General features: G+C 47.1%; 164 protein-coding genes across 164 annotated transcripts in view; 89 read left to right on the top strand and 75 right to left on the bottom strand.

Annotated features, from left to right (window-relative positions):
- Window positions 1-70: 70 nt before the first annotated feature.
- BJ212DRAFT_1295515 (uncharacterized protein) lies at window positions 71-854 on the bottom strand (the record flags this gene model as incomplete). The annotated part of the gene is made up of 7 exons (XM_041332318.1): window positions 71-165; window positions 210-227; window positions 276-302; window positions 355-408; window positions 463-511; window positions 571-729; window positions 777-854. Coding segments are annotated over 7 exons (480 nt in total), but the record flags the coding sequence as incomplete, so codon positions are not given.
- An 8413-nt stretch (window positions 855-9267) lies between these two features.
- Window positions 9268-11193, top strand: BJ212DRAFT_1319395 (uncharacterized protein). Its single transcript, XM_041334354.1, has 3 exons — window positions 9268-9425; window positions 9654-9806; window positions 9861-11193. The coding sequence occupies exons 2-3, from the start codon at window positions 9705-9707 to the stop codon at window positions 10743-10745; spliced, it is 987 nt and encodes a 328-aa protein (XP_041198043.1). The 5' UTR covers window positions 9268-9425; window positions 9654-9704; the 3' UTR covers window positions 10746-11193.
- Window positions 11194-12005: 812 nt separating this feature from the next.
- On the top strand, window positions 12006-12700 carry BJ212DRAFT_519735 (uncharacterized protein). Its single transcript, XM_041343390.1, has 2 exons — window positions 12006-12314; window positions 12375-12700. Exons 1-2 carry the CDS (start codon window positions 12242-12244, stop codon window positions 12617-12619), a joined length of 318 nt encoding a protein of 105 aa, XP_041198044.1. The 5' UTR covers window positions 12006-12241; the 3' UTR covers window positions 12620-12700.
- A 1428-nt stretch (window positions 12701-14128) lies between these two features.
- BJ212DRAFT_1444237 (uncharacterized protein) lies at window positions 14129-15097 on the bottom strand (the record flags this gene model as incomplete). The annotated part of the gene is made up of 4 exons (XM_041337934.1): window positions 14129-14279; window positions 14336-14487; window positions 14592-14624; window positions 14690-15097. The coding sequence occupies 4 exons, from the start codon at window positions 15095-15097 to the stop codon at window positions 14129-14131; spliced, it is 744 nt and encodes a 247-aa protein (XP_041198045.1).
- Window positions 15098-15362: 265 nt separating this feature from the next.
- Window positions 15363-16385, bottom strand: BJ212DRAFT_1260626 (P-loop containing nucleoside triphosphate hydrolase protein; the record flags this gene model as incomplete). Its single annotated transcript, XM_041330125.1, has 3 exons — window positions 15363-15531; window positions 15580-15695; window positions 15747-16385. The coding sequence occupies 3 exons, from the start codon at window positions 16383-16385 to the stop codon at window positions 15363-15365; spliced, it is 924 nt and encodes a 307-aa protein (XP_041198046.1).
- Window positions 16386-16955: 570 nt separating this feature from the next.
- BJ212DRAFT_1475634 (retrieval of early ER protein Rer1) lies at window positions 16956-17841 on the bottom strand (the record flags this gene model as incomplete). Its single annotated transcript, XM_041339258.1, has 5 exons — window positions 16956-17025; window positions 17077-17211; window positions 17271-17460; window positions 17595-17604; window positions 17665-17841. The coding sequence occupies 5 exons, from the start codon at window positions 17839-17841 to the stop codon at window positions 16956-16958; spliced, it is 582 nt and encodes a 193-aa protein (XP_041198047.1).
- A 350-nt stretch (window positions 17842-18191) lies between these two features.
- Window positions 18192-19097, bottom strand: BJ212DRAFT_1295519 (3-oxo-5-alpha-steroid 4-dehydrogenase-domain-containing protein; the record flags this gene model as incomplete). Its single annotated transcript, XM_041332319.1, has 2 exons — window positions 18192-19024; window positions 19073-19097. 2 exons carry the CDS (start codon window positions 19095-19097, stop codon window positions 18192-18194), a joined length of 858 nt encoding a protein of 285 aa, XP_041198048.1.
- Window positions 19098-19152: 55 nt separating this feature from the next.
- On the top strand, window positions 19153-20581 carry BJ212DRAFT_1319423 (uncharacterized protein). The gene is made up of 3 exons (XM_041334355.1): window positions 19153-19719; window positions 19777-20372; window positions 20423-20581. Exons 1-2 carry the CDS (start codon window positions 19244-19246, stop codon window positions 20363-20365), a joined length of 1065 nt encoding a protein of 354 aa, XP_041198049.1. The 5' UTR covers window positions 19153-19243; the 3' UTR covers window positions 20366-20372; window positions 20423-20581.
- Window positions 20582-22590: 2009 nt separating this feature from the next.
- Window positions 22591-23094, top strand: BJ212DRAFT_1475637 (uncharacterized protein; the record flags this gene model as incomplete). Its single annotated transcript, XM_041339259.1, has 1 exon — window positions 22591-23094. One exon carries the CDS (start codon window positions 22591-22593, stop codon window positions 23092-23094), a length of 504 nt encoding a protein of 167 aa, XP_041198050.1.
- Window positions 23095-23493: 399 nt separating this feature from the next.
- Window positions 23494-23847, top strand: BJ212DRAFT_1245283 (uncharacterized protein; the record flags this gene model as incomplete). The annotated part of the gene is made up of 1 exon (XM_041329646.1): window positions 23494-23847. A coding segment is annotated over one exon (354 nt), but the record flags the coding sequence as incomplete, so codon positions are not given.
- Window positions 23848-39055: 15208 nt separating this feature from the next.
- BJ212DRAFT_1260860 (uncharacterized protein) lies at window positions 39056-42756 on the top strand (the record flags this gene model as incomplete). Its single annotated transcript, XM_041330143.1, has 16 exons — window positions 39056-39151; window positions 39202-39246; window positions 39299-40032; window positions 40080-40266; window positions 40316-40450; window positions 40505-40671; window positions 40731-40816; window positions 40872-40943; window positions 40990-41053; window positions 41115-41186; window positions 41240-41311; window positions 41364-41373; window positions 41422-41565; window positions 41616-41685; window positions 41738-42126; window positions 42178-42756. The coding sequence occupies 16 exons, from the start codon at window positions 39056-39058 to the stop codon at window positions 42754-42756; spliced, it is 2922 nt and encodes a 973-aa protein (XP_041198052.1).
- A 409-nt stretch (window positions 42757-43165) lies between these two features.
- BJ212DRAFT_1475642 (ribosomal protein S5 domain 2-type protein) lies at window positions 43166-43998 on the top strand (the record flags this gene model as incomplete). The annotated part of the gene is made up of 2 exons (XM_041339260.1): window positions 43166-43530; window positions 43596-43998. 2 exons carry the CDS (start codon window positions 43166-43168, stop codon window positions 43996-43998), a joined length of 768 nt encoding a protein of 255 aa, XP_041198053.1.
- A 1537-nt stretch (window positions 43999-45535) lies between these two features.
- Window positions 45536-47451, top strand: BJ212DRAFT_1319446 (uncharacterized protein). Its single transcript, XM_041334356.1, has 3 exons — window positions 45536-45847; window positions 45899-46166; window positions 46228-47451. The coding sequence occupies exons 1-3, from the start codon at window positions 45563-45565 to the stop codon at window positions 47025-47027; spliced, it is 1353 nt and encodes a 450-aa protein (XP_041198054.1). The 5' UTR covers window positions 45536-45562; the 3' UTR covers window positions 47028-47451.
- A 1776-nt stretch (window positions 47452-49227) lies between these two features.
- On the top strand, window positions 49228-51718 carry BJ212DRAFT_1319451 (acyl-CoA dehydrogenase NM domain-like protein). Its single transcript, XM_041334357.1, has 15 exons — window positions 49228-49564; window positions 49623-49651; window positions 49708-49757; window positions 49810-49834; window positions 49887-49929; window positions 49979-50102; window positions 50153-50262; window positions 50310-50335; window positions 50389-50507; window positions 50561-50627; window positions 50683-51152; window positions 51207-51259; window positions 51315-51322; window positions 51390-51481; window positions 51533-51718. Exons 1-14 carry the CDS (start codon window positions 49474-49476, stop codon window positions 51447-51449), a joined length of 1275 nt encoding a protein of 424 aa, XP_041198055.1. The 5' UTR covers window positions 49228-49473; the 3' UTR covers window positions 51450-51481; window positions 51533-51718.
- A 2270-nt stretch (window positions 51719-53988) lies between these two features.
- On the top strand, window positions 53989-56661 carry BJ212DRAFT_1423397 (uncharacterized protein). Its single transcript, XM_041337638.1, has 13 exons — window positions 53989-54446; window positions 54503-54877; window positions 54934-54943; window positions 54996-55075; window positions 55124-55163; window positions 55212-55473; window positions 55573-55665; window positions 55732-55856; window positions 55907-55927; window positions 55979-56150; window positions 56201-56254; window positions 56305-56331; window positions 56389-56661. The coding sequence occupies exons 1-13, from the start codon at window positions 54102-54104 to the stop codon at window positions 56495-56497; spliced, it is 1713 nt and encodes a 570-aa protein (XP_041198056.1). The 5' UTR covers window positions 53989-54101; the 3' UTR covers window positions 56498-56661.
- Window positions 56662-59396: 2735 nt separating this feature from the next.
- BJ212DRAFT_520297 (uncharacterized protein) lies at window positions 59397-60848 on the top strand. The gene is made up of 2 exons (XM_041343391.1): window positions 59397-60146; window positions 60214-60848. The coding sequence occupies exons 1-2, from the start codon at window positions 59563-59565 to the stop codon at window positions 60590-60592; spliced, it is 963 nt and encodes a 320-aa protein (XP_041198057.1). The 5' UTR covers window positions 59397-59562; the 3' UTR covers window positions 60593-60848.
- Window positions 60849-61887: 1039 nt separating this feature from the next.
- Window positions 61888-63213, bottom strand: BJ212DRAFT_1260650 (uncharacterized protein; the record flags this gene model as incomplete). The annotated part of the gene is made up of 3 exons (XM_041330126.1): window positions 61888-62265; window positions 62317-62560; window positions 62930-63213. The coding sequence occupies 3 exons, from the start codon at window positions 63211-63213 to the stop codon at window positions 61888-61890; spliced, it is 906 nt and encodes a 301-aa protein (XP_041198058.1).
- Window positions 63214-64506: 1293 nt separating this feature from the next.
- Window positions 64507-66638, bottom strand: BJ212DRAFT_1261359 (carbohydrate esterase family 9 protein; the record flags this gene model as incomplete). The annotated part of the gene is made up of 11 exons (XM_041330174.1): window positions 64507-64636; window positions 64684-64779; window positions 64829-64946; window positions 64993-65038; window positions 65091-65184; window positions 65254-65589; window positions 65640-65989; window positions 66046-66064; window positions 66129-66260; window positions 66381-66445; window positions 66513-66638. The coding sequence occupies 11 exons, from the start codon at window positions 66636-66638 to the stop codon at window positions 64507-64509; spliced, it is 1512 nt and encodes a 503-aa protein (XP_041198059.1).
- Window positions 66639-67636: 998 nt separating this feature from the next.
- BJ212DRAFT_1475649 (uncharacterized protein) lies at window positions 67637-68905 on the top strand (the record flags this gene model as incomplete). The annotated part of the gene is made up of 1 exon (XM_041339261.1): window positions 67637-68905. One exon carries the CDS (start codon window positions 67637-67639, stop codon window positions 68903-68905), a length of 1269 nt encoding a protein of 422 aa, XP_041198060.1.
- Window positions 68906-70448: 1543 nt separating this feature from the next.
- BJ212DRAFT_1475650 (uncharacterized protein) lies at window positions 70449-71632 on the top strand (the record flags this gene model as incomplete). Its single annotated transcript, XM_041339262.1, has 5 exons — window positions 70449-70479; window positions 70542-70679; window positions 70729-70832; window positions 70899-71037; window positions 71103-71632. 5 exons carry the CDS (start codon window positions 70449-70451, stop codon window positions 71630-71632), a joined length of 942 nt encoding a protein of 313 aa, XP_041198061.1.
- A 14512-nt stretch (window positions 71633-86144) lies between these two features.
- BJ212DRAFT_1295533 (uncharacterized protein) lies at window positions 86145-87367 on the top strand (the record flags this gene model as incomplete). The annotated part of the gene is made up of 7 exons (XM_041332320.1): window positions 86145-86297; window positions 86546-86632; window positions 86744-86806; window positions 86874-87005; window positions 87084-87200; window positions 87256-87323; window positions 87349-87367. 7 exons carry the CDS (start codon window positions 86145-86147, stop codon window positions 87365-87367), a joined length of 639 nt encoding a protein of 212 aa, XP_041198062.1.
- Window positions 87368-102563: 15196 nt separating this feature from the next.
- On the bottom strand, window positions 102564-103403 carry BJ212DRAFT_1260525 (uncharacterized protein; the record flags this gene model as incomplete). The annotated part of the gene is given in 3 exon segments (XM_041330116.1): window positions 102564-102912; window positions 103007-103104; window positions 103122-103403. 3 exon segments carry the CDS (start codon window positions 103401-103403, stop codon window positions 102564-102566), a joined length of 729 nt encoding a protein of 242 aa, XP_041198063.1.
- Window positions 103404-104791: 1388 nt separating this feature from the next.
- On the top strand, window positions 104792-106370 carry BJ212DRAFT_1295535 (uncharacterized protein; the record flags this gene model as incomplete). The annotated part of the gene is made up of 8 exons (XM_041332321.1): window positions 104792-104923; window positions 104992-105046; window positions 105073-105111; window positions 105468-105523; window positions 105599-105680; window positions 105726-106037; window positions 106072-106102; window positions 106169-106370. The coding sequence occupies 8 exons, from the start codon at window positions 104792-104794 to the stop codon at window positions 106368-106370; spliced, it is 909 nt and encodes a 302-aa protein (XP_041198064.1).
- Window positions 106371-107705: 1335 nt separating this feature from the next.
- On the top strand, window positions 107706-110602 carry BJ212DRAFT_1319518 (uncharacterized protein). Its single transcript, XM_041334358.1, has 7 exons — window positions 107706-107966; window positions 108021-108353; window positions 108377-108583; window positions 108634-109170; window positions 109225-109572; window positions 109622-110052; window positions 110102-110602. The coding sequence occupies exons 1-7, from the start codon at window positions 107741-107743 to the stop codon at window positions 110474-110476; spliced, it is 2457 nt and encodes an 818-aa protein (XP_041198065.1). The 5' UTR covers window positions 107706-107740; the 3' UTR covers window positions 110477-110602.
- Window positions 110603-111626: 1024 nt separating this feature from the next.
- On the top strand, window positions 111627-113956 carry BJ212DRAFT_1261264 (subtilisin-like protein; the record flags this gene model as incomplete). The annotated part of the gene is made up of 9 exons (XM_041330169.1): window positions 111627-112089; window positions 112141-112434; window positions 112484-112591; window positions 112642-112770; window positions 112818-113135; window positions 113184-113443; window positions 113508-113543; window positions 113593-113736; window positions 113792-113956. 9 exons carry the CDS (start codon window positions 111627-111629, stop codon window positions 113954-113956), a joined length of 1917 nt encoding a protein of 638 aa, XP_041198066.1.
- A 2469-nt stretch (window positions 113957-116425) lies between these two features.
- BJ212DRAFT_1260911 (uncharacterized protein) lies at window positions 116426-117943 on the bottom strand (the record flags this gene model as incomplete). The annotated part of the gene is made up of 7 exons (XM_041330148.1): window positions 116426-117012; window positions 117049-117094; window positions 117149-117234; window positions 117288-117369; window positions 117431-117483; window positions 117550-117705; window positions 117763-117943. The coding sequence occupies 7 exons, from the start codon at window positions 117941-117943 to the stop codon at window positions 116426-116428; spliced, it is 1191 nt and encodes a 396-aa protein (XP_041198067.1).
- A 1449-nt stretch (window positions 117944-119392) lies between these two features.
- On the top strand, window positions 119393-120014 carry BJ212DRAFT_520883 (uncharacterized protein). Its single transcript, XM_041343392.1, has 3 exons — window positions 119393-119604; window positions 119655-119692; window positions 119747-120014. Exons 1-3 carry the CDS (start codon window positions 119476-119478, stop codon window positions 119904-119906), a joined length of 327 nt encoding a protein of 108 aa, XP_041198068.1. The 5' UTR covers window positions 119393-119475; the 3' UTR covers window positions 119907-120014.
- A 1492-nt stretch (window positions 120015-121506) lies between these two features.
- BJ212DRAFT_1260808 (peptidase S8/S53 domain-containing protein) lies at window positions 121507-123901 on the top strand (the record flags this gene model as incomplete). Its single annotated transcript, XM_041330138.1, has 10 exons — window positions 121507-121972; window positions 122025-122312; window positions 122362-122469; window positions 122521-122649; window positions 122704-122820; window positions 122876-123076; window positions 123125-123390; window positions 123443-123478; window positions 123540-123683; window positions 123737-123901. The coding sequence occupies 10 exons, from the start codon at window positions 121507-121509 to the stop codon at window positions 123899-123901; spliced, it is 1920 nt and encodes a 639-aa protein (XP_041198069.1).
- A 1255-nt stretch (window positions 123902-125156) lies between these two features.
- On the top strand, window positions 125157-128557 carry BJ212DRAFT_1475665 (armadillo-type protein; the record flags this gene model as incomplete). Its single annotated transcript, XM_041339263.1, has 10 exons — window positions 125157-125258; window positions 125311-125640; window positions 125908-126805; window positions 126855-126928; window positions 126980-127090; window positions 127141-127310; window positions 127351-127453; window positions 127510-127984; window positions 128039-128313; window positions 128378-128557. 10 exons carry the CDS (start codon window positions 125157-125159, stop codon window positions 128555-128557), a joined length of 2718 nt encoding a protein of 905 aa, XP_041198070.1.
- Window positions 128558-129012: 455 nt separating this feature from the next.
- On the bottom strand, window positions 129013-130610 carry BJ212DRAFT_1444253 (concanavalin A-like lectin/glucanase domain-containing protein; the record flags this gene model as incomplete). The annotated part of the gene is made up of 8 exons (XM_041337935.1): window positions 129013-129289; window positions 129338-129440; window positions 129562-129752; window positions 129805-129838; window positions 129892-130096; window positions 130239-130278; window positions 130333-130394; window positions 130506-130610. 8 exons carry the CDS (start codon window positions 130608-130610, stop codon window positions 129013-129015), a joined length of 1017 nt encoding a protein of 338 aa, XP_041198071.1.
- A 469-nt stretch (window positions 130611-131079) lies between these two features.
- On the bottom strand, window positions 131080-132681 carry BJ212DRAFT_1454480 (terpenoid synthase). The gene is made up of 4 exons (XM_041338853.1): window positions 132339-132681; window positions 131810-132283; window positions 131603-131754; window positions 131080-131551 (listed from the first exon to the last, which is right to left on the bottom strand). Exons 1-4 carry the CDS (start codon window positions 132381-132383, stop codon window positions 131278-131280), a joined length of 945 nt encoding a protein of 314 aa, XP_041198072.1. The 5' UTR covers window positions 132384-132681; the 3' UTR covers window positions 131080-131277.
- A 696-nt stretch (window positions 132682-133377) lies between these two features.
- Window positions 133378-134353, top strand: BJ212DRAFT_1584582 (uncharacterized protein; the record flags this gene model as incomplete). Its single annotated transcript, XM_041342338.1, has 2 exons — window positions 133378-133903; window positions 134199-134353. Exons 1-2 carry the CDS (start codon window positions 133723-133725, stop codon window positions 134351-134353), a joined length of 336 nt encoding a protein of 111 aa, XP_041198073.1. The 5' UTR covers window positions 133378-133722.
- Window positions 134354-135798: 1445 nt separating this feature from the next.
- Window positions 135799-136350, top strand: BJ212DRAFT_1295544 (uncharacterized protein; the record flags this gene model as incomplete). Its single annotated transcript, XM_041332322.1, has 2 exons — window positions 135799-135915; window positions 135973-136350. The coding sequence occupies 2 exons, from the start codon at window positions 135799-135801 to the stop codon at window positions 136348-136350; spliced, it is 495 nt and encodes a 164-aa protein (XP_041198074.1).
- A 903-nt stretch (window positions 136351-137253) lies between these two features.
- Window positions 137254-138664, bottom strand: BJ212DRAFT_521316 (isoprenoid synthase domain-containing protein). The gene is made up of 4 exons (XM_041343393.1): window positions 138451-138664; window positions 137920-138393; window positions 137715-137866; window positions 137254-137663 (listed from the first exon to the last, which is right to left on the bottom strand). The coding sequence occupies exons 1-4, from the start codon at window positions 138493-138495 to the stop codon at window positions 137387-137389; spliced, it is 948 nt and encodes a 315-aa protein (XP_041198075.1). The 5' UTR covers window positions 138496-138664; the 3' UTR covers window positions 137254-137386.
- A 1195-nt stretch (window positions 138665-139859) lies between these two features.
- BJ212DRAFT_521338 (ER lumen protein retaining receptor-domain-containing protein) lies at window positions 139860-141281 on the bottom strand. The gene is made up of 6 exons (XM_041343394.1): window positions 141129-141281; window positions 141006-141074; window positions 140786-140942; window positions 140473-140730; window positions 140324-140419; window positions 139860-140264 (listed from the first exon to the last, which is right to left on the bottom strand). Exons 1-6 carry the CDS (start codon window positions 141148-141150, stop codon window positions 140228-140230), a joined length of 639 nt encoding a protein of 212 aa, XP_041198076.1. The 5' UTR covers window positions 141151-141281; the 3' UTR covers window positions 139860-140227.
- Window positions 141282-141999: 718 nt separating this feature from the next.
- On the top strand, window positions 142000-143458 carry BJ212DRAFT_1475670 (uncharacterized protein; the record flags this gene model as incomplete). Its single annotated transcript, XM_041339264.1, has 3 exons — window positions 142000-142466; window positions 142519-142669; window positions 142733-143458. 3 exons carry the CDS (start codon window positions 142000-142002, stop codon window positions 143456-143458), a joined length of 1344 nt encoding a protein of 447 aa, XP_041198077.1.
- Window positions 143459-144192: 734 nt separating this feature from the next.
- BJ212DRAFT_521419 (uncharacterized protein) lies at window positions 144193-145474 on the top strand. Its single transcript, XM_041343395.1, has 4 exons — window positions 144193-144477; window positions 144547-144992; window positions 145046-145256; window positions 145310-145474. The coding sequence occupies exons 1-4, from the start codon at window positions 144324-144326 to the stop codon at window positions 145327-145329; spliced, it is 831 nt and encodes a 276-aa protein (XP_041198078.1). The 5' UTR covers window positions 144193-144323; the 3' UTR covers window positions 145330-145474.
- A 144-nt stretch (window positions 145475-145618) lies between these two features.
- BJ212DRAFT_1260890 (uncharacterized protein) lies at window positions 145619-146461 on the bottom strand (the record flags this gene model as incomplete). The annotated part of the gene is made up of 3 exons (XM_041330145.1): window positions 145619-146151; window positions 146206-146314; window positions 146369-146461. Coding segments are annotated over 3 exons (735 nt in total), but the record flags the coding sequence as incomplete, so codon positions are not given.
- Window positions 146462-148156: 1695 nt separating this feature from the next.
- On the top strand, window positions 148157-149588 carry BJ212DRAFT_1444256 (kinase-like domain-containing protein; the record flags this gene model as incomplete). The annotated part of the gene is made up of 6 exons (XM_041337936.1): window positions 148157-148312; window positions 148359-148464; window positions 148516-148745; window positions 148799-149014; window positions 149072-149433; window positions 149486-149588. The coding sequence occupies 6 exons, from the start codon at window positions 148157-148159 to the stop codon at window positions 149586-149588; spliced, it is 1173 nt and encodes a 390-aa protein (XP_041198080.1).
- Window positions 149589-150084: 496 nt separating this feature from the next.
- BJ212DRAFT_1475674 (uncharacterized protein) lies at window positions 150085-151337 on the top strand (the record flags this gene model as incomplete). Its single annotated transcript, XM_041339265.1, has 5 exons — window positions 150085-150306; window positions 150358-150414; window positions 150463-150498; window positions 150563-151099; window positions 151149-151337. The coding sequence occupies 5 exons, from the start codon at window positions 150085-150087 to the stop codon at window positions 151335-151337; spliced, it is 1041 nt and encodes a 346-aa protein (XP_041198081.1).
- A 53-nt stretch (window positions 151338-151390) lies between these two features.
- Window positions 151391-155478, top strand: BJ212DRAFT_1475675 (SNF2 family N-terminal domain-containing protein; the record flags this gene model as incomplete). The annotated part of the gene is made up of 9 exons (XM_041339266.1): window positions 151391-151753; window positions 151812-151938; window positions 152007-152280; window positions 152339-152914; window positions 152965-153037; window positions 153086-153497; window positions 153554-154817; window positions 154868-154942; window positions 154998-155478. The coding sequence occupies 9 exons, from the start codon at window positions 151391-151393 to the stop codon at window positions 155476-155478; spliced, it is 3645 nt and encodes a 1214-aa protein (XP_041198082.1).
- Window positions 155479-155726: 248 nt separating this feature from the next.
- On the top strand, window positions 155727-155885 carry BJ212DRAFT_1260500 (uncharacterized protein; the record flags this gene model as incomplete). The annotated part of the gene is made up of 1 exon (XM_041330114.1): window positions 155727-155885. A coding segment is annotated over one exon (159 nt), but the record flags the coding sequence as incomplete, so codon positions are not given.
- Window positions 155886-159618: 3733 nt separating this feature from the next.
- BJ212DRAFT_1522823 (major facilitator superfamily domain-containing protein) lies at window positions 159619-162308 on the bottom strand. The gene is made up of 9 exons (XM_041341708.1): window positions 161685-162308; window positions 161615-161634; window positions 161455-161562; window positions 161316-161405; window positions 160976-161206; window positions 160562-160936; window positions 160394-160510; window positions 160198-160338; window positions 159619-160146 (listed from the first exon to the last, which is right to left on the bottom strand). Exons 1-9 carry the CDS (start codon window positions 161829-161831, stop codon window positions 159945-159947), a joined length of 1431 nt encoding a protein of 476 aa, XP_041198084.1. The 5' UTR covers window positions 161832-162308; the 3' UTR covers window positions 159619-159944.
- Window positions 162309-162549: 241 nt separating this feature from the next.
- Window positions 162550-164566, top strand: BJ212DRAFT_1319671 (uncharacterized protein). The gene is made up of 6 exons (XM_041334359.1): window positions 162550-163161; window positions 163216-163514; window positions 163570-163695; window positions 163750-163820; window positions 163885-164052; window positions 164107-164566. The coding sequence occupies exons 1-6, from the start codon at window positions 162777-162779 to the stop codon at window positions 164159-164161; spliced, it is 1104 nt and encodes a 367-aa protein (XP_041198085.1). The 5' UTR covers window positions 162550-162776; the 3' UTR covers window positions 164162-164566.
- Window positions 164567-164600: 34 nt separating this feature from the next.
- BJ212DRAFT_1319675 (mitochondrial carrier domain-containing protein) lies at window positions 164601-166058 on the top strand. Its single transcript, XM_041334360.1, has 7 exons — window positions 164601-164816; window positions 164870-164938; window positions 164990-165188; window positions 165238-165459; window positions 165515-165670; window positions 165725-165808; window positions 165829-166058. Exons 1-7 carry the CDS (start codon window positions 164736-164738, stop codon window positions 165951-165953), a joined length of 936 nt encoding a protein of 311 aa, XP_041198086.1. The 5' UTR covers window positions 164601-164735; the 3' UTR covers window positions 165954-166058.
- Window positions 166059-166261: 203 nt separating this feature from the next.
- Window positions 166262-167460, top strand: BJ212DRAFT_1444260 (serine hydrolase FSH; the record flags this gene model as incomplete). Its single annotated transcript, XM_041337937.1, has 9 exons — window positions 166262-166296; window positions 166371-166404; window positions 166462-166504; window positions 166560-166774; window positions 166827-166843; window positions 166898-166934; window positions 166997-167055; window positions 167104-167288; window positions 167339-167460. 9 exons carry the CDS (start codon window positions 166262-166264, stop codon window positions 167458-167460), a joined length of 747 nt encoding a protein of 248 aa, XP_041198087.1.
- A 941-nt stretch (window positions 167461-168401) lies between these two features.
- Window positions 168402-169757, bottom strand: BJ212DRAFT_1522883 (uncharacterized protein; the record flags this gene model as incomplete). The annotated part of the gene is made up of 4 exons (XM_041341709.1): window positions 168402-169087; window positions 169261-169336; window positions 169433-169672; window positions 169740-169757. The coding sequence occupies 4 exons, from the start codon at window positions 169755-169757 to the stop codon at window positions 168711-168713; spliced, it is 711 nt and encodes a 236-aa protein (XP_041198088.1). The 3' UTR covers window positions 168402-168710.
- A 3310-nt stretch (window positions 169758-173067) lies between these two features.
- Window positions 173068-173380, bottom strand: BJ212DRAFT_1319714 (uncharacterized protein). The gene has a single exon (XM_041334361.1). The coding sequence runs from the start codon at window positions 173335-173337 to the stop codon at window positions 173104-173106; it is 234 nt and encodes a 77-aa protein (XP_041198089.1). The 5' UTR covers window positions 173338-173380; the 3' UTR covers window positions 173068-173103.
- Window positions 173381-174035: 655 nt separating this feature from the next.
- Window positions 174036-175178, bottom strand: BJ212DRAFT_1475681 (uncharacterized protein; the record flags this gene model as incomplete). Its single annotated transcript, XM_041339267.1, has 1 exon — window positions 174036-175178. The coding sequence occupies one exon, from the start codon at window positions 175176-175178 to the stop codon at window positions 174036-174038; it is 1143 nt and encodes a 380-aa protein (XP_041198090.1).
- A 3383-nt stretch (window positions 175179-178561) lies between these two features.
- Window positions 178562-179626, top strand: BJ212DRAFT_1573685 (uncharacterized protein; the record flags this gene model as incomplete). Its single annotated transcript, XM_041342094.1, has 2 exons — window positions 178562-179193; window positions 179273-179626. Exons 1-2 carry the CDS (start codon window positions 178600-178602, stop codon window positions 179624-179626), a joined length of 948 nt encoding a protein of 315 aa, XP_041198091.1. The 5' UTR covers window positions 178562-178599.
- Window positions 179627-180048: 422 nt separating this feature from the next.
- Window positions 180049-182366, top strand: BJ212DRAFT_1319717 (initiator tRNA phosphoribosyl transferase). Its single transcript, XM_041334362.1, has 7 exons — window positions 180049-180285; window positions 180338-180378; window positions 180436-180548; window positions 180603-180834; window positions 180892-181116; window positions 181171-181690; window positions 181760-182366. Exons 1-7 carry the CDS (start codon window positions 180141-180143, stop codon window positions 181966-181968), a joined length of 1485 nt encoding a protein of 494 aa, XP_041198092.1. The 5' UTR covers window positions 180049-180140; the 3' UTR covers window positions 181969-182366.
- Window positions 182367-183303: 937 nt separating this feature from the next.
- BJ212DRAFT_1584593 (cysteine proteinase) lies at window positions 183304-186751 on the bottom strand (the record flags this gene model as incomplete). Its single annotated transcript, XM_041342339.1, has 20 exons — window positions 183304-183359; window positions 183394-183578; window positions 183639-183731; window positions 183796-183943; window positions 184007-184322; window positions 184372-184575; window positions 184655-184905; window positions 184958-184995; window positions 185044-185143; window positions 185190-185285; window positions 185334-185432; window positions 185480-185535; window positions 185581-185622; window positions 185671-185691; window positions 185739-185776; window positions 185826-185927; window positions 186019-186096; window positions 186140-186417; window positions 186464-186674; window positions 186728-186751. The coding sequence occupies 20 exons, from the start codon at window positions 186746-186748 to the stop codon at window positions 183304-183306; spliced, it is 2433 nt and encodes an 810-aa protein (XP_041198093.1).
- Window positions 186752-187307: 556 nt separating this feature from the next.
- BJ212DRAFT_1319757 (uncharacterized protein) lies at window positions 187308-188616 on the top strand (the record flags this gene model as incomplete). The annotated part of the gene is made up of 4 exons (XM_041334363.1): window positions 187308-187398; window positions 187856-187906; window positions 187934-188028; window positions 188104-188616. 4 exons carry the CDS (start codon window positions 187308-187310, stop codon window positions 188176-188178), a joined length of 312 nt encoding a protein of 103 aa, XP_041198094.1. The 3' UTR covers window positions 188179-188616.
- Window positions 188617-189981: 1365 nt separating this feature from the next.
- Window positions 189982-190459, top strand: BJ212DRAFT_1319760 (uncharacterized protein). Its single transcript, XM_041334364.1, has 3 exons — window positions 189982-190183; window positions 190246-190316; window positions 190372-190459. Exons 1-2 carry the CDS (start codon window positions 190043-190045, stop codon window positions 190267-190269), a joined length of 165 nt encoding a protein of 54 aa, XP_041198095.1. The 5' UTR covers window positions 189982-190042; the 3' UTR covers window positions 190270-190316; window positions 190372-190459.
- Window positions 190460-190838: 379 nt separating this feature from the next.
- On the top strand, window positions 190839-192501 carry BJ212DRAFT_1319762 (uncharacterized protein). Its single transcript, XM_041334365.1, has 4 exons — window positions 190839-191430; window positions 191483-191583; window positions 191630-191822; window positions 191872-192501. Exons 1-4 carry the CDS (start codon window positions 190871-190873, stop codon window positions 192218-192220), a joined length of 1203 nt encoding a protein of 400 aa, XP_041198096.1. The 5' UTR covers window positions 190839-190870; the 3' UTR covers window positions 192221-192501.
- A 1314-nt stretch (window positions 192502-193815) lies between these two features.
- On the top strand, window positions 193816-194573 carry BJ212DRAFT_1319765 (uncharacterized protein). Its single transcript, XM_041334366.1, has 5 exons — window positions 193816-193890; window positions 193936-193950; window positions 194001-194103; window positions 194159-194232; window positions 194278-194573. Exons 4-5 carry the CDS (start codon window positions 194204-194206, stop codon window positions 194474-194476), a joined length of 228 nt encoding a protein of 75 aa, XP_041198097.1. The 5' UTR covers window positions 193816-193890; window positions 193936-193950; window positions 194001-194103; window positions 194159-194203; the 3' UTR covers window positions 194477-194573.
- A 5-nt stretch (window positions 194574-194578) lies between these two features.
- On the top strand, window positions 194579-195705 carry BJ212DRAFT_522627 (uncharacterized protein). Its single transcript, XM_041343397.1, has 3 exons — window positions 194579-195178; window positions 195294-195467; window positions 195524-195705. Exons 1-3 carry the CDS (start codon window positions 194751-194753, stop codon window positions 195528-195530), a joined length of 609 nt encoding a protein of 202 aa, XP_041198098.1. The 5' UTR covers window positions 194579-194750; the 3' UTR covers window positions 195531-195705.
- An 852-nt stretch (window positions 195706-196557) lies between these two features.
- BJ212DRAFT_1295562 (major facilitator superfamily domain-containing protein) lies at window positions 196558-198439 on the top strand (the record flags this gene model as incomplete). Its single annotated transcript, XM_041332323.1, has 10 exons — window positions 196558-196704; window positions 196748-196767; window positions 196816-196923; window positions 196977-197062; window positions 197111-197123; window positions 197174-197404; window positions 197445-197822; window positions 197874-197990; window positions 198046-198186; window positions 198238-198439. 10 exons carry the CDS (start codon window positions 196558-196560, stop codon window positions 198437-198439), a joined length of 1443 nt encoding a protein of 480 aa, XP_041198099.1.
- A 406-nt stretch (window positions 198440-198845) lies between these two features.
- On the bottom strand, window positions 198846-201297 carry BJ212DRAFT_1475689 (cytochrome P450; the record flags this gene model as incomplete). Its single annotated transcript, XM_041339268.1, has 14 exons — window positions 198846-199033; window positions 199084-199112; window positions 199172-199204; window positions 199258-199575; window positions 199631-199882; window positions 199935-200001; window positions 200052-200157; window positions 200210-200342; window positions 200397-200535; window positions 200589-200726; window positions 200779-200822; window positions 200872-200960; window positions 201018-201112; window positions 201171-201297. The coding sequence occupies 14 exons, from the start codon at window positions 201295-201297 to the stop codon at window positions 198846-198848; spliced, it is 1758 nt and encodes a 585-aa protein (XP_041198100.1).
- Window positions 201298-202894: 1597 nt separating this feature from the next.
- On the top strand, window positions 202895-204966 carry BJ212DRAFT_522485 (major facilitator superfamily domain-containing protein). The gene is made up of 10 exons (XM_041343396.1): window positions 202895-203186; window positions 203245-203264; window positions 203318-203425; window positions 203482-203567; window positions 203616-203628; window positions 203679-203900; window positions 203949-204317; window positions 204364-204480; window positions 204535-204675; window positions 204732-204966. Exons 1-10 carry the CDS (start codon window positions 203031-203033, stop codon window positions 204931-204933), a joined length of 1434 nt encoding a protein of 477 aa, XP_041198101.1. The 5' UTR covers window positions 202895-203030; the 3' UTR covers window positions 204934-204966.
- A 441-nt stretch (window positions 204967-205407) lies between these two features.
- Window positions 205408-207932, bottom strand: BJ212DRAFT_1454516 (cytochrome P450; the record flags this gene model as incomplete). Its single annotated transcript, XM_041338854.1, has 12 exons — window positions 205408-205851; window positions 205909-205937; window positions 205997-206029; window positions 206090-206353; window positions 206417-206674; window positions 206726-206792; window positions 206843-207114; window positions 207172-207310; window positions 207364-207501; window positions 207563-207606; window positions 207656-207744; window positions 207783-207932. 12 exons carry the CDS (start codon window positions 207930-207932, stop codon window positions 205652-205654), a joined length of 1683 nt encoding a protein of 560 aa, XP_041198102.1. The 3' UTR covers window positions 205408-205651.
- Window positions 207933-214726: 6794 nt separating this feature from the next.
- On the top strand, window positions 214727-215349 carry BJ212DRAFT_1295566 (uncharacterized protein; the record flags this gene model as incomplete). Its single annotated transcript, XM_041332324.1, has 2 exons — window positions 214727-214930; window positions 215188-215349. The coding sequence occupies 2 exons, from the start codon at window positions 214727-214729 to the stop codon at window positions 215347-215349; spliced, it is 366 nt and encodes a 121-aa protein (XP_041198103.1).
- A 151-nt stretch (window positions 215350-215500) lies between these two features.
- BJ212DRAFT_1260461 (uncharacterized protein) lies at window positions 215501-215776 on the top strand (the record flags this gene model as incomplete). The annotated part of the gene is made up of 1 exon (XM_041330110.1): window positions 215501-215776. A coding segment is annotated over one exon (276 nt), but the record flags the coding sequence as incomplete, so codon positions are not given.
- Window positions 215777-217492: 1716 nt separating this feature from the next.
- Window positions 217493-217720, bottom strand: BJ212DRAFT_1261662 (uncharacterized protein; the record flags this gene model as incomplete). The annotated part of the gene is made up of 1 exon (XM_041330196.1): window positions 217493-217720. A coding segment is annotated over one exon (228 nt), but the record flags the coding sequence as incomplete, so codon positions are not given.
- A 712-nt stretch (window positions 217721-218432) lies between these two features.
- On the bottom strand, window positions 218433-220008 carry BJ212DRAFT_1444267 (uncharacterized protein; the record flags this gene model as incomplete). Its single annotated transcript, XM_041337938.1, has 6 exons — window positions 218433-218436; window positions 219067-219107; window positions 219167-219284; window positions 219338-219646; window positions 219698-219776; window positions 219933-220008. 6 exons carry the CDS (start codon window positions 220006-220008, stop codon window positions 218433-218435), a joined length of 627 nt encoding a protein of 208 aa, XP_041198106.1.
- Window positions 220009-228553: 8545 nt separating this feature from the next.
- Window positions 228554-228727, bottom strand: BJ212DRAFT_1211731 (uncharacterized protein; the record flags this gene model as incomplete). The annotated part of the gene is made up of 1 exon (XM_041329242.1): window positions 228554-228727. A coding segment is annotated over one exon (174 nt), but the record flags the coding sequence as incomplete, so codon positions are not given.
- Window positions 228728-229393: 666 nt separating this feature from the next.
- BJ212DRAFT_1475698 (uncharacterized protein) lies at window positions 229394-231148 on the top strand (the record flags this gene model as incomplete). The annotated part of the gene is made up of 7 exons (XM_041339269.1): window positions 229394-229621; window positions 229687-230105; window positions 230161-230264; window positions 230320-230358; window positions 230428-230493; window positions 230544-230821; window positions 230873-231148. The coding sequence occupies 7 exons, from the start codon at window positions 229394-229396 to the stop codon at window positions 231146-231148; spliced, it is 1410 nt and encodes a 469-aa protein (XP_041198108.1).
- Window positions 231149-236014: 4866 nt separating this feature from the next.
- On the top strand, window positions 236015-237995 carry BJ212DRAFT_1475700 (uncharacterized protein; the record flags this gene model as incomplete). The annotated part of the gene is made up of 7 exons (XM_041339270.1): window positions 236015-236095; window positions 236145-236666; window positions 236713-236811; window positions 236864-236978; window positions 237027-237139; window positions 237201-237276; window positions 237451-237995. The coding sequence occupies 7 exons, from the start codon at window positions 236015-236017 to the stop codon at window positions 237993-237995; spliced, it is 1551 nt and encodes a 516-aa protein (XP_041198109.1).
- A 2006-nt stretch (window positions 237996-240001) lies between these two features.
- On the bottom strand, window positions 240002-241714 carry BJ212DRAFT_1444268 (uncharacterized protein; the record flags this gene model as incomplete). The annotated part of the gene is given in 7 exon segments (XM_041337939.1): window positions 240002-240028; window positions 240099-240313; window positions 240439-240553; window positions 240599-240807; window positions 240827-240850; window positions 240914-241402; window positions 241693-241714. 7 exon segments carry the CDS (start codon window positions 241712-241714, stop codon window positions 240002-240004), a joined length of 1101 nt encoding a protein of 366 aa, XP_041198110.1.
- A 645-nt stretch (window positions 241715-242359) lies between these two features.
- Window positions 242360-242776, bottom strand: BJ212DRAFT_1260894 (uncharacterized protein; the record flags this gene model as incomplete). The annotated part of the gene is made up of 1 exon (XM_041330146.1): window positions 242360-242776. A coding segment is annotated over one exon (417 nt), but the record flags the coding sequence as incomplete, so codon positions are not given.
- Window positions 242777-245874: 3098 nt separating this feature from the next.
- On the top strand, window positions 245875-246551 carry BJ212DRAFT_1295572 (uncharacterized protein; the record flags this gene model as incomplete). The annotated part of the gene is made up of 5 exons (XM_041332325.1): window positions 245875-245949; window positions 246042-246102; window positions 246158-246195; window positions 246229-246288; window positions 246336-246551. 5 exons carry the CDS (start codon window positions 245875-245877, stop codon window positions 246549-246551), a joined length of 450 nt encoding a protein of 149 aa, XP_041198112.1.
- Window positions 246552-259013: 12462 nt separating this feature from the next.
- On the bottom strand, window positions 259014-262130 carry BJ212DRAFT_1454519 (cytochrome P450). The gene is made up of 14 exons (XM_041338855.1): window positions 261883-262130; window positions 261579-261823; window positions 261431-261522; window positions 261277-261365; window positions 261184-261227; window positions 260985-261122; window positions 260792-260930; window positions 260463-260734; window positions 260349-260412; window positions 260040-260297; window positions 259673-259981; window positions 259580-259612; window positions 259492-259520; window positions 259014-259433 (listed from the first exon to the last, which is right to left on the bottom strand). Exons 2-14 carry the CDS (start codon window positions 261703-261705, stop codon window positions 259234-259236), a joined length of 1794 nt encoding a protein of 597 aa, XP_041198113.1. The 5' UTR covers window positions 261706-261823; window positions 261883-262130; the 3' UTR covers window positions 259014-259233.
- BJ212DRAFT_522845 (uncharacterized protein) lies at window positions 262108-263039 on the bottom strand. Its single transcript, XM_041343398.1, has 2 exons — window positions 262237-263039; window positions 262108-262143 (listed from the first exon to the last, which is right to left on the bottom strand). The coding sequence occupies exon 1, from the start codon at window positions 262765-262767 to the stop codon at window positions 262456-262458; it is 312 nt and encodes a 103-aa protein (XP_041198114.1). The 5' UTR covers window positions 262768-263039; the 3' UTR covers window positions 262108-262143; window positions 262237-262455.
- A 513-nt stretch (window positions 263040-263552) lies between these two features.
- On the top strand, window positions 263553-265410 carry BJ212DRAFT_1319861 (uncharacterized protein). The gene is made up of 4 exons (XM_041334367.1): window positions 263553-263879; window positions 263935-263991; window positions 264053-264970; window positions 265031-265410. Exons 1-4 carry the CDS (start codon window positions 263695-263697, stop codon window positions 265044-265046), a joined length of 1176 nt encoding a protein of 391 aa, XP_041198115.1. The 5' UTR covers window positions 263553-263694; the 3' UTR covers window positions 265047-265410.
- Window positions 265411-265698: 288 nt separating this feature from the next.
- On the bottom strand, window positions 265699-266802 carry BJ212DRAFT_1475708 (ketopantoate hydroxymethyltransferase; the record flags this gene model as incomplete). The annotated part of the gene is made up of 2 exons (XM_041339271.1): window positions 265699-266582; window positions 266637-266802. 2 exons carry the CDS (start codon window positions 266800-266802, stop codon window positions 265699-265701), a joined length of 1050 nt encoding a protein of 349 aa, XP_041198116.1.
- A 356-nt stretch (window positions 266803-267158) lies between these two features.
- BJ212DRAFT_1319863 (uncharacterized protein) lies at window positions 267159-269114 on the top strand. The gene is made up of 2 exons (XM_041334368.1): window positions 267159-268697; window positions 268760-269114. Exons 1-2 carry the CDS (start codon window positions 267174-267176, stop codon window positions 268847-268849), a joined length of 1614 nt encoding a protein of 537 aa, XP_041198117.1. The 5' UTR covers window positions 267159-267173; the 3' UTR covers window positions 268850-269114.
- Window positions 269115-270284, bottom strand: BJ212DRAFT_1454525 (tetrapyrrole methylase). Its single transcript, XM_041338856.1, has 4 exons — window positions 270080-270284; window positions 269905-270029; window positions 269580-269849; window positions 269115-269520 (listed from the first exon to the last, which is right to left on the bottom strand). Exons 1-4 carry the CDS (start codon window positions 270212-270214, stop codon window positions 269148-269150), a joined length of 903 nt encoding a protein of 300 aa, XP_041198118.1. The 5' UTR covers window positions 270215-270284; the 3' UTR covers window positions 269115-269147.
- A 49-nt stretch (window positions 270285-270333) lies between these two features.
- BJ212DRAFT_1454527 (ERV/ALR sulfhydryl oxidase domain-containing protein) lies at window positions 270334-271721 on the top strand. Its single transcript, XM_041338857.1, has 7 exons — window positions 270334-270448; window positions 270498-270682; window positions 270732-270764; window positions 270829-270856; window positions 270914-271033; window positions 271083-271111; window positions 271166-271721. The coding sequence occupies exons 1-7, from the start codon at window positions 270401-270403 to the stop codon at window positions 271389-271391; spliced, it is 669 nt and encodes a 222-aa protein (XP_041198119.1). The 5' UTR covers window positions 270334-270400; the 3' UTR covers window positions 271392-271721.
- A 119-nt stretch (window positions 271722-271840) lies between these two features.
- On the top strand, window positions 271841-274558 carry BJ212DRAFT_1319874 (asparaginyl-tRNA synthetase). The gene is made up of 9 exons (XM_041334369.1): window positions 271841-272346; window positions 272404-272550; window positions 272602-272781; window positions 272832-273142; window positions 273210-273303; window positions 273354-273783; window positions 273839-273981; window positions 274038-274075; window positions 274131-274558. The coding sequence occupies exons 1-9, from the start codon at window positions 271999-272001 to the stop codon at window positions 274174-274176; spliced, it is 1737 nt and encodes a 578-aa protein (XP_041198120.1). The 5' UTR covers window positions 271841-271998; the 3' UTR covers window positions 274177-274558.
- A 2104-nt stretch (window positions 274559-276662) lies between these two features.
- BJ212DRAFT_1295579 (uncharacterized protein) lies at window positions 276663-277846 on the top strand (the record flags this gene model as incomplete). The annotated part of the gene is made up of 4 exons (XM_041332326.1): window positions 276663-276779; window positions 276879-277403; window positions 277559-277760; window positions 277821-277846. 4 exons carry the CDS (start codon window positions 276663-276665, stop codon window positions 277844-277846), a joined length of 870 nt encoding a protein of 289 aa, XP_041198121.1.
- Window positions 277847-278831: 985 nt separating this feature from the next.
- Window positions 278832-280803, top strand: BJ212DRAFT_1522985 (uncharacterized protein; the record flags this gene model as incomplete). The annotated part of the gene is made up of 5 exons (XM_041341710.1): window positions 278832-279473; window positions 279529-279861; window positions 279914-280126; window positions 280180-280355; window positions 280407-280803. Exons 1-5 carry the CDS (start codon window positions 279189-279191, stop codon window positions 280801-280803), a joined length of 1404 nt encoding a protein of 467 aa, XP_041198122.1. The 5' UTR covers window positions 278832-279188.
- A 252-nt stretch (window positions 280804-281055) lies between these two features.
- On the top strand, window positions 281056-281469 carry BJ212DRAFT_1249235 (uncharacterized protein; the record flags this gene model as incomplete). The annotated part of the gene is made up of 3 exons (XM_041329698.1): window positions 281056-281097; window positions 281178-281327; window positions 281380-281469. Coding segments are annotated over 3 exons (282 nt in total), but the record flags the coding sequence as incomplete, so codon positions are not given.
- Window positions 281470-281978: 509 nt separating this feature from the next.
- On the bottom strand, window positions 281979-285354 carry BJ212DRAFT_523153 (OPT oligopeptide transporter protein-domain-containing protein). Its single transcript, XM_041343399.1, has 13 exons — window positions 285133-285354; window positions 284926-285072; window positions 284356-284876; window positions 284062-284303; window positions 283635-284003; window positions 283478-283582; window positions 283351-283419; window positions 283183-283288; window positions 282977-283127; window positions 282612-282919; window positions 282521-282561; window positions 282413-282467; window positions 281979-282350 (listed from the first exon to the last, which is right to left on the bottom strand). The coding sequence occupies exons 1-13, from the start codon at window positions 285165-285167 to the stop codon at window positions 282289-282291; spliced, it is 2211 nt and encodes a 736-aa protein (XP_041198124.1). The 5' UTR covers window positions 285168-285354; the 3' UTR covers window positions 281979-282288.
- Window positions 284864-286038, bottom strand: BJ212DRAFT_523243 (uncharacterized protein). The gene is made up of 2 exons (XM_041343400.1): window positions 285133-286038; window positions 284864-285072 (listed from the first exon to the last, which is right to left on the bottom strand). Exon 1 carries the CDS (start codon window positions 285838-285840, stop codon window positions 285238-285240), a length of 603 nt encoding a protein of 200 aa, XP_041198125.1. The 5' UTR covers window positions 285841-286038; the 3' UTR covers window positions 284864-285072; window positions 285133-285237.
- A 3684-nt stretch (window positions 286039-289722) lies between these two features.
- Window positions 289723-291028, top strand: BJ212DRAFT_1261250 (uncharacterized protein; the record flags this gene model as incomplete). The annotated part of the gene is made up of 4 exons (XM_041330168.1): window positions 289723-290049; window positions 290131-290337; window positions 290391-290566; window positions 290626-291028. Coding segments are annotated over 4 exons (1113 nt in total), but the record flags the coding sequence as incomplete, so codon positions are not given.
- A 742-nt stretch (window positions 291029-291770) lies between these two features.
- Window positions 291771-292082, top strand: BJ212DRAFT_523399 (uncharacterized protein). Its single transcript, XM_041343401.1, has one exon. The coding sequence runs from the start codon at window positions 291817-291819 to the stop codon at window positions 291982-291984; it is 168 nt and encodes a 55-aa protein (XP_041198127.1). The 5' UTR covers window positions 291771-291816; the 3' UTR covers window positions 291985-292082.
- A 1185-nt stretch (window positions 292083-293267) lies between these two features.
- On the bottom strand, window positions 293268-293723 carry BJ212DRAFT_1319937 (uncharacterized protein). Its single transcript, XM_041334370.1, has 2 exons — window positions 293490-293723; window positions 293268-293430 (listed from the first exon to the last, which is right to left on the bottom strand). Exons 1-2 carry the CDS (start codon window positions 293601-293603, stop codon window positions 293380-293382), a joined length of 165 nt encoding a protein of 54 aa, XP_041198128.1. The 5' UTR covers window positions 293604-293723; the 3' UTR covers window positions 293268-293379.
- Window positions 293724-294249: 526 nt separating this feature from the next.
- BJ212DRAFT_1475716 (uncharacterized protein) lies at window positions 294250-294759 on the top strand (the record flags this gene model as incomplete). Its single annotated transcript, XM_041339272.1, has 1 exon — window positions 294250-294759. One exon carries the CDS (start codon window positions 294250-294252, stop codon window positions 294757-294759), a length of 510 nt encoding a protein of 169 aa, XP_041198129.1.
- Window positions 294760-295611: 852 nt separating this feature from the next.
- BJ212DRAFT_523497 (uncharacterized protein) lies at window positions 295612-297813 on the bottom strand. The gene is made up of 8 exons (XM_041343402.1): window positions 297614-297813; window positions 297289-297565; window positions 297156-297231; window positions 296765-297102; window positions 296546-296714; window positions 296214-296494; window positions 295901-296152; window positions 295612-295808 (listed from the first exon to the last, which is right to left on the bottom strand). Exons 2-8 carry the CDS (start codon window positions 297448-297450, stop codon window positions 295710-295712), a joined length of 1377 nt encoding a protein of 458 aa, XP_041198130.1. The 5' UTR covers window positions 297451-297565; window positions 297614-297813; the 3' UTR covers window positions 295612-295709.
- Window positions 297814-298791: 978 nt separating this feature from the next.
- Window positions 298792-300334, bottom strand: BJ212DRAFT_523701 (uncharacterized protein). Its single transcript, XM_041343403.1, has 3 exons — window positions 299775-300334; window positions 299268-299723; window positions 298792-299217 (listed from the first exon to the last, which is right to left on the bottom strand). Exons 1-3 carry the CDS (start codon window positions 299928-299930, stop codon window positions 298948-298950), a joined length of 882 nt encoding a protein of 293 aa, XP_041198131.1. The 5' UTR covers window positions 299931-300334; the 3' UTR covers window positions 298792-298947.
- A 56-nt stretch (window positions 300335-300390) lies between these two features.
- On the bottom strand, window positions 300391-301476 carry BJ212DRAFT_1475719 (uncharacterized protein; the record flags this gene model as incomplete). The annotated part of the gene is made up of 5 exons (XM_041339273.1): window positions 300391-300807; window positions 300866-300964; window positions 301012-301164; window positions 301225-301294; window positions 301376-301476. The coding sequence occupies 5 exons, from the start codon at window positions 301474-301476 to the stop codon at window positions 300391-300393; spliced, it is 840 nt and encodes a 279-aa protein (XP_041198132.1).
- On the top strand, window positions 301144-302562 carry BJ212DRAFT_1566252 (uncharacterized protein; the record flags this gene model as incomplete). The annotated part of the gene is made up of 2 exons (XM_041341966.1): window positions 301144-302230; window positions 302254-302562. Exons 1-2 carry the CDS (start codon window positions 301598-301600, stop codon window positions 302560-302562), a joined length of 942 nt encoding a protein of 313 aa, XP_041198133.1. The 5' UTR covers window positions 301144-301597.
- Window positions 302563-303584: 1022 nt separating this feature from the next.
- Window positions 303585-304805, top strand: BJ212DRAFT_1260985 (uncharacterized protein; the record flags this gene model as incomplete). Its single annotated transcript, XM_041330153.1, has 3 exons — window positions 303585-303668; window positions 303737-303915; window positions 303971-304805. The coding sequence occupies 3 exons, from the start codon at window positions 303585-303587 to the stop codon at window positions 304803-304805; spliced, it is 1098 nt and encodes a 365-aa protein (XP_041198134.1).
- Window positions 304806-305388: 583 nt separating this feature from the next.
- BJ212DRAFT_1319985 (uncharacterized protein) lies at window positions 305389-307055 on the top strand. The gene is made up of 3 exons (XM_041334371.1): window positions 305389-305834; window positions 305892-306031; window positions 306113-307055. Exons 1-3 carry the CDS (start codon window positions 305760-305762, stop codon window positions 306699-306701), a joined length of 804 nt encoding a protein of 267 aa, XP_041198135.1. The 5' UTR covers window positions 305389-305759; the 3' UTR covers window positions 306702-307055.
- BJ212DRAFT_1475723 (uncharacterized protein) lies at window positions 307002-307422 on the bottom strand (the record flags this gene model as incomplete). Its single annotated transcript, XM_041339274.1, has 2 exons — window positions 307002-307030; window positions 307080-307422. 2 exons carry the CDS (start codon window positions 307420-307422, stop codon window positions 307002-307004), a joined length of 372 nt encoding a protein of 123 aa, XP_041198136.1.
- Window positions 307423-307708: 286 nt separating this feature from the next.
- Window positions 307709-309891, bottom strand: BJ212DRAFT_1475724 (KRI1-like family C-terminal-domain-containing protein; the record flags this gene model as incomplete). The annotated part of the gene is made up of 10 exons (XM_041339275.1): window positions 307709-308011; window positions 308067-308333; window positions 308396-308445; window positions 308496-308713; window positions 308767-308934; window positions 308982-309130; window positions 309196-309375; window positions 309427-309488; window positions 309540-309728; window positions 309789-309891. 10 exons carry the CDS (start codon window positions 309889-309891, stop codon window positions 307709-307711), a joined length of 1689 nt encoding a protein of 562 aa, XP_041198137.1.
- Window positions 309892-310674: 783 nt separating this feature from the next.
- On the bottom strand, window positions 310675-311561 carry BJ212DRAFT_1475725 (uncharacterized protein; the record flags this gene model as incomplete). The annotated part of the gene is made up of 3 exons (XM_041339276.1): window positions 310675-310683; window positions 310735-311299; window positions 311350-311561. 3 exons carry the CDS (start codon window positions 311559-311561, stop codon window positions 310675-310677), a joined length of 786 nt encoding a protein of 261 aa, XP_041198138.1.
- A 189-nt stretch (window positions 311562-311750) lies between these two features.
- On the bottom strand, window positions 311751-313545 carry BJ212DRAFT_1261396 (pectin lyase fold/virulence factor; the record flags this gene model as incomplete). The annotated part of the gene is made up of 12 exons (XM_041330177.1): window positions 311751-311847; window positions 311901-312005; window positions 312060-312133; window positions 312186-312327; window positions 312384-312452; window positions 312508-312553; window positions 312609-312777; window positions 312835-312943; window positions 312998-313014; window positions 313067-313168; window positions 313217-313267; window positions 313321-313545. The coding sequence occupies 12 exons, from the start codon at window positions 313543-313545 to the stop codon at window positions 311751-311753; spliced, it is 1206 nt and encodes a 401-aa protein (XP_041198139.1).
- Window positions 313546-314197: 652 nt separating this feature from the next.
- On the top strand, window positions 314198-315431 carry BJ212DRAFT_1261370 (Alpha/Beta hydrolase protein; the record flags this gene model as incomplete). The annotated part of the gene is made up of 7 exons (XM_041330175.1): window positions 314198-314551; window positions 314604-314804; window positions 314859-314957; window positions 315008-315058; window positions 315112-315141; window positions 315192-315266; window positions 315318-315431. The coding sequence occupies 7 exons, from the start codon at window positions 314198-314200 to the stop codon at window positions 315429-315431; spliced, it is 924 nt and encodes a 307-aa protein (XP_041198140.1).
- Window positions 315432-315539: 108 nt separating this feature from the next.
- Window positions 315540-316422, bottom strand: BJ212DRAFT_1261187 (clathrin light chain; the record flags this gene model as incomplete). The annotated part of the gene is made up of 4 exons (XM_041330161.1): window positions 315540-315753; window positions 315806-315958; window positions 316012-316148; window positions 316204-316422. The coding sequence occupies 4 exons, from the start codon at window positions 316420-316422 to the stop codon at window positions 315540-315542; spliced, it is 723 nt and encodes a 240-aa protein (XP_041198141.1).
- A 130-nt stretch (window positions 316423-316552) lies between these two features.
- Window positions 316553-317939, top strand: BJ212DRAFT_1320039 (HAD phosphatase). Its single transcript, XM_041334372.1, has 5 exons — window positions 316553-316667; window positions 316721-316797; window positions 316850-316888; window positions 316942-317037; window positions 317085-317939. Exons 1-5 carry the CDS (start codon window positions 316583-316585, stop codon window positions 317532-317534), a joined length of 747 nt encoding a protein of 248 aa, XP_041198142.1. The 5' UTR covers window positions 316553-316582; the 3' UTR covers window positions 317535-317939.
- A 248-nt stretch (window positions 317940-318187) lies between these two features.
- Window positions 318188-319667, bottom strand: BJ212DRAFT_1444286 (glycoside hydrolase family 18 protein; the record flags this gene model as incomplete). The annotated part of the gene is made up of 5 exons (XM_041337940.1): window positions 318188-318364; window positions 318425-319070; window positions 319134-319279; window positions 319332-319419; window positions 319489-319667. 5 exons carry the CDS (start codon window positions 319665-319667, stop codon window positions 318188-318190), a joined length of 1236 nt encoding a protein of 411 aa, XP_041198143.1.
- A 2070-nt stretch (window positions 319668-321737) lies between these two features.
- BJ212DRAFT_1260258 (P-loop containing nucleoside triphosphate hydrolase protein) lies at window positions 321738-324566 on the top strand (the record flags this gene model as incomplete). The annotated part of the gene is made up of 15 exons (XM_041330099.1): window positions 321738-322142; window positions 322195-322436; window positions 322492-322547; window positions 322607-322683; window positions 322730-322798; window positions 322853-323045; window positions 323108-323204; window positions 323256-323265; window positions 323314-323531; window positions 323584-323675; window positions 323727-323786; window positions 323827-323976; window positions 324033-324160; window positions 324210-324318; window positions 324382-324566. 15 exons carry the CDS (start codon window positions 321738-321740, stop codon window positions 324564-324566), a joined length of 2091 nt encoding a protein of 696 aa, XP_041198144.1.
- A 1331-nt stretch (window positions 324567-325897) lies between these two features.
- Window positions 325898-327695, top strand: BJ212DRAFT_524750 (uncharacterized protein). The gene is made up of 4 exons (XM_041343404.1): window positions 325898-326483; window positions 326535-326607; window positions 326830-327426; window positions 327482-327695. The coding sequence occupies exons 1-4, from the start codon at window positions 325977-325979 to the stop codon at window positions 327544-327546; spliced, it is 1242 nt and encodes a 413-aa protein (XP_041198145.1). The 5' UTR covers window positions 325898-325976; the 3' UTR covers window positions 327547-327695.
- Window positions 327696-328640: 945 nt separating this feature from the next.
- BJ212DRAFT_524975 (uncharacterized protein) lies at window positions 328641-330291 on the top strand. The gene is made up of 8 exons (XM_041343405.1): window positions 328641-328648; window positions 328862-328977; window positions 329034-329176; window positions 329232-329324; window positions 329388-329498; window positions 329551-329580; window positions 329637-329708; window positions 329764-330291. Exons 2-8 carry the CDS (start codon window positions 328944-328946, stop codon window positions 329896-329898), a joined length of 618 nt encoding a protein of 205 aa, XP_041198146.1. The 5' UTR covers window positions 328641-328648; window positions 328862-328943; the 3' UTR covers window positions 329899-330291.
- A 1730-nt stretch (window positions 330292-332021) lies between these two features.
- Window positions 332022-333256, top strand: BJ212DRAFT_525033 (uncharacterized protein). Its single transcript, XM_041343406.1, has 3 exons — window positions 332022-332357; window positions 332415-332867; window positions 332920-333256. The coding sequence occupies exons 1-3, from the start codon at window positions 332101-332103 to the stop codon at window positions 332984-332986; spliced, it is 777 nt and encodes a 258-aa protein (XP_041198147.1). The 5' UTR covers window positions 332022-332100; the 3' UTR covers window positions 332987-333256.
- Window positions 333257-333403: 147 nt separating this feature from the next.
- On the bottom strand, window positions 333404-334839 carry BJ212DRAFT_525660 (uncharacterized protein). The gene is made up of 5 exons (XM_041343407.1): window positions 334523-334839; window positions 334277-334470; window positions 334135-334227; window positions 333907-334083; window positions 333404-333847 (listed from the first exon to the last, which is right to left on the bottom strand). Coding segments are annotated over exons 1-5 (774 nt in total). The 5' UTR covers window positions 334524-334839; the 3' UTR covers window positions 333404-333538.
- Window positions 334840-340041: 5202 nt separating this feature from the next.
- BJ212DRAFT_1260690 (uncharacterized protein) lies at window positions 340042-340307 on the bottom strand (the record flags this gene model as incomplete). The annotated part of the gene is given in 2 exon segments (XM_041330129.1): window positions 340042-340209; window positions 340221-340307. 2 exon segments carry the CDS (start codon window positions 340305-340307, stop codon window positions 340042-340044), a joined length of 255 nt encoding a protein of 84 aa, XP_041198149.1.
- A 996-nt stretch (window positions 340308-341303) lies between these two features.
- BJ212DRAFT_1295597 (Gryzun, putative trafficking through golgi-domain-containing protein) lies at window positions 341304-346021 on the top strand (the record flags this gene model as incomplete). Its single annotated transcript, XM_041332327.1, has 18 exons — window positions 341304-341946; window positions 341996-342116; window positions 342166-342399; window positions 342449-342566; window positions 342616-342758; window positions 342812-343046; window positions 343100-343177; window positions 343238-343368; window positions 343422-343567; window positions 343623-343678; window positions 343728-343791; window positions 343842-344185; window positions 344238-344401; window positions 344453-344616; window positions 344672-345147; window positions 345201-345267; window positions 345315-345435; window positions 345490-346021. 18 exons carry the CDS (start codon window positions 341304-341306, stop codon window positions 346019-346021), a joined length of 3837 nt encoding a protein of 1278 aa, XP_041198150.1.
- Window positions 346022-346194: 173 nt separating this feature from the next.
- Window positions 346195-347138, top strand: BJ212DRAFT_1295598 (glutathione S-transferase; the record flags this gene model as incomplete). The annotated part of the gene is made up of 5 exons (XM_041332328.1): window positions 346195-346299; window positions 346363-346465; window positions 346518-346663; window positions 346728-346982; window positions 347040-347138. 5 exons carry the CDS (start codon window positions 346195-346197, stop codon window positions 347136-347138), a joined length of 708 nt encoding a protein of 235 aa, XP_041198151.1.
- A 2156-nt stretch (window positions 347139-349294) lies between these two features.
- On the bottom strand, window positions 349295-351334 carry BJ212DRAFT_1260405 (major facilitator superfamily domain-containing protein; the record flags this gene model as incomplete). The annotated part of the gene is made up of 12 exons (XM_041330107.1): window positions 349295-349367; window positions 349420-349536; window positions 349602-349684; window positions 349741-349961; window positions 350019-350091; window positions 350143-350171; window positions 350224-350260; window positions 350313-350609; window positions 350671-350879; window positions 350933-351003; window positions 351065-351140; window positions 351193-351334. The coding sequence occupies 12 exons, from the start codon at window positions 351332-351334 to the stop codon at window positions 349295-349297; spliced, it is 1428 nt and encodes a 475-aa protein (XP_041198152.1).
- A 625-nt stretch (window positions 351335-351959) lies between these two features.
- BJ212DRAFT_1320125 (uncharacterized protein) lies at window positions 351960-352496 on the bottom strand. The gene is made up of 2 exons (XM_041334373.1): window positions 352180-352496; window positions 351960-352125 (listed from the first exon to the last, which is right to left on the bottom strand). Exons 1-2 carry the CDS (start codon window positions 352378-352380, stop codon window positions 351985-351987), a joined length of 342 nt encoding a protein of 113 aa, XP_041198153.1. The 5' UTR covers window positions 352381-352496; the 3' UTR covers window positions 351960-351984.
- A 4644-nt stretch (window positions 352497-357140) lies between these two features.
- Window positions 357141-358836, bottom strand: BJ212DRAFT_1475739 (uncharacterized protein; the record flags this gene model as incomplete). The annotated part of the gene is made up of 5 exons (XM_041339277.1): window positions 357141-357365; window positions 357416-357817; window positions 357865-358006; window positions 358063-358286; window positions 358336-358836. 5 exons carry the CDS (start codon window positions 358834-358836, stop codon window positions 357141-357143), a joined length of 1494 nt encoding a protein of 497 aa, XP_041198154.1.
- Window positions 358837-359387: 551 nt separating this feature from the next.
- On the bottom strand, window positions 359388-362124 carry BJ212DRAFT_1320142 (heat shock protein). Its single transcript, XM_041334374.1, has 7 exons — window positions 362049-362124; window positions 361946-361994; window positions 361633-361894; window positions 361509-361584; window positions 361377-361453; window positions 360107-361329; window positions 359388-360056 (listed from the first exon to the last, which is right to left on the bottom strand). The coding sequence occupies exons 1-7, from the start codon at window positions 362103-362105 to the stop codon at window positions 359803-359805; spliced, it is 1998 nt and encodes a 665-aa protein (XP_041198155.1). The 5' UTR covers window positions 362106-362124; the 3' UTR covers window positions 359388-359802.
- Window positions 362125-362496: 372 nt separating this feature from the next.
- Window positions 362497-364006, top strand: BJ212DRAFT_1261647 (kinase-like domain-containing protein; the record flags this gene model as incomplete). The annotated part of the gene is made up of 7 exons (XM_041330194.1): window positions 362497-362634; window positions 362685-362693; window positions 362745-362776; window positions 362832-363110; window positions 363165-363516; window positions 363569-363790; window positions 363845-364006. The coding sequence occupies 7 exons, from the start codon at window positions 362497-362499 to the stop codon at window positions 364004-364006; spliced, it is 1194 nt and encodes a 397-aa protein (XP_041198156.1).
- BJ212DRAFT_1320160 (kinase-like domain-containing protein) lies at window positions 363768-365723 on the bottom strand. Its single transcript, XM_041334375.1, has 7 exons — window positions 365607-365723; window positions 365137-365546; window positions 365009-365074; window positions 364759-364953; window positions 364639-364707; window positions 364370-364588; window positions 363768-364315 (listed from the first exon to the last, which is right to left on the bottom strand). Exons 2-7 carry the CDS (start codon window positions 365275-365277, stop codon window positions 364094-364096), a joined length of 912 nt encoding a protein of 303 aa, XP_041198157.1. The 5' UTR covers window positions 365278-365546; window positions 365607-365723; the 3' UTR covers window positions 363768-364093.
- A 281-nt stretch (window positions 365724-366004) lies between these two features.
- Window positions 366005-369349, top strand: BJ212DRAFT_1260465 (uncharacterized protein; the record flags this gene model as incomplete). Its single annotated transcript, XM_041330111.1, has 12 exons — window positions 366005-366178; window positions 366232-366254; window positions 366304-366501; window positions 366558-366769; window positions 366820-366853; window positions 366903-366942; window positions 366994-367066; window positions 367125-367342; window positions 367394-367884; window positions 367934-368058; window positions 368108-368601; window positions 368660-369349. 12 exons carry the CDS (start codon window positions 366005-366007, stop codon window positions 369347-369349), a joined length of 2772 nt encoding a protein of 923 aa, XP_041198158.1.
- Window positions 369350-370037: 688 nt separating this feature from the next.
- On the bottom strand, window positions 370038-370831 carry BJ212DRAFT_1444296 (trimeric LpxA-like protein; the record flags this gene model as incomplete). The annotated part of the gene is made up of 5 exons (XM_041337941.1): window positions 370038-370132; window positions 370196-370298; window positions 370357-370495; window positions 370554-370738; window positions 370787-370831. The coding sequence occupies 5 exons, from the start codon at window positions 370829-370831 to the stop codon at window positions 370038-370040; spliced, it is 567 nt and encodes a 188-aa protein (XP_041198159.1).
- A 412-nt stretch (window positions 370832-371243) lies between these two features.
- On the top strand, window positions 371244-371793 carry BJ212DRAFT_1295606 (uncharacterized protein; the record flags this gene model as incomplete). The annotated part of the gene is made up of 2 exons (XM_041332329.1): window positions 371244-371710; window positions 371763-371793. The coding sequence occupies 2 exons, from the start codon at window positions 371244-371246 to the stop codon at window positions 371791-371793; spliced, it is 498 nt and encodes a 165-aa protein (XP_041198160.1).
- Window positions 371794-374576: 2783 nt separating this feature from the next.
- On the bottom strand, window positions 374577-376765 carry BJ212DRAFT_1260340 (FMN-dependent dehydrogenase-domain-containing protein; the record flags this gene model as incomplete). Its single annotated transcript, XM_041330105.1, has 12 exons — window positions 374577-374804; window positions 374862-375202; window positions 375257-375317; window positions 375374-375664; window positions 375721-375807; window positions 375866-375959; window positions 376018-376118; window positions 376172-376301; window positions 376361-376423; window positions 376481-376532; window positions 376601-376633; window positions 376696-376765. The coding sequence occupies 12 exons, from the start codon at window positions 376763-376765 to the stop codon at window positions 374577-374579; spliced, it is 1551 nt and encodes a 516-aa protein (XP_041198161.1).
- A 2508-nt stretch (window positions 376766-379273) lies between these two features.
- On the top strand, window positions 379274-380562 carry BJ212DRAFT_1260666 (phosphoenolpyruvate pyruvate domain-containing protein; the record flags this gene model as incomplete). Its single annotated transcript, XM_041330128.1, has 5 exons — window positions 379274-379507; window positions 379559-379767; window positions 379824-380025; window positions 380076-380319; window positions 380372-380562. The coding sequence occupies 5 exons, from the start codon at window positions 379274-379276 to the stop codon at window positions 380560-380562; spliced, it is 1080 nt and encodes a 359-aa protein (XP_041198162.1).
- Window positions 380563-380828: 266 nt separating this feature from the next.
- BJ212DRAFT_1320230 (FMN-dependent dehydrogenase-domain-containing protein) lies at window positions 380829-383456 on the top strand. Its single transcript, XM_041334376.1, has 16 exons — window positions 380829-381036; window positions 381127-381159; window positions 381214-381222; window positions 381278-381320; window positions 381372-381434; window positions 381484-381613; window positions 381661-381761; window positions 381817-381910; window positions 381966-382052; window positions 382109-382399; window positions 382452-382512; window positions 382565-382599; window positions 382653-382884; window positions 382953-383032; window positions 383081-383213; window positions 383263-383456. The coding sequence occupies exons 1-16, from the start codon at window positions 380955-380957 to the stop codon at window positions 383310-383312; spliced, it is 1524 nt and encodes a 507-aa protein (XP_041198163.1). The 5' UTR covers window positions 380829-380954; the 3' UTR covers window positions 383313-383456.
- A 2274-nt stretch (window positions 383457-385730) lies between these two features.
- On the bottom strand, window positions 385731-387378 carry BJ212DRAFT_1573733 (S-adenosyl-L-methionine-dependent methyltransferase; the record flags this gene model as incomplete). Its single annotated transcript, XM_041342095.1, has 7 exons — window positions 385731-385999; window positions 386056-386236; window positions 386302-386450; window positions 386506-386813; window positions 386870-386999; window positions 387054-387122; window positions 387178-387378. 6 exons carry the CDS (start codon window positions 387376-387378, stop codon window positions 386071-386073), a joined length of 1023 nt encoding a protein of 340 aa, XP_041198164.1. The 3' UTR covers window positions 385731-385999; window positions 386056-386070.
- Window positions 387379-395229: 7851 nt separating this feature from the next.
- Window positions 395230-399041, bottom strand: BJ212DRAFT_1444302 (cation transport protein-domain-containing protein; the record flags this gene model as incomplete). Its single annotated transcript, XM_041337942.1, has 17 exons — window positions 395230-395508; window positions 395563-395618; window positions 395667-395721; window positions 395779-395805; window positions 395859-395878; window positions 395927-396078; window positions 396199-396237; window positions 396288-396449; window positions 396504-396651; window positions 396924-397015; window positions 397075-397190; window positions 397243-397978; window positions 398039-398207; window positions 398238-398563; window positions 398614-398648; window positions 398701-398890; window positions 398947-399041. 17 exons carry the CDS (start codon window positions 399039-399041, stop codon window positions 395230-395232), a joined length of 2697 nt encoding a protein of 898 aa, XP_041198165.1.
- Window positions 399042-400097: 1056 nt separating this feature from the next.
- BJ212DRAFT_527809 (uncharacterized protein) lies at window positions 400098-400742 on the bottom strand. The gene is made up of 2 exons (XM_041343410.1): window positions 400734-400742; window positions 400098-400679 (listed from the first exon to the last, which is right to left on the bottom strand). The coding sequence occupies exon 2, from the start codon at window positions 400552-400554 to the stop codon at window positions 400174-400176; it is 381 nt and encodes a 126-aa protein (XP_041198166.1). The 5' UTR covers window positions 400555-400679; window positions 400734-400742; the 3' UTR covers window positions 400098-400173.
- A 1523-nt stretch (window positions 400743-402265) lies between these two features.
- On the bottom strand, window positions 402266-402979 carry BJ212DRAFT_1261230 (uncharacterized protein; the record flags this gene model as incomplete). Its single annotated transcript, XM_041330165.1, has 1 exon — window positions 402266-402979. One exon carries the CDS (start codon window positions 402977-402979, stop codon window positions 402266-402268), a length of 714 nt encoding a protein of 237 aa, XP_041198167.1.
- An 89-nt stretch (window positions 402980-403068) lies between these two features.
- BJ212DRAFT_527911 (armadillo-type protein) lies at window positions 403069-405217 on the bottom strand. Its single transcript, XM_041343411.1, has 4 exons — window positions 404785-405217; window positions 403409-404733; window positions 403260-403337; window positions 403069-403198 (listed from the first exon to the last, which is right to left on the bottom strand). The coding sequence occupies exons 1-3, from the start codon at window positions 405153-405155 to the stop codon at window positions 403318-403320; spliced, it is 1716 nt and encodes a 571-aa protein (XP_041198168.1). The 5' UTR covers window positions 405156-405217; the 3' UTR covers window positions 403069-403198; window positions 403260-403317.
- A 90-nt stretch (window positions 405218-405307) lies between these two features.
- BJ212DRAFT_1320299 (uncharacterized protein) lies at window positions 405308-406007 on the top strand. Its single transcript, XM_041334377.1, has one exon. It carries the CDS (start codon window positions 405312-405314, stop codon window positions 405567-405569), a length of 258 nt encoding a protein of 85 aa, XP_041198169.1. The 5' UTR covers window positions 405308-405311; the 3' UTR covers window positions 405570-406007.
- BJ212DRAFT_1320301 (uncharacterized protein) lies at window positions 405935-408893 on the bottom strand. Its single transcript, XM_041334378.1, is given in 6 exon segments — window positions 405935-406927; window positions 406947-407190; window positions 407222-407391; window positions 407447-407524; window positions 407579-407878; window positions 407929-408893. 6 exon segments carry the CDS (start codon window positions 408868-408870, stop codon window positions 405977-405979), a joined length of 2685 nt encoding a protein of 894 aa, XP_041198170.1. The 5' UTR covers window positions 408871-408893; the 3' UTR covers window positions 405935-405976.
- Window positions 408894-414244, bottom strand: BJ212DRAFT_1454620 (uncharacterized protein). The gene is made up of 7 exons (XM_041338858.1): window positions 414029-414244; window positions 413726-413934; window positions 412942-413627; window positions 411695-412887; window positions 410303-411644; window positions 410167-410250; window positions 408894-410114 (listed from the first exon to the last, which is right to left on the bottom strand). Exons 2-7 carry the CDS (start codon window positions 413931-413933, stop codon window positions 409182-409184), a joined length of 4446 nt encoding a protein of 1481 aa, XP_041198171.1. The 5' UTR covers window position 413934; window positions 414029-414244; the 3' UTR covers window positions 408894-409181.
- Window positions 414245-425174: 10930 nt separating this feature from the next.
- Window positions 425175-425670, top strand: BJ212DRAFT_1242844 (uncharacterized protein; the record flags this gene model as incomplete). Its single annotated transcript, XM_041329612.1, has 3 exons — window positions 425175-425382; window positions 425431-425540; window positions 425590-425670. Coding segments are annotated over 3 exons (399 nt in total), but the record flags the coding sequence as incomplete, so codon positions are not given.
- Window positions 425671-429304: 3634 nt separating this feature from the next.
- Window positions 429305-429671, top strand: BJ212DRAFT_1475758 (uncharacterized protein; the record flags this gene model as incomplete). Its single annotated transcript, XM_041339278.1, has 2 exons — window positions 429305-429357; window positions 429416-429671. 2 exons carry the CDS (start codon window positions 429305-429307, stop codon window positions 429669-429671), a joined length of 309 nt encoding a protein of 102 aa, XP_041198173.1.
- Window positions 429672-432963: 3292 nt separating this feature from the next.
- On the top strand, window positions 432964-434566 carry BJ212DRAFT_1444309 (uncharacterized protein; the record flags this gene model as incomplete). Its single annotated transcript, XM_041337943.1, has 7 exons — window positions 432964-432997; window positions 433116-433396; window positions 433505-433677; window positions 433791-433849; window positions 433929-433983; window positions 434065-434183; window positions 434217-434566. The coding sequence occupies 7 exons, from the start codon at window positions 432964-432966 to the stop codon at window positions 434564-434566; spliced, it is 1071 nt and encodes a 356-aa protein (XP_041198174.1).
- A 3266-nt stretch (window positions 434567-437832) lies between these two features.
- On the bottom strand, window positions 437833-438542 carry BJ212DRAFT_1475760 (uncharacterized protein; the record flags this gene model as incomplete). The annotated part of the gene is made up of 2 exons (XM_041339279.1): window positions 437833-437920; window positions 438196-438542. 2 exons carry the CDS (start codon window positions 438540-438542, stop codon window positions 437833-437835), a joined length of 435 nt encoding a protein of 144 aa, XP_041198175.1.
- Window positions 438543-439894: 1352 nt separating this feature from the next.
- BJ212DRAFT_1251453 (uncharacterized protein) lies at window positions 439895-440146 on the bottom strand (the record flags this gene model as incomplete). Its single annotated transcript, XM_041329716.1, has 1 exon — window positions 439895-440146. A coding segment is annotated over one exon (252 nt), but the record flags the coding sequence as incomplete, so codon positions are not given.
- Window positions 440147-442240: 2094 nt separating this feature from the next.
- On the bottom strand, window positions 442241-444031 carry BJ212DRAFT_1475761 (uncharacterized protein; the record flags this gene model as incomplete). The annotated part of the gene is made up of 6 exons (XM_041339280.1): window positions 442241-442354; window positions 442687-443260; window positions 443311-443457; window positions 443502-443671; window positions 443741-443884; window positions 443951-444031. The coding sequence occupies 6 exons, from the start codon at window positions 444029-444031 to the stop codon at window positions 442241-442243; spliced, it is 1230 nt and encodes a 409-aa protein (XP_041198177.1).
- A 3911-nt stretch (window positions 444032-447942) lies between these two features.
- Window positions 447943-448771, top strand: BJ212DRAFT_1475762 (uncharacterized protein; the record flags this gene model as incomplete). The annotated part of the gene is made up of 4 exons (XM_041339281.1): window positions 447943-448169; window positions 448217-448345; window positions 448393-448496; window positions 448557-448771. 4 exons carry the CDS (start codon window positions 447943-447945, stop codon window positions 448769-448771), a joined length of 675 nt encoding a protein of 224 aa, XP_041198178.1.
- A 146-nt stretch (window positions 448772-448917) lies between these two features.
- Window positions 448918-449548, top strand: BJ212DRAFT_1475763 (uncharacterized protein; the record flags this gene model as incomplete). The annotated part of the gene is made up of 2 exons (XM_041339282.1): window positions 448918-449474; window positions 449530-449548. The coding sequence occupies 2 exons, from the start codon at window positions 448918-448920 to the stop codon at window positions 449546-449548; spliced, it is 576 nt and encodes a 191-aa protein (XP_041198179.1).
- Window positions 449549-451548: 2000 nt separating this feature from the next.
- On the top strand, window positions 451549-454192 carry BJ212DRAFT_527973 (fido domain-containing protein). Its single transcript, XM_041343412.1, has 11 exons — window positions 451549-451761; window positions 451819-451860; window positions 451910-452015; window positions 452188-452418; window positions 452561-452654; window positions 452707-452909; window positions 452998-453111; window positions 453166-453429; window positions 453494-453574; window positions 453626-453742; window positions 453931-454192. Coding segments are annotated over exons 2-11 (1308 nt in total). The 5' UTR covers window positions 451549-451761; window positions 451819-451858; the 3' UTR covers window positions 454027-454192.
- Window positions 454193-456286: 2094 nt separating this feature from the next.
- On the bottom strand, window positions 456287-459278 carry BJ212DRAFT_1566281 (anthranilate synthase). The gene is made up of 2 exons (XM_041341967.1): window positions 458846-459278; window positions 456287-458790 (listed from the first exon to the last, which is right to left on the bottom strand). The coding sequence occupies exons 1-2, from the start codon at window positions 459169-459171 to the stop codon at window positions 456528-456530; spliced, it is 2589 nt and encodes an 862-aa protein (XP_041198181.1). The 5' UTR covers window positions 459172-459278; the 3' UTR covers window positions 456287-456527.
- A 140-nt stretch (window positions 459279-459418) lies between these two features.
- Window positions 459419-460110, bottom strand: BJ212DRAFT_1475766 (uncharacterized protein; the record flags this gene model as incomplete). The annotated part of the gene is made up of 7 exons (XM_041339283.1): window positions 459419-459479; window positions 459528-459547; window positions 459648-459752; window positions 459809-459861; window positions 459909-459957; window positions 460019-460043; window positions 460097-460110. The coding sequence occupies 7 exons, from the start codon at window positions 460108-460110 to the stop codon at window positions 459419-459421; spliced, it is 327 nt and encodes a 108-aa protein (XP_041198182.1).
- A 72-nt stretch (window positions 460111-460182) lies between these two features.
- On the top strand, window positions 460183-461415 carry BJ212DRAFT_1295623 (uncharacterized protein; the record flags this gene model as incomplete). Its single annotated transcript, XM_041332330.1, has 6 exons — window positions 460183-460275; window positions 460462-460552; window positions 460586-460688; window positions 460752-460923; window positions 461148-461223; window positions 461342-461415. The coding sequence occupies 6 exons, from the start codon at window positions 460183-460185 to the stop codon at window positions 461413-461415; spliced, it is 609 nt and encodes a 202-aa protein (XP_041198183.1).
- Window positions 461416-462810: 1395 nt separating this feature from the next.
- On the top strand, window positions 462811-465271 carry BJ212DRAFT_1475767 (uncharacterized protein; the record flags this gene model as incomplete). The annotated part of the gene is made up of 9 exons (XM_041339284.1): window positions 462811-462906; window positions 462964-463088; window positions 463159-463260; window positions 463314-463518; window positions 463573-463647; window positions 463701-463848; window positions 463901-464515; window positions 464565-464968; window positions 465023-465271. 9 exons carry the CDS (start codon window positions 462811-462813, stop codon window positions 465269-465271), a joined length of 2019 nt encoding a protein of 672 aa, XP_041198184.1.
- A 346-nt stretch (window positions 465272-465617) lies between these two features.
- BJ212DRAFT_1261110 (triacylglycerol lipase) lies at window positions 465618-467115 on the top strand (the record flags this gene model as incomplete). Its single annotated transcript, XM_041330159.1, has 3 exons — window positions 465618-466104; window positions 466158-466485; window positions 466539-467115. 3 exons carry the CDS (start codon window positions 465618-465620, stop codon window positions 467113-467115), a joined length of 1392 nt encoding a protein of 463 aa, XP_041198185.1.
- Window positions 467116-467902: 787 nt separating this feature from the next.
- Window positions 467903-468748, bottom strand: BJ212DRAFT_1261601 (uncharacterized protein; the record flags this gene model as incomplete). The annotated part of the gene is made up of 2 exons (XM_041330188.1): window positions 467903-468119; window positions 468171-468748. 2 exons carry the CDS (start codon window positions 468746-468748, stop codon window positions 467903-467905), a joined length of 795 nt encoding a protein of 264 aa, XP_041198186.1.
- A 1807-nt stretch (window positions 468749-470555) lies between these two features.
- Window positions 470556-472136, bottom strand: BJ212DRAFT_1320408 (MipD protein). The gene is made up of 7 exons (XM_041334379.1): window positions 472063-472136; window positions 471754-472016; window positions 471499-471692; window positions 471357-471445; window positions 471151-471300; window positions 470635-471094; window positions 470556-470587 (listed from the first exon to the last, which is right to left on the bottom strand). The coding sequence occupies exons 1-6, from the start codon at window positions 472096-472098 to the stop codon at window positions 470789-470791; spliced, it is 1038 nt and encodes a 345-aa protein (XP_041198187.1). The 5' UTR covers window positions 472099-472136; the 3' UTR covers window positions 470556-470587; window positions 470635-470788.
- A 3-nt stretch (window positions 472137-472139) lies between these two features.
- BJ212DRAFT_528691 (mitochondrial carrier) lies at window positions 472140-473953 on the top strand. Its single transcript, XM_041343413.1, has 14 exons — window positions 472140-472391; window positions 472443-472453; window positions 472502-472565; window positions 472619-472783; window positions 472839-472963; window positions 473016-473050; window positions 473107-473117; window positions 473166-473254; window positions 473302-473332; window positions 473383-473485; window positions 473542-473573; window positions 473642-473651; window positions 473703-473749; window positions 473799-473953. The coding sequence occupies exons 1-14, from the start codon at window positions 472277-472279 to the stop codon at window positions 473825-473827; spliced, it is 867 nt and encodes a 288-aa protein (XP_041198188.1). The 5' UTR covers window positions 472140-472276; the 3' UTR covers window positions 473828-473953.
- Window positions 473954-474067: 114 nt separating this feature from the next.
- Window positions 474068-479201, bottom strand: BJ212DRAFT_1260748 (uncharacterized protein; the record flags this gene model as incomplete). The annotated part of the gene is made up of 21 exons (XM_041330132.1): window positions 474068-474300; window positions 474354-474498; window positions 474557-474761; window positions 474824-474930; window positions 474978-475068; window positions 475118-475298; window positions 475350-475403; window positions 475457-475562; window positions 475612-475996; window positions 476055-476207; window positions 476892-477102; window positions 477154-477298; window positions 477410-477551; window positions 477606-477712; window positions 477771-477861; window positions 477921-478101; window positions 478158-478211; window positions 478261-478373; window positions 478422-478777; window positions 478836-479013; window positions 479068-479201. The coding sequence occupies 21 exons, from the start codon at window positions 479199-479201 to the stop codon at window positions 474068-474070; spliced, it is 3372 nt and encodes a 1123-aa protein (XP_041198189.1).
- A 552-nt stretch (window positions 479202-479753) lies between these two features.
- BJ212DRAFT_1320437 (uncharacterized protein) lies at window positions 479754-481960 on the top strand. The gene is given in 5 exon segments (XM_041334380.1): window positions 479754-479834; window positions 479854-480186; window positions 480201-481074; window positions 481125-481718; window positions 481777-481960. The coding sequence occupies 2 exon segments, from the start codon at window positions 480218-480220 to the stop codon at window positions 481636-481638; spliced, it is 1371 nt and encodes a 456-aa protein (XP_041198190.1). The 5' UTR covers window positions 479754-479834; window positions 479854-480186; window positions 480201-480217; the 3' UTR covers window positions 481639-481718; window positions 481777-481960.
- An 89-nt stretch (window positions 481961-482049) lies between these two features.
- BJ212DRAFT_1475775 (uncharacterized protein) lies at window positions 482050-483446 on the top strand (the record flags this gene model as incomplete). Its single annotated transcript, XM_041339285.1, has 6 exons — window positions 482050-482247; window positions 482291-482487; window positions 482546-482753; window positions 482804-482981; window positions 483038-483250; window positions 483304-483446. The coding sequence occupies 6 exons, from the start codon at window positions 482050-482052 to the stop codon at window positions 483444-483446; spliced, it is 1137 nt and encodes a 378-aa protein (XP_041198191.1).
- A 163-nt stretch (window positions 483447-483609) lies between these two features.
- BJ212DRAFT_528756 (uncharacterized protein) lies at window positions 483610-485904 on the bottom strand. The gene is made up of 4 exons (XM_041343415.1): window positions 485775-485904; window positions 485278-485724; window positions 484318-485223; window positions 483610-484264 (listed from the first exon to the last, which is right to left on the bottom strand). The coding sequence occupies exons 2-4, from the start codon at window positions 485681-485683 to the stop codon at window positions 483774-483776; spliced, it is 1803 nt and encodes a 600-aa protein (XP_041198192.1). The 5' UTR covers window positions 485684-485724; window positions 485775-485904; the 3' UTR covers window positions 483610-483773.
- A 172-nt stretch (window positions 485905-486076) lies between these two features.
- On the bottom strand, window positions 486077-487706 carry BJ212DRAFT_1475777 (uncharacterized protein; the record flags this gene model as incomplete). The annotated part of the gene is made up of 2 exons (XM_041339286.1): window positions 486077-486501; window positions 486554-487706. 2 exons carry the CDS (start codon window positions 487704-487706, stop codon window positions 486077-486079), a joined length of 1578 nt encoding a protein of 525 aa, XP_041198193.1.
- Window positions 487707-488032: 326 nt separating this feature from the next.
- Window positions 488033-489480, bottom strand: BJ212DRAFT_528754 (uncharacterized protein). The gene is made up of 4 exons (XM_041343414.1): window positions 489075-489480; window positions 488953-489016; window positions 488528-488888; window positions 488033-488466 (listed from the first exon to the last, which is right to left on the bottom strand). The coding sequence occupies exons 1-4, from the start codon at window positions 489206-489208 to the stop codon at window positions 488225-488227; spliced, it is 801 nt and encodes a 266-aa protein (XP_041198194.1). The 5' UTR covers window positions 489209-489480; the 3' UTR covers window positions 488033-488224.
- Window positions 489481-490711: 1231 nt separating this feature from the next.
- BJ212DRAFT_1320453 (uncharacterized protein) lies at window positions 490712-491094 on the bottom strand. Its single transcript, XM_041334381.1, has 2 exons — window positions 491074-491094; window positions 490712-491020 (listed from the first exon to the last, which is right to left on the bottom strand). Exon 2 carries the CDS (start codon window positions 490911-490913, stop codon window positions 490737-490739), a length of 177 nt encoding a protein of 58 aa, XP_041198195.1. The 5' UTR covers window positions 490914-491020; window positions 491074-491094; the 3' UTR covers window positions 490712-490736.
- Window positions 491095-493522: 2428 nt separating this feature from the next.
- BJ212DRAFT_1320462 (uncharacterized protein) lies at window positions 493523-497397 on the bottom strand. Its single transcript, XM_041334382.1, has 6 exons — window positions 497266-497397; window positions 496692-497200; window positions 496035-496636; window positions 495794-495970; window positions 495623-495687; window positions 493523-495408 (listed from the first exon to the last, which is right to left on the bottom strand). Exons 1-6 carry the CDS (start codon window positions 497347-497349, stop codon window positions 493774-493776), a joined length of 3072 nt encoding a protein of 1023 aa, XP_041198196.1. The 5' UTR covers window positions 497350-497397; the 3' UTR covers window positions 493523-493773.
- A 2148-nt stretch (window positions 497398-499545) lies between these two features.
- BJ212DRAFT_1260497 (uncharacterized protein) lies at window positions 499546-501844 on the top strand (the record flags this gene model as incomplete). The annotated part of the gene is made up of 10 exons (XM_041330113.1): window positions 499546-499679; window positions 499730-499882; window positions 499934-500466; window positions 500513-500566; window positions 500622-500809; window positions 500866-500952; window positions 501006-501112; window positions 501161-501365; window positions 501415-501559; window positions 501612-501844. 10 exons carry the CDS (start codon window positions 499546-499548, stop codon window positions 501842-501844), a joined length of 1839 nt encoding a protein of 612 aa, XP_041198197.1.
- Window positions 501845-506059: 4215 nt separating this feature from the next.
- Window positions 506060-506590, top strand: BJ212DRAFT_1295637 (uncharacterized protein; the record flags this gene model as incomplete). Its single annotated transcript, XM_041332331.1, has 2 exons — window positions 506060-506290; window positions 506354-506590. 2 exons carry the CDS (start codon window positions 506060-506062, stop codon window positions 506588-506590), a joined length of 468 nt encoding a protein of 155 aa, XP_041198198.1.
- Window positions 506591-508981: 2391 nt separating this feature from the next.
- On the bottom strand, window positions 508982-510492 carry BJ212DRAFT_529794 (farnesyltranstransferase). Its single transcript, XM_041343416.1, has 5 exons — window positions 509860-510492; window positions 509744-509810; window positions 509610-509688; window positions 509366-509468; window positions 508982-509309 (listed from the first exon to the last, which is right to left on the bottom strand). Exons 1-5 carry the CDS (start codon window positions 510395-510397, stop codon window positions 509062-509064), a joined length of 1035 nt encoding a protein of 344 aa, XP_041198199.1. The 5' UTR covers window positions 510398-510492; the 3' UTR covers window positions 508982-509061.
- Window positions 510493-510979: 487 nt separating this feature from the next.
- On the top strand, window positions 510980-512912 carry BJ212DRAFT_1584651 (UbiA prenyltransferase). The gene is made up of 9 exons (XM_041342340.1): window positions 510980-511245; window positions 511296-511526; window positions 511592-511744; window positions 511800-511917; window positions 511969-512057; window positions 512108-512204; window positions 512259-512295; window positions 512351-512593; window positions 512649-512912. Exons 2-9 carry the CDS (start codon window positions 511442-511444, stop codon window positions 512763-512765), a joined length of 939 nt encoding a protein of 312 aa, XP_041198200.1. The 5' UTR covers window positions 510980-511245; window positions 511296-511441; the 3' UTR covers window positions 512766-512912.
- An 831-nt stretch (window positions 512913-513743) lies between these two features.
- On the bottom strand, window positions 513744-514983 carry BJ212DRAFT_1320502 (isoprenoid synthase domain-containing protein; the record flags this gene model as incomplete). The annotated part of the gene is made up of 6 exons (XM_041334383.1): window positions 513744-514033; window positions 514084-514202; window positions 514257-514359; window positions 514417-514495; window positions 514551-514617; window positions 514668-514983. The coding sequence occupies 6 exons, from the start codon at window positions 514978-514980 to the stop codon at window positions 513911-513913; spliced, it is 804 nt and encodes a 267-aa protein (XP_041198201.1). The 3' UTR covers window positions 513744-513910.
- Window positions 514984-516890: 1907 nt separating this feature from the next.
- BJ212DRAFT_1260774 (uncharacterized protein) lies at window positions 516891-519127 on the top strand (the record flags this gene model as incomplete). The annotated part of the gene is made up of 6 exons (XM_041330133.1): window positions 516891-516959; window positions 517010-517447; window positions 517501-518031; window positions 518087-518443; window positions 518502-518773; window positions 518827-519127. 6 exons carry the CDS (start codon window positions 516891-516893, stop codon window positions 519125-519127), a joined length of 1968 nt encoding a protein of 655 aa, XP_041198202.1.
- A 1602-nt stretch (window positions 519128-520729) lies between these two features.
- BJ212DRAFT_1475787 (uncharacterized protein) lies at window positions 520730-521842 on the top strand (the record flags this gene model as incomplete). Its single annotated transcript, XM_041339287.1, has 3 exons — window positions 520730-520870; window positions 520927-521535; window positions 521594-521842. The coding sequence occupies 3 exons, from the start codon at window positions 520730-520732 to the stop codon at window positions 521840-521842; spliced, it is 999 nt and encodes a 332-aa protein (XP_041198203.1).
- Window positions 521843-522132: 290 nt separating this feature from the next.
- BJ212DRAFT_1261582 (uncharacterized protein) lies at window positions 522133-524609 on the bottom strand (the record flags this gene model as incomplete). Its single annotated transcript, XM_041330184.1, has 14 exons — window positions 522133-522204; window positions 522264-522414; window positions 522486-522531; window positions 522613-522749; window positions 522806-522864; window positions 522923-522969; window positions 523017-523037; window positions 523093-523248; window positions 523314-523458; window positions 523486-523703; window positions 523760-523890; window positions 523941-524040; window positions 524092-524187; window positions 524243-524609. The coding sequence occupies 14 exons, from the start codon at window positions 524607-524609 to the stop codon at window positions 522133-522135; spliced, it is 1746 nt and encodes a 581-aa protein (XP_041198204.1).
- A 262-nt stretch (window positions 524610-524871) lies between these two features.
- Window positions 524872-526027, bottom strand: part of BJ212DRAFT_1320577 (pseudouridine synthase) — a 2571-nt gene continuing 1415 nt past the window's right edge. The window contains exons 9-13 of the mRNA XM_041334384.1: window positions 526026-526027; window positions 525951-525971; window positions 525819-525898; window positions 525483-525761; window positions 524872-525434 (exon numbers count right to left, since the gene is read on the bottom strand). The exon at window positions 526026-526027 is cut by the window's right edge and continues 62 nt beyond it. Coding sequence (XP_041198205.1) covers window positions 525027-525434; window positions 525483-525761; window positions 525819-525898; window positions 525951-525971; window positions 526026-526027 — 790 coding nt within the window. The 3' untranslated portion in view covers window positions 524872-525026. The remainder of the gene's footprint in view (window positions 525435-525482; window positions 525762-525818; window positions 525899-525950; window positions 525972-526025) is intronic.

Raw genomic sequence — 526027 nt, forward strand, 5'->3', positions numbered from 1 at the left:
TAGGTGGCCGGCGCGAAGGCTCGCTAGAGGGTGGGTGGGTGATAGGTTTCGATTCATTAGGTAGTTCTACAGGTGTTGAAGATGCAGCGGACGGTGCTTCAGATTCCGGCGCGCCTTTGGCAGCTTCAGCGAAGAGCCAATCTGTGAAGCTGGGATCTGGTGGCACTGTCAAAAAAAAACCGCAATGCACAAAGCACTAAGAAGCATACCAAAGTCTGAGCCAATTACTGGAAGCGTAGTTAGTAAAGAAATTTGGAACGCAAAACGCCACTCACAATCCATGAGTTCCGAAGTTATTTGTGCTGTGTAACGCGATAAGCCAGTGTTAGCAAAGAAGCTCTTGATCCCACATACCTGCAGTTTTATTGTTTATAATCATAATGGTGATATATTCCGCCATGACAGGATCTGTTCCAGCAGTGAGCGTCGAAGACCTACCAGTGAATAAGACTGAGCGCTCACCAGCATCGGGACTAAAACTACGAGCTGTGAGTTCATCCTGAATGGATTTCTGCACAAAAAAAAAATGAGCTGGGCAAAGAAGAAGAGTAGTATATGACCAAGACATACTTGTAGAGCAGATGCGCGTTCAGTTCCGATGATAAGACCGAAAGGCATAATGGAATGAGTGCGACAGCGACGAAGGCGGCGACTCCAACAAACTCCCGTCTCAAACATGACTAAGACGTCTTGATTGGGCCAACTGCCCGATCTCAAAACATGAACAAACTTTGAATCATGAAAATTAATTACTCAAGTAATCCTACGTGGCTCACTTGCTTCAGTAGATGGGCTTTCTTAGTGCTTCCAAGCGCACGCGGACCCGATGCGTTCCGGGCGTATTGGGTATTCATAATGCGTCGCTTAGATTGACATGACCTCCATCCCTGAGACCTGAGGTGACCTCTAAGGCATAGTAGATGTCTTTATCTGTTCCGCTACTGCCACTACATGAATCTCAAAGCGAAGCCTTACAGGTCACTGTCTCTGTGGAAGGTCTACTTTGTCCATTGATGGATATTTGTGCTAGGACCTTCAACGAGATCTAGAAACACCGTCAGGGATCGTTTCAGTTTTGAGTATCTTCTAATTAGGCATCTCGGCAATACTTATGAAAGTAGTCGTACACGAACTCTGAATCCCGATCAAGGTTCGAGGTGATGACAGCCCATTAAGTCGAGCACGGTGCTATACAAGTTTGACACTGATTCGTGAGTCTCAGTGGAGGGCTTGACCGTTTAGCTTGAGTATCTGTATTACATCTCGATATTGTCACCTACTTCATTCGGCGTTGGGGTGCATGCATCGAGTTCGTCGTTACTTCTTTGCTGCTGACTTTGCGAGGGGATTCTTTGGCGGTATCCGGATCGTAGGACTTGCCTTGCTCACTGCTTGTCGTACAATATTCACGAAAATCAGTGCGCGAGGCAGATCCTACGTCACGTAGCAGCACTCGTGGAACAGAGGAATGGGAAGTCCGCAGCTTCTAGCTACCGATGGTGTTTAGGTAACGCGGATGCGACTCCAAAATCAAAGACTGGACGGTGCAGTCAGAGAGTAACGCACTCGAGCGCCAGGAAAACATTTTCTCCCTCGACTTAAGGAAACCCTTCACGCACGGACGTCAATAAGCCTGTCGGGCGCGTTCCCTTTATTGAAATGGTGTGCAGCGCTGATCGCAGTTGGAACACGCGACTGAGGGCCACTGGACTAATGTGGTTTAGACAGCTGTCAATGCGATCCCCGTCTACGTCGGGTCTAGCAATAAACATGTCAATATTTAGGGCAACTTGAAGTAGGACAGACGGAAGGAGCTCACCATCGGAGTACCGGCACCGGTCGTAGCATGCGGGGAAAAGAATAAACCCAGCGGAGACTCCTTCGGTATCAACAGAGAACGTTTTCGTGAGCATGCAAGGTAAATGAACCGACCCAGTCCAGTCCATCTGGAAATGAGCCCGATCGTACTGCTACACCTTCCTTCTGCGGCTACGCCATCTTCTAAAAGGAGGCTAGCCAGAGGCATATACAACAAGGCTGGCCTCCCCTGCTGTCATCGTGTCATATTTTTCGTGTTTCCACTGCCCATGAGTTCATAGGGAGAGAAAATGACATCAACAAGTAAGGCCCCGGTCTGATTCCCGCGCACCGTGTCTGCAATTTCTCCATAAGAGTATTGGCATGAGTGCAGCTCACCGGGGCTGTGTTCGTCGACTTTGGCGGCGGCCGCAGATCGTAAGCAGATCGACAGCCACAAATCGTAGGTAAAAATGTGATTTAGTGGGTGATGTGGAAGGCTAGAATAGGAAAACGACGACCAAGGCAGTCGCAATGCCTGCCCCTGATATAAACGGCGGTCGGAGACTAACCGTGTGCTTGCTGAAAGCTGGAGTGTCTCTCCCGCCGCTGGCGTAGTTGGAGTACTTGATACTGCGGATGCCACAACAGGCGAGGGTTCACGCCTAGGCACAACAAAGCAACGATTTATCCCTTCCATACAAAATAAGATGCTCCCCCACGTAAAATCCACGTCGTGTTGTCGGAGATGTTCGCCGTACAGGGTCACCTCAGATAATCAATGATGTGTCATCTCAGACATGAAGAGGCAGTGTATGAAATACCTTCACGGAGATCCTGTCTTTGTAACACGCTCAGAGTCCGTGAACCCTTATTAAACTCCTGAATAATCCATGGCGTGCCCGAGGCGCAAACGGACAAAATTAAGGTCTGGTGGGCGCATCAGAGACCACGCCTGCCGTAGAGATTAACACATAGCATTGAATACCGTCCTCACTACGATGATACATTAAGCGAGTATGAGAACATCAGCAAAGCTGTACCCGCAGCATGTTCACGAGGGTACACTTACCTTTGCACCATCGTGGAACATGAAACAAGCATCTGTTTGACATTGATGATGTCGGGCATGTATCCAGTTCATTACGTTGCCTTCAGTTCAGGGTTTCGTTACCGCCATCGTTATCAAGGGTGTCCTCTTGCCTCATTCTCGCGTAGTCACTAAGAATTTCAGCAAGTTCGACGCAAGTAGAGATTCAAAAGGGACACGAGTCGACCACGATTCAGATTGGCAGTACTCACGTTTTTAGAATACTCTTCGAACCAACGTGTCAAACCGCTAAGAAAGTGTTAGCGCATGATATGCCTAAATGAAAGGATACCTGGTATATCTATCATCCGCAGTGCAAGATCAGTACTTTATGAAAGTGCGAGCATTGTGCTGTCACACATGGCTGTAGCGATTGCGAACCATATTCCCGAAGTTGCGCCGCAAAAACTCATGTGGCAGGGACCAATTACAAACGACAAATTTTTGCCCATTGGATCTTCCACCGATGTATTGGAATTCGGTCCGCAGTGACTCCGCACCGTGGATGGAAGGCTCTGCAAACCCATTAGACGGAAAACGCTGGTCCTGAGTATGCTACGCCGAGAATGGAGAATGGTGTAGCATTGCCTCTTGCGCCGGTCTAGACGAACCATCTTTAGGAAAGACGCTGCGGCATTGCGGAAGGGAGATCGTCATCTGTGGTGCTTATGAAATACCTAAACTCACAAGGCTCGGGGAGGCTCGGCCCACGCTTCCAGTCTTTTTCCGTGATTCCGTGTTGAAGTTTCAGTCTAAGCGTACGTGAATCAGCAGCATAGATTCGGCAGACTATCCGACTTTCCGAAGTTATCCACGAGATAGACCTGAAATTCGGGAGAAGGTGGCTGGGACACGGGGGGAAACGGGCAATGATCGAATAAGCGCGAATGAAGCTTGTGTTGGGGCTGATGAAAAACACGGCTAAAGCGCTAACGTTTGGCGACCGACGTACTTCGCGTAAATACACCCGCTCACAAGACCACCACGTGTTTGCGCATACTGTCTCCAGCCTCGAAAGTCGATTTCGCCGAAGCTCTGCACGATCAGATACGATCAGTCTAGCCTGTAGCCCTGCGAAGAAGTTTTAACCGTTCTGATCGAGGTAGCTCTGTGAAGAAGTCGTGACTGCTCTACTAATCTGATCATCAAGGTTCATGCCACCTTCGTGGCGCGCCCCGGTTTGCCATTGGATGATGTCGATCCGCGGATAATGTGCAGACATCCGATTAGGACTTGAATGCAAGATACAGCTAGCTTGTTCAATCCCATGCAGGTTGTGTTACTTCGGCGGCCTGAACCTGGCACGAAGGCTCGCAAGAGCGTTATCATGAGACACTCCTCGGCTCAAAGCCTCGTGATCAACTGAAAGTTGAGGTACGTAGCAAATCTGGTTTTTCAAGGGTAAATTGCTTTATCAACATCCCTCTTTCGGCTAGCGAGCTCGCATGAGTATGACGGATCAGATGCTGGTTTTCATTCGGCCGATCAAAAGAAGGTGGCATCATGGGATCTTCGGAGCCGCCAACCCTCGTACCCTAGAACGTGGTCGACTTTGTAACGTTAGCTAACATCTCGTTTCGCGACACCTCGTGATTCCCAGTTGTTTGCAAGGGGAATTCAGTAAGTGGTACTTGATGCAGTTCGGTTTCTGGTGTACTTAAAATACATCAAACTTTCACCGAGGCTATGATTGGGATCCTTGAAGTCGTGTTCATGCAAGCAGGCAAGCCACAACTTGCTCTAACGCTATCTTAGGCACGTGGGTAACATTGAAGGGTTTGCTAGCTTTGATACATCTTATGGATAGCAGGAACCAAATTCTCTTCACTACCACCCCGTAATCTTTGTAGAACGAGAGGCAATCAACCAACGAGTTCGGAACAGCTAAGCCAGTTCATGGAGAATCGCCCACAGCTGTATTTCGAGCAGGATAAGATGTCGACGCCGATGCCATGATCAAGGATAAGTTTGAAACTATTCTTCTGCCACCACGGAATGCGCCTATTACTAATTAGCACTTTCAGCAGATGACGGCAACCCTTGTGAATGGAAGCGGAGGTGACTCGTTAAGAAGGCGAAGTAAGCATATTCCGATTCACAAGATAATGCACTGCTTGTAGTTGACGTCAGCACTGGCTTTGGAGGGAATAAGCATAAAATAAACCTTTGAGAAAATTATCATGGGAGACTTTTACAAGCATCCATGGTTGAATCTTGATTGATGACGTGCTTTCCGCCAGTGACTAGCAAAGATCTTGCGGCCAGCATCAGAGGCTTGTACTCTATTCGCCGAACTTGCTTTTCGATCAGAAAATTTGACTCCTATAAAGTGGCCACCAAATGCTGCACTTGATAGTTCGATAGGCTATCATGGTGGTAGTGTGGGCGCGTTTACTACGTTCCTGAGGGAACCACAAGTTGGTTTTGGATCCGTACTTGTGTGGCGCGTGTCACCAAGTCGGGCGGCATTCCGAAACAAATTGAAGGGTGTTTTAATGAAATGGTTAGAAATTGCGACATTCACGGCGTCCAAGGTGCGTTTAAGGCTAGCGGAATGTTGGACCGAGAAGATGGACGCCGATGCAGCAGCTACTAGGGTTGTATGAAACAACTCGAAAAACAGGGCTACGAGGATTGTTGTGGCATGTCTGTTTGAGTTGTTACACGAGGCTTGAACATAGTACATCGATGCTTGGTTTGCAATCCATACTAGTCGAACAATTTCTGAAGAAGTGTTAAAGCCGTCAACAACGGAATCAATGTAATGATGGTGATACAGTACTCACTGCCGTGTCGTTGAGGCTAGTTTCAGCCATCAAAATAGGCAGAACTGCACGTTGCGAATCTCGTGAGCTCTGTGCTTCGTATCACTCGTGATATGAACCAGGAGGCACGGTGGTCCAAAATAGAGGGTAAATTTCGTTTTGAAATGGAGTGCGTCGTCAGTTCTCGTTGGGCTTTGTACTTGGAGCATGTAGTCGGTTCCGTTGCTGTTCACGTTTTGTGACCGTATCGCCCCCGCAATCCGACGCGTTCTCCAGTTGATGAGCGTTCTGAGTCAGCATCACCTCGTAATCGATCCGATTCCCCGTCACTCCCACTCAATCCCCACACTGAACCCTTGAATTCAATTACAATTCATAACGGTCCGGAACGATGAACAAAAGACGACAAAGCCGCCCAGCAATCTCCCACTAGTAATCCAAGTGACTCACAGGAACGGCGAAACCTTATCAGCGCCGTTTTAGACATACAGCGGTGAGAAGTCTAAGATCCCGGCTAGCGCACGAGAACGACACGTGAACGGGCCATCTTACAACGGGCGCATCATCAATGGCAAGCTCGGGTTACAAGTACGCGCGCGTTCAGTTGGACAAGGGGGCAAGTGAGATAAAAGATCTGTCACTGGGGATCAAAGCGCCTACCAACTCACCCCAAAACGGTATGAACTCGAACTTCTGATGAATATAATTTACTACATGCGCCACAATTAATCGGAGGCGCCAGGGACGACAAACGATTGCAGTATATGCTAATCCTTCAAAACGCTTACTTGGAGACATTCCTGTACGTGTTGCTTGGCAAGTTCTATACCCATCAGATCTATCAAGTTGAAACTGACACAGGAAGCCTTCAGATGATGTCTATGCACTCACGTTGAGTCAAGGGATTTAAGGATAGATTGTATTTGGGCGCCAGTCAGGATGAGTACTCGTGTTAAAGAGTTCAATTTTGAGCGCTACCATAGGGATCAGTTCGGCGGTTCGCCACTGTTCGCGAGCGGTCATAATTGATGGTATTCCAGGGTGGGGGCCGGTTCGCAATCTCATATTAGTAGAACATCAGAACGTTGGGCGACAATATGTTTGAACTTACATACACAGGACCTCACAACATATAATTCCAAGACTGTTGGGCCCACAAAACGTACTCCGGTGATCGCTAGTTTGGTCATGAACTCGTACACTGTATACTACAATCATCACTTGTGGCTCAGTAGCTGTCACTGCAGAAAGTTATTACAGGGTCGAGTAGGGGTCAGATGATAACGCACTTGAAGCCTGAATAATAGATATCGATCATGATCATGATGGGTTTCCAGAACAACATCGTGGGTGTCCTGAATGAATAGCAAGGCACACACGGTCAATCTTGAGCGTGCCCGACCTACCAATACCGCGGCGCTGATAATGACATCTTACGTCAAAAATTTTTGAGTTGAGAACGAAGAAAATAACACGAGTAGCGCACTTGCGTTCTTGTGAGAGTACTGACAGCAGAACGGAGATAGGAGATAACCTGCATCAAATGTTAGTGTAAACCAACTCGTACTAGTACTCGGGAGTCAAACCCATACCGAATCTGCACGCCTCATTGTATTAACGAATCCAATTTCTGGGTCAGGGATGGAGGAGTCGAAGCTAGTGCGGGGGCAAGCAACATGTCTATCGGCAGCCACCTTTTGTGGGGCGACTGGGGGAAATATACTCAGAAATTAGAATGAAATATGCGTGGAGTGTCCAGGCCCGCTCGAGGCACCAGGCTGCCGCAATAATCTCCACTCGCAGGTCTGGATCGCAGATATCGGTCGAGAAAGAGGAGCAAGGATGAACAGCAACTGCGGAACAAGAAAATACTCCACCTCAATTAAACATGCACCATCCTGCTCGATGCTGAGCCTCAAGGTAAACGGCCTCCTATACTCCAGTTATGATTATCACATATCAATCACGAGCTCCCATCAAGCACAGTGGAGATATAGAAGCCTATGCAGGTTGAGTCTGTAGATCACCATGCTCGTGTATACAATATGAGGATATGTAGGCACCATAGCTAGTAGCGGCCTCATAAGAACACGCTGAGAATGGTATTTCCAGATTACATTTTCTCAGGTCTGTCCAATTTCGACTTGATAAGCAATTCGCGTGCGTTGAATAATAGGTCGCATACCTCCTTAAGCAGAAATTGGACGGGTGCCCGAGATGTCATCGATTCGTTCAACTCCCAAAAACGTTGCAGTTCTTTTTATCTTATCCCGGACCGTCCAAGACCGTCCATCATATGACTCTGCGAATATTGTGGTGGGTAGTAGCCTATTAGGCTACGTCATGATGGAGAAATGATCATCCATTTATGCTCGAGCAGGCGGAATTCCCATGTGCGCAGAGTCACATTGTCTCCCATTTGTGATTCATACCGACTTCCAGGCCATATTCCTGAGGGCCAGTGGTGGTGCTGTGGCACAGATAGGGCTCAGCTAAGGCACAGAGCAACTGTGACACGATCATTGAATTGGAATGGCAGACACTGCAATCAAGGTGGCATAACCCAGTTCCAGGATGGTCGCTCCGTGATATCGGGATTTGACGTGTGTCTTTAGGGCTGTTTAGGGATGATGATGAGCCTGATGGCGCAATACGCATCACATGACGCCGACGGTTGGAGGTAATCTCAGTTCTTAGCGTTATGCAACACCCGAGAGTTGCACTGCAGTAGCTTTTTTATCACCGCTAGGACCGAAGGAACATGTGAGGGGATGGCGTGATGCTCACACGGAGCGCTATGTATATCGCCATGGGGTAAGTGAATCAACACGAGCCGTCTATCTAGTGTATAGGACTTTAAAACTGCACACCCGTGGGGTGTGCTCGAAGATAACTACGCGGGATCGTTGACGTGAAATCTGTGGCAGCGATTGAGTCGTTTACCATGTGAGTTGCAAAGGTATCTATATCGAGTTACGTACTCACAACATGTGTATAGGTTCGGAAGGAAGGTATCGAAAAGGCTGCTACGAATTGAGGACGAGTAAGTATTCGTGAAGAGGCATGGTGATTGCCTTCCGCGGATCAAGAGTCCGTTAGGGGGCAAAGCTGTCGCCTCTGGACAGATGCAAGACGGTATGGTGCGCTTCTCTCAGCCGGATCATGTACATGAGAAAGCAGAGCTGCATTGTCAACGTTTCTTGATAAGCAGGTCGGGATGAGGACTGTGAATTAACCGGAAGGACAGCGAAATTTTATTGAGGCTGTTCGGACATCCCGAAAGCCGTGTGGTATGGTACCTCATGTCATTTCAGTGAGCGTCGAGCCGCGTATGTCGCAAAATGAGAGTCTAGGAGGAACTGGAACTTTGTACTATTGTGCTGTGATGTCGGAACAAACGAGGGCAGGAAGCATCGCCACATGGCCTAGAAGGGCTCGGCAAACCAGTTCACAAGGGTGGTAGGGTGAACCAATCTCCAAAAAGCTATTGCTTCCAACTTGGGGCCGCTGTGGACCATCGGGTGTCATCAGATCATTTGTTAAAAGCGCCCACAACAATATGACACAGTTCTGCATATATATACGGGCCCGGATGGAATGGCTTGGAATTTCCACACCTCCTCCAACCCCGCTAGCTATACTCTCGTCTCGTCGCTTTTACGCAGCTTTCATAAGGCGGCAACCTCTCAGATCGTAAATAGAGCTTCTATTGCTCCTCGAGGCGAATTAGCGAAACATAAAGATTGAGCACGCAGACTCTCCATTGTTCCTGGGTGAGTAAAATTTTACATTTTAAAATTATTTTAAATATATAAATATTTTTTGCCTCGTTGCAACGGAGTCTATGAGCTTGCCGTTGTAATCTTCGTATCCCAGGCTCATGGCTTTGGTTCCATTCATTTTCCTTCTTTGCTTTCACACTGCCCTAATTCTTATATACCCCGTCATTCTTTCTATCCGTTCTAACTAAACTCCCAAACATCTGACACTTGCACTTTTAGATCACCTTCGCGACACCGTACCGTCCGTTCCACTCACCATCACCCATCATTATGGCTGCTGTACATGGTCCTATAGTACCCACCCATCCTTCCCCATTTCGGAATGCCCAGAGCGTTCCCCATTCTCGAATGGGTTATCATCCCGCTCCCTCGGTCAGTTTTTAGTAGCCGTTCGCTATATTCGTATCCTTAACCATACATACATAGGCACCACCTAAGCCTCAGTCTACTCAGCCTACGACAAGACACTCTGACCCTTTTTATGGTCACGAGCAGGTTTCCCGTTTGTGTGCTCGGTTCATCACCCATCTCTTTGCTTGTCCAGAGTACCCACCTTCCTCTTCTAACTCCCAAGTAAAGCTCCCTCATTTCATCGCGTATGCTCTTCATCGTACCAAACTTCATTCCTCCGTAACCTTCGCTGCTCTTGTCTTGCTCCAGCGACTGAAGGCGCGCTTTCCCACCGCTCGGGGTTCTTCGGGTCACCGTCTGTTCGTCTCCGCTTTCATGCTCGCATCAAAGGTTATCTGTGACGACACTTACTCCAACAAATCCTGGAGTATTGTAGCGCAGGGCATGTTTCAGTTGCGGGAAATCAACCAGATGGAGCGCGAGATGTGTCAGTATCTGGAGTGGGAGCTTAATGTGGATCCGGTAACGCTGAGGGAGTTTGAGGACATGGTTAAGAAGGATTTTGTTGGTCAAGGACCCTACCCGACTTATATTCTTCCTTCATCCTCGAAGACCACCCCTCCTCCTACCACGAATCCCTTCCCGCCTCCTCCAGCTGCTCTGGCGCCCACGCCTTCATATGGCCACCGTTATCCATCGCCTCCGAAGCCCGCTTTTCCCCAATCAAATTCAACCTACATTACTTCGCCCACAACACCGGACACGCCGTCACCATGTTATTCAACATCGACGTCTCCAGCGTCGACGGCATCGCCCCCAACACCCCCGGGTATGGAGGACTGTACCGCTCGTATCGTATCAGCTTCGTCATCTCCAGGTATCCCAAAACACGAGCCTGTTCCGATTCCACCTCCATCAAAGCACAAGATGTTTGCGTTCGCTTCGCCGGCCGTCTGGTGAAGGGAGCTCATTGAGTGCATCGTGGTCTTTGTTGCATTTCTTACTGCCACTACACACTCATTTTTGCTCGTCTTGATGACGCCGCTAACATATACTCTTTCATCGCCGTCGGTCAGCATCGATCGCTCGCGGTGTTTTATTTACCAGGACTATCTATACCCTGCAGCATCATTACTTGGCCCAAGGCTGCTCTGGGACCGTGCTTCACCTACTGCATTATCATCATATGTTGTGTCAATAGCGCATTACAGTATTTCAATTGGCATATGTACAACTATACTAAAGAATCAAAAATGCCACAATCACTCTGCAATATCAGAATGAATGCGAGACATTAATTGATGAGAATTGGGAGCATTTGATGCCCTGCCTCGAGGCACGTGCGACAACCGGCAGATCGCTTCCACGCACAGATAATTGCTTCAGACCTTCACACACCAAGTCGTACGACAGCGCCAGCTGACTTCTGATATGATCACTTTCGTTACTGCCAGCAGCCATAGTACGAAAGACAACGTTTACAAAAAGTCCGCCGGAGCCGACTCCAGTTCAGGACGCTACAGCTCGACAAGCACCAGTGATCTGCATGCTTCTACTCCATGCCGTCCCTTGTTCGACGTTAACTATAAGCGTGGCACAAAGAGCCTTTGAATTCAAAGCGCCACATTCTCGTCACTAATCCGCGTTTGGCTGTACAAACCGACTGCCTTATCCGAGCGCCAGAAATGCAAAGTTCCATCAGACCTTTCCGATGGAAAAACCTTCATATGCCCAGGGGCTGTACACGTTTTTTTTGGGGATGGCGTTGGTACCTTCTCGTTCTCCCGCACGCCGCCGCCCTTTATGGTAAGCAACTCATCACTGGCTTAGGGTGCTATCTCCGGCTGCAAGGCCTTGCTAAATTTTTAGCTGCGTTGCTGCGGTCTAGAATTTTCACTGGATCTTGGATATCGTGGTGAGTGATCTACCTCCATTACGCCGAGACATTGCAATTTTTAAAGTGGCGTATCCTAACAGCACTTGAAGTACTTATATACAGCGACTTAGGAACAACTGCCCAGCGATCGTGACATTGCTTATCTCACAATTGTCAACAGGGTACTGCGTGTGTGCCCCATCAAATTATCCATGCGAGATGGACGCTGACATGGGCATTGACACATGCAGCTCTGTTAATCGGACCATAAGAAGTTCATTCTTGCTTCTTGTCTAGCCGAGATAAGTGGCAGAAGGTAGCTGCTTACGGCTTACAAACGTATATTTGGCTTGTGATGAGCTCTGACTCGAAGATCTGAGCCTGTGCCTCCATAACCGCAAGTCATGGCAGGCGCACCCATTCATACTATGTCCAGTCCAAGTTGATGTGGCCGCCCTTTGACTTGGCGGGATCTTGCAGATCGCAAGGCTAATCTTGACACAAAAGAAAGAACAATCGAGCGGATTTTAATTGTAATCTTGGTCCTCAAAGACCAGGGGCCAGAACATGCTGTGGCCTCATGTCGTTATGTCTTGCTGATTTGGTAACCCTTGGTGCGGCCTTCTCCACAGGGTGGCGTGCATGCCGACAATGTGAGTTCATTATTACCAGAGTCACTTGTCAAATGGTAAAGTTAAGTTTTGGGCTTATAGATCATAGTGCTGTCGAAGGGGCACATTACACGAGTATCCCGTCCTATAGCTATGCTATGCGATCTTCTGCACCTGTTACAGTCTCATGCCTAACAGACATGAGGTCTCGGTGCACAGAGTACGACACGGCGTTCATTGGTTTGCCTAGAATGTTGCAACGCACAGACCGTTTTGGTCGTCGTCTTAGTAGTTCCCTAAACTGCAGCCACCTTAACAATCAAGATAGTCGATGCATTTGCTATTAGGAGCGTTCAGTTGCGGTCAGCTGGAATGTGAGCATCTTACCACTTCTCCGCGGCCTTCCTTTTGTTTTTGCATATTTTCACATTTTAAGCCGAACATGATGGCGCTAGATCGAAGTATCACCTATTTGAAGTTGCTCGCCGTGCCGTGACTCGCATACCAATCAGGATTCAGGATTCTGTGCGCACCGGAGTGCTGTGCTCTCCGGAGCTTGACAATAGCCCACTGGAACGTATCGCGCTGGTCGAATCGCGCTGTGGACGGTGTTACTAGCCATCTGCCAGAAAATTGATGTATCGATATCGCGCACTGCTACATGTTGGCATAATGTACTGGCCAAAGACACTGTAATCTCACTCATTGCGGAAGGTATACCAACCATCTGCCATGAAATTGATGATTATGCACTGCACTGCCGTGTGTCCCGAGAGTGATACGCCCAACACATCAATGTTCACAGAATCGTGTTTTCAAGCCGCTGACTGACGGGCACTATTTTCGACCCTCAAGTCTCGTTTTCTGGCACCTGGTGAAATGCTGCATTGATGGAGTGTGGGGAAATTGCTCCATGATGTTCTGTGAACGAACATAGGTGTGTACAGGTTTCGGCCGTATTTAAAACTTTCTGTGTGTTTTTTGTTCCACTTGCAGGGTCCATTCGATATTCTCTGACATGTTCTTGCTCTTCACTTTCATACACACACGGGTCGCTGCTGGTGAGAACAGAGGCTTTTTGGCCGAGTTCTATGCACTATCTTTCATTCCAACTTGCAAGTCCAGTACGCCGTTGGATAACACACATGTCTCCTATCTCACGAATACAGAAGTTCCAGTGGTCGAGACAGCATCGATATCGGACCTTTAGCACCGGATAACCCTAGACTAGACATCCCTCTTTTAAAATTATCAGATCCATCTACCCTTCCAATCCTGCACCCTCTATTATCACACGTTTGCATCGCGTTAGGAAACTCCCACTCAAATCACCAGTACCACAAATTATCTTCATAATGATTGGCAGGGGCGCATATGCGTCACGCAGGCTCGGCGGCCCCTCCTTTGATGTCATCTCTGACACACTGACACCAGCTGACACCTGTAATGATATCGCGCCTTCCCCACAGTTCGTCAGAGGCTCTCTCGGCTTTTGGAGCTTCTTATCAGGGATCGATAATCATTAACGCCTGTCTGTCGGTGCCACGTTCCACGAAGAACCTTCGAGATGTGATAGGCGCTCATGATCACGCTAGTACTCGACTTGGCAAGCTTAGAGAGCGCAAACGGTACTCGTAAGTCATATACTTGTTATATGCTGTGTTTCATCATCCAGGCGTAAGTTCCCTATATACCTCGATCGGCTGGAACTGGGATTATGGTTGTCGCGGTGCCTTGATCATCGTTTCAGGTGTCCTCATGCGTGCAAGCTTCTGTGCATCAATCTATTGGAGCTCTGTGGATGTCATTTAGACTTTGGTTCGTGACTACATATCTGTCGTAGGACTGTTATCTATTCACTGATCGTCTGCGTCCGGTCCTGTTTCTTCGAAACTCTTATAGAAGATGATTGCATCGACATATTCCTCGCCCTCTCCGTCCTTCCGCCTCAGACGACCAGCCTTGGGTATAAGTCCAGCTTTCGTAAAGTTTAGTGCCTCCCACAACCTGTAATCGAAGTGATCAGCAAAGCACAGAAGCCAACGAAGATCGTCAAAGCTCACTTAACACTGGCAGTGTTATTATCATACACTAGGTTAAACACGCTGGCTTTGTATCCCAACGCTGGTGCATAGTACAGATACGATTTAGCAAGAATATGCCCATAACCACTGCCACGTTGGGAAGGGGGTACCATAAATCCTGCATTACAGATCTATGTGGAAATCATATGTCAGACGAGCCTGGTTCGTCTCGAATCACATGAAAGCCACAGCCTTTGGAGCCGGTGAATCCCTTGCCCAACTGAAGCACACTTACATGGGAAGATCGCCCAGGGTAGTTGGGTTTTACCTATATCATTCATTCCACAGTATGTGAGATTAGAGTGGCACGATAGGGCTAGGATCGCGACTGACGTAGTAAAACCCTGCGACGCACTCCTCCCATGTCCGCCCGTTTCTCGCAGCGTCTAGACTTTGCTCGATCTCCCGTACCCCGCGCTCCTCGCTCTTAATCGCGGGCGGATCTCCTTTGCCAGCGATTGCGACGAGTACGTCTCCGCCGAAGAAGTATGCTCCGAAGGCTGCGGAATCACTAATGTCTTCTTGCGGATAAGTTAAGCCTTTGTCCACTTCATTCGCAAAAATGCAGTGGAGGTAGTTGAATAGACCGGTTTGGATGCGCTCCACTGCGGCTCGATCGATGTGATGTATGGTCACGAAAGATGGGGTCCCGAGATCTGACTCTACCCGAAGACTATTCCATAACGTAGTGGGCAAATACGATGTCCTTTGCGGTCTGTTGATGACCCCGTAAGCAGACATGGTACAGGTATACAAGTAGTGTGCGGACGAAAGCAACCAGGAACTAGACTGGACTTCATCTGTGACAATTAGACTAGCGATTGGCTTCTAGAAGAGGCGTCGCACCTTCTGATGTTACTTAGGGGTCAGACACATGCTCCCAAAATCAAGAGTCCTAGCTCACTATACCTGAAGGAGATAGTACACTCAGCCTTGCAGATGAGATAGAGTCGAAGCGCAGTCCATGCGCAGTCCTCTGTAAGGTTCAGGCGCTCTAGCGTTATTTCTAAAAATTACTTGCATGCAGAAACTCTCTATCATCACCAATCGTAACTGATAGTCCCTTGCCTATCCATGACGGCAGTTGCCCTGTCTCCGTTCCTTCACCGCCTGATAATCCTTTCGTCACTCCGTCACCAAAAAAGACGTATCCGGGAATATAGCGGTCTACGAAGCTGCTCATAATGTTATCAACAATATACGAGAGGAAAAGAAGCACTGACGTCTTAACTTGATCATCGGTCATGCCCTTTCCGCCATTCTTAGCTTTCATATTGTGTTCCTGTTGTAATCTCCATTTATATATGATAGACAGCTGTGCCGACGAAGGCCCCTTTATCTTCAAAGAGTGAGTCGCATGCCAAGGGTGCGTCGAGAGCGAGGTATCTACCTGTATGAAAGCATCGAGTGCATTCCACCACTCCACGTATTGCTTTAATCGCTCATTGACTGCCAGTACGTGATCCACGGACACGAAGGATTTCATGTCAAAGATATCAGGCTCGAGAGTCGGAACAGGGTCTTTCCATCTTTCTTCGACGAGCTTTTTACTTGAAGGGAAAAATCCCACACACCATCCCTCCAGCACAACTATGTCCACGGGGCCTTTCACCGTCTCACCATGAGATACGCGGTCTCCCTTTCCATTAAATAGGCTCTTATCGAAGAAAGGGATGTCAACAGTCCCTGCATCAACTTCGTTGATCTTTTTGAGGTTCTTGAGAACCGAAGTACCAAGAGGCACATCATGTGTTCCTGGCTGTCCCCTTCCCTGAAAGAGGATATTGTGGGGATGGCTTTCCGCAAGACTTTGGAGCCCAGAGTGCGGAAGATAGAGGTCGTCAATAGAAAGCACGGTAACGGTGAGGGCGTGTGGTGGACTGGAGAGGTGGGCACGGAGGCGGGAAGTTAGGAAAGTCTTTCCGCTGCCCTGTGGACCTTGAACTCCAACAAATAGGGGGGTCGGTCTTAAACTCGATGGACATCGTGATCGATGTTCTTCCAATTGGTTGAGAACGTGTTGGGCCATGTGCTGCATGGCAGGTGGATTAGTTTCTTCGCTCATGATGTGCAATGCTCGGCGACGCGTAGGGTGATAGCGCTGCGCGAGTAAACGTAGCGGTTGCAGCCTTGCAGAATGCGGTGGACCGCAAAAGCGCTCAGACATGAGACCAGTCACATGGACACGCTAGGAATAGTATGATAGTATATCATTATCTATTCTGAAAGATCATCGATCAAACCTCTCATGGACTACAGACGTTCACACAGTGACAACGCTCACATTCAAGTCCTTGTCACAACCGTGGGAATCAGTTCAGCCGCGTACATTGCTTGCACTCTAAAACAAATTTCACTCGGTCATCAACTACATAGCTCACCAGTTATATATTCCAACTACCAAGTAACAGTGCCAGGAATACCAAGCAGTGAGATTATCAGCGCTGTAAATCCATACCGTATCCTAGCGACGTCTTAGCGAACTTTGCGGACATCAAAAGTCATGGAAATGGTACAGCAATAAACATAGTCCTGCATTACGATGTAAAATCTATAGGCGAAGAGAATGATCCGCATGACATGAAGCAGTAAATAGTTTCTACTTGCTCCCGCCGTAACGTGCCTTGCGCCCGATGTCGAACGGAATGTACTTGTACTTGATCATGTGCCTTGCAAAAAAATTTCAATTACGACCACAAGTCTAGGATATGGGAACGCACTGAATTTGCCGACGCATTGTCAATGCGAAGAGAACACAAAAGTAGACCACGAGGATCGGCCAGTAGACGGGCACATCAAAGACCTCTGACACGGTACAGAAGAGTGATATGAGAGTGGCCCTTGTTGCACTTAACCTGTGGAAATCTCAAATGGTCAGCGACAATAAGGGGAACAACACAGCCATTGGTCGCACCAAAATTGCCATTCAGGGAGTCTTCTTACAAAAGGCCTAAACTCATCATCCCGCTGAGAAGGAAGTACAGGCACACTTTGGTCACCGCCCTCCTCAATCTCGTCGGCAAGAAGATCATCCTCAAGTGAAGGGTCGAACTTGGGCTGCAGGAATGCAAGAAGCAAGTTCAAAAGGTAAATGGCCAAGCCGTCTGTTATGAAGCTCCGTCAGGTACACCCCAAGCCAAAAGGACGAGTAGACGCACAGCAGACTACACATGCAATCCAAGTACCACAGGCATAACTGGTGAGCAAGAGATTATACACGCAAAGTAAATACACAGACCAATGTACCACTGTTAACACGTAGCTGGTCAGTTTCATCCTCAGTAAGCTTGGAATAAGTTGGTATTTACCCCCTGGGACAACACAATCCTAAGCATGAAGAGCGCCAGTAGAAAGAGAGTCGACAACCACCGTTGAAAAACGTGAGGAGTCCATCGGTCAAGTGTTTGTTGATATTGGCGCTGGAACTTCGAGAACGATGCTTGCACGGAGTGAAAAGGGGTTGTACCAGGCTCATCCGAAGACATCATTTTAACAGGAATCGCGACGAAGATAAAACCGAGGACCGAGAAGATTAATGGCTATGTATGAATTTTGTGTTGGTTTGTCGGTGCAAGCGACAATGTCGAACTTGCCGCAGAAGGCATTTCAAGCGGCGAACGAATTCTATATCAGGTATTAGTATCCACTTCATAATATTTATTTCATTCAGTCTGTGTTATTTTTCGATTCCATGATTGAAACGATTAAATGATGGATCGTACACTCATTGTAGCATCACAGAAAGTTGGTAGCGAGACAAGCTGACCGTGAATTAAGAACTTGGAACATTAGTGTCCTTTTTAGAAGTTGGAGCCCCTATGCTACATCCGGCAGCCTAAAATATGAACGGTACGACAGCTTTCCTCTCCTTGGGGTACTCGGGAAAATTCCTGTGGTACCATTGATGGCCCCTGTATGCCCGAGATATCATCAGCAAAACTTCTGCCCAGAGGAACAACCAAGGGGGCTGGACGGTTCTCATTGTCTCTGTGAGCGGCATGAGAGCAGGCAATGGTGCAGCGGCTAATGCATAGCCAAACCATTCTGACCACTCGCAAAAGTAGTTTGGGTAAGAGATATATCGGTAGAGGTAGCCATGAGGGATGGCATAGTGCTCCTTTCCGAGTGTGTTCTCGTTGCGTTTGCCCTTCGCCTTAGATTTACGGCGGATATCGAGAAGTACTTCATCATGCAAAATATTTCCCGCGAAGCCACACGCCCAGAGTATTATCCCAGCCCAGAAAGATGGACGAGAGAAGGCCTCCGCCAGAAACGCAGACGCAGTGGGAGATGAGAGGTAAGTACCCATCAGAGCACCGTTCGCAAGGTTGAATACAACAGCGGAGAGGAGCACACCGACGTGCGACTTCGAGCGAGATGGTGTTCGCAGAGGGGAAATTATTGCACGGTTGAGATAATGGATAATGAACAGGCTAGTAAGGATGACCTGGGGGGTAGATATCGCAGACGACGATGCCACCCAGGGCCCACGGTACAGTACGGCGATAAAGCTGATTGGAGAGACTAACTCCATAATAATCCAGGACTTGATTCCATCCACAACGAAGATGCTGTCATTGGATGGAGCAAATCTTCCGAAGGGAGCGTTGATGAGAAATTGAAGCGGACCAAAGATGGGTGGTATGAGGAAAAACCATTTTCTTGTCACTGAATTCTAGTTAGTATGTTCAATATACAAGTGCTGAAACTGCTTACCATCATACAAGGATTCGGGTTGCATGTCGTCGTAATGGAAGCCTTGAACCAAAACGTCGAATTCGCGATACATGCTGAGTCAGCATTGCTGAGCACATCTGAATTCTCCTTGGACATAACCCAAGACTGACAGGATCATTGGCTATTGTCTCGCAAAGGCAATGTCAACTAATGGCTAAGCTGCATCTTAAACGCACTCCCGCCGAGGAGGCCGAACGAGCTCTCCGCAAGGCTCGAAAAGCTGCAAAGCCGGCAAGGAAGCGGTCACATCTGTCGGAGGAAGCGGGCGAGCATGGAGAGTCTAGCTCCAAAAGGAGACGCAGGGGGGAAGTCATTGATTCTGATCTTGATGAAGAAGTCTATGGCCCTCCGCCTCCCCCATCACTGTCATCCGCGCACAAACCTGATTATGACACCATTCTTTCTGAGTTGGAGGACGCTCGCTTCAGGGAGAAAATGTGGGATGCTTTACGGGACGATGAACGGCTGGATGCTATAGACGCTAGATTTAACGATTACGCCCACGTTCCCGATAGATGGCGGGTGGACGCAGCCAGAGGTGGAGGCTCTGAGGACCAAACGGACATGGATCCGCGATTCATGGATGATGACACGTACGCCGAGTGGATTCGAGCAGGGATGTGGAGGTTTGTCTCTCAGCTGCAAGTAGTTCCCTGCAGTTGCATTGAGTGTCCCCATAATAGGCGAAAGCACGCGCGCCAATACGAAGAAGAAGCACGCATAAAGGCGGAAAAGGCAGCTCGTAGCGCTAGGAAGAAGGAAATGAAAGCAGAGACGACCAGACTCGAAAAGGCTGCGGAAGAGCGAAGAAACCAGAAGAAAAGAGAAAGGGAGAGCCAACGAGGGGAGAATGCTCGAGCAGAGTACGACAGAAAGTGGAAGGATCTCTTGGATCCTAACGCTCAGCAGGCCTCTTCACTTTCCTTCGGAGACATACCATGGCCACTATTTGTGCCCATGACGCACTCAGATACCGCACATTCAGACGCATCCTCAATCACATTGGAACACTTCACGGCGACAGCAATATCTGCATTCCTAATACCAATTTCTACGATCTCTGCGCTCGCTCAGGACGTTGGTGTTTCTCTCCCCATTCACGATCGTGAGAAGAAGGAGAAGAAAGAGAAACTACGGGAGACAATGCTACGGTTTCATCCGGACAAGTTTGAAGGACGGGTCATGCGGAAGATCATCGAGACGGATAAAGACAGAGTAAGGGAGGCTGTGGGTCAGGTGGCTCGAGTTCTCAACACTCTCATGGGAGAATAGATTGATGGTATAGTGGTTCGGTTGGTGTCCGTGGTGTAGGGAACTCACGATCATCAGTGTTCTAGTCTATATAGAGGCTCGGCCTCAGAAGTTGGCGATCGCAATGTATCATACCACGAGGCATGAAATGTCACTTTGAGAGTTCACATGTCGAGTAGGTCCCCATTGTACTATCAAGATTTATGAGAGTGAATGTCGACATGATTGCCGGTTTATGCATTTGACCTCCGTCTGGCTCCAAGCTCTCGCGTTTTTTTCTTGCTTTTTTCAGGCGAGGAGCAATTCCACATGCTAAGTTGCATTTTTTTTCGCACACAGGCGCCTTGAATCTCTTTTAAATGCACCTTGGCTTCTGTGACATACCGAATATTGAAGTCAATATCATACCGACAGGTACGCTCACAAGAATTGGAAAACTTATATTTGGCAAGTCACCCGCGACACAGAACGTGGGTCGGGCAGGGCTCGAGAAAAAGTCTTTCGCCCGTTCGCGTGATCGAGGCTAACTTTAGAGTTGCTGACAGCCTGGCACGCATATGAGCATGAGCTATATCCGCCGCGTCATCAGGAGATTGACTTGTCGCCTTAGGGATGATGTATCGATGATGTTTGGTCAGACACATACTCGACTCAGCCTTTCCCATTATTTAAGCTGTTTTCTCGGATTGCATGGCTGTTAGACGTACTATGTTCTTCATTATCCTGCATTGGCGGGACTGGCCCAACTTTTTCGCCCCTCAACACGACGCTGTGAATGTTAAGAACAGGCCAATCATGCCAAGCGCTCGTTCAGGATTCGGTCCTTCACTCTAGTCTAGATGATATCTACCAGTAACCAATCGCAAGTTGATTTTTCAGGTTTTGATACACTTTGACTTGGGAAGCATAGGTCTTTCGGCACTTTTTGAGTAAGTGTTGCACTTGGTTTCTACTCGATGTAAGTTCACTAAACACGTGGAACGAAAACGAGGGTCCATTCGTGGGGGATGCTCTTGGCTATCCTGATTCAAGTGCTGAACTATGCTACTAGGTATACGTGTTACTTTACACTCATGGATATCCTCCTAGTGAAATGCGGTACGTTGCCCTTATCAAATACATGTGTCGTTCTTGCCTGAAACTAGAAAAATGCCAGTCATCTACTTCAGCCGATTCCCAAAAGACCGAATGTGGACGAAATTTGTATGCAACGTGCCTATATTACTGCGCATTGAAGTCGTGCTGACCTGGAGAAGTGTCTGTGATCTTGCTGTTGGAAACGATCATCACAGTCTTTACGTTCTACGGTTTTTGGACTGGTGCTACCCAGCACGGATCTAATCTATCTTGGGTTGTCGCCGTCGAAATTAGTGGGTAGCAGTTAGTTCCTGACGTTCTTTGGTCATATATTGCCTTGGCGCCACTTACTGAACTTGGTGAGTGATACAAATTGTTCGGTAGAGGCGAAACATTGATTATGGTAGTCTCGTCACTAACCCACGGTTTCTTCTGCTGGAGAATTTGGGGTGTGAGGAAATCAATGATCGTTCCTGTATTGGTTATGATGGTGAGGCAATGAGTGTTAACCATTATTTGATGCTGACACAAAGTCTACTCACAACTTTTGTTGGTGCAATTTGCAATGGTGACTTACGGGGGCGTAGTGGTAAAGTTCCATCTGTCCCATGTGTTCGTCCTCCTGAAACAACTCCAGTATGGGTCAGTTCCTGGCATATATCATCGTCGACTACCCCATGCCATTTTATGTCCCAGCGAGTTGTCTTGCATGTGGCGTAGGCATATGGCTTCAACGCACATCAACTAGGTCTGGCTAGTCAGCAAGCTTGTGTGCGACTCGGTCATCGCCGTGTACATGATGCTCAGTGTAAGATACAACGACTTTCACTATGAATCATACTCATTCCAATTACAGCTCGTGCAATGCAATGAGAAATCGGGTTTCAAGCACGCAAAATAATTGTTCGCGAAGCTTATCAAATTAACCATCGAGACTGGGCTGGTAACCACGATAGCAAGGCTTCTTGGACCCTTACCAAGTGGCACCCCGACTAGGACCCCGAAAAATCCTCGTCAACAGCGCGCTTCACAGCGTCAACATCGCCTCTAGGCGACCCCGCCCTCAGCGGACAACAGAATCCTCGTTCCATTAATCTAGACCTTGACCCCAACTAACCTTCAACTAGCACAAAAAACCAAGGATGCCGGGGGGCCGAAGAAGCTCCAGCATGAGCGCGAGCTCAACACCTGCCTCACCCACCTCTTCACCCACCTACAGCCTCAACACTCGTAAAACCACGAGGTCAACGCTTCCCCAAGCCACTATTGAAGCAATGCCCAACACGGTAAAGAACACCAGTAGCGGAAAGAAATTTCTTGAATCGAAACTACTCAGCCTCATCAACGAACCTTGCACATTAACCCATCTAATCTCAATCCTTTTCCAGATCTCGCAGATGTCAAGCTCTACCCTGGCCTCAGTAACTGCTGCAATTCGGGCAGTGGCATTCATTATGAAGGATCACGAGGCGAACGAGATAGTGGAGAAAGTCGTGGACCAAGTTGCGGCAAAGGCAGCTGAACAGATCATGGACTCTCTCACCACCCGCCTAGTCAATCATGTCATCACTGCCATATCCCCCCAAGTCGCTCTCGTTCATACTGTGTCTCAATCCCTAACCACCTCGCTAGAACAAGCAACAAGACTACAGAATACGTTGAAAAGGGAATGAAATGAAGAGGAGGAAGGTGTTAAGACAGCAGTAGAGCGCATAGAGGAATCTGTGGACACGCTCTTCTCATATGTTGAAACATGTCAAGGCGCACTCAACTCACTCCCTCCCTCCCTCGAAGCCATGCAGGACAGAGTCAACAACATGTCCCAACAGCTTTCCTTGATGACCACCCAACAGTCCAACCCCATGCAGCCGACTTACAGCTCCATTGTTACCTCACACCTACCCCCAGCGATTGATCAAGCCCTGGGACAGGCAGCTGTCAGGGCTAGGGAAATACTGATTGACCCACTGCCAGGAGCAACACTCTTTCCTCCTGATACCTCCAAACTTGACATTGCAAACAAATTAAATGATGCTCTGGTGAAAGCTCGAGATGAATCCACCCCTCTAGGGAAGGTTAAAGCGATTACAATGCTTAGGAATGGGGGACTGGTAGTAGAGCTAGAGTCTGAATTGCTGGTGTCCTGGCTCAACAACCCAACAGGGAAGGCAGCATTAGAAAGCAACCTAGACTTAGCAGTATTGTTCTGTCGTCACACATACCCAATAGTATTAGAATACTTACCCATTCAACTACAGATAGAAAATGAGGTCTTCCTGAAGCAAGTTGAGCAAGAAAACAACCTCCCATTGAATGTCATAGCAAACATCAGATGGATCAAGCCCCCTACAAAACATTCTGTGGAACAAAGGAAGGCTTTTGCCCTAATGCAGATCACTGACATCCACATAGCAAACAACATCCTTCGTGACGGCATCTGCATTGCCAACAAATGTATCAGCATTCGCAAGGATAAGAAAGAACTCATACGCTGTGCCAAATGCCAGAAGTTCAACCACATTGCAAAAAACTGCATGGCCTCACAGGACACCTGTGGCACTTGTGCAAACAACCATAGGACAGCTGAATGCAACTCATACTGTATGACTTGTTGTGTCAATTGCTGAAGCCAGCAACACACCAGTTGGAACTGCACTTGCCCAGAATTCGCCAGATGCTGCAGGGAGATTGATGACAAGTATCCGGAAAATTGCATGCCCTATTTCCCTACTGAGAATGTATGGACTCAAGTAACTCGTCCTGCAAGGCCACCAAGATTGTCCGAATTGCCACATCCCCCCCCTCACCATATCAGGGAAAACCCACCTCAACACCTTCAGCAATCCACTATCAATTTTCAACAGTAGCAAGCCCACACTCAATCTCCCCAACCTCCTCAAGATAAATCCATTCATGACCTCATTACTCAAGGGTCCTCCCTTGATGGCGATAATGGCTTCGCTGACAGTCCCCCCTCCTCCCTGTCAAACCATGTCTGAACAACCCAATGGACCCAATGCAACACTACAGACCTGGCAGCAAAATCTTAATACCTCCATGACAGCCCAAGCCTCCCTCCTCAACAACATATCAGTAACTGACTGGGACGTTATGGTAATTCAAGAACCGTACATTAATTTCCTCTGTAATATGTGCGCTAACCACAAGTGGCACGTTCTATACCTAATGAACCATTACACCCATCCCCAGCAATGCACTTGCACAATCACACTCATTAACACCTCACTAGATTCCAACTCATGGAAACAGGTCTCATTCCCATCCTCTGATGTAGTAATAACCCAACTCTTGGGCCCTTACAGCCATTGTACTATCTTCAATATTTATAATGATGGAAACTTGCAAGACATGCTCATGGCACTCGATGACTATCTGGAACACAACATTGGAACTATTCAACCAACGGAGGATGACCACATGCTATGGATGGGGGACTTCAACAGACATCACCCACTCTGGGAAGAGGCCCGAAACTGACACCTGTTTAACTACACCACCTTGGGCCCACTAATTGACCTCATTGCTAACTTTAACATGATCCAGCTCCTCCCTTGCAGCATACCCACCCTACAATCGACCTCCACCAGCAACTGGACCAGACCCGACAATATCTTTGGAACTGAACAGTTAGTAGATGTGGTAATCTCTTGCAATACAAACCCAGGTCAATGTGGCCCTCGCATGGACCACATACCCATTCAACTTATCCTCGAGCTCAACACCGCATGATCTAAGGATGAACCCTGAAGAAACTGGAAAGAAACAGACTGGGAGGAGTTCAACGAGCATCTTAGTAACATCCTAATGCCTCACCCTCTGTGTCCTCTAGCCTCCGAAGAGGAATTTCAACAATTGGCCAAGCACATTACCCATGCCATCATCAGCACTATGGAGGTGAAAGTCCCCTACTCCAGACCATGTCTGCATTTGAAGTGCTGGTGGACCCATGAACTAACAAACTTCCATCATCAGGTCAATGACCTCAGCCACTTAGCATACCAACTACAAGGGCTGCCCACCCACCCTTGTCACAACAACCTGAAGAACCTCAAGAATCACTATGCAGAGTGCATTGAAGTGACGAAGAAGCAGCATTGGATAGTGTTACGGTAAACGGTCACCCCCCTATCATTTTCTCTTGTATCCATTGTATTACGTCATGACCGCACTTCACCGTGCCATCACTAGACTAACTCCGCTATCATACTCATGTATTACAGCACGACCGCCTCATGCCGTCGTTAGCTGACGTCACTTCTCTTATCTATGACTCGTCTCGATGACGTCATTTCTCTTATCTATGACTCGTCTCGATGACGTCATTTCTCTTATCCATGACTCATCTTGATGACGTGTACGTGCCGGCCCTAAAGTAGCTCTACCTATATAAGCAGGGTCTTATACTTAGTTAGACTTCACTTTAATCTACTAGGTTTTACCAAGAACATCCTTCGCTTGAGACCCCCAATCTTAAGTGTCTGATACCGATATTCAAACTAGAGACACTCTCTCTAGTTTGTCTTACAGAAGCCTTACATTTGTGAGGTTACGATTCGGCGCTAGACGTCACTCTTATCGAGTGTCTATCACCGTGCCTATCCTAGTCGAAACTACGGTCTACCGTAACAAAAGATTAAAGTCCCCCATCGACCCTCTCATCAAAGAGGTTATACAGAACCAAGAAGAACTCAGCGAGAGAACGAGAACGTTCCCCTGAACCAGAAACATCCCTTGACCAGAAACGCTCAGGATGTCCACCGTCGCCACCTCCCCAGAATTGAAAGCCGGAGCTCCGTCTACCTATGACGGGAGCCCTCAGCAGGCACTACGATGGTTGTATGCAATAAAGGCGTACTTCGCGCTTAATGCTACGATCTACAATACCGACGAGAAGAAGGTTATTACCGCTCTCGCGTATATGACAGAAGACAGTGCTATGGGGTGGGCACTCACCTTCTACACTGAAGTCGACAACTCCGCCGCCAAATCCTATGGAACCTTCGCGAACTTCGAAACTAAGTTCAAGGAAGCCTTCGTACCCGCCGACACCGTCGGTACCGCCATGAACAAACTTAGGACGTTGAAACAGACAGGCGATATCACATCTTACATCGCTAGCTTCAAGACCCTCGCTGCACAAGCAGGTGTCAAGCAAGACGCCGTCCTCATCACGTTCCTTAATGACGGCTTAAAGAAGGGGATCGTCAATTCCGTCTATCAGATGGAAACCATCCCTACGGATTTTGACAAATACATCGCCGCAGTTGTGAGACTTGATAGCAACTACCAGAGGGGTGTCGCGTTTAGGTCTAACCACCGAATTACCACCAAACCCTCCGGACACCGATACGTACCCAGACCCTCCATCGACCGACACGACCCAAACGCTATGGAGGTAGACCGACTCACTGAAGTCGAAAGAAGCGAACATATGAGGAAAGGGCTTTGCTTCACATGTCACCAGAAGGGACACATGACTAGAGCATGCCCACAGAAGAAGAAGATCCCTGTTCACAGAGAAGAGATGAGCGACAGCGAAGAAGAAGAGGAAGATACGACGATCCGACGCATCGCAGAGGATTTTTGATATGGAAGACGGGATCGACGTCCGTATCTTCCGATGTACCCATAAGACTTGTACAGAGCATAGGAATCAGAAAGGAACTTCGCGTTCCCATTTCCCTCATCTCCAAAACACGTCTGAAAACCGTCGAAACAACAGCAGTTGTTGACTCCGGCGCTGCCGGAACCTTTATCTCAGAAGAATTCGTTAAAACTCACAACATCCGAATGCATAGATTGTCAAAACCGTTTTGGGTTACGACCGCGGATGGAAGTTATGCAAAGGGGGGCGCTATCACTCGATACTGCGTCCTCATCGTCAAAATAGACAACCGATCGATGATCGGAAAGTTTAACATCACACGACTAGGTCGACGTGATCAGATTTTACTTGGGATCCCCTGGTTACGCGCCATGGACCCAGTAATCCGATGGAAAGCGGAAACGCTAGAACTCTCTCGAACGGAGAAGAGCGATCAGATCGAGGAAGAAGTTGATCAAGAACGAAAGAAGAACAGACTGCCTCCTCTCTTTCGTAAAACGGAAGAAACGAGAGAAGAACCTACCCCAAAGGTAGTGCTGCCGAAAACACCTCCTAGGGAAACAGTTGAACAGTGGCCACTACATGCCACAATAGAAGAGATCGCCGACGAAGAAGCAACCCCGCCAGTGTTGCCTAAATTAGACCCTATACCAGACGACGACGATGATTCCTTCGATACGAAGGAGGACGTATGGACGATGAACTACGCACCACCCGTGCGAGAAATCTCCACCTACCATCTAGAGGATGATGAATTTCTAGTCGAATACCCTGCCGACGACTCGGAACTTCGGGTAATCACCAATGTCTCGCTTGACACCCCTTTGACAAAAGACGGCACTAGCATCGCTGAACGACGACCCAAGATCACCCCCTTGGCACTGCCTGTTGAATATGCAAAGACAAGCAACAAAGCTCAGCAGTTTGCGTTAGCTGCCGGGCTCGAACAGAAGAAGAAGTCGTTCGAGGAACTCGTCCCCTCTTACCTTCATGACTTTGCCGATATCTTCGCAAAGGATGGTCTAAATCAATTACCACCAGAGCGACCTGGTATAGATCATCGGATAGAAACCAAACCAGGTTTCATTCCCAAGACGTCTAAAGTATACCCGCTATCCGAAAAGGAGCGGACGGCGGTCAAAGCATTCATTGATGAAAACGTTCAGAAAGGATTCATTTCCGAATCGAAATCACCGCAAGCTAGCGGTTTCTTTTTCGTAGGAAAAAAGGGTGGAGATCTCCGTCCTTGTCAGGACTATCGGTATATCAACGAATGGACCGTCAAGAACGCCTACCCACTCCCACTGCCACTCTCCCTGGTTGCTCGGTTACATGGTGCCAAGTATTTTACGAAGATGGACGTCCGGTCTGGATATAATAATATCCGCATTCTTCCAGAGGATCGATGGAAAGCTGCCTTCACTACAGAATACGGGCTTTTTGAGCCTAACGTCATGTTCTTCGGTCTTTGCAATTCCCCGGCCACCTTCCAGGCGTATATGAATAGAACGTTCCAGCAGGAAATCAACGAAGGATGGCTTGTTATATACATGGACGACATCCTTATATTCTCCAACGACCTCGTCTCCCATCGTGAACGCACCCGGCGTATCCTTGAACGAATTCGACAAGAGAAACTTTTCCTTAAACCGGAAAAATGCACGTTCGATGCAGGAGAAGTGGAGTACCTCGGAATGATTATTCGCCCTGGATGCGTAGCAATGGATAATGCTAAAACAAACGGTATTCGGGACTGGCCTGCCCCTACCTCGGTCAAAGAAGTTCGGTCTTTCCTGGGTTTTTGTAATTTCTACCGAAACTTCATTTCCCATTACTCCGACATCGCAAGACCATTGATTGACCTTACCAAGAAGGACGTTAAATTCTTGTGGACCGACCAATGCAAATCCGCATTCTCCGAACTGAAGGAATGTTTTTTGAAGCAACCAGTACTTCGCAACCCCGATCCCGCCAAACAGTTCGCAGTTGCGACTGATGCATCCCTAGTCGCCACCGGTGCAGTACTACTCCAGACCGATGACAACGGTGTCTACCATCCATGTGGATACTTGTCTCAAACGTTGAACCCCGCAGAACGGAACTACCAGATTTTTGATCGCGAGCTCCTCGCCGTTATTCGCGCATTGACCGAATGGCGTCATTACTTGGAAGGAAATCCCCATCCTGTCATTGTATTCACCGATCATAAGAACCTTTTATATTTTAGAACGGCCCAGAAGTTAACCCGCCGCCAGGCACGATGGCAGTTGATCCTGTCTTGTTATGACATTGAGCTGCACCACGTTGCGGGAACTAAGCTGGTCGCCCCCGACGCCCTATCCCGCCGTCCCGACCATGGATCAGATTCCGCTGATGATAATACCAATGAAACCCTCCTCCCCGACTCTATGTTTGTCCGACTTCTTGACGTCGAACTCATGACCACCCTAGTAAATCCTGACCCCTCTGATCTTGACCCCATCTTCACTGCCGCGTCCAATGCACTAGACGGCTTATCCCTTCCCCCTATGAAATCTGCCCTTGCAGATTGGAAAATCACCGATGATGTTCTCTATTACAAAGATCGCGCCTACGTCCGGCCTGCTGGTCGGCATCTTATTTTGGAACGTTGTCACGACCACCCCTCCGCCGGTCATCCTGGCCGTTTCAAAACCGAGGAATTAGTTAAACGAGATTTTTGGTGGCCCACCATGGGCACATACATTCGCAAATACGTAGAGGGTTGCGCCCTCTGCCAGCAGATGAAGGCCGATACGCATCCAACAAGTCCTCCCCTTGTTCCTATCCCTTCCGTTGCCGCTGCGCCCTTCACCCAGATCTCCGTTGATCTGATCACCGACCTCCCTCCCTGCTCTGGTTTTGATTCGGTCATGGTCGTGGTCGACCATGGGCTTATGAAGGGGGTAATTCTCATCCCATGTACTAAAACCATCACTTCCGAAGGGGTCGCCAGCAAATTTTTCAAATATGTCTATCGCCGATTTGGCTTACACGAGAAAGTCATCTCTGATTGCGGCCCGCAATTCATATCCAAGTTCTCCAAGGCCCTTGCCAAACTGCTGAAGTACGATATAGCGGCATCGACCGCCTACCATCCCCAGACCGACGGACAGACAGAACGGCTCAATCAGGAGCTAGAAACTTACCTTAGGATCTATTGTCGAAACAACCCTGAAAACTGGGTAGAGCAGCTTCCTATGGCGGAATTCGTCCATAACCATCGCAAACATGATTCTCGCAATGCGTCACCATTCTTCCTAATGATGGGATACGAACCACGAGCCCTTCCGCATGTCCTCCCCAGTTCCACAGTCCCAGCCGCAGAAGATAGACTCCGCACGCTCCAAAAGTCTAGAGAAGAAGCACTCTCTTGCCACAACCTTGCAATGCAACGTATGGCAGAAAGAACTCATGGGCAGAAGTATCACCCGTGGAAAGTTGGAGATAAGGTTTGGTTATCCGGGAAGAACCTAATCACGCAGTTACCATCACGAAAACTCGCCCCAAAACGATATGGTCCATTCCCAATCACCGCCGTCCTATCTCCCATCACGTTCACACTCCAGTTACCACCTCAGTGGAAAGTTCACCCCACGTTCCATGCTTCTGAACTATCGTCCTATCACGAAACAGAGATTCACGGACCGAACTTTCTTGACCCACCCCCTGACGTCATTGATAATGAAGAAGAGTACGAAGTTGATGCGATCTTATCGCACAAAGGGACGGGTAAACGAAGATGCTATCTCTTATCATGGAAGGGATATTCATCAGCCAGTAACGAGTGGGTTCCAGAACGAAATCTCGATAATGCCTCCGATGTCCTCAACGCCTATAAAAAGGCCCATGGATTATAGATCCCCCTCAGAATGTCCTCCATCGAACGACTACGTCTCTGTATCCTCCGCATCCAAGAAATCACCGCTGCTATGAACATCGCCGCCGAAAGAGAAGCACGCCCTGTAACCCTCCAAGAATATCAGAACGCCACCGCCGCCGACTTCGCACGGCACGCATTTTCCCCCGTACCTTCGCCACCAACCTCCGACTCCACCCTAACCCTCTCTGACGACTCGACCCTCACCGACTATTTTACAGTCATTGACCAAGTCGAAACCAGTGCCCTGTTCGAATCCGCTATTACCTCCCAGCAGTACACTATTGAGATTGACCGTCTCCTCGGAGAAAGAGGAGCAATCTCTAGTGGTCTCATAATCAGAATCATCAGAGACGCTAGCCTCATCGAACGCACTGCCGCCCTTCTTGATGATGAATGGCATCAAACTATCTTTCGCCACCTCCATATACGCATTCGCAACACCGCCATCCGCCTTCTCCCTGAAGATACCAGAGACGCTATCAGAGAAGCCATCCACATCGTCACTGAGCGAATTGCTCTTAACCCCGTTGCAAGACCACCGTCACCCCATATCATTCTTCCTGTACCCCAACCGACTCCCGCTGCCGAGGAGCATCCGGATAATAATATCCCTCCTATTGCCGTACTTGACGTACCGGTTTCTCCTTCTCCTGACCCAGTCGTACGCACCAAGAAGCGGTTCCCACTCAAACGTAGATCCTCCCGCCTCGCCGCCAAACGAGCCACATCCGTCTCCCCTACCAAACCACCGCTCAAAAGATCGCGATCACCATCACCTCCTAACCAATCCTCGTCGACAACAGTCACCGTTGTGAAAACGTCACCGGTAGATAACGTCGTATGTCGGAACTGCCGCATCGCTGGTCATCGGCACAAGAACTGCCCCGCGTACTATTGCAGAGTTTGCAAAGAATATGCGCCCGGTCATTTGTCAGTCTTTTGTAAAGATCTGAAAGGAGAAGCGGTTATTCCATTGGTATGGACTGACGTCGGTTTTTATGACGCACTTGCTCGTTGGGAGATTGAGCAGGACGCCATCGCTCACGCTGAGCATTTGGCACAACCCCTTACTGTCACAGAGGAACAAGACGACCTCCTTGACTCTAACTACGACGCCGACCCCATCTACTGGGCAAATCAGGATATGTGAAGTCGGTGACTTCATCGCTAAGAGAGGGGTAATGTTACGGTAAACGGTCACCCCCTATCATTTTCTCTTGTATCCATTGTATTACGTCATGACCGCACTTCACCGTGCCATCACTAGACTAACTCCGCTATCATACTCATGTATTACAGCACGACCGCCTCATGCCGTCGTTAGCTGACGTCACTTCTCTTATCTATGACTCGTCTCGATGACGTCATTTCTCTTATCTATGACTCGTCTCGATGACGTCATTTCTCTTATCCATGACTCATCTTGATGACGTGTACGTGCCGGCCCTAAAGTAGCTCTACCTATATAAGCAGGGTCTTATACTTAGTTAGACTTCACTTTAATCTACTAGGTTTTACCAAGAACATCCTTCGCTTGAGACCCCCAATCTTAAGTGTCTGATACCGATATTCAAACTAGAGACACTCTCTCTAGTTTGTCTTACAGAAGCCTTACATTTGTGAGGTTACGATTCGGCGCTAGACGTCACTCTTATCGAGTGTCTATCACCGTGCCTATCCTAGTCGAAACTACGGTCTACTGTAACAGATAGATTGGCTGGAAAACATCGAAGGTAATGACTTATGGACGGCTAACAAATATGTCTCTTCAGATCCCAAAGATGGTGGCAAGACTAGAATCCCAACACTGAAGACTAGAAACCCCGATGGCACAATCACAGAAGCCAATACCAACCACAACAAAAGCCTCTTAATAGCTAAGTCCTTCTTCCCGCCACCTCCGGCTGACAATCTTATACCCCCAGATGCAACATATCCTGACCCAGTAGAATCACACACTCCTTTTACCCCGGCCAAAATCACACACGCAATCATGAAGCTCAATGGTCTCAAAGCTCCTGGTCCAGACAGCATATGCAATATAGTCTACAAACAGTGCACCAAAGTCCTGACTCCCTATCTAACCCATCTCTTCAATGCAGCTTTCATGCACTGTGCATACTATGAACTGTGGCATCAATTCACCACAGTAGTCCTTTGTAAGCCTGGGAAACCCAACTATTTGATCCTGAAAGCATATCGCCCCATCGCCTTACTAAATACCATGGGTAAACTGCTGATGGCAGTAGTAGCAGAACAACTCACCTTCATACTGGAAAAGTTTCAACTTCTCCCTCACACACACTTCGGGGGCAGGCCAGGACGCTCCACTACTGACTCATTGCACTTACTAGAGGAAACAGTCAAGAACACATGGAGGACTAAGAAAGTCGCCTCAGCACTTTTCCTAGACATCAAGGGTGCATTTCCAAATGCCATCACCCAACGACTCCTTCACAACATGCACATGCATCAAATACCTAGGGACATAGTTGAATTCACGGAACGGGTACTTACCAATCAACAAACTCAGCTGAAATTCGACAGATTCACATCCGATTGGATTCCCATTGTCATATCCCATATGCCAGACATAGATCCCATCATATTCCCATGCTTTCCGGACCTGTTTCCGGACCCCATATCTGACTCATTCCTGGATCCCCTATCCTGTCCACCCTATGCACATTCTGTCCAGCAAGACATCCGGACTTTACCTCCTCTTGGATTCTGGACTACATCCACCACCTCACATATCTCAGTCCTGTTTCCATCCTGCCTTCCAGATCCCCAGATCTCTGGACCTCTGGATATTAACTGTACTATCTCCAGACCTATTCCCACCCTCTGTCTGAGATCCTGCGCCTATCCCCATTTAGGCATCTCTGCCTTTCCGGTTCTCAGTTATCTCTGTTTCCATCTTGCTGATTGATCCTTGTACTAGTTTCATCTCCGAGTTCATTTACTTATGTTCCGTCTTACTTACCAATGTGTTTCCGCATGCTCGTACATAGCCTTACTCCTTTGCTTACTGATCCTCTCAGATAGCCTCTAGTATATAACCCCTGTACAACTACAGTAGAGTCCTCAGTCTGAATATCATCTTAGTTCCTACTCTATCATCTTAGATCCTGTTCACACCTTAGATCTGCCCAATCATCTTGTGGACTTCAGTCCGTCTGAGTCTTGTCCTTTTCCATAGGGCCTAGGGAAGGATTCCCTGGGCCGGAATTCCGGACCTTCGGATTTGTCCCCTATGTCTCTGTCCCAAGTCTAGGGATTGCTTCCCTAGGCTGGAGTCTTGCCTTTCCGGCACTTACCCTCTTTCTGGACTTAGGTCCACTTCCTGTCCCTCCAACTCTACCTTAGGGTAGTCTACCTCCATTTGCTTCTACATCAGACGAAGTCCGATGTAGCCCCTATTCCTTCCGGACCTCCGGACCTCCTGTCCTCTGTACCTCTGGACATCCTGGTATCCTGTCCTTCGGACGTTCCACCCTCCATACCTCCAGACCTCCTGTCCTCTGTACTCCGGACCTCTGGACATCCTATCCGTCCATCCTGTCTTCCTGTAGAAGTATTACCTTGCAGTGGGAACTCTCCTGAGTATTTCCTGCATCCCTCCAGAACTCTCCTGCACTCCTCTGGAAGTCCTCCTGCACTCTCCACCAGAGTAGCCAGCCTCCAGAAGTCCTCCAGACTTCATTGGACCATCATTGGACTTCCTCTGAAATGAAGGGCACATACTCAGGTAAGGGGCACAGTGTACGAGCTGAGGCCAAGCCCCTCTGAGTCAGTCTCTCTCTCCTTTGAGCATGGTTCTTAACACCCATCAATAATGGTATCAGCCAAGGAGATCCACTATCCATGATACTTTACATTATTTACAGCTCAGATTTGGTTGATGTTGCCAAAGCTCGACGAGGTAATGAAGCAATCAAGGAACTGACCCTCGCATTCGTCGACAACATGGCCTTCATCACCATAGGGGAAGACTTTGAATCCACGCATAACATCCTTGCAGACATGCTCGAGTGGCCTGGTGGAGGATATGATTGGTCTCGTGCTCACAACTCTAAATTTGAAACTAACAAGTTTGCGTTAATAGATTTCTCCATGAACCGCCAGAAGACTTGCCTGGACATGCACATTCAAGGTTCCATCATTCGGCCCACGTCAACACACCATTTTCTCAGAGTTATAGTAGACCAGGAGCTCAGATGGAATGCACAAGTGGATAATGCAGTAGCGAAGGGTACAGCTTATGTTCTCCAGCTATGTCTGATGCGCCAATTATATCAAGCAGTAGCCCTCCCAAAAATGCTGTACACTGCAGACCTGTGGTTCACCCCCTCCTTTTGGGAAGGGTCGGACAAGTTGCAGCGAGGATCTATTGGGGTAGCCAAGCACCTCACCTCGGTACAATGTATTGCAACACTGGCCATCACCGGAGCCATGCACACAACTCTGACGGACCTACTTGAAGTCCACGCCAACCTCCTACCCCTGTCTCTAACACTTCAAAACACATGCCACAGAGCAATAGTTCAACTCACCACCCATCCAAGCTCTCACCCACTGCATGGCCCTGTTCATCATGCAGCAAATCACTTCATCGGATCACACTGCACCTCCCTACACTGACTCATGCATCAATACTCAATTGTTCCCAGAGATATTGAAACTATCCTACCAGCTCATAAACCTCCCCAAGACTCGAACCGTCACAAGACCAGGATAGTGCCCACCAAGGAAAGGGCAATTGAGGAATGCACCCGGCTAAGAGACAACATTCAAGTGTACAGTGACAGCTCAGGATACCAAGGCAAAATAGGAGCAGCAGCAATACTATTCTGTACGGGTTGCTGCCCAAGAACCCTCCGATTTCATTTGGGCACCGAGAAAGAGCATACAGTGTTTGAAGGAGAGGCGGTTGGCCTCATGCTTGCCACAGAGTTAATTGCAACCAAGGATGACCTTACCTTCCCCATCTCCATACTGATTGACAACCAAGCAGCAATCCACTCCAGTGAACATTTCAACTCATGTCCAGGATCATACTTAACCGATTTGTTTTGTAACAGAATGAAAGACATTGCTAGAGAACATTGTGATTTCAAAACCACCCTGCACTGGGTCCCAGGTCACTCCAATGTCCATGGTAATGAGGAAGCTGACAAACAGGCAAAGAAGGCATCAGAAGGGAGACACAACAACAGCCCAGCAAATCATCTCCCCCCCCTCCTCCGACATGGCACATTACTGCTAAGTATATCAGCACTCATAGCAGCACACAAAGAATTCACTCATTCCCAGTGGGGGAGACTATGGCACAAATCGCCACACTACAATCACATCAACAGAATTGGCCCCAGACTTCTGAAATGCTCCTTTGTCAAACTCACCACAGAATTCCCCAAGCGCCTCACCAGACTATACATGGCCCTCTGCTCACAACACATCCCACTGAACCATCACCTTCACCGCATCAGCAAAGCACCATCACCCCATTGTCCGCACTGCCCAGCAATCAATGAAACCATCTTGCATCTCCTCATAGACTGCCCATGGTACCACCATGAATGTCACATCCTCACCTGCTCCCTAGGTCATAAAGCCTCCTCCCTGCCATTCCTCCTCTCAGACCCCAATGCAACCCCACACCTTGTTCGCTTCATCAATGCTACAGGAAGACTCAGACAGACCTTCGGTGAAGTACCTCTCCCTCACAAACTGCCAGACTGATCCAGCCTGTCCCATAGACGCGACCAAGTCAAGAGACCCAACTATGAATCCCCAAACCATATCTCCCTGTACCACCATCACTGTACCACTACTCCCTACACTTGACTACATGGAACCACATGCCAAAGAAGCGGTATCAGCCAAATGAAATGGTCCTTGATCAACTATTGCACCAGTTGAAATTTTACCTACCTCATCTGCATCCCTCCCAATTCCTGTACCAGCTGCCCTAGGCAGCTGAGTACGTGTTAAGCATATGAACATAGAAGCAGTACCTATAACATCAGTTCATACACAGTCATCTCAACAAAAGGTGGAGCGTCTAAAATGGCCAGCAGGAACAGTGGACTGATGGGGGCACACCTCACATCAGGGCATTTGCGAGCCTGAGATGCACCTGAGACACTGGGGGTCTCTAGTATAGATTGTAATGTCCTACATAGAGTATCACTCTGCAAAGGACAGAAATTGGACACAAAAAAAAAAAAACCACAATAGCTGCGCTCGTAGAGTTTGTGCTTGCTATTGCATTTCGAGTCACGATGTACCACGTTGCACTGTAAGTTGCGATCCTACTTCGAGTGACCTCCGGCTTACCAGTAGCTCAGACTTTATATCATTTCAAAGTTGTCAGGACTTGGTCTTACCTTTGGTCTCCCGCTGAATTCAGTGCTAACACAATTATTTATGTAGGTATGCTAATTGTGTGCTGGTAACCTGAATTCGCGGATATTGTTGAACAGGACGGTTGATCTGCATAAGACTGCTGCCATCTACGACGCTAGCATTCGAGTGCTTGTTGAGGAACGCCCTCCAGAAATTCTGCCAATGTGATACAAACACATACCAAGGTTGAGGCCACCATAAAGACGGATCCGCACCACCCGTACCGCAAGTCATCCCCCTCACCGCGTAATGACTGACTCGTTACCTCGGTACAATGATCAAAAGAACTTCTTGGAAGTATAAGTTATCTGTACTTATCTATTCGTGCAAACATAGAATCCTAGCTAGAAAATTATAGCGTAAACAAGTGTAAAGAATAACGTTAAATATCAGCTTCCCCGTAGTGTGGTGAGATTTGTCCAACCTTTACCTGCCTACAGGGAAGCTTTGCTGCTTCGGACAGTCAAGGGAATGCATGCCGCAGCAATCAATACGATGGCGGGAATTCAGCTGGAGTTAGAGCGTTGAAAGGGTAGCCGTGAAACAGAAGTTCCCGAGAAGATAAGGAAAAAGGCAGTACTACTGAAGGGAACATTGATCAGTTACAGCATGAACGATCGCTGCTGTGTCGGGAACAGAGCGGAGGTGCTGCAAAGATATTGGCACTAGTAGTAAGTAGCATAATTCCTAGTCTGGGCAACAGTAACATCAACAAACAGCATAGGTCGTGGAACTCGGATTGGAAGTATTTATCAATTCGAGTCGCACGACCTTGCTTTTCGTTGAAGAATTGAAACACGTGCCACAATAGGACTGCCACATCGATCTGCAAAAAAAGCGTATCATATCTGCCTGGGGCGATGTTTTCACAGCACAGCTAGAGGGAAGTGTTCGCCGAATTGCAAAAGGCCATTACACACCGAATCGCAAGGTAGCATTGCATATCGCAATCGACCCCGACATAAAAAAAAGTCACTCACCGCCCGTCGCACCGATGTCCGGACGTTCAACTTGGTTTGGACCCCAAACCAGACGTAACCAAGGAAACATGTCGATTTCTGCCTGGATCGCAGACTGGGTCCCATAGCTTGGGACTATTTCCAGTCGTCGAGCACGGACCTGGCGCCCACTGCCCAGTAGGTTGTCGTATTTGACTTGGCCCCGTCAGCTTACACCAGTAATCCGTGGAGACAGCTTTAAGGAGCTATTGATGTAAGAATATGACACAAATGGACGTACCTGGTGTGATAAAGGGTCCATAAGCCTCATGCCGCACCTATTCCAGAATTGAAGTACCTCGGATATAGAACATCTAACATGCACTGGTCAAGCAATGTGACAGGCGTTATTTTTTTCTGAATCCTAAAGGGGAATATTGTGGTCACGTAGAAGGTGCCGTAACTTTGACCAGCCCAGGTTGCAAGCTGAGGTACAAGGAACAATTTTACAAGTCAGGTCTGCTTCAAATTCGGTACACGATACTACCACGAGCCGCAGGCGTTTGCACAGAAGTGTAGCAGAAACAACGAGCGGAGCAACCGATCCTTGTGTTTTGTCTCAAAAACGGTTCATCCGGAACAATAGCATCCACACCGGCATCTATCTAGCGTTACTACCTGCTCCACTCCTGAACTGACCGACCCTTGACATTCTTTCTCGATAGCTGAGTTGCTAAACTCTTTCCACTCTCTCTACCATGGCCGACATTGGCGAAATTATCAACCTAAATGCCTCCAGGACGATCACGCCAGCTGCAGTAGGCTCTCAGGTAGCTCTGATGTCAATAATTTCGGTACGTCATATATATAGGCTTTCCCTCAGAATCCCGCTCACTCCTTCCAGGTCGTTACGATTGTGGTATTCAACGTATTGCGACCTAAGAACAAGGTATGCCTCTTCACCATACCACATAGCTATAACCTACGTACATGTCATGCAGGTCATCTACGAACCCAAGGTCAAGTATCACGTCGGTGACAAGCAGCCGCCGCGAATATCTGACTCCCTTTTGGGATGGCTACCACCTCTCATACGCACGAAGGAACCTGAGCTTGTTGACAAGCTTGGATTGGATGCCGTCACCTTTCTCAGATTCACTCGCATGACTCGATCACTTTACTCGGCCATCGCTTTTACATGCTGCGTCATTCTTATCCCTATCAATATATCCTACAACCTCAAGAACGTTCCTTCGGAGGACCGAAATATCCTTTCCATGTTGACTATCCGGGATGTGAAGGGTTCTTTCCTCTTTGCACATGTCGTGGTCTCGTACGTGATCTCAGCGCTCGTCATGTTTTTCGTATGGCGGCACTGGAAAGAGATGCTTCGTCTCCGGCAGCAATGGTTTCGCTCTCCTGAATATATGCAATCCTTCTATGCGCGGACACTTGCGGTCATGCGTGTACCCAAGAAATACCAATCTGACGAGGGCATCCGCGCCATCTTCGAAAGCGTTCAGGTTCCATACCCTACTACCTCGGTACACATCGGTCGTAAAGTCGGAAGGCTACCTGAGCTTATTGAATATCATAACACTGCCGTTCGCGAACTCGAGCAGGTTCTCGTGACATACCTCAAGGGCGGCAAAATAGCGAAAGAACGGCCCACAATTCGGATAGGTGGATTCATGGGCATGGGTGGTACTAAAAGGGATGCCATAGATTTCTATACGTATGTACCCGTGCTCTATTTGACGCCATATCGCTAACGATAACCAGCGCAAAGCTGAAACGCACGGAACAAGCAATTGAGGATTATCGTCAGCAGATTGATACCCGCAAAGCAGAGAACTATGGTTTTGCATCTATGGCAGCGGTTCCGTATGCTCATATTGTCGCTACCTTACTTCGAAAGAAGCATCCGAAAGGTACCGACATCGCTCTTGCGCCGAACCCTAAAGATATTGTGCGGTATTTAAACACTGATCCCTAAATATTTACTGAATGTTCAGCAGATATGGGTAAATCTCAACAAGTCAACTTCCGAGCTCATCCGCAATAAATTCATCGGTTCTTTGTTCTTGGTGCTAGTTTGTTTCTTCAACACTATCCCCCTGTTCATCATCTCTATCCTGGCAAACTTGAGCTCAGTACGATTCTTGCGTTTTGTTTAGTATTCGGTCAACTGAATCTCTTTTCTACAGATATCTGCCTACGTGGGTTTCCTCTCGAACTGGGCTCTTGCATCTCCGGGATCATTTGCTTTTGTTTCTGGTGTCGCGCCTCCTACCATTTCGGCACTTTTCGGTTTTTTCCTCCCCATCGTCATGCGTTGGTTAAGTAAATTCCAAGGTGCCCTTACTCACAGCCGGTAAGCTCATTTTGTCGCTGGTTGTTTATCGTTGCCTGGTTCTGATAGATTTATGGCAGACTTGACCGTGCTGTCGTTGCACGCTACTTTGCTTTCCTTGTTATCTCCCAGCTGATTATCTTTACTCTCATTGGCGTTGGATTCAGTCAGAAATCATTTTTGCTATCATCCGTTCTAGAATGCTGATGCCCATCTTGTAGTTGCAGCCGAACAGATTGTAACGGAAATCGGCCAACACACCAGTTTCCAGGATATTATCAACAATCTGCATAGTGGGTCACCCCGTTATACATCACGGATTCTACTCAAATTTTATAGCCTTGCCGAGTACCATCAATCAAACGTATATTAATCAGTCGTCGTACTGGTTGACATACTTCCCGTGAGCTTGTGCATATGTGCTTCACATGCAGATATACTTACGCATGTCGCCATAATATCAGACTCCGCGGCTTCTTGTTTATCTTCGATCTGGCACAGATCCTGAATCTTCTCTGGACGTCGTTTAAGACTCAGTTTGTTGATTCTTATTATTATCCGTGTCGCACGCACTGACACCAGATCTCAGTGTTTTTGGTCGCACACCTCGTGATATCAGAGAGTGGACACAGCCGCCAGATTTCGAGTATGCTATTTACTAGTACGTGCCTCATTTCGACATCTCCTTATTGATGCCGATGCCTTCACAACAGCGCGAATATCGTAAGTTAAGCTCGGTGATCTGATCTGACACCCATTCACATTTCACAGCTCTTCATGGCCACCGTCGCCCTGGTCTTTGCTCCCCTAGCGCCCTTGGTCGTACTTGCTGGTGCTATTGTGTTCTGGATAGGTTCATGGGTGTACAAATATCAACTGATGTTCGTCTTCATAACGAAGGTTGAGTCGGGAGGAGTGGGTTATTTATTCTCAATTTGTTATTCGAGTCGCTAATCCTAGTGCAGCGGCTCTGGAACATGATTATTAACCGGTTGCTCCTCTCAGTCATTCTCATGCAACTGTTGATGGCCCTGAGTAAGTCATTTTAACCATCAGAGGCCGCAGCTGCCGACTTACCCTATTACAGCCATCGGCCTCCAATATGGCTTCAAGTCCTTCATGTGGCTCACTACCGTCCCCCCAATCTTGTTCATCATCATGTTCAAGTTTCAACTTGACCGAACTTTCTACAAGAATTTCCTTTACTACATACCTTCGGAGACTGAGCTTCGCGAAGCAAAGGTGCACTCCTCGAGGTCAGATGTTTCTGGCAGAGGGTTGGAGAAGCGCTTCGGTCACCCTGCGCTTCACGCAGATTTGTTTACTCCGATGCTTCATGCAAGGATGATGCCACTCCTTGGGGACGTCTATAAGGGAAAGATTGGCAGTAACAAAGCCAAGCTGGATGAATATGGTGGTCAGAAATTGGACGCTCAAGTCATCGAGGGTGGCTTGACGATTGCCGCTATCGAACAGGTGAATATGTTTTGTCTGTCTCAAAATGAAATACTGAATATTCCAATTTAGCGCGATTTGGAATATGATCCTGCCCTTTACCGGCGTGATCGAGGCGAGCTGGACTGGGATCAACGGTCCATTACATCGACTGCGATCTTGGGCAATACTGGAAGCGGCGACAATGCTTCGCTTTACCACCAGAAGACACATCAATACGCGGGTTCAATCAATGGAGGTCGTGCATCTCCCGCGCCTCCCCCTTTCGACCGTTACCTCGCCCAGGGTCCATCGCAATCTCTGAATGATATAGAGCTAGCACGCATGAACCAGAGTGTGGATCAGTTGCCTCTTCTGACAGATCATCAATCATATGGATACTTCGATGCCCGGCAGCAACCACCGCCGTCTCCACTCCATGGGTACGGCTCTCCAGATCGGATGACCCCGCCATCTAGATATGGATCGCCTGCACCAATGGCAACGCTGCCTCAGATGCAATATCCTCCTCATCCCGGGATGCACCGGAGTCCCACAGAAGGCTACAGGGAAGCACCGCTACATCGCCCGTATCCTCCCCGTCGCCCAACCTCGACCTACTCAGTTGATCCATCGCAAAATATGTCTGGACGAGGTACCTACCGAGGGTAATCTACCAAAGCTTTCAGGAATTATCTCACGCCAGTACCACCATTCATTCAATATAATGTGCGCTACGACTAGGCTTACTCTGCCTTTTTTCAATCTTTCACGTCGTCGTTGTCTGTCACCTCACTTTCACTTTTATCTTGATTACGCATATATCATTCGGACTTGGACTAGGATAACGCAAGTACAATGGTTGCTTGGGCAGACAGGCTTAGTGACTGCATATACATGAGGGTGGGAGGAGCCCGCCGGATAGTGGCTAGCATTTTTTTTGCTGTACTTGTTGCATTATCTTACCTACAGCTTGTGTACGCGAACTTTCAAACTGCTAGTACTAACTGTACCAGTACTAATAATCGAGTAAACCTACTCGCTTGTTCATTTGACGTCGTCGTCATCTTGAACCTGCTGCATGTCTAACTTGTATTCGTATGTGAATGTCGACCACCCTGCTCCCAAATGTTTGGCTACCTCACAGGAGATTCGTGACCGTGGGTCTGCGTTCGTGGGCAACGTGTATCACGCTAGCACACCTGAAGAAGCTAAAGCTGCCATCTCCCACCACCGAAACGTCGTTCACGCTGGGAAGAAAGCCTACGAGATATCTGCCTGGAGATGTATGGTGCTGAAACATGGCAAGTCAGGGCTCGGGGGTCCTGATGACTTTGAGGTTAAAGCGGGATATGATGACGATGGGGAACAATGGGCTGGGAGCAAAGTGTCGAGGGTTATGCAACATGAGGGTGTACTTGACGCTGTTGTCATTGTTAGTCGATGGTAAGTCTCAGCTGTATCTATTCTATTAGGGGGAGTTTGTATGTTTACTTATCGTTCACTCACAGGTTCGGTGGGACCCTTCTAGGACCAGCTCGATTCGCTCACATCGAGACCTGCGCCAGTGAAGTATGTCGTACATTCAAACGAGTTGAAGAAATGGAAGAATGCATTTCAACACTTACAAGGCTCGACGATATGTTGGCAAGTCTGCGGCAAGAGCTAAACGACCTGACTCAGAATGTTGACTTGGCGACGAGCGGAAGCACCTCGGCCCGAACTGCCTCAGACGAGATCGAAAATGTAAAAGGAAGGAGAAGCAGACAGCCCGATTATACAGTTGTGCAGAGGGATCTCGACATCACAAAGGCGAGAAGACTTGTTGGTGCCAGGGAAAGTGCCGTCAAAAGTGTCAAGTCTCTGTTATCGAGAAAGAGGATAATGTTGGCGAGTACTGAAGCTGAAGTGTAGCACAATAATGCGCAACAGGGTCGAGTCAAAAGAATGCTCTCATATAATACGAGTAGTAGTAATCTGGACGCAGAACAAACGTAGTTGTGTACCAGAAAATGCATACATAAAATCAAAGAGGGCATACTGGAGAGGGGATCGAAGTATAATCCGCTGAGAGTTTTAGGTGAAGCTGGGAGTGCGGGGATGACATCTAGTGAAGTGTGTCAAAATTGACAAGGACGGCACAAGCTTTGGGACTGAGGTCGTCAGGCACGTGTTGAGTTTTAAAAATGAATCGCGCTGATGTCAAAGCAAAACACCCTTGATGTTACCTATCAACGATTAGTTTGAGGTATATGGGAGCCAAGTGAAGTGAGAGTCATTATCAAGCGAGAGTTAAGGAGCGACGATGCATTCCCAGTCTAATACAGTGCAAGAATCAGATAAGTTGATCGATTCTCGAAATCAGGCTGCACGAAGGAACGACCGTATGCCTTCATTCAATCCGCCTGATAGGGGAGACTGGCAAGTCACCAGTTTTGTAGACGCCATTTATTGCAGAATGGCTTGTGTTCCTGGTGGCTACCACGTGCTTGCTAAGGTAGGGAAATCTTTTTGTTGACATGAAGACAGGCGTAGAAGCTTCAGGGGTGAGCGCACTGCACACGACCTTGTTGCCCTTGAACAGACCTGAATCATAGAACAAATTTCAATTCATTGACAAATTGTCCGAATTATCGGGATAAACAAAGGCGCCCTCAGCGTTGAGAGTCAACTAGTCAACAGTCATGACCATTATAAAACAAAGACACGCTAAATGAACATGAGAAAAGACTGCGTGAAAGAAGAACAGATAGCAGATGTACCTCCGTTGTTAAGATATCAGATTTAAAAGCTACGAGCCTACGGCACAGAAAACGCTTAATCGAATTCTCGGTTTCCGTTCTTCACTATAGCAGCCTGTAGCTCCGACACCGCCGATACCGCCAGTGCAATGAGTTCACATGTTATCATCAAGATATCATGATAAATGCAACCCTATGAGATAAGCCGTAAGCGTCAAATTGGTGTAAAGAAAGTTGGCAACAATAGAATCAGTGGTGCAATGTTTGGCTATATGCTCTGCCGTTCGTCAAGGCTCATAGCTACGACTGGGGCGGCAAGCGGAATCATCATGAAAAAGTTTTGGGATGATACCCACCTGTACAACGATATTCATTAGTTCTACACTTGTCCAAGGCCTGAGAGAACTTCGGAGAAAGATCTAACGGAAATCCAATATTGATCCGGTACCCAAATAGAACGACTCATGTAGAGCCGACTTAGTCGAGCGTACTAGTGACGTTTGCACTTACCAACGCAGTACGTGCCGTGTAAAAGATATACAGACGATGGAGAACAGCGAAAAAGTGAATTTAGATGATACATCTGGTCTTCCTGTCCTCTCAAAATCGAAATGAGAGTATGTGCGGATGTTGTTCTACATGAAAAAATTGAAGTAGGAGATGTGGCTGCAACCTTAGATAATCATGTTTCTTTATTTTACTCGTTGCAGTGAGTGGCTGTGCAATCCGACCTTGGAATGTTTGCTCTGAGAGCTGGGCGACAGGCTGGCCATCAGCGGAGAGCGTATGCGACCGTTGATACCATCAAAGAAGGCAAGCACGTAGCTTCAACAGTGACTCCTCCGTGGTCAAGGCGATTCGAACTTCGAGACGAGGATGAGGAAGATACTGTCGGCCCCGCCCGGCGTACAGTTTGCATCCGCATGTCCAGAACGCTTGCAGGCGGGATGGTTGATGCGTTCGCTGTTGTTCGTGGGGTAGAGCGCAAATTTGGGCGGATACGTGAATACCGGTTCATACGGGTATGTGGAGTAGGGTGGTTTTTACAATTTAGTTTGCTCAAGCGTCATTAGGATGGAGAAGTGAGCTCAGAGTACCAGATGTTGTGTTGGGCTGCATTTCAGTCTGAAGACTCAATGAGCCTCATTCCAGAGAAGGGTATCACCATGAATGTCCCGGCTGCAACGCAGGATCCTACTATCCCCGAAGGGGGCCCGGGACTTGAACACCTTCAAGGTCTATTTGACGTGAAGGATGTATATTCTTCCAATCCCCCGGCATACTCTGCTGAAGGACCTTCAACACGGCCGAGATTGATCGAACTCAATGTTCAGCGAGCTGGTGTGTATGCTCCTACGCCTTCTCATCCTGCAACAACGCTGTGTGCTCACGACGTGGACAGCAAGCGACTTGCGTTTTAATGGTGATAACAGCCCGTTAAACCTCACGAAGGGTAAAAGGATTGCAATAGGACACAGTTTCTATGAGTGGGGAGGTTTCTATCCTCTGAAGCCTCTTTATACGTCATCCCCCTTCACTTCGCCATCCGAAGAACCGCCGCCTACTCCAGACCACCAGCAAATGCGCATTGCGCTGAACAAGTGGAGTCAAATCCTTGAGCGACCCGACCCTTCGTTTGCACAGATGAAGGCTGCAGCCACAGTGGAAGCGCAAGCAGATACTCAAAAAGACGTGGCAGCGGATTCGAAATCGCCCAGTGATTCATCGATGTCAACGATGTTGTCTCAGAGGAGTCGAAGGAGGACCAGACGCGAGGTGGAATCCTGGGTGCCACTATCGACGCCACAACCAACAAAACCGGATTTGCCACCTCCTGGCGCCATCACTCTCAAGAAGCACATAATGCCCAAGACTTCGCAGCCTTCGACGCCTAAGATTTCGCGCAAAGAACGTTTGCTCGAACAGGCTCGTAGCCAAGCTCGCGAACAGGTCATGCAGCAGGTTGCGCTGCGTGCCAGGGAAGCCGAATTTGCTGACCTCGAAAATTCAAATTCAGAGACACTAAAGGAGAGTGTCGAGGCCCTTTTGAAGGATTCTAATGTCGATGCAGAATCGTCAGGCGATCCGACGGATGGCTCTGAGTCTGAAGTCACGCCGAAGGCAGGAAACAAACCACTGAGCGAGAGCCAGGCCTCCCCTGCGAAGGAAAAGTTGTGGAACTTGGTTGGGAAGTGGTTTTGATCGATACTGCCAATATAGAGCTTTTCTGTTGTCGAATCGTAGCGGCGGCGACCCGCCAGTCCCCGACTCCCTTGACTGGTCAATTGCTTTATTTGATTCCTTCCGCTGAAGGTTTGTACACAACGTTCCACGATCTGTGCAATACATGTCTACTCGTTTCTGGTGCCCGGCTGGCTTTCCCAGATTTACGTTAAGCACCCATTACAGCAACTTAGGCTCCAGCTTCTTCCAAGTTCCTTCAGACATCCACGGGAACGACTTTCTGGTCAAAGTCATCCGTCCAGTCCTGTTCATGTAGGATCTCGTTGGCTTTAGTCCGCCCAACGCTTTTTGTATTCACAAGTCATCGACGTCGCCCTGAGTATCTTCATACGTTTGACCGGCCCATTCCATATTTCCTGCTTAACGTGCACTGTAACATCAATTGTCAGTCACTGCTCCACGTCTTTCTTGACGCGTGCGGAGGATTGGTGGCAGCCAAGGTGCTGAGCAGTGCTGTGCGAAGAGTGGGAGCCGACAGCGCACTTGGGTTATCCGCATGGCACAAAGGCGTATGAGCAAACTGGATCAGCATTTAATGTGGCTACAGGGGACGAATGCGTGTCCGAAAGAACCGCGCTAGGCCGACAGGCGAAGCACTCTCGACGGAGATAAACCCTACTCCATAACAGTTTATTTTTTTGAGCGTACAGAAAAAACAATAGGCTGCGATAAACTAGCATTCGCGGAAGGCAGATTTGGCAGCTCAAGCTCAATGCGTTTCGGGGGTCAGACCGGTCAGCGCTAGCTGTTACCACGCACAGCAAGTGACAAAAATATCATTGAGTATTATGTAATACATTGAAGGGGCCATGGGTATGAGGGTATACTATTGGTTACTATCATTCCGTTACGGTCCACCATTCCGTGAATTTTGTCTACAGCACTCAATGTTAAAGCAATTGCTTAGCTACTTCACTAAGTATATTCTACATACTATTGTAGCATGTTCCAAGTGAAAAAAATCAAATCTGTTAAGAAATGATGGAGATTGTGTTTTCAGTGTGACAGCAGCAAAAATCATAGATTGGTGTCACCTGCCAAAGCTGCCGACGTCGGACATTGAAATTAACAGCATGTTTCAATGCAGCTGCAATCCGTCACCTGTGAGCACTGCACTGAGCTGGGCTCAATCGCTATGTCATGGGTTGCTGCTGAGGCAAGCTGGCGGCGTCTACTGTCCCCAAGTATGAGTTCAGGATCCAGGCTGCACTCGAGGGTGTTACAAATGGCACCTACAAGAATTAAACAGTAGCTGCAAGGGTAAACAAAGTATGATTATTTATCTTTTGAGTTCCTGCGGTGCTAATTTCATTGTACAGGTCGCATGGCAGACTCTTAAAGACTGGAGCAAGGGTCATATGTCTTGCAAGGATTTTTCCTGGTCATGGCAGCTCCTCCAGCCATCTGAAGAGGAAGCTGTCAAGGATTGGCTGGCTCACGAATCTGGCGCTGCATGTCCTGTGCACCCTTGCGATTTACGTGCTTGGGTCAACAAGATTAGTGGAAGGATCCCTGGCAAGCATTGGCATCAGCAGCTTCAACTTCAAGCCAACCACCAGAACTTCCTGCAACCTCCAGTTCCTCCCAGCCTGGACACTTGCCACCACATTTCATACATCCGCCTTCTCATACTGGTTTCATCATTCCCACACCACATCCACCATATTTTTTGCTCAACCCCCACATCTGAGTCATGAATTTCACAATGCACCTATGTATCACTACCTAGATTTGCACACATTCCCTCAGCAATATTTTACACAGCATTAATTATTTGCATTTACTAGTTCTATATAATTATCTGTACATACTATAGCTCACAGACTTGCTAGTAGTATCCTAATTAACTGCTGTTAAAGTTCACGAATCACGAATAACGTCTGTCGAGCGGACTGTAAATTTGGCCAGTGTGACTGTCTGTTACTATTCGTGACTTAAGTGTGACTCACGGAATAGTGGACCGTAACGGAATGATAGTAACCGATAGTATTTCATGTGCATCAAGTGCGCTTCGTAAAAACGGCGATTTGATTGCGAGATATCTGAGAAAACAAATTAATATCAATGAGCAAAAAAGCGACGGCGACTTACAACGGACATGGCTGATCACGAGGACCTGATTCTTGTCAGAAAAAGGAAATCAATGTTTCAGGCATATATACGCCTGGGCGTTTGGAGCTCCCCACTTTGTGAAGTCGGTGACTGCTCTTGCCAATTACTGACCGGCGGCAGCCGGCAATTCGTGTAGCTCCGCTCCGGTTTGTCACTTCCCCGCAATTCATCCCGCACATCTTTTTAGAGCTTTCTGATCAAGCCCTAACTTACTTTCGAGTTCAGACGGCGGACCGTTTTCCGCCTCTCTGCCATTGAACGTAAGTATCGAGAATCGTAGAAAGAATCAAGAATGGCTACCATGCTCTCTGCGCGTACGGGTTCCGTTCGGCGACTGGGATATCTTCACAAGACGCCGTTTACACGCAACGGGAGTCGCGCAGGTTAGTAGTTTAAGAATAATTTTTTGGCTATAGTTGGGAACTCATATCGGCCCGGTAGCGTCAGGATATGTGAAATATAATCATGAAGTAAGCCCAATTCGCATTCAATAATGACCAGGTCAAATTAGACTACTGCTTGTCAGGATCCGTTGAATTTGGAATCTCTACTAACGGAAGAGGAAATTGCCATACGGTACGTCTTAGCTGTTGCATGTCCGGCGGATGTCAAGCTTATACTGACACAGTGATACTGCTCGGGAGTACTGCCAGGCAAGTCCGCCTTATCTACATTCAGAACGCTGTGTGATGATCCGTATGTTAGGAGAATCTCGCTCCCCGTGTGCTGGAAGGCTGGCGGACGGAAAGTAAGGCATGCTGTTTGTCCCCTATTCTTTACCTCATCATGGCGCGCAGAATTCAATCATGATATTCTCCCTGAAATGGGTAAATTGGGACTGCTTGGACCGACGATTCAAGGCTATGGCTGCGCTGGAGTGAGCAGTGTGGCCTACGGCCTCATTGCCAGAGAAATCGAGCGGTTTGTACCGCGGCTTTATCTCATCGTTGACTTACCCATGCACATCCCAGCGTCGATTCCGGCTACCGGTCGACAGCATCTGTCCAATCATCGCTTGTTATGCACCCCATCAACGAGTTTGGTACTGAAGCACAAAAGGAAAGGTATATTCCTCGGTTAGGTAGGGCTTCTAACTGTGACTGAGAAACTTGCGCTTATACTATACAGCCAAGGGAGAAATCGTTGGCTGTTTTGTATGAAATCACAGTACACTGAGATTTTGAATTCACAGTAACAATGTAAACAGGGACTGACTGAAGCGAATCATGGTTCCGACCCAGCTGGCATGGAGACAACTGCTGAAGAAATTGATGGTGGCTTTGTTCTTAATGGAAGCAAGACTTGGATATCAAATGCACCTGTCGCGTAGGTTCCGTTGTTCAAGTTCCATGATTGCCACTGATTTGCTGGCGAAACAGTGACATTTTTGTCGTCTGGGCTCGCTGCAAATGGGATGCCAAGGTTCGAGGATTCATTCTCGAGAAGGCAAGCTCCGCATTTGTTGTTCTACTCGTCTATCTCACTCCCACACAACTGGCAGGGTTTGAAAGGTTTGGAAGCACCAGCCATCAAGAACAAGGTTGCACTTCGGGCGTCGTTAACCGGTTCGATCTTCATGGACTCTGTTAGAGTAGGCCATGATGCCTTGCTCCCGCACGGACAAGGCCTTAGTGCACCTTTCTCCTGTCTGAATAGTGCCCGGTATGGCATTTCATGGGGTGTAATGGGGGCTCTCGAGGATTGTATCCAAAAAACTCTCACGTATGCACTTGAGCGCAAGCAGTTTAAGCGACCGCTGGCATCTTTCCAACTTGTCCAGAAGAAACTTGTAGACGCACAAACTGAAGCAGCTCTTGGTTTCCAGGCCAGTCTTCAGGTTGGCAGACTGAAGGATACTGGCAAGCTGGCCCCCGAAATGATCAGTATGGTAAAGCGCAATAACTGTGGTAAGGCCCTCCAGCATTCCCGGATCGTTTTGGATATTCTCGGAGGAAATGCATCATCAGATGAGTATGTCTATGGTATCATGCGATCGTCGTGCATGTGCTAACCTTATGTTTAAAGGTACCATGTCGGTAGACATGTTGCAAATTTACAAGTTGTGAATACTTACGAAGGTACGTGTCTTGCTCACCGCCACTCGGGGCAATCGCTGACGTGTTCGCCTTCCAGGGACATATGTTAGTCTTTAACACCATATTTTCCACGATCTTCTGAGCTGACAACCCAATCCCTCTTTTCACTCAGGATATACACGGTCTCATCCTTGGAAAGGCAACGACTGGCATTCAAGCTTTTGCTAATTAGTTCCATCGGTGTATTGCTTGCGAAAAATACATGTTCTTATTTTCTTATCTGTTGGAACATCATCACTAAGTCGATCTTTACAGGCTTGAAATTTTAACGAAAGACTACATGATATCTACCTTAGAAACATCGTCAGATGCATGGGCCTAACATTAACAATTTACCAATCGTAGACTGTAGTATGCAAGCCAAATTTTGGACTCGTGTACTGTGGTGGATTCAACGCATCGCGGTTCGACCTTTCAATTTTTGACATTCGCAGTTGTGAGTTCAGTTAATTTGACCTGTCGCCGCATCGGCGGGGTCAACCTAAGCATCGGGCAAGAAGTCATCTATCTCACACTGCTTCGGTTCCGTTCTTCCGCATAGTTTAGGTCCCACATTCCGGCGAAAACGTGGGACGACGATCATACCGCACTCGTCCATGCCTTCCAAACAAACGAAGATGGCCCCGACTTGGTGGGACGACAGCTGACGACAGACTAGTGATACGGTCGTTGGCATCACACTGGTATCGCGCTAACACCACACTGGCCCCACCTATTTTCTCACTCGTAAATGACTTGGGTCCTGGCGTTCAGATTTGTACCCACTCATGGTTGCATTTCCTTATGGAGCGCCAGGGCGCATTGTAATTTTTTTTTCTCTCAGCGCGCACAAATTTATGTAATTGCACTTTAATTTTGTCATGGAGACATGGGCTGAAAAGGCAACTGTATTCCAAGCGGTGGGGAAGGATGATCTACCTAAGCGATGGCGGGAAATCAGATCAACCACATACTTATCGGGGACTTGTCGGGAGTGCACACCAGATATATACCGAAGATTATGAAAGAACGAAAGAGTCTAAATCACTCGGGAATGGATCAAGGGCCGTGGAGCGCAAGTTCGAACTCCGGTGGATCGCGTGCTATTAACGGCTGTGCGCGAAACAATGTTTGCCCTCTGACCAAACCTCACGTGGTTGAGTTCCTCGACTCGTAGTACCACCGCGGTTATGTCCGGAGCGACGGTCCGGACGGGGAATGCTAGGAATCGGCGGCAGGTTTTCTATGCACGCTTGCCACGTTCACGGCATGGGGATCGAACTTTGATGAAATTTGCATTTATGAAAATAGCGGGAAGAGCTGCATCTGATGTTCCTGGAGTTTGCCTAATTGCGATACAACTAAGAGGTGGTCCTTGTGTGCGAGGGCGCTAGATTTACTGCGGACGTGATGTGGGTGCGGATGTACGAGCCCCTTGACAGGTGGCTGGACGAGAGTACACATGTTGGCCGGTGTTTATAGGGGTACTGGACAGACTGAAGGAGGTCTTGCCTCATCAACGCGTCAATCTCACCTGATGGCATTCAGACATAGTCAGTACAACCCCCCTATGGCTAGTCCCTCATCTATCAACCCGATACGGTCCTACGAGGAAAAGCCCACGGCGGGCTTTTCCTCGTAGGACCGTATCGGGACGACAGGTGACTTTCTTCTTCGTTCTGGACCAGGACCATAAGGTTTACGCACTGTGGATAGCAGCGCCCTCCCACAGACATGACGGACTTGTGTGTAGAGAGCCTATTTGTTTCTAGATTGCTTTCAAGTTCGCGCCACACTCCTCTGGACTTATTATTCGATTGCAAAACGGATCCTTCCGGTCAAGAAGTTAGCTATAGGATCTGTTAGTCGTATATCAAGACCGATTAACTTGATGTTACTTTCGCTGGTCCAGTTCGCGTCCGAACCAGGAGACTTGAGAGTACTGCACGCGCCATATATACGGAAGCCTATTCGATTAGGTCTGTTTACACGTTCGAGATCCTGGACTGAACCGCCCAGCGAACTGACCGAACCAAACCGCGGCAGTACTCTCAGAGCCTCAGCCTCATGCCATGATTACCAGATATCTGCCAGTATCGAGTGACTTCTTTTCCTCCGTAATGTAATGGCTGTTGCTGGGGAACATGTCGTTAATGACCATCCGAAGCAGAGAATTGAAAGTCAACGACTGTACCCTTCTACTTCATGCGAGTAAAATATCCAAACTGTTTACTGGCAAGCAAAACAAATCTGGCTCTTCCGTTGTTCAAGTTTGAACGACTGATGAAACATCATGATGCTTTAAGGAGGCAGTAACTTGACTTCGACGATGTTTCCGATCAACTGGTACAGTTGAACGTGTTGGGTATGTTGACACCCGGATCCGCTTTTGGCGCTGCATTGCAACCATCGCATCGCGAAGGGAAAGAGGGGCGCTTGTATTCTGTAATGTGGTTATGGGGAGTTAGTCGTATCTGTTAATGTTTCTAATGTTCACTACGGTCCAGGGTCAAATTTCGCTCTTGCAAGACTTTTAAACAAAGCTTCGAGATCTAGATTATTATCTAGCTAGAGGGTCGCCATTCGAATGATTTTTTAAGGCCCGAGCGTTACGCCGTGAATGTTTGATCACTTCAGGCCCAAATGGAGGATTTCCTTTTTTGACAGTGCCGAACTTGCCCGAGTCGGAAAACTCAAATCTACGATTAGAGATCACAAGCCGGTAGGGCGCAGGAAAACTCCTTCCAATTGTCATTTTCGCATCTCTTCGCATTCGCACAGATTTGCGCGCAGTGAAACATTAATTGTATCCGTTGCGTACAGCTGATTGTAAAAATCTTTGCAGATGCCTTTCAAGCGACCACTGAGCTCGCACACGAGTGATGACTCTGAATCCGCGTCTTCCCACGACGGACCTTCCAAACGACTCAGTTCGCCATGGAATATCGAGAGGGACAAAGCCGTTCTGGTGTACATCTTACGGGCCAAAATCCATCCAGAAACGATGTCTGAGCTTGCCATGCTAGTCGAGAACTATAAAATTGAGCGTGTTAACAAGAGTCATCAAGGGTCAAGCGTCGTCAGCGAACTCAACCTTGAACTCACTACCGATGTTGAAAAGGCGGACGTCATTGTCACCGCAACTAACATGAGGCAGCGCCTGGAAAGGCACATTAACTGGAGAATTGCGGTATGCGCCCACATTTTGTCATTTGTACAGGGTACTTGTTCCAATATCATTCACAGAAAACGAAGGCCATCGTAACACCATTATGGCTTCAAGACTCTGTGAAGTCCGGTCGGCTCCTTCCATGCGGCAGCTATGTTGCGGTTCGTGACTCGGAAGACGAAACTTCGCGAAATCAAGACACCTCATCTGGAAATTCATTCTACTCTCCCTCTGGGGCAGAGAAGGAAGGTTCATGGCAAACAGAACAAGATGAACTCATAGATGCTGCTGAAGTGGAGTTATTGTCGCACAATGCGAAATACAGCTGCCTACGACCGTCGCCACTTGTCTGCCCCAATCAAAGTCTGGTCAAAGAAATCGATATCATTCGACGTGGCAGGAACATTGAAGGAGAGGAAAGAAGTATGGTCAGCTACTCAAGGGCTATCTCTGTCAGTTCAACATATTTCCGTTGTGTTGTATTATATTCTTAACCCATCGTGCCCAGGTCATCAAGGGTCCGTAACTGCAACCCCGTTCAATGTATAACGAGCTGGATCCAACATGCAGCTTACCCGCGTGTCATAACGGAGCACAATATCCAAGATATTCGCAAGCTACCGTTCTTGGGAGAGAAGATCCTCTCAATGGTGCTGTCGGCATCCTCGTGGTTTACTCTCGTTATTCACACATGTTAGATTGAGGAGTTTCTGAAGACGGGCCGAATAACCGAAGCGCGTCCGTGCTTTCCCTTCGTTCTATGACTTGGCGCTGATACAGGTGCAGAGACTATGTTGGCAGATCCGCGGTTTCAGTCACTTTCTACTTTCATCACAATACATGGCATCGGACCCTACACTGCTCGCCGTCTTTATGGCCTTGGTCTTCGCACGCTCGAGGAACTTGAACGATATTATGAAGTTAAACCAGGCGTGTCTGACGAGGAGACAATGTCACTCCTTGATGCTGATGCAAGCGCAAATACAGAGGCTGCGGCGGAACAGTCCATTAAGATCGGGTTGGCTCTGCGACACGACTTGAGTCAGACGTGAGCTTTTTTTTGATTCGTCCCTTCGGACGGAGACATCGTGCTGCTCTAAATATGCGTCTTACGGACGGGAATTTATTGACATCTGTGTCCTTATAGCATTCCACGTGAAGAAGTAGAAGACATTAATCGGACCATCATGCGAGAACTCAGCCATATCCAGAAAGGATGCAAAAGCGTGATCGCTGGAGGGTGTGTTTACCTTGTTTGCCCAACCAATAGTTGCTATTAATCGCGTTGCTCTTCCATGGATTTTAGTTACCGCAGAGGAAAGTCACAAAGTAGTGATGTTGACATAGTCGTCACCCATACAGATTGGAACTTAGGGTCTCAGAAAGTGAAAGGACTGTGTAGAAAGCTTGTGCAACGACTGCACGAACAAGGTCAGAGATCTGCAATGGAGATACTAGGTCATCATACCAATCAATTACAGGTTTCGTCACGCATGTCATGCGTATGTCTCCAGTATGACCGCAATAGGTTGTCTGATTTGACAATTATATAGATCTTTCGGGATTCCATGAACACAACGTGTTGCGCACTCATCACTGGGACTCCTTAGAGAAGGCCCTAACTGTGTTCGTATGGCCCCATAATTCATCGCAGCGGAGAGTTTATCGACGTGTCGATCTGATCTTTGCTGCGCCGGAAGTATTTTGGACCGCAGTAGTTGGATGGTAAGCACTAGACCTAAATACTTTAGCAAGTGATACGAGCGCCAATCTAGGACTGGGTCAACTATGTTCGAAAGAGACTTACGGTTATGGGCGAAGCAACAAAAGCAAGTATTCGCGCTTCTCCGCGTGGGTCCTGGTTAACGTGTATTATCAGGGGGATGAAATTTGACAGTTCTGGAATGTAAGTCTAGTCCAAAGCAATGGACTTGGCGTTTGGACCAATTTCATTGCTTTATAGATCGCGACGTCATGATTCCAAATTGTACCATCCCAGAACGGAACGTGATGTATTCAAAGTACTCGGACTAATTTATATTCACCCAACGCTGAGGAACGCGGATGCATGATCCGGCTGGTCGTGTTCAATTTTCCCACTTGCTTGTTCTACAATTCTTTGTGTCGGGATTATATTTCGACGTCATTCTCCAGCATTCTCCGTATGTTTTGTGATTACTTCCGCAGTCATGCAATATATGCAATTTCGCCTGAATGATATTCCAAATGACAGTCTCCAATTTTGAGCTTGGCAAGATCAACTGTACTAAATTCTAGTACCAGCATCATATTACATGCAATTGTAACATTGATCATTATCCCCCAGGCTCGACATTCACCATTCTAGTCGTCACCCCAGATTCGCTGCAGAGAAACCGGAGAGGCCCGTAGGTTCTTCCAGTTCTCCCATACTTTCAATTTAATCAGCTCTTCGAATTGGTGAGTGCCTTCCTGGGTTTTCGCTTCCATCGCTTTGCCTCACGACCGGCCTAATTCGCTTAGCGCTTCTGATCACTATTTGTGCAGTTACGCTCAACTCCGTTTCACACCACAGGTTCGTGGATTCGATATTCTAGCGGGACGGAATAAGTGGGAAACCTAGAATTTCTTGCACAGGACTAGATCTCATCATGATGCTGTGTGCGTGGGCTGGGCCTGGGCAGTGGGCCTTTCAGACTTACTTGGCTGCTCGGCTACTACGGACTCTTCACGGGCTTGACAGATATCAGGCCAAGCGATGCTATTTTTTGCTCATTGCTCGCGCACTGATCAACTCGATCTGCAAGACTTGCAAGCGAGCACGTTTATTGGTCTATGATTATCCCAAATGAGTGCGAGCCTGTGCAAGTGCTCAAATTGACTCGGAGTTTCCAAAAGGTTACCAGCTACTAGAACTGTGGGTAATGCATTAATTATTGAAGTTCCTGTTTGATGGGGGATTCAGATAGAAGTTTTCAGCTATTTTCACGTCTTTTTTTCGTGTCATTTGTGCGGAGTTTTCGTTGTCAAAGTTTGGAATACCTCCTCTAAGTCGCGTGGTGTCTATATTTGTTATGTCGAGCTGGGCCGTCTATGGCACATTACCTCCACTGACAGGAACTGTTCAGTATTCTCTGTTGTTTGAGCCGAGCTTGAAGCGTTGAGAACCAATTCACTAACTGATCTCTCCCAAGCCCGACGCGTCAAGTGCCGGTCTTTTTATCTTGGTGAAGACAGCTGAAAACTTCCATTGAACTGGCTGAGTTTACGAATTTGAAGTGAATTTGATCATAGTATATTTTGTCCTCGCAACCGATCGCTACTTGTAACCTGGACTCGTGAAGTTATTCTAATATTGTTCCATTCGACGTCGATATGATACGGCGGTCACAGCCATACATAGTATAGTATGTAATGCAGTAACTCAAGGAGCGATTTGCGTCCAGAGGCTTGGACAGCTCTCCACCAATCGCAACATTATCGCATCATGGCTGCCGGAAGTTGCAAGGCTCAAATGCATGTTGAATTCGCCAAAAAGTTTTTGCAAAAGTTTCTGGCCTGGCGACTTGTACATATGTCGTTGGTCTCGAGACCAGATTTTTCGTATCCATTAATAAGGTCATCGTTGGAGAGTTGTATGCCACTCTATGTACTAGTACCTCTGGAGTCGCTAATATGCTCTGGTGTGAAACTGTGTGAAGGAACACTAGTTGATACAAGCGGGCGCTACTATGGCATATCCCTGGAAGACCAGCTCATAGTGATTATGATACAGCAAAAAATGATCGGCATGACTGTGACCAAATCTGGAAGAATGGAGGAGCTCTTGGTCCCATGAAGTTGAAGAACGTAGTTTGCATCCATTGCTGCTGGACTGTGAGGAACTCTAATAATGCCTTCATTTGTTATTGAAAACCAATCTCTCCGCATCCATATCGCCCTTTCAGAACACGAGGTTCCGATTTTCATGCGAACACGGACTGTTTTAGAAATTTGTGGGGCATCGCTTGGGGAGGGGGAATGAAGACATGCGTTGTTGTCAAAACCAATGATGAGATGAATGGATGACATAATGTAGCTTAACCTTATTTTCGAGCAGGCGCATCGATAAGGAGGCGACGAGGCGGGCTTGACTTCCAAAACCAGCCATCGAGGCGCATCGATAAGGGTTCCACCAGTACTTCCTGTATAACAGCGGCTGTAGTCGACAAGATATCAAATAGTAAGGTACGCGCTTCCATGGAAGACGCGGGTGCGATATGATTTACCACTTACCTGTACATACTCTGTAGGGACCTGTAACAGCCTGTAACTTCTTTGAAATCATGATGGAGTTCCGAGGGGGTTAGGGAAGTTCCGTCCTCTTGGAATCTCACCTGATGGCGAATGCAAGACAAGTGGCTACTAGCTCCGAAATAATTGTGTCTGTGAACACACTAGAGCTTTCCCTCACAAGCGCTGAGCCTTAGTGTTTGACCCTCGGAGCCGCCCTGATCTCGGTAACTATCCCCTTGTTTGTCTCTGTTTAATACAAAATACAAAATCTCTTTTTTGACTCGATTTTGCAGATCGAACATTGCCGTGCCATTCCACAGTCAGGCAAGAAGACAGCAGATCTTTTGCTCATGTAATGCTCGCGTGGGATCCCCCATGACGGTTCTCGTAATTTAATAAAAGGAAGCCTCTGATCGGGAGCGTCGTGGAGGAAACGAGACACTTCTGTCAACTTTCGTTTCTCTCGAAACCTTTTTAGACCCGACAGTCGGACGGAGGCAATGTGAGTGTGGTCCTTAGCGGTGCATGATCTTGACCCCCCCGTCTTCATCCGCGAACCGAGACTTGCCGACTTTCAGGATTGTCCTGTCCCGTATACAAGGGTCAAAGAACGGCGGCGATAATCGTGTGTACGGAAACGGACTTAGCTACTAGATCTATGTCCTGAATTGAACATCAACGCAAGCACATGTGAGAGCCGACATTTGCAAATCAGATGAGTACTTGATTGGAGTTGATTGGTCGGGTAATTGAAAGGTCCTGACGGTCGTACTACTTACCTACGAGCGCGATATAAATCCGGGTGATACAAAAAGTTGGCCCAGTTTCTGTTGCATTGTCGCCTCTATAACACCACAATATTTGGTTCACCAGCCCCCATTTCATGCCCCGCCATACAATTTCTACGCATATGTCTCAAATAACTGATGGCGACGTAGCTTTGATCACTCCCATCTCACCGTCAAATGCACCTTGGGACCAGTGTCCCTCATCATACCCTGGAAATGCAATGAACACTATCGGGTGGAGTTATTACTCTTTACCACCGTCCCCGCCTATCTCTATCGGCTCAAACATCACCGACTCTCCTGGACCTGTATCCAACACAACTCCTGACTCTATGCGAGAGAAGGAGCAACAATTGTGCTTGCCGACGCACCAGGTGTTTGACTTCCCTGAGGTGCCAAATATATCGTCACCTTCACCATCCGTCTCTCCGCCACTCTCAAAGTCCTCTCAACCATCTATTTCCCTTGACACTCACATGCACGCGGAAGGGCTATCTTCCCTTCCTATTGCAGGCCCTTCGAAGAGACCGCGAACTGGCGGAGAGCGTATCACCACAAAAGACTTTGTGCCACCTGATGTATCGGGGCTGAGCAAACGCGAAGCACGTCTGGTTAAGAACCGTGCCGCTGCTTTCCTCAGTCGGCAGCGGAAGCGGGAAGAATTCGAGGCTATGGAGATGTAAGTCCTCACATTTACTCTTGGGTACATGACAGGATGCTAAATGATACCCGCTTCATCGATATAGTCGCGTCAAGGACCTGGAGGAAGATAACGTGCGGCTTCAGACTGCTGCCAAAAGAGGACACGGCTATGATGAATTGCTCCTGGAAGTCGAACAATTGCGCACTCGCCTTTCTGCATCTGAAAAGAGGGGGCGCGAGCTGAAGGCCGAACTTTCACGAAGGTCAACCAGTGATATCCATGTGAAGACAGAAAATTACGAACATTCTTTGACTCCGGTCTCACCATCTGCCTCGCTGCCGATGCACTCCCACCAGAGGTCTGGAGCAAGTCTCGGCCTGATGGTAGGCAAGCTAGTATTTGGAAATCAAAATTATGAGACCAATGATCCAACAGCAGGTTCTCCTATGCACGCTACCGTCCCTTCTTTCCACGTCCCCTAGATCGCTTCCGACCACATACTTTATTCCCCTGACGGATCCCTCAGTTCTGCACCCCTCGTGCAACTTCGACTACAGCTCTATCATCCCAAGCGACTTTGAATGGGCACCGCATCCCGACGGGGGAGCGGTGATGCACCTTGGTTCTGGCGATCTCGGAAAGCTTTCTTCAAGCGCTGGTTCTTCGTCCCCTCGCAAAGTCGAGATTCATTCCGAAGCCATCAGAGCTCTTGGGGGATTCGAAATTTCCTTTGACACTAGTCCAGCCAACGACGGAAAAATTCAGGTTCGGATCCACCCTTCCCAATCACACCATATCAACCGGGATCCCCAACGTGCACCCCCATCCTCAATGCCCATGTGGTTCGAGTCAGCACCAAATAACTACGGCCCTGCCTTTTCAGCTGCCTTGACATTTACTGCATCATCGACACCGGGATCTTCTTTCGTGCCGTTAACTAGCGATTTTGACTTGGATCCTTTTCTGGGTGGAGTCCACGACTCAGGAATGCCTTATGGCAGTAGTGGACCGGCATTCGGCCATCATCCATCCGACTGCCGTATTTGAACATATACCAGGGTTTATGAACGGCACTCGCAACGACTTCTCTAAACACCGTTCGCGAGTTACCATGAGAAACCTCCCGGCTGTCGGGATGGAAGGAGAGTGGGAGGTTCCAGCCTGTTGATTGCCACCGCAGTTGGTCAACGACAACTATTACTTAAGTACTATCATTTACTTTCATTCAGCTGCTTTGATTGAAGTTACCTGGATAAACCGCATTGGAATTTACATCACTAGTATCTACTTTACTGGCTTGAGCTGGCCTTGAAGCAATTGCTCGCATTATTCTTTCACAAACATGCTGGATATATAGTTTTTACGTAGGCTTGGCAGATATGGAGGAATGCGCACTCGGCGCGTGAATCTCAAGGTGGCAGAGCCCCGCCTCAGTTTCCTTCCTTTTGCAGTCACTGAGCAGAATCATCCTCACCGCCGAAATAATTGCATATGCATCAGCAAATAGTCCAGACTCCGGTGCCACCACGTTACAGTGAGGAAGCTATACTTGTGGGGGATGTAGCGTCCACTGGACAGGACCGATAGCAGCACTTTTCTCCTCTTGTCCGTGACCTTTCCCGGTGATCGTACCGGTTCGGCCCCTGACTAACGTAGATTTGGCTTCAAGTAGAGTGTCGACTAGCGTAGACCAGCGTCGACTCATTTCATTGACAGCAGCAGCGGTGTTCATTTAGCTAGTAGTTTTACTCACGCTTAAGGTTTCTTTTACACAAGTCTAATTGGTTGATAACCTTGTCGTCTCCGTTCCCAATGTTGGCTGGATAGCGTGTACATCGTTGCTTTCTGAACTAGCAGTGCCGGCTTCTTCACCCTCCCTATCCTTGCCCTTGTCCTTCTCCATGCACGATCCGTCGTCTGGATATAGATTGTTCTGCTCTATGTAGTCGATGACGGCCGCTGGGAGGAGATACTGTACCGAAAGACCCCTGCGAAAGAACAGCCGTACCTTCGTCGAGGAAACATCGTTCTGGACTAGCTGAGCGATAGGGTAGATGTTATTCCGCCAACGCGCCAAGCTGTCAATCGCTTGATCCAGGGAGGCCCCTGTGCGCTCAATGACAAACGTTCCATGGCGTCCAAGAATATCATCGAGCTAGAAATCAGTACATTAGACCGCGGCACATATGATTTTTGAAAGCCCTACATCATCATGAGACCAAACGCCCGGCTCAGACATGGTGCCAATCAAGTCTGAACCAGCAAGGAGCATGATCTGAACATCACGGTGTTCACCATCTCGAGTGGACACGCCACCAAGAACCGTGTTAATTTCGTAATCAAAATGATCAAGCACAACAGCTGTGCGTTGATAATTCTGCAATGCCTCCCAGGAATCGACCATTAGCCACAATGACTCCTGCTCTGTGGCGAGCATACACATTTTAACCCTGTTTCATGCGGAATATATCAGTATTGAAATGTTAGATAGTTGCACAATCCAAAACTTCGAAGTTTCAAGTTGGGGGATAAAATTTTAGCCTTTCCGGAACCTCGGAACACTGGAGACACACACATATATATATATATATATATATATCAGAGCGTCTTTGTAGAAAAGTGTGCCTCCTTGGGTTGTGAGACCTCGTGAGACTCACGGTCGTGGTCCACAAAAATGAACGCGATAATCTGGCCCGGCCCGATTACTTGAACTGGAGCACCCCTTCAGGGAAAAGATACAGTCTCCTTCTAAGCAAGATAGACCACAGCTGTGGTGCCCGGACACATGCTATGGGAAAAAATAATAGCGGTGTACTTACCGATGATGTGCGCTGACCAGACCCGCTTTCTTGTACCCGTCACTGACCGGGCTGAGATATCCACCGACAATCTCAAAATTGGTATTCTGCCGAATGAAATCCTTCGCGATCTCAAACATCCGAAGGTGGTGGTATGTGATAGGATTAAAGGAGCCGCATGCCACCAAGACGACGGGTTGCTTCGTGGAGGTATGTAGAGTGCGATGGAGTCGATGAGAGGCTAAAGCATAATTTAAGGGATTCGTCAAGGCGGCCGTCTTGTGCACAGATACTTGAGCTGCCATAGTGGTGCTGGAAGTAGTGTGGAAATGATAGTATACTTTTGGAGTGCGAGCGCCTACGTGCCAGGAGCAACGTTCCCCCTTTCTGCCCCGGTGAAAAATCTCCGCCTTAATGGTAATCACAGGCAACTTCTGAGAGTTCAGTGACATGCTATTGACATTACTGTTATGAGCAATATCATATGCTCACAAACATTCGGAAGACATGTGCATGATATCTGGCGTCTGAAGTGTTTCACAAGTATGAAACGCTGTAGGGCGATCACTGATATATTACGTAATCGAGTAATTTAAAAATAATCACGTGATCAGTGGGACCCGGCAACCGAGGATTCAGGAAACTATGATGGCATTCGACTCGGACACCCCGGCCGCCCCCGCCAATATTTATCGATGTTTATCCATCACCCTAACCTTAGAGCTTCAATATCTTCGGTTCGAACCCAGATTTTGCTTTATGGCTTTATCTTCGGCACAATCATGTGCACAAGCGGGCATCTTCGCTGGGTCTCACAATCATGTGATTCAGCACATGTATAATAAATCCCGGCGTGGGAGAGAAACCCATTCCTAGATCGGTGCCTAGACCCTGGTGACTCCAAATAGGGCAAGGTCCATCACGTGACCGGACTCCGCTCGGTATACCATAAGGAGTAGTTGTTCACTCTCCCCTTCGTCCAGGCGAAATCCGTAAACCCACGACTACTGTAACATTGTCAGGGCCAACAAATTTGAACCAAGTCGCGACCCTAGACCTGTAATCGCTTACTGTTCGTTACTCGCTCAACCGCAGCTTCAAGTCGAGCCTTTTTACATCTTACATCACTCGAAGCTACTGTGATGGTGCAGAAAATCAAAACATCCAGGGTAAGGTGATTAGTCGGTAGCACCGAACCGCAGTAAGCATGTTCATCCTTAACTGCTCGACGAAGTCGGTCATGTGATCGTTAATTGGTCATATCTGCTGACGATGCGATTTCCGTGGGGAGTCCGACTCTCCGAGTCGTGGTGGCGTTTACATATAGACTGGTAATTGTAACTAACATCCTAACCTTCCTTCGTAATCAATGTTACGAGTTCAACTTTTCAAGTTTATTACCGTTTGGTACCCTAGGTACTCATTGATCCGAGTCGTAGTTTCAGTCCCCAAGGCATCTGGCAAAAGTTACAGCATAATCATGAGGCTCAATGACATTGGCATCGCCAATATCCGGAGCTGTGTCTAGGGTAATTAACCGTGAAACATTGATGTGAACCATGGAAGGACCTTGGACTGCCATCGGAAACATGGTGAGACTACTTCCTTGCCCACACCATCTTGCCCTTCACCCAGGTGCTTAATATGTCACCTTGATGGTCAAGTACCACCAAGTCTGCGTCTGCACCGGCGCGCAGCGTACCCTTCTTGTTCTCAATGTTAAGGCACCTAGACTTGTATTTAGGCAAGGCCTGCGGAATTAATTTTTCACTTACCTTGCAGGATTGTAAGTTGCACATACGATGGCTTGACCAATGGAGCAGCCCGTGTAGCGCACGAAGTTCCGTACGCATTTGTCGAGGGTGACCACGCTGACGTTCGGCCATTAATGTAGAAAACAGGTATGTAGTGTAAACAAACCTTCCGGCAAGGGTGGTGGTACCCTCTATGTAAAGCTTATCGCCCTCCTTGTAAAATCGACGGCCATCGCGCCAGTCGTGAACACCATCCTTGAGGTGCGGGTCCAAGATCTTCATGGCTGTGGGAATGTCAGTAAAGCAACTCCGCAAAACAATGGCGCATACCATCGGTAATCAAGATGCACCCGTCTGGATGAGCACTGTATGCCAGCTACCGAAGATATCAAATACAACCCAGATGCACATCAACAATAAGAACCCACTCTCACGGAGTTGGGATGAGAATGAATCCCATCCACGATAATCTCATAGAATGGTCGATCGAACAGTATAGTCGTCAAATCTTTCTTTGGCTCACTTTCGTTTGGTTGTCTACTCCCCAGGGGAATTGCGGTGATAGCGGCAGAGTCCAGGCTCGCTATCGACTTGCCTGTGGGAAGGAGAAATTTCTTGTGAGCTTGTTCCGCAAGGAGCATGGGTGTCTGAGGGGGTGTCTTAATCTCATCAAATGCTTCCGATATATGATCGATTAATGGGTCCTTGGTGATTGGAAGCGAAGATATCGAGGCATTGAGGGCACTGATGATAGCGGAAGGAAATGGCAAAAAAGCTGAAGACGAAGGAGATAGATAAGGAGAAGCTCCAAGTAAACCAATGATAGACGGGTCGCGATGGTGAAGCTGTGGCATTGCGTTGAAGAGATGTGTGATGCATCTCGCACCATTCCGTACTGCTGCAGTTGCAATATCCGTCGTAGCCATGCTATCTTCGTTAGGAGCAACTTAGTATCGTCAATTTTAACAAAATCATACCTGTGTCCAATATTGAAACAGATTCCACGCTTGCTGGCTTCGTTAATAGCCTCCATAACGCCCTCGACCTCAGGCGCAGCTGTTATAATGCGCACACCCACAGTGTCGTAGAGGGTGTCACCCGACATGAGCCAGTCTTCCGCTTCTGCTAGGTTCTCTGGACTGTAAATAGACTCGAAAGTCTTGAAGCCTTCTGAGGCAGGTATGATTAACGCGGGCGAATGGGCACCTCGTTTGGACATCTGTAGGAACGGCCCCTCAGCATGCCACCCGAGGAGGTGTGCTGCGTGTGGAGGTGACCATGGACGAAGCAGGTTAAGAAGCTTGGGGTAAAAGGCCTTTTCTTGAGTCTGTTATAGTACACATGTGTTATTGCGAACGAAACACCCAAGGACTGGATGCTTACGATAATCGTGGGGACCAAGCTAATGATCAACAAAGAAATAAGGTGCTATGAAGGAGTGGGTGGCAGATGTATTGACAACGTACGAAGTCACACCCGTCTCAACAATTTTCTCTGCGACCAACTTCAACCCATCTCGATAAGTTTGGTCGTCGCCTTCGTAGACAGAGAAGTCAAAACCAAAGCCTCCATTGATCTGAATGTCAATAAAGCCTGGACTGTTCAGAGTAATTTAGTTTGTTACTTAGCAGGACCGAAAATACGTAACAAGGGACGTCGGTTAAACAAGTTCCAGGCTTATTGTGTCTGCCCTACTCTGCCAAGTCCAGGACACTCACCTTAAGATGTTTCCCCCAAGATCAATAATCGTATTCGGACGCTCCTTGCGCAGGAAGAAGGTTCGCTAGGCACGAATAAACGCTAAATCGGACCCAAACACACGTCTATATAGTCTGGGCAAAGTGACCCACCTGCGCATCTAGTATGACACCACGCCGCTCATCAATCCACAAATCCTTTTCAATTAAACCACCGTCTTCCTGCGGGAGGAAGCAATTTGTGAAGCAGATAAGGTCATTCGATGTTGTCGCTGCCATGGCAGATGACTGTAATTATGCAAGAGGCTGGGACAATCACTACTGACACAGAAGTACTAACGGCTAGAAGTACTGACAGCTACATTACTGGACGGAACAGATCGCCGATGGTCCATACCATATCATGTGGAATACAATCTCTAGCGCTCATGCAAGAGCACGTTTGAACTCGTGAGTTCCATTTAGTTTCTAAGCGTGGCATCCTCGGCTTCGAGAGATTATTCTGATAGGCCACTATCTTTACAACTAAGGAAACCTTGGAATAACTGGCAGCGCCCAGACATTCACTGGCAACGATCTCTTGTGTAGCCAGCACAAAACCGCCGTCGAATCTATAACCAATGACCCAGAGAATACCGGCACACCAACGAATATGTTCCAGATAATGTTCGTCTGCGACTTGAGATGCCTGATACTTTGCACGACTCACAATTTCGTTGTAGTCCGGGCTCCTCGGAAATCGCTCTCGTGGGATATGGAGGCGGCCCGGTAGGATGGTCCCTGGGTAGAAAATGTTCCAAATCGTACCTGATACCAGCGTGTACTAGGTTTGGATGCTACTTATGTGTTTGCGTGTTCCTGATACTCGGAAGGTGGCGACCTGCGCCACCTGAGAATATTGATGGAGAGCACCGGACGACGTCAAAGCCCTGGGTCCGCCAGTGAAACTCGACATATTTGTCGTGAAGCTGTGCGTTGCAATGAAGACCACTGACGAGATTGGCATTCGACTCACTTCCCGAATCTGGCTTAGTACGTTGAAATTCTGCTTTGCTGTAAACGGTCGAATGAAACTGGCCATTCATTTTCTTGGCGAGCGCAAACATTCTCCGTAACGAACGGGATGTGGTGATTCAAGCAGTTTCTCCTCTTTACTTGCTTACCAGCCCCTTCGGTCATCAGGAAACCTCGACTTCCTCAGTCCTGTCTAACTATAGAGACGCGACACCTGAGGACTGATCCAGTGTATAGAGAAGTTCCACGATAAGCTGACCAGCATGCCGACCCTGTTTGACAACACAAAGTTTTCCTCAGCTCCGGCTCTGGAAGCCCTTCCAAACGAACTACTCTTGCAGATCATCTCCGAAGTCGTTCTCTCTTCTACGTGGCCTGACCACAAGCTAGAGCAAGCATCACCTATTACTGGCACCACCAAAACGGGCTGGAAGGGACTCAAAAGCGCATGGGAGACACCAAGCGGCATCCACGCTGTGACTCTGACCTCCCGTCACCTCCATGACCTCGCGAACATTGTGCTGTATCGCACTGTAGTTCTTGATAGAGAGAAGGATGTCTTGCTGTTTCGAAGAACTGTCAATGATGCTCGAAAAGCGAGCAGGCCTGGAAGAACGGGAAAGGTGGCCATCACTTCAGCCTTCCTGCGAAATGTTGTGAAGCGCCTTGCAATCACACATGCATCGACGTACACTGATCTCGCGGTGTTCACGCTGCGAAAACTAGGCACGAAAGTGTCCGACAGCGACACTGCCACCATCATTACTGCATGCCCTGGAGCATACATGATAACCGTACCTTCTCAGTGGGCACACGTCCTGCGCGACATTGGGAAAACTGCAGAGGGTTCAGAGGAAGGGGGGGCGCCTGGAAACCTCAATGTTACCGAGCTTCTCCTGAGTTCTTATGTCGACTTCGCCAAAACATGTTGCATGATCCCTCCAATTGCTCAATGGCGGCCCTCGGCACCTTCCACACCCATCCATTCCCTCCCGGCGACACCGAGTACCACGCGTCCTTCAACCCCGAATTCCGCTATCCAACATGACTCCACCAGCGCTTTGAGCGATTTATCGCCGGCTACTATATTCCACCACGTTACCCACCTTTGCATCGCGGAACCAGCTCAAGCATGGTATTCACCGCTTGCACTTCTAGAGGTTTTCCCGTCATTAACGCACATTGCACTCCCCCGTCGCGCGCACGCAAACATAGAGAATGACGAACTTTTCATTGGGGATGTAAAAGCCATTCTACAGGAGCCAAGGATACGGGTGGTTATCATCAGTATTTTCCCGCAGACCCTAGTTGGAGCAGATCAGGATGAAGCCGTCAGTCGTGATGCAGGCGGGCCGCTAGATATTAAGGACAGCACCATTTGGCTCGCTGCGGAAGAGCTGAGAAAGGGGGACGGGCGTCTGTTTGTTGTCAATGGACACTCGGGTAGTTGGAGAAAAGATTGGCAGGGACCAGCAGTGGTGGCGAGCCCCAGAGGCCCCGGAAATTGGTGGAGGAAAGTTATGAACACATAGATACGGCCACTGCAAGTTTGCGAGACCCCGTACATAATTTTCACCTGGTGCGAACATAGAGTAAAGCGCGTAATATATAGACAGATCAGAAAACTTCGATAATTCAATAGCAACACCACCAGAGAGAACCCACCCACACTGCCAAACATCCCTAACATAGCAAACGAGGGTACGCCCGGGGGCAAGACGCAGCGCGCGCGCGTGAGTCAAAAATGATTAATGAAGCCTAATGAAACATCGTGCTTGCCAAGCCAGACACAAGGAATTCACTATGTGCAATAAGTTGACACGAGAAGCAGAGCCACCGGCTGAGCCATCCCGTGTGGAAAATATATAAGTAACGTACCAGCATAACTCGTCACGGAAATTCGGAAACGGAATGAACTGTGATGAACGTCGGCAGGAGATGAGGACGTCAATGAATGATGCCCAGAAGCTCGACCTATTTGCTCTCCATGCCCGAGACTATCTTCAAGGCGTAGACGAGAGAATTTGCAGCGAGAGAGAGAGCACTACATCATAGTACGCGCGCGCCGCGACTCCCACTCAGACAGCACGTGACAACAACTTTTGAAGCAAACGACGAACATTATCAGTGGAAGATTCAAATATTGATGTAAGCTAGTCGAACCTGTTTTGTGGATTTACAACTGTGATGGCCAGGAGAACAGTCCTTCCCTCTCACAAACTCTGTCGCTGGCTGGGGTATCTGGGCGAAGCTCTTCGAGGCAGACCAGGCAGACAGCCGCGTGCATACGACTCTTCGTTCAGCTGGTATCTATTGGATTGGATGCAGTCAGATGATGTGACTATCTCTCCACGTTGTCACTCTTGTCTTTTCCGTCTTGAAGCGTGCTGCATAAACGGTGCCAAATTGTAAGTGAGGCCTAGTAAGGCTGCGTACCGGTATATGTGAGGATCTGAACAAGCATATATAGACGCCCGCCCATGCCTCGTGGGTCACTATCCGTGGTCAGCTGCGGTCACATATTTATGTGGTTGGAACTTGAAGCTTGATCTCCCAAGAAATCGATGGCATCGTGGCATTCAGGATCATTTTAAGATGTAGCTCCACATTTCCAAGAAGAATATTTTTACATGCCGCTGCCGGGCTCACATTACGTTGACATTGCCTGCCAAGAGCATTGCACGCTAACCATATACGCCAGTCTCAGACTTTCAGACTACATATTGAGGGGATTCCCCTCCCCCTCTGGCTGTGCAAGTGAATGCCGGTAAATGACAAGACTCAAAACGCGTAATATTCCGAGAAGACGTCTTGATTGCATCACCCTTGGTCCAAGCACATCGGAACCGTTTTACATAAATGAACACCGCTTACCACACCGTGAATAGGAACGCTGGCAACTCCTTTGTTAGTGCCTCGGAATCGGATCAAATGTGACCTACACGGTATAGCTTTCTCCAAGGTTCACTCTTGGCGCTTTGACCTTTATACAGCACGGCCCAAGTTAAATATGATTCCTGTGACTACCCTTAACCCAACATCATTTGTGTCCTCACGACTGCACTGAGCACTATAATGACCTCACGACGAATCCATACGACTGGAGGTGAGGTTTTTCATTAGCTTCACCCGAATTGAGGCACTCAAAATGTTTCCATGGACGAGCAGAATTGGTTCGAGCAACCAGCATTGAATTACCAACTCATTCCCGCACAGAAACGCCCGGTGTGTTCAAGCAACTGGGGATTGGCGGACACTCGGAGGAACGCGAACGCGAGTTTGATGTCATTTTTCCTCCCAGAAAACGTATGTCGCAGTGCTTTGAATGGAAGAGTTCTGCTGACTTTCCGTGCAGGCACGCAGAAGGAGCAAGATAAGGAAGACGAAGAGGCTCGTAAGCGCGCAATGACAAACCTCGTGAACTCGTGGCAGGAACGACTGCAGCTCATCAGTGTAATTGTGAGGTCATGGCTTGCCTGGTGACTGACATTCATCTGATGAACAATTTCCTTGGGCGTTGCACAGACGACATTCTTTGCATCCATAGAAGCAGGGATGTTGGTGCCAGTGAATACTGATCCGAACGCAGTCGATGCCTTGCCAAGTCTCCTCAAAGCTGCAAATGCAGGATTTTTGGGTGCATTGATCATGCACGTCTATGCAGGTAAGTTAGGTTATCACCAGGGCATAGTTAATGACTCATTCGTGCGCGACACGTTGATTGCGCAGCTGTCCTATCATTCCTTGCGGCTTTTCTTTTGATCCGATATAAGCTGAAAGAAGCCTCAAACGAAGAGTTATTCGCAGAAGGCAGAGCCAAAGGATTTCAAATTACAGCATCTCCAGTGAATGGTTCATTCCACGTCCAAGACATCGAGAGAGACGCCCAAAACAATGATGCCCAGAAATTTGACCCGGAGAACTCGCCACAGACGGGCACATCAGATAACCACGCAGATACCAAATATGCGCCCCCAGTGCTGCAGCGGATGGGATCGCAACCTGCGGAACCTCCTATATTTGTTAGGGACCCACACCTGGAGCAGGTTGGCTTTTGGAGTCCTACGATTTCATCGCATCTCCTGAGTCGCGTACACGCCCTGTGCATTATCCTCGCTGGGGTTGGGTTTATACTCGCAATCATGGGTATCATGACATACGCGTGGGCGCTGCAACCAAAGGAGGTTAGCATTTTTGTGACTGTGTGCTTCGGGGCCGCTGTTCTTGCGATGGGGGTGCTTCTTCTACCTGATCCCTAGACGTTGAGCGCGACTCGTCGTTATTCATTTCATTTCTTGAACTCTGCTTCCCCCAAAAACTTATACCTCTGTACATTTCACATCTATAATCCTCATAGACTTCTTGCATACATAATATCAAGTATCTCACAATAAGGTTTTTCAAATGAACATTGTTGAGCGACTGATTCATAAATGGGTGACTATCCGTAGGCCTGAATAATGCGAAATAGAATAGAATAGAATAAAAAATACCATTCAAGGCAATCCCGCCGCGATGCCGCTGTTCATTTAGGACGAATTTCCCGCGCATTATTTTCTTCACCCTCTTACAGACTCTAAATCTGTAGGGCCCCCCCCTTCAGATTATAATTGACGATTATGTCCATTTTGGGCCACTAACGCCTGCTTAGTAATCTACAACCCTGTCTCGCGCATAACGATAGTCGTTGTCCTCGTTCCACCATTGTGTAATATATACAGGAACCACTACAGCCCAATCCTTAAGCTCCTTTGTGAAGTTTTATACTGAAGTTTTAAGATTAACAGGAAACTATGGAGTCACGTACTACTGCGACCACACAGATTACAAGTTGTGCAATGCCATCTTTGCTCTCCCTATGTGAGTCTAGTAATGAATGCTGTCTATCCCTCAAGCTCCAGTAAAATTTCATTTTGTTGAAAGCTTTGATTCAGTTTGTGTACTAACATTATTCTGACTACTTTCTACCAACTTTCAGGCTTGCCCATACACCTGCTGGCTGGGATTTTGGAGACATAAAAGCATGAGTTGCAGGACAACCAGGTAAGTATTCTTTTTATTCAAACACTATGTCTGATATTGTCATATCCTGTATGCCAGACATAGATCCCATCATATTCCCATGCTTTCCGGACCTATTTCTGGACCCCACCTCTGACTCATTCCCAGATCCCCTTCTGCTGTGTGCTCCATATCTAAGCAGGATTAGATCTGCTATGGAATTTCCCCTGAGCTCTGGACCTCCGGATCCTCACTACTAGCCTGATCCATAAACCCCTATCCTGTCCACCATATGCACATTCCATCCAGCAAGACATCTGGACTTTACCTCCTCTTGGATTCTGGACTACATCCACCACCTCACATATCTCAGTCCTGTTTCTGCCTTGCCTTCTGGATCCCCAGATCTCCAGACCTATTCCCACCCTCCATCTGAGATCCTGCACCTATCCCCATTTAGGCATCTCTGCCTTTCCAGTTCTCAGTTATCTCTGTTTCTGTCTTGCTGATTGATCCTTGTACTAGTTTCATCTCTGAGTTCATTTACTTATATTAGAGTTGGAGTTTCGGTTTTGGGACTGATTATCATTACTTTAGGGTATTGTTCAACCTTGCCACTTCATACCACATGTGTTGTGCTTGGCAGCTGCATGGTCATTGACTTCTCCAGCTCTTTGAGCCCTGTATCTTGTAACATTCAAATACCTTGTCATCTTGCTCTTGGTGTCCCTCAGTTGTTGTTCACCAACACTGAGGTATGCGTCTCATTTGTCTTACTGTTTGTTTCACACTTACTTAGAGTTGTCTTAGCATTGTGCTTTCCGACAGGTACTTAGATTGTGAATATAGTCATTGTTCACCAACACTGAGTGTTGTGCTTTCCAACAGGTTATGAGCCCCATGTCCTAAATGGCACAGAAACTGGAAGTACTATGAACTCCCTCTTGTTGGAGTGACTCAAATCTTTAGTTCAACTCCTTTTCTGACGCATTGCCCCAATAATGGGGAAATATGACCACATCCCAGAGTTGACTGGAGTGGATAACTATATTCCCTGGGAGATGCAGGTGCAGCTCGTCTTAACAAATGATGACCTCTGGTGTCACATAACTGAAAATGCAAATTTGGGCGACATTCTTGGAATGGCTTTGTTCTTGCCTGTTGCAGCTACTCCAGCTACTCCCACTGATGCTGAGAAGGCAGCTATGCGAACCTGGCTTATCAACGACTCTAAGGCAAAGACAATCATCCTTTGTAAATTCGCACATAGCATTCATCTCCTCATTCCTCAGAACACTTCCATTACAGCATGTGAAGCTTGGAAAATCCTCAAAGACCACTTCCATCATAACAATGTCAGTTCTCAATTTGTCATTTGGAGATGCATCCAGGCACTTCGTATGAAAGATGCACATGATGCAAACAACTATGTTGGTCAACACATCAGTTGCTGTGATTGCCTTATAGGCATGGGTGCTTCCTATTCTGATGAGGAAGCAGTGTTCAATATTCTAACTGGGCTGCCTTTGTCTTCTGTGTGGCAATTATTCCGCATGCAGCTTGAGCAGCACATGCATGACAGCTTCTCTGCCACAGTCATCAGTTCTGCGCTCACTGGCAGTGGGAACCCCATTACTGCTTCATTCCAAATGAACGCACTCATGTTCGAAAGCTGCACGGCACGCATCACTGCAGAAGCTTCATGCATGGTCAACATTCATCCTGCAAATGTGTCTGGTCCAGGATCTGAATATGCCAACTCCACATCCACCACATCTGCCTCCAGCATCAACTCTATCACCAGGCTCAGGAAGCACAAGAACAACCCTCAAGGTGTCTTTTGCTTGACAACTGGATGTGGGTGTGGAGATCATGACAAGGAACATTGCTATCGTGAGGGTGGAGGCATGGCAGGACAGGCACCCTGGCAGCAGAAGAAGAAAAAGGAGACTGCAGCAGTTGCATCCAGCACACCTCCTGTTCCCTCAATGTCAATGCCTGCTCCAGCACCCACTATCACTGCACTAGCCACCCACACATGCGATCTATCATGTGCAAGCATTGAAGACCTGCCTGATGAGGCCTCCAATAACAACGTCTCGGCGATTGCCCATGCATTGTCAACCATTCTTGACTCTGGCACAACCAGCACTCTCATCAGTGATCATGCCATGTTCTGGACCTACTCTACCCAGGATCCTGTCATCGTGAAGATGGCAAATCATGGCTCACTTCACACAGTCAGGATGAGGCGATTGTGTCGCTTGGCTTAAGATTGGAGGTACTTGTCATTGAGTGAGGTTCTCAAACTGTCTTCATGTGCCTGGCACCATGTTGAACCTTCTCTCAGTCGGGTGGATGCTGTCAAAAGGGTGGGAATGCAATTTTTGAGGTGACCCTGTGTGTTGTGAGCTTGTGTACAAGGGAATGTCTCTCAGCTCAGTTGCCATGTCTGGACGTCTTTTCTACATCAATCTTGAGTTCATTCCTCCTCTTGAGTCAACACCTCTACCATTGGAGCTGACCAAAGTATCTGCATTTGCATGCATTCCACTGACTTATGATATCTGGCATGCTTGCATGGGTCACACTGGCGGAGAGTCTGTCCATTGTCTTCCTCACATTGCTCATGGTGTTACCATAGACTCGAACATCGCCATGTCACACTGTGAATTGTGCATCATTGGCAAGCATCCACAGCAGCCTCATCCCACATTGCAGTCTCCTCCTGCCTCCCGTTTTTTGGAACTCATTCACTCTGATCTGTGTGGTCCCATTCTGGTCATAACTCCTCACCACAAATGCTACTTCATCATATTTCTGGATGATCACACTGGGATTCTTGCACTGGAACTGCTGGCAACCAAAGACCAAGCTTTGGAGGCTTGGAAGAATGTTCATGCGAGGTGGGAGACTTGTTCAGGTCTGCACATTGTCACCTTTTGCTCAGATAATGGTGGAGAGTTCCTGAATGACACGTTCACTGCTGAACTCAAGGCAGCTGGTATTGAATGTCAGCTTTCCTGCGCCATATGCACACCAACAGAACAGGAGGGCAGAGCGAGTCCTTCGCATGATTGAAGGACAGATGTATGCAATGTTAAACTATGTGTGGCTCCCACATAATCTATGGGGAGAAGCAGCCCTCACAGCAGTGTATTTGTTCAATCACACTGAATCTCGTGCGCTCCCTGCAGGGAAAACACCCTATGAGATGCTCCATAAAGTTAAGCCTGATCTCTCACACATTTGTGTCTTTGGTGCACACTGCTTTGCATGTATACCCTCTGAACTCCAGGAGAAATTAGGCCCCAGATCTCATGAAGCTATATTCATGGGTTATGCCCCAGATGGCCAAGCATGGCGTTGTCGTGACACGGTGACCGGTAATTTCTTTAACTCCAGGGATGTCATATTTGACAAGACTTTTTCTGGTTATCCGTTCCCAACAAACAGTGATGATTTGGATGAGGAAGATGAAGCACTGGCTCCTGCACAGTCCTTGGCACCTGTTTGTCCTTCAACTCCCACAATTCCCTTGTCATCCTCTGCACCTGCACCTTTACAAGAAGCACGTCATTCTGAACAGGCACGCATTCCCACAGCACAAGGACAGGTCTTCCAGGAGCAGTTGGCATCAGATTGTGAACGCTTGGCATGTCAGCATGAGTTGCATCAAGCACGCATTCAGGGGGTGCCTCTTGAGGGGGTGAATACTTTGCCTGATACTCCACCAGAAGGTACCACTGATGATCCAGATGCCATTGTCCCAGATGAGGACAAAGTTGGCTATCCCTGTGTTCTCACCAATCTCATTGCCACTGAATTTGCCTGTGTCACCATCCGTAGCGATGCTCATTGGAATCCTCTCACCTTGGACTACAACATGAAGATTCCACCTTCCACTTTTGATGAGGCAATGCAACGTTTGGACACCAATGAATGGCTCAATGCCATGTGCAAGGAGATCAACTTGATGTCAGAGATGAATGTGTATGAGTTGATGAAGCTTCTAAAGGGGCGCAGGGTGATAGGATGTAGATGGGTTCTCGAGTTCAAGGAGGATGTGAAAGGTGGGCCAGTGCACAAAGCTTGTCTCATCACACAGGGATTCTCGCAAGTACCAGGCATTGACTTTAGGAAAATGTTTGCACCTGTTGCACATCCATCATCCATTTGACTTCTTTCCACACATGCAGCAGCTCACGATTGGGAGATTGACAGCTTCGACGCAAAGTGCACCTTCTTGTGGGGCAAGCTGTGTGAAGATGTGTACATGCACCAGCCACCAGGCTTCAAGAATGGGGCAAGCTTGGTATGCCATCTTCTGTCTTCACTCTATGGACTGAAACAGGCTGCATACGACTGGTATGAGCTGCTGCGTGTGGTGCTTATTCACCTTGGTTTCCTCCATTGCGAGGCTGACTATGCTGTCTTCGTGTATGACCATGTCAACAGTGAGGGGGTGCACATCATCTGCATCATCGTGTGGCACATCGATGACGGCCTTGCAGGCTGCAACAATCACAAGTTCCTTGATTGGATCAAGGGTCACATTGCAGATCACTTTGGCATCGCAGACTTAGGGCCAGTTGTCAAGCATTTGGGTGTCCAATATGTCCATTCTCACGCTACTTGAGAGTTGTGGATGCACCAGCAGGAGTACATAGTATACCTCCTTGAAGAGCATGGGCTTCGCCAATGCAATCCTGTCTCACTCCCCATGGACCCTGCCTTTCCTTTTGGATGAGACACAGACATCCACCCTTACATTGACAATCTCCCAACCAAATATCGCAAGCTCATTGGGGAATTGCTCTACCTGGCAATGTACACTCACCCTGACATTGCCCTCGCTGTCATGAAGCTGTCACAGCACAATTCCTCACCTGAACTCTGTCACTACACTGCTGCAAAATGTGTCCTTCATTATCTCTCTGGTACCCTGTCCTACCGTGTACATTATGGAGGAAAGAACATGGACACCACCATCCATGGCTTCAGTGATGCCAATTGGGCCACATGCCCAGAGGACTGCATCTCCATCACCGGGTACATCTGGTACTACCATGGGGGTCCTATCTCACACATGGCAAAGAAGCAGAGCACTCAAGCATTGTCATTGGTGGAGTCAGAGTACATGGTGTTGACAGGAGCAATCCAGGATGGCCTATGGATCAAATCATTCTGTGAATGCTTGAATATCACGTTCACCCTGCCTCTCAAGCTCTATGCTGACAACACAGGCGCCATCGCATTGTTGACAGAGGCTGCCAACCACATTCACATGAAACACATAGACTTACACTACCATTTCATCTGCAAACACATCAAAGCTGGCACCTTCTTACCCATCTGGGTTTCCACACATTGCAACAGTGCCAACATCTTCACCAAGGTTCTTCCACATCCTACATTCATTGCGCATCATGCAGGTCTCTCACTTGTGGCGGGTTGAGGGGGTGTATTGGAGTTGGAGTTTTGGTTTTGGGACTGATTAACATTACTTTAGGGTATTGTTCAACCTCGCCACTTCATACCACATGTGTTGTGCTTGGCGCTGCATGGTCATTGACTTCTCTGGCTCTTTGAGCCCCGTATCTTGTAACATTCAAATACCTTGTCATCTTGCTCTTTGTGTCCCTCAGTTGTTGTTCACCAACACTGAGGTATGCATCTCATTTGTCTTACTGTTTGTTTCACACTTACTTAGAGTTGTCTTAGCATTGTGCTTTTCAACAGGTACTTAGATTGTGAATATAGTCGTTGTTCACCAACACTGAGTGTTGTGCTTTCCAACAACTTATGTTCCATCTTACTTACCAATGTGTTTCCACATGCTCATACATAGCCTTACTCTGTTGCTTACTGATCCTCTCAGATATCCTCTAGTATATAACCCCTGTACAACTTTAGTAGAGTCCTCAGTCTGAATATCATCTTAGATCCTGTTCATCACCTTAGATCTGCACAATCATCTTCTGGACTTCAGTCTGTCTGAGTCTTGTCCTTTTCCATAAGGCCTAGGGAAGGATTCCCTAGGTGGAATTCTGGACCTTTGGATTTTTCCCCTATGTCTCTGTCCCAAGTCTAGGGATTGCTTCCCTAGGCTGGAGTCTTGCCTTTCTGGCACTTACCCTCTCTCTGGACTTTGGTCCACTTCCTGTCCCTCTGACTCTACCTTAGGGTAGTCTACCTCTGTTTGCTTCTACATCGGACTTTGTCTGATGTAGCCCCTGTTCCTTCCAGACCTCCGGATGTCCTGTCCTTCAGACATTCCACCCTCTATACCTTCAGACATTCTGCCCTCTGTACCTTCAGATATCCTGTCCTCCATACCTCCATGTCCTGTCCTGAGTACCTCCAGACCTCCTACCCTTCCATCCTGTTTCCTGTAGAAGTATTATCTTGCAGTGGGAACTCTCCTAAGCACTTCCTGCATTCCTCTGGAACTCTCCTGTGCTCCTCTGGATGTTTCCCATGCTCCTCCAGAAGTCCTCTAGCACTTCACCAGAGTAGCCAGCCTCTGGAAGTCCTCCAGACTTCATTGGACCATCATTGGACTTCCTCTGAAATGAAGGGCACATACTTGGGTAAGGGGCACAGTGTATGAGCTGAGGCCAAGCCCCTCTGAGTCAGTCTCTCTCTCCCTTGAGCATGGTTCTTAACAGATATCCCCCTTCCACAATCTATAATTCCTCCTGGCACCAGCCTATCTTACCTAGAACTATGCTATAGTGATGCTGGCAACACCTATGCATGTGATGACGTTGGTGCTTGGGTCCCTCATCCAGGAATTTGCAATGTAAGTTCACCCTGTTCACTTCTATAATCTCAAATACTCAAGTTCTTACAGGCTTTTATATCTCAACAGTCTTTTCACATGGAGTCTGGTACTTATGCACTTGGTCCAGCCATGTTCACATCTCATGCTGACCCTCCCTCACTGTCTAGTTCTTGCATTGTTATGTGCCAGGTGCCGAGTAACAACATCATTGATCCTATGCTCCCCCCCCTGCCTGACACTGGCAATCTGGACTTGACAGACGCTGTCACTATTGTGGAGGTGTGTGGCTACATTCTGGCAATCAAAACAGCAGGTTCATGCTGCAAAGCCAAAGCCCCAAGGGGCAAAGGCAAAGGAAAGGAAAATATCCTGTTGACTGTCCCAAAGAAGTGTTCCCAAGAGGATGCAGACACAGATGATGATGTGCAAGTAAGATGAGGCCGTCCTCAAGGCTCTAACAACTACTCTAATCTAGATGTCAACTGTCTCCTCAATATGGTCTAAGACAAGCTCCCTCTTGGTCAATGTGGATGGCAGACCATTCACCTCAAGTACTGCCAATGGGCCAAGGTGAATCATTGGCCTATATGCAAAATCACTTCACTTGAGATGAAGTACAAACAGGTAAGCTTTGAATCATCTATTATTGAAAGATTACTCACACACCTGCAGTTGGTGAAGACCACAAAGCTGACTGGAGATGGTGTTTGCCCTCCACAAGTCACATGTGCCCATCACATTGACCATCTTATCAACAAGCGTGCCAGAACCTGTGACCTGAATGACTCAGACTACAATGCTCTTGAGAATGAGAACAACGATGACAATGATGATGACAACAACAATTACTCCATCATGTCAGACTAGGATGAGCCATATTGTGCCTCCCCCCCAATTCAACACACAAATGTATTATTATTATATTCAGATGCTGAAATGGAAGAACCTGCATCAAGAGTGGTTCCCAGAGGGTGGGGGATCCATGAAGTAGATTACTGATGAGGGTGAAAGTACTGCATCCAAGGTGCCCAAGCCACCCTGCCTTTGAAGGTGTGGTCCTTCCAGCTGTCTCAAGTATGCTGATTGTCCATACTTCGAAGACTTGGCTGATGAGCCTTGTAAGGCTGTTCAAAGGGAGGGGTCACAAGAGATTTGATTGTGCTATGGTGCTTGTGCAGTGTTTAGGGTACCAATGTACCATGCTGTATGTAGTTTTATATTGTGTTTAGGGTGCCAATGTAACATGCTATCTTGTCTGCCTCATCTTCTGCATTGAGACTGGCATTTCATCACCTGATGCAGTACTAGATGATTGGCTGTTACAACATTCTACATCTTGTGCTTGTTCCATCTCGAACATCTTTCCTGTCTCCCTTCTTGTCTGCCTCATCTTCTGCATTGAAACTGGCACTTCCTCATCTGATGCAGTACTAGACAGTTGGATGTTACAACATTCTACATCTTGCACTCATTCCGTCTTGAACATCATCTTTCCTGTTTGCCTTCTCATCTGCCTTATCTTCTGCGTCAAAATCAGCACTTCCTCATCTAATGCAGTACTAGATGGTTGGATGTTACAACATTCTACATCTTGTGCTCATTCCATCTCAAATGTCTTTCTTGTCTGCCTTCTCATCTGCCTCGTCTTCTGCATTGAAACTGGCATTGCATTCCTCATCTGATATCATAAGTTTTACATGTTGTATCTACTGGAATTCTAAAGTGACATGGAAGCATGAAACTTGATCCTTCTTCCTCTGCTCTGAAAACAACATGTTTTCAAAGTCTTGCCACACATCTAGATCATCCTCAGTAGCCTGCCAATGCTTCATATATATGGTTCATATCTGGTTGATACCAACACATATGGCATGCAGGTTGTGCAGCCAAAGACATACTTTGGTAAGGTCACTGTGAGCTTCTTGGTTGGAGATGTTGAGCAGTATGCGTAGCCTTCCAAAGGCCCCTTGAATAGCTCACATGTCCCATTCAGCTGTTTGATGGTAAGATAGTAATTCATGATTAAATACCATATGCTCCTCAATTTTGGCAGCTGAGCCACATAAAACCTGGCCATGTTTCAGGGGTGCATTCATGCGCCCATCAATGGATGTTGAGCCATGAGGGAATATAGTATCAGCGACAAGGTAATAGTTGGGGGGCATGCTGAGTCAAAGCTGAGTATAAATGTGAGATGTGAGATGAGAATCATGCCAGCTGCCAGGAGCATTGGTCCTTGCTGTGATCACAGCACCTTTGTAAAATGACAATTGAGTACAAATAATTGAAGGAAGATGGGAAAACACACCCTCAGTAGAAAACACTATGACTGAACTGACAAAATGTTTGGAAAGCTACCTGTTGTAGGTAGCATTCTCAATGTCAACATTCTCAGAAGTCTGGACAGGCAGTTTGAGCCTATCAATGCTGCCAAAAGCACCTTGCAACCGTGGGTGATGTGCAACCACAAGGGCACTACAATGCTCAAACTCAGGTCCCTGTAGCCATTGAATGGTGGCATCCGCCATAGAATGGGGGGTCTGTAGTAACATGGGCAGTCCAGAAGTGAGGTAGCGAGAAGCAGTTGCTGGAATCAGTGTGAAAATCTGTTGGAGGCTGGTCTCATGCATGGTAGAGTTAAGATAGTGGAGTATGAGCCTAAGGGCTCCAGTGGCATTAAGTGAACACCAATTCAGGCATGGAATGCTATGTGAATTGACATCAATATGTGCAATAGGCTTCTTGTACCACTGACTGGCAAAACTGGATGTAAGGATCAGTCCAAACATTTGGACGTCAATGCCCATGGTCATAATAAAAGCACAATTGTTCTGACTCTGGTACAATGCTTGCCATGGTGTATCACAATGTGGACCAGGAAGGAGTTGTGCACAACAAAGGTAGAGTCGTCCAGGGTTCTGAGTTTGATACAATTGAGTTGAGCAAGCTCAACTTCAGCAACCAGGATGGTTGCTAACATTTTCATGTCTTCTTCATCATCAAGAAAAGCTGTCTCCTCTGCGTTGTTCATTAGAGTATACTGTAGTAGCAGATCATCCATTGGAGTGCTGACAAAATCTAGATTATTTTATTCATGTGTGTTACGGTTTGGTTTTCTGTACAGATTATCTTTTTCAGATATGTTTCAAAGTCCATCATAATCTATTCTACATTATTTGGCCTACAGATAGTCACCCAATATGTAGGAGTGTTGCTTATAATTTATGGAAAGCTGGATGCACACACTCATTATTAAGCATCACACATCCATAATGGGCAGTAGGACTTTGTGTATTGCTAGTTTAAATTGTCTGAGAATGCTAGATATATACATGACGAAGGAAAATCACCATCCACCTACCATTTCATCCTCACTTTCATGATCTGAGAACTCCCAAACCACCAAACCAGCGTGATCAAGACCAACCAAGCTTTCATCAATCCCTGTGGTGATATCTGGCTCATCATTACATGAAAGAATATCTCACTGATGACAGTGCTCAGTATCTGGCAAATGTCTACATCAGCATTTACACTGGCAGGATTGGAGATGACAAACCAAGGACAAGTCCTCCTCCCACACCACCCATGTAATAGACACCATTGGGCTCCTCACAAGAAGGTAAGTCTTGATAGTTATCTAAAAGCAGAAAAAATCTTCATCTTTGTCATCCTGCAGCTGAATTTCACCTGGTAACTTGTCAGCCACCTGGAGGGCATCTAGCAAAAGCCTATATATGTCCCAGACTGATTGCTGTGTGATAACTGGGCAACCAAGATCATTGTAGCAATGCTGAATACACTTACCAAAAGCCTCTGGGACCAGGTTAAACATGCTGAAGGTTCAACTACTCTGCTAGGCTGCAGAGCAAAAGAAAGAAAGATGCCTCTACCTCTGGGGTGGGAGGGGGGCCTACTGACTCTCTAAGTGTTGGTTGAAGTGCGCCAGGCGATATGCTCGACCCTTAAGGGAAGCAAGGAAAGCAAATCCACGAAGTGACACCAGGTCAACTCTGGTGAAGTGCACTGAAAGTGCATGTATGGGAATGTTGAGCGCGTAGGTGTGTGAAGCATGGGAATAGGGTGCATGCAGTGTGCGAATGTGTAAGAGATGATGATTGGCTGCTGCTGAAGACTAGGGCGATGACTATGATAGATGCTGGCTCATGATGGATTCTAACTGCTAGATGCTACTAGACATGATGGTAGTTGTATGTGTATGAAAACTTCCTAGGCAACAGGTAAGCTGTGCCTAGGTGTGCTCCCAGGGCTCAGAAGCGAATCAGGAGCGCTCTATGTATGTAAGTGAGGTAAATAAAGGGTCCATGATGAAATAATGTATGGTACGATGCTAAATATGAGAATAAATGAGGAAGCACTCACTAGGGAACTGGTTGGACGATGGATGGATGCTCCAGGATGCTGCGCAACAAAGTGCGACCAAGCATGGGAAGAGCGCACTAAGCGCGTGCGCGGGAATGCGTTGCATAGTGCAGGAATGCATTGCACCTCTGGCGCATTTCATGGGAAAGTCATAGATGGTGAGTTGTACACTATACCAATCATCATGAGTTGTAATATGGGCGATCTACGCCTGGAGGAATCTCATTCCCTACAACACAATGAGAGGGCTTGATGTAAACACTTCAGACAAGATCTAAGGCCTCAGGTTTGATTTTAATCTATGATAGTACCAAGATTAGAGTACTATTACAATGACCAAGTTGATGTAGCATGTACCTTGAAATCCAATGCCCCAAAGTCTTTGGCTGAATGATAGATAAGATTGGGTACTCCATGAGGAAGAATCTGGATGGTGCGTCAATGTAAAACCATACTTGTGTGAGTAAAACCATGGGTATGTACTTTGTTGCGGTCATGCCACTTGGCAGTATTGTTAACACGATCCTGATATGCATCCAGCTCCTGCTGAAGCCATGGTATGAAAACCCAATGGAAAATCATCCTGCAAATAAACATTACAACTAATACTCAAGAGTTGCGGCACCTTTGGCAGCTCTATGTCAAGACAATGACCTGCTCTCCTTGCAAGGCACAAGCACTTGAGTCTGCAGGAGAAAGATGATGCACACTTGAAGGGTATTATTTGAATCATACCAACCAGAATTGACACCATGATCTAGGAGATTCTCAAATCCAGGTGTGAACTGCTGGCACAGTTGAGACCATGTGATCTCTGGCATGATGTTCTTCTTGGTTCACATCCAATGATGCTGGAGTGTGCCATGCAAAGCTTCATTGTGCCACTGTTGCAGCATGGTATGGGCATTTGCAATCCCATAATTTTCAGACACCAGGTCACTTTGAGTGACCATTGGCATATCTAAAATTTAAGTTGAACTAGGTTTATGCTTTAAAATATGAATCACTTATGACTGAGAGCCTCAATTGTGTCAAGGTAGTAACTCAGAATGAGCTGCAGGTTTTGGTTGGAATGCTAGACCTGAATCCACATTATGCAACCAGAGAAAGGCTCAATGCCAGTATGCAGCCCAAGACCAAATCTGAGCCACTTATCATGCTGATCAATGGCAAATAAATCATTTGCGCCTGCTGCCCAGAAGCATCTCCTTCGAAGGTGACAGGCCTTACACTGATGAACAAGTTCTGGTTCATACAAAGCGAAGTATTCTGTCACAACCCTCCTAGGATGCGAAACTTGTGTGTTAGCAATTGGTGCTTACAATGTATAGATAGACATATCACCTGGCAACACTCATTTCATGTGCTCTGGCATTTGGATATATAGCACATAAGTTGAGCATTGCATCATGAATGGTTTCAACTGTGTGACCCTATTGATGGGTTTGTTGAAGACTCACAGTTTTCCGAATTTTAAGAAGTGTGGTAAGCCTAGTGTATGATCATTCAACATAAACAACTGGATTTAAATTGAAACACTGCTCACTCAATACCATAGCGAGTTGTATCAATGTGCTTTTGCAGTTCCTGGACAATCTGCTGATCATTCTGGTGGGCCTTCCAAAGGTGAAGGATACAAGGCACAATTTCATCCAATGGCACTGCTGGTGCTTAGAGTTCAGAATGCCACCAGTAGGAATGACAAAGTTTTGATATGTATATGTAATTTGTTTTGGTTGGGCATTGCAACATGCAGCTTATGGCGGCTAGGCTTGCATCATCATACTTTATACTAGTCTTGACTTGCTTTGGACTTACCTAGTTCATGCATGGATTCTGGGCACAACATTCTGGGCACAACACTTTGCCACTCATGCCCCACTTGTGTCTCACATCTTCCTAAGTTGAGTTCAGTTCCTAAGTTGAGTTCAGCACTATCAAGTGTTCTGGATGTGATTCCCAGCAAAAACAGCTAACATTTAGATCAGATTTAGACAGGGCAGGCTGATGTGCACCAGGTAGTGCTGTTGGCAGAACTCACACAAAGGGAGGGTGGTAGATCCTAGCAGAACTCATAACTCATATTTGAGAGTTGTGGAGATGGAAACTACTGCTGTGGCAGTGCTGTTCCTGCTTGTTCAGAGTTCCCAGTCTTGCTCGACCTCTATCGCCACATTATCCACCTCTTTAGTCAATTCTCACTGGGTGTGATTCTCTGTGAGGTGCACTGTTCTCTTATCAGGTGCTTCAAATGAGGTCCACCATTCTCTTATGAGGTGCATGCTTATGAGGTGCACCATGCACCATTCTCACCATTTTCTATTCCAGCATTCTCTGGCTGACATTCTGGACTTCACACTTTCAAGTTGCCCCTTTGCACCATTCTCTATGAGGTACACCATGCACTGTTCTCACTGTGCACTGTTCTCACTGTTCTTTATTTGCAACAGTGCACAGTCCAACTTTCAACTTCAAGTCAATATGTACTGTTTGGTGCTTATTCAAACATGAGCTGAGGACCTTGAGTGCTCATCATCACTTGTCTCCATTGTCAGGTATTTAAGCTGCTTAGCATTCACTTAGGCTGCCTTCAGACCTCCATGTCAGACTATGAACTTCTCACTCAATACACCAAGGATGCCTATTCCAGAGAAGACCAAATTTGTGACCATCCATCTTGCAAGGCCAATATCAGGACCAGGGATCCATGTTTCTATGTTGCAGTGATTGAGCCAGGTCAATGTGGGCACTATGTGTGCACATCCTGCCACTTGCATTATGAGAAGAAATGAGCTACTTCAGTGCAACCTACCGGTATGTAATCACTATCAATTGACAAGTTGCTGGCTTACAGACTACTGACTCAGGTAGTCAAACCTTGCAATCCTGTGTCCCTCCTGATCCATGTACTATACAACAATCTGTAAATGCAGCACAACAAAGGTATAAGCCAAGATTTGTGTTACTGTGGAGATTCATGATCTGATTAATACCATGCCAGCAACACCTAATCTGCCTCCTGTGGTTGCTGTACCTGGCAGCTCTTGTGCTAGAGGGCCAGATGTTAGAATTCCTACATCATGGCAAGGTTTGTCGACAACACCATTTAAAGCAGGTGCCATGGGGTATTCATTGCAACATACACATTATGCTGCTGATTGTGACTGCTGGGGGAAAATTGCATACACTTTGTCTCTAGCAGAGACTATTTTGCTTGAAATTACAGCAGTTCATGAAGGTGCTGGAGCTCACAAAAAGCAAGGTATTACTATCAGAGTACATTCACATCTCAGTAAAATATGCTGTGACTTGCTTATGCTTCAGCTTAGAACATATGTGAGGGTAGGAAGGATATCAATGCTCAAATTGACACACCTGGGCTCACTAAGCTAGCTTTGGAGACCATTGTCCCAAAGTTACACAAATTTGGTGGAGAATGTATCTGGCATGTTGAGGAGTTTGTAATCTGAGATGCCACATGGGTGGACCTGTCCAATCACCCACAATCTGTTCCTTATTTCTATTACCAATGCCTGTAGCCATCTCACAAAGGCACCAAATTGATTTTCAAGTCTAAACAATTTGCACTGATGGTTGTTGTCCCAGAGGTTCAGTGGAATGAATATGAGAATTGGCTGGAACTTCATGCAGAAATGGTATGTATTTTGATGCTGTCTGCTTACCACTAGTGCACTAACTATGATTTTGCAGTCCAGGAAGCAGAAGCTACCTGAACAAGCTGCACTCAGTCTAGCAAACATACCACTGCTCACACAGCTGTCAGTTTTGATGTGTCCTCATCAGTGACAACTTCACTTGCTGAGAATAAGCTTTTCTTACCTTCTGTGACCACCAACAGTTCTGTTGAGATAGGACAATGTGGCTCTACACTCTATGCTATCTGAGTTGGTGGTGTGCTGCTCTACTCTGTGTGAACTTGTCTGCCTTGTCTGACTAAGCCTTGGAAACAGCTGTGGGACCCTTCTCCTCGTCTCTGCTACTCATGAGACCCCTAGTCCATGCACCCCCCTAAAAAGAACTGGTGCCACCCTCAATGCCACTCTCCTCTATTCTCCACTCTTATCTCCCTCTACCAGTCCTTCTTCCCCTTCATTTTCATCCTCTGTTTTGTCTTCCTCTTCTTCATCATTATCTTTCTCCTCTCTTCCACTCTCTAGTTTTTCTTTATCTCTTTTCTCTGCTTTATATATCTCTTGCTTCTTTGCCAATTGAGTACCATTCCTGGGAGTGAACACTCTCAAATGTCTTGCACTGAATTCTCCCTGAATTGGTCTTCCTTCCAACATCTCCAGTTTGTATGAGTTTAGGTTTCTTGACTGAATTCGGCATGGAACCAACCATTTTGGTATTAGCTTTTGTTCCGTTTTGAAGGTATAGTCTAAATCATTACAATATACTTGAACCAGTTGACTGATTTTAAAAATAACCTCACTGGGCATTCTCTGTAGGATTTTCTTATTAAACGTTGCTTTACGCTTGATAGCATTATGGACTGCCTCCTCATAGCCATCCAAACATTGTTGCTCCACATACACCATCTGTGTCAACATGTCCAATTGCCTAAGTGTTGAAGTACTATCCTCAATCTTTGTTCTTGGTGTATTTGTCATGAGGCCAAGAAGCAATTCCTTGGGAGAGAATTTTAGCGCTGGCAGCAAACGGTGGTTCAAAGCATGAACCATGTCATCCAAGTAGTCCGGCCATTTCACTGGGAGCCTGTCCCAAGATACTCCTTGCTGTTCACTATCCTCTCCTATATCTGATGCGCACAACCTTTTTCAAACATGTAGCAATAGCTTATTAGTTCCCTCAACCAGGCTGTTTACCCACAGTGAGTATGCTGCCATGATATGCAGTTTACATTGTCGCACTTCACATAATGCTCGTACTGCATCGTTGTTAAAGTGCTTTCCGCTGTCCATCATGAAGGTTTCTGATGGCGCAAACACATTGAAGATGCCATTGAGACTGTTCATCATCATCTTTGCACTGCCCACCATCTTGTACTTGAATACCCAAGTATGTTGCGAAAATACATTGAGGTAGACTCCTAGTGTGCTATATCCACCTTTCCCTTTAGGAAGTGCTAGATAATTGCCTACTAATAACTTGAACAGGTGTCTCCTGGTAATTGGTTCCAATAGTGAGTGCAAATGTGTTGATCCGAAACTTTTACACTTAGTGCAGTTTTGTATAGTCTCCATTATTGAAGTGTCCAACTTTGGGCTACAAATCCAATCCAACAATGCCATTTTCACCACATCTCTCCCCCAATGACCCCCTTTGGTGTGTTCTTTTTCTGCCAATTTTTTTGCTTCTTCCTTTGATATACATTCTACCTTAGCTCATGCTCTGGTTTCTGTTCCCCCTTTCAAGCACCACAATTTTTCATCTTCAATGATATATTGTAGCACTTGATGTCTGGCTCATTGTTTTTCCCATATGTCCTTATCTTGGTCCAGGTTACCGATTGCCTCAATAACTTCTAGAAACACTGGTTCATTAGTAAATCTTATTTGCAGGTTTTCTATCATTGGGTCCATTGATGTCACAAGCATCATGTTGTTTGCCAGTCCTGTCTGAGCCTCCCAATCCTCACTTACCATCCACTTGCTACCATCTCCTGTAGTTGGTGGTATTCCTTCCCATTTGTGGCTGAGTCCATCCACAACCACATTCAGCTTCCCTGGGACATGCCTTACATCCACAATATTATATGCCAATATACCCTCTCTCCAATGTGCGTGTGCCACGTTTAGCATTGGGTTCAGTAAAGTATCCTTTAATGCATTGCAGTCCATTTCAACCTCAACCAGGAAGCCCCATATTATCCCTGAAAATTTATCTAACCCAAATTTTAGTGCTGTGAACTCTAATAAATATGATTTGTATTTCCTTTCTGTTTGTGATGTCCATTTTGATGTGAAACCTATTGGGTGTATATGTTTGACCCATTTTCCAGTAGGTGTCTGTACCTTCACCCTTTGTGACAAAACTGCCACGAATCCTTCTATACACCCATCTGATGTTACAATGAATATTGAACTGTTGTACCTTGGTGCTTACAGCACTGGTCTTGCTGTAATAGCTGCCTTGAGGTCTAAAAATGTGTTAGTGTGTTCCATTTTCCAATATTGACCAAGTTGAAAATCAGTCATTGCTTTCCAGTATGCAGTCTTGCCATATGAGCTATCTAGTGGGACCTTGAGTAGTAGGTCTCGCAAAGGACCTTCCCATTTTGTGTAAGCTCTTATTAGTGATCTATAAAAGCCTGTGAGTCCTAAGAATGACATTAGTCCCATTATGTTTGCTGGTTTTGGCCAATTTACAATTGCTGTGAGCTTTGTACCTCCTGTGAATTCCATCTCTGATATGCAGAATTTCATCTTTCCCAGAGCTATTGAGAACCTGCACTCTCTGAACTGCATGAAGATAATGGCCAACTTGTCCATCATATCCCTGAATGTATCAGCTGCACAACCTCCATCATCCATGAACAATTCCATAAAGTATGTTACCAATAGGTCATGCAGTCTTGCTGCTAACACTTCGCAGAATGCCATGGGTGCTCCTGTAATCCCCATCAGCATTCTCTTGTACCAAAAATAGCCTCATCCTTCTACATAGAATGCCAGGTATGGTCTCCACTGTTCCAGCACCTCTACTGCATAGTATCCAGCTGCAAAGTCAAAAACTGAGATATAACAGTGCCTGCTAAGACGCTGTTGTTTCACCAAGATGTCTCCCTGTATCATTGGTGCTACTTCTGTGACTTTATTCAGCTGGGCGAAATTTTGGCATATTCTCCATTTCCACAGTCCTTTGTTTGGATTTGGAGTGTCCTGTGCCTGTGGTATTTCATGCTCCAGTAGCTCAAATGCTAGGACTCTTCCTGTGCTCCTGCATTGATTGTTAACTCTTTGTTTTAACTCTTCCTCTGATAGGCCATTCATCTTGTGGGCCTTCTGAGCTATGACCATTGTAGCTGTGCACTTGACTAATTCTGGTGGCACTTGCTCTATGATTCCTGCCTTCAACATCTCCTCTACTCGTTCATTATAAAACCTCAACTGTTCTGGAGTTAACAGTCTTTGATGTGTGTGTAGGTTGAACATCTTGCCCTCTGGTACATTGAGATTTAGCTGTGCTCCTGGTATTATGTTGACTTCTCATAACAATAGTGCGAACAAATCCACATTATCCTTGATGAATTGTTCCAGTTCCTGTCATTCGGCATCTGCAAGATCGTTGCTGATTATGACTTGTCAAACAATTTCTGCTACTCTCTCTGGTTTGAATGGGTTCCTTTGCCTTGTGTATACTGAAGGATCCTGATCTGTTGGTGGTAATTCCAGTAGTTCTCCTGTTACAGTTATGTACGCCCCTATTCATTTTTCTCCTCCTTATACTTGTATTACATCATGACCGCACAATGCAGTGCCATCACTAGACTTATCTTCCATATTTGTATTACATTGCAATCACCACAGCCATCATTAGATGACTCATCTCTTATCTCTGACTTGTCCTTTATCTCTGACTCATTGCTGACATACATGTACCTGCCCTAAAGTCACTTATGTCCTATATATAGTCAACTATGTACTTAGTAGTTCCTTACTTTAATCTTACTAGGTTCCCACCTGGATATTCTTTCACTTAAGACCTCCAATCTTAAGTCGTCTAAGACTGATATTCAAGACAGAGACACTCTCTTTGTCTTGTCTTATGACCCTTACATTTGTAAGGCCTTGATTCAATTTCAACCATCGCTCTTATTGAGCTGTTGACGTTGCGACTATCCTAGTTCATAACAAAAGCTTAAAGTCCTACTCCGACCCTCTCCATCAGGGAGGTCCCAGAAACTCAGAAAACCAGAACCAGACAGAGAGAGATGTAACATCCCCTGTAATCAGACACATCACTAGACCAGATGATCAGGATGTCAGCACCTACCACTACCTCAGAACTTAAAGCTGGAGCTCCAACATCTTACGATGGAAGCCCTCAGCAAGCTTTATGGTGGTTATATGCAATTAAGGCATACTTTGCTCTTAATGCTACAATCTACAATACCGATGAAAAGAAAGTCATTACCACTCTCACATACATGACCAAAGATAGTGCTATGGGATGGGCCCTCACCTTCTACACCAAAGTTGACAACTCCATTTCCAAATCCTATGGAACCTTTGTGAATTTTGAAACAAAATTCAAAGAAGCCTTCATACCAGCCAATGCCATCAGCACAGCCATGAATAAGTTCCGCACTTTGAAACAGACAGGCAACCTGACTTCCTACATTGCCAGCTTCAAGACCCTTGCTGCGCAAGCCTCTGTAAAGCAAGATGCTGTCTTGATCACCTTTTTCAATGATGGACTTAAGAAAGGAATCGGTAATTCCATTTATCAAATGGAAACCATTCCTACAGACTTCGACAAGTATGTCACCACAGCCATCAGGCTCGACAGTAATTGGCAAAGGGGTGCCATGTTCCAACAGAACAATTGCACCACCACCAAGCCAACTGGACAATGATACATCCCCAGACCCTCCATTGATCAACATGATCCAAATGCCATGGAGGTAGACCGGCTCTCCAAAGCCAAAAGGAATGACCATATGAAGAAAGGGTTATGTTTCACATGTCACCAGAAGGGACACATGACCAGAGCCTGCCCACAGAAGAAGAACGGGAAAACCCCGGTTCGTCGCGAAGAGATAGAAGAAAGTGACAAAGAAGATGAAGATACAATGATCCGTTGCCTAGCCAAGGATTTTTGATGTGGAAGACTGGATCGACGTCAGTATCTTCCAATGTACCTATCAGACTTGTATGAAGTATTGGAATCAGAAAGGAACTTTGTGTTCCCATTTCCCTTATTTCGAAAACCCATCTGAAAATTGTCAAAACAACAGCTGTTGTTGACTCCGGCACCGCTGGAACATTTATTTCCAAAGACTTTGTCAAGCTTCATAACATCAGAACACATAAGCTTACAAAACCATTCCGAGTCACCACTGCAGATGGAAGCTATGTGAAAGGAGGTGCTATCATGCGCTACTGCGTCCTCATCGTGAAAATAGATGAACGATCCATGATTGGAAAATTCAATATCATGTAACTCGGATGATGTGATCAGATCTTACTCAGGATTCCCTGGTTGCATGCTATGGACCCAGTAATCAGATGGAAAGCAGAAATGTTAGAACTTTCATGAACCAAAAAGAGCGATCAGATCAAAGAAGAAGTCAATGATGAATGAAAGAAGAATGGACTCCTGCCTCTCTTTTGGAAGATCAGTACAGCACCATTGACACCTATTGCAGAAACCGCCCCAATTGCTTTATCAAAAGAACCAATACTGCGAGCTACCATTGAAGAAGTCCTGGATGAAGAAGAATCCCCAGTATTACCCAGCCTTGATCCCATTCCTGACAACAATGATGAATCTTTTGACACAAAGGAAGATATATGGACCCAGGACTATGCACCTCCAGTGCGAGAGCTCGTGACCTATCATCTTGATGATGATGAGTACTTAGTTGAATACCCTGTTGATGCTACTGAGCTCTGGGTCTTCACTAACATCTCTATGGATACGCCATTAACAAAGGATGGTATCAGTATTGCAGAACAGAAACCCGCAATCACCCCTTTATCGCGACCAGCCAAATACATTAAAACCAGTAATAAAGCCCAGCAGTTTGCATTAGCAGCCGGGCTTGAGCAAAAGAAGAAATCGTTCGAAGAACTTGTCCCTTCCTACCTCCACGATTTCGCCGATATCTTTGCCAAAGATGGTCTCAATCAGCTGCTACCCGAATGACCCAGTATCGACCATCACATAGAAATGAAACCTGGATTTGTACAAAAAACATCGAAGATCTATCTGCTATCTGAAACAGAATGCACTGCTGTTAAAGCATTCATTGATGAAAACATAAAGAAAGGGTTTATTTCTGAATCAAAATCATCACAAGCAAGTGGTTTTTTCTTTGTAGGAAAGAAAAGCAGGGACCTTCATCCATGCCAGGACTATTGATATATCAACGATTGGACAGTTAAGAATGCTTATCCCCTCCCACTACTGCTTTCATTAGTCGCTTGATTACACAGTGCAAAATACTTCACGAAGATGGATGTCTGTTCCAGCTATAACAATATCCGAATCCACCCTGATGACCATTGGAAAGCCACCTTCACTACTGAATATGGACTGTTCAAACTGAACGTCATGTTCCAGGCATATATGAACCGCACTTTTCAACAGGAGATTAATGAAGGATGGCTCATCATCTACATGAATGATATTTTGATCTTTTCCAATGACCTCACCTCTCATCATGATAGAACTCGTTGCATCCTTAATAGAATTTGTCAAGAAAAGTTATTCTTGAAACCAGAAAAATGCACCTTTGATGTGCAGGAAGTGGAATATCTGGGTATGATTATATGCCCAGGTTGTGTCACCATGGACATTGCTAAAACTGATGGTATTCGTGACTGGCCCGCACCAACTATGGTAAAAGAAGTTCAGTCATTCTTAGGATTTTGCAATTTCTACTGGAACTTTGTCCCTCATTACTCCCAACATCACCTGCCCATTAATCGACCTCACCAAGAAGTACACACACATTCCAGTGGTCAGACCAATGCACTTCCGCTTTCTCCCTGTTGAAGGAATGTTTCCTAAAACAGCCCATCCTCTGAAACCCTGACCCAAGTTGGCAATTTGCTGTGGCTACTGATGCTTCACTAGTTGCAACTGGTGCAGTATTGTTGCAAATGGATGAAAATGGGGTTTACTACCCATGCGGTTACCTGTCCCAAACCTTGAACCCAGCAGAACGTAACTACCAGATATTCAATTGAGACTTTTTAGCAGTTATTCACACCCTAACCAAATGGCGCCATTATCTTGAAGGGAACCCCCATTCTGTCCTTGTCTTTACTGATCACAAGAACCTCTTATATTTCTGCTCAGCTCAAAAGTTGACTCGTAGACAGGCCTGTTGGCAACTCATTTTATCCTGTTATGATATTGAACTCCATCATGTCGCCAGATCTAAACTTGCCACTCCTGATGCCCTCTCCCATCGCCCTGATCATGGAAATGGTCATGATGATAATGATGACGTCACTCTTCTCCCTGACTTCATGTTCATTCATCTTCTTGATGTCGAACCTATGACTACTCTTGTGAACCCCAACCCCTCTGATCTTGACCCCATCTTTAAAGCTGCCTCCAATGCCCTTGATGGCCTATCTCTCCCTCTGATGAAATCTGCTCTTGCTGATTGGACAATCAAAGATAATATCCTTTATTATAAAGACTGTGCTTATGTCCATCCTGCCAGTCAGCACCTTATTTTGGAACAATGTCATGATCACACTACTGCCAGTCACCCCAGGCATTTTAAAACTGAAGAGCTGGTTAAGCGGGACTTTTGGTGGCCCTCTATGGGTACCTATGTCTGTAAATATGTTGAAGGTTGCACCCTCTGCCAGCAGATGAAATCCAATACTCACCCAACAACTCTGCCCCTTGTTCCCATTCTGTCTGTTGCTGCAGTGCCCTTCACCCAGGTCTCCATTGACCTTATCACTGACCTCCCTCCCTGTGCTGGTTTTGATTCTGTTATGGTCATGGTAGACCATGGGCTTACGAAGGGGGTAATTCTTATCCCTTGCACAAAAACTATCACTTCTGAAGGGGTTGCCAAGAAAATTTTCAAATACGTCTACCGCTGATTCAGCCTACATGAGAAAGTCATTTCTGATCGTGGACCACAATTTGTATCAAAATTCTCAAAAGCCCTTGCCAAGCTTTTGAAATACAATATAGTTGCATCAACCGCTTATCATCCCCAGACTGATGGTCAAACCAAACATCTTAATCAAGAACTTGAAACCTATCTCCGGATCTATTGCCGAAATCATCCCAAAGATTGAGTAGAACATCTCCCAATGGCAGAATTCATGCACAACCATCAGAAACATGACTCCCGTAACACCTCACCATTCTTCCTGATGATGGGATATGAACCAAGAGCCCTTCCTCACATACTCCCTGACTCTACTGTCCCTGCAGCAGAAGATAGACTTCGCTCACTCCAGAAATCAAGAGAAGAAGCACTGTCCTGCCATAACCTCACTATGCAGCAAATGGCAGAACGAACTCATGGACAAAAATATCACCCATGGAAGATAGGAGATAAGGTTTGGTTATCAGGGAAGAACTTGATCATGCAGCTACCATCATGGAAACTTGCACCAAAATGATATGGCCCTTTTTCTATCACTGCAGTACTCTCTCCCATCACTTTCACACTCCAGCTCCCACCACAGTGGAAGGTTCACCCCATGTTCCATGCTTCCGAACTATTGTCCTATCACGAGACAGAGGTCCACAGCCCAAACTTCCATGATCCACCCCCAGACGTCATCGATAGTGAAGAAGAATATGAGATCAATGTGATCTTATCACACAAAGGCACAGGTAAACGAAGATGCTATCTCTTATCCTGGAAAGGATACTCTTCCGCTAGTAATGAATGGGTCCCAGAAGAGAACCTTAGCAATGCTATCAACATCCTTGCTGCATATAAGAAGGCTCACAAATTGTAACCCCAGAACAATGTCTCTTGAATGCCTATGCCTCTGCATACAATGCATCGAAGAACTCACTGCTGCTATGAACACCGTATCCAAAAATATTACCAACCCATTGTCCCTTCTTGACTACCAAACCACCACTGCTGTTGACCTTGCCAACAATGCATCCTCCCCAGTAGTTTCCCCACCTTCGTCCAACTCTACTCTGACCAGTGACTCTACCCTCACTGATTACTTCGCAATCATTGATCAAGTCAAAACAAGCACTCTGTTCAAATCTGCTCTTACATCCCAACAATATGCTATCAAGATAGATCATCTCCTGGGAGAAAGAGGAGTAATCTCTAGTGGACTCATTATCCGAATCATCAGGGACACTAGCCTCATAGAACAAACTGCTAACCTTCTTGACAATGAATGTCACAAGACCATATTCCGCCACCTTCATATATGCATTCGTAATACTGCAATTCGTCTGTTGCCTGATGATACTAGGGAAGCTATCAGGGAAGCTATCCACATCATCACTGAGCAGATCACTACAGACCTGGTTGCATGACCCCCATCCTCACACATTGCCATTCCAATCCCACTGCCAATTCTTTTGACAGCTACCATTGAGCATTTGGATGATAATATCCCTCCTATTGCTGTACTTGATGTACCAGCTTCTCCTTCTCCTACCCCCATCACACCCACTACATGTCAGTACCCTACTAGATGCAGATCTGCCTGTATTGCCAAACAAATGGCATTGGCCTCCCCACACAGAAACCGGAAGTGACCATCTAGATCACCATCTCCACCCGCACAGTTGTCCACCATCACCACTGTGAAAACAGCAACCATCGACAACATAGTGTGTCGCAACTGTCACATTGCCAGGCATCGCCATAAGAACTGCCCAGCGTACTATTGTCAGGTTTGCAAAGAGTATGCACCCGGGCATCTATCAGTCTTTTGCAAAGACTTGAAGGGAGAAGCAGTTATTCCACTGGTTTGGACCGACACAGGTTTCTATGAGGCTCTCACTTGTTGGGAGATTGAACAGATTACATCATGACTGCATGATGCAGTGCCATCACTAGACTTATCTTCCATATTTGTATTACATTGCAATCACCACAGCCATCATTAGATGACTCATCTCTTATCTCTGACTTGTCCTTTATCTCTGACTCATTGCTGACGTACATGTACCTGCCCTAAAGTCACTTATGTCCTATATATAGTCAACTATGTACTTAGTAGTTCCTTACTTTAATCTTACTAGGTTTTCACCTGGATATTCTTTCACTTAAGACCTCCAATCTTAAGTCGTCTAAGACTGATATTCAAGACAGAGACACTCTCTTTGTCTTGTCTTATGACCCTTACATTTGTAAGGCCTTGATTCAATTTCAACCATCACTCTTATTGAGCTGTTGATGTTGTGACTATCCTAGTTTGTAACATCTCCTAGTAACTGTTCCACCACATTCAAGGCCTCATGTGTGGTGATAACCCCCACATTACTCTGCCTTGTTGTTTCTTTCTCTCCCGTGGTATGTTCCCTATCCCTTGTTAACTGTTCTACCTTGTCTTGTGCTTGTTTACCACTCTCCACTCTTAGCCACAGTTTCTTCACCCATTTCCTATCTTGACACTGTTGTTGATGTCCCATCAGTCTCCATTGCCCCATTGGAACATAAGGCAAGCATGATGTTTGTGTATGTTCCACTTTGCCATTAGTCTCATGTGTTCCGCTCTCACTAGGATTTGTTAAGACTTGCCTCAAGGGGGGTATTTTCAAGCCCCCCACTGCGTTCTCCTACTGTTTATTGTCTAGGGTCAAACTCTCCTCCTCATTTGATGTGTTTGTGATTTGATTGTTTAATGTGACTTCCTTGTGCTGATCCTCAATACTGATAGTGTCCATTTCATATTCATGTCTTGCTTTGAATGCCTGTAACATTGGCTTTCCAAAAAGGAATCCCCATCCTCCACCACTATCAAACACCTTGAATTCTCCCTTCACTCATATGCCTTCAATCTCTATCATTCCTGCCCATTTTGCCAATGAACTGACTATATTCCCATTTGTCATTCATAGCTGCCATTTTGACTGGTTCCAGTTGTGCAAGTGATCCTACCTGTGATATTACTGACCTCTTGCTAAACAAAGAGCATCATTCATTTTTGGTGGACATGGCTGAATCATCCATTGGGCAGCTGACTATCGATACATTGATGGAAGGCTTCATTGGAATTGGTGGCTTCAAGACTGTGAATACCAGATGGCTCACACTCACAGCTCCTTCCAGGACTGGTCTTGGATCAGTCACTCATCATAAGGTTGTGGTCAAGTGTCTGTTCAAAAAAGTATTTCCAACTACTGTGAAGGCTAGACCTTATAAAGTTGGTCAGTATTTGCTCATTGACAAGCTATGGAAGCTATTCAGAGAGGCCAACATCTTATACTGGTCTAAATCTTTATTAAAGCTCACATATGACTTTATCGATCATTCCATTGCATCCTTACCTGAACCCCAGTGAAACCCAGTTATGTTGGGATGAGCCTCAATAGGTTGAGATGTGTCATTCAGGCAGGACACATATAAGAACACATATGAGTCCACAGCGCCCCATACTCAGACAGTGTTAATAAGATGGGGCAGTGTCCTATATGTTTCCATGTGTGTACTTTCACATCAAGCACACCTAAGCACATCCGCCAGCAGTTCCACTACCTTTGCATATATACTCAAATAGTATCACACATGTCTTGAAGTTGTTGTGCAATAACTGGTATTATTTGTGGCCACTACAGGAATAGGGTATAGAAAAGTGCAAAAACACATTGAAAAGCAGTCAAAAACATCATAAAAAGGGTAACAATGAGACCAGCATCGAAGGGAGCAGCACTGTGATTGAAGAGACCAATTGAGAGACAACCAGCAGGGAATAGAATGGCAGGAGGACATGCTAAACCAGCAGAGGAAGCAATTGAAAGCACCATGACATTGAGGACTGCAGGGGAAACCAGTGGGAAGACAGCAGTGGAAAAGTGCATGACAGGTTGTCATATCCGCATATCCAGATCTCAGATCCAACCCTTATCTCATCTCAGATCCACATCTTATCTCCAATCCTATCCACATCTTATCTCCCTCCAACATCTCATCATCCAATCTGTTCCACTCATCCGGTCCACAATTCATCCAAATCCACAACCAGCGCTCATCTCCTTTTGGTAACCCCCTAACTCTGGTATTTTGGTTATCTGTATATCTGTCCTACTCCCTTATCTGCTACCTATGTTTCATTTCCGTTTCATGATTTGTGATCCATTTCTACTTACCAATAGACTATCCACATGCTTCATACATAGCCTCAGACTCTGCTGATTGATCATTCTGTTAGATACCTATAGTATATAACCTCCTGTAACTTTCTGTAGTACCTCAGTTCAAATATCATCTTAGTTCTACTCATTCCTGTCCTCCAGACTTGAGTACCTCTACTCTCATCAACCCTCCAAGACTTAGGATTGATTCCTATAGTCTACCCATATCAGCCTCTGTCCCTGACAGTCCATTACCGTTAGTTTCTAGTCTGGACTTGTCCGGATTAGCCTTACAATACTTATCCCTCATCCAGAAGTCATCCAGATCCGTTACGCCACTCGTCCAACCTTCCAGATGCGCTAGTCTTGCCTTCCTGAAATAAGGGGCAATACTTGGGTAAGGGGCACAGTGCACAAGCTGAGGCTGAAGCCCTTCAGATCCAGTTACCCTTTGAGTATGACCTTAACACAGGTCTAGTAGACCATGCCCTCAGAAATGGCAGTCCTGCTCCACATACTGTTCTTCAACTACAGAAAGTCAGTTACATGGCATTAAGCACAAGAGGCTGCAAAATCACCAAGGTATTAACTTCATTGCTATAATTCTAGAGAGCAGATAAGTACAAGCTTGTGACAGAACACCCAACAACATACCTTAACTTGAGCCAGTGTCAGCTTGTTGAAGTAATCACTAAATTTGTTGGTAGTGCTGTTCATGTTGATTTGCTTGAGCCAACGCAACGCACACAAGTTTCTGTTACAAACTAGGATGGTCATAACAACAGCAGCTTGATAAGAGCAACAGTTGAAGTTATAGTCAAGACCTTGCAAATGCAAGGGTCGTAAGACAAGGCAAAGAGAGTGTCTTTGACTTGAATATTGGTTCAAATGACTTGGGATTGGAGGTCCTAAGTGAGAGAAGATTCAGATGAAAACCTAGTAAGATTAAAGTGAAGAACTACTGAGTACATGGTCAACTATATATAGTGAACCATAGGTAGTTCAGGGCAGGCATAGGTCAAGATGAGTCAGAGATAAGAAAGGATGCATAAGTGATAAGAATGAGTCATCTAGCAATGGCAATGGTGATTGTGATGTAATACAAGATATCAGAAGAAGTCTAGCAGCGGCACTATGCAGCTCATGACATAATACAATGAAGATAATCAAGAAAATGAATAGGGGCACATGTGACTGTAACAGTTTCTATGATCAAAAATGAGTATGAAAAACAATGTAAACAGTGCACTTACCATCCATTTTCCTTGGGGCCAGGATGCATCTTTTTCACCTTGGCTGGCTTGGCTTTTATAACAGTCGATGCCTTGGTAATGGCAGAGTCATTGTCTATTTTCTCAGGTGCAAGATTGAGTGAAGAATTAACTGCAGGAATGGGAGAAGGTAGCAAAGGTATGAGCTTGGCAGTCACAGCAGCTTGTGCAAGTGTGGCACTAGTATTTTGGTTCAAATCAGTACTGAACAGCCAGAATGTGCGTGACTTACAGTGGATTAACTACAATTTTTACAGGTTTCAGAGAGCAGATGCTCATCTCAAGCTGCAGTGAGTTGCTAGCACTGCTACTAGTACTGGACTGCAGAGGTAAGTCTTCCTTCTCGGCCCTGTGGGTTGAGCCTTTGGTGCATATGGGTTCAGGGGACTGTTAGAGGGAAGTATCTGGTGCTGGGCAGCTGCTGGAGGTGCTGCAGCTCAGGTAGAGGGGTTGGGGAGTGCTGGAGTTTCAGATTCTAGGGGTGTGTAGTACAGGTCTTGTGGGTTTGTTAGTGGTGCATCTGGCAGAGCTGGCACAAGGGCTTGGAGTTGCAGAGAAGACTGTGTGGGAGTGGACTTGGATGAAGGCAGGGGTGTTGGTAGCTGCACACTCTCCAAGCCAATCAAATCAACTATAATGGAATTATCAATAGTGAGAAACAACTAAACAAAATCAAACCTTTAATTTTTTTTCAGTCCATTCAGGGACTTCAGATTTGAACTCAAGTTTTTGTTTACCTTTCAAACTTGAGGATTTCTTGTCACTGTCACTGCTGCTTCCCTTTCGATAGTTGCCAGACTCATCAAGGTTGTTCCTGTGCCAAGAAGCATAGGACGCTGTGGTGAGGTAGTCAAGCTTCCAACCATTGTCAGCAAGTCAGAATAGAGGAAAGGCCTTTTCCATAATCGTGTTTGTCAGCTCAGCAGCTGATGCTGTCATTCTACCCCAAGACAATGGCGTCAGTCCACAGATTGCAAGTTCTGTCCACATTGCTTGCAATGCCTTTCGGATGGCTTCAATTATTGACTCTATGATCGATTCACCATGCTCATCCTTGAGAAAGGGCAGTTTTCCACAATTGTGACCATCACCTCCAGCTGAATTGAGCCATTTGAGGAAGCCGGCCTTGGTCCAAAATTTAATGTTTGGGTGTGTCTTGCAGTTCAGACAGTTAGAATCATTGGCAGATGGGCATAGGAGCGCTGGACTGGCAGCAAGTGGATCCTTATTGTGAAGCTGTACAGCACTTGCAAGCTGCTTGAAGTTCGCCCTGCCAAACAACATTTACTCAGTTAATTGGTAGACTGTTCAAGTGCAATTACATCACAGTGTCACATTCAGTGATGACCTTGACCAGCTGAAGCTCAAGTGACTTGCAATATTCCCACAAAGCCTGTAATTGTTGGTTTTCATGCATATATGTACCCTAAAAACATGAAGTGTGAAAAAAGCAATCAAAATGAGCTTACAAAGTTTGGCTGAGGGTCCTTGGGTAACGACATAATAGAGCCAGATACAGGTGATAGGGGGGAAAGGCCATAATCACCTCCCCAATGTGGATTTTGCAAGCAATGTTGGCCTGAGCTGCCTGGTGGATAGTTAGATTGCCTGCCATTGGAAAACAGAGTGCTGCCTTCGAACATGCTAGACAGGTTAACATGGTTAGAGAGAAAGGCAAACCCTTCTATGAAATCATATCACAACTCTGCCAGACTTTTCTAGCAAATTGTCAAATTGTCAAAGTCCATAGCACTCCATATATATGGAATACAAAAAATGAGACTACTCAACATCTACACCACCTACATCCTCCTGGTCCTCCTCATTGTCATTATCACATACTTCAAGTGTCAAAATATCCAACCCAGGTTTTTCTAGCATGAAAAACTGATCTTCTGTAACTCCTGATGGTAGTGTAGGCTTGTGTGGGATCATCACTACAACACTGGCAATGTTTTTGACATTGGTAACAGTGAATTCATCTAGCCGGATGCAGGATACAACTGTTTGTGAGAAGACTTCAAGAAGCTCCTTGTCTGGAAGTGAGTACAGCTGGAGAACAACCACATCTGTATATTGCCATTCGTCATCTGCACCTAAGTTTGCCAACCTCATGAAATATACAACTTCACTGTAACATATTTGGCCATTGAGTTGTAGCTATAGTGAGTGGATCAGTAAGGTGCAGCAAGGTATAATAATTTACAACCAAAGCACACCTTTACATTATGTGACATTCATGTCTTCTCAAGAGGTTTAAGTGCCTCTCTCCAATGTGATTATGTGATCTGTCCATTTGGGAGGAGTAACCATGCTTGCCTATCTAATGCAAGGGACAACTTGCCCATTACCCAAAAAATTTGCAATGGCTACTGCATGGTCACCAACAGGATATGCAACAGATCTATCACATTTGTGAAGTAGGGCATATCCATCTCTGATGTTGACAGCACCATTGGGGAGACCTTTTGGAGCTTCATCAAGCTCTGGTATTACCAAAAGAAGAGTGTTGACTTGGAGTATGGCCCACTCCCATTCGTCCACATCATCACTCTGACTGCAGTCAATGGTCCCATGCCAGAGACCAATTAATAGGTCACTAAGGTTTCCAGCAAGATGCATGATATCTGTCATCATGCAGTGAGGGACACCAAGGCAGTGTGAGGGATTGAGACCAAGAATTAATGGAGGTTTTGTAAGCCCCATCTGTGTCTTCTGAATCTCCCATTGGTGCTGAGTAGGAGATGTGACAAGGTGATGCAAGTTGTCTGCATACTCCTCCAATCCTCCAAGTGGGATTGCAAAGATGTTGATATCAGCATGATCACTGCCAGTGGCACAGTGATCCAATGGCTTAAGTAGTGCAGGGTAGTAGTGAGTCCCTCAGGTTTTTCATCTTCCAGTCACTCCACAATACATGTGGCAGCCATTTTTACCACTATGTCCAACCATACCATTCCAATATACTAGTCCAGGGCCATTGGCTGTCATAAAGAGAAGATGTAGATCTAATATGAAGCAAACATCATGGAGGCATCCCAAACAGTAAGACCTTCATTTTGGAGAGCTGCAAGATGGTGCATGCTCACAATGAGGAAAGAGTCGAGGTTTTTTTGGTTTATTCAGGCCTGGTATGAAGCTGCCTGGATGGACATGTAGTTTTCAATAGCACTTGTCAGATGAGAGATTGAGGATGACCCAAATATACATCCAGCAGTCTGACTGCTTGCTCTCATACAGTTGGGCACCATCGAGAGAGACCATCAGAATGATATCATTCTGTTTGATGTCTCCATCAAGAACAGCACCAAGGTAATCCCACCCCATGGCAATATCATCAATGATAGGAATGGTCCCAGTTCTTCATAGCTTGGCAAGAACTTCCTGGGTTTGTTCATGAAGATAGCACATGTTATGGGTGCTGTCAGGATGGTGATACAGTGCCTGTAACTGCAGACCCAAAGGAATGGTAGCAAACTTCTGAGAGGCAACCTTGATACATCTGTTGCTTGTATGCAGCTTTGCTTGGTCCCATTGACATGTCCTGCACATAGGGCAGTTTTCAAGGTCTGTGAAGGGACCCATGAATGCCAGGCATGACTGAGAACACATGTTGTGTTCAATTGCCTCAACCCCAGTATACTGTGAGATAAGTGTTTCAATGGCATGGAAGCTTAAGATTTCGTCAGCTCCTGTGAAATTACACATGGTGGATCTACAAATGCAGTTGTATGCATCCTGCAATGCATGTTCAAGTGCTAAGTACATGGAGATGCTATGCTGAATACCAGGATGGTCAATGTTGATTGGAGCTCATGGTGGGTCATGAATTCTCACAAGTGCATCTTCACATATTTGTGCAAGCAAGTTGGTTAGAGATACCCTCTGTAAGCTAAGTACAAACTCCATTGCCTCCTTGATTTTTGGAAGAATCACACTCTGTGCAAGCACCTCAAGATCTATATCAGGCCTTTTCCTCCATTCAAATTCAATATCATGAGGCGGAGGTGATGGTTCACAAGGAGGAGATAGCTCATGAGGAGGAGATAGTTCCCGAGGAGGAGATGGCTTGCAAGGAGGAGATGGTTCATGAGGAGATGGTTCATGCAAACAAACATCATAATTTATCTGATATAGTAATGGTAAGTATCAGCTAGATGCACTAGCTAAGAAAAACCATACCAGATTGTTTTTGTCATCAAAATTATAGTTGATATTCACATCAGCACTGCCTGTTTGGCAGCCAGACTGTGGTGGCTCCACTGGTATGATTTTCACGTGTTTTCGCCAGCCAATATGACTGTTGTCACTATTATCTTGGGCTCATTTGGTGAGTGCTCTGATTGTAGCAGCATGGCAAGCACCAGGAGGAAGCTGGGAACCAGAGGCATTATTCTGATTAGCAAGTTGCCCATCTACAATAGCAGGGTTATTAGTAGCAGAAGTAGATGTTTGTATTGACACATTACCTTCTTTATGAAGTCAAATTTTCTGTCTCTCCTCCTCCAAACTAGCCTCTTGAAGATGTTGGTACCACGTCAACCTGGGAACTGGGTGTGGCCTGCCAAACCCATACTTGGTGCAGACACACTCAAACTTGTTCTCCCGGAGACCCGAGCCAGGCAACATTACTACTAGATGTTCAAGCGCAAGTTATTAGCCCAAGAGCTTGAACATAAATGTTAGTGGTATATACCTTCAAGTTGTTGTGTGTGAAGCAGTGGCACAAAGTGGTTTTGATGGTGTGTTATGTTACAAAGCAATGTGCAATGCAACACATTGACAAATGATTCTTGTATGAAATGATGCACGACAAGGCAATGCAATGTGTCATTATCAAGTCATTATCACAAAAACATAGACTACATGATCAGCACATCTCATCACAGTACATATATAGTAAGTCACATCTCAACCTATCGAGGCTCATCCCAACATAACCAGGTTTCACTGGGCCTGAACCCCCACCATTCATGGTCCCACATGTTCAATTTGTGGAAGCCGGCCTTGCATTGTGCCACAATCAGGGTGGTAGCAAGCCTGGAGTGAAGACAGGGTCAACACAGGCTATCTTTCTCCTTGAAGAGCTCATTGAGGGCAATGATGATATGTTTGTCAAATTCATCCACAATATGGATGCCAATCCATTGCTTGATGAATTGGACCATGGTTATGACATGGCAGAGTTTTTTGTTTTCATGCAGCATGTCCAGTACATCAAGACCAGCAAGCTAGCTTTCATATCTGACTATCAGGGTATGTCTGATTCAGTGATACATTCAATCCTCAGCTGGAATGACACAATGTATTCAGGTAGCACAGTACTACTCACAGATCCTCAGATCCTGACTCATCCATTCAGATACTCAATACTGATGTTTGGATAGGTCGATCAGCAATGGATGTGATATTTTTGGTGAGGGAAATATTGACACATCTGTCAGCAAATTTGAAGACCAGCATGCCTGCAATGAGTACTGTGAATGGTTTGGGCTGGAAACATTTGCGAAGGAAGTGAATGACAATGAAGTAGCTGCAAATGACAATGAAGTAGCTGCGAATGACAATGAAGTAGTTGTAGAAAATTAGATTGATGCTCGTCGGACTGATATATGGTACTATACAATTTTCTTGTGTTCGAAGTGTCCGGTGTCCCAACCATGTGACTGCCTCATTTGGTGCATGTCACGTCGTGTAGCGGAGCGCGCGCGTCCGGCTTTCCATAATAATTCACCTTTGACGTTTATGTAAGCCATGTCTTGTTGTAAGTCGCCGTCACTTTTTGCCCACTGTTTCCTTTCCTCAGATCTCTCGCAATCATGTCGCCGTTTTCGCGAAGCGCACTTGATGATTAGTTGACTGTCCACTTCATGATGTTCCACACGAAACGCTCATACCCAATTTTTATGATCCTTTCAATGTATGTATCACTACGATGTTTTTGCCACGGCAGTTACTTTCTGTGCGTAGTTGCAATTTACACCTTGAGTTGCTAAATCTACCTTCCTCCCGCCGGATCTCTGTCGGGAATGCCACTTCTGTTGTTCTGGTACGCCTGAGACAGGATAACATCTTATTTTCACGCGCTCGCTTCGAGATGGCGTTATACACGCACTGTATTGTGTTCCAGCACCTTACCCATCAACCTAGTGCGGTTGTTTCGGCCATGCATTCATCTCTTATACCCACATTAAATGCTGATCCTCTCATACACCTTCGTCCCATGCGGATAACCTAAGTGCACTGTCAGCTCCCACTCTCCGCCCAACGCTTTGGCTGCCACTGATCCTCTGCACGCGTCAAGAAAGACGTGGAGGTGACTGACAACTGATATTGCGTTGCATGTGAATAGGGAATGTGGAATGGCCCGGTCAAATGATTGAAGATACTTAGGGCGACCTCGATGGCTTGCAAACACAAAAGGCGTTGGGCGGACTGACAGAACTAAAGCCAACGAGATTCTACATGAATAGGACTGAATGGATGGCGTTGAGCGGAAGGCCGTTCCTCTGTATTGTCTGTAGAGATCTTTGTATTGCACGGATCATGGAACGTTGTGCACAAGCGTTGAGGGGAAGGAATGAAATGAAGCAATCTGGGACTGGCAGCTCGCACTACTGCATAATCATGCAACTCGGCCGATAACGCGGATCTTGAATCCGATGTAAGACTCACACTTTTATTAATGTCCCTGTCTTGAACTCCGAAACATTTCACGGAGTCCGGACGGTTGTCAAAGTTTTCGAGTCGAGTCTGCATCCGTAGCTAGGCACTCAACGAGTCACTGTCTGTTCAACTCCTTTATTATACGTTGGTTTTCACTCCAAAGTTCTTGCAGAACACTGATTACATTTAGCCTTGAGGTGCCGATCTCATTAGCTCACCGAATTCGTATCGTGACATATCGTATTTGCCCATCCCAGAACGCAGCATCAGGAAGCACATGCTCAATTGATAAAATGATTCAGAATCGCATCCAGCACGAGAAGAACACTCTCTGCATCAGGTTGACTGAATCTGTCGTCTTCCTGCGCACTTCCAATCCTACTGGTCGGGACTACAACCAGGACAATGCAGCGCCTGGGATTGTTCGCGGATTGCTCACCCTGGACATTGTGAAACCCACTCGCATCTCCAGCATCGAGATCGAACTGCAGGGGAAAGCTACCACTTCTGCGTTCGAAGGTGCGTGTACCTCGATTTCATAGAAACTTAAAGCGATCCTTCATGTCCTCATAGGGGTTGGTGCGCGTCGCATAGAGGTGACAGAGCAGCACAAGGTGTTTACTGCATCTACCGTTTTCTTCCAAGCGGCATCGTCGCCGTCTGCCCGACGTACTGCCTCAGTTGGCCCTGGTCTTCCAGACCGTGACTACGACCACGACCACACCTATGATGAACTCCATCACCCCGGGGAGTACAGTTCCGTTCCATCTCCACAACACGCGCCTCATCCAAATGGCTTTCCGAGTCCAGTATTCAACACCAGGAGCGCTAGCATGGATCCGCGCCAACTTTCTTCCTCAACAAGTGGACGTTCTTTCAGTGATAACACTATTCTGCAACGCGACAGTCATGCACACCTCACTACCAAGACACTAGCCACTTTCCTCCCACTCCCCCTTATAGCCCACCCTTGAACTCCTCTTCGGTTATTGCAGATCGTCGTCCCTCGCCCTCACACTCGCACTCGGGCTCGATTTCTCAATCTTCTAGTCACCCCAAACCAGAAGACAGTCCAGCCCAAACGCTCGAAGACCTTCGACGGGCGTTCATGAATAATATAGAGGCAGGCCAACCCAGTAGGTCATCACCTACTGCTTTTGATTGCTTATGTCCATACACCTTATAGGTCCAGGCCATCGTGGCTCATTCCATGCGCCCACCGTCGGTTCTTCTGCGTCAAGCACATACTCTCACCGCGATATTTCCCTCTCACGTCGACCAAGTATTGAAGACATCTCTGAAAACGAACAGTTGTCTGGACATACATCTCGATTCAGTTCCCGCACGCGTACATCTCCTGTAGAGTCGCAGAGTCCAATGCAGAGTCCAAGCGTCGTCTCAAATGCAGCAGCAACGCACGAGGATCGCGGAAGAAAGCATTCCCGGTTTTCGTTTTACGCTGTTGCCAATGTGATCGACACGATGGTTGAGCGTGTGAGGTCGCGTTCCCCGCGTGCTGAATCACAAAGGAGAAGCAAGAGTATAAACCGCGATGGCGAACGAGGGAGGACGCTGGACAGGGGAATGGGGAAGTTGCCGGAGCAGCCCTCACATGAAAGTGATAAATATAAGCATCATTCTGCTTTGGGAAAGGTAGGAGAACTCTTGGGGCTGGAGGAAGAACATAAAGAAGTGGGGGAGGGTTGGAAGGAATTCAAGAAAGGTGAGTTTTGATGCATATTGCTTCGCGCGGGTGCGTGCTTACCCTCGCTTGAAGGAACATATACCTATCCCATCTCATTTACCATACCAAATAACTCGCCTCCCACTATCGAATGCGATTACGGAACCATGATTTGGAGACTGAAGGCTGAAGTTCACCGACCCGGTGCGTTCACAGCAAAGCTGACTGCACAACGCGACGTCCTTGTAGTTGCAGCACCTTGTGAAGAGGATACTGAGGACTCGGACAACATCATCATCGAGCGTCAGTGGGAGTCACAGCTGCAGTATTTGATAGCAATATCGGGACGCAGATTTCCCACTGGCGGCACCATACCCATTGATCTCACGATTATCCCTTTCACGAAAGCCAAAGTGCATCGAATATCTGTCCATATCGACGGTGAGTAGCTGCAGTTGTGCTTGCCTATTGTGGAATCTGAATTGTGCAGAACGAATTGAGTACCATACACCAACGAGGCGGACCGTGCGCTCACAGCCCACACACCGAATAACTTTGCTTTCACTCGAAAACGAGATTGACGGCGAGAGCCACCCGTTACTCCCTCTCATCTCCGACGACCCGGAAGCATTCCGAAAGTCACCTCTTTACCAACTCCTGAACGCTCATGACGACGAGAACGAGATGGCCATGGCTGTCATGGGTCCAGGGCCATGGTCATTCCACCACGAAGTGCAGCTTCCTCAACACTGTTCCCTCATCCATTTCTCCAATCGGAACAAAAAGAGCAACGTCACTGTCCATCACACACTGAAGATTGTCATTCGCGTCGAGCGTGGCGATGACGGGGCGACCGACCCGCAGACAAAGAAGACGAAGTTATTTGATATCCAAATCCAAACGCCTGTGCGCATCTTATCCGTAAGCTCTTTGCATATATTCCATTTCAATTGAAAAGACGTGTTTCCAGTGTCACTGTACCCCAGCGTGGACATCTCTACCCAGGTACTACGAGGTGCTAGAACGCGACTTTAATAGGAAACGTGTATCCTGTCCATGCGACCTCCAGGCCTCGCACAGTTCACACTGCGGTCCGAACGATAGCGAACTGCACACGCCCGTCTCATTGAACCGCGTAGTCTCGATCGACTCCACCGTGTCGTCTGCAGAGCATCACTCAACGGTGGGGCACAGCAGGATGCTCGTGCAAACACTTGTGGGGCGGAGTACGCAGTATGAACGCCTAATGTCGGGAATGGAGAGCGAGGTTGGCGAAGCGCCCCCGGCGTATGAGAGTATCGGTAATGCGTTTCGGTCTCAGAGGGGGCGTGTTTATCATGCCTGAGGGGATTCAAGTTTTGTTGGTGCGGAATAATTATTAATGTTTATGATTTTGGGTTCTGGTGGTCGTTTAATCAGCAGTTGGTACATAGTTGGCTTTGTTAGAATATACTTGGAAAGGTGCTGAAGCGCTCAGCGCTGAACTTGAAGTAGGCTGTGTGTCACCTCTTGACAACGGCGGCATTCACCGTAATTGCACTCTTTTAAGTTCTCGTCTCGAGCCACATAGATGCATCTTAATGATCACGTCTTGCACTCCCTGAGCCCTTCCCAAGTGAAAACCTCCACCAAATCCTATCACAGTTGTTGGCCAGGGATTAAGTACCAGTGGTTTTAGCGCCACGTCGTCGTGTTGGCTACTAAGGACTTGTCCACGGCTGGAGCAAACGGGACTGGAGTCAGTGGTCACTGAATTGCTACGATGATCATAGCACTGCGATCGCCCTGTCCAAGAACAAGCAATCGTACAGCACTCTTGCTCGTTCAATTGGACCACGAAATAGAGAGACTCAACAATTCATCCTGTTTGACATGTGAGCTTGAGGTTTTACTTCGCTTGCTGTAGCCCTGATCAACAATCATACGAAGTTCTTGTTCAGACTCTTCCTGCAGACTCATGGTCCGTCCAGCATTATTATTGTCCTGGCCCATGGGCATGCATGGGTTGCCGCAGGATCAGCTGTTGGTTCGGCTCACATGTTTGACGCAAAGCAACCGGAGAATTTTGGCAGTGGTGAGCCTGCTTAAACCCATAAGGCGGCCGCGGGCCCGCGTTCGGTGTATTCGAACACATGGTGCAGCGCGATATCTCGTTCAGAATAGGAAGTATCACGCTCCGCCCTCTACACCATGTGAAGGTGCCATTGTTCCCGCCAACTTCACTTTCACAGCACAGTCGGAAAAATGATCTAGTTGGAGCCGAGTCCAGCATTAGGTCGTCGGGGGTATCTTGATTCAACTCATCGCTAAACATATGGCTGACGGATATTCTTAGGCGTTATAGCGCATATGGATCCCTCGCGAGTAGCGACTGCCCGCATGGTTGTCCTGTTATCTCTTTCTGGAATTCTATGGGTTTCAAGTACCAGTCTCCCCCTATTGATGCTATAAATTGCCGGCAAGCATTCTTGGTGGGTGCGCTTGAGATCATCAGCATGCGTCTTCTCCCATCCTTTGTAGCTCTTGCTCTCGGACTGTTGGCTTCTGCCGACTCGTTCTTGTCGCCTTACCGCGTTCATGAGAGACGTGGGCACATCCCCGCTGGATGGTCATACGACCGAAAGCACGACAATGCGGCTACCATCCCTCTGCGGTTTGCTCTGAAGCAGAGTAACATTGACGCGATTGGTGACTACTTAATGGAAGTCTCTCACCCAGAGTCTGCGAAATTTGGCAAACATTGGACTGCCGGAGAAGTTTTCAGAAAGTTTTCGCCTAGCGGTGAAAGTATTGGAACCGTCCTTACCTGGCTTGAAGAGAACGGTTTTGATTCCTCCCGTGCCAAGCTTACTCGTAACAGAGGTTGGATCGAAGTCGAAGCCACTGTAGAGGAGGCTGAGCGTCTCCTGCAGACTGAGTACCATGTGTACGGTCACGAAACCGGCCAAGAGCATGTTGGTAAGCAGTATTCTTGATCCTATCATTTCGTGAACTTTACCGGTTATGCAGCGTGCGATTCATACCACTTGCCTGAGCATGTCCAGTCTCATGTTGACTTCGTGACCCCTACTGTACACTTTGACGCCAAAATCTCGAAGCGCTCCAGCTCCACTTCCCCCGACGGGACTGCGCGCTCAATTGGACAGCCAGGACAGGGCACTTACCCAAAGACTACTGGAGAGATCCAGACTCTCCTGAATCAGCTGGAAGATTGTGATCAACAAATAACCCCAGTTTGTTTGAGGGCTCTGTATGGATTGGTTTACGAGCCGCTGGCAGGTGACAAGAACAGTTATGGAATCGGTAAGTTATACAGCATGACATTGGGCACACGAGTTGACTCGGTAAATAGTGGAATACACCCCACAGGCCTACCTGCAAACTGACCTGGATATGTTCCAAAGTAATTTCTCCGAAAACCTTGTTGGAGTTGCACCCAAGATGGTATCAATAGATGGAGGTCCGTCAGAATCACAGCTCTTTGAATTCTGACAGCTACCCTTTCACCAGGTTATGCACAAACCGAATACACCGGCTTTGACTACAACGGTGAATCTGATCTTGACCTTGAGTACTCGATGAACCTCGTCACCGCTGCGCAGCCAATCACCTTATATCAGGCTGGAGATATGGTAGAGGGTGAGTGCTTTCGCGTAGCATTAGGACACTGCTGAAAATGTCTGAAGGTGCCTCTTTTAATAACTTCCTTGACGCAATCGATGGCACGTACTGCACCTTTGAGGGTGGAGACGATCCAACTCAAGACGCCATTTACCCTGACCCATACGGCGGAGGCTACGAGGGCCCTGAAGATTGCGGCACTGCAGCCCCTACTAATGTTATCTCGACATCTTATTCGTACAACGAAGCTGATCTGACGCCTTTCTATACTGCCCGTCAATGCGCGGAGTATGCTAAACTTGGCTTGATGGGTGTCACTGTCCTCTACAGCTCTGGTGACTATGGAGTTGCTGGAAACGATGGCTACTGTCTGACGCCTAACGGTGAGTTTTCTCGGCATGCTTGTGGCGAGATGTTAATATTCTTCGTAGGAACCTATTCCCTGAACGGCACGATCTTCAACCCTAGTTTCCCAGGAACTTGCCCCTACATCACATCTGTTGGCGCTACTCAGGTCAACCCTGGTTCGACGGTCTATGAGCCGGAAGGGGCCTGTGAACAAGTCATCTATTCTGGAGGTGGCTTCAGCAATTACTTTGCGATGCCTGATTACCAGAAGACCGCGGTCGAGTACTATCTGACAAATTATTACCCTCAGTATCCCCCCGATATCTGGAACGCCTCAGGAACGGTGCGTGCTGCTCGAGTAGTAGAATTTGCAAATGACAGCATCTAATCTCGACTTCCTATTGCAGTCCCGTGGCTACCCTGACATTGCTGCTAATGGAGCCGTAAGTTCTCATCGTCGAAGATCTACCAGCCGACGCTAATACTATACAGAACTACGTTGTTGCTATTGATGGTACATTTAGTTTGGTTTATGGAACGTCTTGCTCTTCCCCAGTCAGTGGATCCGTCTTGACGATGGTCAACGATGCCCGCCTGGCAGTTGGAAAGAGCCCGATAGGATTTATTAATCCAACTGTGAGTGTCTGCCTCAAATCACAGTTACTTTTTCTCACTAGCTGTTGAAATGAAGATCTACTCGTCTAGCTTTACTGGCATTTTCAATGATATCACCATGGGTGGAAATCAAGGATGTGGCACTGCTGGATACACTGCTGTTCCTGGCTGGGACCCAGTCACTGGACTGGGGACCCCCAACTTCCCGAAGCTTGTTGCGAAGTGGTTACTCCTTCCGTAGACTTTTGAACTCGACATTTGGGAATAAAGTTAATGCTTTGTGGTGTAAATAGTGAGTCGGTGTTAGACTGGATGATACCATGTAGACGTTATTATCGAGGAAGATTCTCAGGCTGCAATATAGATGTAAAATGATACCGCTGAATACTGGAAGTTGCCTGACATTCTACCAATGCAGCCAGCATCAGGGAAACGCAATTCACTACAGAGTGCTACAGAGCGCACTCTGTAACACAATCCAACCCGCTGATGCGACCAGTGTCCCATCTCCCAAAACCTCTGCTGGCTACACCCGTTTTGGCCTTTTCGGTTACAATCATTTGACACCTTGTTTATTAGAGGCTTGTCAAGTTGTTCTCGTGAGCCCCTTTTTTTCCGTTACGCATGCCTCGGTGGGCCACTCCTGCATGGTGTCTTGAACCTTCCGTTATGGGGTGTTCTAGAGTTTTGGGTTGACCTCTCTGTCCGGTGCCTAGGTCTTGCCGTGGCAATCGAAAGTAAATATATTTTTGTTCCGCCTTGGCATCGACATAAAACGGGAGCGCACGCAAACTACACACATCAGAACGATATGGCTCGGTCTGCCACTTTCAATTATGCTTTCAAGTCATCCTCGGTCGCATTGGAAGAGACAACGACTGAAGGACCGTCCGTCGATGCGGCTTCAACGAAGCTGGGAGGTAACAACATTTTCCTGACTGTCAGACTCGCTGTCTTTAGCTTGCGTGCATTCTTCTGGCTTTCAACCTCATTGGTATTTTTGGTTTAGTGGTGAATTCCGACAGTTCTGGCCTGTCTGTAATCAAGGTTGGCACGTACGTACCTCGGGGATATATCTCATATTCCTGAGACGACCCCTGCGGGGCATGAAGGTGAATTCCTTTTCATGAACTATCACATAAAAAAAGAAGTTTCAGCGCAATGACTGGGCCTAGTAGGGATGGACCTCCAGAGGATCTATATAATGCAAAAATGTTGTCAGCAGGTTTCGAACCAACTCCAGCAGAAACAGATTTTGACTCTGTTGGGGTGACCACTTGGCTAAGACCAGTTGGATGGACCTCCGAGGAAACCATCCATGAGTCAATGACAAGGTGTGTTCCCATAGAGAAAAAAAACTATCATTCGACAGATTTTGATTCTGTTGTGGTAACCACTAGGCCCAGTTAAGATGAGCCTACGAAGAAACCATCCATGAGTGAATGTCAAGGCGTCCGATAGGGAAAAAAAACCTTGGCACCAGCAGGTTTCGGTCCTACGGGCCAAAGGACAGATTCTGATTCTGTTCCAGTAGGACAGGGATTCTGTTGCCGTAACCACTTGGACAAGACCAATTAAGATGGACCTCCGAGGAAACCATCCATGAGTGAATCTTGGCGTGTTCTGATAGAAAAAAAACTATCGTCAACAGGTTTCAAACCTGCGCAGTCCAAGAGAAACAGATTTCGATTCTGTTCCGGTAACCATTTGACTAAGGCCGGTTAAGGTGGACCTTTGAGGAAACCATCCATGAGAGAAACTTCAAGGCGTGTTGGATAGGGGAAAAAGTTGTTCTAAGAGCAGGATTCAAACTTGCACACGTGGAAGAGACACAGATTTTGATTCTGTTGTGGTAACCACTTAGCTAAGACAAGTTAAAATGAGCCTGCAATGAAACCATCCATGAGTAAATGTCAAGGTGTGTGGTAAAAGGAAAAAGAGCAGGTTTCGAACCTGCTACAGATTTCTGCACTGTCACGCTTACCACTTGGCTAAGACTGGTCACTATGGACGAGTCGAAGATCATGCATTGACAGTACATAGAATTGGCAGTCACTTGCCATTGCCAACACAAAATGAAATAATATAAAAAGAGAACGAACTTTCAACTTCCGACAATCAATCGTGTTCCTCCTATGTACGGGAAGTCGAACGTTATAACAGGACGTTATACACCCCAGAAACTTGTGGTATCTGACTGGACATCGTAATTTAAACAACGCTGTCCTGTTTTATTTTTGACGATTAAATAAAGCCAGGAATAAACGAGTCCGAATCGAGGGCTAGTGCCGGCGCTGTTACGATTTGATAGATTGGTATTGAAAGTGCTATAGCAGGGCTACTCGGTGTCAATCAGTGCCGGTTCTGGCTGGAATGAGAATGATACGACGTCAACGCCGCGGGTCGAGCGTCGAGCTAGCAATATGTTGTTGTTGCTGCGCCAACTTGGAAGCGATTTAGATCACAAGCGGAAGTGAGCGCGCATCTTCAAAATCTACCACTCTGGGCCAACAATAAATTGGAAGGGGGCTCGTGCCACACTCGGCGGCAATAATCCGCGTGTAGGTGAGGTTGCCTTTAATGAGACAGAAAGCCTTGGGGTGATCTTATAGCCTCGCCCAACAACAGGGTTGAAACGAGACGAGCCTGCATGAATTACGTTGTTTTAGCGAAAGCTAGCTTTCGATGATATGGAAAAAAAATTCAGCAACTATCCAATGAACCTCGCTCCTTCCATCCCTTTCCTGATGGAATCAAGGACTTCGAGATTAGCCTTTCGCTGCTCTTCTATTGGCCCATCCAACGCCTCCTCCCACCACCTCTCGTCTTCAGGCACATCGCGCCAGTCTCCTTTCAGAAATTTTGCAAATGTGGGCATGCTGCCTGATGGAGCAACGCGCAATGCTTGGGCCTTCTTCCAGTGAGGGGGAGGGTTCGTCGACGAGAATGGTGCGGCAGCAGCAGTACTGGGAGGTTTCGAGAAACCTTCACATGGGAGAATAACGCCAGGAGGCACTGTAATGCGGCCATGCTTGAAGCAAATATATGAGATCGCCACACAGTGAAGTACGGCACCGTCGGACTCGAGCATTCTTGACTGTGCAGCAGCCAGGCCTTCCATTGCCTTTGCTGTCTTTTCGGCTTGAAGGTTGGAGTCCACCTCAGTCACGTTGCTGGGGGTCGCAGGGGTAGTCAAATCTTCCGCAGGCGTGCTTAGCAAAATCCGAGGAAAGTCATTTGATGTTGTCGGTATCTTTGATAGTCTGGCACTATCGTTTTTAGTCCCCAGTTGCTGACCTGATCCGTCTACATGTAGTTTATAGGTGGTATCACTATGTCTGTTCTTTGGGAAAGAGACGTAGCGAGCAATAAGGAACATCTTGTCCATATTAGATGGTTTACTGTAGGTATATTATAAGCACTAAGAGCTCACCCATTTATGGTCCCATGCCCCGATGGAGAGCCTTATCTCGTAGCTCCTCAGGAACGGTATTTCTCGAATGAAATGAAAGTGAGTAGCTACATGCGGAATGAATATTGATTAAGAAATATGTAAAATGAAGTTGACGCACACCCCAGAGCCATCCACCCACCACTCCTTGCGAACGCAGGGAGGGCTTTCAGAACCAGTTTCAGGCGGGCTGCATCGAGAGCCTGAACAAAGAAGGTCGTCATTATTGCGTAATTTGGATGGCCGAGTATACCGAACTCCTACCTTCGCATAACTGGAATTGCTGAGGTGTCCATTGTAATCGGCGTCGTCCACACCTAAGTCAGGTGAGTTTATATATCATGAGACTTGGATTAAAACATACTCGTCCAGCCATGTTGAACAGGTCACGAGCTCGAAGGGGTTTGCGCCAATTGGACATAAACCTTCGCCCCAGTCTGCAAGGATCTTTGCCCTAACCTCTTTGGGCCTGAACAGGATGCGAAGTCGTAGGAGGTAGTACTGGAGACGGAGTCGCAGGACTGGTAGGAACACGCGAACTCAAGGAAGCCATTGCGTTTGGTGGACATCGCTGGTAAAAATGAATGTGTACTCACTGTGCCAGGCAAACGGTAGAGACCGAAAATTAATCAATAGCAAGACGAAGAATATATATTTGGAGGCCGACAGCACCAACGTCGTCGATTGGCCGCGCGGTAACTTCAGCGAGTTAAAAGATGGCATTGGTGGTATCCTGGCCAGAAGGCGCAAACTGTCGCGAGACTGCTGGCCCAACATCGTGCCCCGAGTTCAATGCCAAAGGGTGAGTTGAAGTAGTAGGGATTGGATAACGCGCTCGATGGAACTGGCAGTTGTCGATATTTCAAGCTGGGATGATAACTAGGAGTCAGGACTAGAAGGACCGACCCAACTCCAGGCCTGTGTATTGCATATGATACTTTTCAGAGGATACTAGCCGGATATTAATAACAAAGTTGACGAGACCAGTGCACACTGCACGTGCAGCGTTGAAGCAAATGTCTCGGTATTTTTAACATCAAGCTTCAGATTCGGCGACCTGACCACGTTACTGGGTGAGAAGGTTTCAACTTTATCCACACAAGTACATTACCTGGCATACGATGTTAACCTCGCCATGCAAAGTCTGCGGTCTAAAATTTTCTTCACAAGCGTTTCCAACAAGGCATGACACCCGCTGAACTTGAATATAATGGTCAGGAAACCTGTAATTGACAACTCTCAGCTAAGTTGGAATCACGCAAAATCGACAGGTAATTGCCCGGCAGTCCGGATCATGCTTCGGGTGCGCATGAAACCTCCATTGCCAAAGAAACACTGGGGAAATGGTAAGTCCTTGACTCCTGCGTTAGTGGGGGAGGGCTTTGTCGAACACAAACGTATTCTCATGCGTCAGTTCGTGTGCAAAACCGTTCCCATTTCCCAGCCCCCTTCGGCTTTCTCCTCAAACACGCCCCTTTACTTCAACGCGCGCCCCTTTACTCTTGTGGTTAGTGCCATCTGTCGAGGGTGCACTGGTTGCAAACACTTGTGAGTCTATGTGTGCGCTCGCTCGCGATTTATTGTAATGCTTACTGTTACTTTACCCTTCTTCAGTTGCTACCCTACTGTTTCAGTGTATGAGAACTTTACATTCCTTTGTCCAGATCATCAGATAGTTAGGTTCTATGTGGATACATCGCTGTGCAATGTTATTTAACTCAAACTTTGATCATCTCGATCACGCGTGTGGTACCAATTTAGGCTCAGAACGAGCTGCCGCCAGACCTGGTAGATCGGCATCAACGAGGGACGGCCAGCGAAATGTAGTACGACGTTTGGCTTCATTTGCGTGTCAGCGAGGTGGGTCTTTTTTCATTCGCAGGATTATGCGACTGAAGGCCCAATTCAGATCAGGCTTATCTTGAACGATTCGGGTCCTGTCAACCTGCTCTGCCTCGTCGTCAATCCCCAGAGCTCTTCCCAATCTGTGGAAAAATCTACTCCGCATATTCCGTATTTCTTTCGGGGCCGGTCCTGCGAGCGTCATTCGTCTGCTCGTCGAGAACTGTGATAACCTCCAGGTAGGTCCTATTTTATATCGGCCATCTGCTGAATCGTCTCCTACTGCAGGGACTGTAAATGATGTACGATGCATCTACTCGCATGCTTTTCTGACCTCCTTCCGCGACGAGTTTCTCAAGGCTTCTTTGGCTTCCTTTCGGGTGCAGACCCGAATCATTTTGGCATCAGCAATGTGAGTGATTACATTCTCACGTTGATGTCACATAAATATTTGAAAAAATTTCTCGATGAGAATTATGTTCGACGCATCGTGCTTGCAAAGCCTCCATCAGCTCTCGGATATTACTTTCCCAATATCAGATCCATCCCGATGGTCTACATGGGAAAGTAACCTATCGCAGGGACTTGCATATGATGTTTGTCTCCTGCAAAACTCTACATATGGTTTCCTGATGGAATATTGCAGAAAAACAACTTGTATTATACGTCTGCAGTGTCACCGAGGTATGCTACTCTCTTTGACGGCCGACGAGCATACCATCAACTGATTCCCCACAGACTTAAAGGTAGTTGGGAGGGCATCGCAATGATCGCTGACCACTTGAACTGGCGGAAATATTCTCGATTGGGACAACTGGGAGGTATAGTCTCCCTACCTTTTCCAGCGACAGAGGCAACATTCATCGATCTGTGCTCCAACTTCTCCACTGGTTTATGAAGTAAGGTGAGAATCATGTTGACTCCTTGATCGCACGAACAGTGACAAAGCAATATGTGATTCTACATACAGCTTTTCAAGGCGAAGCATAACTCGAGGGTCACTGGATCGAGACCTGGGAGCATTTGATGCATGGTGTGAATTGTCATCGCTATAGAAACCTCTGATCTCCATGTAACGGCTTGCTCAATCATATGGTAGGCATCCGAACTCATTTATGTCATGAGGTCAGTGCTTATCCCGTGCCAACATCTTTTCCATCCGTATTCTGGCAGATTAAACCAAAGTTGGTGTAGGTTTACTAGTGCATTGTGGGAAGTCGTCGACGAGTACGGGAATGACAGGACGGTGAGCCAAGAAACATTATCCTATTCAGAGACAGTAATCCGCAGCAACCCGAGCAGTTCCGTCGTCTTGCAGTCCGAAAGCTAACAACCAAAGTGAAAAATGCAAAGCGAAATCTAGGTTGGGAATCAAAAGATGGCAAGCATGGGACAACTGGGCGTAACGGAAGTTGTCGGAGGTGCGCGAGCACGTTGCGATATAATGTTATTTCAGGATCGAAAGTCAAAAAGCTTTTGTGCGTCTTGTCACCGGCCTGATTCGGAGGAAACATGGGGTATTGCAATCCCATTATTTTCCACCTGTCAAAAAGAAGAGTAGTACCTACGGGTGTCAAAGAATACGAGATCTCGCGCTTGGAGCACATGGCCCGCGAGGCCTCTTACTGGCGTGTGTCCGCTAGCACTGAGAATAACGTCCCAGCCATTAGGATTGGGCACTCCCGGCTGGGGTAAATAAATAAGAGAACCGGCCTTTCGAAAGCGTCCGCGTAGATATCGACAAAAGGATTGGAGGTAGCTCGAAGACTTGCTATAGGATCAATCCCATGTTATGATCTGCAGCTCCATCGTCTACGACCACAGGTAACTTGTCTAGTAGAGTGTTCTAGTCCGAATCATGATTACGGCATGAGAACCACGAATACAAGATGAGCAGATACAACTTGGATGAGCTCCGAGTCTCAGCCTCCTGAGAGTGTCTGTGTGGCTGTGCAGGGCGGGTCCAATCGATCAAGTTTGAAAACAGCCTGTTCAGATGCGGCGGCACACTTTCAATTTGAAGTTATACTTATGTCGGGTCTACTTCTGGGAACCTTCGTTTCGCCTGTACAGGCTACCTCATGCTTCATTCCCAAGCAACTTTGGGCGATTTGAAGATCATTGAAAGGTACTCGCTGACTCAACAGCTGGTAATTCAATTAACGATCACAGGCTTCGCAATAAACTCGTCCTTGTCCACGAAATAGGGTGATCTGTAATATGGGATCAGGGACTTAACTAAAAGCAGAGCCCTGTCTGGTGCCTCTCCTCGATTGTGGACAGTATAATCCAAGAGTGTCTCATCCAACCATGTGTTTCTCGGGGAAACAGCTCGTAGTGTGGGAGCACTTGAGAGGGTGTCTCATCGAGGAGACTCTGTTTCGCGTGCTTACAGTCTAATCCTGGCACAAAACCATGCTGCTGCTGTGGTCGAGAAAGTTATAAAAGATATGGCTGGTGATTGATTTTGTTGTCAGCTTCTGGTCGTCTCGGTCGACATGCGCTGTTCATTGACCACATTTTTCACCCTCGGCCTCGCAGTAGTCTCCTTGGCGGCGCCTACCGTCAGCCCATATAATGTGCATGAGAAACGCAACGCTATTCCTATTGGATGGTCTCACACTCGAAGGCACGAGAGTGCAGCAACCCTTCCTCTGCGCATTGCTCTGAAACAGAGTAACATCGAGTCCATCGATGAATATCTTTACGATGTTTCCCACCCGGAGTCAGCTAACTACGGCAAGCACTGGACTGCAGGAGAGATTTCCCGAAAATTCTCACCCTCAGAGGAATCCATTTCCACCGTCAGAGACTGGCTTGTTGAGAATGGGTTAGCGAGCGAGCGCATCCGCGTAAGTCCCACCAAGGGTTGGATCAACGTCGATGTTACGGTCGAAGAAGCGGAACGGCTCATGAACACCGAGTATAATGTTTACACTCATGTTTCCGGACAGGAGCACGTTGGTCAGTATCTCTGTGGAGGATACTGTTACGGCACTCATACACCACTTTTTAGCTTGCGAAGCTTATCGTCTCCCTGAGCACATTAGTCCCCATGTCGACTTTGTCCTACCCTCTGTCAACTTCGACGTGAAACTCAAGCGTCGATCTGGTAGTCAGCCGAAACCCGTTGGCGGGATTGGTCAGCCTGGCGCAGGAATCACCCCGAAGACTACTGGCTCCGTCTCACAGACAGTGACCGAGCTTGAGCAGTGTGACGAGTACATCACTCCTGTCTGCTTGAGGGCTCTATATGATCTTGAATATGAGCCTGTCGCTACTGATAAGAACAGCTTCGGCGTCGGTATGGTTTCTATTCCATTGGTCACCTTGTGAGCTAATCCATCACCCAGTGGAATACACTCCTCAGGCGTACTTGCAAACCGACCTGCAAATGTTTGCCATGAACTTCTCCACTGATCTCATCGGAAAGGAGCCAGTCATGGTTTCTATCGATGGAGGTGACTACCTTAAGCGTTCTTCTTTGATCAAACCATGAAGGCGTGTTACAGGGTATGCACAGACCGAGTACCAAGGTTTCGATTACAACGGCGAGTCCGACCTCGATCTCCAATATGGAATGTCACTGGTCACTGGTAGCCAAAATGTTACTCTTTACCAGACTGGTGACATGGTCGAAGGTAGGATGAGAACAGGAGAAAACGCCGTAAACATATCGCTGATCTCATTGACAGGGGCTTCTTTCAACAACTTCCTCGACGCCATTGATGGGTCATACTGCACGTTCGAGGGCGGTGACAATTACACTGTAGATTCCCAATATCCTGATCCATACGGAGGGGGTTATGAGGGTAAGTTGCCGTTTATGCTGGATTGTAAATATAATAAACTTGGATTCTGTGATAGGGCCCGAGGACTGTGGTACTGTCACGCCTGCCTATGTTATATCAACGTCATACGGGTACAATGAAGCTGATCTCACTCCGTTCTATACTGCGCGCCAGTGCGCGGAGTATGCGAAGCTTGGCTTGATGGGTGTTACCATCCTGTACAGCTCTGGAGATTATGGTGTTGCTGGTAATGATGACGTTTGTTTGAACCCTGATGGTATGCCTTGAGTTGAATTTTCACTTCTATCGTCTCACCCGACAACAGGCAGTCAGACCACAACCGGTATGATCTTCAATCCCACTTTCCCTGGTACCTGCCCCTACGTCACATCTGTCGGCGCTACCATGGTCAAGCCAAATGCAACCGTCTACCAGGTTCAGCCCGAAATGGCTTGCATGGATGTTATCTATTCTGGTGGAGGTTTCAGTAACTACTTCGCGATGCCGTCATACCAGATGACCGCTGTCGATTACTATCTGGAGAATTATCCTCCCAACTACCCCTCAGATATCTGGAACTCGACTGGCATGGTGAGTCTCAGAGTGACTGTGATATGTTCAATCGAATAAAGCCAATCATCAGTCTCGTGCTTTGCCTGACATTTCTGCCAACGGAGCTGTGAGTGCCTGTCACAGATTGCATGGATATGCGGGGTTTGACGTTTATTATTTCCTGCCAGAACTACGTTGTCGCTGTCGATGGTGAATTTGAGCTTGTGTACGGAACTTCCTGTTCTTCACCAGTCAGTGGTGCCATCTTTACGATGATCAACGATGCCCGTCTTGCTGCAGGAAAGAGCACGATTGGGTTCATTAACCCTACGGTATGTTCCTGCCCTTTGCCCTGTCTATCTCAGTTGATCATTTATGATGTTAGATCTACTCTGCTGGTTTCGCGGGTGCTTTTAATGATATTACTGAAGGGTCAAACCCGGGCTGTGGTACTGAAGGTTACAACGCAACCATTGGATGGGATCCAGTTACCGGTCTTGGTACTCCCAACTTTACTATGTTGCTCGAGAACTGGCTAGCTCTTCCATAGAATATGAGCTACGTGACGGGCCACTCGTATTGTAGATGAATCTGGGCTAAAGAAAATTTCTGTAATATGCATTGGATACCGAAATATGAACAATACTACGTACACTGTCTTGCTTCCATGGGTCTTACTACGGAGGATTATATCTCGAGAACTCGGAAATAAATCCTCGCAATGATCAAGTGATGATCGCCATTCAGTACCATTTGGTATTTCTTTGGTATGTGCATTCTCCATGTACTCAGACTAAATACTACCCACTTCGCTTCCGTGCTCACAAGTGGAGGCACTGAATCGTGCACGGAATTCGGAACAGTGGCTTCGCGAGACCCGTTCGTACTAGACTGCAAGATGCACCATCAAGTTGCGGTTGCGCACGAATACAGTTTGTCTTGAAACGCTCCACCGATCAGCTAGCCAAAAGGACGGCAATAAGCAGCTTGATCGCTGTCATGCGGTACAGCATGTGTTGACCTCATAATTTGTGCGGGGATTTCCAGCGGCCTTGGGAGTATTAGGGAATATTTCATTGGCCGGTAATTAATTGCTTCGGTGTGACTGATCTTGAAGCTTGAAGCTTTGAAGCTTAGTACCATAGCGCCCGAGAGGACTGATAAGTACTAAGTTTGCGCTACTGCTTCTTCCAATCATAAACACTTCACGTGGCACTTTTAGTATAAATCCATCTTTATAGCACTAATACATACGATTGGTTGCAAGACACTTTCGATCCAAGGTGTGGGCGACTGCTGCCCTACCACACTCAGTGGTACTGCAGTGTCGCAAGTGTTGGAGTACTGTGACCGTGTGTGAGTGCTGGGTTGCGGCTAGGGTCTGAAGCTTGATTGAGACCTGATGTCAAGGCTTCTGGCATACGTGTCCTTCAGAAGGGATGAGTCTATGTCCGACGGCACTGTTAATCAGGTTGATCGTCATCGCATGAATTAAGCCGATGATCAAGGAAGTTTCAACCCTAGTAAAACCAGCCTCCAATCGAGGTCTAGAAGTTTCCTGCGAACCGAAACCCAGGGCGCTCTCTCAGGAGTATTTACGTATTATACTGGTTTCAAGTGACAAGCGTGACGTTTTTTGTGTACTACGCCTATCAGTTCTCACGAGGTCAAATAGAGCCACACAAAGTAATTTGGGTGAAGCAGAAAGGGTTCCTGCCACTGGTTAAGAGTTCCGACTGAGCCCTTTCTTTCTTGCGGCGCGTTCCCCTAAATCTACACTTCACGCGCGTTGACGGCCTTTAACGATGTCTACTTGGACGCCGCAGCCTGCAGGTCTACAGGAAATCTTGCAGACTATACGCGACTCAACTGATACGCAAGGCAATGTACAGCGAGCAATCACTCATGTGTGGATTTTCCTTGCGATGATCTGCAGCGCGTTAACGTTCGCTTAAATAGAAATTGAACACCTTTACACGTGTACCAGATTATATTGCATATCTGGCATACATCTTAACCGCTCTCCCCCAAGAGGAAGACCAAATCCGCACGATAGCTGGGTATCTATTGAAGAACAACGCGCGTCTGCTCCTTAACGTATCTCCGGAGGTGGCCGAATATGCAAAGTCGGCTGTTCTTCAAGCCTTCGTCAGCTCTCCTCCTTTGATAAGGAATGCTGCCGGTCATGATATTGTTGCATTCCTTGGTGCTCTTGAGCCTAGAAATTGGCCAGATTGCTTGCAGCAGTTGGTGAATATGCTAGATTCGCCTGATCCAGCTCTCCAGGAGGTGAGTGTCCGCGTGATGATATTCCGAGGTTGGAACATGGGATCATGTCGGGGCAAGTGTCTCCCCATGAATTTCGAGGCGCTTGATGATCGGGCAAAGCCTATGCGAGTGCAGCTCTGGCTCTTCGGCAGCTCTCCTCTATCGAATGTCGCATTTAATTGAACGTGACTTTATGCTGAGCCCGAACAGTCCAAAAGCACGCGACGTTTATATCCCATGATTATCTGTGTCACTATTCGATTGTGAATGCTGAAAATTACCACGCAGGCTGCTTTCAGCGTTTTCGAGAAAGCTTGCGAGGACTTCCCTCGCAAAATGGATGTTGAGATTAATGGAACGCGTCCTCTGGATTACATGATCCCCAAGTTCCTCGTGCTATCGGAGCACCCAATGCCGAAAATGCGGTCACATGCCGTTGCCTGTCTTTCATATTTCGTGCCGATCAATTCTCAATCCCTTTTTGTCCATATCGATGCGTTCATCGCCTGCCTGTTCAAGCGCGCATCTGACGAGGATCCATCTGTTCGAAGGCACGTCTGCCAGGCTCTTGTATTGCTTCTTGCAGCCCGCCCCGAGAAGTTGATGCCGGAAATGTCGAATGTCGCGGAGTACATGTTATACTCAACCAAAGATAAGAATGAAAGCGTGGCCCTCGAAGCCTGCGAGTTCTGGCTCACTTTCGCCGAGGATCCTGACCTCGCAGCATTCCTCCATCCTCTCCTAGGACGAGTTGCTCCAGTATTGCTCGATTGCATGATTTACGGAGAGGATGATCTTCTCTGGCTTGATGGCGACACAGAAGATACCAACGTCCCTGACAAGGATACCGACATTAAGCCACGGCATTACGGGGGTAAAACACATGGTCTGGATCGGGAACAGACAGAAGCTAATGGACAGGAGCGGAAGCGAGGGGCATACGGGGAGGAGACATTGGACGATGAGGATGAGGATGACTACGACCTTGATGACGATGATTTTGCTGATGAGATGTCTACGGAGTGGAACTTGAGGAAATGCGCTGCTGCTGCGCTGGATGTGCTGGCTGTGAGGTTTGGTCCCGAGTTACTGAACGTTCTTCTTGGTCCCTTGAAGAATAAACTCTGGAGTGCTGAGTGGTTAGAGAGGGAAAGTGGGATATTGGCATTAGGCGCAATGGCAGAAGGTGCTGGTGATTCTTATCCGATGATCGCATTTTAATTTTATTCCCCAAGGCTGCATTGACGCGATCGAGCCTCATTTGACAACCCTCGTCCCATATCTAATCAACACACTTAATGACCCTAAGGTATGCTGTTTCCCCCTTACTGTATGGGACGATTGACGAATAAGTGTATAGCCCCTTGTTCGATCAATCGCCTGCTGGACATTGGGTCGGTATGCAAGCTGGTGTACACAACCTATATCGGAGCAACATAAGAACTCGTACTTTGTCCCGACAATGGAAGGCGTGCGTATTTTTTACTTCACATGTGATTGTGACGACTTAGAAGACTCCAGCTCTTGCGGATGGTCCTGGACGACAACAAACGTGTACAAGAAGCAGGATGTAGCGCGTTCGCAACGTTAGAGGAAGATGCCGGACCCGAGCTTGTACCCTATTTGGAACCTGTCCTCCGGAATCTGGTGTTTGCGTTCGATAAATATCAGCACAAGAATACGCTCATACTGTATGATGCTGTCGGCACATTGGCGGATGCCTGTCGGCAGGGCATTGCAGAATCCCGCATATGTGGAAATCTTGATGCCCCCTCTGACGTCTCGATGGGCCAAATTGTCGGACGATGACGATGATTTGATTCCGCTTCTTGAGGTATGATCCTGATCGATTTGTTCGTACTTTGAGTTCTCATGCTTTGGTGTCCCCAGTGCATTGCGTCCGTTACAATTGCCATGGGACCGGCATTTTCCCCTTACGCACTACCCGTCTTCCAGCGCTGTGTGAACATTATCCACCAGTCTCTGCTCCAGTATCAGGCATACCAGCAGAACCCCGATCTCGACGAGCCTGACAAATCCTTCCTTGTGGTGTCACTGGACCTCCTATCGGGCCTTGCCCAGGGCATGGGCATGCATCTAGAGTCTCTCATTGGGCAGACAAGTCCGAACCTTCTTCAGCTACTGACGGTGTGTCTCAAGCACCCACAGGCACCTGTTCGTCAGAGTGCTTATGCTCTTGTTGGAGACCTTGCGATGGGATGCTTCCAGCTCCTACGTCCTCATCTGCCTGCCATCATGGCGGAGCTCATCGAACAGCTTGACCCTGAGCCCAAGGTTGAGTTCATCAGTGCATGCAATAACGCAGCTTGGTCTGTCGGGGAAGTAGCGTTGCGCTATGGGCGTGGTGAGTAGACTTGCCTATTCTCAATATCGAGTCATCAAACATGCCGTTTTTTAGACGACCCGGAGTTCCAGCAATGGGTTAACCCTCTCATCGCACGTCTCATTCCTATCTTGCTGCACCCGAAGGCTCCACGTAGCCTTCACGAGAACGCTGCTGTGTCCATTGGGAGGATTGGGCTGATGCATCCCAATGTTGTCGCTCCCCATTTGCCCGAGTTTGCACAAGCATGGTGCTTAGCATTGTATGAGATTCGTGATAATGAAGAAAAAGACTCTGCGTTCCGCGGTCTATGTACTCTTGTGCAGACCAACCCAGCGGGCATTGCTAAGGTTTGTTGAGATTCCTACTCTTTGAGTGTGCAATAATACTAATTTTTATTTAAACAAAACGCAGAGTCTTCTCTGGTTCTGCAATGCCATCATCAGGTGGCATCAACCCTCGGCAGAGCTGAATTCGATGTTCCAACAACTGTTGTCTGGTTTCAAGCACCACGATGAGGCAGGTTGGGCCGCACAGGTTTCGAGCTTCCCTCCTGTAATCCAGGAGCGCCTCGCTACGCGATATGGTGTATAGTTTACCATATATTGTGACCTATGTATCACCAAAATGACCCGACATCTCATTGTATTTCGGCATCCTTTTGTTCCATGTGTCCTATCTCTGTTGTTCTGGGATCTTCTAGTAGCAGTAGTATTTCTTTCATCACCAATTTGCGTGTGCGTCTCTGTAGTTACACAAATACCTACGTCCTCTCGCTCAGTCTGCCTCTTGTATATCTTTTACGTAGCATTAGTCGTAGTAGTAGTCGTAGTAGTAGTAGTACTTAGCTCTTCTTCTCTGTCATTGGCATTACATTTTAGTAGATAGTAGTATGTAGTAGATACATATCCCGTACAACACTGAGTTCAACTGACATCAATACGATACAATCCTGATGGGATCAAAATTTGGTCCCCAAGACCTGCAAACCCGTTTTTCGGTGATTTCATTGAATGAAGTCAGAATGTACACGAGCTCCACATAATCTCTTAGAACCGCCTTCGGCTCTCATAACCCAAGCCCCCAAATGCAGAACCGCCATAACCCCTCCTCTTATTAAGCGCGTAGGTTTTATACCCATACGTACCACCCACACAGATGGCCACGAAGAGCAGCAATTTGAAGATGAAGCCGAGCCATGAGCCACCTCGTGACTCGGCTCCAGACTTGCGCGAGAACGTACCCTTCCCGCTGCCGCCGCCAAATTTGTTGCGCTGCGCATCAGAGGCTGATAGAACTGCTGACCACGTCGTCACGGAAATGACACTAAGGAGTATGTTAGCGGGAGGCACTTGTTGAGAATGCAATACGCACTCATGCGAATCGAATACTTCGCCTGTCATTGCGGAGATGCCGATGTATGGAGCGGAGGGAAGACTTATGCCATTGATGCGGAAACAGTCAGACCAGCTATCCCCTGAGTGTTGTCAGTGTTAATTCTCCGATCAAAAGATTTATGCGCACAAGCTCGATAGTGGACTTTGACCTATCTTACAATTGCGTGAGAAAGAGAGTTATGGTAGTGCGAGCATTCAGACGCACATCAAGATAAGTATCCTTCAGGTAAGTGATCTTGAGCTTCGTGATCACGTTTGTACGACGGAAATTGGCTGAACACGAGCCTAGGCTGTTGGCCTCACCATCATGCGCTTGGTCGTAGGGCGTCTGGCCATCCCCCAACATTGCCATGACGCGGGGAAAGCCATAGGGATGCCGGGAGTTTGCATAACTGCATCATAGGTGAGAAGGGTAACATTGAAGATAATGGTTCGGTGACCCACGTGTCCATAAGGATACCGAGCCCTTCGAAGTTATCTGGGAGGGAAACAGTGTTGAATCAAGGTGACCACAGGAAGACTAGAACTAACCTTTACTGCCGAAGACAGGGCCTGGTTCAGGCTCGGTCCTTTGTGAGCCAGATAGCCATTCCGTCTCCGTACAAGTGCGTTGATTCACCGGTGACCTAACAACACGTTTGGACACGCTAACAACCAAAATATTGCCGCTTACTTTAAATTCTACCTCAATAATGAAATTGGAAGCAGTCAGTGGCATGCGTGACCAGAGCCATCCCTAATGTAAAATGTGAATTAAAGAGAGACTCTGGTAACGTGTCTAGCGCACCATTTGAGATGGGCGAGCGCGCGTGAGACGAATATGTTTGTTGGTGTTCTATGCAACATTAGAATATGAGAGGTCGCTTTAGAAAACTGACTGGGCTCACAATATATGCATCTGCACCGAAATCCCACCAACTAAAAGTTACGTAGGTGTAAGACTGCATTTTGGGCAAAATATCTTTGTCTCACCGATTTTGTAGGTCTTGATCAATGTATGGAGGAAATATTGAATGTGTGCGAAGCTGTATGGTCTTGGGTGGATGAAAACAATGAGATATTCTGGCTTTGCCCACTGATGGAGAAGTGAAGCAAGCACGAAACAAGGTTGTTCCTGCTCACACGTCACAAATGTTGCAACTCACTCGGTCAATCGTTTTGTTGTTTACTGTCGTGTCCGCTTTACCGAAAACGCATGGTAGGCTTGCAAAAAGTAGATATGCAAGATAGCACACGGAAAAGTGGCGCATTATTGCGAACCGTGAACTGGAGAAAGAAGTGGAGGTCTCGGAGTCGCGCGTTGTGTGTGCGGGATGCTTGCCGCAACCCGAGCTGGTTGCACAATGTATACTCAAGTGCCGTGGTGCCGGAATGCTTCAAAGTCCGCCAAAAATGAAAACATGTACAAGCAACATGTAATGCAGCCTGCAGGAAGAAACCTCAGAAAGGTTTTATTAGTCTAGAAAGATATCGATTCAGATATGTACATCAAAATTTCGGATCATGAGACAGTGGTCACAGAAGGCTCCATCTGTCTCTCGATTGTACAAGTGTATCTACAACTAATTGCGCACTCTAATCGACATTTTGTGTCTTACACGCAGATCGACGGCCAAAAACAGCATCAGGGAATTTATGAATCCTTGATATTGTATCTGTGCCATGTGGGTGGGGCTGCGCTTTTCACGCGAGAAGTATAGCACGATTTAATTCTGAGCATTCTCACCGAACATTAGTTTTTATACTGTAAGTAATTTGAGCTGCAGTCCTTTGCAAGCTTTACATACAGAATTACCACAGAAATAAGTATTCTAGAAAAAATGCCCATTGTTCTCGTAAAACTTCTCGAAACTGGTAGCTACTTCAAGATGTGGTAGACACCCAGAAAGTTGAGAAGTACCATAAGAAATGTACCCATTAAGAAGACGACCTCTCGCACATGACCTCCTCTAGCTTGTACCTTCTTAAGGTAGCATGGAATTTGACATACCCATCGAAAAACGCAACATAGGCGTCATATGCCTCAGGACGAGGCCTCAGGAATTCGAGGACATTGTGATATGCTTGCACAGTTTTATCGATGAGCTCACGGAGAGCGTCCTGTTTGCTGAGAGCACGAGAGGCTGCTATGAGCGACAGGTAGTTTGCGGAGTCGCCTTCGATCTCCTCTTTGTAGTATGACAATATATCACTGAATCATGGCAGGTTAGAAAGGTTAACACAAAATCATCGATGTACTTACTTTGTGTGATTTATGACTATGGCTAGATCCGGCATACATTGAACGTATTCCCGAAGCGGGAGTGTGGAAGGGAAAATGCAGAGGCCGTACGTATCTGACAAGCCTGATAGCAGCCTAGAATACTCGGGGTACGAGGGAGTCTTCGGCGAGATCTGTTCACACAAAGGGTTAAAGATTGAAGCTGCCTTTATCGGAGAAATACCATACCAGCATATCTTGAGTCTCATTGTCAAGTAAAATTGAAGACATAAAGTTGAGCGCGGACGTGACAATTAAATTTGACACCGGCGCAGAATAATGACAAGGGACCTCCCGCAGGAGCCCATCAAGCGTATTCAGAACTGGGTGCTCCTGCGGCTGGCAATTCGTGAATCGCTCGTTGAAACGGTACACATACTCCAGATCTTCTGCCCTGATCATCATGTCATCGATGCAGGTAGCTACGACGGTGAAGAGGCAGATCCATATCTTAGTTGCGCGATCCGGGAGGTGGTCGTAAGCGTTGGACATTATGGCCACACCAACGGCCATGTATGGGAGGATGGCATCCATCGGATAGCCGCGGTTTATGGCCTCCTGACAGCATTCGGAGTACCACGCTTCGTCAAGTGCGATATTGTGATATTGCAAACCGCAACGCTGATAAAATTTGGCGATGGACTGGCGGATGTTTTCCAGAACCTATATTCGACATTAAAATCGGGATGTGGAAGCGTATCAAAATACAAGCACGTACTTCGCCGTCGAAGATGGATGTGGACAGGTTGTTCATGATTGTCATTGTGAAACTTGCAGAGAGAAGGTTGGCGAGGGAATGGCTGTAATGGGTTGCATGTACCCTGTACTTATACTCTAGGATGTTATCGATGAATGAGAGTCCTTGTATTCTGTGTAGGGCCGTCCCGGCACGCGGGACTACATCATACGACCGGGTTGTACGTTGATCAATACGTGCAGAGTCTCGTTAGACCGGGGACTCTGTGCCCGATGCCCCGATTGCCGACAGTATTAATGATGTTACGATCTCTTCGGAGACAATAACCGGATCAGATGTTGCCCGGGCCGCCAATGTATCGAACTTAGTCCTAAATTTGGAAGCGGTAACGTTGGGGGCTTAGAACCTAGGTGAGTATGCAAATAATCGTGTCTCTATCTCCAATCTCACTTGGGGAGAGCGTAATTTTTAGGGATTACTGGGCCGTGGTGCTATCACTGAGATCAAAAGACTGCGCGCTCCGAGTCCGTCGACCAAGGGGAATGTAGCCGCCCAAAGAGTGGAAGTGGGACCAAGAACCCACGGCCGTCACGATACCATCTGACACCCAACGTTGTTTCCCTGTTTATGGTCCCAAGTTCTGAGCGTCAGTGAGTCAGATCTACACGAATACTACCCTTGAAACAGAAGGAGCGACTGCATTCTTTCATTTACATAAGGTTTGACTACTGGAGACTACTGCTCACCCCAGGTGCCAATGTGATATCCAGCATATACTTGGCACAGTCAAACAAGGCTAGAACACATACCAAACATCATTGCAATCTCTCACCCGAGACATCCGAACGCAAGAGATTCGTAAGATGTGTATAAACATTGATCATGCATCTAAGTAAAGCCAAGGAGGTCAGGCAAGTCCATGCACCTGGGGCTTCCATGAATGAAATTCGCATTAGTTGATAGATGACATGAACCGCTCGTCCGTCAAGCTAACCGCATCCTACCCCACACGAGTCACAGGACTGCTCAGGGTTATGAGTCTCCGCTCCCAACACGTTCCCCTCACTCGAATCAATAAATCCGAACTCTCCCACTGGATACACGTTGCCAAGACGTCGAAGAATTGGTCCACCACTTGATTGTAGAATGTCTGCACTATCTGAGAGAGACACCCCCCTCCATTGCGCATTGGGACGCGAAGCCTCATTCATACCCCACCTCATCACCGACTCCAAAGCTGTCCCTCATCTAGGTTAACACCACACCTCGCTTCAAGACCACATTTGGTGAGGTACTATTATCTAGAAATGAAAGAACTGACTCGCATCAGCATAGACGCCGCCATCGACATAACGACATAAACATATTAATATTTATACATCAAGATATCAGATATAACCCTCACATGACCACGCTACGATCTAACCCCAATATCTCGCCTACACGGAATCTCGACCACCACGAGGATACAAGCAGAGTGGAAGAACAGACACGTCAACTCACCAACAAATTCTTCCCAATACTAAGTGTTTCATTAGATTCCTGTAACACTCCGCGGAAGCGGACAAGAAACACGTCCTATCACTGTAAGTCAACGAACCACTCCCTCACAGATCCTTAAAATCACCTCATCTTCGATCGAGAAGCGCGTCTGAAACGGCCGGCGGGAGCAGCGGACTAGTGGGGATAAGCCTCACATCAGGGCATTCGAGGTCAGAAGGGTCCCATTGATTAGACAGTATAGGGTTTCATCCCCGATGGACATAAATTAGAATAAAAATTAAAACAAGTTCGCATTGAGAATTGCGAGTATGACGGACCACCCTACAATTGAGCGTACCACACGGTACACTCGGTGATCTGCTAGTTGTCACTCGTCAGTATTCGTTCGCGGGAAATATTTCAGCCTACGCGGCAAAGTCTGCTTGAAGTTAGCGCCCGACATGGGTAGAGGGTGCCCGGATGCCTTGGTAGAACCCGCGTGGGTCGGGTACGGTGGGTGCGGGTCGGCTGGGTACCAGCACCCGGGCATATAAACTTCGGCTTATACCTTTCACCTCTCATTCGTGTCGAGCGACTAAACAGCAGCACGTGCTGGACCGTATGTAGTGTCGGGATGTTCGGGGTCTTACCGGAGGTACTGTATCTATGATTTACTGTTCAACTTTCAACCACAGCGAACTCGTGGAGAATGATTCTTACTGTTTGAAGCGAGGTTGAAGGCTTCCTTGTCAAGTTCATTATAAATTTAACGCAAACTCCGCATTGTCCCCAGTGTCAACGACGACGCTGTTTATAACGACAATTATTTTAATAGTGGCAGTCAGAGTTAACTTGTACTATGATTAAACTTTCGAATCGTGTGAAAATTGCTGGATCTGAGATCTGCGTTCAAGGTTAACATGTTAACACCGCAGCGTCGCCCAAATGAGATAAATTCCCATGTATGTGATAATACTACGAATGGCAGGAATCGACATTGCCAAACGTCGAAGGCGATAACCAGGATTCGTTCTTCCGCGAGAGTTGCATACGGTACAGTAGTGTCGGTACATGCCTCACCATCCTTTGACAGTTTGATTCACCTGGACGGTGACAACTGCACAGCTACCACCACTGGAACAGGCACAGACTGCAAGGGAACCCAAGGCCAAACCTATTGTGATTCTGATATTATCTCGTAGCACACTGCCAGTGCCCACAGTGGAAAAAGGCGTAAGTTGGCGCAGCTACTACGTCCTCCTCGCCACCAGCAGAGACATCCAATGTGATCGACGGAGCCACCCCAGCAACGTTGTAGACCGGACATACCAGCTGTGCAGCTACTAGTAACAGATCCCCTTCTCCGTTGGACGTCCTGGCAACATATTCTGCCCCTCTCATGCATTGGACAAACAAGTTCGTCTGCTTCCAGCTCCCACTAGGCTTTCTTTCCTTACCAAACTAGGTGTTTAAAGACACATGCAATTCGATGTTGCACCCAATAAATGATTGCCATTGTACTATGATATGTAGCATTCAGATCAAAGAGAAAAAATATTGTCGGCAGGCTTCGAACCTGCACTATCCGGGATAGGGTACGGTTGAAAAGTCACTTTTTTTCAACAGCTGTTGAATATTACTGTTAATAACTGTTAATAACACTGTTGAAAAGTGGTCACGTCCTGAGGCCTGTTGAAAATTGTGAATAAATCCAGGTGTGTGTGAACATTTTGAATGAACTTTTGAGGCTCGGAAAAATGCAACCGGACCCCCCTCCCACCGCCAAGCTTATTTTTGACGCGCTATGTTATTCCCTGCACCTGAATCTCTCACACCTACTGAGTTTCGGGGTGTGCTCGAATATTTGCGGACACTGCTACAAAATCTGCCAACTGCCTTCAACCTTGCCGTTGTCATTTTTTATTCTCGCTGTCATGCTAACTTGCTCGCTGTGACGTAGGCTCTCGCTGTCAAAATTTTCTCAGTACTGATCAACTCCATGCCTGACGAGCGGACAGGATCGAGGCTGACGTGGCTCAACTCAGCAATATGTGGCAACCAAAATGCTCAAACACTCGTTGATATGATTCAGATCGGACAGTGGTATGGTACAAAGGTGCGCAACAATTAGTACACGCCGCACCAGAAATTTACATAACACTGTTTACTATAGGCTGAAAAGTCGAGACCACGCAAGGAACCCTACCGCCCAACAGTCAAGTTCCGCGATATCGACAGAGACCTCCTTCACGCTATTGCCACTGGAGTCAAGCCAGCCACCGACAACGCAACACCCGATCCAGACACTGGACACGACAGCGACGACTCGGAGGACTTGCTGGATGATGTCGAGGATGACCTCATAGACTGTCGCAAAGATAATGAGGTACCAGAGGATGATTTTTTGCAGGTGGACGAAGATATTCACCTTGGCTCTCCTTTATTGCGTGATTTGATCTCCACGGTACCCGTCGTCGGCTCCCAGAATGTTCGAGTGACCCAGGACACTGTTCCTGTGTCGAACGGGGGGGCAACCGATTGGAATTTCTAATTTTTAACAATTATTCACGCTGTTGATAAATAGTTTTCAACTAGTTAATAACGATTTGCTGAAAACTGTTTGAAACACCTGTTGATAAATGGTCCGAGGCGGTCTGTTTATAAACAGCTGTTGAAAAGTCTTGACGATTTTTCAACCGTACCCTAATCCGGGAGTAACAGATTTCAAATCTGTTAACATCTTGGCCATAAGTCTTACGGTTGACGTTCGAAGACCTCTCCATGAACTCATGCACGGGGTGCGATTTCAGAGAAAAATTCTTTTGAGCAGGTTTCGAACCTGCACCATCCAGGAGGAACGGATTTCGAATCTGTTGACCACTTGGTCATGAGTCTCATGGTTGACATTCGAAAACCTTTTCATGAGCTCATGCCCAAGATGCGATTGCAGAAAAAACCATTGTCGGCGGGTTTCGAACCTGCACGATCCAGGAAGAACAGATTTCAAATCTGTTAACCACTTGACTAAGACTACTGAAGGTAAATCGATGAGTTCAAGCTAAACATGCCAAGCGGGGAAGGCCTGCCTGACGATGTGGTTGGTTGTGCAGGCGAGAACGACTGTAGCTAACTGTAGTGTCGTGAACCGCAAATCAGTCCCACATGTACCAGCTCGCACAGCCGTACAAAGTGTGCGAACACCGGGAAGAATATGATATTAACGGTGGTCTTCGATGAGAATGTGTGTAGCAGTAGTGTTCTGTCATCGCTCGATGATACAGATAGACCGTACGGGCCGTATCGATGATAGTTTGTATGCATAGTCTCGCACGTATGTGGGCTAGCCTACATGTGAAGCTGCGTGACCGTATGATGACCATGCTTGCGCGTGACATCCTGTAGACGGAATCAACTTATAGTAAACCCCTCAAAACTGGAGGGAGCAAGAAAAGCTCAAGGGACTAGCAATCTAATAGCGACTGGGAGATTACATAGAGACGGGGTGCTGCAAGTGCTAAACGTGATAACTAGCGCTCTACTTCGAGATGTGACATACAGAAAGGTGAGAAGTACCATAAGAAAGGTACCTATAAAGAAGACCACCTCCCCGACATGACCTCCTCCAACTTGTACCTTTTTGAGGTAGCATGAAATTTGACATACCCATCGAAAAACGCAACATAGGCGTCATATGCCTCAGGACGAGGTCTCAAGAATTCGAGGATATTGTGATGTGCTTGCACAGTTTTATCGATGAGCTCACGGAGAGCGTCCTGTTTGCTGAGAGCACGAGAGGCTGCTATGAGCGACAGGTAGTTTGCGGAGTCGCCTTCGATCTCCTCTTTGTAGTATGACAATATATCACTGAATCATGGCAGGTTAGAAAGGTTAACACAAAATCATCGATGTACTTACTTTGTGTGGTTCAGGACTATGGCTAGATCCGGCATACATTGAACGTATTCCCGAAGCGGGAGTGTGGAAGGGAAAATGCTGAATCCATACACATCCGGAAAGCCTGATAGCAGCCTAGAATACTCGGGGTATGAGGGAGCCTGCAGTGAGATCTGCTCACAAAGGGTTAAAGATCGAAGCTGCCTTTATTGGAGAAATACCATACTGGCATATCTTGAGTCTCATTGTCAAGTAAAATGGAAGATATGAAGTTGAGGGCGGACGTGACGATTAAATTTGACACCGGTGCAGAATGATGGCAAACTACCTCCCGCAGGAGCCCATCAAGCGCATTCAAAACTGGATGTTCCTGCGGCTGGCAATTCGCGAACCGCTCGTTGAAATGGTACACATGCACTAGATATTCTGCCCTGATCATCGTGTCGTCGATGCAGACGCATACGGTGGTCATGAGGCAGATCCACAGCTTAGTTGCACGGTCCGGGAGGTGGTCGTAAGCGTTGGACGCCATAGCTGCGCCAATGGCCATGTATGGGAAGATGGCATCCATCGGATAACCGCGGTTCATAGCCTCCTGACAGCATTCGGAGTACCACATTTCATCGAGTGTGACGTTCTTATATTGCAAGTCACACCGCTGAAAAAATTCAGCGATGGACTGGCGGATGCTTGTTAGAACCTGTATTTGACATTAAAATCAGGACATGGAAGCGTATTAAAACACACAAGCACGTACTTCGCCATCGAGGGTGGGCGTACACAGGTTGTCACTCATTGTCATTGGGAAAGTTGCAGAGAGAAGATTGGCGAGAGATTGGTTGCAATGGGTTGCATGTACCCTGTACTTATACTCTGGGACGTACGTCGAGTTATTGACGAACGAGAGTTCTTGTATGCTATGCAGGGCCGTCCCGGCACGCGAAACGACCGGGGAATGGACATTGAACGTTGATTGAACGTTGATCTCGTATAGATCGTTGCAATCATTTCGCGTCCGATTACCGATAGCGTTACAATCCCTTCGGAAGCAATAACCAGATCAGAGCTATCAGATAGGCTGGCAATGAATCGAGCAGACATGGTCCTTTTGAAGCGGTAACGTTGGGGGTTTGGAACCTAGATGAGTATGCACATAGTCGTGTCTCCATCCCCAATCTCGCTTGGGAAGAGTGTAACTTTTTATGGATTGCTGGGCCACAGTGCTATCAGAGATCAAAAGACTGTACGTGCTCCGACTCCGTCAACCAAGGGGAATGTAACTGCCGAAATAGTGGGAGTGGTATCAGGATGCTATAATTGCCGGTCCTTCGATATGCAGTGGGGAAAACTCAACAGTCGTGCCAACCGGGTTCGGCAAATAACCAGAGAAGTGCGCCGATAATTTGCTGATAACCCACTGAAAAATGGGCCCCAAAATGATACCATTCTTCGTCCAATAATAAGTTGGAATACTTGCCGAACGTTAATCCATTTACAGGTCTCTCTAAGGGATGGCCAAGTATTAATTGTATTATAGCTTTGGGAAGAGCACTTAATCGGTATCTTGAAGCTCTAAGAGTGGGATAAAGCTTTTTGACGATTTACAAAAATACATTCAGCGGCATTTCTCTCGGGACACTGACAAACAGGCTTTGTAATAGAAGATACTCAATAAGCGCGGAGACTCACCTGATAACCACGGCGCCTACCCTTGAAAAAGAAGGAGCGATTGTGTTCTTTTAGTCAAGGTTTGATCACGGGAAACTAGTGCTAATCGTGCCAACGTGATGACCAGCCAGTCAAGCGAGGTTAAACACGTACCAACCATCATCGGATTTTCTCGGTCGAGCCTTCCGAACGCAAGAGATTCCCAGGGTGTGTATTCACACACATGCATCTAAGTAAAGCCGAGGAGGGTCGAGCAAGTCCATGCATCCAGAGTCCCGTAGATGAAGTTCGCGTTGAGAATTGCCAGTATGAGGGACCACCCTACAAGCAGCACGTGCTGGACTGGAGTGTATGACTCCACATGAACGTTGCGGGATGTTCGTGGTCTTGTCGGAGGCACTGTGTCCCTGATTCGCTGTTCAACGTTCAACCATAACGAACTTGCGGAGGTTACTGTTTGAAGTAAGTTTGAAGGTTTCCTTGTCAAGTTGTATAGTTCATATAAACCGCAAGCTCGGCATTGTCCCCAGCGTCGAGGACACTGTGGTGCACACTGATTATAACGATGATCATCATCACTGAGATTAATGGTTCGAAACCATGGCTCGATGGACCCCTCGATGGGGCGACCTGCAGTGAACCTGACGCCGATTTAGCCGAGACACGTAATATGCTTAGGCCACATGGCCAAATACGTGTCATCATCATCATTAACAGACTAGAGCCAGTGACTCAAATATCTCGTTTGCTATGCACTGCAAAATTCTATGGTCCCCGAAGCATGCATGAATGTCCTTGAGCGGTTTGTAACAGGCAAGGCTCTGATTAATGACATATCGGACTCTGATAGACCAAAATATGCCAACTCATGCCGGAAGTTCGAACTTCTGGCCGTGGAGGACTCTGGGAATGATATCGTTGGTAAGCAAACATTTGGCGTAGGAATTACGTATAAGACCAACTTTGTAAAGTAGACGTAGAAGAAGTCGAGGTAAAGCCCGGTTTGCACCAGTCCAGCTGTGACAGCTATGGGATCCACCACGTCCTCCGTAAAGTATCTGGAGGGTAAAATCGTTCGGTCATGATCAGAATCCATTGGACGCGTGCATACCTATATATCCAGTTGGGAAGGTACAGAGCACGATAAAGACCCAGAGCGGCCAGGTAGTGCGTTGTAATTGTCTCCGCCTCGCCAGTACGCTGCAACATGAACAACTGGGGGAAAATGGCGACAGATTCGAGATATATGGAGAATGTCCAGAGGATTTCACTTGGCTCGAACGCGTAGTTGAATATCAGCGAAAGAAAGAAGGATGGCCCAAGGAGGTATTCAATCTTGAACGTGTCAATGGAGGGGTCGTGCGTTGGACTGTCAAAACCAAGGTCGATATTCGTGCAAAAGGCGGACACTAGTGAGTACGCACCGGAAACGGTATTTCATGAGGTAGAGGATGTAACAACTGCTGCTAATGAAGAAAACCTTCATCACGAAATTGTAAACAGATACCCAGCGGAACAACAGGTCGATGTAGCGTGTCATGAACACAAGGGCGTAGAGAGCCTGTGTCTTGAAGGAAATACCTAATAGACATACAAGCGACACGCCTGAGCAAGGACAAATTAGTAAATCCAAAGCAAACCCACCCCTGCATGACCTGGTCTTCTGAATCTTCTGAATAAGGATGAATATGGAGGCCAAGTGGGCCAAATCCCCTACAACCACGACCCGTTAGCTTTCCAGACAACTTACACAACGCGAGCGCGAACCGAACAACCGAAAAATATTCATGTTTTGACGTGTCCACTCCTATATCCTCCAGCAACGTGCTGCAGTTCTCCAAATGATGGTCCTGAAATTTGAGCGTCGTGGAGATGGTGTAGGAGATCAACGTTTGCCGACGTGTTCAAACAGTTGCTTGCACGAGGTAAAATATTCGCACGCCAGAGTCTCTCCTTCAGTCCAGGGTGCCCCGCCAAGCACAAGCTTTATTTCATGCTGGACGACAGCTTTCAGGCTTATAACCTCGTATTATTGACGACAAGAGTTTCCCTGGCTTCGGGCGAGCATCCCGGCTTCACATAGATAGGCAAGTGGTCATATTCCTCTCTTGTTTGCGACGATGTCCTAGTAAAAGGGTCGACCTTGACCGTAATGCGCCTTGTCCCTGGCTCTTGAGCCCAAAAAGTGTCTGTTTCCCATTGCCTTGCCCAAACTCGCTGCATCGCATTGTAAGGCCAGACCGACATTGTGTGGCTCTCATTGGCTGGCGGGACTGCAAGGCCCACAGCTCGCTAGCAAAGGCAGAGCTGTCACTTCGCAGTCATTTGTATGTTTTGCAGTCCTAGATGATTGCAAAGTTGCAGACGAATTGTGGCGTTCTAGCCGAGCCCTGGCAGCAGAGATTTTGTCTGTCACGGGTGGTCTCTAGATGTGGATTTCTATTAAACGCAAAATCTACCCGTCTTTGCACGGGTACGCACATTATAAAGTACCCAAACTCAAGATATATGTTTGGGTGTGTGGTTATGTGCGAACAAACTGCAGGCACGAGTTCCAGCGGACATGTGGTGCGCGTATAGTCAAGGACATGAGATCATTCTGGCTGCTTGCAGCCCTGAGCTTCCTTTTTTTCCATTGATGTCCATCCTTGCAGTTTTGACTGACGAAACTACAGCATCTCTAGATCACCAATTCATGTCCGCGGCGCTTTTACGCATCGTTGGCTGGTCGTACCTCCCAGATTTTGCAACAAAACAAGCTCTCCGTGTAATTCATCAGGCATCTTCTAGTATTTTTCACCGGCCTCCGCCTGATCCGCGAACGCCTGCTTATGCACTACACTACCGACTTACTTTCGCAGCAGTTGTCCTTTGTTATCTTATCTATAACTTCTTGGATGCTTCTGGAAGCATCACAAACAACTTTTACGAGCTACTCGGCGTATATCCGAACTCCAGTGATGCTACCCTAAAGACGGCGTTTCGCGGGTTCGCAAGGAAATATCACCCAGATCGAGTAGGTCCGTCAGGAGAAGCATTGTTCATCGAGGTAAGAGATGCTTTCGAAGCCTTGAAAGACCCAGTGATCAGGTTTGCGTACGACAGGTGAGGGGTCTTGTGAGTGGTACGGCTTGGTCACCTCATATCTACATTTCAGATTCGGACCTGATGTCCTGAAGTGGAAAGAGTGTACAACAATGCGCGAGTATCTCCGACGCGGGCTACTGAGCTCATCATTGTACCACGTCATGACTGGTGCTGGTCTGATTCTTTTCTCAGTTATCGGAAAGCCCAGTCCAATAGCAGCAGTGAGTACTCTGGATACTTGCTCTGTTGCCCATTTTGACCAGCTTCCTTGTGCCTGTTTCAAGTGGCGTTATCTTCTTTTTCTTTCCCTTTTTGCATCAGAGCTTTATCTCCTCCTTGCCCCCTCGCCTTCCACGTTACCACCGAGCCCCTTTGTTGATGCAGCAACCTCGCACACCACGATCCTCCATATTGTATTTCCTAAACGGATTATACACCAACATGTTCTTCTCCTCCATCAGGTCTTCTTTTTCCTTTCAGTTGCATTGTCCCGAGTGGCACCAGTCCTGTTTCCCTCGCTGATGCGGGGAGATCCTATCACGGATCAGCAGATCGTACGCGCTATGGCCGAGAGACTTGGTGCGCTGGCAAAGACAACAGAACGAGAGTGTAAGTGGATCATTACCTTTCTTGGCATATCCATTAAGTTTTGGTATGCACCAATATTTCTTCTGACTCTAGTTTCGATTATGCTGGATACGGAATTGCTCGCAATCCATGAGACACCCATGGTCACATCTGAGTTGAGCACGCTACCTCGGTCGCGCGAGATGCTCAAAAGTGATATCATGCATACTTTGACCATGGAGATGGAAGATGTTGTTGTGGAGAATAAGCTAAAGTCGGAAGTCGGGCCTGTGAAGACTGCATGGGACTTTGCTGTTGATAAAAAGATGAGGAAGAGAGTTCAAGGTCGGCAATTACAAGAAACAGCAGATAAACTGTCATCGCAACCACCAAAAACAGGTCAAGTGAAGATGTACAACCGCGCTCGATCTTTATCGTTTTAACGCTTTAAGTATTTTGAAACTGCAAAAAAATAATGTTTTGTTTGGGAGCCTCATGGCAATAACAACCAGAGATCTTATGTAGATCCGCAAGCATCTGAATGCAGGTAAAGGGTGACCCTACTAGTAGGCGACCTGGAAAATGAGGGTTCTGATGCCCCTACATACCATGAGGTCAGCACATGACTTGCCTGCAAGCAAAACATGCACAATGAAGGTGTTCTAGCTCGCCTGCGTGCAAAAGCATGCAGAGTGACTCTTGAGCTATGTAGTTGTTAGCCATGCCCAGTCCTCTCGTCAGTTGACTGCGTCGATCAATCTTGGTTATCAGGAAGATAAAGAAGTGTCTTGGAACGAGACTCCTTCAAGCATCATGATCGTTCATAACATCCAAGAGGATGGGTCAGATTTGCCTTGTCCGACGTCGCCCCCGACGTCACGGCATCGTTATCCATACGGTAGATTTGAAAAGAAAGGTTAAAGAAAAATGTGTCATTTTTAGTGTTTAAACACGGACCTACGGGTTGGATTTACCTAAGGATCTACAAAGAGTGGCTCACACTGCTACTTATACAAAGGTCGCCGCATTCCATTCAAATTACATGAAATTTCTTTTGTCTCTTCCCCCTTCCGCTGAAACGACATGGAGGGAGATTATCAACACGCTGAGACATCAGCAGCAGGTGCTAAACGCCAACGACTGAGCCCAGACGCTAGAAAACTCCTAAAAGGTAAGTCGTCCTCCATCCATTCACACAAATCGACACGGTTCGCCCAGTTGTACCTTTGCCGAGACGCGGTGGCATGTTAGGTCCAATGCTCGAGGCGCGCTGACCCTTTCTATACAGATTTTGCCGAACATGTTTCGATGTACCCGGATTCACACCAAAGACAACACTTGCTCGACCAGGTGCGACGCTTGCATGGGTGTGGACAGGCCGATGCCAAACATATAACCGCGTGGTTTCAACGCTACCGTGCCACCGTAAGGAAGAAATCAATGCAAGATGACGACAATATCCGTGCGTGTTTTTTCTCCCGAACATGCGTATATGTGCACCCTTGATTTACGCCATGATCTTGCCGAACAGTATTTACGAATTTCACGTCGGAGCAACTCGATATACTGAGGCCGTTGCTGCGAAACAATCCGTTCCCCAAGAAAGAAATGATCGACATCTGGTCCGTGTGCATCAAGGCAGAGCGCGAGCAAGTAAGCAAGTGGGTCTCATACCATCAAGCAAAAACCGCACCACTGCGAGGGACTTCGGAACAATCCACGAGCGTGTCACCCACTGCACCACTTCCTCATCTTCCCACACCTGCAAGATCACTATCACCTATTCATACTCGCGGCGTGTCATTGCCATCGATTGCAACAAAGGAGGAGCCTTCCCCGACAAGTCCTTTATGGCCAGCGCACACAGCACCCGTGTCCTACGCAAACTTGCCACAGCATGCGACGGTGAATACGGACGTGCTTGATGAACTGAATCCGCCATTCATGCGAAAGCCTTCTTCTGATGGACCCAGACCTGTGAGTATTACTTGCACCAGCCATAGCACATTCTGTAACTGAACGCGTTTTAGCCGCGTGATGTTCCTGCAAGGATACTATCTCCAGTAAAGCAACTGGCAAAAGACATAAATCATGGCATCACATCACATCGTCCAGGCTCATCGCGCAAGCCCTCTTCACATGCAGAGTTCAATGCCATGTTCAAACCGTACGAGAAGATGATGACGCAGTTTATTCATAATGTTGAGAGTGGAAAGTTGCAACATTTGGGTTGGGAGCCTAGTGAGTTTGTAATCACCGACTTAGTTCAAATCGTTGAAATAATATGCAACCAGGTTTGCACAAAGCAACATGAATGTATCACCTTTGATTGAACCCCTTGTATCGTTATTTCTGCAGTCATCGCATTCCTTGTGCAACCATTTCGCTGTCCCTGTCATTATGTCGATGTGACATACTTAGTAGCATATGAATCCTGTTCGGTAGATGTAGGTTCAGCACACCAGTATCGTATTGATAGTGAAATAATGAAGGACTGATGGTGATGCGGTCTAGGTCTCGCTCAAGGCTGCTCTGATGACGTGTAGGAGCGTCATACTGAAAACGCGACCTTTGGGAGTTATATAACCAAAAATATATATCCTCTAATGCTCATTTTTCTCCTTGGTTGCGACAGTCCAAACATTCTGCACTGAGGACCAATACCTCTCTGGCTCGGCCTGGACGTGTGCTACGTGTGCGCTCTCTTCAAACAGCTCGCAAAGCACATCCATTCCGCGCTCCTTCGCAGTCTCGGCATGTCGTGTGACCTCTTGCCACAAGACCAATTTATCTTTACGCGAAAAAAGGTAGAGGCGAGGTGTGTGGAGGCCTATCCATGGCAGGATGCGAGAATTCCACATTTCGATTTGGAGGTTTTCTAGCATAATCATTTGCTTACCGAACAGCAAAGAGAGTCCAAAGCGGACAGAGTATATCGCGTGTACGATTGCGAGTATGATACGTCTGGCAATTGGATTCCGGATGACAGTTCTAACAGCGAGTTTGATTGATTTTAGGTCGCCCGCTGCTGGACACGAGTCAAGGATCATCGCGCTCGCAGATGTCCCTAGAACTGGTGTGGAACCGTATTTCCGCTGCAGCATATGTCCAAGAAGTGTCATTTGCAGAGAACCCCCTGGTATTGGCGTACAGGGTTTAGCTTTTTCGGAGTCAGCCGGGGAGAACCCACCATTAGAAAACACATGTGTAAGTATCCGCGCAGGCCGTTGGGCAGGAGAGGAAGATGGTAAGCAATGCAGTGCTTCTAAGACATCGATGACAGGCTTGAGCTTCCGTGACTTTCGCTTGTGAGGCCACAAGACAACAGTGAGCAATTACCGAGAAGTACTCACCCTAGCACGGCTTGTAGTCCAGAGCAAGTCGGGATTGCACTGAACGACGATCTGAGACGCTTTTGGGTATAGTTTAGCGTATGCACTAGTATAATTCCGCAATTGCCTAGGATATGCTCCCACTGCGGACAATACTCATTAAACATGGACTACAAGAACGCAAACTTGGGAATTTACGCCATCCGAATATCAAAACAACACTACAGAATGGTCATCAGCTATCTTGCCAAACAACGGACATTGACTCACTTTGGAGATTTAGTATCCTGACATTGTTCGTGGATATCCCGGAGATATATCCCAGTGCCAATCGTACGGAACCCTTCCAAAGAACGAACTCTCGACAGACTTCGTACTGGTAGCAAAACGAAAAGCAAAAAACGCAGGTGTTTGAGTGGGTCTGTTAGGCACCAACAACCGATATTATTTACCAATTGCGAACCGAGGGGCAGTCATCCTGGGACCGGGAGATGGCGTTCGAAACCCAACAGAACTCGACCTGCCAGGAAAATAACTATATCCAGGAGCACAGCGATTCCGAAACATGCAGTGCGTGTCGGGACCGAGGCACGACTCAGAATAACCTCGATTCTGAAAGAAAAAACACCATTGGTTTAGTACGGATACAACTTGTAGGATATATGGAGACACACCGCGAGTATACCAGTAACTTGGCGTCACGGGTGTAGTACCCACAAGTACGGTACCAGTAGGGCGTCGGGTGCAGAAATTTGGTACCGTCCAAGTCAGCGTGGGGTAAGTACTGCACGTGGTAGGTACCTTGTCCTACTACAAGGTGGCTGTACGAACTACCACTGATTACAACGTCTTACTCTCGTTTCTGCCTAGTCTCAGTCATTTCGATGACTTGTGTATTAATTAGTGTTACTTCGAGCTGTCATATCTTGGTGCTAAAATTGATTGCGGGTCCTCCTGGTATCGAGCTAGAAGACCCCGCTTGCCCTAAACTCATTCTTTGAGTGCCTATACAGAGTGCAAGTTGATTCATACAGCGAGATGTGACAGGCTCCAAATTCCTCAGTATTCACAAGACTCGAATTAAATAGTTCCTTGCATGGCCGACCCCGCTGACTATTCAAGGACTTCCGGTTAGGATGTTGGTGCGAGTGTAGAGGTTGACTATGGTCTTCTACACACACGTTAGAGATAAGCATGCAGACCGCGCGACCCAGGGGAGCTTGTCGTCACACTTGTGTGTGACGGATGCGAGGCTGAGCTTCCCAGGTTTAATGTCGCTGACCTTTTGCATTCGACCATCTGGTGTACATCGTGATACTGTTTGCATGTTTCCAAAATGGTAGTACTTGTTGACACACTGAACATCGGTCGTACTGGGGCGTTCGTGATGGTGTCAACATTGGTTTCATGAGGTAGAGAGTCCCGCAGTTAGTTGTTACAGATGACAACTTTGGTACATGTAGTCGTACCAGATTATCATCAAGCCCTAACCTGATCATTGAACGCAGTGTAGTCAATGTCGCAAGTTGTAGATCAAGATAAACTTTTACGTTGAGAACAGGGTCGACAGGGCGTGTGCACGACAGTGACCGTCGTTCAGGAGATCGTTGAACAAAGAGTTGTTGTATTGTGATTTTTGTTTGCGACTTGTTTGGTAAGAACAATGCAATGTGTCTCGAGAGCGCTCGCTGACATGACAAGTTTGTAAGAATTTGATTGACCACGGAGTTCCCATCATTTTTTCTTTCAGTCCCTCTGTGCCATAGTCCGCCCCCGGTCTCCTCTGTCTATATTCCATTACTCTGGCGCATGATCAAGCGAATGGCCGATAAGATTGGGCAATTTGGCCAGTCTCAGAAGCAGTCTAGTCAACCAGGACTTGCGAACTTGCCTTACACTTCAATGTCTCATTCGATATCTGCCGCTGCAGACTATCATCGCGGCTCGATATCAACACAAGCGAACGTCTTCCAGCGAATGGACCCAACAAGAAAATAATCTCGAAGTCGAGACGTTTCCACTACCGCGCGTGTCGAGGCCAAAAGCATCTTACCGGCTCACCGACTTCATAATACAACGGACCCTTGGGACGGGCTCCTTTGGTAGAGTACATTTAGGTATGTCCTTTGGACTTATTCATTACGCCATCATCTCATTTAGCTTCTCAGTCAGGAGCAAACACAATCTCCGTTTTTACGCCATCAAAGTGTTGAACAAAGAGAAGATTGTTCGGACGAAACAGGTCGAGCATACCAACAACGAGAAGATGATGCTTGAAGCAGTTCAACATCCCTTCATCGTCAATCTTTGGGGCGCGTTTCAGGACGCATCCAACTTATTCATGGTAATGGACTTCGTACCTGGGGGTGAACTTTTCACCCTGCTACGACGGTCGAATGTGAGTCTTTTCTAATCATCTTAAAAAAAAATGTTCTGACACCTTCCTGGAAGCGCTTCCCGGATCCCGTAGCCAAGTTTTACGCCGCAGAAGTCGCACTTGCTTTAAATTACCTGCATTCCCTCGACATTATATATCGTGACCTTAAGCCGGAGAACATCCTTCTCAACCATGACGGTCACATTAAAATAGCAGACTTTGGATTCTCAAAGCACTGTTCATCCGTGACGTGGACACTATGTGGCACGCCTGATTACCTTGCACCCGAAGTGAGTGCCTGGTGGTCATCTTCCAATTTCAAGTCTCACTTCACATTACCTCAACAGATCATAGGGCAACAACGGTACAACAAAAGTGTTGACTGGTACGCCCTAGGCGTGTTGATCTTTGAGATGCTCTCTGGACTTCCTCCTTATCACCAACCCGATCATAACCCCGTTGTACTTTACGAAAAGATCACTCGTGGTCCAGCCTTCATTCGCTGGCCATCATTCCATCAAAACGCTACGGACATCATTCAAAAATTGATGGAGGGGGAGCCCTCCAAACGATACGGAAACTTGCGGCATGGCGCAGGTGACGTCTTCGCACATCCGTGGTTCCGTGAAGTCGACTGGGACAAGTTGCGGAACAGAGAGATCACTGCTCCTTACCTGCCTAAAATTGCAGGAGACGGAGATGCAAGCGCGTAAGTTTTGTTCGTTCTCTAATCTCAAGCTTCGAGGCTTAATTTGGCGTAGCTTTGAACAATACCCCGAGGACAACGCTGCCTCACTGTACGGACTTCCAGCTCAAGACACATGGGGACAGGATTTCCCCAATTTCGAGTATACCAGCCATTAAATGGGACTTTGATTCTTTTCAGTTATCACTACATTATTCTTTTTTGGAACGTTGACACTATCCATTACCTGCATTTGTTGTTGTAATACCCAGACACGTCGACACCCCCTGCGCACTGTACATTGTATACTAGTCACGGCAGGTTTTACCCTCTTGTTTGTTCCTTCCTTCAATCCAAGTATTGGTAAGATCATCCCGGGTGTGATTTTTTGTGCTGCAACTGCCGTGATTGCAGCGTCCGTCATGCCCGCATTCCTATTTGTTCGGAACAAATATCAACATCATGTCGAAAAATGGGCTGCCGTTTCCCCGAAACCTCGAACGACCAGCTAGTTCAGAATCTAGTCTCATAATTTTTCATCAGTGGGGCCCCATTCTTTTCCACTGGCCCAGAGGTCCAAGAAGCTCGTCAAACCGTTAAGAATTTGAGGAGATCGACTTGCGCGGGCGCTAAGGCTAGGTGCTACTGCGGTGTATTCGTTTATGGCTGCGAAACATGCCCACAAGACACTCAAAATGGTCAGCGTCATCGAAGAAGAGCGAGAAAGGTGTTAAGGGTGGCTTGAGGAACGGGAAAAGGGAGGGTCGTGGTAGACGGAACGGGGTAACCAAGGATGCACGGTTGGTGTCACAGGAGGATGTTGCTGTTGAAAGGACAACAATGCTACTGGAAAGACAGGCTGAGTTGGATCAAATTATGGACACACATGATGCGATGGTGAGTTTGCCTATGTCACCAGGGAAGTTCATTGTTTCATATTCGGATTAGGTGCGGGAGGCTTTTCACTTGGAGAAGTTTGTGACTCTCATTGAATATGACCCAACTGTAAGCTCCTCTGAGCCGGCACTTTTTTAACACTTATTGGTCTCCCAGATTGCGAAGCAGGACAAGTCGATCGTGTTTCAGGAGGTGCGTGGGGAGGAAGGACACGAAGATTATGGCACTTACGGAACGACCTATCTTGTCTTCACAGTATAAGTCGGACTATGACCTGCTTGAAAAAGCCTCTACATCGGCAGGTCCATCGCGTGCTACAAGGAGGGCTCATACCGAGCGCGTTCAAAATCTTACTGCACCACTTTTACCTTCCACGACTTCTCGAGTGCGCACCGAACCGGAACTGCCCCTCTCCGCTAAATCAAAAGGGAAACAGAAGGCGGTTGATTCAGTCAATGGCACTGCGCCCATTGAATCAGTTACGCCGAACAAGCCTGGGAAAAGCAAATCTATATCTCAGCCTCCGAAACTTCGAGCTCTGGCTCCGATTTTGCCTATGGATGGCGAGGCTTCTATATCCACGGGACCTGTACGTGGCAAGAAGAGGAATATCACTGTTGTTTCCCCCACGGGTTCACCTGCTGCTGCACCTTCTGCAAAAAAGAAGCGGAAATTCCAAGATGGACTCGCATCGGAAGTGGCGGAGGTCCCTAATATCTTAGGGCACAAGTCAACTGGGTCAGATGATGTGGCGTTGGATCCCTCCCAAATTTCTGCTCGTCGCAAGTCTCTGGTGAGGGTTGATTACCTCTTTGCAATTTCCTCGCTCAAACATCTTTCAGCGACACCCTCCAGCTATGATACGAGAACCACCAACACTTTTCCAACTTCCCAGTGAAGTTGAACCGCCACAATCACAATTTAATATCAGACGCGTCAAGCTCATAGTGCGACCACCACCTCCATTGTACTCTAATCCCCGCCAGCAACCTCCTCGACCTCGGTTCATTCATCGCTCTCCGGCTTTTTGAACTCATATGTCTCCATCAATGACTTAGACCTACGTGAGGATGATCTAAATCTTATGGCTCAGAAGAAGGCTGCACTGTTGGATAAGATGGAAAGCTTCCGACAACAGGGTCGGCTCATTATTGACAACGCGACCTTCAATGAGATGTCCAAAACAAGGGGTGGCGTAGGTTTCCAGGAACCAAAGCAAGGTCGTGACACTTGGGATGTTGTCTTAGAAGCCGTCACCCAACGCTCCCGACGGGAGCAGGTGAAAGGTCGAGTTATCGCCGCGCAGATATCGACCCGCATCAAGGCGTATTGGGATCAACGGGCACAACGGGAGGACAAGGCAAAATTGCACGAAGAGAGAAGACTTCGTGCTTTGGCGAAGGCAACCATCAAGGTGGTCACTAGTGAATGGAAAAAGGCTGTCTTCGTACGCACCATATTCTTGTTTGGGGATATTGCTTTAATTTTCATCTTCCTCTACATAGCATATTCGGGAACAGCATCGACTACGCGCGGAGGCTGAGGAAAGGCGTCGTGGTCATGAGCATCTGGATGCTATCCTCGATCGCTCTGGTCATATATTGGAAACTCAGCAAGCAGAACTCGCCAGAGGTGATATGTCCCGCAGCAGATCGAGCAGTGTTTCTGGTCACTTCTGGAACCGGGATTCGACTCTGAAGGCTCGGAAAATTCAGAGTCTGAAATGGATGAGGGAGATGCGGATGGTGTGGGGCAGCAATTTTCGTCGCAAGCGAGTGACCGAGATACGGAGAATGCTGAGGATGAAGAAAGCACTGAGGATGAAGAAGAAGAGGGGGAGGAGGATGAGGACGGAACCAGTGCGTCGGCATTACTGGGGCCATCAGTCCCTCGGTTTGAAGTTGATGATACTTCGAGCGCCACCTCCCAAGCTGGTGCCAATCTACTGGGTGCTGAGATGAACGATGAAGAAGAGTCAGAGGCTGTCTTGTCTGTTGTGGCCGTGGAGTCACCCTTTGCCTCTCCCTTTCAGTCTACCGATATCTCGGGAGACCCCTACCGACTCCGACTCCGTTTTGCACGAGCAGACGACCGAAGACTACAGGTCTCCCCATTTCGAGAGTTTCAACGACGCGCCTTCACCAGCCAGCACTGTTGCTGGTCATGAAGAGGAACCTAAATCGAATGTTGATGGCAACAAGGGGATGAAGATAACAGTCACTGAATCTACTTCGGACACTTTGGCTTCAGGCGCTGACGACGTTGATACGGCTCAAGCAACTGAAGTCGATACTAAAGACGATTATGCGGGCTTCCCAGCGGTCGAAACACCATCTTCTCGCCCCCCATCCCCTACCTTTGGCATGGAAGTCGATGAGTCTGAGTTATTTGACGAAGCAGAGGACGCCCATCAACAAGAGGACAACATACCAGATTATCTCAAATCGTACGCCGTTGCGCCGGTCCATTGGGATACTGAAGACAAGGTAAAAGTTCCCGTGTTGTTACGGGGTGTCCTCCGTCCATACCAGCAGTCCGGTTTGGAATGGCTTGCAAGCCTCCATGTCAACAATTTAAACGGCATACTTGCTGATGAAATGGGATTGGGGTATGCTTTTGGGTTCCTTGTTTAACGCGTCAGCTCACTCTACTCAATAGGAAAACTATACAGACAATATCGCTTCTTGCTCATCTAGCTTGTGACCGTGGAATATGGGGTCCGCATCTTATTGTACGTGATTCACGTCATGCTCTTTGCATATACCAACCAACCATCTAGATTGTCCCGACAAGTGTCCTCCTAAACTGGGAAATGGAATTCAAGAAGTTTCTGCCTGGGTTCAAAACTCTGAGTTACCACGGATCGACGAAACGCCGCAAGGAGCTCCGCCAAGGGTGGTACAACAAGCACCACTTTAATGTCTGCATAACCTCATACACGCTCGCCAGTCGCGATGCTCACATATTCAAGCGCAAAGCTTGGTATTACATGATACTGGATGAAGCACACATGATCAAAAATTTCAAGTCCCAACGATGGAATATTCTCCTAATGTTCCGCTCCTTTCGGCGTCTTCTCCTGACTGGCACCCCGCTACAAAACAATCTAACTGAGTTGTGGGCACTTTTACAATTCCTAATGTCTGGTACCAACTTCGCCAACCTGAAAGAGTTTGGTGAATGGTTTTCAAGTATGCATACTCACGTTTTTAGGTATAATCGATCATTACTTACTTTTGATACGTAGATCCCTTGGAGAAAGCGATTGAAATGGGCACCTTGTTGGATGACGAAAATATGCAACGCGTGACCAAACTCCACACAGTTCTCCGTCCCTATCTACTCCGCCGTCTCAAACGTGACGTTGAGAAAGAGCTCCCCAGCAAGTACGAGCACCTCGTTCTGTGCCCCTTATCCAAGCGGCAGCGGTTTCTCTACGACGAGTTCATGGATCGTGCGCATACCAGAGACGCCTTGCAATCTGGCGTGTACCAGAAGATTGCAAATATTCTCATGCAGCTCCGCAAAGTCTGTAATCATCCAGATCTTTTTGAAGTCCGTCCAATCGTGACATCTTTCGCTATGACGCGTTCCGTCGCCGCAGGCTTCGAGATCAAGGAGCTACTAGTTCGGCGAGAGCTCCTTCGGGCGAGTGATGAAGACAGTATCAATCTTGACCTTCTTGGCCTGCGATTCATCGATCAGCAAAACGTACCCCTACTTTCTGTTCTGGAAACGCGGCGCCTTGATGCGACGCATCGGCTCCCACTCATCTCGGAAATGCCTGAGGAGCCACCACCAAAGGACACTCGTACTATTCAAGGATACCGTGCTTACTATGCATACCAACAGCAGGTTGCACAAGTAGCTCGCTGGGCACAAATCGGTTATCTCAATAGCCTGCGCTGTACCCGGTTACCGATCTACAGCCAAGAGCTGTTGACTATTGCTAAGCAGTGTCATAAATCAATCCTTCCCCTTTCCGCATTGGATATCAGACATCGCTTCATGGACACCGCTCTACCTCTTCATTCGGCGGTCAAGACTTACGCAGACCGGGCTAAAGAGCTACGACCTGTGGTCGAAAGGTTCGCTTTTGTCACTCCAGCTGCAGTTGCTTTGGACCTACCTCGTTTCGCTCTGGCAGGATGCGAGCACGTTATATCTCGTCAGTCATCTGACTTCGATAACGGCCTGCATCACGCGAGCGTCAAGTTGCAGATAGCGTTCCCAGATCCATCACTTCTCCAATATGATTGTGGCAAACTGCAGGAACTTAGTCGCCTTCTCCGACAGAGGAAGTTGGAAGGACACCGTGTTCTCATCTTCACACAAATGACAAGGATTTTGGATATCCTGGAAATTTTCCTCAACTTTCATGGCTATCTCTATCTTCGTCTTGATGGAGCCACCAAAATCGAAGACAGGCAATATATCACTGAGCGGTTCAATGCGGACTCCAGGATTTTTTGCTTCATTTCTTCCTCTCGGTCGGGTGGAGTAGGTATCAAGTAAGTATTTGTAAATTTCCTCGTCTGTTGATTGCTAACCTCTTCGACAGTCTTACTGGAGCAGACACCGTCATCTTCTATGATAGTGACTTCAACCCCCAAATGGACAAGCAATGCGAAGATCGGTAAGATGCTTCCTCAATATCCACATCGTTTATAAGTGATCAAACATTTTCTCAGTGCTCATCGTATCGGTCAGATAAGAGACGTCCACATCTATCGATTTATCTCTGCACATACAGTTGAAGAAGCCATGTTGTTGAAAGCTAACCAGAAGCGCTCTTTGGACGATCTCGTCATCCAAAAAGGCGAATTTGACTGGCGATCTCTGTTTGATGACCAAGGAGCTCTATCGAAGGCGCTCGTTGAATTTGAGGACAAGGAAGATGTCCATGCTGCCGCTGTAGCCGCGAGAGAAGAAGATGTCATGGAAGGCGCGGATCAAGCTGACTTTGGTGCTGAGGGAGAAATTGATGCTCCCCTAAACGAAGGAAGGTTATCAAATAATGCGGAGGAAGGTCAGCCTACTGGTAAGGAAATGTTGGATGTTTCCGAGATGGACCAAGTTGCAGAGGAAGAGGACGAAGGAGGGGCAGTGTCGGACTACATGATTAACTTTGTTCGGATGGATTACGACTTCTTCAGAGATTGGCGGCTATGATGGCAACCTCGTCTGTAGGCTTAGGCTGTTTGTACTGTTGCTTCTTCCTGGTGCTATTTATCAAATTATATATGTCGGTACTTATCGAAAAGTACGAGTGCTGTCGATGAGCGCCTGATTATGTAGTGACTGGAACTAAGCTTGATTCATTGAATTCGGCTTGATCGGGAGTCGCACATTTACATAACACCAAACCACCACCTGCTTCCACGCTTTCGAACTCTGTAGTTGCAGTCCACAGGTTGGACAAGATGATGATAACAGACGTCCTGCATCGCACTTTCGTCAGTGGACTGGCTGCACTAAGTGTGTATGGACTGTTCATGGGCTATGCCGTGCACCGCGAAACACTAGCCAAAGGCAGAGGTGAGATGATATATACCACCAATTTTGCTTCAAGTTTTTGACCCAATTTGTGCAGAGGTGAGAAAACCTTAGCATTGGCTAATTAGCATGAGGGCAACTCACGTCGACTATCATAGTACATGGCATTGAAAGAAGCTGAAGCAAAGCAGCGCGAGCAGACAACCGCAAGTTTTCACGTTTTACACATCATCTTATCCTTTTTTGACACTGCTCACAGGCTGAGGAAGAGGCGAAGGAACTTGCGTTAGCAGAGGCTGCCCAGGCTGTTTTCCGCAAAGGGTCGTGACAAGACTGCTGACCTTCTGCTGCATCTTTGGTTCAAGGATAAACATGCAGTTTCATGCAACTGCACGCCATGGATGCCGTAGTTCAACGTTCATCTTGGGCTCGCTTCGCGTAACGTTCCTGTAACTGCTAGTACGGTTTGCAACAAGCTATTCATGCCCATCAGTTAATTGCCTCGTGGATTGATCGACAAGGTCATTTTCCTTCTGTTTTAATTGTCGAAGCAAAGATCACGGCTGAGCTCGACTCGTATAACAGCTCAGCCGAAGATGTGCCAGCTAAAGAAGCGCGGACGTTTTGCTTCAATATATGCTTCGCTACCTTCTACAACTTCGAATGATTATGTTAGAGGATGGGAAGGGTCGTTGAGACTCAAAGTCATTGGCATCTAATGATAAAGGGCACTTTCAAGGCATGATCGATTAGTCAATCAGCTCCTGCAATGAATGACTACAACTGCAAGTATATCCTAGAAATCAATCTGCAAGGCGATGTGCAAGAACGATCCATCGAAACTCGATGCTACCGTCCAGCATGCATGAAGACCTAGTAATAGTATCGTGACGTAGAGGGGGCTCCATGCACAACTTGACATTGAATGATCATCTTTCTCCTCCCAGGGATTTGGTTTGGTTTATATGTAGTTCTTTGAAATGCTGCGCGCTGGCATATTCATCGGACTTTCCCGGATACATCCTTATAAGGCTGACCAAGTGAGGTGATAATATCAGTAGGTAGAGCCGTTGTCATCCTCACCCCATGATGTGCTCAGACCAGGACGTACACACACCGTGGCAGATTCTGGTACTCCAGCACAGATCAAATTATCGGCCCCATGTAGAGCAGCCCGGGGTATGGGGTTATTGCGCCACGATTCAAAGCCGGGCTCGACACCCAGACTCCAAATCACAACGCACAAACCTCGACAGGGTGAGAGCGAAGGGAAGGTGATGTATGGTGTTGAAGCGTTATCATAATAGTCTGATAGATGGAGTAGATGGTGGCAAATGCTGGACGAATCCTCGTGAAAGCCATGATTGACTGTGTAGTGTGCCAGCGCCGTCTCCGATCTCACCCGAATAGTTACTCTCACTGATTTGATATGGTCTTCAATACCGATATGCACAGGACGTTTCTGTTTGCGTGCTGTAGCGCAGGCGATGACAAAACGAGGTTGTGGCGGGAGGATCATCGGTATGCACGCCCATTTGCCTTCTTGCATTTGGGCAATAATATGGCGAGTCATCGGTAGCAGGGAAGAATGGGTTTACATCGAACGGCCTGTACATCGAAAGCTGTTATTCGATCGCGCAGGAACTCGGATCGCATGACATCACTGTTAACGCTGGGCCAGTTGACACGGCCCTCCGTACGTTCATGTTACCTCCTCTGCTACTCATCCTACCTCCAACCAGCTTTTTTAAAAGAAATGCACACTGATACTGACATGCACGTGTGCAATCCAAGGCTCCACCAACAAATTGGCAAAACAGCTTTGGGCGACTGATGACAAGACGTTGATCCAAAGCGTATGTCTCGGTCTCTCTTTCGATGAGGCTTCCGGCGCCTAACATGACGGACGTGGCGTCGTTCCTCGCAGGCAGACAATTGCCAATGGATGAACTAATCTCATGTTCTTATGGCCGAGAGAAGTATAGTTCACCTTCAATTTCTCTGCAGAAACAGAGGTGTGCAAAAGCATGGTCATCCACACCAGATCAATGCAGTAATGAGATGATAGAGAGATAATGTGTATCTGTCTGTCTTCTCATTACAACGGTGCGAAATATCTGACTCAACTGCAACAATCTGAAGTCGGTTGCAATCCCTCTTGGCGGTGTTTAATTGCGGCCAGTTTCGATTTCTCAATGCAGGTGCAGTGTTTCTCGTCAAGGTTCCTAACCCTAGTGTGTTCTCCTTTGAGGCATTCCACGTCAAACAGAATTAACTTGGTACTATCAAAGTCAAACAAACTCGTATTCATGTCTGGTCGTTTTGGCGTCTGAACTCATAACTCATACGTATCATGCATTACAACCGCTTGATCAAAAGAACTCATGAAGGTATGGCCGATCGCGGCGATCATCATGCCATACTGCTCCCCGTATTGGTCGAGGAAAGTGCTTGATTTGGTCACGGTGTCCTGGCTCACAACGTAGTTTATGGTAGACGTGCGAGAGATGCAATGCACCGTGGAAACGATGGATAGTGCCAGTACTGCCCTACGACGTCCTTATGAACCTACTGTTCCTCGACGGCGTCATCAAAGAGACGCTCCATCCCTATTCCTCTCCTCCAGTAATGGTACGGTCCTCTCCCTCCTATACAGAGAACTCACTTCATGCATGGCGCACTACGCAGAACGTCCGCCGTCGCGATCCCGGAGGGCGCCTATACAACCATCTCCATCCTCGCTGTGAATCACCACCGAGAGATGTGGGGTGCTGACGCGAACGAATGGCGTTTTGAGCTGTGGCTTTCATACCTCATTAATATTGCTGCTCCCTCGCAAGTACAAGATGCGAATTGTTCATTGGATGGGGAAGACGCTGCATCCACGTCGAGATCTGCTGTTCTGTGCGTCAAAAATAGTGTGCGGCTTCCTAGTGTGTTCCAACATGCAAGTACTCACAGCGATTTCCCCACTAAAGTTCATATGCTTAGATGCACTAGGATATATGACGTTCCTCGGCGGTAGCCGTCCCTGCATGTCGGTGTCTCAATCCCTCGCATGACATACCTCACGCACCAATCTGATCCCGATTTTTACAGCGGATTCAAATTCGCAGAAAAGGAATCAAGTATGTCCATACCTTCGTGTGTGTTCATCCATGCGCACGCTATCCTATACGGACTCGATTATGAAATCCCGAAGACGAGTCGAAAGGCCCGTAGTCTGGGTGTTTTCTTTGTCGTCATCTCGGGCTTAAGGCCTGGACTCACAAAACTCATTCGTCTATCTACGATAAGGATTAGCCCATATCTGTAAAACTTCTCCATCGATGGGTCATAGATGGTTCACGGACCGCCGTATCGCATGGAACACCGTTTCGCATGATTTATTTACTCATTGAAAAAGGCTAAGAAGGAGAGACTTTCTAAGTAGAACTAGAAGTATAAGCAATAGGGGTAGCGGCAGCCCCCTGATGAAGTTTTCGCAGGCTCGAAACCGCTGGCAATCCCTTCCCACCCATGGCATGTTGACAGCACCCTACCTCAGGGGACGGTGGACTGCAGCAAGGTGTGAAAAGGGTGGTCAGTCTAGAGCCACTCCACACAGACTGAATTCTATGCTGCCTTATTCCTCGGCGGCTTGGAAACGAAAACTAATACCCCTGACAGAACAGGTTCTCGCAACACTCATTCTATTTTTGCACTTCTCGCTTCTGACGGAACGGAATGCACAAGCCACGTGGAGATTCAATGACAGCTACTACAAGCATTTCATATTCTTGTGAGGCCACCAGATGGCGTAACGCCACAGGTGCCGTTGAATGTGTGGCTGGTGAAGGATGATTTTGTCTGGTAGGCTGTTGTGTGTTATTCTATGGTGATGCCTGCGCACCTACCAGCAGAGTAGCATGTCGTGGTTTTATGCAGCAGAAGTCGATCAACAGCCGAGTGCACGACAAGATGCATGATAGAAAACGAAGGAAAGAGTCACCACAGGAAAAGTTGTATACGTAACTGATGTAATTTACAGCGAAGCGGTACAACATTATATTGTGTCTTGCGGGGATTTCCACCCGATGACAGGGGGATGAGCTGTAGTTTCGCCTGTAAGTACCTAGTGTGAGGTTTGCATAGATCATTAACTACACCAGATATCTAAAACCAACAGAGTCCTGAAGGTCGTCGATATCCTTTGCATTCTGCTCGTTTCTCTCAATTTGCTCATTCACCCGCTTCAAATGCAAATGCATGACACCAAGCATGGCCGTCGACACCCCAAGTGCTGCGAAGCTGATAGCGTAGGAATAACGATATGTCGGGCCCCAGCTGAGAGGCCAGAGGAACCTATGAGAGATTATAAAGAATCAGCGAGAGCAGGAGATCGGTGGCACTAACGATCCGGCGACTCCCCCCACCGCAGACACTCCGCTAATCATAGCAATAGCAACAGCTCGCTTCGCAGGATCTCTGGAAAAAGTGTTGTTTACCCATGCCCAGAGAACGATTTGTCCCGAGGCAATTTGAGCCATAAGAAACCTGTACGTGTCTGAGTACGCAAGGCATCACTCTATTGGGCAATAATACCGCTTACAGCGAAACATAGCGCGCAACCATGTTCATCGTACAGATGGATATAGTGAATCCAAGTGCAGCCAATACATTCGATGCAAAAATGTATTTGAAACGCTTTTTCCTATGGTCAGAGTACCTGAACATCTATGAGACACGATTCGGGATAGAAAAAAAATAGTTTATTGACCTTGAAAGAGAAAAGGCACCAATCGCGGCAAGCATCCATGGAGGAGTGGCGAGCAGCAAAGTTACCGTCGTATCATATCGCAAAGTCGCGACGATCGTCGGGAAGTAAATGACGAATGACAACCCCAAAAAATTGATAACGAGTGCGACTGCAAACCACCATACCTTCCAGTCGGACAAAGCATCCCATAGTCCTTGCATGGTCGTTCGTTTGTAATGGTCCATTCTTCCATAGCCATCGTCTGCAAGGCGGGCAATAGCCAGTGACCTTTCCTCCGGAGTGAGCCATTTGGTGTTGTGAGGGAAATTAGGGAGTATAAATATTGCACAAATCGCGACTACGACGGTGATGCTGCCTTCGATGTAAAACAACCACCTGCAGATATGTTAACTTCAGCGAACGACAGAGACAAACGTTTCTCGCCTCCATGCGGATTGACCAAGTTTTCCCTGCATGCCTGTAAGTATACCAGACGCAAACAGGGATCCGAACCCAGCGCTGAGCACGGCTCCACAAGTAACGAGAGTCGTTCTCATGGCGAGCTCGTCTCGCTTGTACCATCCTGATATAAGAAATATGGCGCCAGGGAAAAAGGGTGCTTCGGAAAAACCAAGGAGTAGACGGGCGAGAAGAACCTGGGTATAACTTTGGTCGAGCTATCAGACCCCACGACAACGAAAAATGAGAATGTGTACTTCTGTGTGATCCCTGGGTACGGTTAGCATTCATAATCATGAGAGTGGCCGGTGTCGACAGACCTGTTAATGTTGATACTATACCCCATATCACCATACTACAAGGAATCAGGATGGCAGGTCTCTCTAGCCAGTGCAGAAACATATTTCTGAAAGAAAGTCACAACAAACTTTTCCTCAATGACGGATATAACTCACGCTGGCACTTGCATGATAATGAATCCCACATAGCTGATAGACAAGATCGTCGCGTATTGACTCCCCTGCAGGTGCAGGTCTTTCTCAAAACCTCCCAACCGTGCGCTACTGTGGATGACATGAAATATCATATAAACGTCTATGAAGATGCGTAAAATACCTAGCATTTGCTCTGTCAATCTGACTAGCAGTAAGCACCAAGTAATAATTTTGAAAGAGCTCAGACTCACATAGTTCAGGGCATACAAAAGTAAGATCACGGACATACGTAGATCGATCTTCCTCACCAATCTCCTCTCGAGAATATCATGGGCATGACTGGATAAACCAGAGGAGGCATGAGCCGTTTCCGATCTCACATCGCTGAGAGCAGACATCGTTCAAAAACAAAAACACAGCGGGAAGAGTTAACAAGCCTCTTCTTTGTGATGTGCAGGTGAGAAACAAAGACTGATAATGGTGTAGAGTTGACGTGGATTGTCTTGCACGGTCATCGATTAAATATTGACTGGCACCCAATAGGGTACCCGGGCCGTCTTGAACTGCATATCGATGCTAGGTTTCGCATCTGGCAATGATCATGTGTGTGGCATACAGTTGTGGTAGTGTTGTTGGAATTTGGCAGAACTTGGGAATTTTGCCAACGGTCTGGCAAAACTGGTCGTCCCCGGCCCACGGCAGGGGGGTGGCACCTAGCAGAACTCCAGGGCATCCGAAACTCATGGAGATATACGTTAGATATGATAACACAGATGGGATTGAATTCAATAGAGTGCGACAACCGACTGTCGACACCCTATCTGAGTAAGATGGTGTTGGTGACCAGTCTTTTGAGTTTTGCCTCTACTGTTTGTATGTATGTAATGCACGTGACCGAGCAATTTTATTTTAAACGCTCCGTTCAAGCTCACGTCGTCCTTATATTCGGTGCCATGCAGAAGACGACAGCGCCCTTGGTGTATCCGCGATTCTGTGTGCTTGCGTGTTGCAACAAGCAAGGCATCCCCCAACTTGATGCTACCTATGTAATTATGTAATCGCCTAGTAGCGTAAGTACTGGCCGAGACTTGTAACATAACCTTGATTTCGGGCACCGGATCAATATGAGCGGTGACTTACAACTCCGGAAGGCACAACCGCAACTGTCTTTTTCTTCATTCCGTCTTCGTATCAAGAAAGCGCTTCAAGACGCTGATCCCCACTCATTTTTCATCGTCGCTCGTTTGGCCTGCTTTCTAGCTCAGGCCCTTCCACCAAGGCATTTCAAGTCTTATATTATAATTAGTCTTTAAATTCTCGCTGTTGGCGTAAGCAGGAGACCCATGGTGGTTTCAATGCGCTGCAAATGTCGCCACAGCAAACGACTACTCGTACCATCTCTAGTCTTCGTTGCTCTCGCAAGCAGCCTGCTACAAGGAGCTATGGCACAGACCACGTACTCTACAGCTACTCAGCAACTTCAACGTCTCCAAGATCCTAATGTCATTGTCACCAACACAAACGGGACTGTCGTGGTTTACAGCCCACTCACTGGGGATGAAATTCCTCAAGGACTCGCAACCGACGGCAGCGGTAGTGGATTCTCGCTGCCTGCTATTTTGTGGATTGCGTTCTCGTTCACAGTTGGCGTTCCACTCATGCTGGCCGGCTTTCGCGGCTGGCGCCTTAGCACCGGTGCGGCCATAGGCCTATCTGTGTCTGTCACATGTGGGTAGCGACTAACAATTCATGTATGGAAATTTGCCTAACCCGTCTATACAGCGTGGTCTGTTTTTGTTAATACATTGGATAATGTCGGTATTTCGGATATTACCTTGACAGCTTTAGTTCTTGTACTATTTTGTTTGGGCTTTCTCTTCGGGCTTTTAGAAGTGGGTCGCATGGTAGGGCTCCTCCAGTTAGGCATACAGGGTGGCCTCGCCATCGGGATACGGATAGCATTACTACGTAGCCTCCTATTGGTACCCGACCCTGCTGCGTTCTTTGTCAATTGGCTACTCGTTGCATTCTGTGGTCTCGCAAGTGCAGTACTTGTCATTTGGAAACAGCGAGCTGGACTAGTGAGCGTTGACTTCGTCCTTTATGGTCTCCCTGCATCCTGACTGAATCAAATAGCTTCTGGGATCAGCGTCTGTCGGTACTTTCTTTTGCGCCCTGGGGATAGACCTGGCTATTAATCAGCAATCTGGCATGAGTCGGGGCCTTAGATATTTGATTGACAGAAACCGTTATCACGTCGTGGTGTGTACTCACCTTGAATCGTTCAAAAGTAATCACAATTTAATCAGATTGCAGGATACAACGAGTAACGGGTACTTTCCGCCCACGAGCACATTGGTTATAATTGCACTCTCCATTGCATTGACGTATGTCACCAGTTTCCTATATATTGTATCGTAAACCTGACATATTGACGCGGGACGTAAACAGACCTGCATTTGCATACGCCCAACATAAGCTGTTTAAGGGTCCATTCTGCCCAGTTCACGATGACGATATCGAGTCCCTTCATGCATCAAACGAGTCCCTGGTTGACGAAGAACCTAAACCATCAGGCGAGGAAGCACTGCGAACTAGTCCGCAAAATACGTCGCCTGTGTCGGCTTCGTCAAATTTGATGCCTTTGCTTAAAGATCGTCGGTCGATACCTGCTGTTACGGAGAAAGCACAAGCGACCGAAGGCAACGCGTCCGCGAATGACAGTTAACGTTCATCATAGCGCATATATCCCTGGGCTTTGGATCTTATACCTCATCGATTACCTAAATACCTTAGTAGTCGCATTTCATTTCATCGCATCTCTAGTTCTTGTGGTTCTCCATCGGATACCTTGGCACGCATTATACATCTGCTTCACACCCGGATCCACAATAGACTCCCATTTGCTTTAAAGGAACTACCATTTCACTCGACAGCTCGTTGGTTGATTGTTTGTCGGCCTGAACTACTATTGACGTCGATGTGCCGCCCGAGATTTTGACTAGTGCATGTGCGCGTGTACCATTGTCCGGATGCAAAGCGTCGAGCGGATAAAGAGCGGGGCAAGTATAAAGTCTTGTGACTCTCGATGATCCAACAAGGACTGGAAGTACTTGGTCGGTGCTAACGCGGGAAGGTCCGGAAATGGTAGGCACAAATCAAATATTCACATGTTAAATCCGCCAGTCTTACATTTCATCGGCCGTATGTGAGGGTGAAACTCATTTTATTTTACTCAGCTTTTCAACCGCTGGTATCTAATACCCTACCCAACTCTCCAGACGCCCGGATCCCCTAGAATTATGTCAAGGAATGGGGACAAGAAGCCGGTAGGCTTCGCTACACATATCACGGCTGGAGGGATCGCTGGCGCAATGGAGGCGGTCAGTGTGCATATTCAATGTCGTGCGCTCCATATAACGATCAAGGGTCTCAGATCTGCTGCCAACCGCTCGACACCATAAAGGTGCGGATGCAACTCTCCAAATCTGGGATAGCCCCTGGGGTATGTCACAAGCAATACTTGTGCGGCGTTCGTCAACTAACTCCCCGCCAGACAAAGCCACGAGGATTTTTGGCGACAGGTCTCATGATTGTTAGACGCGAGACGCCATTGGCATTATACAAGGGCCTCGGCGCTGTCCTCTCCGGAATAGTCCCAAAGATGGCCATTCGATTTGCCAGCTTTGAGACGTACAAGGAATGGTTGGCGGATAAATCGACAGGAAACACCAGGGTGGGGAATATCTTCATCGGTAATCTATTCAAGGTTATTGCATGATGAAAGCTGACTTCTCGGCTTAGCTGGGCTCGCCGCTGGGACGACCGAGGCGATCGCAGTCGTCTGTCCCATGGAAGTGGTGAAGATTCGTCTGCAGGCGCAACAACACTCGCTTGCTGATCCGCTGGAAGCTCCAAGATATCGCAATGCGGGTCATGCGGTCTACACGATCATACGTGAAGAAGGTTTCTCGGCCCTTTATAGAGGTGTCTCGCTCACTGCTTTACGACAAGCTACCAATCAAGGTTAGTTCGACAAGTTCTGATATTGATACGAGGCTTATGAATAACGTGATCGTAGGCGCAAACTTCACTGCGTATCAGGAACTTAAGAAATTGGCACACACATACCAGCCGGATTTGAAGGACTTACCCTCATACCAACACATGGTTATTGGACTTATATCAGGTGCTATGGGACCCTTCTCAAATGCCCCGATAGACACGATTAAAACTCGTAAGTGCATCCTGCAGGGATTGCCTACATCCAAGTAATCCATGACACCGATAGGATTGCAAAAGGCCACGTATGAACCAGGAACTACGGCGTTTCAGCGGATTGCAGCGATCGCAAAGGATATGTGGAAACAGGAAGGTGTACGGTCGTTCTACAAGGGATTACGCCGAGGGTTCTGAGAGTGGCTCCTGGACAGGCGATTGTGTTCGCTGTGTATGAAAAAGTGAGAGGGATCATCGAGACGATGAAAGTTTCACCATCGCAAGATCGGTACTCGGAGTGATTTAAGAAGAGCCAGTACATCTGGGAAGATTTATCTGCAGATACAGAAGTGTCTTAAGGGTGTACGTTGTGTTTTGGCTAGTAAACGAAGGGTGTGTGAGTTCCGACTTAGTTTGTGGTGAGTAGACGCTGGGAACGGCTCTAATCGGCCCGACTCATATTCGGGTCATTGGGCGAAGTCCGAACGTGATCGGTGACTTACACACCACTAGCCCGAACATTTGAGGTGCAGGCAAGCCTGTATAACGTAGACGGAACCATCCTCCAGTCTAGGTCTGAATAGGGGAGACTACAGGCGAGCTGACAGTGATGGCTGCTCCAACGAAGGTGCTAATGCTGCATGGGCAAGTACCAGCTTAACTGAGTTCACGAATCACCACCGGCAGCAGCATGCGTGGATGACTGATTACTTCCTCAGACACTCGCAGAATGCCAGCATATTCAGTAAACGCGTAAGTTTCTTCGTGTTCTGGTACCCCGTCATCATCTCACAGGCTGATTCATCACAGCTTGGGGCCTTGAGGAAATCGATGGGAAAAGGCATTGAAATGGGTATGCTTGGAATCTATGCAACCATGGCGATGTACAGCTTAACAGACGGACACAGTATTCGTGGACGGACCCATCGTCTTACTTCCTGTTGACCTCGACGCCGCCTCTTCATTGGCAGCTCTCGGAGCTTCAGAGGCGAACACGACGTCCTCCGATCCTTCAGCCACTCCCCGAGCTTGGTGGAAATCTAACCCTGAGAGAACAGTCGCCCACGGATTAGAAGACTCTATACTCCTCTTGAGAGATATTCTTCAACGTGATCGATATGATGTGAGTATACCTGATGCACATCACACATCGAGCTGAAATGAATTGGTCGTAGGGTGTGTTTGGCTTCAGGTAATCCTTCGCCAGCTCTCTTCAACGCTATTTGGCTTATGGGTGAAACCAAAGTCAAGGAGCAGCTATGGCTGCTCTGCTTGCCGCTCTCGTGTGTATATTCGCGATGTAATCGGACCAGTTGACTCTTAAGGCTTCATCCTTCTCAGCTAGAGCAGACCCCATTCATACCCTCCCTTTCTCATCGATGGAGAGGCTCCTCACCCGCCTTTGTACGTAACCTCCCACCAGAGAGATACAAGTGCTTAGCCTTGACTTAGCAAATTCTGTGTAGCCGTCTCAGGCTTCAAGGCACCTGGGTCTATTAGCGCAGAAACTTTTGGGACATCGTATTCTACACCCACCCTGCACGTTCTCGGGAGAAACGATGTCATTGTCATTAAGGAGCGCTCGAAGGGTCTGCTTGATCTCTCACAGAACAAGAGATTGGAGGAGCATGATGGCGGTCAGCCGATTCCGACATACGATGCGACTCGTTTCTGACGCCATATATAGGTCATTTCGTGCCCTCGAAGGCCAACTGGAGGGAGTTCTTCCGCAATTACTTGGCTGATCCTCTTGGAGTGATTCCTTCCCCAGAACCGAGAACTGTTCTTCAGCCTACCCCGGACGATTGACGCACCAGCGTCTCAAACGATACCTCGAACTGTAATAGAGCTACGTGATAGAAATGCTATACTTTACACAGGCGCAAGTACGTGGCTTTCGAGAGTAGGTGAGGACATCACAAAGTCAATAAGACAGTGGATGAGCTTTGTCTGACTCTCACTAGACGACTTCGCTACTTCTAAATTTCAAACTCTGATCTACCAGCATATGGATTCCGGACAGATTCATAGTCATTTGTTTCTTAAATTGTTCGTTGGGTTTATGCCCTATAGAAGACTACATCCTGGACTTCGCACTGTGAGCACTGGTTATCTTGATTATAACATTTCAAGCTGGCACTAGCTAAATTCATTCCGGGGTTGCAGCTTAGGGTGCAGACACGATTCGACCCACCCAACTTCGAGCAACGACTCGACGGTTAGCGCCAGCTATGGCAATCGATTATCGCTCATATTTAAGGTTCGCACCTTCGGACCCTTATATCGGAGTGGAGTCCAAGAGGGGATTGCCCAGAGTTAAAACAGAAACTTACCGCGCCTCAATTCTCTGCGCTGATTATCCGCTGGTGTTTGCAGTCCAATCAATACCGGCATCCTGTGCGATCATGGTGTCTGTGGTAGTATACGCCAGGTTGGTCACGAGCCTAACTATGTACCTGGAAGACTCAAGAAGGACTTATTCGCTGCATCGATTAGCAACCATCTTCATGAGCAGCTGCTCTGTGGTTTAGGGCATTACATCAAGCTGATGGAGTTGTCCACTGGGCTTATGCAACTACCAGAAATGAGTGTTGAGGTCATAGACCGTAACTCGACGCTCGTTGACGTCGAACTTAGCCCACTGCACCTACCGCCGTTCTTTACTTACCGTATATAGCATCCCGATCATTCCAGAAACGACTCATTGTCGTTTCCCATCAGTCTTTCATCCGAGACCGAGGGTATGTTTGTTTATTTCACAGTTATCTCACTCATACTATTCTGGTACTGTAGATTATTCATACCTGTATCTAGGCCAGGTATTTCGTCAATGAGATATAACGTAGGTAAAAATCTGCGCAAGAGTGGCAGGGTTGAATTCTAATGATGTTAACATTGTTTGGAAAACCGGGGCCATGAAACATTAGTGTGAAGGGCGCCCAGAATTACTTGGATTTAGTTCTGCCAGTTATAATATATAACCGGCAAAACTGGTTGTTTTACCGGAATGGCACGACTCTAGGTGCCTAGCTAGTCTGTACGTATGTACTACGTATATGTTACTCGGTAAAAATGCATACAGCATTCCTATGTAAAGATGACATCAAGGTTACATCGTCCCATTGATCACCCTCGCCATTGTAATCAACCATCTCAATCTCATCTAAAATAGCCTGTGGTATCATTCCTTGTTCGACCCGATCCAACTCGTCGAAATCAAAAGCATTGCCCTCGAGCAATTCATTTTCGTTGATTCCCTGAACTTCTTCAGTCCTTTTCAACTCTTCGAGAGCTGCAAATTCAGCCGTAATGTCGTCAGGCGAGATACTCTCTGGACCAGCAAGGTCATCTACATCGCGAGGCTCGGTCGAGAGTGGAGGACCCATGATCAACTCGGCCGTATTCCCCGACAATGTGGATGGAGATGAATACCGGGCTAAATTTCAAACATACAAATCAGGGTTAAATGCCATCATATAGGTTAAATACGAATCTACAATACCATATGTGTAATACATGAAAGAAGATATACTGTTGTCAAACACTTTGTCCAAGGTTAGAGACCGAGTGTGATAATGTACATATACAGAACGAGAGTGGTACACTAACGTCGTACAAGAAAATGTTCATCGCAGACAATTCCTAGAAGTCCAGCAAAATGTATGCACCCAAACGTAAGAATTTCCTACTAGGATGCGTGTGGGTGCGATTTAGAGACATGAGCATTGCGCGTAGATTTGCGCGAGAAGGGGGCACCACACTGGTCGCAGAGGTATTTCACCTGCAAGTGCACCTCCTCAACATGTCGAACAACGCTCTCCCGTTTCATGGCCCTTCCGCAGTCACCCCATGCGCAAGACATGTCCGATTTTGCCGGCCCATTCACCCCGTGCATCCACAAATGTTTTGAAAGGTCCGATACACTAATAAATGCGCCACATGGTATTCCCAAGCCACTGTCCCACAAACAGATGGTGTGGTTAGAAAAGTTGGCGGCTACGGTGGGATCATTGTATAGGTCCTATGAAATACCATACCATCGTTAGTTGTCAGACAAAGAACCAGTAGTAAGGTCGGCTGAGACTGACGGGCAAGATGGCAGACATGTGATCTCGTGGTAGGAGGGAAAATGGACAATGGTTAACGAGAAAATTTTATTGGTGACTACCAGTGCTTGTGATTGCTTACTTTATAGTCTGAATGGTATCTGGTGGAGGCTAGAGAGTATTCGAACGAGCAATGTAACAAAAAGCTAATCTGGCCATATCTCTTGGTTAAGGGTGATCCACCCGCCAATATCGAAGTAGAAGTTCGAAGGCCCTATCAACTGAATTGAATTCATCTCATATCCGATCCTAGATGTTGGCTTGGCGATATTAATTAAAGAGGTGAAAGGGTCGCGGAACAACGTACTGTGCTTTCCGATAGGTGCAGCTTATCAAAATTCTGGCTCACATTTTTACGAGGGTGTCAACGACGGTTGCAACTGGCAAGGCCAAGCAAGAAACCTCAACTAAGCGCCATACTAGCAAGCTTTAGCAAGGATGACTATGTGATGTTGTCCCCACGCAGGTTAAGTCAGAGAACTTGCGATATGCAGAGAAAACAAGGGCTGATGTGAATACGAGAACCTCCTGATTCCTCTTGAATCCAAGTATCGCGGGAGAACTTGTAGTAGAACGAACAGAACAACACTACCAGTGCGGCGGTCTCAATTCGCTATACCAAGTTGGATATTTATGGTATCGCGTTGCAAGAAATTAACCATGAGTGGCAAATGAGTGGAATCATCTTTCCGTAATGGCCAACGGGGGTTCGTTTGCGTGTGCAAATGGTTATTGGTGATAGGGCCCCGAAAAGCGCTTGTATACGCCGTGTGCTGTATGGCCAGATTGGTGGGAAGGTGCCCTACTGAGCCTATATCATTTTCTGTGTCATGCATCAGCGGAACGCACGATAACATCCAATGTTGTGCGCATATTCACGACGAGTTTTTTCCTGCAAGTGGATGTGGTAATTTGATCGCATTGGTAGAACATGCTAGTGGAGCGGGTGGGCGCGCACCGTATTACATCTGCAGGAAGGGCATCATACCCGTAAATACACCGAAATTATCAGAGGTAAAGTTTTGGGCTCACGGTTTGAAGACAATAAGGCTTTCGGGCGCTTTGGTCGTGATCTGATGGTATAGGATGGCGCCGGCCACCGGCTGTCGTACGGCTTATTAGTTATCGTAATCCATAGAACGGTCAGTTTCACAATGACGGCTCCGTCCGATGATCCGGGACCGTCCAGTTCACCGGGCTGACTCAGGCGAGCTAATGACGGTGACGATTCAGAATATTCCTTGCAAAATATTTAGCAATGTCTGTTGATGCACGGAAAAAACAGGAAACCTTCAGTCGCTGATCTACCAGAGCGTGTCCCAAACAACGCTTTGAGTTTGCGACGGTGATGGGTCAAGGACTTTGGCAACTCATAGATCGTGAAACTTAAATTTGCGGATGTAAAGAGGAGATTTCCTGCCCGGCTCACGGTTTTAAGCGGGTCTTCAGGTTGATCGAATAGTTGATAGGATGAAACTTCATTTGAGGGATACATTCAAAATATCAACTGTCATACACGTGTATCAATATTTCGATTGAGCCGAAGGAACTTACTAATAAGAAGACCTGCCTAGTCCCGCCTTTGGCCTAAAAAATGGAGATATCCCGTCATACATACTTCCCAACCATAGACGCTGGGCAGAAGATCAAGAAGATGCGAGAGAAATTGAGCGCTGAATGACCTTACGGCGTCGGCGTGCCATCAATTCTTCTGTGAACCCAGGTAAGCTGTGTGGGAGACAGTGGAAATGAAAACACTAGATGTGCACGCACGTCAGCCTTAGCCTATCGTGGAGATTATAGAGGGACTTTCACTCCATTTTGGTCCTCACTGTGTTGCCCGAGAAGTCACACAGATTCGGATGATCCATAAGTAGGAGAGCTTTTTTTTTGAGGTCGAACGTTTGACGATCTGAAAATACAAGGATAACGCCCAGCTGACCGTGAAACTCAGGCGATAGCTGCGGCTGTCAAGCGGGCATTGGAGGGTGTTGTCTCGTGGTGAATCTGTGATGTTAAGGCGGCGAGTGTTGCGGGACCCTGTTCAACCACAAAGACGACAAAAAAGGTCAGTCAATCCGCACATTATCTGCGCGCGGCTACATCAATCAATAATCCATTAATATTCCTGGAATTTCAAAGTAATGCGCACGTGTTTATGTGATATACAACAACGGGATTAACACGGATCTCACAGATGATTACACTTTGTGAAAAAGTTTCTCACCTGCCAGTCCTATCCCTCTCTACTCCCGTCACATATCTGCTGCTGGCAGAGCTCTAGCGTCTGATGGAGGTGGTGGAATTAGCACAAGATTGATCTACTGTCTGGCTCAAGTAGTACCCACCTCGGATCCGAAGTAGAATATGATGGAGTAGCGAAGCCGCTAAGAAACCTAGTGGCTTATCACGTCCGTATGGGCAGGTGTGTCACAAGAGATCAGATTAATTGTGAACTTTAAGAAGTGTGGTGAAAAAGTTGTTGCAAGCAGCGACATAACGTTAGCGTTGGGCTTCATCCAATGTAAGGGAGTCGGTAGCGACGCAACCAGTGATCAACTAGGCTCGATGGGGCGCGGTGGTGTAGTGGTCCACTGGCTGGGTTTTTACCTGAGTCAGGTCATGGGTTCGAATCCCTGCCCCCCCACTCCGGTAGACTACATGTTGCCACTACCGGAATTCTCCCACTCATCGCCACGGATCCAGCCGCGATGACGTCAGCAACCGATCAACTGGAGCTCGTGATATTAGCGAGTTGTTGGGAGTAGTGGGAGATACCTGCCAAAATAAGGCATCGCTGGGACCGGCTGGGACAATGGAAATAGGGGTTAAAAATAACCCGATCAGGCGCAATCAAACCAGATCTAAGCTGGGGGTGCAATTCCTCTGGTGTCCACCTGACACAGCCAGTAACCACCCAGTTGTGGCCCAAGATTCATCCTCCTCATTAATTCCTTGTGTCAACAATTACCCTTATAAAGACATCGCACGTCAGACTGCCATCAGTAACCACTTGATCATCAAATATCGACAACCACGCTGTGACAAGTCACACTTGGTGCCTAATTATGTAAGAGGAGAACAGGGTCAGGCCATCTACAACTTTAGCTGCTCATTGACCACTGAGTTTGGGATAGTCCAGGGATTGGTTACAGACTTGAGTTTTTTTGGAAAGGATGGACTAGCCGAGCATATTACGATCCAAAGAACCAGTTCGCTGTCTGGTAAGATAGAGATAGCAGATCATCGACTTATCAAGGCCCAGATCAGTCATGAGGTTTGATCATATCACTGATAACATTGAAAATCATAGATTGAAAACATTATGGCACAAAACTAGGTAAAGCTAGACATAATCTGCATGTAGCATATGGTACCACTCTTTGTTGGAGAATGCATTGAGATAGAAATCATTGTAGCGTTCAAGAGACGTTGCGGAGGTAACAGTGCAATCCAATGTTACCCCATAGACTGGTATGAGTTCTACAGCATGAGTGACATCAATAAGGCATACAATCTTCCCAACCCATGTGCAAGAACCATCAGGCGCAGTATGGAATGAACGGTGAACTCGGTACATGGCAATATGTAGCTCAGCTTCAGGGGGTGTGGCTATTTCAAAGAGCTCAACATACCAAAGGGGGCCCATCAGCTCAGCTGGCAGCTGCAACCCTCATGGAGAGAGTGCGAAAACCATTTGGACTTGAGCAATGTATGGTGCTGAAGGCATATCAGTAGCCAGAATTGAGCAAAATTTGAGAATGTACAATACTGTGGATCATGGCCTGGAGGTTGAAGGAGGACAATATCGCAATTTCTGTAAGGATGGGAATCAGATGGTGGATAGGCCTGAACCTGCTGGCTTGGCATGATATTACTTGGACAGAGTCAAGAGTGAAGCTGTAGCCTAAATTTAAACCAGGCTTTAAGCAGGCGACCATGAAAGTGTGAGTTAGGACTGGAGACAACTTCAAGAAATTGTGCAAGCAGTTGTGGGAAATGAGGGAGATGATAATGATTAGCCAGAGTAGTGGCATTCTTATCAGTGAGATCGTGAGCAATTGTAACATGAAAAGCCACACTGGCCTCATTGGAAAGAATCCCTTTGAGAAAATGATTGCAGACGGGTCGAATGGCCTGAAAACGGTGCATCTCCTGTGGTGTAACACACGCTATCCAACTGAATGTTGGATCGGTATCAATGACTTCATTGAACTCTTCGTCCATAACATTAACGAGAGAGATCCCCTGTTCACGAAGGAGGGTGTACAAGTCAAATTATTGCATTGTATCCTCATGATTAACGAGAGTGACAACCTGTTGAGTAAACGTGCTCCTTTGGTGACTTGTCCAAGTGAAAGGTGTCTTGCAGTGCATGATCAACAGCCATTCGCTGGCATCTGCTGAATGTTGGATGACAGCACCAGATTTACAGATAGAGCATGCAAAGGAATTAAAGAGCTCGAGTTTCGGGATTTGGAAATGACCCATTGGGCTGGAGGCTCCTGTGCGAGCCTCTGCCTCTAAGATGAAGTGTTTATGGGCGTGGAACTCATTGAGGGAGGCAACCATGCTGCCAATGGAGGAATCAGTGAAGGTAGGAGCCTGTGATTTATATATGAAGTCTACAAGTGCATGGAGTGCACAAACAAATCCAGGGGTAGTCACGCCCACGATGGTGGGGACCAGTCTTTGCTGGATATTGCAATGCTCACGTCCAGTCATTTGATTAACATGAGAGATGCCATCAGTGAAATGATGCATGCCAACACATTTATGCTGGCTGTGGAATCGAGCATCCAGCTCATTAGCACCTACCACCTCCTTGCACCATTTCAATATATGATTGAAGAAAAACTTGTGGCATGTGTGTAGTAGTTTGGGGACGAGGAAAATGGCAGGGTCAGAAAACCACCAGTCACACCAATACAGGAGATGGACACCACTGAGTGATTGTTGCTTTGCCCACTCCAGAAATTCCTGAACTTTCCAGGGATCTACAATTTTGCCAAGCGTGATCAGCTCATTGATTGTAGATTGGCCATCTTGGGGAGGGTGCACAATGCCATCGTCAAACTGTGCTGGTGCAGCTAGGGTTATGGGTGAGACATTTTTCGAGACGCATGCAATCATAAGTTGCTCAGGAAGGTCAGAAATGTGGGTGGCAAGTGGTGTGAATGCATAACACCAGCAACCCATTGGGTCTGTCATGAATTCACCCACTTGAGCCGTGACCTTCAGGTTTTGTAAGACCATATCCATGCACCTATGCCAGAGGTGCACTTCCAATACTCCTGAGAAATCATGGTTCATGATATATTCTGGGGTTGGAATGTACATGATGCAGGCCCATGCATGTGAGGTTGCCTTCATGCGAATTTCAGAGTGGATGTTCCTGATTGTCAGGAACGTGGGGTGCATCTCGAGTGAGCCTGTGTGTCATGTTACTGGGGTCTTGTCAGATGCCAGAATGATGGGTACTATAGATGCGCCAGTGGGCAGTTGACTCTAGAAATAAATTTGCTTAGTGAGACACATTTATGTTGGAAGCTTAGAAGGAACCTGCCTGAATTTTGAATGCATGCTCACACGACATCCACTCCCCATACTTGTGCTCACTGTTGTCTCATATTTCATAAGGATCATATTCCATATGGTTGGCAAAAATTGGATTGCCGAAAATATGGTGTGTAACTTCCAGGGTGTCTCACCAGATGAGATTCACAGGGTGCATAGTTGTATATCCATCAGTCTTGATGGGTGTGCACTTCCATTTAGGGGTCACTGGTAATGCCTCCATGAAAGTAAAGAGCTGCTTGGCATTCTTAAAAGACAGTGGCTGTCTCACCTCTGAAACCACCTGGGAGAGCATGATTAGCCTGGTCAATGTAAATTGATCCCAACAAACCCAGGGAAGTTTCAGAAATCGAGTGATCTGCCCTTGATTCAAGTTCTCACAAAGGAATTTTGTGAGTTCCCACTCTGCTCTATCTGAAAATGGATAATATACATTGTGTTCCCACATATCCTCGAAATCGTCTTGCTTCATTCATTCAAAAGTATTTGGCTGGCTGAGATTGTAGATATAACTTGACTTAGGATGGAATCATCCTTGTTGTGGCTGGTCCTCCGATCTTTGGGGGATATGGAATGCAAGTGGAGGGGGAATCAGTCACTGAGAGCATCCTGGATAGAGGTCCTTATAGTCAGAACTCGAGAGTTAAATTGGCTATTCACACCTGGATCATCAGATAGATGAGTGCATATATCCTCTGTGGTGTCAAAAACATTGGAACAGATGGGGCATCTGACCGATTTGCTAAGACTGTATACTTGTCAGTCAGATTAAATCTGTAGTAACCAGCACTTACTCGAGTCCACTAAACCGACCAGGCTCATCAGGAGGATCATGTGTGTTCATGGTAGCAGTGTCAATACCATAGAGTGCCACGTCTGGTGCTTTCAAACTTGAAAAGTTTCTAAGTCTTTCAGACTCTGACACCAGCAGACCAATAGTTGTCATCTCTCTAGCAAAGTCTATCATAGCCAAACCAGTAGTCAGATATCCATGGGTGGATCCACCAGAACCGTTTCAATTCATTCCTGCAGTCCTGCTAGCTCTCAAACCTGCATGGAACTATCAACCTCAATTTACAAAGACAAAACCAAAACCGACAACAATATGCCAACAGAGGAGTTCTCTAGCCCTCCCACCACACATGCCATTCCACCTTCCCCTGGAGAGTCAATTTCCCTAGCTTCCCCAAAGACAAAGATTAGATCCACTTTAACATCCCCCATCAAAGACAGGTCAACATCATCCTCTGCAAGAGTGTTACAAACCCCTTCTCAGGAGACAAGGACTAGATCTCCCTTTATCTCCCCTGTCAAAATCAGGTTTGAGCCATATTTGAAAGCAAGAGCGACATCAGCTGCTTCAGCTCAATTTGCCATGAAATCTCTCTGGGGCCAGACTGCCAGGGAGCTGTATCCTGAAGCTGCTTTAATGGCAAGTTACTTCATGCATATTGTTGATTAAAAGCTCATAAATTAGATTAACAGACCAATGTCATTTTCAGTCACAGTCTCACAGACTTACCAGATGATATGCTACATGAAGGTGCAATGGCACAGTATGCCACTTGTGAGCTAGCTAGACATGAGGTTGCTACAGCAACTTGAGCAGTCAAAGAAAACAACTGCTGGAGACAATTCCTTGACCATTCCCTTGTGCACTTGAAGAGGAAGCATCAATACTCCCAGACAGATCTCAAGATCTGGCAGCAGGCATGCACTACTCGTGGGTTGAAGGATCTTCACCAAGATATCACCTTCCATGAGTATACAGCTACTCAGAATACTCTGACATTAGCGGCCCTCCAAGAACAAGCTTGTCAATTGAAGGAATATGTTGAGGAATGAGGGGTTGACGAAGAGGTCTCAGATGAGAGTGACTATGTACCAAGCGAATACAGCAGTCCTACAATGGGTCATGATGATAACAATGGTGGTATACTTTTGGGAGCTTGAACATAGTAAGCATGACTTGTTGCCTGTTATTTTACTTATTTTTCGGAAAATGTTGGATTACATATGATTTTTGCAGTCTGATATGCTTTACACGTTTTGTATGTCTTGCATGTACTGAATTGGTGTTATCATGAATTTGTCTTCAATCAGTTATCATTTCTGACCATCATGCATCATGACTGATCACAATACATTTGCGCCTGCATGCTATTGGTAAGTGGTTTTTAGATGGTGCGCATGGGGCTAATTCTCGAACTTTATCACCATATTAGTGTACTTGCATCTACAGTTCACCAGTGCCACCAAAGTCCAAGAAACTGCAACAAAAAAAACCACAAAATACCAGGGTATAAGTTTCTTGTGGCTTCAAACAAGTACTGATCCATCACGGATAACAGGAAGTGCGGAAACCCACCAAAGACAGCAATAAAAACCCATGCTTGAATCCAGACGACACTCAGGTGGGACATGCAATAGAGCAAACATAACACTGGAACGACAATCTAGTACCAATCATGCAAGATGAAGAACTTTTGTACTTGGATGAAGTCAGTAACTCAGAATTGGAATGCAAGCAACCCCACCAGCAGCCCCAGCACTACCAGCACCAACACCAGCAATTTCCTGGACTTCTGTTCCCACAGTGTAAGCAGATCCACCATCCATCTTTCTGACAACCTCTTGAACCTCCTGCGCAGCCTCCATTCCAGCACCACGAGAATCAAACACCCCAATCCCCATTTCATCAGCATCCTGATCCCTTCCAACATGAAGAGCCCACAGGCCAAATACCCTACACCCCATTCCAACAACACCCTGATCCTGTCGCACAGTACCAGCACCCACATCCACAACAGTAGCAGTACCTGCCACCACCACCGCAGCAGCACCTGCACCTGCACCAGCAGCATCAGCAGTACCCACACCTGCACCAGCAGTACCTGCATCCACAGCAGCAGCAGCACCTGCCACCACCACCGCAGCAGCACCCACACCTGCATCAGCAGCATCAGCAGTACCCACATCCACAGCAGCACCCACACCTGCACCAGCAGTACCTGCACCACACCACCCACACCTGCACCACCCACACCCGCAGCAGCAGCAGCACACTGGGCAGGGTATACCCTTCATCAACATCAACACACCACTTCCTCCCACCATGCGTGGCGCAGAGCACCTCAGCAGGCACCTGTAGGACCCACAGGCATGACCTATCCATCCTGCACCATACACCCTCCCAGGATTGCACAAAGTCACAGTCTTTGGCCCTTGTCATAAAGATGAGCATTACTGTGGCCAGTGGCAAAACATGGGGGTGGTCCATGTAAGTTCAAATGCATCTCACCTTGTCACCAACCTTACCCTAGACAACCAGGCTGGAAGCAGCAAGGATGTCACTCCAAAACACCCCATGGCAAAAGACCTGCCTTCACAACCTTTGCCTCCTCTGAATACTGCTGCCACTGGTTCAACAGTGCCAGCCTCCCCCACACAATCTCCTTCAGACACTGTCCCTGTCCCTGTCCCCCATCAGCAACAACACCCCATTCCCATACCTGCGAATCACATGGAGGAGATCAAAACCAGCACAAGGTCAAGAATGCAATGCATGGTGCTAACGTTAAATGGGATGCCCTCCAATGATGAGAACATTCAAATGGCGCACAATGCAATATTGCAAGCCATGCAGATCTTTCCCCACCAGGCAATTACTATCTCCCCGGAGAGGAGACGTTCATCAGTTCACTCACAAAAATCACTAACACCATCTGCTCTTCATTCAAACATGTCGCACATGTTGTCATGCAACACAAATACAATCTTGAGCTTGATATTCATGACCCATCATTGGAAATCACGCACAAGCTACAAGTGGTGCCTATGCTCCTCTCAAACCTCTAATGTTTGTTCAAAACAGAACAACTGGTAGGTCATTTTTTATTCATGCCGTGTGCTATTGTATACTAACAATTAACTACTAGATACTTGATGGTAATTTACAATCCATTGTTGTGCTCGAGCACGAGGTGCTTGTTTCAGTCGTGATGGAGGTCTTATGGACCAAGGGCTTTTATGAAGACATCGACTTCAAAGATCCTGAAGCTCTCAACAGCATTATTGCTCTTGGTGGCACAATAATTTGGTCAGCAATCAAGGAGTATGAGACTGGCATGTTCAAACATGTTGATTTTTCTACAGCAAAGTCAAAGGACATTTATCACAACATCCTCACACACATTCACAACAAAATTGACCCTTACCCCAAGCTCACAGCACATTTCAAGGCACTTAAGACGAGGATGAGTGTATGCAGAAAGGAGAGGTTAGGGCTGTGAACTAGTACACTATGTAGTATAGAAATGACGATGACAGTGTACTACTAGCTAATCTTGAATCATGATAATGCGATGATCAGCCTGATCATCTTTTGATCTTTATCTTGTCCGGACAATCTATCAATTTATACACTATCTGAATATCTAAAGGTTTTACATCATTACTACACGATCTCCACCAATCGGAGGGCTTCATCACTGAACCGTAAGCATTAGTAACAGATCAAACTTCTTACACTACTAAGCGAGAACTGGGGTGTTTTACAGATGCACGTCAAGAAAGGGAAGGGGAGTTATGTAGGCTCGATACCAGCCTGGCTTATATAACCACGGACAAGTCGAGTGTGACTACGTCAAGATTTCCCACTCTCAAAGGACGTACGTCAGACTGGTCACGAGTCTAGTGATCAACAACCTTGACCAAATGGGGTGAGTTTCTACACCCGGCTCCTTCCTGGACGTTGACCAGCGTCTTATCACCCAAATAAAATATTTATTTCCAAATCCTAGAGTCATGGGCAACAAGGACGGCGCATCGTTAGCCTTCAGCGAGCTGCGAAAGGAATCGCAAGATCTATACAACCGAATCCACTCTATAGCAGAGGATGCCGATTTCGTAGACCAAGTCTATCAGTCTTACCCCAGACTCCCTCTCATCCGTGAGTGACAACGTGATCACCGATCACCGCGATCACCTCACGCGTCCATCAGCCAACATGCGATGTGGGGCATGGTACACTGACCCTGACACCGTAAGTCTACTCTCGATTCATGTTGCAGCTCACAAATCTCGAGCTCATTCTACCCAGGCGTCAAACGAACGCGCATATTTCAAGTCTACCGACGGACACACCGGAAACTGGAGCTTCAATCTTCGAAGGCCTAATTTACACGTATTGCCTTTGATTTGTGCGCACGCAGGGTTCGTGCGCCACTTACATCAACGATATCAAATTGTATAACGTGTAAGCCCCAGGCTGCTCTTGGTGGATTCTACGAGAGCAGGCAAACGCATGCCAGATGCGCTCTCTAAAACCGTTCCAATCTGGTGCGCTGTCATGAATAGAGCCGTTCTTAAAACTGCTCCGAACATAAACGTGGATGCGGATGCTTGGAATACGAAGTTGTATACCCCACCTGGTGTGGTCAGCGCGCAAGAGCATGATCAGATCGAGCAGAAGTTGGATGGGTGGGCGGATGATCTTGCCGTCAGTTTTATTCATTTTTAGCCTGAGTCTCAGGCATCTGCAATCATGGATTTGTAGGCATCGTTCTACGTACTCCCGAAATTGCAACACCCCCTCCGCCCGATCTGGATAACACCCAGCACCACCATATTCCCCAAATTCCCTAAAACAGATGCTGAGCGGCGATTCTACCCTATCATCTGCATATCTGCCTCGAAGCAGGTTTTAGACGGCATGGAGAGACGCGTCACAGGTTTTTCGTATATCCAGGGATCTGGGGATGATCATGAGTTGTGGAGTATGGTGCGTATCCTCCATTGAGTTCAGCCATTAACACCGACTCGACTTGCGCGACAGGGCCTCACCCCCACTCAATTCTGGAAACATAAACAGACCCTCCTCAACGCAAACCGAAACGAACTACCAACCCTCGTCCAAGCTCTCACGTCCTCCTCAAACACACAATCTACCCACACCAACTCGAACTCGTCATTCCACCCTACATCCATTCACCACATCCACGGTAGACTCTCAATATGCACCACTGATGATATCCCCTCTTCTCTCAACGACGAGTTTGCGGCGGTCTATCTAACCAATGCAGATCAGGCACCACCCGCTCTCAAAGACCATCCACACGTCCTATATATCCAAACGCCTCGAGGCAAAAAAGGCCAGCATCATTTCCTACACTCCGTCCTCCCACAAACCATGCCCTTCATCTTGCACCACCTCCAGAATACACGCCGCATCTGCATAGCATGCGAAACGGGCACCGACACAAGTATCGGCGTCGCCCTAGCAGCTCTCACAAAGTTCTTTGATAATTCAGGGAAATTCTGCGATGAGCACGAGTACGAACGGGAGGGTGTCCTTTGTACGTCGTACCAACTATCTTCAAAAAAAATTGTCGATTGACGATGGACGTGTATTTAAATAAATAAAGCCAAAGACAACATCAAAACCCGCTTGCACTGGATAATAACGAGTTGTCCACAAGCCAACCCTTCGCGCACCACTCTCAAACGCGTCAACGAATTCCTCCTCTCACCTCCCGAATTCCTCATCTCGCCCCCAAAATTACTTCCCCCCTCTGGCGTGCCAACCTCATCTCGTGAACGCGAAACAATCTCGATCCCCGAAACAATGCCATAAACAACAATCCGAAACTGAGTACGCATACCAGCATGGTATGTCAGAGGAACAAGATAATGCTTCCCAGGGGTTTTACCCCTCTTGGGAATATCAACGCTCCAAAGCGCGTCGGAGTAAGACCCCGGGGAAGCGATGCATCGTTAGAGATTTACGCTTGAGGAGGGGAAGAAGGAGATGTTGGCGGTGACCGATCACTGCAAGCTACGCCATTCGAAGAAACCTCGCTTAATTACAGGTGAATTTTGGAGAAAGCAAAGAAGACACATATACCCCAAGGGACCCCAAGGAACATTTCTATGCAAAGAATCATGATTAAAGTACCTGTACCGATAATCTATTGGATAGTAAATATGTTCATGGGTGTAAATAAGATGACCATTGAAGGTTGTTGAACATACCGCAGCTGAGCCAATAGTCACTAGCACTCCCCAGTGAAGAGGTTGAACAGTCTTTGCGGGTTCACCATCTGACTCCTTTGGAGTACACCTTCCGGCTTGTTTGGGGCTACATCATTCGGCTTATTTGGATATTCGGTGAGGTCTACTGGAGGGGCCCCGGGGCACGATGGCTTGACGATGGCTGTGGCAAACTCCACGCGTCCAGAAAAGGGAGGTTGCGGCAACTTCCGTAGTACACCACTCCCTGAGTTTGTGTCTGCGGTATGCTTGTCTCTTTGCAATAATGCGACCGCTCAGTGAGACGACGAGACAATATTAGTGGTAGAACAACCCGTCAATCCTTTTCTCACTGCGCTTCGACTTCCGTGTCCGTGTCAGATCTTGCTCACTCCGTATCTAGACTCTGGACCTACGATATGCTTGCATCGCTCATTCCACTTCGAGCTACGTCAACACCGTGACTTCTGCCTTCACGGGATTGTTGGCATTAACACGCTACTCCTTTGGAGCCGAGAAAAATGGTTTTGGAAGATGAAGGGGTTTGCCTGTGCCTCAGACACCACTAGGTCTCCGTTTGACGGAAGAAACGCAACCGCAGGAGAAGAAACCACTAATATTTTGTCTGCTTATCATGTCTCTGCTTCACTGACCCTTCATGCATTCATGTTTTCGCAGAGCGGAACAGCCCTGTCATCATCGGAAAGGATCTTCAGAGCTCGTGCATTCAATATGGCATCATACCTCAACTTATTGCTAAACATGTCATTATTCAAGGGTGCCACCGCAAGCGATGCATAGTCTGCGTGTATGTCATGGAAAATGTCACTGAGAAGGTGAACGGAGTGCTTGTAAATAAATAAAAGTCAAACACGACATCAAAACCCGCCTGCACTACACCGCCCACCGTGACAAGCCAACCCCCACACACCACATCTCCTCATTCCTCCTCTCGCGCCTCACGAACGCAAAACAACCTCAATCCCAGAAACACTACTATAAATAACAATCCGAAACCGAGCATGCACACCGGCATGATACGTCGAGGGTACGAGATAATACTTCCCAGGTGTTATACTCCTCTTGGGAATACCAACGCCTGAAAGCGCATCGGAGTAAGGCCCTGAGGAAGCGATGCATCGTTGGAGGTTTGAGGGGAAGAGGGAGAGGTTGGTGGATACGCCTGGGGCGCGTGTGAGGAGTTGGAGACGGGCGCTGCGGGGATGTGAGTGGGGCATTGGTACTTTTGATATTTGAGAGGAGTGAGGGACGTACCCAAATTCAGAATCACAAGGGATGGTTACTTCGTACATTGGATTGCGGTGATATCGATTTTGGCTGGGTCCACCTACGGCTGTCGTCGAGTCCCTAACGAATCCCAAGATTTGTTTCAAGGAGAAAATTAAAATAGACTGATGAAGACCGAACGTACCATCCCCCATGGACGGTCTTGACATACATCCCTGCACCCTCCTGCGGTATTGTCTTTATCTCAAACCAAGAGGGACTCTCCACCTTGAGCGTGAATTTTCCCATCTGGTCTGGTTCGTAAGCTGATAATATGATTGTATAATCCCCAGCTTCAGACAAAGAAAAAATGAGCCGCCTTCCCCACTTTTTATTAAAACAGAAAGTCAACGTACGAGCCAGATGAGCAGCGACACGCGCATGCCCATACGCATAAGGCCCAGAATGAGCCACTACCTCCTTCTGACTTAGTTCTGATATACGCTCGCCTTGTGACCACACTGCTGTGACGTTGAGCGAGATGTCCCTAGTGCTCTGTGCGGTAAGTATGACTTGTGTTTTATTGCGCTTGTCGCCTGTGTTTGTGCTCGGCCGTTTGTCGATACTGGCGCTCGTGGTATTATGCACTCGCAGGTGATACTGCGGATTCACCATATACGTCGGATGCGTGCAATTCCCGCCAGCCGTTTTATGAGTCAACACGCCATCGACCTGGCATCCATCAGCGTTGAAGGAAGAAAAGAACAAATTCGAGGGGTACCTTATGCATATACCTCGCAGGCGGAACCCTCGTATCCCAAGACACTACCACATCCGACGAATAAGCAAACGCAGTGACCGTGAACCCGACTTGGTCGAATTGACCATCGTAGCAGGCTAATAAGGAGAGCGAGCCTGAGGTGTGGGTTTGAAGTTGGGAGGTTTTGATGCGCGAGAGGAGGTGTGTACTGTTTGTGTAGTTGCTCTGTGTGTTGGATTTGTCAGTACTGCGGGTGGGAGGAGAGAGGGGGGGCCGCCGCAGATAGGAAACGAAAGGAAGGTACCTTGAGCGCAACATGTTCTGGATCCCCTAAAATCATGTCATTCTCTTGAACATTAAGCGCGATGTATTCGTTTGTGCGGTGGGTGTCGCGGAGGTGACGTGTTAAGAGGATCCATATCTCTGTTTCCTTTCCGTTTGTGTTTGTGTTGTTGTTATCGGTTTCAGTTGTGTTTGTGTTGGGTCCTGATGGGACTTCTTGATACGAGGGGTCATTTGTTTTTTGATAGTTTAGTCGGAGGTGGTGAGTAGCAGCTATATGGAAAGTGCTTTAACGCTGTACCATGTGAATTGAGAGCAGACGTACCTCGTGGTAGATCTTCCGCGTTTTCAAGCTGCCATGATCTGTAAATTCGTTAGGATATGGCACGTGCGTATGATGTGAAGACGTACCCATGAAACGTAATACTACTCCCAAACAAACTTGGATTCCAATTGATATACAACCCCTCGAACGTCGCGCATATATCGTCCCAGCGTATATTGAGTACCCCTATCCCATCCGTTACATCTACGGCAGAAAGGGAGGGGGGACTTACTAGGACAGGTCCCACTACCATCGCACTTGCACTCTGAACCACATATCCTCGAATCAAGAAGCGTGACCCAGCGCTCATTGTTCGTTTCTTTGATATCTGCACAAGTCAACCTCGGACCTTATTCATGGGAGGGGGGGTGCCCACCTGTAACAGCATAATCATGAGAAGGAAGAAGCTTGACGCTGTGCATATTATAATTAAGCGCCGTTTTATCGTTCGTTCCGACCGTCATCATACAGTCCCCTATGACAAGTGTAAGTATTGTGATGAAGTGGATGGGAGGGGTGTACCTCTAGGGAATCCAGTGATGATGCGAGACCATGTGCGCTCGCGTTCAAAAGATGCGCTTTTGGTGGTGAGTTATGATTGGGTTGGGGGTGGATGAGAGTACCTTTGGAGATCGATGTGTTCTGGAATCCAGCCTGTGAGGACGCTGCGGGGAATGTGAAGGTGCGTGTGGTACGTTGGTGGGGAGACTTACTGAAGGTCTATTGCAGAGTTTCTTTGGGGAGTCGAAGTCATTACTATACGGAGCTAAAAGTGACTTACGAGCCGAGAAAATCGTATCCGCCCATAAGTTTCATGTACTGTTGTATGTGAGCATGTTATGATGGAGACGAAGAAAAAAGCACGGACTGCTTTTTCGATGAATGAAGGCCAGAGCTGATTCTTTGCGCCAGTTGATATTCCAACGAGTTTGTTGTTAGAGTCAAAGGGGAGATGGTCGTCGATGACTGTTTGAACTTAGCGCATGCTGTGATGCGGTGTTAATACGAACCTATCTATAGCAGACTTTAAAGGATGTATGGGTGAGTGGAGAGGGACTCACGCGCCGGAAATCACCATTGACGAGGACTTTTAATTCGTACCTTCCGTCGTTGGAAGAAGACAAGGAAGAGAGGAGTAACTGCGGAAAGTTAGCGAGCGAGAAGGGGAATGGTGAGACATACGTTTGATTTGAAGCGGAGGTTGTGTTGGATGCATACTGCGATTGAAGCGCATACTGAGCAGTCGTTTACGATGTTCTGGATGATGTCGGATGGGAGGAGTGGGAGGGATGATGTAAAGTGATTTGGACGCTTCCAGGTAGATGATGGAGATACGGAACCGAGGGATGGTTGACCATCTGGATCATTGAATGGACTTGAGTAAGAATTGGATGGGGATGATGTTGCCAGAGGGATGTGACTATCGTTTATGATGGAAGACTTCTTGAGAATTGCAAGTTCTAAGTGAAGATTAGATTAGCGACGGTTAAATGTGAGATTACTTGCGATTTGAAAAGTGGTCTATTGATAAGGGATTAAGATTTTTGTGCTGTTTTATCTTTTCAGCACGATCTACTGCCAAGGCAGCGTTGTTCCGGTATTTTGGATCGGCAGTACGGCTAATGTGTAGAAATGCGTCTGCTGCCTGCAGATAAAGCTTGAATGCATTGTTCCAGTCGTTTTCCAGTTCAGACTTTGATGCTCTAGTATAAATGCTCTTTGAAAGTTGGTTCATCAAATGAAAGCTAGCTAGTAGCAGATCCCTCTTACCTCTGCCTCGGCGATGGACATGTCGATGCCAAGACAAGTTAATCATATCTTAATTCATAATGACAGTGTACAAATAATAATAAACAATCTTACTTTGGGGATCACGTGTACCCGGAGCTCATGGCTACTCGCTCAGTGGCGCTCATCACTGATGTTGCTGAGTCGGCACCTGGCAGCAGCATCACTGCCAGAGTGAACATCAAGCGGGTTTTCCTGGACTGTCTCGCTGATTACTCAGGCCAATGCGGGCGCATGCAATCCCTGAACTGTCCGGCGAACTCGGACTCCACGACTTTCTGGTTACCCGTGTTGTTTTTCAAATTCAATTATGATATGTTTTATTTCTAGATTGATCATTTGCTAATTCTGGAGCTCCACTAGATTCATCCTAACTTCATCCACTGGCATCGTCATCTAGGCGTAACCAATCTGCCAAATCAATAGACACCGCAATGTTTTGCCCAAATTAATACTTTCAGGATATAAAAGCAAGCTCTGTCTACCTCAGAGTCGCCTTCACAAAGCTTGTATCACTTCGCATAAATCATACATTTCTCTTTTCTCCTCGTCGCGTCGTAGTATGTCTGTCACTGCATGCCAGCCCCGGATCACGGCCTGCGAGAAGGACAGTGATTGCTGCAGTGGCCTTCGCCGTGATTTGACAGCAGTAAGTACGAGTAATTTTCGTTGCACCTAGGATTCAAAACCCTTTGCTCACCCCTTACACCTTGCAATGTCAATAGCCTATCGGTACCAAATTGTGCGATTATTAGACTGCTTACCGATGGGCTGGCAACTGTCCATGAGCATATGTGCAGTTCTGAACAGCGAGTCGTGTTTCTGCTTTCGCATTGGTGCTGTGGCTCATGGCACAATATGTAGTTCGTTGCCGTGCACAGTGCAGAGACTACCAGTGTATGCAAAGGTACAACCTAATAAACTCTGATCAAACCAATGCATTGATTGTCGTAAGTAGGTGTCGGGACTGGCGCGGCCGAGCGTCGTTATGATTTCATTATATAGGATTTATCAGTCTGTAGTCCTTGTCAGGCTTATGGAAGATGCACTAGCAAGCTGGTCACTCCTTTACGCAGTAAAGAGCTATCTGCTTGAGTGCCTTCCTCGCAGGCATACCGGGATGCCAGGTGCGACCTTCGGTCTCCCGTGGTGTTCTCGCCCGTATGGAATAGCCCCACAGTGCCCTAGCTTCTATCACTGCATGCCACCACGGAGGCAAGCAATGCAAGAAAGACGATCAATGCTGCTCTGGCTTGAGCTGTCGTCCGGACGGTGACGCGAAAGTGAGTATGAGTAATTTGTTTTGCATACGTGATCCAACCCCGCTGCTCACCACTTGCACCTTGCAATGTAAATAGGGTAACAAAAGTCTGCAAGTAGACTGCTTACCGACGGGCTGGCAGCCTGTCCATGAGTACCGATCCGGACAGTGAGTCATGTTTCTGCTTTTGCATTGGTGCTGTGGCTGATGATTCAACAAGTAGTCCATTGCTGACTCGGTCAATGTGGTTGTTCCTGGAGTCTGGATAAGTTTCCCCGCCTCGAGCAATAGAGGCGCCTATGAATTAATTTGAATACTCGATGAAGACTAACTTGATGCATCCAACTTTGGAGTCCTGTCCTAACAGCGTCCTGGTTAGATCCATCAGTTACACGATGGAATTACCGTAGTGCGTGTTTTCATCGAAGTGGCACTGATAACCACCATATTCAAAAGCCCTTGTTCCTGTGATCGGGCAGTGGATAGAAACGGAATTTATGATGCGGGAGTATGCAAGAGCGACGTTGCACACAGCACTCACATACCGTGACGTACTTTTTTGTCGTGTCATTAATCGTAGCTTTACTGCATAGAAATTGTCATAACGGTGATGGAGTATGCGCGGGGTCTTCAAGCGACCATTATAGTTGGACAATAAGCCCAAAAGGTAACAGAACTGGGATGATTTTTCTTGCTCATTGAATGGGAGGTCCACCTTTCGATGTGTGTTTGTATTTGCGAAGGTGCACCATCAAGGCCATCACTTTTTTCTGCATTAATTCATTATCCCACAGAAGCTGGCTGAATGACGTGGCAGAACGATTTTCCCTCGACATCAACTTTTGCATTGTCCTCGTCATCTTCATCTTCATGCACGCCCTTGTGGATTCTGCTCCGTCGGGAGCGAGATATACATGCACACTATCATGCAGGGGCCCTGGCGAGGAATGTTAGCCGCGGTCGCGGTCATGGATTCATCAGGTACAAACGCGATATCACACCCGAGTCGTATGAACCCGTGCAGTTCCGAGTCTTTGGGGCGTATTTCAACATGTGAATTGTGAGTTGCTAGCAGCGCTTTCCGTTTCTACCTCCCTTCTTTATGACTGGGAGCTTCCACCTACTATTGTCTATTGAGGTCTATTGTGAATTGATTTCTGGTCTCTTAAAGATGGATAGATAACTCGCCACGGTACTAGTGTGTGCTTTGAAAAGCGACTGTTTGGGCAGACAGGCAGTGCTGCGCATCTTGTTTTGGTACTACCACAAACCATACCATCGTGCCCCATGCTCGTCATACCCGTTGTGTTTGTTTTTCTTTCGTTCCCAATAAGCAACATCACTCAAACTCTATCACCTGGATCTTGAGGTTTGTTCGGGACGCGGCCAAAATTCAAATTGACTTCATCTCAGGCGCGCGCCGCAACGGTACTGTTAGCTTTATGCGTTGGGTGACCGGCATAATCATTACCAGTACGTGTTCGCATGGATGATGGAATATATATGCTCGTCCATGGGTAGTTCGTAAACCCTTTGGAACAGCAAGCACAAGGGGGCAGCGCCATAATAGGGTGAGTATCCACAGTGTTCAATATTTCACAGCCGATCTCATCTAGCTGTAGCTCCGTGCTGTCATGTGCTTCAGAATACACGGGAGAAATTTAGTCATATTCCTCCACCTTCATTTCGTCGCTACTCATTCGGTTTTGTAGCACCTTTGAGTTGCTATTTGGAAAGGTGTCATCTCTATCCATAACCAAGACTTCGCAGAGGCCACGAAAGAGTCTTGCCCATGCAATGCCATCACTCGTGTTATGCTTTTTTGAGTTCAATGATATATTTGAATCCTAGATTGATTATCCGCTGATTCTGGGGTTCTACTAGATTCATCCTAAACCATCCGTCGTAAAATTCTGCCATCCAGGCGTAACCAATCCGCTAAATCAATAGCCCCAAAGTAATATTTTCAGCATATAAAAGCAAGCACAGTCTATGTCAAGTAGTTCAGAGTCTCCTCGTATCACTTCGTATAAATCATGCGTTTCCCCTTCCTCCTCCTCGTCACTGCTTTGGTAGCGTGTATGTCTGTCACTGCATGCCACCACGGAGGCAAAAAATGCAAGAAGGACAGTCAATGCTGCACTGGCTTGAGTTGTCGTTGGGACGGTGACGCGAAAGTGAGTATGAGTGGTTTGCTTTGCATACATGACTCAACCCTTGCACCTTGCGATGTAAATAGGGTCACAAAACCTGCCAGGAGTAGACTGCTTACCGATGGGCTGGTACCCTGTCCATGAGCACGTCTAGACAGTGAGTTGTGCTTCTGCTTTCATATTGGTGCTGTAGCTGATGGCACATTAAGTAGTTTGTTGCTGACTCGGTCAACGTGGTTGTTCCTGGAGTCTGGACAAATGTTCCCGTTTCATGAGCAACAGAGGCGCCTTTGTATTCGTTTAAATACTCAATATTGACCAAGTTGAAGAGACGTGAGGAGCGATTTCAACATCCAGATTTGTGCTGCGTCATTTAGAGCTTGAGTATTTACTATTCATTGCCGAAGTCTGCATGGTGTTATGTGCATAGCGGCCAAGGCGGGAATTGACCATTGCTAATGGGCGCGTCAAAGGACATTTTCAATATCCATTCAACACCGTCTCTCAGATTCACCAGTTGATGCGTGTCACTCGACATTGGATGCCCCTTAGATATAGCCCGTTGATATACGTGTAACAGAAGGCCGATCATCCTAATTTAGCAAGTCATGTACAAATAAAGAACAATAGTGTTATTGTCATTGACGACTTTATTGTGCTAGGGATATTTGAGTGCTACGATGAATTCTAGTGTTCTTCACGCTAGCGACGATGACTTCAAAGTTCCGTGAAGACTTTGACGTTGAAAAATCAGCGCCTCGGGATCGATTCACCAAATTATTATTCGACTTGCGTATGCCAGAAGAGCTCGCTGAATGGCCACCTCTTCACGTTAACAAGCGTAAATGTAACAACGCACGCAACCGTACTTTGTGTTGTCTCCTCATCATCGTACTACTCTTTTTAATCGGGAACGTCATCTTCCTCAACGTTCGCATCCTATCCATAAATACAGTCACACCTTTCAGCACGTCTCTCTCCGCCAATGCTCAACAGTGCTTGTCCCAATACACCCTCAACGCACCTTCCAGCCCTTCCTCATACCCATGCTCAACTTGCTTGCCAACCCTCCAGACCGTCCCTTCCAGCTATCTATCTTCGAATCCACAGAATGCACAACAGATCCTCAACGCTATCCAGTTCTGTGGTCTACGCGCCATATTCGACACCGCCAACTCACAAGGTCAAGCATCCCTCGGGTGGGTGAACGACGTCAAATTTTGTGCTTGGAACGGTGTCACATGCGATGGTTCCGGAAGAGTCGCAAATCTGTCAGTCCATTCCATGAAAATCGCCTACTGCCACTCACCTACATACATACAGGCAATTGACATTCCCTGGGGTACCAGCAACATTACCCAACGAACTCGGTGCACTCACCGGCCTCGAATCTTTGCAAGTTATTGGTGGTGATAGCATACCAGGTATGTCACTGCATCCTATCATTAGTACGATCTCACATATTTGTAGCTGGAGCGCTCCCTTCATCGTTTACCAACCTCACCATCCTCTCCAATCTCCACATTGAAGCTACAGCCATCACACAACTCCCAGATAACCTCTTCTCCTCCCTTACATCAATCACAACACTCACCCTCATCCGCAACCCCACAATGGGCTCCTCCCTCCCATCCTCCCTCACCCAGCTCCCACTCCAGAACCTGTGAGTCCCCTTCCTGCCTTCCTAATTATCACACCTGACCATCATCCAGGGTGATCAATTCTCAATCCCTCACAAACCCCCTCCCAACCCTCTCATCCAGCCCCGCCCTCCAAACGTCCCTCAAACTCCTCGACTTATCATCCACCTCCCTCACAGGCCCCATCCCAAACACCATCTCATCTATCTCATCACTCACACAACTCTTGCTGTCAAACAATAACCTCCAACCGCCCTTCCCGACAACCTTTCAATCGTCGTTACAGATCCTCAACCTCCAGAATAATACGGCTCTCACTGGGACAATTCCAAACTCGCTTTGCAATAGTACGCTGCTTACAAGCTGTGAATTGGGGAGTACGGGGTTGAGTGGAGGCTGTGGGTTGTGTCAGCTCTCATGATCGGCGCGTCGTTTTCTTGCTTTGTTTTGTTTTGAACCTTGCTTTTACGTCCCACTCATGATATTACTTCCACCGCTCGTTAAAGATGGATGGATGGACATTTTACTCGCATACCTACATTTTTCACTCCTGTAGCTTTACTGCATAGAATAATGATTCGTAGATGATATTACACCGCGGGCGGAGTCTTCCAGCGACTACTTAGACAGGGGTATAAATTTGGCCAGACCCATGCTTTCTTAAAACGGGAGCTTCCTGCGTCAGCGACGATACCGATGCCGTAACTTATTGTGAAGTGTCACCTCTTTAGGGCACAACCGTCGAATCAGCGAAGGCATAGAGACGCCGGAGTATAGGTGCGTTGCTTTTGAGTGTTTTCTCGTATTCAAAGCCCTTGCGAAGGAGCATTGGCAGACATTCATTGTATGGCTAACGGCGTGCATGTGTCTCTAAAAATCCTTCTGCCCGAAATTTAACCTGAGTCCTCCAGCTTTCCGTAATTTTACCGTAATAATTGGTTTCTTGATCCGACTGGTGTATGTACTGGAAAAACTGGACAGTGTAATGAGACCTCAGTTCCAGTGGGAACTGCTTGTGGGCAGAATTTGTTGAGATGCGCGCTTGGGAGACAGAACACATACTCGCACATCTCGCCCGATATCCGGACTCGCAGCACATTTTCTATAAGACGGGTATGCTCCCTTGCAGACACTTAAAGGTGTATAAATTTACCATACTTCCTTAAAATCCACTTCGCAACACCAAGCGACTAAACAAGTACCACGACGAATTCTGGAACAAAAAAACCTCTTGTTCCCTGCAAAACACTAGACAACCATCGACTCCTCCCATGCTACACACCACTGCCAGTCGATATATGCACACGCTCCTGGAAGGCGATCGAGGCCATGCTAGTTGCTACGTCCGAGTCGGCCATGAGCTTAGCGTAGTACTCTCGAACGCCAAGGATCAGACGTGGTCCTAGCACATACATCTGCACGACCGAAAAATCTGAAGAAACCCAAGACAAATCTTGGTCCCCAGGGAATATCGGTCCTATAGAAATGATAAGTGATGAACCGAGGTCGGTGAAAGGTTGTTATATGTACCGCTGAGTTCGTCGGAGAGAAATAAGTAATGGATTGGAAGCAAGAGACAACAACAAAGCTAGCATCGTGACATGATCCAATCCCTCAGCGAAAAAAAGGGAACATATTCACAATATGAGCTCACCCCATAAGTAAAGTATGTGAGTTTTCATCAGCACTGTGAAACAGTCCCCTATGATCCCTCTTGTTGAATGGTGCCGCAGTTACAGAAGTGTTTTATAGCAATCCGCACTGCGAGACACAGTACGAGGATCTCTCACGCAGTGGCGAACATCCAAGTAATAGAAATCAGAAGTATGGCATCTTCCACATAGCCAATCGAGCACTGATAGGTGCCGGAGAGAATAAACGCCTCTGGTATTAATCTATGAGTCCCATGGATGATTTTTCGTCCGCATTTGAGCGTGACTTACCCCCTGATGTATTAATCGCTAACATGACACCGACCACTACATCGAAGATATTGACAGCCAGGAAGATGACGATGGGAAATATCAAGATCTTTCTGGATTGATGCGTCGCATACAGATACAGCACGGTCACAAGGGACCAACGTTGCCTCTGCCGCAAATCAATGTTATTCTTCTGACGTGAAACTCTGCTCACCCAGATCAGTTCAACCTATAAAATGATTCTTAGCGAGATGATTGCTTCATTCACCATCAACATACCTCTTGTCCGGATGTAAGCGTTGTAAATACGTGTAGGATATCAGGAGTTCTTGAATAGCGCCATACTCACCCCAATCATACATCACTCCAACAAAGGCGGCAACTGTGAAACACAGCCAAAGTTAGATTGAGACATCGGTAGCGTGATCTCTACGAACCTACAAAATAGCCAAAATTTTGGTATGAATTGATGGCCAGCCACCATGTGGGATCATCTAGGACTATGCTCATGCTGTTAGAGAATGAGTGAGGCGACATATGACGATGACATTCGCACTTTATATATGAACTCAATCCAGGCACTCAACGTAGACTCGAATGTTGGTCATGAAGGAGTACACCTCTTCACCACGCATTCTAATGCGTGGTTCACCATGCTCGTTATAGCCAGCGGCGCACGCACCTTTTTTCATTCCCCTCCTTGCCCCGTTGTGTTCTGGCCTTCCCCGAGTGCCAGGGATCCTCGTATGTCTTAGAGCGGCACGGTAGAACTATTTTGAAGTAGTTCCGCCGGTAGAACTGGCAAAAATCTGGCAGAACATGGTTCTGCCATTGAATAACAAGATAAACGTCACGACATATATATATAGCTTCTGGCTCTTATAGATTTGCTTCATCCCAATTATGTAACTGAGTTCTCGGCTCCTGTTCTCGCGGAGTCATCGTGTTTACATAACATCCTTTTCTAACACTTCTTTGTATCATGTCCACCAGAATTCGAATGGAAACGACAATTTGGTTTGTGAAACCATGAATTGTGCTTCTCACATGTTGCTACGAGGGCATCTGAGCGACTTACAGCCCATCATGTTCAATGAGCTTCCTGTGCGAACGGAACTCCAGTCAGAGAACGTCTTGTGCAAGTACCTACAGGCGAAACTGCACCTTTTCCCACCGAACCGAAGTGAGGAGAAGTCCCCACAAATTTGTGCGCTTCCCACAAGTCTAGACGATACCACTGAAAAGAATCGCCTACCCGGGCTGCTCACGAGAGCAAAAACATGCCATACGCTATCAGAGTCTAAGACCGGTGCGCAGTTATCAATCAAACCATCCTCAACACCTTTCCGGACATGGATATTGATGCGGATGCTTGGAATACGACATCATAAACCCCCCTGGAATTGTCAGCGCATAAGAGCGCAATCAGGTCGAGCAGAAGCTGGATGGATGGAAATGTGATTTTGTTGTGAGTCTTATTCCCCTCTTCTCCCGAGTTTTGAGCATCGATCCTGAAATTGTTATTTGTAGGTCTATTTATATTCTTTCCACGAACTGAAATAGGACCTTCAGCCCAATCTGGATAAGTATCATCATGATTCCAAAAATATCCGATACTGGTACTGAACGCGAGATTCTACCCTATTTTCTACATTCTATCTGCTTTGAAGCAGGTCTTGAGTGGCAAGGGGAGATGCTGCATCATGGGCATTGCGTGTATCCAGAGATCGTGAACTGTGGAGTATGGTGCGTGCCTGCGTCGATCTTGTCCTGTCGTTGGCATCAACAGGGTACCTTTATAGGACTTAGGGACTCACCCACTCAGTTTAGAAATGCGGCTCAATGCTCCACGCAAATAGAGACAAACTCCCAAAACCTCGTTCAAATTGTCATGTCATCCGTAAATAACCTCGACGCACACACCGACCCAAACGCGCCATTATGTCCGCGGTCGACTTTCAATATGCACCGCTCACGACCTCCGCTCTATCGACCACTTGGTTTGTGGTCATCTATTCAACCAGCGCCGGTCATGTACCACTCGCTTTTAAAGACTTCCCACACATCCTAGCGCATCCTGTGCGTTCAAATTCCCCCAAGGCAAAAAAAAGGCCTGGATAACTTTTTATGCCACAGAAAATACCCCGCGTCTGTATGGCATGCAAATTGTGTGCTGGCATGAGTATCGGGCACCTCTCACAAAGCCCTTTGCCGAATGGAGGAATTTGGCGATGAGCACCATGATAGAAGCGAATGTGTCCTCGGTACGCCGTTCCGACTAAGTATTTCAAAAGATATGTTCATTGACGTGCCCTTAATAAAGCCAAAGAGCGACATCAACACTGGACTAGATTGGATCATGGCGAGCTGTCAAGAAGCCAACAGAAGCACGCCTCCCTGTATGATAAGTCGAACTCGCGAAATAATACTTCCTGGAACTTGTACTTAACTTGGAATACACCTGGAAGGGTGTTAGATTAAGACCTCGAAGATGCCAGGTATAATTTACTGATCTACATTACCCAATACCGTTGTGCCAGGTTCTACCATCACTTTCATTGATCCCCATGTAAGAATATTCTATCGTAACACTGTCGGCTGACTGCGCCTTCTGCATCCACATGATCATTGATTACACTAGATGCGAAGCCTAGTATTAATTTGTTCAAGGTACCCTATTGGGTGCCATTCAATATTTAATCGATGACCGTACCAGACGCTCCATATCGGTTCCCCGTTGCAGTGGATTCCGCACCAATATCAACTTTGTTTTTCACCTGCACGCCACAAAGAAGAAGCTTGTCAACTCTTCCTGCTGTGCTTTTGTCGTTCGACGATGACTGCTCTCAGCGACGCGAAATCGGAAGCAGCTGATGTCTCCTCTGATTTATCAAATCATTCCCGTGATGATCTCGAGAGGAGATTGGTGAGGAAGATCGATCTACATATGTCCGCGATCGTGCTTTTGTATGCCATGAGCAATGTGAGTCTGAGCTCTTTGTTACTTGGTGCTTACCGCTGGTTAGATCGACAGAGCGAATATTAGGTAAGCGTCTTCATACTCGCTTTATATGATATTTCATGTTGTCTACAGTACGGCACGGTTGGCAGGTTTTGAGCAAGACCTACACCTGCAGGGGAGTCAATACGCGACAATCTTGTCTATCGTCAATGTGGGAACCATTGTCATGCAAGTGCCAGCGTGAGTTGCGTCCTTCGTTGAGGGAAAAATTATTGTGACCCTCTTTCTTTCAGGAATATGTTTCTGCACTGGCTAGAGAGACCTGCTATCCTGATTCCTTGCAGTATGATGATGTGGGGTGTAATATCAGTATTAACAGGTTTGTCGATACCGGCCACTCATGACCATGAATGCTAACCGTACCCAGGGGCCGCACAGAAGTACGCATTCTCATTTTTTGTCATTGTGGGGTCTGATAGTCCGACCCAAGTTACACCGAGGTTCTTCTCGCCCGTTTACTTCTCGGTTTTGCCGAAGCACCCTTCTTCCCTGGCATCATATTTCTTATATCAGGATGGTACAAGCGAGACGAGCTCGCTATGAGAGCGACTCTCGTTATTTGTGGAAGTGTGTTCAGCAGTGGGCTCGGAACCCTGTTCGCATCTGGTGTACTTGCAGGCATGCGAGGAGTACTTGGTCAAGCCTCATGGAGGCGAGAAACGTTCGTCTCTGTTATTCGCTGAAGCTGACATAGTCTGCAGGTGGTTGTTTTATATCGAAGGCAGCGTCACCGTCATAGTCGCGATTTGTGCGATGTTTATACTCCCTAGTTTCCCTCACAACACCCGATGGCTCACTCCGGAGGAAAGATCACTCGCTATCTCTCGCCTTGCAGATGATGGCTATGGAAGAATGGACGGGCCTGGGAAACAGACGACCATGCAAGGACTGCGGCATGCTTTGTCCGACTGGAAGGTATGGTGGTTTACAGTCGCGCTTATTGTCGACCATATTGCGCTGTCATACGCCATGTACTTCCCAACGCTCGTCGCAACTATGGGATATGATACGACGGTGACTTTGCTGCTCACCACTCCTCCATCGGTGCTCGGCATAATTGGTGCTTTTGTTTTTTCAAGGTCGGTAAACTATTTTGTTTCTATCTCGAATCGCGTCTTATGGACGACCAGGCTCTCTGATCATACGCACAAGCGTTTCATATACATTTTTGCATCGAATGCATTCGCTGCCCTTGGATTCACTGTATCCATGTGTACTATGAGCACGGTTGCGCGCTATGCTTCCATGTAAGCACTATCCTTGCCCAATACAGTGATGCCTTGTGTACTCAGAAACGTGCAGGTTTTTGATGGCTATAAGCGGCGCCGGACAAATGGTGCTCTGGGCATGGATAAAAACCACATTTGCCAGAGAACCTGCAAAGCGAGCTGTTGCTATTGCTATGATTAGTGGAGTGTCTGCGGTGGGGAGCATCGGCGGATCGTTAGTGCCACTGATCTCCTGCTCCCGCTGATTATTTACCATCTCTCATAGGTACATCTGGCCTCTCAACTGGGGCCCGACATATCGTTATTCCTATGCTATCTGCTTCGCGGCACTTGGGGTGACGACGGCCATGCTTGGTGTCATGCATTTGCATTTGAAGCGGGTGAATGAGCAGATTGAAATAAATGAGCGAAATGCACAGGATATCAATGACCTTCAGGATCCTGTTGGTTTCAGATATCTAGTGTAGTCAACGATCCACGCGACTCTTGCACTAAGTAATCATAGGCGAAACTACTGCTCATCCCGCCGATGATCGGTGTAAGCCTAAGCTCACGACGCACTTATGATTTTCTATCTTTTTTACTGTCTTTTCCTCGTATTGGCATCGCTCACGTGCAAACATGTCACCTTTTCCATTCACGGGTTTCCAATCGGGTGGAAATCCTTGCAAGGCAATGTAACTTTGTACCGCTTCGCTATAAATTACAAAATTTACGCGGTCAGCTTTTCCTGTAGCGTTTTATATCATACATCTTGTCGTACACTCGGCTGTTGATCGTATAGCTCTGCTGCATCAAACCATGCCATCCCGTTCTGTTAGTAGGCACGCAAGCATCACTGCAGAATACCACACAACAGCCTACCAAATAAAATCATCCTTCTTCACCAGTCGCACATTTAGCGGTACTTGTGGCGTTACACCATCCCCAGCGGGTGGCTTCACGACAGGAATATGAAATCCTTGTAGCTTCCATTGAATCTCCTTCACAGTGGCCGTGTGCGTTCCGCTCCGTCGGGAGCGAGAAGTGCAAACGCATCACGAGCGTTGCGATAGCTTGTTCTGGTCAGGAGCATTATTTTAAACATCTACACACGAAGGTATGGACATACTTAATTCCATTTCAGCGAATTTGAACCCGCTGCAAAAATCAGAACCAAATGGGCGGGGATATGACATGTGAGGAATTAAAAAACTGACATGCAGGAGCGGCTACCACCGAGGAACGTCATCCTATGTGCATTTAAGCATATGAACTTTGGTAGGGAAACGCTGTGAGTACTCACATATTGGAGTACACACCAGGAAACCGCACACTATCCTTGACGCCCAGAACAGGCGCAGATCTCGACGCGGACGCAGCATCTTCCCTATCCATTGAACAACTCACCTCTTGTGTTTGCGAGGGAGCAGCAAGAGTGGATGAAAGCCACCGCTCAGGACGCCACTCATTCGCGTCAGCACCCCACATCTCTTGGTGGCGATTCGCAGCGAGGATGGAGATGATTGCAAAAGCGCCCTCTGGGATCGCGACGTTGGACGTGTATCCACCAGACCGAGAACGTGCAGGGAATTGCAAAGGGAGGGTAGTTGCTTTGGACGTTCTGTGATGCGCCATGCATGGTGAGTTCTCTGTATAGGAGAAGAGGGGGAACGTACACTCGGCCCATGAGTGGAAGAGAGGGATAGAGACGGAGAGTCTCTTTGACGACACCATCGAGGAACGGTAGGCTCATAAGGACATCGTAGGGCAGTTCTGCGGATGACACGTGACCGTCTTCTTCAAGTATCTTTGTGACATCGCGGATTTCGCTCCTTAGTCTCGCTTGAGCGCCGGAGTGTTGAGCAAGCAAGTAGATGGAACGGGCAAGCGCAGAGGTGGTCGTGTCGAGGCCGGCAAATACCATGACGCTGCAACGACATCAATCGATTTTTTTAGCGCACGGAAAACGTTAAGACCCACTTCATTTGTCCCAACAACTCATCATCTGTAAGCCGTTCCGTGTTGGACGACACGATATTGGCCTTTACTGTGCATTATACTTGAGCGAGGATGTTCTCGATTGCCCATGGAACTCACGCATGATATCCATCATCGACGTCATCGAATCACTTTCTCTGTACGCGGTGTCAACGGGGTCCGGCATTTCTTTGGCTTGCATGGCCGCCTTTTTCTCCAAAAACACCTTTCGACTGGCACTATCCATAGGTTTCCACGGTGTGTCGCATCTCCCGCACGTCTGCCATAAACTGCGTTGGGAACCAGGGCACCGTGACCAAATCAAGCACTTTCCTCGCCCAATACGAGGAGCAGTATTGCATGATGATCATCGCGATCGGCCGTACCTTCATGAGTTTTCCGATCAAGGGGCTACAATGCATTATTGTACTTTGAGTTCAGACGCGACAAACTGACCAGACGTACCCGATCCTCCGCAATGCTTCTGGGTACGGGTCATTCTCTGCCGCTGAAAGGGTGTCGGAGGGGTACCCGAGGATACCTTGGCAGACGCCGTCAAGAGCACAGCGGGATAGCCATGGAAGGACGTCGATCTCTTTGTGAGCTGCACGTTGAAAGGTCAACGGAAATTGCAGAGTGTGAGATCGTGGTACGTACAGCCATCAGCGGGAAGTTTGGACACGAGGGTAGATGCGAGTCTGTCTGAAATAGGGTGTAGTATGGAGAGGAGTCGTCGCATGTTTGATGTTGAGAAGACGGGGTTGAGAAGTTTGCGTTGCCGGCGATGTTGCTCTCCTGGTGAAAAGGTGTTAAAAAGAATATTAGGTTTTGGAGAGATATACCTCACCGACGGTGGATATCAGGCCTTCACCGAAAACAAGTTTATTTGACCTTGATGGTACCGAGTCAATTCGGTATGAGAAAGCGAGAGAATACTGACATGATGAAGAGGCCAGGCTCTTCAAAGATGTGCTGGTCTTTGACGACCATGTGATACAATGCGCGTGGGTCAGACACATATACGATTTCCTGAATGACGCAAGTGCGTGGAAGGTGATGTGCACTAGTCATGAATGGACGACTCACGCCTAGCGGCCCATGGAGCCTCGCTGCTCCACCATATTTCTCTGCAATGTGCACGCAATAGTCAACACCGCCTTCAAAGAGAGACGCGACATTGCCTATGTACATGTCAGACGGGGTAGTTGGATGTCAATAAGGACTGATTTTAGAACGTACCTGTCAGCCAATTCCCCCTGTTCGGTCCATCAAGGTCGATGCCATGGGGTCGTCTTAACAGGAGCACAAGGACCTTGCAGAGAGCGAGAGAGAACGAACTGAGTACGCAAACTTGGACCAGAGACATGGGAAGTTGAGAGAGGTTAGATGACTTTTAGTGAAGCCTCAGCGTATCCTTACGTGGTTGTCAGTGCGCAGGCCGCAGTTCAATACTAGTAGTGGTAATGACTGGCTGTGCATGTGGCTGTACATTAATAGACCTTTTAAATTTGAAGATTGATCTCGGTCTCGGACGCAAAACCGTGACCGAGGCGGCTCGGTAACGTCCACCACACGGTCATGTATTTTTGCAAATACTGTTGTGTTGCTCTATATCGGCCAGGACCCTTGCCAATGAAATCTCCGGCAAGCAGGCCTAAGGAGAAACAACAACTCCAGGGCGGCCCACGCTATGGCAAAACATCCGCGTCTTTAGCCAATCTGCGACATCGATGACCCACAATTCACAGCTTTCGTGTGGTGGATCGCGTTGGAGAAGACTGCTCCTGCGATTTCGCACTCATAACAGCGACCACAAACTTCGACGATAAGATTGACTTCTTCTTCCCACTACAAAGACGCTGAAACTTGTCTTGATTGTGTTATTCCTTTCCCCTCAATGATATCCGAGTCCATGTCGATGAATTCAACGACAAAACGCTAGACAAATTGCCGGGCGATTTTCGTAAGTAGCGCAACTGATATCAATCACACATTCCACTCACGAAATAATATAGAATCTTATTTTAGTTCCGAAAGGAAGCTGAGCGGCGGCAGACTTCATTGACACGTACCCGATTACCTTGCTTAATGTTATCCTGGCGTACGTAATCTCTCGGTAGAAATAACATTGGTCAGAAACACGTTCGCGCTGCCACGTACTTCGAGAGGTTTGAGGAGCTCATTGCAAGGAGCTCGCAAAATGTGTGTCCAAGACACAAGTAACTCGGTAGCCTGTTACTTTCATAGCACAATGCCTTCAAGTTGTATTGGCCCTTCCGTTGGGCCAGAGGCCACACTCCGAGGTCCCCGAAGAGAAGCGCTATGTATTTGTTGCTATCACTAGCATATGCCACGTGTTGACGAATTTCTCAGAAGCTGTTCACTGAGTGGCTGATCTACATGGACTCTATATACGGTTCCCAGCGAGCTTTTACATGACAGCCCAGACTCACCGCGCCGAACCAGGAAGACCGCAAACACACCTGCACATGACGTATCCTTGTACTATTTGACTTTGATTATACGGAATAAGGTCAGACACGCCATGGTGTCGAATTGAATGCTGCGTGCTAATATGGTGCCGTCTGGTATGCTAGAATTGTGACTCCGCGCCCCATGAGACCTTCAAGCCTGACTAGGGGTAGAGTTTGCTTCTTGATCGGAGAAGTTATTTTAATTCAAGCCCCATTCCTGAATGGTGCGAGTCGCGGCACATCAGTCATCAATGATATTGGACTCAAGAGGGCTAGTCACAGGCCTGGGTCGACATTGTTACCCGTTCCTAGGATCACCTAATTATCTTATTGACATCATTCCAGAGGTATGAAATTTCATCATGCAGTCATTTATCCCCCAATAGGGTTGTGCCAGGTTCTGCGATCAATCTTGTCGCAAGGTTCCTGCTCCACTGAGCTCCACTGCCACGCATCGCCAGGTAAAGTTGAAGTGAAGCAGCATTAATTTTCTCTGTCGATGATATTTAACCAAGTTGTCTGACGACCCGTGGCCGCGAGATTCCGAGTCCTACCATTCTTCTTACCTAGTGTCACCAAGAAGAGGGTTATCAACTCTTCCCGTTGTGGTTTTGTTTTCTGAACAATGACTACTCTCAGCGATGCAAAAGCCACTGAGTACATGAACGACGATTTGTCCTCTGGCGTACCAAACCATGCCCGCGATGATCTCGAGAGGAGATTGGTGAGGAAGCTCGATTTACGTATGTCTATAATCATTGTTTTATATGCACTGAACTTTGTGGGTCTGAGCTATCGTATCGGTGTGTAACCTCGTACTTACTGCATACCATGGGTAGGTCGACAGAGCGAATGCTAGGTAAGTCGTATGTCGTCATACTCGCTTTATATAGCACCTCATGTTGTCCACAGTAGTGCACGGTTGGCAACTTTTGAGCAAGACTTGCACCTGCAGGGGAATCAATATGCTACGATCTTGTCCATCGTATATGTGGGATACATCCTTATGCAAGTGCCAGCGTAAGTTGCATCAATCGTTGAGGGTTAGGTCAATGTAAAGTCTCTCTTTCTTTCAGGAATATGGTTCTGCACTGGCTAGAGAAACCATCCATCCTGATTCCTGGTAGTATGGTGATCTGGGGCCTAGTATCAACATTAACAGGTTTGTCGACACCGGCCGTTGATGGATATGAATGCTGACCGTGCCCAGGGATCACAAAGAAGTGCGCATTCTCGGTTTGCATCATTGTAATGTCTAATAGTTTGATTCAAGTTATACGGGTATTCTTCTAGCCCGTTTCTTTCTCGGCTTTGTCGAAGCTCCCTTTTACCCTGGCGTTCTGTATCTGATATCTGGATGGTATAAGCGAGATGAGCTCGCTGTAAGAACGACCCTTGTTACTTGTGGATCTGTTCTCGCCTCTGGGTTCGGAGCCGTGTTTGCATCAGGTGTACTTACAGGCATGCAGGGAAAACTTGGACAAGCTGCGTGGAGGCAAGAAACGTCCGTCTCTATTACTCATTAAAGCTGAAATATCTGTAGATGGCTATTTTACATCGAGGGTGGCGCCACCATTCTAGTCGCAATTTGTGCACTTTTCATTCTTCCTGATTTCCCGCACAACACCAAATGGCTCACTCCGGAGGAAAGAGCACTCGCTATTTCTCGCCTTGCAGAAGATGGCACTGACGAACTTGGGAAACGGACGACCATGCAAGGACTGCGGGATGCTGTGTGCGACTGGAAGGTGTGGTGGTTGTCGGTCGCACTCATTGTCCAGTTTGTGGCACTGTCATTCGTCATTTACTTCCCGACGATCGTCGCAACTCTTGGGTATGATACAATGAACACTTTACTACTCTGCGCTCCTCCATGGGTATTCTCCACGATAGTTGCATTTGTTATCTCAAGGTCAGTGAACGGTCTCTATCTCGAATCACGTCTCATGAACGACCAGGTACTCTGATAAGGCTCAAAAACGTTACGTATTCCTTTTTGCCTCGAGTGCACTCGCCGGCGTTGGTTTCATCATATCCATCTGCACAATGAACACGGCTGCGCGCTATACTTCGGTGTAAGTAGAATTGTTGCACATAAAGTCTTACATCCCGTACTCAGAGTCGTACAGTTTCCTCATGGCTCAAATCTCTGCTGCATATATGGTGATCTGGGGATGGATCAACAATATTTTCGCCAGAGAACCTGCCAAGCGCGCTGTTGCGATCGCTTTGATTAATGGACTGTCACAGGCCGGGAATATCATTGGAGCGTCAGTGGCATCAATCTCTCACTCTCATTGATTGTCTACAATTTGACGTTTCATAGATACGTCTGGCCAATTGCCTGGGGACCGACGTATCGTTATTCCTACGCCATCTGTTTCGCAGCACTTGGGGGGTCAACAACAATGTTTGGTGTGATGTATTTGCATTTGAAGCGGGTGAATGAACGAATGGAGAGGAACGAGCGGAATGCGAAGGATATAAACAACCTTCCAAACCCTGTTGGTTTTAGATATCTGGTGTAGTCGATGATTTCTGCGACTCTCGCGCACGCGGCGGTTCGGACACGGAGAAATACTTTCAATGAAGTATCATATAGCACTCTGAGGCGAACGAATTTCGAAGTTACACAGGCAATGATGCACATAGTTCATAGGTATAGCTAATGAAGTACTTAAATTTACGAGCTAATGTTTCGACCATGTCCGAATACTTTGTGAAACAAGTACTAGGGCACTAATAGTGAGCGCTTCAGCAAGCATACACAATGTAAGCACGCATGACTTGATAGGTACAATAGCCGTCTGTTATGCACGCTAGCTTACATTGTGTATCTGAGAAGTGTTACCAGCGGAGAGTGCTATGGTGCTGACGATAGCACCTGTGTGCGAGTTCGAAGTATATATACAGCTCTTTGGCATCTAAAGACTGCCACGTATCATGCACGCAGATTCGGATATTATTTTTGCAGCACAAGATGGGCGACAACATACTACATATCGATCCACAAAGAAATCTTCTATAGTGAACGCAAACCCGCACAGAATTCGAACCCTTTTACAAGGCAAGCCGCGCAGCGGCAGTCACTTGTAACATTTATACACAATCCGCGCCAGATGAGTTTGTTGTATCTAATCTCTGCTTGTTGATCATCCCTACCGTCAGATCTACCATGAGGTTCAATAACAATTTGCGTCCCGCTGGCCATCCACAATGCCTCTCCCGACTCTAACATATTGTAACCTACCACACAAAATCATCGTCCCTCACCAGCCGCACATTCAGAGGCAATTGCGGTGTCACGCCATCACCAGCAGGGGCCTTCACAACAGGGATATGAAACCCCCTGAGCTTCCATTGTATCTCCTTCACATGCCCTTGTGCATTCCGCTCCGTCGGAAGCGAGAAGTGCAGACGCAGCACAAGCGTCGCGAGGACTTGTTCTGGCGAGAGGGTTGGTTCTGACTGCGAATTATCACCACACAAAGGTATGGACGTACTGATTGCCATGTCAGCGAATTTGAACCCGCTAGTAATCAGGAATTGTGTGGTTAGTCAGAAGGAGGTCATGAGAAGGAAGGGACTGACATGCAGGAGCGGCTGCCACCGAGAAACGTCATCCTGTGTGCGCATGCCACTTTAATAAACTCAGTGGGAACAGGAAGCATTATTAGCACTCACATGTTAGAGTACACGCCAGGAAACCGCACACCATCCTTAATGCCCAGAACAGGCGCAGATGTCGACGTGGATGCCAGGGGTGATGACAACCATCGTTCAGGCCGCCACACGTTTGCATCAGCACCCCATATACCTTGATGGCGGTTCGCAGCAAGGATGGAGATGATTACATCGGTCCCCTGCGGGATTGTGACGACGGATGTGTGCTCACCGGACCGTGAGCGCGTGGGGAAATGTAAAGGAAGGGTGGTTGCTTTGGTCGCCCTGTACCGTGTGCCATGCGCAAAGTGATATATCTGGGAGGACTAATAAGAGAAATGTACGTACGTTCGGATCATGAGTGGGAGCGATGGGTAGAGACGGAGGGTCTCCTTTACGATGCTGTCGAGGAAGGGGAGGCTCATGAGGACGTCATAGGGCAGTTCGGCGGATGGGATGTCGTTGTCTTCCTGATGTCTCGAGAACTTCATGGCGTCGCTAATTTCGTTCCTAAGTCTTGCTTGAACGCGAGGATGCTGGGCGAGCAAGTACACACAGCGGGCAAGTGCAGAAGTAGTCGTATCGAGGCCAGCAAATATCATGACGCTATAATGTGATCAGACGATGTTTGGAACGCGCACATTATTAGAAACCTACTTCATTTGTCCCAGCAGTTCAGCATCCGTAAGCTTTGTTGCATTGGATGACACGGAATTGGCCTTAACTGTGCGTGCTTGAGCCACGATACTATTGATTATGGTCCATGGAACTCACGCATGATATCCATCATCGATGGTATCGAATCACTGTCTCCATATAACATATCCTCCGCCTCCATTGCCGCTTTTTTCTCTGCAAGTACTTTTCGACTGACAGAATCCATGGTCTCGACAACGCGGCGCATCTCCCGTATGTCTCTCATAAACTTTGTCGGGATCCAGGGCGCCGTGACCAAATCAAGAACTTTCCTTGCCCAGTATAGCGAGCAGCAACGCGTGACGATTGACACAAACGGCCGTAGCAAGCAGAGATTTCCTATTAAAGGCCTGCAGTGTGTATTGTTACGACTCAAAAGAGCGGGAGACTAAATTGAGCGGACGCACCCGACCGACCGCAGTGCTTCAGTGTACATGTCATCTTCTGCAGCTGAGAGGCCATTGGAGGTATACCCAAGGATACAATGACAAACGTTGTCGAGGGCACAGCGGGAGAGCCATGTAAGGACGTCAACCTCGCTGTGTGCTGCGTGACAGGTATCAACCGAGTTTTTCTAAGGGTAAGAGTGTGATACGTACAGCCATCAGCAGGAAGTTTAGCTGCGAGGGTGGATGCCAGCCTATCAGTGATTTGGCATACTGTGGAGAGGAGTCGTCGCATGTTTGACGTCGAGAACACGGGACTGATAAGTTTGCGTTGTCGGCGATGCTGCTCTCCTGGGGATAAGTACACAGTATTAGAAGAAGAGTAGTTGATTCTTGACGAGATGTGCCGCACCAATGGTGGATATCAGGCCTTCACCAAATACAAGTTTGTTTGACCTTGATGCACCGAGTTACTACAGTACCAAAAAAGTAGGAGAAAACTGACATGATGAAGTCTTCGTGCTCTTGAAATATTTGCTGGTCTTTGACTACAATGTGATGCAATGCACGTGGATCGGACACATAGACAGTTTCCTAAATAAATGAACATTCGCAAGGGCAACTCGGAGTACGCTGATGTACGTCGTGAATAGACTTACGCCATATAGCCCATGGAGTCTCACCGCCCCACCATATTTCTCTGAAAGGTTCACACAATAGTCAACGCCATCAAAAAGTCTGATAATGTTGCCTATGTTGGAGGTCAGACGAAGAAGCCGCATAATGACGAGTACATGGTTCAAGAACCTGATAGCCAGTTCCCCCTGTCAGGTCCATCGAGATTAATGCCATGCGGTCGTCGCAGTAGCGAACTGAAGGCTTTAAAGAGAGCGAGGAAGAAACTTTCCAGCTAGGCAGAGTAGGATTAGCGGCATAGGAAGTTGACCGGGAGATAAGACAACTCCAGAGGTACTGGGATATCTGTTGATATAATTCTGATCAATTTCGAACTGGCCATTATAAGAATGCAATTACTAGTGAGGCTGCGCCATGTGTACATTGTTCCAGGACTAGCATAGTGGTGCTCTTGTGGATATCAATCTCGGGTTAATTCAAGGGCATGGCGAATAGGCTAATGATGTACCGATACTCACTGACTGTGGGCAAAAGGTAAATTATGTATGTAATATCATGAGTTGCACACCAAGCAACTGGCCATGACAAGTAGGCTAGTAGCTGCGCGTTCGAAAAGGATGGTTTTTAAAATTGCGGTTTCGAGGTTCGGTCTGAAAATTGAGGTCGTTCCGGGACAAGTGGTTTGGAAATGGCTCGGTGATCATTTACGCCAGGACGGTCGGTTCGGAAAGGGCCGAGTAACCTGTTATCATTCGGATCTTTCTCGGTTCCTTCGAACGAGTTCAACCCTGAGCACACAAAGTCCGGACACCCTCACGTCATTCACAATGAAAAGATGAGTGATGTGTGGCCTGTTGTCGTTCCGAAATACTTCAGCTCTCTATCTTCCAGAAACCATGTTACCATTCGACTGACGTTATTTAGTAAAGGTTGGACCCCGTAAACTGTATCGGAGAAAGGTATGAGTCTTTTCTATGTATTATCGTCTTCATTGTCCTGCTTATAACGTTACATGTCAGCTTCGTTGTCCTACTCGTCGAGCTCGAGCCTCGCGGTCTTTTCGTCTTCCAACCCTAGTGCACGTGAACGCCGCCGGTGATCCATCTGCATCCTGCCTAAAACCCTTGTACCAATCCGCTCCTTCCTGCAGCCTAGCTGTGCCGCCGCCGGTTCCGTAACAGTGCATCAAGATTCAAGACCTAGCCGCGCTTCCGCGTCAAGATCTAGCACCGGATCCTGGTTTTTTTCTCTTCGCAGTTCCACCTGACATATAACTACATTACTACATATAAGTGTCTACATGCATGTTTCTGTTGTTGAAAGTTACAATTTGTATATTACATCTTGATCTCACTGAGCAAAAGACACGAGAATTTTAGTAAGTTTATGATTAAAATTTTAAGATATGTAAAGAACAAAAGGTACTGTAAAGGGGAGGCTACACTACTTGAAACCTGAGTCCTGTATGGGAGAGGGTGGGACACGAGAATGAGACCGAGGAAACCAAAATAGAGAAGCGCTGCCGCTCCAAGGAATGCGCTTGACCAAAAGACTTGGAACAGCGGCGGTTTCGGGAAGCATGCGGAGAAGTTGAGACCCGTTGTGATTAGACTTGTGACCAGTCTATCGACGGTTTTCCTCATAGACGGGCTGATCACGAGTCTACGTTATGATAACGGGTTTCAACATTCCCGCATGCTTCTCGGTGACAGCTACTATGACATTGAGCTAAAGCGAAGATGTTGAACCGAGAGTCTGGGGTCTTTTCATTGTCAATGTCGTGAGGGTGTCCGCTTTTTTCGCTCAGGGTTCGAAGTCATTTGAAGGAACCGAGAAAGGACCGAATGATAATAGGTCACCATGAACTCGTTCGAGGCTCAGTGAGTGAGTTTTAAGACCAAGATGTGCTAAGGTCTAAAGTTGGTTTTATTGCCTCATTTTACCACAGGCATGTAAAACACCAATGCACGTGACCTCGCTGACAAATGACAGCAACCCAATGTGCCATGGTTCACAATGCATTTATACCTCCCTACCTAACCCCTTTTCCATCCCTAGGTATGATACATAGCTAATCAAGTTTTTTTTATCTGAGTCCCTTTCCCATTCCTTGTCTGAGCCCTTTCATTTGTAAGATCATCAAGTCCAATATGTTTATAATCTCTTTCTTAACTTAACAACTGTTATGACAATGCTAAGTCTGTGACAAGCAAATGAAGCGAGTCAGCAATGTAGAACTTGGATTGGGCTTGCACCAAGCCTGCTGCAACCAGCAAGCATTCAATGGTACGAGTTCACAGCAATTGATCTAGCTGCAAGGGCTACAATCAATTATCGACAATTACAGTGGCTCAAAAAAGTGTCTCAATGTTTGTGACTTTTCATGTAATTGCTTCATTATGACCCAGGGTGTGAGAATATGACTAAGCCATAGGGAGGTGTGGGAAAGCTCTGCTTCTAATCATTATGTTTGATCCCTATAGTGTGGGAAGATTATGTCATCAAGTGAAGATATGGTCAATTTAATTTGGTGACTCATTGAGACACTTTTTTGACTTTTGTTTTGACCAACACAATCTCTATAATTCTACTACTTGGTGTTTCCTCCTGTTGCTCTAATTAGTTCTACCACTCTTCTATGCATACTGTCTATCAATTTGAGGTATTCCTCATCAATAATCTTGCCCCACTCTGCTGTAACTCTCTCCCACAGTTGAAATAGCCCCTATTATTATCCTCAGCTCTTCTAATTAGTATACCAGGCAGATTGTTACTAAAACTGGTCTGAACAGGGTTACTATCATTAGGATCACAAAAAAGTCATTCCAGATAAGAAAATATCAAACTAAATTGTCCTTTCAAGCTTATACCATATAACAAAAAATCTCTTGTTCATAATATTCCAACTAGGAAGGCTGCCAATGCTACTCAAGCCACCAAATTCATTAATTACATCATCTACACCACTCTCTCCACTCAAATAGTCAGGAATACTCATAAGGCAGCCAACCTTAAAGCTGTAAACAGGCAGAAAAAGCCTTTCCTGTCTTCAGCCTATAGAGGGAGGAGACTAGCCTTTGCTTTAAAGCCTCAATATTGGACTGTTGAGGACTGGAATAGGGCTACCTGGTCAGATGAGACAAAAATCAATAGAATGGGGTCAGATAGCTAGGAATATATGTGATGAAAGGCAGAAGAACTACTAGAAGAAAGAAAACACTAAAATATGTAAAGTAGGAAACTTGATGGTATGGTGTTGCATGAGGTGGAATGGAGTAGGAATTCTCTGTGAGGTGGGGGGAGGATGAATACAGAGCAGCATATTTCAATTTTGGAAAAGTAGCTGCTCAGAAGCATGCAAGAATCAAGAATTAATGAAGAAGACATTACCTTCTAACAAGACAATGACCCTAAGCATACTTCAAGTTGACCATAAAATGGTTTGAAAACTATGGTATCAGTGTTCTATCATGGCAAGTCCAGTCCTTAGACCTCAACCCTATTGAATAGCCCTGGTAATTACTCAAGATATCACTTGCAGTCTATCAAGATCCTCAATAGGGGTTATTTCAACTGTGGGAGAGAGTTGCAGCAGAGTGGGGCAAGATTGTTGATGAGGAATGCCTCAAATTGATAGATATTATGCATAGAAGAGTGGTAGAACTAATTAGAGCAACAGGAGGAAACACCAAGTAGTAGAATTATAGAGATTGTGTTGGTCAAAACAAAAGTCAAAAAAGTGTCTCAATGAGTCACCAAATTAAATTGACCATATCTTCACTTGATGACATAATCTTCCCACACTATAGGGATCAAACATAATGATTAGAAGCAGAGCTTTCCCACACCTCCCTATGGCTTAGTCATATTCTCACACCCTGGGTCATAATGAAGCAATTACATGAAAAGTCACAAACATTGAGACACTTTTTTGAGCCACTGTATGACAGTGAAGTTGTCAATCATTCTCTTCTCAAGGCTAAGGACATTGGCAGTGATGAGCTCCAATGAAGGTACTTGATAAAGAGGAGAGCTTGCTTAGGGCTCAAGGAGTAGACAGTATGAATCAAGTAGATTCAAGTTAGAGAATACAAGTGCTACCCATAAGGTATATATACTGTTGGAAGGGATAAGGGCAGGTCTGCCGTATTAGTGGTAAGGGTAAAGGGTGAACAAGTCACAATGAGTCAAGATACCAAAGTAAGTAGAAAGTACTGGTTGAGTGGTAAGAGTAAAGGGGACATGAGTCATGACAAGTCAGAATACCATAGTAAGTAAGAGGTACCAGTTGGGTGGTAAGAGCATGGGGTTGGTGAGTCATTGGATGAACCAAAGATAAGGTACAACTGACAGAATGGTCAGTGGAACGATCAAGAGAAAATGATAGAACAATCGAGAAAGAGAAAAGGAGTGATCACCTGAAGAGGAAGGAGTCCAGTGAGGGCATGAGGGAGGAAAATGAAATAGGGGCTAAACAAGCGGATGTTATCATAACAACAACTCATCCTGAGGTTCTGTGGGTTCAACTAGTATTAGCCCATCCATGGTTCTTGAATACAACTCTCATACACCCCAGTCTGATATCTGTATTATCCAGCCACTTCTCTGCCTCTTCAGCTCAAAATCTGAGCAAGCTCACTAACATTCCATTTTCCCTCATAACACAATCCACCAGTGTTTTCTGTGCCTTATAAATGTTGTGCTTTGCTCTTGCAAGATTCATGATAAGGTTGGCTTCTGAGTTGGTTGGTTCCTGTTTGGACTGTTCAAAGTAAGGTGCTTGAAAATTAACAAACTTCAATTGACCTCACCATAGAATTCACAGCATGGAGAACTTCATATAGTTCAAAAATCCTGGGTGCCAGTCCTTTGTAACAATGTGGATCAGGTAAACATTCATTCACTGTACCTGATGCACTTGCTGACAATGATCACAGATTGATATTCATGATAATGGAATGTATAAGAGTTGGTATTGGAAATTGCTGATATCAACTCAGAACTAGATCATCAAAATTTCTTCAAGTGCCAGTAAGGATCATCCCATGGACTTGTTGGGCCAGAACAAACTTCCTATTCTTACCATGAACCAGGACTTGGAGATGGGGTGGATCTATATGACTTTCACAGAGAAGAAGGAGATATTGCACTGGGAATATGTGGTGGAATTATGGACCAGGGCAAAAATGTGCATAGTAAAGTCACTGATTATTTTCCTGATCCCCCACTCACCTATCAGGACAGCTACATGTTCTTGGACCACATACTACAGTGACCTATCTCTGTATTATACAAGTGAACTGATGTACATAATATCCTATATGGGATGGGTCAGCGGACCATGGGCTGATGTTATAAATATCCTCGACAATGATGGGTGGGCCCATGTGGGGAATATGTAGAGTAGATGAGTAGGCTGATGGACATGAATATTCTATAGATGGATGGGCTGACATAGTGGGATATTATGCAGATGGGTGTACCAAGGTAGATGTGTATCAGATAGACAGGTATGCCAAGGGTACTTGTTATCATATACATGGGTGGGCCCAGATGTATATCATGTTGATGGGTGGGCTGAGGTTGTTATATGATATAGATGGGTGGGCCCAGGTGAATGATAATTGTAGACATGATGGAGCTGAGGTAGTTGTATATCATACAAATCAGAGGAGGTAATAGTTCAAAGTCATCTAAAGATCAAGGTCATAAGTGCCAGAAAATTGAGCACCCAGTACTGACTACCAAGTGCCAAATGCCAAGTTCCAACTACTGAAATTTGAGTGAAGTGAGCATCACATACTGAGTTCTGAGTCCCAGGTCTCAACAATCAAATATCTGATATCCAGCACACTTCCAATCATATCTGGTATTTAATTGAGCAATGAATGATAATCCATCTTTGAAAGCTAACATCATCCAAGGCTCCCTTATCTGATCCTCTCTATCTCCACCCCCTTTAATGCCAGAGTCTGGACATCCAGCATTCAGCATGTGATTTCCCAAGATCAACTCCATCATGAATGTTTCTTCCACTTCCGATATTGAAATAACCTTCTTGTACCAAACAGAAATGCAATGCAGAGAAGACCAGAGGAGACCCAATTATACCTTCTCCTAACCTAGACACTGATCTGGTGATGGCTTGTGATTGATTGGTGGATCATGTTAAGGTTGTACTCAAGGGCTTTGGCCCCAGCTTGTGCACTGTGCCCCTTACCTAAGTATTGCCCCTTATTTCAGGAGGACAAGACTAACATGTCCAGAGGGTTGGATGAGTAGCATAGCAGATCTGGATGACTTCTGGATGTAGGATAAGTATTGTAAGACTAATCCAGACAAGTCTAGACTAGAAACTATCAGTAATGGACTGTTATAGACAGAGGCAGATACAGATAGACTATAGAAATCAATCCTAAGTCTTGGAGGGTGATGAGAGTTGAGGTACTTAGGTCTGGAGGACAGGAATGAGCAGAACTAAGATGATATTTGAACTGAGGTGCTACAGAGATTTACAGGAGGTTATATACTGTAGGTATCTAACAGAATGATCAATCAGCAGGGTCTGAGGCTATGTATGAAGCATATGGATAGTCTATTGGTAAGTAGGAACAGATCACTAATAATGAAACAGAAATGAAACATAGGTAACAGATCAGTGAGCAGGGTGAATATACAGATAACCAAAGTACCAGAGTCAGGGGGTTACCAGAAGGAGATGAGTGCTGGTTGTGAATTTGGATGAGTTGTGGACTGGACCTGGACAAGTGGACAGATTGGATGAGGGGATGTTGGATGGAGATAAGATGTGGATCAGATCTGAGATCCAGATATGTGGATATGACAGATCACCTCATAAAGGCATATAAAAACCCCAGTGGGTCTTCCTGCAGATTAGGACAGTCCATTTGATCATTCAAATTCCTTCATCACAGTTCAGATGCAGATCAATATTGCCAGATATAGCAATTTGATCTCCCTGAAGGACACTGGGCATAATGAAGAGAGAGAGGAGAAGTTGCTTGAGAGGTGTCCTTTTGGCCATGAGGGTACAAAGTTGGTCAGCATACCTATCACAATTCTCAATGTAACTGGTGCCATCATCACATGGTACCTCCCAGATGCCCTGACTGACACCACCCAGGTATGTAATATATTTTGTTACTCAATGGATATTGAATATCAAATGGTACCTACAGAAGGAAATTTAGGTGGCCTCCAATTTACTCACTCCAAACCTTGAAAAAAGTGTAAAGGTTGATAGCAGTTGGTGAACTAATCAAGAGTGGTTCAAACAAAGTGTAGAAAATGTTGGCATAGCTCCTGGATGCATAAATCTGTCACCAGTGTGGTTTCAACAGGGGCACAAGGTAGGATCTGAAGAAATGGTGATTTTGGTAGTTAAACTCACCAATCTCATGGAATTTGTTGGATCTGGAGGTATCTGCATCATTGAAGGGTCCATGCTCTGAGAAAATCCTCAAAGTTATTGCAAGGCCAGCAGCCATCACATCAGCAGCACTCAGGGTCATGCATCCTGAGCAGTACTGGGCAGGGATCTAAGCCTTTTCAAGCCTGGAGAAATGGCAGAAAGCAAGAAACTGCCAAAGATATCAGAGACCCTCCAGTATTGGGCATCCATGTTTACTACCCTTTCTGTCATCTCCAATTGGCAAAATCCAATCATTGAGACCATTTATCCATTCCTGAATGCTTTGATATTCTCACTACTGTGGGGAAATATTCTAATGCTTGCATGAGTATGCCAAGCCTTCAGCTGGAGTTTAGGTATGATCCCAGCTGTATGATTGCATTTTCTGGAAGGATTGTTAGACATGGGGTTCATGAAGTGGAAGGGGATTGGATTACTTGGGCATGGTATATGAGGGATTCTGTTCATATTTATGCCAGGGTGCCCTCATGTGGATGGGCTAGGGTCGATTGTGCACATTCACTACCCTGTCAAAGATCAAACAGGCATAGAATGTAGTTACCTGTGGTAGTGCCTACTGTCAAATACCAAGTGCCAATAATCAAGCATCAAGCACCAACAAACAACTCAAACCAATTGCCATTCAATACTCAATTTCTGGACCTCAGTATTTGGAACTCAATACTTGATACTTGATACTCAATATTTGGAACTTGATACTTGATATTTGATATTCAGGACTCAATACTCGATACTTGATTTCCAGAACTTGATATTTGGAACTTGATATTCAGGACTCAGCAGGTAATATTAGGTTAGATATTCAGAAGTAAGTATGTAATTTTTGGTACTCTTTACATCAAGTATGGAACTCAGACCTTAACATTCTGAACTCAGTATTCAATAGTTGGTGGTGATCAATAATTTAATCATATATTTCTATTCCTCTCCAAAGTTGAAGATCTGTACAACATTCATCTAGGGAAATATACTCTGGACACACTAACATTGACCAGGGATACTCCCCTCTGCCTCTCTGCAATCGGTTTAGGATGGCAGTGTACATTTCAATCTCAACCATCTTATCACAGATGCCCTCTCATTGCTCCTTAATCAATGTCAGGAGGTGTTCTCTAATCCACCTCAGTCCCAGCAGTGATAGATCTGAGGTTTCATCCACCTGCTCAGTGTGGGAAACACAACAAGAAGAGAACTGGAAAGTAGCCTTCTAAGGTTGGGTCAAATGTACTATGCCTAGCTGTTTTTCAACCCTAAAGGGTTTCTGGACTAAGCTCAGTGCTCAGAGATCATAGGAAATCATGCTAGTAACTCTCAGTCTCAGACTGGTACTGGTAGGTGGTGAAAACTATGATGATTACATAAGCACCAAAAGTGCGAACATAACACTAAGTAATATCTGCCTATACAAGCCCACAGTAAATGAAATCCCTACATTGGGAAGAATCAGACCATCATCCTTAATGCCACCCTAGACTGGATTAGTCATCACTCAAGGAAATTGTATATAATTCTTACTAGCCAATGCTGGTAGTGAAAGACACAGCAACCCATTACCTGGTCCCATTGCCATGGTTTATCTGGGATTGTATTGTGTTTCATCCACCATGGAGTCTCATAGTGGGATACAATCCAGGAGGGATCTCCCAGATCTGTGACATCATGAACCTGAGATAGGTGAGATGAAAAGATGTGGTTGGGAACTGTGTTCCAGGTGAGCTGTGGAAACAACAGAATAATATGAGTGACTGGGCTTGGAATAATCAAAATTATGTTCCTTGTAGCTGAGTACTGCAGGATTGGTGTCACAAAAATCTGTTGGAGATCTCAGCATTGACCACCACAGTCATCAGATCTCCCATTGCAGCCTGGCTTTAAAGTAGATAATCTGAGCCAAAGAAGGAAAGTTGTTGTTGGCAGCCTCCATCTGATATTGTGCAACACATGCTCAGATGTGTGATGTAGCCATTGACAATGTAGCTGCAATATCTGCAAGACTCAGTGTGAGGGGTCAGTATTCATTGCCAGAATCCTGAGTATCAGAAGTGGATGCAGGAGGAGTATGTAGTACAGGCATGGCTAATGCAGGAGTATGATGCTGGCAATAACAATGACAGTTGTTTCAGATGTGAAGATATGAGCCACTGATGGATGGATAAGAAATTCAAACTCTGAAATGGGCTGACCCAGCCAATTGCTGAGACTCAATTATTGGGTCAAAATAGCTGTTTCATATCATCAGCAGAACATATTCATTCATCTTGAGCATCTATTAACATGCTCTGCAGGTCTTGAAACACTGCCTAGGGCATCCTGTGCCAGTAATGAATACATTTGTGATTGCCTTCCTGAGTAGCAAGCATGACCTGGAAGGCATTTCACCAATGATTCCCTCATCCAGTCACCCCATTGGGTTGCTTTCCACAAGAAAAAGTTACATGTCCAATCTATCTCCAATTGGACCAATATCATTTCTTCCTTCCATTAATCATGTAGTGCCTTTGCCCAAAGCTAATGAACTTGGTAGACTTCAGAGGGGTCCTGTCAGCTCACCATGGCATTTGTAAAGCATGCCTGAACTCACATTCCTCATTCTACAGGTGATCTGGACCCCCCAAAAGCAACTTTGATAGACCAGAACCATGTGAAAGACTCATTTCACTGACCTTGGGCATTTGGATTGCTGATGGCAGTGCTGATTTTGAGCTGCTCTTGAAGCAGGGGTTTGTATTTTTGAAGCTGGTCTTGCCCTGGTTCAAGTTTCATCATTTGCTTCCTGGTCTTGGTATATATACTGGTATGGAGGGACACTGCCTGCTGCACTGACATCACCTGGGACTAAGCTTGAGTTTTTAGGGCTTGAGATTTGGCTTGCCTAACCATTGTTCAGAACAGGATTGCCTTGTTGCACAAGTGAATTCAGAGGTTGTGAAGGGTATCATTGGCCTACCCTTCATAAAGCGACATCTCCTGTGGAATCAGATCCTCTGCCATACAGCATCTGCATCAATCTACCCTGAGGTTTGATAGCAATGGGATGACAGTGAGCTCAAGGGAGTTTGCCCATGTATCAGATGTCTTGATGAAATCTGCCAGGTCATCATTGAGATCATTGAGAATGTCTACATTCAAGTCATCAGGATTATCATCTGCATCAAATCCCTCTCCAAGATGCATAAGAGCAGACCAAGTGAATCTATCTATCTGGCCTTGGAGACAATCACATTGCTGGGCAATGTCTAATCTCTGTGTCTCTGTAGTTCTTCTTCCTATTCTTCTGACCTCAATGAGCAATGCAATTTGAGCCTCTTCAATTGTCAACCCCATTGATCATATTGCCACAGATCTACAAGAAGGTGCTACATTATGGCCATTACCCTCCTTTAGCAAACTAAGTTCAATCTTCTTTTTGCTGAGTGCTGAGTGCAAAAATTAATTCAGACTTTGATGGAGACAGCATCAACTTACCCTTCTTGATATTAATCTCATATATATCCATTGCAGCAGGGTTGTTTGTTCTGCTGGACTGAGTGATCCTCTTGCTTGCTAACCATTCTGTATTTAAATTGGTGGGTGCTGCTTCATTGAGTCTGTTGAAAGCCTTTCCACTTTTGGCAATGCCATTTTTTACCTGCTTGTATTTATGGCAAAGGGTTTTTTTCATGCAGATCATCTTGTAGAAATTGTAATTGTTCATCTGATAATTAAGACATTCCTTTTGATGTGGGGAAGACATTCCCTGAGCAGCAGGGGAAATCAGGTTAAGACATGCCTATAGGGTCTCCATGATCTCTCCATTGATCTGAACAATGCCTTCAATAAAATTTGACACATATTGGACATAGCAGCTGTCCTGATGTCCATGCAGATGCTGATTCCAGGAATGATGGTCAACTCCAGAACAATTTTGAGAAATTGGCTTCAATTCACCTGAACATGAAAGTGCTTGTTGTATTGACAGTTGATGTCATGCAGGGTGACAGCCCTGGTGATGCCTTCCATATTGTGCTGGGCAGCCTCACAAAGGGTGTAGTCCATGTTCATTTGTCTACAAATGATGCATCATTAACTTGTGAATGTTGAATGGCATGTTTGGCTTGCCTTTCACCTTTCTGAAAATCTACCATCGAGTGAGGGACACAGCAACCATATTGAGCACAGGCAACTCTCCCAATACCTGTGGACTCTAGCTTGTGCTGAGCTGCATTTGCTTGATTTACTGCCTGGTGATTGTTGCAGCTCAATTTTTCCAATGTGTCAGCAGCCTCTGCAAGATGTGTTTTATACCTGTCCTTTCCCACCATGAATCCCAACCCATTGGAAAGCCAAACTTCATCAAATGGCTTGATGGGATACAGGTGTTTGGCTTTGAAATTTCTGTCCATAACAAATGACCAGGTGTATTTCCAGCTTGGAATTCTTATTATCGCTGAGGTGATTTCAGTATCAAACAAGACTCACTCATCAAGTGATTCATTCCCTGACAAGAATACATTAATCCCAGGCTGAGAACATGCGGGGCAAAACAATGTGAGATCTCCTGCATTTGGGTTGTCAGAACTATGGCCAAATACATGTCATTTCATGGCCTTTAACTGCCTCCACTGTCAAGTGACTCTCATGAGCTCTCTGTATTGGTCCTTGCAATGTGCTTTGTCAATATAGTGTCCTTTAGGAGATGGAGATATGGCATTACTGGAACAAGGTGTGGAAACATGCTCGAGGTCATTTGCCGAAGCTTGCTGTAATAGTTCATTGCTGAGGTGCTGCATTCAAGGTTGTCCAATAGAAGATTATCAAGCACTCTGAAGGTGAACACAGTCTTTGGCCTATTACAGCTGTGTGTGTATATAATGGTACTGGCATGTTGTGGGAAAATCATAATTGAGGATTTGGGACTTTGAAAATTTTCACCATTTTGAGACTTAGAGAAAAATTCAAACAATTGCACCATGTCAGACAACAATACACCTAGTATGGTCAACCAAAAGATCTCATCCAATGTCAAACTTGCTGCCATTTGCCTGTATGAGCAAGATATCCTTAGTCTTCATGAAATCCTTGATTGCATCAGCTTCTTGAGATGCACATTCTTCCGCATCCAAAAGCTCTATCAGCACACCAGCAATGTAGTCAAACCACAGAGTGAATTCACAGGTCATCCAAGGAAGCTGAATCTTGAGGATGTTCAGTACCTCATGGAACTGGTCCACCACTGGCCAGATTGGTTTCTCAATGAGATCACTTGACTCATGTTATGCAACTGCTTCATTGCACTCCACTACACCACCATCCACTGTGAGCTCCATCATGTGGGCATTTCCCTCAAAAAGCTCCATAAAATCACCAAAGAACAAAATAAAGATCTCCGTGCTGACTACATGCAACAGATGGCCCAATACATGCCCAATGAACTTTGCTTCATTGACAAGACTTCAGTAGATGAACATACCTCATTCCAGAGATATGGCCAGGCAAAGAAGTGCAAACATGCCAGCATGAGAGGCATTTTTATGCGAGGAAGGTGGCTGACAGCTGTTGCAGCTATGTCCGTTGATGGAGTCATTGCTGGCCATGTCATAGAAGGTTCATTATGTCAGAAGGGTTACTTACACTTTCTAGAACAAAGATCAAGATGTTGTACATGATGATGAGAGACTCAGGTAGGGGTGGCTCGTCAGCTACCATGGCCTGATGCTGCTTTGCTGCATTTTCTAGAGCATATAGTCAGACAAACTCAATCATTTTCCAGAAGAAACCTGATATATGCACTCATTTGTCCTTTTTTCCGCTGCTGCTGAGTTGGGGGTATAGCTATAGTTGGTACAGAAGCCTCTGGTAGTGGCCGGCCCACAGCATCTAGCTCATGGTCGATACTGTCTTGTGCCAAAAGTGCTTGCTCTGCAATGGCTGTAGACCCCGAGCTCTCATCTGAATCTGATTCAGAGAGGCTCATGTTACAGTCGCGTCTACCCCTATTTCTTTTTCTCACTTATCAGTGTATTATGTCATGACCATGCCTCTTCGCGCCATCATTAGGCTAAACCTTTCATCATATCTGTATTACATCACAACCGCAGCAGCCGTTGCTAGATGACGCATCTCGATGATGTATGTATTATCTCTGACTCATACGTACCGGCCCTAAAGCTACAAGTACCTATAAAAGCCTGGCTATGTACGTAGTAGGACTTCACTTTAATCTTACTAGGTTTTACCCAGAAACATCCTTCGCTTAGGACCCCCAATCCTAAGTGTCTGATATCGATATTCAAGTCGGAGACACTCTCTCTAACTTGTCTTAAGAAGCCTTGCATATGTAAGGTCTTGATCCGGCTTTAGACGTTACTCTTATTGAGTATCTATCATCGTGCCCATCCTAGTTCGCCGTAACAAAAGATTAAAGTCTCACACCAACCCTCTCCATCCGAAGAGGTCCCAGAACGAATCAGAGAGAGACTCTATGTCCCCTGAAGAAGAAACATCGCTAGACCAGAAGATCAGGATGTCCACCGTCACCAACACCCCAGAATTGAAAGCCGGAGCTCCCTCTACCTATGATGGGAGTCCTCACCAGGCTCTACGATGGTTGTATGCTATCAAAGCGTACTTTGCACTCAACGTTACAATCTACAACACAGATGAGAAGAAGGTCATTACTGCCCTTGCCTATATGACAGAAGATAGTGCTATGGGCTGGGCACTTACCTTCTACACTGAAGTCGATAACTCCATCGCAAAGTCTTATGGAACCTTCACAAACTTTGAAACTAAATTTAAAGAAGCTTTCGTACTGGCCAACGCCATCGGAACTGGTATGAACAAGCTTCGAACATTGAGACAGACGGGCGACCTTACATCCTACATTGTCAGTTTCAAAACCCTCACCGCACAAGCCACCGTAAAACAAGATGCCATTTTAATCTCATTCTTCAATGACGGATTAAAGAAGGGAATCGTTAATTCCATCTTTCAGATGGAAACCATCCCTATGGACTTCGACAAGTACATCGCTGCAGTCATTCGACTTGACAGCAACTATCAGAGGGGTGCCACATACCGATCAAACCATCGGACCACCACCAAACCATCAGGACAACGCTATGTGCCTAGACCGTCTATCGACCAACATGATCCAAACACCATGGAAGTGGATCGGCTCACCAAAGCAGAAAGAAGTGACCATATGAAGAAAGGGCTATGCTTCACGTACCACCAGAAGGGGCATATGACCAGAGCATGCCTGCAGAAGAAGAAGATCCCTGTTCGCAGAGAAGAAATAAGTGACAGCGAAGATGATGAAGACACAACGATCCGTCGTCTCGCCAAGGATTTTTAATGTGGAAGACTGGATCGATGTCAGTATCTTCCGATGTAACCATCAGACTTGTACAAAGTATTGGAATTAGAAAAGAACTATGAGTTCCTATTTCCCTCATTTCCAAAACTCGTCTGAAAACTGTCAAAACAACAGCTGTTGTAGACTCCGGCGTGGCTGGAACCTTTATCTCTGAAGAGTTTGTCAAGACCCATGGAATCCGTACTCACAAACTCTCAAAACCATTCCGAGTCACCACTGTGGATGGAAGCTATGCGAAAGGAGGCGCTATCACTCAGTACTGCGTCCTTATTGTCAAAATCGATAACCGGTCCATGATCGGAAAGTTTAACATCATGCGGCTTGGCCGATGTGATCAGATCTTACTAGGAATCCCCTGGCTACGTGCCATGGATCCTGTGATCCGATGGAAAGCGGAAATGCTAGAACTCTCTAGAACGGAGAAAAGCGACCAAATCGAAGAAGAAGTCGATAAAGAGCAAAGGAAGAATAACCTCCCTCCTCTTTTCTGTAAGACGAAGAAGCAAGAGGCAAACCCCGCTCCAGTCATAGCACTGCCAAGAACCTGCCTCGCAGCACCAGAACCAATGCCCCGAGCCACCATCGAGGAAATCCCCGATGAAGAAACCCCGCCGAAACTTGACCCAATTCCTGACGATGATGAAGAATCCTTTGATACAAAAGAAGATGTATGGACAGAAGACTATGCACCACCCATATGCGAAGTCTCTACCTACCATCTAGAAGACGATGAATTCCTGGTTGAATATTCGGTTGACGCTACCGAGCTCCGGGTGGTCACCAACGTCTCTTTGGACACCCCGTTAACTAAAGATGGTACTAGCGCTGCAGAATGTCGACCCATGATTGCTCCCCTGTCATGGCCCACCGAATATATCAAAACCAGTAACAAAGCACAACAACTTGCGCTAGCCGCTGGACTCGAGCAGAAGAAGAAAACATTTGAAGAACTCGTTCCATCCTATCTTCATGACTTTGCCGATATCTTTGCGAAAGATGGTCTAAACCAGCTACCGCCTGAATGGCCCAGTATAGACCATCGAATAGAAACTAAACCTGGTTTCATTCCTAAAACATCCAAGGTGTATCCGTTATCCAAAACAGAACGTGTAGCGGTCAAAGCGTTCATTGATGAAAACGTGAAGAAAGGATTCATCTCAGAGTCGAAATCACCACAGGCTAGCAGCTTTTTCTTTGTAGGAAAAAAGAGCAGAGATCTTCGTCCTTGCCAAGACTATCGTTATATCAATGAATGGACGGTCAAGAACGCCTACCCACTCCTGCTACCACTCTCCCTGGTCGCTCGGTTACACGGTGCCAAGTATTTCACTAAGATGGATGTCCGCTCGGGATATAATAACATTTGCATTCACCCAGAGGATTGATGGAAGGCCGCCTTCACCACTGAGTACGGTCTCCTTGAACCAAATGTTATGTTCTTTGGTCTCTGCAATTCCCCCACCACCTTTCAAGCATATATGAACAGGACGTTCCAGCAAGAGATAAATGAAGGATGGCTCATTATATACATGGACGACATTCTGATATTCTCCAACGAACTCACTTCCCATCATGAAAGAATGCAGCGTGTCCTAGAGAAAATTCGGCAAGAAAGGCTATTCCTTAAACCAGAGAAATGCACTTTTGACGCTCAGGAGGTAGAGTACCTCGGAATGATAATTCGCCCTGGATGCATTGCAATGGATAATGCCAAAACCAACAGTATTCGAGACTGGCCCGCCCCTACAACCGTGAAAGAAGTTCAGTGATTCCTAGGATTCTGCAATTTCTATCGAAATTTCATTTCCCATTATTCTGACATCGCGAGACCCTTGATTGATCTTACCAAGAAAGACACCAAGTTCCTATGGACAGACCAGTGCGCGTCCACCTTCGCCACCTTGAAAGAATGCTTTTTAAAGCAGCTGGTCCTTCGAAACCCTGATCCCAGCAGACAATTCGCAGTCGCGACTGACGCATCCCTCGTCGCAATGGGTGCAGTACTGCTTCAGACTGATGATAATGGGGTCTATCACCCATGTGGATATTTGTCACAAACGTTGAACCCTGCAGAATGTAACTACCAGATCTTTGATCGCGAACTCCTTGCGGTCATCCGCACTCTAACAGAATGGTGCCATTACCTGGAAGGCAATCCCCACCCGGTTATCGTTTTCACCGACCATAAAAACCTCCTATACTTCCAAACCACTCAGAAGTTAACTTGCCGCCAGGCCCGATGGCAGTTAATTCTATCCTGTTATGATATCGAACTTCATCACGTCACGGGGACTAAACTCGTCGCTCCCAACGCGCTCTCTCACTGTCCTGACCATGGATCAGACTCAATGGAAGACAATACCAATGAGACTCTCCTCCCTGATTCCATGTTCGTTTGACTTCTTGACGTTGAACTTATGACAACACTCGCAAATCCTGACCCCACCGATCCCGACCCCATCTTCACCGCCGCCTCTGATGCGTTGGATGGTCTTTCTCTTCCCCCGATGAAATCTGCCCTTGCCGATTGGGCAATCACAGACGATATTCTCTATTATAAAAACCGCGCCTACGTCCGTCCAGCCGGACGACGTCTTATATTGGAAAGATGCCATGATCACCCCACTGCCGGCCATCCAGGACGCTTCAAGACCGAAGAATTAGTCAAACGGGATTTTTGGTGGCCCTCTATGGGAACCTACATCCGTAAATATGTGGAAGGCTGCGCTCTTTGCCAGCAGATGAAGTCAGACACCCACCCGACGACCCCCCCCTTGTTCCTATTCCATCTGTCGCGACAGCTCCCTTCACCCAGGTCTCCGTCGATCTTATCACTGATCTCCCCCCCTGCACCGGTTTTGATTCTGTCATGGTCGTGGTCGACCATGGCCTTATGAAGGGGGTAATTCTTATCCCGTGTACAAAAACCATCACTTCTGAGGGAGTCGCTAAGAAATTCTTCAAATACATCTACCGAAGGTTCGGCCTGCACGAGAAAGTCATTTCTGATTGTGGGCCACAATTTGTATCCAAGTTCTCACAAGCCCTCGCTAAGCTTTTGAAATATGACATAGCTGCATCCACCGCCTATCACCCTCAGACCGATGGCCAGACCGAATGACTTAACCAGGAACTTGAAATGTACCTCCAGATTTATTGCTGAAACCATCCAGAAGATTGGGTGGAACACCTCCCAATGGCAGAATTTGTGCATAACCACCGAAAACACGACTCTCGCAATGCGTCACCATTCTTTCTGATGATGGGGTATGAACCACGAGCTCTTCCCCACACCCTTCCTGCAGCAGAGGAAAGACTCCACTCTCTCCAAAAGTCCAGAGAAGAAGCACTCTCTTGCCACGTCCTTGCCATGCAACGAATGGCAGAATGAACTCATGGACAGAAGTACCATCCATGGAAGATAGGAGATAAGGTTTGGTTGTCCGGAAAGAACCTGATTATGCAGCTACCATCGCGGAAACTTGCACCCAAATGATATGGCCCTTTTCTGATCACAGCTGTTCTTTCCCCAATCACATTCACACTCCAGTTGCCTCCACAATGGAGGGTTCACCCCACATTCCATGCTTCGGAACTATCAACCTATCACAAAACAGAGGTTCATGGTCCGAACTTCCACGATCCACCCCCTGACATCATCGATAACAAAGAAGAATATGAAATTGATGCGATCTTATCGCATAAGGGAACGGGTAAATGAAGACGCTATCTCTTATCGTGGAAGGGATATTCTTCCGCCAGCAACGAGTGGGTTCCAGAAGAAAATCTTAGTAATGCCTCCGATATCCTCGCCGCCTATAAGAAGACCCATGGGTTGTAGACTTCCCAACAATGTCCCACCTCGAACGACTATGCCTTTGCATCTTATGCATTGAGGAACTTACCGCTGCCATGAACACCGTCGCTGAAGGAAATGCCCACCCGTTGACTCTCCTTGATTATCAGAACGCCACTGCCGCCAACCTTGCTCTCCATGCATCACCCCCAGAAGAAACATCACCAGCCTCCGATTCCACCCTCACGCTCACCGACGACTCTACCCTTACAGATTACTTTTCGGTCATTGAGCAAGTAGAGACAAGCGCCCTATTCGAATCCGCCATCACCTCTCAGCAATACGCTATAGAGATAGACCACCTCCTAGGAGAACGAGGGGCAATATCTAGTGGTCTTATTATCAGAATTATCAGAGATGCCAGCCTTATTGACCGTACCGCCACCCTCCTGGATGATGAGCGGCATAAGACCATTTTCCGCCATCTTCACATATGCATTCGCAACACTGCAATCCGTCTTCTGCCTGAGGAGACAAGAGATGCTATTAGAGAAGCTATCCATATTGTTACTGAGCGAATTGCTCTCAACCCGGTCACGCAACCACCATCTCCTCACATCGCTATTCCTGTACCACCGCCAGCTCCTACTGCGACTACCGTGGAGCATCGGGATGACAATATCCCTCCTATTGCTGTACTCGACGTACCAGCTTCTCCTTCTCCTGACCCCATCACACGCACCACATGCAGACTCCCACTCAAACAAAGATCCTCCCGGCTCGCCACTAAACAAGCAACCTCCGTCTCCCCAACCAAAGTAACCCTCAAACGATCCAGATCGCCCTCTCCCCCAAACCAATCTTCCTCTGCCACTGTCGTAAAAACATTGCCAATCGATAACGTCATGTGTCGCAACTGTCGCGTCACCAGACACCAACACAAGAACTGTCCCACGTACTACTGCAGAGTTTGCAAGGAGTATGTGCCCAGCCACTTATTGGTCTTCTGTAGAGAATTGAAAGGAGAAGCAGTCATTCCACTGGTATGGACTGACATCAGGTTCTATGATGCGCTAGCTCGATGGGAGATTGAGCAAGATGCTATCACTCACACCGAAGCAATGGCACAAAACATTTCCACCATTTCCGAAGAGCAGGACAATCTGCTTCATTCCAACTATGACACTGACCCTGTTTACTGGGCCAATCAAGATAACTGAAGTCGGTGACTTCATCCCTAAATGAGGGGTAATGTTACAGTCACATCTACCCCTATTTCTTTTTCTCACTTATCAGTGTATTACGTCATGACCACGCCTCTTCGCGCCATCATTAGGCTAAACCTTTCATCATATCTGTATTACATCACAACCGCAGCAGCCGTCGCTAGATGACGCATCTCGATGACGTATGTATTATCTCTGACTCATACGTACCGGCCCTAAAGCTACAAGTACCTATAAAAGCCTGGCTATGTACATAGTAGGACTTCACTTTAATCTTACTAGGTTTTACCCAGAAACATCCTTCGCTTAGGACCCCCAATCCTAAGTGTCTGATATCGATATTCAAGTCGGAGACACTCTCTCTAACTTGTCTTAAGAAGCCTTGCATACGTAAGGTCTTGATCCGGCTTTAGACGTTACTCTTATCGAGTATCTATCGTCGCGCCCATCCTAGTTTGCCATAACAGCTCAAGGACAGTTCCATGACATCTGTATCAGTGTCGTCTACAAATTTGGTGCTCTTGAATGCCTTGGCCATTGTATGATTTATGAGGAACACGGTATAGCACAGTACAGATATAAAATCAATTATTGGGACATGATGCAGCATTATGTAACACAGAATGGTAAAAAAAATTAAGTCCCAAATCTCAATAGTGATTTTCCCATAACATGCCAGTGCCATTAGTTTCATGAACTGCTGTAAATGATGCAGGGAAAAATCCATGTGGAAACATTTGAATGTCTGGACTCATGGCATTTGGACAATCATAACATTGAACCTCAAGGCAATGAACTCCTGACTTGTCAATGATGACCATTGTGTTTTCCTTTGGCTGGAACTCAGGTCCCAACACAGATGGTAGATCTTCAGGCTCAATCTGGTCTTCAGGTTCATCTCCTTTGAACAAATCCCACCTATCTGTGAGTGCCAGACATTGTTTGCTATAATGACCAAGGTGTATGATGAGTCTGACATGAGTGAGACAACTCTGCTTGAAGAATTGACCATTCCATTGACTGATCCAGTGGAAAGGATTGCAACAATGTTGACTCCTGCAACAGCCAGTGCAATAGAGTGGCTCCCCAAGACAACCTTGACATTTGTAGACCCCATCCTGGTTGCAGATGATGCATCTCCTATCTTCTGGTGGAGCTTCTCGATCCAGGAGGTGATGTAGATATGATTCCTGCCTTGGCAGCCATTGCCTAAGGTAGTCATTCTGACTCTGCATTTTTTATGCTTAGCTATCATTTGAATGACAATCCAACATTTTACATGAACTTGCCATGGTTTTTGGGAGTTGCAAAGGCTCAAATGAGCCTTGGTCGTGCTTGTAAGTATTGTCATGAAAGTCTTCCCAAGGAGGTTGTGCCTCAACAGGCTGAAATGTTGGTGATTCTGGGAGAGAGTTAGGCATGGACCTGTAGGCATGTTGTTTTGTGCTTGCAAGTGGGACCTTGACCCAAGTTTTCCTACCTTTGCTGCCCCTTGCTTCTACCCTGTGGGATTTTTGCAGTGGGGTGCATCTACCTATCTTCATCTTATTTTCTAATGTTGCAAGCAAAGAATTAGCTCAGGAAGGTTGAATGAATTGTTGTCCCAATATGATGTTATGCAGTCTTGATGTGTCATTACAAATTCATTTCCATTAATGGCATTGCATCCAATATGGGTCAATTAACCTACTGTTAGGCTTTGCTCAAAATTCAACTTGTCACCATTATTACTTCCACCTTGCTTATCCTCAGCCCATTCTGCAATCTCATTCACCATGGCAAGATCAGGTCATTCCACTCAGTTGACTTCTGGAAGACATAGGGCACATCAACCACAGACACAGAAGCTCATGGAAAACAAAATTTTGGTGTTGAAGAACTACCTTCCTGAGTGGACTTTGGCAAAAAGGAATGAGAAGCAGGCAGTTTTCACTGCCATAGCTAGGGCTGCCAGGTTATTTGCTCCTAAGGTTGACCAAGCACAATGGAAGAAGAGGAAGCAGGTGATTTATCCTTGCTGTGTTGAAAAACTAAAATTTTAATATCTTATTCTTCCATCAATGCTCAGATATACAAGACTTGGTTGTTCAACAACAGGAAAAAGAAGGAAAGGAAGGACATGATAAAGTATGGGAGGAAATGGACACCTAGGATGGTGATCTACCAGTGGAACCAGGAAGAGGTGCTAAAGAGGATCAAGGACAAGTCTGGAGCAAAGCCAGGAGGTCCCAGTATGTTCAAGCATTATCAGGCAGCTGTGAAGAGAGTCATGGCTGAATTGTCCAACAATAAGTTGGAGAAGGTGAAGGAAACAGCCAAAGAATGGTCCAACAACTTTCCTCCTCCCAAGATACAGGTACAAGTCGCTCATAAGAAGGGACCTGCATATATGGAGCACTTTTTGAAGGAGATGTGGAGGCAATGCAGGATGAGAGTGTTTGTGATGTTGGCTTGGAAGAATGAACAGGGAGAGGTGCTGTTCGGGATGTAAGTGAATTGTGTCAGTCATCACAGATCTTCGATCTCAATACATTTCATGCAGGCACAATGATAACAAGGTATTAGGAGATGGGGACAGCTTCATGAAGATGAAGGACTGGAAGGATATTGAGCCAGTTTGGCAGGAGTACACACAGGAACAGTTCAGTGAGTGTTTGAACTCTGGCTACTAGAAGGAATTTGTTGATCATCATGATGATAGGTGCCGGGGCACAGAATGGAGGACAACAGATAAAGGAAGGTTGAAAAAGAATCAGAAAGCCTGCTTTTGAACTGGAAACTGACAGAGATGGGATGCCATTGCTTCCAGACATCACCAACACAAAACTTGAGGAGAAGAAGGCCATAGTGAGGGCATTTCTTACATCGCACCATTGTGAGTCTATCATCGCAACACCCAAGAATTTGTTGAATGCATGGACACAGGGATCTGTTCTAGGAGCAACAAGGCAGTCATGCCATGGAGCACCATCATACAAAGTCAGGATGACTTTGTGGCAAGGAAGTATGTTCCTGTGGATGTGGACTTGAAGGAGCCTTCCAAGTTGCAAAATTGGGACACTACAGCCTTACTCAATTTCTGGCATGCTTGGCAGGAGAAAAGCGAAGGACCAACATTCCTGTTCAAAGCATGGAAGAACAAAGATGGAGACATGGTAGCATTGCTTATGTCTGGAAATTCGCCTTCTCATTGGACTCATAAAGTCAGAAAGCAGATGATCTGAAGGCCTCAGAATTCATCAACCAACACTAAGAGCAATCCCAGGAGTAATCCCAAGAGTAACTCTCATCACATGGAGGATGATGCTGATGATGATGCGGCTGATGGTAGATCCCCACAAAAGAGACCCAGAAGAGAGCCAGGTCCTTCAACAGCACATGAAGGGACAGCAGTCCCATGTGCAATTCCAAAGCCTCGCCCAGTCAAGCCAGTGAACACTGGTGCACTGCTGACATCACAAATGGGCAACCTCCTGGCTGGGTTGACTGATGGAGTCACTGGCAATGTTGAGGAGGATGTTGCAATGTAAGGAGGGCACACATCTCTGGCACTGAAGAACATGCAGGGAAAAAAACAGTGATTGAGCCATTGGCAAGGACAACCTGGAGTAAGTCAACTCAACAGCCATCACACAATACCCCTTGAGTGACAAGAGCAAGGGGAAAGAAGTAATGGACTTATACTACACTGCCTGCCTTTATGTACATGTCAATGTTATTCAATCGCTATGGCTCAGGAGTTCCCAGGTGTCAAACACAGAAGTTTAATTCTCACTTTGGCTCACCAAGTCCCGAGTGTTGAACACTGAAGTTCAATTCTTGCTTTATGGAGGATCACCAAGTCCCAAGTTCAATTTCAAGATCAAACTCAGGACTCAGTCATTCTCAGTAAAGTGAGAATTGAACTTCAGTGTTTGACACTCAGGACTCAGTGAGCCAAAGCAAGAATTAAACTTCTGTGTTCAACACTCAGGAACTCCTGAGCCTCCAGAACTCAATTGGAAATGGAAGAGGAATGTGTCTCAAATTCAGTTGTTTACATGATGTGGGTATGTCAATGAAAATTCGGAAGTTTACATGTGATTTGACTACTATCAGAAATTCGGTACTTTACATTTGAATCTGATCTTCAAACCAATTGATCAGTGAATCTACTACCTTGAGCATTTCAATGTCCATCTGTTGAGCTCTTTGCAACCTCTGGAGGTCCACATCAGCTCTTCTGAGTTTGTTGGAAGTTTCTGCCCAAGCCATCTGGAAGGGTCGCTTGGCCTCAAGTAGCATTGGAATTGAAGGATCAGGAAGATCCCCAGTACAGTGTTTGTAATCACCAAGTCAATCTTGAACAGATTTCACTTGCAGAAAAATTAGTGCAAAGATAAATGATCTACTGTGTCAGATACTCACACCCGGTGTGTTTGTATGACCCAAATGGTTGGAACTCCTGGACCATCAAACATAAGTCTTCATTAGTGAGCTCAATAAGTACCTATAATCCTCTGGAATGAATGAACTCACATGACATAGACACTTCTGATGCAGCCAGAGTATCAATCTTAGGATCAGCAGAACTCATCAACATCAATGATATCATCCTCAGGCCCGAGGTACAAGTCTGGATTGATGGGAAAACCTGGATGATCAGCTTAAGCCAGAGGTGATTGATCTGCAAGAGTTTAGTGAGCATGCATGGTGATCCTCGATCCTAATGAATGGATAAACTCACCAGGTATTGCAGCCAAGACATCCAGTGATCCGGATGATGAAGAATCATATTCTATGTCATCATCCAGCCCTAGGTATAGATCATCTAAGGGATATCCAGTAAATAGATAAGGCATGATAAAAATACAACACACCTAGTAATGCCCAGGACACAGTGGACTCATTCACATCCATTGAATTGTAGTCAGTCACCAGTGTCCTGTATGATTTGGGAATCATGCAGAACGTGTATATGACATATCATCCCACATTTCCATAGTCTGTTAGCTTAGTCCTCAGACTACACAAAATGTACTTTGAGTACAGACTCAAGTGCAATATTTCACTTTGCATGTTCCAATCATGCAAAAATATGGTGTCTTAAAGAAAAGTCAAATATGATGAAGAAATCATATATTGACCTAGTCCAAGTTGATAGTCATACAAACACTTAGGTTATTGCCTATCTTTTGGCTTATTTACTTTGACTAGAAATAACCAAGGAGAAAAGATAAAAGCCTACCAAAACCCTATCTAAAAAGCCAGTGTTTTGATTTGCTCTGTCTTTTGATTTATTCTACTTTATTTTCTTCATATTTTTGTTTCATTTCTTTACCTACTTGATTCTTTGACCTCCCAGAGACTCCACAAAATGTACCTGCGGGGTATGATGTCATTGGATGCTAGAATGTTCTGCTCCACTTTGCTCCACAATGAGGTCATTTATGATGCAACTCTGATGTCATTTCTCTATCCAACCTTATTTCTTGGTACTATACAGTTTCTCCCATCTCATGTATTTAAGGAGAGCTCTTCTCCACCCATAAAAATAAGAATCTCTTTTATCATTTAAAAGAACCTCCACTTCTTCCACTTTCTCTGACATTGACACTCTTTGTGTTAGCCAGGAAGTGCAGACCAAGTACATTTGGTTTACTTGCTCTGAGATCATTTATTCTTTTCTTGACTGTACCTGTGCTGTCTAGTGTGCATCTGACATATAGTTTCAGAGGACTAGAAGTACCAAGTCAAGCCATATTATCTGTGCCTGCAGATTCCTTTGTTGGATCATCTGCTCTTGTATCATATCATCTTCCTTGGATTAACCCCTTTGCATTTAGGCAGGGAAATCCAATCAGCTTCTACCTAGTTCCCTTTGATAAGTCCTTTAGTATATCAAGGCAGGGGAATATATAGCATTATTTGCCACCTAGTTTTGTGCATAGTACACACCTATTCTTTATTTTCTGTCTAGTCAAGTATAGGAATAGAGAGACTCACCCACAAACTCTATTCTCTATCTAGTCAAACATAGGACTAGAGAGACTTACCTACAAAATCTATTCTATTTGTCTAGTCAAATACAAGACTAGATAAAGTTCTATCTACATACTCTACATTATCTGTCTTGCTGGATAAAGCTAGGCTTGTATTGTAGGACCCCTATTTACAACCAGGTAGAATAAAACCACCAGGCTGTATAGCAGGTAACCTCCCACAAATGTCACATTATCTACCATGAAAGAAGAAAAGTCATAGACTGCAAACTTGAGGTTGTTGGCAGCATTCAGTCTTATCAAAAGTGTAATTGTGGTGTCATTGCCTTTTGACCACTTTTATATAAGACACCTCAAGTAAGAAGACACTGGAGGGTCATTGAATTGAACGGCTGACTGTGGACTCATGTTGTGTGGGGAACTTATTGATTTGTTGACTGATAATTGAAAAAACTTCGAAGTTCAACACAAAACTGGCAATTGCTGGAAGTTGAACTGTGACCAAACAAAGACAAAAAATCAATGATTTTATCAATTGTCCATCAAATGTGTTGTTTCTTTTGAAACTTCATCCTTGTGATAACAGATTTCAACTTGATTTCAAGATCTTTAAATCTCTCAACTCAATCATCATGTCCACTCCAGTTGACAACTCTTTGACTGGTGTGCAAACAACAATGGCTAGACACTTGTTAAAGTGCCTAACCAAAAATATTGTTGTAGGTTGATGCTCTGCCCAGCTGCTACACTTGCAAGCAAGAACATTCGACCCTAAAGGGAATTACTACTGAGAACAGCCAATCATACTAAAGACCTGAAAGTGCACAGAGTGCAGGTATGTAGAGCATGGGAATGCGGAAGTGCAGTCGATGAACAGTCGATGAGCAGTGTCATGCATGGTATGGAGTTCATACCATGACATATATAAGAAGAAGTATAGAAGAAGATGATTAGGAGAGTGTATGAGGATATATTTCTCACTCATGAGCTTAGTCATATATTTCCCTTTATTTATTTAGTTGTATTTATAGTTTCAGCCACTTGATTACATCAGTGAACCACTCAGATATGTTTGTAAGCATGTCATGTGACTGGTAATATTCTGATTTGTAAGGATTTTTCCATGACTTATCATGTTTTGTCATGATTTGTCATGCTTTGTAATATTTTACTCATGTACTTTAGTAAGCAGCTGATTCAGCACACCAAAAGGCTTGGTTTGTAAGCATATTCTTACCAATCCAGTGATGAGTCATTGCTTAGTAAGGATGGTTTCTAAAATGTATATAAGGACTCCATTCTCACATAATCAAGAAGTTTTTCCCTCTTCTTTCTTGTCTCAAACTGTGAGATTCATAAGATTTGAGGTGCAGGAGTTTTCCCTCTTTCTGTCTCAATAGTGTGAGATTATGAAGAAAGTGAAGGCCTCAAGATTGCCTTTGAAAACTATAGTATTTCTAGTCTAGATTGGTTGTATACTATCTTACAGGGATCGCCTATACAACAGTCTATCATATTCAATTCAGCAGAGGTCCATATTACCTACTAGGTTTAAGTTAACCTGACAAAATATACACTTCCCTTTACTATCAAGAAGTGATCTAGCAAAGAAGTAATTTATTACCCTTTGGCCACCCACGAACAACATGTTATCAACTGAGAAGTAGAAAATCTGTTGACCGTGAACTTGAGGAGCTGGCACCTTAGTCTTATTGAAGTACAATTGTGATAGTCATTGTATTTCACCTCAACTTATATAAGACCCTCAAGTAGTAAGACAGCGGTCGATGTGGAAGTGTGAGATGCTAGGGTAAGGGGTAGGGAAGTCTTAAGGAATGGCGCAGGTAGCAAGTGAGGGCAAGGGTATTGATTGCATGGGTAAGGAAAGTCAAGACAAGGTGTCCAGGTATAAGGTAATCAATAGGGGCTAAAAGTGCGCACTAATGGTGACTGCTCCTAAGTAAAACCTAAGAGAAGGAAATACCATAGAAGGGAAGTAAATATGAAGTAGTCACTTTAGGCACTTTATACTAGCTAAGCCCTTCTCAGAAACGGAAGGGACAGGACAGACAGGCAGTAGGAATATGTAAAGACATGTAATAAGGCTGCAACACTTGTTACAACACATGAGGCAAGGCAAAATATGTACCAATGAGGTAGGATGGACAATGGACTGATGTGAGACATCTGTAAGGTAGTCTGAAGGCACAGGAAATTGACTGCAGGTATGCATGCAGCATGGGAGTGAATGTGTGGGTCTGTAGAGTGCAGGAATACGCATCCAGAGCAGGTTGAGTGCGGGAAAAGCAGTCAATGGTTTTGTAGCTTTCCATCACCTATATCAAAAGATGGCCATTGCAAGCCTAGTGGGAATATGATCATCACACTGGTCTCAAGGCATCCACTGCCCAGATCATGGCCATCATCAGTGGCACCCGGCAGATTCCCCTGGGTAACAGCCACTTTTCTCTGACAATACAGGTCAGTTCACTTGTGGTATGTAGCATTCTTTTTTCTGCTTGTTTTCTCTCTAACATCTAGGCAGGCTCAAGTGATCAAGGACTATCAGACTGGACCCCTGCCCGACATCGTGCTTTCGTGCTCCAAGGAGCTATTGCATGTCTGTGGCATGACTCCCCAGGTCTGGCCCAACTGGCATAGCATTGGGTATGACAATCCCCATCTCTTGAAGCACATCTGGTGCCCCAAGCTCCTTGCCTGGGAGGCCTTAGGTGACCATACCTTTGATCTCCCAGTTGCTGCTCCTCCCTCCACAGGTCTGATTCCAGTGGACCTTCCCTTCCCACCCATTCACACCAGCAATGTCACTGGTCCCTCCACCAGCACCACCACCAAATTCTGGGACAAGGGGAAAGGTAAGGCCATTGATGCTGACCCGGAGCCTAAGGTGGAAGGGAGTCAGAAGAGGAAGTCTCTCATGATTTTGGCACTCTCTTCCCAACTGCTGAAGTCTGTGATGAAGACTTGCAAGCATGCAAAGTTGTCTCACTGGGTAAAGTCCAAGCCCCTAGTGGACTTGGAAGATGAGGAAGACATGAGTATTCAGGTATGTCATCTGGTTCATCTTTGACTTGGCTCACATTTTCTTGTAGCCATTTTCTGGTGGAGTGCTGGACATCATCCTTCCCCAGCTCTCCAATTCGCCTAGATCACCCCAGGTTCTGACCAAAAAGCCCTTTGGCCCTGCTACAGTAAGTCACATTTATGTGTCCGGGACTCGGGTGTATGCTCACAATGTACCAGGTGATTGCCAGCAGTCACCCAGCAGTCATCAAGCCTTCCCAGCCAACTCCTGAAAGCTCAGTGGAGGCACCCCCAGTCATTGATGGAGGTGATATCCCCATTCCTGGACCAGTGAGTACTTTGATTTATTTGAAAAGTGACCATTCACTAACACAATCCACAGAACAACCCATGCCAGGTTTGCACCAAGCTAAACTGGCCCTGCACAACTTGGTTGGACAAGAGGACTGGGAATCTGTGTATGTCATGCATCTGCTGCACAACAAAGAAGATCAAGTGCATCCCTGTGACTCTGGGTACCCTGCTGAAACACATTCATGGTTCCTCTACCACCCAGAACATGAGGTCCAGGACACCCTCCAAGGCTCCCTCCAAAGCTCCCCCTGCCTCCCAATCCAAGGCCCAAACTTGCAGTCAGTCTTGTGGCAAGTCTGGAACTCCAGGTGTCACTGCTGTGACAACCCCCAAGACCCAGACATGTGGTCACAGCAAGACCATCACTGCCATCAAGGCACCTGCACCTGCACCAGCTCATAAGTCACCCGAGTTTTTTTTCATCACCATCTGACCTTAATTTTCTCTTGTAGCACTTCTGTCTTTGAGTTCAGCAGTCCCTGCTGCAGCACTCGACCTGCCCATGCCGGATCTCCATGCCATGGCAATTGCAATTTTGGATGGCACAGCTTGCATTGCCATTCTCAAGGCTCATGTGGCAGAGCAGGATGGTAAGATTAACACCTTGCAACACCTCCATGAAGGCCTTAGGCACAAAATCATCGACCAGCACCCTGCATTCCCAATTCCTGAACCTCTGGCCAATGCAATATCCTTGTTGCTTGATCAATCTGTCCCCCCATCCATGTCACCATCTGCATCTGCACTTCCTCCTCTCATTGATCTCTCAATTGGAGAGATAATGCCCACACCCCCAAAATTCAAGGATGCCTCTGCCATTGAGGGCCTCCTGTTTGAGTACAACTGGGTTGTTCAACCAGAGGTTCCAGATACATCTGGTGAAATTGTGGACCTGGGTGATCCAGGTAACCTGGTCCCAGAATATGATTCTTCTGATGACATGGATGTTGAGGTGAAGGTTGAAGTGTCTTCTGAGGAGGTTGACATGGCTACATAATTGCATAGTGATAGATTTATCTACAAGTTTTCCAATGAATGTTACCTCTGCCAGTCCATTTATTCAATCACTGAGTGTCAAGTATCAAGTACCAAAACCTGAAAGTTAGAAACAAACATCAAAACTTGAAACCTGACAGTTGTAACAATGTATGAGTTTCGAGTCTCAATTTTCAAACTCAAAACTCAGATATTTTTATGACTTTCAAGTTTTGGGTGTTGGGTTTTGGGTTTTGGGACTCAGTGATTTGAGACTCAAAACTCAAAACTCAGATATTGGTACAACTTTCAAGTTTTGGGTGTTGGGTTTTGGGTTTTGGGACTCAGTGATTTGAGTCTCAAAACTCAAAACTCAGATATTGGTATGACTTTCAAGTTTTGGGTGTTGGGTTTCAGGTTTCAGGACTCAGGACTTGGTGATTCAAGTCTCAAAACTCATACATTTTTATGACTTGTGAGTATTGAATCACTGAGTCTCAAAATCTGAGTACTGTTAAGGTCAGACTCAAGGCTAAATGGATCCTAAGGGCTTTGGCCTCAGCTCGTGCGCTGTGCCCCTTACTCGAGTATTGCCCCTTATTTCAGGAAGACAAGACTAATGCGTCCAGAGGGTCAGATGAGTAGCATAGCAGATCTGGATGACTTCTGGATGCAGGATAAGTGTTGTAAGGCTAATCCAGACAAGTCCAGACTAGAAACTAATGGTAGTGGACTGTCATAGACAGAGGCAGATATGGATAGACTATAGGAATCAATCCCAAGTCTCAGAGGGTGACAAGAGTAGAGATACTCAGGTCTGGAGGACAGGAATGAGCAGAACTATGTTGATATTCAAACTGAGGTGTTACAGAGATTTACAGGAGGTTATATACTATAGGTATCTAATGGAATGATCAATCAGCAGGGTCCAAGGCTATGTACAAAGCATATGGATAGTCTATTGGTAAGTAGAAATGGATCACAAATAATGAAACAGAAATGAAGCATAGGTAATGGATCAGTGAGCAGGACAGATGTACAGATAACTGAAATATTGGAGTCAGGGGATTACTGAAAGGAGATGAGCACTGGTTGTGAGTTCAGATGAATTGTGGACCAGACTGGACAAGTGGGCAGATTGGATGATGAGATGTTGGAGGGGGATAAGATGTGGATAGGATCAGAGATAAGATGTGGATCAGATCTGAGATGAGATATGGATTGGATCTGAGATCCAGATATGCGGATATGACAAGTACTGACACAACTTCAGGTGTCAGCATTTGGTATTTGGTACTCAGTGATTCAAGACTGGAAACTCAACACTCAAAACTCAAAACTTGACAGTCATAAAAATGTTTGAGTTTTGAGTTTTGAGTTTTGATGTTGGAGTTTTGAAGTTTCATGTTTTGGGTTTCAATATCTGGGGTTCAATGTTTGGGTTTTGGGACTCAGTGATTCAATACTCAAAAGTCGTAAAAATGTATGAGTTTTGAGTTTCAAGACTTGATGTTGGAGTTTCAAAGTTTCAGGTTTTGGGTTTTGATGTTCAGGGTTTGATGTTTGGGTTTTGGGATCCAGTACTCACTGTGTTGACTTTGATCAATGTTGACAGAATCTGAGTCTGAATGTCATTAATGACTTGGATCAAACTAGTGCAACAGCATTGCTCATATGTCCATATAGTATACCAATACCTCAGCCCATATGTCTAAATGATATGTATCTGGGCCCACCCATTTATATGACATCCCCCTCCATTGGCCCACCTGTCTATGTAATATACCCTATGCCAGCCCACCCATATATATAATACATATTTCACTGCCCCATTGGCCCACCCATCTATATAATAATATCTGCCATACATCTCTCTTCAGCCCAGCTGTCTATAATATATGTCTATCCTACTCTACATATTGCCCAGATGGGCCCACCCATCTCCATCGGTAATAATATTTCTTCCAGCCCATTCGCTATTATCAAGGATATTTATAACATTGGCATAGATGGGCCCACCCATCCCCATCAGAAATAATATTCCTCCCAGCCCACCTGTCAACATCAAGGATATACATAACATTGGCCCATAGTCCACTGGCCCATCTAATATGGAGTTTGTCACTGAAGGGGCTCCATTGCTGTTATATAGGGTGAGATGATTATCTGCACTTGCACCAAAGTGAGGGACAATATTAATGGGTGCCCTAAGCTGAGTAACTGGAATGATATCACCAATCCAAGTCCCATTTGACTGTTTCACCCTCTTGAGCAAATATAACTGCGTGTTTGGTTCACAATCGCCAATGTCAAATTGTTCCACATAAGTGAGAAAGCAATCTTTCCATAACCATTCTGTGCCCCTCTTTCCAATTGGACAGATAATAAGCTTGATTTGAGCAACACTATGACCTAGATATTCAATGAGATAGTTTGCAACATAACAGAAGAACATAACAACTCACCATGAAGACCATCAGTGGGCCACAAGTACCCTCCCTTGTGATTGACAATGACTGTATCATACTGGCCAGAGGTCCAGAGGTCACAAGGTGGTGCACAGTTCAGGGTCTGTGTAGGCTACACAGTACTAGCATCATGAATGTCCATGTCCTGAAGCTGAACTTTGAACCAAATTTGTAGTTTATCAAAAGGAAGTAGGGCATTGTGTCCAGCTCTCCTAGCCCCACCAATTGTGTAGATGTGATTATTTCCATAGGTATCTTCATGATGAAGGAAGTCAGCAAGAGCTGGCCATAAGTCAGGAAGGTTAAATTTGAGGGCAGTGTCATTGACGGAGAGGGTTCTAATTGACAGATCATAGGCAAGATAAACTGCTATATGCTGTCCAACAATGAAAGTGCCCAGGGATTGTCCCTACCTCCTTGTGCAGAAGGGTCTGTGCAATTGCAAAGTAATCAGTAATTAGTCATGAATAACCAGGGCTACTGGTTGTTGCCAGGAGGTCCACAGGGTGATTGTGATCATTGTGAACATCAAGATCTATATTGTCATCATATTCATCTAGGTACGTGTATTGGTTCAGCAAGTCCAGTAGACTCATGGCAAGTTCAAAGTGACAGCACTTGTCAGCATGGTCAAGATGGCGACAAATTTGTGCATCATAATTGTTGTTGTTGCTGGATTGTGTGGGGTCTTTGATGTCAGTGACATGCACATGCTTCATAGTGTCTGCAGTCCACTGCATGGCAACACCAGTATTGCAAATACTGGGAATGATACTCTGTGTGAGCTCTATTTTTGGGATGTACCAATTATCAATGACTTTGTCACCCTTGCCTTGATGGAACCCAGCATCTATGATTGCCTGCTTGTTAGTGTGGAATTCAGCCAGTGCTGTTGAAATGCACTCAATTTCACAATCATCAATCTGTGTCAACTGTACAAGATAACAGAAATCCATCAACACTTGTACAGCAGTGATCACAGCATTAGGTACTGCATCTGCAGCAACTGCAATGATCAAGCATTGGATGTCACATTGTGCATGCCCTGTAACCTGCTTCAGCTTTGAGATCCTGCTATGGAAATGGTGAAAGCCCATCACAGGCTACAACACAGAGAAATGGAAATCAATTTCCACTTCCCCAACAGCACAGATGATCCATTTTGTATCATGGTCAAAGGACTCTCAGTGACAATGGTGAAGAAATTCCAGAGTGAGGAAATATGATGGTTCAGCCATGATCCAATCTAACCAGAAAGGCTTATCAACTCCATTCAAGCAAAATTTCTGCACTTCACAAAAGAACACTTCAATATTGCTGGGGTCAACCTTTTCTGGATGATGGCTAGTTGTGTGAGGGTAGTTGATCTAGTTCAAGGTTCATGGAGGAAAGGATCTCCAAATTGTTTGCATGAGGCCATGGTAACAGAAGACATTTTCCCGCCAACAGTGGCAAGCATCATGGTCTCCAGGGTATTAATGATATAGCTTGTGAGTGGGGTAAAACAATAATGACTATGCCTAACCTGATCTGATAACATGACCCTCTCACAAGTGGCCTGCTTAAGTGGTGCAAGAACAATATCCAAGCATTGATGAATCAGACAATCCTCCAACACACCTCACAAGTGTTTCTTCTTATGAGTGAATTTGGGCACAGGGAGTAGGGCAGTGAGCAAGAAAGCACTGGATGATACCTTGAGTCAAGTAGACATGTGCATGTTCATGAGACTGATGAGGAGTGGGTGGGCAACTCTGTCACCTGTTATCATGGATATATTGGTCTTGTCTGACAACAAAATAGTCCCTAGTAGGGTTGCACCACTTGGTGGATTTGACTGTTGGAATTAATAAGTACTTAGAATGGCTTGAACAACAAGACCATGCACCTGCATCTTCCAGACATCATCACCTGTCATTCACTCAGAGTACACATGACACAGCCACTGCACAGTGGTATACACTCTGTGAGGTGCAAAGTCTAACTCTTTGTGAAGCATAGGATGGTTTAGTATGCTCAAGATACAGTCCAAGGGGTCATGCCAGTATAATATGATGGGCAATTCTGTGAGATGGCTGGTAGGAATTACTTGCAACATCCAGTGTGGACTGCTGGGAAACATTTCAGCCCTACCTTGTAGCTCTTTAGCAGAAGAGAATAATAATGAAAGATCCTTAATATAAATGGGAACCCTGTCAGACTTTGCCAATGAAAATGATTGTGCACTGACCATCTCAAGTGACAAAAAACTATTAATCTTTCCCATGCTCAATCCAGAACACAATAGCCATGATGCAACTTTCCACTCCTTCCAACCACTAAATGGGTAGTAAGGATTCTTTATACGATATATGCTATTCTCATCAGAGTGAAATAAATCAAGAAATGTATGACCCTTGTCATATGTCTGAGAGGCATCAGGAATAGTGTGTCTTCCTTATCAATGTGACTGGTAAAAACACCTTCATCTGAGTTGATAACTCTGAAGTCCTTAGGTTCATAGTCTTGATGCAAGTCATGTGGCATGTGTGAGTTGTCAACAGTCATAGAGTAGTTGGTCTGGAGCTGTATCACATCCTGTAGCCATCTGCTACATCCCAAGTGAGTTTGGTTCATGTGATAGGCAACAGCAACATTGTCTTTGAATCCTCCTTTGCCACACAAAGGACACTGAAACATAGTATAGTATAGGGACATTTATAAGTATGAGAAATCTTCAAGGCAATATATACTTAGTACATTCTGAGAAGTCAGCATGGATTTCACTGAATGCTATACAGTTGTGGCGATGTTCAATCAACAAGCTGGAAGCCCTAAGGAACATATAGTCACAAGTGTTGAACCCATCTGTTACTAGTCTTAATCTTACTGACAATATCCCTTCTACCTCAAATAAGACATTCTCTTGCTACTGGCCTCATACTTTGTACCAAACCTTAAATTCAGGTGGTTGCAGTCTCCCAGACCTGTATAATGTTGCTGATGGTATTGTATCAATATTAAGTGCCTCCATTTCAAATTTATGTTAACATCATATGTTGTGCTTATCCAGACAATTGATAATGCTGACAAACTTGAAGCTAACCTAGTTATGGAACTCACAAGGGCCAGATGAGATGTCTTCAGGGCTGAAAAATTGCTTACTGATTACATGGTCCATGAGTGTGAACTGATGACCAGTCTATTGAAATTCAAGTTGAACATTTCCAAGCAGAAACTCAACAAGGTAGATATTAGATTAGTGTTAAGGTCATACTCAAGACTAAACAGATCCTAAGGGCTTCAGCCTCAGCTCATGTGCTGTGCCTCTTACCCAAGTATTGCCCCTTATTTCAGGAGGACAAGACTAGCACATCCAGAGGGTAGGATGAGTAGCATAGTAGATCCAGATGACTTCCAGATGTAGGATAAGTATCATAAGGCTAACCCAGATGAGTCCAGACTAGAAGCTAATGGTATGGACTGACATAGACAGAGGTGGATATGGATAGACTATAGGAATCAATCCTAAGTCTCAGAGAATGACAAGAGTAGAGATACTCAAGTCTGGAGGACAGGAATGAGCAGAACTAAGATGATATTCAAACTAAGGTATTACAGAGATTTATAGGAGGTTATATACTATAGGTATCTAACGGGATGATCAATCAGCAGGGTCTGAGGCTATGTACAAAACATATGGATAGTCTATTTGTAAGTAGAAATGGATCACAAATAATGAAACGGAAATGAAGCATAGGTAATGGATCAGTGAGCAGGACAGATATATAGATAGCCAAAGTACTGGAGTCAGGGGATTACCGAAAGGAGAAGAGTGCTGGTCGTGGATTTGGATGAATTGTGGACTGGACCAGACGAGTGGGCAGATTGGATGATGAGATGTTGGAGGGGGATAAGATGTGGATCGGATCTGAGATCCAGATATGTGGATATGACAATTAGGATATATGCAAATCACCTTCAATAAACATGGTCTTTCTCATCATGCACCTGCACACAATGCCAGTAAGTCTGCCAACAGTGTAGGGACATCAATGTGCTACTATGTGATACAAACTACAGATCCTTCCATCCATTTGGGGGCCAGCTGTAATATTAGTATTCAGCTCAATTGATGTAGCATAAGGCTTGGAGTTATACATGCAACTTTTGTCTTAGTAGTCTTACATACTATGTATATTCACTATACATAAATATGTTTCTCTTGTATTAGAACTTTGCAAGATTTATCCTACTAGTACTAGTAGTCAAGTGTAAAGTGTTGTGTCTCTGCACTAGTATTTGAACATCCCATGGTGTGCTAACTTGAAAGCATGTGATGTCTGTTAGCTTTGGACAAAGTGAGGGAGCTGTGTGAATAGGCCTCTGTGCACATCTGTAGGTCTGTGAACTCTGTCCACACTGTGAGGTACTGTGGGAAACTGTCCAGTAGCCCATGTCTGTGGGAAAAATTGTGGTTTACTGATGTCTACTTGTGTTTTTTCTAGTACCATACTATGGAGCCTTTATTGCCTATACATTGCTACCAAACTCATTCTCACTATGATGCACATCAGGAAAAACCTCCCCCACTAGTTAGAATCAATTAGAGCTAATTATCCTAACTTTTGTTAATTAGATGGATTAGATGGCTAGAAAATTTTAATTGGTGCCTTTCTAATTAGCACTAATTTTTGTCATCCTAGAGCAATCCTAAAACCAATTAGTGAAAGTCCTAACAGTGTTCTTACAGGTTACAATAGGTTCATTTTCATCACTCAAGCAATAAAAGACACAAATTGAGTTTATATTATCAAGCACAAACAGAGTACTTTAAATCTAAGGTAATAGTCCAAGTGTCAATGTAAGCAGTGAGCTACAAGGACAGAACATCAGGTACTTGAAGGAGCAGTCAAGGATATGGTAGGAGAGTAGGACACAAGAATGATATGGGGGAGGGAAAATAGCAGTCAGCATCTTATGACTTGTCAGGGAAACATCACCCAATAAACCAAAGACTACATGAGTACTAGAGACACTTAATGATAAGTACAGGCAAAAAAAGAAAGACAGAGGACACACCAACTAAGTCTGGACTTGAGGGAAAGTAGTGCTAAAAGTATGCTGGACATGTAAAATAACTTTAAATAAGACCTCCTGCCAATTGATTATCAATTGCTTGAACTCGACAAAAAATCAACACAACTTGAGCTCAAAGGAGGACTGATACATTCACATACTACAAACAGTAAGCAACAGCTTTGATCAGCACAACTCAAGCTTGAAGGATGATGTGCCACATATAGAAACTCCTCTAAAAATTAGAAGGGACTAGATATTTACCATACAGAACACAGAAATTATGGAGGATGCAACATGGTTGAAGTTGAGGGTTTGAAGTAAATTGAAAACTTTTCAAACTGAAAGTCATGTGTGAAAAACAAATACACACAAATGTTGGGCTTCACATTTCAATATTCCATGTTCTATGGTGTAACATTTAACACCTGCACATTTATTATTTGTGCAGTGTGTTTCCCACTCCCAATTTTCTTAATCAAAATCCTTCCAACATGTTCAAATCTGCACATTGTCTTTGTATTGGCTGATTATTTGTGCAGCTAGCAGGCCAAGTCACTACATCATGTTCAGGGATGATATATATAAGCACAACACAGACAAGTAAGTCCAATTCCTGCCATCTTGTCATATCCTTCTCACCTCATTTTACCTGCAGGAGCTCATGTTCCATCTCTATTCCAGCTCCCATTTATTGTGAGTGATTGTTAAGAACCATGTTGCTCAAAGGAGAGAGAGACTGACTCAGAGGGGCTTGGCCTCAGCTCATATGCTGTGCCCCTTACCCAAGTATGTGCCCTTCATTTCATATGAGGTCTGATGATGGTCTGACAAAGTCCAGAGGCTGGCTACTCTGGTGGAGTGCTAGAGGACTTCTGGAGGAGCACAGGAAATGTCCAGAGGAATATGGGAGAGTTCCAGGGGAACGCAGGAAGTGCTCAGGAGAGTTCCCACTGCAAGGTAATACTTCTACAGGAAACAGGATGGAAGGATGGGAGGACAGGAGGACAGGAGGACAGGATGTCCAGAGGTACGGAGAGCAGGACATCTGAAGGACAGGACACCTGGAGGTCCAGAAGGAATAGGGGCTACATCGGACTCTGTCTGATGTAGAAACAAACAGAGGTAGACTACCCTAAGGTAGAGTCGGAGAGAACAGGGATTGGACCTAAGTCCAGAAAGAGGGTAAGTGCCAGAAAGGCAAAGCTCTGACCTAGGGAATCAATTCCTAGGCCTGATGAGTAGGACAGACTTAGGTGGACCAAAGTCCAAGAGAGGATTGGGCAAGTAGAGCAAAGTCTAAGATGAGGGAACAGGATCTAAGATGACATTCAAACTGAGGAACTACGGGAGTATCTACAGGGGTTATACAGTGGCTCAAAAAACTGTCCACATGTTTTTGCATTTTTTACTATTTACAATATTGTGTGAGAATACATAAAGACCTCAGTGACATGCTGATACCATATTGTAGTGCTGCTTCAGGGCTTTGGATTGAGCACCACATCATGAGAATCAGAGGAGATATGGTGGAGATACAAGGCTTACAAAATCATGACTCATGCAGACAGTTTTTTGAGCACATATTAAAACTATATAAATTATCATTTATGACACCATAACAATCATGCCACCATTAAATAAATTATGAAGTGGTGTCATTATGTCATTTTAAAACCATATCTAACTATACAAACCAAAAATTTCCATATGTCATGGTTATATTCACCATGAAAGCCACCCCCCCTGCTCAAAGGGATAATATCCTCTCTCTTTCCTATTCTGGCCTCTCTGCTTGTCAAATTTCCTCTAGAACTGGAGTATCCAAGTCCACTGTGGCCAAGTTCATCAAAGAAAGTCACACAGACAAGGAAAACTTCTGTGAAGGGCATCCATCCAAGCTCACCTCTACTGATAGGAGGGCTATTATTCAACATATCACTACAGGAAAGGCTGATAATGCTGTCCAGGTCACCTATTACATCAATTCCACCATCACATTCCCTGTCTCTTCACACACTGTGAGAAACATTCTCAAGACAGCTCATCTCAGGTCAGTAACAAGGAAGAAAAGGCTCTCCTCTCTATCACACATATGCAGAGAGGACTAGCACCCTTTTTTTTTCACATATATACCTTGCCATCTGACCCAATCCTATTTATTGTGGTCTTATATGATCATATAACATGCTTCCAGTCCATGTAATCCAATTCTGATGGGCTAAGGCAAAGGTTAGTCATCTCTGTTTATGTGTGATAGAGAGGAAAGCCTTTTCTTCCTTGTTACTGACCTGAGATGAGCTGTCTTGAGAATGTTTCTCACAGTGTGTGAAGAGACAGGGAATGTGATGGTGGAATTGATGTAATAGGTGACCTGGACAGCATTATCAGCCTTTCCTGTAGTGATATGTTGAATAATAGCCCTCCTATCAGTAGAGGTGAGCTTGGATGGATGCCCTTCACAGAAGTTTTCCTTGTCTGTGTGACTTTCTTTGATGAACTTGGCCACAGTGGACTTGGATACTCCAGTTCTAGAGGAAATTTGACAAGCAGAGAGGCCAGAATAGGAAAGAGAGAGGATATTATCCCTTTGAGCAGGGGGGGTGGCTTTCATGGTGAATATAACCATGACATATGGAAATTTTTGGTTTGTATAGTTAGATATGGTTTTAAAATGACATAATGACACCACTTCATAATTTATTTAATGGTGGCATGATTGTTATGGTGTCATAAATGATAATTTATATAGTTTTAATATGTGCTCAGAAAACTGTCTGCATGAGTCATGATTTTGTAAGCCTTATGTCTCCACCGATTCCCATGGTGTAGGGCTCAAATGAAAGCCCTGAAGCCATACTACAATGTGGTATAAGCATGTCCTTGAGGCATTTGTTCATTCTCACACAATATCATAGATAGTGAAAAATGTCAAAACATGCGGACAGTTTTTTGAGCCACTGTATCTCAAGTCCGGAGGACACAGGAATGAGCAGGAACTAAGATGATATTTGAACTGGAGTATTTCTGAGAGTTACAGGAGGTTTATATACTGTAGGTGTTACAGTAATGCTTGCCCCTATTCATTTTCCTCTTCTCTTGTGTATTACGTCATGACCGCGCCTTGCTGCGCCATCACTAGACTTACTTCTTACCATATCTGTATTACATCACGATCGCCACTGCTGTTGCTAGATGACTCATTCACCCTTATCTCTGACTCGTCCTTATCTCTGACTCATCCCTTATCTCTGACTCATCACTGACGCATACATACCTGCCCTAAAGTACTTACATCTATATAAACCCAGTCATGTACTTAGTAGATCTTTACTTTAATCCTACTAGGTTTTCACCAGAACTTCCTTCGCCTAAGACCTCCAATCTTAGGTCGTCTGAACACTGATATTCAAGTCAGAGACACTCTCTTTGACTTGTCTTAACCGACCCTTACATTTGTAAGGTCTTGATTCAACTTCAGCTGTCGCTCTTATCGAGCAGCTGTTGTTGCAACTATCCTAGTTCATAACAAAGGATTAAAGTAAAACCCCGACCCTTTCCATCCAAAAGGTCCCAGAACCAAGATCGAAGCAGAGAGAAACAAACCGTTCCCTGCACAGAAAACATCACTAGACCAGAAAGCTCAGGATGTCAATGACCACCAGTAACCCAGAACTCAAAGCCAGAGCACCCACATCTTATGACGGGAGCCCCCAGCAAGCTTTGAGATGGTTGTATGTGATTAAGGCATATTTTGCGCTTAACGCTACAATCTACAACACTGATGAAAAGAAAGTCATTACCGCCCTTGCATACATGACTGAAGATAGTGCCATGGGTTGGGCACTTACATTTTACACCAAAGTCAATAACTCCTCCTCCAAGTCTTATGGGACTTTCACGAATTTTGAAACCAAATTCAAAGAAGCCTTCGTACCGGCAGATGCTATCGGCACAGCCATGAATAACTCCGAACCTTGAAACAAACCGGCAACCTCACTTCCTACATCGCCAGTTTTAAGACCCTTGCTGTACAAGCCTCAGTAAAGCAAGACGCCATCTTAATTACGTTTTTTAATGACGGGTTAAAGAAGGGAATCATCAACTCCATCTTTCAGATGGAGACCATCCCCACAGACTTCGACAAATATGTCGCCACAGCCATTAGGCTTGACAGCAATTGGCAAAGGGGCGCCACATTCCGGCAGGTCCACCGCACTGCCACCAAATCTACTGGACAGCGATATGTGCCTAAACTGACTATTGATCGGCACAATCCAAATGCCATGGAAGTAGATCGACTTACAGAAGCAGAGAGAAGTGACCATATGAAGAAAGGACTATGCTTCACATATCACCAGAAAGGGCATATGACCAAAGCATGCCCACAGAAGAAGAAGACCCCTGTCTGTTGTGAAGAAATAGAGGACAGCGACTCGGAAGAAGGAGATACAACGATCTGTCGTCTTACCAAGGATTTTTGATGTGGAAGACTGGATCGACATCAGTATCTTCCGATGTACCTATCAGACTTGTACAAAGTATTGGAATCAGAAAGGAACTTCACATTCCCATTTCTCTCATCTCCAAAACTTGTCTGAAAACTGTCGAAACAACAGCCATTGTTGACTCTGGTGCCACCAGAACCTTTATTTCCGAAGAGTTTGTCAAAACTCATGGAATCCATATGCATAAACTATCAAAACCATTCCGAGTCACTACTGCGGATGGAAGTTATGTGAAAGGAGGAGCTATCACTTGATATTGTGTCCTCATTGTAAAGATTGATGAATGATCTATGATTGGAAAGTTTAACATCACACAGCTTGGCCATCGTGATCAGATTTTACTCAGGATCCCTTGGCTACGCACTATGGATCCAGTAATCCAATGGAGAGCGGAAACGCTAGAACTCTCAAGAACTGGAAAGAGTGATCAAATAGAAGAAGAGGTCAATATCGAATGGAAGAAAAACAACCTTCCACCCTTGTTCGAGAAACTCTTGAACAATGGTCGAAAACTAGAACCAACTCCAGCTGTAGTGCTGCCGAAGGCGCCTCCTGTAGAGATGGTTGTGGCTGCATCGCCCAAAGAACCGACACTACGAACTACCATTACGGAAGTCTTAGACGAAGAAACTCCGCCGGTACTACCTAACCTTGACCCCATCCCTGATGACGATGACAACTCCTTCAATACCAAAGATGATGTATGGACCGCGGATTATGCACCATCTGTGCACAAAATTGCTACATACCACCTTGAAGATGATGAATTCTTGGTCAAATATCCCATCAATGCTTCTGAGCTTCGGGTTATCACTAACGTCTCTTTGGACACTCCCTTAACCAAAGACAGCACTAGTGCTGTAGAGCGATGACCCATGGTTGCACCCCTGTCATGACCAGCAGAATACGTCAAAACCAGTAACAAGGCACAGCAGTCTGCATTAGCAGCAGGACTTGAGCAGAAGAAAAAATCATTCGGAGAACTCATCCCCTCCTACCTCCATGATTTCGCCGACATCTTTGCAAAAGATGGTCTTAACCAGTTACCACCTGAATGACCTGGTATAGATCATCACATTGAGACCAAGCCCGGTTTTATCCCCAAAACATCCAAGGTGTACCCATTATCAGAAGCGGAATGCACGGCAGTCAAGGCTTTTATTGATGAGAACATAAAGAAAGGGTTTATCTCGGAATCGAAATCACCGCAAGCAAGCAGATTCTTCTTTGTAGGAAAGAAGAGTGGAGATCTACACCCCTGCCAGGACTACCGGTATATCAACGATTGGACGGTTAAAAACGCCTATCCCCTTCCATTACTGCTTTCGCTGGTTGCTTGGTTGTACAGTGCCAAATACTTCACGAAAATGGATGTCCATTCTGGATACAACAATATCCATATCCATCCTGATGATCGATGGAAGGCAGCTTTCACCACGGAATATGGTCTCTTCGAGCCAAATGTCATGTTTTTCGGCCTTTGCAATTCCCCCGCCACCTTCCAAGCATACATGAATTGAACATTCCAACAGGAGATAAACAAGGGATGGCTCGTCATATACATGGATGATATCTTAATCTTCTCAGATGACCTCAATTCCCATCGCGAACGAACCCGGCGCATTCTTGAAAAGATCCGTCAAGAAAAACTGTTCCTGAAACCGGAGAAGTGCACGTTTGATGCACAAGAAGTAGAATATTTGGGAATGATTATACATCCTGGTTGCATGGCAATGGATATTGCCAAAACAGATGGTATTCGAGATTGGCCTACCCCTACAACGGTAAAAGAGGTTCGATTGTTTCTAGGATTTTGCAACTTCTATCGAAACTTCGTCTCCCACTACTCCGACATCGCCAGACCATTAATTGACTTAACCAAGAAAGCCACTGTATTCCAATGGTCGGAATCTTGCTCAACCGCGTTTGCCACACTCAAAGATTGTTTTCTGAAACAACCCGTTCCTTGAAACCTGGATCCCAGCTGTCAATTCGCTGTAGCAACTGATGCCTCGCTAGTAGCCACCAGTGCAGTATTATTGCAGACCAATGAAAACAGAACATACCATCCCTGTGGTTACCTGTCGCAGACCCTGAACCCAGCTGAATGAAACTACCAGATCTTTGATCGTGAACTGCTAGCAGTCATCCGCACCTTAACCGAATGGCGTCACTACCTAGAAGGGAACCCTCACCCCATCATCGTTTTCACTGACCATAAAAATTTGCTGTATTTCCATACCACTCAGAAATTGACCCGCCAACAAGCTCATTGGCAGTTAATCTTATCCTGTTACGATATAGAACTTCACCATGTTGCCGGAACCAAACTTGTCGCCCTTGATGCACTCTCTAGACGTCCTGACCATGGAACTAACTCCACCACTGATAATGAAGATATCACCCTTCTCCCTGACTCCATGTTCATCCGCCTTCTTGATGTTGAACTCATGACTACCCTCACGAACCCCGACCCCTCTGACCCCGACCCCATTTTCACAGCTGCCGCTGATGCCTTAGATGGCCTTTCTCTTCCCCCAATGAAGTCCGCTCTCACAGATTGGACAATTAAAGATGATATCCTCTACTATAAGGATCGCGCTTATGTCTGTCCTGCTGGTCAACACCTCATTTTGGAATGATGTCATGATCACCCCACCGCCAGTCACCCCGGGTGTTTTAAAACTGAAGAATTAGTCAAACAGGACTTCTGGTGGCCCTCTATGGGTACTTATATCCGTAAATACGTCAACGGTTGCACCCTCTGTCAGCAAATGAAATCCGATACCCATCCAACGATGCCTCCCCTTGTCCCAATCCCATCTGTCGCCATGGCTCCTTTCACCCAGGTCTCTGTTGACCTTATCACCGATCTTCCTCCCTGTACCGGTTTTGATTCTGTCATGGTTGTGGTAGACCATGGGCTTACAAAGGGGGTAATTCTTATCCCATGCACTAAAAACATCACGTCTGAAGGAGTTGCCAAGAAATTCTTCAAATACGTCTACCACCGATTTGGCTTGCATGAAAAAGTCATTTCCGATTGTGGACCACAATTCGTATCTAAGTTCTCGTGAGCCCTCGCCAAGCTCTTGAAATACGATATAGCCGCATCTACCACTTATCACCCCCAGACTGACAGCCAAACCAAACGACTCAATCAGGAGCTCAAAACATACCTTCAAATCTATTGCAGAACTCACCCTGAAAACTGGGTAGAACACCTTCCTATGGCAGAATTTGTGCACAACCATCGGAAACACGACTCTCGCAACGCTTCACCATTCTTTCTAATGATGGGATACGAACCATGAGCCCTCCCCCATATCCTTCCCAACTCTATGGTCCCCACAGCAGAAGACAGACTCTGTTCTCTCCAGAAATTAAGAGAAGAAGCACTCTCTTGTCATAATCTTGCTATGCAATGAATGGCAGAACGAACTCATGGGCAGAAGTATCACCCATGGAAGATAGGAGATAGGGTTTGGTTATCCGGAAAGAACCTAATCACACAGTTGCCATCACGAAAACTCGCACTGAAACGATATGGCCCTTTCCCAATCATCGCCGTCCTCTCTCCCATCACTTTCACACTCCAACTACCGTCACAGTGGAAGGTTCACCCTACATTCCATGCTTCTGAACTATTGTCCTATCAGGAGACAGAAATTCATGGTCCAAACTTCCATGATCCACCCCCAGATGTCATCGATAACGAAGAAGAATATGAGATCGATGCGATCTTATCGCACAAAGGAACAGGTAAATGAAGACGCTATCTAGTATCCTGGAAAGGATATTCTTCCACCAGTAACGAATGGATCCCAGAAGAAAACCTTAGCAATGCTGCCAACATCCTTTCTGCCTATAAAAAGGCTCACAGATTGTAGACCCCAAGATAATGTCCTCCCTCGAACGACTACGCCTCTGCATATTACACATCAATGAACTCACTGCTGCTATGAACACCGTAGCCGAAGGAAATGCTCACCCATTGTCCCTTCTTGACTACCAAACCGCCACCGCTATCAACCTCGCCAACAATGCATCCTCCCCAGTAGCCTCCCCACCAGCTTCCGACTCAACTCTCACTCTCACCAACAACTCCACTCTCACTGATTATTTTTTGGTCATTGATCAGGTTGAAACCAGCGCACTGTTCAAATCCGCCATTACATCCCAGCAGTATGCTATAGAAATAGATCGCCTCCTTGGAGAAAGAGGAGCAATATCTAGCGGACTCATTATTAGGATTATCAGAGACGCCAGCCTTATCGACCACACCACCAATCTTTTGGATGATGAACGCCACAAGACCATTTTCTGTCACCTTCATATACGTATTCGCAATACTGCAATTCGTCTTTTGCCTGATGACACTCAAGAGGCTATCAGAGAAGCCATTCACATCGTCACAGAACACATCGCCCTTGACCCAGTTGCACGTCCCCCATCCCCTCACATCACCATTCCAGTCCCACCGCCAGTTCCTACTGCGACTCCCATTGAGCATCAGGATGATAATATCCCTCCTATTGCTGTGCTTGACATACCAGCTTCTCTGTCTCCTGCCCCCATCATGCATAGCAAACGAAGATACCCACTCAAACAAAGATCTTCCCACATCGCCGCCAAACGGGCTGCATCAACCTCTCCAGTTAAAATGCTCAAATGGTTGAGATCCCCCTCTCCCCCTGAACAGTCCACCGTCATCACGGTAAAGACAGCACCAGACAATAACGTTGTATGTCACAACTGTCGCACCGCTGGGCATCGCCATAAGAATTGCCCAGCGTACTACTGTTGGGTTTGCAAAGAGTATGCACCTGGTCATCTTTCAGTCTTTTGTAAAGAGTTGAAAGGAGAAGTGGTTATTCTACTGGTATGGACTGACCCTAGCTTCTACGAAGCCCTCGCTCGCTGGGAGATTGAGCAGGACACTATCTACCATGCCGCTGAGTTAGCTGATAAGTCATCCTCTATCACTGAGGAGCAGGATGGTTTGTTATACTTGAACTATGACGCTGACCCTATCTACTGGGCCAATCAGGATAACTGAAGTCGGTGACTTCGTTCCTAAACATGGGGTAATGTTACAGTAATGCTTGCCCCTATTCATTTTCCTCTTCTCTTGTGTATTACGTCATGACCGCGCCTTGCTGCGCCATCACTAGACTTACTTCTTACCATATCTGTATTACATCATGATCGCCACTGCCATCGCTAGATGACTCATTCACCCTTATCTCTGACTCGTCCTTATCTCTGACTCATCCCTTATCTCTGACTCATCGCTGACGCATATGTACCTGCCCTAAAGTACTTACATCTATATAAACCCAGTCATGTACTTAGTAGATCTTTACTTTAATCCTACTAGGTTTTCACCAGAACTTCCTTCGCCTAAGACCTCCAATCTTAGGTCATCTGAACACTGATATTCAAGTCAGAGACACTCTCTTTGACTTGTCTTAACCGACCCTTACATTTGTAAGGTCTTGATTCAACTTCAGCCGTCGCTCTTATCGAGCAGCTGTTGTTGCAACTATCCTAGTTCGTAACAGTAGGTATCATATAGGAATCAGTCAGCAAACATAAAAGCTATGTATGAAGCATATGCAAAGTCTATTAGTAAGTAGGACAGATCACAAATAATGAACACCAGAAATGAAATGTATGTAACAGATCAATAATCAAAAGGGAAACATGGTTAACCAGAGTCCGGAGACAGGGGCAGTCTAAATGGGGTTGGGCACTGATATAGGGTTTGGATTCCAGAAGGGAGATAAAGATAGATCAGATCATTTGAGATCCGGATCTCGGATCCAGATATCCGGAGAAGCAGATTTAGAGTTGAGAGTCCGGAATGGCATATGATACCTCCAGGTTGTGCCATCAAAGTTGTTACTCACTGTTCACAGGATGTGAGTATGTTGATCCTCCAAGCTTGAGCCATGTCACAGTCATGTGAGTGTGTTGATTTTTTTGTTGAGTTCAAGCAATTGATGATCAATCGGCAGGAGGTCTTATCTAAAGTCATTTTACATGTCCAGCATACTCTCAGTGCTGTCCTATGTACTGTACAGTTATGAACATGCTTATATTGAATTTTGACTCATTTCATTCTTGAAAGCTTCAGTTACTGAGTGTTATGAACTACAGTGGCTCAAAAAAGTGTCTCAATGTTTGTGACTTTTTGTGTAATTGCTGTACTATGAGCTAGGGTATGAGAGTATGACTAAGCCATAGGGAGGTGTGGGAAAGCTCTGCTTCTAAGCTTCATGTTTGATTCCTCTAGCATGAGAAAATTATGTCACCAAGTGAAGATATGGTTAATTTAATTTGGTGACTCATTGAGACACTTTTTTGACTTTCAGTTTGACCAACACAATCTCTATAATTCTGGTACTTGGTGTTTCCTCCTGTTGCTCTAATTACTTCTGCCACTCTTCTATGCATAATATCTATCAATTTGAGGCATTCCTCATCAACAATCTTGCCCCACTCTGCTGCAACTCTCTCCCACAGCTGAAATAGCCCCTATTGTTATTATCATCAGCTTTTCTAATCTGTATACCAGGCAGATTGCTACTAAAACTGGTCTGAGCAGGGTTACTATCATGAGGATCATAAAAAGTCATTCCAAATAAGAAAAATATCAAATTAGATTGTCCTTTCAAGCTTACATCATATAATAAAAAATCTCTTGTTCATAATATTCCAACTAGGCAGGCTGCCAATGCTACTCAAGCCACCAAATTCATTAATGACATCATCTACACTGCTCTCTCCACTCAAATAGTCAGGGGTACTCTTAAGGCAGCCAATCTTAAAGCTGTAAACAGGCAGAAAAGCCTTTCCTGTCTTCAGCCTATATAGGAAGGAGATTGGCCTTTGCTTTAAAGCCTCAATATTGGACTGTTGAGGACTGGAATAGGGCTACCTGGTCAGATGAAACAAAAATAAATAGGATGGGGCCAGACAGCTAGGAATATATGTAATGAAATGCAAAAGAACTACTAGAAGAAAGAAAGGTCAAGAAAACACTAGAGTATGGAGTAGGAAACTTGATGGTATGGTGTTGTATGAGGTGGAATGGAGTAGGAATTCTCTGTGAGGTGGGTGGGAGGATGAATGCAAAGCACATTTCAATTTTGGAAAACTATCTGCTCAGAAGCATGCAAGAATTAAGAATTAATGAAGAAAACATTACCTTCTAACAAGATAATGTCCCTAAGCATACTTCAAGTTGACCATAAAATGGTTTGAAAACTATGGTATCAATGTTCTATCATGGCAAGTCCAGTCCTCAGACCTCAACCCTGTTAAACAGCCCTGGTAATTACTCAAGATATCACTTGCAGTCTATCAAGATCCTCAATAGGGGTTATTTCAGCTGTGGGAGAGAGTTGCAGCAGAGTGGGGCAAGATTGTTGATGAGGAATGCCTCAAATTGATAGATATTATGCATAGAAGAGTGGTAGAAGTAATTAGAGCAACAGGAGGAAACACCAAGTACCAGAATTATAGAGATTGTGTTGGTCAAACTGAAAGTCAAAAAAGTGTCTCAATGAGTCACCAAATTAAATTAACCATATCTTCACTTGGTGACATAATTTTCTCATGCTAGAGGAATCAAACATGAAGCTTAGAAGCAGAGCTTTCCCACACCTCCCTATGGCTTAGTCATACTCTCACACCCTAGCTCATAGTACAGCAATTACACAAAAAGTCACAAACATCAAGACACTTCTTTGAGCCACTGTAGGATAGTTCTAACAACAGACAACTCGATAAGAGTCAAGGACCTCTGTTGAGATTCTATGCAAGATGATAAGTCAAGTGTTCAGTGTAAGCTAAGTGCCTTTAACTTAAAGTACAATTCAGACAACAAGAGATTGGAGGTCTCAAGTGAAGGATATTCAGGGTAAAACCTAGTAAGATTAAAGTAAAGAACTAAAGCGTACAAGAGGACTATTTATAGTGAACTACAAGTGCTTTAGGGCAGGCATGAGAACAGATATGAATCAGAGATAAAGGATGCGTAAGCGATAGCAAGAATAGATCATCTAGCGATGGCAGCGGTGGTTGTGATGTAATACAAGGTATGAATCAGAGATAAGTCTAGCAGCAGCATCATGCAGCTCATGATGTAATACACAGGAATAGAAGAGAAAATGAATAGGGGTGTACATGGTTGTAACACTGAGCCCCAGCTTTGGCCCATGGCTTGGCCTGGTATTTTGTCTACTAATGTGCTAACAAGTTCAAATATTTCTTCATTAATTCATACTTGGATAGATACACTTTCATGACTTTGCACTAGCTATGTACAAATTTTGATAAATTAGAGAGCCTAGGTCTAACTTCTGCAAAATTTTGCTAGCCTAGCAAGCTTAGGTCAAACTAACACTAATTTTTTCTAAATTTCTCTAAGTTAAAATGGGAGGGTTTTCCTGATGCACTCCCTTAATAACAATCCACCCATTACTAGTACTAGCCAGGCCTTAAAAAGATTCAAGGCTTGGTCACTAATGCTGCTAGTGCCAACTTTCAGACCTTCAGTTATTTTTTTGTTGCTCTCAGACTCTAGTACTACTTTGTTATGCTTTAAGAATCACTTGAAAATTCCTAACATCAACATCAGATGACTTCAAGGCCTGACTAAAGATTGTATCATGCATTTGATGCTGTGTGTCACACACTCAGTGGTGTATCACACAATTTATTGAAGTTCACTTTGGAGTGTCATATCATGCATGTGGCAGTTCAGACATGGAGAATACTTTCATCAGCTAGTGTCTTGACCATGTCTCAATATTTTGTGAAGTAGGGCACTGATGGTGAGCAAGCATATCTATACACAATGTAAGTACATGTAACCTGGTGGGTACAGTAGCCATCTGCTTACACACCACTCAAACTATCTTTAATATATACAGCTTTTTGACATCTGCAACATGTCATACACACAGACACAGATGCTATTTTTGCAGGACAAGACAGACGACAATATACTATATAGTGATGCACAAAAGAAATATTCTACAGTGGATGCAAACTCGCACAGAATTTTTTTTACAAGACAAGCCGCGACAGACGAGTTTGTTGTATGTGATCTCTATTTGTTGATCATCCCTACCGTCAGACCTACCATGAGGTTCAATAACAACTTGCGTCCCACTGGCCGTCCACGATGCCTCTCCCGACTCTAACATATCGTAACCTACCACACAAAATCATCGTCCCTCACCAGCCGCACATTCAGAGGCACCTGCGGTGTCACGCCATCCCCAGCAGGGGCCTCCACAACAGGGATATGAAACCCCCTGAGCTTCCATTGTATCTCCTTCACGTGCCCTTGTGCATTCCGCTCCGTCGGGAGCGAGAAGTGCAGGCGCAGCACAAGCGTCGTGAGGACCTGTTCTAGCGAGAGGGTTAGTTCTGACTGCGAATTGTCACCCACCTAAAGGTATGGACGTACTGATTTCCATTTCGGCAAATTTGAACCCGCTAGGAATCGCGAATTGTGTAATTAGTCAGAAGGAGGTCATGAGAAGGAAGGGACTGACATGCAGGAGTGGCTGCCACCGAGAAACGTCATCCTGTGTATGCATGCCACTTTAATAAACTCAGTGGGAACCGGAAGCATTATCAGTACTCACATGTTAGAGTACACGCCAGGAAACCGCACACCATCCTTAATGCCCAGAACAGGCGCACATGTCGACGTGGACATGGCATCTTCTCCACCGGCCAGGATGTCCGTGTCTGGAGGAACAGCCAGAGGTGATGACAACCATCGCTCGGGCCGCCACTCATTTGCGTCGGCACCCCATATACCTTGATGGCGATTCGCAGCAAGGATGGAGATGATTACATGGGTCCCCTGTGGGATTGTGACGGCAGATGTGTGCTCACCGGACCGTGAGCGTGTGGGGAAATGTAAAGGAAGGGTGGTTGCTTTGGTCGCTCTGTACCATGCACAAGGTGATATATATGCGAGGACTAATAAGAGAAAAATGGACGTACGTTCGGATCATGAGTGGGAGGGACGGGTAGAGACGGAGAGTCTCCTTTACGATGCTGTCAAGGAAGGGGAGGTTCATGAGGACGTCATAGGGCAGTTTAGCGGATGGGATGTCGTTGTCTTCCTGTTGTCTCGAGAACTTCATGACATCACTAATTTCGTTCCTAAGTCTTGCTTGAACGCGAGGGTGCTGGGCGAGCAAGTACACACAGCGGGCAAGTGCAGAAGTAGTCGTATCGAGGCCAGCAAATACCATGACGCTGTAATGTGATCAGACGATGTTTGGAACGCGCACATTATTAGAAACCTACTTCATTTGTCCCAGCAGTTCAGCATCCGTGAGCTTTGCACTAGATAATGCGGAATTGGCCTTAACTGTGCATGCTTGAGCCATGATGCTCTCAATTATGGTTCATGGAACTCACGCATGATATCCATCATCGATGGTATCGAATCACTGTCTCCACATAACATATCCTCCGCCTCCATTGCCGCTTTTTTCTCTGCAAATACATTTCGACTGACAGAATCCATGGTCTCAACAATGCGGCGCATCTCCCGTATGTCTCTCATAAACTTTGTCGGGATCCAGGGCGCCGTGACCAAATCAAGAACTTTCCTTGCCCAGTACGGCGAGCAGCAACGCATGACGATTAGTACAAACGGCCGTAACAAGCAGAGATTTCCTATTAAGGGCCTGCAGTATGTATTGTTATGACTCAAAACAACGGGAGACTAAATTGAGCGGACGCACCCGACCGACCGCAGTGCTTCAGTGTACATGTCATCTTCTGCAGCTGAGAGGCTATCGGAGGTGTACCCAAGGACACAATGACAAACACTGTCGAGGGCGCAGCGGGAGAGCCATGTAAGGACGTCAACCTCGCTGTGTGCTGCGTGACAGGTATCAACTGAGGTTTTTCTAAGTGTAAGAGTGTGATACGTACAGCCATCGGCAGGAAGTTTAGCTGCGAGGGTGGATGCCAGTCTATCAGTGATGTGATATACTGTGGAGAGGAGTCGTTGCATGTTTGACGTTGAGAACACGGGACTGATAAGTTTGCGTTGTTGGCGATGCTGCTCTCCTGGGGATAAGTACGTAATGTTAAAAGAAAAGTAATTGATTCTTGACGAGATGTGCCGCACCAATGGTGGATATCAGGCCTTCGCCAAATACAAGTTTGTTTGACCTTGATGCACCAAGTTAATGCAGTACGAGAAAAGTAGGAGGAAACTGACACGATGAAGTCTTCGGGCTCTTGAAATATTTGCTGGTCTTTGACTACAATGTGATGCAATGCACGTGGATCGGACACATAGACAATTTCCTAAAGAAATGAGCATTCGCAAGGACAACTCGGAGCACGCTGATGGGCGTCGTGAACAGACTTACGCCATATAGCCCATGGAGTCTCACCGCCCCACCATATTTCTCTGAAAGGTTCACACAATAGTCAACGCCATCAAACAGTCTGATAATGTTGCCTATGTTGGAGGTCAGACGAAGAAGCCGAATAATGACGAGTACGTGGTTCAAGAACCTGATAGCCAATTCCCCCTGTCGGGTCCATTGAGATCAATGCCATGCGGTCGTCGCAGTAGCGAATTGAAGACTTTAAAGAGAGCGAGGAAGAAGCTTCCGACTAGGCAGAATAGGATTAGCGACATGGAGATGAGACAACTCCAGAGGTACTGGGATCCCTGTTGATATAATTCTGATTAATTTCAAACTAGCCATTATAAGCATGCAATTAGTACTAGTGAGGCTGCGCCATGTGTTCTAGGACTATGTGGATATCAATCTCGGGTTGATTCACGGGCATGGCGAATAGGCTAATGACGTACTGTTACTCCATTGTGGGCAAAGGACCATCTACTGCGCGTTCGGATTTAAGATTAGAGTTTCAAGTAATTTCGAGGTTTGTCAAAGTCCGGGACAATCGGTTCAGAAATTGTCACCTCGGTGATCGTTTAAATCGGGGTTAGACTTGTTCAACCAAGTTGATTCGCAACACTGGTCGAAAATTTCAGCCTCGTGACTCTTGCCTCATTGTTTTTTTGGGGGGGTGGAATGATATTATCAACTAGCAACTGACATGGTCAATCCTAGAAGATACGTTTGGGGTACGCGATTTTCACCCGTGTTAGATAGTAAAAAGGTCACCGAGAGGAAATACTTCATGTAAGTGTGGAACTTACATAATTACACCTTGTTCGGAACTACCTATTCCGTCCCGAGGGACGGCGAGGTGTCATACCCCTGCTTGTCGGATCCAGTTATCCGGAAGGTTGTAGGAAGCCGCTCCAAGTCTGTAGGACTATGTCTATTTTAGTAGCTTTCTTATTGAGTCGGTGAGCAGCCGGTCGAGTTTCAATCTCATGTTGATGGCATGGATCCGTCTGTGTAGGATCTCGGCTTCAGAGCGATATTTTCTTCATCTCCTCCATACTTGATGCATTGATGGCCGTTCGCATCTTTGCCCCCGGTTTCTTTTTACCTTTCGTGTTGCGGAGAACTGCTAAGTTACACCCTAGGATCGTTTCGAAGCGGATTTCTGGCCAGTTCGACTCTCGCATGCACCATAGGTCACTGGCCGCTCTCCAGATGATACAAGACGCAGACGATCTATCACAATCGATCAGGATATGTTCCATAGACTCAGGTAAGTCATATAAGCCACTTTTTCCTCTGTTTTCGCAGTTGGGGATTTTGTCCCAGAATTCACCCATTTTCTACGGCACATGCAGATTTTTCCACAGAAATCCTCGAATGATTGTGGGAATTCTGATCGATAACCAGACTGGGTGTTTCACCGCTTATGTCGCACGCTGCATATTAAGTGTCATCACCGTGGTTAGTCTCCTTCGTTTTGGAGCTATCTGAGACTTCCTTATATTTTTGTAGCGTTGTGTGCCGGTACACAGTTTCATGCCCGTCAGCTCTAGAGGTGGGTTTATCCTCATTTCAACATCATCATGTTGGATTTTGCTCATCCCTACTTTAGCAAGAATTGTGGCTCTGTTGTGTGCAATTTCGGTGTTGATGCATCCCATCCTGTGAGGGTGGTCAGTGTGCAGTGAGCTCTCAGGTTAGCGATCAGCGCAACCATCGATTCTTTGTTAGGGTAGTCTAACCAGTCAGAGTCCTATCTTGCGTCATTGCCAAATACTTCGAAGAGTGTTTCTCTTGTTTCTCTCGCTGCTGCAGCACACGGGAATGATATTCCAAGCCATTTGACACTTTTAATATTTGACTTATTTCTCCAGAGTTCTGATCCAAAATTAAAAATTCTTCCTGGGCCTTCAAGAGGAGCTTCATAAGAATCTTTCCGGGAATTACATCTGGTGCAGATTGGTTTCATGTGGATGCTACTATCCCTTCCACTGCAATCGGCACCCCACAGAAGTCGGCACTTTCACAAAATTCGTATTTTTAGCTACTTCAACACAAAATTCTTAGCATAGATATCATTATCTCTCTAATTGAACTCATTATGATGTTGAACGACCATGATGTGGATGCTATTTGATGATGAGTAGAATAACTCAACCTTGCTTACTTAAGAGGTGTTGGATCCCGATGAGGCCTACTTCAATCAAGTCACTAGCGAAGTGCCCTCAATACCAGCTCAGCGTTGCAAAGACCATTGATCACCGATGATAGAATCAAGGGTAGATTTTGCGTCACTCTCACTCTTCCCCGCGACACGTGCACAGGTTGAGGGGTCATGGCGCCGAACGTGGCCACAATGGGGTGGCACTCTGAGTCTCACAGAGTACCTCACGCGAGAGGCTGAGATGGAATCCATGGATCACGCAAAGGATGGAAGACTGATCACCTGGTAAGCAACCCATTGTGCCGGGGCCCGGCAGGGAAGAAGTTAATGGGAGAGGAAGGGTGCTGGCGCCACGGGATGACCCAACTACTCTTGATTTCATGTGTTCCTGTGAGGCGTAAGCGACTCGAATACTCTCAATAAACGTGTATTTCTCTGACGCGCGTCTATGGGGACAGATTCAAACGCTCAGGTCTCGTTGCTTACCCCTCCTCTTCTACTTCTGAGCCCAACTCAGTGCACGAAGTAACCTGTTACGCCATTGCCAGTGTCTTCACCCCACCCTCCAAACGCGGGCGCGGCTATGCGAGCCACATGATGCGCCTCTTATATTGGGTCATTGCCTCACGTGCCAATCTCCCCAAGTTCCCACAAGCATGGGGCGCACCACCGGAGCAGGTAACGGAAGCTAGTGAGGGACTGTTCTCTTGCCTGTATAGTGATGTCGGAGAATACTTTTACCGCTCCGCAGGCCCTGGGGGTAAAGAGGGTGGATGGGAGACGCGGGGAGCCGTTTCGACTATTTGGGACGTGGATACAGAGGAGCGGAATGATGATGATGATATTGGGTGGACGTGGTTGACGCAGGAGCAGCTGAACGGACTTTGGGATCGCGATGCTGGGCGGATCAATAAAGAGCTGGCGAACATGTTGACAAGCGACACCTCGTATGAGGTGCAGCGCCCGGCAGCATTTGTGACGTACCTGCCAACAAACGGTGTCTGTGGGTTCCACATCCCACGCTCGACATACGCTTCGGACGTTTCTATGGTAGGTGGATTCTGGGGTATACAGTCTTTGAACGACCCAGACACGTATGCAAGCTGGAGCGTGGACTTCAGACCTCCTCCACCAACGCTAATCATTACGCGGCTCTGTGCCAGTGAAGAGACGTTCCCTGGGCTAATTGCGAAGATCACTCAGGCGGCTAGACGCAGCGGAATTGGGAAAGTAGAGGTGTGGAAATTGGGAGAAGGATTGAAGGACATTGCGGAGAGGACGGGTGGGCGGACGGTTATACGAAACGAACATTTGCCACAGATAGTGTGGTATGGACCTGGAGCGACAGGGAATATAGAGTGGGTGTATAACGAGAAGTGAGTCCCCCTCCTACCCAAAAAAAATGTGTGCATTCGTACTGACAAGTTTGTCAACAGGTTCGGCTGGTGCTGATACGGGATTGGGTCACAGTTGCAGAGTAATCAGAGGTATCGCGCATCCACTTCCACTTCAAGAGAAGGTGTCTTCACCTTCCGCGATATTGATGAGGCGGACATTAATACCACCACTCTTCTGAACGATTACTGTTTTCAACTTCTAGTTGGCTATGCCTTGGAGAATATTGAGGCGGATGCAAACTGGTGAGTGATTTTTTGGTCAGGCAGCGAGCAATGCGACATTGTATACCGGTAGTTTTCGAGAGGGATTTAATGGTGCTAGATTGAGAAACTGCTTGAACTGCTCCAGCACATCGTATCGCAGGTTGAGGACAGTGATATACTTACCTCAAACCAGGTTTAAACTCCCACTTACTTGAGTAAGATATGGGCTCCGTCGCGTTCGTTCTCGATTTCATTTTCGAGTTCAGCATCGAGACTCGACAGCCCCTTGTATGTTTTTTATACATCGGTTTCCTCTATGTGCGGGTAACAACGTAGAATTAATCTTCCCGTGATTCCTCAACATGTCTCGAAGCAATAAGTCGCCCGAATTAAAAAAGTATAAACTAACTTGTAATCCATCATAGTACAGCATAGTACTTGCACCTCGGCATCCCAATTAATGACAGTTGCAAGGCTACAAATATTGAAGCATCTGGTCAGTTTTACATCAATTTCGGAGGGCTCCACGTCCACTCCCGGTCACCTTCCATTTCCAATAGCTTCTCGATCTCTCCGTCATCCATCCCATAACCCTCCTTTTCGTGTTGAGGGAAGCTACCATCTCGAACAGCACTAGCATATGCCTTTACACCTCGTTCGACCTCGCTCTTAACATCCCCAAACCGTCTCACAAATTTTGCCTTGTGCCCCGCCCATGTCCCCATTACGTCGTCCCACACGAGCACCTGCCCACTGCAGCCCGGGCCCGCACCGATGCCAATAGTGGGCACCTTTAACCGCGATGTAATGTATGCAGCAAGAGATGAAGGGATGGCCTCGAGAACAATGGAGAATGCTCCTGCCTCCTCTAAGGCGAGGGCCGAGTGCAAAATTGATCTACCAGACTGCGCAGTGCGCCCCTGGACCCGGTACCCGGAGAGCGCGGTGTGACGCTGTGGTAGCAGCCCTACGTGGGCCATTACTGGGATTCCAATACTCGTGAGTGCTTGCACACGTCCAGCAATCTCACTCCCTCCCTCTAGTTTCACGGCTTCCACGTTTCCCTCCTGGAGCATGCGGACGGCTGCTCGAACCGTGTCTTCTTTCCCGGCATAAAAGCTTCCGAACGGCATGTCTGCGACAAGGAGCGGTGCGGATGTTCCCCGGGCGACGGCGCGGCAATGGTGAAGCATCTCATCAAGAGTGAGTGAAGTAGTGCTGGAATAGCCTAGGCAAACCTGGGCTAGGCTGTCACCGACAAGTGTGACATCAATGCCGTGTATGGATGCAGCACGTGCAGTGGGATAATCATATGCTGTGAGTACAGTAATCGGGGTGCGTTCTTGACGGAGGGCATGCAGAGAGGCGATTGTTACCTTTTTGCGGGCTGTTGGGCATGATGAGAGATCGAGTCCGCGATTTGAAGTAAAAAATGACTTACGAGGCGGTGGAGCTGGTTTCTGTGGGGAAGGTTCACCAAGTGTGTTTGTGAGATGCTCATATTTTAATGGGCGGACGCTCATACACCGCTGGCCGATGTTTTGGAAGCGGGCGATCGAGACAATTACGCGAGTACGAGACGTAGAGAATAACATCTGTGCATGCATGATAAATTTCTGAGATGGTAAAATCAGGGGATCTGTTACTGCAGCGTGTGCAATATAATGCTCGCACCTAGTATATGAATGATGAATGGGACCCAGTAATTGCTGAAGTCTGTTGTGAATTAATATAGGATATCAGACCATTTGATAATCCGTGTGCACACGAGCGTGAATTCCTAACGGATCTGCCCTGGTGCATGTCAAGGTTTTCAGAGACTGTGTCTTCCGTCACTTCCGGATCACTCGACTGGTAGCCGGTTTGTGAATACTCATGAATAAAAAAGGAAACTCAATTCACGTGACACCACATCGCGCATTTGGCCTTCTCCCCATTGTCCTCACGTTCCCACGCCCCTTGCACCACAACATCGACAATGGCACCAAAAACGCGCAGACAACGAGCTCAGGCAGCCCACGAAAGCGAGGAGATAGCAGAGATTCAAGTCGAGAAAGAGCTGCTCAACTCTGATTCAGAGATGGAGCAAGAGAATGACGAGAATATATTTGTCATTGGTGATAGGGACAATGAGTATGGGGCCGACGAAAACTCATTCAGCATTTCTATACCACCACCACCCCGCTCGCTGGCAAATCCGCCTCGCACGCCTTCTCATGAAGATGCGCTTCGTGACATCACTGATGAATTTTTTCATCCACCTTCACCATCTCCGATCAAAGCAGTTCCCGCGTTTGCAAACCTTAAACCACCTCGACGGCCAAAGAAACCAAAAAGCCTCGCGTTCCCAGCCAACCCGCCCAACTGGCAGCCAACATCACCACTCCCTCCCAGCTCGCCGCTCGCTTCTACTTCCACATATGGACCGCAGAACTACGCGTCAACATCGCATGCTAATGCCTACGAGTATAACATGACTGCGTTTTATCGTCATACACAAGAGATAGACCCTAGAAGTGGTGATTCAGACCCATTCGGTTTTTTAGCGGCCGAGAAGGTACTGAAAGAACGACGCGCTGCACGTCTACCAAGCGAGAAGCACAAATACGTTCAATCTACTGTTTTACGCGTCACACCACGTTCCACACGTACCAGAGGACAGCTTAATCGCGCTACGTCTACTCCAACGCGCCCAGCCGCTTCCTCAGTCCCCATCCCGACAAACGATGAAGACATCGATGATCTCTATCTCGACGAACCAATCACGACATCTATTCCAGTCCCTGCGCCGATCCTGCGTCATTCGCATATCCCAACACCATCGTCTTCCCCTGCTTCCCTTCGCTCGGAGATAGTAGTCCCAACCCTACTTAAACCTCGCTTGGACATTTTACGAGACCATCCAACACACAGCCGCGATCCCCTCCGTACGCCGCGAAAACGTAAACGTGATGTTGAAGCTGCCACTCCCGCCTCCAGCGACGTAGTATCCAGCCCATCACCTGTGAAGATTAGCGTAGCCGCTAGAGGACCCCAAACACCGTCAGATTGCCCGGAGACAGCGGATGAACATACTCCTGTTCCTAAACGTACAACACGTGCACAGGCGAAAGGGAAGGGGAAAGCCCAGGGTGACATGCTCAAGCCTCGCAAACGTGTCCGCACTACTAAAGAAGTTGCTTCGCTGAGCCCTAGACAGGCATGCAAGGACTTGGAGAAACTCTTGCCGCGTAGAGCGACTACACGGAGGGGAGCTGCCGTAGCGAAAACTGGGGCTAAAGGAAGGGTTAGGATGGCTGCCGATCTTGTGGGTGACAGTGATAGTGATGAGGAGCAGCCGAAGCGGAGGAAGCCTGCATCGAGGGCACAGCCATCATCAAGTGCCCCCAGAAAACCCGTGTCAAAGGGTGTCAAAAAGTCGTCCTTGAAGCCTCGGAGTAAGGGCAAAGAGAAAGGGAAGCCTCTCAATGACTTGATGGAAATGTCAGATGATACCCGCGAGGTTCGCTATAGCTATGTTCATGAAGACTGCTTCTTGCTGATAATTGTTTCCCTAACTCTTAGCGATACGAAGAGGAGCGTCTAGCGCGCCTTGAGTACTTCCGCAAATTAGATGGTTATCAAATGAAGAAGGAAAATGTATATGTAATTTGAAGTTTCTGGACAGGGTGTGGCGTTTTAGGTTTGAGTCTTGCTTTTTTCACTGCCCAACTGGCAAACTTATCTTATTGTTTTCCGTCGTTGCTGTCTCGATGTTTTTGTATCATATGTGTATAGTTTCATTGGTGCCAGACGTTCCAGCATGGAGCCCAGATTTCCAATGGCTCTAAGTAATTGAGAGCCTTGGCCTAAATACTGCGACTGTGCTCATCACAATGTTCACTCACCGACGTGCTATGAAAAATTTGCTAAATCGGACGGGATGCATGTTATAATGTGATATTGTCTATGATTATTTCACCTTAAGATGTTTTTTTGCGATACGATCCCAGTTCTCCTGGTTAACAGCAAAGGCGCCTGCATAAATCGCCTCCAACTCATGCAATTTCTTGCCGGCGATGATGAGGCTGTGAAGTGGTTTTCCAAATACAGACTCTGGTTGGACTTGTAAATCTGAGAGAGTACCTGCGACGATACGTTGAGTACCGTCGTCATCATCTGTCGATCCTTCGCTGGAGGGTATGCCGCCCACACGCGATAGTGCAACAGCGAGTGTCGAATCGCCATCAAGGATACCTTCTTTTCTAATGTTTTCGATCTCGAGAAGCTGGCTCACAGCTGTAGGAATGGACATATATCGTGGCGGCTCGTATATTTTTCTTCCTCTGCGTTTCAAAATAAATCAGAAACTAAAGGGGCCAAAGAAGGTGAGGAATATAAGCACCTCGCTAGATTCTCTTCGCTTTGTTCCTTTACCTTTATGTCAAGAAGTACCAGGGTATGCAGCCCGAACTTGGCGTTCTCTGCAATGCGGTCGTAGAACGAGTCTGGTTTCCATGTGTCTGTAAAGAAGACGAGAGATACTGTCTGCCCGAAATTGTAGAGCTGAAGCCCCGAGCATCCCGCTGCGTTGATGATAGATGCATTATGGATGATTTGAGTAGGGATCTGCAGATCGCGAGCTCGTAGCAGCAGATCTGTGTGCGTTGTCGCGCTGCGGATGGCTAATAAGCCAATGCAGACAAGAAAGGGGAACAGGACGGCCTCACCCAAATGGATCGCCAACGACAAGAAACGCAACGTTTTCGGTGGCTGCGTCGCGTAAGATCTCATCGCTCTCGAGTTCTACCATGTCGCGATCTGCAAGGATAAGCGACTTTCCATAGAAGGCTTCCTTGCTCGCATGTGAGCAGTGAGAGAAGAATGGTATGATGATAAACTGACGAGGCGGTCCTTGTTCACCATCAGGATGGACGTGTAGGCCTCCAAGTAGACTCGAGAGCAGGATTTGACTGCTTCCAATCCACGGACTGTGATGTCCTTCTCGTCGCAGAGTCCGAGACCAATCACGTAGAACATTTTGGAACACTTTGCAATGACTAGTCTAGCAGGTCATAAGGCTAGTAAAGTGCATCGATGATCGTCTTAGTGATAATATATTTAGTGAGAGCTTTATGTAATTCCACTTGCCTTTTTCAGACAGACCCTCTTCAGGTCTTGCTCGGTTCCATTGAAGGTTTCATTAACATTCATTGTGCACACATCATGATTTCCCGGTTCGCAAAGTCTTTTCTGGCGATTGTCCTTGGCCTCGTACGTGTTTTAACACTGTCCTGGAGCTTCTCGAAAATAATTGTTTCAGTTTCTGCTGGCCACAATAGCATTCCTTCACCCACCTTCTCGTGCGTACATCGACCCATGGACTGGCGACTTATTCGGTGAAGGCGGCGTCGAACAAGATCTACGCCCTCCTCTTTATGATAGCTCACGACCTTTATCAGCTCAGGGAGGTGTCATCATGTCGAAGCTGGGGAATGAAACTGCCAAGTAGGTAATGCGAGATGCTGTTCCATTGCGTCTTACACACTTACTACAGGGCGGAACTCGGTCGCGCGACTTGGAAGTTGTTGTATGTATTCGGATTATTGTATCATGGACGTCTGCTGAACGCTGTTGCTTATTGTGTAAGGTAGACATACCATGACTCTACGGTATCCTGAGGTAGGGTGTGTTTGATATTTAAGTCTATCGACTATACTGACGAGATCACATATGTAGCGCCCGTCACAGGACGAGAGAGATGCTTTGAATTCGTATTTGCATCTTACGTCGCGCCTATACCCCTGTGGCGAATGCGCAGCCGAATTTCAAGAATTGTTGAAGAAATTCCCGCCACAGGTAAATTCTCTTTAACTTTGAACTTCGCCTGCTAAGAAGCATTCAACAGACAGGATCGAGATTGGCAGCAAGTCTATGGTGAAACTACTCCCTTTTTTAATAATCTGAGTCTCGCCGCTTACACGAGGTTAGGCTGTGCTCAGTACACAACAAAGTCAACGAGCGGTTAGGAAAACCGTTATTTGACTGTGCCCACCTTGATGAAACGTATGACTGCGGGTGTGGAGACGACAAATCAACGTCCGCAGCACGACAACCAGCGTTACCTGACAGCGCTGACGACCCAATGGATCTAGAATGGGACACTGTACGAGACGACGTCACTGGTGTAGGAATGATCAAAGGTGGGAGGCGGTAGCCACCTCGCTGCCAAGTATGTCTGAGTTGGGTCCTGGCATCATTGATCGGCTTTTGTGCTTTCGTATCTAATGCTTTGGATGTATCTTCTACAGCTGTGCATGCATATATGTATATACCTTCCTCTCTTTACTTGGATATGCTGATGTACCATGGGTTATACGGTGAACTTATACCGGTTAATGGTTCAACAAGGCTGGGTATTCACATTAATATTATTGGTCTTTGTTCACTTTCGCTGCAGTGATGCAAGATTATATCTTACATTCAGCCTGAGTATATATCCTAGCGATTTCAAGCTGCCAATTTGTTCTTAGAGATTTCAAGACCGACCAACCACAGCTGGAACGCGTGTTTCGAACGACCTAGACCATGATGCATGATGCATCGATTGAGACTATTGCCAGCAATTGCTTGCTGCCTGTGTTCTATTCTCTAGGTCACTACGCGTTATGAGATCTTATCAGATGCGACAGTAGATAAACCAAATCAGGACCGTTGATCTATACGAGTCACTGACTTTCAAATGTGTACTGATCTGTACTGTAGAAAGTCCTTAACTCATACCACCATCTAGTTCTTCAGGGCTTTTAATTGAGATACCCTCAATGCTGACAATATACATAGATCAAACATCAGGCGTCGACGCGTCCGGCAATGGGTCCGTTGATCAACCTTATCAGTCCCTTGCCTTCGCCCTCTTCTCGACGCCCACCGCCGACGCCGAAACGACACAATACCAAATCCGTAAGGACGCAGATGCAGCATACGATGCACCAACTCAGTCTGCGATGAAAAAGGCCAAAAAGGACGCCCAGGGACTTGAGAAGAAACGGCTGAAAGCACAAGCGGAAGAGAGAGAATCAAAAGAGAAGGCAGAGAAACGCGAACGAAGGCTTGAGGAAAGCAAAAAGATCGTGCTTACTGAAGATCCATCTCTCCCAAAACCTGTCAAGGTATCAGCGTCGTTAATTTGGAGCTGTGATTACGCCGCTTATTTCCAAATTATATAGTCCAAGATCGTAAAATTGGAGTCCCATCGCGAGCAGCGCGTCCGGGTATCCGGTTGGGTCCACAGACGGCGCGACCAGCAAGAAATCACGTTTGTTGTCCTGCGGGACGGGACAGGATATCTACAGGCTGTTCTTACTGGCAACGCGGTAACTTTTGCAGTCCACAGTTTTGGACTTTAGATCTAATTCGCCCCCCAGAACAAAACATACGATGCTGTAACGTTACAGCTAGAGGCATCAGTTGAGCTGACCGGTATGCTGAAGGCGGTCCCTGAAGGCCAGCGCGCCCCTGGAGGACACGAACTAGTCGTTGACTACTGGCGCGTACTTGGTGCCGCTCCTGGTGCTGAGGAAGCATTTACTAACAGACTCAACGAGGTCCGAGTCGTTTGACTAATTCATTGGACATGTGTTAACCGTATCTTCAGCAATCTGATCCATCGATTCTGGCTGATCTCCGGCATCTCGTTCTCCGTGGCGAGACCGCTTCTTCTGTGCTTCGCCTACGTGCGGCCCTTCTCTCAGCTTTCCGTCAGTCGTATGCAGACAACGACCTTTTGGAGGTAACACCGCCCTGTTTGGTACAAACCCAAGTGGAGGGTGGCGCAACGCTCTTCAAGTTTGATTACTACGGTCAACCAGCCTTCCTCACGCAGAGCTCCCAGCTTTATCTTGAAACATGTCTACCTTCCCTGGGCGACGTATTCTGTGTCCAGGAGAGCTTCCGTGCCGAAAACAGGTTTGTGCTACCTTCCCATTCGCCGGACTGTGTTTTCATTCTAATGATTGATTTCGTCCTTCCCCAGTCACACTCGCCGACATCTGAGCGAGTACACGCACCTTGAAGCCGAGCTTGCATTCATCACATTTGATGACCTCATGACACACATAGAAGCCATTGTACGTCCTACTGCTGTATCTTCCGAAATTTCTGCTCAGTGCATCTGCAGATCTGCGAGACGGTCGATAAGCTCCTCGTCAACCCTGCCACCGCAGCCCTTATCAAAACCCTGAACCCTCACTTTAAAGCGCCTTCTCGACCATTCATGCGTATGTCCTACGCGTCCGCCATCGCATGGCTCAACGAGCACAAGATCCAACGCCCGGCTGAGGACGCCGACGGCAACGTGATCACCAAGAAAGATGAGGAGACTGGTAAAGACGAGCCCGTGATGGTCGACCATGAAATCGGCGACGACATTGCGGAGGCTGCGGAGAGGCAGATGACGGATATCATTGCGGCGCCAATATTTTTGTATGGCTTCCCAGCGGAGCTGAAGGCATTCTACATGCAAAAGATGCCAAGGAAAGAGGGAGAGCAGGGCCCTGTATACACAGAGAGCTGTGACCTTTTAATGCCTGGTGTTGGGGAAATTGTTGGTATGTGAAATTCTGAACTGCCGTGTGCTACTACCTATGACTAAATATGCGATAGGTGGATCGATGAGGATAGCGGATATGGAAGAGCTACTGGCAGCGTACAAGCGCGATGGCATCGACCCTGCCCCTTATTACTGGTTCACTGACCAACGCAAATATGGTACTTGCCAGCATGGAGGGTACGGACTGGGTGTCGAGGTCAGGTCTCTCTTTATTTTTGCGCAAAAACGTGATGGCTGACATGTCTGGTGTAGCGTTTGCTTGCATGGCTGGCCAACCGATTCACCGTGAGGTATGTATCAATCAGGACTGATAAAGAAAATCACATTGACACAGACGCCTTCCAGGGAATGCTCGCTGTATCCACGATGGCCCGGTCGTGCAACACCTTAGGTTTGATTCGGCCCTCGATGTTTGGCAGTATCGTGAATAGAATGTATGGGTTGTGTATAATAGATTCGAGCCGTTTGATGTCTATCTACCCCCTATCCAAAGACGAGCAGATGCCAGTGGAGACAAACCATTAATAACATGCATCCGAGTATGTGACGATACACCTACAAAGGCTCTTGTTTTCTAAAAGTGCATTTGCTTGGGCATCAACCATGCTGTCCATGACCTGCTCAATTCGTGTAGTAATATTAATTGGCCATCCATTGCCTTACTATTGAGCCGGGCATCAACTTGGCGAGTCAACATAAGCCTTGGGGTATTCGCGGTCTGAGTATCAACTCTGAATTCTCCGGCAGACCCTGAGGACTCAAAAATGCATGTGTCAAGGGGCTAGATATAAGAAGCATTTACTGTCGATGATGATATCGGTTGTGGTGAGTTCGAGAAATGGTGTTGAATGGACATTGAAAATGTCCTTTAACGCGCCCATTAGCAGTGGTCAAAATTCTCGCCTCGACTGCTACAGCCGCTATGCACATAATGCAGACTTCGGCAACGAACAATCAAGCTCTGAATGACGCAGCACAAATCTGGATATTTGAATTTCTCCTCACATCTCTCAGTTAGTCAACATTGAGTATTCAAATCAATTCAAAGACGCCTCCATTGCCCATGAAGCAGAACTCCAGAATCCAAGAACAACCACATTGACCAAGTCAGCAACGAACTACGTATTCTTCCATCAGCCACAGCACCAATATGGAAGCAGAAACACGACTCACTGTCCAGATGTGCTCATGTACAGGCTGCTAGCCCATCGGTAAGCAGTCTAATAATTGCAGACTTTGATACCGCCGCGAGGCTATTGACATTGCAAGGTGCGAGGCGTGAGCAACTGGGTTGAATCCTGAATGCAAAGCAGTCCACTCGTACTCACCGACATCACATTGCACTTCATGGTGTTACAGCAATCTGAGTCCAAATGGCAGGTCCCAAATTGAGGACTGCATGCAGTGATAGACATGCATGCAGCCAAAGCAATAGCGACGAGGTAAGAGAAATGCATGATTTATGCGAAGCGATACAAGCTTTGTAAAGGGAATTGTTAACTGCTCTGAGGTAGACATGGCTTGCTTGTATATCCTGAAAATATTGTGGGCAAAACTTGGAAGTTATATTGGTTTGGCAGATTGGTTACGCCTGGACGGCAGAACTTCACAACGGATGATTTAGGATGGATCTAAAGGAGACCCAGAATCAGCAGATAATCAATCTAGGATACAAATTGATTGCTCCCAACCTGCTGGGTTCAGTCGGCGAGATGTCCACGAAATTTCGAAACTCCACCGAGATCTCGGACAGACAAGAAATCTGCTTGCTCGTCGTCGTAGCAGGCCTTCCATTCTCAACCAACAAGACCTCTCATTTATTACATCCATTCTTGACGCCAACCCATCCCCGTTCCTCGACGAAAAAGCAGCTGCTTGAATCGAGCACGGAATGTTGAAGTCTCGATTGCCACACTCTCGCGCAGCCTCCGTCGACCCGCAATCATGCACAAACAGGCATAGAAGGCAGCGGTAGAACGAAACGAGCTACTGCGTGCGACACCTCAGTCTGTGATTCTGCCGTCTCAGTGCACTGCATCATCCAAGATAGCAGGAACTGATAAGCGAGTATGAGAATTGAGGGTGATTTTTTTTCGCAAGGGTTGTACACGACAATAAGATCCATTCGAGCCTATACCGTTGAGAGAAATTGGTAAGATTGGCCTTCTCAGCTGGTCGAACATAAATCATATCACACCTTGTAGAGACAAAGTTTGTGTCTGTTAACGGCCTCGTGGACGGCATAGTTCACTTGAATACTGCAAAAAACCTGCAGGGAAGGCAGGAAATTTATGCAGTGAGTGCAATACATATCGACACTGCCAATGAGGCCGGAGCTACACTCCAATCGGGAGCCTCGTGCTCGATATTGACTGCATTGGGAATCGGATGCCACCAGACCTGATAACGAAGACTATCAGCCCAAAGGGGGACAAACAGAATACGTATGTATTGTTGCCTGACGAGGCTTCTAGTGTCCGATCGATAGGACTTCACACAACGTGACAGTGGCTGTCGGGGTTAGGGTTAGAGGTTTCAGTGAAGGTATGTTCAAATTTTACACCTACCAAAGTGACTGTACTATGTTAACATTTTGCACGACTTGAGTAGGACAATGAAGACTGTACTGGACAATGAAGATGATGATACATGGAAAAATATTCGTACCTTTCTCCGATACAGTTTGCAGGGTCCAACCTTTACTAAATAACGTTGGTCGAATGTCAGCATGGATCCTGAAAGATGGAACCAGGTAAGAGTAAGTATCAGTGGCATGTGTAAGCAACTGAGATAGACATTCCATATAAAAATCATACCGGCCTCCTTCGACTTGATCAGTTCCTAACACCTCCTCCAGGTCAAGTACAGCGGCACACCATGAGTCTATTAAAGATCCCCTTCATCCTAGTTTCGGCCATTGGCATTCATATTTCGTTGACTTCTTCTTCTCCGCCATCGTTGTCTAAAGAGAAGGTGGTGTCTTCACCGCTCGAGGTGCTCATTGGATAGTTTTTGAAACTGCGCTGTATGGAGTTAATGAAGGTGGGTTGCTCCTAAACACCGGCCTTTATTAATCTGTGGACAATGTAACAGATCAGCGCATGGGCAGCATCGTCTGCTGAAGTGGCCAATATCCTAGCCACATATGTGGGTCCCTCGCATATTCCAGAAGGCATCTATGGTGCTAGAGCTGTGCGGCTTTTGTACACTCTTCACCCTACATCAATCACTCCCGCTTTCCTTATCGGCAGTATTGCTGTCGGGATTGGCGGCGCATTGAGGCTTTATTGTATTTCGACGTTAGGAAAGCTTTGGAGCTTCGACCTCAGCATCAGAAAAGAGCACAGACTTGTGACAAGTGGACCGTACTCGGTGGTGCGTCACCCGAGCTACACTGGTCTCCTTCTCCAAAGTGTGGGGATTGTCGTCATGTACGGAACTCAAGGATCATGGATAAGGCAGTCTGGGATCTTACAAGTGCCTCTCATAAAAGTATTAGTGACTAGCTTTTTTGCATACACCACATTCCTCGCTTGGCTCGCCATCAGCCGACCTGCAGTGGAGGACCAGATGTTGCAGCGTGCTCTGGGAGAAGAATGGGAGAATTGGGCAAAGAAAGTGAGATACTGGCTTATTCCTGGGGTTTATTGATTACATTTTGTATGAGTTACCGTTTGCTATTGTGTCCATTACGTCATGCTGTGTTGCTAATAGTTTTGTCTCTAATTTACGGTTGTCCTCACTATTATGGCGACCTCTGCTTCATTTCACAGTCTGGCTTGTCTAGGTATCAGATTGACAAAATGAAATTTTGGCGATACGACGGATTCATCGCCATCCCTCATGTAAATGTGTTCACATGTGCCTCCGCCGAATTCGATGGAATCTATCTATTGGATGCGCGGACATCTATCGGTCCTATCATTGACGATGAAGGCAAATCTGCGCATTCCATTCATCTCTTTGCTGATGCATGTACGTGACTTCTTTTCGCCTTCGTATTTTTCCTCATTCGTCTATCTATATATATGTAAGACTCGCGGATTACAACCCCTTCCTGATGGTGCTTGTGCCTTCCAACAATCATCATAGCAGATAAAGTTTCGCGGAGTACCTTTTCGGTCAAGCAGGAAAATATATTTGGATGTCTCGCAATACGTTGCTAGCGCCTCGACAGAATCTCGCACACATCATCATAACAGTGACTACAAACTTCGACGACACCATTGACTTCCTCTTCCCACCACATGTCCTCAAAGACGCTGAAACCTGTCTTCATGCATTTTTTCCCCTCTTAATGTCTATGTCGATGAATTTAATGACAAAATTCTAGACAAATTGCCAGGCGATCTTCGTAAGTGTTGCAAATGGATATCAATCACACATTCCGCTCACGAAATAACATAAATCTTATTTTAGTTTGGAGAGTCTGAAAGAACCCACCATTGAACGCACCAGAACACACCCCCGACTACCTTGCAATGTTGACCCATCCTGGAGTACCTCATCATCTGGATCTCAAACATAACTGTATTTACGCCATTCAACGAACCTCAGTAGAACGGGATTAGCCGGAAACGTGCATGTGCGCGTGATTGCGTTGTATCGTCAGTTCGTCGAAGTCCAGCTCCTTAATACATTCGAAAGCTGGCACTTCATCCCCCACATTAACTTTGCGTTCTATCGAAACAGTGATTCGTGAACAGTGAATCGGAGACAGTTTCATCTGCAACGCGTGTATGCAACTACACTTAATGGTTGTCAAGGCACGAACCGTGCTCGACCTCTGGACGGATCCCTTTGCTCATGGTTAATCGTATGCACCGTTGTCGAGAGTGAGAACGCGAAGAGACACGCTGTGTCTGTTTGCAGAGACGAAAGAAGGACAAGATTGTGTTAATATTAATATTGTATTTCTACTGCAAACACTATATCATCGAAGAGCCGACCAGGGGGAGTCCTTGTACATGTCTACGTATAATACTAGGCGCATCTGTTTGCTTCTTGTCCTGGTACTATATAAAGGCTCCTGTCGATTACTTAGATAGGGTAGTTACAAGATACTCTCGATGCATAGATTGATACGTAAATTATTTATGTTAGCTGCCGGAGATTCAAGTCGTTGCAACTAGACGATGGTTGGGTGAGAAATCGGGAATCTATGATCCCAAGTTCTACCCAGACCTATAGAGCCCGGGCTACGCAGCAAGCTTGACGTCGATGTTCCTGCGTAGTGATTACAGTAACAGGTCACGCGCGAGTGGCACCACAGTTGGACTGCGCAGCAGCTCGCAGCCGTCTTGATTATAAGAGGACGTTTACAACTACTAGCTTCAATTGCAGCACATCGGCACACACAAGGATACTAGCAACGGGTGTGTGGATTTTGGAGCAAACGCCGGCATGATAATTGTTGAAACAAACCTAACACGCACGGACGACAAAGGCAACGGTCAGAGGGCAGGACTCCACGAGGGCTCAAGTAGTACCCCAGGGCCATCCCCACCCCCTCCGTATGCTTCCCAGACATCTTATCAACCCATAACGGACGTAGTGGTGGTCGTATATCGTCAGTCACCCGTACAACGTTTCTGGAAAGCATTCGGTGTCGCTTTACTTATTTGGTTCGTTATTGCTGCGTTCACCACATCTTCCACCGATATGGCCTTCAATCATGGATCTCGACCCGTATGTCATTTTTCTCTCGCTCGATGGCACGCCTTTGACTCACATGTTTGATAAGTCCTGGGACAGTGAGCCACCTCATCCTGGCTCACAAGATGGCATCGTCCACCAGTGCATCAGTGGCTCCGACTGGACACTGTCCAACCAAAGCTTGAACCAATATCCCCATACTGCCGAAGCATTCCTAGAGCTCCCCGTTGACTCTGATGCACTCTACCTGTTCACGAGGGGCTCTCAGCAATCCGGTCATGTTGATATCGTGCAATCCACCCAGCCGACAGATAAAGTTGGGGTCCAAGTGCGGGTTGGCTATCTTACCCGCGAAGCGCTGGACCACGCCAATGTCTGTCGTCTCGAACGAAAGACAAATGAGAATGGTGTCGGTATCTTTGTAAATACTTCAATTCTCATTCGTTGAACCTTCATCTCAATGAATTTTGTAGACGTCCGCATTCTCGCACTTCCCTGGCAATAGACAACAGCTAAAATTCGATGTAAAGATCACGCTACCCGCAGGGAAAAATGGAGATGCTCTGCACATCAAAGCATTCGAGACGGAGACATCCAATTACAGTCAAGATGTCGCAGATGTCTGGAACACTATTTCCTTCGATAGAATATCACTCAGAACATCGAATGGCCATGTAAATGCAAAGGTTGGTTGTCTTGGTTTCCTGGATTATTGAAAAGTTAAATATCTTCCGATCAGTCTGTCACCGCTGAGGATGGTTCGATCCGCTCTAGCAATGGCGCCATCAAAGGGCATTTCAATAGTGGCTCTTCTCTCAAGCTCACAACTTCAAATGGCCCCATTCAAGCATCTGTTTCGCTCCTTAACCAAGAGAATGGAGTTGTCAGTGAGCTCAAGATGACAACAAATAACGGGTATGTGACTTGCGTCCTGTTTCGGTTTCACCATCTAACCTCTTGTTTCAGTAAAATTGATGCCAATGTGGATCTTGTCACACACTCTGGCCACGGTGGTATCTTCGACGTCGAAACGCGTACTTCAAATGGCCCCGTCACCCTTGAATATACCGACATGCCTGTCGACTCGGTTCTCAGGTCGGAAGCCCGCTCTTCTAACGCGGCAATGAGCGTCAAGTTGCATAGCACTTTCGAAGGCTCGTTTGACTTACAGACTTCAAACGCAGCAGCCATGCTCAAGGAGCTGCCTGTTGAGGATCCTTCTGGACAGGGACGTCGTAGAGAGGTGACTCAGAGACGAGAACGATATCGCCTCCGAGGGTCTGCCTACTGGGGCGAGAGCAAAGAGATCGAAGGGTATGCTACGGTCAAAACGTCAAATGGTCGTGTGGAATTAGTGATCTGAACTTGGGGTATATCAGTTTGCTTATGTACTTGTATTACTAGTATCCCTGTGATACTATGTCTATATGTTCGAAGTCTGGATGGAGTGTGCAACACAGCCACAGATGGTATTTAGCGTCTCCTACTACTGCAACGTCCTTCGACGCGACTATTGAGCACGACCCAAGAAGTGATAAAACTCTTGCCATATAATAAGATGGTATGTGTCTTTCTCGTCTGTATACACCTGCTGATGGCTTTTCTCAATGTGTAGTTGCCTCTATCACTACTGACGGCAGCCCAAAACAAACCTATGGTACCATGGTCTCGCGCATCCATTTGACCAAAACAAGGCTCACTATCCATTCTTTTTTCTATCTGATTCAACAACCATAGCTTGTAGAGTTGAAAAATGGCGAAACATTCAACGGTCATCTCGTCAATTGCGATAATTTCATGAACATAACACTACGGGAGGTGTACCAAACGAGCGCAGACGGCGATAGATTCTGGAAGTTGAAGGAGTGTTATATTCGCGGCAGCACCGTGCGTTTAGCCACTCATCTTGATAACCTCAGTGCAGCTGAACAACTCTCAGATAAAATACCTGCGTGTACCAGACACATTGTTAGATACTGTAAAAGAGGAGCAAACCCGAGCACGAGAAGCTGGTCGAAATGCGCGGGGAGGAGGAGGGGGAGGAGGTATGCGAGGAGGTGCGTCTGAGCCCATCGCCCTGCAGTTTCATATTCGGCACACTGATCATGATCCGTTCGTTCGCTTGTGTCCATTATCTTTGCACCACACGCCGTTTTCATGGGATATCGATATGCTGCCTGTAATTTCCACACAGGCCGAGGTGCTGTATCAAGAGGAGGTCTGTCCATTTTACTCCATCATACCAAATCAGTCCTAATTGATTGTGCTCAGGCCGTGGAGGTCCAAGAGGTAGCGGACAACGTGGACGAGGGCGTGGACGGGGAGGTTAGATTCCTGCCGCGATCATCATCCTGTGCAATTCACTTTCAGGGTATGTCATACGTGCCCCATGCGTCTCTACTGCCACACGTCATTATTCAGTACATACTCAGTGCCGGAATGATCACAGTGTGTTGTCTAGCCACTGCTTAATAAGAACGTGCATAGCCAGATAGTGCATCTTTCTTCGGCCCCGCATCCTTGCACAGCTCACATTTTGGGTGTTCCTTGGCTCTCTATCTTACCAAAAGTGGGTTCCTTTGGAAATGTGCTTCTCGGCGCGTGCACGAGTTCCCTAAGCGTTTATCATTGGCACGCAGCGTGCTTCTCTTCCATCATGGTATGGTGGGTCTAGATCTAATCCAGTGCCTGTTTTCATGAACCAATATATCAAAGACCGCCATTCGCCTCGGTAACACCTGTTACATCGCCTGTTTCATTAGGATTGAGATCGACGTAAAGCACCAATCACATCCGCTGTTGCGTTGGGTCCTAGATGAAGTCATATTGTTGCAGATTGCTAAATACATTAATCTAAAGGGATGCCACTGGATGGAATGACTTTCAGTGACAGACGGTTCCAATCCGCGGCTGGAAAGAGAGAAAAAAGCATCTTAGAGCAGACTGATCGATCAGACCAGTAAAAAACGCACTCTTGGTGTAAACGGTGTTTCCCCACCAGTTGATATAGAGGCCACCTTTTGGGAACTGTAGGTAATGTTAAACGAATGTTAGCCACGATGAGCAGAAGGGAAACGTACATCTAACGTGAAAAATATTATAATTAATGACAAAACAGTGCCTATGCTCCGCCGTTAGCAAAAAATCAAGCGAGGCAAGGAAGCCACATACCGCTGTCCAAAGCTGCGCTAGTCACATAGTTGAATTTGCTCCACCATGCAAAGTTCCATTTTCTTATTAGATATTGAAATACAAACCCGACTGCGAACCAAGCAGAATAGTTGATACCGGCCGCGGGTGGTATATACGAGACGCCGTTGAGCACCACAGGCGTGCTCACAAACCTGACCCATGAATTCGGGTACCGCCGTTGCCACAGCCAGAAAGGAACGGGCAGGAATGCGCCGACAATGATGGCGTACAACTCCGGGTAGTAAAGCGTCCCTTTTCCGAACTGCCGCGTGGGTCCGATAATTCCCCTACGAACATGCATCGTTGAGAAAAGACACAGTAACCGAAATGAAAGACAGACGTACCAGACTGCTGATGCAGTGTAGTACACTTGATTGTGTGGGCACGTCAAGAGACTGGGTTGTTGTGGGGTGCAGATGTCCGGAATGTTGTTGAACATCCACTGCTTAACACCGATCTGGATGAATGATGCCAACAGGGTGCCCACGAATTGCACTGCAGGGACACCTTGGTCAGGCGATCGAGTGACGATCAAAAGAGCACTGCTTACCAAGAAACGTGGCTCGTGGAGGTACCTTTATGTAATGACCAAGCTTGAGATCCTGTACAAATGAAGTAGCTTCCGACAATGTCTGAACGGAGTATGCCTTGAAGATCTGTGACAAATTTGGATGACTACGTCAAACTCCTCGCAAAGTGCTGCAGTTCAACCGCGTACCATGTTCGCAACAGGGTCCCCCGCCATTAAAGTTCCTGGAATGATCTGTGCAAGCAGATTCAGCGTGATCTGTACAGATCGGACGTCAGCATTCCTATTCTCGAATGCAGCGCGGAAGCATGCATACCCCTTGCCCAGTCATTGCGTAAATGAATCCGGACGGCAAGACATATAGAGTTGGTAATGCCACGGACAACATCAAGGCCCACACAGGTACTGACGTATGCCACACCTGCAAACAGCCGATGAATAAAATTCATCATGTAAAAGGGGAGTGCGCTTACCTCAACGACTACTACCATGAGGAGGAAAAAGCCGAAGAAGCACACGAGATACCACCAATCTGGCACCTCAGGGTAATTGCGCATGAGCTTCGCGTGAATGTCATCCTGCTCTACGCGAATCTTCTTCATCCCATTCAGCAAACTTCGGCCATGGTAAAGGATTGTATGCACGAGTACGCATGTCGATAGGGCGAATGCAAGCATGTAGGTCATTGCATAAGTCGCGGGAAGATAAAGCGGAGAGTAGTTCTCGTAGGCAGTGAGATTGAAGCGGTTTGAGGCATCCAACACAGCCGACACATTGTACACGTTACCGTAGCGATCATATGGATTACTATCGTTCAATGGGAAGTAGGCGAGATCCCACGTCTGTGACAAGGTCAGAAACTAAGGATAGAAGGAGGGGCTGAGGGCTGGAGGGACTTACGTTGGTATAGTATAATATTGGTGTGATGATCCAAAAGAAAAGAACGAAGCCAAAGAAGATGTGCACTTCAGCCCACCATGGAAACATCAAGGGACTACCAATCCACGAGATTTGTGACCAGTCGAATGTCACTATGGTCATGCCCAAGCCCGACTCGACGCCAAATAGTTGATTAACTGGAATGTTATCCGGTAGTATCCAACACATCCAAGAAAACACCGAGAGAGCACTGAAGAGGTAGCCTAAAAACCCATCATCAAAGTCAACCCAAATTGAGCTTAAAAAGACTCTTACCAGGAATAAAGTAGAAGAAGAACGCGCCACCAAGGACAAGAAGGAAGTATCTGTATCGTGTAATCGAACCTGGTTCTTCATCGTCCTCCGCGTGAAGGGTGTTCAATAAAGTACACGTCACTAAGTTCTGCGGCCAAACCATGCTTGAAGGCCAAACTAAAAAGCGTCTGCATATCCCTGCAAGACCGAACCCTGTGAGTTGCGTGGCAACAACCAGGAGTACACTGAACCAGTAATCCACTTGAACGCCGTAGTTGAGCTGAGTGACTACAATGGCGTTGATAGCGTAAGGTGCACCAATAGCAACATTTGCCATGATGTACACCAAAACATGCTCCTTGATGTTCCATGGTCCAGGATTGAGCGAAAACTCATGACTGCCAAGATACCGCGGGAGACGATAAGTCGTGATGGGAAGGACAAAAGCGAAGAATTTTCCAATCGGATAGCAAACGAGCAAAAGGGCAAGGGGAGAGACACTCGGGGCAGGTTGCCGGAAGTTAAAGAAAAGGTTCATTGCACTGGAAACCATGAGACTACAAGCAAGGACGATGCTCAAAAAAAACTCACCTAGCGGTCATACAAAGAACCAAACCGATTAACCACATCCGCAACGTCATAGCGGGCATTTCTGGGTCATCTATGTTCGAGACGGATGCACGAACTTCGGGAAATGGACTGTCCTCTTCATTCACGGCGTCAAAATCAAACTCCATCCTGTGTCACGCCAGAATAGAGAATGTTGAGAAATCTTCGGTACAAAAAAGAAAAACCCACTTTATTGAACCATCGCGACTGTCTTGTTCCAGCATACTAGGTGTTATACTCAAAGTTGTTGAATCCCCCAGTGTTGATGAAGGATGTCGTGTCCTCTGTGAACTGTTACGAAGGTACTCCTCGACACTGCTTCTCGGGTGGGCTGGAAGTTAGGCTGACACGTATTTGACGAGAGTTTGGGATACTAGGTCTCGAAGGGTGGGTGTTGGTTGTACCCGACAGGGCTGTGCTTAGTCGACGCATGCGATACGGGTCGCTTGCGCCTTGGTTTGACGCGGTAGAAGGAGGACTTTCTACTGGAACCTGAGATATAGGTACGGGGAATAGACGGGAGGGACCGGCCGCTTCAGAGGAGAAACGAGACCAGGGGTCAAAGGTCGGCGCCGGATATACAAGCGGGGGGGCGTCTGATGGGACTGTATTCGCGAATACGTTTGCATAGTCTGGTGATATTCGGGATAAATCAGCCGCACGCTGCTTCTCTACGTCGCGCTGTTGGTCTGCGGTTGAAGGAGGGAGAAAGGCAAAAAGGTCCTCTGTGTCGCTTTCCTCTTCCTCTTCTTCCTCAATATAAGCATTATCATAGGTGTACTGGTGGTCACGGTCAAATGCGCCTGCAGAAGTCGGGGGACGGGCTGAAGATGTACGAAAAGCTGAGGCTGTGAAGGGGCGAGAGCCTCCAGCTGAAGATGTTGGCCTACCGGACATCAGTCAGAAGAGGTCCGGTAAATAGGACCTTTGGACGCCAATTGGGGTATCTTATAAACGTCGTCAAAAAGTTGCTCGGCGTCGTGGATGACGATGGGTAGGACTACGGGAGGAGAGGGGAGGGTATCTGAGGACAAGGGAAGGGACTTGGAGGGAAAGGACTTGTGGGAGCACTGAAAGTGGTCCGCTACTAGAGGATCACCACTAAACCAATCACATTCCTCAGGCACATCAACCTTCCCATGTTCCTGATTAATATTTTTGTGCGTTTTTCACATTTTAATTTTATTTTCAGCCCCAACCACTTCCCTTTTTGGACTTCTTACCCTAAATCTGGTTATCGAGCCGCCGTCCCTTCCGGCCGCCCAATCTACATACAAAACCTTTAAGCATAGCTCTACATCCCAGTATTAGGACGATTAAATGGTCTAATAGATTCATCGGCAGTATGTTTCATGTTCTCCTTATGCTGGCGACCCAGCTTTCGATCAAGTCCCTCATTTCAATCTTGCCCGCTAGCCCTGAGGCACATCAGGGCATCCACACGCTGCAACCCACTTGTCATTTTCAGCAACCGTGACGTTTCATTTTGACAGTGCTCGTGTGCCTAGCACCCTCCATGGATGTTATAACTTCACAAGTTCCCCAACACCACGCATACTGCTAATGTAGTCGCCGCTGTCAGTCATACCTTTTTACATTTTAAAGGCAACGAGTCATATGTCATGCCCTCGTTCAACGAAAATCTACAACCCGCGTGCACCGGTGCTCATCGCCTGTTCGGCGATTAACCGCTTGTTACAATAGTCCAAGTTGCCGATCGCTGCAAACTACATGTACACTCTATCGTGGCACTTGCCCAAACGCACTAGCATCGAAAAGTTTGGGTTATCTCTGAAGGTAAACAGCCTGGACTTTCACTTTGTCATATGTGCCTATGCTTATTGCCACTATCACTATACTTATCTGTGAAAGGCATAGCGCGCCTCGCTTACGCCCTGATAGGAGAACTCGTGCAGACTCAGCGTGTCAATGCACGTCACTATTGATGGCGACCAGCGGCTAAATATCTACGTCCAGGTCCCCAAAGCTCATGATAGGCGTCCTGGACTCCTAACTACGTTGATTCCGAGCCAAATTGCAGGCTTTGCCCACCGCAGCGTATAAATGCTGGGGTCATTATTACTCACTAATCCCGGAGATGACCCCAGCCTAGATGCAGACACCGCCGTAAAAGGCGTCCGCCACTGAACATAATTCCGTCACCCTTGATGGACTGGTCACTAAAACCAGTCCGTACTCGCGTGAGCGATAAGTATACTAGTAAGGTATTGACACCACTCTTCCCTCTTTTAGCAGTTTACGGTGAGGTTACGGGACACTGGAAATTTTTAAATAGATGCTTTGTGGCTCTCGCTCCATTCTTTGGCACAGATCATCATTCTTGAGGGAGTGAGGATGACCAACCACATCCTTTCGCATGTTTTGCAATACTCATGCTATGACTGAGATTTTACATATGAGAACGAACATGCATAGCCGCCTATAAGTATTCGCGATGCTTCTAAGTATACCACATCGGGAAGCCAAACAACTGCTCACCGAAGACGTAAATGAGCGCAAAGCCACAGCTTGATTAGGAGAGCCTACAATACTAAAAGAGGAATCCAATGCACTTTGCCTTAGCAAACTGAAAGACCTCCGACTCTTCTGACTGCGATGTTAAGACGCTCACTGGTATTAGGTTTTCCACCGTATTTCCCTTATCGTAGAGTCACAACTTCCAAATATGTCCTCCCGCGAGTGTTTCCTGAGGCAAATTGGGCAAGGAACCGGCGGAATCATGTATCGTGTGAGTCAGAGACTCGGACCAAGGCGCCCAAGATAGTCTCCCCGCGAAGCACGAAGGGCACTCCAAGGTATCGATTTCTTTAGCACATAGTGCTCCATGGCCATAATGGGAATAGAACGATGCACACCTTACAATATTGTAAGTAGTTGCAGCATCACAATGGTTAATTTAAGCTGCAAACCATAACTTAATCATCTGCTGCGACGGAGGTGTTTATGTCCACTTATCCACCTCCGCAGTGAGTACTATCACAGTCAAGGAGATTGTGCGCACGGTACTTGAGATTTGATTCCTCGGACGCAGATCCAATAACCTTTTGGGTAACAGGAGGCATGTCTTGAGCAACCTTCATCGTTGCTCGAAACGTTACACCCCTGATGCCTAGCGATATGATGGCCCTCCCCGTGTTAGTGCTCGTGACCTGACGAGGGACCATGTACCTATTTGACTGCACACTCAGGAACAACACTGCGGCCCGTTATTGGGCCATTCCGGAGTGCACGTTGTCCGAGGACTCGGCAAATAAGACAGACAGATGCGTCAAGTGAAAACACAATAGTTCCGTTGTGCCTGAGATGTTTATGGGCTATTGGGCACCGAGAGTAATGGGGTTGGTATGGCCAATGCTGCGCTTGGGTCTTTTAGGCGCTCAACAGACTGAATGTTATCGCCTGTCGGCGATGCATCTGATGATGATGGCAATCTGAAACTCGGGAAAGCCGCCGCTCGCATTCGTAACAGAGAATGTTTCAAGGAACAAACGTACTTTACAAGACATATAACATGCAACACGTATCAGAAAAGTAGATGCAACGTCCGAACATGCTGGACAAGTTCAAGTGGGAGGTGACAACACGAATGTCGTTGAATGTTTTCCCCGTATAGGTCTTTGTCTTCAAAAGCCGCGTGAGAGAGGGTGAAGCGTACGCTCATAGAAGTGTGGTAAAAAATTACTGGAAGGAGGTGTAGAGCGTGCCACGGAGCGAGGTGAAAACCCTAGTTTTGGAAGTGAGAAAAAAGAAACGTGACATGGGAGAACCCGAGCTCACCTGACCGCCCCCACAGTGGCACAGTCGCTACTTCACACCTTTGTCAAGGGTGAAGTCTGTAGGGACTCAGGACACCCAGAATAGGTTTGATCAGAACAGGCTGTTGGAGGATGGGACCTACATCACCACGAGTCGGTAGCAGAGCCACTGTCAGTGTCACTGCACGACAGTACTTGCGAGTCGGAATTCAAGCAATTGGCCTCTTACAGATATCCAGATAGCTTGGTAAGATGCAAGTATGATAACGTCCTGGATCTGTCAGTGTCGATGCTCTGATAACCGGTCAAATTCGAACTGGTGAAAGTCAATCCGAGCCCACGTGCTGACACCCGGGACCGATTCTTGCACAGCTTCTGACTGGTGATTGTGACGGCCGTGCGCCAATCTTCCGTAATTCGACAAAGGTAGCTTGATTGTTACAATGATGTTGATAATACCAACAGATATATCATGATGATTCTGGCAAAGTGATCAACGAGCATCAATCTGAGCTCTCATGGTACTGTCACAGGTTATTACCGATACCGAGCGCGGCATCACCAGCACGCTGCGCCCGCAGTATATTTCACATGGACTCTTTGATATTGGCGCGCAGATCTACTATATATCTGCAGTTATGTACATCGTACTGTGCATCTGGCCTCGCTTGTTCTTTTAGACATAAAAGCGCCGTCTGACGAGTATGAACGGAGACAACAAAGAGGTTGTTCAACTTCAAGTTGAATATGGTGATTTCGGGTCAGTACCAACTACTACTCTCAATAGCCAGACTTGCGAATCGCAATTTATGGAACGGCCGCGCCAGTCTATCGCAACTAGGCTTTTTGGTATCGGCATTGTGAGCTTGCTGCTCTTTGTCGTGTTTACCCACCCTAGATTCCACATTGTGCGCAGTATTCCCGACTACTACGAGGTTGGGATTTTCTTTGGCCGTCAGGACTAGAAATCAACTTATGTGCACCACAGTTTTCAACAGACTTAAATGAACCTGGTTTCCCTGATCCCAGCGATGGGGCAGTCGTCAGGTGCATTGGTAGCGCGGAGTGGGACGAATACTATGAATTGCCATCATGGGCACAGCAGTTCCCTTTTGGCAGCGAATCACTTTTCACCCTTCCTGTCGGCTCTGACTCTCTGTATCTCGTCTCTCGGGGTGCTTTCCAGTACGGCACTGTCACCGTGGAGCAGTCCACGGAGGTCTCAGATGATGTCATCGTACGCGTACGCGCTGCATATTTTAAAGAAGAGGCCTTTGAACGTGCAAATGTTTGCCGCCTTAATCGCCAGGAAAATCAGAATGGAATCGGTGTCTATGCAAGTTTTTTTCTTTAACACTATGTTGTGTCGTACTAATATTATATGGGCAATGCTACATAATAGACCTCAAAGAGCCCTCTCCCTGGCCAGGATAACAAGGATCGGCTCATGTTTGATGTCACATTGACTTTGCCTGCCAGTGCGAGCGAGGATGCCCTCTACATCAAGAGTTTAAGGACCTCTGCGCCTCTTTTCCGCCACGAAGTCTCAGCTTTGTCGGCCACTGTTTTCTTTGGCAGTATTTCGTTAAATACTTTGCATTTCCCGATCAACGTCCAGGTTCGTGCCACATCATTTAGAGGTTTAAGTATTTAGAGTTGAAGTCTTCATAGTCTGTAGCAGCCGAGACAGGGATTTTTACCACTGCTAACGGGCTTATCAAAGGACACTTTCATTCAACGTCGTCTCTCAAACTCATTACTACCAACATGGCCATCAACGCAGATATTGACCTATTTCATAACGAATCTGCAAAGCCGTCTGAATTGGTCATAACAACGGCAAATGCGTGTGTACTCATGCTCCTTTTCATTCCTCGATATATTAAACGCTTCGTTGTTACATTAGGCCCCTTGATGCACGTGTATCTTTGACTACTGCCTCGGGACATGCCGGAGAATTCGGAGTTGATGCACAAACCGCGAACGCCCCGCTTAAACTCACCTATACCAACTCGCCAGTTTATTCTCAGCTCAACAGTAAGGCAAGAACCGCGAATGCTCCAGCGACTGTACACCTGCATAGCGCATTCGAAGGCTCTTTCTCTGTATCCTCATTCATCGGGCCCTCTCTTGAGCAACATAGAGTCGAGGATCCCGCAGGCAAAGGGCGTCAACGTCACATCACTGCATCCCGCAGCAGGGGACACATTCAAGGCTCTGTTCGATGGGTTGAGGGCGAACATAGTGGAGGAGGAACCGGTTTTGTTCAAGTATGGACGACGTTATCGCCTGCCAAGTTGATCTTGTGAAGCATGGTGTTTTAATTGGAAAGGGGATCGAATTCTTTCAAGATTATTCTGTCGTAAACCTGTTCTATCTTTACGTCATCGGTTGCGAGGTCGTCATGGGGGGTAACTATACCAGACAAAGGCAAAGCCTGTGTAAACAGCTAGTTTATTTGTACCATTGCTTTTGTGAGTGCTTTGAGATACGGAGTGCACTGGTTTTAACCATCCTCTAGAAATTAATCAAACATATATTCAAATTTTTCTATCCCAACCAGAGAAATGATAAAAATCGTTCAGATCAACCGCTGGGTGTTGGGGCTCACCCCCCGCTATGACCCTTCAGGTGCGCCGTTTGATTGATGCTCTTTGGGTGCCGGACTCTTTATATGGCTTCCCTGCGGAGCTGAAGGCATTCCACATGCAGAAGATGGCAACGAAAGAGGGAAAGCAGGGCCCTGTGTACACAGAGCTGTGACCTTTTGATGTCTGGTGTCAAGAGAAATTGTTGGTATGTGAGATTCTGAACTGCAGGGCGGTACTGTCTATGACTAAATACGCGATTGGCGGATCGATGAGGATAGCAGATATGGAAGAGCTACTGGCGGCGTACAAGCACGAGCGCATTGACCTTTCCCCTTATTACTAGTACACTGAACAGCGCAAATGTGGTACTTGCCAGCATGGAGGGTACGGACTAGGCGTCGAGGTCAGCCCCCCTTTATTTATTTGCACAAAAACGACTCGGAGGTGGCTAACATGTCCGGCTTAACATTCCCTTGCATGGCTTGGTAACCGATTCACTGTGACGTATGTATCAATTAGGACTGATAAGGAATGCTCGCCGCATCCACGATGGCCCGATCGTGCAACACCTTAGTTTTGATTTGGACTTCGATGATTGGCAGGATCGTGAATGGAATGTATGGGTTCATCAGTGGGTTGGATTGTGCTACAGCATGCTACGGAGCGCTCTGTAACGCTCTGTAGCAAATTGCGTTTTCCTGATGTTATGCATAATAGATTCAAGCCGTTTGATTTCTATCTACCCCACATCCAAAAGGCGAGTAGAAGAACGACAAACTATTAGTAACATACGCATTTAGGTATGCAATGATACACCCCCTGAGGCTCCTGTTTTCCAAAAGTGCATGCATCAACGTTCCAACCACCGTGGTTGTCCATGATCTGCTCAATTCGTGCGTGGTAATATTAGCCATCCACTCGGAGGACCCACTGTTCTCGCCTTACTATGGAGCCGGGAATTGACTTGGCGAGTCGCATAAGTGGGGTGTTCGCGATTCTGAGGCAGTACTCAAAGATACGTACGTCTAATAAAGGGGCTAATTATAAACATTTAGCGCATCGAGTGATGAAAGGAGCGACACTCGCACCAGCGTCAATGATGATGTCTGTAATGGCGAGTCTGATAGACGATACTGGACGGGCATTGAAAGTGTCATTTGACGCGCCCATTAGCAGTGGTCAAAATTCTCGCCTCGACTGCCACAGCCGCTATGTACATAATGCAGACTTTGGCAATGAACACTCAAGCTCTGAATGACGCGGCACAAATCTGGACATTGAAATTACTCCTGACGTTGTTTCAAGTTGGTCAATATTGAGTGTTCAAATTAATTCAAAGGCGTCTCCATTGGAACAACCACATCGACCAAGTCAGCAACAAACTACATGTTGTGCCATCAGCCACAGCGCCAATGCGAAAGCAGAAACACGACTCACTGTCCAGATGTGCTCATGGACAGGCTGCCAGCCCTTCGGTAAGCAGTCTAATTACTGCAGTATTTATCACCGGTGGCAAGCTAATAACATTGCAAGGTGCAAGGGATGAGCAACGGGTTGAATCCTGGATCCAAAGTAGACAACTCGTACTCACCGACTTCAAATTACAACGAAGGCCACTACAGCAATCACTGGCCTTTATGCAGGACACGAAAAGGGGACTGCATGCAGTAACAGACATACATGCTGCCAAAGCAGTGACGAGGAGGAGGAAGGATAGATGCATGATTTATGTGAAGTGATACAAGCTTTGTGGCAAGGGTGACTCTGAACTACTAAGAAGGACAGGGCCTACTTTTATATCCTGAAAATATTATTGTGGGCAAAACTTGAAGTTTTATTGATTGGCAGATTAGTTGCGCATTGGTGGCAGAACTTCACGGCGAATGATGTTAGAAGAATCTAATGGAGCACCAGAATCGACGGATAAACAATCCAGAATTCGAACATATCACAGCCCAAGCAACAGAACTGCATGGGCAAGGCTCTTTCATAGCTTCTACGAAGGCCTGATTATAGATAGCGAGGTCGCATTTCCAGATAGCAACTCATCAAAAATAACAGCAAGGTTGCTACAAAATTGAATGCGTAGCGACAGAATGAAGGTGAAGGAACATTATATACTGAAAACGAATATCATTATATTAGTAAAATAAGAGAAATAAATAAGGGAGAGACCTACATGCAAGGTAGCGGCATGTGAGGGTGCACTAGTATGAGAGTGCACTGCGACAAGAGTTGTGCAAGGCATGATTATAGTCAAAAGGGGAGAAAAACAGAAGAAAGAACTTATCATAGAGGAGCAAGACGGAGTCAGCAGTGACTGGAAAGGCAGAAATAGTATCAGGGCTGTGGACAGGGTTTTAGTGACAGCGACAAGACACGTCAGGACCGAGAAAGCGAAGAACGGTGGCACTGACCGCATCTTGAGATGATGCCCGCAACTGCGCAGTCACTCGTTCGGAAGAAAGTAAAATAACATTATAACATTGCATGCGGAGGAATCAGAACACAATGTAATTTAAAAGATTGTTAATGATAAAGAAGACAGTCATTGAAACAATATGTGGAAGACTTGACTTGCAGACCGGGAGCGCTACAAGTTGTGTGAATCTTGATGACACCGCCTGACCATGACTTTGCGAGCGTGGATATAAATATAAGGATTCGGCGCACACTTGACTCTATGGCTCATGTGGAGGACAAGAACTAGGAGGTTCCAGTGACTAGCAGTTGCGCTCTCACCGTTTGGGAGCACCGTAGCCTACCCGGGTAGTGGCAGTGGCGCAGATGCCCGTCGGAGTTTTATTACGCCGTTATTCTCGACGTTCATACCATCCCGCCAGCGTCGGTGCGTGTCCATTCTCAACGGTGCAGGCCACAACTACAACAGATTGTACTCTCCCTTCCTGGTATGTATGTATGTATGTATGTATGTATGTATGTATGATTCAGAAAGCCTCCATCCTCGAGCTAACTCCATCCAACCTAACCTAGAAGAGCTTTGGGCAATCTGGACATCTGACTCCCGCATTCCAATGCGTGCGTCGCGACATGCATGGGCCACCTCATGGAACATAAGTCCAGTGCGCGTCGACGGCTGGTTCTGGGCTCGCAAATCAAAGGCGAAGAAACCGGGACAGCCGCTACCGAACAAAACGTACAAGCTTTCGTTGGTACCGCCGGCTGCTTCAGTGACCCTGAAGAGAGAGCTCACAACTCCAGCCCCACCCCCACCGCACGCCCGCAATTTTGATACGACTGATGTCGACTCGCCATCTGGCAATGCTCCCATTTTGTTGGACGTGGACTTTTCTCCAAGTCAAAACGCGATGTACATGCCTCCAAAATTTCCCGTCACGCCTGTTATCCCTGAACCTACGGATGGAGGCGTACATATACGCCATCACGCTCACAAATATTCACCAGTAACATGCACTCTCCCCCCATGACAGATTATGGATTATGGACGGACGGCAAGTCACAGCAACCATTTACACAGGTATACTCTCCTGGGACGTGTCAGATGTTTGAGCGACGCGTCTATCTACATAGCAGCAGTGCAGCACCAGGCTCGAGCATTTACGACCATAAAGCTGCCAATAGCGTCTTCAACAAGCAAGATTTGGTTTTGGGGCTTCGCATGATACATTTCCCGCCGATGCCTTGATGTCGGACCCCTATCTCTACCTGTTGTATGCACCTTACAAGGTTGCTGCATCCGCAACCTTCCGTTCCTTGGCTTCCTGGATGGAGTGGGACCCGACAAATTTAGACTGTTAGTTCGAGGATTCTGGCGTCGACGCTTCGAACTACCGTTGCTGGACTCAGAGCTGCTGGACGACGAATGAGATACTACTTTCGTGCTGATGTTACCTGCTTCCCCACTCGTACTGGATTGTTCACAGTCAACACCAAGTTTTGTTTGAAACCGTACCTCATGTCTTGCCTGCGGTACGTCGCTGCTCACTACCTATACTAGGTTGTCTGTGACGTTCTCGAGGCCCTGGATACCATAAACCCACGAGGCCCCATGGGATGATCGCATGTATGTACATGGGGAGTGGGACGACCAGGAAGAATTGACTATCATGAAGTGTGGGAGTACTGGATTTGGTTGTGGATTCAACCGTGTCTCGTATTTTATATCCTCGCAACTTTGCCTCTTGTATTCACTCCACAAACCAGTCATTCCTCTATTCTGAGTAGAGATGTGTGGATTCGTCAAAATTGTGCATCTCCCATCCAATGACAGATATGGGTCTTATTTCCTTCCAGAAATCGTATGCTTAGTATGGTCTGAAGCTTTCTTCACATGCACTCAGTTCACCAATGCACGCTCAGTGATGTGGTACACAGGCCACGGAAGTAATCTGAAATACAGTGACAGGTGACCAGAAAACTAGACGAATGGATCCCCAACGACCTCTAGCACAACGTTTTCTTCTTTCCCGACATCCTGCGTGACCTCGGCGGAACATTCCTGATGAACCCACCGACCCTAAAGAAGACAGATGAGAATGTCGACTACTTTCAACAACCAAGTCAAAGTCCAAATACCAAAGGCGCGCAAGAAGAACAGAATAAACTCACCGTGTAGGACTGATCCCCTATGCCAATGCTACGAAGGCGTGTCTGGAGCATCAAGGCGCGAGCGTGCCCCTCGGTGAAACGAGTCGCTATCCCCTCACTGGAAAGATGGGAAAAATCTGCATACATGGCTCGGGGTCCTAAGTGCTTTTCAAACCGCGGAGGTAAATCAACGCTGCCATCAGGGATCCAAGAGACATGAAGCGTGAGAGTCCGAAGGTTGTGTCCCGCCTCGATTGCTTTTGCGATTGAATCCTAAACACATCAGCAATTAAACCAGAGATTTGTCTTCCCGATACTAACGAGAATCACATACTACGTCTGGACTCGCCACAGAGCATTCAAGTGTCATAAGCTGGGGGCATGTTGAGCACATATAGGATACGGTTTCTAACGTCAACTGCGCAACGCCCACAGCAAAATCTTGAAGGGACTTTCCATGTCTGTCAGTAAGATTCACGATGAATGGGCGCGGAATGGTTATTTGGCCGTGCACTGCAAATGCGTTTAGCGTGAATGACTTTAGAGTTTGTTGGTGCGGAAGCAATATCCTCATCCATGTCCATAGTTTCTGTGGTCCATCGATATCCACTGATCCTGCTTGTACTGTTAGGCGTTGCAAACGGGGTAATGGTGTGAGCGGCGTGCGGTAATTTCCAGAGCCTAGATATTCCGTGTCAAGGGCTATCAGATTGGGCAGACAAGCAATTATAGCCGGGATGGCGGCGCTTGGAGCACCCTTGAGACAGAGTTCTTGTAAAAGAGGAAGTTTCATGAAGACGGAGACGAGGATAGTTGCGGGAACACCTGCACAACGCTGTGAACGGAATAAGGAAACAGAGGGAGGGAAATCAAAAGCTCCCTTACGCCAAGTTCAAGGTGCGTTAAAGAGGAGCTCAGCAAATCAGCCCATCCTTGAAGCACCCGCGGGGGGCCCCACTCCAAAGACCAGACTGATAGGCGACGAATGCCCTGAATAGTATTGAGCCGGGCCCAAACTCGTTCTCCTGGATCATACTGGGTGCGTATGGTAAGCTCCTGCAAGGGTAACGTCATCAAGACATCCAGTATGGGTAGAAAATTCGCCTCTGGAGTCGTCGTGTCGTCCACCCAAGTTGCAGATGTGAGATTTGTACAAAGTCTAAGCGCTGCAACAATATCCTCTGTGATCTGAGGAATAACTTGTCGCAAGTTCTGCACTGCGCCTGTGTAGTGGGGGCGATCAAGCCAATTACAAGTCTGGAACCTCGCCACTTGCCTGTCTCCGTCACATGCCAGACATACTGTGCCAATTCTGGTCGTTTGAGAAGGGTTGCAGAGGGATGGTGAAGGATCTGATTGTAGTGAATATAGTTTTAGATACTTACTCGCGAGATGAAGAGTAATCGCACATTTCGCTTCACTCGTGAATCGAGCCTCCTGTACAAAAGCGGAGTCACTGCGCGATTGAACGCCCGGCTGACTAGTGCAGCTGCACTCAGATGCCTCCGATCAGGTAAATGTATGAGAACAGGTTGAAGAAGATCGAAAGGTATGTTCACTGTAGTAGACATGTTGTTAAGAGGTTGCTGGCGTTCTTGCAATATGCGGCCAGTCCAACTGGTTGGGCAGACGGGCAGGCGCCTATGTAACCCCACTTGAAATTTGAGCCCGGGCCTAAGTTACTATCTATAGAAATTTTGTAACTTGCAAGCAACTCGCTCCAAGCGCACTCACCCATTGCGGTATACCACCATCAACCGTGGATTATTGCTGCTGTCGACTGCAAGAACAGGGTAGCACTGTAGTGGTGGTGGTGGTGGTGGTAAGTGAGCGCTTGCGATGTACAATGCTCATCACCAGCCACAATATTTCCACTCGGTTTTCCTTGTGCCCTGGCCATTTTCTCGAAGGAGCAAGCCGAGCAACTCGACTGCGCCATTCCTGCAGCTTTCATGACAAAGTAAAAAAGGATGGCTGGCGGGTAGGTCCAGTGGTCTAGATCATCCACTTCGGATCATACGTCGATGATGATCGGCCTCGAGCTGGTAAATTTCCCAAGCAAACCATTTGCATAGGAACTCATAGCAACCAAGAAGCACCAAAGCGTTGGTAGCCTGTTCTGTCATCAACTTCTCGCCCACAGGCTCCCACAGGATGTTGATAGGCGTGTATTTAGCTGGTATTTCCGAGCACGAAGGGGCACGAAGCCAGCCAGACCAGCCTAGAATTCAAGTTGGCATGGTATTTTAATGTCTGTATCCCCCACAACGGCTCACGAGGTCTGTCCTATCATGATTGAAGTTCGTTGTTCATATTCAAATGTTCCGTTGGAGACCAACTGCACGAGAAGTAAAGTTTACTCTCCGCGTTCCTCTTCCCGAGGGATCAGGGTATTTATGGGTATTCTCGATGCTCTCGTAGCCAATCACTAGTACTTCGAATGATATGTCCATTTCGTCCGAATATCACTGATTCATGTCCTTCGACTTCCACTCCCATATGCCGTTACTTCAACTGTTAGCCATCAGATATTGGGCGGAATAGGCATCGTTTTACGCCCTCCCAAAAACAATTAACTATTCGCCCGTGTAAAACCGAAGCGAGTCCGTATTTGAAAGTCGCATAGTCAAACTTCCACCATAACACCGGGTGGCCGACCAAACGACTAACCATGAGGTAAGACTTGGGTAAGATACTCGAGAATCGCCGCCATACGTCATGTTTAAGGATCATTATTTCATTCGAGGCGCTATCCATGCTGAATGGTACGTCACTGATCCATCGTAACTAGCGACCAAGATAAGAAGAGGCGACTGTGTAGTAATTTTGAACAGTCGGTTGTCATGAGATGGTAAGAAATCCAGAATACACCTATAAAACAAACAAATGAAGCACAAATTAGGATAACATCGGAGGGTATGAAGGTCGCAAATGGAGTTCCTGCTGCATGCGATTAGGCTAAAGTAGATATAACAGTCAAGGAATGGAGGTGGTACGGCATGCCGATTTTGTCGAGTGATCGAAAAAGCTGAAATGATGGCTTTGCATTCAATGAAGCCGGCGGGGTTTCAAGCAGTGGGTTTTCGAGAACGGCCGGTCAGAGCATCAGAAATGCGTCTGAATCTGCCATTCGACCCCGTGGAGGTGATAGAGGGAGCATCCAGAGAAGATTTTCGCGATTCCCCGCTGCAGCGTTGCGTAGAAACTGGGAAAAAGTGAACAGATTCGTTGGGATTGTGATACAGGATATGTGACTCCAGAAGAGCGAGCATCGAGTCCTGGTGACTCGTTCTGGGAAGTGATGCTTCAGGCAGCTGTGGGAGCGGAGGTGGAGGCAACTGTGCGGAACATTTAGTAGAAGTCACATGACAAGTAGGAAAGAGCTAACTGGTTTTTTGCGAGACTTTTTGAATTTGACGGAGTAATTTTCATCCCAATCGTGGAAAGGGTCTTCATCAGTGGCAGCTGTACGGTCATATAATCTCGTATCTTTACGTATGCGAGGTTGGATGGGTTGGAGCATAGGAACAGGAATACTGGCGTCGTGAACAGCTTCAGAGTAACATACATCGACGAATGACTCAGTAGGCGAAAGGAGAAGCTGTTCATCGAGACGATCAAGGCAAGATGGATCAAAATCAAGGTTATGCAACGAGCGGTGTAGGACTTTGAAAGTGTTCGTGTGCGTCTCAGTGGAGACATCATCCGCACTGGGCGGTGATGCGTAATCACGCGGGCGGAAGGTTGGTCGGATGGGAGTTGGCAGATGCTTCCAGCCTTGTGTATCTGCGGAAGACTGCGATCGTTGTCGTGAATTATACGCGTGGACCCAAGGTGGGCTTGGCTGGAAGATCTAATCAATACAGTGCGACTGGAGGAGTTTCAGGAGACTCACAGTCTTTACACTCAAATCATCAGAGCTGGAGAGGAATGAATTCTTTAGATGTACGTGTGTCCTCGCGTACTTGTCGCGTGGGGTGCATTTGTCCACAATACGTCTGTGGGGTGATACGTGCATAGTTGATGGACTTGAGGTACGGATACAGCTCATTTGGCGCCGATCCCAGAATAATAGAAAGGTGATTGCGAGTGCAAGGATCCTTGGCGTCTATCATATTGGTTTGCTTTTATGAGCGCAGGGAATTGTTTCCGCAATGCTCCTGCGTACCCCGGTGACGCATGATTCCATCTGATTATAGATTCAGAATTGGAAGCGAATCGATCTCGAAGCACGTAAATCACGGCAGTGAAGAACCGATGTAATTGTCAGCGGAGCATAGGCGACTCAACGATGATTGGCTCAGTCCGTTCATGAAACCATATCATGCATGGATGTACGTGTACGTGAAAGAAAATCTGATGCAAGTTTTTGTAATGAACAAGTCAAGGTTATCATTAGTCCTTGACAAAGCATAGCAACTGCTCGGATCATCAAACTAGGTCCATTACATTCCCGAGTCTCCTTGACAGCTCGAGCGCTCAGGAGCTGGGCGCACAACATCCACTTCATCTCATCCAGATTCGGGATTTCTTTTCCGTCCGAATTTACGAGCGAAAGATTTCGCCCGTTCTATTAGCCCAGTTGGCAGTGGCTTGGCGCCAAGTGCGTTAATACTCCGGGACGTTCTAGGGCGTAGCTCTCCTGCGTTGGTTGCGTGAATGGTGGTGGTGTGAATATCCTCAGAGCGCGCATATGCAGCATCCACTGTTGCCTTTTCGATAGAAACGTCAATGACCAGGTGCGTGTTCGGCGAGAGTACATTTGATGAGTGCGACCGAGACATACGTCGGGGTAGTATGGCATCAACTGTCTTTTGAAAAGGTTGACGACCATGTATTTGTTCGACTTGTGTCACCTGCTGGTCGTCTTCTAAATGGTGAGATTCGTCTTCTGAGCCTTCGGAAATGAAGGAATCCATGCTTCTGGGCTGAATATTCCGATCAGGAAATGCTCCTGATAGCAGGTACAAACAAAAGGCCACTTACGTTTGCTAATGAATGATAGAATGTCGACTTGTGGGCAACAGCAGCAAGCAGTGAAGGTGTGGGTGAGGTGGAACTACTTGCGCCATTGCTGTCTGAAGGCTATTGAGGGTGAGTTATACTCCACGTAGTAGGTGAATAACCCGCACCTGGCCGAATCGTGAAACAGACACAGCACTCTTCTTCCGTTGGTGTCCCCGCCTGCTTGAGCTGACAAAATCGGGGTCAACTAGCTCATTTGCTGACAGTTCTTGCTCTTGCATGGCCCTCCTCTCGCTTTCTTCTTCTACCTGTCTGAATCTCTGCACGAATTTAGCTTAACTGTGGCCTTACTACTTGAATATAGAAGTGAATGTGCTTACCTCCTCCAGGGGTTCAAGGGATGACAGCATGTTGAGATTTTGTTTCGTACGTTGTCTGAGGTGCGGCGTCCTGGGTCGCGAGCCGACGTTGGAATCAGAAACGTGAGAGTGATGGTAGTGGTCAAATTACAACGGCGTTTATGAGTCGGACCTAGATGCATATAGACAATCTTGTACCTCATGTGAAAAGTCGAGAGCATCGTTAGACCCGAGAGTCGGACTGACGCCAAAGTCATCCTCAGCAGCTGTCATGGGGGACAATTAAAATTATTTATTGAACACACCGGTCATCGGCCGGTCGCCCCTAAAATGGAAGGCAAAGATGAAAAAAGGATTGAATAGGAGGCCGTCATACACTTTCTAAGTAACTGCGATGAGCGTTCAAACAAAGCCTGCATTCCAAAAGACCGGTCTTCGCACTGGCGGAGGTCGGCGTAATCGACTTCAAGAAATCGCGCAGAGCACGATGGACGCGATCGAGAATGGCACGGTCACCATCGCCAACGTTTCCTATGATCTCGCTGCCAAAGTCAACTTCTCTAACCACAATACTCGTTACTATGCTCCAGATTCTTTGCTATCCACTTGGTCCACCAGTGACCCACCACGCAATCTCGCAGCTACGAAATCGGAGGTATCTATCCTCGAGATTTCGACACTTGATGGTGCTAGATTGTTGTTCAATACCCTTTCATCTCGTTCTACGAGCTTCGGCCGGATAGCAATCTTAAACTTTGCGTCTGCTACACGACCTGGAGGCGGTTTCTTGAATGGGGCACAAGCTCAAGAGGAGTCTATAGCCCGGTCATCTACGCTTTATCCCTCCCTAATGACGGACAGCGCGCAACGCTTCTACCGACTACATACCCGTGATAGAAATAGAGGGTTTTACCATCACGCAATGGTCTATACACCTTCTGTCGTGATCTTGAAGGATGATGCAGGAAATTGGACGTCGCCTTTTGAAGTCGATGTTCTAACAAGCGCAGCTGTAAATGCTGGCGATGTGAGGAAGAAGATCGGGATGAGTCAGAGCTTGCGGAGATCGAGAAGCCCATCGAATCTGTCATGAAAGAAAGGATGGCACGCATTTTGTTCTTATTTGAACAGCAGGGTGCTAAGAACATCGTATTGGGCAGTTTTGGAACGGGGGTATTCCAAAACGATGTCAAAGTTGTGGCAAAGATCTGGGCAGAGTTATTGACAGTGAAAGGTGCGCGATACCGGCATTCGTTTGATCGCGTAGTATTCGCCATCCTCGGGAAGGATACTTTTACCACTTTCGAGCAATCATTCGAGAAGCAGACTAGTACTGATACCATAGTCATCCCTAACTGAGTATCGGGAAAATCTATTCGATTGTGGGTCTTTGGATTGGTCCTCCGTGACCTCAGATCAGCCTGGTGCTTGTCTGCTCCTTCTGCCGCATGTTTTAACAAGCAATGCTCACTCTAAATTTCGGCCCGTTGCGTCCACACAGATACTCCGCGTATTTACACTCAATAGCAGCCTAGAATCAGTTACGCAACATAGTCTCCTGCTTTATGACTCACTGATCCACCGCGATAACAAGCGAGCAGCTGCGGCTGCCCAAAACGCAATGAATGCAGAGCATCATGGAGCTCAAGATCCATGGTGGATGATCCTTGACGTACGCCTGCGGCCTTATCTATTATGCATTGACCTCGTGTTGCCTAAAGGGTGGGTCGTATGAACCAAGTACGCCCATGTAACACTTCACGTACGAAAAAGCCCAGGAATATTTGCAGTTCCTGTGTCATCCTTGTGGTGTATTCGAGTCATCACAGCTTGCCTTGAGGCAAATTTGCTGTCTAGCTGGCAGGAACCCCGAAACTGAGCGCTGAGAATAGATCGAATATTGATCCGCGAGTTGCGTGTATCATGAATCCTGTGTTGATTTGATATGAAAATTGACGGAGTCTCCCGCGGAGCATACTCTTTTGAAAATTTCAGTTCAAAAAGTCATCGGGTCCCTGGGATGTCATCCAACTCACCTGCAGCGCGCTGCTTCCCGATATCGCACGTAACTCAACGGTGTTTGGTCAACATCATCGTGGTACGATAGCACAAGCGACTCCAAAACATCAATATTTGGACAACACGAACAATGGACAACGATGATATTTACGCAATCAATCTTCAGGGCTAAGCAATTGGGTAGGAATAAAAGGACGAGGGAACAATGGACGACACGCGCAGAACACGTGTAGTTGATCTGATCATTAACACTGGACCTGGATTTAAGAAACGTATATCTTGACTTCCTTCAAAAATTTCCTCTGGAACCCAAGCCCTTTCACCTTCCACCTCCCTCTCTCACCTCTCAGGTAAAGTCAATCATGGTCAACTCATCAGAGCACGGATTGGCTCGTGTCATCCATCACAAGGACTATTATATACGCGGTGGTGATATGACCGTACTGGTGAGTGTCTAACAATCGTTATGATACTCAACGCCTTGGATTGATGGATGCAACTTCGATTTTCGCAGGTCGAGAATCATCTCTATCGGATACACAGTCACTTCTTCGAACGCGAATCGCTGTTCTTCCGCCAGAAGTTCCAGTCATCTGAAGGCGAAGAACGCGGCTCATCAGACAACAATGCCTATACCTTGGACGACGTCAAGAGCGAAGACTTTGCACGTTTCCTCTGGGTCTTCTACAACCCGTATGCCTACTTAATTTAATTTGCTTAAACCAGACATACTGACAGTCGTGAATAGAAAATACTCGCTCTATGAGGCTCCTCTCGAGACTTGGCTGAGTATCCTACACCTCGCCAACCGGTGGAGTTTCTGCAATGTCAAGGAGCTCACCGTACGTGAACTCGAGAAAATTCCAATAGAACCCGTCGACAAGATCGCAATCTATCACGAGTACAGTATCAACAAGCTCTTCCTCATCCCAGCGTACATCGCGGTCTGCAAGAGGGATAAACCTTTGTCATTTAGTGAGGGCATAAAGCTTGGGATGGAGACCGTTCTCCGTGTCGCAGACGCTCGTGAGCGGGCTCGCCAGCGGGCTGCCGAGAGCGGTATTCGCTCGCCTGCATATGATGATTTCGAAGACAGTGATATGGAATCCATGGTCAAGGAGGTTTTCGGAATAACGTCGCGACCAACATCGCCGATTCCGCAGACCAGTAGTTCATCTACCTACACCAATGGTTCGAGCATCACAGGCAGCACGAAAGTCAACGGGTCGACGACAACCAAGGCCAGTGGTGGTTCCTCAGTCCGTACCAACGGTTCATCAATTCCCGACCCGACTGTTCGTTCCTCCGTCGACACCACACACTCGTTCAGCACTGCCAGGGAATCGCTATTCACTTCTTCGGCTTCTTCGACAAATACACCTGTTTCTTCGTCGCAACCGAAGCCAGCTACCTCGGTACCTGAGAGCAAGCCCGCGCCGCCGGAGAAAACCAAAGTGACTGAGCAGACGAACACCTCTTCCACTGCATCTCCCTCCACCGATCCATTCCAGGCTGGCTCCTTCAAAGCAAATGGAACGGGTGAGCCTTCATCAGTGGCGAGTCCTGTACTTATCTTTTTCTGACTATGGCTCATTCTTGGTATTGCAGGAGGGAACAAAGGAGGGAAAAGCTGGTTCTCATAGTTCCACCACCGTTGTCACCCCTATCGCAGATCCTGTTGTATCAACACCCATTGATGTTAAGAGCCACGATGAGAATGAAACTAAAGACCACGAAAATGATGCTGAGAAGGATGAAACTCAAACCAAGGACATTGACCCCTCTGGTGTGCAGTCCGATAATGAAAGTACACGCGGCGGTGGGCGAGGTGAGCATGGTGGTGATATCAGCACGATGTACATCTCACAAACCAATTTCATCTAAGGCAGTCGCGGAGGGAAGCGTAACGGACGTGCGGGAGGCGCAGCCAGGGGCAAGAAGTAAGATTAAGTTCCACAAGTTAGAGAGCAGAATGTTGGCGCTTGGCAATTTCCTCCGTTTCCATTTTAAAAAGACTGACTCTCAAATTCTGTCGTTTCCATTGTCTACCATTCCTTGAGTCAATCTATCTGTATTTGTAGCAAAAACTTCTTGATCAGCGAATGATCCACGCGAGACAATTGTATGTGGCCATTCACCTCGGTGGCAGGCCAGTTGAATAATCGGTCCTTGATCGCACGACGGTGTGGTCAGAACTTAACTTGTTGCCTCGTGGGCTCTCATTACTAAACTTCGGGCGATCTGAAACCGAGGCTTCTCCGGCGACAGAGATCCGTGCGAGCATCCCTTGTACTCTTATTGTACATACCATACTTTGTCATTCCTGTAGGCGAGGCCACACAATATCATTACGTCGGCAGTCGCTAGGACTGCGGGACGGGAGTATATCAAGTAACCTGAAGTCTGATGGCGGCCTGGCAGTGATGCATTGATGTTCGAAGCATTGCCAGCGCTTGAAAAGCAGATCAGTATAAAGACAATTGAATCAAACGGCATACGAGCACTGTTCACCACACGATCATCGATTTCTACTCAACATGTCAGACACCGGATTTTCACAAATTATCCATCATCCTCAGTATTTCATTCCCACGGGGGACACTGAGTTTTTAGTGAGAGGCCCTTGGGTATGAAGCACTGATGAATGATTTAATTTTCTCTTCATCCAGGCGCAAAACGTGCTTTTCAAAGTACATCGTTATTTCTTCGAGCGCGAGCCAAGCTCTTTCAGAGAGATATTTTCCGATAATGTTGCTCACACCAAGCCTTATACGTTGGATGTTAAACCCGAAGATTTTGCCCACTTCCTGTGAGTGTTCTACGATGAGTGAGTTGTAGCGCACTCACCCAATGTTCGTCGACGTCGTTACTGAAATCTGTGGCCATCTAGAGACTTCGAATACGAGAACCAGCCGCTTGAGAAGTGGCTGGTGATCTTAAGACTCGCAACACGGTGGGGCTTCGGCAGGGTGCGGAAGCTGGTCGTCCGCCAGCTCGAGAAACTCGACCTACAACCTATCGACAAGATCAAGATCTATTCCGACTTCAGGATCGATGCCCAGCTTCTGATACCATCATACTCGACATTGGCAAAGAGCCCCACGCTCCCTCCTCTTTCGGAGGCTGCAAAGCTTGACATCGAAACGATTCTCAAGCTCACCATGGTGAGGGAAAGGGCGTTGCAGAAAGCAGCAGAGGATGGATGCCGTTCTCCAACGAGTGCGAGCGCCGGGGATGGAGATGTCAAAAGATTCATATGCGAAATTTTCGGCCTCCCCAACGTGACCAGCGCCTCAACGACTGAGCTACCAGGGACTGCTGCTGATGGAGGTTCCGTAGGTGGGGTCAATGACACCACGGGAAGCTCGGTTCCGACATTGCAGAATCCCGCTCCAGCGAAGAAGAAGAAGAATGCCAACACAAATGGCACCTCCAACACGGTAAGTGGCTGTCGTACGTTCAAACTCTACGTTTTCTGAGTCTGCATAGAATGGTCAGCACGCAAATGGAAGGGCACCCCCCTCCTAGGGTACGCTGCGTGACATTTTTTTGACACTGGGCTTCTCTCGTTGATTCACAATACGATCATTCGTTCAGGTATCAGAATATGCGCTCGCAGTAGAAAACAATCCTACGAGATTTTGTCCATACGGGTGAAGGGGAGAAGTTCGTGTAGGCGCACATGTACTCTGTAGATTTATTGGTCCGGTATATATTGTGTGTACAGGTAGAAGACGCTTGAACGATGCTCACCAAATAAGGGGTTCGAAATTTGTATTTTAACGCTCTGCCTCGATTTCCTTCCGTACTTGGCGGACCAGTCAGCTGGATGTAGTGTAACAGTAGAAGCGACTCACTTTGCTCTAGATCCTTTCGTTCCCATTCATCACTAACACCAAGGTCTGCAGGCGTTTTTCGGCCCCATAACACATCCATCCATCCAATGTTAGTTCTTTCCTTGTCGAGCGGCTGTTTCCCCTCTCCGTGTATACGCGCAAGGTTACACGATTTCGTTATTTCTTCGTCGGATATTGACTTGCCCGAACGAAGTTGCTCAATGAGGTCTTGCAGAATGGAAGTTTGAGCTTTGAATCTCGCTCGGTCTTCGTCAGCCGTTTTTCGCTGCCACAGCAAATGCATGGAAATTGAGGTCAGAGCGGTCGAGTATAGTATGTGAGGGATATACTGGGTACCGGACATGATGGCAGAGAAATAAGTGCACCGCGGCAGATGCCGCACCGTTATCTTTGGCATGCACGATGCTCTATGTACCTCATGGAGACAAATACGTTGTATCTGATTTGCTGAAGGATCTCAAGCAGTTTCTGTTCACGACAGTCCACGCATGCTCGAAACGGTCAGCTTATAGTACGGTAGACAGGGTTTGATACGACTCTAATCATGATGCGGGCAAGCCGGCAAGTGGTTGACGACTTTTCAATAGTAACTCCCTTAGGTATGCCAATAGGTAATGCCCCCCCGAATACTACGCTGCTGCTGCTTTCAGTTTATGTCGCTCCTTCTTCCCCAGCCGTTTTTTCGGTGTCGGATCCTCGCTTCTGTGACTTGTCCCAATAGCCCCTACTCGTTGCTTCATTTTCTCCCTGAATTCCTGGAGGCGCTCTCCACGGTTATGGTCCCACTTCTCCGCGCGATACGGTGCATAGCGCTTTACGCTCACGTATTGATTAAGATCCTTGTCCGTGGCCATGAGGATCTCGGTAGGGGTGAGCGCGAACGTCTGCGGTGTAGTGGTAGTATATTTGAAACGTGTAGGCATTCCTGCGACCTGCGACAACAGGTATGAGTGCGGATTTCTAGAGAGATGACACAATGAAACCCACCATGTCGTTAAACTCGAGCCCGTAGACTTCATCCATGTACTCATCAACCTTACGCTTCCTCATCTCCTCAGTGCCGTCCCAATCTTCTTCGTCGAACTCGCGCACGACATCTGCATCCATAGAATCGATATCCACACCTTCGTCGTTGTCGTTGTCTTTCTTTTTCTTTTTCTGTTTCTTCTTTTTCTTTTTCGAAGACGACGAAGACTGGGCGGGCTGGGAAGGCGGTATGATATCGTCGATGTCGAGGTTGTCGTCCCAGACAGGCTTCTCTGATCAGCGTCAATATCAGAGTCGTCGCCATCGTAGTAGAGTCCCGCCATTTGCACATCATGTGCTTCGGGATCCCAGTCCGCATCGAGATCGAACTCGTTGAAGGCTACATAGTTTTAGCGTCAAAATAACAACGAGGTAACAAGAATAACGAACCTTCAGCATTGACACCACCTTCACGCCCGATGCGCTCGAGTTTCCGGCGGACTTCCTTCATTTTAAGAGATTTCAACCTTTTCACCTCCTCATGCTTTTTTTCGAGCTCTTCTTCCTGGCGCCGTTTCTTTCGCTCACGGCCCTCTTTGCGGGTTGTGTCAACTCGGCGTACTGTGGAGGCGATATTTCGTGGAAAGGACTTGATAGTAGCCGCGTCCCTGGTAGGAGAAAGGCATAAAGTAGGATGAAGTGGAGAATGCAACGGTCTTACGGTTCCTCGAAACGGAAGTTGTAGGAAGTCTCGAAAGTGTCGGCGATCTCCTCGAATTCGTCGTCATCTTCTATGCCGTGTTCAGGTGCACACTGTTTGCCCACGATGTCCTTGTATGTGGGTGGTCGTTTTGCTGTTTTGTCGATCCATCCACGATTGAGGATATAGCTGAGGAAATTTAGCAGTGACTCGACTCATGCAGAAACACGACTGACCTCACGAGGAACTCCTGATCGGCTTCTTGTTTGGACATGCCCTTCGCCTCATCGCCCCTTTTCTTCGTCTTGCTCTTCTGTTTGTCATTGGCGCCTTGTTCACCGTTCTCGACCTCTATGAGACTCTCGAGGTCTAGGCCGACCGCATGCTTCAAGTATTCTTTGTATTCCCGTTCTTCATCCTCAAGCTCGTCCTGGTTTTCTCTCGCGGGACGAGCAATCCGTCGTCATCGCTCTCGGCAGCAGCAGCATGGAATGCGGCACGGGTTGCATTACGCAGCTGATGCTGCTCCTCGGTGTATGTGGGTATGTGTAGTTCTGGAGTTGGCGAACGGGAGGTGTTGGCTTCGAGAGCGGATGCGATAGTTGCTTGTCGGAAAGTAAGAGGTTTTGACTATGGGTGAGAGGACTGAGTTTAAGGTCGTATTCGAATCCGAATACTCACTTTATTCTTGGTTGTTCGTTCTCGCATCTGGGGAGCACGAACGGTGGTGCGCTCCTGCTCCTCTAACAGGCATCAGAACTGGCGTAGATCAGCACAGACGCAGTTTACCGCACCTTCAAAGATAGTATTCTCTGCATTGTAGATGGCCGGATCCTTCTTCTTGATCCTTGCTAGCGTCCTCAGGATGGCTGCATCCATTGCAGGCGTCAGTTCCTCCCCGTCCTCATCTTCAGACTCTGCGTCCTCGGAGTCTGTCTCCTCGTCCACACCCTCTTCGAAGTCAGATCCGTATTTTTCTGTTACTGGTGGTCATATTTTAGTTGGATCCTGTCACGTCAGACAAGAATGTAGTTCGGACGTACATTTCGCAAGCTCCTCGCGCTCTTTTTTGTATTCAAAGGCTTTTGCATAGTGTTCGTTGATAGTGAGGGTTTGGATGTCCTCGGTATCGGAGTCGGAAAGCATGAGTTTACTATCCCCCCTACGGTGAGTGCGGCACCACTATAAATTCGCATACTTTTTCCAAGTGGTTTCCGTGACCTACCGTTGCATGGCGTGACCAACCATCACGGATTGCCTAATAAGTAAGGCTTAAATTACAAGTACTGGGTGGTCCCGGTCAAGCGCGAGGCTTACAATATTCAAATGCGGGCATTGAAGCCGGCAAGTGGTTTGCTAATAATAAATATTGTAGGCTAGAGCGAGCGTGATCATCTGCTAGGAAAATTTGTAGGGCTCTATCCTGAGACCAGATGCGGACGGACAGACAAATCAATCCTGGAGAAATACTCAAAAGATTCTACCTCCATGTCATCGCGATCGACAGCGTGGTCAAAGCATTGGTCTCCATCTACCAACAATGGCAACCTGAACAAGTCGAACTGGAACTTCTTCTTCAATATGGGATAATGTCTGCAGATAGTATCTTGTGTTCAAGAGTGCGATGTACGAGTTCACCGCTATGGGTCTTGAATAGTGCGTTGTTCATATATGTAGCCAATACGACCAGACTAAGGTAGCCCTGGTGCTGTGAACGTGAACCTCAAGCTTAACTAGTAACGTGTCGTGGCAGTCATAAGTAGTTTGCTTAATTGCGTTACACACCTCTTAGAAGGACATACACAAATGAGCTTAAGTAACTGTATCGCATACCAGGACCTCAACCTGGTCGAGGGAATGTGGGTTGTAAGGTGTCGGCTGCGACTGGCTAACAGCAGGTTCGCAAGATTCTATCTTGCCTGAGTTTGATTACGATTTCTATTTTAAATGAGATAAGTATGAGATTATCAGCTGACGGGATATGCGTACCTGTGTATCTCTGAGAATGGGTCCACTTATCCAGGACGCGGGTTCGGATTTATGTCCAAATACTTGCGAGAGCGAAGTGCAAACTTCATCGCGTGAAACAGGCTTGCCGTCAATGTAAACGCCTTTCGTCGCGATCGAAAGTTGCTGTTCTCTATCCCCCGGTGTGGTAACAATCAATGTCAGGTCGTTTGCGGGTTCTGCAGTGGATAAGCGGCAATTTTTCACGTCCAGTACATCGCCCCGTAGACCAAAACTGCCGAAGCCTTCAAAAGTCGCGACCTTTGGACGCGCAATTGCTTTCCGCGTCGTCATGGTCGGACCCCCTCGTGGACGTGGTGGAGTCAGCCAGATCCTCTTCACATTCATACCACTTTTCATGCCAACCATAAATGCCACCCAACCTCCAAACGCGAGATGCATAAAGACCAGACCAGCACGTTGGTATGTCGGACGGAGTTCATACTGTGGCCTATTGCCAATAGTATTGGAGTCATCGGATATTACGGACTCTGTTGGTTCCACAGGACGCGTAAAATAGTTCCAGGAAAGCTCACACATTGCTAGTCTGCACACCATTGAAGTCAAATCAGCGCGTATTAGAACAGAAAAACTTACGTGCAGACCGCATCAGCTATGAGAAGTGTCCAGGTGAACTTGATTAAGATACTGGGCTTCTTCAGTTCATAAAATGGTTGACCTCTTGGTACATGAGTTCCTTGGGCACGGCCAGGGAACAGGGAAAACCGCCTTGAGTGATGTGTAGTGAAAGTAGATCGGTTGCAGCGGACCAAAGCTTTAAGGTATTTCATTCTGGAGGAAAGAGACATCGGTGCAGAGCTGCCAGTCGGTGACCCAACTTGAAAAGAGAATTTATGTAACCTTATGCAACTTGATGTAAACAAAGTTCTGGGTCAATCCAGCAGGCTCAAACAATAGGTTTGAGAAGACTGCAGCATGTATGACTACGACACAAACTCACAAACCACGACACTGACTACGTATGTACTCGATTACATTTAGGTAGTCGCACAGTCACCGAACAGGTAAGCAGCGTTTCCAGTGATATTCACGTTCTGGCAAGAGTAGGTCGCATTACCATCTTGTGGGGGTGGTCTTTGCAGATCGATCATTTTCTTGACCTGAAAAAGCAGAAAAAAAGAACGTACTCAAGGAAAATATTGTTAACACTGATGTCGTTGCAGCGGCCATCCGGTGAGCATGCCAGCGAAGCAACCACGGACTTCGTTGCTCCAGACGAAGTGCCATTGAAACTTAGATTACAGTCATGTAAGTTCCAACCAAAGGACAGAAACACTTCCGCGCACTTGTAAAATGCAACGTCCTGAATATAGACGTTGGAAGGGTATGCAGCACATTCTGTTGCGTTGGTCATGTAACACTGCACAGCAATTGATTAGTCTCATGCAGGTTGTGAGAAGATGAGCGTGAACCTGATCGACAATCAAGGGGTTGTCGACATTCCCCTCGGTGAAGAAACCATAACTGATATTCTTCACAATGCCACTGCCGACCCCCGGACCAGCATAGGCTTTAATGCGCGCACCATTTTCAGCATTATACATTTGGACATTGCTGAGAGCTCTCGATCAGCGCTCCTGGCTATCATCAAAGTCCATGTTCAAACGTACGTCGAAGTGAAGTTTTCAACAATGTCATATACCCCGGCATACTGCCCGAGGGAGCCCACGGAAATACCACTGTCAACAGAATGTGAGCAGGTGCGTACCACGCCTAAAGAAAGCTTCTACGGACTGGGAACCATTGCAGTATAAGTCCGATGCAATAATATTTGTGGAATCTAGGACAAAAACTGCATGAACGAACCATGAAGCCCTGGCGAGAACGGATGGTACTTGGTTTTAATGAAACACAATCATCGCCATTGTTGATGTTCGAATTAATGATAGAGACGCTATCACTGCGATATATATCCCAGCCATCAGTATTCTTCGCAAGATTATTTGATGTGGAGACGGCACTGATGTTAATGCCGTCATAGACAACATTTTCCCCTTCATTGACCTGCCGCAAGGGGTAAGCTGGTCAAGTCAAACATCGAGTAAACTCTGAAATGCTCACGAAGTTAAACCACTCAGGGCTGTTGATCATCGTAATATTTTTAACGGCAAAATCAGTGGCTTGGTAAACCGTGAGCAGGATTGGGCGCAAGAGAGTACTGTTAGTAGCGCTGGGTGCAGAGTCAACTAAACGTTATATCCAGACCACTGTAAGTCCTGCTCACAATGCGTCATACCAGACCTGCATGTTGTGAGATTAGCAGCACATGTGCCCTATACATTAATTAGCATACCTGACCTGAACCATCTATTGTTCCACCACCGTTGATAAGGATGTTCTGCCCACCTACGATCCAAAAGGCAATTTGGTCCTGGAATTCAAATGGAAAACCGTTCTAAGGCGAGAGATTAACGGATGGCGCATTGCGATTTCCAACACATACGTTGATCCAATATGACATATTGTTTGTGAATTTTACGGTTCCCAACAGATCCTGTAACCCGCTATGTGAGATTGTTAGCACGATATAACAGAACAGTCACATACAATGTTCTTGTTCTTCAAGCCGGTCATATTCATCCTTGTTGCTATCGAAAGAGTGGTTTCACGAGGGATTGTCACTGAGTCACAACGTTGAACAGCATCCACGAATGCTGGTCCATCATCTCCGCCACTCGCTGTGACGGTACATGACACACCGCCTGTGTTTGGGGAAGCTCGCCCTACAGAGAAGAGCACACCTACTAATGCTATCAAGAACGGGATCTGCATTGTGTTGAAGGTAACTTGGAAGGACGTGGCTTTTATATTATCCGCATAACGGCAAGAGCGGTCAAACAGGTGTCTCTGCGGCCCGGCCGGCGCAAGTATGTGTTTGGTGTTTCCTTCGTTTGACGCGTGACAATTTCAGGAATGCGGTTGCATGGACTCCAAGGAGTGTCGTGTTCGGAAAAATTGCGCATACACTCGAGTCTGCACTAGTCTTTGAGCGTGTGATCTAAGGATACCTACCTCCGGCGTGCGAATATGGGTTCAACGCTCTGCTGCATTCGACTTAGCAAAATTTGAGTCCACCTCGTCGCAGCCAGAACGTAGCAATATTCAACTCCTTGGTAGCCGAGTCGGAACACACGACGATGGGAATCCTGAGTAATGGAAATTGCAATGTGACTAGGCCTCGTGAGGCAAAATACCGAGGCTGCCGGCGCGTCAACGAGGCGGAGGTCAGCAGACTTCCGCGACCATTCTGAATGCAAGATGATAAAAAACAGTGCTTACTCGTAGCACGTGCATGATGAGACATACAAGCAAGGAGTTGCCGCCAGCCCGCACTGAGTTACGACTGTTTGGTGGACTCCTAATTTGGCATTAATTATTGTGTGAAAAGTTGGGTCCAGCTTGAGCCGCATCATTCTTGCAGATCATGACAGCTTTCTCGGAGTCGTGGCTGGTTGGTCCACAGCGCACGCAATTCTATACTCGCACGTACCGCCCAGCTTCCACCGCAAAAGCTGTTGTAATTTTCGTGCACGGTTTCATCGAGCACATTGCTCGGTACGAGCATGTATTTCCTACTTGGTCCGCGCGCGACATAGCCGTCTTTGCGTATGACCAGCGCGGCTTCGGCAGGACGGCTTTGGACACGGAAAAGAAGAGCAAGGATAGTTCGTATGCGAAGACCAGTTGGAAGGAACAATTTCAAGACATTGAGTGGGCTATAAACCACGCGAAGAGCGAGTTCGGTTCCATTCCCGTGTTTCTGTATGGGCATTCAATGGTATGAATTAAATATCTTGAACATCGAACTCAATATGACACGTAAATCCTAGGGTGGGGCACTGGTACTTGCATTCTGTACCAGGGCAAGTAGTCCCCCTGCAAAGGGAACAGTAACAGATCTGGCGGGCGTGATTTCCACTAGCCCCCTCATCCTTCAAACGAAGCCAGCCGCTAAAGCGGCAAGATGGATAGGTGGAAAGGCTAGCTTACTAGCGCCTTCGCTCACTATTCCGTCGGATGTCAAGGGTCAGGTACTCACAACTTTTTCTCCTTGTTGATATGGACGGCTAACTGTATCGTCGTAGAATTTGTCGCATGACAAGACTGTCGGCGAGGAATATGCGAAAGATCCTATGGTTAAGCAAGTTGGGTCGCTTCGCGGAGTAAGCGACATGTTAGACGGGGTAATTAATCAATCAGTCTTCCTGTTTGACGGTTCACCTCTAGTTCTTAGGGCGAGCACCTCTTGCACACCGATTACGCTCGTTGGCCCACAAACCTCCCCGTAAGTTGTTTCAGTCGAGTCCCCCTTTCTGCACCATTCACGAATGCCGTCAGGTCTTCTTCATACATGGTTCGGATGATAAGGTTCGCGTCCCTTACAACACCTTTTCTGAGGAAGCTCTGATGTGCCGCAGGTAACCTCTCCCAAAGCTTCTGAGCTATTTCATCAACGGGTACCAGCAAAGGATAAGAAAATATCCATTTACCAAGTAAGCAGTTGCGATGTCACTGCTGCGAACTGTAGGCTTATGTTTCAACAGGGTGGCTATCATGAACTTCACAATGAACCAGACGGTGTGAAGGAGAAGCTCATTGAGGAGTGTATTACTTGGGTGGAGGCACACCTCTATTCTAATATTTCACTCAGGCTCTGAGGATATTACATAGCTTTTACTGCTTACTATTTTGTCTGTGCTTCTCAGGAGGAAAGAGAAGTCCAGAAAATTAAAACAAGAGGTATATACATGTAAAACACGTAATGTCTAATAACCAGCTGCGCCGGGAGCAGCAGTTCCCTCGCGCTTCAAGCGCAACAGTACCTCTTTGAATCGCGAAAGGTCAGTAGTACCAGGTCCAGCCCTTGCGATTGTTTTGCTCTGGGAATTTTGCAGCTCCACAATCTCGCAAATACGCTCCCAAGTCGTCCCTTTTGTAAGAGATGAAGATAGTGACTCCAGGAAATCTCCTTCTTCGTCCCTATGAAAAATTCATCAGTGGAACTCGTCTAGTTGGCCAAAGTTTAACTGACTTGTTTTCACGAATAGTTCGCTCCTTCTTTGCTGCATATTCCTCGTAGAATTGGTCAATAGCATGTTCGGCCTTCCCAATAGTTTGTTGGCGTTTAGCCTTACTGGCTTCATCGCGAGCCTGGATTTCTTCTAGCTGGCTCTCGCGCCATTTCCTTCGGTAGACAACTGTCAGCGGTGAACTTGTATATAACAATTGGTGATGTACCTGATAACTTCAGGCTCATCTTCATCGAGTTGCTGGTTGAGGATGGGCGTAGACGAAAATGCTGACGGCTGTGGGCGAGGAGCAAACGGAGGAGGAGCACCAAAGGTTGGTAGGGCATGTGCGGGAGAAGATACAGACTACGCAGCAAACAGGCACCTTAATACAGTGCAGTTACCCATGAACACTACTCACCTGCCCAATATTCAGCTCTGGAAACTGATCCTCAAACTTCTCAATCTCATCATCGCCTGTGACCTTCACTTCGGTCTGCCCCAGTGGAGTCCCGAAATCATCAAATGAGAAGCCACTACTGGCCGCGGGGGCTGGTGGCAAGGGCACGTCACCCTGCCCGTCCAAGTCAAGATCAGGAAAGGCAGAGGCTGCGCGGTCAAAATCAAAGTCATCATCCATGTTTCTTAGTATGCTGCTGGAGTTGACAGATGCTAGTGCGTATAGTACTAGAGATGAACGTTAACTTGTGCAAGGTCAGTCCACGGTGTTTGCCGGGTGTCAGGAAATGTTGCATAGCTTTTATATAAAAAGCGAAACTGTCTTTTCATCTTTTCTATCAATGCCCTTGAACGTCCCTGGCATTCTCGTTCTGTTTCACCTGCTCAAGAATCCTCGACTTGTCATTCCCCATGTAACAGTAAAAGGTCGCCCTGGTGTTCTGCATTCATAACTACAACTAACGCTAAACCACAGATAGATATTCGCCAAATTGATTTTTTAGCGCTTCGAAATGCAGGCTACAGAGGAGCAATCTTTGATAAAGACAATTGCTTGGTTAGTCACAAGTTATTTGGCGTCTCTTTAATATTTCCTGAACACACAGCAGACGATTCCGTATAAAGATACCCTTGTGCCACAGCTCGAGGTCAGTTTAAAAGGTCATAAATCGAAGTCAGGTGTTGAGAACCTATTTTACAGGATGCGTGGAGAGAATGTCGTGAGGCATTCGGGGAAGGAAACGTAATCATCGTCAGCAATTCCGCTGGCACCAAGTTCGACGCCGGAGGAATCCAGGTATGACCAGCATTCGTCAAACACAGTCAGAAGTTGAACATACACAGGCAGAATCGGTGTCATATCATCTCTCTGCCCCGGTTCTCCGACACGACACTCTTAAACCTGGTTATTCCTGCATTGCTTCCACACGCGCCTACTTTTCGTCTCTTCGCCTTCCAATCTCTGATGATGAACTGGTTGTAGTCGGAGACCGTATATTTACGGACGTGATCATGGCAAACAGAATGCGCTCTGACTTCGCCTCATCTTCGAGTAATGCACCCGCTCGTGCGAGGATTGGCGGCCCCCTTGCTATCTGGACGGATGGTGTCTGGCAAAAAGAAAGCATGGTGATGCGATGGCTGGAAAAGCGCTTGTTGAGTATGGTCCGAAAGTGGGCGAGACACGGGGAAACGTCTTTCGTGGGTACTGACATATTCGTGAGGGAACTCCCTTCTCCGCAACCTCGCAAGACTGGAAGCGCACTTACTAAATTGTTGGACATGATGAGATAGCATGGTTGGCGACTTTTCTGCGCATAACGCCAACCACGACTCGAACTTCCTTCCACTACAATTCAAGTTTGCAAGGATTTGTTGGCTGGCAGTTGATCACTGTACTTATTTGTGTTGGAACTGGTTCACGAGTCATACCTATGTATCATTTGTGGCTTGTTACACGATGCCTTTCCTCTAGTACTGAGATGTTTGGTCAATTCACAAATGAATGAGCCATTTATTGGAATCCATCCAGAGATAATTAGACGGAAGGACTGCGATGCTCGGAGCATGGAGAGTTGGGACCAATAGATATAATTGTCGTGTTAATTCAATAGGCTACTAGATGATCTGCTTCAGGCGCAGAAGTGTCACCGTACGTGACATCGAAGCCAAGGAAGCAGTGATTTTAAACGTCACGAACAGCATGTAGAACTTAATATCTAAGGATGACGAGCTCTGTTCAGGATGCCTCCATTTGAATTGTAATTCCAGGATTTCTCATGCAGCACTGGACAGAATGAAAAATCCTATTGGTATGTAGGGGATGCCCCAGTCGGAAAGTAACCTAGAGTAGGAAGATTTTATGAAAGACAACGAGTAATATGCGGTTCACGTGGTTCATTGTAGTAGCGACTGGAACAGTGCATAAGGATGGTATCAGCAGTGTATTAACACTCCATAGCATTGCTAATAGAATCTAGGAGCATATCGTCGTAATCACCAGCAGCCTCCCACATCGTGAAACCGCGCAGCCCAGTTTCCTGAATAAACTTGCCCTTGGCAGCGAGAGACTGAGTATTGTCGAAGGAGATCATAACTTGCGAAGTCTCATTATATACATACGGCTGTAAAGCAGTGAAATCAGCACTGCTGCTACAGTACGTGATCAAAGATGGAAATCTTACAGTCTGACTGCATTCGTCATATCTATAGTAAATGCCATCGGCAGGCGTGCCTTCTTTGGTAAGAAAGCCGTCGTCCATGAGGCCCCAAAATCTGAAAGTGCCACCTGGGCCATGGCTCACGCCGCAAACATCAACGCTACTAGTGTCATCCCACACGTCACCCAAGGGCTGCTTCGAGGCGTTGAAAGCGGGGTATGCAGCTAGCGTCTTCGTGCCAGACTCGAAGGCGGCAGAGGGAGATACGCTGAACGAGTGGCCGTAGGAAGCAACTCCAAGCACGATCTTGTTGACCGGCATGCCTGCGGCAGTCCAAGCCTTGATTGCAGAAACAGCAGAGCCCTTTTGGTTCGTGGATGAGGCGCAGGTGTCGTTCAACGGTGCGTTTGGTCCCACATGCTCAGACCAAGAACCCCAAACGTCATAGTTCATCAAGGTGATGTAATCGAAAACCTGCGCAAAACCGGAGACATCAGCAGAAGGATTTCCGCTAGCGCCTGTGAAGGGTGCGAGGGATACCGCCGCCGAGAGTGTCAGATTTGCTCCCACTGGGTTTCGGCGTAGCTCTTGGAGGAAATTGAGGAAATTGGATGTGTCATTGACGTTAATGGTATTGCAACCAGCACCCTGCCTGCCGGGATACTCCCAGCTGTCGGAAATCAAGGACGGCTGGGGTTAGCGCATGAGTTTGAAGTCACAGGTATCAACCTACTCGAACTGGATGCCATCAACGTTGTACTGATGAGCAAATTTTGCCACGGTCTTGACGAATGCCGTCCGGTTTTCAGATGTAGCAATGCTAGAAGAGAACCAAACACTCCCAAGCCAGCCTCCAACAGCAACATGGGCTGCGACACCCTGCACGTGCCTTAGACATCAATTGTGAAGGCGATAAACTTCCTTCGCTCACGTTTGAATGGGCATCTGAAACGAACTGAGGAAGTAGATCGCCATTAGAACCGTCCAGGCTCAAACTGTCGACGCTTGAAGTGGGTGTTCTAAGAGACGTTATCGCGTCAGTCATCCCACTCAAGTGATATGCATTTAAGCCAACACAGGAAACTTACACAAATGAGTAGTACAGTGTATTGTACTTCCCCCAGCTGACTGAAGACAGCGGGAACCCCTCAGTAGCATGCCAACCGGTATACCAAGCTCCTACGACGGGAAATGTGGAGTGGGTGGTGGGCGTGCTCGTGCTTACGGCGGACAGAGCAAGAAGAGATACAGCGAGGATACACAACATGGCTAGCGAACTCGAGAGGTTGATGGAAATTACGATTGTAGTGACAACTTCTTATAGCTCCCCCGGCGTTGAAATCAAAATTAATTTGAGGCTAAATCCTTTGCAGCGCAAATTTGAAGACTTGCATCAATAACCTTCCATGCCATGCGCCGGTCATCGCAGTTTAGGTTCCTTGTGAAGCCCTGTGGTTGCTCGAGGGCATACGAGGGTATGCGATGAGAAAAATAGCAATTTGGATGATCTATCACACGCGGAAATTACAGCGAAAAAGTGCGTCAGCTTTTGAATGGCCCATCAATGCATGCTCAGCATCCAGTCTCAGTGAACCCCTGGAGGTCATGATCCGTGGCAGATGGGGGTCGGTAGTAAGGGTAATTCACGCACGTGAAACCTAGCCAGCTGGCGTGACGCGCAAAAATCTGTGCGAACTTATAGCCGTGCTAAGAAAGGAAAAACTCTGTTCAGCAGGTTTGGAGATGGGTTCATCACCCTGCAAGTAGGTGAGTCACTAGCCGTGGTTTGGCCCATTGAAAGTTTTGTAAAAGTTAAGCCGAAGCCTCATCATATTCTTAACAGAGCCAGTTAGACCTGATTCGTGAGGCTCAGCGAATACGACTGGTAGTTTTACCTTGTGTTATGTAGTATATTAAACACACCAAGTACTTGTCGTGTCATTGGTGTCCGCTACGCAAGACAGTTGACGCCAGTGGCGCGAAAAGTATCAGTATTATGTGGTTGAAAGTCCAAATCATTGCAAGTAGCCGAAATCGGGTCACCCCACATGTAGCCCCGAGCTCAGGAAGTAGGAGCATAGCACACAAGTCCAAGTGCTTTCTGTAGGTTGTGCCGGAGCCTCGGAGGTCTGGAAATTAAGGCTCAGCATGTGTGGAGGTTGCCCGGGTCTCTACTGAAGTTTCCACATCCCTGACGATGGCACCACAGCGGATGTAGATCCCCGAGCTCCTGAACGCAAGATGCCAAAGCGATCGTGCGCACCGTGCGCATCATACTTACTACATAGTGACCCGTCACCACGACTCTGGACGACAAGCGGCATATATCGGAGCCGCCATTCACCGCCGGTACTAGTAGCAATTCAATAGCCAGCCTATCAGTAGATGCGGAACAGATTACTTGCAGGAGGAATGGATGAATAATACGCTGCCAAGCAGGGTGAGGTGGACAATAGTTCCGGAGCAAAATGTCGCATCTACTTAATGATCAAAGGAGGATGGTGAGCAAGGTCACTGTAATGTGTCTGCTTTGCCCTATCAGGTCAACTCATGCGAGCCGCATTGTGATGACAGCGAAGACTCACCTGAATCATGCCATCCAAGGAGGTAAAGACCTAATTGTAGAGGAAATTGGCGGTCAGCCGCCTGTCCGTCGCATAGTCAACCGGATGGAGCTGCTACCACTGGCGAGATAGAACTGAAACAAATTTATATATCAGCAGAAAAAATCACGATGAATCACGAATTACGTCTGCTTGTACAATGCACATAGTGACATATCATAATTTATCATCCTGAATTATTCCAGAGTCCGTTGCAACCCATCCCACGGGCCTAGCACATCAAACTGCTCGTCTCACAAAGGCAAGCTACAATTGAGCAGAGTCATCTAAAACATACTGAACCGGATCTATATTTGTAACTCACTTAAATCTCGCATGTCTGCCCACGCCATCCCTCATATCTACTCGATGATTCTCAGAAGTCAACAACCGCACTCGAGTCACTCGACAGAGGACAAGGCGCATTCCCGTTACATCACGCAGGGTCTCGAGGATCCTTGGCTACGTCCTTCGTGCGACTGCAGTTTGGCGCACCGGAGGCCGTGTCGAGCGTCTGGTGGATTCCTACATGTATATGATATAAGGGTCAGGCTTAAGCTTCAGGACTACAATATGTCATAGTCAGTTCATAGTGTCGAACCAAACAAGGCACAAATAGTGCGCAAGTCACACTGAGCAAGACCAAGACTTGGATTTAAATCACATTCTTCGGTTGGACAGAAAACAGTGGAGTGTCGAAACACGCGGCTTTGATGCTTAACTTGTGATAGAATATGCTACTGGGCATCTACGTGTCCAATTTCCGAGTTCGAGTCCCAAGTATCACTGGCAGGGTGCTGGCGTCTTGCCATAGTAATGTCCGGCCCTTAGCGCTTTCGTCACAGACTCAACACATACTCTCTAGAAGACGGACGTATCCCTTTTCTATTCAGACCTCGCGTTTCTATGCAACAGAGACACCTGTCAAGAAGATCTCCGGGCTTACGAGGTTCCTGCCATCCGCCTTGCAGCCTGCACCTGGAAGTAGTTCCTCGTTCCGGAAAATCGTTGCACTGGCTAAGCAGGAGAAAAAGCCTTTGCTGCTAGCAGTGGGACTGTTACTGGTGTCCTCTTCAGTCGCGATGAGTGTTCCGTTTACGATCGGAAAATTGATAGACTTTTTCTCTTCTGCAAACCCTGTGAGTGAATTGACAGTGAAGGAGCGACGTGGTTGACTCATTGCGTGCGCAGGAAATACCATTCGGTTTGTCAATTGGGCAAGCCTCGGCGGCTCTTCTGATTTTGTTTACGACGGGAGCAACGTGCAATGCAGCGAGGTCGTTCCTCATGCGAATGTCGGGCCAGCGAATTGTTGCGCGGTTGAGGGAGCGGGCGTATGCTGCAGCTTTAAAGCAAGAAGTCGAGTTTGTGGAGAGGGGAGAGGGTGACGTTTTGAGCAGACTGACTGCGGATTCAAGTATTGTCGGGGAGAGGTAGGGTTTCGCAGTGCTGTATCCGAGAAAGATCTATTGAAATTGTTACACGCAGTGTTACACAAAATCTTTCAGATGGACTTCGAGCTATTGTGATGTCATCTGTTGGCCGTAAGTGTCGTATATACAGACGTGCTATTGTTGCTCATGAATGGGCGTATCCTCTTCAGTTGGTGCCATGTTCTACTTGTCCCCCACGCTGACTGTGATGATGTTGGGAATTGTTCCACCAGTCTCTCTCGGTGCTGTGAGCAGAATTTCATTTTATTGCAGCAGAATCTGAGGGCTCGCAGGTATTCTATGGCCGCTACCTGAAGAAGCTTTCCAACCAGACGCAAGAAGCGATGGGCGAAATGACCAAGGTCAGTTTAGCTCATCTTTCCCTTGTTTCGCACATGTCTTCTATTATACTTCAGGTTGCACAAGAGTCGCTCTCAGCTCTACGGACAATTCAAGCATTCAATGCGCGCGACCAAGAGGAGGGAAAGTTCCATGACCGGGTGACACGCGTCCTTGCGCTAGCTCGGAAGGAGGCGATCGCATCAGGAATCTTCTTCGGAAGCACTGGTTGGAGCGGAAATGTGACTATCCTTGGGCTACTTGGATACGGTGTGTGGACCGTTCACGGCTTCCTTGTATCTTGGTGAAAATCTCTAAATATATTTGTGTAGGGGGAACACTGGTTTCGCAGGGTGCGATCACTGTCGGAGACCTGACAAGTCTCTTGCTATACACTGTATATGTTGGCTCGGGTCTTCAAATGTTGACGTGAGTTCTCTTCTACTTATGATATGTCCACTGCAACACTGCTCTGCACAGTTCATTTTTCGTAGGTTTTCGATATTCTGACGGTCTCCATTAAACTGAGCGAGATTAGTCGTCCATTATGCGTGGGATTGGTGCGGGCACACGCATATTTGAGCTACTCGACCGCACGCCAGCGATTCCGCCCCATGGAGGCATTGAAGTTGACGCTTCGCGCTATGGCACGGTGAGATTCCAGAACATCGGGTTCGAGTACCCCAGTCGCAAAGGTGTGCAAATCCTCGATGATTTCAATCTCGAGATTGGTGTTGGAGAGAGCGTGGCAATCGTGTAAGTCGTACGGGCTAGCAGTTGTCGGTGCCGCTGACCCTGTCGTATGCAGGGGGAAGAGCGGTGGCGGCAAGTCGTCTGTACAATCTTTGCTTCTGCGGTACTACGATCCTGTGCGCGGGAAAGTGACCTTCGATGGTCAAGGTGGGTAGTGCCTACCTCGTCTCTTATGGGGTGTTAACGTGGTCGGATAAGATATCCGAGAATTCAATCCTTCGTCATGGCGCAGCATGATCGGCATTGTTCCCCAGGCAAGTGCTTAACTCTGCATTTACATTTTCTCTTGTGACAACAGCCGCCCAGGACCCCGTCCTCTTCACAGGAACCATTGCATCAAACATTGCCTTCGGAAACAAGGATGCTACGCGCGAGGAGATCGAGGCTGCTGCACGCGAGGCAAATTGCGAGTTCATCTTTGGAATGCCGAAAGGGTTCGACACCGAAAGTTTGTGCCACTTTCTTCCCGCTTAATGTGAATTGTTTGACGATTATTTTATTCAGTTGGCCGTCTAAGCTTGAGTGGCGGACAAAGGCAGCGCCTAGCGATTGCCCGTGCGCTGCTGAAAAAGCCCAAGATCTTGGCACTCGACGAAGCGACCAGTTCGCTTGATGCTGCGTCCGAACATAGGGTAAGATACTTTACGCCCTGCTGGCCTTGTTCTGACGGGACCTCTTCAGGTCAATGACGCTATCGACAAGATCTTGCGAGCACGACACACGACGTGTCTGATCGTTGCACATCGCTTGTCAACTATTGCCCGCGCAGAGCGGATCGTCGTGCTTGAAGGTGATGGGTTCTGCCTCTTTTTTTACATCCAAGATTAAACTAACGGGGTGGTTATGCACCCAGATGGCCGGATAACAGAGTCGGGGACGTATAGGCAGCTTGTGAACTCAAAGGACTCGAGGTTCCGGACGCTGATGGCTGCGCAACTGAATGCGGCTGCTGGAGATGCACCCCTACCAATCGCACCATCCACGAATCTGGATTCTGTGACGTCTGCATCGTTAAGATCCGCATTACCCCCTCCTTAGACCAAAACCTTTATGCACAGAGGTATTTATTTAGATCATACATGAATCGCAGCCAGTTCACTTGGAAAACATGTGCTTCGTTTCATGTGCCACTTGGATGTCAACCTGATGCTATCGTTAAGTATGTTTTTGATATAGATTTGGGCGGATGTGGGAGGGCCGTCAGTGACGAGTTCGAACAAACGTTTGATATTTTAAAGGCTCCCCTGCGTGCTAATACGAGATCGTCCTGCTTTTTAGAGGTGTGACACCTTAATATACGAATCTCTGTATTCGACAAGAACCTCGTCCAAAGCTTTTCGAACGAGTTTCTCCAGTCTGCTCGGAGTAAGGACTAGAGTAGCAGGTATGTGTTCAGTTGTCCACAGACGGTGTGGGATTTGAGGCGTGGTAGAGGATAAGAGCTTCTCGATCGAATATCTGTGGGTAGAACGATTAAAGCCCACGGGTATAATGGGATTGGTGGTAAAGGACAACCTTACGTAGCGTCGGTTGCCCAGGCAATGTTATGTCTCTTACCAGTCCCTCCCTTCTTGTAAGATTTCTCCTGTCAAAGGCTGTCATGCGTCAAGAAGGGGCGTAAGGCTTAAGCGCTGTTACTGCACGAGTAGCTTGGATTATCAAAGGCTAAAGATCCTCCTGATTTCTGGGTCAATGAATTCAGTTTTCTACGCGGAGAAACACTAGAAACGTCGGTGCTCACCGTACATTTAGAGTGATTGTAACAAATCTCAGCGGACGACTAGTCTGGAATTTGCAGTATCACTCGGGGGGCTGTAGCGCTACGCTGCGAACTTGCTAAACCATGAGTCACTGCTGACGCGAACGAAAGAAGACATAAGCTCTAGGCTCGGAATAACATATCAGCTGTCTTCTGATGATTCATGCGGCCATGTAGGCAACACACCTGCCGTAAAAGCGTAATTCCAGTGTTCCACATAAGTAAGAAACATTGCGCCGTCGGATGTGGAACTTTCGAAAGTAGGAGCGATGCATACAACTTTTGATTATCTATGCCAGCCTTAGGTGGCAAAACCGAGTTCCAGACAGACCGTGATCGCCAAAGAAATCCCTCCTATAGTGTGAGTATTGAATCTTGATCTATTTCGTCCCAGGCGTTTGCGCGGAGGAAGTTGTCCTGATTCTGATCTAGACTCCACTATTGCTCCACTGCCAAGGCGTTTCAAGCTTTCGCTGTATACGAAAGATTGCACTTGCCGATCAGCATTTCCGGTACACGGCAGCCAAGTAACATATTGCCATCTGCCCAAGCAGAGCGCTCCGATTGAAGGGGTCTTATCGTTATTCCCATGAGGCACTAGCACCAATGAGTGGAAGCCAAGTAGAGCCAAGCAAGCCAAGTGTGTGACATGCGTGACACTAGATCACGTTGTCTCTTGGAACTTGTTCATGATGCCGCATACACGGCACGAATGGCTTGCCATCTTCTTCACCGTTATCTTTCAGCTCTGTTCTGCAATGGCCCAAAACGACAGCAGTGGTTATGACAGTGACCCTATTCTACAGTTTAGACCCGCCTTCGTCGAGTCGTTACCAGTTCAGATCCTCCTGACAGGCGTAGTCCTCACACTCGTCGTCGTTCTGCTTCTTCACCTGCTTTTTACCGCTCAGTATCATTGGCCCCTAGCTCGTGTCAATTATATGCTGCAGCTCACGGGGGTGGTGACTTTGCTCGCCTCTATCACCGCTACTATCTATGTCGTGTTCTCCTCCAATATAGAGGAGAGCCAGCATTGGCCATACATGTTGAGCTACCTGGCTGTGGATATGCCAAGATTTGGCAGCAATATAACCGGGAATACCACTGATCCTACTGTGGTATATGCACACCGATGGTCACTTGCCGAGAGTGCTACGTGGACCGTAATGAATGCGACTACATCTATGGTTATACAGGTCAGTGCAAGTGAACGTAGCCCCCCTGATTGTACCGATGTTGTTATTTAGATTACCCACATTCATTTTCTGACCTTACTGTTTCCCTCAAACCTGGAGGCAAGACTCATTTTTGGCCTGCTTGGTGAGTACGCGTGTCAAGCCCCTGCGTTTCTGTTCCAAATGCATCCTGTGTATTGGATGTTATCATGTTCCGTGATCTCGGACATTATGCCATTCCTTAGTATTGGAACTCTGCGACATTCTTCCTATGTGGGCATGAGTCATTGGCGCTTCATGTTCTGTATCCCGCACGATTCCCGCAATACTGATCTCAGCGTTGTGTTTGCTTCCTGCTTGTAATCAGGTCCATTGGCTATCATATCTGCTGTCATGCAACTGCTCCCGATCTTCTACGGGTTGAGCTCGGTGCCACTCGCGGAGGACACCCGGAACGTGTGCAATGCAGCTTTGTCGTTGCTGTTCACTTCTGCACTAATAATCTGGGGCTTTTTTGTTAACCGGGAGGCGGCATGGCGCACCGATGGCGGGACAGCAGCCTTCGGTGCTGGCGCAATCGTTCTCGCTCTCATATCGACTACGCTCAATTTCATCTACATACCGAGTCAAGACCAGTATGGATGGATGCCAAAACTTATGTGGAGTGTGGTCATGTGGCAAAGTTTCCTTGGATGGTGGTGGTGGGTTGGTTCCGGGATGGGCGTCGGCGAGGTAGAAGAGTTACTGATGAAGGAGGAGAAACGTGAAAGAAAGAGGAAAGTGAAAGCACAGAAGAGGAAGGAGCAACGAGAGAAGGCCAAGACTATGTGGAAGGGTGTCACCGGTGCATTCACAACGAAGCGCGACCACCTTGATAGCCGGGATTCCGGCGAGGGGCACGAAGGACTTGACAATTCTGAATCGCTGAATGCTCTCGCTTCTAGCAATGTCCTATCGACTACAGGTTCGATGACAAATAGGTCGTCCGGGGGCGTGCTTCCTCTACAATTTGTAAACAGATGGTACGCACGCTTGCGCCATGCGCACCTTACTGCGGCGAGAATACAAGCTGTCGAGCGCGTAGAGCGCATACACCAAGTGTTCGGCCGTGAAGAGACCCGGAATTCGATGCGGGAACCTGGTTCCCAGGTCGTCGGATGGGGACTGGGTAGCTATGGACTACGGGGCGTAGAGCGGGATCGAAGGGAAGGACAGGAGCTACAGATCAGGATTGAAGTGGACGACGACGGAGATAATCCAGGCAAAATCGCAGAACCAGAATTACTGTCACAAGACCAGTCCTTTCGGCGGCGTGGCCACCAACCTGAACTTCCGCCCTCGCAACGTGCTCCACCGGCGCCAGAGACGGACCTTGGATTTGGATGGACATCATTCTGGTGGTGGGGACCTCTTCGGCGGTGGCGTTTACGGGACTCGACGGCTTACAGGTGAGGCGAGCAATTTGGTGCGAGATGACACTAGAGATGTTGTATGATCTGATGCAACGTGTATCCCATGCTTCTGATGTTTGCATTAATGTTTCTTGGACCCCTACCCCACAGCTACGCCGATACATCAGCCACATTTTAGGCACTTGATGTTGAATTTCACAGGCCGTAAAACCTACCCTCAGCACAAGTTCCATTCGTGCCGTGGGCTATACCACTCCTTATTATTGTTCTGACATGCTTCATCAATACCTCGTGTACAATATTGACTTGCTGTAGAATATTTTGGTTCATATTGTTCGTTTTGGACTCCCATCTTGTTGTATCGATGACTGATCGGAGCTGCTAGATTATTAGGATATCTCTGATAAAATTTAGGGTAAGCGGTTGGTGGGCGGTATATACTTACTGATATTAGTACTAACCTCCCGAGAAGCAACAAATGAGTCGTTTACACTTCGAGTTCGACGCCATGGTTTAACACGCTTCTGCCACGTTTTCCTCAGACAGAAACAAAACCTGGGGTACGCCATTCTCTTCTTAAAGACACTCACATTTATCAAATGACATACATTCCAGCGAGAGCACGCTTTGTGCATAATCGTGACGCGTCGGAAGGCTTCGAAAGTCATAGTGCATAGGGATGTTGTTCCTCGCTTCTTGAAGCAGCACTCGCTGCCTAGGACAAGTCGGATATGCTCTGAGTCGAGATGACAGCCGCGGAGATCAGTGTCCAAGGTGTGTTTTTCATAGCGAGTCAGAAGTAAAGACGCGTCGTTCGGTTCCGGACACGCGCATGAATCGCTGTACATCATGTTAGCCACGAGCCTTGACGACGTGTCTGATAATCAGTTGACGACGACGACTAAGATGACTCTTTGGGGAGAAAACCCTGGTATTTGATTTGTTTGGGCCTCCTCAAATGATGGATTCTATAACTGATCAACGCAGATAAAGAGCATACACACGACTATAAATTGCTGGGCAAATAGCACCTCAGTACTGTAGGCCGACCCACTACCCAAGTTCATATATGGCTCGTCACACCACTCGCGACTCCGAAGATTGTGAGTTCTATCTACTGCCATTTATCGAACTACAATTAATTGTACCTATGTGTTAGCAGCCTTCCCCCAACTTCAAGGACCCGTATTCATGAGGCGGCCTTCGCAGGCCTCCATAGACCACCTGTCCAACCCCCGGCTTCCTGCACGCTATCTCCAAGCAGCGTTGAAAATGAACTCCCAAATATGCTGCAAGACACAAGTAAGCGTCCATTAAAACCTGAAGCTACGCATTACAAGCTGATTGTTCCTCAAAGAGAATAATTAGAGACTTAGCTCTTCGTCATATCGATTTTTCGATACCGTATCTGGAGCAGTCTCAATCACAGATAGAATTTTTTAAGAGAGAGGTAATGAATATTGTGGCAGAGTGCAACTACATAGTGTGCCTGAGGCTGAAACATATCTTGTAGGTCCTACTCGACATGAAGCTGTCGCACCTGATATGGTACCAAGATGCTTGGGTAGTTGAAGTGTTCCTTCGCATAATATACCATCGCCCGAGAATCATGAAAAACTTTCAGGTAATTCCAAACAACATGAATCAACTACCAGATTGTTCTGATTTACAACCAGCAACTGGACTCCGAGCTTCAAATTACACAGGTTTTAACTTCTCCCCTACTCAATTATGCTTCGAGCCAATCTAATACATCCCCCAGCATGACCATCCTTGTCAGAGACAATCAAACGTTCGCTCTATCAATCTAGCTACTCAGCCTGAAGATGTACAGGTTTCCTATTCCACTGACAATTATACTCCGAGTCCGCCTAACACGCACGTTATAGCATGACCGTCCGCATCAAATGTCATTCACCGTTTGCTCTAATAATCAGGCTACTCACTGGCAGCCTGAGGATGTACAGGTTCTTCCCTATTCTACTGACAATTATGCTCAAGGTCGTCTAACATACATGTTATAGCATGACTTTGTTTGCTCTGATAATCGGGCTACCCCACCTAAGGATGATCAGGTGAACACGGTTCAAGGCGGCGGTTCCTCGGGCACAGCGTCATGTCTAGTTCTGTTGTCAACCCTCCTGGCTTCAATGCCAGGTTTGCACCGCTTCCATGCGATAATCATGGAAGCCGGCCTGTCCACTGACCAACACTTGCAACATTTCTTCCGAATGACATCTACGGGGAGGGAGAAATTCATCACACAAGCACTCACGGAGACCTCTAGCCTGTTTGAACGAGTTGTGATCATGGATATTCTAGAAGAATTAAGGAACGACATTCTAGTTGGTACTGTAGAGCTACGACACTAGGTTCGTCACGTGCAGCGTGTGATTATGTCATACTCAGTGTCACTGGTTCGAATGTCCATGTGACCTGTGACCACACCCAAATAGATTCGCCCGCGGATGCTTCGCCGCTTGCAACCATATGACATGCCGCTGCTTCGTGATTGTGACAACTTGCTTCAGGATTCGCCTCGCATAGTGCTAATGATGGTAACAAGTGGACTTGGAGACTCTTGCAATATTTACGCGATGTTCAGAAGTGTGCAAACCACTCCGAAGTCTATGATGTGGGTGACATTATTGCTGAAGATGTGGAAGGTGGCTCGAACAGTGTTCCGAAGGTTGATTGTGGGCGTGGAAAGCGTAGACGCATCACAAATTCGATGTATAACGATTTTTGGTCCCATTAGTGCACAACCTATGTTTTTCCTATGTTTTTTTCCGAATGTCACAAATTAGCTTCGTCCCGCCAAAATTCATGTGACGGTCACACCAAATAGATTCGATTCGTCAAGGGCTGTGACCTGTGACGAACCTAGTGTCGTAGCTCTACAGTAGTCTATAACACTTTACGAATAGTGATGATTACTAGATTCAGAAAATGGTGTTCAAAAATACCCAAACGAACCTTTCAAACTCCGTGACTATGTTGTAACCTTTGCTTAGTAATATGCCTTCTGACTTTTGACACCTCGGCCTCAACAGTCTGTACATTGGAGTCTAGATACGATTAGTCTGCGGTTTAGAAAGCATTTCTAGATTGCGAGGAGGTGCAGGACGATATACTGACTTAAAGGTTTGAATCAAAATCTATTACGATTCTAAATGCTGCAGAAAGTCACCCAGTGATTTAAGTACCGTTCTGGCAGGGTAATGTAACTGAGTCAAGACTGTCGTCCGCTTATCTGTTACGCTCAAAGGCAGTGGTACTGAAAGCTTGTGTTTCAGTATCGTGAACAGTATTTATGTAGATTATGGGAAATCTGGTAAGCCCAGCGTGCTTACAGGTAAACTGCATTTGTCGAAAGTTTTACAAAATCGACCATAAACCTTCCCCAGCTTCCCATACCTTTTTTCTCTCGCAAGCAAATGATAATTATTGTGTGCCATTGAATACAAGTATATACCGTGTGGTGCTCTAGTACAGGCATGAAGATCCAGCACAGGCTTATTTAAGAAAGCGGAGTCGAAGAGTTGAGCACGGGGCGAGACGCGGACGGAAATTCTGGAGTTGGCAGCGTCGGTAGAACGATCGATATTAATATTGTGGCTTCCGAGTTGAGTTATCAAAGCTTTTTGAGCGGTGCGAGCGTGCTGCACTGCTGGCAGTCTGCTGCAGAGAACTGGGACGATGTCTCGCCACCAGGGGGGAGTGTTGCCGTGACCGAGCGGGGTTCTAAAGGACCCTCACCGCCAATTTTCTAGTCCAAACCAATTGGTTGGCGAGTAAGCACTCACCCGCAATTACTGATGCCCTGACTATGTCGCATGTCAAGACTGCCTGACGTTCCTGATTGTGCGGTGCCTTGACACTCACACGTAGTATGTGCGAATGATCAGCGGTCACCACACGCTGGGTTCAGCCCGGCAACTTCACTGCTGCTGTACTTCAAGTTTACGCTTCAGCTGCCGTACTCTGCAGCAACTCACTTTATCAGGTGTAATCCTCTATTCGTCACCAATGATGGTTCTCCTGTATTTTCAGGGCGCTGGGCCTTGAAATTGGACTCTCACGAACTCCCGCAGCATGTGAGACCTTGTGAGTATGATATAGCAAAGTTATCTATATTTCCAGGCTGTCTCGCCTGCAGCCCCAAAGCACTGTATAACAATGCGTTTCATCCATCCTTCTCAACCCAGTTGCCGGTAACACCAGGCATGGAGGGCGTCTTACAGCGGTTGCGTGGCCATCTAGCCAAGTCTCAAAGGCTCCCACGGCTACTACAAGAGCACACGGTCCGTCTGGCCTGCTTCACATTGATTCTCACCGCATTCCTCTTCCTCTTGGTCGGTCTATCTTTGCCAATTATCAAGTCAATCATAATTATCAAAGTATCAGCAGTAAATTCTGTTGATCCCGTCTCGAATGCAATTACAGAACTGCAATTTGGAGTATGGGGTGTCTGTGCATTGAGGTAGAGTATCTGCTTTGACCAAATTTTGCCGGTGTTTCCTCATCCGTCACGTTTCAGTATTCTCAATGGCGTCAAAGCACAAGAAGCATGCTATGGCCCACAGTTGGGATACACCGTTCCTACAAGCATCTTGTCTCTCGTTGGGCTCTCATCTAAGCTCGCAAATATTGCAGAGACGACCCTCCTGACTATACTTGTGCTGCATCTCGTCAGTGCAGCACTCTCGACCGTCGCCTTTGTGTTGTCTCTCTTGCTTCGCTCTCACCTAATCACAGCAATCGCACTCGTGATTGCCATAATCACAGCAGTTGTTTCGACTGTTGTTTTGGTTGCGAATGTTACCCTGGTTGTTGGTATTAAAGACAACATCGACTCCCTTTTCCCTGGAGCCGACTTTGCTGTAAGCTTTGGCAATGGCTTGTGGATGGTACTAGCGGCGGTGCTTTTGACTTGGATAGCGGTTATCATGCTGTCAGCACAACGACGTTGTCACTGTGGTGTGAGTCAACAGTAGGTTTGCAGGAATTTCTGTGTGACGCCATGATCCTGATTTATCGATTAGTCCCAAACTCAAGGTGCCCAGATCAGGGATATCTGAAAAGGACAGTGCGGAGAAGGTCTTGGTCTAAAATGGACAATTCTGCCATGTGTTTCCATGTCCGACAAGTTACGAATACAATGTCGACGATCGCAATGACAGTTCCGCCAATATTCTATATACAACGCATACAAATAGGAGACTACCGAGTGCACGGCGCTTAAGCGAATCGGGGTCCATGTGGAGCTCAGGTGGAGCACGCACAGGGAGTCACGCAAATTGCCTCCGCGGGATCAAACGTTCCGTCCTTACATATGTTAGCAATTATTGATCACAGCAGCATTCTTAAATAACATCTGTATAAACATATGCCCTGTCGGGACTCACAGCATCGATGAAAAGTTGAGGTCGGCACCCGGTGGGTAGCGACTTGTGCAGTAACACTACTCGCCATGACCAACACACTTTTCCGAGACTACAAGAATCTTTCGATTCCCAACATCGGAAGGGAGGGAATGCTTCCCATTGAGAAAATCGAGTAACACAAAATACAAATAGAACTCGAATTGAATGGAAGAATATCATACAAGTAAAATACTCAAAATCCAAAAAATCACGACTTTGAGATGGCTGTTCATGTAACCTAATTCATCTCCCCAAGCTTGACATTCAGAGCCTGGATCTGGAGGGCGCTCATCCTCCCCATTAGTTCTCTCTCGAAAAAATCTTTTCTCACGGCAGGAACCCATGACCTCACAACAACGAGATCCGCCTCGCTGCTGATCCCTAGTTCCTCAAACGCGGAGAAAAGGTGGCTAAGGTCAGGGTTGACCGTCTTTAGAAAGTTCTCGACAGTGAGATCATCACCACCCGCCGCTTCGGGTTGTACGAAATCGTGGTCTTCGTAAGGTGGGGGTGGACCACCGGGAGCGGGTGGCAAGCTCACACCACGCTATCGCGCAAAAGCGTGAGCGGCGCTATTCATTAACAGCACGAGCACAGGTACTCTACCTCTGAGGTAGAACTCTTAACGCGAGCGGTTTTGAGGGCGGGCCTTAACTTCGACATCTTGGCTCTGAAGGCGTGACGCTTGGCATACGTTTTCTTTGATAAATAATGCTCCATGTAGAGCTCGACGGGCCATGCATCAGTGTACCTGGCAAGAAAGGATGCCAGTTCCTCGCGAGCCTGGGTGTGTTAGATGATATATCCAACTCGCTAGTCAAATCAACGGCTTACCCAGTCCAGATAGATAGCCCAAATATCGGGCATCTGTTCGTGGAGGAATCTTTCGCAGTCCAGCATCATTACGGCCTGGTCGCGAAGGATCTTCTGTTATCAAGGATCAGCGATGGACAATAATACGAAATTAAAATTTTACTTTAAATTCTTCGAATGCTGGTTGACTTATATCCATTGCGCGGATGATATTTTCTTGGGAGCCAGAGACTAGCTTACGAAAATCTGCCGGCATCGGTCGCGGTATGGTGCGATGGCCATCATCGGCAGCTGATTCGTTACGTTGCATCCTGGACGCACTGCCAGTGGGAGCGGGCTTCATTCCGGTGGAGACCACTTGCGAAGACCACATCAGCAGAGGAGGGGAGCAAGAAAGAGAGCCACTCACTCACTATCGATGGCGAGTTCAGAGAAGGGCAGAAAGATTTATAATGGCAAGGTGCCCGTGGATACTGGTCCCACTGGATCTTTCCAGCAACCCTGCCTTTTTCCGGGCGAAATAAACCGAGGGAACGGGTGATGGGCACGCAGATAGTCACAGATTGTGACTTGGGCGCTGTGCCTTCGTCCCAATCATGGAATCACTTTGAAATACGAACTGCACAGATATATCAGCAAGACTACGCACCTTTTGGCTCCAGTTGGTGTCGTTGTTTTCATACCCATTTGTCTCCCTGTCATAGTTTAAGGTGTGTTGGATAACAAGGGGGTTACCATCGACTTTAAGTGGCCCCCACCTTCCAAAAATTATCCAGAAGTGAGTCTGCAACGCGTTCATTCTCGTGATGAGCATGATTGCGAGATGCTATCCGAACTGGCTATGGACTTTTGATTTCTACCGACCGCGTCAGCCAGTCTGCCTACCGTTTACCCTTGTCAACTGTTGATTATGAGGATGCCCCTGTTGAAGTTAGTCACAGCAGTCGTGTTCCCTGCGACCCATGTCAGTGGGCTAGAAATCGGCGCATTGGTCATGCCGGACACTTGCCCTAGCTGTACCGAAACAGTCGACAGTGATGAAGAGAAGATGCAAGACGCATGCTAACAATACGCGTCAACTAGCAATGTTCGCTTGCTTATGTATCAGTCACTTGAATTCAATCAAGATGAAACGACTCTCTTCCCTCAATATATAGTCTGCTAGAGAATTCCAAGTGAGTTCTCGTTATAAGTCATAGCAATGGATTCAATTGCAAGCTCACGTTAAAGTACATAGCGCATTCATATCCTAAAGCCCTCTCATCTTTTACCCTGCGCCTCGAGCTCCAGCTCCAGAACATAGTATACTTCCGCACATATCCGTCGAACTCCATCTCCTAGCTGCAGCTTCTTATCTTCCTTAATCTTCTTGATACGGGCCACTCGCAAGCAAGGCCACCTCTGACAGCCTCAAGAACGTCCCTCGCTGTTTCGGACAGTATTTTTGGAGGAAAATAACCCATGGTATCAACTCGTGGTGTAAGCTGGTCGAGCATGAGCTCGGATACGGCAGATTCAGACATAACTGATACTACAACACAAGACAGGAGATATAGAGTGGGTTCCGTAACGGCCATCGGGGCACGCTTTGGAGGTGCAGGGTGGTCGTAGTCGGGCTTGGGCTCGAAGTGGAGTATAAACAATGACATTAACAGTGTTGTTGAACACAATTGCAGGGTCGGTGTCATCACGTGGCAGGATAGCATCTGGAGAAGAAAACACTGGCCGAGTGGGGGCGGTTGTGGAACACAGTCGATGGACCTCCAAACGAGGGCTGCCTCTCAAGCCGCTCTGCGGATCAAGTCGAACGATAATGTCCAACTAGGCGGCGGCGAACCCTGCACCGTCATGTCGAACAACGGCTGTCGCTTTCACGGCTGCTTCTGGGACTTTATCTTCCTCGACTTTCTTTACAGTAGACTTGAAGATACTGCGGCTGTGTTATCGTGCTCCTCAGACTACTTGAGTGGTGTCTTGAGTACTATCTTTCGGCCCGATGTTTCCTCGGCATATCACCTACGAATTAGTTTGTACGAAGTTGTAGACGTCATCCGCAATACTTGCAACGATAGCCTCAGTGACAATCTCTTGTACGCCTCGTCATACTTGAAAAGCTCTTTCTTTAGGGGAACATTTTCCGTGAAGTGGCACGACCGCTAATGGTTCTCGGAGGTAACGATTCAAAATGCGCTACCGATATGGAATATGCCGTCGCTGCTGCAGCATAAAAATAATGTTCCACGAAACGATACTTTCGGCATGCCTCGAGCCAGACTCGGAGGAGGGACCAGAGGTCACAGGTGGTGGTACTGCATAAATACTCGGTGGTGATCAAGTGAGTGTCACAAATTTCGAGAGATTCACTCGTGTGAATTTATTTCTTTGCCCCCGGCCCTAATACTTCCATACCCACTATCAAACGCGCGGCCACTGGTCACTGGTAGCGCCTAAATCACTCATGCGATGCTGGTAGCGATCATAGGGCTCTAAAAATTTCTTCGTCGACTACATAATCGCATATATCTCTGATTCGATTATAGATGCAGACAGCATGTGCTGCTGACACCCTCCGTGTAGGAGATGGAACTGTCAAACTACTGTGCCGCCTTTTCGTGCTGTGACACTGTCCCTGATATTAAGTACGATGGAGATCTGGCAGCAAGTGCTTTTCCTTTTTACGTTTGTCATATGTATGGACCAGGGCAGATCGATTTGGGCCTCCTGCTCAGACACAGGCATATTCGAGTCGTTTCTTCTCCCTATGACGGTCTCATCTCTATTTTGAGCCAACAGGGCTATGCTATATATTCACGAGACACGAGACACGAGACACGAGACACGAGACACGAGACACATACGGATCATCAATTAATCTGGCTAGCTGTGTGAATCGATGCCGCTCTGGCAGTGACTCGACGGTATGATGGAATTTAATGGTTTGCATCGGTTTTTGCATCAGAGTTGCACGATCTCTATCACATATTTTGTATCGATGGTGTTATAGCCCAATGATCGAGGCTGGAGCGAGGAAGTACGCACGAAGCGACAGGTATTGAGGAGAAGGGTACATTGGAGGGAGGTGACCATGAGGGGTTGGCTTGGAGGTGGTTAGTAGCAGTAAGGCTGCAATCGTACCTATATCTATTTCTGACATTTCTGATATCCACGTACCGACAGAACGTGACCTTGTTATGAGGCTCTGGACGCTCCCCAGGTCCGGGCCAACAAGAGAGGGAGTTGATCATCAATCAGGTCTCAGAGAATCAATGAAACGTGGTCACATTGTCCCTAGGTCCGTGTTAGATCGGTGGCTACATGATCTCACTGATGGATTTTTAAACTGATACAACGACATCTCAAAAGTGCACTGGAAAATATTTCCCGAAATCACGAACAGCAGTGTTCAAAATTCCGCGCGCACGACACTACTTTGTGAATTCGCAACCAGCATCACCATCTTATTTTGTTCGATCGACACCGAGAGCCTTAGAGTGACCTCCCCTTCTCCTTGGTTTCACACCGCATACTAATTTGTGTTAATCAAGGCAGGGGTGAACGTTCATCTCCATGGCGCCTTTTTCGGCTATAAAAGCGCTGGATGGTGGTATATCTAGCTCGAACTCCATCATTATACGTCCACCAAGTTTCTCACTCACTCGCGCCATCCTTCAAACATGACCAAAATCTTCAATTCTCCTTATTGGTGGCCGATGATCAATTTCAATCGTAATTTCAGCTATTTTATAGGTTCGTGGGGAGTCAGGCAAATATTGTCAGCGATGCCTCAATCTACTCTTGACGCAGTTGCCTCCTCTGCTGCAGTGATTTACGATTGGGGTGAGCGAGATTGTATTTAAGAACGATTGATATCCTTATGATGTTTCTAGCGCTGACATTTGGGCAAGAGGTATGCTGATGCCATTACCAGAGTAGCCATCTCACTAAGGATGACATTATGTATAGCTCGAACTGGTCTGGGTGAGCACCGTACCATATCAGAAGACTTCAACAGGATGATACCCTCAATTCTGGACAGAATCGTCGTTGGTCTCTCATGACAGTTCTATATATCGGCGTGCGTAACTTATGTTATAAGCGAAGATGACAAGTTGTGCTGAATTCAAAATATTCCAGGTGCGCTACTTCGGAATACTATACATTATGTATGTCTTCAAGGTTGGCAATGTGCACTGTGCTACTACTTAATCATTTTCCACAATCAGCATCAACATGCTGCGTATGTCCCCTCACCCACACTGCGCGTGTTTCTGCTGATTGAAGGCATGCAGAAGCTCTTCCGACAGTCTCAATGACAAAACTAGTGAGTATCCTACATTAATGCCTGTCATTGTCGCCTAATTTACTCCCATACAGGAGTGAGTGCGGTTCTCGACCAGCTTGCTAATTTAATATAAAATGACCGCAACAGATGTGAGATTGTTTGGAGTATCTGATCCTCCGACACTCACCACCAACTTGGATTTCCAGGCAATGTTATGTACTTCGTACTAAATTGCATGGGTGTGGTCGTAAATGCCATGTTAGGTGGTGAGTCACTCAGCTACAACACCCCAGTGATATTGACTTGGCTGATACATTATGCAAGCGATCATGATAACTCGGTTATATGCCATGTATCAGCGATCCAGAAACATGCTTGTCTTTCTCGTTGTAATCTTCACAGCTGTTACGATTGCATGTGGAGTGATGACTGTAATGGTAAACAGGCATACCAAAGCGAGTAAGTTTTAAATTATGGTCGAAGGGCTCGAGCGCATTATACTGATCAGATGGATATCAGGAGAGCTCATCCTCTCCGGCACCTATCAGTGTACTAATTATGACAAGGACGCAGACGCTCTAATTCTACTTTCCATGACATGGATACTATCCACTGTATGGGAAGTCCTCGCGCTGTGTCTTGCAACCTGGATTACTATAAAATACTTCCGTGAACTGCAACGACCATCGAGGAGATGGACAATTGGGAACTATTTCACAGTGTTGATACAAACTCACGTTGTCTACTTTGCAAGGTGAACTCCTAATTTAATATGTTCAACTTCCCCCACTAAAGTTCCGTACGTGCTAGCTTTGCTGTTGTTTCTTGCTTCGATCTCGGTTTTTTGTCTCCGCAGCTCTTGGCGGTACGCCCATGTATCATTAATACTTGCATGCGACTGCGACTTATTTACTTTTATAGAACTCACTTTCTGTGGGAACTCAGATTTATGATGGTGTTCGTCAAATTCTTTCGGTCATGCAGATGTTTGTGCTAGGACCACGCCTCATCCTTAGTGTTCGACAATATCACGCCAAGGTCATGGACAACCCTGATGCTGGAGCGGACATGATTTCAATGGCTTTCCGGGAGCATATAGATGTGTCAACTGAACTATAATACAATTACTCCTCCACGCTTTCTTTCCGTTATCCGTCCCGACGACATTCTTTGATTCCCCTTCCCTTGCGACTAACTTTACTCGTTCCTTTGATCGAAGACTGATACTGAGCACTTTTATACTTGCCAGTCTACTACGCAGTCCTTTTCTCTTACATCTGTCGTTCAGTCGTAGACTGAAACAACTTTGCTCGTGCATGGTTTTGCCGTAGTACTGATTCAGTGTGCCGAATTAAATTTGAAAACCAATATTTCGATATGGGTTCTCGTGCATGATGCATAATAAATAGCATTAGTGGAACCCCGTCAATGTCTCTTGTCCGTGCAATTACATACTGCCTGATGTTTACTGCTACATCAATTGTACCGAGTACAATGTCAAGGTCCGACCTGGAAGTTGCTTCGTAACAATATACTCTCATGACCCTACCAAAACGCCGCAAGCTAGCAGTATAGCTCCAAGCACGAATGAATTTGGACTCGATGCAGATGTCAAGGCAAAATTCGTATTCTATCAGGTACACGCATTAGAAGACGCACGCGTCACGTTCAAGAGTGAACGTTACCAGTTGTTTTGTACCCTTAGCGGTCTGACAGCTCTGACCGCAATTCAGATTCATATTGCTCGTGATGACCGATGCAAGCCCGGGATCTATTGGTGCGGGTGACGCTGCAACTATCGGCAAAGTCAAGCTCTGTAAAGTACCGAGCTGGGGAGGATATGCTTACCCATTGCAGATATTGAAAATAGAATAACCCAGAGGGATAGAATGCGGAGGGTCACTGAGGACATGTTGATGGGTATAAGATGGATTGAGGTATATGCGATGGGGTTGAAAGTTGTATTTGAAGAGTGGCGAGAAATAATACTTAAAGAGTGAACGAGATCTAGATGGAGGCCTAGTCAATAAGCCAGGAGATAGGAGGGACCGAGAGGGAATGGTAAAATCACGACTCGGCCAGGCGCTTCTTATACGAAAACGTTCATCAAGAGAAGTTGTTACCTTCATCCGAAAATAGCAGGTATGCGCTCGGCGTGCACGCGTAAAAGTCACGTGCGTCGAGATTTCTTGTATTGTCCTTGTATTGCAGGAGACAATGTCGGACAACGTCGCGAAGAGGCCGACCTCAAGAACTATTGGTTTACTATAGGAGTGCAACACTATGCGGGCGCTGATACAGAACTATTTGCTCACATAGTAAAAGGAGCTGAATACTCGGCGGCATCTTCTGATGAATCTATCAGATCCTCCAGACGACTACTTCGTTGCGCAGCTGCATGCCTGATGCAAGTACAGTCTTTAGCCATCTTAGTAGATTCTAATGCAGTTGGTCAAATAAGTGCGTTTTAGTTTGTTAGTGGTTGGAATAAAGTTCGATCAATGAACCAGCACTCTTCTTATACTCGTCGCATTCGCATCGAGCTCAGTGATGCTGCCTGACGGTACGGCGCTTTGACTCCAGAGTTACCATTTCATACCCTGGCAGTGATAGAAAAGGTTGGCCCTTAGGCCATCGAGTGGTGTATCGGCGCACAACATGTAGAAAAGGTACAAAGTCTACGGCACTGCGGGTACTACTACTAGAAGAAACTCAATAGTTCCCACGACTACTATAGATCTTACTTCGCGGACGTGGTATATATAAGTAAGTCTTCCGGTACTTTGGAGGCACTCGAGTGAGTCTACGGTGGGCAGTTCGATAATACTTGATTGTTTTCTAGTTTGGAAACTGTTAAACTGCTATCTCAGTATCGGTTCAGTGAAGTTCATCATCAGGAATTGCCAGAATGAATTCCTACCCAGCTGAGCTCTTGGTCCAGCTCGCTCCAGTAATGTTTGTTGCAGGCCTTGACCCACCACCTGAATCGTCTACCTCCACTTCAATTGCTCCACAAACGCTAGTTCGAACCCAATCCCCCCCGCCTGCACCTACCAAGACCCATGATCCTTTCGCGAGCCTCGTTGCGCGCCTCCGAGATGCCCTCCGGTCACAGCGCAAAGTTGCGATATGGGCACCAGAGCGCACAAGAGCGTTTCAGATGATCATTGTGGGGAAAGACGTCCGATTCCCTCCTCGCAAGCTCGTTCCAATAGAGGACCCTGCATATGCATCCGCCCATTCACCGCTTTCGCCCTTGACACCTTCGTCACCCTTGTATCCCGATGGCCTCATTGCGCCCATATGGATACGGAAACACACTGCGCTAGTACCGAGCGTCTTTGTTCTATTTCTCAGATTGTTTGAGGCACCCGCGGTACATGCTCGATCTCCGTTGGACCCACCAGACCCAGAACATGAACGCGATAAAACAGAGGAGGAACGAAGAAGAGATGAGGATCTCAGCGCCGAGGTTGCATCCCGAAAGAAGACGACCAATGAACGCGGCATCAAATTGACTGTCGTGCTACTTGCAACTAGGAGAATGCTCGGTATATCGTCCATTTGTTATAGTTACATGAGTTCCTAACTGTATAATAGATGATCCGTCATTGGATAGCCGTCTCACCTTCATCAGAAGACAGAGCGGGCTTGACTCCCGTGCAGCCTTGTTCGTCCTCAGTCCAGTTAGTACATCTGAATTGAATGATTTTGCACGAAGGTAAGGGCACCCCAATTCTTTTCTACGACTGTGCTACATGATTTCCTAGTTTACAAGACGCCCTATACGAACCTGCACTCGAATACTATATCTCTCACTCCAAGCGTGTCAGGCGTAAGCGCAATCGGCACTCTCAATCTGTCTCATCGTACAACCCCCCACCTCTTGTTTCCATGGGCGCTGCGAGCACCCGCCCACTGCGTCCCGAAGGATGGACCGTGCGGTATGAATACAAGATGGCATGTTTCGCAGAGTTCAGGGGTGAAGATGAGGTGGCGCTCAAGTCGGTCACGTTTTCGCTGCTAAAGAGATTGGAAAACTAAGTTTCTCAGACACTATCAGGATGCGTACGCAACGCTCATGATTATGTTCGGATCGACTGCCATCCTGCCCCCTCGAACCAAGCGCTGGGCAGAGGCCAAAGTCCTTGCGGACGCCATGAATGTGAAGGTGCGAATGTATGAGCCTTGTATGATTACTCTTACCACTCGACCGATAGATAACCAAATTATACCTGTACAATCACGAGCACTCGCTTGCACTTTCGCATCATAATTCCCATATGCGCCGGTTCGCTGATTTTTCGCGGGGATGGGGCATAGGGGAGGAGACATTTGAGTATTGGAGTTGGATGGCGAGACAGTACGGTCATCATGTCCAAACACATTCAACGAATTTCTCATTGTGTCTTCCAGACATCGCGTCCTCGCGGAGCTTCTAGAACAAGGATCAAACTCTTCGCTGACGTTCCCCACAAATTCACCTTCTTCGCTTACGGCTAGTGTGACATCGTCAGGCACACCCGTGGAGCTAGACGCCGTTCGAGCGTTCGGGTTGAATCCTAGTCATGCCTTGCAGCATCCAGGGCATTACTATTATATGGCCGCCCGATGCACGGAAGCACGCAGGGAGAGGTTCTTGGCCAACGAGGTATGTTTGGTGTCTCGATTCATGATCCCTCAATCATATCTCACCCTAAGAAGGGTATCTCGCAAGGGACGAGTGCCGCCCCAGGATACGTAAACGAGAAGAAAGTTGACCATCTGACATTGATTCTTGAGGTCTGTGCTCTGTTTGACTTGTGATGGGGTTGAACGATGATGTCATTTTTTTCGGCTCAGCTCTACACCAAATCCTACGAACTCTTCAAGAAGCATAGCTCCACCACGAGTCAAGGACGCTTGACACTCTGGATAGCTTACCGCATCGCGCATACATACTACAAGTCTGAGAAGTTTGACGTCGCAATACGGTATGCATCTTCATCTTTATCGTACGAGAAACAAACTAGATGGTGATGTGTAGGTTCTTCGAACGGATAGCAAAGACGTACCGAAGGGAGAAATGGAAACACATACTCAGACCGCTTTTGTCAGCGTGGTATGCCTGTGCTCAGAAGCTTGGCGACGTGGAACTTATGGCAACGCTCCTCGTGGAGATGATTGGGTATGGTAAGTAACGTATAATGTTTTGAAGGTGGTCGCACGGTGTGATGATGTCGCTCAGCACAAGATGTTGATGAGTCGAGAACTCTACAGGAGGACCTATTGGCGATACTCAAGGTGAGGCACCCTGCCCTCGAGGCGATTAAAATTGAACCGGTTTGTGCAGAGTTCGGTTCCTGTATCAACAGGGAAGCCACTCGTTATTAACCTCAAAGAATCTGATCCGTTATGTAAGTTGATGGAGGCATGTTCTCATGTCATTTTACTGATTGGTATGGAGTGGACACCATGCTGGTCTTTTGGACTCCCGAAGTACGGGTCGGTGAAGCGGCTGGATTTCAACTGTCCCTTGCTACACCAACGAATATGGACCTCTCCGCTCTTCCGATAGACACTGTGACTGTCACGTTCTCCGATGGTTATTACCCTGTAGTACTCCGACATTCGCCCCCCACGGATAGCCAAGTGGCAGATAGGGTTGTCCGGCTGGTGAAAATTGGACAGGTAGTGCCAGAAGATGAAGATGAAGAACCGGAGGAAATTTGCGCTGATCTTCGGTGGGGTCCAGGCGAACGACTTATGGTCTCCGGAAGTATATCCTCTGAAGCTCCTGGACTGCTTACCGTAGGTGTTATCTTAGCAAGGTGTGACAAACAGTTTATACGTCCATCTACAGGTCGTGAGCATCACTGTGGTACTTGCACAAAACGGCTGGACCATCGAAATGCCACATGAGCCATGTGTCGCTCATGAGATATCTACACTCGTGCCGCGCTGGTTGACTTCACTCCAGCCCATCCGGTTTCTTCAGCTTAGGAGAAACGACTATTCTAGTGTTATGTAAGTCGCTCCCGATAAGCACAATGGATGTCATGAACTGATCTCATCCAGTGTTCGACATCGTCCTCACGAGCTCGCTGTCTCACTGTCTCATCAAGCACCGGCACTGCTCGATGAAGAATATCCCATCGTCATCGATATCACAAATGTTGATGAGCGGCATCTGGATGTTGTTGTTGACGTCTTGTTGCAGCCGACGGAAGTGGATCAAGCAGGTTTGATAGTTCATTTTATCACTGACCTGCAATACTTATTTATCTTTTAAAAAAGCTCAGTACATCACCTTCGACGACCAGCGTTCATCCGGATTGATCAAAGGCATTCGACTCGGCACCATCGCCCCGGGCGTGTCGGCCACCAAAACTCTTTACCTCGTGGGAAGCGGTGCTCCTGGTGATCGCATGTTAGACATATCTGTTCAATCCACTTCAGTCGAGCCCGGCTCCATGAGTAAAGGCGACGACAATGCAGAACCTCGCAGCTCGAGTTCCTTGAGCGAGCACGCGGCTATCGATTCCTGCGAGAAGTTACAAACTATTATTATTCCGACATCCGGAGCTTTGACGGTCACGTATGACGTGGCGTACAGGAGAAGCAAGAACGCAATGCCTGCTTTGGCGGATCTGTCTACAATTGAAGACGACTTTTGGGATGACTCCCACGGTGGGGTGGCTGTGGTCACGTCAAGGATAGAGTGTTCAGCCCCTTGTGGCTTGGTGGTTGAGAGCTTGAAGCTGCATCGCCAGGTAGGTGGAATGAATTTGGCAACATTACTTTGGCAATTAATCCCTTATACAAGGATAATCCGCTTGCAAAGGTGCTCGACTGCTCGTCAGATGAAAGCAGCGATGATATGTTTCCAGATGGTGAGTTTCTTTTCTTGCCATATGATTTGGCTATATGATGGTGTCAGAATACCTCCCTGGCGATGAGTTCTGCAACGTGAGTAGGATATCACTCGGTCCACGGGAGGAGCAGGTTTTGAGCGAAGAGAAAATCACTGGTCCTGGCGACTATGAAGTTGTCTGGCGAAGGTAATTTTGTGTAATACCGACATATCGACGATGGTGCTTAAATATACACGACAGGATACTTCCTGACGGAGGTTTTGGAAGACAGTCGACCACGCGGTTTGCACTTCCGACGCTCATGATTCTGCAGGACGAGTTAATCGCCCTTCTCGACGTCCCTAGCTTTGCAAGGCTCCATGTGCCGACGCCCATACACTTAACAGTCCGTAATCGGCACTCCTCCCGCTCCGCCAATGTCACTGTTACGCTTGATCTCGATCCCTCTGACGCATTTGTCGTGGCTGGCTTGCGGAACGGTCGCCTTCCGATCCTTTTACCGGGTTCTGAGGAGAAGCTCTCGTGGAATTTGATCCCGATCGAATGTGGTCATGTCAAGATTCCCCGTATCAAGGTTATGGATGTACGACGCACTGTTCTTCCTTCACAAGGTGTTGGCATGCCGAGCACAGAAGTTGACGTGGAAGGAGAAGCGGTAAAGGTGGTTGATGTGCGTGCTGACTGGAACACTGCAAGGGTAGAGAGCGCGGGTGATGGTGCGGTTGCAATTTCTCAGCAAGATGGCGCGAGTACAATACTGGTACTACCATGATGATGCCGAGAGCCACTATTAGTTTGAACATTTCGCACTCGAGCAAATATAAGAGGCAACGGTGGCTGTACTGTCGTGAGAAGACTCATCAGCTGACATCATAGCTCACAGAGTACTTATACCCCCCTGACTCAGACGAGTCTGAGCAGTTTCCCTCATTTAGTGGCACTGACATGGCTATCCCAGACGAGAATATCCATCCTATTGCAACAGGAAACGCCGCTAAAACGGTAGCAGAACACCAAGCGAAGCAGGATTTGGTGTTCTACTCTGGATGGGTGAGTTTCTCCGCTCCATCATTCCTGTTGAGCGCTCACATGCAAATGTGCGTCTCAGTCTAGTTCTGTCCTTTCAACCAGCGTGTCTGGGTTTCCTTAGAGGAAAAGGGCATTCCATACCAATACAAGGAAGTCAACCCATACAAAAAGGAGAAGCATTTCCTTGGTACGTTATCGATATCTATGCCTAACGTCACGCGCTCATCACACGAGTGCAGATATCAATCCCAAGGGTCTCGTCCCTGCAATTGAGTATCAGGGTAGGGCTCTATATGAGTCGCTCGTCCTGTGCGAGTATCTTGAGGAGGCTTACCCCAACCATGAGCCTCGCCTCCTCCCCGTTGATCCATTCGAGCGCGCACATGTGCGCCTGTGGATCGACCACACGTCGAAGACGATCATTCCAGCTTGGCAGTCGTCTTCTCCAGGCACAGAGCACAGAGCAGCAAGACGCTGCACGCCAGGAACTCTACGATGCGCAGAGGAAGCTCGCTCAGCAGGTCAAGGGCCCGTACTTTACTGGAAAAGAGTTCGGTTTGGTCGATGTCGCTAATGCGCCATGGGTAGCTCGAGAGTATATTCTTGCTGAGCACCGGGGGTATGACGGAACGCAAGTAGGCAACGGTTGGAGTGAGTATGCGGAGCGCTTGGCCACGCGCGAGAGCATCATCAAAACCACGAGCGTGAGTGTATTGAGCTCGAAGTTGTTGCTCTTCCTCAAGTCTTGGTTTTTTATGTAGGATGAAGATAAGCTTCAGGTTATATATGATCGGTATCTTCGCGACGAAGCTCAAAGCGAAGTTGCAAAAGCTCTCAGAGCTGGCAGGCCTTTACCTTAATAGGAAAAAGTCGTGTGGTATGTAGTGATAGAGACTGTAGGAAGCATTATGCATGACAGTCTCGAAACGCTAAGGCTACGAAGCTTAGATATGTTAGATAGATCATGATGAAGTGGCGGAGAGGTCTATCAATTTCATAGCTACGTTACTGGCACGATCTACCCACGATCACTGGGGCGTAAAGTCGGGTTATATATTGTCGAGAATTACGTAGCGGCGCCGGTGCCAACCCTTATTCAACCTGCCACTGCAGGTGTCCATCAAATATGCAGTCTTTTGATTTTATTTTGCGATGGCAAAATGACTGCTAACACTGTTCGATTCCACTGTCTTAATACATGATGTTCTTCGACTCCTACTACGAACGTCTATCTTGACCAGTTTGGCTAAGCCAAATGGCAAGTGTGACGGGACTGTCGCTGTACAGAAATCTGTTGCAGGTTCAAAACCTGCTCAGCCGATCTTTTTCCTTTTATCACGCCTTGAACATCCACTCATGGATGGATCCTTCAAGGTCTATCTTAAGTAGTCATAGCCTCCAAGTGGCACCAGAACAGATTAGAAATTTTGGGGTGGTGCGCTGCTGATGAATGTCTTATCACACCTTGACATTCATAGGCTCATGGACAGTTCTTCGGAGGTTCATCTCAACTTGCAAAGCGTACTGGCAAAAGTGAATACCATAACAGAATCGAAATCTGTTTCTCTTGGACTGCGCATGTTCGAAGCATGCGACGACAAGTTTGATTTTTCTTTCGGAACACACCTTGACATTCACTCATGGATGGTTTCATCGGAGGTTCATCCAACTGGTCTTAGCTCAGTGGTTATCACAACAGAATCGAAATCTGTTTCTCTTGGACTGTGCAGGTTCGAAACTTGCCAATCAACAGGTTTTTTTTCCTCATCAGAACAGGTCTTGACCCGGAAGATTTGCCCATGGATGGTTTCCTTAGTAGTTCATCTCAACTTCGTCCTGGACAAGGTGGTTACCACGACAGAATCTAAATCTGTCTCTTGGACTGCCAGCGCAGGTTGGAAACCTGTCGATGACAAGGCTATCGGAACATGCCTTAAAGATTCACTCGTGGATGGCCCCCTTGGAGGTCCATCTTATCTGGTCAACAGAATCAAAATTCGTCAAACCTCCCTATCCGAACACGCTCGAAATTCACTCATGGATAACTTCGTCGGATATTCATCTCACTGGAGCCAAGTGGTTACCGCAGCAGAATCAAAATCTGTTTCTCTTGGACTGCGCAGGTTCGGAACCTGCAGAATGAAGTTTTTCCTATCGGAACACACCCTGACATTGATTCATGGATGGTTTCCTCAGAGATCCGTCTAACTGGTCTTAGCCAAGTGGCTACTACCACAGACTCAAAATCTGTTTCTCTTGGAGTTGGTTCGAAACCTACTGACAATATTTTTGTGGCGTGTAGATCCTCGGAGGTTCATCTTGACTATAGAGGCCCAGTCATTGCGCCTAAACCTCTTTTTCATGTGGTAGTCTGTCCATGAAAAGTAATTCACTTTCATGCCCTACGCTGTAGGTGTTAATTCCATCAAGCTTGCTCACTGTTTATTAATATATTGACTGTAAGTGACTCTTGTTCATCACTCCCAATTTCTTAACGCATCACAATCTCATCTGATCAAGTGAAGCCAACCTTCGCAAGTTGTACGACCGGCGTTAAACATGCATTGCCTAAGCTTTGTGATTCACTAAAATGATGTAAACTCGGCGATAGCCCTTCATCAGACGAACCTCTCAAAGAAAAGGAATGTCATGGTGTTCAAGCATCTTGCGACTACTGATAAATCCAACCCTTTAAGTTGTGCTTTCTGAAGGTATATCTATCTCAATCATTTATTATCGAAATGCGCTCATTCTCATCATACAGGCAGCATATTGTCCGACAGCAAGCTTTCTTGATTGTTGCCCTGGCTCGCTGCTTTCCGAAGGATACCGCTAATGATGCACAATCAGTATACCCTTGATGCATTTTCTAAATGATCATAATACACAACATTAATACTTGTGGAGCAAGATTAAAGCCCGGCCTTTATATGGTGGCAAATACACGCATTTCCCATTTTCAGATTGAATACGAGGAAAAGAAAATGGCAACCATTCAAGTCTAGTTGATTTTGATTCACAGGGGTGTATATCCAACATCCACCCAAGCTCTCATGCGATCTCCATAACGAATCGTGAGAACGATAAGCCTATACACCAGTATGAGATGCGGTACTGCAAGTATTCTACAATAGCACTCACCCATATCCAACAAGCGCAATCACCGTAGCTATGCCATTTGTTCCTGCCACGCCTAGCATTTCAATCGATGGAAGTACGGCTGCAGTCACTGGTGCAAGAATGATCGCGCGGAAAGCTCTGCGGTATTAGTTAGTATGGAGCTGACCACTGGCTTTGGGCGTGACTCTTTGGGCGTGACTCACGTAACGGCAGCAATTACCTCTGCGCTGCGTGATTGTAATACGTCGACGTTGTACGAGCCGATCGGAGTAAGAACGAAGTCTACCTGTATAAAACACAAGGTTTGCAATCCACAAAAATATGTGCCAGTGTGCGACTCACCCCAATGCCATTTAGAAACAAACAAAGCAAATTCAATACCAAGCCCAACGGTCCAGCGATGTACGCGGTAACAAGTCCCGAAAGACCAACAGATAGAGGGACTAGAAGTCCGCCTACTAATACGGCACGTAGTCGATCTTCGGGGACCCAAACGCCTTTGCGCTTTACCTTCCATTTGGCAATCATAGTGTCGGACAACCGCCCAGCGATCGGTGATGCAACTTGGGCGCACATTACATTGAATATTAAGACACTCGAACAACAGAATGTGCACGTACTGAAGTTTCCAAGTCCACTGGGGAGGAAGCATGCACCGATCAGTGCTTCGTTAGAGATGTGGTATCGAGCACCCTGAAAGCAGATGTTAGCTGATCACATGATTGAATAGTATGACAAACTCACGATCGTGTAGGCAATTGGGACCAATAAAACTAGTGCATAGGTAAATAGGTTTGGAAGATGACATCGGTATTCTCAGCATACCATAGTCCGTAACCATCGCTGATGCGTTTGCTAATGTCTGAGAACACGACTTCAGGCAGTGTACAGTCAGAATAAAAGCAAAAACGAACGACGGCCATAATATTAGGACTGCGGAGCAGCCATAGACTGTTGAAAGGATTAATCAACACAAAGTTGAACGGTAATGTCAGTTTACGAGTTTCGCCCGACTGCAGATGATTTGGCAGTGCCGCCAGTTTACGAATCTCTCCCGACTGCGGATGACTTGTCTCCGGAAAGGATAGATAGATCAGAAACATCTCGATGATGCCCCATACTCCAAGCAAGAAGTGCAGGTTGCGCCAGGACCAGTAGTGTGCTGCAGTGCCTCCTATGATAGGTGAAAGTGCGACACCTAGAAGAGAAGCCTTCACAAGAAATGATAAGTCGCCGATATTTTGATCAAGCATTATAAGAAAACACACGCACCCCAAAAAAGATACCCAAGGCTGTACCTCGCTGCTCTGCCCTGTAGATATCACCAATAACGGCCGCACCTACCGATACTCCGCCAGCGCATCCAAATGCCTGAACGAACCGCCAGAACAGTAGGCTTTTGAGAGACATCGATGCTGCAACACCAAAGCTTCCTATGCATAGGATAGGCATACCCCATAAGTACATCGGACGGCGACCATCTTCAGGCGAAAATCAGGTTTAGGTTCAAGCACAATAACTGTAGAAAACCTACAAAATGACGAATATGCTGCCCATACCAAACCTCCAACAGCATTCGCAAAGACTGACAAGCTCACAGCCAAGCTGAGGACAGACCAATTTAAGGTCATCATCTAGTTCATGCTGCAGGATTTGGAAAACATACCTCACAACAGCTCCGTTTGAATCGAGGTCATGAGCTATCTGAGGAATGGAAGGGACAAAGGTCCCAGTCACGAGCGCTAGAGAATCAAAATCAGCTCTGCTGAATCAATTTATCTGCCTTATGCGCACTAGGAAGCAGCCCTGCAAAGGACACTACAAAAACAATGAACTTTTTCTGAGCTTTGCTGAATCGGTTGTACACGTCCCAGTCGTCAGACGCGTCAGGGACGTGCAGCGCATCCAACAAAGGGCTCTCTTCCGAGATAGACATGGTCGCAGGCACAAGGAAAGATCTTGTCTTGCATGTTAGTAATCTGGGATCTGGGAGTTTGAGTAAAGGCTTCTGGTTTCTGTCAAGCGGCTCTAATAATAGCCCCCAAGTCCCAAAATTTTTATGTAAGTGAATATTCGAAATGACCTGACCGGCGTATTGCAAGGAGAGGCTTCCCGTCGGACCGTCGGCCATGTCAGGTAGTAGGGAAATGCGCAACTCGTACCGTCATCCTGCACTGCAGTGCGGGCATCCATGATGATCGGGTGATCAAACTTTCGATGGCACTAGCTGGAACTAGCCAATGATTGCTTTAATATTGTACTTTCACTGGTCGGCTCCACAACGGCCTCTAGCCTGATATCGATACGATACGATATTTCAATATTGATCATGCATTTTTGCACAATCAAAGTCAATATAGATCATTGGCCGTACTGCTGCCGTAGTGGGAATCTGACAGGGGGTTCGCTTGTAAATTTCTCGAACTGCAGACTGTATCTGCCTTGTATTGCAATAGAAGTCAAAGGGAGAGATGACGAAGACCAGAGGAGACTTTGCTACAGTACCAACATGGTACAACATATGCAAAAAGTGAATGTCCACAGACAGATTTTATAATTTTGACCCTCTTGAAAAAATACATACAACTACAATATTTCTAGGGTTCTGACGTCCATCATGTTGTCGACAGAAGCCATGTCTTTGACTTGTGCAATGATATCATGATCCGAAGCGATCCTCATGTATTCTCCACCGCGCTGCTGCGCTAGCAACAAAGCGCTGAAAGGCTGACCAAGGCGGGCAATCAACCGCAACGCTTATGAGTGAGATTCCAGATCGACCAGCTCCTCTTCTACCGGGGAACCACGGCGCGACTCGTCTATCGGCGACCCGGGCGCGGACCAATAACCATCCTCGCTCTCCGTATCGTCTCCGAAGTCAGACAGTCCTGCAAAGACAGGAAGCTCGAGGAGGTATCGATTCCACGGGCGAACGAGTAAGACTGTCTGCCAAGTAGGCCTTGCTCGCGAGAACTGAATCATCGTCTCTTCCGTGTTGATCAGCAAGTCATGAAGCCCGTCTGCCTTGACTCCATACGTGAAATTAGTCTCTTGGGCTGGACCAAGCCTCCGTCTGACTTCTGTGACACGGAATGCGATGCAAGGCAGATGTAGTCTGCAGTTCGCGAAGCGAGGGGCGCTTGTATTGTCAAGCAGGGTGTAAAGGTTTGAAGCCAACTCCACAGACACGGCATTTCGCAGCGAAGAGACCATCATCTGAATCTGATCTTCGGATAAGGATGGTAGGGCGCATGGTGGAGCCGTGTATGAGGTAATGTCGGCTGGAAGACAGCTGTTAAACTCGGATGATTGTCCGACCCAGTCGAGGGCAGTGATATCGCCAGACCGAGCTACGATCTCTTGGAGAAGCCGTCCGAGTGCGTTCTGCTTCTTCTCTCCGTAAATTACAGGTAGGTGGACACCGAGAATGCCAAACAATGAGTATGCAATGTCTTCCTGCAACGTGGTGATGCGCGTCGACGCCCATTGCAATTTTTCTCGAACGCCCCTCATCCCTGGACGGAAGGATATGAGGGCTCGTGCATCTATGGCTGTTGCACGCTCTAACTCCTCTATGATTGCAGGGGACTCTTTGTGGTTGGGAGAGTCATCGTCGAGATATAATGACCAATCGTTCCGGTAGAAGACAACGATTTTGGGAGCGACGAACTCTTGAAAGGTCCACCCTCGCTTGTTCCAGGCACTCCTCGCCAGTGCACCAGCGTTGGATGAAGGAGAGACATCGCCCAGGTAGACGATGGTAAGGGCTGAGTGGCGGTACCAGGCGAACATGGAGTTGATGGATTCTTGGAGCTCAGCATTGTTGTTCTTATCAATGCAGCATGTATCCATCCATGCCCAGAGATAACCGGCATGGCGAGCAGTTTTGCAGAAAAACTGCAATTTCGGGAGGCCGCCAAGTGCATTCATCTCATACACGACTTTGTCTTGGATGTCATGAAACAGCAACTCCGTGTCGTCCCACCTGTGTGACAGCAGGACACGGCGGAAATATATCGCCACCACTTCCGTTATGCGCTCCACTCGTAGGTCCGCATGCTTCGTTGTGAATGACAAAAGTTCCTGGTACTCTGTGCTCATCTTGAAGGCATTAATCTGTGCCCCTCGACCGCACAAGAGACCCGTGTGGGTGTTAAGTAGACGCAGCGGGGCATTTTCAAGTTCGATCCAAATGGCTCTTCGAATAGCGTCTTCTACATCAGATGGAGAGACATATTGCTGACGCAACTCTATATGCCGAGTTAAGCATGTTACAGTTAACCCATGAATATTTGGAGGCTCACCCCGGAACTGCGCTTCGGGAGCATCTTCCAACTTGGACAACATTATATTGAAAGCCTCAATGGCTTTATCATAGCATCGTGCACCGCGGAGCGCTGCGTGCTTTAACTGGTATCCAACATGAGACTCAGGGTTGAGATCGATGACCTATGTATTGCCAAGGTGAGTATTTGATACGATATCATATGTAGACGTTATCGCACCTTTTGCGCATCAAAAAGCGCTTCGTCCCATAGCATTTTCCCCAACATTACCTTACTATGATTTGCGAAGAGCGCGTAGCTTGCAGAATCAAAGTTGACTGCCACAGAGGATAAGTCAGTAATTTCGTAATCACTTGCAGCGAGGGCAGTATCTCCATTGGAAAAATAGAGGGCGCCACATTCTTGCTCGAACACTGAATAAAAATTGGGAGTGAGGACAATAGCACAGAGTAATATTACGAAAAACTTGCCAGTGCACCAATTGAGGCAGCTGGCCTTCGTACTTTGATGAATGGTATTCATCATGAACCGGTATGATTCGAGGGCTTCTTCAAGCTTATTTGCCGAAAGGAAAGCCTGGCACCGCTTCTGGTGTGCAGTCAACCACAAGGACTTGAGGTCCCACCCGAAAAGCTGGATGAAGGACGAAGTTGGCAATGTGAAGCATTTCGATTCCATTATATCAACATACCATCACGAAGTCCTCGTATATAGCATGAATAGGCCACGATGATGCGAAAGTGCAGGATTTGACAGCGGCAGTGAAGTGCCCAGCAGCTTCATCATAATGGGCGCCATTAAAAGCACTGATCCCAGATTGAACACCTAGATACGCCTAATATGCGATCAGTGTTGATGCCTCAGCCTATCGCATGATACTCACTTCCACGACACGACACGCGACAGTATCGGCATTCGGACAATCGACAGCTAGCTCTTTCACAAGTAGCATTGCTTCCTCATGTAAATCTGTGTTGAACAATACGATGGCCTGAAATACGTGATGAAACAGGAAGTATGCAAGATAAATTTGACTTACCTCGATCAAGAGAAGTAAATGAATGGTTGTTGAGTCTTCATTCGTGAACATGAATGCAAGACCAAATGCTATTCTTGCGTCCTGAACCAGCCCTTTTCCGCAGAGGGCGATACCCTTGGAGATATAGCCTGTCAAGGAGCGCTGAATGCTGATGGACTATGTCACGATGAAATTTAGAATCGTTAGAAATAAAATGATAGATTGCTGTCATACTTGCCTTGATTGCGTCATCAAGCGCGTGGTCCCAGTCATGTTTTCGCGCCATGACAAATGAGCGGTTAGCATAGGAGGCATAATCGTTCGCATCAGTCTCGATCTCTTGCGTGAGTAGTTCCTTAGCTAATGACAAGTTCCCAGTTATGCACGCATGGCGTGCTGTCGAATTCATAGTGAGTTGAATCTGGATACAGCACGTTCGGACCATATTTCACAAGTCAAAGATGGAAATTTGCCTTTGAATTAGCGTCCTTCGGTACTTCCCACTCTGAGATCATGTTGTCACCACCTCCACTGAGGATATACTTGCCGTCCAAGGAAAAAGTGACACATGCCAGCCAGGCGGAGTGCTGGAATGTGGCGATGGATCGTCGATCTGAGAGGCGCCAGAGGTGGACCTGCTTGTCAGTAGATGCAGAAGCGATGAGTGTGCCAGCAGGGTTAATGGCAATGTTATTGATGTTGTGAGTGTGGCCCGTCCAAGGATCACCGATCTGTTTCCAGGTCGATGTATCCCACTCCCGTATGGTCGGATCATGGTAATCACCTCCTGAGAGAAGTCGTGTGCCATCGGGTGTCCACAAGGGTGAGCCATTCTCTGCAGTGTGACCCTTGAAGTTTGCTACACATTCCCTAGTGACTGAATCATATATTTCGATATCGCCAAATGTTGCGATCGCAACATGATCACCAGAGGGCGAATACCGAAGGCTGCGGACTTCCCCACTACATGAGATTGGATTTCCTTGCATCTGCCATGATGTTGTGCTCCAAATTTTTGCCGTTCTATCATGCGAACCAGTGGCTAGCATTGTTCCATCAGGAGAAAGGTCTAAACCCTGGGTCCAACTTTTGGGGTGAGCTTTGATAGCTTTGATGAGACTTTCTCCAGATTCTCCGTGCCAGGCGATGACCTCTCCACAACTATCACTGCTTACTATCATTTGCCCGTTTCGTGATACCGCCACTGCGTGCACCCAGTCGCGGTGCCCCTCCATCTTCTTCAACATAGCGCCTGTCCTCAAGTCCCACAGACGAAGCGCCTTGTCGAGTGAGGACGTCACCATTCGTCGTCTATCGGGAAAAACTACTACGGCGTGTACGGCATCTATATGATCTTCAAAAGTTCTGAGCCTTGTGGTGCTCGGAGTAGGCAGCAGCATTTGACTAGATGTCGGTGGTGTTGGGAGTCGAGAGGCGATTTTGAAACATCTTGTCGACGGCGTTCCGATGTCTGTGTGCATCGGATGCAATGTAAACTGATCACTGGTTTAGCACAGGTGCCACCGTGACAGCTCTGCTTCCAACACTCCTAGCTTCAGTGCGGAAACGATAAAATAAATGTGGTCGTAAATACACCCAAAGGATAGAATGCAAATCGAGGCAAAATACATTAATGCAGATACAGAAATGTTCAGTGTTGACATGCAAAACCGACTGCGAAACAACAAGATTTGCAGACGCGATTTTGTTGCCTTACTTACTTTCAGTTCATGATAATCCTATCGCCGAGGACACGCTTCGGAGTTTTTTTCATACCCAGTAATACTGAGATTGCAAGCGCGCAAAAGGGCCACTCGTGACGAAACATGTTGCCCTCGACAACTGCCATTGAAGTGAGCGGATATCGGGACAACGACAGTAGCGGAAGCCGCTGTGCTAGATCTGGGCCTTCATGATGTTGATCGCACCCCGCGAGACTGAGCGTGTCACCATCGAGCGCGGCCAGCGGAAGGGGCGGCAAAGCTTAAGCTTCACCACTAGTGGTGGCGGGCCGCCGCGACGCGACGTGAAAATGGGCGTCCGGGGACTGTCAGGCATGATGCATCATGTTTCTCGTATAGCCGTCTCAGAGGAGTTCCAAATTTCCAATTGTAAAGGCCGGCGTATCGAAACTGGCCGGAAACGCAGTTGGATACCCTGGACTTGTGGAAGGAGAAAAGTAGGCCATCATCAGGTTGCACTACTCTCCATCCCCCCACTCATTCTCTTCGATCTACGTCTGTCAACAGCCTTCCTGAGAGTCGACATCGAAAAACGAACCGATTGTACCCTCAGAGAAAACTTGCAAGCAAGGTATTTCAGTATTCAATCATAACATACAATAGCCAAACCACCTTCAATAATCGAATAATATCATACTGTCACATAATTAACATAATTATAATGTAAGGTTGAACGTCTTAATGTTGCCTAATGAATCAGCTCACTGTTGGCAGTGTGCGACTGCCAGGGATATTAAATTCCACCCTTGCCGGAGCCGTTGGCGAATCGTCCTTTCCAGAGTCCGGACAACGGCAGCAGCGACTCCTCGATTTCTTTGAAGCTCTGCTTGCGCGATCCAACAGATCCATAAGCGCAGATGAACAGGAACGGTTACTAGATGATAACGCTGTCGAGACGCTTGATAAGAGAGTTCGTTGACTCTGTCGTGCACATGAGCGAGGAGGCCCCGGCAGAGGTGAGTAGGACTCACCAATTGGTTTGTGATCCATTCCAGGTAAGCTTTGAGCTGTCGCAGGTTGACAAGGACAGTCTCCAAGCCCGCAACAAAGGCTTCTAGGCTTTCTTCTTCAACAGCTCTGGAATTTAGTCTTCGACTGGCAAAAATGCCCCATATTGAGCGTCTTGAAGTAGCTGCTTGGCGGCTTTGCAGAACTTCTGGAAGGTTGCGTGATAGATGGTGATGGAGAGCTCCCACGTCGAGTATAATGCTCTCCATTTTTGACAAAATGGACGAGTATTCAAGAAGTAGATTAGAAGATGCCAGTAGGTACACGCTGTCTAGACGTGATTCCCGGATGGCACTTCTTCTTATAAGAAATGCCGTTTGACTGCGCTTAGAGTGATATGTCACCTCGTCTAGCGCATGGGAGATCTGATACAAATGAGCGCCATGATGTCAGGAAAAGCAATTCGGCTAACCGTTCTCCCAATGAAACCGTGCGGAGACAGGGTTTGGAAGAGAGTAGAGTCAAGACCCCTGAAGTTGACAGTTGGATCGACTTCTGTTTTACTCCCCCCAGGTGGAGGGTCGTCTCTGGATCTGCTCAGAAAACGTTGCACACTGGCCGCGGTTGAGCTTCAACATCTCAAGCTCAAGGTAGTGAGATTGCTACGTACTTGGCATGATGATACGCAAAAAACGCGTCGTCACCTAGTCCCTCGACCAACGTTAACACATTATGTGCCTGGTCTATTTGCTCAGATAAGAAGTTCAGAGCCGCCGCCTCGCTAGCGAGGGGATGTAGTGAAGGAGTAATCTCCACGTAGCTAGTCGCAGTCGATGTTGTGAGCTGCTCGACTATCGGGCCTATGAAACCACCCCCATGGTCACCCCGCACGGACTGACGGATATGTTAAAAATAATCTACCAGAATTTGAAAGCAGACTCACAGGAGAACTCATCATCATCACCTCAATCACAAAAGCGACGACAGCAAACCATTGAACGGTGGCAATCGTTGCATACAATATCAATGTTGCAACCGACAGGATCACCTGGTACACATGCGTCATGCACCGCGAGACACGCTTCAGGAAGCGCATAATCTCGTCAATGTCGTCCTGTTCAGCACTCCGGCATTGTGTTGGTCCTTGAAGCGGCAGCGTGCGGTGGTGTGCGAGGGGCGTACGGTGCATGAGTGCGGGGACGCGCCGAGATCGGATGGCCAGAGGTGAGTCGGGTGAGTCGGGACTGAAGAGGCATTCGGCGGCTGAGTATAATGGTACGGTTGGCGGCGAGTGGTGATGCTTCAATGAGACTTGTGGTCTCAGCGTGAAAGGGTCCAATGGTGCGAGGGGTGGGCGGGTGCTTGTCATACCGTCCTGACGAGTCGTACTGTCAAAATAAGCGGCAGCTGCTCCAGTCAGCTGTGGGGTCGTAAAGCAAGACATTGATCAGATTACCCTCTGCCTCATATTTATTCGGAGAAGTTGGTGCTGGGAAGAGATCGAGGCAGACAAAAGGCCTTAGTCACATCGTTCAAGAAAGCCATGCTTCCTGCACTGGACTCCGGCGCCAGATGCAGTTGGCCAAAGTCAGTTTTGAACTGCACCTATTGTCACGATCTTTGCTATGGTGATACATGGACGTGGCGCAAAGAGCAACTTCCCTGGACTCATACTTCGTGACTCATGACAATAAGATAGTAGTCTAAATATGGCAGGAACGTTGAAGCGGAAGCAAATTGTTCGATGACACTTTGCTTCCGGCTTAGGCCCGCAAGCTAGTACTACGAGTCTGTTTGATCAAAGCTTTGTTGCCATCTGTCGTAAGACAATTATCGACTTCTGCGTGAAAAGTATCAATATGCCTGAAACCTTTTGCCTTTAAACCGCATGAGCTTGCTTGCCACATAGTGGCTCGATAACATTCGAATATCCATCGAGTCCGACCTTTCGGCACAATTGCCGCATCAGCTAGCTCATTTTATGCATAAAACACATCAAGAGTGCTAGCTATACGCTTTACAATGCGGCATGTTTTCAAAGCACAAATACTCTTAGGCAATTCAATCTTATTAGAGCCACTGAAATAATTGCGATGCAGTGCAAAAATCCTATGCATATACATACAAAACTGAGGGGGGAGGGCGTTATCAGATAATAAAAAGCAGATGTGCCCCGACGACTACAGAGACTATGCAGCGGTCGAGTACAAATTGAAATCATGTAAGTACTAAAGTATGTCTGAGCGGTACTTTTCTTATATAATCTAGAAAAAATGCGTGCGGGCGTGAGTGCAGAGTGGACGAATGTGTTATGACGAAACAGCAATGCGATGGGAGAAACCAAGATGCAGCAAAGATGATGGGAGCTGCGTAAGGACGAGAGTTAAGGTGGAGAGACGAACGAAGGTGCTTAATCCTTTTTCTCCTCCTTGGTCTCCGAGCTGCTTTCTGAAGAGGCGTTCTCAGCATTCCGCTTCTCGTACACCTTCTGGAAGAGGCCAAGCGAAGCTTGTTGGGTCTCATTGATCTTCTCCCGGATCTGCTCAGCGGTAACAGCGCCGTCGCCAGCCTGGCCCTTGGCAGCAAGCTCGCGGAGCTCAGTAACAAGCTTCGTCACCTTCTCCTTTTCGGCAGCGTCAAGCTGGTCCTTGAACTCGTTCATGGCTATAGGCATGCATGTTAGCACAATGCAGGGATAAGGAAATAATTCGTACCTTTCTCGGTGTCAGAGCAGACGGACTCGCCCTTATTACTTTCCTCGATGAGATCACGACGAGCCTTATCGGATTCGGCGAACTGCTCGGCATCTGCAACCATGCGCTCGATATCTTTGTCACTAAGACCGGAAGACGAGGCAATGGTCATGGATTGATCCTTATTGGTGGCCTTGTCCTTGGCAGATACGTTGACAATACCGTCAGCATCAATATCGAAAGTGATCTCGATCTGAGGAACACCCTTGGGAGCAGGGGGAATACCAACGAGGTTGAAATTGCCAAGGAGCTTGTTGTCCCGGACAAGCTCACGCTCGCCCTGGTAGATCTTGACCTCAATGGCGGTCTGGCCATCAGCAGCAGTAGAGAAAACCTGCGACTTCTTTGTCGGGATGGTCGTGTTACGACTGATGAGCTTGGTCATGATACCACCGAGCGTCTCAATACCGAGCGACAGGGGCGTAACATCAAGGAGTAGGATATCTGTAACGTTGCCCGCGAGCACACCACCCTGGATGGAGGCACCAATGGCAACAGCCTCATCAGGGTTGACACCCTTGCTGGGCTCACGACCGAAGATGCTCTTGACCGTGTCGGAGACCTTGGGCATACGAGTCATACCACCGACGAGGATGACCTCGTCAATTTCACTGGCCTTCACACCGGCATCAGAAAGTGCCTTCTTGCACGGGTCAATGGTACGCTTGATAAGAAGTTCCACGAGATTCTCTAGCTGCACGCGTCCAAGCCTCATGTTGATGTGCTTGGGACCAGATGCATCGGCAGTGATATATGGGAGATTGATCTCCGTCTGCGTTGTTGACGAAAGCTCGATCTTGGCCTTCTCAGCAGTTTCACGGATACGCTGAATGGCTATGCGATCCTGGCTGAGGTCGATGCCAGACTCCTTCTTGAACTCCCCCAAGATGTGGTTGAGCAGAATGATGTCGAAGTCCTCACCGCCAAGGTGAGTATCGCCATTAGTTGACTTGACTTCGAAGACACCCTTCTGCATCTCCAAGATTGAGATATCAAAGGTACCGCCTCCGAGGTCATAGACGGCGATAACTGACGAATCAGAACGATCCAAACCATAGGCAAGAGCAGCAGCGGTAGGTTCATTGATTACCCGCAGCACTTCGAGACCTGCGATTTGACCAGCATCCTTCGTTGCCTGCCGTTGTGCGTCGTTGAAGTAGGCGGGTACAGTAATGACGGCGTGGCTAGAGACGATGAGCTAAAATTCGTGCTACATGCAAGAACGACTTACTTGACTTTCTTGTTGAAAAACTGTTCACAGGTCTCGCGCATCTTGACAAGAACCATGGACGACAGCTCCTCGGGAGACTAGAGGAGATAATGTGAGAACACAACAATGGATCCAGGTGAGGAAGAGACATACGTATTGCTGCTTCTTTGAACCGACTTCGACTTCCACCGCTGGCCGACCGTCAGATTTTTCCACGACAGGGAAAGGCCTACCTATCATGAGCGACCTTACATATTCTGTTAAACACTACACTCACCAATGCTTTACGTCTTCCTGTACCTCCTTGTCTTTGTATCGGCGACCAATCAACCGCTTGAATGCAAAGACTGTGTTGGCAGGGTTGACAACGGCCTGACGCTTTGCCGGCAGACCGACCAGACGTTCACCGTGTTTCGTGAATGCAACAACAGAAGGTGTTGTCCGGGCACCCTCGGAATTTTCAATCACACGCGCCGTCTTCCCCTCCATGACGGAAACACATGAGTTCGTCGTACCCAAGTCAATACCCACGACAGGTCCTATAATGAAAATGGGCAACTTGAGTCTGGCTGTAGAGATATGAAGCTCACCGGAAACTTTGGTATTCATGTTCCTCGCGATCGAAGACCGCGGGAGGGCCTATCGGAAATGGGTTGTCAATGCATCGGACAGTAAAATAATTCAACTACGCACGGCATAGTTGCCAGTGCGGGCAACAGCACTGCGGAAGGAACGAGCTACAGTGAACATGGAGGAAGAGGTCGAAAAGGTGACTAGCAAATTGGACACGGTGATTCAAAATTTTAGGGTGTCCGCGTAACGCTTACATCAGCTACAGAGTCCGAGAAACGTGGAACGTTCGGGATTCTGGCAAGCAACTTGAAAGCACTAACTTTGAAGTACTGGCTTGATTTTGTCGCAATCCATACATAGGACGTTCTTCAACATTCAAACGATCATCATTGTGATTTTGCAAGTGATTTTGGTGAGTTGGGAGTTAAACAATTTACTAGGTCACAGTTTCTCTCTCTTACTGTGAAAGTTCCCGGCACCTGATTCCGGCCTTCTACGCATTGTGCGGAGCGGTAGAACAGCGCCGCACCTCCTTGAGTTCAACTTTCACCTTGAAACCTTTGAGATTATGTCTGGCAGCGCGCCAAAAAGTATCGGAAGCGAATATGGTGCCGTGCGCGCCAACGTTGACATCCAAAAGCTCAATACGTATCTGAAATCACATGCACCGGTTGTCGCTGCTCCCGTAGAGGTGCAGCAGTTCAAGGTGCGGTCACAATCTATCGAGGAGAGATTGCAGATTAATTGGCAGGACAGTTTGGACAGGTACGCTCATGATTCAACGTGCACAGGCTTGTGTGACATCGGGTTATATAGTCAAATCCCACATACTTCCTGACCGACGCAAGGTATAAGCTTGTCCTCCGTCAGATATCAGGTCCCATTTAAATTGTGCCTTTTCAGCGCGAAGCGATTTGTGTTGCGCAAAAAGCCAGCGGGCCAGCTGTTGTCCTCGACTGCTCACCAAATTGAGCGTGAATACCGCATGCTGAGTGCATTGCATCGATACAATACCAGCCCGACCACAAAGCCAGAGCAGATAGTCCCTGTCCCGCAACCCTTTGTCCTGTGTGAGGACAATAGCGTTATTGGCACTCCTTTCTATATCATGGAATACCTCGAAGGGCGAATATTCACGGACACCAGAATACTGGAACTGCCGCAGCAGGATCGAAGAGAATGGTACTCTTTATCATCTCTTTCTTGTATTAAGATGCTAAGCCTGATTACCCCAAGCTGGCTCTCAGCTGTCCGGTCGTTGGCAGCATTGGCTTCTCTCGACCCATTCCAATTGGGCCTCGAGAACTTTGGACCGACGACTGATTACTTCCCCCGTCAAATCAAATCCCTTACACGTGTATCGGTCACTCAGTCTCAGGCTATAGATATCGAGACAAAAAAAGCGACAGGAAATATTCCGTATTTTGAAGAAATGATCAGTTGGTACCAGAGGCACCTCCCGGACGAGAGAAAAACTGGGCTGCGGATTGTCCACGGAGATTACAAGCTTGACAACATGATATTCCACCCAACAGAAAACCGGGTAATTGGCATACTAGACTGGGAGTTGTGTACTCTAGGTAGTCCAGTACGTCCACCGATCCGTGCCTTCTGCATCTTGACCTGAGTTCACTGCGTAGCTCGCTGACCTCGCGAACCTTACCCAACCATGGGCAATCGACGCTCGCCATATACCTAAGGGCTCCGTAATCACTGAATTTACGATGATCAAGTCGTTCAAGAATGCTACAAACGATGTTCCTATACCCTTGGAAGACCTTGAGCGCGAGTACTGTAGGCTGACCAGCCAGCCATATCCCATCAAGGAGATGGTCTTTGTCCGTAGTTGGATGCTCTTCCGAGTACGTACTATACCCTGGTACGGGACAGCATATCTTGACTTGGTTATTTTTAAGCTTGCTATAATCACGCAAGGTATTGCTGCGAGATATGCGCAGCGGCAGGCAAGCTCGGAAAAAGCTTTCATTTACCCACAATTGTTTCCTTTGGTTGGTCGATTGGCAAAGTCGGTCTTAGAAGATGACGGATCCACTACTGATGTAAAGCCAAAACTATAGTATTATTCGTCAAGTCCGTGTTATATATAACCTATGCAGGGAAGGACGTTCTGTATCTACATATGTGACAGTTTCACATCGTATGGCTTAATACTGCAAGCCTGGACAGAGCTTATCCAAATACCTTATCAATTCGGATACAGCCGGTCGCATCCCCTCATCTGCCCAGCAGGCCTTCAGCATTGACCATGTCCCATTTTGTACTCGAGGGTAAAGATGCCTGCTGGGTTTTCCCCTTTGTTGACAGATACAATAGATTAGCTCGGCATCCCCCGTCTTATCGGCGTACGGCATAAGGCCAGATAAAATCTAGTAACACACTCAGTATCTGCAATTTTTGGTGACGATGATTTTCTAACGCACCTCTAGACCCGTCATGCCTGCCGACCAGACATCTGATTGCACGGTGGGTAGTGGTGCTGTTGTCGAATGGTGCGTGGGATTCATCAACTCGCGCGCCATGTAACGAAACGTGCCAACCGCTTTTATATTCGTCGTTGTGAAGCCAGAAGCTTCAAGGACACGGGAAAGGCCGAAATCCGTCAAAACTGGATTAAAAGAGTCGTCAAGAAGAACGTTTGTCTACAAGGAATGTGAATTGTTGTTCCCATAGACAGAAATTGTGTGCTTACAGGTTTGAGGTCTCCATGGATGACATTGTTGCGGTGCAAATATGCTAATCCAGAAAAAAACTTGCGAAGCTGTCCGTACATCATTCAATACGCGTGATTATGAATGAAATGGATACATACAAGTCTCAATCTCTGGTGGTCGTTCTGGATATATTCCAGATTGTCTTTCAGTGTTCTTCTCTCATAAAACACTGATACCAGGTAGGGAATATAATACCCATACCCTCCTATATCTTGTCCATAACACACACCCTTGAATTGAGCCACGTTGGGATGATTCAGTGTACTCCAAACTTTTGCCTCTCGCAAAATTTTCTGAAAAAGGCAGACTAAGTAACAAGGATAACTTACGAGTAAACGGTCTACATACTCGTATAGTTTTCGTCGCAAGACGCCTGTCTGACAACAGTGCTGGTCTCAAGATCTTCACCGCTACCTACATCGATGAGTTAATATATATTAAGTGTTACACGTCGCCAGTGACCGAGCAGCACGTACGATAGTAACTCTACCATTCCACTCGGTGTGAAGTCCCTTCCACACGTCTGCGAAGTTTCCCCTGCCGATTGCATGATTGCCAGTCTTCACGACACTTCCTGTCAGATCAAGTACATTGACATTTGCGAGATTAAAAGTCATTGGAGAATAGTATCGGTGACTATAAAAATGGGTACTGGTGGATGGGTTTCAAGTCGGGATGGATGGCAGGCAGGAAGTAGATGATGATTGTCATGCTGCCTGGGTAAGTCCTTAAGTATGTTTCCCGAACAAGGTGAGAGTCGTCGTGCCCTGAGGTAGGTCCCGCCAACGCTGATTGTTGAGTAGGGAAAATGACCATGGTGACGAAGTATGTCATGCAAGTTATTGTACATGCCAGACAAGAAGAACGAATGTACGTCAAAGCTCGCCTAAAGGCTCGCCATGTTGGGCTCATCCTAAGTTAGATATCGAGTTGCCAGGGTACTTACAATAAGGACTCAAGAGATGAGTCAAGATTCGGACGAATTTTGAGGCACTGTGGGGCCAGTTGATAACCAATGTCGATGACTAGCTACTTGTGTTGGTGGAGACATTGTTAAAAGTACAATGTGCGTACACTAGCACTGAACCGCTAATCCGAATTTATTCTTATTCTTATTAGGTCAGCTACCACACTGAGGCAACGGTTCCATCGGATGCGGCAATTTGAAACTCTTCATGACCAACAAGGTCACCTATACACGTTCCAGTCTACAGTTCTTTGAACTTCTTTCCGATCAACTGTCGGCTCTGAGCTGTACGTAGCCGTCACTTAGCAAGGGCCCGTGGAAGGTACTGAGGCGTTTAGTAGCTGCACTATTCCACGCACCATTCCACCATTGGGGCGATGTCAAACTCTCTGGCGCGCAATGCGGGATTGCGACTAGGACCACTAGTACTGGAAACATTGGTCAAACATTACTTCGATCGTATCAAGAAGGAGAATGCACAACAGTCCAACTTCGCAACACAGCTGCACCAGGACGAACTTCTCTACCATGAAGCGTTCAATATCGTGAAGGTACGTTTCGGAGTCAATCATCCGAGTACCCACGAGCTCAGGGCGGAATGCAGAGTTTCCTCGAGGCCTCGACATAGTGCGTGCACAAATCCGACCGCGAATACGTGTGTCTGACAGTGACCCAGTCATACCGTGGAGGAAGTTCAAGCATTTTCGAATAATCGGACTCCGTCTCTTCCCTCTTCTCATGTTGTGCGTTTATTAGTTCCATTGTCCTGCTGCGACGAGGCTGCCACCTATGTTATCCAAGCGCTTGGTGGAGAAGAACTCGCCAAGCGCCTAGTGGGTGGCACAAAATGGTGGCAAGTGCGTGGAGTCAAAGGGTAATAATATCTGCACTTGTGAATAAGGAATCATTTACTCACTTCAATTTATCTAGTATCGATGCAGAGTGGATCACGGCTCGCAAGGACTATCAAAAGGCGAAGAAGCGGAACAAAGCGAAATACAGAGCGAACTCCAATACGGACATACCCACCAGTGAAAGTGATACCCCGACTCCAAGTGGACTGCCAGCTTCCAGCTCAAATGAGAGTAATATTTACAAGGAAGAAATGGACGAAATGCGCTGCATACTATACGCTCATGGAGGTGTGTTGTGTCTTTACTTAAATTTGCAAGCATACGATGACAGTTCTCAGGGGGTTACTATTTTGGGAGTGTTGATCAAGAAAGGTTGGCTTCTTCTTGTCCCGATTAGCAATATTGGTCACGGGTTATTCAGATACAGTCTCCAGCGGCATGCAAGGAAGATCAACGGCCGTGTTTTTGGTCAGTCATCCTCTCACTACCACTTATTAACTGTCATTGAACAGAAGCTAGCTATCAACTACCGCCTGGCTCCGCAGTATCCCTTTCCCTGTGCCTTACAAGATCTTCTTGCTGCTTGTCAGTACCGTCGTTCCAGAATTCTGAGCGCAAAGTTCTAAATGACCCTCCCTTGTAGATCTTTACTTGATCAAACCTCCTTCTGATGCGTCCCACCAGCCAGTACAGCCAGCACATATTGTTATTGCAGGAGATTCCGCAGGGGGCGGTCTAACCCTCGCATTGTTACAAATTTTGCGTGACACTGGACTCCCATTGCCTGCAGGAGGGATCTTAATTTCTCCTTGGTGCGATTTAACACACTCTTTCCCAAGCATCCACACCAACACCGCTACGGTAGGCTACCAATGGAATTGTGCAACAGTATGCTAACTCCATAATACGCAGGATGTCATTCCTGTATATGGACTTTCATTCCAAAAACCTAGTCCTTTGTGGCCTCCGCCATCGGATGAAATGACCAGCACCGTCCATTCTGGGCTGCGCAAGCGGATACGTCAGATGGTCCGGCTTGAATCGAAGCATGATAAACACGACACTGAAGTTTCCTCAAATGTCAGCGTACATCAGGATTCAAGGGGTGTGTCATTGATTAACCTAACCGGGGAGGACGAAAAATCGGCTTGCAGTGAAATGCCTGTTAACGTGGGTGCCACTGCTGCTCTACCATCAGTCGACAGGAAAGAAGATCAGGCCATACGTCTTCTAACCAATTCAGGTGAATTATTGGTGATAGAAGAGCAGGTGCACATGTATGTCCAAAATAGCTTGCTCGGACACCCACTCGTTAGTCCAGCCCTCTCGTACCTGGGCGGCTTGCCGCCTTTGCTCTTCATTGCGAGTGACAAGGAGGTTTTGAGAGACGAAGCCATTTATTCGTTAGTCGTCAACATTTTGGCCCGTTTACCATCTAAAATTCCTATGAAGAGCTCACAAAGCTGCACATCCTTCCCGTTATCCAATCAAGAAGGAAGTACGCTCTCTTTACCCACCACTCAAAGGAATAGAAGACCGTTTCAGTCCAACTGCAGTTCATCTACAGGTCTATGATGGTGAGTAACGTCATTTGCATTGCAGCCTAAAATAAGTCTTTCGCCCTAGATACGGCTCATGTTTTGCCTGTTCTGTTCTCTTTTACTACCCCAGGAAAATTTTGCTACCGCGCAATTGCATCTTTCACAAAGCACGTTACAGGCATGAACACACTGTCCAGATCTTCGTCCAGTCCGATGGCCTCTCCTACTACTAGTGCCTTACCCTCTCGCACCGCCGTCAGGTTTTCTCTGCTCTCCCGTGCATTGTCTACGCCTGAATTTCTAAATCGCACCCAGGGAAAACCAGATAGCTTGTCGTCGTCTAATGATCCTGATTCCGGTGGTCTTTCGCCGCGTTCATCCAAATATCTTCTCCCTCCATTGTCTCGACCTGGTGTACCGAAGTCTGCATCTGACAACACTCTTTTCGAATCTGCACTGCGGGCTCGATCTTCGGATAACGTAAATGTGGGAGGCAAGGAGATCAAGGGTAGTACGTCTGACTCCGCTGATAACGTACAGCGATTTGCAGGAGAGAGTAGGGTATATTGCGATGACCAAGTATGTTCTACAATGTGCGTTATTGAAAACCCAGCTGATGTCCCTGATTCTTTCGCAGGGTGTCCTCTGGGAGGAAGGCATGATTCGCGAAAGGGTGTCAACTTCCGGTGTACTTCGACCACTAGAACCAGAGGCAGACTTGGGCGCATTTCATACTCCTTCGGAAATCATAGGAGTTCTCTCGGAGCTCGCTGTGCGACGCTATATGGAGGGAAAGGGTAAATTCGACAAGAAGTTTGCGAAAGAGCGACACGCCATCCAAAAGCAACGCCATCGCAACCTCGAGCTTTCGAGAAAAGACGTTCTGAAGAATATTGCACAACTTCAAGACTTGCATGGTTCGCAGACCAAAAATGGCAAGGGGAAGGCACATGATACTGTGAAAGGTATCAAAGAAGGTCTGGAAGCTGCTGCTGCCAGCTGGAGTTGGGCTTGGGCTTTGGATGTGGACGAGCGTCCTCCACCGAGTAGCATTGTATCACGGCGAGATACAGATGAAGCTCGACGGCTCGCGCGGATTGCGGATCAAGCTGTCTTACAAGAGTACAGTCATATGAGCGCCAACAGCCTGTGGGCTGTTATCGTCAATTTCTTAACCATCGCCCATGAACGTGACCACAAACATGCCGACTCCGACGTCAGCGATGGTGGCAACAAATCAGCATCCCCATTGCAGAAACGCAAGTCGTTGTTCCCCTCACTGCGACCTCGAACACGAGAGGTAAACCAGTCTGAGCCAAGTAAATGATGTAGATATAGTGAGTTCCTACTCTTACTTAAGTCCTTAAATTGACAATTTGTTTAAATCTTCTAGTTCTATAGCACATGAATTGACAATACTACCCACATGATAATAGACCACAACTAGGAATTTCCCTTTTTTCCAAGCATGCAATTATAAAATGGTGTGTTTGTCCTATTGAATCTGCGGGTCGACTCGGACCAAAGTGTGGAGCCTGCAAGACAGGTGTGCTTCTCGCATTCAGAGGATCTCATGCAGTAACAATTTAATAGGGAGCAGTACTGAAATCTCTGACCCACAAATACTGGCAGAACGATTCGTCTGTATCTTCACCCTCAGGCTACACCGCGGGAGGATCTCGCACCTATATTCCCGCGGCATCCTCACAAGTGATGAGTCTTGTGGTGCTTGGAGACATCGCGCGTTAAATCAGACATAAGTACACACTGACATTACTTCAACCTGTTGGAGGGTGAAAAGGAATTTGAGCCTGACCCCGAGGCAGTGCCGACAAGAGCCATGGGAAAGGGGAAACGATCATCATAACTGAGATGTCATGTTACTGTGGATCAGGTAGATGGATAGGTGCAATGCAAAATACCATGACTGCCCAGAGGTCGCGCATGATAAGTTTGATGATCTGATGGTACAAGTGATGGTAAGTGGGCTAAGGCTAGACGATCACGATGCCTAATCATCGCTCTAGAGGCTGGAAACGACTGTAGTACTGTTTTGTCTGGGATTCAACCATCTCTTGTGTTGACTCTGGTAAATCTTCGACAAAGCGACCTACGACAACACACTCGGCATCATTATCATGAAACATACAAGCCAATATTAAAAATCACTAGCCTGGCGAGCCAGCAAATAGTGCCAGAGCTGGAATAACGGTGTTGGGAGGAATGACGGTGTTGTCTGCGACCTGTGCGCAATCTTTGATGATTGTAAACTTTCCCTGCAGGACATACCCAGTGAATTTTGAAGACAATGTATTGATGGTCAGGAAGACTCACAATAACACAATTCTTCCCAATGACAACATGATTCCCAATCGTCGCGGCTTCGACGACAGTATTGGCACCAATGTGAACATAGTCCCCAATCTTCATTGGGTAGTAATTGAAATTTCCGCGATACGTCTTGTATGGTGGCCTGGAGTATCGCAGAACCTCCAAGTTAGACGCATATGCTACCCCCAAGTAAGACGCACCTCATCACGCAACCCTCGCCAACGAGGCAGTACCTTCCAAGGGAAATGACGACAGCATGACCAGGACCTGTTCTGCGAAGATCTCCACGGATGATTGCACCGCTGGAAATGATAGTCTTTCCTCCGAGAATGATGTTCTGAGGTCCAGCTATGGTGGCTCTTCGAGAGACTTTGTTTCCTGTGTCCTAGATCAGTGTCAACGATTTATTGAATCCACTGGGTTCGTCGCTTACAGTTTCGATGAATTCAGCCTTGGAATAATATACTGGGGCGTCCATCGAGAGCCGAGGCTAACGCAAAACGCCGATCGTCGGTGACGCCAACTTGCAGTGACAAACACATGATAACCGAACCTCCATTGTCATGTTCCAGCTCACTACTTTCAGGTTGGCCAGCTATCGAGCCCATCGGCTTGCTTCATTCAATAGCTCCGTGGTTTGTTGCAGATCTGCACGAGCTTTAAAGTCTTGGTCCACGTCCTGTAATCCGCAGAGGCAGCGGCCACAGCTCACTGCTCGGAGTCGACATCTTTCAACATCCCCTCTAACAGCAGACGATGCTGCGTTATCGACAAAAACACCCTCTTCCGTAGACAGCCTAGCTGAGCCGGTTGCTTATCATGGTCCACTTACACAGACATTCCGTCGTCTCAAATTTTTTTCCCTGTCATCCTTGGGTCTGTCATGTATTATGACCCCATTCATCTTCATTGTCGAATCATCACTCCCTCTATCCGCTCGAATCGCCTTAGCAGCAACCGCACTTTCTACAAGTTCTGTCTCGACCGCCCTCGTCGGGTGGGCCGGCGCATCCTATGTCGTCGACCTGCGAAGACTTTCGCCAGCTGACAATAGCAACATCGAAGGCATCGAGATGACCACGCTTACGCTTACGCTGAAAAGGCTCGTCACGCGTGTATACGACGCTGATTTCCTAGTAGAGACGAAGCGACCATTTGCAAAGTGGGAGCTCGTGCAAAGCGTCCTATTGCCACCGCCAAAAGAGGACGCACTTATGGCGGTGAAAGGCGGTGCACCGGGCGAGGAAGAAACAATAGCGGAAACATTTAATGCTGCCGGCAAGATTGTGGGACGTTGGATTGTGAAATGGGAAAATAATGGTGCAGGAACATGTCGCGGAACGGGACAGGTCGTGCGGTACGCAATCCTTATCAGTTGCGTACGATGAGAGCTAACATTACATGTCCAGATATTTCAATGTCCACGAGGAGCTGTTGTGACATTTGTGCATCTAAGTCATTGCTTCGAGTAAGCAGGATTTTTACCGTTACTCTAGCGCACCGTCATTTTTTACGGAGTAGTCACGACAACTATGCACATGCTCAGGTCTGATGTGGAATGTGCTCGGGCAACACCCCTTGTGTACGAACTACGCACTATACCGTGTAACAGTTGGCGGCTCTATTATTCCCTTGAAGATGATCGACGCAGCACTTGGCCGCATTTTGTGCCCAATTCAAGCTCTGTGATGTCTGTGATACTTGGCGCCAGCATTTGTCTGTGAATGGCCTTGGGTGCCTTCGCTAAGCGATGATTCAGGGTCTTGCTGGGCCACGGTATAATGCCAAAGGCAAACAGGAATAATTGGGGGGACAACATCCATCATGAAGAGGTGGTCGTACACATCAACAGCATGGACGTCACGACTTGCTGAACAACAGATCAGATCATATAGTGATCGCCTCTCTACTTGTACGAATTGTCTTGCTCTGTTGCTTTATAACCTACTGTTTTCTTACTGACAACGTCTCGCCTCTATCTTTGATCGCGGACCAAAACTTCGATACATCAAGAACAGCGTCTTTCGTGTTCTCATGTTTTGTATTCATCAATGCCCCTTGTTTCTGTCGGTGAACCAAAATTTGAAGGCTGGGCGATGCGACCATATATCACCGTACGGAGCGGCAATGAGTAAATCCCGCGACCGCAGCATGCACAAGACGCAATCCAGAAACCGGCAGTTGAGTTCGGGCCGCCTACGGCTTTAGTGGGTAAATGTGCTGACGGTTCGCCGGTTTAGCCATCATCAAGAGACTATCTTGTTGTCCAGCGGGTGACACGGTCATTTCACGGTCATATCAATCGCAAACATATAATCACCGCTGAGGGGTCTTGCCGCCCAACCGCGGAAATCATTTGGGCCCGTCTCACTAAGCAGATTCTTGTATTGCAAATGGTGGAACCCAGGCACAGAAATAAGCACACGGCGCGTAGACGGCTGACTGCCAAGCGCACACTGACCGGGAGCAGCGGAGTGCACGTACACAGTGAGTTAGGCAAATTGCTTCCGCGGTCATGGCCGTGACGCAGCACTGTCACAAATCTAGGATCATCATCTTATGTCACTTAAAATGAATTCCAAACGCTTTGAATCCTCCTCAACGATCAATGTATATATGAATGTCCATCTGCGTACAGGCCCTGCGCGCGGGAATGTATCAATTAATAGTCCTGTACATCTTATATTGCCTCTAAAGTGATCTAATATTGGTTTTCAGACGCAGTGTAAATTATTGTCTCACCGTGTCAAGCCTCGGCCCCAACTTGTCAAGTCCGATGGGGCCTCTGTGCTACCATGTCAAGCCCCATTTAGGCTGGATTAAGCACCACTCATACCACGACAAGTTCTCACAACATCTTCGCAGCCTCCGCACTAATGTCAACGTCCATACTTACCTATGTTGCGTCAAGGCCAACTTGCATGCCACATCAAGCAAATTGTGCCGCGTCAAACCCACCCTGCGCGTCAGTACTTCAACCGTTAGTCTAACTTAGGTACATATTCAATCTGTCATAATAATCGATTTTCTAACTTGTTTCTAACGGTGTCTTTGTCCTAACAGAATTACTGTACATTGTACACTATAGTCGTTCATCGGCGGTGATGAAATCATTTACCAAGCTTTTTGAGCAATGGACAAAGCGGAACTCCAAGAAACCACCTTTCTAGCAACTCCTCTTTTTTTGTCTTCTATGGCCCAGAGAAGAACCGTATGGCGCTTTTGGAAATCCATATATATTATGGCTTTCGTGAGTGCACTCATACCATCCTATAGGAGTTGATCAAACACATATCTAACTTTTTCTATCCAATCGAGATAGGCGATTAAAATCATCCATATCAACCGCTGGGTGTTTGGGACCTCATCTCCTGCTATGACCGTTCAGGTACGCCGTTCGCCTGACGCCTTTTGGGAATTATTTGCCAAGTAGGACAGGTAATATGATAGCTTATCTTCCGTCCTTTGCGCAGACCACTCAGTGGCCGCGTCAAAACAAATACCGCCCCTCTGCAAGATCAAACGTTCCGTCCTTATATACTTAATGTCAGATAGCCAATCGAATTCGACACATTACCACGATTATTGACACCATCCGTTCCCTAGATCCTTACAGGAGGTTGGCATGCCTCGGGTACAATTGTCCTAGGCTTAGCCTACGAGCTCTTATCATGTGCCAAGCTCTAATAGACCAACCCAACAATGACCGACTCGGAACGCCCAGCATCTTGCGCCGGTTCATCCCAATCATATTAAGACTAGTCATCTACGAGTGTGATGTCAGATCCACGGTGATTTGGAAGGCGACCATGTGCGTATAACTTGATGTCGGGGGACCGGCACTAATCTTAATATGTACGTCCTCAAATAATATCCTGGATCTCAGTTTTTTTTTCAAATCGTGTTCCATTGTCATACGTTGGCACTATTGTTTATTTCGCAGGCATAACTACTTAGTCATGCCTCAATCGAGTCAGCACGCATCATGATAGTATCAACTACATGGAATAATTCAGCCAGGTTGAAATAGCACTTGACTACTCGAGTGGCCCTCCTTTCGATGGCCAGAATACAGTATGTACGGGATATGGAAATGCATGATTGGGTGAAGGTATCATTTATATCATGCGAGGTATAACTGAATAATACAACCAACTAGGAATCAAGAGCAGAGATGAACGCTATGTGCAGGACTCAGATGCGGGACCGCAATGTCGCGAGTCTCACAGCTTGTTCTTGAACTGGGCAAGCGCCAGGGGTTGATCTTCGAAACACGGGATCAGAAGGAACATCACGGGATCGAATGGCAAGAACTCACATGTAGTATTATACAGGTTATCTACTGGAGTGAGACCAACGTGCGAGTGGAGAGCGTTTGCATCGACCATATCAGGTGTCAGGTCATCTATGGTGCGGGCGCCAAGAAGGCGCATGTTCATTTCCAGCTCATCCTATATTTTGGAGTAACTTTATCAGATATGCATCCTGTGATCGCCCGATCGACTCACCCGGAAGATTTGGAAGGCCTTCTCAACGCCGTCTTGTCCATAGGCACAGAAGGAATACATAAATGCCCGGCCAACACCGACAGCAGATGCTCCGAGGGCGATAGCCTTGAGAACGTCAGAAGCTCTCCGAACGCCACCGTCGACGAAGACTTCGAATTTAGGGTTAGGCCAAGGGCCACGGGTCTTGAGAGCGGCAACAACCTCAATCAGGTTCTCGACACCGGATCGAGCCGTGTCGAGTTGACGACCACCGTGATTAGATAGGACAATTCCAGCAAGACCATAGTCATAGGCCATGAGTGCGTCTTCAGGTGTAGCAACACCCTTGAGGACAATAGGCACTGAGAAGAAAGTGTTAGATATAATTTATTTCAAATCGGCCCAGAAGTACTGACTATTCGTGATGCTCTTGAACCAGGGGATGTCCTTCCACGATAAGGAAGGATCGATGAAGGACTGATCGATGCACAATCTTCAATATTATCCGTCACATAAGATTGGCTTGGACCCACAGAGATGGCGCGGGCAACGCCCTCGTCCTTCTTGACTCCTGACTGATTCTCTTGAACTTTTGCAACCCCAGATTCGTCAACGAATTTCATGCGCATATCCTTCTCACGGCGCCCAAGCTGAGGGGCATCGACAGTTATGAAGAGGCCCTTCACACCACGCTTCTCAGCATGTTGGACGTACTTCCTTGTGATCTCCCGGTCACGGTTGACATAGAGCTGCAGGAACTGGACCTGACCGGGGACCGCAGCATCAATGATCTCATCGAAGGCGCAAGATGCAAGCGTTGGGATCTTTGCATCGCTGGTCAACAATGGCCACCATCAATTTGATAAAATGTGATCATTACCATCTGGATTACGCCATGCTTGCCGGCCGCTCTGGTCAAATTGAGTTCTCCATCTGGATGGCCAAGCTTGCCAAGTGCTGTAGCAGACTGGCAGACCGGGTAAGATCAAATATAATTACAACTTATGGGAATGCCAAGCACTTACGATGTACACTGGAAGCGAGGATCTCCGACCGAGGATAGTTGTCGACCAATCGACAACCGAGACGTCACGAAGAACACGAGGACGGAACCATATTCTAGAAAACATCGTCAGACCATAACTCAATTATCAATTATGGATAACGCTGGGCGAACCTTTGGTATGCAGCGCGATTCTCGCGTATGGTGATTTCATCATCAGACGCTGAAGAGTAGTAGGCCCACGCTTTAGGAGGGAGGATGCCTTTTGCGACTGCCTTTCAGACACGTGGTTAATTCACACAGGACCCTACTGACGCCAAGCACCGACCTCAAAATCATGCAGATTAACGATTGCATCCAAAGAAGGCCGAGCCATCATCAATTCTTGGCGATTCTTCTCCTCCGCAGTAACTTCTTTGACAACTTTGATCACAGTGTTCGGGTCGACAACGCCAAGGCTACGCAAATAACACGACTCGGTCACCAATATGTTCCCGGAGATTCTGCTGTTACTCACTGCTTATCCTTGGGTAGGTGGGTCGTAATGGCATCCGGAGGGTGGATAGGGTCATATGCTTCACTGATAACCGGTAAATTCCTCATTAGGCTAGACCCGTACGAATACGATGATCCTTACGTTGCATCCACACCGGCATACTTCAGGATGATCTTGCTGCCACCAGGATGTTCTGGAAAACCATCGGTGAGCGATAAGAACGCGGGATTATTTGCTTTATGCCATAGTCCAGTGACGTACCAGGCAAAAAATCTGTAACATCGTACACTTTGCCTTGTGTAATATATTGTTGGTAAATACTTGATGCCGAATAAATTAATGCGCGAGCTACACACCGTGCACGATGATCCAACAACTTGAGGAAGTAGCGTGCTCAGCGACTGTCTGAGTAGAAATTAGAGACATATCAGAACGATTTTAATGGGGGTAGTATCTTCGAGTTTCGCAAGAACTTGTCTTATCATCCACTTTTTGAGCGCTGCTAAGCGGAATGTGCGGAAATCGCATGCAAGATTTACGTCGTAGAGCATACCATTAGGAGCAGACTGCCTTCCGCTATGAATGGGGATCATGAACATACAAGTGGATCGGATTGAGCACTGCAGTCGGGGTTAGACCGGACAGTGGAAGGAAAATAGCGTACGCATACGGACTTTGGGTGAAAGTACGACAGCATCATGAAACACGTTACACATTTCTCAAATATCACGAGCCGGCCAGAAACGACCTAATGCTGAACCGCCGTATGTAAGTCGATTGTGTCTGCATTCCATCATCTCGATTCAAAGGAATATCTATAAACCCCCCCTAACGCCGACTTTGTATCGCGGGTCTGAGGGGTTCGCTAAGCCATGGAATGCACATATTCATTGTGTAGCAGATTCGATCCGGGCGCCTACTGCCGCAAACCCTTGGCCTCGGAATATGCCGTCAAAGCCTATATGTTCGGTGTTGTGATTACATAATATGATCGTCATGGGTGACTGATTGATTGATTACCGTGCGTTGCATATGAAACACGTTCAGTCCTGTATTTGGACCAAAAACTCTCATGTGTTTGCTGTGTAACCTGTCACACACTCAGACAGTTACTAAAAATAGCTCAACTTACTGGATGCAGGTCAGCGAAATGTCTACAAAATCTTGAACTCCACCGAGATTTCGGACGGGCAAGAAATCCATTTGCTCGTCGTTGTGGCAGGCCTTGTATTCTCGACCAACAGGACCTTTCATTTATCACATACATTCTTGATGCCAACCTAACCCTGTTCCTTGCGAGTAGCTGCTTGAAGCATGGAACGTTTAAGTCTCGATTGCTACACTCTTGCGCAACTTTCGTCGACTCACAATCATGCACAAACGGTTGTTTTTTCGCATCGACCGCACAAAACAATAAGATCCGTTCGAGTCTGTCATACATACCATTGAAAGAAATTGGTAAGATTGGCCGTGTCAACCGGTCAAACATAAACCATGCCATACCTTGTAGAGACAAAGTTAATGTCTATCAAATGGCGGAATAGTTTACCTGGATACTGCAAAAAACCTGCAGGCAAGATTGGGAGTTCATGCAGAGTTTGTGTGCAATACTGACCCTGCCAGTGAGGCCGAAGCTACGCTTCAATTGGGAGCCTCATGCTGACATCGACTGCATTGGGATATCACAAGACCTAAGAATGAAGACTATCAGCTCGAAGGGGGACAAACAAGCATTGTTGCCCGACGAAGCTTGGTGTACTGTCCGATTCACACAGCGTGACAGTGGCTATTGTGGTTAGGGTTAGAGGTGATACGACACACTCACCAAATACATACAAACGCGTTGCGTCCAAATTAAGGACACTCATTGTTTTCTCACCCTTTTGGACGAGGTCCCTCGGAATTGAGACTTTCCATTTGGGTGAAAAGTAAACAGTTCCATACAAACGTGAGTCCAGGCCTAGTACTGCTGTAGACTAGATTATGTAGCACTTAACGTCAACGCTCAACAACAATTGTATGATGCGGCGATCACAACAACATTTAGTTCCCAGCTCTGGCAGGTATTCGGGTCCTATGCAGTCACAAAAACAAACATGGTGTGCAATGCGTCTTCAAGGAAGCATTTAAACTTCAAAAAGAACACCTAACCATTTGAGGTATTCTTTTTTTATCACTATGTTCGACTTCATGATCAAGCTCACGCGGCGGTCGAGTTTGTTCTTCGGGACACTAACCGATAGTAATTGAAGATCTGATATCTCTGGTATCTCCGCTCAAATACCATCACTTCTAGTCCGTGCCAGTGCCGGTGGCCGGTTCCAAGCTTTGTTCCACATGCTCCGGCTAGGCTTTTGCTTCAGCACCTATGTACTGGTTTAGAGCTGCCGGTGGTCTGTCTGATTAATGACCTCGGGCTATTAACTTGATTTCAACCCTGAGTTGGCGCCGCCTACGAGAATTTCGCTTCGAACTTCTATTGGCTGCCGGCAGAGTGTCTCGGAGCCAAGACTTTCATATTCTTCCCGTTTTCTCCTTGCTCCGCATCTATCTGATAGGTGTGTCCTGTGGTTTCCCCTTTCATCCTCTTCTCTCGCCACTTTGTCTCCGCAATAGTTTCATTTGTCCATGTCCAAATCGAATCCCCCTCAGTGAACGAATGTGGCTGCAACTTGTATGAGCCCTTGACGCCGTATACGTTACCCTTTCCTGCCGGTTTACGGTTTTGGTGCCGCGGAACACAGAACATTCGAAATTTTGTAACTACCCGAAGGTTATAAAGCCGAACACTTTGCTCAGAATTGATGTCATCCCTCCCTTCCTTGCCAAGCTGCCTTTCATCTACCTTATTGAAACCCAACCTTCCCTCTAAAGCTTTTCAAACTGTTGCTCACTCGCACTCTCCATATCTATTTATCTAAATTTTTCTTCTCAATGGCACCTGGACTTGATTTCTTCAAGAGCTCTGAGTCTAGCCAAGCGCCAGTCGTCCAAATCTGCCCCGATGCAGAACCTGAAGAAAATGGTACCTCCATGGTGCCTCAGGTGACACCTAGACCTAGTGTTTACTATAACTCCCGCCTCGACCCGAAGAACTTCCTTCATGGAGAACTCTCTTTCGATGCTGCCACTCGTCTTCGTCAAATGCTTGCCAGGCCAGGTATAGTTGTAAGTGAACATTCTCCTCTGTAGATCATGTATTCTTAGTTGTCCTACCAGATTGCCCCTGGTATTTGTGATGGTATTAGTGCTCGTTGCGCACTTGAAGCTGGTTTCGATTGTATGTACCAAAGTGGTGCAGCAACCACCGCTTCACGTCTTGGCATGCCCGACCTTGCCATTGCTACACTGAATGACTTCGTCCAAAGTGCACAGATGGTGTGCAGCTTAAGCCCAAGCACTCCTGTTATTGCTGATGCTGATACTGGGTAAGTACATTGTATATATGTGCAGACATCTCAGCTAACACCTTTATACAATTCAGCTTCGGTGGTACTGCCATGGTTGCTCGCACAGTCTATCAATACATCCGCGCTGGTGTTGCTGCCATGCACATCGAGGACCAAGTGCAAACCAAACGTTGCGGTCACTTGATGGGCAAGCAGGTTGTCTCCCGAGAGGAATTCGTTACCCGTATCCGAGCGGCCGTCATTGCTCGTGACTCTTTCCCTGGTGGCTCGAACTTCGTAAGGGGCGCATCATGATTCTTAATTTCTGGTCTAATACATCTTAATAGGTCATTATTGGACGTACTGATTCCGCTCAAGTCCTTGGCATGGAAGAAGCCGTCATTCGGTTGAAATTGGCAGCTGATGCCGGTGCCGATGTCTGCTTCATTGAGGGCGTTAAAACCGCCGAGCTTTTGACCTCCACGGTCGAAGCCTTGAAGCCCAAACCCGTCCTCGTTAATGTTATTTCTGGTGGACTAACACCCTCCTTCACTACCAACGAAGCCGAGGCTCTCGGCGCTAAGATCATCAGTGAGTTTAGTACACTGCCTGCATGAGAAAGGATGTTTGAACCTGCTTCCAGTTTTCTCACTCGTGTCCTGCGTCGCTGCCGTGCATGGCATTCGTGCTGCTATGCAATCCTTGAAGAAGACCGGCACTGACTTCTCATCGGCCAAGGGCATGGATCCCAAGGCCTTCTTTGAGGTCATGGGTCTCCGAGATGTTATCGACTTAGACACAAAGGCGGGAGGTAGTTCATTCGATGTCGTTTAGGGCCAATTTGACTTTGACTGGGATCTCCTTATTATTCCGCTCTAATTCGGGCTTTCGATTGTTTCAATTGTATACGGGACGGGCATCAGCATCACTATCATTACGCTGTTATCATTAGATTTTTTTTTTACCTCTCTACAAGCAACATATGCATGCAATACACCTGGAATCTTAACCGATATTTGTGGAAACTTGCTTGTGAGTCGTGACGATCACAGGTTCCCGGAATGGGTCGCCGCCTCCAGAAATACTCCTATCCGGCATCCAGTCGGCCACGGCGCTCCGTCGGCTCTTCGTGACCTCAAGAGTCTAGCCACCATACACTTGCATACACTTGTGAGTGACCTTTTTTCAAAACCGTCGTGTTCAGGTTCTCCTACAACGCGACAACCATGGCAAGCTCAGGCAGGACGTACTCCGGCAAGGAAGTCGCTGTGCACAACAGCCGCGAGAGCTGCTGGATCATTGTACATGGTGGGTGTATATCTCTCATGGTTCCAGCCGTCTATTAGTCTACCTCGGGATCAACAAAAGCGAATGACTGACTTGGACATTTGTTTGTAGGCAAGGTTTACGATGTCACAGACTTCCTGGACGGTGAGTACATTGCAACTTGATATGATCAACCCTGGACTGAGTGCACCTGCACAGACCACCCTGGTGAAACACAACCTCTCTTGCACAACGATGTATATCGACTGATTAATAACCACAGGTGGAAGCAAGATAATTTTGAAGTATGCTGGAAAGGACGCGACGTACGTCATTCTCCATACCTCATTTGTTTGTTTCTTATGTTATTCTGGCAGTGCAGAGTATGACCCAATTCATCCACCAGATGCCATTACGACCAACCTCAAACCTGAGAAACAGTCGGTATCTTCCATTGACATGATTATGACTATGACTCACTCACGTTAGCTTGGGAAGCGTTGATATCTCAACTGTGGAGAAGGTCGAGGTGAAGATTACTGATGAAGAACGTGCACGTCAAGAACGCATTGCTGCTCGCCCACCCCTTTCCGAGATTTTGAACCTTCATGACTTTGAGGTTTGGCTTCACCATGTGGACAAAGCATATACTTACGTATTTTACAGGCCATTGCGAAATATACTATGCCAGAGAAAGCATGGGCATATTACTCCTCAGCAGCTGATGACGAAATTACGAACAGGGAGAACCATGCTGCCTTTCATAGGTATATCTAATCGTAAACCAACGTATGGGGTTCTGATCGAAGTTCTGTACTCCAGGATATGGTTCCGTCCACGGATTCTCAAAGATGTAACTAAAGTTAATTGGTCAACGACAATACTGGGGCAGAAATCAAGCATGCCGTTATACATCGTACGTTCTTTCTTTCCGATTAAGTTTTTCATATTTGAGATGTTCCATTCTGCAGACTGCGACAGCTCTGGGAAAGCTGGGTCATCCTGACGGCGAGCTGAATCTAACACGGGCAGCCGCGAAGCATGGCATTATCCAGATGGTCTGCATTTCTTGCACATCCATGTTGTTGAACTGCCGTTACCATGCTCGTTACAGATCCCGACCCTTGCGTCATGTTCCTTCGATGAAATCATGGATGCTGCAGCGCCTGACCAAGTACAATTCTTCCAGCTTTATGTCAATAAAGATCGCGAAATTACGAAACGCATAGTACGACATGCCGAGCAACGTGGTATCAAAGGTCTATTCATTACGGTTGATGCACCACAGCTCGGCCGCAGAGAGAAGGATATGCGGCAGAAGTTTGAAGCTGAAGATCCCTCGGAGGTCAGTAAGGCGGACCAAGGGGGGATTGATCGCTCCCAGGGAGCTGCGCGAGCCATCAGCGTGAGTGATACTCAAGGCTCTATGGTAGTGTATAGCTCATATTGGCTGATAGTCTTTCATCGACCCTGGATTGAACTGGTCTGATATGGCATGGTTTAAGAGTATAACTAAGAGTAAGGGGTATAAACACATGTCTAAAAACTGCTAGGTCTCATAATTTTGCAGTGCCCCTCATCCTGAAAGGTGTCCAATGTTGGGAGGTACTTTAAGTGTCCTTTCCTGGTATCGAGCCTTACATACGTTTTTATGCTAGGATGCACTCGAAGCATACGACATCGGGCTTAGTGGCGTCGTCTTGTCAAATCACGGTGGACGTCAGCTCGACTTCGCACGGTCGGGTCTTGAAGTACTCGTTGAAGTTACCACCAAACTCAAAGAGAAGCGTGGACTGTCGTTTCCTAATGAGAAGTTCCAACTATTCATTGATGGTGGTGTCCGCCGTGCGACTGACGTGATGAAAGCCGTTGCATTGGGTGCTACAGCTGGTAAGTTAAGAGATCATCCATGAGATAGAAATAATACTTCAGTCATTCTTCATGCTGATCCTCAACAGTTGGTGTCGGTCGCCCATTCTTGTATGCATACTCAGCTTATGGGCCTGAAGGTATCGACCAGGCCCTTCAAATTTTGCATGTGTGTTCTTTCCTCCCTGAAATCTATGTCTTCTCATCACACTGATAGGACGAGTTCGAAATGAACATGCGTTTGTTGGGGGCACGTAGTATAAAGGAAGTCGTGCCAGAGATGGTTGACTCCTCAAACATCCACCTGCACATAGTCTCTGTGCCCAGTGATAACCTTTATGATAGCAACTGTGAGTCCCGTGTCTTTTCTTTTGGTAATCTAATGCAATGCCTTTGTAGATGAGCGACTTCAGGGTGCCCGTCTCAGAGAGATCAAGAACAAGTTGTAGATATTTCCGTGGCATAGACCTGGACTCTGGAGCCCCATCATACCGTTGTAGATTATTTACGAGATTTAGATGCTCGAATATTAGGTTGTTTTATGTAAATACTGACTTTGATTGATGTTGGAGCGCAATGACTTGCTTTCGTATAAGCAGTTACTATCACTGGCGGGGTTTTTCAAAGGTTTTCAATGTTTGAAGCGTAGCACACTCGTCAAGAGGTTTTTTTTTCCCGCTTCTTGACAGACCTAAGGGAAAAATCGTGCTCTATCACACCCAGGTGAAATCTGATTTTTTTGCGATGATGTTCGAGTGGCGGAAGGAATCCGGTTGTGCGATGTCAGTTTGGCAGGGACTGGATATGCTGTTTCAAAATTTGTCATAGCAATGTCACACTGGAGTTTTATAGCTCCGCAACGGCACACTCGGCAAAATTTTGAATCTCGATATCTGAACGAGTGAACGTTCAATGGATTCGGAGCGGAGATTATAATTGATGCAGCACTATAGTCACGGTGCGGGATGCACTCTTTCAACAACTTCACTAATAACATGGTTCTGCCCTCACTCAATCACGATATAGAAATCGCAGTGGTAAGCATCATTTGTATAGGGACAGAGATTGTTTTCACATAGTTTTTGTCCTGTTTGACAAAGTATATAGATTGTAGCATTACAATCATTAACATTCAGTGGTGTGACATATTTCAATGGATGATTTATTGTGAACACAACTGCTCGATGTTTTCTATATGATCTTCACAGCTGTGTTCTATAGACACTAGAGAACACTGGCTAAAATCACAGAATATTTTTGTGCAGTGCGCAGCTCGCGATATGATGATCAGCGAATTTTGAAACCCAATACCCATTTTGAAAAACCCCGTCAGTGATAGTAGCGCCAAAAAAGCGGAAGGTTCTCTTGGTCTGAATGGGGGTTGCTCGATTTAGCAAAATTTGGTCCGAGTGCCTCAACTGATCTACGTCTCATGTTCTTACTAGTAATAGTACACAGATAAAAGGCGGAGTGAAGGTCAGGGATCCGATTGCGCCACGGTCAAAAGTGCGAACCGCTTTGTTGCAATGTGATTGGACAATCGAGAATAGGGTGACTGCGAGTGTTTTCAATGGATGGGTTGTGTCTAGCATATCTTCGCAGATATCCCAACTCCCATTGGCTTGACCGCCAGATTTCCTTTCTTGACTCATCAGATTGAAAATTACAACAACATCTAAAGCAGGTGCACCCGTGTGTCCGGTGGTGCTTCTGTCTGACCAAATGCATACCGAGTTCGCCGGTAATTGCCAGTGTGGCGCGGCGCAATGGCCCAGGACCTTCATTCTGAAAGTTCGAGTTTACCTGGGGGATCCGAGCAGTGCCTTACGGCGTGCACTGCGCAGCACCGACACTTGGTGTGGTAAGCTATCTATAAGCAGTCTTTATAAAGCGCACCCCAAACTCGTCAGAGTCGCTCCCTCAGCAGGCTAACCCTTAATATTCGTGACCCTGTTCATGATATGTACTAGTACGTTCGTGAACATCATGGACCGTCTAATCATCTCAAAAATGAAATCAATTGATTATACATTGCTACTGAACGAAGTTTAGATAAGGGTTGGGTCTGCTGAGAATTATTATAAATGACGAGGTGTAGGATGTGCTTTAAGTTGACGCTGATACTGCGCACCGTAAGGCCTTAAATTTTTTAGGTTAATGTTTAGGTACAAGTCCCGTTTAGGATAAGTTTAGCGACGCTTAGAGCGGTGCTCGGACAGGTGAACTCGAACGTCAGATCTTGAATCAGCCCTTTGAGCAGCCCTCATGGAGAACGGTTAGACATACCTTGTAGCCTAGTACTCTCTAAGACTACATAGAAAACTATTAGTGAGTAAAATTTCATCATCCCGGATCTGTTGAGACATTTGATACTTGGAACGTAAGTTACGGTGCGAGCACCCACGGTGACCCACCCGTCCCCGACTTGTGGATTTTCACCCTGCATTTTATCTGTGTGCTATAAGTACGTGATACACAGATACACGGCTCAACTTACAGCCGTTTCCAAATCGATAGGCTGACCGGGTTCAAACCCACTGCTTTTGTTTAGTTTTGGAGCGAAAAAAAACAACCGCCAGGCGCCTCCCCGCCTTCCCTGATCGTTATATATGTCTTATATGCGGGAATTTGAGTACGATATTCCCAGCTGCAAGCTACAAAGAGTTGTTTGCAAGGGCTCGCTGGTTCGATATGTGGAGTGACAGCTATTATAAAGACAGCATGCCACGAATCAAGTTCACTGGTCAACTCAGTATTGACGTTGTCTCATTTTCGTCGGACACAGTCGAGAAGACCAACAGACGACCACGGAAACCAAACTGGTTCAAGACTCACCAAATCATTCACGTCACCACGCATTCTGTACAATAATGGAATCCAAATTTGTTTCACACCGTGAATGATAATTGTTTAACACCCTCAAGCACAACTTGGAAGATGACAATAAACCAGCGTCAACGTCGAACGAAGAGAAGCTAGAGACAAAAACGAAAACAAAAGCGAATCTAGATTCACTACAAAGTAGGGCAGCCGATGCGAACAAAGCTCACGGAGCATACCCCCAGCACGACAATGACCCAGAAAAAACCGATCATCAAAAAAAGCCCTAATTTGGCGAGTCTGGGACTGCGCACTGCTGGTTGATGGATCAAAATGGATTCTGACAACAAAAGGTAGACCAGAAGGATGCACCTGTTATTAGTCAAGCTACGCAATATCTGCGAGTTGTTGTTTGACCGGGCGCAAGCCCCATTTAATCCATGGGGATATTGACGCAGCTGAAGAGGATGTCTTCACACCCCATGTGATTGCATAATGTTCAAGAACGAGATTGAGCTCTTCGACCTCGTCAAGCATTTCAAGGCTAGATATTCTGTCAAATACAGATAAACGAAACTTACTGAATCGCATTATGTATGCCGTAAGAAGAAGACTTACCTTTCTAGTTCTGACCGCTCTATGTAATTACTTCTGATGTTACGAAGGGTTAGCGCCTTCGCAGAAGTGAATCCGTGCGTTAAGAAACGGGAGGGGAGAGACTCTAACGAAGGATATGGCTTCGCTCCGGGAAGAGAAACATTTCTCGCCTTTGTGATACATTGCACTAAGATCAGACAGTCAATGTCAAAGTGGATGGCTTACTCGAAGATTGTTCATCATGACCTGCCCAAAGGCATCCTCCAGCCCGAACATTTCATACACCGTGCATCCAAGAGTGCCTGGCGATGGAGTGTGGGTGCTTGGGTTGAAGAAGTCAACGAACCATTGGATCAATATGGATGAGGCCTCCGGTGACATGTAAACCAACACGCATTCAAATAATAGAAGTGTTGGAAGAGCAGGTGACAGATACTCTTTGAAGAGCCCTGGAAAAATGTCTGCGGGGGGGTTGCGAAGATCACATGGTAAAAGGTGATATCTGGACGAGTGCAAAGCCTGCCCGCCAAGATCTACAAGGATCATTGCAGAAGTGGTTATTCGCGCATCGTCGGGCAACCTCACTGACCTAACTCCGAATGACCAAGAGTAGTGCTGAGCCCACTTCTCGGGTTGCGAATGGTCATTGCTTTCTTCAGGGTCACGTCCGGAAAGTCAAGTTCGAAATACGCTCCAATCTGCTCTTTCCAGGGTCCATCCTACTGGTCGTTTCACTGTCAGCTCGTCGTTGGGGGTGGGAAGCCATTAATCACCATTAAACGCCAAAACCGTGTATCGCTCCCTGCTCCGAGACTAACAATCTGACAAAGTTGCCCCTCTGGCTTGGAGAGCTCAAGCCACTGTTCTACGAGTCCTGTCGATAGCTTCGGATCGCACATAGGTGCCAGTGTTGATCAATGGTGACCGCAGGGGCTGTAGCTGCGCCCGAGGCAACAGGGAACTGATGAAACGGTCGGTCAAATAGCCTTTCCTGACTGCAGACAGCCGTGCCAATGCTGCATCTGAATCTGTCTGGCGAATAGCAGCATCGGCATCATGAACTCTTTCGCTTCGATTGGCGGGTGCGGGCGGGTGCATTGACTCGATGATCATACTATAGATCGTTCATGAATGATTGCAATATTTGCGGCGAAAGTGTTGTTTGTTCAACTTTGTACCGAATGACGGGTTATTATCTTCAAGTGATTGTAATTGTCAATATTAATCTTACGGTATAGCAGGCAGCTGCCCTGCTGCAGTTATATTCTGAAAGTTCAACTACCTGCAGATTCCTTCAACCTACAATAGTATGTCACCGTCACGAGTCTGAAGCGTGGCAATTTTATACTCATTTTTCTTTCAGATTCTTATCTAAATCACACATACTCCTTCCTGCCCATGCCATATCCGGCGCTTATCGCTCAGTTGCTCTCGGCGGTGGATGACCCCAGCTACCGAAAAGTGAGCACCACACGAACACTCCGTTACTTTGGAACCTATACATCGATAGCTGCTCGTTAACCACGCCCTCGCACAATCAGCGCCGAGTCAAGTATAAAGACCGCTATGAGATCGAGAAGCTTATAAGCTCTGATCCAGTGGCGGAAGTCGGCAGCCGAGCTGGGAATGAGACGTTCATCACGGAGTGGCGCAAACCCGCAGCAAGATCATCTCCTGTGTCAGATTGCATCTTGCCAAGGCCGGGTACTGATTTCAAGCCTTCCAATTAAGCTTCATTCCGAATTATATGGAGCCACAGTACTGGTCGCAGCAGGAGTGCCGCTCGTTGATACCCGATGCTTGATGCCAAGCATACGACCAAACAAGAAGAAGACTCGCGCTTGCCGCGAGGGCATAAGTTTCATCAAACATTTTTTATGAATGAAGGCGTCAATCTTTTTCGTGGTTTCTTGAGAGACTTCTCTCCAAAAATTGATTTTGCTTGGCATGTACATTATGATAACGACCGTGACGCGTCACTGACGATAAACTAACAAGTGGCTCCAATTTCACGCTGGACAGTACTATCACATCTTCTTACCTTGGCGGTTCACGTGCAATCGTCATGTTACCCTCAGGTCATCACACAACGGCACACCACCGTAGATGTCTGTCATTCGACGTCTCATTCTGGTCCTGCGGTCACACAATGCTTTGCAAATCCCCTGCTCTTCCTCCAATTAACTTCCGGAGGTACATCTATAGGTAGATTGCTATCTAGTGCAAGCTCCAAGTTTATTGTTCTATCGGGTCAGAGGATACTTGTTTCGAGTTCAGCAGCCCCCCTTACTTCTGATACTCAATAGTATAGCTAGCGTTTTCCGCCACAGGCCGTCGCAACGAATCCCAGGCGGCTCTGCTTCAATTCAATCGTTCACGCATTGTGTTCTGCAATTCTTGACCAGTCGCCGTCGATGATGATCGGCTCAATAATTATTGTGTTCATTCACAGTGCAAACCACTGAGGAGTCTCGACGAAGTTCAAATTCCTGCGAAAGCCGTTGAACATTCCAGCCTCGTTTGTTTTATGCCAAAAATGATTTGAGATTTCCGGGCTTTTTATCGCAGGTAAGAGTGAAGTCGACCTGCATGAAGTATCGAGTACCAGAGTGCTTGATTAACGTGTCACATGATTCAGCTGCGTACAAATCTGGGCCTAGTTGTGAGAACTTGTGACGCAACGACTTTTCTCATCTCTAATTCTACTGTAGAATACCAAATGAGTACCACGACGAAACCTCAAACAGAATTGTTATGTTGTCTGCAGGGTGCCCAACAAATGTAAGGTCCACCGGGAGCGTTTCCCGCGCTACAAATAACCCTCAGTTGACACCACATGTACGCGCTCCTGGAAAGCAATTGTGGTCATGGCAGTTCCTTCATCGTACTCTGTGGTGAGTTCGGCGTCATATTCTCGAACACTAAGCACGAGACGCGGTCCCAGCACAAACATCTGCAGGAATGATATAATTTCAAGAATGCCAGTATAGATCTCGGCCCCAACAGACGATGAGCTCTATAGAAACGATGAAGCGTGGTCAGATCCAGATGGCAGTCAGTATCACAGATTGACGCACTGAGATCTTTGGAGACAGGTAGCCGAGGGTGAAGCAAGAAACAGCCGCATAACTAGCATGTAAACCTTCAGTCGGAAAAGATAATCCTACTTAAACTGAGGACTCACGCTGCGAAATAAAGTACGTGAGTTTTGATCAATACTGTGAACCAGTTCCCAATGGTCCGCCGCCCTCTCGATGGTCGTTGCAATTCGCGGAAGTGTTTTACAACAATCCAGACCGCAAGACAAAGTGCGAGGATCTCCCATATAGTAGCAAGTATCCAAGCTAGGGTCGTCAGAAGTCGGACCTCTCCCCTCCGAACACATTGATAGGTGCCAGCGAGTACGAACTCCTCTGGTGTTTGTCCATGAGCTTGATGTGATTCAATCTTTCATCAAAAATCAAAGCCTACCCCATGAAACGTAGCTGCTTCCTATTGCGGCGATCACTCCGCAAGCAATCGTGACAGCCAGGAAGGTTACAACAATAAAGATGAGCATCTTTCTTGACCGCTGATACATGGCATATAACCGAGTGATCATGATGACTTGCATGATGTATTCATTAAGTCAATATCACCTAGGTACTGCAGTTAAATAGCTCACCGCTCAACATGGCATTTACAACAAAAGATATCCACAATTGTGTGAGGTTTATAATAGCGCCTGAAAGACACAGTTACTGAGAATTGGAGAACTCGATGCCTTTAGTGAACTCACATCTATTCCAGTCAGTCATTGTACTGGACCGACAAGTCAACTGTCAACTCACTCCTATGTAGGAATGCGTTAGTTGGATGCCAATGGATGACAACAGAACACTGACTACATCTGTTAATGAGACTGATGGGATACTTGCTACACGCCGAAGGTCGGAAGAAAGGAACGTAATGTAAGTGAGAAGACATACATGCTATGTTCAGGCTGATCACGGGGGACTAGTATTAGCCAAGTTCTAACTTGGAAACCTTGTTGACATACACAGAATATAGTATTCCAATGCAACGCACCTAAAACAATTTGAAGTGATAGCAAATCAGTGTTGTCAGCTGCACTTATGACACAAGCTATATCACGTACACAGAGGTACAGGATAGTCATAAGGGGCCAGCGTCGCCTCTGCTGAATCCACTGTCTTATCACATATTGTTCTTCTAATATCGGAGCCTGCTTACCCACACCAGTTCAAACTATAAACCATTATCAACGAGATAGTTGCTCTAGTAATGACACTACCTCTTGTCCGAATGTAAGCACTGGTGAATACCATTAGGACATTGATGAGTCAATGAATACTACCTGACTCACCCCAGTCGTATGCCACAGCGGTAGCGGATGCAACTACATGACCAAGCCATGGCAGTTAAAGATAAAGTGAGATATCACCATAATTATGTCCACGAACCTACAAAATAGCTGGATACACGATGGATATTGATCAGCGACCACCAAGTTGGGTCATTTGAGACGAAGGTCATATTTAAGGGATTGATGTCGAGCTGTCAGCAAGTGACGGACTTGGTGGGCACATATAAAGCTTTGACAATGTTCGTGCTAGATATACCACCGTGCCAGCAAATTTTGATTACTTAAATAGGTAATATTGGGTGACAGCTCCTGTGCATCGGCCTCAAGGCGGATTGTTCAGGACTCAGGAGGTTCTGCAATATATATTGGTTGCACGGTACTCGAACGCCACGTTTCAGGAATCGGGTCATGAGCTCGAAACCACGGCGGGGCATTCAATTTCCGATACTTATTTACGGTTCTAGGGAGGTCCCGTTTAAAATTCGTGGGTGATCGTCGGCTCGTCGAGCGCTCGTCATCGTTGTATGATTGGCCTATCGGCATTGCACCAATTTAGTACATCCCTAACTGATAATTCAGACTCACTACTGGTACCAATTACCGGGCAGAGTTGCAATGCGACCATTGTGCATCTTGGGATTCCCATGCTGTAGTGATGGCATGGATTTAGCACCCCGGCCGGCGCGGAGATCTACCTGACAGTCGCTAGTAGACATAGAGGTTGGCCAGTACAGCGGAACATAGAAGTTACCGGGATGAGGAGGGGGATTAAGAGCCCGACCGTCATCTGCCGAATGACAGCCTTATATAGGTTTCTTATTAATAGAGTAGAGTTTCGCATGGACTGGTCTGGCATCACGGGAACATAACTTGAACGTGCATATCAACTTTATACATAGTGTATCAAGAGTATCAGCTGAATCACACAGGTGACAGCACGGCGAGCAAGCTGGACCAATTAATTCACCGAAGAGTATTAAATGCTTACGCTGGACTAGGGCCCAAGGTGGAGAAAATTCATTAGAGTCTCACTCGGTGAGGTTGTTCTCCTTGGACGGCCTTCCGGAACTTTTGGCGCAGCACTGCAAGACATATACCATAGCTTCCAAATGGCTTCTGTTCGCAACATCTTGACGCCACGCCTTGGATGCTGAACCAGTGATCACTTGTACGCCGCCTCGGTACCCCCGAGTCCCGACGATTCATCTGGTCGACTTCCACCTCTGTCGAACACAAACATATTCCCATGTGTCAGTCCGTGTGCAAAGCTGTGCCCATTCTCCCGACTTTCTCCGCCCCAACCCTGTCTCCTCAAGCACGCCCCTTTACCTTCCACACAGTTAGAATTATCTGTCAGGGTGCGCTGCCAGTAGTTGCAAACGATTTACTTTCCGTTTCCTTGCTCCTCTTCAGTTGTATCAGACGCCGGTCCACTGTTTCAGTGTATGAGACTCCACGTTCCTTTGTTCACAGACCATCAAATAGCTAGGTTTTAGGTGGGTACATCGCTGTCCCTTAACTCAAACTCGGATCACCCGGTCATGCGTGTGGTACCAGTTTAGGCTCAGAATGAGCTGGCGCCAGCACTAGTGAAGGAAATGTAGTATGACGTTTGGCTTCATTTGTGTGTGAACGAAGTGGGTCTTTTGCATTCGCAGGATTATGCTATTGAAGGAGTGCTTCAGATCAGGCTTATCTCGAACGATTCGGGCTCTGTCAACCTGTTCCGCCTCGTCATCGATCCCCAGAACTTTTCTCAATTTGTGGAGAGTCTAGTTCCATCTTTCATATCTCTTTCGGGACCGGTTCTGCGGCTGCCGTTTTTTCTGACATCTGCCCAAAAGCACTTATTGACGTGTTCGTCATCTCGATGTGACCCATCTCCCTGTCCATTCCACCTTTTGTTCGAAGGAGGACGGAGTCCTCATGTATGTGTACCATTTTCAAGTGAGATCCTCAAGTTGATGTGCCCTGCCGTTGCGTCTTACCAGAATCAGCCAACGCTTTGTCCACGCCTGTTGGCATTCTCCCAGAAGTGTATGCCTTCGTTAGCGCGTTTATCCTATCATCCGAACTGCATCTGAGCAGCAAACGTTGGGACACTCACAAAAATGAGAACAGCTTGTGTCATACATCCACAGTCATCTCGTCGCTGGTAGAGACTGCTGCGCTGCCACTGAAGCATGCTATTCTCTTTGACAGGCGGCGAGTATATCATCAACTGATTCCCCACAGACTTGAAGGCAGTCGGGAGGACATCGCAATGATCGCTGACCACTTGAACTGGCAGAAATGTTCTCGACCGGTTGTCCAATAAGGTGAGGATCGTGTTGACACCTTGATCACTCGAACCATGACGAAGCAACATGTGATTCTAGGACGACCATACAGTTTTTACGAGACGAAATGTAACTCGAGTGTTAGGTCCTGGATCAAGACCTGGCAGCATTTGATGCATGGTGTGATTCGTCATCGCCGCAGGAACCTCTGGTCTCCAGGTATGCAACGGCTCGCTCAACCATATGATGTGCATATGAACTCATTCATGTCATGAGGTCAGTATCCACGTACCTGCTTATCCTGTGCCGATATCTTTTCCATTCATATTTAACATACTTCACTACGTTTCAACGTTTCAACCTGTCTTAATCAAACGTCGCAGGCACACTCAGGCGCCTACCTTGAGATTCGGCCACACATCAATAAATACCTGCAAATCTGATGAACACGAATCCTACTACTAGTATCACAATAACGCCGGCGCCGCCCCCGACTCGCTTGTTCCTGGCATGTTTTATGGGTGGTGCGAATAACCTTCCAACAAATGATTTTCCCTCGGCATTCACTCATAGACAGTGCTTTGGAGGTTCATCCCAACTTGGGAAGTGTCCTGGTCAAAGTGGTTACCACGACAGAATCAAAATCTGTTTCTCTTAAACTGCGCAGGTTCAAAACCTGCCGCAAATTTTTATTATTATTGGCACACTTTGACATTCATTCATGGATGATTTCCTCGAACGTGGACAACTGGTCTTAGTCAAGTGATTACCACAACGGAATCGAAATCTGTTTCTCTGGGACTGTGCAGGTTTTTCTCTATCGGAACACACCTTGACATTCACTCATGGATGATTTGCTCGGATCTTCGTTTTAACTGGTCTTAGCCAAGTGGTTACTGCAACAGGTTCTCTTGGACTGCGCAGGTTTGAAACTTGCTGTGTGACTCTTTTTTTTGTCGGGACACCCTGACAATGATGGACTCATGGATGGTTTCCTCCGTGGTCCATTTAACTGGTCTTAGCCAAGTGGTCACCACAACAGAGTTAAAATCTGTTTCTCTCGAAGTTGGTTCGAAACCTGCTGACAACATTTTTGCAGTGTATAGATCCTTGGAGGTCTATCTTAACTAGACCCGGTCATTGCGTTGAAACCTCCTTTTTATGCTGATAGTCTGTCCCTGAAAGGATTCCACCTTCATGCCCCGCGAGGGTTGTCTCAGAAACATAAGATATATCCCTGAGGTGTGTACGTACCAACCTAGATTCTCGATAGACTGACAAAAACTGTTAGAATTCACCACCAAATGAAAAATGTTAATGAGAATGCACGCAGGCTAAGGATAGGATGAGTCTGACAGTCAGGAAAATGATGTAACCACCCAGTCTTGCTGAAGCCTCACCGACGGACGTTGCTTCGGTCGTTGGCTCTTCCAACGCGACTGAGGATGACTTGAAAGTTAAAGATGGAAGAATTGAAAGTGGCAGAGCGAGGCCATATTGTTCTGACGTGTGGAGTTTGCGTGCGCTCTTGTTCTATGTCGATGCCGAGGCAGAACAAAAATATTTACTTTCGATTACCGCAGCGAGACCCGGGCACCGGACGGAGATGTCAACAGAGAGGTCAACGCGAAACTCTAGAGCACCCCATAACAGAAAGCTCAAGACACCATGCAGGAGCGGCCCACCGAAGCATGCATAACGGGAAAAGGGGCTCAGCGAGAACTGAATGACAAGCCTCCTGCACTGGATAAAGGCGTGGTCTCACCTACTATAATATGGAGAGAATTGAAGGTGTCCATTCTGACGGGTTGGGGCTGGTTCAATTCCACCGAGAATTTTGCAAGTAAAGACGCAGATATTCAGCGAACCGCTTTGATACAGACGAACTGACACGAATTACATGTATTTATACCCTGTGAGTACATCGTTCATGTGGTCAGCCATCGAAGTGATGTCGTATCAACCTGTTAGTCGACATACCTGATGAAAACTCGGAGCGAGCTATCCGAGTGCTCAATAGAACAATTAGCCCGCTAGTTCTCCTCAAGAGATATCGTTATTTTTTTGAAGAATACACCTATTAACGTCCTTCAATCGCTCGTTCTGTCTACGTGCCACCATGCCATTTGGCTATTTGTCTGATAGATGATTGGGGTAGTAGAAGGCAACGTCAACTCGTCACTATGGCGCGAGTGCCACAGAGTATAAGGTCGTACTAGATGTCAGGGAGCATCTCCGACCCCGCGTTTTGTCTTCTAGGCTCAACAAGTGCATCATAGCTGCCACTCTGCTTCTCATGCTCCTTCAGTCGTCCCTCGAAGTAACTGGACCTTCGTTGCTGGAGGCGAGACCGTCCTTCGGAAGGGGGTCGCGCGTATGCAGAAACTTACTGTGGGGGCTTGATTGCCCGTCATCATGCGTGACAGGGATGGGCGGCTCGTCATTCGTCTTTTTGAATTCGGAGGGGAACACGACAGCGCGGTCGATGGCTACTGGGAGACCACGATGTCGCCCGCGAAGCATGACGAGGCATAATATGAGCTTTGAAAGAGGTTTCAAGGCACCGGAAAACGAATAATTTTCCTACCACAGCAAATGAGAATACTTCAATTGTAACACAGCATCTCCATCACTTACGGTAGGTATCCCAAGACTGAGACCAACAGTGCCGTATGCTGAGACTAATTCAAAAACTTGCTGAAATTGAGCAGAGGCCGCAATTCGATAAGATGAGGACATACTGATAGTAAAGATATTGAACCAGCCCTGTATCTCCGTGTTGTCCAAGTTTCCGCGCTACCATTAGTCGACCCATTAGAACCGTCGCGAATCCTCCACCGTTGAGCTGCTTACCTCTATGATACAAATCAACACCAACGCCTACGTCAGACAAATTCAGTCTACTCCCCCACGGCGACTGCGCACAAGCTTACCAGGCATAACCACCACATGTCTTGATAGCCGGGTGAGACAAGTCATTAGACGAGAAAATCAGACATACCGAATGCCAGTTGTCGACGTGCATGCATGGCCAAGTACCGAGACCATACCGTCATCCTTGGGCCTGCGGTTGAAAAGGCATTTTCATCCTCTGAATCATCATCATCGTATATACCCAGGGATTGCTCTTCGTAGACGTTTGTCGAGCGGACACTAGATTAATAAGCATCATAATTACCTATCTGCACGGTTGCCAGGGGCGAACGCACCTTAGTGCAATGGGATCTTGACCAGCAGTCAGTATTACGCGTATCGCCAAGATAATCAAGGCACTCACATACGCTAACATACATCATGATAACATATATGACTCTGTTTCCTGAAGTTAGCATCCTTTCCAAAAGACGATTGGTCGACCTGACTTGACAGCGGGAGCTATTCTGGCAAGCGGAACTATTCCAAACCCCGCGGCACGAACAGCAATAGCCTGATACAGTCCAGCAACAACCCTCGTTCCTAAAGGTATGGAATCGATGTCAGGGTTACCAATATCAAGGACCAAAAAGCAGAGCCAGTCTGTAAGGCTATATTGCCAAGTTCAGCATACGGCCGTGGAGATGATCTTCAGGTGTGCATACTTCATGATGACCAGAATCGTAAGGAGAAACCAAGTTTGGTACGAAGGGAAGAGATAAACAAAGCATCGGCGGGGATGGTCTAGGAGGAAATGCAGCGTTTCATTCAGTCGAGAATCCCTCGGTACGAATTTCGTGATGATCCAACTTCCTACGATGAACAAACAAGTTTATCATAAAGATAGCTTACTTACATGAGAAACCGAAGCCTTCAGGTTGTTTTTGAGTAAGAGTTGTTATGCATTGCGGATTGCAAACTCACAGTACAGGCTAACGATGATGAATGATTATTATGTTGTTAGAACGAGCCCGTTGACACTCACAAATGCAGTGTTGCCAGCCAGAATACAAAATATCATGAAAAAGATCACTTGACCAAGAAAACGTCAGTGTCATTCAGCATATATGATATACGATACACACTTGGATAGGCTGTCTGGAAGGGCACCATGCTCTGGTCGACAAGAGAAGTTCCAGCATTTGTGTACGCCGATACGACTTGGAACAATGAAAACCTGCATTCGGGTTCTGTTAGTCGATGTCTTGTTACTTAGCGTTGTAAGACGCTGTTCACCAAGGGACCGTAATTATTCTAAATTGGGCAGGAGGTTCGAAATTGCTAGCCCACTTTGGCAATGACATGTAAGGAGCGATCACCACGAAGGAAACCAGTTGTACGGCTATGTGATACTTCGAAGACATTTTTAAGTCGATGAGGACGACTGAAAACAAGATCACTCACAGATGCAACTAACCATAGCAGCGCATTCAGTGCCCGATATTCCACTCCACCCAACTCCTCAAGCTGTTCGTTGGTCGAAAAATGAAACGCGGAATTCCGCCCAACGACGGCGTCGAACGAAATATACGTTACAGGTTTCGTACCCTCCTTAGCGCTGATACTTCCACCGTGTGTCGGCCTCCCAGGGACACTCGCAGTGCTACTCATAGTTCGTCCCAACCCACCGCCTGTCAGTGTAGTAGTAACAGGAATCGTCACAGTTCTCTTCAGTCTATCCTTGGTGTTAGGGAATAGCCAACCAAACAGCATCCCCAGCAGCTCGTGCGGCATAGGAAACCCCCCGAACCCTCGTATCATCTGCTCCTGCGGTTGGTCGAGATGATACGAACTCGATGCGCGTCTAGCATTACTAGATCGATGTGTCTGAATAGTTGGGTGCTGTGCTAATGGCACGTGCGAATGTTGGGGTACTGCGGAAGAACGGCGACGGCGGGGTACAGAGAACCCTGAAACTGAAACATCTGATGAAAATTCAGGTGAATCCGAGTGACCGGTCCGGCTACCGACAGGGAAGAGGGGAAGATGTGAAGGAGAAACAGTGGGTGCAAACTCGATAGTCGCTGTCCGTGGCATTCCAGTCGATGTAGCTGACGTCACAGCACCTTGACCCGCTTCAGGCCCGCAATTTGAGAGTTCCCTCAGACTTCCTGAATCGGAAAGACGGCGTGCTCGCCCACTGATGTAAAATAGATGTCAGGCTCGCTGGCACCAAAAAGTAGTGTTGTAGATTGCCTACGGGGTGTCTCTTTTCGGATCTGCAGGGCCCGCGTTGACAGTTTCTACATGTAGGTTCTTGATCTCGACATCATCTTCAAATTCAAGTTGCGCCGGGGACTGGGTCATTTCATCTGCGAACGCAAGTTGACGAGGAGAGGACCCTTGCCTTTGTCCTTCTGTTTGTGTATCTAAGCTTGTTACAAATTTCAACGAAAAACGCATCATAGGAACCGCACCGCTTTCTGTGATCCGTCCGCTCGGGTTGACCGGTTTGGGCTGTCCGTCCATGCGCCTGATCATATCGGGTCTCAGTCTCATTGCGCTGTCCTTCGGTATCGTTCGAGTATCGCCACTAGCAGAATCCTCCGGTACCGTACTAAGGCCGGTCCTCCTTCGGAAGAAGCGACGGGACCATCCACCTTTGCTGCCGACAGAATTTCCTGCAGACGCAGACGCAGTGGCAAGCTGCTGCTCCACCTTGATCGCTGCCTGCCGGGCAGCCTCCGCTCCAATGATATGATAGAATGTCTTAGCGAAGTAGTGCCTGGAAAATTAGGAGTGAATATCATTGACGCGCACGCTGTAAATAACAACCTCCTGGTGTACACCATCACCCACGACACGATGACCTTGAGCCAAGGTTAGATAGGTATCACGTGTACCTGAAGCCAAGGAACGCACTGGGTTTCCAACACACATCTGGATGAATAACAGCACTTGCTGCCAAGCAGTAAGCTGGCTCAGGTTCACAGTCGCGAGACCACACACGGTCATCGCGCTGACTGAATTGTATAGTGCATCAATGTATGCAACTGGATACTTGCCATTGCTAGCATAAAAGATTCCGGAGAATATCAGGGGCGTTAAAGTACTAAATACACATGTCATCAAATTCCGTGATGGGCCAATAGATAACGGCGAACTTACAAGAAAACAACATGTATGCGGAAAAAGTTGAGATGCGTCCTGAGGGTTTGCCATGAGCTGTGTTCTGAAGACGATGTCGAGACCTGCGCTGGCATTCCGGCGAAATCGCACGATGGAGGGCGAACTTGCTAAGAACGAGAACGACCTATATACGTCCACTCCAACCGGCAATACAATGTCATGGTCAGAGATTGACGCTCCTTACTTGGGAAGTCGAACAAGCCCTGTGACATGCTGACGTAAGCAATATCATGTCTGTGCAGTAGGCCGTATCTAGTAAACGAAAGAAAGAACGGCAAAGAAATGCCGCACGAACATGTATTAAGCTGCAGCAGAGCAGTAGAACGTGCGCAATCTGAGAACGCCAGTAAAAGAAAGGCGTATCGAAAACACGGATGGTGGTAGAGTTGTTGGAGATGAGGAAGCCCAGCGGCCGTTTTTATCAACTCGCGATTCTGAACGATCTGGTCCCGTTATGATACACGATGGCAATTGCTAAATTGTGATAGTGGAGTAGTCCAATAACTTCGACGAGCTGCTGCCTTCACACCTCATGTGATGGTGTACCGTCCATAGTCAAAATATTTCGTGCATTTTTCACCTTCGCTTCGCATTCCGCCAGCACTACCCCAGCAGCCCCTTTCTCTACCATGAACATATATTGATTATCCTCTCAAGCCTCACGTCTTTCAAGAAATCTCAACCGCACGCCATCGCTTGTCACGGTTGTATTCAGGTATTCACTATCCAACGTCAAAAAACAGCGACCTCGATTGATGCTGATCTGCGGAACCTTCTTTGTGCGCTATGATGCGGGCACCCTTTTCCGTGATATCGGTGTAGGGTGTTGGCGGTGGGGGGGAGACGGAGGGAGAGGGTTGAGTACGACTTCGGCTTTTACGGCGAGAATGGTGGCTGAGGATAAAAATAATGGGGTCGGGACATCATCTATTAATCCTACAAGTAACAATTAGGACAGGACATGTGGCGTTAGCGTGAGGATGAAATCAAACCTGATCGTACTAATTATTTCGAGGGGCTCAGACGCTATCCTATACGGACACGCCCTGGCCTAACGCCCTCGGACGTCCCGAGTGAGAACTAGCTTGTTCGCCCAGTGGACTGAAATTAAGTCAAATCTCTATCGCATGCTTGCCGACCAGGGCCTTGACCTTGCGGGCAACCAGCTCAAGTAAGTCGAAGTCATGTTGGACCTTACGAATTATACTAACAGGAACCCTGGTTGACAAAACGAGGAGTGAGATGAACTCGGAACCGGCGCCCAGCACAGGTGCAACGCCGAATGATCCCAAGCCTGTCCTTGCCGGGATATCGTTGCTTTGCCAGCATCGCCTGCTTGTGTAATGCGCGCCTCGGACTCAAGACGTTCTTCCTCCTCCTTAACACGTAGGCGGTCCTCCTACTCTTTTTCTCCTTCAAGTTCTCCCTCTCCTTATCTTTGCGCGCGCACTCCTTTTCTTGCTCCTCCTTGCGTGCCCGTTCGTGCTCCGCCGTCCTCTTGTATACAGCCTCTTGCTCTCGCTTGGCTTCTATGCTATTGTTCGCCAAGTGGGTGATTTGGTCTGAATTGGATTCGAAATTTTCCATTGCCAGCGTGTGGTGAGCAGCGCCTCGACCTCGCGGTCGACTTGTTCAGGTGAAACAATGCCAATTTGACCCTTGTATCGAGTCGTGCTTGTGGGAACCCAAATGTTAACAGACACGTCGAGAAGCTGGAGATTGGCGCTCAAACTGCCGGACGATTCAAAGGGTAGAACCATGTCCACCTTGCTGCCCATGGGATGGTACAACGAACCGCCCATGGCTGAATCAATACAGCTCCTTCAAGCAATGAGACCTGCACTAAAACTTGCTGCAGTGCTGGACGATCAGGAAGAAGTTTACATGCTGATGCTGACTAATAATCTGAGATGCACAGCCTCACCAGGGCCCAAAATGCAAAACTCGAGCATTCAATTTTCAATACTCGGTACTCAATATCAATGCTCGACGCTGGTCAAGTATACCAACTTTATACGACCCATTGCTGCAAAAGCCAGAAAGTGAAGTGGCGTCTGTCACATACTTTGTGTCTCTTGCATGCCGTGGGCCGTCTTGTACTACATACCATACTCATGTGTCCTCTAGACCCCTTGACAACGTGCCTTTCAGCAACAAGCCAGAGGGTGTTCACATAATGTCAAGGACATCTTGTGCATCATAAAAGAATACCTGAGCAGCGCTTGGTGTATGTATTCTGGGCGGTCGGGTGCGTCTGTTTCTCCAGTTGTTCCGTCTACAACACTCTTTCCCAGTCGATATTTGAAGCTTGGTTCTTTTCATATTTACTTTTCAAGCGATCCAGGCTTTCAGAATAGCCCACCCACTACAATGCATCATATTCCGTGCGAAATAGCTCCAGACACCTTCACTTCTTGGTGGCGTGAAGATCGTGGCAGGACGCCCTTATAGAGTGTTTTCTTCTCTCCCCTCACCCACGCGTTAGACCTTCAGTTGTCGATATTCGAGAGAGAAAAAAAGACACCTCTGGCATCCCTCCTTTCATCAGATTGTGGTGCGTTTCCTTTTGCATCTATGGAGTTGTGCATTCTAACGCCGAGATTCACAGGACTGATAAACTATTCAAGTCAGCTGCGTTCACGGATGTCCAACTTTCTTTGGTTAGCTCCTCCTGGAGTGCTGCTACGGTGCCTCGACTGCAATGAAGCACATATATCCGGCGCTCGAGCGCAACACCGGTCAAATCTCTCGCTGTCTCAATTCAGACCATCCAACCACTGCTGCACAACATGACATGCTACTAGCATTATCTCCCGAAGTTGCTACGGTGATGCATGTACTAGGTCCTGGGGCGGAAATCGACATGCCACGATGCCTGCGCCCTTTCCTAGGCCGCCTTTCAACCCGCCTCCATTCTACTCGCTCCCAAATGAGACGCAACGCAGAAGACTAAAGCCTCGTCTGCGCTCCTTGTTTCGTGTGCATCTGCAGAGTCGGGCTTCAGGGCTATGGATTCAGCCATGGTATCTATGGAGGTCTGTAGCTTGTACAGTATTGCTTCATACCCGCCCTGCAATGTAGCTAACATCAATGGCTAGCTAAAGCCTTTGCCTTTGTATGTGATATCGATCAACGATACTGCAAAGAGGACGAACGCAAAAGTATCGCAATATACATATCTCACTTCGCGGAATACCAAGAAAGCACAGAATACAATCAACAGGCAAACGAAAACAGGAATGCGATGAGAATGTAAGAAGAAAAATGTATCCAAAACGTTAGACGCGAGTGGGGCGGATCAAGCCACGAGAGAGACTAGTTTGTCGCTATCCTCGAGCTTCGAAGCTATCCGACGCAGTCTCTCAGGCTCATTCCGGAACCCAGCACCCCTGAGCATGATAGCCATATAATCAAACGCCTTGGGAGCATCAATGGCAATGTCGTCCAAACATTCTACCATGGGCATGAATCCCTTCTCAAATACCTCAAGCGTACACTGTCCGTTGCTCATAGCCTGCGCGAAGAAATCGCCCACCAACCTTGCATCTGTCTCTTTGCTCTCGAGCGCGGACGCAACCAGCTTGTCCACGAGCCGGAAGCGGTGCTTGTCAGAAAGATTGAGGAAGTAGTCATCTGCCTCTTGGAGATTGCGAACCGCGAAGAACTCCTTCACGTCTTCATCAATCTTCTTGACGGTTGCTTTTGATATGGTGGTGGGTGCGTTTTCAGGCTCTTCTTCCGAAAGAGTTGTGGCGTTCTCTTCAGCAGCAAGAACAGACCGTGGAAGAAGCTGGAGCTTCCTGCGCTGTACAGCGGGCTCAGGAACTCCAGCATGGCCAAAATCAACGCCCGGCTTAAGTCTCGACGAACGATTGAGTTTTGTGGACGCCTCAGCGGCGAGTTCAGGTGTCTGACTGAGCATATGGAATATGCTCGAGCTCGAATCCGTCCGGGAAAGTGTCTCCCGCTTGCTGTCCTTCTTGCCAGCCGCAAAGACGCCACTTGGACCCATTGCCATTGCCATGGCTTGACCTTTGGTGATTTTGCCGAACTGCAACAGATCACCAGCCTTTGGAGGCGCCCGCGGAACAGAGCTGCCACCTGCAACAGCCAAGCCGTCAGGGCCGTGTTCCCGGTTCCGGTTGTCGCCGCGTCGAAAACCGTCACGAAGCACGCCAATCTGACGTCGGTTGAAAGACTCCTTCTCTGCGGCTGCTTTCTCCTTGGCGGCCTGTAACGCCAATGTCAATATATTAATTTTCAACGACGCCAATCTAAAAATATTATCTTACCAGCACGTGAACGGCTGCAATCCTCATAGGCGCAGCATTGCGACTCATCCATGCACGGTCACGCAACTCGATGACATCCTAAAATCACGATGATGAGCACAACCGACAAAGGTACCCAGAAAATGTCACCTGAAGCATGAACTGCATACGAGTGCTGACATTATGGCTCTTTCCGAGCTCCCTCATGCGCGTGAAGTAAACATCCATGCGTGCCCGGGCTTTCGGCGTGTCAAGCAACTGGCCAATCGTCCTCAACAGCTGACACAAGCTCTCAATCTTCTCTTCCTCGCGGTTCTCGATATCGCCCAGCAGCCTCTTCACATACGCGTGCATAATACGCTCTGTGAGCATCTGCAGCTTGAACAGCTCGCCGATGAACCTGATGAGAACAAGACCCTGGCGCCGCGCCTTCTCTGCAGCGTAGTACTCATCGAAAAAGAGTTCAGCTTCTTTCGTGCCAATCTTCTTGTGAGCAGCCTTGGTTGCGTAATGGTCGGAAATCTTCGCTGCAGCGGTTGCAGCAGTAGCTTCCTTGCAAGGGAACCACCCGCGCTCAAAGTCTTCTTGACACCGGCTGAGGAGATGCTTCCGGAACAGCTGTCCGCCAGCAATAGGCTTGCCCCCTGTGTTCTTGATCCCCTCAGCCTGCACCTCAGGACTGATCTGCTCCATCATCTTCCGACACAACAACGCATAGTACATCCCGCTCCAAGTCTCGTCAGTCGCCTTCAAGTTCTCGAACACCAGTCGGGTGACTTGGATGAGGGTCCGCCCATCCTTCTCATTCACGCTCTTGTTGGCCCAGTGGATGATCTGGTCTGAAATCGTCTCGAACTTCTCCATCGTAAGCTTGTTGAGCAGCGCCTTGACCTTACGGTCCACCAGCTCAGGTGAATCAACACCAGGTTGAGCCTTGCGGGTCGTACTCGTAGGGACCCAACGGTTGGCAGACAATTCCAGAGGTGTAACGGGCTCAAAACCAGCGCCAAAGCCAGAACCATGTTCTTCCTGGGACATCGGTGCCTTGTTGGTACCATCACGCCTCTCACCGCGTTTAGTGCGTATGCGCTTGGTGCCACGTATGGGATGCCCAGGTCCACTTGTGCTGAGCGTGCACGCCACCGTGGAACGGAATTGGGAAGAGGCACTGCTAGTTGAAGCAGAACAGGAATTGGACATGGAAAACCGCTCTTCGCTGGTAAGTTTGCTTCCTGGAGACTGGAAATTGCCCATCTGGAAACCGCTTGGAATGGAGGGTTTCTGGAAGCCACCGATACCCAGACCTACAGAAGCCTGGCGGTTGGTAGAAATGGGCATCGCACCAGAGGCGTTGCGATGACATCCAGGGCCACCGAGGGCCATGGGAAACGAAGATCGATCGACGGGTTCAATGCCAAGGACATCGAGAGCAGGAAGGGTAGGCGGCTTCTCCTTGCAAATGTGCATGAACTGCATAAGGAAGTCACGATCGTATCTACATGAAGCAATAAATGAGACATTCAAAGTATAGAGGTAAGACACAGACCTGAATCGGCCATCCCTGACGTTCACATTGAGTTCAACCCTCGGGCCCTTGATGCCTTCGGGGTACGTAATCTCGCTGAGATTCCCGATAACACGTGCGGTGAGGAGTGCAGAAGGGGGAGGGGCGGAAACATCTCTCTTCGCTGAGATAAGGTCGAGAGGGCCAGAACGCCTTCGTGGAATCTCAGTGGGAGAGGGCATCGAGGCGCACAATTCAGTAGTGGCACAGCTAGTCGAGGCAGAACAGGCGTTGCGATGACGTCCAGAGCCACCACGAGGGGGAAACGAAACTTGATCGATAGGTTCAATGCCAAGAACATCGAGAGCAGGAAGGGTAGGCGGCTTCTCCTTGCAAATGTGCATGAACTGCATTAGGAAATCACGGTCGTATCTACACGAAGCAATGAATAAGACATTCGAAGTGAAAGAGGTGAAACACACCTGAATCGGCCATCCTTGGCGTTCGCATTGAGCTCAACCCTCGGGCCCTTGATGCCTTCGGGGTACGCAATCTCGCTGAGATTCTCGATGACACGTGCGGTGAGGAGTGCAGAAGGGGGAGGGGCAGGAACATCTCTCTTCGCTGGAGCAAGGTTGGGAGGACCAGGATGTCTTAGTGGAATCTCAGTGGGAGGGGGCATCAAGGTGCGCAATTCAGCAGAGGCATGGCTAGTTGAGGCAGAACGGACGTTGAATGCCATGGCAAAACGCTCTGCGCAGGCAAGTTTGCCTCCTGGGGACTGGAAATTTCTCATCTGGAAATTGCCTGGAACGGAGGGTTTTTGATAATCGACGTCAAGTTGACCACCTGTGAGGACCCGAATCTTGGAAGACATGTCGAGGAGCTGGAAATTGGCGCCCAATCTGCCAGACGATGCAAGGATATAACCCTATTCACCTCGTTGCACATGGGATCGTCCGACAGACCGCACATGGCTGGATCAATACAGCTCCTTGCAATGAGGCTTGCTTTAATACTTGCTGGACAAGAAGAAGCACGCAGGTGATGTAAGCATTGGTGGCTAGTTGCAGCGACAGCAACAAATTGAAAAGAGAATCAATGTAAAAGTACCACGATATATATATTTCAGTTTGCAGAACACCAAGAAAGTGCGGAATATGATCAAAAAGCGAACGAAAACAGACAGCGCAAAAGAAAAGTAGATCGAAAATGTCAGTTGGAGTGAGGCAGATCAAGCCACGAGAGAGACTAGCTTGTCGCTATCCTCGACCTTCGAAGCGACTCGGTAGAGTCTCTCAGGCTCATCCTGGAACCCAGCACCCCTGAGCATGATAGCCATATTATCAAACGCCTTGGGAGCGTCGATAGCAATGTCGTCCAAAAATTCTGCCATGGGCATGAATCCCTTCTCAAATACCTCGAGCGTACACTGTCCGTTGTTCATCGCCTGCGCGAAGAAATCGCCCACCAACCTTGCATCTGTCTCTTTGCTCTCGAGCGCGGACGCAACCAGCTTGTCCACAAGGCGGAAGTGGTGCTCGTTAGGAAGATTGGGGAAATAGTCATCCGCTTCTTGGAGATTGCGAACCGTGAAGAACTCCATCACGTCTTCATCAATCTTCTTGACGGTTGCTTTTGATATGGTGGTGGGTGTGTTTTCAGATTCTTCTTCCGACGCCCGCTTAAGTCCCGACGAACGACTGGGTTTCGTGGGCGCCTCAGCGGCGAGTTCAGGTTTCTGACTGAGCATATGGAACATGTTCGAGCTCAAATTCGTCCGGGAAAGTGTCTCCCGCTTGCTGTCCTTTTTGCCCACGAGCGCACTACTTGGACTCATGACCATGGGCGCGCCCATGCTGATCTTGCCAAACTGTGACAGATCATCAGCCTTGGGAGGCGTCCATGGAATAGAGTCACCTTGAGCAGCACAGCCATCAGGGCCGTGCTCTTGATTGTGCTCGCTCCCGCCTCGAGGACCACCGCGAGACATGCGTATCTGACGGTTGTCCACGAGCCGGAAGCAGAGTTCATGTGGAAGATTGCTGAAGTATACGTCTACTTCCTCGAGATTGCGAACCGCGAAGAACTCCCTCACGTATCTATCAACTTGCTTCTTGATGTCTGCTTCTGACATGGTGATGGGTATACCCTGGCGTTCATCTTCCAAAGGAGTTACCATGCTCTCGTCAGCAGCACTGGACGGGTTTGGGAAGAAGCTGGAGCTCCGCGTGCTGTACAGTAGGCTCAGGAACACCATCACGATCAAGATCAATGCTTGGTTTCCGACTCGACGAACAGCTGGGCTTTATGGGCGTCTCGACGGCGAGTTCAAGGTTCTGGTTGAGCATGGGGAACATATTTGAGCTCGAATTTGTCTGTGAAAGTGCCTCCCGCTCGCCGTCCTTGCCAGCCCCAAAGATGCCGCTTGGACCCATCACCAATGTCCTGGATGGACCTATTGGTGATGTTGCTGAACGATGACAAATCACCAACCTTGGGAGGCGCCTGTGGAACACAGTCACCTGCAACAGCCCAGCCATCAGGACCATTCTCTTGGCCGCAGTCGCTGCCCCTTCGAGATCCACCACGAGACATACTTATCTGACGGTTAAGACACTCCTCTGCAGCAGCTCTCTCCTTGGCGGCCTGTAACACGAGTGTCAATGTTTAAATAATTTTCAACGACACCAATCTATCTTACTAGCACATGAACGGCAGCAATCGTCAGAGGCTCAGCATCGCGGCTCATCCATAGACGGTCGCGCGACTCGATGACATCCTAAAATCACGATGATGAGCACAATCGACAAAGATCCCCCAAAATGCCACACACCTGAAGCATGAACTGCATACGAGTGCTGATATTATGACTCTTGCACAGCTCCCTCATACGCGTGAAGTAAACGTCCATATGCGCGCTTGCTTTTGACGTGTCAAGCGACTGGCCAACCGTCTTCAACAGCTGACACAAGCTCTCAATCTTCTCTTCCTCGGGGTTCTCGATGTTGCCCAGCAGCAACTCCTTCACGCACTCGTGCATGATACGTTCTGTGAGCATCCGAACTTTGAACAGCTCGCCAATAAACGTCATGAGATTAAGACCTTGACGCTTCGCCTTCTGCGCAGCGTGGTACTCGTTGAAATTGAACCCAGCATCCAATGTGCCTCCTTCATCTCGTGAACAGCCTCGGTTACTTGATTGTCAGATGCCTTCGCTGTGACGGATGCAGCAGCAGTATCCTTAGCAAACCACCCACGCTCGAAGTCTTCCTGACACCGGTTGAGGAGATACTTCCGGAAGAGATGGCCACCTCTGACAGGCTTGCCCTCCGTATTCTTGATCCTCTCATCCTGCACCTCAGGACTGATCTGCTCCATCATCTTCCGACATAAACGCGCATACATCTCACTCCAAACAGCTTCATCAATTGCTTTCTCGAACACCAACCGGATGACTTGGATAAGCGTCCGCCCGTCCTTCTCATTCACGCTCTTGTTGGCCCAGTGGATGATCTGGTCTGAAATCGTCTCAAATTTCTTCATCGTGAGCTTGTTGAGCAACGCCTTGACCTTACGGTCGACCAGCTCAGGTAAATCAATACCAGATTGAACCTTGCAGGTCGTACTCGTAGGCACCCAACGATTGACAGATAATTTGAGAGGTACAACGAATTCGGAGCCAGCGCCCAGGGTAGGTGCACCGCCAAAGCCAAAACTTTGTCCTCCATGAGACATCGATGCCTTGTTAGCACTGCCGCATGCCTTGGCACGTCTACTATGCGTTCTGCCAGTGCCATGCATGAGATGGCTAGGGCGGCCCTGGCTGGGCGTGTGCGCCATCGGGGCGCGCAATTCAGTAGTAGCACAGCTAGTTGAGGCAGAACGGGCGTTGGATGGCATGGCAAAACGCTCTTCGTGAGTAAGCTTGCTTCCTGGGAAGATGCCTATCTGGAAACTGTTTGGAATGGAAGGTTTCTGGTGATCAGCGTGAGGTTGACGCTTGCGCCAGGTCGTACTTGTGGGGACCAGAATGCTGGCAGACTTGTCGAGGAGCTGGAGATTGGTGCCCAATCTGCAAGGGTAGAACCCTATTATACACATGTAATGGTCCAACGGGCCGCACATGACTACGGTCAACACAGCTTCCTGCAATGAGGCTTGCATTAAAAGATGTCACATGCTGATGAGTCTGTCGGAATCTGAAATGCATTGCTGGTACCTGATGTACTGCTAGCTGTATCCTATGCCGCTGTATGTAGTGAACGATGACAAAAAAAGAGGACAAGCGCAAAAGTGCCGTGCGATGTACATATATTAGTTTGCTGAACACCAAGAACGTGTGCAATACGATCAGAAAACGAACGAAAACGAAAATGCGATAAGAATGCAGGTGAAAAGAAAAATGGATCGAAAATGTCGGATGCGAGTAGGACAGATCATGCAACGAGAGAGACTAGCTTGTCGCTATTCTCGAGCTTCGAAGTGATCCGTTGGAGTCTCTCGGGCTCATTCTCGAATCCAGCGCCCTTGAGCATGATAGCCATGTAGTCAAACGCCTTGGGAGCATCGATAGCAATATCGTCCAAAAACTCCGCCATGGGCATGAACCCCTCCTCAATGACCTCAAGTGTACACTGTCCGTTACTCGTAGCCTGCGCGAAGAAATCACCGACCAACTTCGCATCCGCCTCCTTGCTCTCGAGCGCGGACGCAACCAGCTTGTCCACGAGCCGGAAGCGGTGCTCGTCAGGAAGGTTGGTGAAGTAGACCTCAGCCTCTTGAAGATTGCGAACAGCAAAGAACTCTTTCACATCTTCATCAATCTTTTTCTTCACGTCTGCTTCTGACATGGCGGTGGGTGTGCTTTCAGGTTCTTCTTCCGAAGGAGTTGTGGCGTTCTCTTCAGCAGCAAGAACGGACCGTGGAAGAAGCTGGAGCTTCCTGCGCTGTACAGCGGGCTCAGGAGCACCAACATGACCAAGATCAACGCTCGGTTTCCGACTCGATGAACGACTAGGCTTTGTGGACGCCTCGGCGGCAAGTTCAGGGTTCTGACTGAGCATGTGGAACATGTTCGAACTCGAATTCGTTCGGGAAAGTGTCTCCCGCTTGCTGTCCTTCTTGCCGGCTGCGAAGACGCCGCTTGGACCCATTACCATCGCCATAGCTGGGCCCTTGCTGATTTTGCCGAACTGCGACAGATCACCAGCCTTGGGAGGCGCCCGTGGAACAGAGTTGCCACCTGCAACAGCCCAGCCGTCAGGGCCGTGTTCTTGATTCCGGTTGTCGCCGCGTCGAGATCCACCGCGGGACATACTTATCTGACGGTTGAAGGACTCCTTCTCTGCAGCTGCTTTCTCCTTAGCAGCCTGTAACACAAGCGTCAATACAAATGTTTCCGGAGATGCCAGTCTATCTTACCAACTCGTGAACAGCAGCAATTGTCGTAGGTGCAGCAACAGCATTCCGGCTGATCCATTTTCGGTCACGCAACTCAATGACGTCCTGAGATCACGTTGATGAGCACGACCGACAAAGAGAAAACATTGCTACACACCTGAAGCATGAACTGCATACGAGAGCTGACGTTCAGGCTCTTGCCAAGCTCCTTCATGCGTGTGAAGTAAACATCCATATGCGCGCGGGCTTTCGGCGTGTCAAGCAACTGGCCAACCGTCTTCAACAGCTGACACAAACTCTCAATCTCTTCTTCCTCGGGATTCTCGACGTTGCCCAGCAGCTTCTTGACACACTCGTGCATGATACGCTCTGTGAGCATCTGCAGCTTGAACAGCTCGCCGATGAACTTGATCAGACCAAGACCCTGGCGCTTCGCTTTCTGTGCAGCATAGTACTCATCCGAATACAGCTCAGCTTCCTCGGTGCTCTTTTTGTCGTTAGCAGCCTTGGTTGCATGATCGTCGGAAGCCTTCGCCGCAGCGGCTGCAGCAGTAGCTTCCTTGGCGAACCATCCGCGCTCAAAGTCTTCTTGACACCGGTTAAGGAGATACTTGCGGAACAGCTGTCCGCCAGCAATAGGCTTGCCCTCTGTGTTCTTGATCCCATCATCCTGCACTTCAGGACTGATCTGCTCCATCATCTTCCGACACAACCGCGCGTACATCTCGCTCCAAGCGGCCTCATCAGTCGCCTTCTCGAACACCAGCCGGATGACTTGAATGAGCGTCCGCCCGTCCTTCTCATTCACGCTCTTGTTGGCCCAATGAATGATCTGATCCGAAATCGTCTCGAACTTCTCCATCGTAAGCTTGTTGAGCAGCGCCTTGACCTTACGGTCCACCAGCTCGGGTGAGTCAATATCAGGCTGAGCCTTGCGGGCCGTACTCGTAGGGACCCAACGGTTGGCAGACAATTCCAGAGGTGCAACGGGCTCGAAGCCAGCGCCCAGGATAGGTGCAACACCAAAGCCAGAACCATGCTCGTCCTGGGACATTGGTGTCTTATTGGCATCACCACGCCTCTCACCGCGTTTACTGCGTATGCGGTTGGGATGCCCTGGCCCACCTGTGCTAGGTGTGCGCACCATCGTGGAACGGAATGAGGAAGAAGCACTGCTGGTTGAAGCAGAACGGGTGTTGGACATGGCAAACCGCTCGTCACTGGTAAGTTTGCTTGCTGGAGACTGGAAATTGCCCATCTGGAAACCACTTGGAATAGAGGGTTTCTGGAAACCACCGATGCCCAGCCCTACAGAAGCCTGGCGATTGGCAGACACGGGCATCGCACCAGAGGCATTGCGATGACGTCCAGAGCCACCACGAGCCATGGGAAACGAAACTTGATCAACGGGTTCAATGCCAAGAACATCGAGAGCAGGAAGGGTAGGTGGCTTCTCCTTGCAAATGTGCATGAACTGCATTAGGAAATCACGGTCGTATCTACACAAAGCAATGAATAAGATATTCAAAGTGAAAGAGGTGAAACACACCTGAATCGGCCATCCTTGACATTCGCATTGAGCTCAACCCTCGGGCTCTTGATGCCTTCGGGGTATGCAACCTCGTTGAGATTCTCGATTACACGTGCGGTGAGGAGTGCAGAAGGGGGAGGGGCGGAAATATCTCTCTTCGCTGAAGCAAGGTCAAGAGGCCCAGGACGTCTTCGTGGAATCTCAGTGGGAGGGGGCATCGCAGACGTATCTATCCGAAGTGACTCCTTCAATTTCTTCCCGCTATCGCCGTTAAGCTGAGGCACAGGAGTTTCGTCATGCTCGGAGACTTCGCCATCCTCTGGCTCTTGAGACTCGCTGACGGGTGATGGAGTCTGAACGATATCTTCAGCTTCTTCAGCTTCAAGCTGAGCTTCCTCTGCCTCAAGAGCATCTTGCTGTTTCCGTTCCTCCTCTTCCAGTGCAATGCGTGCTTGCTCTGCCTCCTGCCGCTCTGCCTCAAGACGGTCTTCCTCCTCCTGGCGTAGGCGCTCCTTCTCCTCTTCCTCTGCTTGTCGTATCCGCTTCTTTTCTTCCTCTTCCATGCGTATCCGGTCCTCCTCAGCCTTCCTCTTGCGTGCTGCCTCTTCCTCCTCCAACCGCTTAGCCTCTTCCTCTGCTTCGCGCTTCTTCTTCTCTATAGCATCCTTCTTCGCACGCTCCTCCTCCTCCCTCTTCTCCTGCTCTTTACGTGCATTCTCCTCTCTTGCGCGCTTCGATTCCTCGCTCTCGATGCGTACCGAAACCGAAGGTTGCCGCCGATTGTTCACAACAGGCGATGCTGGTGGGATAGGAACAGTTGGTGGTTGGGGGCTGTGCTTCTTGAGAGCATCAAGCGTCACCTCCATGCCATCCTGGCTCTTGATGGTAACCTTGGATGTAGAGCGTCCGCCAGGAACAAAGTCGCGAGCGTTCGTGTTAAGGCGAGGTGCGTTGGCGGTGGAAGGTGTGGGCGGTGGAGATGACATGGAGGGAGGCGGTTGAGGTGTATGAGGAGGATGCGGGATAGCGTGTGCCATGGTGGGTGTGCCAGGTAGTTGGGGGGCTGCGGGGCGAGGTGACATGGGAAGAGGTCCAGGTTGATGGGGAGGGGGGACATGAGGGACATGTTGCGGGTGGGGCTGTTGATGCATATGTTGGGAGGGCATAGCATAATACCCCCAAGGAGGTTGTGGTTGATATGGGTCCATATACTTGGATTACGTTAACACAATTGATAAAGATATTTAGAAAAATGGAGTACTAACATAGTATCCGCCCCATGACATAGGCTGCATGGGTACCTGCGGCGCTATACCTCCAGGAGGTGCTTGATGTGGGTGCGGAGCCATTCGGGGACTGGCAGGGATAGGTGGGCCACCGGGACCCCCTGGGCCAGCTCCCTGTCGAGACTGGCCTTGCACGTTTGGCACAGCACGAGAGAATGCAGGGGAACGTGGGGTGCCAGAAGGCTGCTGCGGTGGGCGCATGTTATTTGGCACGAACTGCGAATATGAATGTGTGCCCAGTTGCGAGGGTTGCTGTGGCTGTTGTGACGAAGATGACGATGGCTGGTGATGTGGAGGTAAATTAGAGGGCCGAGTGGAAGGAGAGGATGTGTCAGAAGACGGCTGGGAAGACGATGACGAGGGATTCTGGAAGAGCTTTGTAATGTCTGCTCTAGACGGTTTAGGCGTAGATGCGGTTGATGTTGCGGCCGTTGAGGATAGCGCACTGGAGTTGGAGGGTGTTGATGATAGGGAAGGTCGTGGAGGCTGCTTCGACGACCCTGTGGCCGATGCGGAAGCTGAAGTTTTGCCATTTACATGGTTGGAAGACGTAGCAGGTACGGATCCGAAAGACTTTACGACTTCGGTTTTTACAGCGGGAATGGCAGCCGGTGATGAAGATAACGGGGCCGAGGCATCATCTATTGATCCAAACACAACGGATGCTAAGAGTAACAGTTAGAACTAGAAATTGTTTTGGAGTAATAATAAATCAAACCTGGTCGTACTACTGATCCCACATTATTTCGAGGGACTGAGACACCATCTTTTACGGACACGCCCTGGCCTAACGCACTTGGACGTCTCGAGTGAGAAATAGCTATTGGAGATGCAACATGAGTAGGAGCGGGAGACTGCGATCGCGGCGAAGGAGCTGCGGATGAATTGCTCTGCGGCGGGCCCTTTGCCCAAGCTGACTGCGAAGGGAGCGGCGTCGGAGTCTTTCCAGATGCAGTGGAAACTTTGCTCATTCTACAAACACCAAAAAAAAACACGCATAAGACGCGCAGAGGATAGTTTTAGTTCAGTCGTCAGCAACAACGAGCACAGAACGAATCGAACTCACGAATTTTCGATGTAACAGATATTTTAGCAAACAGTCGATGATTTGTCGCGCGTGGTGGTCGTCAAGTATGACCTGCCAGCAGGCGAAAACAAAAGATCAGTTGTATGAACCTTGGTTCTGTCTATGAAAAACGAAAGCCCGTCGCTGTCAGTTGCGATCTCGGCAGGTTAAAAGGATGTCTTCCTGCTATAGCCTGAGGCTGTAGGGATAGGACGGAGTACAACAAGTGCGTGGGACTCGAGCCAAAAAAATCACCCCCTACAATTGGACCCCAGAAACCTCATTTTATAAATGGTCCCCGTTCACCCAGTCGGCAATCCAACTTTTTATTGTTAGAACCGACGACGGAACCGTACTACACGTTCTTATAACACGAGTCAGCTTGACTGTCTTTAACGTCATTTACACGACGTCAAGAAGACGCGCATGCAATCCATGCCAGAGACACGCAGCTCGCTCAGCTAGTCGGCGATAAGAATTAGCCCTAACCGGCCAACAAACTTGTCAGTCACGAGCACTAGTTGAACTCGCTTCAAAGCCCCTTCTGGACCGTCATGTTGTTATGAGCGGCTCTAGGTGAGTCTAATATCGATTCTAGTGCACTCAGACCGTCCCTTATGGTTCTTGCCGCTCAGACGCAGACTCGTCATCGCCAGCACAAGACATTCGTATTTCATCCGCGTGTACAGTATCACCGTAACGAGATTCGATCCTGTGTCAATTATTATATCTATTTATTTCTTATCAGGCTGGGTTTACTCCGGGCAAACGTTTATCGCGCTGAGCTCAGTCTATTTGTATTTCATCTCACCTAACTCATCGAGGGAGATACGAACGGTCTTTATACCAGCCTACTCGCCGTTTCAGCCGATTGTTTCAGATGTCGAGACTCTTGGGAGCCTGCACACACTAGTTCCTCAGCTGTGCATGACAAACCCTTCAACAACCAGCTGATGAGCATCTTACAAGGCCTTTCACTCTCCAGCAGAGGATAGGCAGGTGTTTGTCACAGTTTGCGCAGTTTACTGCACCGCTTCACACTATGTAGATGACAAGTTAAGTTCTTCATTGCATAACGTGAGTGAAACATAGATGCCACTCCCTTCTGGTCAAGGCGCACGTACACATGCGTGTTTCGTCGTGGTTGGCTACAATTCCCTCATTCGTGACGACTGCCAGTGGTGATGAATGTGAGATTCACCAATCGGCCAATGCGGGTTGCGACGCCTTGACGAGTCGATTTCTGTCTGATCCAGATAACAAAATGTCGATCTTATCATCGAGGTCTGTCTCAGTTTCACGCAAAGATGCTCACCTTATTTTTGGCCACGTTCACCATGCTGATGATTGTATACAAAGTTGGACTACATAGGAGATCAATTATGCTGTAAGCTTTTCCGTTGCAACTTCCACCCACGTAATACGTGTTTCTCAGATTGAGATTAGAGAACACCTCGAAGCACATCGCCGTGTAATACTAGCTTGCCAAGGTCAAGTACAGTAAGCACCGGGCTGGGCTTGAACAGGAGCATATGGAGCTCTGGAAGACGCAGAGCGGGTAATATCGATATCCTTGGTGAATGTATTTACCGTGATTTTTTTTTCGCAAAGCAACTCCTCCCCCTGCGTCAAAAGTGCTTATGACAAGTGTCTCTGTCATGCCCTAGAACAGGAACGACTTATTCTAAGCCCTAAATTGAATCGATTAGACCTCATTGACTTCGCACCAGAAATCTGAGTGGAATAGTCACACAGTGGTCAGATCCCTATTATGCACGCCAATAATTGTACGAACATTATTATACAAAGGTCGTCTGTCGTGAATCGGTTGAATGACGTCCCAAGTCTCGTGTATACGCAGCCGATTATCCATTATTCGAACGGCATAGGGCCATTGATGTAGTAATTGGTGGTAGGCCCAATAGCAAATTGCGATGTGCCCGTCCAGAACAGCCGATGTGACAACTCACTTATCGTTTTTTTAAATGGATCACGACCCGCATACGAGAGACAGCAGGAAGACTGACATCTATCATGTTGCGAGAACAGGTGAGTGAACAATGGGAGAGGGAGCTAGAACACAAAGGTACAATCTCAGTTTCAACTAGAACTGAGATGTGCACATCTGATGGGCGCTTGGTTTTATAGGAAGGTAAGTAAGGAACGCAAAGGTGAAGTTTTCTGACATATGTATACTGCAGGGTGCAAGCCAATGTCATTTGGGCACAGCCTATTGGCCCGTCTGCCTCATGTGCTTGGACCTCTCTCTCTCACTCATACCTATCATGTCAGATCCTTCAGCTTCCTCACTCTCTTTCTCTTCGGATCCTTCAGACTTCAACATATCATGTGTAAAGACGGTTCTGTGGGAGCAAATTGTGACGTATGTGCATAGTAGAGACAGTATAATTAGACCTGGACAAGTGATAAAATATGTAACCAGGTATCAAAGCAGAGCTGAGTAGATACTAAGATAAAGAAAACAATGAAACATGCCTGGTATAATAGCATTATTATGAGGTAGCAGGCTGAACAGTAAAAAAGCATCAGATGTACCAGAGTGCAATCCAAATAACCATGGTCTTCTTGCACAGGTTGTTGTGTGTCACCATCTGTACCTGAGGTCAAGGCTATAGTTGTAGCGTCAAGTTTGGCTGCACAGCCTGCACTGCAGGCTGAGCTGATGACTGGCCAGTCTCAGCTTTATGCTTCACAGGGGGATACATAACGTAGACCCTCTGGAATTCAGTTGGTTATAAATATAGCAGAACAGGCAATGATGATAAGGGATGAAAATGTTCCAGAAGCAGAGAACTGAGGATGAGTTAGGACACTCAGAAGTATGGGAGGGGCAAGAATGTTTATCAATCATACTGTTCCCCTTACAAAGTACAAGGCTTACTTGAAAAGTCCCTATAGTTATCACTATCCAGTCCTGCCAAAGGATTTATAGTGCTGGCCTGTGAAAATTCTGTGAGCAAAATGGAAGTCAACCCAATGCAAGAGTACCAGTACTGACATCAAGGCAAAGCAAGGCAACATCTGGGTCAAGTTTCCATCTGTGTGTTGTGTTTTGCCACCTTAAAGTGTGGTTATGAAAGCATGTACTGGAAACCCAAGAACTGTGTATTGAACCATCCATAAGGCAAGATTCCTGCCACATCCATCACATATGAGGTATCTCCAACCTCGAGAGAACAAGACACAGTCAATGCTCTGTGATCTTCCTGGCTGACCAGGTGGTTAATAGGACTCTTGTGCAAGAAGAGGAAACTCAGAAAAGTGTCCTCATGACCTCAAATTGATGCTCTGGTATTGGCTTTTGGGGTTGTGCTGGTGAAGCTTCCTCAATGATTGATGTTGCAGGGGGTTCAGAATCAGTAGACATAGTTTGTTATGGTTAGACGTCTGTATGCTTTTCTGGCTGTTCATGATCAAAAATGACAGAGAAGAATTGGCCAGTACTGACTAGCACTGGTCGTTCTGATGGTTCCTTGCTGGTATGTAGCCTGTAACAAGCCAGTGACGATGGCAAGTCCAGGCAGGGTCTTGTTGGCAGCCCCCCTTTAAAATGTTCACTACATTGTGATATGTTCATGATTTTCAGGATGATCATCAACATATCATGATGTACATGGCTACAATTTCAAGGACTCATGCATTCACTGATGATTCACATGAATTTTGACATATTAGTGATGAGTGTGCTATACACATTAACAGACAGACCTTTAGCTGTTAATATAAGCTTCTGCATTATAAAAGCTTAACCTGCTATCAGTGTTCTTCATTTCAATCTGTCCTCACCAAATGAATATTTAAATACTCGGTAGCATTGGCACTTTCAAGTTCGCTTGCACAAAGAAAACTCACTGGAGGCAAATAAAGGCAAATAATTTGTCCTTTCAACAAATCAGCCACCAAACCAGGACTTCAAAGCTTCAATATTTCAATACCTGAGTTACTGTAACAATGTAAGTCGATCAACTGATCCACCATCCTCACCACATCAGTAAATTCACACATTGCTTAATTTCCTTTTTCGCTCTTATTTTTCCCACCCAGGAGTGGAAAGTGTCTGACAAGAACCAGAATGCCTCCTTGTCACAAGGAGCAACAAGCTGCCAAGAAGATCCCTTCCTCTTGATTTGAGCTTTTTTGCACTTTTTTTCATTTGTCCTGCTGTTAAGGTCGCATGCTCAAGGGGGTCGGATCACAAGGGCTTGGCCTCAGCTTGTATGCTGTGCCCCTTTCCCGAGTATGTGCCCTTAATTTCCGGGGGTTAGAACAGTCGTCTGGAGTATCTGGGATTTGACTAGGGTGGATAACGGACATCTGGATCTGAAACATGAGAAAAATCTGATGGATGTCCAGATGTTACCTGGGCAAGTGGATAAGACTAATCTGGATGAAGTCCGGACTAGAGACTAACAGAGGATGGACTATCTTTAAGGTAGAGTCAGAAATGTAGTCTAGGATGCAATCCTAAGACTCAGAATATGACAAGAGACTTATCTCAAGTCCGGAGGACACAGGAATGAGCAGGAACTAAGATGATATTTGAACTGGAGTATTTCCGAGAGTTACAGGAGGTTTATATACTGTAGGTATCATATAGGAATCAGTCAGCAAACATAAAGGCTATGTATGAAGCATATGCAGAGTCTATTAGTAAGTAGGACAGATCACAAATAATGAACACTGGAAATGAAATGTATGTAATGGATCAATAATCAAAAGGGAAACATGGTTAACTGGAGTCTGGAGACAGGGGCAGTCTAAATGGGGTTGGGTGCTGATATAGGGTTTGGATTCTGGAAGGGAGATAAAGATAGATCAGATCATTTGAGATCCAGATCTCGGATCTGGATATCCAGAGAAGCAGATTTAGAGTTGAGAGTCCAGAATGGCATATGACACCTGCACTTTTTGTACTTTTTATTTATTTTAGAATGAGCTACATTACAATCCCCTTTGTCACACTTATTTTCAGCTTGTTCACACTATATACACTTGTTCACACTTATTATGAGGAAAAACAATTGCATTTCAAGTGGACAAGAGGATTAAGTAGTAGCCAGAAATAAAAAGTTAAACAAGGAGAAAAATAAGGACTAGCAAGTAGATCAATATGAAGCTAAAAATGAGTGCAACAAAGCAAATGGTATAATGACATTAGTAGTAGTGGAGGCAGCCTAGGGAATGTTCACCAGAACCTTTCTGGTGGTGCGATAACATAACTGTCCATTTTAACAAAACCTTTCTGGGGTAGTGCACATTTTTGTTCCAATGGCACCTTTGAAAGCAAACATGGGTAATTAGTTATTCAATATTAGTGGCCAGTGTTGAACCTTCACTAGGTCCATACATTGCATCAACACCACCCATATGATGCGCAGAAACTGGCCTACTCACCATGCCCTTCAGTTTCCATGCCTATCTCCAGGCTGTATGTGCTGGTTTTGAAACATCTCTGGCTGCACTCAACACATGCACATGTCCCATCCTGTTGCACCTGCTCAGGATCTTCCCCAACCACAACAGTTTCCATCTCCACCTCAGTTGCCTCCTCCTGATTTCTTGCTGCCCTGATCACCACCTGGTCCAATGGCTGACAATGAAAATCCAGAGTCAGAATTCACTGATGTGAGCAAGTGTTACTATTGTATGTGTCACTTGCTCCTCAATGGTAAGTACCTTTCAATCTGTGCTTTTCACATCGTGGATAACACAACTTGGCTAGATAGTTGTAAGAATACCTAGCCAATATATGTCTACTAGTCCTGCCTAGCTGCTACACTTGCAAGCAAGAATGTTTGACCTGAGGGATCTGCTGTCTAGTCAAGTTCAATAATCAGTACTATGCAAAGGGTCAAAAGTCTGAAGGTCAGAGATCAAGTCCAAAGGTATGGGACAAAGTCTGATGCATGGGAAATCAAGTCTGCAGGTGCAGAGATGTGGAGATGGTGGGAGAGTAAGGGAAAGGGAGGGAATGCATCAGGACTAGCTTGGAGATGCTAGGGAATGTCGGATGAATGAGTGACACTCATGTTGGGTCAAGGAGAGTGGGTAAACAGGTATATTGGCAAGGGTAACTCTAAGGACAGGTATGGGGTGACCAGTATTGGGGATTTCTCCCTCCTACTAAGTGGTGATTGTAATTCTGGTTGCCCAGCCCCATATAACTAGCTACATGAAAATCCAGAGTCCATAGGCAAAAGCAGTAGCAAAAACATGGGTCTGATAATATGTAGGTAAAAGTAGTTATGTAACAACTTGGCTTGGCCCAGCCCAGGTTCAGCTTTTACCAGCTACACCTATAGTTTGGCTATCCTCGTAAGCTGAACCACTTTGTCCAGCTTGGTTTGACTTGTTAGCTGTGTGAATCAGCTACAAGCCATGACTCCAGCAACATTGACTCGAGCTGGTTCAAGCTGGTTGCAGTCAGCTTCAGTCATGTGGAAGTTGAACTATCTTCTTTCTGTCACCTGTGTGTCATTGTCCATTCATTGTTCAATCCCTCGCTGCAATATTCAGTCCTGTTGTAAAGCATGAAGGCCCCAGATTGCATTGATGGTAGATTTAGGCTGGAAGATATTTTGGGGTCTGGTTCATATGGTATGTCCATATGATATTGATTCATATTCAGGTTTTCAACATACATTAATGTTACTAGCTGTTGTGTACTGTGCGCAGAACTTCCTCAACGATGACATCATTGCTATCAAACTCGAGCCAGTCACTAACAAACCATCTTCTGTTGTTAAGAACCATGTTGCTCAAGGGGGAGAGAGACTGACTCAGAGGGGCTTGGCCTCAGCTTGTACGCTGTGCCCCTTACCCGAGTATGTGCCCTTCATTTCATATGAGGTCTGATGATGGTCCAACAAAGTCCAGAGGACTTCCAGAGGCTGGCTACTCTGCTGGAGAGCGCTAGAGGACTTCCGGAGGAGCGCAGGAAACATCCGGAGGAGCGCGGGAGAGTTCCGGAGGAATACAGAAAGTGCTCAGGAGAGTTCCCACTACAAGGTAATACTTCTACAGGAAACAGGATGGAAGGATAGGAGGTCCGAAGGTCCGGAGGACAGGAGGACAGGAGGGCAGGAGGGCAGGATGACGGAGGACAGAAGGACAGGATGTCTGGAGGTACAAAGGACAGGATGTCCAAAGGTACAGAGGGCAGGATGTCTAAAGGTACAGAGGGCAGGATGTCCAAAGGACAGGAGGATAGGATGTCCAAGGGTTAGGAGGGCGGAACATCCAAAGGACAGGACATCTGGAGGTCCGGAAGGAATAGGGGCTACATCAGATGAAGTCTGATGTAGAAACAAGCAGGGGTAGACTACCCTAAGGTAGAGTCAGAGAGACAGGGATTGGACCTAAGTCTGGAAAGAGGGTAAGTGCTGGAAAGGTGGAGCTCCGGCCTAGGGGATCAATCCCTAGGCCTGATGGGTAGGACAGACTTGGGTGGACCAAAGTCCGAGAGAGGATTGGGCAAGTCTAAGTTGATATTCAAACTAAGGAACTACAGGAGTATCTACAGGGGTTATATACTGAACAATATCTGAGGGGATCAGTAAGCAAAGGAGCAAGGCTATGTACGAGCATGTGGAAACACATTAGTAAGTAAGTCAGAACATAAGTAAATGAACTTGGAGATGAGGACTCGTACAAGGATCAATAAGCAAGATGGAACAAGAGGTAACCGAAAGCCGGAAGGCAGAGAATGCCTAAATGGGGATAGGCGCAGGATATCAGACAGAGGGTGGGAATAGGTCCGGAGATCTGGGGATCTGGAAGACAAGGTGGATACAGGACCAGAATACAAGAAGGTGGATATAGTCCAGAATCCAAGATGAGGTGAAGTCTGGATGTCTTGCTGGATGGAGTGCACATAGGGTGGACAGGATAGGGTTGTACGGATCAGGCTAGCAGTGAGGATCCGATGGTCCAGAGCTCAGGGGTAAATCCAGAGCGTAGTCAATCCTGCTGAGGTGTGGAGCACAGCAGAAGGGGATCTTGGAATGAGCTGGATATGATGTGGGGTCCGGATGTAGGCTTGGAAGGCGTGGGAATATGATGGAACATGGGTCTGGATTGTGGGATATGACATCTGTGGAGCACAAGCATGAAATTCTCAAGCAACTTGAAGGTGGAGTTGGGATTCCCTGTGCCCTTTGGTTTGGCAGGGAGTCAACATATCACGCCTTGGCCCTCAACCTCCTCAGGCTGTCACTATACGATCTCTTCCTTGCATACAACCACAAATTTAGCCTTCCCACTGTTGTTAATTTAGGAGACCAGCTGGTACTGTGTATCAATTTGTTGTTCGCTACTGCAGATACTAATCTATTTTCCAGCTGTCGCATCTCAAGTACATTCACTCACATGACATTGTTCATGGGGATATCAAACCACATAATGTCTTAGTGGACCGTTCAAGACAACCTACCTATATCATTGATTTCAGTATTACGAAGAAGTACTGGAACAATGCAACCAAATCCCACATCCCATTTCACTGAGGTTGACATCTCACAGGCACCCCCACCTTTGCTTCAATCAACAATCACTTGGGATTGGAGCCAGTTCGTCATGATGATCTCAAATCACTTGCTTACATGCTGATATATTTCTTGCACAGCTCCCTTCCATGGTTAAATAGTGACCATGAGAGGCTGTCCAGCTCTGTGATACTCGAGTGCAAAGTCGATACCAGCATTGCTGATTTATGTGGTGGAATTCCTGCTGCATTTGCAAATATTCTTGTTTACTTGCACTCTCTCTCATTTTCAGAGGATCCCGATTATGACCATCTTTGTTCTTTCCTTCACAAACTTCACGCTGCAGGGCCCACACCAGCTATGCACACCCTGGATTTCAATTGTCACACTGCACCCTCCCCTCAACATTCTCAAGTCTCTGAATTGGTGCCCCTATGTCTGCTGAAGATGCCTCTTCATAAATCAACTCATGTGTAAGTAGTTTCATTTATCTTTACACATTGATTTATGAACTCATCATTTGCAAGGTTACATCCACACAATGGTACTGTAATGCCTGCACTTACTCCTGCCTCGTGTTGAATGAAGAAAAGAGTTCTATAGTTTACTTCTTATTCTTCTTTTTTCAGTACTACATCCACACAGTGCGCGTGTTTTTTTTGATATGATGTGAGAGTATACACTGGAATTTGAGGCAAAATAATGGCAGCTGTTATTTTCAGAAAATCCCATGTAATCCCCAAATAATCCTAATGTAGTGTGTTTGTCCTGTTTTCTGCAAATAACCATGCACTACGTATATGAGCTAGCTATGCCTAAGCTAGGCACCTGATCATGTACCATTAAGTCCACAGTGTGCTCGCAGTATGCTGTGGGCACTCATTGTCTTCTCTCACAATGATGGCAGACATGGCATACTGCTGTGCTGACTCGGAGTACTCAACAGAGTCAACACTCACTCAAATCACTCACTTGCACACATACTTCTGGGATGTCAAGGGGCCTAGTTTGGTGCGCCTGTACTCAATGCTCTCTAACTGAACAGGGTCAACTCCAACACCATCATTGAGGACACTCAACGAGATTGCTTGCTTGGAATTGGAAATGCCCATCATGTGAAAGAACGTGTGACAGATTGCATTCTGTGCAAAGGTAAGCGCATATATTGATTGATGCTGTGCATGAGCTCACATTAAACACATTGTCATGTATTGCTTTTGTTGCTTTATCAACAGACTTGACCGTTGGCAGTGCAGTTCCTGCAGACCGAAGACCATCTATCAGTGTGAGTAGTTCTTCTAGTGATGCACTCTGTGCATCAACAGTTTTTTCAAGCTCATATATTGCAGCATGGTGATCTTCAATAGTTGCTCACAGCATATGGTTTGCTTGGGTGAGTTCTTCGATCCATGGCTTGAATTCAATTGATTCTCTACTATGCAGCATTGTTTGATCAACCTTCTCAGTGAGGTGTGTGATAATGGCATCAAGATTTGCAAGTTTATCCATAAATGCAGCACTAGGAACTCTTGAGCTGGATAGTGATGTTGTAGCTGTGTGCTGTGAAGGTTTGGTGCTAGTTGAGAAGCCTGGGTGATGAGCAGGAGGTATGTCAGGAGTTCAAAACTGATTGATGGGTGCTGATGATTTGAGAGGTGGTGCTCCTAGTAGATGATGTGCAGTGGGTTTGAATGAGCTGTTTGTGCTTGGAGTCACTGAACGTGCTCGACTTGCAGTCACTGCATCAGGGGTAGGACCTTGCATGGTCAAAACAGGTTGAGAAGGGGCTGAGACTGGTGTACACAAAGCAGAAGCACTCCCATGCCCTTGGGGATGCATATATGCTGCATTTCATAGGGGACCACTGTCTTGAATAGGTGTGTGTTTGTGGCTGAGCCATTCAGTCAAGGCTGATGTGGAGTCCATATCCTGAAGGCTTGGATCAATGACTTCATTACTGTCATCTGCAGTTGCTTGCTCAATCTCGCTCATGGCCTCACTCAAACCCTGATCCATCTGCTCCAGCTGCATCCTGCAGGTCAACTCTTCAGATTCAGCAACACTCATTCCTAGGTCAAAGGGTTCTGCTGCTGCTGGGTTGTGATGATGCGATGGGAATAGATTGAGAAAGGCTGACAGCCTGCCCCCTCTGTCCCCTCCTGTAGGCCACTTGTTTTAAACTGGACGCATTCCCTGTGGTTTCTGATGCCCTCTTCTTTGCCAGTGGACCCAGTTTAGCAGTGCTCAAGGGCTTGAAGGGTGTACCAGTGGCGGATCTGTATTACTTAGCATACCAAAAATAAACTGTGTTGAATATTCAAGGAAAACCAAAGACTTTATTCAGGGAATATGTACTGTAAACTGGGACTAAACATGAGATAAGAGTCTGTTCAGGAAGGATTATTTTGCCCAACTTTGCCCAACTTGAAAACTAAAATCTGATTAAGTAAGCTTGCTGGTGTGCCGGATGACTGTGACAGATCAGTGACAGTCAGTAGGCTTATCATGCTAATATGCCCTCAACCTGGACATGAACGAGGTCTGACCATTTACACAGTGCCACCAGCCTGAGGATGCCACCCAAAGGGAAAGGAAAGGGCAAGAAGAAGGCAGCCACCAACAATCAAGACTCTGCCGGAGAGATGAGAGATCACTGCATCTGGTCTTTGGCTGATGAAACGAGGCTGGTCGACTATATTGCAGATAAGCATTCCAAAGCGGGAGATGGGACAAACTTCACCAGGACCTTCTGGAATAATGCTGCCCTACATATGGCAGCAGGTCCAGTGCCTGAGGGTGCTCCCAAGATGGCTGATTCCTGTCAATCTAAATGGAGCCGCATAAGTACTTGTCTCTGAGTGCCAGTACTGAAACTGACACATTTTTAGTTAAGAAAAGTGTTTAAGGTGGTCAACAAACTGAGCAATGCTTCAGGTGTATTGTACGACTTCGAAAAAGGGGCTAATATTGATGATGAAGGCGAGACTATGTGGATGGACTACATTTCAGTATGTATTGTCCATCTCTCCTGCTCTACCACACTAACCATTCACACAGAAGAACCCTGATGCAAAGGCCTTCAAAAACAAAGGATGGCTGCATTTTGAGAAGTTGCAGGGTGTCATCCCAGTGACCACAAGCAGCTGGACTGGCTTCTATGCTGGCTTGAGCCAGGCCATGACCACAGGCCACAATACAGATATGCCAACAGCTACACCAACAGCCAGTAGTGACATCATGAGTGGCGAGGGTGACGAGGCCATGTCAACGCTTGAGAAAGTGCTTGACTGGGTTGAGTTTGGTCCTAGTAGCTCTGGCAATGTTGAGATGGGCAGTGACTCTAGGTCAATGCTGCCGCTGCCTCACACACCTGTCACACTGAGAGGTTTCAATGCAGCACTCCAGCCTTTCATGTCTCCTTCAATAACTTCTATGTCTACTTTGTCACTTGCAATGAAGCGCAAATCTGATGGGTGTCATATCTGCATATCCAGATCTCAGATCCGACCCTTATCTCAGATCCACATCTTATCTCTGATGCTATCCACATCTTATCCCCCTCCAACATCTTGTCATTCAATCTGTCCACTCATCCGGTCCGGTCCACAACTCATCTGAATCCACAACCAGCACTCGTCTCTTTTCGGTAACCCCCTAACTCCGGTATTTCAGTTATCTGTATATCCATCCTGCTCCCTTATCTGCTACCTATGTTTCATTTCCATTTCATGATTTGTGATCCGTTTCTACTTACCAATAGACTATCCACATGTTTCATACATAGCCTCAGACTCTGCTGATTGATCATTCCGTTAGATACCTATAGTATATAACCTCCTGTAACTTTCTGTAGTACCTCAGTTTGAATATCATCTTAGTTCTGCTCATTCCTGTCCTCCGGACTTGAGTACCTCTACTCTTGTCACCCTCCAAGACTTAGGATTGATTCCTATAGTCTATCCATATCCGCCTCTGTCCCTGACAGTCCACTACCGTTAGTTTCTAGTCTGGACTTGTCTGGATTAGCCATACAATACTTATCCCTCATCCGGAAGTCATCCAGATCCATTACGCTACTTGTCCGACCTTCCAGACACACTAGTCTTGCCTTCCTGAAATAAGGGGCAATACTCGGGTAAGGGGCACAGTGCACGAGCTGAGGCCGAAGCCCTTCAGATCCAGTTACCCTTTGAGTATGACCTTAACAATGGGGATGATTCCTCATGCACTCATTCCTGCCCCCCACATTCCAAATCAAGGAGCATAGCAGGATCATTGAAATCACAATGGCTCACTATGCCACTCATATTGAAAGAGTTGGGGGAGAAAGTTGTTGATCGCATAGCCAACACCACTTCATTGTTTCGGGACACTGTTGCTGGCCATTTGACTGATCCTGTCCCAGCCTGTAAGCAGCGCACTGTCCTTCAGGTGCAAGAAGAAAAGAGCTTGAATGATCACAAGGTGGTCACCATAATGGATCTTTTCCAAGCTGATGTCACCATCACCGATAATTATAATGTGATCCTATGGGATGGTGTCCGTGAGGTTTTTTTAGCATGGTGCCTACAGGAAGTGAGGGAAGTGTGGGCAAAGGAAAATATAACTAGTTGAACCCCATGATGTATCTCACTCATTCATACTGCAATCAATGGACTCATGTTTGCGCAATCAAGACTGAATTAGCAGCAAGGGAACAATACATTGTACATTGAGTGAGTCAAACACAACAACAATGAAAACAACAATAAAAATGACAAATGACAAACAGCCTCACTATTCTACTTGTACATCAGGTGGTAAAGGCTGGCCTCTGCGAAGCCTTTCTTGAAGATAATCAACCCACATCGATTGTGTGATTTCATTGTGGACTTCATGTGCACGGGTGCATGCCGCATTGGTGGGTGGCCCATCAGCAAGCACACTGCTGTCATAAGGAGCCCCCCACTCATTGGAATCCACACAATGATAGTCTAGTATATCGTCGGGGTCATGGAATCGGATGATGTTGTGTATGAAACACAACACTGGAGGGATGCGAGATTGGATATCTAAGTTGTACTCAGGAGGGATGTGAATAATCTGGAACCGCTTTTTCAACATGCCAAAGATATGTTCAATGACATTGCGGAGCTGCACATGACATAGATTATATAGTTCCTTTGGATTGTGAGGCCTGAAAAAAATAAGTACTAGGGTAGTAAGTCAGTGGGATAACATACAGCATATTTGCCTGGCCCCATTCAGCCAGGTGGTAGTGCACATGCGGTAAGGCATGAGTAACTCATCACATGCAGTGAATCCTGCATCTGCAAGGTACAACTTGCCCAGAGGGATGGTGAAATTGGTTAGGCGAGCCTCGTTGTAAAGGCAAGCATCTGCTGCGGACCCTGGGAAGCCACTTAACATGTAAGTGAACCACATGTCGAAATTGCATGCGACAAGGCAATTTTGTGTTAAATTGCCCTTGCAGTCATGATCATGAGCAGCATCATGATCAACAGCATTGGGATGGCACGCAATGTGAGTGCCATTGATGGCACCGATTACGTCGGAAAAGTAGGGATATAATTTTTTCGTCTTGAGGATTTCAGCAGGTATTGGAGTTTGTGCATTCAGAAGCTGGACATAGGTGGAATATATTGGTTGGGAGGACAATGCGATCAGAATCCATTTGAAATACCTTGTAGAATATTAAACAAATGTAAGGATGAGAGCTAGTAGACATACCTTGATATAGTATCATTTGAGCATTGAAAACACTCGGTGCCATACAGCGAGGCCTGTAACACAGGCATACAGGAAGATAGCCAGCTGCTCTTCCAACATTACATTTTTTGAGTTGGTTATTCCACCATCATGAAGTATATCCCGCAATACAATGAATATGTGGCAGCATACACCAAGCTCACATTGGATTCATTCTGGATGGCTGTTCAGAAGCTCATTGACCCAGTCAATCCCAGACAGAGCTGAAGTATGGTATGGTTGTTTGTTGTAATATGTGTTTGTATAGGAGTTAATGGCGTCCCTGGCAAGAGTGACAACTTCAGATGCTGAAACAACCATATCCTGGAAAAAGTTTATGATAGCTTGGAGGTTCTTGATATCTGACTGCTCTGCATCCTCAACACCCTGCCCATCAGCCTGCTCATCCTGTTTGACCACCATATTGTCATCAGTGGAAGGGTTGTCAGCATGGTGTAAGAGACAGGGGAGCATGGCAATAGTATGTGTGGCATATGTTTTTTGTTACTGATAATGCCAATCAGTGTGACATCAGCTTCAAGCTCTGAGCTTACTTAATTGGATTTTATTTTTTCAAGTTGGGCAAAGTTGGGCAAAATAATCCTTCCTGAACAGACTCTAATCGTTTTGGTGTTATTCTATGTTTATCTCATGTTTATCTGCATGTTATTCAGGATTTCCCCCACATATTCCCCTCCCATTATTTCCCTTCGAAGTGCAGTGTATATCTACATATGTGTATATTGTACATGGTCTGTGCGCACATGCTGTATAATTCCTGTGTTAACTCCCATGCTGCAATACTGAGATGGATGCCCTTTCCACATCACCCACACTTAATTGAACTTGAACTTTATCTTGATCATTCCCTGGGTCAAGAATCACAACCACCACTGTATGTTACATTCAATCATCCGATCTCTCCGACTCCTCAGCAGGGATCACCCCTAATATCATCTTAATGTATCTACTGGTGTTCTCCACATGGAGATCCACACCTAATACACCTTGATTCCGTGCCATCATGCACATTGGTATTTTCCTGGGTCTCCCTAGAACGAAAGTATATAAAGATAGGTGAGTCTGTCTTTGCATCTCCAGCATCCAACACTACTAACATGCAATGTCATGGCAGCCATCGTCGCAAGAACACCAATATCCCCCAGGTTGAGGACACTCCTCCTGCTCCTGTACTTGTTGCTCTTGTGCCTTCCATACCTGTCACTCCTGCTGCACCCATTCCTGTTACTCCTGCACCTTCCTTACCTGTTGCTCCTGCACCTTCCATACATGTCACTCATGTGGCTACTTCTTCTGGACCTGTTCCTACTGTAACTACCACCACAGCAGCTGCAATTGCTACTACTCTTCACCGCCCTAGGAGACAATGACAACTTCCTCACCGATTCCAGATGGACAATGCAGCTGCTCATCCAGATGATGGTGAGTATATTGACATAGATAGTGTCAGCAGTGGCAGTGAAGATGATGCCAACCTGCCTGAAGATGATGCCAACCTGCCTGAAGTCATAGCTGACACAAATGCAAACCTGAGTCCACTACATACTGTGACTAGCACTCTTGCTACTAATCCCTTTGCCATGAGAAAATGAGGCCTCAAGACTACTTCTGATGTCCAGTTTTTCTTCAGGAAGAACCCAGATACCAGTGAGCACATCTGTGTACTGTGTGAGTGAGTAATATTTTATAGTCTTTTTCACTCTTTCTCACCCCCTTTACCAGGGATAACCATAAGGCTGACTCATCCTGTCCCCTTGCGGTTTACAGTCCATCCACCAGCAACAGTCCTCTTCATGCACATACAGTGGCTCAAAAAACTGTCCACATGTTTTTGCATTTTTTACTATTTACAATATTGTGTGAGAATACATAAAGACCTCAGTGACATGCTGATACCATATTGTAGTGCTGCTTCAGGGCTTTGGATTGAGCACCACATCGTGAGAATCAGAGGAGATATGGTGGAGATACAAGGCTTACAAAATCATGACTCATGCGGACAGTTTTTTGAGCACATATTAAAACTATATAAATCATCATTTATGACACCATAACAATCATGCCACCATTAAATAAATTATAAAGTGGTGTCATTATGTTATTTTAAAACCATATCTAACTATACAAACCAAAAATTTCCATATGTCATGGTTATATTCGCCATGAAAGCCACCCCCCCTGCTCAAAGGGATAATATCCTCTCTCTTTCCTATTCTGGCCTCTCTGCTTGTCAAATTTCCTCTAGAACTGGAGTATCCAAGTCCACTGTGGCCAAGTTCATCAAAGAAAGTCACACAGACAAGGAAAACTTCTGTGAAGGGCGTCCATCCAAGCTCACCTCTACTGATAGGAGGGCTATTATTCAACATATCACTACAGGAAAGGCTGATAATGCTGTCCAGGTCACCTATTACATCAATTCCACCATCACATTCCCTGTCTCTTCACACACTGTGAGAAACATTCTCAAGACGGCTCATCTCAGGTCAGTAACAAGGAAGAAAAGGCTCTTCTCTCTATCACACATATGCAGAGAGGACTAACATTTGCCTTAGCCCATCAGAATTGGATTACATGGACTGGAAGCATGTTATATGATCATATAAGACCACAATAAATAGGATTGGGTCAGATGGCAAGGTATATATGTGAAACAAGAAGGGTGCTAGTCCTCTCTGCATATGTGTGATAGAGAGGAGAGCTGTTAAGAACCATGTTGCTCAAGGGGGAGAGAGACTGACTCAGAGGGGCTTGGCCTCAGCTCATACACTGTGCCCCTTACCCAAGTATGTGCCCTTCATTTTGTATGAGGTCCAATGATGGTCCGACGAAGTCCGGAGGACTTCCAGAGGCTGGCTACTCTGCTGGAGAGTGCTAGAGGACTTCCAGAGGAGCGCAGGAAACGTCCAGAGGAGCATGGGAGAGTTCCAGAGGAATGCAGGAAGTGCTCAGGAGAGTTCCCACTACAAGGTAATACTTCTACAGGAAACAGGATGGAAGGATAGGAGGTCCAAAGGTCTAGAGGACAGGAGGACAGGAGGACAGGAGGGCAGGATGACAGAGGACAGAAGGACAGGATGTCTGAAGGACCAGAGGATAGGATGTCTGAGGGTTAGGAGGATGGAACATCCAAAGGTACGGGGGGCGGAACATCCAAAGGACAGGATGCCCAGAGGTACAAGGGACAGGAGGTCCGGAGGTCCAGAAGGAATAGGGGCTACATCAGACGAAGTCCAATGTAGAAGCAAACAGAGGTAGACTACCCTAAGGTAGAGTTGGAGAGACAGGGATTGGACCTAAGTTCAGAAAGAGGGTAAGTGCCAGAAAGGTGGAGCTCTGGCCTAGGGAATCAATCCCTAGGCCTGATGGGTAGGACAGACTTGGGTGGACCAAAGTCCGAGAGAGGATTGGGCAAGTCTAAGTTGATATTCAAACTAAGGAACTACAGGAGTATCTACAGGGGTTATATACTGAACAATATCTGAGGGGATCAGTAAGCAAAGGAGCAAGGCTATGTACAAGCATGTGGAAACACATTAGTAAGTAAGTCGGAACATAAGTAAATGAACTTGGAGATGAGGACTTGTACAAGGATCAATAAGCAAGACAGAAGAAGAGGTAACCGAAAGCTGGAAAGCAGAGAATGCCTAAATGGGGATAGGTGCAGGATATCAGACAGAGGGTGGGAATAGGTCTGGAGCTAATATCCGGAGGTCTGGAGATCTGGGGATCCGGAAGACAAGGTGAATACAGGACTAGGATATGAGAAAGTGGATAGAGTCTGGAATCCAAGACAAGGTGAAGTCCAGATGTCTTGCTGGATGGAGTGTGCATAGGGTGGATGGGACAGGGGGGTATGGATCAGGCTAGCAGTGGAGATCCGATGGTCCGGAGCTCAGGGGTAAATCCAGAGCATAGTCAATCCTGCTGAGGTGTGGAGCACACAGTGGAAGGGGATCTGGGAATGAGTTGGATATGAAATGTGGTCTGGATGTAGGCTCGGAAGGCGTGGGAATGTGATGGAACGTGGGTCTGGATTGTGGGATATGACAAGAGCCTTTTCTTCCTTGTTACTGACCTGAGATGAGCCGTCTTGAGAATGTTTCTCACAGTGTGTGAAGAGACAGGGAATGTGATGGTGGAATTGATGTAATAGGTGACCTGGACAGCATTATCAGCCTTTCCTGTAGTGATATGTTGAATAATAGCCCTCCTATCAGTAGAGGTGAGCTTGGATGGACGCCCTTCACAGAAGTTTTCCTTGTCTGTGTGACTTTCTTTGATGAACTTGGCCACAGTGGACTTGGATACTCCAGTTCTAGAGGAAATTTGACAAGCAGAGAGGCCAGAATAGGAAAGAGAGAGGATATTATCCCTTTGAGCAGGGGGGGTGGCTTTCATGGCGAATATAACCATGACATATGGAAATTTTTGGTTTGTATAGTTAGATATGGTTTTAAAATGACATAATGACACCACTTTATAATTTATTTAATGGTGGCATGATTGTTATGGTGTCATAAATGATGATTTATATAGTTTTAATATGTGCTCAAAAAACTGTCCGCATGAGTCATGATTTTGTAAGCCTTGTATCTCCACCATATCTCCATATATTCCCACCGCGTAGGGCTCAAATGAAAGCCCTGAAGCCATACTACAATGTGGTATAAGCATGTCCTTGAGGCATTTGTTCGTTCTCACACAATATCATAGATAGTGAAAAATGTCAAAACATGTGGACAGTTTTTTGAGCCACTGTAGATTGAAGGTATACTACCTCACTCATCAATCCAGCGTTCTCTAACCTTGAGTTGGAATTGCTGTTGTGGTGCCATTCACTGGTCTACAGAAATTTCCTGATGGCTGTGGCTTTAAACAATGGATGGGCAACAATTCCAAAGCCCTTATGAAGGTTTTCATTCTGGCTATCAAAGGCCACATACCTCAAGACATGATGCATGCATTTCGTGTGCTTTTAGAATTTTGTTATATTGCATGGCGCAACATAATTACTGAAACCTCTTTGGATCAACTCAAAGATGCACTTGCTTGGTTTCACCACTACCACCAGATCTTCAAAACCACAGGCACAGTCCCTCACTTCTCATTACCCTGCCAGCACTCAATGACCCACTATGCAGACATGATCTGACTGTTTGGTGTGCTGAATGGATTGTGCTTGTTGATCACAGAATCCAAGCACATTAAGGCAGTGAAACAACCTTGGAGGTGGTCTAGCAAGCATAACACCATTGGCCAAATGCTTTTGGCTAACCAACGCCTTGACAAACTCACAGCATCTCATGTAGACTTCACTGCTTGTGCGATGCTCATTGGCTCTGTATTATCAAGAGCTGTGGCTGCTCTGCATAAGTTTTTGTATCTAATCTTATCATTTTGCATACTCAATATGCAGCTGTCATCCTTGAAGATAATCCAGATGCCCTGGTTATCATGCCATAGGCAGAAGATGATGTTGATAACAGTGAAGTTGTTGATGGCCTGACTGTACTGCTCTCATTTGTAAAGCTTGCAAGGACTCCTTGTAAGTGATACTCTCTTGTGTCAGTTTTAATACTCACCAAGGTTTTTCTTAGAATGAACATGGGCACAGACTGTAACAGCACTAGCAGATGAGGTCAACATACCATACCTGCCATGCCTTATCCATTATTTTCTGTTTTCACAACTCTTTTCCAATGATCCTCACAACCCTGAAGATGTCCCTGCTGTTAGCTGCCCTTGATGTGATGATGGTAGACTTCATGTCTTTAATTCTGCTACTGTGACTTTTTATGTGTCAAGTGATCCCAGCAGCATTAGTGGCATGCAACAAGAACAGATCCATGCATGTCCACTCTGGTGGAATGTCTATGCCTGTAATGATTGCATGTTTGTCAACACCAATTCAGACCTTGAAGGGATGAAAGGGCTTGAAGTTGCCAGAGTCAGATTTTTTTTTCCTTCAGATACAATTGGGCCACCATGTATCCATGTACTCTTGTTCATTGGTTCAATAAGGTTGGTGACTCCCAATGAGGATACTGGCATGTGGATAATCTGTCCAAGTGTTTGTGACAATGGCACCCCAAACCTCACTGTTATTCATATCAAGACCATTTACGATGCAGTGCACTTAATCCCTGTCTACGGTCCTGATTTCATTCCTAATGACATTGAGTATTCTCATTGTTATGATGCTTTCTGCTTATTCTATGTCAACAAATACACTGATTACCATGCATTCAAGGTAGTGTCATGATCCCCCTTCCTATGGCAGAACAGTAAGTGTTAATCTCCTCCAAATACCACCAACTCAAAGTCCTGGAGTTAGGATTGACCATCTTGCCAATGAACTTTGCCCTCCCCAAGTCCAATTACCATTAACTCAAGCACATATAATTCTGTGGTCCACCTCCACCTTATGAAGATCATGACTTTGTAAGTCCCTCCTTGGTAGATCTGCAACAGCAGCTTCTGCTGAACAAGACATACTAACAAGTTATTCTCATCAGCAGCAACAACCACAACCATCTCCCCCTGGTCTGTTCCCAGTCCCAACCAAACCTGAGGGTAAGTCCCTCCTTGGTAGGTCTGCAATAGCAGCATTAAAAGTTCTGCCTCAGAGGTAAAGTACCTATGCCCATACTGCTAATGAATAGTGCCACTTATCCTTTTGCATGATAGCATAGTGTGAGCTTGCCACCCACTCCCAGTTGTCCACCTCCACCTTATGAAGATCACAACTTTGTGCAACCTCATGTAGCAGGTGATGATCTTACTGTCGAGAACTTTCTCAAGACTGTTAACCTTCTGCTGAACAAGATGTGTCTTGTCAGCAGCAGCAACCACAGCCATCTCCCCCTGGTCCATTCCCAGTCCCTCCTTCACAGGCCTGCAACAGCAGCTTCTGCCAAGCAAGACATGCTGATGAGTGATTCTCATCAGTAGCAGCAACCACAGCCATCTCCTAATCCATTCCTAGTCACACCAATTCTCATTTGTTCTTGTATTCAAGTACATTCTAACACTAATGTATTTATCCTATGTTTCAATTTAATCCTTGTGCTTGTGCTCCTTTTTGTACTTTTTGCCCCTTAACAAATATTTAATACACTTTTTGCCCTTGATAAATATTCAGCACAAGTGAGCAAGTGCAATAAGTGCAAATAGCACATCAATTTTTGCAACAAGTGGCTGAAAAGTACATTAAGTAGTGTGTTAATTTACTAATGCACTGTCACTGAAATTCATCATAATATCCATAGCTAGCACTGGCAGTATCACTTGAGCTCACTTGAGTTACTTACTCAGTGCTATCTAGTACTACTTCAACTAGTCAATCAATTCCCTCCCTTTTCATGCAGGGTGCTATTACTTCCCTCATTATGGCCATGTTCCACCTTCATTGTCCAGAGTGGGAATCCTTCTGGACAATCCAGGTGAAAAAAGGGCCCAGCATTGTATTCAAACAAACCTACCATCAAATTCATGTCCTTTCCTCCAATCCAATGCTCAGTCACCAACTTAATTCTAACAATGTCACAGTACCAACATTATTTGTGTCTACTACTAATACAATATAGAATCGGAAGGGCAGCATTCTTGGTGGGCTGTAGAGATATGGTAGGTGTATCATGCATCTCATGGTCCCCAGATGGTATGTGGATTACTGGGTAACAATCCACTATTTTTGAACGTGTGCACTACATTCCGTATACATGATGTCCACTCAGCAGGGAATGGATCACAATTGAAATCTACCTACATATTCACAAATGCAAGGACCCTTGATCCATTTGGTCCTGAATTTCCAAGGCTCAAGACCATTCCTCTAGTAGCTATATTTATTGCTGTGCAGGTGCTGTCTGCTAATACTGTTGTGGTGCAAGATTCTCTGATCTCTGGTGAATAATCATCTACCAAAATGTAACAGTGCTATGTGCCACAGGTTGACTGAGTGAAGCAGTGGAACTGTTCTATAACATGACACACAGGCCAGCCCACAAGTTTCACAAATATTGAGGCAGAAGTTGTCAACCAGTTGATGAGTAAATCCTGTCCATCCAGCACTATGCCCTCAAGGCAAAGGAATTTCAACATCAAGTTTCAAACAAGTATGTGCTGCAGCATTAGTGATGGAGAAAGATGTGGCTTCATGCACCAAACACTATGATTAGGTGGTTGATTGGTATTCAGTGCTCAGCAGTGACAGTTCTTGATCCATTATGAGATAACTTTTCAGTAAACTCATCAAGGTAAGAACCATGAATACCTTATGACAGTATTCTAGAGGAAGTGCAGCAGGTATGCTTGAATTTGATCTCTGTTGTACATGTGCCAGAGCTCTGGATTTTACTGATGATATGTAATTCACTGTCAGGTAATGATCCCTCCCTCATCACCATGGGGTTTTAAAATGAAACACATGGTGCTTCACCCCTTACAAGATTTCAATAATGTGATCATGGCAGTAATTCCATTCAGTACAAGGTTTTCAAGGCTAGATCATGCTGGTGATTCATAAATGTGTGATAGGCATTTATATGTCCACCAATCAGTGTGTTGCACTAATATGACCCTTTTTGTTACAGAGTTACACCAGTAATATGTCAGTCCATCTGAAACAAGGAGAGGGATCTGTAAAGCCTAGCTTCAACATGGACGCTGGACTGTTACATGGTGTAGGGATTTCATATTCTGTGAGCTTATATAGGCAGATATTACTTAGTGTTATGTTCGCACTTTTGGTGCTTATGTAATGATGATAGTTTTCACCACCTACCAGCACCAGTCTGAGACTGAGCAGTCATTAGCATGATTTCCTATCCTCTCTGAGCACTGAGCTTAGTCCAGAAACCCTTTAGGGTTGAATAGCAGCTAGGCATAGCACATTTAGCCCAACATTAGAAGTCTACTTTCCAGTTCTCTTCTTGTTGTGTTTCTCACAATGGTCACAAAGCACTGATAAGTTATTCAAAGCCAGTGACAAGCACTTGGAAATTGTCTCATTGATAACTTTTGTAGAATCCCAAATTGGTTGTATTTGAATGGGGGTCAACAAAATTTTCTAATATGTGATGATGTCGCACAAACAGGGAGGAAAGAGAATTATCATTACCTGATATCCAGGACAAGAGCAATTTACACTTTTGATCTGGTCCACAGCATGATAAAATCTAGTGAAACTATTGCTTGCTGATGAGGATATCAATAGACATGGAGTGATATGCATTGCATTGTCAATAGTGTTGTGGGCAGAACTATTTGTGGGCAGTTCTGCTGGCAGAACTGGCAGAACATGGCAGAACTAGGGTTGTGCCACAGCAAAAACAGACAGAGGTAAATTTTTTTATTGACTACAAGAAACCATTGGTTGACAATAATGATGCAATGTCCCAACCACCCTCTTCACCTCTTGCACCATGTGTTACAAACTAGGATAGTTCTAATGACAGATGACTCAATAACAGTCAGAACCTCTGCCAAGAATCTACACAAGGTGATAAGCCAAGTGTTCAGAGTAAGCTAAGACAGAGGGAGTGCCTCCGACTTAAAGTACTGTTCAGACGACTTAAGATTGGAGGTCTTGAGCAAAGGATGTTCCAGGTAAAACCTAGTAAGATTAAAGTAAGGAAACTACACAGTTATGAGTCATGTATTTATAGTGAATACCAGGAGGAATTTAGGGCAGGTGTGAGTAAGTAAAGATATGAGCATATGCCTAATATGGATGGTGCAATGAGGTCAGAGATACCAGAAAGGAAATGTACACATAGACAGGACATGTAGACAGCATCTAATGGCAGCAGTAGCAGCACATGATGTAATACAGTAAACGTAAGATGAGTCAAATGGAGACAATAGATGGTAAGAGAGAAGAAAAAGTACAGCAGGGCAGGGTGTATTGTAACACCATGATTAATCACTGAGAACTCCTCATTGATGGATTTTGGCACCATACCAGCCTCAACTTGTGCTAGCTTGTCAAAGTTATACACATTACCTTCCAATATCTTGAGTCCATCAATATCAACATCTTTGAATCTCTCAACAACATTCTGCTTCTCGAGTGCATCAAACTCTGCATTAATCTCATCAACTGAAATGTCTTCCAGGCCAGTAAGCAGGTCATCTGAGTTGTTGTTTTGGATTGCAAGTGGTGGCTCAAATGTGAATGTGTTTTCAAGGTTGCACACTGTATCAAGGTTAATACCAGGCTCATCTCGGGTATGCATGTGTGCATGATGGTGATGAACAGGCCTCCCACTAGCGAGTGTCTTCTGGTGGCTGTGTGTTAAGAACCATGTTGCTCAAGGGAGAGAGAGACTGACTCAGAGGGGCTTGGCCTTAGCTCATATGCTGTGCCCCTTACCTGAGTATGTGCCCTTCATTTCATATGAGGTCCAATGATGGTCCAATGAAGTCCAGAGGACTTCCAGAGGAGCATGGGAAACATCCAGAGGAGCACAGGAGAGTTCTGGAGGAACACAGGAAGTGCTCAGGAGAGTTCCCACTGCAAGGTAATACTTCTACAGGAAACAGGATGGAAGGATAGGAGGTCCGAAGGTCCAGAGGACAGGATGTCCAAAGGTACAGAGGGCAGGATGTCCAAAGGACAGGAGGACAGGATGTCCAAGGGTTAGGAGGATGGAACGTCTGAAGGTATGGAGGGCGGAACATCCAAAGGACAGGAGGTCCAGAGGTCCAGAGGTCCAGAAGGAATAGGAGCTACATCGGACTTTGTCCAATGTAGAAACAAACAGAGGTAGACTATCCTAAGGTAGAGTTGGAGAGACAGGGATTGGACCTAAGTCTGGAAAGAGGGTAAGTGCCAGAAAGGTGGAGCTCCGGCCTAGGGAATCAATCCCTAGGCCTGATGGGTAGGACAGACTTAGGTGGACCAAAGTCCAAGAGAGGATTGAGCAAGTCTAAGTTGATATTCAAACTAAGGAAACTACAGGAGTATCTACAGGAGTTATATACTGGAGACTATCTGAGGGGATCAGTAAGCAAAGGAGCAAGGCTATGTATGAGCATGTGGAAACACATTAGTAAGTAAGATGGAACATAAGTAAATGAGCTCGGAGATGAAGACTTGTACAAGGATCAATAAGCAAGACGGAAGAAGAGGTAACTGAAAGCCAGAAAGCAGAGAATGCCTAAATGGGGATAGGCGCTGGATATTGGACAGAGGGTAGGAATAGGTCCGGAGTTAATATCTGGAGGTCCAGAGATCTGGGGATCCAGAAGACAAGGTGGATCCAGGACCGGGATATGAGAAGGTGGATAGAGTCCAGAAACTGAGATGAAGTGAAGTCCAGATGTCTTGCTGGATGGAGTGTACATAGGGTGGATGGGACAGGGGGTTATGGTTCAGGCTAGCAGTGGAGATCCGATGGTCCAGAGCTCAGGGGTAAATCCTGAGCATAGTCAATCCTGCTGAGGTGTGGAGCACACAGCAGAAGGGGATCTGGGAATGAGTTGGATATGAAGTGTGGTCTGGATGTAGGCTCGGAAGGCGTGGGAATATGATGGAACATGGGTCCAGATTGTGGGATATGACACTGTGGAAGTGAAGGTTTGCATGGATTTTTGCAATTGTTTTGAAGGTTGTAGCTGAAAGATTGCAGCACTTCACTGATTGAGTGCTGCCGATGTCTAAGAACAGCTGCTCAATGTCACCTGCATGTGGGACAATGGAAAGAAGAGTGATCATGAGTGCTTTGAGTGGATACTCCTCCACACTAATTGGGAGATTTTCCCACCACAAAAGACTATCAGCTTGACCTTTAGCAAAGGGATGGTGGCATTGATGATAGATGTGGAGGTTTGCAACCAACACTTATGCCCTCTTTTCAATTGTCTTCAACAACCTTGGGAAGAGGGCGCCCTCTAGACTTAGCCATGGATAAACACATAGCACTAATGTTTATTTACTGGGTAGATACAGAAAGGATCTGCATTGACAACTATACAGTTATTCATACATTTGTCTCATGCATCCTCTGGTACCTTTTGTACTTCTGCCAAGTTCTGCTACAGCAAATGGCAGAATGGCAGTAATTTGCCAACAATCCTAATTGTCAAGAAGGTAATCACCATGTTCCTGTGGTATTGTAATCCATTTCTCACCATCATGTACTCATCAGATGTTTCCGGTCCATCTACATCTGGCAGGGTGGTGGATGAGGGTGAATTTCACAAGAATTTCTTGCCTCTTTTTTGGCAGTTCTCTTTTTCAACAAGGATTGGATTTTGTATAGTCATGGTGATTGGTCATTGACTACAAGGAAATATGTTCTCCACAAGGTGGAAGAGGTGACAGTCATCAGTTGCAAAACTCATGGACATCCACTTGTGTTGCAACAGAGGAAGGTTATCAAGATTCAATCTTCACTTCCTGAAGATATTTCTCCATTCAAAAACTCTTACTAATCTGTGCCACTGACCCTGATGAAGGAAGAACTCAATGACACCATCTCTACTTTGTGTATTATTGTTTTCCCCCGACCCCGCAAGCAGGAGGTCAATGAACTGAGCCATATATGATATAAAAAAGAGGTTGAGCCAAAGTCTATGGATCACAATGACATGTGTGACCTAACCAAGAGAATGCTTGGTGCCCTCAGTTGCAGGGCATCAAGCAGTCAGATTACAGCTCACTGATGGAAACTCTTGATATAAACTACTATGCAGAGACTGAGCATAGAAGCACATGAGAGCTCCTTGTCCAACTGGGGCAGCCATTCTGTGCAATCTTGCTCTGGCAGTTGTGAAATATAAGAGGCTCATGTGTGATCATCAGATCATCACTCAAGTCAATGATCTCAGTTGCATCCTGGCCTCAAATGTTAAATACTTATACTTTAGATACACATGGAGAAATAGGAAAACTCACACCAACATCATTGGAGGCAGTGAGAACCATATGAATTTAATGAGGAAGTGAATAGATCAAAGAAAATAGGTTGATTGAGACAATGATCAAACTGATAGACTTCTAAGAATCTGGGTGTATTCTGTTAAGTTCAATGACTATACATGAACATTTTACTGGAGCAAGTCAAGTCAAAGTGTTCCTGTAGAATGCAGCAATGAAACAAAGGGGGCATTGCAGTGGCATCAAGGCAATGTTGAAGTATACTGCAATGAGGTAACTTTGAAAGTGTGAAACAATGAAATGATATGAACAAAGGTAACCAGAAAGAAAGGGAAAGTACAGAACATGACTCTGGCATGAGGAACTTCAAAACTTCACTCCTTGTGCTAGTGGTGTCAACCATCATTCAGGTGTGTTTCAGGGAGTACAAGAATGTACATGGATCCTGACAATAACAAAATAACTTGAAACACAGAGTAGGAAAGTTGCCCTTGCTCATATAGGTCTGTTGCCACCAACTCATGCACCTTTACTCCTGGAGAGTTGTGTTTTTCATGGTCAATCTGCCACCAATGATGTGACTAAGCATGTGGCAGGGAATTTGTCTCCTCATTTCCAGAAAGCACTTGCTGCTAATTTCAATACCATTGTCTTATAAAACTCAGTAATTCACATTCATGAGGTATTTCTGTAAATTCTCAATTGTGACATACAATGCCTTCACTGTATTCACTCATCAAAAAGTCACAACATCCTGGGGTAGTAATGCATTATACCTGATGGTTACAAGACACATGTAGTGCATTAACTAGTGTAACTACAAGGCAAATGAATGCATTAATTCATGATAATAACAAGATGTGCTGCCAAGTTCCTCTGTGTTCGTACCATGTTTGTTTGCCTTGCAGGAGGCCATGGCATAAATGGTGCTCACAGCTCTACCCTAGGCTTAGACTGTCCATAGTCTTATACAACCAAGTCTGACATTGAGTTAGAGACTGTTATTGGATGTGTTCTCTACTATACATACAGCTCTTCACTTGTCATACAATGCTAGTTGCCTGTTCCTTCCTCATCCTCTTTCCCAACTGGGCTGCCTGCAGTAGCTGAAAGATGCACTATCCACATTTTCTCAAAATGGTCAGTGAGATTGTGCCTAAGTTGAGCCTGGCAACACACATAGGCAACCAAACCCTCATGGTCAGTAGCAGCATTAAGTGTGTGTTCATGGCCTTTCTTGTGCCACCATGCTGCATGCCACCTAAGAAATTGAAGAACCCTTCACATCTCCTCATGGAGCAATTTGACTTCTTCCACCCATCACATGGATCATGCCCAAGCCTTATACCACTTGACTCTAAGACCTGTAAACTACATCAGTACCCATGGTTTGTTTGAGGCTCAAGTGCAAACTTACTATCTTGTATCATCTCATCCTGATCGTCTCTGACTCCTTCTACTAACCAAATCCATGATAATTGTCATCTCCCTTCACTTACACCTTTTGTGAGTGCTGACATCCTATGCATATCATCCTTCTTGTTGAGTTCCTTGTACTTGAAGTTCCAGCTGATCATTTGGAGCAAGGGAGTGAGGGCCAAAAGTGCTCCATGAGCAGCACAATACTTATCAGCAGCAGCTGATACCTTTGAAACTATGTGAGTGAAAGCATTTTGAGCCCAAGTATTTGTGCTCTGACCACATATCCAATCTCTTTTAAATGTGTACATATAGTCACATAGGTGGAGGCTCTGCCTTAGCTCCTCCAGTGCATCCCCAGCCTGAGAAAAATGGAGTTCCCATTCAGTGGTCTGAAGATGAGTATCACAATGCATAGATCTGACACACATAGTCAATGGCAAGTAGAGTTTTATGTCTTCTGGTGTAATGGGGTCCAGGGAAGATTGGGATGAATATGAGTGTAGCAGTTGGACTGCGGGGGTATAGAGGGCCTGAATGTGCCTCCACGCATTAATCTTGCACTGTAGAGAGTTCTGCTGATGCTGTGTGGTAGCCTTCTGTGTGTCTGTGGGGTGCAAACCAAGGTGAGCCATATCTGCCTGCAAATGACACCTTCAAACAAATAAGTGAGGTACCCAGATCATAGTAAATAAACTACATACTGTTCACTTTCAAGATCAATGCCAGATGCAATAAACATGCTGGGTGAGATGTCAGGGTGGAGAGATATGTTGACACCTAACTGTAGATCATGAGCTTCCATTTCTGCAAGTTTCAGTTGAACAGCAGCTTGGCTAATAGCTGTTTGTCTATATCTCAGTAATTGAATAAGGAATGTAAATGTCCGGCACACTTATGAGTGACCTTCAGCTTGAATGGGTTAGTAACAAAAGAGTCATTGGGATTGTGTTCCCAATACTCAATCTCCAATTTCCAGGGATCTGATGCCCCAGGTTGCAAAGTGCCATCAAGCTCCTCAAAAGCCATTACATGAGCTTCTTTCTCCTCCTGAGCCTTGTCCATCTTTCAGAGTAATGTTATGCCTGTGAAAAAGTGAGGCAATGAAAGTATGAAGTCATTCACTTGTCACACACCAAGTCCAACTATCTTCTTCCAGTTCCAATCACCAAAGTGATCATCCAAAGTATCCCATTGAGACCCTGGACCCATCTCCTTGGTGCTAGAGGTAATGAGGTTAATATTCAACCACCCACATTTGGGGGCTTCACCAGAGGACTTTTGAAGGTCAGAATGAAGTTCAGAGTGAGTTCTGATAATGATACTATGGTGTACACTAGTCACATGTGAGTTCTCCCTTGTAGATTGGTTAAAATCAAGATAAAAAAGGATTTGGTTGGTTTGGTCAGTAGAGAGGGCTTTCATGATGATGAATGTTGAGAAAGTTCAACATTTGGCTTTGTTTATATCATATTGACCCTTTTACATGTCACATAACATTATAAGACATACTAAATAACATAACTGATGTCTATTGATAAGATTTCAATATTTACAAATATCAGCAACAAAACCATTGCAATGCATACCATGTAGTAAATTGCTTATATCCTTTTAAGGAAATGTTTTCACATCTTCAATGTAGTACAACTATTGTAGCCTGGATGTAGGGCTATAATATTGCTCTCATCCACATTTTCATAGCTGCCATCCCTGTAATGATATAGCCAGAGTAGTCAATCTCATACAAACATTGCAACAGTTCGGTTGCTTACTGTATGTAGTTGAGACAGTGGTGATTGTCCCAGAACACAAAATTGGATAGTGCAGGAAGAGTGACACAAGACAATGCTAGCCCATGACTTGGTCATTCTGCAAGGCGGGTACAATGCCCTCAATAAGTATTAGTAGTATGAATTCACTATGAATGTGATGGACTTACTAGGATACACTGACATAGTAGAGCATCCAAAAGATTCCCGAGTGCCATTGCAAACAGTGAGAACAGTAAGTACTAAGTATAGGTACAGGTAATGAACTGTTGATGTTATGTAATTAATGAACTTGAACGATCTCATTCAAATGTGCTATAGCTATCACCAATATTATTTGAACATGTCTTCAATGACCTCAAGCCAGGCTTGAGATGCATTACAAATCCAATGGGTGGCATACAGTGTGCCTCTACTACTGTCATCTCCTGCTGTCAATATGTCTGAGTGATATATAGCTGTATTGTCATATCCCACAATCTGGACCCATATTCCATCATATTCCCACGCCTTCCGAGCCTACATCTGGACCCCACTTCATATCCAGCTCATTCCCAGATCCCCTTCCACTGTGCTCCACACCTTAGCAGGATTGACTACGCTCTGGATTTACCCCTGAGCTCTGGACCATCGGATCTCCACTGCTAGCCTGATCCATACCTCCCTGTCCCATCCACCCTATGCACACTCCATCCAGCAAGACATCTGGACTTCACCTTGTCTCAGATTCCGGACTCTATCCACTTTCTCATATCCCGGTCCTGTATCCACCTTGTCTTCCAGATCCCCAGATCTCTGGACCTCCAGATATTAGCTCCGGACCTATTCCCACCCTCTGTCTGATATCCTGCGCCTATCCCCATTTAGGCATTCTCTGCTTTCTGGCTTTCAGTTACCTCTTCTTCCATCTTGCTTATTGATCCTTGTACAAGTCTTCATCTCCGAGTTCATTTACTTATGTTCTGTCTTACTTACTAATGTGTTTCCACATGCTCATACATAGCCTTGCTCCTTTGCTTACTGATCCCCTCAGATATCGTTCAGTATATAACCCCTGTAGATACTCCTGTAGTTCCTTAGTTTGAATATCAACTTAGACTTGCCCAATCCTCTCTCAGACTTTGGTCCACCTAAGTCTGTCCTACCCATCAGGCCTAGGGATTGATTCCCTAGGCCAGAGCTCCGCCTTTCCAGCACTTACCCTCTTTCTGGACTTTGGTCCACTTCCTGTCTCTCCAACTCTACCTTAGGGTAGTCTACCCCTGCTTGTTTCTACATCGGACTTCATCCGATGTAGCCCCTATTCCTTCCAGACCTCCGGACCTCCTGTCCCTCATACCTCCAGGCATCCTGTCCTTCGGATGTTCCATCCTCCTAACCCTCAGACATCCTATCCTCCTGTCCTTCAGACATCCTGTCCTTCTGTCCTCCATCATCCTGTCCTCCAGTCCTCCGGACCTTCAGATCTCCTATCCTTCCATCCTGTTTCCTGTAGAAGTATTACCTTGCAGTGGGAACTCTCCTGAGCACTTCCTGTGTTCCTCCGGAACTCTCCCGCACTCCTCTGGAAGTCCTCCGGACTTCATCGGACCATCATCAGACCTCATATGAAATGAAGGGCACATACTCAGGTAAGGGGCACAGCATACGAGCTGAGGCCAAGCCCCTCTGAGTCAGTCTCTCTCCCCCTTGAGCAACATGGTTCTTAACATGTATAGGCTAACAAAATGATGGTAACCAGATTCTCCATCAAATCAATGCTGCACACCCTGCAGCAAAGAAGATATTCAAACTCAGTCATACTACTTAAGATGAAGGACATGGTGATGATTATCATCCTTGGTGTGTTCCCATGGGTCCCACCTCTTTCCCACTGACACACAGCACAGGGATTGCAGAGTCCTCCATACACTGTTTCACCTGCCTCCTAGGATAAAGGACACAGTGATGGATATCATTCTTGGTGTGTTCCTATAGGTCCCACCTCTTTCTCACTGACACACAGCACAGGGATCACAGAGTCCTCTATGCACTGTTTTGCCTGCCTCCTAAGATGAAGGACATGATGATGGTACTGTCCTAGTCTTGGAGCCTGCTGTACTTGATATGCATCTGGATGACACCCTTACTATCATTAGGCTTGTGACACATTGTAAGTGCCTAGTTTTACAGGCTCTTGCACCTGAACTGAAATGAAGCACATCTTATTCATTTGTGTAGGTTTGGCATTCAACCCTGGTCAAAATGCACCCTCAAATGTGCTGGCCTAGGTCATTTCTAACTTATAAGGTGATCTCATGGAATCAATTCATGTGACTCCCCTGCATGTGCTCCACCTGACTCGTGCTCGGCAGTCTCTTATTTGCATGCATTGTTTGCTTATCTCTGTGTCTCTACTGCTCCTTTTATAATCACACGCTACCTTTTGCAATGCCTGTCTCCTGAATGCCATGTGTGATCACACATTTCTCTCCTAACTATACTCCTGTTCTTTTACCACCATGGTCTCTATATAACCTTTTCATGGTGTTGTGGGTATTCAAAATGCTAATCCTTATGCTTCAGAACCAAGAAAAATGTTTTAGAGGATGGATGGACTGGTGCCCATGTCTCTTGATCCAGAAGATGGCATTAGAGATCCTCCTGTCTGTCTTCATTTTTGGCAATAAAAACACACCATCTGAAGATGGTATCTATTTCATTAATGCTCTTGTGGTCACTGGAGGCAAATACCACAGCAAACATAGTATACAGACATGAGACTCTTAATGTAGCACAATTTATGGAAGAAACCATCTGAAGGTGAATGGAGCACTTGTATGTAATAGTAAAAGAAATTGCCCCAGTGAGCCTAACCAGGGCTATTATTGAATTCATATATTGATGCCATTGAACTCCCCTAGACAACATGTTGCAAAACTCACACAATCATTCAGGTGGACTGGAAAAAAAATGTAACTCTGGCTTGGCCACTGAACAGGGAACAGAGTAGTTTGACCAAGAACTGGCCTTTTAAGATGAATAATTTATTTTCACCTTCCTAGTAACTATGGTCTATCATCTGCTATACATCCCCCTCATCTACTCATTGATGGGTTGTCATTGTGGGCCTAAGCCTTGGGCTAACACAGAACAATCTGAATTCCTGTTAGGTAGATTCAGTCAGTACATCAAGTGTCAAAAGACAAAAGTGTACAAACCATTCTTTACTGACACATGGAATGCATTCGAGACATGATGGCCAAAGCACAAGTGTTCTAAGAACAATATCCCTGTAGAGGGAGACCTCACAAAGAATGAGACAGAAGAACTAACCAGAGTCAAGGCTAAGCATAAGCTAGTAAGTATTCAACACATAAAATCCACTGCACAATACTAACCTGCATGGTCTTTCAGATGATCCAAACATGGTATAGATGGCAGATGAATGTTGCATGTTTGGCCTGATCAGGTGGATTAAAAGGAGCACTTGACCTCAGCAAAACTCTGAGCAGAGGTGATGAGGTGATAGGGCAAGCTCCACAAGAAGTAGAAGTATACTCACAGATTTTCTACAATGAACACATGAAGGGGGAAGCAGATGTGGCGATCAAGGCTGAGGGTATTTCTACACATGGCAAAAAGCTTGCAAGATGGAAAGACCTTACTCAGACCAAGTATGCCACTGAAGATGATAGCATCAGAGCTGAGGTCCAAGAAAAGCACCAGGAAGCTCTTACAAACTGGAAAGAAAAATGTGAGCTAGCAAGAGCCAGTGTTGTTCAGGATCTTGGACAAGAGGAAAAGATCAGGTATGTCCTGATTCATATTGGAAACTTGTTCTCACCTACAAATGCAGAGCCTTCAATGAACTCAGGGCACATCTTGATTGTATCTTCTGCCACCTGTCCTACAAGACAGGTGGACTTAAGTTCAGTTGTATTGCTGGAGGACAGAACCCAGCCACAGGTGACATAGTAATTCTTGAGTATGTATTTGCACATGCTGAAAACTATTCACTTACTGATAACACAGCTATCACCTTGGAGAGACGGAGATGGGAGATGAGTTTTTGGCTGAATATGCTGGGTTCAGCAAAGTCCAGGCAGCCTATGCCAATTTCATCAAATTGGCACTGGGTAAGCATCTATCAATTATTACATGTCAATAGTGATGAGTTGCTTACCTTGTTCCATTAGCTCATGATGACAAAATGTTAGTAGCTCCAACACTGGATGCAGGTACCACTGCAGATGAAGTGGCCAACAACCCAGATAATATTTTTGAGGAGGGTAGCAAGGATGAGGAGGAGGAAAATTCTGCTGAGGAAGAGGGAAATGTTAAGGAGAATGAAGAGCTTGGGGTTATGGACGATATTGGACTGGGGCTGGACAGCCTTTTTAAGTTTGACTGAGTCATGGTAAGTAATGCATTAATCATTTCTTGAATTCTCACTGCTAATGCATTATCTTCAAACTTGCATAGGATAACCAAAGGTCTATGGTCAGCTTATCACCAGTATGTGTGGCAGCTGCTCAGACCACTACTGTAGCATCAATCATGCCTGACAATAATATTATCCCCCACACTTTCAACCAGTTCGACATCTCTAACTTGGATATTACTCATCTTGATGATTTACTCACAAGCCTACTGCAGGCGCCTTATGATCCATTCACAGCCATTGGTCCAATATATGGTCTTGAGGATCTCAACTTCAGCTTCATGGACAACTCCTCTGATTCATTCAATTATCAATATTCCCCATCCATTACTCATGAACCAACAGACCATCTCTTACCTGCGTTCTCAGGTGATATGGCCATGCCTGGTAACATACCACTCTCTCATGCTGGTTGTTTGCCACCTGCTACACCCCTCACAAGCACCTCCAGTGTCAACATGACAGATTCTAACACAATTGACTGTCTTACTGGTGTAGAAGAGGAAGGTCCATGTCAAACAACACACTGCCATGTTCCATCCACATGCGAGCATGTTCTTAATGCCATCAGTTCATCAAGTGCATGTGTGAACCCACCTACTATCTCTATTGATAAAGAAAACAACAAGCAATGGAAGGCTGGTGCCACTGGCACAGGCCAGCAGTCCAGGAAGTAAGACTGTTATTTCTATATATTTCCCTCATTACTCACTGGACTTTTACAACAGGAAACAGAAACACACTTGAATAGATATTTGTTTTCACTTGGTGGCACTTGATATGTAAGGCTGGCACATGAGTCTGACAGGGAATGTGTTTCAAATCAAGTAGATTAGATTTTGTTGGCACAATGTTTCAAAGAAAGACTTGAAATGATAAGACAGTTGTTTTCACTTGCTCGACATGTAAGGCTGGCATGTGAATCTGACAGGGATGTGTTTTGAATTGAGTACATTTTTGTTAGCATGATGTTTTGAAAAAGGACTTGAGATGATGAGATGGTTGGGGACATTTTACTTTTGTTGGCTTCAAGGAAGCAATGCACTGGATTTGATGACCTCTACATGAATACAGGCAGCCTTTTTACAAGTATAAGTATGAAAGGGAGCACTAGTCATCCCAGTTGCAATGCTATGTAGTCCACAATAGTTCACAGAGTGCCAGTAAAATAGCATCAATGACCACTGTTGGTAGCAAATGCAGAGCAAAGATTGCTGAGTGGCAACAGTACAAGGACTGCAAAGATGCAATTCAGCAATGTTTATGAGGCATGTGATATTGATACATACCTGTCCCAGAGTTGGAATCTCGGCCCACTGCTGCAAATCATCCTCAAGAGTTTGCAACCACAAATAAGGAGGCCCTGCCTGGGATGGGCAAAAGGTTCATGGATTCTTGGGAAAGGCAAACACAGGCATGCTTATTCAGTTGTCAAATAACAGGAAGCTAAATGATGAGCAGTTAAAGGATAAGATAACCACTGAAAGATGGATGCACACAGCATCCATTTCCCCTGGCTCAGGTGATGTTGTTTGAATGGCCACAGGTGGAAGCAGGGAGTGCTGAAAAACTTGAAGCATGGGAGACATGGTGGAAGGTAGATGGTGTGGTACAGGAACAAGTTGTGATATTACTGCTGCAGACAAGTGCGAATGTTGTGAGCCGAAAAAGAGCTGAATGTAAAAGTAAGTATGATGGGTGGTGGAGAAAACAAAAGACAGGCACAAAAGGTAAGGATATCAAAGGTGCATAGCTATATAAAGTAAAGTTGCAGACATATTCCAGCAGTGAGTGTAACTTAATGCATTGCAAGCAGAGTTCAAAGGCAGGTAATGCAATACAACAGCCTTGTAACTAGCCTACATTAATGCATTATAATGACAGTATAGCCTGAAAAAGTACCCTGTCACAGATGAAACATCAACAGTGAAGTTGCATGCAGAGTGCATCCAGGTGATGTCCTGATGGAATAGCATGCTTTCATACTCCTCCTTCCATACTTCAGATGCACTGTAGCATTGCAAATCATGTGAGCCAGACTAATTATGTCACTGGACCTTCAGTTCTTTCCATAAAAGTGAGGTCAGAGTTGTTCTATCTGGAGAATGGCTTCACTTAACTCTGCATTACAGGGCAAGTGTGCTATACATCAAATGAAGCAATAACAGGGTACACCAAACGTAATTATAGCGCACTTCCATTGCTCACCTTTTCCCTCAGTTACGGATCACTAGAATTGAAAGGGGGTGGTCACGGCGGTAACCGCATTTGCTACGTGTACATGACACAACCTTATACATTGGTGAGATCACTTGCAATATCATATATAGCCTATTGTCCAGCATTTGATGAAGGTCTGCCAGCGTTGAGCCAGCGAATGAGCTGATGCCTGCAGCTGGAAAAGGCAGAAGTCACCTTGCTTACAAATAGTATTGTACTTTATGGTCCAACTGCCAGCATCTCGTTTCCCTCCCTCTTTCATAACGTTGTCTAGGATGAAGCGAAGCAAAGTCTGATTCGAAGATGACTGATCCTCATGTCCAGCATGTGCTGATCGATCACAGGTTGATGATTTCAGCCATGTAGAATTACAGATACCCTCTTTTTATGATTTCTGCGCGGTTTCTACGCGTTGCTATTATAGAGGATGATGAAAGAGCGATCTGATCAGTGCGGTTAGATACGTCAAAAGATGAGGCACTGGTAATGTACATACTATGCCACGAGGCCGCAGCACTGAATCTTCGTAACTGGCTCTAACCATAGCAGTTGTTCTTCGCCTGTTCTACTGATTCCATAATCTGAATCCTTGACCGGGCCTGGGCTAGAGCAGCCTAGTCTTCGCAAACAAGACCCTGGAACCTCATGACCTCCCTTATCAAGCACTGATCCAGAGTTTCACACAAAGTTATCGCCCAGTCACGGACCATCCTCCAAAACAAGTTATTGCTCGACTCGAGGTAATATTAATTGATTGACTGCCGGTATTCGGAATATGATTTGTCCCTCACTTCCAGTTTATTTGGTGCAAGTGTGGCCGCTCTCAGTACACACACTATGTGAGCACATTTCGCCTCTGCATTGGTGATGGGTACTGATGCGTCTCAGGATGGACGTAGACCCCGAGTCTGACTTCCGTGTCAAATTCCATGCGCCTCAGCTGGCACCGATGCATATTCCGGGCTGGGATTACAGCAGTATTCTAGAGCTCGTCGTGAGTCTAATCACCATCGCTGCCATCGATGACTCTCGCTTAATTGTTCTCGTCTATTTCTATTCACCTGAATCATCGTGCACATGACCCTTGTCCTCCTACTGAAACCAATCTCCATATCCATCCGCCCTTGTTATCTGATTCATTCTGACTTATTATTGTCTAACTCAAGGACTTACCTGGTTGTGTGCCCGACGAAGATGTACTCGCTCTCACAGAGCTCCTCCGCAGCATTCAGTCTGCAACCACCCCGGACGACATCGAACGCCATCTCCGCGCGCTAGCCCTCATCTGGGAAGATTACTACCTTCCTAAGTTTCCTGTTCCGTTCTTCCAAGTGCGGGTTGCCGACGTACGCGCGGCTGGCGGGTCCCTCAGCACTGCTCTCCCACTCTACGACGAGGCGCGTAGTTCGGTGGTATCTGTGGGCTAGGGCTAAAATTATTTTATTGATTTGATTTCCATTGGCGCCTTCCCCTTTTCTCATTCCCCCCGATCATATCGTTTTTTGGTTCTTGCCATTTGGTTCTTCTCTTTCAATGCAGGTTCTACATGGTATCACTAGCCAGAATGGCGCGGCATTTGCCCAGTTTGTGTCGACAGTGCGGATGTTAGCGCAAGGTGATACAGAGCAGCAAGGTGTGATCCTGCATACGCGCGTCACAATATCCCGATACTTACCGCTTCATAGCTCGCAGCACCGGTTCTCTAACTTTCTTCCAACGCTGGAAGCCCGCGCGCGAGCATGCCAATCCCTTCAATTGGCCCATGCTCCCACCAGCGTCAGCCGATATCCTAGCGGCGTGGCGCACGAGTCCATATCAGCGCCAGTACCTCAACTACATCTGGATCAAGGCACATCACCTTGAGGGCACCTTCCACTTGGCTGGGGAGGTAAGTTATTCAATCGTGGACAACCAATCGCAGAAGTGGCGTTACGGTTGTAATAATAGTTCTAGTATTAATGCTTTTGTCAACTTAGTCTGCAGATGCACTCACTCATTGGGGATTTACCCCCCACTTAGTGCGATGCGATGCTAGAAGCGATCTTAAAGACTCTGAGGCCATCGTTCAAGCGTTAATTGACCTCGAAGACGTAAGCCATCTCCAATTTTTCCTCCTCATCCTCACTCAACCCGTTTAACCCCAGGCTTTTTCTGCCACCATTCCATGCCACGAGCGGCCAGAGCTCCTGACCCCTGGACTGATACAAGCAGTACATGCCAAGCTAATGCGCACATCAAAAGTGAAGATCAATGACCCAATGGTCAGAGGCGTGCATTATATCAATGCAGGGTTCACCCGCCAAACGACGCAGAAATCAGTGGTGAGACGTAGTCAGCAGTATAACCTCGCATTTTGCCCTGCGGAGCGCGTGGACCAGCAGCTGGAGTATATATGTCGGATGGGGAAGGTGGGTGGGCGTTTATTCGCGTGTGGCGCTTTGCATCGACTAGGGTACTGATGGTAAGATACAGCAATACATTGCACGCTGGAGGAACCCGTTTGCGACGGCTGCTTGGCTTCATGTCACTTTCGTTAGATGTCACCCATTCGATGTGTGTTTTTCTTCTCTCTTCCTTATTCCTTGTGATCTGATGTGGACAAAGGATGGAAATGGTCGCATGTCACTCCTCATCTCGTCTATCCCGCTTATGCGACATGGATTCCCGCCGCTCTGCATCACTCCGTCACTGAGGAGTGTATATTATGATGCATTGAACATTGTGAGCGTTTTCTACGGATTGGTGTTCATTCCATTTCTATTGAGCCATATTGTCAATCTACTTTATTATGGTGTTTCTCTCGTGCTGTTCCGTTCTGTTTTGTGGATTTTCGATTTTGTTTTGTCATCCCACGATACACTACTTCCCTCCTACCTGTACCCACACTAGTCAATGCTGACCTCCTATAGGCCTGGGAAGGCGACTTCCAGCCCCTTATCAACTGCTTCGTGGACTCGATGAACTCGAGTCTCGAGGAAGTGCAGCGGATTATGGGTGCTGCTTAATCTCCGCGATCTGTAACTTCGATCGAAGAAGCTCAAGTCGTTGCCGAGTTGGTTCTGTGCTTGATGTTGTATCATCATGGTCCACTCGAAAAGGAGGAGAGAAAGTGTCGAAGTGTTTTACAGTAATGCGTGTCTTTGTATTCGTTTTGTGCGCTGCGTTGGTGGATTAGGAGTCCGTAGTATATTAATCTCCTTTGCTTCCTATCAAGCTCATGCCATACTCTTCCGAGCTTCTACCTTTCTTTCATTAGTTTCATCGCAGAGTTACCCCTCCCCATTACTTTCATATTCTCAGTTCTGTTACGATCACTTCCCGATGATTCCGAATACCTATGCCTTGCCATGGATGTATGATATATCACCTTGTAAATTCTAGAATTTCCAGATGTAATTGTGCAATTAAGTACCTCAGCACCAACATAAAAACGATATATTCACTGCGGCTAGCTCTGTTTCTCCGCATCACGAAACTGACATCCCGTATGGGTGACGAAAATCGATTCGCTTTGTACGGAAACGATCATACAGAGTCGTGGGGCTTTCAGGCGCACTTAAATCTCGCGCACTTACCCTTCCGTACACACCTGGATGCATACACGCTGGGGATCCTACAAGTCGGGTGCCTTAGCATGCGAGTGTCGAAGGTGAAGATGAGAATGAATCTGACTAGTCATCACAATGAAGTTTTCGACAAGATAAGGTGAGACATAGGAGTCAGGGTCGAAATGATTCGCTAAGGGGGTGGGAAGCCAGGTTCCGCCAGTGCGGGGCGAGAAGGACCACGTCGTATGTGGTCTGGCCCGTCTGGACTCTAGAAGCATTCCGTGAACTAAACAGAAGATCATGATCGTAAAACAAACCTTCTGAACGAGTTTTGATAGGCTCTACGATAGGGACAGTCGGACGGTGCGCGAGCGCCGCCAACCACTAGTCCGTAATGCTACACATGTAGTGGCCTGCGCTGTCACGCACACACATTCTTGACAGGCACATTGCATGGAAGTCACGTCAATGAGGCAAGCTGACAAAATTTCTAAGGATTTGATGGAATGAGGACAAACATAGTGTGAAGCTAGGGCGGTCATCTTTTCCGATTTTCGCACCGGAGACACTCCAAGGCGGTACCAATGCGAAAGAACTTTGGCTTCGAGGTCTGGAATGCCTTTGTGCATTTCTTGGTGAGCACCGCCACATTAAGTCGAGTTTTGTGGCAAGTTGAACCATCGAGACTCTCCTCCATTAATATTGGGAGTATGCATTGCACGAACAAGGTGACCCCCTTCCTGCTGAGGCTTGATAAGACCGACATGCTTTGTGTACATAAGTTAGCTAACACTCGAGTAGTTCTCGCGCTATTCGCACCTCAGAAGAGCCTGAGACGAGGAGTAGTTGCAAAGCGTGCAGGCATGTATAGATACCTGTTGCCATCACCCCTAGAAGGCGAGGGTTGTAAGATTACACACGACTATTCAGCAGTAGCCGAGCTATCTTTTGACTTCTGTCATTCAAATTCGCAGAACCTATCTAGCACCGGTCACCAATCAAAAAGATACAGGCCAATCTGAAAGAACTCAACCTACAGTCAATGATCAAAACGTTCGAATGAAGATATAGACAAGCTCCGGCACGTATCTTTTCGATGAAATTAGCTATAGACACCAGTGACATGCAACAACATACATACGCATCCCGCTCCTTTGCCTCGGAATGAGGCCAGTAAAGGCACCTTGTCCAGCTTCATCTTACTTTCGCCCCAAACTATGCTATCCTGCGAAGGCTGAGGTACTTTGACAAACGATTCCTTCAGAGTGTCGCGGCCAGTGTAACGAGGACCTTCCCATTGCCGTGCAAGAGCGAAATCTGGGCATCGTGGAATGGGACTGCCACGCTAAATTAATGTCTAGCGTGGTATACAGATGAAACACATCGTGAACGACGTGTAAACACTGTGTAGTCGAGCGAATAAGGCGAGTGTAAATAACAAATTTAATGATACTCGGGATAACCAGAGGACTCACACCAGTTCTGAGATACTTTAAAGAAAACGGTCACGGTAGGTCTCAAACTGCCTCTTCACTATCTCACATAGTACTCGGATTCGTGCCATGCAGTATGTAGCTCCGGGGCCAGCACTAGACGTGGAGAATGTGGTTCAATTGCGGTTTAAAGTCGAGAGCGAGATTGGCTACTGCAGTAAAAGATTGTTTGGTAGTGGGTTTTGTTGTGTATGGTTTTACGCGACTAGCTTATTTCAATTTGCATCGTGTAGGCGACTAGACTCGGAGCAAGGAGTCTTCGATTAATTTCAACCTGAATTGACTTATCGTTGTACAAGTCTAGGTTAGTATTTCGCTTCACCCTATGAATCAATACGTCCTCGTACATGAGTCTAAACACTAAACTACACCAAGATCCATGTCACATCTCAGCCAACATCTGGGTATGTGCGTCGAAACTCCAAACACGATACATAATTACTCCCCGTTTCCCATCAAAAAACCCTAATCCATCCCTTTTGCAGCCCTCACAAACGCACGCACCTTCTCCTCGTCCTTCCTCCCTCCCACCCGCTCAAGCTCAGCATTAACCCCATCACGCTCGACCCCCCCGCTCACATCCACTACCCACGGCCGCACATGCTCAATTGCTTCGCGCACGTTCGAGGGTTTGAGCCCACCAGCAAGGATGAGAGGGAGAGGGAATGTGCTTGTGGGTTCTTCATCGACGTTTTGTTCCCAAGTCCCGTTCACGGCGCCGTTCGGGGATGCGTTGACGCTCACGTCCGGAGAAATGACAGGCACCTCCCCTTTCTTGACAAGACGCGCTGCGAGCGCCCAGTCGAGAGTCTTGCCCGTACCACCGCTGAGAGACGAGGACTGAGCAGAGGCAGTGGTATCGAGCAGCATAAAATGATGGTATCCGGGCGTCATGAGGGTCGCGAGGGGGTCCGGAGATGGAAGAGGGGTGGTGTTAGTTTCCTCAGCCTCGTTCCCCTCACTTGCACTCTCAGGCTTCTCCTCAGGAATAGACTCCGGCGCGGAAGGAGGCACCCCACCCACCCGTATGACTGGAACCCCGATGCTCCTGGCCCACTCGATGGGTTCTGAGCCGTGCAGCTGCACTATGTCGAGGCCTACGTCACGCACGACCCGCTGAATGTACCGCAGGGGCTGATTCTGGAAGACACCGACCAGGAGGGGACGCGTCTTTCGCATGTGTGACGGAATGTAGGAGGCGCGGGTGTGTGATGTGAACCACGGAAGGGGTAGATTTGAATATTCGTCTTCACCCTCATCGTCATCGGAATCAGGAAGTGGGAAAGTGTTGCGCACAGCCAAAGAGATCTCTCGCGCAATGTGCACGCTCACACGGCGCTTTGAGCTGGGGACGAAGACGAGGCCAAGGAAGTCTGCGCCGGCGTTTGCTGTGCTGATGGCTTCGGATGGGGTGAGAATGCCGCAGATTTTTACGAGTGCAGTAGGAGGGATTGATTCTGAGATTCCGGATGAAGGAGATTTTTGAACAGGCTCATCCCAGTCCAATAATTGTCTTATAAACCTGCCCTTATCTTCTGCGCGCATCAGCGATTCGCCGACTAGGACAGCCTTCACTCCCTGCTCCCTATACGCCCGCACGTCAACGGGACTCTTGATGCCACTCAACGCGCACAAGATGACCTCTCCAGTTTTACCTTTCTGTTCCAGAACTTCTGCGACGCCCGAGGTCGTGCTCATGTCAACGGTGAACGAGTGTAAATTGCGGTTGTTCACCCCAATGACCTTGGCCCCAACGTCGAGCGCAATGTGAAGTTCGGACGGGGAGTTTACTTCCACCAAAGGTTCCATGCCGAGAGTCGTGCTATATTCGAGCAGTGCCTGTGTCCTATCTTTGCCCAGCATAGCCACGATGAGAAGGACACTATCTGCGCCAGCCAGGCGGGCCTCCACAACCTGATACTCGCTGAGGACAAAGTCTTTCCTGAGCACGGCGGGCCTGGAATCTAGCCCGTCTATGGCTAATCGCACAGCCCGCATGTCCTCGAGGTGGCCGTGGAAGTATGTTGGTTCTGTGAGCACGCTGATTGCACTTGCACCGGCGAGGGCATAGGATAGTGCCGTGTGCGGGGCAGATGTGTGTGGAGCAATTGATCCGGCGCTCGGCGATGCACGCTTGATTTCGGCAAGCAGTGCCATGCCATTGCGCGCGTGGAGCAACCGCTGAGAGAGGGATATCGGTGGAGGTGCAAGGTGGAGAGAGAGGTGTGCGTTTAGAGCTGGGAGGGTGAGCCCTGGGGTGTTGGATAAGGCTTCGACGTCGGAGGTGCGCTTTTGTGCGATCTTCGTGAGGATGGAAGGAGCGGAAGACTTGGCGGCTTCTGCGGTGATAGATTTGGACTTGTCTGTGAGAGCCTCATATGGGAAAGGCGGCATCTCCGGGTCGTTCACTTTAGCGTGGGGATTCTCCTCCCAAGTGCCTCCTTTTAAGGACAGGAAATTCTTGAGGAGACCTTCACCCTCCTCTGATAATATGGATTCTGGATGGTACTGTACAGCTTCGACGACATATGTGCGGTGACGGACGCCCATTATAACACCCGATTCAGAGGTGGCACTGGTGGCCATAAGACAAGATGGCAGGCTTAGGAGAGATGCGGAGAGGGAATGGTAGCGGGTGCTTTGGATTGACTGGGGAAGGGAGAGGAAAATGGAGCGGCCGTCATGGATGACGGGGGACAGTTTTCCGTGCTTTATTTCTCCAGCATAACTGAAGGGTAAGGTGTTATTTTGGTATACAGGAAACATGACGACTTTGGACTGACCCGATCTCACCACCGTATACATCGACGATACACTCTAAACCCATGCATACACCCATGACTGGGACTTTGCCTGCAAAATACTTGATCGCGTCTCTTGACACACCTGAATCAGTCTTCGGGTGTCCAGGACCAGGGCTGATTATAAGCCGGTTGATATGGAGAAGAGGGAGCTGGTCTGCAGTGAGTGCATTGTTACGGATGACAGTGACCTTCGTGCCGAGAAGTGAGAGTGATTGGTAGAGATTCCACGTGAACGAATCGAAATTGTCGATCATCAGCGTGTCTATATCACCGGAGAGCGTTGCAGGAAGCGGAGTAGGCGTCATCTTGGCTTTGGACAAGTATGAAACGAACAGCGATCTAGCAGTACTTACTATTTAAACAGGCCGCTCAAGTCACGACGATCATCCAAATTAGATATTGATCAATCTGCCGATTTAAAACCCCGCCCGGCAAAATCTATTCGTTCATACGGTTCAATCCGTTTCTCTGTTCCTCTTTGCGATTATTCTCGAATTTGTTTCTCTAGTAAGCTCATTTCTTGTTTTCTCGGAGACGATCACAGAGTAACACTTAGGCAGTAGACACACTCTTATCTTCACTTTTTTCCCGCTCGGCAGTCTCCACGTCGTTGCTGATTCAGAATCAGTTTCAAGGGATTTGTTTCGTCTAGCATGCCTACCTTCGCATGAAACACCGTGACTAGGAAAGGCTTATCTATGACGAGTATATTACCCAAGTTTAATGACCGACTTCGTCGCGGTTACTCAGATTATGCCAGGTTGTCAAGCGAGGGACGCACAATCCGAAGTAGTGATCCACCACCGATCCAGTGCAGGCCATCTCCGCTCATTTGCGGCTTGCCTGGAATTAGCGCATTCAGTGGCCATTCGCGGCTAGCTATGATCTAACTTGAACGACCATATGTGAGTCAGATACGGAATAACGCAACGACCTTATCACACCGAACGGGAGGCTCTGGCCGTTCATGTACCCAGCCCACGGAAAACGCACAACTGTGTACAGCATATCAGAAAACTCCATGCAGGGTGAATCCCTTTACCTAGACGGATCGCCATGAACTTCACTCCAGCCTTCTCGTCATCCTCGTCCTGAGATCTTATGAACAGCACGTGTTGCATGCCTCGGTGCAAAGCCTTCCAGGCGAGTCACCTGACATGCGTAAATGGGGTTGTAGCTAACGAGGCACTGTCAGCGACTGACAAGAACACTGCCATTGTCTGCACTTACGAGCTCGATGACATTGCGACAGTCACGAGCACGCCCCTATGAACTGACCCTACTTAGAATAGGACTCCTATACCGGCAGGAACCAGATGACTTTTCCAGTAGAAAAGCCATACTGTGGAACAACAAAAGTATATCTAGCGCTAAGCAGCGGGTACTATGTGCCGACCAAAGTATGGAACGTAATAACACCGATCAGCATTGTTTGCCAGACACGTGTTAACTTAACATTACGTGGACGATTGCTGTAATACTAGTCAAGAACTCCAGGGGTAGAGTAGCGCCGCATAGCGTTAGTGTCCTTCGGGCTTTGTCATGGTATAGTGCTCTTCATCACTTCAAGTTCTTGCCTTGCTTGCGACACGCAGGCACACGGTCACGGATACACTGCTCCAATAGCCACGAGCATAGCCAGAAGATGTGAAGTCACTGTCCTAGCGACAGCTCCCGATGTGATCGGTCAGTCATTTGAACATTCTATTTCATGTCAAGAGACCATTCAGGGCGGTCCAACCAGAGACGTGCCTTTCGATCAAAGTCGTAGTCGCGGTCAAGCATGCCATCTACGACACACCCTGCACTGTGGGGAAGTATGGTCAGCGATGCCTAGAATACGAAATTGTTCACGATTTCGCTCATGGGCATTGTCACATAATAGGCTGCCACACTACCTAGCAGGAACCCCTGTGAAGCCCAAGTCGGTTGGTTCATCGGAGGAGCTGCTGAGAGCAGCAGAAAGTAGCTCGTCTTGTTCAAAGGGAATCTCGACAGCCTCCGTTACGCGTCACGACGTTTCGCCACCAGTAAAGTATTATGTTGGTCTCCCCGTAGTGTGTGACTTCCTGTAAGTGGTACACATTGATCCTCGGACTAGCTGAATAGCCAAGCTGGATTTAGACGGTAGCGTCAACGCCTGATGTACGGGCCAACGGTTGCTATCACATTCGTCTGTAAGAATCTGCTGAAATCCGTTTCGGAGGTGCATATAGCTTTGCCCTTTCCACGTATATCGTGCACTACATTCTGATTCGAGCAATTCTCTCGCTCTTTTTAGGTGCGGCCCGCTCCTGGGGCGATCAGTCGTGTTTCTCCTGTTATTGCTGGGAGTCGCTGGGCTCCAGCTGCTGAATGTACGGTTTACCGAAGTTTACTGATTGTGTCGTAAATTAGCCGAGGTCGAGCTATTAATATTTTAAAGACATGAGTACTGTAAAAGGACTCATGATGATCCCTATGGAACCCACCCAGGCTGGCATCTGGACAAAAAAGACCGTTTCATTCAGATTGCCATTCGGACACTGAACGTCTACTTTGGGCGTTAGCCTGAGAGAACGTCCTGGGACATCTGTGGAGAGGTGGTCGTATGCGAGTTTGAAGTCCGGACAAGGGATTATCATGAACCCTACTGTAAATCATGCCCGCCTAGTATATGACGAATGTCAATTAGAATAATTTTCCGACTTTGAATGACGCACAGTATGCAGAACGTGCATCGGCGGACGAATAAATTTTTGGTGGGATGAAAATGTGTCCCGCACTAGAGCCTACTATTAGAAGCCCGAACCTTGCACTACGCCGCGTACTCTGCGGACTGCCGTAATCAATTCCTCAGGAATCATTACTCCCGCGTGCTCTGGGCAGTATTAGGCGGGGACCGACTTCTTGTAAAGAAAAGCATGCCTGTTGAATTTGGTAGCTCGATTGGACGAAGAGATCATATGGCGATTGATCTATGACGTGTGACAGTTCATTTTACCAGCATGGATGGGGAGGTTCTGATGATAGCTTTGTATCCACTGATTGTGATGATGGGATTGCAAGCTCCGGGGCCCGCTCGGCGCTTACTGGTGTTGGAGTATGGACGGTATTCTTGAAAATCTGCATTCGCAATCTGCTGCAGCAGCATTTGAGCTAAGGACAACTTGAATGAACACCGGAATAAAATTAGATTTTGCTCACGTCTGCCAAGTCCAGATTGCGTTTCCGAGCGGTAGAAACAAGTGACAAAGGTGCGTGATTTTGAAAGAGGGGAGCGAGTATTGAAAAGACGGAAGAAGCTTTATGCGCGAGAGAGTCGAAGACCTATCACGAGAAAGCAAAGCTAATATTGGATCCGTAACCATCTGTCCATGCGTGATCTTAACATTCCTGCCATGAGGGTCCGTGGTATGATTAAAATGTAAGCCAGCTGGGAAACGATTGGATCTGAGTTTTAGCGCCAAATCAGAACAACTGTCTTGTGGAGGTAGAAGCGATGTATGCAAGTTGTCGCTTGGGATGCTCCCCCTTCAGCACGTTGTGCTATGCTGATTCCTGTGTAGTGTGCCTACGACTGTGAGCAGCTGCAGCTATGTCGGGACATCATGCAGTGTGATGTGCCTTGTAGGACTACACACTGCCGCCGGCTTATATTTAGCCAAATTTGGAGCACCGCCTACAATGGGCCTATTTATCGCACCGGAAATGTACAACAATCCTGCGACTGCGTCCTTCTTCTCTTTCGTTCACCGCTGTCAGCTCTTGGCTCCTTTCGGTTTCTTTTATTTGTTTTCTTTCGGGGCCGGCCCACGCGTTTATCAGATCTAACCTAATACTACATTCCTTCTCTTCATTTTCATTCCTTGTCCTCCCGTTGCTGCGCATCTGTTTCAAGAGTTTTACTTGCGTCTGGAACGCTTTCTGTACCTCCACATCATCTTGAAGCACTAGGAATAACTATGGCCACATCGTTGAAAGCAGAGCTGGACATATGGGCAGCAGCTTTAAAGGCATATGATGAGCAGGATTTCGAAAAGGCCCTGGATTCATTTTCGGTGCGTTCCTTGTTCAATTGATAATTGCCACATCTGAAACATTGTGTGTTGCAATAGCGCATTGCGGATTCCTCCAAAATCCTCACAAACATGGGCCTAATCTACGCCACGATCGGTGAGCATGAGGCTGCAGTCCAGCAGTTCATGGCTGCTACAGCTCTCGATCCGTTCCTCGCTATTGCGTACGTTATCTCTTAATTCTTGCCTGTTATGTCATTTTCATCTTAAGCTGATAAAACCTCTCGGGAATAGCTACTTCCAATGTGGGGTGTCTAACTTTTTACTGAGTCGATACGATGTTGCCCTGCAAAATTTTGACGATGCGCTACTTTATCTTCGCGGAAACCAAGCTATGTCAGTGTTCTTTGTAAGCTCTTCCATGTATTATTATTCTAATTGTCCTGCAGTAACTATGAACAAATCGGCCTCAAATTCAAACTGTTCTCACCTGAAGTGCTCTTCAACAAAGGTCTTTCTCATATTTATCTTGGCTACCCGACCGAGGGGCTAGCTGAGATGGAGGACGCGCGCAATCTGAAGGTGACCAATGAGCACGACGTAATTGACGATGCCATTAGAGATCGTGGAGAGGGATATACGGTCTTTAGTATTGTAGGTCATTCTCCTCATTTTCCCGTGACAATACTTGATGGCGCACGTTTCTAGCCTGTTGGCGTGTTGTACCGCCCCTCAGAGAATAAGCTCAAGAATTCCAAAAGTAAAGATTATCTTGGGAAGGCGGTACGTCTCCATCTAGTTTATTTATTGGCCGTCGCTAAGTCACTGTTGTGCAGAAACTTGTCGCAGCATCGGACGCCACTGATGCGTTCACTGAATTCACTGGCGTCAAGAAACTCAAGGAGGAGCGTGAGAAAGCAAGAGAAAGAGATCAAGAAAGGGAGGACGATGGGTTGAAGAGAAGTGCAACCGTTCCACCGCCACGTACGCTCTATTCTTGTCCACTCTCAATGTCTTGACGTTCATTATCCCTCAGGTACTGAACCTATCGGCCGGCCTACCATTGAGCGCTCTAAAACAACGAATACGGGTCCGAAACCCACTACCCCCGCTTTCCCTTCTATTGCTGATATGGAACTTGCTCTGCCCCCCACATCAGGCTTGTCGAGGAGCAACTCTGTTGCACCTGCGCGCATCAACATTTCCACCTTCGCTTCAAGTCGCCCTCCAGCCGATGGTGCACCTGCCCTGTCACCCACGTCACCTTTGACGAGGAACAACTCTGTCCCACCTTTCCGCAGCAACACTATCATTCGTCCCACAACCCCTTCAAGTGTAGCTCCGTCGAGGGGACTGACTATAAGGAAAAAAGAACCTCTGCCTAGCCAGCTTATCAATCAACCTGGGGCTCTCTTCCAACCTCCATTTGCACCACAGACCTATCCTGATCCGTCGCAAGTGCCGAAACAATACCAACAGCAGCTAAATCAGAACCAGCCGCCGGCGCGTAATCAGTACCAACAACCTCAGCCGTACCAAACCCAGACCCTTCCTGACAATGGATATCAGGTACCAGCATCTAATCTCCAGGCTAATTTTCCTGCACCAAAGGCGTCATTCGTGCTCCCCGCTGCTCCTCCCCCCCAAGAGGGTAGGTGTTTTTGAAGTCGTTGGTTATTTTACATTGACCACTTTTTCAGCATCGGCTCGACAACTAGATTTCCTCGATGACTATATTGGTTCCTATACTGAAGATTATTCACGTTCTGTCGTGCAAGGATCGCTACCTAATATGGGTGTGGATCGCGTGGCATTGTGGCCCCAGGGAAGCGCACAGTCAGGTACAGGGGCTACAGGCTTGAGCACTGGTTCGATGATTCAGCGGATGCCATCGCGCAATGAGCTCAGCAGCAACCAGGGGTCCTTGAACTCTGAGGCGCCAATGGCTGTCAATTTCTCCCGCGCCGGTGGGGGAAGCATGCGTCGGAAACCAACCAGACGAGTGACGCAGAGGCGGCCGAAGCCAACGTATGAGGAAGAGGAGGAGGGTTATGTGAGTGAGGAGTACGACGACTCCTATGATGTGGCGAATATCCGTGTCAAGGTCCGTTCTATCGTATTCTTGATGATCTCAAGTGGTTTATCGCGTTCGTTACAGTTGCACTACCGAGGCGAAGTGCGTGGAATGACGCTAACGTCCGATGCGACATTCGAAGAATTCGTCGAGCGCGTGACAAGCAAGTTTAGCACTACTATGAACGGTCTGGGTTTCAAATTCAAGGATGAAGATGATGTGAAAGTGACGCTGAGAGACGGCAGTGATTTTGAACTTGCCATCGAAACTGTACGAGCGAACGCGAAGGGAAGGGGTGAGGGGAAGCTGGAGATTTGGTGCACGGATATGTGAGACTAATGTGCTGACTCTCACTTGCATGTTGTGTCTCTGCGGATGGATTCATTTTTTTAATTTTGGAAGACGTATGTTGTATGCTTAATATTTCGACCTATTACTGTTGTAGCAAGGATCTACAATATTATCTGTTCTCTGGTTGTCTCAGATAACCGAATAGAAGCTTGTCGAGTCGACTTGTGCTCAGCTCGGTGTTTGTATCGGAACTTGTTAGTATGCTCATACTCATAATTATTCTCCACTTGAGTTGTCGTTTATTGGACACGTATTATTATCGCCCAACTACACTGAGTATTTTCCTTACAGAGCAAGATTCACGCTCGGACTGGGCAGTCATTCACTTATGGTTGTTCCTCTCATCGGACGCCTCAAGGGGCACGAATACGCAGCTCTCGTCGGGGGTTTCTTCTTCCTAGTATTCGAGACCACTATCAGTTTCATCATCATGTTCCTCCCCATTCCCATCATCCAGTGGTTCCACAATCACTCACGCACCCTCTTTCACCGTTTCTCTGTGAACCCTGCAAAAGGCAAGTCCAAGGCCGAAGATATTGCTGACGCTATACGGAAGGCGAAGGATTTCGGAGAGCTATGTCAGTATTGGGGTTACACCCATGAGGAACATGTTGTTTTGACAAAGGATGGATATTTATTGGGTTTGCATAGGCTCCCGACGAAGAGGGGGCAGAGGAAGCGAAACCCTGGGACGAGCACGGGAAAACCAGTGGTGTATTTGCATCATGGGTTGCTCATGAACAGTGAAGTATGGATCTGTTTAACAAACGCTGAGAGGTGCTTGCCATTTGTCCTTGCTGAGCAAGGTGCGTATTGTTATTATAATTATGCTGCTAGAGACATCGTGATACTGAGGAGTTAATCATAGGCTTTGACGTATGGATGGGCAATAACCGAGGAAACAAATACTCCAAGAAGTCGGTTCATCATGACCCCAATTCAGTCAAGTTTTGGAACTACAGCCTCGACGACTTTGCCTGGCATGATATTCCTGATTCTATTCAGTACATCCTGAATATCACGAAATCGAGCAGCTTGAGCTATGTTGGTTTCAGCCAGGGTACCGCACAGGCATTCGCCGCACTCAGCATTCATCCACAGTTGAATGACAAGGTGAACGTCTTCATTGCACTTGCACCTGCTATGAGCCCCGCAGGATTGGCGGCCCCTCTTGTCGATGGCCTCATGAAAGCTTCGTGAGTACATTGCCTGACTACTATTGTCCGTTCTTAACACTAGCATATCACAGCCCAACATTAATGTATCTATTCTTTGGACGCAGAGCCATTCTGTCTTCTACAACGACATGGCAAGCCATCCTATACCCACCCATCTTCACAAGCGCCATCGACACTTCCTTACATTTCCTCTTCAACTGGGACAGTCAGAACATCCCATATCTCCAAAAAATCGCCGCGTATGCCCATCTCTACTCATTAGCGTCTGTCAAGTCCGTTGTGCACTGGTTCCAGATCATGCGCGAGGGTGCATTCCAGATGTATGACGACGATGTCAGCGCATTTGGCTCTCCTGGTGGGCGTGCGTACCGACCTGCGAGGTTCCCGACGAAGAATATCGTCACGCCAATCGTGCTTTTGTATGGAGACAGGGATAGCCTTGTTGATATACAGACGATGCTTAAAGAGCTCCCGGATCATACGACTGTCACGCGTCTGAATGGATATGAACACTTGGACATCCTTTGGGGAAAGGACGTTGATAAGGATGTTATTCCGGAGGTTGTGAACGCCTTGAAGTTGCATTGCGACGACTCTTCCGGGAGTCCGGACGAGTTCAAGGGTGGATTTAAAGTGTTTGAGAGGTGATTATAGAGTCACGCAGCGAGGGGATTTCGGACCTTGCTTTCTGCGTTCATTCAGGTATACATACAGATTTGATAATGTAATACTGGTCGATTGTAATGGTATATGAGATCTAGACGGTATAATGGCAACTATCGAGAGGTCATGGATCGCCATTGACCGGCTCTGTGCGCTTTTTAGATTTTTTGGACCGATTTTTACTTTCCTCTGCTGTTGCTTGATTATCAAACTTTGCTTTTTTCTTCTTGTCATCTTTCCGCCTCTTCTCTCAGACTCTAAACCTTCTTTGGATTCTTCTACAAGAGCTGATGGAGCAAGATTATATGGTTCCGCACCTTTCGCTTTTCCTTTCCGTTCCTCTTTCCGTTTCTTCTTTTCCGCCTTAGCATCATTGTCAGGCATCTCGACTCCTGCTTCCGCAGGCACATCAACTATCTCTGCGTCTCGCTTTTTCTTTCTTCTTTTCTCTGCGCTTTGCGTCGCTGTTTCTCGGTCATCTCTTCATCCCTGATATTATCCTGTGGAAGGCATCGTTGTCGGTTCGGGAGGTTGAATTATAGCCTGTATAGCGGAAGATGCCATCTCAACAACAGTGGCATGTGATGAGGAGGATGTATTGAAGAACTGGGCGAACACGTTCGAAGAGCCACCTTCTCCAAAACTGCGACCTGCACCGAGTCCAATTCGCGGTTGATCTACATCGTCTCGTGCAGGGGCACTAGAGCCAATTCCTCCCCGAGAAGTACTGTCATCATCATTCACAACCGGGGTATTGGAACCAGACTTTGCGCTAAGCTTTTTCCTTAAAATAGTCTGCGACGCTCTTAGACGATGTTGTGAGCTTCTCGAGGGTGAGGTCGCTGTCTGCGGGTGTGATTGGGGTCAGAGAACCAGAGGGAGTTGTAGAGGAAGCGGATGAAGGAGCCGGTACGATCCCCAGAATTTCAGAGATGGCGGCTGCCGATTTGTTGGCAAGGCGTTTAGCAGCTTGTATGCGAGCACGGTGGCTGGGAGGGGTTGTCAGCATTAGAAGTTGTAGTTATCAGAAATAAACGCACGCCATAGGGCGTCCTTTTGGCCTTGTTTGAAGAATGGATGACGCGGTATCTGGAGAAGGGGCAGGAGGATCGATATGCGGAGAAATGGGTTTTGATGAATCCGTTGTAGCTGAATCTTCGACATCTTCATCCTGGTGCTTGCCTTTCTTCCGTTTCTTATCTTTTCCGTCCACGGCATGTTCCCCTTCCTTTCGCTTTCGCTTCTTCTCTTTCTTCGATGATTGGTTTGGTTCCTTGTCCTCTGCGGGGTGTACATCCGCTGCAGGCCGAACAAATTCTCCTAGCACATGCTTAGAAGCAGATTCTTGACCATCCTGCGCATTAAGCCTCTGCAGCAAAGCCTCAAATTCCTTATTCTGTTTCCACGCGATACCATGTGGGTCTTTCTGATGAGCGGCGCCAATCCCAAGCATATCAAGCTTTTGGGAGACCTTAAGATGCGATTTCATGCCATCGCCTGAGGCGCCTAGACCTTTTAAGGGGTCCCAGCCGAGCTTGGACATGTAAGACTGGCCGAAGCGAGCTGCATCTATGGAAAGCTGAGAATAGTGTTCGGAAGTGAAGTAGTAACTTGCCATCTGCCCAGGATAAGTTTCGTGGGTCATTTGGAATGCGTTGTTTTTCCTTTCTGCCGGCCAGTCCCATTGTCTTGTCGTAGGATAGGTACTATTAGGCACTCGTCAATATGTACTTGATGGACTGTCTGCCTGAGAGGAGGATGGGAAATCAAAAAAATCTAGGGTTCCCAATTTGGTCTTCCACCTCGACGACGTCTAAGTCTAAGTGATCCATACCTTGCATATCTTCAACACACTCGGCATGTTGCTTGATATGCTTTGGATTCATAATTACAGTTGACTATTAAGTCATACTGGATCAATGCTTCGCTCATGTGTGCATTAAGCCTGGTGTTTCCTTCGGTCTTACATATGACTGGCAGCAAAACTGAAGTGATGGGTCAACGCAGAGGTTCATCGTGATGCAGCTATCAGTGTCATTGATTCACTCCTTCTGTTACATCTAGAAACTGCCTTCCATACCTTACCGCTCCAACAGACAAATACGTGCAGCTGGATGTCGAGCTCATGAGTCAAACTTCTCCATGATATCTTCTCTCTTAATTGGCCGCATCATCTCTTCCAAGGTCGCTTAAACGAGACTGTGCTTCTACCGGCTTATGCGCTGCCTCGAGGAGTTCATGCACCTTCACTTGTGTGTTGAACCTGCTCCTCCTTTGAGTGCCACTTGGGTCGTGCTGTCTCATTTCCGTTTAATCGCCACTTAATCTTACTTGGTTGACTGGCCTAGCAAGGAGACTCATTCCTTTTGGGAGCTCAGGAACCGGCTAGTCTCCTCAATTGGACATACAGCGGAAAGATTCTTAGGAATCGACATTGTTGTATTTGCTGATCTCAGGGTGATGAGTACTCAATGACCAGCTTATCGGTAGGCAGTCTATATTGGAATGTCGTACCATTTTGTACTACCTTTAATCTATTGGCATTACAGGGCGTAAGGGGTGAATAATGGGGTTGAATCCCGGATGGAAAACCTGGGACTCCTGCGCAGACATGAATGTTGACCGCGAACATTCGCCTCCCTGGAACCCTCAAACTCTGACGCTATCATGCGTCACCGTCAGATGGTAGACTTCCTCCTCAGGGATCTGTTTTCCTTGCTTCCATCTCTTACGTTACCGACACGTCGGGCCAGATTGCATTTGACGCCATTACTCAGGGCTTGTCTCCAGACCACACTCTGCTTCTGTGGATGGCGAGTACTCCATTGGCTTCTCCCAAGAGCGTTGGAACCTTCCTACCGGCCCTTCCGCATATCGAACTCCCCTTCGATGTTCAGTTTACTGGAACGAGAACGGGAATGAACTTGCACATGGAGCTGCTGACGTTGTCTGCTTCCCTGCTGAGGAGTCACCGTGACTACTTCCCCTGAATAATAAAGCCGTTTACCGAGATCAGTCCTGGAGAGGAGGGTATCCGGTCGGATGGTGTCCAGTTCAAGGTGTCCCGTTCTCGTGTACACTTTTGGGATGTTCGGCGGAGGCTCAGGCGTGCGGGTTATGCAGCTGATGAGAGGCATTACAAAGCTGACGAAGGGTATGAACCCGATGAGAGGCATGAAGTGGATGAGAGGTATGATGTGACTGATATTGTTTATATGTACATGCTTGCAATTGATTTTCAATCTTCCCGTACACTTACTACACTTCTCAGCACCTTGGCAATGGACATGATCAAGACTTTGTTACTGGTCGAAGGATAAGGTATAATAGATAAGTGAGTGTACTGGCATTTGTCCTGCAGAGAACGTCATGAATACTCAACCAATTGAGTCATTCGAAGAAAATGGATTGATGTCTAAGTCGTCGGCGGCATTACAAACTTTGGAGACTAAGGAAAGTCAGTGAACCATTCAGCTTTCGGCAATCTTTGTCTCATTCACTCAGTTGTCGGCACTCACAGCTTGGGGAGACGAATACAGGGCGCAGCTGGTACTGCACCCAGTATTGTCTAACAAATTGCTCGTCAATTTCAAGCAGCGAGCCACCGATATTTGGTGGGAAACCTGTGTGGTGGATAATAAGACGAACTATGATAATGCTACAGTTTCATGGAACCCTTCCCTGCGATGCCGCTGGCACCCAAGGTGGTCCACCAATTATTATTACTAGTCTTGACTGCAGTTTTCGATTTCGTCTGCGGTGTCCGTTTCACTATTGTAGAAAGTCCAGAACTGACGCCCTTCCTCCCTCTACCTGGTGGGATAGGCGCAGCTGGTTCACTACTCTCGACACGTTTCCGTTTATTTGATGCACCAGCCCCAGGTGCGGGCAACGGTCTGAATCCCTTTTCCCACTCTTTTCGGTGTAGCCGAAACACGGCCATCGTTGCCCTAGCGTCTGTGACCTGCCCGAGTGTCATGATGAAAAATTAGCCAGGGGCTAGGGCGATAGAAGACTTACACTGGAGTGCTCCCCTCCCTGGATAACAACATCGAGTTCTTGTTTTACGAGGTTACGAAGAGCAGGGCGTTTGCTACTGGTTACATTGTGCTTTGCCGCCAAGTGTTGCGTGTCTCGTATGCATGGACCCGGGTGCGATAGTAGTAGAACCTGAGAACAGTCTATGAGTGAGCTACAGGAATGGGGACACAGATATTAAAACTAACCTTGAGATCATTATGCACGGCATGTCCCACTATGATGCGATCTTTGGTCAAAGCCGCGACTGTTTTCTGCACCTCCTCGAATTGCTTAGCTAGATGGTAATGTTAGCTCAACCACAGGGCGCAGAAAGTAAACCCTACCTACCTTTGACCATATCTGAGGGGCGTATCCCACTCCACTTGGTCCGATAATCTACAACTCGTTCCTTCTGCTTCACGAACTCATCCAGCTGCACTGCGCCCCAATAATTAACAATACTAACGCGCGCAAGCGACGACTCCTCGCCGTCGATGCCCACGCCCACCATCTCGCAATCGATTGCGAGGTATTTTCCTGGACTGGTCGTCAAAATGAGATTCCATATTGGCTCCCTATTTGGGTAAAAAAAAAAAGACCCACTCTATCTGGGTAGACGTATGCTCTAGTCGTCCAAAAATCATCTTGCGCAGTGTTGCAAGGGACTCGCCATTTTTAGTTTCTTGGGTCGTGAAATCGACAGCGAGTTCAGGATCAATGGCCGTAGTTGAATTTCCTCTTGGAAACGCGGAAGTAGACGTGTTTTGTGAATGGACTGGAGATCCAGAGCTCAGCTGTGATCGGTCGAGCTTGCGCCGTTTATGGGGTGGACCTTGCTCTGGCTTTTTTCCCTTCAAAAATGTCTGCTGCAGAAATTAAGATCGTGAAGAAAGGCTGCAGTGAGAGACTTACTTTTTTCGTAATTATCTTTGCAGCAGATGCACTCATAGCTTGCAAGCTACGTCGTAGTAGGAGGCTTATCAGCGTGTGACTTTGCAGACCTAACCACCGCTATAATCACGTCAGTCTGGCACGTCTTCTCAACCTTCCAATATAGTTATGTACATAAATAACTAGTCTTCTGTCGTCCTCCATTGTCTCTAGAGTCCAGACCGATTATCCAAATATGCCTTACCTCTCAACCGTAAATGATTTAGTCGCTGGCAGCGTCGGCGGCGCCGCTCAAGTCCTTGTGGGCCAGCCACTTGATACCGTCAAGACACGCGCACAGATTGCTCCGAGTCAGTTAACCGTCCATGATCAAATATCTAATACTGAACCATAAGTTGCAGAGGGAATGTTTGTACGTGAATACATAGGCTCAGAGTTATATGGCTCACGGCCAGCTTAGAAAGGACCTATGGATGTTCTTGCACAAACTGTTCGAAAGGAAGGTTTCTTCGCGCTGTACAAAGGTTGACATTAGACATGATGCATTGCGTCATTCCGAAAACTCATTCTGCTTCAGGGATGGCCAGCCCCCTTCTTGGAATCGCCGGAGTCAACTCCTTGCTGTTTGCCTCATACGTGTACTCTAAGCGCATCGTTTCACCATTCCCACAGCTGTCCCTGAAGGAGATCGCCATCGCAGGCGCAATGGCTGGAGCTGCAAATGCTATTCTTGCCAGTCCAGGTTTGTTGCACCATTCGCTTTCGCGACTCAATCACTTCAACACTCTGTCATTCAGTCGAGATGTTCAAAGTTCGCATGCAAGGCCAATATGGTGCTGCCACCGATAAGAAACTGAGAGATGTTGCAAAGGAGATGTGGAGAGACTGGGGCTTTCGGAACGGTGTCATGAGAGGCTACTGGGTATTCGCAAACATCGTGTTCTTGCAGGAAATTTGACTAACTAGTGTTTCAGGTTACATTTGCGAGAGAGATACCAGCATATGCAGGGTATGTCATCCTTATTTATATTGGCAGGGAGTTCTGATATTGAGAGGGTGATCCAGATTTTACACAGGTAACGATTTTGGCGCTCACGAACATCTCCTGGTCTAACGTCATGTAGCGTTTGAATTTTCGAAGCGGAAGTTTCAGAGTAAGTATGGGGACAAAGTCCCTGTTTGGGCCCTTCTTGCTAGTGGTTCGACTGGTGGAGTATGTCACACGACCCGATTACTTTATAATATCCTGACGTTCTGCAGATTGCGTACTGGCTATCCTGCTACCCATTAGGCAAGTTACGGAGCACAGTTGACGAGGATCTTACATTAACCTCTCGGTAGACGTTATAAAGTCTCGTATTCAGTTACGCCAGACACCACCAATTGGCAAGCCCTGGAAATATATGACCAATGAAATCAAGATGGTTATTGCCGAATCAGGAATGTAAGACTGCCCCCTACTGGTATTCACATTATTTTGACCAACACACACGCTGCTAGAGCGGGACTTTTCCGCGGTCTGTCGCCATCGCGTAAGTGAAACCAATTGTTTAGTGTGCACATCACGGGACTCATGATGATGGTTCATGTATCGCACCAGTGCTAAGAACGTTAGGGTGTTCTTGTTTTTACACGTCTCGAAATACTCACAACTTCACCAGCATACCTGCGGGAGCGAGCACATTTGCGGCGTTTGAGTTGACTCGAGGTGAGTTGAGAGCTTTCGATCACGGAATGCACTACTGATGATCCCTTAGAATTTCTCACAGAGTCCACAGGAGCGTAAGGTCAAAATACATTTGAAACAGACGTACAAGATGCGAATAAAATGTTACTATTACAATGACCCCTCGAATACACGAATGTCTGGCATGCGACTCAAGATGGGGCGAGTCCCTCATCGGATGGCTTGCAGCACCAACTAGGCGGCCTCGACCACTTGGTCGAATACGACAGTGGCTGGTGACCTATTCAATATCCGTGCAGTTAATGTCACAGGTCAAAAGGGTGTGTTCCTTACCTTCGTTCAACCCCCTAAATGTCGCACATGCATCAATACACACCTTGGCGCAAGATCACGAGAGGCACTTACATCCTCTTCCCAAGAAAGTTGCGCCTGCAGCTCCGTCAGGCCAAACATGAGGATGATACTAAACTCCTGGCGAAAGAACTGCAGCCCAGCATAGCCCCGTCGCGGGCTGATGGTGTGTGCCACTTTCGAGGTGTCCGCGTGCACATTGCACAAGGTCGAGAACATGCCTGGGCCCCTGAGGATCAGCGATGCGCGGTATTTGGAAAGTATCCACACGCACCTGGTTCTGAGTCTGTCCATCGTGGATTGAGGCTGTCACCCCTGTAACATACTATCTCCGTGGTAATCATATCGCATGCTGAGCGGTCTACTACCTCCGTAATGAAGTTCTTGCTAAACTTTTTAGTCTCGGATACAGCCGTGCCCTGAAATGTGCGTATTAGTGATTCTTCCTATAAATGGCATGCGATAACAAGTTGTCACCTTAGTCAGAATTGCGCTGAATGCATTAGGCAGGACCGTCCTGCCTGATGGGCGTGGGACGGCCATACTGGCACGCAGCTTGTGTTGAGGATCGTTCCTGTCAAATTGTGTCGCACAGCGTGTACCATACGTAAACTTGGCGACACGTGCAGAGACGCGATGGTCCAGGAAAAATGCTACGGCACCATCCGCGACCGCCTTAGCCCTATAGATAGTCCAACTCACTGATCACCTTGGTTAGTTTCCTTCTGGAATAGGAATACACACGTGTGGCTGTCAGGCCGACAAAAGCCGAACCCCAATGGTCTTAGATGGTTCTGTAGTCTCGTGAAAAGCCATTCACTGGCTGCGAAACCGCCGACGAGGAAAACGGTCTGTGGTTTGTTCAGTTAAGTGGAACAGGCAAAGGAAAAGATCTGACGCTGATGTTTTTAGTTGCAGCATGGCGCTGCTCCTCGATAGCTTCGATTATAGCTTCTGCAGACGGCTCGAATAACGTTGCTACATCGGACCTAGAAGGAAATGAGAACATTTGAATTGACGGGCAATAGGTATCCTGACCCCATTAACTTCAACTGCCCGGACCTAATGTTGAAACTAGTGTCCTTGTCCTTGATGGTACCAAATTTGATGTATGCTGGGTCGCTCTCGTTGCCGAAACGTTGCTTTGTTGTTGAGTCGAAAATCTTGGCCATATGAGAAACCATATCTTCGCCTCCGAACTGTGATCCACGGAGTTTCTCTGCAGCACATAAGCAAACATGCAGACTTCAGGAAAACCGTAAAAGACTACCTCGGAGCATTGCCTTAGCCCTACGGCTTACAAAGATGGATCCTTGCAAGCGGCCTAGCAAATTCTGTTAGAATAATCGCATGCAGAGTCACGTTGATCAAACTTACACTCTGCAGGTGCGATCTCCTCGAAGGATGGCGCTGTTGCCATGTGATATGCACTGACATCGATCGTTCCTCCACCAGCATCGACAATAATCACGCCCTCGTTGTCCTGAAAATTCTGGTGAGCTTCTTGCCTAGATAGCCATCTCAAACCTCACCCGAAACCCGTCGGCGGCGAGACCACTACCAAGGCAATAGTGAAGACTTGCCTCGCCCTCCGTGACGAGATAGATTCTTGACCGGCCCTCTGGCGTATCAGGTACCAGCCCCGCCATGACCGCTGCATTGCGGATCTGCGTCTGCTGCGGTCCCTCCCATCCATTCGGGTGGCTGAGCACAAACTCGGTCGTGTGCTCGACAGAGCGCAGCATATCCGCGCCGTTTGCCTGTGACTCCTCAATGTACTTCTTGGCGCACTGGTGCAGGTAGTGCATGAAGTCGGCGAGGACTTGGACGGCAGTCTTGTTCCGCGGGAGGGCAGGGATGTCTTGGTCTGTGATATGAGAGGACGCCATCGTTCTAGGACGAAGATGAAGCTTCCACCTTTGTGCGAATGAAAGTTAGTAAACTATGTGAGGACTGGTGGATTGGGGAAACCAACCATTCCAGCTTCACCCATCCGTTATCGTCAATTTCCTCTTCGATGTATTCTTGCGTTGCTTCGGCTCCTACAGCGCGTACAATACCATCTGAGTCGTAGCATATGATGGACGGTATTTTGCAGTCCCCTCCGACGTGTTCTTGGGCTGGGAATCTGTGTCCGAGTAAGTGACCAATGCTGCAACCCTTTAGAAACGCCATCACACCTATTTACGCCTTGGATGACAGGAACTTGCCCAGGGTCGAGGAAGCAGTAAGAGACACCACTGAATGTCGTCCCGACATCAAACGCGAAGACAAGCTTGCGACATGAGCCAGTAAATGCTTGTCGAGGTGGCATGTTTTAGTTGTGTAAGATACGGCACATAGGTCAGGCCATCTGTTATAAACAATCCTCAATGAGCTACACGAGGCAGCGTGGCCCTCGTTCCATCATCAATGAAATAGCACATGTTTTGTGGCATGTATGATGATTCAAGGTTTGATCAATCAGCGCCGTCTGCAGGCACACAGGACAATGTGACATTGGAGTACTTCTACCATAGCCCTTATGAATCTCAGAAGAGGGTATATCATATTGTGCAAAAGGTGAAACAAATGACATGTTTGGCGATTCGGAAGCAGACCCATAGATAGGAGCGTACAATTACAACCTCGAGAAGCCACAGGATGCTGCGGACTCACCGCATAGCACGAGAGTGAGGTGGCTCTACAGGACAACTAGGCTTCTTCCTGCTCATCATCGTAAACTACTACTGCTGGAGTTCTGTGAATGCAATCGGAATTATGAAATGAAGGTGTCAGGATGTGAAATTACCGTATTTCCTCTCCCTAAGACGCACAGGTTAGGCTAGCAATGTTATCAGGAAACTGATGACTTACTCCGTCTTCCCAGCTGATCACAGCCTTCAATTCTGTCAACCCGAAGAGAAGAACGACTTTGATCTCCATCGCATAATACGTGGAACCTTCGACGGAGCGCTTGGGTGTGAGTTTCTCGGCAATTTTCGATGTGTCCGCGCGGACGGTGCATAACGTTGAGAATGAACCTGGTTAATCCGGTAAACATCAGTGTGATTGGCAACAATGTGGGTGACTACTTCGCTCTATATCCATCCAATCCGGTTTGGGGAGGAGGCCCCTGTACGACATGATGCCAACTTCGACTTGGTTACATGCGGCTTGATTATACCGTCGGATAGCGAATGTCTCACTGAACTCTTGCTGCTCAGAGACCCGTGTTCCCTGCTGCGCCTAAGCAACTGACCTTCCAAAGCAAGTCAAAAAAGCTACCTTGGTCAGGATGGATGAAAATGCGCGAGGCAGGGCAAGAATTCCCGAGGCGCTTCGGAAAACATCCTTTTGCCTGGCGCGATGCTCCATATCGAATGGGTTGAATGGGACGCTGCACTCTGTGCCGTATGTGAAACGTGACACACGGGACGACACAAGATGATCAATGAAATATGACACAGCACCGTCTGCAACAGCTTTATTGCTAAGCAGCATCCGTGAGCACAGCACGAGGATTTTGTCAGTCGTTGGCGCTCACCAATGGTTATCTGGTCGACTGAAGCTGATACCAAGCGACTGGAAGTACGCTTGCAACTTGGCGAACATCCAGTCGCTCGCAGCAAAGCCTCCGACGAAAAATACAAACTTCATGTGACACGCCGGTCAGTGCACTTTCCGATTAAGTTCAGTAATGTCAACTTACTGTGATCGGAGTGCCTGCAGCCTTTCTTTGAGCTTCGAAAGCTTCGATGATGCCGCTGATGGAGGGTTCAAAGAGTTTTGCTACGTCTTGTCTTTTTAGTAGCAACACGTTAGATATAAAGGCTGCGAAAGACTACACTACAAGACTTACCCACTCAATTTAAGCTGACCGTTGCGAATATCGTGCTGAGGATCTTTGTCGCGGACGGTACCGAACTTGATGTAGGACGGGTCTTCCGGGTTGCGGAATCTAAGCTTGGTGGTGCTGTCGAAGATGTCTGTCATTTGTTTCACTACATCCGGCGTGCCGAAACGACTGCCGGATAGTTTTTCTATCAAGTCAAATCAACAAGGACGTAGCATGGCTAACACGAGCATGCTGGCAAACCTTGAAGAAGACCGTGAGCACGACGAGTCACAAATACAGAACCCTGGAGTCGACCTAAGGAGTGGAGAGTAAGACATGGTTCCAACAATCGCATGTCGCTTACATTCAGCTGCAGCAATCTCCTCGATCAGCGTCGGGGATAAAGTCATCGAGTAGGCGCTAAGATCGAGTGTCCCTCCTCCTGCATCGATGACGACAACACCTTGACCTGGTGAGCTGTCATCATCTTCGCCATCTTCAGATGCAAGTATTGGTGTCTTCGACAATGCATCTGAGGCCAGGATATTAGCGACACAGTAATGCAAACTCGCTTCTCCTTCGGTCAGCAAATGGACACGTGCCATGCCATCTTCTGTGCTGGGAATGAGACCGCCAAGGACGGCGGCCAGCCTGATCTGTTTCTGCTGCGGGCCCTCCCAGCCATTTGGATGTGTAAGGACAAATTCGATGCGATTTTCGAGCGACCGCCAAAGATTAGATCCGCTTGGATGAGTCTCCTCGATATAGCTGCGTGCACAACGAAAGAGGTATTGCATGAAGTCGCCAAGAACCTCGACGGCATTTTTACCTCGTGGAAGTGGTGGGATGTCATCGTCGGTGATATGGTTGGCGGTCAAATTCTTGGCCCGAAGGTGCAATTTCCACCTAAATGTTTGGCGTGGTCGGTTAAGTAAATACAAATTCCACTATTCGCGAAACAAACCATTCAAGCTTTATCCATCCTTCTTCCTCAGCCCTTTCGATAATATGCTCCTGTCGTGCTTCAGCGCCGATAGCACGGACGATTCCATTTGAATCGTAGTAGAGTATAGAGGGTATTTTCGAGTTCCCTCCGCTGTGCTCTTGGGCTGGATATCTAATACTCGTAATGATCGGCAATGAATCAAGTATGTTGTATTCGAAAACTGACCTGGTGACAGGCTCGATCTTTGGAACTTCTCCAGGATCAAGTATACAGTAGGAAATCGCACTGTATGTAGTGCCTACGTCGAAGGCAAGGACCAATTTGCGGACTGATCCACGATACGGCTGACGGGGAAGCATTTCTTGCGTAACTGGATGGATGTCGTACGTTGTTCACACCGTCTTATACCTTATGGTAGAGGCCGCATGGATGTTTATCCGTTTACGACTTTCACCATCTCACCTACAACGTTTAACGGATGATAATCTAATATAGGGGCAACAGGGCATACTGTTCGTGTCAGTCTCGAGGCCTGATGCGAGTGATCTGTAGATGCCAGAGAATGATTAGGCGTGGTTAACCAACCCTGATACGGGAAGTTCCTGAGTGTTCTAGATAGAAAGTGTCAGACCAAGAAATGAACGGACGATGGATGCCTCGAGGCCACCCCACAAGCCTAAGCAGATAGGTGCTTCAGTGATGCACAAACTACTTGCGCCCTGCTCGGGTAAGGAATGTAGCGTCTTCTGTGTGGAAATTGTCAGTGCAAAATTCCACGAATTGATGGGCTTACTGCGGTGATTGATGTCACAGAATGGCATTCGCTCCAGTCAACCTGCGCCAACAAGACTACGCTCCTGTATAGGCGGAGACACGTTTTAAATGACACCATAACCAACCATACAAATCAAGATCTGACGAAGGACGGTCATATCACAAGACCATATCAGCAGTGTATAATGGACGTAATACACCCGGATTGTCATGCACCATGGATAATGCCGTCTAAATTGGTGGATAACACACCGCGGCCTAGGGTATAGCAGCATGCCGCTGTGACTGACCACAGCGTAACTAAGGGACTGATGTGAAGACAAAATGACTACCGACACGCCTACACGCGGTCCGCAGTGTGATCTGTGAGGCGAATTGGAACGCTACCGCAGCGTGCCTTCAACGCCGCCTTAATGGGCGTCATGCCGGACACGAGGCAGAAATGAACATGCTTCTACCACATGGCATAGCCCTTCAATATGTAGTGAACGTTCATTACCTTGCGACCAATACGACCATGAACCTGCCAACCTACGGGTTCTTACCATCTAAAGGCTTCACTGTGCCCATTGCCCTTGTCAGCGCTAGCTTCCCATTCCTCATGTGTTGGTGGTTACGCCGGCCTCGCGCGTTCTTTGTCTGGCTGAAATCTCTGCGTTTCTTCCGTGACGTTAAAACGGAAGAACGACTGCTTGAATGGAAGAAGAAATGGGAGGAGGAGGAGAAGAAGCGCATATCAGTGGAGGACAAGCTGAAGAAACTTGAGCTGGAGCATCAAGTTTGGGTCCAAGACAAGAGCGGCCTGAAAACGGAAAATATCCGGCTTACGAACATTCTGAAAAAAGCTAGCAAGGAGGCCGATGAAATTCAGGTTAGGTTACTACAGGAGCAAAGCGAGAAAGAAAAGGTCCAGCAAGAACGCTCCAAGCTTCTTGAAGCGCATCAAAAACTGCAGCAAGATCTCAGCTTACACCAGCAGCAGCTACTGATGCGAGAGACCGAAAAGAGGGCCCTGAAGAACGAACTGCAGGCCCTACAGACCAAGTTCAGCGATCAAACCACCCTTCTTAACGACCGTACACGAGAGCTACGGGGTGCACAGGCATTCCTGAGCACAGCCGACACACTCTCAGGAGCGGAAGTCATCAGACTGGTGGACGAACTCAACCAAGAGATCATGCAGACGGCAGCTTTCATCTCGGACTCCTTCGATTTCGCTCGCAAGCCTGAACACATAGACGAGATCAAAGAAGCCAGTACGCGAACCAGTGAGCTGATTGGACCTGCTATGACGTCACTCCTGGGTACCGTGCAGCACGGGGAAGACCCTCTCTTGATCCAGATCGCACTGCAGGCCGCCACAGTCGAGTTCTCTCGTTGGATCATAATGACCTGGGACTTTGACGGCTTGCAGGCTGAGCAACCACTGGCGGAGATCTATGGCGACGTTCGGGAAACAGGTAAGGATCGATTTGTATCTAAAGAAATAACATACTAAAGGGCATGACAGAAAGCCAGGCGGTCAGCGGCCGATGGCGCGCTTTGACTCGATCTCATGCGCAGAAGGTTGCTCTGCAGGAGGCGGATGTGCACTCAACAATGGTTGCGCATATTAGCGACACCCTCGTGGTCGTGATGATTGCGGCTGGTTGCACCAAGAACTACGAAGATGCATATCGCGAATTCACCATGAAGTTCGGCGAACGTGTGTCGAACATCGTCCGTATGGCAACAAGGCTTAACAGAGCCATGGGAGAGGAAGTCACGTCGGCAGATCTCTGGCCCACTCATGCCGCGGCTGGAGAGAGGTTCGACACGGAATCGATGAAGGACTTCGACGAGGGGAGCGGGGCGCAGTCTGGCGTAGTTTTGTGCACGACTGCGCTTGGTTTGCAGAGGTCAGAGAAGGTTGGAAACGGGGAAGGCGCAGAGAACAAGACGTTCACACTGGCGAAACCCAAGGTTGCACTTGAAGCTATCGCAGATGGGATGGAGAGGGAGACGGAGGTGTCAGGAGACTAACTTACTTCCAGGACTGTGTCACCACGTATTCTATTCGTTTGACTTTTGTTTGTCATTACTCTAAAGTATTCATGACCGATCTATTTGATGTTTATTAACGCAGTGCATCACTGGTGAACCTTTCGAGTCTCGACATACCTGTGGGACATGCCAGTTCAAGTCAACCTAAATGCTTGCCATCTTTTCGCCCCCAAAACGACTCGAGCCTGTACGCACTTCACCGCCTTCAGTGACGACGCCAGCAATTGCGGCCAGTAAACTGCATTGAACCGGAGAATAGCCTTTACTGGCAGCAGGGTTCGAAGGTTGATTGGTGATTATGTAATCGATCGCCTTGTCTTTCATCGTTCATCCGCGTCGGACTCCAATAGGGGAGACTACTACTCAAAGTGGCACCAACACCAATACTGGATGGCAAAGAGTAAAACAGGGCCCCCATACACGGGTCGCAATGCAGAATATGTCGTCGTCACCACCCCGTGGGGGATGAATCGCGTCCCCAGCAGTCGCGCCTCGCAGGACTTTAATAGGCTGGCAGCGTGGGTCCAGCTTATCCTCCAGGACAAAGATATACACGCGACAGTTGAGCTAATATTTAGTATGGGGACAGTGAGTATACCAATTGAGTCAGAGCACAATCTAATGACGGCAGAGAGATGAAGTCATTGTCCAACTTCCACTCGGGACAGATATTCAGCCACTTCTTGGGGAGCATAAGTTGGCAATTATTTCAAAGAAATGGGATGGGAATCCAAACGATGATAGGGCGTCCTGTTTCTTTGAATACAATTTTCGCAACAACGGTGACCCCGGTAATCGTGAGTTTAGGCATCTCAGTTTTACTTTGTTGTACGTCTAATTCAGACCTTTAGATAACTGGGCAGAAGATTGCCCTAATGTTTCTCAGAAGGACATTACCTCCTGTCAAGTCCCCTTACCCGGAGCCAGGCTGGGTTGAGCCCCCTCGCTCCATTCGCAGTCTCGTCCTTCCAATACCACCTAAACCACTGCTACCTACCCCAGAAGCTGAGCCAACTGTTCCAACATCAATCCCTGTCCCTGTATCTCAAAAAAAGACACATATACCTCCGCCCGCGGCACCTGCTGATGTTACTGTAAGTTGTATGTGGTTGGAATTCGCTATCCCCTTGTTAAATATCTATAGTCTGTATTCAAACCTTACGAGCCCCCTACGCAACACCCTGCTCATGGAACATATATTAACCAGACAAATCAGCCAAGGAACCCTTCTGCAGACCGGCAAAGCCATCAGCCAACTCCAGCCGAAGGTGAACATGTCCCGGTCCAAAAATACCTGAAAAAGCTAGATCCCTACCAGGAAGGTATGTCAGCACCTCTCATACTCACATATCTATTGCGGGTGTAACCTCTTTTGTAGAAGAAGACTCTCTAGCGCTCTTGCGAGCATCTCCACGAAATTCTCAAAGTGACTCCAAGCCCGTCAAACTTGAACAAGTCAAGAGAGATTTGACGCAGGAAGAATACGAGCCACCCCCGCAACTAATAGATGCGATCAACAGTTTGATACAGAAACAGAACGAGGAACAAAAAGTTGGATTGAGCATAATTGACGGATCGCTGCCAGGGCCTTGTACGTGAACCAGTCATCGTGATATTGCGCAAAATGTAATGTGATGGATCTAGCAACTTCCCACCAGCCATCTGCAGAGCATATGGACGTAGTTGAAAATAAAATTCTGGAGCGGAATCTCGATAAAAAGCCTTCACCAAGAACGGCCCTCAGCACCTGCAAGACTCTCGGCAGAAGTCTCGTGCGTCATCACTAATCTTACTACCAAGCCTACGTGACATTGCGTACTTCAGAATGTCTGCCACCTGTCAAGTTGACGAGTGCAATTAACGGTTTACATCAGCAGAGTACAGCCAGCGAAGACGAGCAGAAGCCGGTTCTGAACCCACCACGTGCGTGTCCTCCTCTCGTCCTCGATCATGCTGTTAAACCTAAGTCCAGCGCAAAACAAGAGGAAAAATATGGACGGGAGACATTCAGGTATGTAATACAGCTTCTACATGACCAAAGCCAGGACGAATAGGCATATACAGTGATAAAAAAGATCAAGTTGGAAGAAGCATAGAATCTCACATTGTACCATTTACCCATCCATGCTATCAACCACTGTCTTCAGTGCAACTTTCGGCTTCAGCAATAGCTTGTCATCCCACTGTTTGTCTCCTGATGTGGCCAGCCTGGTTATGCGCCTCAGGCCGAGATCCGTTGTGCACAGCACCCGAACACCACCAGCAGCCGGGTCTCCATCTACATATGCATCCTCCATCTGCTCCGCAGAATATGTGGTCTCGAAAGGCACTGTGACCGTTCTCAAGTCGGCAGACGTGATCTCCTCCATCATGATCTTGTTAAGCTGCAAGGCCAGTTTGAAGAGGAGTATGATCCTGTCACTTAACTTTTTTTCGACTGATGCGCGAAGTATTTCTGGTTCTACGGAGCATCCCGCAGCAAGCATGATGTTGGAGAAATGTCCCGTGAGGTATGGCGTAACTGATGCGATGAGCTGGCTCTCTTCGTGATTGTGGGCGTATGCACTCGTGAGCGCCCGCCACCTCCCCGAAATTGCTTGTGCCTCTGGAATGCAAGTGTCGTCATACACACTATTGCATGATGCTGTTTACACTCACCACCACATCGCATTCTTTCGTATGTGCTGGCGAGCATTCTGTTGACAGAGTCGTCGCCAGGCAGAGTCCATGAGCAAATCACGAACTCGAGGAATTGGACGAAGCACGATTGGAACGTGATTTGAATGAGAAGTGGATCATATTTATGCTTCTTTGTGGCCAAATAATGCGCGAGCGACTGCCCAAATAATCCCGTCACCACTGCATAGGCATTCTCGTTCCTTACCCCACCTGACTCAAATGAAAACGTATCCACCATCGATTCCGCCATGTAGGCAGCACTCTGGAGCACCTCGGCATTGAGCTTCTGCAGCACGGAAATGACGTCAGCGCCTGAGAAGGCGTCAGCTGTGGTTAAGAAGCTCTGTGCGCCTTTCAGCTCGAAGGTACGGTCGTTGAGGAGGGTGTGCAGCTGTGTCTTTTGCTCTGACATGGCCTTTAGTTGGTTCGTTGCGGTATCTAGAGAGTTCCTTGTTGAAGCGAGCGCGGATTCGGTCTCTTGGAGCTTAGCTTCGAGCGAGCGTGACATATTGATAGATCCCTTCAGGTGCTCCACCTCCTGTCGTAATTTATCATTTTCTGATTTTTTCTTGCTCAGCTCATCATGTAGCCGTCGCGCTTCGGCCCTCGTTGTATGTAGGACGGCCGTCATGTCCCGGATAATTTCTTCAGCATCTTTACGCTCGCCAGCCAACTTCTCGTTCTCCTTTTTATATGATGCAAGTTGTTTCTTCAACTGCTCCATCTCCACGCTTTGATTGTCTCGTACAATCATGTGAGAGCTCATGCTGCGTGTAACAGAAGGTGGAGGGGCTGAAAGTTGCCGAGAAGAATCGTGTGTTGTGTCATACAAACGAGGGCGCCTTGTGCCCCTGGATTCTTCAGCGCCTTGCGATATTGGAGAGGCTTTGAGGTAGCGTAGTGAGGAGACAGCTGGAGATCCCGTGGAGCGGGACGGACCTGCACCCGCCTGTGGTGGAGCCCACATCTCATTCTCCGGTACCCCGACATGTAGCGGAGCGCATACTTCTTGTCTCGTGGCCCACGGAGTGGTTGGAGACAGTGGAGTATATGATTTCGTCCTTGTCTGTCGTGAGGATTCTGTCTCGTCCGTATGCTCTATCGTGGCCCTTGACCTGGCCCTCAATTCTTTGTTTGTGGGGTACGGACGCATATTTTGGGCTGGTGCTTCCTGCTCAACGCTTGCTCTCTTTCTTCCCGCCGTGTCGTCTTGTGACCGGCGGCTATAACCCCCCGCGTGTTGTATCTCGGTTTTGGAAGCTGTGCTCGTTTCAGTGGAAGGACCTTGTATCATGTTACACCAAGCAAGGAATGGGTTTATGGTTATGATTATGTTTTTCAACATTGGGTCGACCTGAGGCGAAGTTCAGAATGAATGGAGGACACCTGTGCAGGTTGTCAGATTTAACCCCACGACCTAGATGACCGAAACATACACCTCTCACGGGCATGTGTTATCCGCGTTTTCGAATATCAAACCGTGACTATCGGTGATAGATTGATTGCTCAGAAAGCATGTCCGCTTGCGCCCTATGTACATTCAATCAGGGGCCTTTTCTCACCCGTGTGATGAAAAGAGATAGATACTTATTCGAAACACGAGGTAGGTATGTCACAATATACAGAAGAAGTACACAGAATCAGACTCAGCGTCCATGGAAATTTCGAAACACCCAATCTCAGTCGTCCAAGTTATCCACCACAGATTCCAGAGCGATCTTCGGCTTTAACAGAATCCTCACTGGCCGGCATTGGGTCCCTTGGAACGCTGCCACAACCCGATATCAGTGGGGCACAGGACACGGTTGTTCGCAGCATTCTTGTCATGTTCGCCGTCATCGTACCCATCGTCCATGCACGCGGAATCGAACACTGTGGCTGGTTTGATTACCACGACATCAAGGCCCCGGTCGATGCTATTGATCATAAGCCTATTGATGCGCATGCCAGACTTCGCAAGCAGCGAAATCTTCTCGCTGAACTTTTGCTTCAGGGCATCACAAAGCTGCGGCCGAGTGCCATCACAGCCCGCAACAAGCAAAATATCAGCGAGACCGGCTACGATTTTGGATGTGGCTGCAGAACAAAGCTGGACATCATCGAACTGAAGATGCTTGGAGAGAGTATGCGATAGTGCACTCCATGCTGTGGTGACCGTCTGGGCTGCAGATGAGTCAGTGAAGAGTTGCATTTGTGCGTCAGATATATGACTTACTAGTGTTGCTCTGGTCAGCCGTACCAAGCCTTTCCTTGCCTCCGCTAGCAATCCATGCAGTCGAGAGCCAACAGAGGTACCGAGCGATATATGTCTGGAAAGCGATCTGGATGAGGATAGGATCCTCGCTATGACTCTTGGTGCCCAGGAAGTGGGCAAGACCTGCGCCAATGGTCGTGCCCACTTGCTGGAATAGCGCCGTCTCCTCATTCCCGTTCACTCTTCCGTTCTCAAACCCGAAAGATTCGGCCATAGACTCAGCCATAATTGTGGCATCTTGATGAATATCGGAGTTCAGCTTCCGGAGAGCGCTGACGACCTCGTTGCTTGAGGACATCATAGCGCTAAACATACTCGCAGGGCGCTCTGGGATACAGTTTGCCAGCAGCGCCCGAACGTTGTTGAATTCCTGCACAAGGGTTGTCGAGTCATCGCGGGCAATGGCGACGTTTGCGCTCTTGGCCTGCGAGCTGAGCTTCTTCATCTCAGCGAGCTCTGCATCCTTGGCCTTCAGCTCAGCCTCCAGCACAGCAACTCGGTCTGTCAGACCCATCCTTGCAGTTTGCTCTTTCTGTAAGGACTCGAGTTGGGCGGAGCTTTGCGTGAGCTGCTGACGGCACACCAGCATGCTGCTCCTTGCATCCAGCAGCTCGGCTTGAGCATGAGCGCTGGAGCGATTCAGGTCCTCGAGCGCTTGCCGCATTTCCTGGTTTTGCTGCTGCAGCGTTGCCTTGATGACATCGTTCTTCTTCGTGAGCGCAGCAACAACATCTTCTTTCTCCTTCTTCATTCGTTCGCACTCAGCGAGAGCCTCCTTATTTCGCTGCCGCAGCTCCGCGATCTTGGACTGAAGGCTGCTTGTCTCAGTCATGGATTGGTTGAGCAAGGACTGCACCTGCTCCTCAAAACGGTGGTTCTCTTGCTTCGCCTCGTCGAGGAGCTTCGACAGGTGCAGTACTTGCATCTCCTCATGCGTCCTGCTGCCGTCAAGGCTGACAACGTCTACGTCGCAGTCGAGTAACACTGGGGATACTTCCTCCCATTCAGTGCGGTACTCCGTTTGGGCGGCATTTCGACTGTCGGTCTGGGTAGTGAGGACGGGTCTGGCAGTTGAGGACGACGGCACCGTCCAGTATGGGACGCTCCACGTCATGGTTGGATTGGGGTGAGGTCGATGAGGTTGTGTAGTGTGGGTAGGACGATGCGGAATACTTGTCTGCCGCGCAGCTCTCATTCCTCGTGCACATAACCTCGAGGCGTAGGCCCCTACGGTACATGCGTCTTCCATATGATGTGATGCTCCCAGATTGATCTAGATCTCACATTCTGGGAAGAGCTGATCTCAAGAGTTGAAGGTGAACAGCCCTCACATCACCACGTAACGTACTTCTTGAACCTTCACAAGGTTGCGTGCCTAAATTATTCGTACGATTGCATGCAGACACTGACATAATCCCGTGACTCTGTGGTCATGTATCGTCATTAATCTCCCACAAAAATTACAAACCTGTGAGGTGTGAAGCTGCAGGTCTGCTCAGTATTGATGTGTACAAGTTCCCATCAACGCTAAACGTAAGAGGAGTTCCTCATCATTGAACAAAAAAACAACGCTCGTATCAGTTCTACAACGCATCTATGTTTGCTTACAGTAAATGTTATGGACTTTGACGGTCACCGCTTCGCTGCCTTGCCGGGGACAAAGAGCCACCAGATGCTGACAATAAACCTCAAGCCTGCGCCAACGCCAAGAGTACCAGCGGACCCTATTACGTCGAGTAATGCACGCCCCAAAAACCCGCCCAAAAACAACGAGCCGATGGCAAGGATCTTATGATCTCGGGAGATGACGAGTCGACGAATGTTGAAAAGCTGAGGGTCAGCCATCAGCTCACACCAAGTCGTCGTCAATACCACTGAATGGCACATTCAGTATAAGATATCAAAAAACAAGCGAATGATGTGGAGAAAACTCACCTGTCGTGGTAAACTGTGTATTCGTTCTCTTGCCCATGATTCCTTGGAGACCCATGCTTGCGCTCATGAACCCAACACAGACAAAGGACAACGTATTGGTCCACGCTGGATTATCACGTGAATCCGCGACGCTCATCTGTCCGCTCTTCCAGATGGCGATGGCTGCAGCCATGGTAAAGAGGGTCTGGATTAAAGTGCCGAGAGCCAGCCATGCCCGAGTTTTGCAGCCCATCTTGTCGCCGATGCGGGCGATGGATGCCCCAAAGATGAATGTGAGGATGGAGCAGAGGGCTTGTTGATCTGCAATGTGGAAAGAGTGGTCATGTTGGCCATTGAAGAGGCGGGCGATGGCGAGTCCGAGCTAGAGACATAGATACATGAGTACCTTGACGATGGGCCGAGTAACAAAGAATGTCAAATCGCACCTGTACAGTGTTTCCGGTTTGAAAAGCACACCATACGAAGATAGCAGAGAAAGAGACAGCGTCGCTGGGGATGAGGACGAATATGAGTGGTTGGGAAACGCGGAGTATTTCGGAAGACACACATAAAACCAGTCATAAAACAATATGCAGACAGCGGAGCGGAGGCTTTGTCTCCATCGATATCCGTGAAGAGGTACTTCTTCAAGCTCGTTATTGTCGTAGAGTCATTACTTTCGATATCCCGCTTGTCCGACATGGAGGAGATGGACAGAAAGGTTGGTGGGGGAACCTGGGAGGACAAGTCGGGTCACCGACTCACCGGTCGAATATAAGTCCCACTTTATTTTAATACATGAGAGCATGTTTCTTATTCGACTATGGACTGATTAAGACTATCATCCATCATGGTCGGCGATAAGCCATGAAAATTTGCTAGCGCAAGCTTGGCTCAAGCAAGCTGAGAAACTTGGCGGGCCCAGCTTTGCTGCCAAAGTAACTATCCTAATAATCAAGACCACCGCAAGTCCCACTCTAAATCCTATCTTCTCTCTTGATCAGGTCCATCGGTATTAGGCAGGCCGAAAATGAACGCTTGCATATTCAAATTGCATCGCCAATCCTTTTAAAAGGACTCAGAGATCCACTGGATTCCGCGGCAGACACCAACATTGAACAGGCTGGCGTCGCATATCCGGGTTAGAAGATGTGCCGTGAAGGAAGCTCGAACACCGGTGGCCTGGTGTCCACTTACTTTTCGACATCCGCCAAGACTGGATACCAGAGCAGACAAGAGCTAGGCAATGCGTGACAAACACTATATCCGAAGAAGATGGGATCGAGCTGCGACCAGTTCAGGCTATACAATTCTCGAAGACGAGCAATTAATAATAATCTGCACAACATTGTCTGGACCATCTTCAGAAGGGAGATATCGAGGACAGCCTTCATTCGCTTTGCATCAACCCCTTCGACCGAGTAGGCCCATGTTCGTCATTCCAATTCCATGAATCAATGATATCAATTATAGAATAAATCAGAAACCCAGGCAGAAACCTGCGGAAACGCAGCTCGCTTGTATTGGAATATTCCCTTTCACTGATGCCGCCAAACTACGCCTCAGAATAGGCCAGTGATCCCTGATCACCGTGAACAATGGGAGACTACGGATCTGGATGTTTTCCGACGACGTCAAATCACCTTGATTCATATTGTTGGCTCGATTAAGCGGTGAAGAAAAAAAGTAGGTCAAGGCCCAGGCTGTGGTTAGTCAGCTCAGCGCTTACGTACACTGACAGGTGAGTGCTATTGAAAAAGGCTTCAAGTTTCGCCAATCTGACCCCAGATTCCGGAACGAACAACTGTCTTTACTTCGTCTATGAGACTCACAAATTGAATTTGCCTGCCAATGCAGTCCGCCGGGCAGAGCAACGAGTACTGTACTGTGTGCACTTCTCCGGCTCTGGTGCTGAACTGTGCTCTCGTGATTCCGTGGATGTCGACACACGAGTGCGTCATATCCTGGGCCCAAGAACGTGGGTCAATGTCACATGTATGCCTAGTGCTGACCATACGAAGTCTGGCTCAGAGCAGGACGTGGAAATTGTGCGACCGGTCCGATAAGGTGCGTTCATCAGAGATCTCATAGAATGAACACTGGAAAATTAAACCTCAGTAAGGATTGGATTGCTTTTCAAAAATGAAGCAGGGAATGACGGTGTTGAGGATGTAGGTGAAAACTGAACGACATGCAATAATAGATACGCCTTGTACGGAGCTTCCTCGGTCTAGGAATTACTACGTTTGGAATATCGACCAGGACACATATGGGTCTTCTTCATATATGGACGCAGGAACTCCTTTCCACAAGCAGTGCAGACAGCCTTGAATTGACGCTTATGAACCTCATTCACATGGCGAGTGTAGTTGTCCTTCCTGATAACACTTGAACACCCTGACCACATGCACTTCACCTTATCCTCGTCATCCTGCACAACGGGGAGATACGGCTGTTGGTGTCTGACTGAAGGGCCAGATAAAGTCTGCCCCTCAGAACATGTGTCATCTTCAGGTAAGAGTTTCTGGAATGGCTGTGTGCCAAGCTCATAGCTGACGAAACCGGAGGCGCTGGGGAGTAATGGTTCTATTCTCACGCAGTAAGTATAATTGAAAGGCTGCAAATATGGTAAACTCACCTTGAGAAAATCGGTGAATGGGAGGATCTGTCTCCTCTAGCAGGCTTACTGATGACCCCGACAGATGATTGCGAAAGAGATCCATATTCATGTGCTGATGCTTGACCGTGCGAATGTTGGAATTCTAGCGGCTGTGACAGGAGGGACAGGTTTGGCGGAGTTGACAAGAGTGAATTAGCATCGAACTCGTTGAGTGCAACTGGCGCAATAGTCGGAGGCTCATCACCGACGATTAGGTCAACGCTTCTATCCCATGTGCCCATATTTTCCATGGCGACCTCTGACTGAGAGTTAGCAAGAACCTCTGCAATGCGGGCGCGAATCTCGAGAGTTTCTTGTAAGTATTGTTAAGCCTGTCACAGTGCTGGTCAAGCAGCTTAAGACATGAGTGCAGCCTGTGCAGGGTTGAAGTCGTTGAGTCTTGATCACTGGATGCACGTTCTAAGGTTCTATGATGCAACACGCATCCGCTGTTGGTCAAGCTTGTGCATCGCTCAACAACGTCAAGCCATGAAGATGTTGACGGGTGTGATGTTGGCGTCCATCCGGATCTGGAAGGTAAAACCACGGTAAGCTTGTGAGTCCATTCATAGGTTTATGAGATCCAGCCTTACTTATGCAAGTGCATGCTCATTTTTGATAATGTATCTCAGCGTGAATTTCTCGGAAAGCAGTATGACTGCAAGCCTCAGTAGAGTGGTGGATGTTTGACTGTATGGATTAGAGTATAATATTGGTATCATATAGGCTTTCAAGGCAGTGCGCTAGCAGCTCTTGATTATTCTATAGAAAAGCTATAGATACATTTGATTGTATATGACTTTTATGGGAAACATTCCAAAACCTGTGTCGGAAACCCTGCCCACAATGGAATGTCATGGCACGATGTACGTTGTATCTTGCCGCAGCTGGGCCATCTGGCACGCATACCAGTGTCCAAGCCAGACGGAATTATTAGTTGGCAGTCACCAAATGGTCATACCAGTGTTCCTCTGCCTTGTTGTCATGATCATCGATAGTGAGTAGGGGACTTTCGGTCTTCGATTAGCAAGAATGGTGATGATACTGACAAGCCTCGTCCAACTTATTTTACGGTGTGAAGAATTTGCATCATTCTGTTAAAACTGGGATGTTTTGGAGCTCGAGCTCCGAGCCTGGCATTCGATATTCAATATTCAATTCCGGGTTTTAGGAAAGAGCGCCACGATCGATCAAATCACAATACTCCAGATTGCTTGATGAGATAGCAAAGTGTGAAGGCTTATTAACTATTATATAATTACACGTGATCCCGTATTACGACAATGGATTAGCCATGGCAAGCTATGCTCACTCGGACAAGTCCGTGGCCTAATATTATAACTTACTAACAGCTAGCTTCCTCACAATATTGCACATGTCTTCGATGCGATGCGATATAGTACCAGAGATGATATCGTCAGCAGCTATGCGTATGATACATCCAGGCCAGCTTCTGACAAAATTTATTATGTAATTACACTCTACATTCTCAAGCTTAAGTCTCGCTGAACACCTTGTCGCCGAATCAGGAAAACGTAATTTGTTACAGAGCGTTACAGAGCGCTCCGTAGCATTCTGTAGCACAATCCAACCCACTGATGGAGGGGGTGTCAGCCCTGCAGAACAACTCAAGTTTTTTCACCTCTCTGTACCATCACCAATGTAACCTTACCCTTATATACTCGACTACACGGAACCACACGCCAAAGAAGCCGAATTAGCCAACCAACACAGTCCCCGATTAACCAGCGAACGGTAACTATTACTTACGTTACTTGCATCCCTCCCGATTCCTGTACCAGCTGCCTTCGGTAGCCGAGTACGCGTTAAACATATGTATACCGCAGCAGTACCATATACCGATGGTGCGTACACAGTCATCTCACCCAAGGGCAGAGCGTCTCAAACGGTCGGCGGGAACGGCGGACTGATAGGAGCACGCTTCACATCAGGGCATTCGCGAGCCTGAGATGCACTCGAGACACTGGGAGTCTAGTTTAGATCGTAATGTCCTACATAGAGTATCACTCTGAAAAGGACAGAAATTGGACACACAAAAAAACTCAAGTTTTAGTGCCTGACAGAGGATTCAAAGAAACGACTATTTCATTCTATCAGAGACATATTACTCATGACCCACTGAGCCCCGCCCTTTGGCAGCTGCGGTGTTTTGAAACAAGACAGGGCTATGTCATGGTATGGTCCGGGATGTAGAGATTCATGATATGCATCAGGCCACAATCAGTTCCACGACTGTCCAGGACTAGAAGCCAGAAACGGTATTTGGTTTCATTAGCCTAAGGCTGGCCCTAGTTACAGGGCCCCATGTGACTGACTCCATTTAAAGAAGATCAGTGGATTTTGCGGTTCTCAATGCTTCAATTGGTAAACTGTGTACTGGTCATTGCGGTACTGCTATCTATGCAGGGGGATGTGAGGAATAGAGATCTTAATTTGTACGATATATACATATGTCTGCATAGGTACAGCCAGGGACAGTCCCCAACTCATCGGAGGACGTGTTTTACGTGGTTGATCGTATATCACAATCGTCACTTTCATAAACTCTGTGTAGCAAACATCCGTCCGCATCCCCACTCCAAAAATATCATTCATACCTCAAAATAAAAATCTTACCATCCCTCACACTCAAAATTACAGCACCCTGGCTCTGATCAATATTGATCGTCTCAACGACATCCAAGTCCAACTCCTCTGGGATCTCGAGCGTGCGCACCACTGCCTCTTCAGTCCGCACCCGGCGGCCATGCACAGGAGGGAAGGTAACGAAGCGCAGGCATTTAGGAACCCGCCGCCGCGGGTGCGGATGCGAATGATCGTTCTCGAAATGCGCAAAGTGGGCGTGAAGCTGCGTGTCTGGCTCTGTATTTGGTTGAACAATATCTGCGTCATATATCCCGGGAGAATTGCTGTCGGCGCGGGCGCGAACATTAAGGGTGGGAGGTACAACAGAAGCTCCATACTCCACCCATACTGCGTGCCCAAAATCAACAGCTACGAGGGGTCGTGGCCGGTCGCTAGTATCTTCATCGTCATCCCCCTCTTCGAGCACGCATACGACTTCAAACGGCGTGCTGACATACCACAGATGAAGCATGTCGTCGTCGTTCGCTTGTGCAGAATGAGATGAACTGCTAGTGCTCGATTCTCCTGCAACAGGTAGCCCCTCGGGGGCTATTGGGACCTTGAAATAATGCTGCGCGAGCACAAAACGCGTGTGGTGCGTCTCATGGTCGTGTGCTGCAAGGAGAACAACCGTGCAGCTCAACCGCGGGACGCCAGGGAGGGTAGGCCACCACTGCCGCACAAAGTGTGCAGACTCGGGGTACCAAGGGGGGAACGGATAAGGGTTTGTGAACGATTCAGGCGTTGCAGGACCTACTACATCTTGAGTGGGCTGCTGAGGTCCAGAAGTGGTTGAAGTGGTGGATTGAGAGGATGATGCATCCTCGTCGTCTTGCGGCACAGGTTCAGGACCGGGACCGACTTGGCTTGAGGAAGAAGATCCTGCGTTAAGTTCATCCCCGCCACCCTGAGAGTCACTGGGCCCGTCTGCGCGACTATCATTTCCTGCTTCTTCATCCTCGAAACGTGTACGCCTCTCGCCCTTCCTCTTCGGATTCGAAGGGATTTCTTCTTCTCCCTCGTGAGTATCTTCAGATTCTTCTTCGTCATTTGGTGGCTCTTCTTCGTCCACAGGTTCTTCATGACCCACCGACTGCTCATCCTCAGCGGAAGGTACTGTAGAAGATACCTCAGTCACGCCGGTCTGTCCTTCCTCACTAACGGGCTCGGTATTATCTTCGGTCTGTCCCTGATCTTCTTCCGCCGCACCAGCTTCATCCTCCTCCTCAGTGTCTTCATCTCCATCACCTACAGGAAGAACACCAACCACCGCACCCGAGGTCCCCGGCACAGAAGGAAACACGAAATTCTTCGAGATGCTCCTACTCGGTGGAAGTCTTGCACATATTTTTGGGAGCTTATTCCACAAGCTCTTCAACGAGTCCGCTATGTCCTCGCCGTTGTTCTCCTGTGGGACGCCGTCTTCTGCTTGAGGTGGAGTCTGTGCGCGAGTGGCCGGTGAAACAGTGCGGCGGGGACAGCCGTATGCTCTGAGCACCTCAAGCGGGTAAAAGTGCTGATAGGCAGCGTCAGCTTCTTCGCTGTGGATTACAATTTGGTCTTCGTGAAGGATGCAGGACCAGTTGGAAGAGATGAGCTGTAAAAGGAGGTTAACAGGTGAAAATATTGTATGGTAAAACAGCTGGATAAAGACACGCGTGCTGTTGAAGCCACCATATTCGTGTAAATGCCAAAAATGGCAGAGGAGTTACAGAACGTGGCATTAACTGTATGCGTACCAAACCAATGCGTGTGCCACCAAACATGGAACGCAACTTGAAGGAAACACAATAACCACAAAGAGTACTCACACATCCAACACCGGTATCCACAAACACATAGTCGTCTTTCGCCCAGTCAAGGAGTACGTACAATCCTGTCATATGCAACGCAAAGCAGTCAGTACGCAGCTTCAAATAAATGGCAATTATAGTAACACCCGGAAATAGAATAAATTTAGGTATCCTGATCTTGATACTCACCGATAGTATTACTACTCGCAATCCATACAAAAGCGCTCAGCAAGCGACGTGGCGGGTCAAGAAGGAATACGTTCATTATGACCCCTGTTGTATGGAAGCTCGTAAGCGTGTCGAATACTGGTCGCGCTGATTCTGGAATGGGAATAGTCGATACTGGGGGCGGGGGTGGGGGTTGATCTGTGAGAACACAATATTTAATGGCACATCAACAAATAAAAAAACTTAAAAGGCAAATGCTCACCAAAATTCATAGGAAGCGGGATGTATCTCTCCCAAGAGGGTGTCGCAGGCGCGCTGCGGATAAACATCGCTCGGAGGGAGGGATGGCAGAAGACAGGTCCTTGGTACGGCTCCCCGGCACCACCATCACCTCTAATTCCAACTGTATTCGCCTGATTGGAAGGAATTCCGTTTAATTGCGGGGGATCGCTGCATTCTGCAGAATCAGGCGGTAGCATCGCATTGATTGCCATTGGGGAGCATTGGGCGCTGGATGTAGTGCTGGATGGGCCGAAGCTGCCGGAGTGAAGAAGGGATGAGTCTTGTGGTGATGGAGTTTGGGAGGTGGGTGGTGAAGGAGTGGGGGTGGGGGGTTGATCGCAAATCGGGATCAACGAGGGCGGATCTTGCGTGGGCGATGGGACCCTAGGCGTTAATTGTATTGGGGAGTCCCCTTCACGTTGCCGTGACTGGGGTTCAGCAGCACTGGCATAATGATCGAGGTGAGAAAGAATTGGAGATTGGACGTAGAGTTGTGCCTGATTTATTTCGTCGTAATCGTCGAGTTCGTGAGGGAAGAATAATCGCATGAGCATGAATTCCATCACGCGGTCATCGTGATGTCTAAGAAGGCGTGTCAATTGAGTCTGAAAATCAATGAAAATGAAAAACTGGCAACCCCTTGAGAACCCTCGCCATGGTGAAATATACTGTGCGCTCTTCGAATTCAACACGGCATTTCCATAACTCCCATTTATCCTCATCATCCTCGTCTTCATCTTCGTCTCCTCCACAGGAACTAGTCAAGGACCTCGGATCCCACTCAGCAAGGCAGATATCCCTCCTTACATCCCAGCATAAGACACGGCCGCTCTTAGTCGCACAGAGTGTGTAGCTGCTGGTGATGGGAGATAGCCAATCGATCTCTTCATGGGAGGGTACGCTAATAGTGATGTACCACTGGTTTCCGTAGTACGGGTTTGGTCGAGCCGGTCGAGGGGCGCGGATCGCCCATGCCTTCTCAAAACCTCGTGCGCGGTCGACAGCGGCAATGAGCGCGGGTGTTGAAAGATCAGAGAGGCGCTGGAAGGAGTGGAGAGGAAGGGGCCTGGATCTGGCAAGTAAGTCATGGGCTAGTTGACGATATACGGGTCTGGTAAGGGTGAACAAACGCAAGGACTTGCAAGTCTAACGGAAAGATTGAGTCAGCTATAAGATCATAACATGGTATTATGAGACCAAAATGTACTGACCGCCTGGAGATTATGCACATCATCGATGTCAAGATCCTGGGCGATATTGAATAGAAGATCATACGGCAAGAACTGTAATGACATGGACCAACACAATAGACGACAGCCAGCCAAATGATGGGAAGTCACCTACGCGTTATCCATCCCTAGTGAATCACGTGGCAGTAGCTACCCGGCTCTGCTCCCGATGCCGCCTACTTGCGCTCAGTGCTCGAGTGTTACGTCGTCAATGTCGCTGACTGGGTTGCCCGAGTACATGATACCAGCATCGGTTGGTTCAATTACAGCACAAACGATTCAAATCTGACCATTTGCATATGTCTATTGTACGTCAACTGGTTGAAGGGGAATTTACTCTGTTGAGCTAACTAAATAGCGATCATGACTCGGATGTGACCTATTACATACATGCACAGAAAATTATAAAAGCTCGACCTGCCTTCCCCTCACCATCCAGTGTCCAACTACCACCACGATGTTCATACGTGTCGTCCTCGCCATCTTTACCTTTGCTGGCGTCACAGCTGCGTCTGCAGTCTCAACTTGTGAGAATGATGCCACGTTGGTGTGTTGCAAAAATGCTGGAGATGTAGGCTGACATTATATTCCACGTTGTATTCACTGTGCCCATTGATGCGCAACAATAGACCAACAGCGGCTGGCAGGGTTCACACTGCACCAAGGTCAGCGCCGCGAGCAAATGCAAGCATACCGCTCTCTGCTGCTATGATGTCGTAAGCTTGATGTCGTTTCCAAAGTGCATAATCACTATTGACTTGTACACCCACAGAAGGGATCCTCTGCTGGAACGTGCTACGAGGCCTGTTGAAACTTGAGATATAGTGCATCACGATATCGAGATGGTTGCTCAGCTCTCAATTCAGGTTATGGGTTATTAATTGCACATTGTTTATCGGAAGGTGACTGATCGATTGTAACAACTCTAAAGCCAGACCCCAGTTTTCAGATGAGCCATCACACAGAACTTCTGATGCAATGCATCAGCACAATGTAAACGTCACAGAGTTTAGCATGGTGCGCTGAATCTGATGCAAAGGAGTTGATCTCTGGACTATCGTCTCCATTGGCAGAATTGAGGCTCCAGGTGATATTCAGCCGTAAGCAGCTTGTCACATGCACGCTAAGTACATAGTAGGCAAATTAGATCCTGGACCGCTTTGGTAAAATGATGGTCGTCACTGATGCACGAAGTTTGAATAGACCTGGATATAGTACCACTCGGATTCAGGGTGGCTTCCCGACAGGGGTGTTGGTATTAAAGGTGAGGAGAAGTTACACAACTTGCCATCGCTAGTTGTAAAGGCGTGATTCACGGTGAAGGAGTCATCAGTAAACCGGTGAAACTCAGATATTCCCAGGTATGGTACCTGTTTCCTCTACATGACGTTATAAAACAATATAAAGCAATCTAAAGTGATGTAAAGCAATATATAGGTCCGAATGGAGCATGAATTGGGGTGATTACATTGCTTTGGATTGCTACATATTACTTTGTATCGTAATATACAGGAAAGAAGCATTGGGCTTACAAAATACTACAAAATCTGGGAATATCTGAGTCTCACCGGTTTACTGATGCCACTCGGACTAGTCGTCCCTATCGCTGCCAATATGGTTTAGGGCAGGCAAGTTCGTGTTACATAATTAACCACTTCGCGCTGCAACTTCAAGATGCTAAACAGGAATGGTCATACAATTGAAGAAGGGAGGCCTCAGGCAGCAAAACATTGATAATGAACTTCACCAGCATCGACCAGTTTCGAAGACAATCCGACTTCAAGAGTGACTCAAATCCAACGACATACTATCCAGTCACAACACTTCAGGTAACAGTGTTTCGACCACAAAACCCAATTCAAACTGTTTACTAACAGGCCGTGTACGCCAGGTTGATTGGCGGTGCTGGTGACGCCAAGTCGATGCCAAGTGCCAATATGTTAAATGCATGTGCACAGGGTTGAAGCTTCGAACTTCGAAGTCGCTCATGCACATGTAAGATCCGAACTCAGACAAATTCCTCAGTGAATGGTACGTGAAACTGGGCGTAGGGCTCCAGTTTGAAAGATCAGCCCTGTTCAGAACAGGTCATAGGAGATGCACGACGTGCATGCATCTGCTCTATCCTAGCACAGTCAATTGCGACACGAGGTACACACACATTGATCTGCGCCTCCAGCCTTGGTATGTGACCTTTGAAATGTAAGGCATGCTTCGCATATAAACTTCAACACATGAATTGCCATCCTTCAGATTACTATTATGTTTGTACGAGAACCATACAAGGGTCCAACGCGAAAGCTAGTGCTTGCATTTGATGTTGGGACTACGTTCAGTGGAGTCTCATATTGTATGCTAGACCCAGGGGAGGTGCCTGTAATTCGAGGAGTATCAAGGTCAGTAGACAGCTCAAGCACCATGTCTCTTGCTCATGGTTGGATTGTAGATATCCTGCGCAAGAGGGTGTCGGAGGTGACTCCAAAATACCATCAATTCTCTACTACGACCTTCAGGGAGACGTTCGCGCCGTAGGTGCTGAGGCTCTGCAAGAGCATGTCATCGAACAGGCAGAAGACGAGGGATGGGTGAAGCTCGCATGGTATGTATATCGTTGTGGAAAAGATATGGGCTGCATATTAATCTCGGTCAGGTGGAAACTTCATCTTCGCGCCAAGCACCTGCCATCGTCTCACATACGGGATGACGATATAGAACCTCTCCCACAAGGCAAATCTGCAGTAGAAGTTCTTGCCGACTTCATGTGCTACCTCTTCCAATGCGCTCGAACTTATATCCAGGAATCACATCTGAATTTCTGGAGATCGGTTGAGAACTCCATTGAGTTCGTGCTCACGCATCCGAACGGTTGGGAAGGTCAACAACAACAACAAATTAGACGTGCTGTCGAGCTCGCTGGCCTCATCTCGTCTAAGGAGGAGCAATCGCACGTGCACCTCTTGACTGAGGGCGAAGCGAGTCTTCATTTCTGTGTTACCAACGTGATTGCATCAGATACATTCTCCAAAACCCCTTTAGATGTGTTAGAATACTCCGATGATGAGGAAGATCAATCTGACAGCCAGGGAGTCATTGTTGTTGATGCCGGAGGCGGAACCATCGATCTCAGCGCCTACTCGATGAAGTTATCTCCGACCTCTTTCGAGGAGATTGCCCCAGCTGAATGTGAGTTCCGCTTTCCTGTGTTGATTTCTTGCTGAAGTCCGCTCAGGTTCCTTGCAAGGTTCAGTTTTTGTTACTAGTCGCGCTCGTACTCTTTTACAAAGTCCGTGAATGAAATGTGCATGCACAAACCAACAACTGATAGTCACTTGGCCCAGAGAAACTTTCGGGCTCAAAGCACTACTCCGACCCCCAGATCGTCGCACAAATGGCGGACACCTTTGACAAAAGCGCAAAACTTCGGTTCCGTAAACCTGATGAACCATCTTACATCAAGTTTGGTACCATCCGTGACAAGGATCTGAAGTACGATATCCGATCAGGGCAATTAAAATTGGCTGGGTTCGTCCATATTCTCTAGGATACCTTCCTCGTAACCCTCACGTTTTATCGTACAGCCAGGACATTGCAGACTTGTTTGAACCATCCATCGAAGCTATCATCGAGGCTTTTGAGCAGCAGAGACGCGTGGCTTCAACTCCAATTAGTGTAAGCATTATATTTCGCTCATATGCTAGACGGATCGTGATATCGTCATGAAGTTGGTTTGTTTGGTTGGCGGCTTCGCTGCCAGCGACTGGCTGTTTGTCAGACTCCAGGAATATTTTCTACCTCTAGGCATCAGCTTCTGTCGCCCTGATGCCCATGTGTAAGCCCTCGAATATCGACGTGACTACTCCTACTCATCAGCTCACAGCAACAAGGCTGTGGCTGATGGAGCAGTTTCGTTCTATATTGACCACCTAGTATCGTCTCGAGTTGCACGTGCCACTTATGGTGTTGAATGCTTCACTCCGTACCACTCTGAAGATCGTGAACACCAGGTCCGACAACATAAAAGCTTCATCGATGCCACCGGCGAACTGTGTATCCCCGAATATTTCGAGAGTATTTTGCTGAAGGTGAACAAAGTATTTTCATCCATTCATTACATGCTGACCTGCCTCATAGGAAACTAAAGTCTCTGAGCTGCGCGAATTCCGGAAATCCTTCCAAAAAATCCGAAAAACACTCGCTGGATGCAAGAGTCATGACTTGGAATTATTGTGCTACAAGGGTGCCCTCCGGGAGCCGAAGTGGTTAGACAGTGATCCATGTATGAGTTATTCCCTGCTCGAACACACTCATGCTGACTTGATCCAATTCAGCTTCATTCACCACGCTATGCACAATTACTGCCGACCTCAGCGAGGTGTCCAAAACACTGCGTCCCCTAAAATCAACTTTAGATCAATCGAAGTATTATAAGATTGAATACGACGTCATTATTCTATTTGGCCACACAGAACTGAAAGCACAGATCAGTTGGCAGTATAAGGTTCGCCTCTCGTTCTCGTCTATTCACTTCCTCGCTGATCGAGAACGTTGTAAAGGGTGTTGAAGTGCGGTAAGCCCAACTCATGGTTTTATGATTCATTTCGTCGCCTCAATCCATTATAGGGGCCCAGCAAGTATAGTCTACGGCGAGTAGTGTCAAAATCGAACTGCAGCTCTTTGCACGTGTTGCAGTGGCAAAAGCGTGCTAGTATCGTGTAGGGCAGTTGTACCATCTGAATCATCTGTATCCATGTCGCCTCAAATATTATCGAGTTTCGTATACATATGAGTCTAGACTTTGAACAGCACGATTCTAAGGCATTGACTGCACCTCAAAATTCTGCATTGGCACTCCGCCTTGATCGAGACTCGTACAATGGAGTCTGTTGGCGCCGCCTTTATCCTCGAACTGAGTACCGAAGTACTGATCCCTAGTCCTGATTGGCAGATGCCTGATAAGTTGAGAAGGCCGGTAGTGTCCAATGTCCATGATATTCCCACCGTGATCGCTTTGTCACATTGATTGCATCGCATCGTCTCGTTTTGCACCGTATCGGCTTGAATTTGAGCGCTCTGAGCTTTGTGGCTTCGCTTTGTTTTGCATTGTATCTCTCGTAACTTCGCGGGTTGCTTTTTGTCTCACTTTGCTCGCACACTTCGTACTACATCTTACAATTGCAAGTAACTCGTATGTAAAGCATGTCCGTTCTCATCGTTTCACACCATACTCGGTTTCTACTGAGCTTGAGCGCTTGAGCTCACACCACCCTTTGATCACATACCAACATGCACTACCTGGATCATATTTCAATTCCTCAGGCTCCTTCACAAACTGAAATATACGCATCATAATATATTGATCGCAGAGGTCTTACTACTAGTAAGTTGTCCAACGTTTCCCACAACCGATTTCCATCTACAAAATACCAAAGGGCGACTGTTCTGAAGATGACAGGCCCGGTTATGTACTGGAAGCAACACCACAAATGTAACATGAATATTGTTCGCCTCATCAATGGTTGCGTTTGACATGTCGAACCAGAATTTCGGTTCTGTTACCTCAACGAACAACCTTGACTATGGAAAACTGAGGTGGTGAGGCAGATGCGTCGTGAACCACCATGCTGCTGCAGGTCCTACATATTTTTGAGGTCAGAAGTCGTGCAGTCCCAGCTACAGTACTGCAGTTGACATTAGCCCATCTGCAATGTTTGGTCGATTTATCGTATTCGACGGCATAATATATCGCTCACAGCATTCTACCACAAGGCGATGGAACCGACGCCTCCCGGACCCCAATAGGCTTTATTGTTGAGTTCTACTCAACGGGAGGTTTCCGATCGATCAATCTAGCCACAATGTTGTGCCCCAACTGCCAGAACTTTCTACTCCCCCTACCGACTTGCAGCGATGTCGATAACATTGTTTTCACTGGGACAGATGTCACCTCGCTGCACTCTTCCAGAAGTTCAGAATCTAGACACTCAGTGGTGGATAACATGTGCACCTCCAAAGCAGCAGGCTGAGACCATGGCGTTTTTCTCGTAGCAAAACATTCAGCGTATCGACGGACTGAGAGCGACATAAGTGTCTCGAGAACGACGGTGGGTCCAGGTGTAGCCTCGCCCTGGTCATCGAAGCAGCGGTGTATGCTCAGTTGCTAGTGCTAGCGCAGACTAGGCCATCTGTTCGTGCGGGTCAGCTGGTCACAACAACGTCGTCACCACTGATCTCATTGCAGGACCAGCCTCAGGTTGCTAAATTAACTTTGACGTTCTTCGCTTTGGAATCGAAGCAAGATCCCCGTTATTGGCAATTACAGTTCTTCTGGCCTAGTCGTATGTACCCGAGTGCCTCTGAAATACTTCGGTTCCCAAAAGCTCCCGGAAACAAGGTACGTGGAGCGTAACGTACGAACGTAATGACAAGACCTCGAAAACCTCGTCAGCTTGCAAATTTGCTTCTGACCTACCCGAGTAGTAGGAACGGCGTCAAAAACCTCTTGACCACAACAAACTTCTGGCACTCGCCAACGTCAATGTGAACGCCAATGACGATTTGTCTAAACGAAAGGCACCACCTAAACCTCAAATCAACTTAACCTACAACTCAGGTTGTTCATTTTGATTGTCCAGAATACTCGCCATCGGTGTTCATCTAGCTTCCAAATGAAGTTTCATCAGTGTATGCGGCAGCATGCACCCTCTACCGTACCAAACTCCACTCGTTCGTCACCTTCGTTGCCCTTGTCCTTCTCCGGTGATTGAAGGTGCGCTTTTGGCGTATATGCCCTCGTATGCCCACCCGCCGGTCACTGGGTTATTCAACATTGATGTCTCCGGCCTCAACCAGCATCTCCCGCAGGTATGGAGGATTGCATTGCTTGTATCTCAGCGGCATCATTGCCTAGGTATTTCAAAATACGAGCCTGCGCCAATACTACCCCTATCAGCCATCATCATACTCGCACTCACCAACAGCAACCATGACTTGACATGCTATCCGTTTCGGGATCCTTTGTTGAAATTGGACGAGCTTTAAAACATGTCTCCATTTTTTTTTGCTTGGAAATGAAAATTTCTCATGTTTCCTCATCTTGCGTGTTGTCTTTCTTAGTTAGATAGTGATCAAATTTACTTGTATTCCCTAAGTCACGTTCCGTCTTATGCTATTTACTAGGCAGAATAAGGTTAAATAAGCAACCCGCCATTTTCTTGATGAAGTAGTGACTGGGCGACAGCAGGAAATGGCGGCAGGGCCTTGGGAGGTCACGCTCTGGCGCGGAGATCGGAGTCAACGTGGGGTCTTGAGGCTCGGAGGCAGTGCCAGGCTTCATGACGTTGTAGTTGGCATAGCGTGTGACTCGGGAAGGCGCAGGTTGGAGGTTAGGTATAGTGGGCGGCGGGAGACTGCAGGTTGGGCGTGATGGGTAGAAGTAGACGTGTGATGGTCATGGCAAGATGCTCAGCCTTATACTGGAGAAAATACCTTACCGAGCGGTGCTGGAGGTCTTGACCTCTGCTGTAAGTGAGGTAACGCACATATTTTGTTTTCGGGAGCTTCGGGGAGCCGAAGTACTTTGGAAGGCACCTACAACTCGGCCATACGAGGGCGTGGGCGCCACAAGCGCACCTTGAATCACCGGAGAAGGACGAGGGCAACGAAGGCGACGGACGAGTGTAGTTTGGTGCGGTGAATGGCGCACGCCACCGCATGTACTGATGAAACTTCACTTGGGAGCTAGATGAGCACCGATGGCGGGTATCCTAGACAAGCAAAATGAACAACCTGAGTTGTAGGTTAAGTTGATTGGGGTTCGGGTGGCGCCTTTCATGTAAACGAATCGTCGTTGGCATTGGAGAGCGCCAGAAACTTGTCTCGTTCGTGGTCAAGAGGTTTTTGCCGCCGCCGTTCCTACTACTCGGGTAAGTCAGAAGCAACTTTGCAAACTGACGAGGTTTTCGAGGTCTTGTCATTACGTTCTTACGTTACGGCGCGCTGCGCATACTTTGTTTTCGGGAGCTTTAGGGAGATGAAGTACTTATTGCGGAAGGGTAACAGGGCACTCATGGACATCACTCGGGTACATACGACGAGCTGTAATTGCCAATGACGGGGATCTTACTTCGATTCCAAAGCGAAGTTAATGACATTAATGTTAATTCAGCGCTAGCTGAGGCTGGTCCTGCGATGGGATCAGTGGTGATAACATTGTTCTGGCCAGCTGACCCATACGAACTGATAGCCTAGTCTGCGCTGGTACTAGGAACAGATTGTCTGGGCATACATCACTGCTTCAATATTAGGTAAGATGGAATCACCTGGGCTGCAAGCGCCTCGTCCAAGCATTATTAGACCATAGGGTATTATAGTGGATGGAATTAGAGGGCCAGGCGAGGCTACGCCTTCTGGTCCAAATTTGAAGGTGTGTCACGCACTGCCCGGATTACATGTAACTTTGGGCGCACATTGAGTGACACTTTTATTTCAGAGGGCGCACGATGGCAGCATCTAGGACCCACAACTTCTAGACCACAGTCAGATCTGTGCCCAGACACCGTGGAGACTCCTCACCATTTCATCTTCTCATGTTTGCTTCCGAGCGGCAAGGAACCATTGATATCCGCACTATACTCCAGACAGGGGCTGCCTGGAGGTTTAAAAGCAAGGCTCGATGCCTGCTTAACAGTCATCGCATCAACGACCTTCTATCAATGTGAGTCACAGTTAGCAACACATCCACAGTTGATTATATTCATCTTCTGCGGTTGTAGCAACAATGTCAGACCTTCTGCCTACTAACTTCGTCGGGACTGCTGGGGCCGCCGTGCAGACCACGGACGGGAATTGTCGGGTCTACTTTCAGAACAAAGAGTATCAGATCTACCAAATGATGTTGACCGACCCAACGAGCACTACCTATACCCTCCAGAATCTCATGACCTCTCCTTTGCCCACTGCCCGTATCAACACGCCCATCGCGGCCGTGTCGTGGAGCGAGCTGCAAGAGGTACAAGTTTTCGACGCTAGTCCTTCCATACCCCGCGATCTCACTCTCACTTCATCATGACAGATCCGCGTATATTACATCACCGCCGATAGTAAGGTGCAGGAGATGTACTTCTCCAAAAGTGGTGGTATGCACAAAGGCCACGTCTTGGGCACCGCGGTTGAGAACAGCGCCTTCTTGTATGCGCAAGTGGCAGTGAAGCCTCGGCTTGTGGTCAGGGTTGGGTTCCAGTCATCCGCTGATCCCAAGACTATCACCGAAGCTGTGTGGGACGCTGGGTGGAAGACCCGTGTGCTCTAAGTTGGGAACTAGTGTTAGCATGGGCTCCCATGTCAAGGATACGGTGTATCGGATCAATTTCAGTACTTGTCACAAATGTTGTATGCGTAGTGTAACCATATCTTGAACCAAAAGTTTATCATCCACCCACATGTGCTCTCTCTCCATCTCTGTTGCACCTTGTGATGGAAGCCGATTCCTATTTTGTATGCAATAAATATAAACAACTTTATGCCTCTCTTGTGGAATGAAATGAATGTCACAGAACGAGAAAATTAATTAATGACCGTCATGGGTATACTCGGTAGAGGCACAACAGATAAAGAGCCAGCGAATCCAGCGTCCAGCGTGTTTTATTGTTACGTTAGGACTGGTACTCGAAGTTGTAGTGGCGCCGACGGGAGGTGTGGTGGACAACGTAGTGGCAGCAGCTTGTGGTTGCGAGGATAACTGAGCTTGAGCCGATTGCTGTGTGAAGTTGCTATTGGGAGGGCGCGAGCTGCTTGCAGCAGCATTCGTGGGTCTTAACAAAATTGGCTCCCGCCTTTCTCTTGCTGATGCATTCCTCTATGTGATATGAGATGGGGTTCGAACATTTGAGGGAAAAGCCAGGAACGTACGTGCTTTCCCTTGGCATAGGGGGCATTGGCTACTAAGCTACGCTCGTGTCGCTCGACCTGTGTACCATTTGGTCTGCCAGAGAGAAGGTTTCGAGCCCAGCGGAGAAAGGAGGGTCGGGATGGCGAATCGTGGGCATGGGGTTGCGCAGAAAGCTGAGAACATGAGATCTAGAAGACACTGGTACTGAATGAGAAGTTAACGACGTACGTGGGCGCGCCGATGTGGTGAGTCGTCGAAAAACCCTCGGGGTACCCGATTCGAGACCTTGGTTGGCTGGACCGGACATCTTGTAGCGTCAGCCTAAACATAATTTGAATGCAATGAGATCTTCTATGAAAATGTCACATACAGCAAGTATTGACTGGAGTGCATTCTACGTAAGAATGAAATAGAATGAGACATGCTAGTCAACTCACATTTACATCCAACAGAAGATCATCGAGGCCAGCTTCTCTCAGTATCGCATAAACGTCCCACGTGTGTGCGTTATTGTCATCGGAGCCAGTGGCAGGTAGCTTTCCATCTGCTGAAAACAACACACAGGTCACTGAATCTGCATGGTCGAGGGGCGAGTTGATGAGCTGGCTTTTGTCGAGGTTCCACAACCGCACTGGCTTGTCTTCAGATGTGCTTGCGAAGATGCGTCCATTTTCAAGTATTACAACAGCCAAGACATTGTCGGTGTGCTCGTCCAGCAGTGAAATCTGTTTCCATGTTGTAGTATTCCACGTTCTAATCGAGTGATCGGTTGACCTGGAGGTGAGTGTTTTTCCATCTGGGCTCCAAACTAGACAATTCGAGTGTCCTTTGAGAGTGGCGACCAGCTTGTATGTCTTTGCATCCCAAATTTTGACCAAAGACTTCTCATATTCGACAGATGATGGGTCCAAGTCCTCGTTCTTGTATCCACCAGTCGCGATCATGGTCATGTCTGACGAGTGGACGACTGCATGAATGGATTTGTACCCTGTCTCGATTGGTGCCAGGGTCATCTCTTCATTTTCCACATCCCATTGTCTTGCAGTCCCATCGTGAGATCCACTTAACACTCGTTGACCATCTCGACTCCAGCAGATAGACGTGACTTGTCGTGTATGTCCCATCCATTCCGTGATAAATTTGCTTGTGTCTGTGTCCTACAACTTCACTCCACCATCGTCATACCTGCAATCCACGGACGCAATGGGACAGGGAGCGTTTGTAGATTCAGAGTTGAGTACATTGCAGCTGGGACATTTTCAAATGTTGTATCATCCACGTGTTGAGTCATATATAGCGCTTATGTATGCAACAAAAAAGGCTGTGCAGCTGAAGCGCCCAAAGCTTGTTTAAGATCATAAACCACGCACTGGCATGTATCCCGCCATAATCTTGTATATGTAAACTTACAGTGAACGCTACGCCGTATTGAAGAACGTTATGATCAGACGAAGGCACCGCATGACCTACAGATGAAGTCACATTGTGACTGGTTGGCACACCCACCAGCGAAGGTAAGGAATGCTCGCCAGAGCATAACTAATTAGTATCTTGCCCTAACGTGCGTTGATCGGTTGTTAGCGCTCGGTGTGATCACCTCGATATTATTTTTGCCCTCGAGCCCAATGTCCCAGTCCCGGCATTGGGACCGATGATTACTCATCATTGGTGTCAGTTTAAACTCGCACCGGCGGCGATCCTTCTCCTTGTCAAGTCGGGAAGCACACATTAGCCAATAAAGCAGAAACATGATATGCAATTGAAACTGCAATACGTTCAGGTTCGCGACTAGCCGAGTCATGGTGACTTCAAAATTCCACCGCCTCAAAGACGTAGTCAGCAAGTTTCGCTTTCAACTTGAGCTGAAGGCCATGATCTCCATAAATTATATTTTACACGTGGAGGACATCAAGCATCATCTCAAGCTTGGGATTCCCGCCAAGGCGTGCAATCTCATCCCGGGCCTGAATTACAAAACAGAAACTCAGCAGCGAGTGTGCAGGCACAACGGACAAACAGACCTGTTGCTCTAAGCTTTGCATCACCACAAGCGTGTAATCAAATGACTTTGTCTTCGTCCGCAGATAGTCAATGGCGTGGTGTTTCAGAGTCGGTGTGGTTGGACGTTTTTGTAGCACGCCTGTATAATGGTGGTTAGTCAATTGATGCACTTAGATGCTGGTGTCATCTACGCACTCGCCACAACTTTATTCTGGTCATCCGCACGGACTCCGTGAACAATTGGGAAGGAGAATTTGCCTTCTGTGAGATCTTCTGCAAAGCCCTTTTTGTCGTTGTACTAGATAACACCTTTAAGCTCTTTCGTCTAGTTTGAACCATCAACTACGGATGGACCACGAGTGATCCAGAATGTGTCACGGCCAGATGGCCCTTGTTGATAGACACTCGAGGTACAAGCGCAGGAAAATGGTAAGCTTACCTCTGTACTTTGCAAGTTCATGTAGTCATCCCGAATCTGGAAGTACACCCCAATAATATTCACCAGAGGGATAAAATCGCTAAAGATTTCATGAATAGCTATTTACAACATATGCTTAGAATGAGAAGACTCACACGTCGAGGTTCTTCGTTGCGAGCGCCATCATCAACTTGACAGGCATCCTAAACCCACCGCCAGTCTCTGCATACTGAAAGTCAGAATGTAGCATGCCAAAGTGGAACAGCCGTACTATTGTTGACCATATAAGTATACTCTTCCAGCGTTGGGCACTGCAACAAATCCCGCCACAAGATCTCCATCCCCTGTCCACGGTGTAAGTTCAAAAGCTCTTCTGTGACTATCAGGTCCAAATCCCTAGCGCCTCCCACCCTCGCCTCACCCCCATCTTCACACTGCCTTCTCAGCTTCGCGAGCTCCTTATAGGCCAAGAAATATACGTAGTTGGCAGTATTAATAGTTTGCGGGACGCCATATATTTTATGCGTCACAGGCTGCCCCCTTCGCAGCTGCGCGTCATCCTCTATATCATCGATCATCAAGCTTGCATTGTGCAGCATTTGGACGACACGGTCTATGACCTTGAACTGGTTGCACGGAACTGCAAGCCAGATATTGAAAGCCTCAAGGAGTAGTGTACGGACTCCCTTGCCAGGCTTGGAGGAAGTATAAGTAAAGGGTTCCAATATGAGCGATTCATTCGCCTGCGACCATTGGGAGTCTAGTGTGGACGAGAGCAAATCGAACAGAGAAAACTGGGAGGACGACATTGGAGATATAGATGCAGAGAACAAGGCCCATACTGATGCAGTCCTATGTAATAGCAGGAAATTTGAATGTGTTGGAGCTGGCTCCGACTACGGCCGCAAAGAAGCCTCAACCACAACTGCGCCATGTGGCCCCAAAAAGTTGCACCTCGGAAACCCATGGCACAGTACGCATTTAAACAGGTTCTCGATGATTATGGAGATGAGCTGTGAGGATTTAATCCTGGAAAAGACTGGTGTTGGGGTGGCAGTATTATTTTTCCGAAGTTTATGAGCATACTTACCCTGAGATGATGGTGATTCCAATAAGTTGGCCAGCCAGCCACTAATGAGATCCGACGTACTCAATTGGTGGATATAACCAGCTGCAGCACCACATACAGATGTGGTGGCTGCTACTTGCGCACTGAACGCCCCGCAACTAGGCATGCAAGTTGCCAATCTTCTATCAGTAACCGGGAAACTGCCACGTAGCTCATTGCGGTGGTGCCACATCTCGAATATCACTGCAAATGTGTCAATGACTCGTAGAGTACTCAAGCTTGCGGCCGTGGGGTCATGGTTGATTTCAGTGATGGTTGCTGAGGGCAAGTGTTACAGTACTTATACTAGAAATGGAAATTGCCTCAGTTTCGCAAACTGCCGTAAATAGGCGCATAGCATTCGACAAAGACCTACTAACGTAGCCAGGATGATCACAGGAGTGACAGGACACATACAATATACCTGAGTCTCGTTGACAGTTTTCGTTTCCACATTAATCCAACTCGGTGCTGCATGGAGCTGGTGCGCAGGTGCATTTTTTCCAACGGCACATTATGCCACAATTGGCTACTCAGTGATTTACACGGGTAAGTAGTTTAAGTTGCCACCTCATGAAACGAATTTGAGAACTTGAAAGCGGTTGCTGAAAAAGCGCTCTGGCCAAACAAGCGGTTACCGGTCGGCGGTAGTACGGTACTGCCTCACATAGAGTCACCTATAAAAAAAACGTTGCTACTAGGATGTTGCTAACTTGTTTTCTTCTGACGTGTCTTACTTGTTGAGATGCCTTCCAAAACAAGAGCATTGTTCGAGCTCACCAGGCTCCACTGGTTCCCAGTAGGGTGCGACTTCATGTTTTGGCCCTTCGGTAAGATGGAAGATCATGCAATCGCGTGCTTATTATTTAACCATGACTTGTGACATCATGTCTAGGTTGGGCCTTCCTGTCGGCAGCCTATCGTCTGGCGTTACCGCTGAATGAAGTTATTAAGACTACTTTATTTTTTGCATTGCTGGGCATACTGGTGCATAGCGCAGGCTGTGTCATAAATGACATGCTTGACCGCGATCTCGATCGCAAGGTCGGTAGGTCTTAGTCCAATCTTGACTGTAATTTCTTGATGTGTTCAGTATGGAATAGAACGCTCACAAGGCAGACCGATCGCATCAGGAGTTGTCACTAGGACAGAGGCTTCAGTACTTCTGGTTGTTCTCGTTGCCGCCCTCTTCTACTTGTTTTCAACTTGTGGCACCAAAGCGTGAGTAGATCGCTCAAGAAATACAGAAACTTCTCTGAAGACTATTTTAAGTTTCACACTCGGTGTTGTTGCACTCCCCATTTGTATCACGACGTATCCGCTGATGAAGCGTTGGATGAACTGGCCATCTTTATTCCTCGGTGAGACTTTCCATTGCATGGAAAAGTATTTCATCTCATCTTGTTCCAAGGCTTTTCTTCTAGCTGGGCTGTCCCAGGAACGTGGGTTGCAACGACTGGTCATTATAATTGGGGTATAATCCTGAACATAGCAATTGCATCGTGCTGGTAAGTGCAGAGGAAAGTAATTTTCGTTGAGTCATGCTGATAATACCTCCTTAGTTGGAATTGTATCTACGACACCATTTATGCATGCCAGGTGACCACCTGAGAAATTCTTACATTCTGAGGTATGTGCTGATCATTTCGCTCAGGACAAGAAGGATGACGAGAAGGCTGGAGTCAAATCCATGGCAGTCCATCTGGGCAGAGCCATTCGTCCGGTATTGACTTTATTTGATGCGACCTTCTTTGTGTGTCTTTTGTGGGCTGGTTACTTGAACGACCAGGGCCTTCCATTCTATTTGATGAGTGTCCTTGCCCCGTTCCTTCTGTGTCTCTGGCACATATGGTCTTTTGATCATAATGATCCCCGAGACTGCTGGAAATTTTTCACAGTGCGTCTAGCTGCCATAGCCATGTACTCTAATTCTGACGTGTGTGGTACTCCAGGCAGGTCGCCACGGTGGGGCGATGGTCTGCGTCGGATTGATCGTCGATCTCTATTTCAAACCCTCATCACCCGCCGGTGGAAAATACAATTTCATTCATTTTTTTCGAGCTCTTTGAAATTTCCGAGTCAATCTGGTCAGGGGGTCCGTTTCGAAACTTGCAGCATAAATACAAATTGTCCCGTAGAGCCGGAAAGTTTGATGAATGTTCGTTTGATAGTTAAGTCGGAGTAAGCTCCCCGCGTGTGGTCTTCGACCTCAAAGGACAATAAATTTGATTTAAAAAAAATCGAAAATGCTCAGTTCCAACGTCGTGACGAAGTAGACTAACGTCATGAGAACGTTCAAATGATTATGCAGGGTTGAATACGCTTTTGGGAGATCTGACGCAAATGTTGTTGTTTTCATTTGCACTCGTGTTCCCAGATTCAAAACCAGTCTTCAGGTGTGGGAGTTGAGGGGCATCACGCAGGTGACTAGATCGGACCGTAACTGTTATTTCCGAGGATCTATACACCGCAAACATGTTGTCAGCGGGTTTTAAGCCATCTCCAAGAGAAACATTGTATGACTCTGTTGTGGTGATCACCTGGCTAAGACCAGTTGGACGAGTCTCTGAGGAAACAATCCATGAGTTAATGTCAAGATGTGTTCCGATAGAAAAAAAACCTTGTTTGCGGCAGGTTTCGAACCTATGCAGTACAAGAGAAACAGATTTCGATTCTGTGATAACCACTTCGGCCAGGACAAAGTTAAGATGAATCTCTGAGGAACTGTTGATCAGTGGATACCAAGGTGTACTCCGAGAAAGAAAAAACAGTTGCTGGCAGTTTTCAAATTTGCACGGTCCCAGAGAAACAGATTTTGATTCTGTTGTGGCAACCATTTGGCTAACAGCAGTTAGGATAAGCCTCCGAGGAAACCATCCATGAGTCAATGTCAAGGTGTGTTCCGATAGAAGAAGAAACCTTGTCATCAGCAGGTTTCGAACCTGCCCAATCCAAGAGAAACGGATTTCGATTCTGTTGTAGCAATCACTTTGACCAGGACGCTTCCCCAGTTGAGATGAACTTCCGAAGAACTATCCATGAGTGAATGTCATGGTATAACATCGAACCAATTCAACACTGAAATAAAGTAAGTACAGTCAATCGGTACATTACTCACTAACACAACCCAAACTCGAGACCAGTCTGGCGTGTACTTCCCAGATAAGCTGAGTAGAAACTCCACATATTCACAAGTCCAAGATTCATTCCCGACTTAAGGTACGATTCCTTCATCTACACACCCACCCAAATGATGGAAATCATGTTCCACATGCAGGGCATCCAATATCTTCTCAAGTTGGGTATTGCCGCCAAGGCGTGCAATCTCCTCCCGAACCTAGATGTAAAGCTCAGCGGGAAGCGTGTAGGCACAGAAGACAAACAGACCTGCCGCTCCAAGCTACTCATTACCGCGAGTGTGTAGTCAAATGACTTTGTCTGTGTGCGGAGGTAGTCAACTGTGTGATGCTTCAGGGTCGGTGTCGTAGGACGTTTTTGTAGCACGTCTGTATGATAGCGGTCAATCATTTCATGCACATAGATCAGTATTATCTACGCACTCATAACAATTCGATTCTGTTCATCTGCACGTACTCCATGAACGATTGGGAAGGAGAATTTGCCTTCTGTAAGGTCTTCAGCGAAGCCCTTGTTGTCACTGTACTGTAAAGCATGTTGAGCCTTTTCTGCTAGTAGGAATAATACGCTATGCAGGTTTACCTCTGCGCTTTGCAAGTTCATATAGTCATCCCTTATCTGAACATACACTCCGAAAATATTTACCAGAGGGACGAAATCGCTGAGGAAGTCATGAGCAACTAATTACGAGATATGCATAGAGGGACAGGACTCGCATGTCGAGGTTCTTCGTTGCGAGTGCCATCATCAACTTGACAGCTATCCTAAATCCACCCCCCGTCTCTGAGCCAGAAAGTTAGTGTTTAACGTGCTGAAAAGGGATCCGGACATACTGTTGTTAACCATAGAGATATACTCTTCCTCCGTCGGACACTGCAACAAATCTCGCCACAAGATCTCCAAGCCCTGCCCACGGTGTAAATTTAAAAGTTCCCCCGTAACTATCAAATCCAAATCGCTAGTGCCCACCACCCTCACCACATTCTCGTCCTCGTCCCCACCTGGTCTCCTCAGCTTCGAGAGTTCCTTATAAGCCGAGAAATATACGTAGTTGGCGGTATTAATAGTTTGCGGGACGCCGTATATCTTGTGCGTCGCAGGCTGTCCCCTTCGCAGCTGCGCACCGTCCTCTATATCATCGAGCATCAAGCTCGCATTATGCAGCATTTGAACGACACGGTCTATGACCTCGAGTTGGTTGCTAGGGACTGCAAGCCATAAGTTGAAAGCCTCGATGAGCTGTGTGCGGATTTCCTCGCCGGGCTTGGAGGTAATATATGTAAAGGGTTCCAATATGAGTGATTCGTTAGCTTGCGGCCATTGCGACTCTAGATTAATGGACGACAATGAATTGAGAAGAGAAAACCGGTGGGAGGACGACATGGGAAAAGGATATGAAGATAGTATCCATTGGCGTTGAACTACATATGTAGCACACCGGTCACTCGGAGAGAAATTAGCTGTCAGCGCCTGTCATGATCTGGAATGATACGCTCTGATACATATTACGCGGTAACTTGGTCCGGTATAGCTGGCGTTGATATAACGTGAGATGTAACTTGAAACGCGTCCTGGTGGATCATTACGAGACAGCGGCGCGGCGATAAAGAGCACTACCCAGTAATATAAGTGGTATGTATATACATGCATCACCGGCGCAATCGCCATTATGCAGATCTCCATGCAGGCTTGACTTTTCCAAGTCGAGAGGACTATATATACAGAACAACGAGATGCCACAGTATCCTCATGTTATTCTACCACGACGAACGCGGACAAAGTTCCTCGTCGACTGTATGTAGTCCGATTTGCTCGCACGGCTCGTAGAGATACAAGTGCACCAATGCTACTGATTAGAACCTTGGCGCGAATTTAGAAATTACGGAGGAGGGTTGTAAGTACTTGCCATGGAGTGAGCCTGAATCCTAGCGACCTTCTAGAATATTACTTAGCCTTGGCTACGAGAACTTACCTTGGGATTTGTCCGTGATGAGAACCTGAGAGCATTTTACGTGGGGAGGTTATACCTTGGGTCATAGGAAGTTGTCAATGAGGAGCGAATCCTGACGGCCTTTTTGATTTCCTCTCTTGGTGCAAAAGTTAACCTAGGTTGCGAAATTTTCACCTTAGACATTATTCCGTGATCAGAACATGCCGCCATTTTACAAAGGGATGTTACACCTCAGGTCATGACTCGGAAGCGAGAAGGGCGAGCTTCCTAGTACCGTCACTTGGGGCAAAAGTTAGCCTTGAACGGTGAAAATCCCACCTTATAAGGCTCATGGTGTGATCAGAACCTGCCGCGATTTTAGACAGGAAGGTTAAACCTCATAAGAAGATGACGAGCCTGAATCCTGGCAAACTCTTCGAATCTACCTGATATCATCTTGCGCATCGAAATTTTGATAAAGTTCGCCTTCCTTCTCTTCACGATCCCGGCGATCTGCATATTTGACCTCAGTGATGAAGGTCGTGATGAAGGTGAAACGATGGGTCCGTGCGTCGTTATGTGGGAAAGTCAGATATTGATGTGAAAAACCAGTTCGTCCGCTACATCGTTCTTCGAATTCGCTTGTCGTTGGTTGTTTTTTTTTCTCTTCTTCTGATTCACGTTCGGTGCTGCTCGTCGTCGTGCTCGTCGTCGCCCGCGTTCCTGCGATCTTTGTTTATTATTTCGCTGGGACCGTGAATTGAAGAGACGATCTTGTCTTGGACTTTTGTCTGGCTTAGCTCTTGTGCTAGACTTGTCCTGACTCGTTTCTATTCAGTTCTTCGTTGCAAGTTTATCTATATCAGATCGCACTCTTCGCCCATCTTTTTGTGCGTGTTTTTTTATTATCAGTCACTCTCATTTGCATAGGGCAGGCTACGAGTACTACGAGTACTACGACAGTACATCACAGCATTCTGCCCTACCCACGCTCTCTACCTCCCTGTCATTCATTATACCTTGGAAAACCTTTTCTAACTTGGTCCTTCGGTTTTTTTCAATACATACATTCCGCCGTTGCTCTCCTTCTCAATCCATTTCATTCTCCTACCTCATACCCGGAAATATGGACGACTCCCAAACAGCTTTTGCAACTCACTACCCTTCTTACGGTTTTGATCTCGACATGATGAAGGTCTGTCTTTTTTTGAAATCTCACCATCGCACAGTTGACCCGTCAAACAGAGGTCTATGGATGCCGTCGGTGGTCCTGATGCCAAAAAGGCACGTTGGTCCCCCACATTTAGTGCTTCTGCTACCTCCGCTGCGGCACCTACTACTGTTACTCGTGACGCCTTTGCCAATTATGGTTATGGTCCACATGCTCAGATCAACCAGCCTTTCCAACCTTCGTCTCCTGCCTTCTCCAATCAGCTTTACTCTACCCCAAATCTTACGATTAACACTGCTGTTAATGGTGCAGGCATGAACCCTCAAATGAGCCCCGCACACCACAACGCATTTGCCCAGCAACAGCAACAGCACACACCTCAGCCAAACGGTGTGGGCCCATATGGAGGCTTTGGTTACAACATGCTTGGCATGGGATTGCCCGGGATGAACATGTTGGGCAGTTTTCCCTATGGCGCGCAAGCTGGTAACTATGGTCAGGTACATCCCATCGTTGTTGACACGGCAATGGGTCCGATTGCTAATCTCATATATATCATGTGCAGCAATCTCGGCTACCTTCTTTAAATGTCAATATTCCTCCGACCCCAGGTGCTTACTCACCGGCGGCTATTTCTGCCGCGCTTTCTGCAACGACCAATGCCACTGGTCGCACTGTTTATGTTGGCAACCTCCCCGCGACCGCCTCTGTTGATGAGCTACTTAACCTTGTGCACTTTGGTCCTCTCGAATCCATCCGTGTTCTTCCTGAAAAATCATGTGTTTTCCTGTCCTTTCTGGACGGCGCAACCGCTGCGGCGTTTCACGCCGACGCTACCATCAAGAAGCTCTCCCTTCACGGCCAGGAACTTAAGATCGGATGGGGGAAGCCATCTCCCGTCAGCGCGCAGGTGAGCCTTGCGATCAGCCAGAGCAACGCGAGCCGGAACGTATACCTCGGTGGCCTGGATGAAAACACGACAGAAGAGCAATTGCGGGACGATCTCAGCCGGTTCGGGCTGATTGATCAGGTCAAAATTGTTCGTGACAAGAACATTGGGTTCGTACATTTCTTGAGTATCTCGGTTGCTACCAAGGTACGTTGCATTTGAAATTTTCACCATATTCTAGTGCCGATACGTGGTCATTTAGGTAGTTAACACGCTCCCTACCGAGCCAGCTTGGGCTGGAAAACGCGTCAACTATGGCAAGGATCGTTGCGCATACATACCCAAGTCTCAGCAAGCTGCTGCACAAGCTGCCCAGGCTGCCGCCGCCCAATCTCTTGTCGCTCAATCTGCAAATCTCAGCCCTGCTGCGGGTCCGAACCACTTCGGTTCGCCATTCTCGCCTTACCCTTTTGCAACGGACATGACAGGTGGTCAAACCCTCAATCGCACGGTCTACTTGGGCAACATTCATCCTGAGACAACAACTGAAGATTTGTGCAACGCTATTCGCGGTGGTGTGTTGCAGAGCGTGAGGTACATGCAGGACAAGCACATTGCCGTCAGTTATATTTTATGGCATGTTTGAAATGCATTTGCTGATCTATTTTGGGTGGTAGTTTGTCACTTTTGTTGACCCCGCGGCAGCATTCACGTTCTACCAAGTGGCATCCTACCAAGGCCTCACCTTGAACAACCGGCGACTCAAAATTGGTTGGGGCAAAAATTCCGGTCCACTGCCGCCTAGCCTTGCGCTCGCTGTGCACTCAGGGGCAACCAGGAACGTTTATGTAGGCAACATTGAAGACTTTGAATTGTTCAATGAGGAGAAGCTAAAGAGGGACTTTGGCGAGTTTGGGGATATCGAGTTGGTCAATTTCCTCAGGGAAAAGTGCGTTATCTTGGCTGGCGATCGGTGGTAATTTCTGACATTGTTATCTTCAGGAATTGCGCCTTCGTCAACTTCACCAATATATCTAATGCTATCAAGGCCATCGATAGCATTAAGATTAAGCCGGAATACGCAAACCTGCGTATTGCGCATGGCAAGGATCGGTGTGCGAACCCACCGCGATCGGGTCCCCAAGGTGGCTCTTCAGTCAGGCGGAGCGCTAGTGGAAACGGCCCAGCAAGCGCAGAGCCCGTCAGCGCTATCGAGCCCATCGAGTTTGTGGCCCCTGAGGACGAAGGGAACAATGCAAACGTCATTGTATCTGGCCCGGAGGAGATGGAAGCATCTATTTAAATATGGATCGCCTAGAGAGTGAGGTGTGCTCTGCGCTGTGGAAGTGCCCACCTATGCCCCGTGTCTCTCCCTCTCGCAAAGTCGCCAACAACGAGTGGATGGGAAGGATAGCCTCGGATGTCCTCATGAGGGGTGACCCATTGGGCTATTGGTTGTTTTGTTCTTTATTCACTTCGCTTTCTCAGTCTGGCCGTTGTTAGTGTTACTTTACTCACATTTCTGTCTCCTTTATCTTTTACTTTCTTTCCATTCCATGTTCACACTTGACTTATATCCTCTTTGTCCGATTGTGTTTCTCGCACACCCCACACTCGTTGCATTGCTTCACTTACGCCTCGTTAACCCCGTCAACACGGACTGTACACCTCACATATCGCGTCCCATACCGAACCCGACCTGAGACGATGTGCTAATTTCTCTTTTTTAACTCACGCTTATACCGCTACCGTAGCTCGTTTCTCCTTGTGGAGACTTACACATCGTTTTCGCGACCCATGCGTTGTTTGTCTTTTCCATGTGTTTATTTGTGCAGTAGCAATATATCGGAGTAATCGCAGCGTTTCTTGTGCAACCCTAGTGTACTAACACGAATTGATTTCTCGTGACAAACAACTGACGTTTTGCAAGGTTTCAGTTTTCATGCACACGTTAGTTTCACGTATTCTGTCAAGAAGGTTTACTACTCGGGCGGGGAATACTTGCTAAGTGATATGGGGTATGGTTAATCATAAGCAATGCTAACTTTCCATAGCTAGGCTGCCACGCACACCCAGGCGTTGTTCCCGTAACAAGTTCCGTTGGTGTATTCGAGCGGAATTGATGTGGTCGCGGCGTCCTTCGGCAGAAAGCCCCCTCCCAACGTTACGGATTTGATGCATCATATGCCGTGTCTAACCACCGCTGGTGGAGCGAGAAGAACGTTTGACTTCACTGACAATCATGCTCAAGTACGGCATCATGATGTCGCGCAGCCGACAACAAATTTTTTGTCAAAAGGCGCATGGGGAGGAGGCGTCGTCCAATCGGCTTTTAACTTTCACCTATTTAGTATGATCCTCTGATGAGTCTATACTAGCGTGATAGATTGCCATTCTTTTCCATCAAGGGTCGCCGAGCTCCTACTCGAGGACCCCATAAAATTGACCCTTACTTCGTGGGGCTATATATGTCCTTTACCCATGTCGTCGCCTAGCCACTCGTTCCGCCGCAGAAGATCATGATGATCTCATCCTTTTGCTCGTTCTACTCGGTCGTTTGGGAGCCGATTATGACCGCAGGGGGATTAACCTGATCTATCATGCAGTCATCGTGTTACCTTCCCATGATCCCTGATCCTCAATGCCTCTTGTCAGTCCAATTCCCGCTTCTCAACAGGGAAGCCCATACAGTACGCAATACATTACGTTTCATTTTCATATAAGGTTGGTTTCGGGTCTTCACGTTAATGTACAGTATTTGACGCCCATACTTTGCTTTGGATAAAGACAGCGATGGAACCTCGCAACGAGACCTGTCTCTCTTCCCGAGGTGTTGGTAGTCTGCGCTTGCTGTTGTATTTTCCTTCGAATTCTCTCCTTCCTCTCTTTGCAAAAAATCATTCCGATGAACTTGAGGTCTACGAAGCTGACTGTTGACAGATGTACTCCTCGCGACCGTTTCGCGACGCGCTTCACGAGAGTCACCCAGATATCTTTCCCAACATCTATCAGGAAAAGCATCGATGATTCATGCATTGACTTCCCCGTAAGTGCCGATTTGCTTCTCTTCGTTTGCTGTGGTTTCCGATCAAGAATTTACAGCTCTCTCCATTCTACTCTCCCACTGGAGAGTCCTTCATTCGTCCTCGAGCGACTTCAGACGCGTTCAGGGGAGTAGAAGCACAAATCCCCAACTCTCCCTTCGCACACCTATTCCCTGAGTATCGTTACGAGCATCCTGATCCCCCACGCTCACCGACACCGATCGATTTCTTCCATCCGTCGAGTCCGCCTACACCACCTCCCAAAGACTTCTTCGTATCTACTTTAAACGGGCTGCAAAGCCCCGCACTCACGCAGGATTCCTCCAGTCCAATTTTCGCCAATCCTGTACCCGTAACTCCAGGGCCAGCGGGACTTGAACAATCGCATTCTATATGGATTATTGACAGCTCCTTACGTGAAGTAGATTTTGACGTCACCTGTCTTGGCGCGCTAGACGAGCAACTTTTATATGCTCCAAAGGACTGTTTCTTGGATATCTGCTGGGCAGAAGCTGTATACGATGACGAGGATCAGCTGCCGGTGCTGCAGTCAGAGCCAGAGCAGGAGCCATGGGTATGGCAGTCACAAATGGAAAGGGAAACCGATTCGGAAGAATCGGATCAGAGACGCCCTGATCCTATCGTCACACAAGTGGAGCGCAAAGTTGTGAGCATTTACTGATGCTTCTCGTATCTTACCACATGTCTGACCACGGGATTCAAAGTCGTTCTTTCCTTCCCCCGAATCATACACACCACGATCTCCCCAGCGCATGATGTTTGCAGAGTCTGAGTCACGCATGTTGTATCAAAACGCGAATCACTCGGTACACTTCTTCCCCGTGCCACAGCAACGCGACTCCCGCCGCAAACATACGGCACAGGACCCACCTGATACTCCTTCCGGGAAGCTCAAGCTCTTTTCGGGCGCATACGGCACTCTCACAGGACGGCGGCGTACTACTTCCAATTAATTCCCTTGATGCAGCGCAATAGCATTCACATCAATACACCTTAACTCGACCCACGTGCTGCTTGTCACGCTCCTTACCACGCCCTGATACACGCTCGTTATCTTAATCATATTTATTAGTCGGGACGTTCACTAATCCGTCCGTATTTCTGGAGAAAAACATGTATAATGACAGGAACTATCCGGAGTATTAGTGCGCTATACTGTACACATCGTAGCCAGATAACATGGTAACATGCTTTATCTAGATACGTAGATACCACATTTTGTTGAATGCATTAGAACTGTCGCTTACTCTTGGCGTAATGCATCCGAAGCGACGAGTCCTTTAATTAGGTCATGCAAGCCAAGTTCGCGTTCTAGCTGGGATAACGTTCAGAATATGAAGACCAGTACACGGATTGAGCAGGACAATCTCATACCTCGAATCTCCGTTTACGGTCTTCCTGACCCGCCGTAGAACCAAAGACTGCATCCATTTCTTCGAGAGAAACGCCCGCAGTCTCTGGCACAACATAACTAGACCACAGGTAGGCCCCGAAACAGGCGCACGCGAAAATAATAAAGGTCGCGCTGCCAAAGAATGCGGGGTCCGCAAACGATATATCACTGCCAGGATATCTGAACACGGAGGACAGACATACGCAGAAGACATCTCTATCAGTGGCGGTGTAATCAGGCCAATCAAGACTACACAAGAAGAGGAGCGCCAGCGGGAGAAAAGAGGGTCTCATGTCAGTGTAAGTTACAGAAACAGACAACGGAACAAACAATTGTTGATCCAGTTCGAAGCTGTTGATAGGGAAACCCCCTTGCTTCGCATAGAAAGAGGGAACACCTCACTGGGAAGAACCCAACCAATAGGTCCAAAGGATATGCCGTAGGCTGCAGTAAATATGTACATGCAACTGTAGGGGATCATTTCATGGGAATAAGTGAAGAGAAGCGGGGTCAAAGAACTTACAACACCGCTACCCAAGCAGCCATGGTGTTCGATCCCCAGTCATCTTGAAAGAGGTGGATCTGTAGAGGAAGGAATTATTGTGGCTCAGTATGCGCTGATCACGAAAAGGGGACACACTAAGATTGCGATCATGAAATGCGACACAGCCATAATTGCGCTGCCGCCTTTACTGTAGTGAGTCGCAATGTGATTCAAGAACAAATATGAGAACCTTTAAGAAGGGGTTTACGGCCTATGAGAAGCGCACTAAGAAAATATGAAGTTATAAAAAAGATAAAAGCACACACCCCACCGGTCGAGAAATAGAATGGCCGGGAAAACTGCAAGAAACTGGACAATTCCGATCCCACCTGAAACGAGAAGTGTGACAGTATCCCCGTGCATCCCTATGCTTTCGACCAGAGTCGGACCATAGTAAAGAAGTGCATTAATGCCGCTCCACTCTAGCATAATTCATGTTCAGGCACGGGCTCGCACGCAATATGCAATGACACCTGACAATACTCACGTTGAAAGAACATGATCATGATACCAATTAGAGTCCGTCTAACGTACTCCTGTCCAAAGAGGGCTGTCCATGTTTCGCGTGAGAGTCCGTCTTTTGATTTTCGTCGGACGAGAGCAACATTAATTTGCATTTCCAATAGCTCAAGCTATGATACATCGTTAAATGCAGACACAAATAGGAGAAAAAAAATTGCCTGAATCAACGGATCTTCCTTGGCTTCGTCAAGAGTGCGCAAACGAAGTTTGGCTAAAGTTTTCCGTGCGTCATCGATACAACCATGGAGCACCAGTAGTCGGGGTGAAGGTGGTAGAACAAAGCATCCGAGGCAAAGCGAGATACCTGGGAGGAACTGGAGTGCCAATGGGATTCTCCATGAAGCAGATCCAGCAACTATGAACCCGATACAGCAAATGAGAACAAAAGAGATTTGTAACAGAAACACGAACTGTGTCTCGTAAGAAACCCTGTCCAAAAGCCAAACACAACTCCAAGGACGATAGCGAGTTGCTCAAGCGCCATGAGTGAGCCGCGGAGCTCTGGTGGGCTAATCTCGGCCATGTAAAGCGGCGAAAGCATGCTATCACCACTAAGTTACATAAGTAGAACCCATTCAGGTTTCGAAATCACCTCAGGGCCCCAACTCCGAAGCCACCAATTGCTCGCCCAATGATAAGATCGTTCAACGACTGCGCCCCGCATTGCAGCCCTGAACCAAGGCAAAAAATAACTGATAAGGCCCTTGGTCAGGTGGCTTTTTGGGGATAAACAAATGACCCACTGGATGCGAAGAAAATAGAATGACGTCTACAATACTTGTCTGCCAAAATTCCGCTCGTAATGGCACCAAACAATGCGCCAAGTTCAAGAACAGCAGCTGTCATTTCCAATATGAGTAGAGATACCAGATCTGAGACCGCGGCTTTGCATACTCATCAATCCCTTCTCCCATGGACCGATTGGCCACCGAGTCAGAAAGTCTTTCATCACGAGGACATTGGAAATAACGCCTTGGTCATACCCGAATGAAATACCACCAATACCAGCAAACGCTACGCACGCAACAGCATAACGATTGCGAGCTAGACCTGGAATTCCGCTTGGTCCGTATGAATAGTTATAGGTATGGCCACCTTCATGAACAACTAGAGAGCCTCCATGCGGTGTGTCAAGCGTGACGCCCTTATTGTTTCGGAGTAATGATTCTAGGACAAGGTCGGTGTCCTCGCTGACATCTTCCCTTGGCTCGCTCGTCGTCGGAAGAACTACATAGTCATGATGTGTCTCGAGGAGGATCATGTCACTCATCAGGTGTCAAGGTAGCGCACACAAGAATAGTGACTTACCATCGGTCCATAAAGTTATTCGGATCCAGATGTTCAATAAGAAGATATGAGTGGACTACCCAAGATAATCTCGTCTGAGGAATGTGTTAGAGGCTTAAGCTGCGGCCACACGGCTCTATTTTTACTGCAACTTACGTAAGTTCATGCGGCGACCAACAAGACAGCCTTCGCGACTTGCTTGACAGTTTTGTAAGAGCAAATTTATATAGAACAAGTTCTCCATGATGTGATTGTGTCAACTAAATAGGATTCTAAAGGAACAAGGTAAAAAAAAAATTTCAACAAACTTCGTTGCGCTTTTGGGGGCAGTACTTGGTACATAACACGCATGGAGAAATGGAAGAATAGTAATGCAGACCGTAGTACCCGTTTAGGCTTGGTCCCACTTCCATCCTTCAGCTGCCCACTCCGGTATATCTGTCTCAAAGCACCCGAGGCTTGTGGTATATCTAAGAGCATGCAGAAAAATGTACAACTTTTCTGGTTTTGGATCAGGATGCAATGGTAAGTAGCACTCTGAACAATACAATGTTCCCGTCGCTGCGTCGACAGCTGGGGAGGGGGCCTCCATCTGCGAGAGCCGTGCTAGAGCTTCCGCTTGAGTCAACTGTGGGGCCAAGGATATATCTTCTGGCATAGGAGTTTGAGGGAGAGAAGGACCCCCCTTTTTCCGTTTGTTCTGTGGAGGAAGGGGCGCACGAGGGATGTCTTTTGGTGCAAGTGAGCCCTTCGCTCGAAATACGACATCTCGCCAGCGACTCCAATCCTCGTCTTCATCCTATTTTCTGTGAGTGTCACACACTTGTTCGTGCTTTGAATCGCCCACCTTCATATTCCGGAGCCTTGTTATAATCTCCACTGCTTCAGACGACAATAGAACAGGTGATCCCATTCCAATATCATGTCCAGTTTCGCGGGGAAGCAATTTCGCTCTCGTATCGTTCTCCTCTTCCGAGGTAAGCAGTAATGGTGAGTTTGTATCGTGGGAGGGTTTCAGGTTAAGAGCTTCCGGACTATTGTCACTCAGTAGATGCGCTGGTGGCGCTGGTGCAGCACGGTGGTCGCAAGGAATAACGTCAACACCCCCTTTGCCAAAATTAGTTCCCTATGGAGGGAGTGGGCATTATACAAGGCATTCTTCAGACCAGACGAGGACCCTCACCCATATTCGTTCCTCAGAGTAAACAGGGTCATTGGCTATTGGATAACCGAGGTATTGTAGATGAACTCGTATCTGATGTGCTGCAACGAAATTGGTCAGGAACATCCGGCGTGGCATCTGCGTGATCCCTACATCGACCTGTCATAGGACGACCTAGGGACAAAGAATGGGTGTGTTTATCAAATACAGTATAAACAAAAGTCTCACAG

This window comes from Suillus subaureus, assembly GCF_016647635.1.
Source record: "Suillus subaureus strain MN1 chromosome Unknown BJ212scaffold_3, whole genome shotgun sequence".
NCBI lineage: Eukaryota > Fungi > Basidiomycota > Agaricomycetes > Boletales > Suillaceae > Suillus > Suillus subaureus.

What these genes read in the sequence shown, in the direction of transcription:
- BJ212DRAFT_1320142 (XM_041334374.1), bottom strand. Translation starts at nt 362,105, where the DNA reads ATGTTCACTGTAGCTCGTTCCTTCCGCAGTGCTGTTGCCCGCACTGGC. An exon ending in CCCGCACTGGCAACTATGCC is followed by an intron (nt 361,995 to 362,048) that starts GTGCGTAGTTGA and finishes CATTTCCGATAG; the next exon opens with GCCCTCCCGCGGTCTTCGAT. An exon ending in GTTCAAAGAAGCAGCAATAC is followed by an intron (nt 361,454 to 361,508) that starts GTATGTCTCTTC and finishes TATCTCCTCTAG; the next exon opens with TCTCCCGAGGAGCTGTCGTC.
- BJ212DRAFT_1319423 (XM_041334355.1), top strand. Translation starts at nt 19,244, where the DNA reads ATGGCTAAGCTGCATCTTAAACGCACTCCCGCCGAGGAGGCCGAACGA. An exon ending in ATTCGAGCAGGGATGTGGAG is followed by an intron (nt 19,720 to 19,776) that starts GTTTGTCTCTCA and finishes TCCCCATAATAG; the next exon opens with GCGAAAGCACGCGCGCCAAT.
- BJ212DRAFT_521419 (XM_041343395.1), top strand. Translation starts at nt 144,324, where the DNA reads ATGTACCCGGATTCACACCAAAGACAACACTTGCTCGACCAGGTGCGA. An exon ending in GCAAGATGACGACAATATCC is followed by an intron (nt 144,478 to 144,546) that starts GTGCGTGTTTTT and finishes CTTGCCGAACAG; the next exon opens with TATTTACGAATTTCACGTCG. An exon ending in CTTCTGATGGACCCAGACCT is followed by an intron (nt 144,993 to 145,045) that starts GTGAGTATTACT and finishes AACGCGTTTTAG; the next exon opens with CCGCGTGATGTTCCTGCAAG.
- BJ212DRAFT_1320437 (XM_041334380.1), top strand. Translation starts at nt 480,218, where the DNA reads ATGTGTTGGTGGTTACGCCGGCCTCGCGCGTTCTTTGTCTGGCTGAAA. An exon ending in TATGGCGACGTTCGGGAAAC is followed by an intron (nt 481,075 to 481,124) that starts AGGTAAGGATCG and finishes AAAGGGCATGAC; the next exon opens with AGAAAGCCAGGCGGTCAGCG.
- BJ212DRAFT_524750 (XM_041343404.1), top strand. Translation starts at nt 325,977, where the DNA reads ATGATGCCGCATACACGGCACGAATGGCTTGCCATCTTCTTCACCGTT. An exon ending in CTACATCTATGGTTATACAG is followed by an intron (nt 326,484 to 326,534) that starts GTCAGTGCAAGT and finishes GTTGTTATTTAG; the next exon opens with ATTACCCACATTCATTTTCT. An exon ending in CAATGTCCTATCGACTACAG is followed by an intron (nt 327,427 to 327,481) that starts GTTCGATGACAA and finishes ATTTGTAAACAG; the next exon opens with ATGGTACGCACGCTTGCGCC.
- BJ212DRAFT_1319675 (XM_041334360.1), top strand. Translation starts at nt 164,736, where the DNA reads ATGTCAAGGAATGGGGACAAGAAGCCGGTAGGCTTCGCTACACATATC. An exon ending in TCGCTGGCGCAATGGAGGCG is followed by an intron (nt 164,817 to 164,869) that starts GTCAGTGTGCAT and finishes CAAGGGTCTCAG; the next exon opens with ATCTGCTGCCAACCGCTCGA. An exon ending in AATCTGGGATAGCCCCTGGG is followed by an intron (nt 164,939 to 164,989) that starts GTATGTCACAAG and finishes ACTCCCCGCCAG; the next exon opens with ACAAAGCCACGAGGATTTTT.
- BJ212DRAFT_1319765 (XM_041334366.1), top strand. Translation starts at nt 194,204, where the DNA reads ATGTGGGATCATCTAGGACTATGCTCATG. An exon ending in CATCTAGGACTATGCTCATG is followed by an intron (nt 194,233 to 194,277) that starts CTGTTAGAGAAT and finishes TGACATTCGCAC; the next exon opens with TTTATATATGAACTCAATCC.
- BJ212DRAFT_1320408 (XM_041334379.1), bottom strand. Translation starts at nt 472,098, where the DNA reads ATGAGTGCATCTGCTGCAAAGATAATTACGAAAAAA. An exon ending in CATACGTCTACCCAGATAGA is followed by an intron (nt 471,693 to 471,753) that starts GTGGGTCTTTTT and finishes TTTGACGACCAG; the next exon opens with TCCAGGAAAATACCTCGCAA. An exon ending in CCGTGCATAATGATCTCAAG is followed by an intron (nt 471,301 to 471,356) that starts GTTAGTTTTAAT and finishes GACTGTTCTCAG; the next exon opens with GTTCTACTACTATCGCACCC.
- BJ212DRAFT_523701 (XM_041343403.1), bottom strand. Translation starts at nt 299,930, where the DNA reads ATGAGCTGTATCCGTACCTCAAGTCCATCAACTATGCACGTATCACCC. An exon ending in ATGATTTGAGTGTAAAGACT is followed by an intron (nt 299,724 to 299,774) that starts GTGAGTCTCCTG and finishes TAGATCTTCCAG; the next exon opens with CCAAGCCCACCTTGGGTCCA. An exon ending in AAAAGTCTCGCAAAAAACCA is followed by an intron (nt 299,218 to 299,267) that starts GTTAGCTCTTTC and finishes TGTTCCGCACAG; the next exon opens with TTGCCTCCACCTCCGCTCCC.
- BJ212DRAFT_1320299 (XM_041334377.1), top strand. Translation starts at nt 405,312, where the DNA reads ATGACACGTGCGGTGAGGAGTGCAGAAGGGGGAGGGGCAGGAACATCT.
- BJ212DRAFT_1454519 (XM_041338855.1), bottom strand. Translation starts at nt 261,705, where the DNA reads ATGTCGCTAATCCTATTCTGCCTAGTCGGAAGCTTCTTCCTCGCTCTC. An exon ending in GACTCCATGGGCTATATGGC is followed by an intron (nt 261,366 to 261,430) that starts GTAAGTCTGTTC and finishes TCATTTCTTTAG; the next exon opens with GAAATTGTCTATGTGTCCGA. An exon ending in GAAGCACTGCGGTCGGTCGG is followed by an intron (nt 260,735 to 260,791) that starts GTGCGTCCGCTC and finishes TACATACTGCAG; the next exon opens with GCCCTTAATAGGAAATCTCT.
- BJ212DRAFT_1319874 (XM_041334369.1), top strand. Translation starts at nt 271,999, where the DNA reads ATGCTGACAATATACATAGATCAAACATCAGGCGTCGACGCGTCCGGC. An exon ending in CTGTTCTTACTGGCAACGCG is followed by an intron (nt 272,551 to 272,601) that starts GTAACTTTTGCA and finishes TTCGCCCCCCAG; the next exon opens with AACAAAACATACGATGCTGT. An exon ending in TGACACACATAGAAGCCATT is followed by an intron (nt 273,304 to 273,353) that starts GTACGTCCTACT and finishes GTGCATCTGCAG; the next exon opens with ATCTGCGAGACGGTCGATAA.
- BJ212DRAFT_1454480 (XM_041338853.1), bottom strand. Translation starts at nt 132,383, where the DNA reads ATGACAATCATGAACAACCTGTCCACATCCATCTTCGACGGCGAA. An exon ending in CATCCATCTTCGACGGCGAA is followed by an intron (nt 132,284 to 132,338) that starts GTACGTGCTTGT and finishes TGTCGAATATAG; the next exon opens with GTTCTGGAAAACATCCGCCA. An exon ending in ATAGTCATAAATCACACAAA is followed by an intron (nt 131,552 to 131,602) that starts GTAAGTACATCG and finishes GCCATGATTCAG; the next exon opens with TGATATATTGTCATACTACA.
- BJ212DRAFT_1319762 (XM_041334365.1), top strand. Translation starts at nt 190,871, where the DNA reads ATGACTTCAAAGTTCCGTGAAGACTTTGACGTTGAAAAATCAGCGCCT. An exon ending in TCCGGAAGAGTCGCAAATCT is followed by an intron (nt 191,431 to 191,482) that starts GTCAGTCCATTC and finishes ACATACATACAG; the next exon opens with GCAATTGACATTCCCTGGGG. An exon ending in TGGTGGTGATAGCATACCAG is followed by an intron (nt 191,584 to 191,629) that starts GTATGTCACTGC and finishes ACATATTTGTAG; the next exon opens with CTGGAGCGCTCCCTTCATCG.
- BJ212DRAFT_524975 (XM_041343405.1), top strand. Translation starts at nt 328,944, where the DNA reads ATGGCTCGTCACACCACTCGCGACTCCGAAGATT. An exon ending in AAATATGCTGCAAGACACAA is followed by an intron (nt 329,177 to 329,231) that starts GTAAGCGTCCAT and finishes TGTTCCTCAAAG; the next exon opens with AGAATAATTAGAGACTTAGC. An exon ending in TAGAATTTTTTAAGAGAGAG is followed by an intron (nt 329,325 to 329,387) that starts GTAATGAATATT and finishes CATATCTTGTAG; the next exon opens with GTCCTACTCGACATGAAGCT.
- BJ212DRAFT_1319395 (XM_041334354.1), top strand. Translation starts at nt 9,705, where the DNA reads ATGGCTGCTGTACATGGTCCTATAGTACCCACCCATCCTTCCCCATTT. An exon ending in GTTATCATCCCGCTCCCTCG is followed by an intron (nt 9,807 to 9,860) that starts GTCAGTTTTTAG and finishes ATACATACATAG; the next exon opens with GCACCACCTAAGCCTCAGTC.
- BJ212DRAFT_1320230 (XM_041334376.1), top strand. Translation starts at nt 380,955, where the DNA reads ATGGCAAGCTCAGGCAGGACGTACTCCGGCAAGGAAGTCGCTGTGCAC. An exon ending in CAAGCATGCCGTTATACATC is followed by an intron (nt 381,911 to 381,965) that starts GTACGTTCTTTC and finishes TCCATTCTGCAG; the next exon opens with ACTGCGACAGCTCTGGGAAA. An exon ending in AGGCCCTTCAAATTTTGCAT is followed by an intron (nt 383,033 to 383,080) that starts GTGTGTTCTTTC and finishes TCACACTGATAG; the next exon opens with GACGAGTTCGAAATGAACAT.
- BJ212DRAFT_1320125 (XM_041334373.1), bottom strand. Translation starts at nt 352,380, where the DNA reads ATGATTCAGTTCTCGCGAGCAAGGCCTACTTGGCAGACAGTCTTACTC. An exon ending in CCCCGGTAGAAGAGGAGCTG is followed by an intron (nt 352,126 to 352,179) that starts GTCGATCTGGAA and finishes CGCCTTGGTCAG; the next exon opens with CCTTTCAGCGCTTTGTTGCT.
- BJ212DRAFT_1320301 (XM_041334378.1), bottom strand. Translation starts at nt 408,870, where the DNA reads ATGTGCGGCCCGTTGGACCATTACATGTGTATAATAGGGTTCTACCCT. An exon ending in ACAATCAAGTAACCGAGGCT is followed by an intron (nt 407,879 to 407,928) that starts GTTCACGAGATG and finishes AATTTCAACGAG; the next exon opens with TACCACGCTGCGCAGAAGGC. An exon ending in GTATGCAGTTCATGCTTCAG is followed by an intron (nt 407,525 to 407,578) that starts GTGTGTGGCATT and finishes TCGTGATTTTAG; the next exon opens with GATGTCATCGAGTCGCGCGA.
- BJ212DRAFT_1566281 (XM_041341967.1), bottom strand. Translation starts at nt 459,171, where the DNA reads ATGACGCCTACTCCGCTTCCTGCAACGCTCTCCGGTGATATAGACACG. An exon ending in GTATACGGTGGTGAGATCGG is followed by an intron (nt 458,791 to 458,845) that starts GTCAGTCCAAAG and finishes CTTACCCTTCAG; the next exon opens with TTATGCTGGAGAAATAAAGC.
- BJ212DRAFT_522485 (XM_041343396.1), top strand. Translation starts at nt 203,031, where the DNA reads ATGACTACTCTCAGCGATGCAAAAGCCACTGAGTACATGAACGACGAT. An exon ending in TTTTATATGCACTGAACTTT is followed by an intron (nt 203,187 to 203,244) that starts GTGGGTCTGAGC and finishes TACCATGGGTAG; the next exon opens with GTCGACAGAGCGAATGCTAG. An exon ending in ATCCTTATGCAAGTGCCAGC is followed by an intron (nt 203,426 to 203,481) that starts GTAAGTTGCATC and finishes TCTTTCTTTCAG; the next exon opens with GAATATGGTTCTGCACTGGC.
- BJ212DRAFT_1319985 (XM_041334371.1), top strand. Translation starts at nt 305,760, where the DNA reads ATGTCAGACACCGGATTTTCACAAATTATCCATCATCCTCAGTATTTC. An exon ending in CGGGGGACACTGAGTTTTTA is followed by an intron (nt 305,835 to 305,891) that starts GTGAGAGGCCCT and finishes CTCTTCATCCAG; the next exon opens with GCGCAAAACGTGCTTTTCAA. An exon ending in GAAGATTTTGCCCACTTCCT is followed by an intron (nt 306,032 to 306,112) that starts GTGAGTGTTCTA and finishes GTGGCCATCTAG; the next exon opens with AGACTTCGAATACGAGAACC.
- BJ212DRAFT_522845 (XM_041343398.1), bottom strand. Translation starts at nt 262,767, where the DNA reads ATGGGTGAATTCTGGGACAAAATCCCCAACTGCGAAAACAGAGGAAAA.
- BJ212DRAFT_1454525 (XM_041338856.1), bottom strand. Translation starts at nt 270,214, where the DNA reads ATGTTCTACGTGATTGGTCTCGGACTCTGCGACGAGAAGGACATCACA. An exon ending in GTCGTTGGCGATCCATTTGG is followed by an intron (nt 269,850 to 269,904) that starts GTGAGGCCGTCC and finishes AGCCATCCGCAG; the next exon opens with CGCGACAACGCACACAGATC. An exon ending in AGCGAAGAGAATCTAGCGAG is followed by an intron (nt 269,521 to 269,579) that starts GTGCTTATATTC and finishes TTTGAAACGCAG; the next exon opens with AGGAAGAAAAATATACGAGC.
- BJ212DRAFT_527809 (XM_041343410.1), bottom strand. Translation starts at nt 400,554, where the DNA reads ATGGAAAATTTCGAATCCAATTCAGACCAAATCACCCACTTGGCGAAC.
- BJ212DRAFT_1319518 (XM_041334358.1), top strand. Translation starts at nt 107,741, where the DNA reads ATGATTCAGAATCGCATCCAGCACGAGAAGAACACTCTCTGCATCAGG. An exon ending in TTGGAAGGAATTCAAGAAAG is followed by an intron (nt 109,171 to 109,224) that starts GTGAGTTTTGAT and finishes CCTCGCTTGAAG; the next exon opens with GAACATATACCTATCCCATC. An exon ending in CGCCTGTGCGCATCTTATCC is followed by an intron (nt 110,053 to 110,101) that starts GTAAGCTCTTTG and finishes ACGTGTTTCCAG; the next exon opens with TGTCACTGTACCCCAGCGTG.
- BJ212DRAFT_527973 (XM_041343412.1), top strand. An exon ending in GCAGTATTCTAGAGCTCGTC is followed by an intron (nt 452,016 to 452,187) that starts GTGAGTCTAATC and finishes GTCTAACTCAAG; the next exon opens with GACTTACCTGGTTGTGTGCC. An exon ending in CTCTCCCACTCTACGACGAG is followed by an intron (nt 452,419 to 452,560) that starts GCGCGTAGTTCG and finishes CTTTCAATGCAG; the next exon opens with GTTCTACATGGTATCACTAG.
- BJ212DRAFT_1454527 (XM_041338857.1), top strand. Translation starts at nt 270,401, where the DNA reads ATGATTTCCCGGTTCGCAAAGTCTTTTCTGGCGATTGTCCTTGGCCTC. An exon ending in TGGCGATTGTCCTTGGCCTC is followed by an intron (nt 270,449 to 270,497) that starts GTACGTGTTTTA and finishes TAATTGTTTCAG; the next exon opens with TTTCTGCTGGCCACAATAGC. An exon ending in AGATTGGCAGCAAGTCTATG is followed by an intron (nt 271,112 to 271,165) that starts GTGAAACTACTC and finishes ACACGAGGTTAG; the next exon opens with GCTGTGCTCAGTACACAACA.
- BJ212DRAFT_521338 (XM_041343394.1), bottom strand. Translation starts at nt 141,150, where the DNA reads ATGAATATTTTTCGGTTGTTCG. An exon ending in GAATATTTTTCGGTTGTTCG is followed by an intron (nt 141,075 to 141,128) that starts GTTCGCGCTCGC and finishes TCGTGGTTGTAG; the next exon opens with GGGATTTGGCCCACTTGGCC. An exon ending in GAAGACCAGGTCATGCAGGG is followed by an intron (nt 140,943 to 141,005) that starts GTGGGTTTGCTT and finishes TATGTCTATTAG; the next exon opens with GTATTTCCTTCAAGACACAG.
- BJ212DRAFT_528756 (XM_041343415.1), bottom strand. Translation starts at nt 485,683, where the DNA reads ATGTTGAAAAACATAATCATAACCATAAACCCATTCCTTGCTTGGTGT. An exon ending in TCCACCACAGGCGGGTGCAG is followed by an intron (nt 485,224 to 485,277) that starts GTCCGTCCCGCT and finishes GCTACCTCAAAG; the next exon opens with CCTCTCCAATATCGCAAGGC. An exon ending in CGAAAGAATGCGATGTGGTG is followed by an intron (nt 484,265 to 484,317) that starts GTGAGTGTAAAC and finishes CTTGCATTCCAG; the next exon opens with AGGCACAAGCAATTTCGGGG.
- BJ212DRAFT_520883 (XM_041343392.1), top strand. Translation starts at nt 119,476, where the DNA reads ATGAGAATTATGTTCGACGCATCGTGCTTGCAAAGCCTCCATCAGCTC. An exon ending in CGCAGGGACTTGCATATGAT is followed by an intron (nt 119,605 to 119,654) that starts GTTTGTCTCCTG and finishes GGAATATTGCAG; the next exon opens with AAAAACAACTTGTATTATAC. An exon ending in ACGTCTGCAGTGTCACCGAG is followed by an intron (nt 119,693 to 119,746) that starts GTATGCTACTCT and finishes GATTCCCCACAG; the next exon opens with ACTTAAAGGTAGTTGGGAGG.
- BJ212DRAFT_523399 (XM_041343401.1), top strand. Translation starts at nt 291,817, where the DNA reads ATGTATCAATTAGGACTGATAAGGAATGCTCGCCGCATCCACGATGGC.
- BJ212DRAFT_1423397 (XM_041337638.1), top strand. Translation starts at nt 54,102, where the DNA reads ATGCCTTTCAAGCGACCACTGAGCTCGCACACGAGTGATGACTCTGAA. An exon ending in GCAACGACTGCACGAACAAG is followed by an intron (nt 55,857 to 55,906) that starts GTCAGAGATCTG and finishes AATCAATTACAG; the next exon opens with GTTTCGTCACGCATGTCATG. An exon ending in TGGACCGCAGTAGTTGGATG is followed by an intron (nt 56,151 to 56,200) that starts GTAAGCACTAGA and finishes GCGCCAATCTAG; the next exon opens with GACTGGGTCAACTATGTTCG.
- BJ212DRAFT_527911 (XM_041343411.1), bottom strand. Translation starts at nt 405,155, where the DNA reads ATGCAGTTCATGCACATTTGCAAGGAGAAGCCGCCTACCCTTCCTGCT. An exon ending in GTCAGGGATGGCCGATTCAG is followed by an intron (nt 404,734 to 404,784) that starts GTCTGTGTCTTA and finishes TGCTTCATGTAG; the next exon opens with ATACGATCGTGACTTCCTTA. An exon ending in GAGCCATAATGTCAGCACTC is followed by an intron (nt 403,338 to 403,408) that starts GTATGCAGTTCA and finishes TCGTGATTTTAG; the next exon opens with GATGTCATCGAGTTGCGTGA.
- BJ212DRAFT_520297 (XM_041343391.1), top strand. Translation starts at nt 59,563, where the DNA reads ATGCCCCGCCATACAATTTCTACGCATATGTCTCAAATAACTGATGGC. An exon ending in GAATTCGAGGCTATGGAGAT is followed by an intron (nt 60,147 to 60,213) that starts GTAAGTCCTCAC and finishes TCATCGATATAG; the next exon opens with TCGCGTCAAGGACCTGGAGG.
- BJ212DRAFT_523153 (XM_041343399.1), bottom strand. Translation starts at nt 285,167, where the DNA reads ATGCTGGAACAAGACAGTCGCGATGGTTCAATAAA. An exon ending in ACGCAATGACTGGGCAAGGG is followed by an intron (nt 283,420 to 283,477) that starts GTATGCATGCTT and finishes CGATCTGTACAG; the next exon opens with ATCACGCTGAATCTGCTTGC. An exon ending in AAACACCGTTTACACCAAGA is followed by an intron (nt 282,351 to 282,412) that starts GTGCGTTTTTTA and finishes CTCTCTTTCCAG; the next exon opens with CCGCGGATTGGAACCGTCTG.
- BJ212DRAFT_1319937 (XM_041334370.1), bottom strand. Translation starts at nt 293,603, where the DNA reads ATGATAAGTTCTTTCTTCTGTTTTTCTCCCCTTTTGACTATAATCATG. An exon ending in CACATGCCGCTACCTTGCAT is followed by an intron (nt 293,431 to 293,489) that starts GTAGGTCTCTCC and finishes ATTCGTTTTCAG; the next exon opens with TATATAATGTTCCTTCACCT.
- BJ212DRAFT_523497 (XM_041343402.1), bottom strand. Translation starts at nt 297,450, where the DNA reads ATGTCTACTACAGTGAACATACCTTTCGATCTTCTTCAACCTGTTCTC. An exon ending in ATTCACGAGTGAAGCGAAAT is followed by an intron (nt 297,232 to 297,288) that starts GTGCGATTACTC and finishes CACTACAATCAG; the next exon opens with ATCCTTCACCATCCCTCTGC. An exon ending in TCTAGGCTCTGGAAATTACC is followed by an intron (nt 296,495 to 296,545) that starts GCACGCCGCTCA and finishes CAGTACAAGCAG; the next exon opens with GATCAGTGGATATCGATGGA.
- BJ212DRAFT_519735 (XM_041343390.1), top strand. Translation starts at nt 12,242, where the DNA reads ATGTCGTTATGTCTTGCTGATTTGGTAACCCTTGGTGCGGCCTTCTCC. An exon ending in GTGGCGTGCATGCCGACAAT is followed by an intron (nt 12,315 to 12,374) that starts GTGAGTTCATTA and finishes TTGGGCTTATAG; the next exon opens with ATCATAGTGCTGTCGAAGGG.
- BJ212DRAFT_1320160 (XM_041334375.1), bottom strand. Translation starts at nt 365,277, where the DNA reads ATGACTTTTAATCTCGCAAATGTCAATGTACTTGATCTGACAGGAAGT. An exon ending in ACCACCAGAGATTGAGACTT is followed by an intron (nt 364,708 to 364,758) that starts GTATGTATCCAT and finishes ATGTACGGACAG; the next exon opens with CTTCGCAAGTTTTTTTCTGG. An exon ending in TCCATGGAGACCTCAAACCT is followed by an intron (nt 364,589 to 364,638) that starts GTAAGCACACAA and finishes CATTCCTTGTAG; the next exon opens with ACAAACGTTCTTCTTGACGA.
- BJ212DRAFT_525033 (XM_041343406.1), top strand. Translation starts at nt 332,101, where the DNA reads ATGGAGGGCGTCTTACAGCGGTTGCGTGGCCATCTAGCCAAGTCTCAA. An exon ending in TGGGGTGTCTGTGCATTGAG is followed by an intron (nt 332,358 to 332,414) that starts GTAGAGTATCTG and finishes GTCACGTTTCAG; the next exon opens with TATTCTCAATGGCGTCAAAG. An exon ending in CACTGTGGTGTGAGTCAACA is followed by an intron (nt 332,868 to 332,919) that starts GTAGGTTTGCAG and finishes TTTATCGATTAG; the next exon opens with TCCCAAACTCAAGGTGCCCA.
- BJ212DRAFT_521316 (XM_041343393.1), bottom strand. Translation starts at nt 138,495, where the DNA reads ATGACAATGAGTGACAACCTGTGTACGCCCACCCTCGATGGCGAA. An exon ending in ATGAGACTCAAGATATGCCA is followed by an intron (nt 137,867 to 137,919) that starts GTATGGTATTTC and finishes CTTTGTGAGCAG; the next exon opens with ATCTCACTGCAGGCTCCCTC. An exon ending in ATAGTCCTGAACCACACAAA is followed by an intron (nt 137,664 to 137,714) that starts GTAAGTACATCG and finishes GCCATGATTCAG; the next exon opens with TGATATATTGTCATACTACA.
- BJ212DRAFT_1320453 (XM_041334381.1), bottom strand. Translation starts at nt 490,913, where the DNA reads ATGTGGTCAGGGTGTTCAAGTGTTATCAGGAAGGACAACTACACTCGC.
- BJ212DRAFT_1454620 (XM_041338858.1), bottom strand. Translation starts at nt 413,933, where the DNA reads ATGAGCAAAGTTTCCACTGCATCTGGAAAGACTCCGACGCCGCTCCCT. An exon ending in GTCAAGGATGGCCGATTCAG is followed by an intron (nt 411,645 to 411,694) that starts GTGTGTTTCACC and finishes TGCTTTGTGTAG; the next exon opens with ATACGACCGTGATTTCCTAA. An exon ending in GTATGCAGTTCATGCTTCAG is followed by an intron (nt 410,251 to 410,302) that starts GTGTGTAGCAAT and finishes ACGTGATCTCAG; the next exon opens with GACGTCATTGAGTTGCGTGA.
- BJ212DRAFT_1319446 (XM_041334356.1), top strand. Translation starts at nt 45,563, where the DNA reads ATGTTTGCTCTGAGAGCTGGGCGACAGGCTGGCCATCAGCGGAGAGCG. An exon ending in GTGAATACCGGTTCATACGG is followed by an intron (nt 45,848 to 45,898) that starts GTATGTGGAGTA and finishes AAGCGTCATTAG; the next exon opens with GATGGAGAAGTGAGCTCAGA. An exon ending in ACTCAATGTTCAGCGAGCTG is followed by an intron (nt 46,167 to 46,227) that starts GTGTGTATGCTC and finishes CGACGTGGACAG; the next exon opens with CAAGCGACTTGCGTTTTAAT.
- BJ212DRAFT_1522823 (XM_041341708.1), bottom strand. Translation starts at nt 161,831, where the DNA reads ATGTCTGCTCTCAGCGATGTGAGATCGGAAACGGCTCATGCCTCCTCT. An exon ending in GTATCAACATTAACAGGTCT is followed by an intron (nt 161,207 to 161,315) that starts GTCGACACCGGC and finishes GCTCGACCAAAG; the next exon opens with TTATACCCAGGTTCTTCTCG. An exon ending in GGTGCCTTTTCTCTTTCAAG is followed by an intron (nt 160,511 to 160,561) that starts GTCAATAAACTA and finishes ATAGATGTTCAG; the next exon opens with GTACTCTGACCATAGGAAAA.
- BJ212DRAFT_1584651 (XM_041342340.1), top strand. Translation starts at nt 511,442, where the DNA reads ATGCCTTCCAAAACAAGAGCATTGTTCGAGCTCACCAGGCTCCACTGG. An exon ending in ATAGCAATTGCATCGTGCTG is followed by an intron (nt 512,205 to 512,258) that starts GTAAGTGCAGAG and finishes ATACCTCCTTAG; the next exon opens with TTGGAATTGTATCTACGACA. An exon ending in ACTGCTGGAAATTTTTCACA is followed by an intron (nt 512,594 to 512,648) that starts GTGCGTCTAGCT and finishes GTGGTACTCCAG; the next exon opens with GCAGGTCGCCACGGTGGGGC.
- BJ212DRAFT_1319717 (XM_041334362.1), top strand. Translation starts at nt 180,141, where the DNA reads ATGGGCAACAAGGACGGCGCATCGTTAGCCTTCAGCGAGCTGCGAAAG. An exon ending in CCCCAGACTCCCTCTCATCC is followed by an intron (nt 180,286 to 180,337) that starts GTGAGTGACAAC and finishes CGCGTCCATCAG; the next exon opens with CCAACATGCGATGTGGGGCA. An exon ending in CGAACGGGAGGGTGTCCTTT is followed by an intron (nt 181,691 to 181,759) that starts GTACGTCGTACC and finishes AAATAAATAAAG; the next exon opens with CCAAAGACAACATCAAAACC.
- BJ212DRAFT_528754 (XM_041343414.1), bottom strand. Translation starts at nt 489,208, where the DNA reads ATGTCGGACAAGCGGGATATCGAAAGTAATGACTCTACGACAATAACG. An exon ending in AAACCGGAAACACTGTACAG is followed by an intron (nt 488,889 to 488,952) that starts GTGCGATTTGAC and finishes CTATGTCTCTAG; the next exon opens with CTCGGACTCGCCATCGCCCG. An exon ending in TACACAGTTTACCACGACAG is followed by an intron (nt 488,467 to 488,527) that starts GTGAGTTTTCTC and finishes TGTGCCATTCAG; the next exon opens with TGGTATTGACGACGACTTGG.
- BJ212DRAFT_1320039 (XM_041334372.1), top strand. Translation starts at nt 316,583, where the DNA reads ATGCCCTTGAACGTCCCTGGCATTCTCGTTCTGTTTCACCTGCTCAAG. An exon ending in TTGATAAAGACAATTGCTTG is followed by an intron (nt 316,798 to 316,849) that starts GTTAGTCACAAG and finishes AACACACAGCAG; the next exon opens with ACGATTCCGTATAAAGATAC. An exon ending in CCCTTGTGCCACAGCTCGAG is followed by an intron (nt 316,889 to 316,941) that starts GTCAGTTTAAAA and finishes CCTATTTTACAG; the next exon opens with GATGCGTGGAGAGAATGTCG.
- BJ212DRAFT_525660 (XM_041343407.1), bottom strand. An exon ending in CAGCATTCGAAGAATTTAAA is followed by an intron (nt 334,228 to 334,276) that starts GTAAAATTTTAA and finishes CCTTGATAACAG; the next exon opens with AAGATCCTTCGCGACCAGGC. An exon ending in GGGCTATCTATCTGGACTGG is followed by an intron (nt 334,084 to 334,134) that starts GTAAGCCGTTGA and finishes TAACACACCCAG; the next exon opens with GCTCGCGAGGAACTGGCATC.
- BJ212DRAFT_1319714 (XM_041334361.1), bottom strand. Translation starts at nt 173,337, where the DNA reads ATGTACCGAGTTCACCGTTCATTCCATACTGCGCCTGATGGTTCTTGC.
- BJ212DRAFT_1319451 (XM_041334357.1), top strand. Translation starts at nt 49,474, where the DNA reads ATGGCTACCATGCTCTCTGCGCGTACGGGTTCCGTTCGGCGACTGGGA. An exon ending in GAGGATTCATTCTCGAGAAG is followed by an intron (nt 50,628 to 50,682) that starts GCAAGCTCCGCA and finishes CACAACTGGCAG; the next exon opens with GGTTTGAAAGGTTTGGAAGC. An exon ending in GGAAATGCATCATCAGATGA is followed by an intron (nt 51,153 to 51,206) that starts GTATGTCTATGG and finishes TTATGTTTAAAG; the next exon opens with GTACCATGTCGGTAGACATG.
- BJ212DRAFT_1319863 (XM_041334368.1), top strand. Translation starts at nt 267,174, where the DNA reads ATGGCACCAAAAACGCGCAGACAACGAGCTCAGGCAGCCCACGAAAGC. An exon ending in TGTCAGATGATACCCGCGAG is followed by an intron (nt 268,698 to 268,759) that starts GTTCGCTATAGC and finishes CCTAACTCTTAG; the next exon opens with CGATACGAAGAGGAGCGTCT.
- BJ212DRAFT_1320462 (XM_041334382.1), bottom strand. Translation starts at nt 497,349, where the DNA reads ATGTCATTACAGTTCTTGCCGTATGATCTTCTATTCAATATCGCCCAG. An exon ending in ATGGCGAGGGTTCTCAAGGG is followed by an intron (nt 496,637 to 496,691) that starts GTTGCCAGTTTT and finishes ACGCCTTCTTAG; the next exon opens with ACATCACGATGACCGCGTGA. An exon ending in TGGATACCGGTGTTGGATGT is followed by an intron (nt 495,409 to 495,622) that starts GTGAGTACTCTT and finishes CTCCTTTTACAG; the next exon opens with CTCATCTCTTCCAACTGGTC.
- BJ212DRAFT_522627 (XM_041343397.1), top strand. Translation starts at nt 194,751, where the DNA reads ATGAATTGTGCTTCTCACATGTTGCTACGAGGGCATCTGAGCGACTTA. An exon ending in GAAGCTGGATGGATGGAAAT is followed by an intron (nt 195,179 to 195,293) that starts GTGATTTTGTTG and finishes TAGGACCTTCAG; the next exon opens with CCCAATCTGGATAAGTATCA.
- BJ212DRAFT_523243 (XM_041343400.1), bottom strand. Translation starts at nt 285,840, where the DNA reads ATGTCCGGTAGGCCAACATCTTCAGCTGGAGGCTCTCGCCCCTTCACA.
- BJ212DRAFT_528691 (XM_041343413.1), top strand. Translation starts at nt 472,277, where the DNA reads ATGCCTTACCTCTCAACCGTAAATGATTTAGTCGCTGGCAGCGTCGGC. An exon ending in TTTCTTCGCGCTGTACAAAG is followed by an intron (nt 472,566 to 472,618) that starts GTTGACATTAGA and finishes ATTCTGCTTCAG; the next exon opens with GGATGGCCAGCCCCCTTCTT. An exon ending in CTAGTGGTTCGACTGGTGGA is followed by an intron (nt 473,255 to 473,301) that starts GTATGTCACACG and finishes GACGTTCTGCAG; the next exon opens with ATTGCGTACTGGCTATCCTG.
- BJ212DRAFT_529794 (XM_041343416.1), bottom strand. Translation starts at nt 510,397, where the DNA reads ATGTCGTCCTCCCAGTTTTCTCTGTTCGATTTGCTCTCGTCCACACTA. An exon ending in TACTTATATGGTCAACAATA is followed by an intron (nt 509,811 to 509,859) that starts GTACGGCTGTTC and finishes TTCAGTATGCAG; the next exon opens with AGACTGGCGGTGGGTTTAGG. An exon ending in TGAACTTGCAAAGTACAGAG is followed by an intron (nt 509,469 to 509,609) that starts GTAAGCTTACCA and finishes GGTGTTATCTAG; the next exon opens with TACAACGACAAAAAGGGCTT.
- BJ212DRAFT_1319671 (XM_041334359.1), top strand. Translation starts at nt 162,777, where the DNA reads ATGGTGGTTTCAATGCGCTGCAAATGTCGCCACAGCAAACGACTACTC. An exon ending in GGAAACAGCGAGCTGGACTA is followed by an intron (nt 163,515 to 163,569) that starts GTGAGCGTTGAC and finishes TGAATCAAATAG; the next exon opens with CTTCTGGGATCAGCGTCTGT. An exon ending in GAAACCGTTATCACGTCGTG is followed by an intron (nt 163,696 to 163,749) that starts GTGTGTACTCAC and finishes ATCAGATTGCAG; the next exon opens with GATACAACGAGTAACGGGTA.
- BJ212DRAFT_1319760 (XM_041334364.1), top strand. Translation starts at nt 190,043, where the DNA reads ATGCGTTTCCCCTTCCTCCTCCTCGTCACTGCTTTGGTAGCGTGTATG. An exon ending in GTTGGGACGGTGACGCGAAA is followed by an intron (nt 190,184 to 190,245) that starts GTGAGTATGAGT and finishes CGATGTAAATAG; the next exon opens with GGTCACAAAACCTGCCAGGA.
- BJ212DRAFT_1319861 (XM_041334367.1), top strand. Translation starts at nt 263,695, where the DNA reads ATGATAGAATCAAGGGTAGATTTTGCGTCACTCTCACTCTTCCCCGCG. An exon ending in GATGGAAGACTGATCACCTG is followed by an intron (nt 263,880 to 263,934) that starts GTAAGCAACCCA and finishes TGGGAGAGGAAG; the next exon opens with GGTGCTGGCGCCACGGGATG. An exon ending in TTCATGTGTTCCTGTGAGGC is followed by an intron (nt 263,992 to 264,052) that starts GTAAGCGACTCG and finishes CTATGGGGACAG; the next exon opens with ATTCAAACGCTCAGGTCTCG.